At 43.6% G+C, this 576,716-nt stretch overlaps 5 protein-coding genes and 9 long non-coding RNA genes across 32 annotated transcripts in view; 9 read left to right on the forward strand and 5 right to left on the reverse strand.

Annotated features, from left to right (window-relative positions):
* Window positions 1-23,858: 23,858 nt before the first annotated feature.
* Window positions 23,859-56,316, reverse strand: LOC140603817 (uncharacterized). Of its 3 annotated transcripts, none has more exons than XR_012006792.1 (3): window positions 56,302-56,316; window positions 29,761-31,680; window positions 23,859-24,196 (listed from the first exon to the last, which is right to left on the reverse strand). It is a non-coding gene; the product is annotated as an uncharacterized lncRNA (long non-coding RNA). The 3 variants fall into 3 exon arrangements; XR_012006791.1 differs by lacking the exon at window positions 56,302-56,316 and adding an exon at window positions 45,395-47,144 and having other exon boundaries at window positions 29,761-38,344; XR_012006790.1 differs by lacking the exon at window positions 56,302-56,316 and having other exon boundaries at window positions 29,761-47,157.
* LOC140603818 (uncharacterized) lies at window positions 56,080-75,396 on the forward strand. 3 transcript variants are annotated; one of them, XR_012006795.1, is made up of 5 exons: window positions 56,080-57,232; window positions 58,382-63,410; window positions 64,270-64,491; window positions 64,790-64,908; window positions 70,810-71,166. It is a non-coding gene; the product is annotated as an uncharacterized lncRNA (long non-coding RNA). The 3 variants fall into 3 exon arrangements; XR_012006794.1 differs by lacking the exon at window positions 70,810-71,166 and adding an exon at window positions 75,081-75,396 and having other exon boundaries at window positions 57,007-63,410; XR_012006793.1 differs by having other exon boundaries at window positions 57,017-63,410.
* Window positions 75,397-79,848: 4,452 nt separating this feature from the next.
* On the forward strand, window positions 79,849-87,534 carry ZNF572 (zinc finger protein 572). 2 transcript variants are annotated; one of them, XM_072774471.1, is made up of 4 exons: window positions 79,858-79,967; window positions 80,794-80,950; window positions 81,933-82,044; window positions 82,682-87,534. In XM_072774471.1, exons 3-4 carry the CDS (start codon window positions 81,966-81,968, stop codon window positions 84,184-84,186), a joined length of 1,584 nt encoding a protein of 527 aa, XP_072630572.1. In that variant the 5' UTR covers window positions 79,858-79,967; window positions 80,794-80,950; window positions 81,933-81,965; the 3' UTR covers window positions 84,187-87,534. The 2 variants fall into 2 exon arrangements, with proteins under 2 accessions (XP_072630571.1, XP_072630572.1); XM_072774470.1 differs by lacking the exon at window positions 80,794-80,950 and having other exon boundaries at window positions 79,849-79,967.
* Window positions 87,535-94,089: 6,555 nt separating this feature from the next.
* On the forward strand, window positions 94,090-118,371 carry SQLE (squalene epoxidase). 2 transcript variants are annotated; one of them, XM_072774475.1, is made up of 12 exons: window positions 94,090-94,242; window positions 94,470-94,930; window positions 98,821-99,070; window positions 105,103-105,283; window positions 106,238-106,334; window positions 107,627-107,740; window positions 107,830-108,001; window positions 110,812-110,907; window positions 114,868-115,010; window positions 115,434-115,530; window positions 116,951-117,038; window positions 117,857-118,371. In XM_072774475.1, the coding sequence occupies exons 2-12, from the start codon at window positions 94,640-94,642 to the stop codon at window positions 118,047-118,049; spliced, it is 1,722 nt and encodes a 573-aa protein (XP_072630576.1). In that variant the 5' UTR covers window positions 94,090-94,242; window positions 94,470-94,639; the 3' UTR covers window positions 118,050-118,371. The 2 variants fall into 2 exon arrangements, with proteins under 2 accessions (XP_072630576.1, XP_072630575.1); XM_072774474.1 differs by having other exon boundaries at window positions 94,140-94,299.
* Window positions 118,372-119,670: 1,299 nt separating this feature from the next.
* WASHC5 (WASH complex subunit 5) lies at window positions 119,671-178,344 on the reverse strand. 2 transcript variants are annotated; one of them, XM_072774473.1, is made up of 30 exons: window positions 178,190-178,333; window positions 176,291-176,374; window positions 172,792-173,098; window positions 172,185-172,330; window positions 171,108-171,192; window positions 170,411-170,511; window positions 168,177-168,369; window positions 165,728-165,880; window positions 162,063-162,176; window positions 160,418-160,589; window positions 155,907-156,034; window positions 152,906-153,035; window positions 149,300-149,412; window positions 147,808-147,974; window positions 147,653-147,728; window positions 146,444-146,554; window positions 145,307-145,447; window positions 144,186-144,266; window positions 139,587-139,688; window positions 138,339-138,518; window positions 135,956-136,080; window positions 133,364-133,526; window positions 132,871-132,973; window positions 132,705-132,784; window positions 129,795-129,898; window positions 128,850-128,979; window positions 126,993-127,089; window positions 126,134-126,287; window positions 123,399-123,486; window positions 119,671-120,077 (listed from the first exon to the last, which is right to left on the reverse strand). In XM_072774473.1, exons 3-30 carry the CDS (start codon window positions 172,975-172,977, stop codon window positions 120,021-120,023), a joined length of 3,480 nt encoding a protein of 1,159 aa, XP_072630574.1. In that variant the 5' UTR covers window positions 172,978-173,098; window positions 176,291-176,374; window positions 178,190-178,333; the 3' UTR covers window positions 119,671-120,020. The 2 variants fall into 2 exon arrangements, with proteins under 2 accessions (XP_072630574.1, XP_072630573.1); XM_072774472.1 differs by lacking the exon at window positions 176,291-176,374 and having other exon boundaries at window positions 178,190-178,344.
* A 35-nt stretch (window positions 178,345-178,379) lies between these two features.
* On the forward strand, window positions 178,380-392,679 carry NSMCE2 (NSE2 (MMS21) homolog, SMC5-SMC6 complex SUMO ligase). Of its 7 annotated transcripts, XM_072774477.1 has the most exons (11): window positions 178,396-178,535; window positions 180,663-180,769; window positions 182,276-182,446; window positions 215,814-215,920; window positions 243,248-243,401; window positions 283,602-283,685; window positions 295,413-295,538; window positions 296,296-296,388; window positions 384,855-384,955; window positions 385,396-385,502; window positions 392,325-392,679. In XM_072774477.1, exons 3-11 carry the CDS (start codon window positions 182,290-182,292, stop codon window positions 392,440-392,442), a joined length of 1,047 nt encoding a protein of 348 aa, XP_072630578.1. In that variant the 5' UTR covers window positions 178,396-178,535; window positions 180,663-180,769; window positions 182,276-182,289; the 3' UTR covers window positions 392,443-392,679. The 7 variants fall into 7 exon arrangements, with proteins under 7 accessions (XP_072630577.1, XP_072630580.1, XP_072630579.1 ...); XM_072774476.1 differs by lacking the exon at window positions 180,663-180,769 and having other exon boundaries at window positions 178,380-178,535; XM_072774480.1 differs by lacking the exons at window positions 178,396-178,535; window positions 180,663-180,769 and adding an exon at window positions 192,449-192,500 and having other exon boundaries at window positions 182,307-182,446.
* On the reverse strand, window positions 364,833-393,110 carry LOC140603824 (uncharacterized). Of its 2 annotated transcripts, XR_012006796.1 has the most exons (5): window positions 388,334-391,072; window positions 382,265-387,140; window positions 377,050-377,150; window positions 367,398-367,512; window positions 364,833-366,592 (listed from the first exon to the last, which is right to left on the reverse strand). It is a non-coding gene; the product is annotated as an uncharacterized lncRNA (long non-coding RNA). The 2 variants fall into 2 exon arrangements; XR_012006797.1 differs by lacking the exons at window positions 382,265-387,140; window positions 388,334-391,072 and adding an exon at window positions 392,911-393,110.
* Window positions 393,111-429,396: 36,286 nt separating this feature from the next.
* Window positions 429,397-434,806, forward strand: LOC140603825 (uncharacterized). Of its 2 annotated transcripts, none has more exons than XR_012006798.1 (3): window positions 429,397-429,634; window positions 433,758-434,037; window positions 434,603-434,806. It is a non-coding gene; the product is annotated as an uncharacterized lncRNA (long non-coding RNA). The 2 variants fall into 2 exon arrangements; XR_012006799.1 differs by having other exon boundaries at window positions 434,606-434,806.
* Window positions 434,807-442,635: 7,829 nt separating this feature from the next.
* TRIB1 (tribbles pseudokinase 1) lies at window positions 442,636-450,350 on the forward strand. The gene is made up of 3 exons (XM_072774484.1): window positions 442,636-443,010; window positions 444,979-445,271; window positions 447,905-450,350. The coding sequence occupies exons 1-3, from the start codon at window positions 442,651-442,653 to the stop codon at window positions 448,368-448,370; spliced, it is 1,119 nt and encodes a 372-aa protein (XP_072630585.1). The 5' UTR covers window positions 442,636-442,650; the 3' UTR covers window positions 448,371-450,350.
* LOC140603827 (uncharacterized) lies at window positions 448,749-457,959 on the reverse strand. Its single transcript, XR_012006800.1, has 2 exons — window positions 457,620-457,959; window positions 448,749-455,384 (listed from the first exon to the last, which is right to left on the reverse strand). It is a non-coding gene; the product is annotated as an uncharacterized lncRNA (long non-coding RNA).
* Window positions 457,960-485,881: 27,922 nt separating this feature from the next.
* Window positions 485,882-486,948, forward strand: LOC140603396 (uncharacterized). The gene is made up of 2 exons (XR_012006373.1): window positions 485,882-486,324; window positions 486,687-486,948. It is a non-coding gene; the product is annotated as an uncharacterized lncRNA (long non-coding RNA).
* Window positions 486,949-522,413: 35,465 nt separating this feature from the next.
* On the forward strand, window positions 522,414-534,984 carry LOC140603829 (uncharacterized). 2 transcript variants are annotated; one of them, XR_012006804.1, is made up of 4 exons: window positions 522,414-522,504; window positions 531,534-531,743; window positions 532,469-532,648; window positions 534,823-534,984. It is a non-coding gene; the product is annotated as an uncharacterized lncRNA (long non-coding RNA). The 2 variants fall into 2 exon arrangements; XR_012006803.1 differs by having other exon boundaries at window positions 534,841-534,984.
* A 32,757-nt stretch (window positions 534,985-567,741) lies between these two features.
* On the reverse strand, window positions 567,742-574,828 carry LOC140603830 (uncharacterized). Of its 2 annotated transcripts, none has more exons than XR_012006806.1 (3): window positions 574,581-574,828; window positions 573,109-573,166; window positions 567,742-568,243 (listed from the first exon to the last, which is right to left on the reverse strand). It is a non-coding gene; the product is annotated as an uncharacterized lncRNA (long non-coding RNA). The 2 variants fall into 2 exon arrangements; XR_012006805.1 differs by lacking the exon at window positions 574,581-574,828 and adding an exon at window positions 574,287-574,408 and having other exon boundaries at window positions 567,744-568,243.
* The window catches only part of LOC140603828 (uncharacterized), a 12,766-nt gene continuing 10,436 nt past the window's right edge, over window positions 574,387-576,716 (forward strand). Inside the window, exon 1 of one of the 2 annotated variants that reach the window (XR_012006802.1) lies at window positions 574,387-574,547. This is a non-coding gene — a long non-coding RNA (uncharacterized lncRNA). Of the gene's footprint in view, window positions 574,548-574,929; window positions 575,133-576,716 lie in introns of those variants that run through there. The other variant, XR_012006801.1, reaches the window with a different exon arrangement.

The following is a 576,716-nucleotide window of genomic DNA, read 5'->3' on the forward strand; positions in this document are numbered from 1 at the left end:
AGAGAGAGAGAGAAAGGGATCAAAGGGATCTGTGCACCCCTTATGTTTATAGCAGCATTATTTACAAGAGCCGAACTATGGAGCAGCCCGGGTGGCTCAGCGGTTTAGCGCCGCCTTCGGCCCAGGGTGTGATCCTGGAGACCTGGGATCGAGTCCCACATCGGGCTCCCTGCATGGAGCCTGCTTCTCCCTCTGCCTGTGTCTCTGCCTATCTCTTTGTGTCTCTCATGGATAAATAAATAAAATCTTTAAAAAAAATAGTAGCCACCCCTTCTGGAGGTCCCCTAGACCAGCCCATAAAACTAAGCTGAAACCCACCTCCGAGTCCTGCGTCCCTGCTCCGCTGTGTCGGGTATACTTGGACCCCAAGTTCAAGCTTGTAAATAAACCCTCGTGTGCTTGAAAAAAAAAAAAAAAGTAGCCAAACTATGGAAGCAACCCAAGTGTCCATTGATAGATGAATGGATAAAGAAGTGGTATATATATATATATTTATATGAATAAATAAATAAAATCTTTAAAAAGAAAAAGATCCAGGTCTAGTTACAAGTAGGTCCCATGAACAGGATGTTCATGATGTTACTGCTTGGGTTTCCCACTCTGCTGATTGTCTCATGGAATTCAGTATGGTGCGTCATCCGTGTAATCACAATATAGATTTCTACCATCACATGAAGCTGTTGCTGAAAATGTTCTAATACTCATTTGGTGCTCTCACATGGCTTTTGTATAATCTTCTCTGGAGAGGAGTCATTAACTAGGTAACAAGTCAAGGACACTAATTCCTCCAAGGTTGGAATCTGAATCTACTCTATAATTCTCTACACAAGTCAAACCGCACCTGTAGGCTGTACTCAGTCCCAGGCCACCAGCATTAAGATGCATTTTGTGGTGGACATTGTGGTTACTTCTTGATATGAATTGAATTCTGTGCCCTGCAAAATGATATTTTGGAATCATAACCTCCTAGTGCCTCAGAATTTCACCTTATTTGAAAATAAGTTTGGGTAGCCCAGGTGGCTCAGCGGTTTAGCACTGCCTTCAGCCCAGGGTGTGATCCTGGAGACCCGGGATTGAGTCCCATGTCAGGCTCCTTGCATGGAGCCTGCTTCTCTCTCTGCCTATGCCTCTATCTCTCTGTGTGTGTGTCTCTCATGAATAAATAAATAAATAAATAAATAAATCTTTAAAAAAAATTAGAAAATAGGGTTGTTGCAGATGCAACTAGTTTAGAGAAGGTTATATTGGAGTAGGGGTGGCCCTTAACCTAATACAACCAGTGTTCGTATAAAGAGAGCACATGAAAAGGAAGAGACAAGCACAGAGGGAAGACAATGTGATGAGACACAGGGAGAAGATGGCTGTCTACCAGCCAACAAGAGACGCCCGAAATAGATTCTTTCCTCACAGCCCTCAAAAGGAACCAACTCTGCTCACACCTGCCTCTCAGACTCCCAGCTTCCAGAACTGTGAGACAATAAATTTCTGTTTCATAAGTCATTCAGCCTGCATTACTTTGTCACAGCAGCCCTAACAAACTGATATACCTCCCAACATCCATTCCATGACCCTTCCCATTAGTGGTCATCATGCATAGAGGAGGACGAATAGTTGAACACCCATCAGGGAGAAGCCCAGGATTTTTTGGTACCTTGGCTGTAGAAGAAATATCCTTTCCCCCTGAGAAGAGAATGAGAAGCAAGGAGACCTATGAGCATTGGCAGCCATCTTGCTACACAAAAGAAGGTCATTCTGAGAATGAAGTCCAGAAAAAGGCTGAGAAAATTGAACATATCTCTAATGGCACTGTGAACCTCTGGATCAAAGCCTTGCCTAAAGTCATTGGCCCACGCAAATCCCCGTTAGTATTTAAACTATTTTGAGTTGATTTTCTGTTGTGGGAAACTGAAAGTATTTTAAGTGATACAGATGTCAGTTGGAGTATGTTTGTTTGGGAGAGGATAATCAAGATAATCGGGGGTATCAGGAAAAAACAGGTAAAATAAAGATGTAGGGGGCCACACAGACTGCCTCTAATGTGTAAAGAACAGTCATGGGGAAGGGGAAGCAGATGTGTTATGTAGCCCCAAGAGATGGGATTGGGTCTAGTGGGCCATCATATGAGAGGTCCTCCCAGCACAGGCAATGAGGCAGTATATTGTCTGCAGAATTTAAAAACAATAATAAAACTCATGAGAAGTTGATATGCTTTTATTAGCATTGAACGGTAGAAATTCTAAACACCTTCAGTAATAAAATATTCTCTCCTGCTGGGACAGACAGCTCCCATTGCCCCTCTACTGCTTGATATGCAAGTGCCAAGAGGGAGTGATGTTTCAAGTTTGGTAGAGAAAGACCTTTCCAACAGGCTATAATGGAATGTACTATCTTGAGATTGATGAATTATCCATCACTGACAGTGTACAAATAGAGGCTAGAAAACCACTCCTGTGGGATATTGTTCAGTAGACTACTGAATTCAGTGGGGGATCCCCTTAAATGACCTTGAAGACACCAGCTGACTCCATGAGTCTCTACAAGGAATGACAGGGAAACAACTGAGACAACTCTGTTCAAGTCAGAAAAGGAACTTTGAGTGGGAGGTGAATATTTCCTGTCTTCTCTGTCAGGATGTGAGCAGCAATACAATAGAAACATTCCAAGGTCATCTGAGCACTAATGTCCTCATGAGCATTGGAAATAAAGTCATATGAAAGGGCTGGGAAGTGAGAGGTGAAGCCTGGTGGTTACTAATGGTCAGAAACATGCAAAGTCCAGGAGCCAGGGTACGCATTAAGGGAAGCAAAGGGCCAGAATCCAGAAGGTCATGGAGAAGAAAACCCAAGTGCTAGTAACAAGACTCCAAAAGGGAGCATGATTCCGTCACACTAGCTTAGGGCAGATTAGATTAACCCCTCTACATAGTTCCCATCTCATTGAATTGTAAAGACTAAATGGATTAATATGTATAAAGCCCTTAGTGCAGTGCCTGGAGCAATGTAAGCTATGTTAGTTATGATTATCTTTTCCTAAAGAACCTGCCCTGGTGAGCTGCATGCCTCTTTTTGCTCTACACATTGTCATGAACCCTCTCCCCAAAGGACAAAGTTATTTATCCCATTCTGATCCCATTCCAGATCCTTAATAGCCACTAATTGGCTTTTTGGAGGCTAAAATTTTTTATTTTTTTTCCAATATAGTACTTTAGTGTCATCGGAAATGTTTAATAGTACATGTTTGTTATTTGTCCATTCATTTGTTTCTTCATTCATTCAAATACTGGGTGCCTCCTTGATTCTTAGAAACTGAAATCCAAGAGTTAGAACAGTTAGTAAAAAGAATCCAGATCCTTGGGCTCACAAAGCTACAATATTATTGGGATGGGGCTGTGGGAGAGGGTGGGGGGTAGACATTAAGTTAATAATAATCACATGGATGCAGGTGGAATCACAGCTGTGGCCGTGCCATCAAGAAAGGTGGACAGCGCTGAGACTGTGAAGTCAGGCAACATCCTGGTCTGGGGTGGAGCCTCCCTGAGCAAGTGATGCTTATTTAATAGCGTGTGTTTTAACTTAGCAAGTTAGGAAAGCTCTGAGCAAAAATACCAGTGTGTTCAAATGTCCTGACATCCATTAACTGTCATTTACAAAGTGCTGATCTTGCACCAGACACTCTGATAATAATGTTATGCTCATCATATCATGCAGACATCACATCAGCCCTTTGAAACAGAAATTACTATTGGGCCCACTTTACAGATGAGAAAAGTAGGGCACAGAGGAGTACAGCAACTGATACAAGGTGATACATCTTATAGGATGTAGGATTTCATCTTATAGGATGCAGGATTTCAGTTCAGCTCTAACTCTGGTCCCTGGGCTCTTAACCCTACCAGCAGGACTGTCTTATTAGTCTTTGTATCGAAAGGCTAGAACAGTACCTGGCACATAGTAGATGTCAATAAATGCTATTGAATAAACACTAAACTAAATAAAATTGTATTGCAGGGGAAGAAAGACTCCCATGTGTAGAGGGAAAGGATGACTACTAGTCTGTGTATTGTCAGAGGGTAGAGAGGGAAGGGTTTCAGGAAGAAGGCACTTCAATGGCAAAGCTTGCAGGTGGACGAATGAAGGGTGGTAGAAAGGGAGGTGGGCGGGGGATGGGGGTGACTGTGTGACGGGCACTGAGGGGGGCACTTGATGGGATGAGCACTGGGTGTTATTCCATATGTTGGCAAATTGAACACCAATAAAAAATAAATTTATTAAAAAAAAAGCTTGCAGGTGGGAATATACATGGCCTTGAATGAATATTCTTCTTTGATAGATAATTGAGCTGTTTGGTCATTAGAAGTATCTAAGTGCAGACAGGATGAATAATTTGCTCCTGAAAATGTGGTAGGTCTGAATTATCTTTCACATTATCTTCCATTCTGGAATTGATCTCATACAAAGTGTTCTTGTAAACAAGTACCAAAATTTACTAGTTCTTGAAGCCTCTTACCTAAATGGGGACCTAAGTGAAATGAGGGTGGGTGGAGTGAGTGGACAGCCATTGACGGAAGCCAAACAGTGTGACCCACATTGGGGAAGATGGAGCTACCACCTGGATATCAGGTGATGTTCAAACCAAAGCCTTAGACAAAACAGATGTGTGTGAGCCCCTAGGACAGTATCTGGAAACAACATTCAAAAGGCGGTAGTGAGGGATCCCTGGGTGGCGCAGCGGTTTGGCGCCTGCCTTTGGCCCAGGGCATGATCCTGGAGACCCGGGATCGAATCCCACATCAGGGTCCTGGTGCATGGAGCCTGCTTCTCCCTCTGCCTGTGTCTCTGCCTCTCTCTCTCTCTCTCTCTCTCTCTGTGTGTGTGACTATCATAAATAAATAAAAACAAAAACAAACAAAAGGTGGTAGTGTTTCTTGTTATTAGGTATGCAATTTAAAAAAATGGTTGGTTTTTTTTTCCAGATCACTGCTTTTGTTTCATAAAATGGGGTTTTTGCTCAAATTGGTATTCAATCCAAGGGTTGAGGAATAAAAGACCACTTTCCTTTTCTGCCAAAATATTGCTTTTTTGGTGCTGCAGGGGTAGATCTTGGCAAACGCTGTGATTTCATTCTATCTTCCTGAAGCATGTTAAGGGACCATTGCCAGCAGTCCAGTCCCAGGCCCTCAGTGAAGTTTCCAGGAATGGATGCTTGAAGCTCCATTTCCCTTTATGGGGATTTAAAAGGTAAAAATGAATATTCATATCATTTTCACGAATCCCAGGTCTTCAAAGCACAGAACCACAAATCCTTGCACACTGTCCACAATGTATAATCGTATCCTTACAGCATTGCAGGAGGGTGTACTATTATCATCCCCATTTTGCAGATGAGTAAACTGTGGGTAACCATGCCCTAGATACACAGCTGGAAAGTGGTAGAGCCTGTAGTTCCCTTTTCCTCAGAAGAAAGCATAATACAGTAATTAAGAGCACAGATCTCCCTCCATGTCATTAAGAAGTGGACTCAAATTCTAGTTCTACCACTTTTTGGTTGTGTGCCTGTGGGCAAGCATTTCATCTATGTCTCTCCCTTTGAAAAGTCTTCATCTTGGTTTTTAGAGCATGATGGTTCCTATAGTTTCCTTCCTGGGTATTTCATCTATTCTTTCTCTTTTCTGTGTTGACTTTTCTTCTTGTCTTATATACATTAGATGTTGCCAGACAGTCCAGTCTCCTTTTTCTTTTCTTTCCTTCTGCCACCCCCACCCCGCATACCCCCTTCTTCTTGGTGGTGTGGGTCCCTGCGGCATGGGAGAGAGTGCACAGAGAATGCATACTGGCTCCTTAATCTTCCATTTGGAAATATGACACATCACTTGTGCTCACATTTCCATTTCTTGGACAGAGCAAACACAGGGCCATAGTGAACTTCGAGATGGATGTGCTCTTGAATGACAGACAGGAGCACCAAGTGAGGACAGCATCAAGTGTCTCTTCTGGAGCTGTCTATACCCATCAGAGTCCTCAACCCTCCCTCTGTCCAGGAGATTTGCAAATATGTGTTTCACATCCATTAGAAATCTTAGAACCAATCATGCTTCCCTCTTTGCTTTGGCTGCTAGGAAGTGCAGAGTCAAAATTAGGGTTCATTTCTAGCAGAACCTATGACATGAAGATGATATTTAACCTTATGGCTTAAATTTAATTTTATTTCACACCCTTGTGTTTTCCGTTTTTTAGCTTGTCAATTTAAGTTGGTACAAATTTGTGTATGCCAAATAATTTTTTGAACAGGTCGAGGTATAAATAAATGCATGCATATGCACAAATCTGTACCATCTTTCAGTCCTCATCTCTCATTAGAAATACAAATGCCCACTGGGTATCTCCACTAGAATATCCTACAGTTGCCTCAAATGCAGTGTGTTCCAAATGAAACTTAGTATCTTTCCTCTAAATGGTCTCTTTTATTTAAAGTCTTCTTTCCACTGCAAAAAAATAAAAGCGCTACTATCTTTCCTCCCTTCCTGTATCCTCATCCTGTTGGTTTATCTTTCACAACTTCTTAAAACATCCAGTCGAAGGAGTTACCCCACGCTCTCCAAATTTATGCCATGTGCTTTTCCATTACCCCGTGTTTGCTCATGCTGTTTCCTCTGCTGGAAATGGCCCCACAAAGTCTCCACCTGTAGGAATCCTTCTCATTCTTTAAAACTCCTGTCACTTGTCTTTCTTTTATAATGTCTGTCCTCATCAGCCAACCAGATGAGAGTATCCTCTCCTTCCAATCTCACTTGTTACATTAGACTTAATTGATCTTACACTATATATTTCTCTTATATTTATTTTAGCTTTCTAAAGTTTTGGGAACCCCCCAGGGGAAAGACATAGGGCTCCTACTTTTTATTTGCAGCATCCAACTCTCTTTGGTCTGGTTTTGAATTGCCTTGAGCCTGAAGTTGGTCATAAATGAACTTGATGACCTATCAAATGGGAATGTGTGTATGTATACCTGCGCCACCCTGTCTGCTGGGCACATCTCTAAGCTGCTCAAGCTACTCCCCCCCAAATAAATTAAATTTCTTCTCTCTTCACAACCTTGATTCAGATCCCATCACCTCTCACATGGAGAAGTACAAAGCCCTCTAACACCTCTTTCTACCTTCAAGGCTGGTAACTCTAAAACCCTACCCCTGCCTAAAGCTTCTCAGTGGCTTCTCAAGGGCAGTAAGATAAAGCCCAAGTTTTTCATGGTATAAAAGTTCTCCATAATCTAGCCCTGCCCGTTTCTCCTGTCTTGATGTCTTTCAGAATCTATGCTATTTCTGGTCATGCATTCCTTTTCTACTCTAACCTAGAAAAATGGGACCGACCATGCAGTGAGCTTTGATGTTTTTGTCTGCTCCTTCCTTCTCTCCTTTTCTGGGTAACATATCCTACCCTCTTCCTCCTCCTTATCCTTCTTCTTCTTTTTAAAGATTTTATTTATTTATTCATGAGAGACACAGAGAAAGAAGCAGAGACATGGGCAGAGGGAGAAGCAGGCTCCCTGTGGGGAGCCCAATGTGGGTCTCGATCTGAGGACCTCAGGATCACGACTTGAGCCAAAGGCAGATGCTCAACCACTAAGTCTCACCCAGGTGCTCCATATCCTCCTACCCTTCTGACAACATAGGTAGCATATGATCCATACTGACAAGTTAGAAGATTTCACTCCATTGTCCAGTGAGAGCCTTTCTTGAGACTTTCAAAGTAGAGCTGAATGAGAGGTTGAGGGTTCAAATCTGCTCATGTAACACCCTGTAAAAATAAAGGAAATAAATCCAGAGAGACAACTCAGAAAAGATATTAGGAGCAAGTCCTTCACACCACCCTGGACACCCAGGCTCTGGTTTCTAGATACTAGGCCTATTTGCTCAATTCTTCTCTGTATTCTGTGAGCCATCCTAAAAGTCTTAATGGCATGTAAGCATTTGGTTAATTTTTCTCTTCTCAACTAGACTGTGTTTATTTTGTTTTGCACTCCATCTCCAGCACTTAAATTAATATTTATTTACTCATTGAAGAGAAGGTCTGTGCGGGAAGAGCAGAGGGTTGTAATAACCTGCCAGATGGGCTCCCAGAAGCCCATCCAAGTGGACTTTGCATGAGCAGATACGCGATTTTAGTAGTAAAAGAAAGGACTGCTTTATCCTCCTCTGGACTCCGTGTATACAAGTAATCAGCTCGAGGTAATATATTTTTTTCTGGTCATGGGCTGGAGCTTTGTATTTCCATACATAATGGGCAGACATTATTTTGAAAAAACAATTTTAGAGGAGAAGGATCTCACATTATTTATGAGACCTGAATTTGGTTCTTTAGATTCCTTTCTCTCTAGATAGACACAAAGTTCTTAAGGGTAGGTATATACTCAAGAGAATGGAAAACATGGTTATGCAAAAACTTGTACACAAATGTTCCTAGCATCTATGTACATAATATCCAAAAAGTGGAAACAACCCAAATATATTTCAGCTGATGAGTGGAGAAACAAAATATGGCATATCCATACAATAGAATATCATTTGGCCATAAAAGGAATGAAACCTGACTATATCCTTTTTTTTTGTATGTGTTTATTTATTTATTTATTTGAGTTCAATTTGCCAACATATAGCATAACACCCAGTGCCATCCCGTCAAGTGCCCCCCTCAGTGCCCGTCACCCAGTCACCCCAACCCCCTGCCCACTTCCCTTTCCACTGCCCCTTGTTCATTTCCCAGAGTTAGGTGTCCCTCATGTTCTGTACCCTCACTGATGTTTTCACTCATTTTCTCTCCTTTGCCCTTTATTCCCTTTCACTATTTTTTATATTCCCCAAATGAATGAGACCATATAGTTTGTCCTTCTCTGATTGACTTATTTCACTCAGCATAATACTCTCCAATTCCATCCATGTCGAAGCAAATGGTGGGTATTTGTTTTTATTAAGACTTCTCTAATGTAGCCTTGCCAAAGCAGAGATGTGTTAGGCCTAGAGAAATTTGGAGGAGAGAACTGGAATGGGGAGCTATTTACAAATAGCCATGATAAGAAAAATCAAACACCTTCATTAGAAAGAGTGAAGAGAGGACCTAGAACTCTCATCCTTTCCTCACCAGCAACACTCACTGCCTCAGTCTCACTATTGCGGGATTGTCAGGATTCACCCATAATGCTCTCTATCCCTATCTCTGATTGGATGCACACGAAAGTCCACATTCCCAGGTCATCACCCAGATTCTGTATATACTTTGATTTTGCCCCATCCCCCACCTCCCTACTCCCCTGTGTAACTTTGGGAATCTGTTGTCCATCATCAGCAATGTCTTCTGTATTGTCAAAAACTTTTCTTTCTGTTCCCTTCACCCTCTTGTTCTAATTGTGACCTGGTGCCCCCTGAGAACAACTCTGAAGGTCATGTGAAGAGATGATTACACCCACAATTTCTCCTGGATGCAATCTTCATCAGATCCAGCTGACTTCGCATCATCTCCTGAGGATTCTAGTGCCTGGCCTCCTGTCATTCTCTCCATCACTATGCCTCACCTAACTTTGGTGATTTCAATGTCCACGTAGTTAATCCTTCCAGTGTCCTGGCCTCTCTCACTTATTTGATCGCTTCTCCAAAGATCTTCTATCTCAGCCACCCACTGCCATAGTGATACCCTAGACCTTGCCTTACTCAGTATCTGCACCCCTCCAGATAATCTTAATTTTCTCCATTCTTTCCCTGATCATCACCTTCTATTTTTCCAACTCATTCTCTCTGGTACCCAATGTCAATGATTCTTCAGCTCCATCAAAATGGAGACTGGTACAATAAACAAAGGTCTGCCTAGATAAGTATGGCACGTGTAAAGATTGACTCCAGAGTCAGACAACCTGGACTCGTGCCCTACTCCTGCCCCCTACTAGCTCTGTGACCTTGAGGAAACCATTTAACCTTGCTAAGCTTCAGATTCAGTGATGATAACAATGACTCCAGTCTCACAGATTACTCGAGGGTTATGTGAGATCTGTGTCCTTGTGTACAGCTATGTTTAAGGTCTGTCTCTGGATTTTCAGTTACACAGGGCAATAAATTCCCTCCATGATCCTTAAACCAGTTTAAGTTGGACTTTTATTTTTTATTATTATTTTTGTTTATTTTATTTATTTATAGGAGGCAGAGAGAGAAGCAGGCTCCATGCAGGGAGCCTGATGTGGGACTCGATCCCAGGACTCCAGGATCACACCCTGGGCCAAAGGCAGATGCTCAACTGCTGAGCCACCTAGGCATCCCTAAGTTGGGCTTCTATCTACCTCGGAGTTCTGATTGATATTTTACAGTGAAGTACTAGTTTGCTGCTAAAGATGATGATATAAAGCAACATTGGGGCACAGAGAGATACTATTGTATATTTTTAACTGAAAAAAAAAGTCTTAGAGAACAATAAGATATCAACAAGAATGAGAATGAGTAAGATTCCATTTTGTAAAAAATATATAGAAAGAAGTCCGGAAGGCTATATGACAACATAGCCTTAGCAGGTTAGCAAAAGATTAGATATGCTACCCAGTTGACTCTGGATTTCTATGGGTGGTAGGACTATGGGTGACTGTAGATAATTTGTTTTTTCCTTTTTTGGGGGGAGCTACATTATCTAGTGTTTTCATACTGTACATAGATTATTAGTTCAATTTTTTTAAAGGTTTCCCAAATGAGAAAAAGCAGCCCCTCTTGCTACCATGTGATCGAAGCATTACATTTAGTCTGTTCTAGGGGCCCCTCTCTGGGTCTATCACGGTGTCTGGAACTGGGGGAACCTGTTTTGTGGGTTTGTGGCTCCTGGGTGTGACAGGCCTTATAACCTTGAACCAGTTAGAATCACCAAATCACCATTTACAAGTTTAAACTGTCTTAGGGCAGTTGAGAAATTCAGAATTAATCAACTGTGCCCTCTTGGAAGAGAGGTAAGCGGAGTGAAATGTGTACAGAGCTTTCAAAAGGGATTAATCATGGCTTTGGGGATTGTGTGTGGTGATGGGAGGGGCTCTGGGAATATTTACATGTGGTATTATCATCCAGCATGCACACAGCACCCTCATTATTGCAAAGTGTTTTACAGCGTAAGTTTCCTAGGAGAGAAAGGAAGTTTTGCTCACATTTTGAGGGTGGGGGAGCTGGAAATCCAGAAATCTTAAGTGACTCATTGAGTGGTACACGGCAAGAACTGAGTTACGATTTAGGGTTCTTGACTCTGTGCCCTGTCTGGGTGCCAGTGTTTTTCTATTAGGATTGCTTCAGACATGTGCAGCCTGCCTCAAACAGGACAGGCCTCCCTCCTTCCCCTTCTTTGAGCTTATTTTTAAAATTCATGCCAAAATAATTTTCTCTAGATTTTTCCTTTTAGACACACTCAAAGTTCTCTCCTACAGTTTATTCCTTTCTATGCCCTAACTTGGAGAGCCAAATTCATGGTGTGCTGCAGCCATCATTGGCTCCAAATTGGGGTTACTGCTTGGGAAAGTAACTCTATTGCATCTAAAGGGGTGGTTCACATTTTGGGGAGTGGTGTTGAGCCCTCCTCAGGTGGTTTAGCTCATCTCCATCCTAAGCATCCTCCTCAATCCCCTCCTCTGTGCTGATGTTCCAGCCTTCTGGATCATGCACTGTCCCTATATTCCAGGCACACTTTCTAACTCTGAGCAGTGATTCCTCAAAAGGAGAAATTATGGGAAGGAACTTAGGGGCTCACAGAATTGTCGGGGGACTGAAAAGACCAGATTTGGAAAATGGTGGAACATGAGGAGCCATGAAAGATGAAGAATATGAATCCCAGCAGGGGTCACGCAGAAGGAAGAGGCTGGTTCAGCCTTGTTACTGCTGAGAATATCCTTTTATTATCCTCTGAAAATCAAAGTCCCAGGGCAGAGTGTATGACAAGCTGAGCAAAGTCACACAATCAGTAGCTGGCTAAGCTTGAGGTGGGAGGAGAAGAATCTAGGACAATTGGCTTCTTCAATGGGAGCTGGCCCCTCCTTTCCATCAAAATCATAGACGTAGAGAATTTCTTTTGTGGATCAGTACTCTAATCAGAAGGACACGGTCGGGGCGCCTGGGCGGCTCAGTGGTTTAGCGTCTGCCTTTGGCTCAGGTCGTGATCCCAGGGTCCTGGGATCGAGTCCCACAATGGGTTTCCCAAGGGGAGTTTGCTTCTCCTTCTGCCTATGTCTCTGCCTCTCTCTGTGTGTCTCTCATGAATAAATAAATTAAAAAAAAAAGAGAGAGAGAAGGATATGGCTATAACAATTGTAAACTGCCATGCACCCGATGTTGGAGCATCCATAGACATAAAGCAAATATTATCAGACATAAAAGGAGGGATGGACAGTAATACAATAATAGTAGGGGACGTTAACTCCCCACTTTCATCAATGGATAGATCATAGATGCAGAAAATCAATAAGGAAACAGCGTGTCTGAACAGTGCACTGGACCTAATAGGAAGGGAGTGATGTTGAGTAATGGACAGCAGAGAAAGGCACAGGTCCTTTACAGTAGGTAGGCTTACAACAGGAGGCAGCAGTAAAGGAAAGGCACACCAGGGATGGAACAGAATCTGCAAAGGTAAGGGAGAAAAGATCAAGGTTGTGGGGGAATGGAAAGCAGCTGAGTGTAATGATAAAGAGTTATATTCAAAGGCAAAAGTAAACAGGTTGAGCCCAAATCACAGGTCTTATAAATGCTGCAATAAAGTCTGGCCAAGCTCAGCCACAGTAGCCTTTTGAGAAGGGAAGTACTGGAGTCACGCCTGGGAAAGAAGATTACGTTGAGACTGCATTTGTGAGCCGTTTTCTCCGCAAGCTCGCAAGGTTGCGGGCTGCACTGCAACATTAGCAGTGGACGCTGCAGGAGCACTCGGAGGGAAGAGAGTGAAGCAGCACAGCCAGGGGAAGGCAGTGCTCCACCTCTGAGGCATCCGCTTCAGCAGGGTAGCTGGAGCCTGGGGCCCACCGGCAGGAGCCCAAAAGCAGAGGCCAGAACCCAGAGAGGAGCTGAGCTAATGAGATCAGATTGGCTTCACAGGGAAGAAAAGCTTTTAAGCTGCTTCATTTGCCACTAGATTTGCTTTTCCTTATTAGGCAAATGCAAGGAAACCGGGTAACTGTCTAGATCTCCCTGAAAACCTGAGATGGTATTTTACTGGCCCAACATCCCTCTCCATTTCCTGTGGTAAGAGCCCCTCTAGTTTTTACTCTGAAGCCTGTCTCACGCATCAGACTCCAAGCCCATGATTTTTTGTAGAAGGGGTTGACCCTGTATTCCGGCTTCTGAGGGGAGAGGAAGTGACCGGTCAACCAGGTGTAGCCAATCAGAGGATTCGACATTCCCCACCCCCACCACGGTGGTTGGTTTAAGTAGGGATACATGGTCCAAGTCCAGAATGGCCATTGGTAATTTTGCTGGCACCATTGAGTAAGGGGGCCCTCTTTGTGAAGCGTTGCCAAGTGGGTACAAATTATACCGGAGCTGCTGCTTGTCACCTTGTTCACTTTATTGGGAGACGCTGCCAAATAATGAAGCCACCACAGAGGAACATGATGCTGGGACATGGGGAAAGATATCACTGGGCATGTCTGACCTAGATTCTTCAGAGATTAGTTTCCAGTGAGAAGCAATACATTTTCTCCAGCACCTTATCCTCTTCTCTCTCTCTCTCTCTCTCTGTCCCATTAAAGGCACTTTGAATTGTTTTTTCACTTGCAGTTAAAAAAATCTTCATTCATGAAACCATCTCTCAAGAAAGGGGTGGAGTCAGGTGCAGTGAAGGAAGGAGGCCTGAGGACGAGGTGGGCCCAGGAGATGTCTTTGCCGAGGAAAGTCTGAAGCACCATAGCCAAAAGCACAATCTGGTTCCATTGGGCCCCTCTGTCCAACCTATTTAGATAGTTTTAGAAAATGGATAATTTCTCCTTCTAGCAAGAGGGCTTGCAGTATCTGATCACTTTTTTCATAGTATGGTAATGAGTTTTAGCAGATTCCTTCTCTTTGCCACATTTTTTTTAAAGGAGTGTAGAGAACTCAATTTTAATTTGAAGGATAAATTAATAATGAAATTCAGGACACACTGGGGGAGATATTTAGAGGAATGAGGCCACTTCCCCAATGCTCTTCAATTCATAGCACCTGGGAGGCCACCCTCTTAATTTTCATTCAGATCAGAAGTTACAAAATGGCAGCCCATGAGCTGTAGGTGTGCTACAGATGGGTTCTGTTTAGTTTGTAAAATATTGCCATTAAAAATTTTCACTCGTGTTTAGCAATTAGGAGATTTTATCTATATTCATAGATTCTTTTGAAAGAAATGGGAAGGTCCGTCCATACTGGACCCATTTACCTATTGGCAACTCCGGGCTGGAGGTGAGAAGCAGCTGCCCTGTTTAGATAAGTGTGAGTGCCCCAGTTTGCCACCATCTCCAACCAACTGTTCCATTCGCTTAGGTCCCCTGCCTTGACACCTGAAAGTATCTGATTTACTGGAAATATCTTAAATTCCCCCAGACACTTAGATCAGACTAAACCCCTGCCATGTTTATTCCACTATGGTTGATAAAATGATTCCTTGAACAGATAAGTTCAGAATCCTGGGGGTTTGTTCCTCTAAATATCTCCCCCAGTGTGGCCTGAATTTTCATTATTATTGCTCTCCAAGTTAAAATTGAGTTCTCTACATTCATTTAAAAAATATGAAAGAACCTGCTGAAACCCATTCACATCATATGAAGAACATAAGGAAGACTAGGGGAATGATGCCCTTAACCTTCTTTGGTTGATTTACTCTACACCCAAAGAATAGACACTTCTGGAGCTAGAGTGCCTGGGTTTGAACTCTCAGCTCTGCCCATCATGGTCTACATGCTCTTGATCAAGTTCATTAACTTTCTGTGCCTCAGTTTCCTCATTTGTACAAGGCACTATATTCTCTTCCTTTGTAAAGTATAATAGATTTTCATTGAATAGGGATGTTGGGAGGATTAACTGAGTTAAGGCACTTAGAACACTGCCTTGCACACAGTAAACCCTCAATAAATGGTGAACAAACTATATGCATATATTATATATGTTTATATATTTATATGTAAATTAAATTTTATATAAAGCCATATTTATAGAAATATCATTAGTCATGAAAAATTTATATGTTCTACATTTGTTTGTACCAAGTACATCTCTATAAGCAAATCCTGTTTTGTTTTGTTTTTTTAATCAGCTTCCATTATAAAAAGTAAAGTGTTGTTTTAGGGTTGTTTTAGGGGGTAAAAAATCCAGTAAGAAACTTTGGCTTAGGAAGCAATCAGACAATGATAAATCTCATGAGGCCCTGGGCATTCTTATTCTGCACTGTATATTTTTCCTTCACTAATTACGATTCCCCTAAACACATGCTTCTGATGAGAGTGTAAATTGCTACAAGCTTTTTAAAAAATGCAATAAAGCAATTTTTAAAAAATATCAATTATAAGCCAATAGCTCTTGAGCACAAGATCTTCACCATATAGAGAATTATTAAATGGGGTAATATTAAAGCTCAACATGGTTTTCTCTTCTTTACAGAGTCAGAGTTTGAGCAATTGAGCCAGATTCATAGAAATATCCTTTATTATACGGAATTGATATGTTCCAGTAAACATGAATCAATCCCTATAAAAGGAATCCTCTTTTCTCATTAATAGCGTCTAATAAAAATAAGTTATGTGTTCCCAAGGTATAAGTAATTCTGGTGGGAGGGTTTTGCTTGGAAAGGAATTAGGGTCTAGATGTCCAGGCATTTTCCTGTAAGGAGGCAGGAGAGCCTCTGGAAGCCCTCAGGCTCAGAAATCAGATGTCTTGGGTTCAAATCCAGAACCACCACTGATAGGTTGTGTGATTATGGACAAGATTAACCTCTCAAAGTCTCAATTTCCTGCAAAGTGACAGTGATCATCTTATTACCCATCTCAAGGATGATTGCAAAGTGGGATAATATGGGAAAGGACCTTGTTGAAGACCTAGCAATTAATAACTGGCTATTATTCACGTAAAGCTGATACTGCTATAAATTGCCTTCAAAGCACCTTATGATTCTAGGATCATATCAGTCATACATTCCCTTCCCTATTTTCATGGATACCAGAAATTACTTCCATGCCAGGCAATGTCCTGGCATTATATAGCCCCTATAATACCCCCTCTCCTTTTTTCTTGTTCTCTATGTGCCAATAATGGTATGTCATATTACCACATGATGGTCTTAAAGGCTTCTCTCTCAAAAATAAATGGTGTTTGGGCTTTTGAAAAAGCTGAAATTTCAGATATCTTAAAAATATTTTCTTAAAAACAATGACCTGTGCAAGGCTATTATGTGTTGAAGGTCGGGTTCCACAGGAAGCAGACTCTGTAACAGAGATTAGCATGTTGGGTGCTTTGAAGATCAATAGCTGTGGGAGGGTGAAGGGACCAGAATTGGGCTGTGAGACAGTCACAGCAAAGGTCTCAGCCCATTCAGGGCAACTCTGGAGCTGGGAGGGCACTGAGGAGTGATTCTCACCTAGAGCAAAGGAGCCAGGCATGTATAATCCTGGGTTAACTAGTCTTTGCATGCAGGCTGCTCAAGTAAGGAGACAGGACCCTGGATGAGGGACTCTCTTCTGCAAAGGACGGTTGTGGCGGTGGAGGTGCAGAGTGTGGAACCCGACTGAGATGTCAGTCAACACTTCCAGCAGCTGCCAGAAGGATGCTTCAGTCCCAAAGGAGAGGATCTGGGTGGTACACCTCAGGTTCCCCTAAAATCTGTCCCTGTGCCACTTTGTATAAAGGAAAAGCAAATGGGGCAAGCCCCAGCCACTTCAGCCTGTCCCAAGGTAGCAGCTCACAGTCATGGTCTCCCTCCTTCTATCCATCCTAGATTGCTCTGACCCTCAGCGAGCACCTCTGTCGATCTGGATGATTTACCTAGTGGTGTGACCAGCCCCTCCAAGTGCCAGAGCTCCTAGGCACCCTGCCCTTCTCAGGCTGTATCTGTGCATTTGCCCACTTGCCTTCAAAAGTAGGCAAAATTCATCGATATGGTGGGCCCCTCCATCTTCACAGGACTTATTTCCCACTCTCTTGAGCACATGTGACTTACCAAGGCCTCCCACTTCTTGTTCATCTGATCTGATCAACAGGATGCTGTCAATATGGTGAACCATCGTGATGTACTTTGAAATGTGTAGATTAGTCCAGGTCACGTTGGCATACATGGGCTGGGTCCTGATGCTCATTTGGCATATCGCTTTATTATTCTCTATGGGGCAAGACTGCAAGAGTATGCTGGTGTTCAAGTGAATTCAAACTACTTCTCATTCTCCTTTCCAAGAGGGATAAAAAAGAAAACCTCATATTCACAAGACCAGTGGCAGCATGCCATGTGCCTGAGACCATGGGAGTTTAATCTAAGATGCTACTTCTGACACAGCAGCTAGAATAGGGCTATTGCACTGCAGGAGTCCACTTCATCCTCCAGGATGCCTTTACCTTTGAAGGAACCCTGGTAGGGATTATTGCCTCTAGGATGTTAGGTTTTTAAGGGAGGCATGATTTCTGCTGTCTCTGCGAGGGAACAATGTTATTTTGGATTGGCCATGTTGGCTGCAGGGAGGAGGCAATTTCAAATGTTTCCACTTCATCTTCCCCCCCTACAATAGCTCTTACCCAAAAGGCCAAGGAACCAACGTGGCTGTTCGGTGAACTGCCAAGTATATCCATCAAAATTACACATTTGGAGACTGAAGAAATAAGTACAAGGTTTGTCCGTGGACCTGGTAGACTCATACTGAGCCAGGTTCAATTTATTAACTGATTCTTATAAGTCCCTAATCTACTGAGGGACCACAGTGACACTTCAGGTCCCAGATACTAATGACAGCTTGAACTCTGCATCCGTCAGTCCTTGGAATATTTGAAGCATTTGGATGTTTGCCTTTCTCCAGGGTAGGATTACCCAGGGTAGTGACTGACCATGGGAAAGGACGCAGGAACTCATTGCTGTATGTTTGCCACAATGTTGCAGGATCTACCTCCTGGGTACTCACCTCTCCCTCCAGCAATATGTTCTGAGTTTGAAAATGGGCTCAAGAGTAAAAACTGAGCAAGAGGTTACAAATGCCTATTGGAGAAGCAGCCCTTAAGCCTCCCTGATCACCCATGCTGGCTTTCTTTTGCTTATAGATTAAGCAGTATCCTCCTTGGCTGTCCTTGCAAACAGAGGAAAAGAATTGAAACCAGAATGTGGAGGATTCCTCACTGCAGTTGAGGAAAACCCAATTGTTGGCTTAAATTTTCTATTTGGGTTCTCACCACTGATCTAATTTGGATTTCCTAATAGATTCATTTGAAGTTGTTTTCTATCATTTTACTCACAGCTGGAAAACTCTACTGGATTGGTGCATGAAAGGGGTTCAGTCTGTTATTTTCAAAATTTGTTCTATTCTGACTAATCAGGTGGGAGAATATAATTCTTGCCAGGAGAGGAGCTGAAATCCCTCCTCTGATTAGAATGATGGGCCAGAAGCTTCTCTGCTTCCTCCTTTGTTATGTGCATGTCACCAGAGCGGGGATTTTCCCAGTAATCTTGGCTGCCATCTTGGGGAGGTGAGATCATTGAGCAGTGGGGGTGTGAGAGAGTTAGGTGCTGTGGGCAACAACAGCTTCAGAGAATATTCTGGATTGAGGTAGTGGGTCAGAAAAACACCTGTAGGCAAAAGCTCTTTTGTACATGTGCAGGCAGCACCTGGGAAGAGTCCGGGGTTGGGGGAGCCTTGGAAAGCCTCAGCCAGCAAAGCAGGAGGCCAATGCAATAACATGACGTTGGTCTCATCAAGCTGCTGCTGAGGTTTGCTTTGGGGTGAATTATCTCAATGGCTAGAACAAGCAGCTTAAGCCAAGTTCACCAGCTAATTGCTTGGTCCTTATCTTCATTTCACCAGTGTGGACAGAACCTTGGCTTCTTGCCCAGGAGATCCACGTTTCTACCATAATCAATCAACAGGGCTGAAATCCCACAAGCGACTGTCCCTTTCTTCGAGATGGCGATTTCTTCAGCCCTGTCCTTCCTTCACCCCCAAATTCCTTTCTTCCTTCGAAGGTGTCATCAACATTTTAATAGACTGGTAAGATCCAAAGTTTCCCCAGGTTAGCCTTCATTTTCTACTTGTATTTTTCCTATGGTCCAAAATTTATATACATAATATGCATTATATATTTACTATATACTTGTAGAATGAATTATATGTTTAAGTATCTTTCTTTATTATATCATCTTAGATCATAACTATAAATACATAAACTATATTTTAGGTTACTAACTATAGTATAGATATATATTATACATAAATAGTATGTTATAAATAAATACAAATATGTATTTTATTTACATAATACACATTCCATATTTATTTGAGACCTAGTGCCAGTACTCAGCTGAACTCACCCATTAAGTCCCACCCCACATTATCACTTCCTCCTCTATAAAGATGCTCCCAACTTCCCTGGACTGAGGTTCTCCCTTCCCTGTGTGCTCCTTGCCCCCTGGACTGTACCCTCCTTGAACACTTACCACAATTATTTGAATTTAAAAATCTGTATCTTTTTTCGTGGGCTTGAGCTCTTTCTGATTATAATTGGATCACATTAAACCAAGCATCCTTAGTACCAATCCTCAGCACTCTAGTGACACTCGATGTTTGTGGAAAGAATGAAATTATTTCAATGCCTGGCTAGCAGAAAACATGAAGCAGACGTGTGGTGAGTGAATAAAGAAGGAACAAATTAATAGAGGAGCATGGTCAGGGGCCCAAAGTGGATCAATCCATGGTGAATACGTGTAGGACCCAGGTAAGAGAACACTCCAAGCCTCATTTGCTATGTATCTATCTCAATAATAAAAGTCACAAAAGAAGCAGACTGACAAACTTGTTGAATAAAATATTCTCTCTTCCTGTCTTGATGAATACATCTTTATAACCAAAAGGGGGAAAGACACAAGAAAAGTTACATTTTAAGTGTGCCTAGAAGTAGGCAAAATATCAAAGATGTTCAAGTCTAATAAATATTGTAAATATTGAGGTATTCTATTGAGGGGTTGATAATTTGGGGATAAGTAACAAAATAAAGACAAATATAATCCATAAATCATATACATCTAACCTATCCCATTTCTTTTTCCTGCTTTCATTTCAGCAAAAGCAAAGGGTTTTTTGTCATGCTTGAGTTTTTCCACATAATTTATGTTTTATTGACAGTAATGCCAGGTTGCAGAATCTCTCTTGGATGACTAAATTTTTTTGGGTTTTTTTAAAGATTTTATTTGAGAGAGAGCACACAAGCTGGAGTTAGGGCAGAGGGAGAAGGAAAAGCAGACTCTCTGCTGAGCGAGGAGCCTGACTAGGGGCTTTATCCTAGGACCCTGGGATTATGACCTGAGCTGAAGGCAGCCACTCAACCAACTGAGCCACCCAGCTGCCCCAAGGTTTGGATCTTTTTTTTTTTTTAAGATTTTATTTATTCATAGAGACAGAGAGAGAGAGAGGCAGAGACACAGGCAGAGGAGAAGCAGGCATCATACAGAGAGAGCCCGATGTGGGACTCCATCCAGGGTCCCCAGGATCACGCCCTGGGCCGCAGGCGGCGCTAAACCACTGCGTTTGGATCTTTTTATGTAGAAACTACTTTCAACCCGGAGCAGCACAAATATATAAAAGCTTACATGTACAAGAATATTGAGTGCAGCAGTTGATTGCTGTTAGTGGTTCATGATGACAAAAATAGAAATAAATGGGCCCATCACTATGGGAATGGTTGAATAAATTTTGGCACAGCTGCACCATATTATATAGCCGCTTAAGGGAATAGATAGGAGCTGTATCAGTTGACTTGGAGGGATTTCCAGGAGATATTATTCCTAACAAAAGCTGGATGTACAGAAATGTGTATAATTCATCTCATTTCCATAAGATAGACAATGACAAAAACCTACATGTGTATGTGTATTTTACAAATTTCTGTAGGATGTTTGAGCATGGAGATAAGAGTAGAAGGAATCACACTGATGGTTAACGTGGATTTTCTGTGTGTATGTATGGAGGGGGTGGCGATGCAGGTTGTAAAAGTGATGTAGATATGAAAAGAAAAAAGTAAAATCTTGCTAAAAAGAACACCCTGTATCTAATTTGATCTCACTTGTTCAATATTCTGTATGCATTTGTGTGGAAGATGGGAAATCAGAGGGAAAGTAGACAATCACAGTTATTGAGATATAGGTGTGATCACAGATATATAATTGTCTGGAAAAATACTGTGATATCATCCCATTTCATTCACAGCAAATAAACAACCTAAAAATCCTGTTTATAAATGTCTCTGTGTTTAAAGGGATGAACAAGGAGAGAAATATGGGAAGACAGGCACCCAGCCGTTAACACCAATTCCCTCAGGGAACAGAGTAAGAGATAGAGCCAGACAAAGGTAGTTTCTTCTTGATACATCTTAGTGTTGTTCTACTGGTTACAACCTAAACTTTAATGTGCTGCTTTTGGGGGCACCTGGGTGGCTCAGCTGGTTAAGCGTCTGCCTTCCACTCAGGTCATGATCTCAGTTAGGGTCCTGAGATCCAGCCCCATATTGGGCTCCCTGCTCAGTGGGGAGTCTGCTTCTCCCTCTTCCTCTGTGCTCTCTCTCCCTGCCTCTGTGCTCTTGCTCTCCCTCAAGTAAGTCAATAAAATCTTTTTTTAAAAAAACTAATATGCTGCTTTTGTAATTGGAGAAATAACAAATAAGGTCTTTTCTAAAAAATGGAAATCCGGGGCACCTGGATGGCTGAGTGGTTGAGCACCTGCCTTTGGCTCAGGGCTTGACCCCGGTCCGGATATCGAGTCCCACATCGGGCTCTCCACAGGGAGCCTGCTTCTCCCTCTGCCTATGTCTCTGCCTCTTTCTATGTCCCTCATGAGTAAATAAATAAAATCTTAAAAAAAAAAAAAAAGGAAATCCTTGAAGAGCTGGACTTCATCCTGATACTGTCACTTAACATGTCTATTTCCTTAGGTAGGTTCCTTAAGAAGTAGGATGCCTAGGTGGCTCAGTTGGTTAAGCATCGGTCTCTTGATCTTGGCTCAGCTCATAATCTCAGGGTCATGAGTTCGAGCCCCACATCAGGCTCTGTTCTGAGTGTGAAGCCCACTTAAGATTCTCTCTCTCCCTCTGTCCCTCCACGCCCCCCCCCCCCCGCCGTGAGCACTTGTACACTCTCTCCCTCCAGGGGCACATGGATGGCTCAATCAGTTGGGTATTTGACGTGATCTCAGTTCAGCTGTCGTCTCAGGGTCATAAGTTCAAGCCCTATGTTGGGCTCCATGCTGGACGTGGACCTTATTTAAAAAAAAAAGTTTCAAGGTGGTTAAATAAAACTAAGTCTGAAGGAAGTAAAAAATAGGTCTGGCACATTTGACTTTGGGACCATGTAGATATTTTATCTTATTAAATTATCAAACTAAAATTTTAAACTTTTTAAAACTAAACTAGAAAAACAATTTATATGCATGAAAAGTGAAAGGAAATAAATGAACCTAACTGTGCATCTAGTTAGCATAATCATGGCACAATCACACAGGGAGGAGCTGTTTCTTTAAAACTCTGGTGATTTGACTGGACATCACTCATGAGATATACTCTAAGGACAAAAGGAACTATAAAAAAATGTTTTAACTGCTTTCTGTGACCATATTGGTGGTAATAGCATTTGAATTGATATTCTGAGATTGCTCTCTGTCTAGTAGAGAACAAACAGAATGAGGAATGTGGTATTGAGAACTTAGACTTTTTGGCATGGTTGGAAGAATACAATTTTTAAAATCAATGAAGTTAAGTAAAAACCCTGTAATCCTAAAGTACAGCATGGGGAACACAGTCAATAATATTGTAATAATGTTGTGTGGGGACAGATGGTAACCGCACTTAACGTGGTGAGCATTTCGTAATGTAGGTAATTGGCATATCACTATGCTGTATACCTAAAACTACTATAATACTCTATGTCAACTATATGTCAATAAAAGAAAAAGGGGAGGGGGAACCCTGTAATCCTAACCTGAATTGAAAGAAGAGTCAGAGTACATCTATATTTAAAAAAATTAAATCAGGGCAGCCCCGGTGGCTCAGCGGTTTAGTGCCGCCTGCAGCCTAGGGTGTGATCCCGGAGACCCTGGATTGAGTCCCACGTCAGGCTCTCTGCATGGTGCCTGCTTCTCCATCTGCCTGTGTCTCTGCCTCTCTCTGTGTATCTATGAATAAATAAATAAATAATCTTTTTTAAAAAAAATTTAAATCAGCAATGCATTTGAACCTCACAAAAGAAAGATATCCAATCAGATGCCACCTAATAGATTTATACAATACAACCTGCAAAGTGGTCTTGAAAATCAAATCTGAATCTGATCAAGCCTCCTGATCTCACTTCCAATCTACATGAAATACAGGGACCGGGGACACACTGAGGTCGCAATCAGAAGAAATTCGGAAAAAGAAAAAAAAAAAAAAAAGAAATTCGGGTTATGGGAAGCTCCATGTGACAAAGATCCCAGTCTCTACCACAAAGATGTGCAAGGAACAAAAAGAGGCAGAGGGGAAACCACAGATTAAAAGAGACATAAGAAAAAAAAAAGAGAGAGACATAAGAGATTTATCAATTAATTGCAACTTGTGGAGCTTCTTTAGATCCATTTTTTTTTACGCAAAAGAACAAGATATTTGACAATCAGGAAATGTAAATGCAGACTAGATATTTGATAATACTAAGAAATTACATTTATTTTTTTAGATGGGGTAAGATATTGGGTTTTTTTTAAAGAGTATACATCTTTAAGCTATATACATACAAGTATTTAGAAATAAAATTATATGATGCTAGTATACATCTTGAAATAATTGAAGTGAGGGAACACTGGTGGGAGAGTAAAGATACAATAATATTGATTACATACTGGGGATCCCTGGGTGGCTCAGCAGTTTGGCGCCTGCCTTTGGCCCAGGGTGTGATCCTGGAGTCCCGGGATCGAGTCCTGTGTCGGGCTCCTTGCATGGAGCCTGCTTCTCCCTCTGCTTGTGTCTCTGCCTCTCTCTCTATCATGAATAAATAAATAAAATCTTTAAAAAAATATTGATCACATACTGATAATTTTTGAAACTGGTGTGTATACTACATTCATTATATTATTCCATTTTTATATATAATTATAAATGTTCACAATAAAAAGTATATCTGTACATACTTAAATGTATTTGTATATGTGTGTATATATATATATATAATTATTTTTAATAATCCCAAAGTGGCAATAGCCCAATATCAACAACAGAATAAATGAATTAAGGCATATCATACAATGAAATACAACATAGCAATGAAAATAAACTATAGCTGCATGAAGATGTACTTATGAATCTTATTTGAATAAAAAAAACTAGATGCAACAGAACACACATTGTGTTTCCATTCACATATAAATCAAAAACATTCAAATACTAACCTATAATAGGGCGCCCTGGGTGGCTCAGTCAGTTAAGTGTCTGATTCTTGATTTTGGCTCTGAGATTGAGCTCCAGGTGGGGCTCTGCACTGGGCATCTGCTTGAGATTCTCTCTCTCCCTCTCCCTCTGCCCCTCACTACATATGCATGCTCTCTCTCTCTCTCGAAAGAAAGAAAGAAAGAAAGAAAGAAAGAAAGAAAGAAAGAAAGAAAAAAGAAGAAAAAATTAATCTAAGGTGTTATAAATTAGTATAGAGGCTACCTTTGGGAAACAGCACAAAGATATGATTGGGAAGGAGCACGAGAGGTCTTATATCACTAATACACTTTTTTTCTATTTGGCATACAGTGTTTAGTTTCAGATGTTTGACATAGTGATTCAACAACTGTATACAAGGACACCTGGGTGGCTCAGGGGTTTAATGTCTGCCTTTGGCTCAGGGCATGATCCCGGATTCCCAGAATCGAGTCCTGCATCAGGCTCCTTGCATGGAGCCTGCTTCTCCTCCCTCTGCCTGTGTCTCTGCCTCTCTGTCTCTCATGAATAAATAAAATCTTTTAAAGAAACCACAACTGTATACCAATATTCAGTGGTCAACATGGCAAGTGTAGTCACTTTCTATCACTGTACAACATTATGACAATATTATTGACTATGTTCCCTATACCATTGTTTTAACCTCATGACTTATTTTGTGACCGGATGTTTGTGGCTCTTAATCCCCTTCACTGATTATGCCCATCCCCCACCCACCTCCCTTCTGGCAGCCATCAGTTTGCTCTCTGTATTTATGGGTCTGCTTCAGCTTTGGTTTGTTCCTTTGTTTTGTTTTTTAGGTTCCACATATATGTGAAGTCATATGGTGTTCGTCTTTGACTTATTTCACTTAGCGTAATTCCCTTTAGGTCCACTCATGTTGTTGCAAATGACAAGAGTTCATTCTATTTTATGGCTGAATAATATTACATTATATATAATATATATATATACATGTGTGTGTATATATATATACACACACACACACACACACCATATTTTCTTTTTCCATCCATCTATGGAAGAGCACAGTTGCTTCTATATCTTGGCTATTATAAATAATGCTACAACAAACATAGGGGTACATATATCTTTTCAAGCTGTTGTTTCCATTTTCTTTGGGTAAATACCCAGAAGCGGAATTTCTGAATCTTATGGTAATTCTATTTTCAATTTTTTTGATGAATCTCCCTACTGTTTTCAACAGTGGCTGCATCAATTTACATTCCCACCAACAGTGTGCAGGGGTTCCCTTTTTTCCACATCCTTGCCAACACTTATTATCCCTTATCTTTTTTTTTTAAGGGGGAGAGAAAGTGTGTACAGTGGCTGGAGGGGACAGAGGGAGAAGGGGAGAGAGAGAAGCAGACCACCCACTGAGCACAGAGCCCAACATGGAGCTCAATCTTACAACCCTGAGAACATGACCTGAGCCGAAATTAAGAGTAAGACACTTAACCAACCAAGCCACCCTAGTGCCCCATTCCTTGTCTTTTTGATACTAGCCACTAACACTTTATTTCTTAACCAGAGAGGAATACACAGAGGTCTATTAACTTTCAGATAACTCATTGAGCACTTATGATTTATGAACTTTCTGTATGTACGTTATACTTCAATAAAAAAATCAAAAGTATTAACATAAAGGAAAAAACACACTCCAAATGAGTCTGTTTGAGGAACTTACCTTTTGTAGCGCCTCATTTTTACTTTTGAAATTGAGAACTTGGATGAGTCAAGGTCAGGTACCCAACAGGAGGGTGTAGTGGCTACAATAAGAACTATGCATGCTGGAATGGGTCAGAGTGGGCTGGAAGCAGGAACCCAGTCACCAGTAGGAAATGGCTGTTCAAACCAGAGTTGTAAGGACAGTGAAAGGTTAAAGGTTGGTGGGAAGGAAAGGCTAGGCCACCAAAAGGTTGTGTGGCATGTTCTGGCTGCGCTCTCTATTGAGGAGGTACAGTGGGATGGAAAGGCTTCAAGGCAGTGAGCAACCCTGGGGCTTATAGCACAGAGATCAGAGCTGGACCATAGCGTGTCTTCCCAAGGCAGTCAGTAGGGTGTGTTCAGATCTAAATGAGTGTTACCCAGGATGAGCTGGGGAAATGGAGATCTGTTAACATAGATGTATCCTGCTGAAAATGGGTTAAAAATCAGAGTAGGATATCCGGGCTGAATTGGGGTTGGTGCGGGGAGGGCGGTTGGTAAAGACTTGGAGGCATTGTAGTTGATGGAGATTGCTTGTGTTGGTCATTGGATAAGGGGAGATGGGAGGTGGGTATCCAGCTTTTTTTCAGATACAGGGTCAATGTGGCCAAGCTATAGGACTTTAACAAAGCTAAAATTTACTGTAGTAGGGCCTTTGCCTGCTGGTCAGATCTTGAAGGCAGAGAACCCTGAGCTCAACCACCAACACTTCAAAGAGGCTCAGGTTGAGAATTAGAGAGACCTGTGTTCAAATCCTTGCTCTGTGACTTAACAGCCAAGTGAGTTTGGGCAAGTCATTAAATTTTCCAATGGCTTAGTTTCATCATCTATAAGATGAGCACAATAATAGCTACTTCACAGTGTGGATGGAGGAAGAAATAAAAGGAAATGCAGGCCAGGAGCCTGACATTGACCAACTATCATTCCATAAGTGGTAGCTACATCTAGAATACCAATTCCTGTGAGCATCAGAGGGTAGATATTATGAAGTCTACTTTGGCAACTCTGCCAGGATTTGGAATGTTTCCTGATTTCTTAGCTATGCTCAGGATAGATGAGATGCTGGGCTAAGCAGCTTCAGCCTAGTGAGCTGAGACTATTTTGTTAGTTGGGGCTCTGTGAAGGGTTTTGCAGATTCTCAGGCACAGTCCCCAAGATGCCCTCCCTTGAGGAACAGCCTCTTTTTTAAGGAGCAGTCCCTGCCATCCATTCTGGGAGGGAGTTTCTGGCATGGCATGACCTCAGTGCTAGGCCTGTCATCTTCTGCAGCTTCCTTTGGCCCTAGTCCTTTTGGGGATTCCCTGAAGCTGGGTAAAGTGAAAGTGCCCTTTGAGGCTCCCTTCCCCACTCTGAACTGTCCTGAAGCAGCCCACGGCCAGCACTGCAGGGCCGGCTGGAGAGGGGAGCCTCTCCAGTAGCCAGAGGATGCTCCAGTCAGCCAGCCACCTCTTGCTTCCCGAAGGCTCACCTCTCACCTCCTCACCGTTCTCTGAACTCCCTCTGCACTGTCTACAGGCTGCTTCCGGCTGAGCCTCCCAAGACAAAGCAGGAACTCACACTCAGCCACATCTCCTCCCACCCACCCCAATCCTGCTGCGTCTTCACTAGCAGTTTTCTTTCAGATAATGATCATTTAGTCCAACCAGTTCATTTTACCACATCATTGGATGGGTGTGGCCTCCAGAAAATTCAGAATAAGTGTGGGTGCAAGACATAAACACAGCTCCTAATATTCATGGCATATGCATACAGTGACCAGGATTTCAAAATTAGATTCTGTTTTAGTGATGGGCTTTTTTCTTGGCCGTGTGATGTCAGGGTAAGTAATGATTGAAATGTGAGTGTTGTCAAATGTTTTCCCACCCTCTGCTCATTAAGGAGGATTCTGACTCGTACTACTTAGGTTCTTATCCTCCTCCACCTTCTGAGGGGAATCTTGTCTTGCTAGACCAGTTCTTGGGCTTTTGTGACAGGTAATTATAAGACCATAAGAAGAGAGGAGAAAATAAGATCACAGGAGAGGAAGGGCTAGAACATCTTCCTGGGGAGATTATTAAGGACAAGCACAGCTGTAGTCGGTGAGGACAGTGGGTGTTAGGGGAGAAATATGTTCAGCGTTTGGTAAATACAAGGTTTTCGAACATTAATGCATGAACTACATTTCTTTAACCATAACTCTGTTTCAGAACTGGACCATATAGATCATGACTTTGTAAATGATACCACTGCAATGAAGAGACTCACCCAAGTTTCTCAGAAAAGTTGGGGAGGGGATTTTAAGGGTACAGAAGAGTTTTTATTGGAATTGAAGCATGTCTGCAAGAGAAATACCTTCTCATGGGCTCCAGTGGTTCTATCAGATGGCACATCTGCTTTCCCCCTTGCTCTGTTCCCTCACACCATTGGATGGCCTCCTCTTATTACACATGGTGTCTACTCCCACGTAGCTTCTGATTACCCATGGCTCTCATGACCTTCCTGCTCTACTACTGAATTAGTGCTTCATAATTCCTGAAAGAGGAAACCTACTCAGCCCAACTCATCTTTTGGAGTTGACCCACATCATAAGTAGCTTCTCAGACTATGGATTGGCTGCCTTGGGTCTGGGACACACTTCTAATCCCCTCAGATTAGCTCAGAAGTGACAGGCTCAGTTGAAAGAAAATATGGCCTCCGTGGCTCTCCCTTGAACAAGGTTGTTGGTGGCATGGTCTCACTTTGTAGGGGTGTTAGGTATGGGCAAAAATGAAATGCAATGGTCTGGTCCTGGTATGGTGGAAAGTGCAAGACTAGATTCTGGTCCTGGCTCTATCTGGTGTTGTGACATTGGTTAAGTCATTTAACTTCTCTGCACCTCAGCTTTTTCATCATGACCCCTCCTCTTTCAATTATGACAGAGTGGCAAAGGAAGATTTAAAAAAATCTTATATGAAAAGCTAATTCAGAAAGATATATGCACCCCTAGGTCTATTGCAGTGTTACTGACAATAGCCAGGTTATGGAAGAAGCCCAAGTGTCCACCAATTGATGGATAAAAATGTGATATATATATATATATATATATATTGACTTAAAAAGAAATCTTGTGTGAAAGGCTTGGGAAATTTCTAGGGCTTCACAAATGTAATAATACTGACATCTTTTTTTTTCTGACATCTTCTTTTAATACTAAGATACACATTTCTCATTTTATTGTTTTTTATAATCGGATGTCTTACAATGTATGCCTTATAACTGCTGTGAACATTTAATGTTGGAGCTTTTTTTGTCTCCCCAAATGTCAGTGGTATGTCTTACAACCAGTGGCAGGTCTTACAGTAAATAAGATCTGCATTAGTGTTCTATCACTGGGTACCACAGTTTAGCAATAAAAGCAATGCCCATTTATTATCTCATAGTTCTCATGGGCTCACCTGGCTTTCTCGGCTCAGAGTCTGCCAATGCTGAAATCCAAGTGCTGGTGGCCAGGGCTGCTATCACATCTTAGGGTCGGGGTCTTCTTCCAAGCCCATCAGTTGTTGGCAGGATTCAGTTCCTTGCAGCTGGAGGGCTAAGGCCCTCTGTGCCTGGAGGCCACCCAGTGTTCCTGGCCATGTGACCCTCTCCACACATGACAATTTGTTTCTTTAAGGTCAATAGAGGAGGGTGTCTATGGCTTTGAACCTCTCTGACTCTTCTGTTTCTGACATCTAAACCCTCATTTAAAGTGTTTACCTGATTGGGTCAGGATACTCTTCCCATTTGATGAACTCAGAGTCATACTCTTCCCATTTGATGAACTCAGAGTCAACTAGTGAGGGACATCTGAGAAGTCTCTTCGCCTTTGTCACACAATGTAACCTAACCAGAGGACTGAAGTGCCGCCATACTCTCAGGTCCCACCCACTCCCCTCACTCTCTCAGGGAGGGGATTCTATGGTGTGTGTACACCTGGGGCAGGAATCCATCTGGAATTCCATCTGCCACAGTATCTACAAATACAGCAAACATGGCGGTGTCATGAGGAAAGTTTGTTACGATGCCCAGTTTCCTTTTGTGTCTTCCAGTGCACTTCAGGGCTATACCCAAAGGAGCTCTCAGAAGCCCCTAGTGGAAGAGTTTATGGATACTCTTTCTGTAGCCTTTCCTTTAGTTCCCTCAGGTTGCCAAATGGTCCAGGGTGGCAAATAAACTTCCACTCACTCATTCACCAACCTGCTGGGATAGATGGTTGCTTGCCTTGGGTTACCTGTGGAGAAGGATGGTCAGATTGCACGTAGGGTTCCTCAGAGAAGGAAGCCCCAGTGCCCCAGAGGCACTGATGATAAGGAATTAATTTCTCCCCTGTGCATCTACAGTGGGATGAGTCATGTAAATTCTTAGGACAATTGAGAAAGTCAATATTGCTTCTCTGATTCTGATGAGGAACACTGGTTGAGATCAGGCGACCTGATATCAGTTGCTGATATTTGCCATGGGTGCCAAGCAGGGGAGCGACGGCGTGGGTGACCTTGCAACCCTGATTCCCCGCATCCTCATGGAAGGCCAGCCCCTCTCCTGGAATGGCTCCCACGGAGGCAATTCCAAGGCCTGTGCTGCAGTACATGCAGAACATGAGACAGAGACAGAGAGAACCTTCTGACAGGCTGAGGAGTTGACAAGCTTCTCACGGTGCTCTCACTTTCTAGCTCTCCTGTGCTTTGTACTCCTCTCTGTGCATCCCTCCCGGGATTAGGAAAATAAGTCAAAGATCATGTCCCTTAAGCTAAAGCCAGGGGCACTGGTGATCTTGGACAGATGGCAATTGTCCACAGAAAGCCTTGCTCTGTCGTTTGGGAGGACCTAATACATTATTATTAGTAATGAGAATGGCTCGACAACTTCAATCAGATCAGATCAACAGAAACCATCCTTCTTCCTCCTTGGGCCTACAACCTGAAAATGGGCTTTTCAACAATAGCAAGTCAAGCTCATTCACAGAGCCCCAGTCTCTTGCAAATGTCTGAGGTGTGTTTTGTCTACATGCTCCAGCAGCCTCTGAGTTTCTTGAGCAAATGGGACCATATCAGGTTTTCCATTTTGTCCATACTGCCTGGCATAGGGCTGGTACATGGTAAATTCTCGAGGGAATAAATAAATAAACTCACGAATTTACTACATTCCTTTGCGTACTCAGCACCAAATAACCTTGGCTTTGTTGTTGCTGTTTGTTTTTTAAATAAAGTCCCAAAGCACAACCTCTTTTCTCCCTTCATCTTTATAAGACAGTTTGGTTTATTCCAAGGGGGTGGGGGTGGGGGTGGGGGGGTAAGAAAACGACCCGTGGGAAGAAGGTAAGCGAATTACAGCAGGATCTGAAAGGAAACAGATAATGCTAGTGATTGTTCTTGTCGGCTTGTAACAGGCAGGATATAAATATATGTTAGAGAAGAGGAAATTCAAAACAGGCGCAGGGAAGCAGGTTGGAGATTTTGAAGAATAGCATGTTCAGAACCTGCTTACTCAGAGGCAATTAGACTGTGACCCTAGGCAAGGCGCATTTCACTTTGCTGTTTGAATGAGATGCAGTTTCATAAGCCCCGGGAGCCCCACCCCTTCCTGCCTATTTCATGGGAGCATGACTTAATTTTCATGGGGTGAGGCTTGGGATAAGGATGAGCGCCTTCCTCTTCATTGTAAACCCAAGTTAACAGAGAGGGGTGCTCTTTTCTCTTTGAGATCTTGCCTGCACTCAGTCCCATCTTTTATGTGAAACTTTCATTTTCAGGGCATTCGTGAAACATAAACCCCTCGATTATAGCTTTGCACTAGACATACTATGGACAGCTTCAATTTATCTTGGTTTTTTAAAAAAAATGTTGTCGCTTTCATCTAAAAAAAAAAAAAGTAGTTAACACACAGATGGCTATTTTGAGTGCAGGAAAACAACTTCCCTTGCCCAAGGCAACTTGCAACCAAAGGAACTCAAAGTCCTTTATCTACCCCTTGAACTAAAAGGTGGCTACTCTAAATGGCAAGAGGTCTGCAAATTTCGAACACTCCAGGGGGTCAGGGACTAGTGCTTTGGAAAGAAAACTCCGGGCCTGATGGTGGTGTCCTGGTTCAACTCCAGACCTGACAGATAGGGTATACAGTGGGAAACCCGGGGGTCTTTTAAGACTCAGCTGCAGAGAGCTAGCAAGCTTGGCAAAATGCAGGAAAAGGACACAGAAATTCTCAGACACCGTGCTCCCTCGAGCTTTCTACCTCGGTATGTCCCAGCTGCCCACCTGCCACGTTCCAGCTCTAGAGAACACAACTGCCTCTTGTTCCTAAAGAACTCCAGGCAAGGACTCGGCCGGTTCAGTCTTTTCTTAACTTGCTTGCAGCGTGCACATAATGGCTAGTTCATAAAGCAAGATCCTTGCCTACCCATGTTACCCTCCTTGATAGGAGAAAGCATTGTGTTGTAGATATTAGATATTCGATATGTAATGTATTAGGTAACTACTTAGGCTCCAAGTCTCTAATGTATTTCCAGAGTGACTGGAAGAGGGGCTCAGGAAAGCTTCCTCAACTGGCTTCTGGTGCTAAAGAAAGGTTTTTCTAGAATGAAGGCTACACGAACACCGAGATGTCTTTGGGGCCAAGGCAGGGAGTAAGTGAGAATAAGTGGGGGAGATTATGATAATCTACAGAGTCCCTTCTCTGCCTACAGGCATTCACATTCAGTTGTTTGTTTAAATCATGGACCAGCCAAACTGAACACAGCTGTGGACCATCTTTGGTTCCCAGGCCAAGAGTCTTCAATACTCTGCCCAAGGTCTCCTGGACAGGTGAGTCTCCAACACCCTGTCCAAGTGGTCAGGTCACCTCCTGGATAGGGTGAATGTGTTGTGTTTCCCCACGGGAACTCCGGTGCTAGGTCAGACAAGCCCTGGCTCTACCCCCACCCCAGGTCAACACTACCCACTTGGTGACCTTGAACCAGGTGGCTGACCTCCCCCTCTCTGAGCCTCAGCGTCTTCATTTGTAAAATGGAGATAATGCCTCACTCATAAAGTCAGCGTGTGAGGATGCAGAGAGATTCTGTGTTGAGAGTCATTTGCTGCTGGGCGTGGCACAGTTTAGAAGTGGCAGTGAACCCACAACCACACATGCGCACACAACATCAAGGCCTCAATACGGAGCAGCTCTGGGCATGCGGCTAGGTCCTGCCTAACACCTCGGAGCCTCAGCTTACACACCTGTCCGGTTTCTCACCTTTTGATCCTCTCTGACCCTCGGCTTCCCCTTCCTCCCAGGCCCACACCCCTCTGGGGCCCCAACTGCAGATTCAGCTTCTCTGGGCTTGACTCTGGGAGTTCTTTCCTGAGAGAAGGTTTGCATCTGTCCTCCAGATCTTTCTTTCTAGAGGCACCAGGCCATCCCCTCAAGAGGTATTTGGACCAAAGTCATTGTGCAGCCCCACGTCTAGGTGCTGAGGAGCCTAGGCTGTTTCACCTGGGAGGGGGAGGATAGCGAGCCCAAGAACTAAGAACTTGGCAGAGGGGCTCTGCTCCCACGGCCCTTCTTGGGGTCCCAGCAGTGGCTACATTGTCTCTGGCCTCAGAGCCTTCACAGATTCTCTTTCCTGGTCCCTCTAAATCCCTGACCAAATCCTACCCATGGGGTCGGTCTCAGCATAAGCATCCGGTTCTCAGAGCAGCCGATACGCGAGTGAAGTTTCGTGAGCCTTCCAATTCATGTCTTAAAGTGCTAACTCCTAAAGCGATGCTCTTTGCAGGTGGGGCCTTGGGGAGGTAATTCGGTTTAGATGAGGTCATGAGAGCGGGCCCCTCAGGATGGGATTAGCACCCTTATAAAAACAGGAGGAAAAAAAAAAACAGGAGGAGACCAGAACTCTCTCTCCCTTGGCCGTGTAAAGACGCAACGAGAAGGCAGCCGTCTACAAGCCAGAAGAAGACTCTCACCAGACATGGAATCTGCTAACACCTTCATTTGGACGTCCCAGCCTCCAGAACTGTGAGAAATAAATGCCTGTTGTTTAAACCACCCAGGTCGTGGTATTCGTTATAGTAGCCCGAACTAAGCCAGAAACCTTCCTTAACTGACAATTATAAGCTAGCTGCCCCCTACCCTGACTCCCAAGTTCTAGTCTCTCAGGAAAAATGCTATGTAGTTTTCATTGCATTTATTATAATTTGTACTTCTACAAAGTACATACTTGAGTGATGGTTTTTTCGATCTTTTCTCCCCCTGTATTTACTGGGTGTTTATATGATCTCCACACAACTTGAAAGAAGTTTAATTTCTCTCTCATGTAAAACGTGGAATTGGAAGGGCAGCTCTGCTTCACAGAGCCACTTGTTTTGCCATTGCTGTCACCTCACCTACATAGTCCAAAAGAGCTCAACACCATGTCCTCATCCCTGCCAGGGGAAAGGATGGAAGGGGAAGGGGAGTCACACCTTTTTCCTCTAAGGGCTGGAGCCAAAAGTTATCTGGTCAAATCACATTGGTCAGAGCTTGGTCACATGACCACATGTAGCTACAAAATGGGCAAGGAGCCCCAGTCTTGGTTCTGAGCATCTGTTTCCCCAGCTAAAAACCCAAGGGATTCTGTTGCTTTAATAGAAGGACAAGTGGATGTTGGGGGACACTTAGCAGACTCTCCCTGCCACTCTTTCTGACTATGGGAAACCCAAAAGCAGGGACCGACTTTGTTTCTGTCAAGACCTTCTACTCTGTGTCCAGTCTAGAGCTTGGTCCAGGTGAGAGATGGAATAATAGCCGGACAGAGTGGAGATTTAGAGACACGGACAGGTACAAGTTAGAGGGAGCATCAGCAGGGCTTTCTGAGCGGGGTAAGCACAAGGTTCTGTGCAAGGGCACTTGACCCAAACATGAGTTTACCTCTTGTGTTATCATTTACCCTTTTCAGCACTTATTCCTTAGCTATCCAACTAAAGTCTAAGCTGTCCAAGCTGGAGTCCAGGTAGAAAGAAAGTGAGTACACGTTTAAGTTTAAATCTTGTTTCTGCCATTTAACCAGCTGCTGGAACTTTAGCCTATTTTCTTATCTACAAATTCAGGATTAAAACACTCCCCTGTGGGATGAAAGGTATAATGAATGCAGATGCAAAGCACTGTGCCTGGTGTGCATTGAGTACTCAGTAAGTCAACCGTGGCTCTTCTACTGTGGTGTAGCCCCTTACCCGTCCTAAAGGTAGCACAGGGAGTATCGATCACTATTTGTCAGTGGATAGGACCGAATATAAGGTAATAATATCTGTGCTCTGAAGAAAACCATGCGACAATTTCTAGAGACGAGCCTGTGCCTGCTAGATCTCTACCTGACTTCTGGCTCATAGTGAGGGCTTCTCAGTGTGTTCCTCTTTCCCAGGAAACCGGACTCTTTGTCCTCAGCTGGGCAGGCTGAGTTCTGGGGAGATGACCGGTGGCCAGACACCCACACCCAGTTCAAATGTCACCTCCTCTGTGAAGCCCTCCCTGACCCTTTTTCCTCCCATCCGCTTCCTGCCCCGAAAAGCCTGGGAGAATGAGTCACTTCCTCTGTACTCTTGCTGCTCCCTGCCCATTTCTGTTGAAACTTTTCTCTCTCTGGTAATGGCGGGGGGCGGGGGGGGGGCCCTCCGGTTGGCTCCCTGTGGTATCACCCCCAGCACCAGCCTCTGAGGTTTCCCCTTCTACCCCTTAACAACTCAGAGCCTCAGGCCGTCAAAAAAGGAAAGGTTTATCTCTATGAGGGTAGTCGGAATGCAGTTGAACAAAGTCTTGAGTGCACACCTGGGCGCCTCTTTTACTGGTTACCAGACAACACGCTGGTTGCAGAGAAGTTCAGATGCAAAGAGCACCCGACGAAGAGCGTGGCTCCCCGGTACTGGTGACCTGGGCTGCTCAGAGGTATACAAAGGGCACAGGCTAGAGTTGCTGATAGGTTGCCAGGAACCCCCCCACCCTTGCTCCCCAGTTCTGATGGTGGATGGTGTTTGTTGGAATGATCTCTGCGCTGCGCCATTCTGCTCCACTTGGTTCACCTTGGCTGGGACCTTTCATCCTGAGCCCCAGGGGCCCCACTGACATCTCCCCTCCACGGTGCCCACAGAGGCCAGTTTCTGGTCATGGAAGGGAAAGGGAAGCTCTATGCTGCCTCCTCATTGGTAATCTCTAAACCTCGAGGTTCCTCGAGGCCAGGCTTTTGACCAAACAGCCAAAAGTTCTTTCTGGAATTCTTTCCCTTTGCCAAAGCACAGATGTAGCACCATCTGGTTGTCTGCAGGAGGAAGGGGTCATAAGGCGTGGAGAAGCAGGAGCAGGTGCTTGGGGGGGAAATTGGTTGAGAATTCAAATTTACCATATCACACTGTCTTGTCTGCTAAACCAGGAGCTCCTTGGAGGCTGGAACTGTGTGTTCTTGTTTTTGCATTCGAGGCCTGCCTTGGGCCACATTTTGGGTAAGTATTTGTGAAATGAATGGTCATAGATGTGTATGGGAATTCTTTGTTGGACAACGTTCATCACTCACATTGGTAAGGCCTCTACAGATTTGTCCCCATTCCTTTGTTTATGCCTCAAAACAGTCTCAGTAAGGAAAGACAAGCATTGTTATTGCTCTATGGAAACCAGAGAATTGAGAGACTTGTCTAGGGTCCCCTCGCGGGCTAAAAGCAGGGCTGAGACTGAGACCAAAGTTAGCCTGACTCAAGGTCCATGTTCTTTCCATCAAGAGGGAGAGCAGGAAAGGGACAAAGGGTGTGTGCTCTTATCAGAGCCATGGGTCTCCTGTAGCATGCTTATCTGTCCCCTGAAGTCAAGGGCCTTATTTTAGGGTCATATTGAAGCCTGGAGTTGGGGAATAATCTGGAAAAGGATGACAATGTCTGTTGTATATGGAGGGCCCCCACCCACACCCAGGGTAGGTTAGATTTTGTCTACTTAGGCCACAGGCTCCTGGGGACAGTGGAGAGCACAGGGGAGCTGGGACCCCCGGGTAATGCATCACTTGCTCACAGCCACCCATAAGAACCTTCACTATTTTAGCATAAAGCAGTTCTTCAACTTTTTGGCCCCCTATATACATATTCCTACAAATTACTGAGGACCTAAAAGAGCTTTTGTTTATATGGGTTGTGCCTAGCGATATTTGCAATTAACTGAAATTAAAACTGAAGGTTTTAAAAAATGTAGATGTATTAATTTAAAAATAAAGATTTAGGGTAAAGATCATTTTACAGTTTTCGATCTTTAACATGAAAGATGCTTGGTGGTGGTGGTTGTCCAATTTGTCTCCAATGAACAACATCATCTGCCTATCTGTTTGGGAAGTGGGTCCAAACTAAAGAGGCTCAGCACCCTCTTTGGGAGTTAGAGACAGGGACTTGGGAGATCTTGGGCTTAGACACCCCCACCCCCTGCACTGGGGGGATCAGTTATATTTGGAGGGCCCACACCCCTACCTAGGGTGAGTTAGACAGTGTCTACTTGGCCATAGGCTCCCAGGGGCAGTGGAGAGCATGGGGGCACTGGGACCCCTGTCCTGGGATGGTTAGAAGTTTGGAAACACCACCCCTGGTCCCCTGGGCACAGCTGGAGATTAGGAGAAGTTGATTTTCACCCCTAGGAGGTGTCGGAAACTTCCCAGGGTCAGGAGGACAGAGACCATAGTTTGAGGAGGCAGTGGTTAGTTAAGCAGTAGACAAAATGTTCTGACTCTACAGGGAAGAGCTAGAAGTTACAGGGGGCTGGGACTGGTTGGGTCTCAGCTGTGCATCAAGCTGTCTGGCTTCATAGAAGACAGCAGGAGTCTCCACTCGGCTTCTGCATCCCATCTCCTCCAATGCGTTTTTTTCAGTTGAAATATGTGTAGAAAGTCCAGCCTCTTGCAGCTGGGTAGTGGGGAAAGCAAGGAGTGTTCTGATAACCTCTTCAGATAGTTGTGGATATTCTTCCCTGATGCTCCACAAAACTCAACAAGTGGAAGTTTCCCAAAGATTAGTTGCAATGTGGAATCTGAAACTGTATCAATGAAACATTCATACGTTGTTGTATAAAAACCCACTGATGGATCTTACACTTCAAATGGATCTTTGACCCGTGCCAATCTGATTTGCACCACCACCACCACGTACTGGTCAGTTGGATACTTTGAGTTTAGAGTTATGCAGCTCCTCTAAGTATAAGCACATTTCTTTATGCAATTTCAATAAATCGCATTTATTAATATTACCACTGATATTATTGGAAAGTATAGGTATTGGAAAGCTGTCAAGCTCAAAGGAGTAAATTAGCTTTTTTCCTTTTTTTTTCATTCAAAAGCTCTATTTTATCATTAACAGAAAATACTATCGATTGCTTTCCTTTATGTGAGAGCCTCACTTTGCTCATTTGTTAAGAAGCCTATGTCCAAGGCTGAATACCTAGTTTGTCACTCATTCTTTCTATCAAGTACAGATTATATTCTGTTGGAAAAAAAAGAGGATAGTTCAGCTTGCAACCCAAATCACTGTAGAAGCACCATTCCTCTTGCTTTGGTGTACAGCAGAAATGCTTTTTGTATAGTTCCCATTTAATCACAATTTTGGTGTGAAACTGGCTATATTTTCCCTCATGAGTGGATGGGAATGAAGACTACAGTGACAACCAGGACAGGTTGGTGCCACTGCCTTGATTCACACTAAGGTATTGACAGTTTTTCCCACCATTAGTTAAAATGTCAACACAGTGAAAAGGCAAGTAAGGTCTTAGTATTATTTGACCTTGAAGACCCTCTGAAAAGGTCTGAGGCACCTCAGGGGGTTTTTAGGCCATCCTTTGCAGACCATTGACCTCAAGCAACAATTAGTGGTGGAAACTCAGTGTCCACTGGTAGAGAAGAATAATTGTCACTCTTGAAATCAAGAGACTCATGTTTAGTCCCAGCCCTTCTCTGGGCCTCAATTGTATCTTCTGTAAAAGGGGATAATAATATCTTCCTTACAAATTGTTGTGAGAAGTCACGATGACGCCGTAAGAGCACATTGCTGTGGATAAAGCACTGGGGGAATAAAGACTATTTTTTTTTTCAGCGTCTTTGAGTATTCTTGAGGAAGGGAGAAGGTTAGGCCTGTGGTCATAATGCCAAGATAACCGTCTTCTGCGTCCATGTAACCTGAGCTAGAAAGGGAAGGAGCTTGTACTGTCGAGCCCCCTCCAGCAAGTAGAAAGTACCTTGAAGCCTCTTCATTCACCCATCCCTTTGCCACCCACTCCTAGTTCAGGTGGGCCATCAGTTCTGCTCTACATTTCTGTAGTCAGTTTATGCTTCCACTTCCCAACATGACCAAAGCAGACAAACTATGGGTACTAGGGCTAAGCACGGGGTTCTTAGGCTTACACCCAGAGCACAGTCCATAAAAGGAAAAAGTAATGAATTGGACCTCATCAAAATTAAAAACTCTTGCTCTGCATACCAGAAGAAAATATTTGAAGTCACTTATCTGACAAAGGACTTTTGTCTAGAATATGTAAAGAGCTCTCAAAAGTGAACAACAAACTATTAAAAATTTTTTCAAAAAAATAATGAGCAAAAGACAAAAATTTCACTGAAGAGGATATATGGATGGTAAATAAGAACATGAAAACTGTTCAGCAACCTTACCATTAGGAAAATGCAAATTAAAACCACAGTGAGCACTCATGGGTGTGATAGTGCACTTAGTTTAGCACAACGCTGCAGTCGGAGGGAAATGGGACAAAGGTAAGCAGGATTCCTCTGTATTATTTCCTATAACTGCCTGTGAATCTACAAGTACCTTGAAAGAAAAAGGAAAATTTAAAAATAGATGATGTCACAGCCCTGCTCCAAACCTTCCTATCACACCTACAACAAATCTCAACTACTGATCATGTCTCACAATCCTACAGGCTCTGGCCCCCTGCCTCCAATTCCATCTGCTACGATTCTCATCCGTACTCACTCTTTTCTTGGAACACTGGCTTCCTTGTGATTCCTTGAATATTCAGTTCAAGCTTGTTCCTACCTCAGGGCTTTGCATTGAAAGTCCCCTCTACCGCGACCCCCCCTTTCCTTAGATCTTTGACTTTCCCTCATCACTTTGCACTTGATCTTAGCCAAAAGGCCGAGAAGCGATCCCCTCATCACTTTGGTCTTGATCAAATATCAGGTCCTAGGCCTTTCTGGATCCCCACTGTCATTCCTGCCACTTTCCCTGCACTCTGATGGTGTATTTTGTCAATATTTGCTGATTTGTGTATTGTCTAGCTCCTTAGAAGAGGGGAAATGAGGTCCAATGCAGGTGGGGTCCTTGCCTGTCATATTCAGCACTGCATCCCACATACATGGCACATGGTAGGTGCTCAATAAGTTTTGTCGAATGAATGAATGAATGAATGAATATAAAAATGGCAAGTCGACGTATGCAAATGTTTGCTCACCACACATTAATTACTCTGTGTTAAGGCCTCCTTACATTTCTTGCAAAGTAAATCTGCTTAGACAGTAATTCCAGAAAAAAAAAAAAGACCTAGATTTGAGTCCCACCTCTGACACCATTCTGGCTAGGTAAATTTGAGTAAATCACATCAGCTTTTTGAGTCTCAATTTCTTCATCTAAAATTAGGATTGCTTTAGGGGGTCTAGGCGTAAGATCTTGGAAACTCTGCCCCAAACCTGTTCCTCCTCCTGATCACCATCTCAGCACGTGGCACCACCACCCAGCCATGTGCCTGAGCCAGGAAGCCTGGTGAATCAGTTCCTGTACCTTCCTTCTTCCCTGCCCCCCCTACAAACCAGCAGTTGCCAAGTCTTAACTTGTCTACTCATAAATCTCTCCCCCATGTCTCTTCCACCTTTCCCCCTCTTAGCTACTCATCATCTCTTGGCCAAACCATTACAACATCCTACCTAATCGGTCTTTCCCCTTCATCGTCCATACCACTGATGGATTAATTTTTCTACCCTGCAAATCTGATTATGTCAGTACCTTACTCAAAACCCTTGAAATTACTCCCCAGTCCTTTCCAGATAAAGAGCAAATTCCTTACCTTGGCACTGATCTGGCCCCTGCTTATCTCTTAATCCCATTGCTCATCCCTCCCCAGCACTTCCTGTAAACTCTAGCCAAATGCAGAAGCAAGTCTCTCTCAGTCACCTCTGCCTGACTTTAATGCATTGTTCCATCTGTCTGGATGCCCTTCTGTGCTGCCTGACCCCTACAAGATTGTCATGGTTCACTTAGCAGCACCTGGGGGTATCCCTGACCTGCCGATCTGTTCAGTTTCCCGGCCCCATACTTCCATGATAATGCATACACATGCCTAACCCCATCACAGCACCCAGCTTAACACACAGGAGACACCTAATAAATGTTTAGCAAATGAATGACTTATGTTAGACCTTAATAAGAATGTTAAACGTGCAAATCTTTGTATAAGCTGTAATGAGCTGTTCAGGATTTTCTTTTTTCCTCTAGCACTAATTTAAGATAGTTATTTGTAACCTTCTGGAGATAATCTGGATTTGGCCCTTCCTGGGGCAAAGGAATGGACAAGATGACCTCTGAAATCCCCCCACTTCAGATTTCTTCCAGTTCTGAGTGTGATCTTGATTAAACAAGGAAGTCTGGATTCGAAGAGATGTGGGTTTGAATCCCACCCTAGTAGCTGAATGACCTTGAACCTTAACCTCCATGAGGAAAATAATGGGATGTCTACAAAGGGTTGTCATCTGAATTCAACAAAAACCCTGCAGGAAGAGCCCACAGAATAGTGCTTAGCACTTAAGGGTTCAGTAAGTTTTAGTATATCTCCATCTAGTGGTCTTGGCACAAGAACAGAAAGAAAAAAAAATGACAAGGGGCAAGAGGCACTGGGGAGTTACGATGGATGAGGAGGAGCAGACGGTATGTGAGGGGTATGAGGTTGGCAGGAAGAACCGCAGCTCCTTCAGTGCAAATGAAGTGGCCTTTCAAGAGCAGAAATGGAAATGGGTAGGAAGGAACTTTGTGGGAGAGGACATCACCATTTATAGGCGAGAACAGCTAAAGTTTAGGGGATTGGGAGGATCTCTGCAGCCAGTGGGTGGATCTGCAGCCACTGAGATATTTTCCGGAGTTAGAGGAAGGGGTAGTCTAGGCCCCCTGATCACCTGTGGCAGTCCTGTCTACAGATCGTTTCCCAGCCCTCCTCCTACCAATGTGTTCCAAGTCAATGCTGAGTCCTGGTTGTGCTGAAGGCAGAGCCCCAGCATGAGGACTAAAAGGGAAATCCAGAATGGTCAGCCAGAGAGCCCTGGCTTTGGAGTCCACACAGCCCGGATTCCATTCTGGGTGAGCCAAAGACCAGACCTGTGTGACACTGGCTGTATCATTGCACTTTTCTGGCCTTCAATTTTCTCATCTGTAATATGGGGATAAAGTACCTACTTTGAAGTCTTTTGAGGTATGAAACAACATAAAGATGAAAAATGCTTAGTACGAAATAGACAACCTAAATTGCAGTTCCCTTTTATCCATCTTGCTGTTCTTTTATTCTTAGCACTTATGACCGAATTTTTTATAAAATGTACTCGTTTATTTTCTGTCTCCCACACTAGAGCATAGACCTCACAAGGAACTTTGTCTAGCATCTTGCTTGCCACTGTAATCTCAACAGCTGGCAGGATCTAGTGATACTGAATAAATGAAGGAATAGATCATATTCCTTTAATTCTTCCCCTAGAATTTAAGCTCCATTATAATGGGAGTGTATCAGTTATCTAGCGCTGCATAACAAATCATCTCCAAACTTAGTGCTTTAAAATAACAAGAATCCTGGTATCTGTGGCTCAGGACCTTCCACATGCCATTGGGGCTGCCATTATCTGAAGGCTTGAGAGAGCCTGGGGAATCCATTTCCAAGGTGGCTCACTCACATGGCTCACAGTTGCTGCCTAGTTGGTTCTTCTTTTGGTTGGGACATTGGTTGGGGCTACATTGACTGTCTTCCTGATATGGCAGCTGGCAATCCAAGGGACCATGGAGGGAGCTGAAAACACTTTTATGATCAAATCTTTTTTTAAAGATTTTATTTATTTTTGAGAGAGAGAGAGAGAGAGAGGCAGAGACACAGGCAGAGGGAGAAGCAGTCTCCAGGCAGGGAGCCTGACGTGGGACTCTATCCTGGGTCTCCAGGATCACACCCCGGGTCAAAGGTGGCACTAAACCTCTGGGCCATCAGTGCTGCCCATGATTGAATCTTCTACTACAGAGCTTTAAAGTCACATAGCCTCACTCCTGCCATATCCTGTGAGTCATATAGTCCAATCTCCATTCAGGTAGGAGGAAACCATATAAGGGCATGAATACTGGAGATGAGGATCGTTGGGGGCCATCTTGGAGGTTGGCTACCACAAGGATAGTTTATTTGTTGGTGTGACACCAGTGCCTGGCACATGGTCGGCATTCAAAGAGCATTGGTTGAATGTGTGAGTGGATGCATGTGTTCCACATGTTCCTGGTTCTAGGCACAGAAAGGGACTCAGGCTCTGCCTTCAAGGAGCTGGCATTCTAGTGGAAGAGACAGACACATAAAGAGACGTAATAATTCTGTGTCTCATAACAGAAGATGGTCTAAAAACTCCAGGGAGACGTGTTCAGTCTCCCGGAGATCAGGTGAGTGGGTGATATGTGGGCTGGGTTCTAAAGGGTGAGTTGGAGGAGGAAGAATGAAAGGAAGGGGGAACAGCATGTGCAAAGGTCCAATAAAGCAAGGGAGAAGGAGCAAAGAGGGTGAAAAGAGAGATGTGTCATCAGAGTCATGTTGATCTCCTTTTCATATGACCCTATTAATGCTTTTGCCCAGAGTTACAGTATATTAGTAATATATTACAACAATATATTGTAATAATAGATACTATTCCAGAGAGTAAGTAATATATAGTAGTAGTAATAGAATAATAATGGTGTGACAAGTAATGAGGGAAGCACCGAGAACACATTGGGAGGTTGTGTGGCCGAGGTCCATTATCTCCCAGCGATGTCGATTCAACATGTAGGCAGTCCCCACCGGAGCCAGGCTCCATGCTAGATGCTGAGAATATGAAGGTGAGTAACACAGGCAGCTAAGGATTAGAGGGTGCAGGGCCAAGGCACATACACAAATTATGGTGATAAGAACCAGAGTAATACAAATTCCTTGAGGCACGTTTGCAACGGCTCAGAGGGCCAAGGGAGGGCACCGTTGTGGCCCTGTGGAAGAAGAATGGAAGGCTGAGATTATCTAAGAGACCAACAAGATGCATTGTCAACAAAGATAGGGCTCCTTGTAGAGACCGGCCCAGGGCTTTTGAGACACCCCTTCTGCGTGCCTCCACGAACCCACAAGAGGCGCAGTCCCGCCCTGCTCACCTGCAGCTGCAGCTGGGGGACAGATGGCCCGGGGGTGGGGGGTTGTGGCAAGGGGAGTCCAGGTGGGCGGCGGGTTCTGGACACCCCTCCCGCCTGCTGGGCTCCCTCAGCTGTGTCAGGCCTCAGGCCCGACAAGTGCAGAAGGAAAACGGGGACAGCATGCAGCCACGGTCCCCAGACCAGCCCCCGACAGCTTGGGCTTAAATTATGACTCAATATTCGTTCTCCGTGGAGTTTCCTCTACATCCTCGGTCCCGAGGAAATGAAAGCACTTCTTCCAGGTTCTCCCCTGGTGCCCACTGCTAAGTGTGCTGCATGGAGGAGCAAGGACGATTGCTCCCTTCTAAAATGAAGGACTTTAAAGCCAGGGACAGTAGCAGATTCGCCCAAGCAGTGAGTTCAGGAGTGAGGCACAGCTTCTGAGGACCAAACGTGGGGCGGGGGAAGGTCCTCGGAAGTGGCCTGGGAAGAGTCCCACAGGAGCTGGCCGGCTGGGAGAAGCCTGGGATGGGCCCCGACCCCACAGGAAAGGGACTGGCCAAAGCCACGGGACACTAGAGCCTGGGCCAGGAGTCCCCACCTGGCTCTCTCCACTGCATCGTGGAGCCGCTCTAGCTTCACAAGACCTTTGGGGGAATTTGAGGAATTTAGAACTCAAAGGACACTGGCCAGCTCTTCCCACCTTTCTTGGTCTTTCTGTTGGCCCGGGGGAGCCATTCCCCAGGCTCCAAAGGCCATCCAGCTCCCTCGGTTCAGTCTCCTGGAGATCAGGCAAGTGGGTGACATTCACACCCAATCAGTATTGCCCACACCACTGAGACAGTGAGAAACACCCTCTCCAGGCAGCCTCAATTAACGAGGCCACCAGCACCCACGGTAAATATCCATATAGCACTAGTGCATGGAGACCCGGCCCCTGCCCTGCCCGCTGGTGGTGAAGTCATAGTGCGTAGCCTGGTTACAGCCAAGCCCAAAGGAGTAAGAGGTCAGTTCTCCAAGGGATTGGGGGCAGGGTGCGAACACACTCTGGAAAGGTTCCATGGGGGGAGGCATGAACCTCCTTTAAGTTGAACTTTGGGAGATGTGTCTGCCACACAGACTGGATGGGGAAAGCATCTTGGAGGAACAAACAACTTGAACGAAGACAAGAACAGTAGGCATGGGTGCTCTGAGCAGTTGTAGGCAGCTCCTCAAAGCTGGAGCCCCAGAGGTCAGGGTGAAGTGTGGTGAGTGATAAATCCAGACAGAGAGGCAGAGCCTAGGTCACAAAGAACCCTGTGACCAAGCTGAAAGTGTGCATTTTGCCCAGAAGGTCAGTATTTGGGGGGAGTCACTGAAAGATTCTAAACCAGAGAGTAACATTGGAGCAGACTTTCCCTTTTAATGGCTGTGTGACCCCAGACAAGATACTTAACCTCTCTGTGTCCCAGTTTCCATATCTCTGAAATGGGGATAATGAAGGTCTTTTTCACATAGTTTTTAGGGAGGTTTCTTAAAAAGATTATGCATGTAAAGAGCTCAGCACAGTAACTCACATACAGTAAATATTCCACAAGTCATAAACTCATCAATGGCACATCTTAGATGACTCTAGTTTCAGGATAGAGAATAAGGTAGAGGGAGCAGACGTGGACCAAAAGGGCCACATGGGAGACTCTTGCCACAGTCTAGGTGTGAAACGGTCATGTCCTGAGCTAGCATGGAGGCACTGGGGGAAGGACAGCACAAGATTGAAGCAGGAGATGTTGAGGACAGAGAACCTTCTGGAATGAGTGGCTCTGGGCGAGTGGGGGTGGTGAGGGAGAAGGAGGAAGTGTGGATTTGCCTGCTAGTCACTGGGATAGAAAATCCAGCTTGGGAGACCAGAGAGGGGAATGATTCAGTGGTTGTTGACATGTGGAGTTTGAGAATGTTCTCTACCCAGGAGGAAGCAGGATAGCTCAGCTGGAGAAAGGTCATCTGAGGAATGGAACTGGGGGTCAGCAGTGTAGAGCTGGCACGGAAGCCATCAGAGGAGACAAGGTGGCTCAGGGGCTGGCTGTAGCCTCCGAGAGAACCCTGCCAGAATATCGAGGGGGTGGGCTGAGGACTCCCCTCACTCCCAACTAGAGCAGGAAATAAAGAGATGACCCTTGAAGTTCTTGGCTCGTCTGCCATTAAGAATGCTGGTTTTCTGTAAATCAAATTTTATTCCCCATGTCCTAGAAGAGGCTAAAAATAAAAGTGAATAGTAAGCCCTGGACTTGGTCTATTTTCTAAATACAGATCTTCACATCTTGGGTAACAGGACCCCTTTAATGTCTGAAATCTGAAACAGGGCACTTCCCCATCCCATGGTTTTCACCGCATGCCCTCTGCGGTCAAGGTCATCAGAGAAGCACTTCCCCACTCTGCTGAGCCAGAGCATCTGGTCTTTCCAGACCAGACACAAATGCTACCACCTCTACCCACTCTTCCTCTCCCACCCACTCTTCCTCTCCCCCCCACTCTTCTTCTCCACCCCCCCCCACTCTTCCTTTTCCACCCAAAACAGCCACCATGGAAATAGTTCTGGATTATATTCCACAGCAAAAGCAAGGAGACATGATTTTTTTGTAATAAAACAAATCTCTTAATCTACCTGACATTAAAATTACCAACAGAGTTAAAAAAAAAAAAAAAAAAAAAAAAAAGCCCCACCTGGGCCCTTCTCTGCAGCTCTCAGAGTCCCTGGGCAAACTTGCCGTGAGGCCAGGATCAAGAACCTCAGGAACAGTTTCCTCATCTGAGCCGCCTGGTCACTGGTCACTCAGCGTCAGAGACCTGAGTTGGAGAAGGCAGCCCCCAGCTGCACCCCTGCTGTCCCCAAGGCCCTATGAGGGCGCTTCTCTGACCCCGGACCTCATGCCAGTAACCTGCTCTAGCTCCGTTTGCCAGGCCTGAGGGAGCTGGCTAGGGTTAGCTCTCCACATCTTTTCTAGACTACTAATGTCTCAAGTTGTGTGGAAAAGACTATGAGCTAAAGTTTCAGCTCCTTCTTATTCCCAGGTCATTCCTCTGTGATTAAAAACAAAAAAACAAAAAAACCCTCCCAGGAATATTCCTTCTGATTAGAGAGGTTCCCCTCAGTGATCTCTGTTGGACGAGCCTCCGGGACAATTGTCTTGTTTTCTTCTGCCTTGTGAGACAGTTGTCCTGTCCCATCCTCGTCACTATTGACATTTGGGGCCGCATCAATCTTTGCTCTCCTGTCCATTGTAGGGTGTTAGCAGCACCTCCGGCCTCTACCCACTAGGTGCCTGAGACACTACCCCGTTCAGTGTGACAACCGAAAATGTCTCGAGACATGGCCAAATGTCCCCTGGGGGCCCACATTACCCCTGCTTGAGAACAAGTCCTCCAAAGGAATAGTTCATTGAGGGCAGCGTTCAGAGGTAGATCAGAACTTGCCCTCACCTGTGCCCTGTGCCTATGAGGGGCTCATGCAGTGGCTCATGTGGACAGATGTGGGGGAGAGGGCTCTGTGATATGGTGATGTAGGATGCCCTCCTCCCATTGTCACCCTTCCTTGCTCCCACTCAGGCATGTGGCAGGCCCTGCGTTTGTGTTTCTGAGATATTTGTACCCAGATTTTTATTTCTAAGACTCATTGAAGTGAACATGGTTTGAGTACAAAAGACTTTCCTATGGATTAAGAAGAGATTTCCAGAGACTTCGGCAAGAGGTAAGAGAGATCTCGAGTCTCGGTAGCCTGCCAAGCCTGTGGCTGGAAACAATGAACCAGGAGCCTTGGCCCTGGGCAGGGGCCCACAGGCTCGGCTAAGACCTTGGGTCCCAAGTGTGGCACAGAAGTGGCAGAGACCTTCTGGTCAGAGGCCACAGACATCTTGGTGGGGGACTGATGACCAGTAGGACCCTCCAGAAACTGGGATGTCATGTAAGATGCCGGATCCCTGGCACAAACTCTAGAGGACTCGGGGATGAGAAACCAAGAAGGACTGAGGCAGTATGACGTCAAAGACAGAATCAAGTTGATTTGTTGAAAATAAAGAGATGCCGTCATTTCTGGCACTCCTGACTTTCTGGCCTGGGATCTGTACCACAGTGAGTCTAAAGCGCCAAATTAATCATAGCTAATATTTATTGAGTCCTTATTATGTGCCAGACACTCTTTTTCAGCTTGTGAATTGTCTCCTTGACTTTCCTCATATTCCTCTTGGTAGGTCCCATTATAACAAGAGATAAGGAATCAGAGACATATTCCAGCTGGATGACTCGCTCAGGACCCAAGTGGTGGATGCAGAATAAGAATAGTAGCAAACACGTATAATGCAGTGTAAGGCGCCATACCCTGAACCTTACAAGAATTGATTTAATCCTCACAGCAGCCTAATGAGGTTGGTTTTGTCACCATGCTCATTTGTAGAGAAACAAATGGAGAAAAAGATTAAATAAATTGTCCAAGTCAGCTCAGAGTTGGCAGGCTTGGAATTTAAACTTGGAAACCCTGGCTGCAGAGTTTCTGCATCTAACCACTAAGCCTTGCTTCTGAGACTCCAGGACCCAAGCACGTAACCATACTCTGCTGGATGGGCACCTAGATGTTCACTAGTGACCAAGTAGTGAAATGGGATTTTAGTAGGAACCAAACAAAGGTTAGAACCAAAATGGCTTGTTCATGCTCCAAACAGAAGAATCAGCCAAAGCCGTGAGTTTTTTGTGTTGGCCTAGCTCTGGAATTTATAACTAATGTTGAGCTGAAGACCCAAGACACCCACCCAAGAAGTTATTGGCTTTCCTTATCTCTAAGGTAGGGACACCAGTGCTGCTCGGAGGATTGATGGCTTGAGGAGACCATCGCCTTGTAGTGGGTCTGCTAAGGACATTAATCACCTGGAGAGTGTGGGCAGAAGACGATAGGGAAGGAGGAAAGAAATGATGGAAGAAACTGACAATATTCAACTTGGAGAGGTCTGAGGGGGAACACGGGTGTTTTAAAAAACCCCAAGGATCTGGGGTCAAACCCATCAGGAGCCGTATCTTGTGAGGCTTCAAGGTTTGTTTCCAGCCACCCAGTGTGCTTTGGGCTCATGTTCTCTCAGGGCATGTCCCAGAGCGGGCTCCCCCAAAGCCAGCGAGCAAACTTTGTTTAGACCCTGATTTGAACTAACAGTTAAAGACAGTTGTTGGGGTTTTGTTTTTGTTTTAGATGACAAAGGAATTATACATTTGGACTCAATAGTGCGTGATAGTAACAAATTCACGTTATCTTGAATAGATAGGTGTGAGAGTGACGTCATTCTGTGAGAAAATGCTCTACCCAGGTCCTTGCCCTTGACTCTTTTATTTTTATTTTTTTCCCTTGACTCTTTTAAAAGGATGGCTGTAAGAGTGAAATGGCGTACTATGTGGGGTTTGTGTTACAACTTCAGCAAAAATAGGTTGCGCTAGGTAAAACAGGTGTGGTGAAACCAGGTGATGAGAACATTGTTTACTGTATTCTCTAGTTTTGTTCCTGTTTGGAAGCTTTCATCATAAAAAGTAACAAACTTACCCATATAAACTGTCGCCCATGGTTATTTTGACAAGGAACAGAGGTGAGGTGGCTAACTTTCACCCTTGATGAACCTCCTCTAACAGAATCCAGTAGCTGGCACCTGTGGAAAGGTGGAGGTTTGGGCCAGCTCCCTCCTACACTCTTTCTACACTGTGTCAACCTCTCCTGAGGCATCTTTATGAACACATCCCAGGCAAGTCTCGCAACATTCTCAAAAGGGATAGAAATACTTGCTTGTGGATATATACAACAGTGCTCTGTGTGGTAACTTTTGTACAAGAAAGGGGGTAATAAATATAAGTCAACATGCATATGAACACATATAAATCCATACTTATTTATATTTCCCCAACGTAATGAGAATGGTTGTTGTAAAAGAAAGACAGGAGGGCAGCCCGGGTGGCTCAGCGGTTTAGCGCCGCCTTCAGCCCAGGGCGTGATCCTGGAGACCTGGGATCGAGTCCCACATTGGGCTCCCTGCATGGAGCCTGCTCCTCCCTCTGCCTGTGTCTCTGGCTGCTCTCCTTCTCTCTCTTTCTCTATATCTCTCATTAATAAATAAAATCTTTAAAAAAAAAAGATAGGAACAGGCTGGAGACACAACTGAAACTTCTGTGACAGTATTGGTATTAAATATTACATTTTACATGATTTAAAAAAATTAAACTAGGGAAAAAAAACCTACCTGGCTATAAAATTTGACTTTGGGACAATATAAATATTTGATAAATATTAAACAAGTAAAGAGCTCTCTCTAAAACCTGAAAACAAACAAACCTATAGTTAAGTTGCCAGCATAGTCATACAAAAAAAAAATAACTTCAAAAGATGGTAAACTCAATATTGTGACTATATATCCCTAGAGCAGGAGTCTTTAACCTGGGACAGCTCCCACCCCCCCTCCCCCATGAACATTTGGCAATGTCTGGGGACATTTTTGGCCATCACAACTGGAGGGTTGCTACTGGCCTCTAAATGGGGGTAGAGGCTATAATGCACAGTGTGTTCCCATAAAGAGACTTATCCAGCCCCAAATGTAGTGATGGGGTTGGGAAATCTTGCCCTAAATGAGTATATTGTAAAGGCAAAAAGAATGAAAAGTTATTTTTTCAAGATCACAATCTCAAATATTCTACTAACAACATTGGGATCACTCTATTTGAAGTGTTCATAGGTATATTGTAAGATAAAGTGGATAAGTGATTATGTTAATGCCATTAGGATTCAAGCTTTGGGGGGCATAGGAGAAAGAGATATAAGAATAAAATCATAGAAATTAAGTTATAATTCTGCATACTTAAATGTTCCCATGTCTAGTGCCTCAGGGCCCCATGGGACATTTCACTGTCAGGGCCTCTCCAGGTGGGCTTCGTGGGCTGCTCACAGCATAGGGGTCTCAAGGGATAGACCATCTCCTTACAGAGTGGCTGGCTGCCTTCCAAGAGGAAGAACCCAGAACCCTTCCAAGAAAGCAAAACCCAGGCCAGTGAAGGGCTGTGCCCGAGGTAGCACAGCATCCCTTGCACTAAATCCCTTTAGCCAAAGCAATCCTTAGGCCTGCCTGGCTTCAGGGAGGTGGCAAAACAACTCTACCACTTGTTGGAGGAGTGGCAAAGTCACAGAGCAGAAGAGTTTTCAGGATGAGAGGTATTGCATGGCCAACTTCTCAAAGCGCAATCAGCCACAGCAAGGCGGTGGAAGAGGATGGAGCAGGACCCAGCTTCCCCACCAGTGGCTACAAATGGGCCTTCTGACTTTAGGAACCTTGAAGAATAGCAAATTCCCAACCTACTTTCCGCCTGATATTAGCTTGCTAAAAACCCTTTAGGGTACAGTGAGTGTCTTTCAGAACTCTGTTACTCCTGATTTCCAGACACAACTGCATTTGCCCCGAGGGTGGTGGGTTGAACCCAGGTTGGGGGACTTAAGATAGGAAGCCCACAGCTGCCTCAGCATTGAAGGGGCCTGGATTTAGGAACCCCTACTCCAGAGGACTGCCTGCTTCTCATGATCTGGATCCTAACGGTGAGGCTGCTTTGGAGGGAGAAGTAAGACATGGCAAGAATCGGGAAAAACATCTCTCCAAGCCTCTCAGCACTTGCACTGCTCCACTGCACCTTCTCGCCCACATCTGCCTCTCACCATCCTACTGGCTGTGGGAGATGTGCCAAAGCACAGGGACGCTAGAGCCAGGCACTCGGGGCAGATAGGCGCAGGAAGCACGAGAGGATGGAGGGGCCCAATTTCAAAAGAACAAACATTGTCCAAGGGCTAAATCATTATGACGGCTTCTCCAACATGTGGAGTTGGGCAGCTTTGTGGGCATGGTGCTCATTCGTGCTTGGAAATCTCTAGGGATGAACAGGTGGGTGAAGGGAAAAATCAGTTGGGAGAGAGTGGGATCAGGTGGGAGAGTGGGGGTGGGGTGGGGACTGTGGACAGCAAGTGGGGTCCAGGCCAGAACACTCTCTAGCTGGGCTGGTGCGGAAGACGGTGGCCTCCGCCCTCTCCCACCTCCCTCTGGGGATAAATGATTTTATTGTAACCCTGCTTGCTTTCTGCCAAGCCCAGTTCCTCTCCTCCAGCTGCAGGCCTAACCCCACACCCAGAGGCTCTCAGCTGCCCCATCAGTGCAAGGACACCAGGATGAGAGACACCGTCTTGGAGAGGGAGGCAAAGAGAAGAGGAGGAGAGGCGAGAGGAACTTTGTTCCCGCTGCGGGCAGGACCAGGGACAGGGCCGTGGGGGGAGCACCACACCCAGGGGGACCACCAACGTGTGGAAGAGGAAATAACGCTTTCTTGTCTCTACGGGATTTCCATCCTGGTCCACCCTGTCCAAAGCAACAGGAGCTCCTGGTAAGGGACAGTGCAAGAGATAACGGCCTGGGTTTTTAACAAATCTCATGAAATGAAACTAAAAGTTAAGCGTGACTTGGTAGTTCTACCAGCTTTGCTAAGCCTTCCAGACCCCTGCTGGGTCTCTGTTATTTTTTTTCTTGCCAAACACAATTTCTTTCCTCTTCTAATAGTACCTCCCTCATTTTGGGTGGAGGGAAGCCATGGCAGGGAAGCCTACTGTTCTGCCCTTTATGTGGTCCTAGCCAGGTCCCCCAGTCATGATGCCCCACACTATGGTGCCAAATGACTCAGGCTAACCAAAGACCTCCATCTCCTGGGCATTAGCGACTGATCCAGGGTAGGCAGGAGACATAAATTGGGGCAATCAGCAACCTCCCTAAGATTTTATGCATGGACACCGGAAGCAATCGTGTGTGTGTTCCTCCTCTAAAATTGGTACTCTGTAGGCTTAGGAATGCTGGTGGAGTTGGCCTGGGTGGGAATAAACCCAGAGCACCACACAGTGGACAGACGGAGAGAGATCTGATGACGCCACGGGAGTCCCCTGCAGGGTAGGGTGAGCGGTCTAAGGAGCTTTAGCAAAAAATAAGACTTTGTCCCCAAGCTTTTCTCAAGCACCACTCTCCAGAGTTCCCTGCCACACGGCAGCAGCAAAGGATGTTGCCTTCCTACCCAAGCCTGTTTGTTCAGGTAGACTCGGGACAACGTAGATTGAGACATCGGAGCTGGGCAGAGCATGGAGGTTAGGAAATAAAGTTTTTAGATGAACCTAGGCCAAATCGGATCTTGGCTGTTCTTATTTGAACAAATAGACCTACAGCCTACTTGGGCTTCTTGGGGAAATGTGTTGCCCTGGAAACTACAAGGCTGACTTGCCAAAAAGCCCTTGGCCCAGAGGCAGCTCCACCCCGACACCTGCAGGAAGTGACTGTGACAGTACTGTAGCACCCCCTGCACCAACACACACACACACAAAGGGCGTGAGCCTGGAATGCCATCTCAGGTGGACAAAATATATCCTCCCAAGGGGAAAGTCAATAGCCACAGAGAATGTCAGCCAAGAGAGGTTTCCCTGGGGGACAGAACCAGGATTGCCAGAGTGACTCCTCAAGTGATTCACTGATTGGCAAAAGAAGAAAAGTCTTTTCTGTTCCCACTCGGTGGGATTTGACCATTGCTATGATCACAGAAACGCACATGTCTTTTCTTTGTATTCCTCTTCCAAATGGTTCTTTTATTTTTGCAGGTTTCTTATTCCTACCTAGCATCGTCTATTGGTGTAGAAAAGTTGCAGGAGATCCCCTGTTTCTTTGAGTTGGGTTACCAACAGGAACTACACCTGACTCTAATGGCTTAGCACTCAGGAGTTCCTGGTTTTGAGCTAATCAAAGCATTTGGGATTTGTGGCTTATCTCCCTTGGAGAAGGGGTAAAAGTGTCTAGATGTGAGAAGATGAGGGCCCACAATAAACATTTGGTGGCTGGAAGAATGGATAGTGTCAGACATGGTTGGGCATCACCCAAGTGCTAGTTTTCCCCTTCTTTTAGAATAATAAGATACTCGATGTTTGTCTGGGCACCTGGCTAGGCTATTTCCAGCCTCCCTTGCTGCCAGTGTGGCCAAGTGCCTGAAAGAAAATAAGCAGAGTGATATAAAGGACTATAGATCAAGCCCTTAAAAGTAGGAAGGGATCAATCTCCCTTCTCTCCTTCCCCTTCTCCCCACCCTGTGGCTGGAATTCAGATGTGCTGGTAAACCCTTTTGGACTATGCAGTCAAGGGGGACTCCAAGGAATGGCTGATTCTGTGCCAGAACTCCCAAACCTACAAACTTTTCAACTCTTGAGGCTTTTATAAATTCATTGACTCTGCCTAAGTCTAGAAATCATATCCTCTAAAAATTATTGTAATACTTGGGAAACTATAAATTGGGAGTAAAGATTAGAACAAAGAGAATAAAGAAACAAATGGAAATTCACAGTATTAGTGCTTGTTTTATACCAGTTTTAGCGGCGCAACTGTAGGCAACTTTTCAGATGGGGCTACACATTAGTAGGGGGAGATCTTTCTCATTCTTACTCTTGCTCTCCCTCTCTCTGTAAAGTTTCTAACAGAATTAGCTAAGGATGCAGAATGTCACCAGAAGTCTGGGGCTAGTAATGGGTAGGAGTAGCTAAACACATCTGTAGTGCAGCCCGTGGGCCCCAGAACTCCTGATAGAAGACAGTCCTTTTGAAAGTAATCTTTAGGGTGGAGGATGGACAGACCCAAGCTCATTCCAGCCCACCACAGCCCCTGTGTGTGTTTTGCTATAGGATTAAGTATTGTCATCCAGGAAGAATTTATGCCAACATACACGCGCAGAATTGAAAATATGCTCATAGACCACCTCCTAGATTCAAGCTACACAGCATGAGTAAGACGCCTTACACGAGAGAAGAAAACAGTGTCTTCCCTCTGGCTTTTCAGTGTCTCAGAAGACCATTTCCCCATAGTGTGATCACCTCTGTAATCAACATGACATTTTGTGCATGTGTTGTCTGTTTCTTAATGTGTTTAGTGCATGTAAGAGAATCTTGTTTATTAGATTCATAGTTTTAATTATTTGTTTGCATTAGATCTTGATTACAAATTTGTAATCGATGTTTAAATGTCCAGGGAAATTTAATGTTAAGTTTTTATGCTTCAGTTGATTATGTGTATATAGCGAATAAATATTTAGATATGGGAATGCTAAATATTAAAGGAAATGTTTTAGAGATTAATGAGGTAGCACATTCATTACATAAAAGACAGGTAAGTTCTTTTCTCTATATTAACAGCCACTTTGATATTAGAGTTGTACCTAGCCAAGAACAGGTGTGATAAAGCCTAGCTAATTAACTTCTGTGGGTCTCAGTTTCCTCATCTCTATAGACTGGGGGTTGGGTTTGATAATGGCTAAAGCTTTCATCCCGAGGATATTGGATTCTTATTGAAATTCAAGAACTGTTTTGTTCATGTTTATACTATATTTTTATCATCCTGGAACAATCAACTGCACAGAGAAATGGAAGTCATATCCTTCATAATGACTTAGACCTCTAGCATGCCTTTCCTTCTTTTATAATATCACAGCTGCCTCTGTGTAAATAGACTGTCAGCATTTTGTCAAGGCACATGTCTCATTGATAGGTTTGCCAGGCACACTTACAATCAAAAACTCAGCCCATCTTGCAGATAATTACCAGCTTCCACACATCTCAGCTGCTGTAGTAAACTTTGATTCTGTGCACCAGCTTCCCACAGCAATGGAAAAAAAAAAAAAGGAAAACAAAAAACAGAACTGCCCACTTATGACATTTCCATCACATTTTTACAAAGGCTGAATATTTGAATAGTGTTTCACTGTTTACAGTCCTTTTCTTACAATTACCCTTGTTTTATAGATGAACTCAAACTCAAGAGAGCCCAAATTGGGCTCCCCAAAATCACACAGCTAGTAAGAGCCCAAAGGCTTTTCCATAAACATGCCCCCAGTTTATAGGAACATCTCTGTATCATGTAGGGTTGTCATGAAAGCGAATTTCCACTGGGCTTGAATGTTTTATGCAGGTCTCTGGTTTTATAGAAACAGTGACACTAATCCTAATGCCTTCTCTTCACTGTTAACTCTGGCAAAGGTTGTTTCTAAAGGCTGAACAGAAAAAGAAAAACAAAACTGTGGGCCTAATCAAAGTGTATCAATCAATAAAGAGAACTAAGAGAGGAGCTTCTAAATGTTGGTGCCCTTCTGCCTGCTGTCAGTGCCTGGTGACTAACTCCGCGAGGACGCTATGGAGGAGTGTATTTTTCTTTCCCTTCCAACTGTTAACTGCCGACTGCTAACTGTTAACTGCCCAAGTTTGCTTTGCTGATGTCACGCCTGGCCATGTGACCCACCCTGGCCAATGAAATGTGAGCACAAATGACATGTGCCACATACCAGCAGAAGCTTTGGTACATTTCCGCTCTCTCTCTTTTCCTTCTGTCATGAGACTGGCACATTCTAGATAGAGGCTGTTCCCACTAGCATGGTCCCATAATGAAAAGGATGGGAAAAAAAAGGACGGGGAACAGAATTTCAGCCAACCTATAAAGATTAGGTAATTTGAGGGAGAAATAAACTTTGACTATTGTAAGCCACTGAAATTTGGGGGATCGTTTGTTACTGCAGCACGATTTCCCCTAAGCCGACAGATTCCAGCAATGATGCCATTGCATAGGAAATATCTGTCAACTCCAAGGGGACATGAAGCTCGTCAAGCTGGTACTATTGTTTAAGTATCTTTCCATCCCAGAACCTAGCAGAGGGTCCAGCGTACAGGAGATTGAAAGTGAGTCTTTGATGACTTACTGGCTGGATTAAAGGAAGGATGGATGACTGGGAAAATAGGACAATGATGCTAAGAGCTCGAAATAGAGCACAGATTCCTCAGCATAAAACCCCTGCTCTAGTAAAGCTCATGTGAATACCACTCTTTGCTCTGATCTCATCAATCCCACTGCTCTCCAAATAATCACGTAGGATGTTGCTAGTTCCTCAGACCTTAGTATTCCACCTTCTGTCATCCAACTCTGCATTCCCTAAAACATTGTCTCTGGATCTTGCTATTTGTGTCTCCATGCATCAGCAACTTCTCTTGACTTACCAGTAAAACCTAATAGGAAACAGGATGTCATAGCTGTCTACCTTGTCTCCAACCCCTTGAATATGGCTGCCCCTCTAACCTGCCATGCCCCTCTGTGCTTCTAGAGAAAACCAATCTCAGGCAACAGTTATTGCCTGAAGCGTTCACTAAGAAGACACCGTGATGTTTCTGCTTTCTTTCATTCCCTGCTGTTTTCTGCATGTTTCTGTGGCTGCAGAATAGCATAGTGATTTGAGTACAGTCTCTACAGAATCAGAAAGCGCTTGATCAAATCTTGATTACGCTTTCCGCAGGGCATTAATGCTGTGTGAAACTCTGGAGCTAGAATAGCCCTCCAGGAAAGTCCCAAGTTCAGTGGAGAAAAACTAGCCTTTATATTCCCACAACAAGCTGTCATTGGATGCAGGCTACAGCAGAGAGATCCATGTCTTAGACCTGCTTTTTTCCCCCTCCAAGCCTCTGGTTACATCTGCAGCCTTTCTGCAGAGCAGCTCGTTTGCTGTGACTCTGAGCTCAGAAAACCAGCTGGACCATGGTTTGGGAGCGGGAATATACAAGTGGGAAGGACCAATTTTAAAACTTGTCTTCTTGCTCTTTCTCTAGTTCTGACAGTAGACTGATGCATTTCACCATAATTTGCCATGAAAAACCTGACCCAACGCTTTCAGGACAGATCACTTGTCACCTGGCTATATCATAAAGTCCTTGCAGTATTAGGAACTTTTCATGCCTGGCACCCGCTTCCTAAACTACAACCCAAACAATTCTGCTGTTCCCAGGGGCAGTAGAGGTAGCCATATATCCCACTCTTTCCTGCTGCTCATAACCAATTGCCAGCACCTCTTTCTCCTCTGGATCTGTTCCAAGTCGGAGCTGTCATCTGTAGACTCAACCATTCCCTTTCTCGGAGGAGTGCTGTTGACAGACTATATACAAAACAATGTACCCAAACAGCACAATGCCACGTCTTCTCAATGGTTGGACACTGTGATCTAAAGTTTGTATTTAGGGCAGCCCAGGTGGCTCAGCGGTTTGGCGCCACCTTCAGCCCAGGGCATGATCCTGGAAACCTGGGATGGAGTCCCACGTTGGGCTCTCTGCATGGAGCCTGCTTTTCCCTCTGCCTGTGTCTCTGCCTCTCTCTTTCTGTGTCTCTCATGAACAAATAAATAAGGTCTTTAAAAAAAATAAAGTTTGTATTAAGGTCCTCAGACAGTGCTTTTTTTCTAAGGCAGTTCCACCAAGTTCCCCATGCATGAGGAAGCTCTTCCTGCAAGGGCCCTCAGAGGGGGGCCCCCTTCCTCCCATGCCCCCTCCTGGCACCAGCCTCTTCCCTCGCTCTGTCCTGACTCCCTTTCACAGGCTGCAGCCACTGTGGATATTCTCCTCTGACTGGCAATGGGGTAAGGAGCTCAGGCCATGCTAGTGAACATTGCCTCTGCACAGAAGCTGTGAGGAGTCGTGCCACAGGTTGGGGAGTGGCAAGGGGGCATGGGACAATGAAATGTGAGAGGACATCAAGGGTATGACCAATGGCCTAATACAAGTCTATTTTTTTAAAGATTTTATTTATTCATGAGAGACACAGAGAGAGAGAGACAGACAGACAGACACAGGCAGAGGGAGAAGCAGGCTCCATGCAGGGAGCCTGATATGGACTCCAGGACCATGCCCTAGGCCGAAGGCAGGCACTAAACCGCTGAGCCACCCAGGGATCCCCACAAGTCTATTCTTATAAAGCTTGTTCAACTTAAATTTCCAGAGACTTCATTGGAAATGTTGATCCATGGCAGTGTTTTTCTGAGGAAACAGAAACAAATGCAAAGGGCAATGCTAGGAAGGGAATTCTATTGACCTTTTAAAAAGATTTCGTTCTGAGAAACATGGAGAAGTCCCAACATGCATGTTGTGTTGTGTGTCTGGCGCTCTGGGGACAGGAAGAAGAAAACTAGGTACATTTCCTGTGGACCAGACCTTGTTCTCAGCACCTTCCACATATTAATCCTCCTCACAACCCTATGAAGTAGGCTCTATTATGATTGTCCCCAATTGCTGATGAGGAAACTGAAGCACACAGGTGTCAAATAGCTTGCCCAAGCATCAGGTTTGTCAGGTGGTTGCAAAGTGGCAAAGCTGGTTTTCACATGATACCACCATTCTGCTACATGGAAAGAAACTTTGAGCACCTGGGTGCTCAATCTCTTAAGTCTCTAATTGAACTCTCAGAAACTCTAGGTAAGTATCATCATCTTCCATTTTACAGACAAAACTGTGACTCAAAAAAACAAAACCACCAAACAAACAACTAAGTGACTTACCAATGTCACAGAGCTAGCAAGCCAGGAATTCTGAGCTGGAATTCCACCTGGTAAGGTGGCTAAGCAATAGAAAGAGATGAGAGATGAGAGGCAGTGGCTGCTTTCGGTACAATTCCTAGTACAGGCTCATGGCAGGAAGTGGAAATGAACCTGTCGGTGCAGACTGCCTTCTGGCTCCAGAGCCTTGGCCAACAGCACTTCTATCTTCGTGCCATGACCTAGTTTTGCTCACCCAGGTCTCTCTATGGCCTACTTCTTTCCTAAGAATTATTTCATAACTTTTGCCAAGTACCTATGACATGCTGAGCACAGCATCCGTGAACTTGGAGATGAAAAAAACCAAACGTTCCTTCAGATGTGTGGAGCAATATTTGCTATCCTGGTAGAAAGGCCAATAGGGAAATTAAGGAGTCTTGAACTTGCCCTTTCCCTTATCTTCAGGTCGGTTGCCTTTTTACAACAGCTGCCCTCAATCATAGATTATTGGGCCCTGGATCACTGGACCAGCTTTTCAACTGGGCCCTCTGCAGACAGAAAGTTCTACAACCTGTTAGCATTAAGTCTTTTTTTTTTTTTTTTTAATGATAGTCAGAGAGAGAGAGGGAGAGAGAGAGGCAAAGGAAGAGGGAGAAGCAGGCTCCGTGCACGGGGAGCCCGACGTGGGATTTGATCCCGGGTCTCCTGCACCACCCAGGGATCCCCAGGATTAAGTCTTTTCTTGATCTTGCTGTTAGCATTACATCTTAAGTAGCTCAGGCTGGTTCCCTGTTGCCGATGAAATCCACTGTCCCTGTAGGGTCCAGGGGCTGAAATCAAGGAAAGAGCAAGTTCAGTGTTGGTAAGAGATGTAGAAGCGTTATTTAGGCAATGCAATTTAGTGATTTTGAAAGGGCTGAGCCATAAAATGCTGTGATAAAGGGGCTGCCTATGCGACTAAGTGGATATAATTACATGTTAAAGCTTTCTTTCTCTCTCCCTTCATGCTCCTCAAGCCCAAACCTGCTGGTTCTGGTGTTTCCTCCCCACTCCACCCCCTCCCCTCTTTTTTTTTTTTTTTTTTTTGCAACAGGCCTTGGGCACTTGACTGGTTTTTCTTCCCCTTGGCCAGTCCTCCTACTCTACTCCTTGAGGTTCCTTATCATCATCTCCACCTGATTGCCCCATTCTTCAGAAATAAATCCATGAGGCTTAAGAGTTTTACAGAACATGGGGTTACAAAAACAGCAAATATAGGGAAGATAGACAGTGAACAAATGTCCTACAGACATGGCCCTTTGTTTCTAGCTCCTGGCTCCTTCTCAAATGTTGACTGGAAGTCCCACCAGGCACTATAAAATGCAACCCTGAAGGGGCAGCTCACCCACTGTTCACTCTCCTGACCTGACACCCACCCTGGACAATCTTTTCAACATACAAATCAGAACATATCACCCCTCCCCCTGCCTCCTACCACCACCTCCCTGCAAAACCCTCCCTTGTTGTCCCATTGTGATTAGAGTATCTCCAGGCTCTTTCTCTGGGCCTCCGAGTCTTCCATGACCTCTGCTCCTCCAGCCTCACCTCTACTGCTTTCCTATTCATCCTGTGCTCCAGCTTACTCTGGTCCTCCTGCTGTGCTTTTTGGAGCTTTGCCCTGGCTAGTCTTTCTCCTTAGAACATCCCCATCTACAAAGCTAGCTCCTTCTCATCTTGTGGGTCTCAGCTGAAATGTCACCTCCTCAGAGAGGCCTTCCTGGATCACTTTATCTAATATGGGGACTCCCTCATCCCAGCCATTCTATTCTGTATCATATTTCCCTCTTTTTATTTTCTTCAAAGCACTTAAATATTATCAGACACTGTCTTGCTTAATTCATGTGTTTGTCTCTTGATGGTTTACTTCTACCACTAAGCTAGAAGCTGCATATGAGGGCAAAGACTGTCAGTACCACTCACGGTTGTCCCCCCAGAAACAGTGCATGTATAGGCCCTCAAATATTTGTAAAACAAAGGAACGTATTGTGTTATTTTTGCTGCCACCAGCTGGTTAACTGGACTCACCCTTCATGTCAACTGTCTCCTGTTCCAAGAAGTCATTGTTGACCTTGACCTTTATATCATACACTGGGTTACCTGGACTGCAGTCATTCATTTACTAAGCATCCACATTAGAAGGACATGTGCCAGAAGCTGTGTTAGACAATAATCTCACCAAGTCAAAGGAGCCATGGTACCTGCCTTCTAAAAGTCTCTAATCTACTGGGTAGACAGGCAAGTTAATGAGGGTGATCCGTGCAGGATGGTCTGGTAGAAGAAAAAACATAGACAAGAGGGGTATCTCAACCAGACCAGAGGGTTCTGGTCAAGCTTCTAAGAAATGACTCTTCAGCTAAGTTTAAGAGCTAGAAAGAGAAAGCAGTATATTTTGGTGTGAGGAGTCCCATGGGCTGAAAACTCTGGTGTGGACACGATGTGTGCTGTGTTGACCTAAGCAGACAGTGGGGTCCGGGGAGGGTATGCTGGGCAGGGAGTTTGGGGAACTGGTTCTTGCCTATTCTGCTTCTAATGAGCTGTGGGATCTTGAATAGGTTACTTCCCCTCTGAGTCTCGAATTCTCTCTGGCTGGCATTTAGTGAAACCTGAACTTGTCTTAACATTTCAGACCTTCTATTTAGTCCATAAGTATTCAGTCTCTATGCTCACTGCCCCCTAACACCAATTTACTGGGGGCTCAATTTATGCCCAGCAGAGCATTAAGTATTCTAAAACACAAAATTAATGGAAAATGCAGTCTTTGCTCCGGATGCAGTTGTAATTTGGAGAGGCGAAGAAATAAGCCATAATAGAATTAGGAAAACAAACAAACACACACACACAAACAAACAAACAAACAAACAAAAAAGAATTAGGAAAACAAAACAGTTTAACACATCTCACATCTTTTGCTAATTGTTTCACACATACCTGCCTCATTGTCCCATTTACATGCCAACACCATGAGGGTCAGAGACCCTGTGTTCTAATTCTATTTAATGCAGTCTCCCACTTTCTAGCTGTAAAACAGTGGCCTACTTCTTGTACTTTTCTAAGCTTCCATTTCATTATCTGTAAAATGGGGGAAGTACCAAATGTATAGGGTTGTTTCAAGGAGTAAATGAGCTAGAACATGGGAGGCACATAGCACAGGGCCTGACACCTGGCATGCCCTCAATAATAATTGCATCCTCCATGCTGCTGGACATCGGAATGTGTAACAGTAGAGGTGAAGCATCAAGAACAAGGTTGAAGAATGATTAACGAAGACTGAGACTGCACACCTTCTAGAAGACCCTTGAGTGAGTTTTTTTTTTTTTAAATAGATTTATTTATTCATGAGAATACACAGGAGAGAGAGAGAGGCAGAGACACAGGCAGAGGGAGAAGCAGGCTCCATGCAGGGAGCCTGATGTGGGACTCGATCCCAGGTCTCCAGGATCAGACCCTGGAGCCACTGAGCCACCCGGGCTGCCCTTGAGTGAGTTTTTAAGGAAGTGAATTAACTGAATTGTTGCTGAGAAATCAGCGGGAACGAAGGTAGGAGGCTCTTGTTATGGTCAGGGTGTCCAGTCCAAGTGCCCAGAAGGTGGGGTCAGTACCGGAATGGAGGTAAGAAGGAGACACTGGTGAGTCAATAGGATCTTGGTGATGATGCTCCTAGTCAAGCACTTTGCTATTTTTCTCTGAAGGATCAGGCTACCAGCATATTTTGACCCTCCCATATTTTGACCTGTTGTACAGGCTAAATTCCAAGTGAGCACAACAGAGGCCGGGGGGCTGCCTGCTTCCACCCAGCCCCACTCATAGGAGAGGCTTAGGCACATCCTACATACTAACTTTCCTGTAATCTTCAAGGGTGTCAAGGTCATGAAAGTCAAGGGAAGAACTATCCCAAGCTAAAGGAGACTGAAGAGGCTTGATAGCTCAATACAGTGTATGATTCTGAACTGGAATCTTCTATTAGGATCACCTACAAAACTTGGGTGAATTCTGAGGACTGGATAGTCTTAACTAACAATGTCAATTTCCTGACTTTAATGTTCAGATTTTGGTTATGTAGAATTACTGACAAGCTGTACTGATGGAGATGAACAATGGTGGTAGCTTGTCTCCAACATGGCTGACTACCATGAATTCCTTCTCCTCTATGTACACCAGCCAGAGGGCATCCTGTTCCTATGCTCCCTTGAACGTGGCTTATGACTGCTTTGAGCAACAGAATGCTACTGAGGTCATGCTACATGGGTTCTGAAGCTGAGTCCTAGGAGGTCTTTTTGCGTCTGCCTGGGTCTCTTAGAACGCTTGCTCTGAGAGAAGCCAACCACTACCTAAGAAGTCTGAGTGCCCAGAAACCACCGTGCCCAAGGAAGCCCAAACTAGGTGCGTATGGGGAGGTTGGGTAGAAAGATACTCTCTGAATGTCATCATCTGAGGCACTTCTAGTGGAAATTGCCCTGCTGAACGCATCAGGGCCTAGAACCCTGAAAGACAGGAATGAATTACGTGAACCATGATGTTTGGGGGTTGTTTGTTACCCATTTATACACAACAAGACAGTAGCTATATTTGAATGGTAATGGAACTATGAATATGTATAAACTTCTTGGTAGTTTTCTCCTTTTTTTACACTAAGCATATGTCAAATTCATAATTAAAGAAATCACTTCTTTCCCCGCAGCACTTGAGTTAAGAGTAGCTTTGCCGAAAGTGTACCCTTCTGAGATATGGCCGTTTTCACTAGATGGAATAAATTATTCACCATGATGTCTATAGCATCCAACACAATGGCTGTCTGTGGTAGGTGCTTAGTAAATATTTATTGAATAATTGATGTATGTAAAAGTACTGAATAAATTCTCCAAGGATGGAAGGCTATTTATTTATGCATTCATTTATTTACTTAGAAGAGATTTATGTTAGTCTGGCATCATATTATTTTCCAAATAGTTCTGTGCTTTCTTTAAAGATACCAAAAAGGGAGGCCACGTGTTGAAGCTATGATTTATTAGGGGTTTTTTATCTACATTTATCTTTTCATGTGAGTTTCCCTCTGCTTCCCTCTGTGACTTTCCCTACTCTCTATGTGGGCATTTTGCCATCATCGTCCTCCTTTAGAACATGCCTAGGCAAAGGCGGCATGAAAAATAGCATTATAAATCTCTTTGGGGGATAAAACTTAAATCAAATACTAACAGCTCAAATTAATCAATATTTAAAAATATTACTCATGACCAAGTAGGATTAATTCCAAGAATACAAGGATAATAAAACATTAGAGAATTTGTTACTCTTGGGGCACCTGGGTGGCTTAGTGGTTGGGTGTCTGCCTTTGGCCGGGGTCGTGATCCTGGGGTCCTGGGTTCGAGTCCCCCATCCAGCTCTCCACGGGGAGCCTGCTATTCCCTCTACCTATGTCTCTGCCTCTCTCTGTCTCTCAGGAATGGATAAATAACATTTTTTTTAAAAAGAAAATTTGTTAATCTTAATAAAGTATGTTTCACAGATCAAAGGAGAAAAAAATACGATCATCCTAGTTTTCACAAAAATTCTTAGTAAACTGGATCTTGAGGAATACTCCCTTAACATAATAAAAATTCATCTTAAATGGACACTTACTGAGATAAGCATAGGCAAGGCACTGGATCAAGTTTTAAGGATTAAATCATTAAAAGAGGCAAGTCCCTGCTCTGGAGAACCTAAAGCATGTACTATTAATCATGAAACGTTATGAGTCTCCTTTTCTGCAGTGGGCCTTCTATCTCACAAGTGGAAATTAATCCAAAGGAAATATTTCAAATCCAGATATTTTCACAATGTTCATTGCTGTACCATATTTAGTAGCAAAGCCTCTCACCCTTAATGATCAACAACAGGGGGATAGTTTTGGAAACTTCTTCATATTAACTCAGTGGAATATTATGCATTCATTCATAAGTTTCATTCAGTAGCTACAGCTCCGTGCCAACAACCTAACACATAGGCTAAATTAATTCAAAGATGTGTCATAATATTGAGCACCATATATGAAGTAAAATTAGTTGTTGCTCTCTCATCCGTGGGGTTCTCTAACTTGTCAATTAGCAGTTGGTTTCTCAACCTTGGTGTTACCCTTTGGATCAGGTGATTCTCTGTTGGTGGCAGCGTTTGCCCTGTGCATAGCACGATGCTTGGCAGCACCCCCTGGCTTCCACCAGCAGGCCAGTAGTACACCGCCTCCTGCTCAGTTTTGACAAACAAAGGCGTCTCCCCACATTGCCAAGTGTCCCCTGGGGGACAAATTTACCTCTGGTCAAGTGTAACCCATAGTCAACATATAAGACAACTTTATAAGAACCTGTATCTAGCGATGCCTGGGTGGCTCAGCTGTTGAGCACCAACCTTTGGCTCAGGGCATGATCCTGGAGGCTGGGATTGAGTCCCACATCGGGGTCCCTGCATGGAGCCTGCTTCATTCTCTGCTTGTGTCTCTGCCTCTCTTTGTGTCTCTCATGAATGAATAAATAAAATCTTTAAAAAAAATTGAAAAAACAACAACAAAATCTATACGTAAATGAATAAAAATTGGGAGAAACAATGAAGGAGCACTTGTAATACTGAGGGAATTCGGGTAATCTCTTTTCTTAAACTTTCGAAATGTTTGAACAGTAAACACAGCCAGTGTCTAAGATGTGCCTTGCAAACAGCCAGATGTAGGACGAGCTCTCAGTATGAGAATACCAGGAATACTTTCTGGCTGTGGCAATTCCCCTGGTGCGCTGATGCGTGGCCCTAATTTCCTTTATGTTTCCCCTGAGTTTCAGCACTCCACCAGAGGCCTCTGCTTGCTGAATGTTTCCTTATATGTGTGCTAGGACCATGGACGTCTGCTGACAGCAGTTCCCAGATGACTCTGTCATTTCTAGTGCACTTGTGATGCCAGCCATGATGGTTAATATTGTGGTCACAGTGGTGGGGCCACATGGTGCCTAGGTGTTTGGTCAAACATTATTCTGAGTGTTTCTGTGAAGATGTTTCTGGATGAGAGTAACATTTAAATCAGTAGACTGAATAAGCAGATTGCCTTCTAATGGGGGTGAAGCCTCATCTACTCGGTCGGAGGCCTGACTGGAACAAAAAAGCTGACCCGCCCCTAAGAGGGAATTTTCCTGCCTGGTAAACTAGAACTAGGATGCTGGTGTTTTCCCTTTCTGGCACTCAAACTGAAACATTGGCTCTTAGGTTTCAGGTTTTTGTACTCAAGACTAGAAGTATGCGTTGTCTCTGCCGGGTGTCCAGCTTGTCTCATCACTCTGTAGACCTTGGGACTTGTCAGCCTTTATAATTGCATGACCAAATTCCTTATAATAATCTCTTTACCTCCCTCCCCTCCCCTTGCTATCGGTTCTTTTCTCTGGAAAACCCTGACTACTACACCAGCAAAGGTTCACCTCCAGTCCCAAGGGCTGGGCCTTTCCAGAGTAGTCCACGACAGGTTGTCACCAAGCTTGGAAGTTCATCGGCATCAAATACAAGGACCCACTATTCTGGTTTCCACATCTAATTCTCAAATGACTTTGACCTTGTTTTGGCACCATGTTGCTTATCCCTACTCAGATCTGACCTTTCTTAATGGGCGAACCCACAGTGACCTCTCCCTTTGATTCTTCTTTTATTCTAAAGACATGATTTTGGCAAACTGTCCACATGTACCCTGGAAACAACTTCAATTTGCTTTTGTACTGATTTCACTTCTCCACTCTTGCTGCTGGAAGCTGATAGAAATCAACAATGCCCTGCCATGTGACTTTAAGAGGCCAGTTCTTTCCTCATTCATCCAACGTTTCTTGGAAATGCAGCAAAAATATACTCTGACAGATGCCTTTGGCTCCCTTGGTGTTTTTGCAAACACAGCTATATAGAGTGGGCTCAGAAAGGGTGGCTCCTGTGATGGGACATTGCTTTACTGTGCTGGTGACAGAGAATGAATGAGACAGGACACAGCACATACTGACACAACCAATCACCTGGCCACATTGCAGCCTTAGGATGCTGATGAGCTTTTGGGGACAGGCCTACTTGCTTCAAGGTTCCAGATATCCGAGTGTTACCAAATATCCAAGTGGCATGGACCAGGAGGGAGTCTAGACTTACAGGCTGAAATTAAGATCCTAGGTTTGGAGATGATGTTCTTAGCAGAACTCAAAGAATTCCGACCAGAGTCATGCTGTTGAAATACACAGGCTGGTTAACAAAGGGACATATACTGAGCCAAAGGTGCTCAGTTTTCTGTGATACCCATTTAATGTAGCTTGTAGGGTATTTGTGAGAATCAAATGAAATAAAAATAATAATAGAAAACACATAGCATTTATTACATGACAGGTACTCATTTAAGAACTTTCCATGTGTGAACTGCCAACAGTGGTAAAAACATTAAAAATGATAAATGCATTCTGCAAAGGAAATGTGCTATTACTAGAAATATAATTCCTATTCATGGTTGTCATGTACTTTTGCATGAGCTTGCACTTACCCAGAAGCAAGCTCTTGCCATAACAGATATCACAGGGACCACTGAGATATTAAAGGGGACCAGGAAACAAAAAATCTAGCCAGCCAGATGGGGCAGATTTCCCCTTCTAGGAAGCCTCATGGCCTCATGCCCATGAAAGAGTCTGTCTTTCCAACAGAAACACATGGACACTGATAATAACACCCAAGCTTCTTGCTGCCCAGCTGTCAGACCATGAATTGCTTGGGTTGTCCTTCCTGACTATTCTCATCAGCCTCCTGCTCTCTGTCCTACAGAAACCATTTCATCTTTCCTCTCTTTCTTCTTTTTTAAAATATTTTATTTTTTTAGTAATATCTATACCAAATGTGGGGTTCGAACTCACAACCCCGAGATCAAGAGTTACATGCTTCTCCAACCGAGTCAGCTAGGCGTCCCTCCTTCCTTTATTCTTGATTACATCTTCCAAGTACTGGCCATATTTCCTGAGCTTTTCGGTCCAAACTAATCAAACATGGTGACACAAAGAGAACTTGGGTCATTACACGACCCAACCAGGTCTGTTTACTGAACGGTGTTGCTCAGGACTGAAGTCACTCACTTTCAAAAAAAGATAAAGATTGATGTCTTCTGCCAAAGAAGCGCAGGTCAGTGTACAGGGAAGTGGGCCTGTCATCTTTACTTCTGCCCTATGATTAAGGTGACTGTTCATCCTGGTTTCCAGTTATTGTCTCAGAATAATTATTCATAGAGCCTCTTTCACTCTCCAAAGTGTCCTGGTTTGGGTGATAAATCACACGGTAACTTTATTGGTGACCCACCAGGGAGTGCTGCATCCAAATGTAGCGCAAGACATATTGAAAGTGGGGGCAGGAAGACCAGAGTTTTAAAAACCCTGACTCCAGAGGCACCTGGATGGCTCAGTTGGTTGGGCATCTGACTCTTGATTTGGGCTCAGGTGATGGTCTTGGGGTCCTGGGATCTAGTACTCAGCAGGTGGTATGCTTGTCTCTCTCTCCCTCTGCTCATCCTCCACTCACTCTTGCTTGTTCTCTCTCTCTCTCAAATAAATAAATCTTAAAAAATAAATAAAAAACCTGACTCCACCACTGGCTCTATGGGCTTAGATAACTCACTTCCCTTTCAGATCCTCAGTTTTCCTATCTGCAAAATAGGCATGGTTCCTGCTTTGTTCTTTTCACAGACAGGTGGTGAGGAATAAGTCTGATATTGGTAGGGAAGTACTTGGTCAGCTTTGCACCAAGAGCAGATGAAAGCTCTTTCTATGATGACAAAATAGACTAGGAGCCCATTATTTCATAGCTTACTAGGAGGGTTTTCCTTTATGCAGATGAAGAGACTCCATTTTATTCTTTTTTTTCCAATATTAAAATTTATTTATGGAAAAGTCATACTAAATATAAAATTTAAATTACATGTAGTCACACGTTTAACAAATAGCATTCATGAAAAGGAATAAAAACACGTAAACCTAAAAATATTCTAGAAAATTTCATGGCAGGTGGACAGCACAGTGAAGATACTCCCTGGTATATATTTGTTAGGTTCCTCAGCTTACAGTGAGAACAGAGGCATTCTTTAATTTTAGTGTCTGGATTTACCCACTACATGTATTTATCAGCAAAATGCTTTCATAGCAAAGAATTTTTTTTTAACTTTATTTGACAGAGAGCACAAGCAAGGGGAATAGCAGAGGGAGAGAGAGTAGACTCCCCACTGAGCAGGGAACACAATGTGGGGCTCAATCCCAGGACCCCTGGATCATGACTTGAGCTGAAGGCAGATACTTAATTGACTGAGCCACCCAGGAGGTCCCATAACAAAGAAATTTCAACGATGGTTAAATTTCTATCTAAAGCCAGTAACATAAGTGTTGAACAAGGTCTGTCACATTGGTTCTACAGAGACCTTATTATCTTTCCACCTTAACTGAAATATTATCTAACTACATTAATTAGTCCCCTGAAAGCTGACCATGAAATTTTTCTTTCATAAAATACATATTTGTTTTCTACTAAAATGAAGTAAAGACATAGATCATACTTGGGCTGCAAGTTGTCCTTGTCTGAGTTACTTAATGTTTCTGCTTCTCAGTTTTTCATCCACAAAAGAAGGTTGGATGATACCTCTATTTCCCAACTGACTTTAGAGTTCTGTTTTTTTTTGTTGTTGTTTTGTTTTTAAAGATTGTATTTATTTATTCATGAGAGACACGCAGAGAGAGACAGAGACCTAGGCAGAGGGAGAAGCAGACTCTGCAGGGAGCTGGATGAGGACTGGATATCCGAACCCGGGACCACGCCCTGAGCCAAAGGCAGACCCTCAACTGCTGAGCCACCCAGGCGTCCCTAGAGTTCTGTTAATTCTATAATAAGGAAACAGCAAAATGCTATATGAGACTCCACTTTAGAAAAGAGACTGTCCTAGGTAACAAATGACTTGTTCTGCACTTGCACTTGACACTATACAGATGCCATAATGTAAAGTGCCAGGTTCTTTGTGGATTCTTTCTCCCTCCTTCCCTTTCCCACCCTAATAAAGAATCACTGTGAAATTTATCCCGAAGGAATGTGGTTGATCTTTCTGGACACTGATAAACAAAGAACTTAATGGTCCCTATCTTTTGTGAAGATGCGCATTCTTGGTCACTCAGCTTGGCGTTTCCTTGGACATTTATTCTTTTGTAGCTAAGAAAAGCCCCAGAGCTGATCGCTAAATCTCAGTGACTGAATGCATTGGATATCCCACTAGAATTGTTTTCTAATGCAGAATCCTGTCTTCACCTTTTCACCCATATCCACTTCCCACAGAGATGATGGGCAAGGAAGTATGACTTCCTTCCGTGACATGGCATGCTTCCTTGGGCAGCTCAGCTGAGCCCTAGTGCCTGTTAAACCCATGACTGAGAAGGGGTCACCACTATCCATGCAGCACATTCCCAGGTTTGCTTGCCAGAAACGGGCAGGCACCCAGGGCATCAGCTCTATTTTCTCTATGCACTTCCTGAACAATTAGTGGCCCAATGCCATTAGAGATATCATTTGTTACACCCTAAACTCTGCGAAGGATTTCAAAGGAAGCAACTCGGGAGTGCAGAACAATGAGCAATGAGTCAGAAATGTGCCTGTCCTTAGATCTTCCAGGATATGATTTTATGAAGTCTGTTCTTAGGGTTTCCTCTTCAAGTAGAGGAAATCCAGTGAATGAGTTCAAACGCTTTGAAGATATCCTCTCAAATTAAATTATTTCTTCTTCTCCTTCTTTAGATGTGGAAGGGAGATGAAGAAAAAAGAAAACTCATTCATTCATTCAGGAAATATTTATTGAACTGCCAGGTTCAATGTTTTAGATGCATGGAAGAGAGCAGTGAGCACTGCCTCATAGAGTTGACAGGCTAGTCAGGGAGAAAGACACTAAATGAAGAAACAAGCAACTATAAAACAGAATGTCAGGCAATCATAAGTGACTAGGGTACAATTTCTAGGCAGGGTGGCCAGGGAAGGGAGGAGGGGCACTGGCTTCCTGATCCCAGTCACTACTTTTCTCAATCTAAAGCACTCCAGCTTCAGCCAAGGGCTTTGTCTGCTCTCAGGAAGCCCCTTCATACAGGAAAAACTCTTTGAGCCCCAAAGCACACCCTTCAGATGTGAGAGGACTTTCAACAATCCTCTCTCAAGACAAGAGCTTGGCAAAGAACGCCAGATTGTCTTGCAGCAAAATCTCATTTTTGAATGTCAACAGCTAAATATTACCCTAGTCTATCTCTTGGCAGTCTCTCAGTGACAAATGATGTTCCCCCAAGCAGATACATGGCTCAGGCAAACTGAGACAAAAGGTAAACTGAACATTTTAAAAGATATCACACCCTCACAATTGCTAAGCTCCTACTGAGTGCCGGGCGCTACGCTAGCCCCTTGCAGAACAAGGGTAAATAAGGTCTGGTGCCCTCTCTCAAAGACAGATCTAATAGGGTCATCTATAATATGAAGAGTTGGGACCACACTGGTGTTTCTCTAGAGGATGCTATGTGCATTTAGGACAGGACACGTTTTTAGTGTGCAGAATCTGCCATCCTACACTTTGTAGGGCACTCAGCATTCCTGTTCTGTGCTGCCCTAGTTTGCCGGGGGTTTCTGTAATGAAATACCACAGACGACGTGGCTTAACCATCACAAATTTGTTTCTCACAGGTCTGGAGACTGCAAGTCCAAGACCAAGGTGTCAACAGGTGTGGTTTCTCCTGTAGGCCCCCCTCCTGGGCTTGTAGATGGCTCTCTTTTTGTTGTGTCATCACATGCCTTTTCTCTGTGCTTGTGCATCCCTGGCATCTTTTCCTCTTCCTATAAGGAGATCAGGCCTGTTGGTTTGATTTCCATTCATATGACCTCACATAACCTGAATTACTTCTTTAAAGGAAGGTCCTTAATGTCCCTTAAAGGAAATATGCTTCCAAATACAGTCACATTGTGGGGTTAGGACTTCATACAGGAAATTTAGGGGGATACGTTCCATCCATAGTACTTGCCCATTACCCTCTGGTCACATTAACCAAAGGAACCAAGGATAGTCAAAAAGTCCAGCTTATTCTCAAATGTGTCCTACAACTCAAAGAGGACTTCCTGTTCTGATGTTCTACAATATCGAGAATTTCCACATTTACCTTAAATAGTTACAAAGGCCTGTTTGCCTGTCAATTTGGGCTATCATTTTTTTGATAGCATTTTTTGGCAGCTAAGACAGTCCTCTGAGGGAAGTGCTTTCTTCCCTGACTCCAATGGAAATCCAATGCATTAGTTTTATCAGGGATGATAATCCTATCTCTTTTAGAGCTAGCCCAAAGCACTATGCTATCGGGGATGGGCAGATACACTCAGAGCTCTTATTTATAGAATGCCTGCCTAGATGGGCTCCATTGTTCACAAGTGACTATCATAAAAATCAGTAACATTCTGTTCTGAGGTCTAATGAGAAAAGGATTTAATGAGAAATTTAGAGGGGAGATGGGTCTCAGGGGAACTGAAAGCTGAGTTCTAGATAAAAGAAGAAAATAGAGGGGCACCTGAGTGGCTCAGCCGGTGAAGCGTCTGACTCTGGATTTCGGCTCAGGTCTTGATCTCAGGGTTGTGAGATCTAGCCCTGCATCAGGCTTCATGCTCAGTCCAGAGTCTGCTTGTGATTCTCTTTCTCTGTTTCCTTCCGCCCTTTCCTACCCCTAAAATAAATAAAATCTTTAAAAGAAAAAGAAGAAGAAAATAGAGCATGATCCCCCTGCCAAATTGCAATTATATTAAATTATTACATTATTAAATTTAAATAAAATAAAATTATATTAAATTATTATTACATTAACCAGGAGTCTTTTTGCATGTGATTTCCATATTAACACAAGCCCCACGTACTCAGTATTACAGTGCCAAGCATAGTCATATGAACCTTCCATATATGCTCTCATTTGGTTTAATATTGTTGAAAGGGCATTACAACAGATAGATATTTCTTCGGCTCTTCACTCTTCCTCAATACCCCTACCAAACCTCAAATTTCCAAATGGTGTCTTTCTCATCCAGGTTCCTGTATAATTTGAGGCCAGTTTTGTAGGTTTTGATGGCTCTGTGATTCTGAGAACTGGATCTGGCCCCAAGAACTAGAATTCTTCTCTATAGCCAGGAATGAGGTCTACCCAGTCTTGTGTTTTAGTCTTCTGGAGGAAGGTTTACAGCAGGGTGGGTGCCAAGATGAGGACATTTAAAGACAACTAACCTTAGAGAAAAATCTGTGTCCAAGGAGGAGAAGTGACCCCTAGTCTCTCTTCCTCTGTGGAGTAAGAGACAATAGTCTCTCTTCCTCTGGTAATTAATTCCAAATGATTCACATTAGAGAGAATCCATAATCCTCATAATCCTCTGTTATATCCAGCTTTATTCTTGTTAAACCTAATTGGTACAATAGCACTTAATGTTTGCATCAAGACTCTGAGATTACACAGGATTTGGTCACTGCAGTCACTTATATTTTGCGACACTCTCCAAACAGCTGTCTCTAGGGCCACCTGCTGACACAGTTTAGAATCCTGAGCGTTTAATATGACTAAGGAAAGATCCATCCAGAGCTATTAGGAGAGAGGCACAATCTAGGCTCTGCTCTGTTGGTCCCCTTGATTTGACTAGAATCCAATCATCCTGGACATTTCTTCCTCCTCCCAACCTCTACACCCAGTCTCCCACCTACCTTTGAAAAAGATGTTAGACTCTCCGTGGTATCAGTTCCAACACAGGCAAACCTATGCATCATGGATGGATGGCTCTTGGACCTCTGATTCTTTTGGTGCTCTGTGTCAGTCCATACTTTCTCTCTAAGCCAAGTCTCTGCTCTGTTTGACTCCATCCTGGAGGCACTAAGTGCGAAGATCCGAGGATTTGTGATTGTTGCAGTAACATTTCTCTGTATACACCCCCAGGCCAAGTAATAGAGGGAGAATTGGAAAGGAAGATGATGAAGAGAAGACAAGGAGCCAGAGATCTGCTGAAAGCACCAGAAAGCCTACCACTGAAAGTCATGAAAATAATTCTCAGAACTCTGGGGAAGATGGGTATCGCCCACACCTCGGCAAGTTACTGAGGCTTAGGGAAATCCAATTTCTTTGTAAAGGGTCATAGATCTTGTAGGTGAGGCAAATAATTTGCTGATTAGGACATCACACTGCCCCTCACAACTTGGCCTTGCAGCACCTGCCAATTAGTGATTTCATCATTCTAACCATCTTCCCTTTTAAAATGCAAGAATAAAACCCGACAACTGACAATTTCGTGCAAGCTGTTACGATCACATCATCAGCTCAGTACTATACTGGTCAGCTCAAATAGAAGAACACCATAACAAAATGCCACAGACTGGGATGGATTAAACAACAGACATTTATTTTCCCGTAGTTCTGGAGCCTGGAAGTCAGATCAGGGCACCAGCATGGTGGGCTTCTGGTGAGAGCTCTCTCCCTGGCTTGTTGGGACAGCTGCCTTCCAACTGTGTCCTCACATGGTGGGGAGAGAGAATAAGATCTTTGTGCTCTACTCTTACAAGGGTACTAATAACCCCATTATAAGGACCCCACTCTCATGACCACCTCTAAACGTCATTGCCTCCCAAAGGCCCTATGGCCAAATACCAATACATTAAGGGTTAGGGCTTCGACATATGAATTTTGAGGGGATGTAACTCCATTTACAGCAAGTACCAAGCCCCTTTCTTAGACACAGGAGAATTTTTGGGCTGCTTAACCTATCCCAGTACCGCCTGCTTTAGACATTTCTTAAGTGAATAATAAAGTCCTTATGGTTTAAACAACTATAAGTAAGGTAGTCTGTAATGTGAAGCTGAAAACACTCCCAGAGAACCCAAGTAGGGACAGTTGCAACTGAGTGACATGGATGCCTGGAAACAACCGTGGTGGGGAAGGGCAGAGGCTCCCTCTGCTAGTGCCCTGTATTAGCCAGCCAGGGGTGAGGGCAAACTATCCCAACCCCTGCTCATGAGGGCCCTCTCAGGAAGTCAATAGTGAAACATTTGTTGAATAAATGCATGAAAGAACAACAACAACAACAACAAAACCAAGGGAAATGGAAGGAGAAATAAAAGGACTTGATGAATTTTTCCCAGCTCTGCAATAGGAAATACCCCAATTGCCTTCCAAACTTTGTATCCTAGGAGTTTATTAAAGCATTCAATATCCATTGGCTCCTACTCTGTGCCATGTGCTTGGAAAGTCAGAATGAGATGGGATTCTGTGCTCAGCTCACCTGCTACCCTGGGGGTCAGATATCTACACAGCCTACTACAATATAAGGATGCAATACAATTGAGCAATACATTTTGCTCATCTGATGAGCAAATTCACTCATTTATTCATTCTTAAATCCAGTCTCAGATGTGAAATGGAAGGCAAGAACCCAAGGGGAGGTTTGCTTGTGGCTGGAGGCTGACTACATCTTCTTCTATCCACCCTACTGAGGACTTGTTCATAAGAGTTGTCTGCTTTGGGTGCAAAGGTCCAGGATTTTAGACTTCTGCCTCAGTCATTGTAGTGGGCTGCCTTGGAAGAGTGTGACTTTGGGAGAGGCTGTTCTCTGCAAGTGAGGCAATCTCTGAGGGGGGCTGACAGCTGAGAGCTCTCTGCTCATAGCACTCCCAGAAGTTGGACAACAAGGCTTTTCTATTTATTTTTTCTTAAGGGGGAGGAGAGAGAAAGGGCAGAAGGAGATGGAGAGAGAGAATCTTCAGCAGGCTCCATGCCCAGCTCGGAGCCTGACATAGGGGTGAATCTCACAACCCTGAGATCATGACCTGAGCCAAAATCAAGAGTTGGACACTTCACTGACTGAGCCCTAACAAGTCTTTTCCTAAAAGGGAATCTGAGTGACGCATTTCTGTGTTCATCAGTCATGAACAAGGGGTCTGGCTTCTCTGACCTATTTCCTATCATTGTTCATCTCACCTGTTTTGCTCCTTACTGTTTCTTGAGCATGTCAGGCACATTCCCATCTCAAGGTCTTTTCCCTTCCTGTTCCTCTGTCTTAATTGCTCCTCCCTTAGATAACGGTATGGAGTTTGCTTTCTCTTCCTTCAGATTTCTGCTGAAGTATCTCCTTATCTGAGAGAACATTCATGACCACCCTAAATAATACACCTTCCTCCGCATGGGGGGGGCGGGGAGAAATATAGATAAATAGACATGGTTGTGTTGCTTATTGATGGACACTCCCACACTATTTTGTGTACTGTTAAATCCTCAGTGCCTAAGACTATACAGTAATAGGCATATAGTAGGCTCTCAACAAATATTTGTTAGAGTCAGATACTGTGCTAGGATCTAAGATAGAAAGGTGAGCAAAAACAGCGATGAACTCTGCCCTCATGGATCTTGACAAAATAACAATCATGCAAGTAAATATAAAGTTGCAGTCATAGATGGGCTAAAATGGAGAGAAATGCGGTGCTAAAAGGGCATATAAAGGGGATTTGACCCTGTCAGGAAGGACGTGGAGAGCTTTGTGAGGAAGTGATATATGAGCTGAAGTCTAAAGGATGGATAGGCTTTGACTAGATGAAGAAAGGTGACAGATTCAAATCTATCTTTGCAAAAGATCACTCTGAACTCATTGGAGAGATTGGATGAGAAAGGGCAATGATGGCCATCTGTAGGATTGTTAGTGTGCTACAGAAATCTTACAGGTGAGGGTGATGGTTGTCTGAATTGAGGGTGGCCCAAGTGGTTGGAAGAAGTATCTGGATTTGAGAATTCTGTGTGAAGTATATAACAGAGGAGGCTTATGGATTTTTTAACAATATTTATTTATTCATGAGAGACAGAGAGAGGCAGAGACACAGGCAGAGGAAGAAGCCGGCTCCCTTGTGGGGTGCCTGATGTGGGACTCAATCTCAGAACCCTGGGATTATGACCTGAACCAAAGGCAGACACTCAATCACCGAGCCACCCAGGTGCCCTGAGGCTTATGGATTATATATGGGAGGTCAAGGAAAAGGGAGGTGACAAAATGGGCTTCTGGTCTTCTGTACAACTGGTTAGAGGATTGGGAGAGAATATTGGAAGAGGAACAGGTTTATTTTGTGTTTGTATCTATATATGGGAGAAGAAAGTGAGAGAGAAGATCTTGACTTTTGACATTTTGATTTTGACGTGTTACTGAGACCTCTAAGATAAGGTGTCAAGTAGAGCATTGGTGATAAGAGTGAAGAGCTCAGAAATGTAGCCTGGGCTGGAGATACAACTTTGTGAGTTGTCTGAATAGGTGGTGTTTTAAGATGTAGAAGTGAATAAGGTTGCCCAGACAGAGGATATTTCAGGTTAAGAGAGAGGTCCTGGGATGGCGTTGAGGAACATCAACATTTTGAGAAGCCTGGGCTTGCAAAAGTGACTGTTGGGACTACTAAAGTGCTGGAGGACAAGGATGATGTAGTGTCACTTCAAAATAGTGTCTCTATTATCACCATATATAAGATACACCAATGTCTTGGGGGTGGTTCAGTTGGTTGAGAGGTTGAGCATCTGACTCTTGATTTTGGCTGAGGTCCTGATCTCAGGCTCCTGAGAATGAACCCCAAGGTGGGCTCCAGGCACCGTGGGGAGTCTGCTTGTCTCCCTCTCCCTCTGCCCCTCTCTCTCTAAAATAAATAAAACAAATCTTAAAAAAAATGATACACTGATGTTGTACGTCCATGTTGTTTTCTAAAAGTCTTCGTTTATTTTAACAGTAAGAATATAATATAGGGTAAAAGATAACTAAAGATTAACAAGACTCTGTTAAAATGAAAGTGTTTCCCGAAGAAAATAATCCTCAGCACTAAAGATTAACAAGACTCTGTTAAAATGAAAGTGTTTCCCGAAGAAAATAATCCTCAGCATTCCTGAAGGAGGATCTAGGAACTGAAAAATACCAACACAAAGGTCAGTGGTGATCTTAGTGATTTATTGCTTTTCGTGCAGGAGACATGAGTTAAAACTTCAGTAGGAAGCCATGAAATGGAAACATTGTGTGTGGGGGGAGGGGGGGGGCGGGGAGCCCAAGAACTATTTTGGGATGGAAATGGTAGAACTGAAAGGTTAGTTGTCCGTGTAAGGATTCCAAGAAATTGGGAAGGAGAGTGAGTCCCAGTAAAGGGCTCGTTTTGAATGTGGACCAGCCCTCCGTGGTGACAGGAGGGGACAGTGGCCGGGGCGCAGACCTAAGTACACTTGTAGGCTCGATATGGGGGAGATGAAGGGATTGCCTTGCATTTTCTCTGTAATGAAAGACCAGAGGTTTAAATCCTTCTCCTTGTAAACTAATCGTTTTGTGCGTGGGTGGATGCGTTAGCTGTCCAACTGTTGCACAGAGAGCTAAATACATACTCCCGTTCACAGCGGTGGCAGTGGCAACCACAGGAGCTTAATTCATTTTTCTTGTCCTGGTGACGTTAAAGCGAACGATGCCCTGATGGCAAGGGAAAGTATTCGCTCCAATCGGGCCCCTAGTATAAGGCGCCTGACAGGCGTGAGGCGTGAGAATCAAGTGGACAGACGTCAGACAGCGGAGGGAACGACATCCACCTGCCCGCTCCTTCTGGTCCAGGACCCGAAGAGTTAAGGCCAACGAGACCTGGCCATCCCTGCTTCCTAGAGGGGCCCCGGCGGAGCCTTGCGGGGGGCGGCTAGAGGGGCTTCCGGTTTCTGTCTTCCGGGCCCGAGAGTTTAGGACCCCGGGTTGGTGGGGTCAGAAGGAGCTGGGGGCTCCTTGCTCCGGGACGGCTGGGCCTGCTGGGGTGCTGGGCGCCTCGTGTGGCCCCCGGAACAGTGAGTCCCTTCTCGGGGGGAAGGGAGCCAAGGGCTGCGGGCTGGAGGAGTGGCCGCTGCACCACGCAGACCGCCGTTTCGGCCCGCAGAGGGGTCGCGCGGTGCGAGGGGCCGAGGGCCAGCGGCTCTCCCCTCCCCCCACCCCCGTCGCCCCCCCGCGCCCCCCCTCGACCCTTAAAGGAGCTTGTCGGCTGAAGAGCATCTGGCCTCCTGGACCTGCACCCCCGCGGGGCGCCCCAGCCTCTGCCACCTGCCCACGGTTCCTAAAGCTGAGCTTCAGGCCGTGCATTTTCTCGGGAAGACTTTCTTATCCTAAGCACCTCTCTGCAGGGCGACATCTCAGGGACGGCCCTGCAATACCATTTGTGGCCTGAGTTTGCTACCGTTTTGCTGAGCCAGTGGTCCTGAGCTCCCCCCTCCCCCCCCCCCCCCCCCCCCCAACTACCAAAGTTAAGCCTTTCTGAGCAGGAAAATTGCTGCACGGGGCTCTGTTACTCTGACTTGTACTTCGTTTGTAAAGACTCGGTTGGAGCTAGATAACTCAGATAGCAAAACATAGTGCTCCCTGTGAACAATTTTCCTTTTTTTTTTTTTGCCCCTTTTAGGTATGTGGGGCGCCCCCCCTCCCCAAACGCTAGGGCTGTTTGTAATTTAGACTAGTTCTATCTTTTCCTGTAACATCCGTAGTTGCTGCGGGTGCTTAGGGAATGCCAGTTCCGTTTGGTATCACGTCTATAGATGCAAATCTTTTTTTTTTTTTTTTTAAATCCAGTTAATGTTTTCCAAAATAAAGGTCCTCTTTGAGATTTATTTGCGGTTTATTTAGGCTTATGTCCAGCTCCGCTTCCTGCTCTGGTTTACTGCAGTGGATTAGAGTGTGAAAGTCCGCATCCGAACAGGCTTGGGACTGAAGTCGGCTCTGCTACTTTCTGGTTGTGTGACGTTGGGAAAGTTTCTTAATGTCTTTTTTCATCTACGTGCGGGTAATTGGTCATAGACCTCCAAGGGCTATTGTAAAAATCAAATGAGAAATATGTGTATTTAGCTCACTTCCTGGCACATAATAGGCAGTGGTAAAGTGAAAGTTACACCTTTTAAAATATTCTTCCAAAACCAGATTTTTTTTGTTTGTTTTCCATGTGTGCCTGTGTACATCCTTATTTGAGGCTCTTGTTTTTCCCAAATAATGCTGTTCTCTATATCCTGAAATGGATTGCAATTACACATATACCTACTTTCCAGTGATAGATCAGCCCCTAATAGTAGGTCAAAAATTGTAATTGGCTCCAGAAGATGAAGTGTAGCCTAAAAGGGGTATTGTGATTATAATAGACAAAGAGTCAAGGAAGAGCTCCCTCATTAGCTTCCCTTTTACATTTAGGGGCTATCGGCTATAATCATTCTAGCTCTGCTTTATCCTATCCTTTTTCTTTTTCCTTTCTTTTCTTTTTTTTTTTACTGGTTATATAAATTCTAACTTTCTTTTGAAATTGAAGTTCAAATGTTTCATCCTCTGTCAAGGGTCAGTTTATTCTTTCTAAACAGGGTGCTTTCTCTTTAGCTTCTTCTTATACTCTCATATCCCTTTTCTTTTTCTTTTTAATGGTGTTATTGTTACCTTTCCCAAAAAATAACCTTGGTGTTTTCAATTAAAAGTGTTTCTAAGTAAACAATGAGTATTAGTGTTTATTCTGTTTTTGAAGTTTGTGCCTCAGACTTGAATGTTAAGATTTAATTTTTTTATTGTTATTTCCTTAGAAGAAGTAAATTGGGTTAACCCTTAATGCAGAACACTTGCATCTGAGATAAGATTTCTTTCCAAAAAGACTTATAAAGACCATGTTTCTTTTTTTCAGTCTGGTGCACAAAACATTTTGTGCCTCTGGTTGTTAGGTTGCAATGGTTGGGGAGGAGAAAGAATACATTTTAGCCAAGGTCCCAAGCATAACCTGTTTCCTTCCACAGGGTTTCTGATCCCCACCTTGGCTGTGACCACTGATGGAGCAAGAGCAAAAACTGTTGGTCTCAGATTCTAGTGGCTTCCAGGAGAGGGAGAGTTTGAAAAGCCCTTTTACAGGTGAGGGATCAAGAAGATTATCTGAATCCACTGGAAATTCAATGTAAGATGTGCCATGGAGTGCTATAGGTTGTGTAGAAAGAACAGGAAATTTGAATGGGACAAACTAATTTGATTCCTGCTCTGTTGCTTACAAGCTTTGTTAACTTTTATAACCTCAATTTTCTTATCTTTAAGAAAAATAAATATCTCATATTTTTTAGGATTAATGAGATACTATATGCCAAGCTATTGTTCTTAATAAATAGTAGGTATCATTGTTATTTCCGTATTTTCTCAGATTTTAAGTAAAGTATTGCCAAGTTTTCACTTTAGAATGTGTCTTACTCAGTTTCTCCCCTACTCAGATCCCCTTTTTTAAGTCTTCTAGAATAAAGCTTAATGTTTTTAGATCAGTAATCCCCTTTGGCAATTGCTGACAGCTGTTTAAATACTTCCTTACTGTTATTAAGCACAGAAAAATTCACCTGCTTCTAATCAACAGTAGAAAAAGTAAAACTAGCTTTAAACACTTTTTTTAATATAAAAGAATTTTTAAGTTTTTACTTTGTTATTCCCTCCCTTCCACTGCAATTCAGAATTTCTTTCCCTGGTAGAGACTAGGGAATATGTTTAGAATATTTGTTTATTCTTACAGGAGGTGAAAGTAAGAATAATTTGGAAACTGTTCAACACCATAACTCCAAGGCAGAGAAAGAGAAAGCCTCAAAATGGTCTAAAGGAGATGGTCTGCAAAATTGTAAGCATGAGGATACAAAAGAAATTCCATTGACATGGTCCCAAGGAAATGAGATCTGGTGTAATGATTCCTATGAGAATGATGGCAAGTCAGAGAATCAGGGAAATTCTAAAGGAAAAGAAGAAAAACCCAGTCACGGGGGATGGGACCCAGGGGAACACTGCAGTGCCTCTGTCCAGCAGAATTCGACCTTCAAAGACAAACCCTATAAATGTTCTGAATGTTGGAAAAGCTTCAACAACAGTTCCCATTTGCGTATTCACCAGAGGACCCACTCAGGAGAAAAACCTTATAAATGCTCTGAGTGTGGGAAATGCTTCAGTAACAGCTCTCACCTGATTCAACATCTGCGAACACACACAGGAGAGAAGCCCTACCAGTGTGCTGAATGTGGGAAAAGCTTCAGCAATACCTCCCATCTAATTATCCATGAGAGGACTCACACGGGAGAGAAACCCTATAAATGTCCTGAGTGTGGAAAGAGCTTTAGTAGCAGCTCCCACCTTATTCAGCACCACAGATCACATACTGGTGAAAAACCATATGAATGTCCTGTTTGTGGGAAATGCTTCAGCCACAGTTATGTCCTGATAGAACATCAGAGGATTCACAGTGGAGAAAAACCTTATAAGTGCCCTGACTGTGGAAAGAGTTTTAGTCAGAGTTCTAGCCTGATTCGCCACCAGCGGACACACACAGGCGAGAAACCCTACAAGTGTTTTGAGTGTGGAAAAAGCTTTGGTTGTAATTCGACTCTCATAAAGCATCAGCGAATTCATACTGGAGAAAAACCATATCAGTGTACAGAATGCGGGAAGAGTTTCAGTCGAAGTTCCAACCTAATCACACACCGGAAAACCCATGCAGGAGGAAAGCCCTATGAAAGTTCTGAATACGAAGAAAGTTTGAGTCAGAACTGTAGTGTGATAGAAGACTGCAGAATCCAGCCTGGGGAGAAGCCATACAAATGTTGCGAATGTGGAAAGCGTTTTGGCCTCAGCTCCCATCTTATTAGACATCAGAGAACACACACGGGAGAAAAACCTTACAGGTGTTCAGAGTGTTGGAAGACTTTTAGTCAGAGCTCCACCCTGGTGATTCACCAAAGGACACACACAGGAGAGAGACCTTACAAGTGTCCTGAGTGTGGTGAGTGCTTCAGTCAGAGCTTTAATCTTATCAGGCACCGGAGAACTCACATGGGAGAAAAACCTTACAAATGCAGTGACTGTGATAAATGCTTCAGCAGAAGTGCCTATCTCAATCAGCATAGGAAAACTCACATAGAAAAGTCTTTCGAGTCTCCTGAAGTTGAAGCTTTTCCTCATGGGTGGACTTGGAAAAACTGTCCAGCGGAAATAGCCCTCATCTCTTTTTCGGTCCCAAACCCATCTTCCTCTTGAGTCCCAAAGCCTGTTTATTTATTTATTTTTTCCTTTTCTTAGTGGACCATTACAATTAAGGTGTTGCTGCGAAGTTTATTTGGTGTGTTTGCCATAATGTCTGAAAAAAGTTAACCTCCCAGGTTAGAGAATGTGAAGGCCCTGGTCCCCTGTTCATTACATCTGCCCAGTGAGAGATGCTGCCAATGAATGAGAAGAAATGTTTTTTGATTAAGGTAAAATTGGAATAGCTTGAAAGGAAAATATAAAGAGAATTCCTGGAAATAAGGACATCTGAGAGCTTGAACCTGAGCTAGTCGTTGAATTTCCCTATTTCCTCTTGCCTGATTGGGTGGCAATAATTTGTTACTGGCCTCAGGGATTTATCCAGAGAAAGATTCTTTTTGAACAATTAATGTGAGTTCTTGGCTGTTTTGGTAGCTCTTAAGACTCAGTTTTTTATTTTTTAAAAGATTTTATTTATTCTTGAGAGACACAGAAAGGCAGAGACACAGGCAGAGGGAGAAGCAGGCTTCATGCAGGGAGCCTACGTGGGGCTCGATCCGGGTGTCCAGGATCACGCCCTGGGCTGAAGGTGGCGCTAAACTGCTGAGCCATCCAGGCTGCCCAAGACTCAGTCTTTTTTTTTTTTTTTTTTTTAAGATTTTGTTTATTTATTCATGAGACACAGAGAGGCAGAGGGAGAAGCAGGCTTCATGGAGGGAGCCTGACATGGGACTCGATTCCGGGTCTCCAGGATCATGCCCTGGGCTGAAGATGGTGCTAAACTGCTGGGCCACCCGGGCTGCCCAAGACTCAGTTTTTAAATGCATTTTTATTTGCTGAAAATAAACCATTGGATTTAGAACTGTATTGTCTAATACAATAGTCACTAGCCACATGTGGATATTTAAGTAAATTTATATGAAGATCATATGAAATTTAAAATCTGGTTCCTGGGGATCCCTGGGTGGCGCAGCGGTTTGGCGCCTGCCTTTGGCCCAGGGCGCGATCCTGGAGACCCGGGATCGAGTCCCACATCGGGCTCCCGGTGCATGGAGCCTGCTTCTCCCTCTGCCTGTGTCTCTGCGCCTCTCTCTCTGTGTGACTATCATAAATAAATAAAAATTAAAAAAAAAATAAATTTAAAATCTGGTTCCTTAGTTGCCCTAACCACTCAAGCACTCAAGAGCCACACATACCTGGTGGCTGCTGCTGTATGGGATAGCATATAAAGTTCCTTCTTTTAAGATTATTACTCTTTTTAAAAAGATTTTGTTTATTTATTAATGAGACGCAGAGAGAGAGGCAGAGATATAGGCAGAGGTAGAAGCAGGCTCCCTGCAGGGAGCCCGATGTGGGATCTGATCCCAGGGTTATCACACTCTGAGCCGAAGGCAGTTTTCAACCACCAAGCCACCCAGGCATTCCTCAAGATGATTATTCTTGGCATACTCATAAAGATTTCTTATAAGACTGTAGGAAATGTGCTATGAGGTTTCTGCTCTCCAAGAGGAATTGCAACATAGAGTGGAAATGGGATAGAGGTACTTGGTCGAGAGATTGGCCCATCCTAATGCTTGTATGTCTTATGTTCAGCTGTCTTGGTAATCTAGTGATATGATCCCATGGTCTTGGCCAAAACCAGATTAAGAGGTAGAATTCTTGAATTCTGTTTTAAGAATTTTTGACCAATAGTCTTTTCCCCTTAGTTTTCTCATTACATAATTCTTGGTTAGATCAGATCCTGGGTTCTTTTTCTAATAATTAACCCTCTGCATCTGAGCCATGTGCAGGGACAGTTTGCTATTGAGATTCCTTAGTTCCAGTCTTGATGGTTTTCTTTTGCCTCCTGACTTACCGGGTGTGTGGATCTTCCCTGTTTGTCCAGTGGGAATGAGGATTTGTCAAGCATTAAGTTATTTCCTATGCTCTTAGCCCCTATTTTTTCCTGCCAGTGCAAGGAGTAGATGTGTAGCGAGGTTGAGACTCCTGAATTGCTCAGGATTTCTAGTCTCATTTTTGAATTCAAACTATATTTTATGAAGACTATGTGGAAATACAGATTAGGAATGTAGAGCCAGAAAGGGTTCATTAGAGTTGCTGCAAAGGGCTGTAGCTGGCAGATAACTGAATTGCATGGGGAATATTTCTTTTTTCATGATCGTAGTATGCCTGATACTGGTGAGGCAGTTACGTCATTTTGTATTGTTACAGGATTGAAAAGTAAAGCAAAAGTTAACAAAAGACTTAAGAAGCATTTGGGGTGATTTTCTGCTTTTGAAAAGAAGGAAAACATAATTGGGTGGCATTGGCTTTTATGTGACCCTCACCTAGGCTGCTTTTTACCTTTGTATGTTAGGAAGGATTGTCCAAATTATCTCCAATTGTACTATCTGAGGACAATTGTTTTCAGTAACTTTTTACCACAGACAACTAAGAGTCTGATTACTGTTTGATAATTAAATTTGGGCATTTGCTATTGGGGCCAAAATTCAGTGGCAAGGCAGGAGCTATTGGGGTGGTGTACCATCATCAACCACAGTATGTGTGGCAAGTGGCCACTCTACCTGCTTCTTCATCTGTAAAGCAGGGATAATGGCTGTCTCATGGGGTTCTGTAAAGATTAAATAAATGTTTGCAAAGCAGCTAGCACAGTACTTATGTCTAAATACACGGTAATTGGTTTTTATTGATTGAAATAAGTTGAAAAATGTCCTCCCCATATTTGCAGAAGTAGCAGTACTACCCCAACTTAGTCCTACTTGTGAATTCTTTATGACCAACTTCAGGAACTCTGCAGAATAAGGCTCAAAAATCACATAACTATATAGGGTTTCAAGTTTGCAGGCTTTTGAAAACCCATTTATTTTATTTGGCTAATTGGATTTTTTGTCATTCTTAAAGGATTCAGTTTAAGTCAGGAAAGAACAAAATAGCAAATTCAACTTAAGTTAATTCCTGTCTGAAGAGACTAACAACAGGTATAATTTATATCCTATCAGCATCACCTACTCTATGTATTATAATTGGCCATGATTACAAAAAACCTGTTTCACAAACCTCAATGTCTATAAACATCTATGTCTATAGAATCATATATGTTCACATTTTAGATGGGTTAAGGTAGGCTCCATGAGTAAAATGATTTAGTAAGCATTATTGTCTCTTTAGATTGAAAACTAAGAAAACAGAAGAGAGATTTTTCACTTATGAGGAGAACATAATAGTTAATAATATTTGATGCTTTTGCCTCAATTTCATTGATCAGCAGGTAGATTTTCTTATGTAGCTCCCCAAGAAGTAAATATTCTGTATTCTTTATTTTTCTTGCCAGCACAAAGAATAAAGCATTCTTTTTTAAAAAAAGATTTTGTTTATTTATTTGAGAGAGAGAGAGGGAGCACGAGCAGGGGGAGGGGCAGAGGGAGAAGCAGACTCCCCATGAACAGGGAGCCTGATGTGGGGCTCAATCCCAAGCCCCTGGGATCATGACCTAAGCTGTAGGCGAATGCTTAACCCACTGAGCCACCCAGGCCCCCAGTAAAGCATTCTTATTTAAGTGATTTGTTTCATAGTTTCTTTTTAACTAAAGGGAAGACTCATATCTTTTTTTCCTACTCAGAGAAGAGGCTTATATTTTTTTCCCTTCAGTAGAATGAGGAAATCCATGTCAATGCATATACTCACAAACGTAGTGGTAAATTCACTCCCTACCTGCTGTAGAGTCTACCAGAAGGCATGCAAACAGTGAGTTTCTTATCCTAGTACCTGAGGTGAAGATTTGCTCCCATCATTCCAAGTCATCCAAATTAGATCTACCAAATGCGTCTTTTCCTTAGTGCTGTATGAATTTCCTCATTGATGGTGAGAGGTAGTGGAATATGGTTTGTGACTATTGCCCCTCATATATTAGTCCAGCATGTTCATCTTTGACAGTCTCACTTTCTGAAATCATGGTAGTGACAAAACTGTTATTGTTTCTTGATTCTGTATTTGGGTTTATATAATTCCTTTCAAGCAGTATAGTCGGTCATTCATTCAAAAAAATTTACCCGATGCCTAATATGTGTTTAGCAGAAGTTCAAATGACCTTGGGAGGGACAAATGTAAGTAAAGACAGGAAAATTGTGCAGCTTTTCAGATGACTGACATCTTGCCAACTTCTGAACTATAATTTATGCTGAACCCTCTGTCTTCAAATCTAATAATTTGATAATCCAGGAAGCTAGAAATCACAGTATATTAAAATGGGTTAGGTTTGCTCTGTGAAAACACAAGCTTAGTGAAGTTAGACACAGTGCTTTGCACATAGTGGTTCTCAGTAGTTATGGAGTGGATGTCCAATGCTCACATGTTTTAAGCTAATGCCCAAGAGTATGCTCTTCCAGCATATGCCTTCCCATTAGACTGTCAGTTCCTTGAGTGTAGAGAACACTACATCTGAAACTAATGATGTACTATATGTTGGCTAATTGAATTTAAATAAAATTTTTTTTTTAAAAAAGAACTACTTGGACTTTTCCTCCTGGGTCGCAGGCACAATTACAGTAGATGGCGCTAGAAGCTGCTCTAAGATCTAGGGTAGTGATAATGATGCCCAAAATTGTGAAGTACTAGGAGGAAAAATGGTTGGGAAAAGGGCTGGCTACTTAGTGCAGTACCTCCCGTCACCTGATTCAGAGAATGCACCCCAAATCTAGGAGATGAAGGTAAATTCAGGTTTGGCAAGTGGTTGAATACCTTTTTGTTTGTAAAATTGATGTCGTAAAAAAAGCACACTGGAAGCTTACAAAAATACCAGGTGACACCACTCAGAAGACTAGAATCCTCATCCTGCCCATCCTACTGCCAGCCACAATTCAGTGAAAAACTTGTATTGTCAGCTGCAGGGATCGATGTTTTACTGCCACACTGTTGGGGGGTGGGGTAGTGGAGAAATGTAAGGTGTGGTCATTACCATCACCAGAGGCTACACCTGGTCACTCCTACTAATTCTTCAAACCTCAGCTTAAGCATAACTTCTGGTAGGCCTTCCTTGACCTCCAGGTTACTTTATATCTTCTTACCCTCCGATACATTTACTTGCTCTTTTTTTTTTTTTTTTGGATGCATAGCACATCCTTAATTACTTGTATGCTACTATCTTCTCCATTAAACTCTGAACCCCCAAATGACAGGTACTGTGTCTTCTTGGTGCAGTGCTCTACTCCTAACACCAAGCACAGTGCCTGACACAAAGTAGACACTTGATATGTGTTTATTCCATTGAACTACCTTGATGTATATACTGTGGCTTTATGAGCAGTATTCAAGAAGAAAAAGAAAATGACAACAAAGGTTCAAATTCCAACTAGAATTTACAAAAGATTAAGCACCAAGGGGATGCAGAACAATTAAATGACTGGCATTAAAAATCTTTATGGACTGGGTGAAAGGTGAGCAAGTAACTCTTGAACATTTTGATATAATATGTGACAAAAACATTAATGGAAAAGGAATTGCTCAGTTTGTACCAAAAAAAATATAAAATGAAGAAAATTGACAATTTTAAATCGGTGACTGCTATGGCACAGAGGTGGAGTTACAAAGAGAGATGATTGGTCTGGGTCTTTTTTTTTTTATTAAGATTTTATTTATTTATGAAAGAGAGACACAGGCAGAGGGAGAAGCAGGCCCCATGCAGGGACCCTGATGTGGGACTCAATCCCGGGTCCCCAGGATCAGGGGCTAAACCACTGAGCCACCCAGGGATCCCTGGTCTGGGTCTTTAACAATGGATAATTGAAGAAGGGAGGCCAAGGCTTTTCCTTGAATTGAGAATGGCACTTGAAAAGGCCTAAGTCCAGTCCTGACGTGCCAAATTAGGGTAATAGGGAGAGCAGAGGCATCAGTGCAAGATCAGATACGTTCTTTGTTTTAAGGTAACTAGATCTTTGTATGGGGTGAAAAAAATGCATTCTAGCCAGACAATCCCAGATTCCTGAACCAGATTTTCTTTCTTTCTTTTTCTCTTCTCTTCTCTTCTCTTCTCTTCTCTTCTCTTCTCTTCTCTTCTCTTCTCTTCTCTTCTTCTCTTCTCTTCTCTCTTTCAGAGAGAGAGCACACCAGCAGGAGGGGCAGAAGGAGAGAGAATCCTTAGCCAACTCCACATTGAGCACAGAGCCCAACATAGGCCTCTGTCTCACAACCATGGGATCATGACCTGAGCTGACACCAAGAGGCTTTAAGGCAGCACCACCCAAGTGCCTCTGACCCAGATTCTCTGAGCTTGGATTCCAGCTCTGCTACTTACTAGCTGTGTGACCACTTTTCTGTGTATCAGTTTCCTTATCTGTAGAATGGGGTTAAAAACAGTACCTTCCTCATAGTGTGATTGTGAGGACAAAAAGAGCTAATCTATGAAAAAAGGCATTGAGAATGCTGACTATACTCTTAACTCTTGTAATGATTACAAAGTATTTTTTCAAAACAAATCTAAAGGCTCAGTTGGTTAAGCATCTGCCTTCGGCTCAGGTCATGATCCCAGGGTCCTGGGATTGGAGCCCCACTTTGAGCTCAGCTTGCTTCTCCCTCTCTCTCTATCCCTCTCCCCCACTGCCCACGTGTGTTTTCTCTTGCTAGCTCTGCTCTTTCTCTCTCTCAAATAAATCATCTTTAAAAAAAAATCTAACATGGTGCTTTATTAAAAATTATACATCCTGATAAAGTTTTTCCAAATGATAGTAGGCTGATTAACCTTTATCAAATCTGTTAGTGTAAGAATTCACTACACTAAATTCACTACACGAACAGAAAAAATATACATATATATCAGTATATGCTTAAAAAGATTTGATTTTTTAAAATGGAGAAATTATAACCATCCTCTTTAAGATTGAAACATTAGAAATAATCCTACTAAAATCAAGAATCATAACGGAAAACCTGATATCCCCAGCACTCTTCAGTATTGTGCTTCAGATCCTCATCAGTATAACAATATGAGAAAAATAATCAAGAGGCATAAATATTAGAAAGTAAGCCAATTCTAGGTCTACCTGTACTCAAATCTCCTAAAATAGCTCATGCTATGCTCTGATTCACAGGTGGCCTGATCCCTGCAGGCTGTGTTTCTCAAACTTGCTTTTCTTTTTTTTTTTTTATTTTTTTAATTTTTTTTTATTTTTATTTTTTTTCAAACTTGCTTTTCAAATGGTGTCTAGCCAATAAGTGAGAAGCCCCTAGTGGGAGGTTGGGCCCTGGGGGGAAGAGAAGACTCGATATTTCTCCTACTTCCTCTTGGCCTCCTACAGCTTCATGGCTGCAGCTGTCTCCAGCATGACTCCTACTCCCACCAGACAGGTCCACCAGGCTTCCGGTTTCTTTGGAGTCACCTGGTCTCCAAAGTCTCCTTACACTGCTTCTTCCCAATTACAAAGTATTTTTCATGGACTTTCTCTATAGTTTATTACTTTCTGCCAGTTAGTGGCTGATTTGTGTCATATTTCATTGCATTTGCTTCAGGACTGAGTGGCAGATATTTGTTTTGTTTTTTAAGATTTTATTTATTCATAGAGACAGAGAGAGAGGGGCGGAGACACAGGCAGAGGGAGAAGCAGGATCCATACAGGAAGCCTGACGTGGGACTCGATCCCGGGTCTTCAGGATCACACCCCAGGCTGCAGGCAGCACTAAACCGGTGCACCACCTGCGCTGCCCAGATATTTGTTTTTGAATGAGTGGAGCCATGCCAAGATTTAAACATCCTTGTGATCGTTACCTACTTAATAAGAAAAGAAAAATCCTCCTATGCTAATTCCAAGTACGGGGTAGTCCAGTAACATCCTGGTGATACTGTATTCTCATCTGTTAAGAGTCAGCTGCTCAAGCCTTCCATTAGCAATATAGGAACCAACAAGCAGTTTATTGGATAATTTAGCTTTAAGAAAACTATTTCCCACACGTCAAATTGTGTGGGAAAATTTGATGTAAATTTTAAATTTGATGTATATTTCAAACAGGCAAATTTGTGGATTCCAGTGAGGATTGTTGTCAGGGAAAGAATTAAAGTCTTGATTTTATAATGGAGGAATGTTAAAGCAGTGATAATTTTAACAAAGAATATTGAGGAACACAAGATTTGGAGACCAGGAGCTTAACTTGATTTCATCAGGTATCAGCTGTGATCTGGCCAAGCCACTTCACCTAAGTTTCATTTTTGTTATTTGGGGGTTAGATGATGCCTGTGAAAGTATTTAGACACAATTATTTTTATCAGCAAGTAAGACATTTATTTGGGGTGAAAAATGAGGACAGATGCCATACTCCTTTTTTCCCAAGGTTTTAGTTTTTTGAGAGCGAGCAGGGGCCGGGGGAGGGGCAGAGGAGCCCCCCCTGAGGCTGGACCCCAGAGTCCTGACATCATGACCTGAGCCCGAGACAGACCCTTAACCCACTAAGCACCCGGGTGCACCGCCGATACCACACTTTTTTTTTTAAGATTTATTTATTTATTCATGAGAGACACACACACACACACACACACACACACACACACAGAGTGAGAGAGAGGCAGAGGCCCAGGCAGAGGGAGAAGCAGGCTCCACGCAGGGGGCCCGACGTGGGGCTCGATCCCGGGTCTCCCGGGCCAGGCCCCGGGCTGCAGGCGGCGCTCAGCCGCTGCGCACGCAGGGATCCCCGACACCCCACTTTCTTAAACGCAGTGAGGTGTTAGAGGATGTAAGGATTCGACCTCAGGAAGCGGTTGCCCGCTCCCCCTAAAGGCTGACTGGCCTTCGTCTCGTCCGAGGTCACAAAGCAGGTGAGTGGCCGCCAGAGCCGGCAGGTTTCCAGTTTCTCGTCACTTGGCCTTCCCTCCCACTAGCCACCACCATCACCCTTCATCCTCCGGCCCGTCCCGGGTCCCGGACGCAGGTGTGCGGGGAGCGTGCCGGGTGCTGCGCGCGCCGGAGCCCAGCCGCGGCCCTGGCGGGAGAGGCCCCGGGCCCCGGGCCGGATCCGAACCAGCCTGTGCTCGGCGCAGCCCTGGGAATCCGAGGGGCCCCCGGTTTCCTAGCCAGGGCCGCCTCTCGTCCTCCCGTTTTCGTTCCCCTCGAACGCGCGTCCTGGACACGGTCCGGGGAGGGAAGCGCTGCCCGCGGCGCCTCCGATCCGAGCCGCGGCTCCGGGCGCAGCACAGAGCACCGCTGACTCCGGCCGAGGGGGCCAGGGGCCGCGGCGCGATGCGCGTCGTGGGGCGCGGGGGACCCGCCCGCCCTCTCCTCCCCGCCTTCCTCCCCACACGCGTCTGCCCGACTCGTTCTTGCCCACGTCCGGCCCGACGCGCCACGTCCCGCTGCCCTGTGCGGTCCCGCTCCCGGACCCCGCTCCGCCAACGCCCGCGGGACGGACGGCACCGCCTCCGCTCAGGCGGCGGCTCCGGGGGGCGAGGCGGCCGGGGCCGGGGCCGGGGCCGGGGCAACCCACCGACGGGCCCAGGGCAGGGCGCCACCGCCCCCCGCGCCCCGCGCCCCGCGCCCCACGCCCCCACCCCACACCACGCAACATCGCCCTAGCGCCTCACCCGGCGACGCCGCGCGGGCCGCGCCGCCCGCCATTGGCCAAACGCGACATAGCGCCATCTCGGCCTACCGCGCGGCGCGCGCCCGGATTGGTCGGCGGCGGCGGTGGGCGGGGCGGGTGGCCGGCGCCCCGCCCCCTGGTCCTCGCCTGGGCGGAGCCCCGCGGCCGTCCCGTGGCGCGGCGGGCCGAGGGTGGGCGGCGGTTACTCTGGTTACCGCCCAAGCGCCGCGCGGGATGCTGGCGAGGAGGCCGTCCGGAGCCGCCGCCGCCGCCGCCGCCGCCGCCGCCCGCTGAGCCAGCTCCCTGGACGCCGCCGTTGCCCCGCGGGGAGACTGAGGCGCGGAGCGGGAGGCGCGGGGGCCGTGACCCGGGGCGTCTGCGGGGCGGGGGCGGGCGCGGGCGCGGGCGCTCCCAGCCTCGGCGCGGGGCGGTGTCTCTCCGCGCTCCCCCCCGGCCAGGCCGCGCCCAGACGTCTCCCCTCCGCGTCCGCCTGCCGAGGGGCACCTGCTGCAGGTGAGCGAGGACAGTCTCCGGCCCGGCGAGCGCACGTCGCCCGCGGAGACGCCGGCGGTAGGTGACCCGGGGACGCCCGTCCGCCAGGAGGAGACCCATGGATTGGCGGCAGGACGGGGGTCTGGTCGGGGGCTGCGGGAGCAGGCGGTTTTTCAGCACTGCCTGGTAAGTCCGGACGACTCTGCCCCCTTGACATGCTCTCACACCAGCCCGCTGCGATTTCGTAGATTCCGCGGATTTGGGTCGTTACCCTGCGACGGTGCTTGCTGGACCCCGGCCGCTTCCTCCTCCTGCTTTTGGTGGCACGTTCTGGGGAGCACCTCGGATCGCCAGAACCCTACAAAGAAAAAGGAGGATCTCCGCTTTGACCCCGGGGCACCGGCGGAGGCTCCGAGCCATGTGGACCTTCTTGGGCATTGCCACTTTCACGTACTTTTACAAGAAATGCGGAGACTTCGTGTCTTTCGCCAACAAGGAGCTGCTGCTGTGCGTGCTGGTGTTCCTGTCCCTGGGCCTGGTGCTCTCCTACCGCTGCCGCTACCGGAGCGGGGCCCTCCTGGGGCGCCAGCGGAGCGGCTCCCAGTTCGCGCTCTTCTCAGATATTCTGTCGGCCTTGCCTTTCATTGGCTTCTTCTGGGCCAAGTCACCCCCGGGATCAGAGGATAAAGAGCAGCCTGCGTCTAGGAGGGTAGGTGGAATTTTAAGTGGGCAAACGAGCAGAGCGTGTTCTTTTAAAATTAGGATTGGGGATCGATCGCTCAGATGTGAATTTTCCTCTTCTCTCCAGGCCAATAGGCGACAATTTAGATACTCTGCTAGGAATCCCCATTTAATTGTCATGTTTTTTTTTTTTTGTTTGTTTTGTTTGTTTGTTTGTTTCTGTTTTTGTAAGCTCTTGACTCTTCTGGGCTTCGTCCTTGCCACCGGTAGGAGTGAAGGAGAAGCTTCATTTCAGTTAGTGTTGGTTGAGCCAGTGCTAAGTGGAATTGATTTGGTTATGAACATAGATTTGGTTATGAAAGGGGAAATGTTAGAATTTCATTTTGAAGGCAGACGGAATCACTTTCTGCCATTGGGGAAAAAAAATGTTTTACTTAAATCCTTGGGTAAGGATCTTATGTGTACCTGGGGAGAAAGAAAGCGGCTGCAGGTTAAGCCCACTGCTTATAGATGACAGCTAGCTATGGCGAGTAACAGAGCAATTCAAAAGGCTAGTGGAGTAAAAAGCAGTTCATTTTATTAAAGTCGTGGGCAAAAATCCCCTCCTCTCCCGATGCCTGTGGGGCATTGAGGAAATCTATGTAGCAATGCCCTGAATCGTGTCGATAATTGAGTAAGGTCCACAGTTTGGTCATGTTCCTAATTCTGAGGCTAATCTTTAATCACATGTGAAATTATGCCTCCTGCAAAGACAGCAGAGGAGGACAATAGTAGGTGAGAGGGAGAAGAGGTCTGGCTTCAAAGCCAGAATATTTAGGGCCTGTTCGCTTTTCCCAAGAGCACCAGAAGATTTTAAGCAGGGGAGTAACAATACCTGATTTTAACTTTTTATTTATTTATTTACTTAATTTTAATTTTTCTTTTTAAGATTTTTATTTTTATTTATTTTATTCATAGAGAGAGAAGCAGAGATACAGGCAGAGGGAGAAGCAGGCTACACACAGGGAGCCCGACGTGGGACTCGATCCTGGGTCTCCAGGATCACACCCCGGGCTGAAGGTGTGATCTTCATACCGGGCTGCGCCACTGGGGCTGCCCTAATTTTCACTTTTTTAAATAATTTATTTATTTGAGAGAGAGAGAGAGAGAGAGAGAAAACACAAGCGGGGGGAGGGGTAGAGGCAAAGGGAGAGGGAGAAGCAGGCCCCTGCCCCCTTGAGCAGGAAGCCTGATGTGGGGCTTGATCCCAGGACCCTGGGATCATGACCTGAACTGAAGGCAGACGTTTAATCAACCCAGGCCCCCTGATTTTAACTATTTTATATTATTTTTTAAAGAATTAATTAATTAATTAATTAATTTATGAGAGACCAAGAGAGAGAGGTAGAGACATAGGCAGAAGGAGCGGCTGGCTTCCCACAGGGAGCATGATCAGAACTCTGTCCCAAGACCCCAGGATCATGACCTGAGCCAAAGGCAGGCGCTCAACTGTTGAGCCACCCAGTCTCCCCTGATTTTAACTTTTTAAAAAGAGCATTTCCAGTTGGTATGTGGAGAGTGGATTGCAGGGCCACGAGAATGGGAGCAGGGCTCTCAGGTGAGAGACTACAATAGGAGGCCAAGTGAGGGGTGGTAGTGATTTGGAGTTTGGGTGAGTGGCCTAAGAAAGTAGTTTACTCCTGGAAGGTTCTAGACCTGCATTATTTTACTGTATCCACAGTACAGATTAGTAAGGCCTATAGAAGGGAGGACTTGATTGATAAGTTTTGCTCCACCAACTTCTGGCTGTAAGACCTTTGGCAAGACCTTTGTTTCTATAAGAATCAGTTACCTCTTCTATTAGATGAGGATGGCACCAGTCTTGCTGTTAGTTGAGGAATTAATTTAATGTGGTCTGTAACTGACAGATAAAAAGTAGCTATTATTTGTCTAAAGGTAATGTAGACCTTTAAAGCAATCTTTTGACTAGTGATTTGAGCAGCAATAATGCTGAGTATGGCTTGGAGCAGTGGCAAAGTAGGGAGAGGGAATCTTTAATCTCAGTTTGGAATCTTTAGTGTTGTCTCAAGTACCTAGGACACCAAACACTAGTATAGGTGGCTGGAATGTGATTACATCATGTGATGTTGAGACATTTTTGGGAAGGGAAAATTCGATTGCCAGCAATCAATGGTTGGTTCCATTTTGTAAATGCCTCAGGCTTTCTGCTTACTCCTAAATACCAGGGAGGTGATAGACTGCATTGAGCACTGAGTTCCTATTAGTGCCTCTCCTGACCATTCTCTGGATGACTGAACTAACTCAGGTGCCCCTTTCAGGATTGTGTGTGTGTAACAGGGAAAACTTAGGAAGAAGAACTAATAATAAGTGGCTAAGATGACAAAAAGGGCTTATCTTGCTCCCAGAACAGTATTTTAAGTATAGTCAGTTATTCTGGCCATCAAGAAATACTTACGGGAAGTCTTCTCTTGGTAAAGGACAAAAAGATAATTTCTCTAAGAGAAATTATAAAAAATGGAATGGACAAGCCCCCAGTCCCCGTAGAGTAAAGGAAGACCAAAGTCCCTATAGAGTTAAAGAAAGAGTAAAATCACAGAGAATCAAAGTTCTAAAAGATTTTAGGTTTTATTTCCTTCCTTTTTGTCTGAGGTCTTTTATTAAAGTCCCTTCAACATGGCATTTGGGCCTATCTTAATCATTATAGCGGTGTGTGTGTGTGGGGAGACCCCAAGGAAGATTGTTCCTTGAAATTCTGTATCTGAAATGTCTTTATATTTGTCAATCCACATACCAAGAACAAATACTTATTTCAAACCTGAATTACTCATGTTAAAAAACCCAACAAGCAGTGTTATTCTCAGTGGACATAGATCTCTCAAAACAGGACTTTTTCATCTTCTTATGAATAAAGTTTTCATTGTCAGCCCAACTCGTAATAGGTTTGATGTTTATTCCTAAATGAACCAACTGTCTGAGTAGGCTTTCTTAGAGTGTCAAAATGGCGCAAATTAAATATGTTCTCATATGGGTTTTTTTTTTTTTTTAAAGATTTTATTTATTCATTAGAATACACAGAGAGGAGACAGAGAGAGAGAGAGAGAGAGAGAGAGAGAGAGGCAGAGACACAGGCAGAGAAAGAAGCAGGCTCTATGCAGGGAGCCCGACGTGGGACTCCAGGATCGCGCCCTGGGCTGAAGGCAGCGCTAAAGCGCTGAGCCACCCGGGCTGCCCATGTTCTTATATGTTAAAGACTTAAATGTGAACAGGTCCAATCCTAAGGGACAGAATGAGTTATTTTGTCCTTTCAGAATTTTCTTGAGTTAAATAATTCTCAATTAATAGATTAATAGCCAGTATTTGACAGTCTTTTTGTTACATAAAAGTGATTTTAGGGTAAGATAGGTTTTTCAGATGAAAATCCAGAAGGAGAAAATAAAAATAAATATGGAAACATGTAAAAAGCGCTGAATAGTTTGCAACATGAAGTTGAAATAGAAGCTGTGTGTGATCTGCATCTGGTAGGTGTCTGGTATGTATTTGAAGACTTGAGTAATTAATGATAGAATTTTCCCTATAATAAGTCTTTGGAGCACCTTGTAAACATTATTTATATTTAGCTTGGTATGGTCTGTCTAACTGCATTTTCTAAATATATGTGGAAAATATATTTAATTTTATTGGGATATTATACATTGTAAATTTATTTTTAATTATACATTTTAAATGTTATTTAACTGAATATTTTGATATGCTTGGTTTTATATATGATCTGGATTTAAAAACAGCAGTGCATTTGGTTTGATAGTGTTTGGGATGTAGCTTTTGCCTAAGATGGGTAAGTCCAGAGTGTCTATATAGTAGTACCATGATTTAAGGATAGCAAATGTGGATATATAATTAACATTTTTTTTTAAATAGCACAAAAAAGGAACCAGTATTTCAGAAACAACCTTAATAGGAGCAGCTGCCTCTTCAATACCTTCTCAAAATGACCCAGAAGTTATCATTGTGGGATCTGGTGTACTTGGCTCTGCTTTGGCAGCCGTGCTTTCCAGAGATGGAAGAAAAGTGACAGTGATTGAGAGAGATTTAAAGGAGCCCGACCGGATAGTTGGAGAATTTCTGCAGCCAGGTGGTTACCGTGTCCTTGAAGACCTGGGTCTTAAAGGTAGGTTCATACTAATTTTGGAGGAGTTATGTAGTATAAGCAAGCACTTTTCACTTTAGACTATCCTATAACTGGTAAAAAGAGAATTCCAATTTATTTACATTTCTAAAAGTTACTGTTTACCAACAAATCTGCATGGAAATGAGAGCAAAGGAGAAAATAAGCATTTAGTGTATGAGGAGATACAATGAAGTGGCTACAAAATAGAAATGGTCAAAATTAAGATTGGAAAACCAGAATGAGGTCATGAAATTTAGTGAAAGGTGAAGTACAAAAAAAAAAAAAAAGAAAGGTGAAGTACATATTATTGGTGAAGTACATATTATGTCCCTTGTATAGAATCTTTTATTTAAGCATCATCTGTTAAACCAATGATTTTTAAGCACTGACTATTCATTTAGGGAATACTTACTCACTGTCTACTTTGTGTGAGGTGCTGGACTTGGTACCGAGGATATACTGGTGAACAAGACTGATTCATTGGTCGCTCTTAAGGAGCTTGCTTGGCTCATGTGGTAGGGAAGGTAATATAGGAAGTATGAGCCTTGATTCTGGAACTAGATTACCTGGGTTTGAATACCCACCCAGGCACTAAAAAAGCTGTATAGCCTTGGCTAGGTTATTCATCCTACTGTCTACCAGTTTCTTCATCTGTAAAATGGGCATTTCATGTGAGTCCTGGCCTCATAGATTATTATGAGGATGAAACAAATTCATATACAGAAAGCATTCAGAACAGCATCTGGTATATAGTGGGCACTATGTAAATGTCTGCTGTTTTATACAAGGAGCTGAAAAGGTGAGCAGTCTAGCTAGGAAGTGTTAGGTGATGAGGAAAGGAGAATGGCTTGAAGTTAAAGTTGGAGAGATAGGCGGTAGCACATCATGGAGGGCTTTGCAGTCAGTGGAGCAGGAGTGTGACATGACCTGGCTTATGCCTGTATAAAATGGCTTCAGACCTTTGACATCTACTCAAAATAACAGACACATTTTACATCCTGACCCAGCACACACAGACATATATAAATTTGACGGAAATTCATTTCATTTTACTTTTTAAATACTTGTCACCCAAGTACATGATTCACAAGTTGGAATTCATTTCATGATTTACCATTGACTCACACCCTGTAGTTTTAAAAGTCATGTGGACCTAGGGTGGTGGATAGACTCTGAGATTGTGGCAGTGGGGTAGCAGGAATCAATGCAGAGTCCATTACAAACTCATTGCTAAGTCCAAGTGATAGATGATGGTGGTTTGGGCTGGTGTGGTGGCAGAGGATATAAAGAGAAGTGGACAGATTGATGTTCAAATTAAGAGACAGAAATGGCGTGACTTACTAAGGGATTGGTGTGAGATAACGAGGGAGGAAGGCAGTATTTTTTTTTTTTTTTCTTTTTCGGGATGGGAGAAGGCAGTATTAAAAATCATTCTGAGGTTTTGTTTGAACAGCTGGTAGATGGTGGTATCATTTGGTGATAAGAAGATCCAGAGAGGAATGGGCATTGTGGATAGTTTGTGGGACATGTTGAGATATCCAAGTGGAGAAGTTAAGTTGCATATATGAATCTTGATTGCAGAGGAGTGGTTTGGACTGGCTGGAATTAGACATTTCAGAGGTGTCAGCATATTTGTTGAAGTTAAAAGCCACAACAATGATGGAGAGAACACATAGGGAGAAAAGAGAAGACAGAGTAAACCAAGTCCTGGGAAACTGATATTTAAAGATCAAGCAGGTGCCATTTAATCCAAGAGAGAATGTTTCTAGTAGGAGGGAATGAGTATATGTCAAGAAAGGGAAGGACAGCTATGCTGTGGTTTGCTAATGAAGCTCAGGTTAGATGAACATAGAAGAATGATTTGGCAATTTGGAGGTTGCTTGTGACAGTGACAAGATGTTTTAGCAGAGTTACGGGGATAAAACCCAGAGGGAAATGACTGGGGTTAAAAACATTTGAGATCAGAAAAACACTCTTGAGTGTTTAGGAAATAGGGCAATAATGAGACGTAGGTGTGAGGATAAAGAAGGTGTATTTTGGGAGCGCCTGGGTGGCTCAGTTGGTTAATTGATTGGTGTGACTCTTTATTTCGGCTCAGGTCATGATCTCAGGGTTGTGCAGACACAAATTCTTTGAGGAGTGGGGAGGAGGATAGTGTTGACTGTAGTAGTATGAGTGAAGGGGAGAATAGGTAAAGAATGGTTAGATCACAGGGGTGCTGAATCCATGGGATTTTATAGCCCGCTATATGGTTTTGGCTTATGTTCAAAGGGAAGCCATTGGAGAATATTAAGAAGAGGAGTTATTCCATCTCACATTTTAGAAGTGTGATTAAAAATATTATTTAGAAATAATTATGTTACTCTGTAGAAAAAAGAGTAGATCATAAAGTGGCAAAGACAAGCAGGGGGACATGTCAAGAGGCTATTGCAGAATCAGAGTTGATGGCTTAGAACAGGATCATAGCAGTAGAGAGGGGGGAAGCGGTTATGTTCTGGAAACACCTTCCAAAGGAAGAGTCATTTGGACTTGCTGATGAATCAGGTGTTAGGTATGAGAGAAAGAGGAGTCATGGTATTTACACAAGACTAGACATTACCAGGCCACGTCCAGACCTGATCCCTGTGGTACTCAGATGTGTAGAGATGAGTGTGGTGAGTGGGAGTCAGAAAGCTGGGACCGAGGAAGAGCAGTCAGTGAGGAGGAAAAGCAAGAGCACACAGGGCTGAGGACCGAAGTGGAGAGAGTATTTTATGAAGAAAGGAAGTTCCATCTCCGTCTTTTTAGGTTTCTTAACCACCACCTTACATGAGAGGTTCACTTGAGACAGATGGGGCAATACCCTGAGACAAGATTTTGTTACTCTTAGAGTTGAACATCAGGCAACCGGAAATGCTCTCCAACTAATGACCATATATAGAATCATTTAGAGATCTGATTTCAAGGGACATCACCAAGGTTGTGGTAATAAGCCTTAGTAGATTTTTATATGTAGTTTATGCAAGAGTAAGGAGAGCCTCTAAAGTATTTTAGCCAGTCCACATACCATGAATACCCTTAATAGCAAAAATAAGAGTCCTTATTAGCATTCATTTTTACTATTAATTTCCCCTGAAGTATGATGAGATGTGGATAATAGAAACACTTGGAATAGTTACTTTTTGGAGTATGGATTTTTTTTTTTTTTGGAGTATGGATTTTTAATATAATATATACTGCTCCTTCCTGAGTATGAGTTTTTATTTTTAAATTTTTAAAAATATTTTATTTATTTAGGGAGTATAGGAGCAGGGGGGAAGGGAGAGAGAGAATCCCAAGTAGACCACGCTAAGCGTGAAACCTGATGCGGGGCTTGATCTCAGGGCCCTGAGATCATACTTGAGCTGAAATCAAGAGTTGGGTGCTTAACTGACTGGGCTACCCAGGTGCCCCCTGAATATAAGTTTTTAATAATTGATTGCCCTATGGCTTAAGCTTAATATCTAGAATTCTTAAAATTAACACATTATAATTTAAATGCTATATTTTAGAATGAGTCATAATATCTAGTAGTTTGACTTTAAAGTTGCTTTCCATCCTTAGCAGAGGCAGTTTTTTAGTTTTTTTTTTGTTGTTGTTAGTTTTGTTTTTTCTTTAACTTGCCTCCTTATAGCGACTAATTCTGCATTTTTTTTAAATGTAGGAAGTGTTTTCCATGTCTTTTTTTTTTTTTTTAAGATTTTATTTATTCACGAGAGACAGAGAGAGGGAGAGAGGCAAAGACACAGGCAGAGGGAGAAGCAGGCTCTATGCAGGGAGCCTGACATGGGACTCGATCCCAGGAATCCAGGATCAGGCCCTGGGCCAAAGGCAGGTGCTAAACCACTGAGCCACCCAGGGATCCCCTTTCCATGTCATTTTATCTGATATATTGACCAGTAGTCTGATGTCATAAGTGTGGAGCTTTATGATTAATAGATAGTGAAAGCTGTAAGTTATGTCACTGGCTTCAAAGTTATTAACATCTAGTATTCATGAAGCATGAATTTCATTGAAATGTAGGATACTGTCTTCTTGTCTGCTTAAGAAAGTAAAAGTATTCTAAGTCTGCCGTATTTGATTTTATCAATGAGGTTGAGATAGGAAGAGATGTAAAGAAATCTTAAATTAGACCTTTTTTTTAAAAAAAAAAGATTTTATTTATTCATGAGAATACACACACATGCACAGAGAGAGAGAGAGAGAGAGAGAGAGAGAGGCAGAGACACAGGCAGAGGGAGAAGCAGGCTCCATCCAGGGAAACTGATGTGGAACTCGATCCAGGGTCTCCAGGATCACGCCCTGGGCTGAAGGTGGTACTAAACCACTGAGCCACCCAGGCTGCCCGTAGACCTTCTTTATATACTTATCTTAAGATAGTTAATTAACCCAAGGGAAAATTTTGCTGTGCCACTACTATATGTTTTATATTTTCTGATGTGTTCTAAAATTGGCCAGTTTAAACATTTCAAGTACTTCTGTATTATAGTTATGGGTTAAGAAAAACTCAGCAGCTGAACAAAGAATTATAGAAATACCAGATGGGCTTCAAATATCTAGGTTGGAAAAGATTGGCAATTTCCTGAGATCCAAATTAAATATACTGCCAATTGGCAGCTTTTAGGATATCTGTGTACTTTTCCCCGACTGAATTTTAACTGTAATAATTTAAGAACCATAATAAAAAACTAGTTTTGTTTCTGGGTCAGATGTATGACAGTATTCATCCAGGTTGTCCCTGCCTGGATTTTAAGTGCAATTAAAAAACATATCAGAAAACTAATTTATTTTGATCTTAGCCTAGATGTGTGACAGAACTGTTTATGAAGATTTTCTTTCATCTATTTCTTTCATTCTTCTAATGTACTTCATCTTAATATATTAACCACTATGATTTTAGGCCTATGTATAGTATCTTCTCAGTTGATACTTCATAATGTACTCTTTCTAACTTAGATTAATATTTAAGTTGTTTTCAGTTTTTTTTTTTTTTTAAGATTCTATTCATTTATTCATGAGAGACACACAGATAGAGAGAGAGAGAGGCAGAGACATAGGCAGAGGGAGAAGCAGGGAGCCCGACGTGGGACTCAATCCCAGGTCTCCAGGATCCTGGGTAGCGCCAAACTGCTGAGCCACCTGGGCTGCTCTTTTCAGTTATTCTTAATTAGAGATAACACTATACTCAACATACTCTTTCATATAACTTTAAAAATTATTAAAAATTACAAATTAGATCTTTAGGATGAGCAGTAGATGAATTTACAAGACTAAGATTATTACATCAAAGGATGGGAACTTCTTGGTTTTTGATAATTATTGCTACAGTTACTTTCTTAAAATGTTTTTAGTTTATAGTATGACCAGTAAAATCTGCATTTATCAGTTTTATTATAATATCACTGGCAATTTTGATAGATTCAGTATCTTACTATTTTAATTTATTTCATTGATATTTTTAAATTAGGTTTTGAACATTTTTCCTGCTATGTTCAATATTTCCGTGTTGCTTTATATGAATCACCCATAAGCTTTTCACTTGTTATTACTAGGGTCTTAATACTTTTCCTATGGAATTTAATGAATACATTTTATATATAAATATTAACCTTTTTGCAGTATTACAGATTTGCTAAGAAGGTGTCTTCTAGACACATTAAGAATTCTGAAATAGGGGCACCTGGGTGGCTCAGCGGTTTAGCGCTGCCTTCAGCCCAGAGCGTGGTCTCAGAGTCCTGGGATCGATTCCCGAATTGGGGTCCCTGCATGGAGCCTGCTTCTCCCTCTTCCTGTGTCTCTGCCTCTCTCTCTCTCTTTCTGTCTCTCATGAATAAATAAAATCTAAAAAAAAAAAAAGATTTCTGAAATAGCTTTATTAATGTCCAGTTGTCAAAATGGTTTCATCGCATTGTGAAGACAGAGACTCATTTTTGATGGCTGCTTGTCCTCTGGTGCCTCATACAACCCTGGGCATGTCAACAAAATTGACTTTTTTGAACTGAACTGTTTTGCAGATGCAGTGGAAGATATTGATGCCCAGGTGGTAGATGGCTACATAATCCATGATCAGGATAGCAAATCAGAGGTTCAGATTCCTTACCCTGTGTCAGAAAACAGTCAGGTGCGGAGTGGAAGAGCTTTCCATCATGGAAGATTCATCATGGGTCTCCGGAAAGCAGCTATGGCAGAGCCCAAGTAAGACTACTTGGATATATAATGTTAGAAAGACGCATTTAAACGTGGCCCTTGCACAAATATGGTCTTGTCAATTGTCATTGATATTTGGGTATGGGCTGGAACGTAGGTGTACTAAACAGTAAGGTAGAAGAACGTTAGATCTTCAGTGCCTTTGTCAAGAATATCATATAGAGGATTTCTGTTTGAAGGACACAGAACTATTGAGATTTTTCCTTTGGCTAAATGCATTGTGCAGTTTTGTTTTTATGTTGTGGGACTTTGGAGGATGCAGTTATAACTGAAGTCTAAGTCCTTTGCCTGTTTTGGGAGTTGGGGTTTGTGCTTATGGTATTTCCTGTTAAAAGAACAGAGGATTTCTTTCCTCTTAATTATTAACTTCTATTTGCCCCTAGTCTTTAGGCACTATAATTGAGGAAGTTTAACACATGAGAACCCTCATGTCTTTGACAAAGGCTTAAGTGTTGAGAAAGCAAGTGAAGAAGTAAGTGGACTTACCTTGGGACTGAGCTTTCTACGTTCATGGTAGAAACATGGGAAAATACACAAAAATAGAAGATTGTAAAAATTACCCATGATTCTTCTGACTAGAAGTAATTATTCAGTACTCTGAATAATTTGGTGGATAAACTCCCAAAATCAGTATTTTCCCATTTGTGTATACATTTGTGTGGTGCCTAAAGTTTTTCTGCATGTATTTTTTTAATTAATTGAGGTAAAAATCTCATGTTACTTTAAAAAAATCATTACGTTAGTATATATATGTATTCAATTTCAAGAAGTTAGGAAATGAAAACCACACTTACTTCATTCCAGACCTTCTATATGTACATGTCTGTACACGTGTGTGTGGTTTACATGGGTAAACTGGAGATAAGGAATAAGGAATTTATTATTCCCTTTTTAAATTGTTCAAGTGTGCTACTGCATGCTATATTTCTGTTTATCTTTTAGTACAAAGTTCATTGAAGGCATCGTGCTACAATTATTGGAAGAAGATGATGCTGTGATGGGAGTTCAATACAGGGATAAAGAAACCGGGGACGTCAAGGTGAGAGATAGCAAATGTTAGCTCTTCCTAAGAGACGTTTTTCCTTCTTTTTCTCCTACTCCTTTGAAAAGTAGGCCCACCAATTTATTCATCTGATAGCCTGAGTTCTAAGTGAGCCATCTGCAGCAGAGTAGATTTCAGATGGCAACACGTTGCAGACATGCACCACTAGATCAGTAGTATTTTTAAAAAATATTTTACTTATTTATTCATGAGAGACACACAGAGAGGGAGGCAGAGATATAGGCAGAGGGAGAAGCAGGCTCCATATGGGGAGCCTGATGCTGAACTTGATCCCAGGACTCTGGGATCATGACCTGAGCCAAAGGCAGATGCTCAACCACTGAGTCACCAAGGTGCCCCTAGATCAGCAGTGTTAAAGATTGAAAGGAGAAATATACACTTGCAGAGAAGCAGAGGGGACCTGGAAGGTGAAAAAAGGAAGGGTTCAACATGAATGAAATGATTAGGATAAAATAAATAATTGTTTTAATCTGAAAGGAGGAAGTAAGAATCCCCGCAGAAATAGAGTAAAATAGTTGCTAGTACATGCTCACGCTGGTTTAGTAAGAATAGAGAAAGTGAAAGGCTAATCTGTTGGTTCTCCTGGGCTGATCCCTAGGGTCACCACCTAGAAACTCTGATGGGGGTGACTGCAGGGTAATATGGACGCGTATATCCATTCATACAAAATTTCTTTTAAACCCTAGCCACTGAGTGAAAACACCATGTAAAGTTAGAAGATTCTAGGATAAACAGTGGAGTCATCCTTGGACTTTGTGATGAGATTCAGTGTTCTGTGGTCCACACTTGCTTTGTAGTTGTTCATCATTAATCCCAGATGGTTTGGATGATAGTGCTTCCAAAGCAGACAGTCCATCTCTAGAGAGTGGTCATTCATTAACCTGAGGCCAGTAGCAGCTTCTTCTTTAGTGTTATCTTCTGTAATGTCCAATAAAATATGTAAATATTTTCCAAGAACGCACATTTATTTATTTATTTATTTATTTATTTATTTATTTTATTTTTAAAGATTTTATTTATTTATTCATGAGAGAGAGAGAGAGAGAGAGAGAGAGATACACACACACAGGCAGAGGGAGAAGCAGGCTCCATGCAGGAAGCCTGATGCGAGACTTGATCCCAGGACTCCAGGATCACGCCCTGGGCCAAAGGCAGGCGCTAAACCACTGAGCCACCCAGGGATCCCCAAGAATGCACATTTTAAAAGAATGGTCCTTTTACTGTTTATTTCTGGCTGTTTAGCTGAGTGTTGTTTATCTTTGTTGTAGGAACTCCATGCTCCATTGACTGTTGTTGCAGATGGACTTTTTTCCAAGTTCAGGAAAAACCTGATCTCCAATAAAGTTTCGGTTTCGTCTCATTTTGTTGGCTTTCTCATGAAGGTACTAGAGAAATGTAATGGTAGAAAAATGACAGCAACTTGAAATTTGAAAATTATTAAAATATTTTGTTTTATTTCGTTTTCTTCTAGAATGCACCACAGTTTAAGGCAAATCATGCTGAACTTATTTTGACTAATCCGAGTCCAGTTCTCATCTATCAGATTTCATCTAATGAAACTCGAGTACTTGTTGACATCCGAGGAGAAATGCCCAGGAACTTAAGAGAATACATGGCTGAAAAAATTTACCCACAATTACCTGGTAAGAAATAGGATTTCATGCACACTGTAATCTGTAGTCTGAAAGCAAACATCACAAAAGGCTGTCCATCTCCAGTTCTCACAAAAGCTGGGTCTAAACTAGGTCAGAGAGAAGAAAGGCAGGTAAAAAGTGTACCCCATCGGTCAGGTGTTCTGGAGCTGAGCTGTTTAACTACCACATACAGAAATCTCCAAATTAAAAGAAAATAGTTTCTTTCTTTCTTTAGTTTTTAAATTGTGACTCAGAACAAAACTCAATTATATTTACAGGAATATGGAAATATTCGGCACTCAACAAGGTAGAATTCACAATGTTTTGCAATGAATCTAAAAAAGTTACTAGACAAACACTATTTTTGATGAGGAGAAAAATCAATTAATCTATTAAAACCAATCCATATTTCTTAAAAGTTAGGGACGGAGAAGATATTAAAAATACCGTATCACACCACTTTTTTAAAAAGATTCAAATTGAGCTTTTCGAAATGAAAATCACAGTGCTTAAGTTGAGAAATGTACCAGTGGGATCAATGACAGATTAGACATTGAATAAGAAGAGATCCATGGGTTTAAAGGCATACCAATAGAAATGATGCAAAATGAAGCAAAGTAAAGAGTTTTGTTAAGAAAATAGTTTCAATAGAATTTTATATATTAATTTAAATCATTGTTTTCAGAATAATTATTAGTGTTGGGAAAGATGGCACTTTTTAAAGGTAGTCTGGATAGTGGAAGGTCTCTGAATCCTTGAACTGTCTCTCCTACTTCATTACTTTTGCGCTTGCTTTTTGGAGAAACTGTAGCTACCATTGATTGAATATCTACTGTAAGGAACCTTCCAAACATAATTTCATTTATCTACACAGTCACCCTCTGAGGTAGGGTTTATCATTATCCCAGTTTTATTGATGAGCAAACTAGGAGTCAGGAAGACCCTCTAAGGATAAACTCTTAGCCAGTGGTGGAGTCAAGGTCGAGGCCAGGCATGTCGGGCACCGTGAGCGATCTTCAAGATCAGTTTTAGTTTGGAATTGAATACAGAAAGTCTTCGTGAGATTTCAGACATATTTGTAAAAACACTCCTAAAAATTACTTTCTGGCATTTTCTTTTTTGAGAACGGGAAGATGTAAGTTAAAGTAAAAATTTAAGATATTAATTAAAATATTAAGCATATTGATAAAATTGAGGGGGAACCCTGCTTGCCAGTTATGATGTGATTGTAGTAATAGGAAACTGTCTTTGGTAGGAGTATATTTTGTTTAAAAATTGTTTCTTTTTCAAGAAGTTTTTTTTTAATCTAAGTGAACATACTCTGTTTAATAACAGAATATTAAGAAGTATGAAGGTATACATGGACAAACTTAGATTTCTTTTTTTTAAAGATTTTATATATTTATTTAGAGATTGAGAGAGAACGTGCGAGCAAGGTGGGGAGGGGCAAAGGGAGAAGGAGTCTTAAGCAGACTGTGCTGAGCGAAGAGCCTAATGTGGGGCTCCATCTCATGACCCTGAAATCACAACCTGAGCCAAAACCAAGAGTTGGATGCTTAACTGACTGAGCCACCCAGATGCCCCAAACTTAGATTTTTAATAATGATATTTTCAACATTTCAAATCATTTGCACTTCAGCCATTTTTGAAGCTTTCAGAGGAAAAATGACTTATTCACATTTAAGAAAAATAATATATTTTTAGCGTTTTTTTCTTTTGTTGTAGATTGCTTTTCCTAATCTAGAGGTTTAGAACAGACTGCTCTGAGATCATGGTGGGAAACCATTTATAGGTTTATATTAATCTTTTTAGGTTATTGAAATTCTCCTTGTAGGAATGGAATAATTTCAGCTTAGGCATTCTGTTCCTGTATTCCCAGATTACATTGGGAACTGTATAAAAAGACATTTCTTTTTCTTTTCTTTTCTTTTCTTTTCTTTTCTTTTCTTTTCTTTTCTTTTCTTTTCTTTTCTTTTCTTTTCTCTTTTCTTTTCTTTTCTTTTCTTTTCTTTTCTCTTCTCTTCTTTCGTTCTTTCTTCTTTCCTTCCTTCCTTCCTTCCTTCCTTCCTTCCTTCCTTCCTTCCTTCCTTCCTTCCTTCCTTCCTTCCTTTCTTCCTTTCTTCCTTTCTTCCTTTCTTCCTATTTATTCATGAGAGACACAGAGATAGAGGCAGAGAAGGAGGCTCCTCACAGGGAGCCAATATGGGACTCGATCCCAGATCCCGGGATCAGGCCCTGAGCCAAAGGCAGACACTCAACCGCTTAGCCACCCAGGGGTCCCATATTTTGTTTTCTATATGACTTAGAAGCAAAGAACTTTAAAACTAGGGAGTATCTCAGAGATTAACTCTTCCCAGCATTTCATATTATAGATGAAGAAACTGAATCTCAGAAAGGTAGAGCTCTCTACAACTTACATTTTTTCTGCCATACGTATCCACCTGCTGTTTGTGGACTGCTAGTATATTTATTATTCCCAGAATATGGTGGTGAAGGTAAATTAAGTGTTAAATATGATCTCATCTCCTCTGGATTTGCTTCACTCTTCTTAGCTTTTTTGTTCATCCAGCTGTCTGTGTATCTATTTACATTAAATTTTTCTCAGATTCCTTAGCATGAATAACTAGGTTCTTAATGAACAATTGTAGTAATAAAATAATTAGTTCTTGATTTATCACAAGGCATATGTAATATGTATAGGACATATATTATTATATGTAACATACAATAGAAGGTATTTTATACTTGATAAGAACATGTGACAATTAGAAATTGAAAGTTTATAAACCATTTATTTGGTGGGGTGGGATTTATTGCAGATCACCTCAAAGAACCGTTCCTGGAAGCCATTCAGAATTCTCGTTTGAGATCTATGCCAGCAAGTTTTCTTCCTTCTTCACCAGTGAACAAACGAGGTATTATTTTATTGGGGTGATTTTGTAAAGGGTGTCCTACGTATTCAACTTTAATATTCCAAATGTAACGTGATAGAATGTATGCTACTGGGAATCATATGTGGGACAGAGAATTGGTTACTGTGTATGAACACATTACTAACACCAAAATTAGATTTATGATGTCTTTGTTATTTAATATTGACTGTATGTCATTAGACTTGTTATTGGGGCTATAACGGTTAAGTGTAGTCCTAAATATATGGAAGGTAATTTTCCTTTTTTTTTTTTTTTCAAAAGATTTTATTTATTTGAGAGAGAACACAAGCGGGGAGGAGGGGCAAAGAGAGAGGGAGAAGTAGACTCCCCGCTGAGCAGGGAGCCTGATACTGGGCTGCATCCCAGGACCCCGAGATCATGACCTGAGCAAAAGGCAGATGCTTAAGTGGCTGAGCCACCCAGGTGCCCCTAGAGAAGGCAATTTTCTAGTTGAGGGGTATAAACTGGTAATTTCAGAACAGTGTTGATAAATGCTGTAGTAAAAGCCCACTCATGGTACCACGAGATTCACTGTGAAGGACAGTATACACGGCAGGGAGGGGAGCTTGTGAACTATGGGGTGACTGGGGAAGACATGTCTCAGGAAATAAAACTGGAGTTGGGACATGAGGGATTAGTGGGAGTTCATTAGGTGGAGTGAAATGAGGGACTTCTAGGTAGAAAGAATAATATCTGCAAAGGCCAGGATGGCTGAGAGATGGCAGCGTTTTCAGAGAAGTCCAGTGGTTTCCTAAGGCTGGAGCACAGGATAGGTGTCAGAGGGGTAGTAGAAAGGTAACGTATTTATTTAAAGCTTAGTTTTAATCTTGTAAGCAGTAGAAAGTCATTGAAAAGTTTTTTTTTTTTTAATATGATGGCTTTATTGAGATGTAATTCACAAATCATATAGCTCACCCATTAAAGTTTACGGGTCATTAGTTTTTCTTTTTATTTATTTATTTATTAAAAGATTTTATTTATTTATTCATGAGAGACACAGAAAGAGAGGCAGAGGGAGAGGGAGAAGCAGGCTCCATGCGGGGAGCCCGATGTGGGACTTGATCCCGGGTCTCCAAGATCACACCCTGAGCTGAAGGCAGATGATGGCTCAACCTCTGTGCCACCCAGGGATCTCATAGTTTTTAGTATATTCATAGATACATGCAACCATCACCACAGTCAATTTTAGAACCTTTATATCACCCCAAAAAGAAACCCTGTACCCGTCAGCAATCACCGCTCATTTTCTCCCAACTCCTAGCCCCAGGCATCCACTAATTTGCTTTTTGTATGTATAGATTTGCCTATCCTGGACATTTCCTATGAATGCAATCGGGATCCTTTGTAATTGGCTTCTTTGAGGTTCATCCATGTTGTAGAATGTCCTTCATTTGTTTTTGTGACCAAGTAGTATTCCATGTGTGGAAATACTACATTTTAACTATCCTAATTCATCAATTAATAGATATTTGGTTTGTTTCCACTTTTTGTTATTATGAACAATGCTGCTGTGAACATCTGTGTATGAGTTTTTGTGTGGATTTAATACTCACTTTTTTTTGGGTATAACTGTTTAACTCTTTGAAGAACTGTCAAACCAATTTCCAAAGGGGCTGCCCCATTTTACCTTCTCATTAACAATGTATGAGGGTTCCAATTTCTACACATCCTCACTAACTTTATTTATTTATTTATTTATTTATTTATTTATTTATACCAACATTTGTTATTATGTGTCTTTTTGCCCATACCCATTCTAGCAGTTGTAAAGTAACATTTCATTGTGATTTTGATTTGTATTTCTCTGATGGATAATAATGCTGAAAATCTATTCATGTGCATATTGGACATTTGTATTTCTTCTTTGGAGAAATGTCCATTCAGATTGTACATTTTTTAATTGGTCAAATTAAAAAAAACTTTTATTGTTGAGTTCTAAGAGTTCTTTATATATTCTAGACATAAACCCCTTATCAGATAAATGATCTGCAAAAACTTCTCTCATTCCATGGGATTGTCTTTTCACTTCCTTGAAGATGTCCACTGAAGTTTTTAATTTTCATGAAGTCCAGTTTATCTGTTTGGGTTTTTTTTGTCAGTTCTGCTCTTGATGTCAAAAGTCTTTGCCCAATCCAATGTCACAAAAATTTACTCCTGTATTTCCTTCTAAGAGCTTTATAGTTTTAGCCATTGCATTAAGGTATTTGATCCATTTTGAGTCATATTTTGTGTATGATGTGAAGAAGGGGTTTAACTTCATTTGTATATGGATATCCAGTTGTCCCAGTACCATTTGTTGAAATGACAGTTCTTTCCCCATTGAAGTGTATTGGAATTCTTGTCAAATTAATTTTACTGTAAATGTAGTAAGAAAATGTATTTTTTCAACAATATTTTGTAGTTTCAGAGTATTTTACATCCCTTTTGTTAAACTTACTTCCAAGTATCTTATTCCTTTTCATGCTATTGTAAATAGACTTTTCTTAATTTCATTGTAAGAATCTTTATTGCTAATTATAGAAGTACAGTTGATTTTTGTATATTTATCTTGTATCGTGAAACCTTGCTGACCTCATTTATTAGTTTCTAATAGTTCATTGAAAAGTTTTAAATAAGATAGTGGCATGACTAGATTTTTATTTTAGAGATCTTACTCTGATATGTTGTGGAAGATGGTTTGGAGGACGGGTCAGGCTAAAGCTTATATTAAGGCTATGAATTGTTCCATGAAATGGTGATATAAGATTCAAACTCAGGTTGTGGCAATGGAAATGGAAGGAATGGAATCGTGTGCTCTATAGGATGTGGGATGCATGCAACTTGGTAACTCATTGGCTATTGTAGTAAGGGAGAGTGAGTTCTCTTGATGGGTTTCAGGTTTCAGGGTTAGGTAATTTTGCCAGCTATTTGCTAATATTGGAAATATAGGAAAAGGAATGTAAGTTTAGGGAAGTGTGTAGGAAGAGGTGAGGAGTTCACTTTTGGACATGTTGGGTATGAAGTGCCGGTAAGGCATTGCGTAGATATGTATAAATACCACTGGAAATGTGGGTGTGGAACTCCAAAGAGAGGTCTGAATGGGAGCTGTCGGTATACTGTTGTTCCTGCACATAAGCAGATTGAATTTGCTATGGAAAAACATGTGTAATAAACTACTAATCATATAAATAAATGAACACAGAGCAGAATAAAGAAGCCAATGCCAAATTGATATAAACAACATGCCAACAATAATTGGTGGGATTAGAAATGTTCTATGGAGAAGGAGGAAAAAAAGCTATTTGTAGTTTGTGTTTTTTAAATGAAGATATTAGAGTAATACATAAAAAATTTGAATTAATATTTAGAAGCTTCCTTTTTACAATATTTATTATATGTATTGTATAATTAGTTACAAATATAGTATATTGGGACATTGCAGAAAATTATCCATAATTTTGCCACCTTAACGTTATTATTATGGTTCTCTATTTCCCTTTCCGATTAAATTAAATAAATGCTTTGCTGAAATGTCCCTGTAAGTGTTGGGTCATTAACCACGCTGACAGTGGCCTGGGAATCTTAGGCAGCAAATATTGCTGACCTCTTCATTTTTTCTCTTGTGGGAGACTCGCTTTTTATGCCCCCAATTTTTTTTTTTTTCGTGAAAGAGGCCTTATAAATATTTTGGCATTGTTTGATTTAAACTTAGATTCACATGTGACTTTCATGAGGGCAGGGACCGTGTTCTTGTTCTTACCGATCCCCAGTATCTGGGACATAGTCATTAATAAATATTAATTGAATTTTTGTCTCAACAGATTGTCGTCATGATTTGCTCCCTTGTATTTTCACGTTATTTTCTAGTTCACATTCATAATGTGTATAAATTTACAGAATTTTTTTGTCTTAAGGGATGCATCCAAGATGATGTCATAATCTAAATTCTCTCTTTCATTACAGGTGTTCTTCTTTTGGGAGATGCTTATAATATGAGGCATCCTCTTACCGGAGGAGGAATGACTGTTGTTTTTAAAGATCTAAAACTATGGAGAAAATTGCTAAAGAGTATCCCTGACCTTTATGACGATGCAGCTGTTTTCCAGGTAAGATATTAAATTATTCTTTGTCAAAAATGTCTCAGTGGATCTCTTTCTGAATCTAAGAGGAATGGGGACTTCTGGGGGGAGATCTGTACTTAGGAACCTGGTTCTTAGGCAGTCTTGTTCAGGTGTAAAGAACCTGTGGACCTGTGCAACCCATGAATCTTACAGAATTTCTAAATTTCTGTTTGAATATCATGTAACGTTGGGTTGCATGGACTGCTTTGCTTATAATGATAGTATATTTAGCTTCAGAGTCATGGAACTCATTCTTCTGGAGATCTTTTGTGTGTATATGTGAATGATAAACATAAGGCATAATTGTTTATAGATGGTGCTCAGGATAAACATCAGTTTGAGGGGATTATAAACATTAATTTATGCTTTCCCCCCAACCATGTAATAAGTGATCTTATTCCTTTTTAGGCCAAAAAATCATTCTATTGGGAGAGGAAAACATCTCATTCCTTTGTTGTGAATATCCTTGCTCAGGCTCTTTATGAATTATTTTCTGCCAAGGATGGTAAGTATAGATATTTTTTAATGAAAACTACCAAACTGCAGATTTTAAGCCCAGGAAGGGAACTTAATTATAAACAAGTTAGTGATTAGGCCAGAAATAGAAATGTTTCTCGAGTCTGCTAACTCCCAAGTGGTGGCCCTTTGTAACTCCCTCCTTGAGCAAGACTTTCAGCCTCTAATCATCATATATTCACCACTTTGTGCGGAAGCATTAGAAAACCTTCCTAGCACTTCTTCAATGATGTATCTTTATTAATTCCTCTGGTGCAAATCAGCTCATGCATATCCACAAATGCACAAAGTTGTGATGGAGGATCTTTCTGGCCATGAATTAAAATGTAATATAGTTGTTAATCTTTCTCTTCCTGAACACTAGTTTCAATTTCTGTTCAAAGTAGTATTTTATAAAATGAGTATAAGCTGCAGAACAGGTTTAGATTTTATCTCCTATTAAAATACACAAGTAGCAGAATGCATCTACCTTTTACTCACCTGAAATGTTCCCGTGCTTTTGTTTTTGTTTCCATATTGTAAAGTGATGATGGTCAGTCTGTATATTAAGGAAAATATGACTTAGCAAAAGCAGTATTAGAAATGGAGGAAGAGGCGATCGTGCCACCTCCCAACCCCAGCAATGTAGAGATTAGTTAATGAGACTGGACGTTTAGGTTTTCGGGAATAAATGTAACTCCAGTCCTGTTATTTCAGATATTTATAACAAAGCTACTTCTGTGAACTGGCCAGGGTCCTAGTGGTCTATGCTTTGGTGGCTTCAGTACAAAAGATAATATATTACAAATACCTTCTGTATGCATTATTCTTGATAAAAGAAAAAAAAACCCAACTCATTGTGATTTGCCAGTCAAACCTCTCTTGCTAATTGCCATGGGTGGATGGGTAAATAAAAAGACAAGAACCAAGTTTTGAGTTTTTCTAAGTCCTTCTTTTTAAGCTTTTCTTAAACTCTTGATTTTCTTACGTTTCAAATTTCAATCTGCCAACGTACAACTTAAAGAATGTTATGAAAGACTAGAGGAAGTTTATTGGAGTAAGTTTACCTATTACATCCTTTTAAAAATCTGTTCTAAAGAAAAATCTAGGTATACCTGAAAAGAACATTTATTCCAACTAAAAAAATTGTTAGGTGATAATACTATGTTGTGAGGGTTTAATGAGTCACTCTGAAAACCCATACAGATCTAAGGCATTGTTAATATTGACAGCTCTTCTTTTTACTTGATAATTTACTGCTCAGAGATGTAGGTTGAATATCTTAGAGACTGGGAATTTGGTTTCTAGAATTGTGTTCTTATGACAAAAAGAATTCACAAAATATTTGCATCACTTAATGAATTTACAACAGTCAAGGAAATAACTTTTAAACAACTTTTTAAACAACTTTCTTCCAAATTTTATTTTAGATTCCCTACATCAACTAAGAAAAGCCTGTTTTCTTTATTTCAAACTTGGTGGCGAATGTGTTGCTGGTCCTGTTGGGCTGCTTTCTGTGTAAGTTGCTTTAATGACACAGAGGAACCAGATCTGATTTTCTTTGGAACGCTCTGTTTATAATTTACTGCAAGTCTTTCCTCCCTTCTACATTTTGTCACTTTTCTATCCATTAGACTCCCAATCAGAAGGTAGCTCAGAGAAATGAAAAGCGCAACATTTAGCCCTGTGTTTTACTTCTGGGAGAACAGTCCTGATTAAAATAGGAGCTGGTTTTTTGCTGGTGGGTTTAACCACATGATCTGATCCATGGGGGCCATGGATTGTCAAGGAATTTGTATTTAAAATGTACTTCAATTAGGGTGCAGGGACTTGTGAAACTCACTTGTGGTTTTGACAGTGCAGACATTTGTAGAATTATTCTTGAAAAGTCTGCGCAGTAAATTTCTCTAAGTCAGGTCTGTTCATAATTACCTATAATCTGAATGTCAATTCTGTTACATTTTGAAAAACCTAATACTCCCACAGATTAGGCCATCCAGGTCCTTCTGACCAAGATGTCAAGATTAGTGAAAGAATACAGCTCCATACGTGCAGTTTATGTCGACCAGGCTAAGAAGAGTTCTAAGGGCTTTTTGTTGTCTAAGAACATTTACTTGTCCCTGCTATCAGAATCAGAGCGCAGAGGAGTCCTCAATTCTAGAGGAGACCTTCCTCTAGAATGTAGAATATGTGTTTAGCTTTATAGATGGGACATAATTAGAACCTTTCTATGAGTACATTTTATTTTTATTTTTATTTTTTTTTTCTATGAGTACATTTTAATTGCTGGGTCTTACTAATACATGTTTTTTTTTTTTTTTTTTTTTCTATTACAGCCTGTCTCCTAACCCTCTCATTTTAATCGGACACTTCTTTGCTGTGGCCCTCTATGCCACATATTTCTGCTTTAAATCGGAACCTTGGATTACAAAACCCCGAGCCATTTTCAGTAGTGGTGCTGTATTGTACAAAGCATGTTCTGTAATCTTTCCTCTGATTTACTCGGAAATTAAGTACCTGGTCAATTAAGCTTACAGGGGAACCATTTGCAAATGAATATTTTGAACTCGCCAAGTCCTAAGAGACTTTTGGAAGAGGATGTACATAGCATAGAACTATCCCACTTCTAAAGTGGAAACTCTCGGACCAAGATTGGGGTTAATTTGTTTTTGAAGTTTTTTGTATATAAACATGTAAATACATACTTTGCAATTTAAAATGAAGGGTAAAATAGACACTTAAATGATTGTTATCCTAGATTAGTGCTAACACTGAGGAATTGCAGTTTTTCTTTTGAATTTAGTAGCTGGGAGGAGTCATTGTGGGACTTACAAATAAAGTGAAGAATGAACTCTCATGTCTTTTTGTCTTTCGCGGACTTGATGAAAGTTTCACGATCCTGGGAAGGAAAACCAAAGCAGAGGGTGGAAAATGCGGAGGGAAGCCTGTTCTGTGAAATAATGTGTTGGGGAAGTTCCCTTAAAATCTCTGGACTTTATTTTCCTCATGTATCCACCGAGGCAACTTGATAAAATTCTCTTCTGAGTTCTTTGAATATACCCCTTTCCTACAGGAACGCAATCAGGGCTTTGTAAGTTCTACTCTAGAATATGAATTAGCCAGGCTAGGCTTATTTCAAGAAACAGTGGATGAACAAATTTGCACTCGTAATATCTGGCCTAATGCTTAGAAATCAGAATTCACTGGGTTTTAGTACATTTGAAGAGATTATGGACATCAGAAAGGTATCAAGGAATTTCAGTAAATCCCCAGGTACCACTAAAGGTGCTCCCCCTGAAAGAGCAATAAAACATACCCTGGAATGTTAAGTAACTTCTTCAGGTTATAATGATAAGGGCCAAAGGACTCAAAAATTTCTCTTTTTCACCTTGTAAGGTCTCTCCATTGACGACTGGTCAGTAGCCAAATCACTCGTGGCATCAGTCACCTACATCATTTGCCTCCTTTTAGCAGCACATGGTAGACGCATTTGTTTGGTTCTGTGAAAGTCCCCTCTAGGGTATCCCACACTTTTCTGGTTAAAATCTCACTTTCTTAGATTTGGCCTTTTTAGCAGCTGGCTTTCTTTGGGGGCCACTTCCACAGCCAAAGATCTCACTTCATGCAGTTACTGATTACAAGTGGAGAATAGCAAGATAATTTTGAGATGTGGCTGGAGGATGGCCAGGGACCGACTGGCTAAGTTTTCATGCCGTGCTGGCCTTCTCGTGGGCAATGCTTCTGAACTCATGTGTTGGGCAGCGATTTGCTTTTAAAATTCTGTGCTCGGCCTTGACTAGGCCAGGCTGCTGGGGTGGGGCTCAGGTTGCTGAGGGAGGGAGGAAAGGATGGAAGGAGCAGCTGAAGTCGGAATGAAGAAGGATGCTGGGAATGCCCCGGGGTCTCTGTGACCGGACGAGCACAGTGAGCCTCAGTCACCAAGAAACTTCCACGCGTGGTCCATGGACTGCGTGGTCTCTGTGTTTGCTACTGGTCCAGCTATTGCCACGTGCCTGCCAGCCTCTGGGGGGTGCACCCACGGGACCTATCCGATTCACCTCTTACCTTCCAGAGAACTTTTCTTTTTTACAGGATGAATATACGGATGAATATACAACTTTGTAATCAAACGCAGAAGGACAACTTTGGGTACTGGCAGTACTATTTTACTGAAAATCCAGAGTCGCACAAATAGTTCTTTAGAACACAAAACTAAATGATTTATACGTAACAATTACATTCAGCATTTATAAGAGGCAGTACAAAAGTGTGTTCTGCTTCTACATGATACAAATCGCATATAATACCATGATTGAAACCATTACATTAACTAGGGCCGTGAGATGCATCTTACTGAGAATATCCCATGTTTCTCACCACTGAGGGGGGAACAATGCAGTTCTGTGAGCAGCTGAGTCTCTTCGCTTCTAAATTCATTTTAGTAATGGGAAGATTTAAGGGCCATCCTTTGACTGAAGGAGCAGATGTCAAAAAAAAAAATTACAGGACTGTTCTGAATTCATCAAAAATGAAATTAGGCACATGTGCTTCGGCAACCTAAAGAAATGAAACAGGAGCGTTAAGTGATTGCTAGCAGGAGAATTCGGAACGAATTCAGAATTCTACAAACGAAAGTTAAATGAAAATATCCTTTGGAGCAAGGCGAGTGACAGGCAAGGGCTGGATGCAGAGGTGAGTGGGCCACTCCATGAACTGCTGGCCTGTATTTCTGCTGTTCCTCACCCCGGGGTCAGATTTCCTGGCACTGCTGAGCAGAGGGGCTGCAGGGGCTGCGATGCAGCGCTCTCCACCTCCACACCTGCCGAACGCCCGGGGCTCACAGGCACTTGGGTCTGCGGGGAACGTGTGTGCCCCGGGAAGTGCCAACAGATCAGCTCAGCTCACTTCACAGTTGTGAAGTGTGATGACCAAAGAACAGCAAATGACAGGCTAGAGAGCAAAGAGGAGGGTGGGCCTCCAAAGCATGCCACCCTCCTTGCCTGCTCTTGGGGAAGCCCTGAGGGGGTGTGGAGGAGGGCGAATGGGAGAATGCAGGGCCACGGCACCTCCAACTGCTAGAAATGGGCAGTTTTTCAAAGCGACGTTTAATTTTTTTTTTCCGATTATGAAATACCACCTGCTATTTAGAGGAAATTTAGCAAATGCAGAGGAATGTAAAAAAAGAAATAATCTGTCAATCCCTTATAGAAAACAAACTGATACTTGAATAAATGAAATTACTTTATAATGAGTCCCTCTAGTTTGCACATGTGCGCACACTCAAAATCAGGATCACATTAAAAAAAACAAACTAGGATCACATAACCTTGTATCTTTTACCTCTGCTAAGTCTTACAAACATCCTTGCACATATATCTTGTGACCTTGCGCTCATATATCCAGCAGATATTCTAGGCGGTTGAACTGCTGGGAACAGGTGAGTTTATCCGAAGGTTTTTGTTGTTGTTTTTTAAAGATTTTATTTATTTATTCATGAGAGACAGAGAGAGAGGCAGAGACACAGGCAGAGGGAGAAGCAGGCTCCATGCAGGAGCTCGTTGTGGGACTCAACCCCAGGACTCCAGGATCATGCCCTGGGCCGAAGGTGGCACTAAACTGCTGAGCAACCGGGCTGCCCTTTTTTTTTTTTTTTTTAAATAAAGCCAAATTGCCCTCCCATAGGATAAACAATCCACACTACCATTGACAGTACTCAGAAGTCCTGTTTCTCCAAACCCTTCCAGGCAGTGCGAACTCAACATTTAACTTTTTTACCAACTGGAATGAAAAACTGGATTAGTGGAAACAGGAATTTTTCTGTTATTTTGATTTGTGACACTTGAGGCTTGACACTTAAGGCTGAATATTTTTACAAATGTTTATTTGCTATTTGTATTTCTTTTCCTGAAAGCTACCTGTTACTATCCCTTGCCCAGTTTTGTTTTTTCTATTGGGTTGGTTCTTTTTCTTACTGATCTAAAAGAACATGCTATAAATCAAGAAAACCAGTCCTTTGTTAATAGTTTCCCCAATTTTGTTTTTAAATTAAGAGACATTTGACAGAACTGTTTAGTTACATTCAGCATTCTTAAGAGATCAAACCTCTAAATTTTCTTTATGATTTCCTCCTTTGGATGTTTACATAGAAATTTCTGAGAGCTGATACATATTTGTGTAAAATTTCTGAATTTATTGGTTCCATTTTCCATATGATCTGTAATTTATTTTGATACATGGAAGATGTGAAGAGACTAGCTGGCTGATTTTTAACCACATAGTGAACTAACTATGCCAGCACTACTGACTAAAATATTTCCTTTCTTCCCTCATTTGATAGGCTACTTTTCCTCATATGCAACTGTATGTGCCAGGATTTGTTCTTAGACTACATATTCTGGTCTACTGATCCATCCATTGGGTTTCATACTAGTATTACACTATTTTCATTTTTGTAGTTTTCAATATTTTAAAATATTTGATATGTTTTTAATATCTTATTTTTATTTCTTAAAGATTTATTTATTAATGAGAGAGACAGAGAGGCAGAGGCAGAGGCAGAGGGAGAAGCAGGCTCCATGCAGGGAGTCTGATGTGGGGCTTGATCCCGGGACCTGGGGATCACAACCTGAGCCGAAGGCAGATGCTTAACCACTGAGCTACCCAGGTGTCCCTAATATCTTCTTTTAAAAAAAATCCTACATTTGGCCTGAGTTCTTTAAAATTTTCAAAAATTTTCTCGTCCCTCAAGGTAAAAAAATTATCTAGGATTTTGATCACAGCTGTAATAATTCTTGAAATAATAAGAACTCCTATTTGAGGTACTATTTGAGTTTCCGCATTCAGAGAGATGGACTTCGAATTTTTATAGTTTTTTCTAAATTATTTTTTCTAAACTGCGTTTCTTATAGAGATTATTATTCCTGGCTATATTATTTATATGTTAATTCTGTGAATGGGATATTTTTCACATATTTTTGAATGGTTATTAGTGTTGTTTACCTTGTACATTGTCTAATCTGCTTTTCTATATGCTTATTATTTTAATAGTTTTCCACATGATTCTAGTGGAACTTCAAGGAAGACAATTACATCCTCAATAAATAATACAAATTTGTCTTCCTTTCTTTATGCATTTTTAAATGGTCACTTCTTGTTTTATTGCCTTGAACCTGTACGACAAAACTAGCAGTGACAGTCAGTATGGCTGTGTTACTGTAATAGTGCTGATTTTAATGGGAATGCTGCTAGTTAATTTTTAATACATCGGCTTTCATTATAAAAAAGTATCTTTGATCCCTAACATACTAATTAAAAAAAATCAGAATGGCTTTTCAGAAGCTATCAAAACTCTTTTATATTTTAGTATCAAGCTCTGTACTTTGAGCTAAAAACTTACCAAAGTGGAATTACTAGTGAAACAGGAAAAGGAAAGAATACCTTAGAAGGTAAAACAAAGCCATTATCGGAAACCCTGGTCAAATATAATTTTAGGTGTGGTGTGAACACAATCAAACTTGCTGTGGGAACCAGGTTTTTGTGGACAGGAAAAAAACCAAACACAAAATTATTTCCCTGCCCTGGCCACTTCTGTCCTGGACTGCCCATCTGAACTGCTCTGGAACCAGGACCAGGACCAGGACTGGGTGAGTGGCTCACAGGAGGAGGCCGTGGTAGACTGAGAAGAGTGGGGAAATGGTGTGAGTTGGGCTTGTGAAGCACAGGGTGAAGGGAGGCGCCCTCGCCGTGGGGCGGAGCAGGGGCTTGGGGCTGGGAGCATCCACTGGGACTAGCTAGCGACTCCACTCCTAATGAGGCCAGGGCCACGCATAATGCCATCTTTTTACAACAAGGGCTTTAGTAATGTTCTTTATCGCTTACCCTCCTAGGTAGCTTTGTGTACCGAACATAATCCTCCAGAAACAGAAGGGCGCCCACAACATCTGCAGGCATTTCAGGTATCTTCTGGCTGGAACGGAGAACAATCTGGATCAGTTAACGGCTTTGCACATGCTAGACCTCAGTCAAAATACTGAAAGACTAAGTAAATGACAGATTACTAAGTGAAGTCAAGGGAGAAACAAATCTCTAGAACATCCTCTTGATTCCTATCATCATCCTGCCGGCAGGTCTTTAGAACATGATCTAAAAGATAAAGCCTGCGCCGAATGATTTGCATGGGCCTCCACGACGTAGCACCCACCGGGTGTCCAGCCTCCTGTCTCTCACCCCCTCGGCACTTCATGACTCAATAGCTCACAGGTCCCCGAAGAGGCCACACCTCCCCATGCCACTGGTCTCTGCAGCTACATCTTGCTCTGCCTGTGCGGTTGAAAGTAAACTTCTAGGCATCTTTCCAGTTCCAGGTTCTGCCTCCCTTGGAAGTCCTCCCTGACTCCTCTGGGCAGGTGGCCTTTTCCTGTGTTATTACTATACTTAGGATCTTCCCCCTAGGCTCTCAAATTTTCAGTTGTCCATATGCTGGTTTCCTTGAAAGCCTGAGTCATGTCTTTATTTTCTGTTTGCAGCATGTGATTGCACCTGCACATTACTATATATTTGAAGGTCGAATAAATACAGCATCTAGTGACTTTCCATATGGGATCCTACTCACTTGTCCATTCACACAGCTGTGTTACCACGCACTGACCTAGAGCTGGGAACGCAGCAAAGTACACAACAGTCTTCTTACGGAGTGCACATTCCTACTGCACACCGGAAGGAGTTTTTAACACAACTATTTCCAATTTAGGTAAAGATTGGCATTTTCTGATTAACAAAGGATTTCATGGAACTGGATTACTGATCTATTTCCCTAATGATTCCTTAGGTCACTTCCCTTGGCCGAATCAGGAACACGGAGCTGCAGCCTGGCACCTGTCTCCTGATGACCTCTGTCAGGGTCCCCAGAAGCATGCGGCTCGAGAGCCACACTTCGTAGCCAGTAGTGAAGAAGAGCCAGGAAGAGGACTTGCCAACTCTTGAAGGATGGGGAGCTACGGCTGGGGGGGCCATGAGTGGAGGTTTCTTCCCAGTCATGCTGTACTCCCCCGAACTGCAGCCCATGGCTGCCTCTTTGTGGTCCAGAGCCAGAGGCACTAGGTTTTTAGGTGCCTGCTGCCTTTCTCTGCAACCGATCTCATTTTGTAATTGCTGTGATTTTGCTTCAGAGACTTCCCTATCCTTCTGAGCTACCTTCTATTTTTCAAGTGTTAAAAAAGTCTGCTGTTTGAACCAAGCCTCACCACATGTTCTAGAAAACATCCAGTGTCTGTTGTTCGGTCCATTAACTAAGATGGGGAAGAATGAGCCTGACTGAGGCTCTTGGGAAAAAGATGCGAGGATTTAAGAATTTGAGATCCCTAGGAGCCACGTGTGTACGCCAGAGGTTAGGAACCTAGTCCTGCGATTTCAGCTGCATGGCTCTCCACCCAGGACCCAGCGGTCCGCTCCAGGGGTCAGCTGCTTTTAGAGTCTCAGTACAAGCTTGGGAAATATTAAGATGGTCAATGGCAAACTGGAGCCCCAGGGAGAAGTCACAGACATGGTGAGCAGCCACAGCAGAGTGACCAGGAGCACGTGGACGCAGCCCATCTAAAGAGAAAGAAGCCCTAAGGCAACAACCTGACGTTCACAATGTGGGGTGAAGCAAAGGAAGGAGGCTGCATTTATTCTAATTGCAGGGCACCGAGGAAGGCACATGAGTGACATCTCAGAGACGGGAAGAGATTCTCTGTTTGTCACAATCAGCAACCCTCCCGTGACGAGCATGCTTCCAGCAGCATTCGGTGCTGTCCGGAGAGGTGACGGTGCCTCATGGGTGGGTGGATCCCTGCAGAGGCTGAAGGACTCCTGCCGGGGGTCCCTGAAATCCCATCTGGGGAGAGCTGCTTTGTGAGGCCCTGGAAGGTCATTCTCATTAGTCTTTAAGTTATGGTGACAAAAGTGACCAAGTGGTAATCTTCCAGACTTTGGATGTGCAACATGCCAGAGGAATTTATTTAGGGGCCTGATCCTTTAGGGTGACAGAGAAGGAGGCTCAGGACTCAGCACCTCATGCACATAACTTCTTTTTCTATCCTAGAAAAGCCACACTTTGGGGGCAGGGCAGAAAAAACAGTTTATGAGCATTTGTATCTAGTAGGAACTTCTGTGTGATTTCTGTTTCCTCATAGGCCGCGACCTCAGGCCTTGCCCGGGCTCTGACACGGGCGTGCCCCCTGACTCTAGCTGACAGGTATGGGGCCAGCCCACGCCAGTGGCCCCCCGGAGGGCTTGGGCTCCCTGAGCTCTGAGCACAGCACCCAGGACAGCAGAGGAACAGGCCTGCACTCTCTTCTCCGCGGGGGCAGCTAACCCTGGTCACGACTTCCTCATTCTTGCCAAATCACTGTGGAGTGCATTGAGGGGGCTCCCCCAGCAGGGGAGCTAAGTGAGGGGAAGGGTACCTTTAGTTGCTGCAATCAAGGTGGGCCCTGAATTGCTTCACACAGCAGGGGAAGCAGCCAGGTTCCGTCTCTAGTAAGGAGATGATAAGAGGACTTTGGGATGCAAGGTGCACAGCCCACCCTATAACATTTAACTAATTCCTTTTATTCTGGGCTGGCCTTCGGTACCTTGTACACTGCTCCACTGTGGAGCGGATGAACTGGCCAATGAGCGCCAGGAACTGCTCTGTGTACCGGGAATGGAACTGCTTCAGCAGGGTGAGCAACCCCAGGACGAGCGGCGGCCAGTCCACAGGGTCAGCAGGTTTCCGGCAGACCATTCCTGTGGGGAGCGACAAATTAGGAACCAGGCCACCAAGTGAAGCGCTGGCCTTTGGCAATGTTTGTGACTGTCACAATGTTTGGGGACCGGACCATCCCTGGCAGACGACTATCTAGGAGGGAATAACAACTCTGGACTACAGTGTGAATCAGGCCCAGGACGGGTGGAGGCTTCCAGTGGTCTGATGCAACATTAATAAAATGGTGATTGATTTTTATAATCACCATGTGCTGAGCAGGGAGCTTAACTGTGGGGCTCGATTCTGGGACCCTGGGATCATGACCTGAGCCAAAAGCAGACACTTAACCGACTCAACCACCCAGGCGCCCCTCTTATTACTTTTCATACCACACACCACTTGTGAGAATGGGATGGTAACCACAAGAAGTTTCTCTCACACCACAATCAGCTACTTGGACATTAAAGAACCAAGAGAAACAATGACCCTGCACATTTTACAAGTTGGTTAATCTTTGGAACTTAAGGGTGGCGTAGCCTTGGCTAATGGTAAATGAATGCACTGTCTACACTGCATGAAGGGATGCTGTACTTCACAGGGCCAAACAAGTGCCTTTTATTGACATGAATTTGACTAAGGAGAGACCTCACAGGTGACACAGCATTCTTCAAACAAAGAGCTGTTTGATTGGCTGTTAATCCGTCCCTGTGTTACTGTGACTTATTGCAAGGAATGTCACACGGTACCTAGGTTTTTGTTGTACTGAAGTTTTGGCAGCTGCGCGATCAAAAATAGGAAGTTGACAACAGGAAAGTAGGGTAAGCGCTTTGTTGTTATGTATATCTGCAAAGAGAAAGGAAAGAAAAATTGATAGTTTCTTCCCAATGCCCAATACCTCAGAACTGCATGTTCAAATGGAAGCTTCCATTTTTATTTCAATGTGCTCTTCGGACTACCGAAAACAAGGATGGCTCCATTAATTTGCCCCCTGCAGAGTTGGATTTAACACCACTGCCTCCTGCAATCCTAGGTACCTATATAAAAAATGAGCCCTTCTGGGAAGGGAGCAATTTTGCTTAGACATTAGCAGTTACTGTCCTCTGGAATCTTCTTGATGTGGTCCACAAAGGGAGAGGGAAACTGGTGATGAGCAAGAATGGGACGGAAAGCAAGATGCAGTCACTTCCAGCAAGAGCTGCAGGGAGAGGCTTGGGCGGTGGGGGGTGGGGGTGGAGGGAAAGAGCAGGGCAGGACCAAAGAAGGAAAGATCCACACAGCAGTGAGTGGGATTGCCCAGGTAGCAAGCAAGCAGCTGTGTGTCTCGTTTGTCATCTGCCTCCTCTTGTGCAATGTCAAGGAGCAGGCTAGTGACTCACTAGCTCCAGTGCAGACAGTATGGTCAGGACATACCTGGCCACGTCCTGCCCTCCCTGCTTCCCTCCCTCAGTTTCTGGGAGGCAGGGCAGCACTCTGGCTGGGAGACCCAGCTCTGCTCAGACTGCCTGGCTCCGGCACTTCTAGCCTGGAGCCCTGGGGAAGTCATCAGCTCTGAGCCTCACTCATAAAATGTTCATCCCGGGACGAACGTGACACAATGGCACGTTTCATGGGGAGGCGGAGACCAGATGACCTCACCCATAGTCCTGGTAACTGTGCTTGGCCTGGGGTGGGCACTCAAAATGTTCGCTGCTATTCAGCTTCATCATCCTTTGTCCCAAACCCAGGAGATCATACCGATTTCCTATTTTACAGATTTTATTTATTTTTATTTTTTTAATTTTTATTTATTATTATTATTTTTTTGTTTTTATTTTATTTTACAGATTTTAGAAAGGTAATGAGGGTCCAGGGTAACAGCCTATCATCAAAGTCCTCGGTATTTCTGCATCAAAACCTGAATATTCACAGAAGTACAGCCAGGCTTATGTCAGTGCGGGACGAGGCCTGCCACCAAATGAGACCCGGCATCCGCTTGTGAAAATACTTTCAGCTCTCAGAGGTTTCTGGCGGGGGGAATCGCAGAAGAGAGTCTGCGGCCCCAGATGATGGGTGTGATTACCGTCAGCCAAGAGGGAAGCATCTTTGGGCACCAAGGATCAATGCCATAACTTAGCAGCAGTTCAAATACGAAACCCCAGACAAACCTAAAACCGATCTCCTACAGATGAGAGTACTTCTCACTTCCTAAGGAGCTGTGGCAAACACTGAATCACCCGACTGCCCCGGCCCGAATCAGGCAGGGGAGGGGTGATCATCCCATTACTTGCGGGAAGCTAGAACGCAGGTGGGGGGAATGCAGGTTCTAGGGTTAGAACCCAGGCTCTCCCAATGTTTTAGCAAGTGATCTGCCACTTGCACCAAATCTCCACGGGTACCACTCATCATCTCCCATCACTCGGCCTGTCCCACAACCTCGCCCCTCCCACCTCGTGGCTCCGCCCCGCACCCCGTGGCCCCTCCCCTCCCATGCCCCACCCCGCCCCTCCCCTCCCACCATGTGACCCCCTCCACCACATAGCTCCGCCCTCCACCCCGTGGCCCCTCCCCTCCCACCCCGTGGCCCCACCCCTCCCACCACCCTGCTCCATAGTTTGGTCGCTGACCTTGTTCAGTGGGTTGTGGATGCCAGCCGCCTCCAGATAGGCTGTGATTTCATACAAGAGCGTGTTGTCTTCTTTGGGGTAAGGAAGCGAAGGGTCCTGATAGTGGGCTTCAATATCTGCCAGGAGAGCCCTAAGTGAAGAAAGACAAGACACCACAGAACAGGGATCACCGTCAGGGATGAACGCAATTCATACAACAGTTAACACAGGCTACGATATCATCCTTCTGGGCCTCGGTTTCATCTGTAAAATGAGAGCTTGATCCTTCGAACTCTCCATTTCCGTGCCTGTGATTGGCTATTTAAAAGTGGAAAAACTGACCTAGAATTATTTTATCTTTTGGAGTTCACCCAAATCAAATGCTTGCATCATTCCAATTTTTATGAATTGACTGAACCATATTCAATAACTGCTCTGTCAATAGCGTGGACTTACTGACCAGCAAGAACAAGATTATTTATGTGGAAGCAGAGGCTGGGAATCAGAGCAGGTTGCTGGTGAGATGGAGGATGTGACTTTGCTCCAGGATGTGTGCCCACAGCCACTCCTGGTAATTAGTACAGTTCGAACTGCCCTCTGGATGATCAGTGACTCAGTCCTGCAGAAATTCAGGCATGGATTTTGGTAATAAATGCTTTCTCAATCTGTACAAGGACTTAACATAATGTCTGATGTGTACTAAGTGACCAATATATGTTGACTGAATAAATGAATCCATCAATAATGAGTGAGTGAGAGAGAGACAGACAGACAAAGACCAAGGGACAAGGCTGAAGAAAGAGGCTTATAAAGACAGACTTGATTATCCCTGGGAAGGCAGCTATCAATTCAGAGAGTCTCCTTACCCAAAAAGAACATAAAAGACTAAATACTGAAGAAATTAGGGTTCTGATCGATAAGGAACAATCCAGGCCCCTGGGTGGTATTTCAGATGCTGGCACTCACTTATTGAGATTCTCCAGAGCGGCTGCCAGATGTTTGGAGTCAAACCGACATGAATAATTGAGTTCATTGGCAATCTGTTGTCTCAGAATCTGCATCTGTCCGACCTGTGAACAAGCAAGAGGAAGACCAGCTCGAACATACAGCACTTCCAAGTGATGGTGAGGAGGCAGATACAAAGATGACAGTGTTTTACTGGAAGGGTCACAACATTTTAAGGATTTCCTGGACTAGTTCCATGGCTAAGACCAGCGTCATCCCTGATGGAGCACAAGGGACCCCGTAAGGAACGTCTGGATTAGGTCCAGTATGCCAACCTCAAATATCCCCAAAGTCTGATATTTTACAAAGTTAGAAGAAAAGAGAGGCCTTTTCTAAGAGAGAAAGAAAAAAAATCTTATTTAGATAAAAAGAGCTTGTAACAGTTAAAAGTCTTAAATAACCTCAAATATGTTACTTCTGATCACTATTCTTACTAGGTTTTATTCCATTTATGTGTTATTCCATTTATGTGAAAAAAATAAAATCCAAAAAAATGTTCTCATAAGAAACTTTTCATTAGTACAAAAATATTATTATTTAAAAATGAAAAAAAAAAATAAAAAAATAAATAAAAATGAAACCAGGGCAAGGCCAGAAAATAGTGGGTTCCCTAAGACAACTCAATAATGTGCTTCCAACCTTTTATCTGGCCCATGTACTCCTTGTTTAATTCTAGATACTCTATGTCCAGGATTCCCTCGAAATACCAGTCTAGGAGTAGAAGCAGAGATATAGGCGGTTTAACCTAACCTGCTGTTCTTTAGAACATATTCAATCTCAGTGACCAACGTTTTCTCTTTGGTTCTCATTTCCTACGAGCCATTAATAAGATTCTGGAGGCTGACCAGCCTGGGAGGTGGTGCACTCATTCTACTATTTTCCTGTCTAGAGTGACCTCTGGATTGTCTTTCTCCATTTCTGTTGAGTTGCACTGACCAGTACACCAGCCACAGCCGCAGGTGGCTCTTTACATTTAAACTGATTAAAATGAATAAAATTTAAAATTCGGTTTCTCATTCCCACAGGCCACATCCTAAATGCTCAGGAACTACATGTGGCTAGTGGCTACCATCAAATAGCACAGAATAACAGAAATCACTGGTCCAGATTAGCAAAAGACAAAAGGACAAATATGTCCTTGAGGCTTCATGTAGAGATCACCGACTTAGACAAATACTTGGTTATTACTGAATTACCAGCAATTACAACTCACAGAGGTCTGTCATAGTCCCTGGGGAACCCCTTCGAAGCCTCCCTATAAGTTCCCACAGAGCTGAGGCTCAGGTCTGTCCAACCTCAGGTAATCCTCTACTCCTCCTAAAGGGTTTTCCAACACTTGGAAACTTAGTCTGAGAAGCTCTCAATATTTGGAAATCATGTGGCTAAGGGACTGTCAGACATATCTAACAAGAGGACATCCAGCCGAGTCAAAAGGTCTGTGTTACCTAGTCTAAGTTAACTAAAAAAATCACTACAATTATGGGAAATATATTGTGAATCTGGCAGGGGCACCATTAGTACTCTCTCAATGAACAATATAATTGGAAACAAGAGAATGGAATGTCCCCATATTCCCACAGCTGCTTAGGCTTTTCCTGTGGTAGGTGATATTTTTATTTTTATTTATTTATTTATTTTAAAGATTTTGTTTATTCATTCATAGAGACACAGAGAGAGAGAAGGAGAGGCAGAGACACAGAAAGAGAACCAGGCTCCATGGTTGATCCCGGGTCTCTGGGATCACACCCCAGGCTGCAGGCGGCGCTAAACCGCTGTGCCACCGGGGCTGCCCTAGGTGATATTTTTAAGTGTGAACTGGATTTCTGCCAGGAAACCTACTCTTTCCTACTAGACTGTAAGTGGGCTTTCTGAGGAAGCAGCTAGAGCTCCCTTTGTCCCTGTGTCTCACAGTAAGTGACGATGCTTTGCACAGAACGAGCATTCAACAAAGCATTGTTGTCTTGGATCATCACATGATGAGAGAAAGACACACAGAAGACACAGAGGGTCCCTGGAAGTGACTCCACAATGTGAAGGCAGGAAAGCAGACAAGTGAATTCTAAAGTCACTGAGATTTCCATCCAACAAGTTAAATCGTCTCATTGTACTTTCTTACTCATTTCTCTTTTTTAAAAATAATTATTTATTTATTTATTCATGAGAGAGAGAGAGAGAGAGAGAGAGAGAGAGAGAAAGGCAGGCAGAGACACAGGCAGAGGGAGAAGCAGGCTCCATGCCGGGAGCCTGATGCGAGACTCAATCCCAGGACTCCAGGATCACGCCCCGGGCCAAAGGCAGGCACTAAACTGCTGAGCCACCCAGGGATCCCTTCTTACTTATTTCTAAAGACGACAGTGTTCTATCCATGGTGTAAGGATAACTTACGTCCCAGAGAACTTGGCTTTCTAAAATCTGTGCAGACCCAAGGCGAGACAGAGACAAATGTCCTGTTCTAACACCTACTTGCACCAGTTCAGAGTTGTACACTGATAGAGCAGTTCATTAAATGAACTTATGTCAAGATGGAGACCACTGAGGGAGGAAGATTTCCATTTCTTTGTGTGAAAGCACTTCTTGCCCGAAGTCAGTTTAAAAAGAAATGTTCTCAAAAAAAAAGAAAGAAAAAAAAAAAAAAAAAAAAGAAACCTTCTCTTTGGTGACAGGAGGCCAATCAATGAAAACCAGACAAGAAGAGCTCCAGAAAGGACAATAAAGGACAAGTGAATTTAGAAATAACAATAAACTGAAGTGCTGTATTTTTGCTCTGATGACAAAGGAAAGAAGTGTGGCTTTCCTTGGATAGCAAGGTTGTAAGAAAATAATAATTTAAAAAACATTGTATTGATTATCATCCTCTCTCCCACAACATACCTTCATGATAGCCTCGAGATAAGCTGTCCAAATCTTCTGTGTTTTGGCAATGGCGGAAAAATAAATTTTATTCGAGTTTGCTGAAAGGGTAAAATATAATTTTCTGTTTAGTAAAAATGGAAAAGCTAGTGTTACCTTCATCTCAGGGTACTTTCAGAACACTTACCTACTATGCTTTTTAGGGGGCTGACAGCATTCATGAGGGTTTTCAAAGTATCCTGTACAGTTCTGTCTCTCAGGATAATTTTCTGAAACATACTGAGGAAATTCTAAAACAAGAAGACACAATCAAGGAACCAAACATAGTGAATAAAATGAATAATGCTCCAGTTAACTGAAGTGCTATATAGAACACAGCCTAAGTCATAAAACGCTATCAAGGATGACAGTGAGGCAGTAACTTCTGGTTCCTGTTAGAAACATCCTCCCGCTTGGAGAGAGTCTCAACTTCCTCACATGAAACTCCCCAGACCAGTCTACACAAAAAAATACTATGCTAGCCAAAGAAATTCTAGTTTATCCTCAGTTCTCATCTACCTAAAAAGAAGCATATATGTATGGCTGGTGTAGGCATAGGAAAGCATGAATGGAAAGCTAACTGATCTCCTCTCATTTCTCCCAGGGAAGCAGGAACCACACATCAAAACCCAAATGCTCACCTGTAGCTCTTTGACGATCATAAAGCACAGAAGCCTGTCTAACCCATTCAGACCAAAAGTCCCCAAGGTGGTTTGGATTTCTGAGAAGAGGCGGCTGCTTGTCACTTCTTGGTGAGTTTTCATATCGTACCAAGTGTTCAGCTGGTCAATGTGACAGGTCATTCTAAAAGAAAAACAAAAACTCAAAAGTCAAAAGCAGGTCAGAATTAATTCATCCTGAGGAGACGTGGGACGCAACAGGATTTGGGCATCAGACATGAGGAACAATGGCTACACGATCTGTTTAATAACCTCTGCATCTAGGCACCTAGTATATCTCACAGTGAATGCCCAAAGGGCTAGGAGGGCCAAATTCAGTGCAATCACTTTTTCCTGCCCTATGCCAGGTGACCAGTTTGACTAATTCATTTCCACTGGGTCGGGCTGTTCTTTGGAGTCGAGCAGAGAGGAGACAGAACTGAGTTTTCTCTCCACAGGGTCTTTAGATTCCCAGAGACCAGGCAGTAAGAGTCTTGTTTCATTTCCATTTTGTTTTTCTTTTTTAAAAATTTTATTTATTTAATCATGAGAGACAGAGAGAGAGAGAGAGAGAGAGAGAGAGAGAGAGAGGCAGAGACACAGGCAGAGGGCGAAGCAGGCTCCATGCAGGGAGCCTGACGTGGGACTTGATCCCGGGAATCCAGGATCAGGCCCTGGGCTGAAGGTGGTGCTAAACCACTGAGCCACCCAGGCTGCCCTTCACTTCCATTTTGATAAGAAAGGAACTTAGAGTCCTGCTGACCTAGTGAAATTTGTGACTATGGCAACAAAGCCATTTCCTCTTTCCTCCTGGGTCTGGTCACCAATTAATGATTTTCAGACTCAAAAGTGTGCTGACAGCAATGATAACCACAACATTTACTGAGCACCTCTTAGGTGTCAGGTCCTGTGCTAAGAACTTTTTCTTTTCATCCTCATCATGGCTTAATATCCAAGCTGTGTGACCCTCATTTTACAGATGAAATAACTTAGTGAGGCCTGATTCTAACACCATATCCTTAACCACCATTTTACTGGTTTTCAAATGCTGGCAGAGGGTCCTTAAATCACTGGTAAAGTGTGTTAAAAATATATGCCCAGGGCCCATTCCTGGGGTTTGACTGGGCAGGTATAGGGTGGAAACCCAGGCTCTGAAATTCCAGTACACTCCACAGATGAATAGGCCCCCAATTCTAGGAACTAGGACATCTTTTTACTGAAAGAAAGCTTGGGAGGAAAGGCTTACATTTGGAAAGACCAAGATTTCCAGAAAGTGCATTCTACTTTTAAGCTTCAAAGTGTCCTGCCCCTATCACCCAGTGCTGGCACTCTGAATGTGTCGCCAGTGTCTCCCAATGTAGATGAATAAATCATTATTATGACGTGGAGATCCCAAACCCAATGCTTAATCCTTTCTGCAAGTCTTAATGTGGCACTAGGTGGAGAGTCTTCTAGAAGGGCTTCAGTGACCCACCCATGGGTACCAAGAAAGCAGGAGTTATAAAAAATTTTGGATCATTTACTCTTTTTGGTCCGTGAGTCATAGATAGAACTCATTTGTGCTTGAATTTTTGGAAGACGTTCATATATAGTGTGTCAAGTTGTGTAATTTCTGAGACCAAATAAGCTAGAATCTGAAGGCAGTACAGAAGAGCTGTGTCATAAGGACATTCAACTTACATAAATTCAACCATGCACACACTGCTGGACAGAGAAAGAAGAAAAGGAATCTTTTCCTGGGAAACCTCACCAGCCATTCCCCTCAGTGAGCATGTGCACGGGTATAAATATGAGTCGGCTCTTCCCTCAGTTGGACTTAGTACCCCTAACCTTAGTTGCCTCATCAGAAGCTCAAGTCAGAAAAAGGAAGAAAACCAGACACAATGAGAGAAGCAGCATGCAAGTCTCTCCCATGGGGCTCATGTAAAATATTCCTAAGGGTGGTTTTCATTATATGAGATTTTCAACCATCTGACCAGATAGGAACTGTAATCCACTGTGTGCAAAGCTACACAGCCTGCCCTTGAATGGCTCAGTGTTTAAGAGTCCGGCTCTGGGGTCAGAGGGCTGGTGCCTGTCGTAGAGCTACCATTAAGACCCAGAGCTTGGACAAGCGACTGAGAAGTCGTGTGCAAGAGAAGTGCTAGAAAAGCAGATGGGTGTGGAGATAATCTTCAAAGGTCAGGATCTGACAAGTGGAAGGTTTGGTGCCTGCAATGGGGCAGTGTGCCACAGTTATACAGGTAAAGATGAGCAATTTATAATAAAAAAAAGTTTTAATATACCAAGGAGTCCACAGGCCCAAGTAAATAGAACATTAGCTAGGAAGCAAGAGGAGCATAAAACTAAAAGGTGGCTGAACAGACCTTAGATTTATTTTAATCTCTATTTTCTTGGACTGAGGTCCTCTCAGTCACACTGGGGAAAATACCCAGTCTCAAAAAAAGTGACTCTAAGAAACCCATTAGAGTGGATCCAAGTGTGGTAGGAACAAGGGTGTGATCTAAGGAAAATGTTCAGAGACTCCTATTGACCACAGTTGGTCAAGGCCCAATGGAATTCAGATACACCTACTTTGGATCTGTGATCCTCAAGATTTCTCTGCAGAGTCGACCAATAAATGTTACAGACTCATCCACAGGAGGAAACTTTGGTATTGGAATATGGGTAGACTGGTACATACTCTGCCAATCCTGAATCTAGAAACGAAACAAAACCAAACCAGAAGTATTTAGTACAGTTAGCCCTTGAACAACATGGGGGCCAGGGCACTGACCCCCACACAGTTAAAAATCCACATATAACTTTTGACTTCCTTAAAACTTTACTAATTAGTAGCTTGTTGTTTACTAGAACAGCCTTAACAATAACAATCAATTAGCACATATTTTGTATATATTTTTAAAAATTTTATTTACTTATTTGAGGAGGGGGGGCAGGAGAGAGCAGGAGAGCACAAGCATTGCAGAGGGAGAAGCGGGCTGCCCATCTGGCAGGGAGCCCGATGCGGGACTCGATCTCAGGATCCTGGGATCATGGCCTGCATCAACAGCAGCTGCTTAACCAACTGAGCCACCTGGGTGCCCTGTATATGTAGTATATACTGATTTGTACAATACCATAAGCTAGAGAAAAATGTTAAGAAAATCATACGGAAGAGAAAATATATTTTACAGTATCACACTTTGTCTACTGGAAAGAAATGTATAAATGGACCCGTGAGTTCAAACCTGTTGCTGCTCAAGGGTCCACTGTACATTTTTGATAAGATAACATAGTTAATCTTTTTCCATGTAGTTTTATAAATATAATGCTGCATGAACAGTGACAATAAAGGATCCTTGGGTTTGAAGAGGAAACACTTAAAAGTGCATTAATAACTCCCAGAAATGCCACATGTAACATTTATAAAAAAAAGATATATTTGTGATGATGAAGTGACTGAGAAATGAGAAGAGACACAGGGATTTTCTGGCTTTTTTTGTCTTCCAAGTTCACATGTATCAATGTAATGATAAAATTCCAAAATATATAAGGCTGGAGGATACTTATTCTATTAAGAATGCCACCTGAGGAATGCCTGGGTGGCTCAGCAGTTTAGCAACTGCCTTCGGTCCAGGGTGTGATCCTGGAGTCCCAGGATTGAGTCCCACATCAGGCTCCCTGCATGGAGCCTGTTTCTCCCTCTGCCTGTGTCTCTGCTTCTCTGTCTCTCTGTCTCTCTCATGAATAAATAGATAGAATCTTTAAAAGAAAAAAAAAAAAAGAATGCCACCTGAACCTTGTGAGTTCCCTAATTAAAAACTTACTCCTTGTTAAGTATTGACTAAAATCAAGCTTGTCAGTCATGGCACTTAAGAATCTGGTGTTCAAACAACCCCATTAACAACAGGACAAAGGACTTGAGTAGGCCTTTCTCCAAAGACATCCAAATGGTAATGAGCACGTGAAAAGATGCTCAACATGATTAGTCATTAGGGAACTGCAAATCAAAACCACAATGAGGGGATCCCTGGGTAGCTCAATGGTTTAGTGCCTGTCTTCCGCCCAGGGCGTGATCCTGGAGTCCTGGGATTGAGTCCCATATCAGGCTCCCTGCATGGAGCCTGCTTCTCCCTCTGCCTCTGCCTCTGTCTCTCTCATGAATAAATAAAATCTAAAAACAAAAACAAAAACAAAAAAAACAAGCCCATAATGAGATACCACTTCAATCTACTAGGATGGTTATAACTGGTTTTTGAAAAGCAAAATAATAAGTGGTGGCAAGGACATGAAGAAATTAGAACCCTCAGACATTACTGGAGGAAATGAAAAATGGTGCAGGCACTATGGCAAAGAGTCTGGTGGTTCATCTGTAATTGAAACCTAGAAATACCACATGATCCAGCAATTCCGCCCTTTAGCACATACTCCAGTCAGGCCAACCGAACTCTCAAGCCTTCTGAACTCCAGATCACTTGAGTTATACCATTTACAACAAGCAGCTTCTTTCTCTAGTCATTCAGTTATTTCTCCCTCTCCCTTAGGATGGTAAACTCCCAGAGGTCAGGTGTCATACACATTTTTCTGCAACCCTCATGGCTCCTGAGGGTACTCTGAAGGTATTCATGTCTATCTAATGCATACTGACTTCTACTATTTAAAGAAACTTTCTTGTTGGCATTTCTGAGGTTCAGAGCATGTATTTTATTTTTAAAGATTTATTTATTTATTTTATAGAGAGAGTGAGTGAGAAAGATCGTAGGGACAGAGGGAGAGGGAGAGAGAATCTGAAGCAGAATCCACACTGAACATGGAGCCTGATGCAGGGCTTGATCTTACCACCCTGAGATCACAACCTGAGCCAAAATCAAGAGTTTGGATGTTTAACTGTGCCACCCAGGTCCCCCTTGGGGCATGTATTTTAAATGTCAGAACAATAAATGTAGTCAAGAATTTTAAAGATTTAATTAGATACCTTTGTTCTTAAGAAGTTATTACACTCTTGTTCCACGTTATAATTTATAATACGAGAAACTTCTTCCTGCCAAATCTTCAGACCATAAATGTTGACATAGTCCTGTATGTACTCAAAAGAGCGATGGAATCCATCCATGGTGGCCCCCAACTCTTTCAGCTTGGGCATCAATTCACTTGGCTGTGCAAAAGGAGAAATACAAATCTATTACATTGGAGTAGGTGGTCAACTCCAATATCTCTGTTAGACTTTATTTTTTTATAAATTTATTTTTTATTGGTGTTCAATTTGCCAATATATAGAATAACACACAGTGCTCATTCCATCAAGTGCCCCCCTCAGTGCCCATCACCCAGTCACCCCCACCCCCCGCCCACCTCCCCTTCCACCACCCCTAGTTCATTTCCCAGAGTTAGGAGTCTCTCGTGTTCTGTCTCCCTTTCTGATATTTCCCACTCATTTTTTTCTCCTTTCCCCTTTATTCCCTTTCACTATTTTTTACATTCCCCAAATGAATGAAACCATATAATGTTTGTCCTTCTCTGATTGACTTATTTCACTCTCTGCTAGACTTTAAATGAGACCCATACTGTGTGTGAGACCACAGTGATAGCTGAAGACAGCTTTGGAAATGCTCATTTCTACCTCAACGAGTATGACTGGCAACTTTTGTCAGACATTCAGCAAAGAAGAGGTTTCATTCATTTGGGAAGGAAGTCTCATATGAAAGACTATAAAAAAATGAAAGTTGAAGATTTCTCTCACGTCATTTGATGAATATATCTAACCTGAAAATACTTAAAATATTTTAAATTGAATTTACTGGGGTCAAAGTACCCTAGATATAAATTTTAGGCCCATTTTTTTTTCCTCCTGAGAAAAATGAACATATTCTCTAACAGATCAAGGAAAATAAGAAATGACAGGCTTTATAGTTCCTATGTGCCTTGGGGTTTACGAATTCTAACTTTAAGAAGAAGAAGTAACTCTGGATCACAGTCATCAGTTCAGTTCTTAAACTTGGGGATCAACAGGTAAAGGAAAGGATGGGTTCTGGAAAGGATTTTCTGATCATACAAACAGATTACAATATTGGATCAAAGAACACATTGGTCAATTGTACTGAACATCATGCATTAGATATCTGTTAGGAGGAAAGGTCTTGCTCATGATAGTTAAAAATAGTGTGCTTGTCCATTATGCAAGCTGGACAGAGAGACAGGACAGACCCCTTCGGTCATCTGATACCTTGGCTCGGGGGTTGAAGATCAATCCCCTATGAAGAGCGAAAGCAACACGTTTAACTAGCTCCTTCCTTATTCCATCTTCCAGTAACTGTTTGGGATCCACCTGAGTGCAAATCAAAAAGCAATAAATGACAATGAGGAAAAGCGGAGGCATGAAGAAATCCAAAGGAAAAGTTGGTTTCCAGATGGTGGACCCCTTTCCTACCCCATTTCTCAATAACTGAGACTTTCTCCTTTCCTGTCCCTTTGATCATGTGCAGCCTGGAAAGAATGATTAAACCTGTAACTCTTTAGGACTTGGTTGACCTCAGTAAAATTCATGCTAATTTTACATGACATTCCAAAGACTGTGGGTATGAAAAGTTTTAAATTGCTGCTTATTTTTAATCATTTCATTAAAAGTAAAAAGTGCCTTTTCTCCGCATCAAGAGGAGGGTTGGAATGATGGGCCTGCCCTTGAATTGAGCGCACACCTTTCTTCCCAATGTTATCTCAGGGCATCTACACCCCCATGAGCAAACTCAAGCTTGTGGTCGGACAGATTTAACAATTCTCTTTTCTTTCAGCATTCTTGGAATGCTGCTTGTAATTAGGGAGATAAAATGGGAAAGCAAATCTGCTATCTGATGCTGTAAGCTTATTTGGCTGGTTCTTTTTTTCTGTAATGAGAAAGCACTTGTTATTCTAAAAGTCAATCTCCTACCAAATCCATAAAACATCAGATAGTTTGACATAATTCTTTGAATGCCCTGAGACTTGTCTCTTGTACTTTTAATATGTGCAACAAACCATTATTTTGAAAAGTCATAAAGACAAATGGATGGGGTCCACCTAGGTTTGATTACATCTAAACTTCAAGAATGACAACTGCAATGAAAGTTGCATGAAATACAAAAGCTAGAGAAACGTGTCGAGCTACATCATGATTGTGCCATCAGCAAAATCCAGACTGGAAAAACAACAGGTCAACAGCTGTGGGTTCCTCACCAGATAAACTGTAAGGAGAGAAACCTGAAGAATAAAAAAGGCTAGGGGCGCCTGGGTGGCTCAGTGGTTGAGCATCTGCCTTTGGCTCAGGTTGTGATCCTGGGGTCCTGGGATTGAGTCCCGCATGGGGATCCCCATGGGGAGACTGCCTCTCCCTCTGCCTATGTCTGCCTCTCTTTCTGTGTCTTTCATGAATAAATAAATAAAATCTTCTTAAAAAAAGACTTAAAAGGGATTCCTGGGTGGCGCAGCGGTTTAGTGCCTGCCTTTGGCCCAGGGCGCGATCCTGGAGACCTGGGATCGAATCCCACGTCGGGCTCCTGATGCATGGAGCCTGCTTCTCCCTCTGCCTGTGTCTCTGCCTCTCTCTCTCTCTCTCTCTGTGTGACTATCATAAATAAATAAAAATGTAAAAAAAAGGCTTAAAAGATATATTTTAAACATTTCTTTCTTTTTAAAGATCTATTTATTTATTTTAGAGAGTACGAGTAGGGAGTAGGAGCAGAGGGAAAGAGTCCTCAAGCAGACTCCCCACTGAGCATGGAGCCTGAAACGGGCTCAATTCCACCACCCAGGAGATCATGACCTGAGCTAAAACCAAGAGTTGGATGCTTAACTGAATGAGCCATCCAGGTGCACCTAACATATTTTTTTTTTAATGTAGTGTCCAGAGATTTACTTTTGGATAATAAAACTCTACACAGGGAAACTGAGATTAGGTCAGGGCACAGGAGGAGGGTCCTGGGGTAGGACCTGGGAAACTGTATTTCTTGACTTGGATGGTGGTTGTAATAACCCATTAAACTGCACAAGTGTTTCTACAGCTCTCAGTATCTGTGCCCTTTTTTACAATAACAAATTATAACTAGATGAATAATCGATGAGGGGGAAAAAATCAAAAAGTAACATGAAGCTTCCAAGAACATCTTAGAGAAAGCCTCCTTCCCACAGCCTCTTCCCTCACACTTCTGTCCTCTTCTGAAGTTAACAGTTAACAGTTTTCATATGGATCCTCCAGACCTTTCCCCATGAATTGGTATACATAAATATTATCCTTAATACATATCTAATTTAAAGAATCTAAATAGGACTATAATATGTACATACACACAAACACACACACATTGTTTTGTAATTTAACAAAGTTTTAAGGTTTTAGAAATCTTCCAGTGGTGGCTGCATGGGTGGCTCAGTTGGTTAAGTGTCTGCCTTCAACTCAGGTCATGATCCCAGAGTATTAGGATCAAGTCCTATATTGGGCTCCCTGCTCTGTGGTGAGTCTGCTTCTCCCTCTCTCTCTGCCTACCACTCCCCCTGTTTGTGCTCTCTCTGTCAAATAAATAAATAAAATCATAAAAAAAAAATCTTTCAGTGGCAAATGCTTTCTAAATGGCAGCAGAGGAATCTACAGTAGGAACGCACCATGATGTGTTTAAACATTCTCTTAGTGATAAATGTTTGGATTATTTTATTCTTTTAAATTTTTTATCTATTATTTTATTTCCTTATTATTCTATCTTAAGTAGGCTCCATGCTGAGCTTGAACTTACCACCCTGAGATCAAGACTTAGGCTGAGATTAAGAGTTGGATGCTTAATGGACTGAGCCCAGGCACCCCTCTATTATTTTTAAAATATTTTTTTTGGCTACCTCTAACAATGAACATTTACACATACATGTCTGTGTAAATCTTATTTGTTTTCAGTCATATGGATTAAAGTCAACTTATACTTTCTTTTTAAGTAGGCTCCACACCCAAGGGCCTCAACTTATACTTTTTATAAGTGTCTGAAACAGATGCTTAACATTTGAGGGTTAAAGACTAGTGAGGGCCACAGGATCCCTTACAGAAAGCTATGAGTGGTTAGACTAGCAGAGATAGTCTACTGGGTTGAGTGTGGTCAAGGTGGTATTTCCTCTGCTCTCATCTGAAAGGCTATGGCAAAAGATTTGCATTTTTTTTCTATTTTTTTTTAAAGATTTTATTTATTACTTATGAGAGACACACAAAGCAAGGCAGAGACATAGGCAGAGGGAGAGGCAGACTCCCTGCAGGGAGCCCAATGTGGCACTCGATCCCAGGACCCTGGGATCATGACCTGACCCAGAGGCAGATGTTCAACCACTGAGCCACCCAGGTGCCCTAAATCTGCATTTTTCTTAAGCAGGCTTTCCTTTGATAATTATTGTTAATTATTAGGTTTTACTACATCCTTCTTGTACTGGTCATTTTGCATGTAAGATGCTTAATCTGGTCCTAGGATTTATCACCACTTTATAGATTAGTAAGAAATGATAACCTGCATGTGTACTCTCTGCATATCAACTGAATTAAACTGGCATCAGGCCTAAAGCATACTGCATAGATTTTGTTAGTATTCTAGGGGCACAATGGTATTTCAGCATACTCACAGAAAAAACACACTAAATTTCCATTCCTATTTAGGTTCATTTCCTATATTTTCTTGGATTTTATTAACACAAATGTTAATCTGGCAATTCAATAGATAAGCATTTTTTTTAAATAAGAAATACGTAGTATCTGCTGATGTCAGATAAATGAAAAATAAAAGCACCAGGAACCTTGTGAATGGGCACATCACTAGTCACCATAGGATTACAAATTAAAACAACATTGAAATAACACTTTCTACTCTTTGGGAGAGCAAAAATTGGAATGTGGATAATAACAAGTATTGGTAAAAATGTGGGTAAGACATTTTGTGAAACACTTATTTCAGAAGGCAATCTGGTGGCATTGAGAGAAATTAAGAATAGGCACACCTTAAGACCCAGTGATCCACTCCTGGGGAGGCAGATTTCAGAGAAATTCTTGCACAAGTGTACAGTAGGGACATATTCAGAGATGCTTATGATAATGGGGAATGTTAGGATGAAAACAGACAATATGGGTGTTTGTGCCTTGGTGAATGGTTAAGTAAAATGTAAAATTCTATGCAGTAGTAAGAAGTAACCAATTACCCAACTCAGAGACATAAATAAATTCTCAAAGTGATAACTAGTGAGAAGGATTGGAAAAAGAATGGGCTTTAGAGCACAATAGGATGCAGAGAAATCAAACATGCACACATCAAGTAACACCTCATGCTTAAAATACAGATACCTCTTTGGGGACAGAAATTGAACATAGAGAGCAGGTGCCACTGGGGATGGGAATGGCTGTGGGCATCCAGAGGAGAAAGAAAAGCATGCATCCTTGATGACAATGGCTAGACAATAGTAATGCCATAGGATTATCTCGGCTCTCTGCACCTGAGATGTAATATAAAAATACTAGAAGGAAAGAAGGTGGGAGAGACTGAGCCAGCTGTTTGGCCAAAGGAGTTGAATCATTTTGTTTTGTTATTACAAAAAATTCAATAATACGGATTTTTCTTAGATTTAAGTAACTCTTGGATATGGGTGAAAGATCAGGATTATAATGCTCTCTCTCTCTTCCTCCATCAAGAAGTGAGTAAAGTGAAGACCAAGAGCTAATTGTGAAACAGCAAGGGACACAAGATGACAATGTCATTCCCTGTTCCCTATGGGAGAACCACCACAGTAATCCAAACTAGCAGTCTAATCAGGTGGACCAGGACGAAAGCCATACCTTGATGATGCCGACCAAAGTTGTCTTCATCATTAAGATGCCTTCAGTAAAAATGGAAATAGCATGAGTAAGCTTGGCAACCTTTAACAAAGAGAAAGAAGTTAATGAAGTACTTCAGATAAAAGATCCATCGTTTCCACAGAAAGTGAAAATTGGCTGATAGTCCTGGAATGAACCAGGACAGCACGAGTGATGTGTCCTGGTCAGAAATGAGGCACTGTGATGGAACCGAGAGACCACGGTTCGACACACTGGGAACGGGGTCAGCAGACATTAAATTGTTCTTTAGATGCTGACCAATCATTTCCCCCTCTTCAGGCCTCAGTTTCTCATGCATAAAAAGCAGGGTTCCATGAGATCGATGGTCCTTTCCCCGTAGAAAAGGCTCATCAAGACTCTAACAGAGTAATCTCCCCTTTACTGCCTTCTACTTCTTTTTCCCCAGCAACATAAGGAGACACTGATAAGGTAGACCAATGCTATATTTTTGAGTGAGAATAAATACATAAATTTGAAGCTGAATGTCAAAATTCCTGATGTCATTTCTAGAGTTGTGTCAGAGGATGTAAAATTGACACTGGCATGATGTGAAGACAGTGGAGTTCATATTGTCAATTTCCACTTGATTTCACTTCTTCACATCTTTTAAGTTCAAGGGGAAAGAAAAGCAGAGGTATTTGGGAAGAACCACCCCCAAGGCTGCTTAACTATTGAGTGGGCTTAAAAGTCTGGCTGGAGGAAATGGTTAGGTTAATGGAACCCAGATTACTTTGAGCCACTGATTTGATGTACAAACCAGGAACCTGAATGAGAAAAGTCTGGGCAATCTTTAGCCCAAAAAGAAGATAGGCTGATTCTCCAGGACTGTTCGGGAGAAAAGTGACCAGGTGAGTTCCACTTCCTCTGAGAACACTTGGTGAGGCCTGGAATAACACCGGGACAAGGTAATGAATAAAGGCATGGCTACGCTAACATGGCACAAGCAGTTATCCCTGAGAGTAGGAAGAAACAAATCAGAATTGGTCTGCTGGTCCTAGGGATACAGCCGGCAACGCAGACTTGTGGCGCGTCATGGGTTGGGTGTTAAATATCAAAAGGCAGAAGTCAAAAGGACACGTCACCTCGTATCGTGGGCCAAGCTGAGCGTAGTCCCTTAGCTTGTCTTTGTCCAGGCGGGTCGGTACCTCAATGATATCATGGGTTTGAAGCTTTATGATCTTGAGAAGAGAAGTAAACATGCTTTCTGGAATGATCTGCAAAACCTTCAGTAAAAGAGAAAAGAGGAAAAACAGTTGAATATCTCTTTTTATTTTTCTTAGCAGATAAATGCTCAGATGGCAGTAAGACAGCCCCCAGAGTGTGCAAGCAGCCATTTGTCTACAGGAAGAGACAATAAGGGATTTCACGAGAGCTCTTTTAGTAATCTGCTCTCAGGCACACGGCTAAGTTCCTAAGTTATTTATTAAGCATTAACTGCTCACAGGATAGAAGGTTAATAATCGTCACACAGAGAGGTAGCAAAAAGGTGTATCTTTCCTACATTACAAACTTTTAAAAGATCGAGGATCAGAGGTGTTAAGTAACATGGCTGTAGAGCACTCAATTAGTGTGTGACACAAGTAAATTGTGAACACTGGTCTGTTTGGCTCCACGCTGTACCATATGTTCTTGAAACAGGACCAAAATTCCTCTAAAAATTTTAAGTTCTAACGAGGAGATGCTGGATCTAGATATAGCTCTTTTACCAACTAGCTCTGTGACTTTGTAGAAGCCAATATCTCTCGTTTTGTTTCTATACTTATACTTCATATAAGTGGGGGGTTAATACCACCAATATTTAGGAAAAAAACAGTGTAAAAGTTCCTTGGGAGTGAAAACACCTGCATATCCACAGGACCAGTAAGAGTAAGTTTAGGTTCAGTTACTGCAAATTTCTGGAATCAAGTTAAGAAGAAAGGAAGGGAGGGACACCTGGGTGGCTCAGTGTTGAGCATCTGCCTTCAGCTCAGGGCGTGATCTCGGGATCCTGGGATCAAGTCCCACATCTGGCTCCCCACAGGGAGCTGGCTTTGCCCTCTGCCTATGTTTTTGCCTCTCTCTGTCTCTCATGAATTAATAAATAAAACCTTAAAAAAAAAAAAAAAGGATGAGGGAAGGGAACATGTGTATACTTTTTATAGGGTCCCAAGCACCTTTTTGGTCTTTGAAGAGCAGTTAGTCTGCCAACAAAATCAGTATCACCTTGATGCATTTCTTACCTTTCTCACATAGGACACCAGTTCACCAGAGTAATATTGAGACACACTGAGAAGATCAGGACTATTTGCTTGATTAATTCGAAGAAGGGGAAGATCTAGGGCAGAGGCAAGCTGAAAGAAGAGTAGCTATGTTTGTTTCTCCATTTCAAAAAGTCCTACAAATCTCACTTCCCCAAAAGAGTAACATGTAACAGAGCTCCTGGGTTCTAACCAAGAGAAAACAGCAACCACTGAACTTCATCAAAGTCATTGACAGTTTCTGACAACGATACAGTTTTAAAAAATAACAGTCATCAGATATAGCAGTGGTTCTCAAACTGTGGTCCTCAGACCAGCAGCATCAGCATCACCTGGGAACTTGTTACAGATGCCAGTTCTTGAGCCCCACGGGAAAGGTCCTTAATAAGAAACTCTGGGGGCTGACGCCCAGCAATCTGTGTTGTAATAGGCCTCCCAGGTGATTCTGGTGCCCTTCAAGTTTGAGAGCCACTATGCTATGGAAGACAGCTACTCTTTATGGGTGTCAGACACTAGGATGGATGGATTACTGTACTGACTCCAATCTAAGACGTCCTGGCATGTACAAAGAGCCAATATTTTATGTACGACTCAGAAAAAAAAAAGAGAAAAAAAATGCTGATGACTGAGCTTTGATACGCTGTCAATTATAAAATCCATCCCCAATTACAGAGATTTTTAAATAGGAAAGAAAGTGCACCTAAGAACTGATATATAAGGTAACTCTGTCTTTAGACACTGAGTCAATTATTTGCTCATTTATCTCGATCTGAAATTACCTTGAGAGCAAGGGCCATACTTGTGTTGTTCACCACTATTCCCTAATCTTTAGAGGAAATCCTAGTTTACAGCAGAGGCTCAACAAGAATTTTTTCAATGAGAAAGTAAAAGGACTTAATTCACATCTAGAGAAAAAAGGACCCATATATTTCATATATTTGTAAAACTATAAAAACTTATTTTAAAAATTAAAACTATTTTCTGGAAGACATCCAACTTACATTAATTGAAACTTCAAATATGCATGGCATCTTTTGAAACTGTGCTCTCATGGAAAAACTCCTAACAATTTTCAGTCTATAAAAATGACCTTTCTCAAAGAATGAAATTGTGGGCTGAATTAATGCATGAGGGAATAATGAAGACCAATTCTTCCCTAGAGCCTGAGAATGTGATCTGTTCTTTGCTTACCTTCAGGAATGTAGCTCTGAGTTTAGTGACCATGGATGGGTTTACCCTTATGCTCTCTTGCATGATATCTGTGAAACTGTAAAGAGAGATCAATGCTAAGGAAACATCCATCCAGTGGCCTTCATCGAGGCGAAATGTTAGGCTGGCCATCTTACCTGTCAATTAATTGCCAAGCAAAAGAAAGGTCCCCAACGATCTGCATAGTGATCAGGACCTCCTCTTTAATGTTAATAGTTCGGATCATTTGATGAAGAAACTTGCGAGTATCAGCAAGAAACTGACATACTTGCAGATTTGACTCCAACTGGTGAAATTCCTGAACCTATGTCACATAAATACATTTAATTAAAAACTTCTGAATGGCTTGTATGGTGTTCCTTTTCCCTGAAAACACTTCAAAAAAGGCACAGCACTTGCTAAGAATTTCTTGGCAAAATTGCTATTTCAAATGATAATTTTAGAAACGTATGAGCCAAGTCATAATGTAATGCACAGGTTTCTAGGATTAGAAAATGTTCTACTCTTTTTACTGTGTACATATATGACAGAATGAGTGCATACTTCCATCTTCCATTTTAGCGTCAATAAACACGTATTAGAAAATCCTCAATTCTGAAGATTTGTAGGTTTGCTAAAAAAACAGAGTAAGTCATATCACAACCAGGGTGTTGGCATTTGTACATTATTCAGTTCTTTTGTTGGATTCCTTAAAACAAAATAATGGTTCTCCAGTGTCCTGAAGTTTTAATGTATCTAATTCAAGGTGCCTGGGCCATTGTCAAAATAAATATCACAAATGATAACAAGCACCTGACATTTACAAAGTTGTTTATGAGCACAATAGGAATAGTATAAGTCGGATTGTTGTCCGGGAAAACTGACACACCAACAATGGAGTACTGTTTTGTGTTGTCACTAATAGTGACCATAAAACCTTTCAGAAAAAAAAAAAAAGCCTATAAGAAAGTATGCCAAAAATGTATTATTTATATCTTTAAAGACATATATTATACCAGTTAGACAGTTCCAAGTAAGTATGGATGATCTTTTAAATAGTTGATGGCTATTGCTTTTTTTTTTATCATGCTTTTATTTTTCATTTTAAACCTAGTTAAGCATACAATTAAAATGTCAAGAGTGGGAAAATATACTAAGTCTTCTTTGAATCTGAGTAGATAATATTTGAGTAGATAAAAAACAAACGTTTTTGATGGAAAAGAAAACCCCACTTACAAGCATTTGATCATTATACAACATGGTTATTGCTGTGTATTCCGTTATAGTTTTAACCCCGAAACTCCTCCCCGATCTAGAATAGGTGCCTACAATGCAGTGCTGTTTTAGCTTTTGCTGCCTTATCACAATTTCCCCGATGTTTCTATATTGTCTTCATAATTATTTTTCTAAGACTACATGTTTCTGTAAGTGGAAATGTCATCGTTTTTGTTGGCATTCTCTTCATGCTGATCACTTCATTATTTGCCCAATTTTAGGGATACTGGATATAAGATTACAGTGATCAGAGTTTGCTTTTTGTTGCTTCTGATGAAATATTCTTTCAGATATATTTCCAGGACCAGATTGCTCGGTGGGTCGGAAAGTCTGATTCATGATCCAAGCATTGGCGTTTACAAAGGGTTTTCTTACCTCCTCCAAAGCTTGTATGAGCTGTACTGTTTTCCTGCCAGCAGCAGTTGAATCATCGTGATTTAAAGACAGGATTTGTTTTGAGATCTCTCTGAACCAAGCTTGTAGGTTTTCTATGAACACAGAAACAAGGAGAGACTGCTGAGATCCCAGAATTCCCATAGCTGTGGCTTTGGATTTATTCAGTAACCCTTTACAAATCTAGGTCTTATTCACAGAGCTCTCTCTGTGTCCCTGACATCGCCCTCGGGGATTCTCCACAAGATAACCACCAAAATGCTTTGGGCATGTGACCTGATAGAAGAGATGGAACTTTCTAGTCAGTGGCTAAGTCTAATACCTGGCAGGAAAAGCCTAAGGGCCCAAGTACATGGCTGTGAATGCAAGTGTGCAATGGTGGGCATGGGGGCCGTGAGGACACAGATGGGACACAGAGTGACTGGAAAGGGTTTTCTGGAGAAATGAGGATGGGTCAAGGTCTGCATAGGCAGAGAGAGGCACAGGGATAGCTTGTCCCTAGGGACATGGGCGGAAGCTTCAGGAAAAAATTACAATGGCATATCTCGGAGGGCAATGAGGGGCAGCACAAGTGTGAAGTAGGGGTTTGAACAGCTGAGGGTGTGTGTTTGCATTCACAAACCACTGGAGAAAAAGCACCAGCATGCCTTGAGGCCCCCTCACTGGGGCAGGCAAAGCTCTTAGCTCGTCTCACTGAATCTTCACAACAATTTATGGAGGCAGGAATGAGAAGGCGTTTCTCAGATCAGCTGATGCCCAGAGCGGGGAAGGATCCAGGCAGGGTCACACAGTTAAATGGCAGAGCCAGGCTTTTCTCAACTGTCTGGCCAGGTTCAGAGGCTTTGCTCTTTTACTTCACCAAATGGATTCCTTAAAGTTTGTTTTTTGTTTGTTTGATCCATCCGTGGGATGATTTCACTTGATAAGTACTTCAGGGCTTATAATCGAAGTTATTTCAAGAACTGGGATGAGGAACATTAGTAGTAATTTTAAAGTTGTTGTTTTTGTTTTCGATTTTGTTTCTGTAGAGTGACAGCTATGGAGTAGCGAAAGTACACAGGGTTCAGAGTCTGAGGTGCCAAGTTTGATCTAGGCTCTGAACCTTTGTTACCTTCATCAAGTGACTCCCTTTTACAGCTTCGAGTTCTTTATATGTAAAATAAGAATACAGATCCTTATCTCACAGCATTGTAAGGCTCAAACGAGAAATATTTGTGGAAGTATATCCTAAGCTGAAATATGCTATAGAGCCAGATAAAGTATAAAATACTGTTTTGAATGACCTTGGAAAGGATGCAGGGATTTATAAGAACCTAAAAGTGATTAGCACAAAGATGAATGTGCCTGATTCTCAAAAACTAATCTGGCTGCATTGTTATAGGTGGTTCCTTGTTTTCTAGACATAATGTAGTGAACTGCAAAACATGTTGCCAATTTTTATCACATGACTAAAAACACAAGTTTTCCCACTAGGAATATAAAGTAATCTGGAAATATATTTTAGGCCAACCATTCAGCATCAAATAAGTCAAGAAAAGCCAAATATAGTAATCACAATATCATATTGATTAAAAATACTAGTTTTTTAAAACAAAAAGCTATACTATTAACCTTTTTATAAACAAAAAGCTGTACTATTCTACTGTATAATTAGCCTTTCCAGAAATGAATTTCGCAGTTAAACATCAGGCATTAAAAAGATAACCTGTAGGCAGCGCGGGTGGCTCAGGGTTTAGCGCCGCTTTCAGCCCAAGGTGTAATCCTGGAGACCCAGGATCGAGTCCCACATCAGGTTCCCTGCATGGAGCCTGCTTCTCCCTCTACCTGTGTCTCTGCCTCTCTCTTTCTCTCTGTCTCTCATGAATAAATAAATAAAATCTTAAAAAAATAAAAAAAAATAAAAAGATAACTTGTGATCTTAAAATTCAGAATGATCATTCAGGGACATTTTGAAAGGTTTCTTGCTATTTAAATTTTAAGTGACACCATAATTTTCCTACAGATAAAATATCCTCAAAGAAGCAAAAATGCTCAACATTGCTTAGCATCAGGGAAATACAAACCAAAACTATAATGAGATTACCACCTCACACCAGTCAGAATGACTAAAATTAATAAGTTAGGAACAGTTGTTGGGAGAATGCAGAGAAAAAGGAATTCTCGTACACTCTTGGTGGGACTGCAAGCTGGTGAGGCCACTCTGGAAAACAGTATGGAGGTTCCTCAAAAAAGTTGAAAATAGAGCTACCCTATGACCTAGCAATTATACTACTATGTATTTACCCCAAAGATACAAATGTAGTGATCTGAAAGGGCACATGCATCCCAATGTTTATAGCTGCAATGCCCACAATAGCCAAATTAGGGAAAGAGCCCAGATGTCCATGAACATATGAATGAATAAAGAAGATACAGTATATATACGGTAGAATACTACTCAGCCATCAAAAAATGAAATCTTCCCATTTGCAACGATGTGGATGGAACTACAGGATATTATGCTAAGCAAAATAAGTCCATTAGAGAAAGACAATTATCATATGATCTCACTCATATGTGGAATTTAAGAAACAAAACAGGAGAGCATGGGGAAGAGGAGAAAAATAAAACAAGACAAAATCAGAGAGGGAGACAAACTCTGAGAGACTCTTAATCATAGGAAACAAACTGAGAGTCATGGGAGGGTGGGGTGGGGAGATGGGGTAACTGGGTGATGGGCATGAAGGAGGGTATACATGATGCAATGAGGATTGATGAATCACTGACCTCCACCTCTGAAACCAATACATATATGGTAATTGAATTTAAATTAAAAAAATACTTGCTAATTTATATTATAATTATGAAAAGAAAAGACAGAATCCCTATATAACATTTCACAGTAACATTTCATCATAAGTGTGTTTACTATTTTTTCCTGGTAATTATATTATTACATAATTATTAACAGAATGTCTCTTAATGATAATTATGCTTTTGTGTTAACTATTTACCAAAATGTGTAAAAACTGTGCATTACACAAAATCTGGTTAAATGCTAAAAAAACAGAATTAATATTAAAGACTTGAGCAATGTTGTTTCAAAAAATCTGCAGGTCCCCTCTTCTGCCACTAGATGGCAGGCGCACCAGGGAAAAAGCAGCACACAATTCGAAGATCAGAATCTTGCAGATCCTTTCTGTTAATAATAGTAATGTTCTTGAATGAAGTATCCTCAGAAGATCAGGACAGCTAGGTCCTTTTCTCCCTACCTTTAAATGCACACAAGCTAACACACCAGTGGTGCACCCTCCCATCACAGGCACCATAGTGATACTCTGGTAAGGGTAGAGGATGAATTATGACCCTATGGACTGTGAACCAGAGTATAACAACCCCTGTAGCCTAATCTCATACTTCGAAAGTCCAGAGAGGCTATGAAGATTGCCCAAGGGAGCATAGCTACAGGCAGCTAGAACTAAGCTTCAGATTTTCATCAGCAACCTCCCAGTGTCTAATGATGACAACATAAGGGCTTTTTACTCTGCTGCTTCCCAGTAATTTGTGTGTACATTTCCAATACACCAATATTTCGTCTTCGGCAATTACCATTTTTTTCCACCCGAGTGAGGGGTTTCACTCCCGAAAAGACATCAGCAAGCTCCGTCATCCGCTCTGAACTCTCCTTCTTGTAATGCTCCCATTTGGCTTGCTTTTCTGAAAGCATTTGCTTGAACATCTGTTGAAAGAGACAGAAGAGATTTACTTACTTAAGAGGAATTTCAGATCAGGCAGTTTACCAAGAAAGCCTGAGTGAAACCCAATTTATTATAAAAATACATGCCTAAAAGCAATAGGACCCTGATGTCATCTCTTGAGCCATACTACTTTGTACAAACTGGGGGGCAAAGCTAGACCATTGCTAAGACAGTGGTTCTCAAACCAAATGCACATAAGCATCACCTGGATGGCTTTAAACTTCTCAGATTCCCAAGGCCCACCCTCGAAGATTCTGGTTCAGGTCTTGCGTAGACCCAGGAATCAGCATTTTTAATGTGACATGAAATTTGGCGGCCACCACTCTAAGGTCCTTTTCTAAGTACCAATTTCTGGAGTTGTATCTATTTTAAGGTCAGAGAAGGTTGAGCATTATCCTGTCTGATGAGTGAAGAATGAACTAAATTACAGAGTTCTTTCTTTTTGATCACACAGTTGATCTGTTTATTAATGCACTTCTTCATAAAATTAAAACCCTACAAAGGGTTGGGCAGAGGAGGAAATGTGTATCTCAAGGTTTTGTTTTGCTTTCCCTCGAAACAAAATTTAGAAACATACTTAAGGTATGTCACAAAAGTACGGACTTTATTTCATCGGGCTCTCTTAAGAGGCAAATAGGAGAGTATACTGATTTTTCTTTTAAGAAATTCTTCATTCCTCAGCATTAAAATGAATTTTAAAAGATGAAGACTTCATTGCAGATGAAAGGATCAAGACTGGTGGAATTCTGTGGGGCCAGAAGAAATGGAATCTTAGTGATCAAGCAGGGATGATTAAGCAATGAAGAGTAACAGGATGAGGAATAGTCAGAATTATTTATAGAGTCTGTCCTATCTTTTTGAATGCCTGGGATCAATCAATGCCATGTGACAAAGCAGCAGTGACAAAAATAACCCTGTGAGGCCTTCATCAAGACCAAAAGGCTTGAAGCCCTTGAAACACTCATTCCCAGGTTGAACTCACAGGCTTCTTAACCTTGTAAGACAGAATTTGCAATAGAGGATGGTCCTTAAAGGAGATGCACCTTTATATAAAGATTAGAAGCAATATGGGTCCAATTAGTGTGTTTAGAGCAGAATCAGAAGGTGATTCTAGAAAATCTGATTCTGATTTTTTTAGAATCACCTTCTGACTGGGGTGGGGGGTAGGTTAACAAGCTGAGCTGTGTAAGACATTAATTTTCATCTTTGTTCTGCTCAATGTATTGGGTAGCTGATTTTTTTCTTTCTACTGGATCTTCATCTTTTGAAGATCTTTAACAAGTTAATCTTCTTTTCCTTCTCTTGGGACAGACAGAAGGAAGCTGCCTGTTCTATTCCAACAGATCCCCAAAGATTAATGATTAGAGATGCCGGTGTGGTCAGGCATATGACCCACGCCTGTCCTGCTTTCCATGCAGCAACACTGAGCTACAAAACTCTTGGATAACTGGTGCTCTGGTCCACGATCCTCACTGGACTGAGTGCATTGATTCCTCGGGGGCGACTCTCACTTGCCTCTGAAGTTTGCTTTGACCAATAAATAAGATGCCTGGTTCCTGCTCTCGGATCTTTCTTCATTTCTCACCTTGGCTTAATCTGTCTCTCTTCCTCACTGTACTGAGAGCTCCTTGGTGGTAGGGAAGGGACATGCCTTGTTCATTTTTGAATTCCTAGCACCTAAGCTTGGAACAGAGCAGGTATTCAATAATGATTTGCTATTCAGAGGGAAAACACTAACAGTATTAGAGAGATCAAAAAGGGGTAGTGTCTCTCTGATCTTAGAAAATGATACCCACACAAGTCACTGAGAACACTCGGCACATGCATTAGCATGACGTTGATAATCAGCATGTACTTTTCCTGAGCTACTTAATGGGGGAACACAGTGTCCTCGCATACCTAGAAGATAAAGAAACATCTAGCATACCACACTGACCAGACTGAGGTGAGGCGAAGATCAGTTTGGAATGGGCCACTCTATATAAACAGCCAGTTCCTGGGCCTACCTCATCCAAATCTCCAAAGATACTGGTTACAGAACTCAGGCATTCCTGGGTATCTACCATTTTTGTTATGGCCATAGGGCCCCCCCCCCCTTTTTTTTTTAGCCCTAAGACTAGCCAACCTCAGAATTTCTTGAGGGAATCTGAAATCCTTAAAATCCTTAAGTCTACCTTATGTAACTGCAAATCCTCCACCCTACTTAAAAGCCCTTTCAAACAGGTATCATGGCTTTTCAGATGAGAAGACTGAAATCCTAAAGGCCAGGCCTGCCCTAGTTCCTGCCTACCTTTTGACTTCATTTCATACCACTTTATCTCGTTCTCTCCTCTCTAACCAACTGGTCCTTCTGGTCCTTGCTGTTCTCTCCACAAGAGGACCTGGACATGATCTGCCCTCTCTGGCATGTCTCCATAACGCTCTTGACCTTTGCCTTAGCTAACTCTGACAGGCCCCTTCTTCAGATCCCTTCAGAAGCTCTTGTGTCTCTTCTCAGGGAAGTCAGGGACAGCATCTTTGATTTTAGGTACTCAGAGAACTGTGTTCCTTCCGTTAGAGCATGTACTGCAGTTCATATTTACATTTTCCTTAGTGCAATTCTCTGATTCATGCTCACATTCCTCACTAGATCGCCACCTCCACAGCCACTTTCCTCAGCACTGTATCCCCACTGGCAGTCTGACACTAAATGCCTGTTAAATGTTAAATCCTGTCCTTTTTGTGTAAGAACTATTTCAGCGAGAATCTATAGCCTGAATCAGTGACACAGTTACTGAATCCTAATCCTTTAAAAAAATTTTCCAGCATAAAAACACTTAAGATATTGGTGATTATTTCTTCAAGAGTTTTACCTCTTTGAGTATAAACTCAAATTGTGCAGTATCCAACAGCAACTGAAAGAGGATCTTGGGATTGTACCTAGAGTCTGTTAGAATCTGGTCCTTGATTTGACGAAGGCGTTTGTTGTTTGGGTCACAGGCTAGAAGGGGAAGAAAAGAAAAGAGATCCCAGCTTATTAAATGTGTAGAAAACATGAAATATAAGATGAATTCTGAAAAACTTTCCTTCATCTTAAGCATTCACAAATAAGCAAAAATATATATCAATATGATAAAATTATATCTATGTCATGAAATAAGTACATTGAACTTTTAAATATGACAATTGGATCTGACACAGAATGTGATTCATGACATACTATTGAAGGAAAAATAGGAAGCTGCAGAACGTTCCAATTTTGTAGGCATTCCGGGGTTGTTAATTCTCAACTGTGCAATATGGATGGTCAGAGCCTTCTGACACCATTCCATCAATGGGCAGCCTCCTTATCTCCTGTCTGGAGTTGCTATTGGTTTAGGCATTGTTCTCTGCCATTCAGGGCGGGCCATTCTCAGCTTTCGAGACTGCTCTCAGAAAGGCCTGTTTGCAAGCTGGCACATCTGGGAACTTGCATTTTGGGAGCTGCTATCATTTCAAAAACTAGTAAGAATGGGCCACTCTGCCTTAACTGTATGCACAACATGGTTTATGACGAACACCTGCTTTCCTTCCAGGAGGCTGGAATTCTGGTACATGCCAGGCAGAGGCTGCTTATGATCAGCCCGCAATAAAAACCCTGGACGTGGAGTTTCTAAGGAGCTTCCTGATTGGCAACACTTCACACATGCTGTTGCAATTCACTGCTGGGAGAATTAAACATCCAGTGGGACTCATCAGGAGAGGACCCCTGGAAGTTTGTGCCTGGTTTCCTCCAGACTTCATCCCATGTGACTTTTCCCTTTGCTGATTTTGCTCCCTATCCTTTGGCTGTAATAAATCACAGCCTCAAGTACTAGTACATGCTGTGTCTTCCTAGGAAGCAGTCATAACTACGGTGCTCTTGGGGGCCTTGACACAACAGGGTGACAGTATTACCCACACACGGACACGGCACCTCCAAGCAGGAAGAACCAGACCTGGGAGCATTCTGTTCCTTGTAAAGGCCTGAGGGCATGGCAGACACTCAGAGCTTCCTCAATTATTTACTACTACCAAGGCCCAGAGAAATTCTGGCAACCAGGCCAAGGTGATAAAATTAGGCAGGAATGGACCTAGGGGCAAAACATCTAATGTCCTGAGTCCCCTGCTTTTTGGTATTTCAGTTCTAGTGAAGCTTGCAGATGGCCATTTTCTATATTGATTTCTAAGAAATTCCATCATGAGGAGACTCATGACATCCTGGAGAAGGGCTCAGTTTTCATGGGAAACTTCAGGGCGGATTTATTACACATTCTTTACAACTATCCAGGAAGAGATCTATGAACTGGTGACCTTGACCCAGTGACAGTTTTTTCAGCTTCGTATCTGCCTATCAAACAAAAAAACTCAAACAGGCCGAAGAGTTCCACTTGTTTTGTATTCATTCTGATTTAACAAAAAACCTTCCAATTTAATGTGCTTTCTTTTTTTTTTTTTAAGATTTTATTTATTTATTCATGAGAGACACAGAGAGAGCGAGAGGCAGAGACATAGGCAGAGGGAGAAGCAGGCTCCATGCACCGGGAGCCCGATGTGGGACTCAATCCCGGGACTCCAGAATCATGTCCTGGGCCAAAGGCAGGAGCTAAACTGCTGAGCCACCCAGGGATCCCCCGTGCTTTCATTTTTGGATAGGGAATAGCACCGTGCATTAATAATTAATTCCTTGGGATAAACCAGCTGTGGTTCCAGCGCTCTCAGGGCCTGAGTCCGTCTCCAACACCTGACCTGGGAGAATGCAGACTCAGAGAACTAAGGGGACAGATCTTAAAAACCTGGTAGCCTCAGGGTCAAACTTCAGGACCCAGGCAGGCCTGAATGCCCAGGGAATGTTGGCTATGAGCGTGTTTCTGCAGAAGCTGCAAGACACTGTGGAAGCATCCAAAGCCTGGGCGAAATGCCTCCAGCAGATCTATAGGAGGGGATAGAAAGAACAGGGATTCCTTCCTGCACATCATGACTGAAAAACCGTAAGAGCTAAAATAAGCAGTTACTTTTCCCACAAGGGACTCATAATCAGATAGGTAAATCATTTGTTTCTGGTAAATTATGACCTTGTGTAATCACGTCAGACAATTGCCAGGCACAAAAATGGAAAACAGATGTGGCTGACGAGAAATGCACAGAACACAGTCGGTTGTCCCCGCAAGGGTGCAGATCTGGGAGACTCCTGCCTTCCAGAATGCAGGCGTAGAGGTCAGGCGCGGTCACAGGGAAGATGATGATGAGGTTGAGTCACTAGGGACCGGCAGTCGGTTTTATGACAGGATAAAGTGAGGGCCTGAGTTGTTTACATGCTTGAGAATGTAAGACTTCAGTGAAAAGATTAAGCACTGAGTCAGTGCAGCAAAATCCTCAAATTAGAAGTGGAGTTTATGCAAAAAAAAATGTGGCTAACTAAAACCAGATCTGTTAGATAATCCAATGGCAGGCATGGTATTTCTGCTGTAAATCCTAAGTTGGAGAGGGACGCAGGCAAAAAAGCAGAATGAAAAAAACAAACAAACTAGAAAGCAGTATTTTTGAGAAAGATTTAGTAGCTGGAGATTTCTAGTATGAAGAGAGAAGGCTGAGAAGAAAGTCCATGTATTTTCAAAGATACAGAGAATGAAGAAGTCCACCTGCTGTCTTCACCACTGACTCCCAGGACATGGAACCAGATGGAAGCTAGAGGGAAGAACATCTTCTCTGGAAGAGGTGGGATATGGGCTACTGTGTTACCATGGAAGACTGCCGAATAATCTGGAGTGGGCAGTTGTTTTTAGAGACAAAGCCTTATCCGAAAGCACGAGTGTTAAAAGCAGTACCTGTCTCAGGGTCGCTCTCAAGCAAAGTTTGCTGACAAAAAACAAAAAGCAACGGGGCTGCTAATGACACACCCCTTAGCGGGAAGTGCATGTGCTCTGGATAAGTGACATCATTAGTGAATCAACATTGATTTGCCCTTTATAAGTACAAGGAATTATGTCAGCTCTGAGCAAGCTGAGGTTCATCCAACATACTTATTTCTATTAAACCAGGAGTTTTTATTTTATTTTAAAAAAGATTTTATTTATTTATTCATGAGGGACACAGAAGAGACATAGGCAGAGGAAGAAACAGGCCCTCTGTGGCCCTGTGGGGAGCCTGACATAGGACTTGATCCCAGAACCCTGGGATCATGACCTGAGCCAAAGGCAGATGCTCAACCACTGAGCCACCCAGGTGCCCCAAACCAGGGGTTTTTAGGACCCTGTGGAGGCATTTCCTACAACTTGTGTTGTAGGAAACAACTGAACTTGCCGGCCCATAGCATCTCCAAGAGGACTGCGGGCCACAAGAGGTTAGACCCAATCTACCATTAGGCACTCTGGTTTAGCCTGTTCATCAACTCTTTTATGTACTTCCAAATTTATACTTTCTTCTCTATCACTTCCCCAGTCTAGAATATTTTACTTCAAAATCTGGGGCCAGTTCACCCCTGCATCCTGTGTGGAGCTTTTTCCAACCACCTTCACATCTCTACCCCAAGCAACATTTCTCTCCTGCTCTGGACTCAAATCCCACCAAGTGTCTGTTTGGTACATCTGGCTCTTATTTCCTGGATTGGCTCTCATATTTGTTTCTTGGTGTAACCAATCACCACAAACTTAATGGCTTAAAAAGACACAAATGTATTATCTTATAGTCCCAGAGATGAGAAATCTGAAGTGGGTCACACTAGGCTAAAATCAAGGAGTCAGCGACATGTGCTCCTTCTGGAGGCTCTGGAGGAAATCCTGTTTTCTTAACTTTTCCAGCATTTGTATTCCTTGGCTTGTGGCCCCATTCCATCTTTAAAGCCAACAATGGCCTGCTGAGCCTTTTTCATGGTGCTACCTCTCTAGTTCTGACTCTTTTGCTTCCCTCTTCCTGATTTAAGGACCCTTGTAATTATGCTCGACCCATTAGGTTAATCCCAGGCAATCTAATCTGACAAAGTGGTTATTCAGGTGGGCTGTTGACTTGTCCAAATGGACACAAAAATGGCCAACTTAAAAAGCAACTTGATTCTCAGGGTGCCTGGGTGGCTCAGTTGGTTGGGTGTCCGACTCTTGCTTTTGGCTCAGGTCATGATCTCATGGTCGTGAGATCCATGTCAGGCTCTGAGCTCAGCGAGGAGTCAGCTGTAGATTTTCTCCCTCTTCTTCCTTTCCCCATCCTTCTCCTCCTCTCTCTCTCAAATAAATAAATAAATCTAAAAAAAAAAAAAATAGCAACTTGATTTTCTTTCAAAGCCTAAACCATTTTTGCATCATGGAGCATATCTTAATTCTGAAAGTGTTTATATGGAGCCATGCAGATGGGCACACCTTCTGCACATTACCTGAGTCTGCTGTGTGAAGCATCAGCCATCGGATAGCAACGTTGCAGTCTCTCAGGCAGTTCAGAAGCCTTGGGATATTGTCCAGAACCATCTCCTCCCTTAAATAACCTTCTTTCAGAAATTGTTGTACTTGAGCGTGTACTCTTTCACTGACAGTAGCATATCTGCTTGACTTTTAAAATTGAAAAAACAGAACTTGATCCACATTTTCCAAAAGAAAAAATGATATTCTTTGAAAACAAATCACATACAGATGAACCCCTTGACAAATAATATTTCCATAAGATACGAATAACGTATGGAACATAGTTGGTAAGGCTCAAAGACAAGTGGTTTATTGGACATTTTTGAAAAGAACATTGGACTTAGAACCAAAAGAATCCTAAGTCCTACCTCTCTCTAGCTATGTTTGGATACTGATGTGAATTTGCACTTAATCTATCCCTACTGCTTCCTTCAAATGTCAACTGGAGAATTGGATCAAGTGGTTCTTGGGGCCCCTTCTATTCTTAACTTGGATGGAAAAGAAAGATAAAGACAAAAGCTCAACTGCCTATTCTTCCCATAATTTTGACAAAGGAGGCACAGCAGAAATACCCAGAAGAGACTTCTATAGGCAGATGAAAGCACAACAAAAATATGCCTCAGTAGATCAAAAGTGAATTTTCAAATCAGTCTTTTGGGAATTTGGTCATTCTGCTTTCCCTGAAGCAAGAATTAAATGTTAAACATCATTAGCCTAGTCAGGTTAATTTAAAACTATCACAGGTGCTTTGCTTCATCAGAGGACCCTGAAGACCTTCTTAAAATGGCCAAGGAGAAGACGCAAATTTGGAAAGTAATTTTAGTAATGAAAAATTAATGCTCTGATGCCAGGAAGTATTGGAAGCACTGCTTTCTCTAATATATTTCTAGGAGCCATGCCAAAGTTGAAATTATTTTGTGCATTATTTATGGAATTCAATTTACTTGAATAAAACATGCTGAAGTTCTTTGAGTCAATATTGTTGTATCTGGATTGGAACCTCAGAAACTCAGTCAGCCAGGCTGAGGAAGATAACTGTTTAGAAATGTCAAGGATACTGCCCAAAAAAAGAGATTTTTTTTTTAATTGCTCTATTTACTTAGGAATTTCCTTCTGCCTTGTGTTCTTACCCGAGAGACAGAATATAGTCATTTAAACTTTAAGGAGATGAATGTCCCCAGTCTTGTTGCTTCTTTCACACATCAGAGATGACAAATTTAAATTACAATGACAGGACATACTGTGTACATTCAGTTACCATCCTCAATATTCATTCTACTAATGAAAACATTAATATTCCAGCTACTGGTGGAAGCCATTCTGTCCACAAGGACATGGTCCTTAGCAAGAATAAATGAAGTCAATTGGGGTCATGTGACATACTGATTTGTCTTAGGATGTTGAATCTTAGGACCCAAGTCTCCCACTTATATATACCATTTAAGTTACAAATTTATAATTACCTATCTTATTAGGATACACAAAATTTGCCTTTCGTGAATCACCATACTTAAAATGTCAGTGTGGACAGTTTCCAAATGCCTTGGGGACTCTCATTTCCTACCCTATAAAACAGGCTTGCAGCTGTTAGAGAATCCTTCTGCATTGGCCAGCACCTACCTGTTCTCTGACGTTTGAAAGGTCCAGGGTATTGTTTAAAGCAGTTTTTGCAGCTTTATATGGTTCCCAAGCATCTGCTAGATTAACCGTGATCCCCATGTAAATACTAATTACCTGAAAGAGGACACATTCATCCGGTATGTTAAATACCTACTCACTTGGACACAAACTTACAGAAGACACTGCCCACTCCTTCCAGTTCAAACTCCATTGTAATGAAAAACCTGGATTGGCCAGAGATGTAAGCATTCTTTCTTAGGGGCTCAGGCAAGGTTGACAGAAAAGCAGACTAGAGCAGTGGTTTTCTCAAGTGTTTTCATGAACTCAGGCTTTCTGCAACTAAAAGTTACTGAAAACCCCAAAGGACTTTTTCTTCCCCCTAATGGGGTTATGCCTGTTGACGTTGATCATATTACACACTACAACTGAGACATTTCAAAAACTATTTAATTCACTTCAAATGACAATAATAAACCCACTATGCGCCTACAGAAAACATTTTTCACAAAAGAGATCAGACTAGAGGCTTCCCAAAAAGTTTTCTGAGAAGAGTGGCATCTCTTTTCTGTTTCTTTGAGTCCCTGTGATGGACTTCTACTCATGTCTGCAGTCGGTTTGCTCCAGTACTGTTTGTCTCGGGGCCCCTGGAAATGCAAACTTGGGAAAGGATGAGAGGAGAAGGCACAGAGCACCCTGGTGTTACTAAAAATCCAATTTTATTTCACTGACCCTGGGCACGAGCCTTGGGGACTCTTAGGGTTCCCCAGTTCACATGAGAATCCACCAACTAACACAAACAAAGCATTTTTTGGTGGTTCTTCACCCACCTGCTTCAGTCTGTAGAAAATTGGGATTATCTGTCCCTTGAAATTTTGCTACAAGTTGCCTGAGAGATCCTGCGGTCCTGGGGATCCTCTCCCTTCTTGGTAGGAGAGGGTAAGCAGGAAGGTTGGATCCCCAGCTCCATTTCTGTAACAGTCACTGGGCTCGTCATGCTTCCTTTTTCTTCTTGAATCAAATTTGGTATTTATATTTTTGAGAAAAATCTCCAGTTCTTCAGAGTTTTGGCAGATATTGGCACAAAGTTGTTTAGAAGTTTTCTTACAACTTTAAAAGTTCTTTGTTGTATCTTACATCTGCTTTTTCAATCTTAATATATTTAAACTTGCCTTCAGTCTCTCTCTCTCTCTCTCTCTGGTGGGTCTTGCTAAATTATCTATTTTTTTACTCTTCAAAAAACCAGCCTTTGTTGTATTGATCTTCTTGCTCATTCCCTTTTTGTCCGGTTCAGTACATTACTGCTCCTATAGTTATTGACTTCCTTTCACTTGCTTTCCTAGCTTCTTAAGTTCAATATTTAACTTTTTTTTTTTTTTAAGATTTTTTGTTTGTTTTAAAGATTTTATTTATTTAACACAGAGAGTGAACACAAGCAGGGAGCCCAATGTAGGGCTCACAGGACTCGATCCCAGGACCCTGGGATCATGACCGAAGCCGAAGGCAGATGCTTCACCAACTGAGCCACCCAGGTGCCCCCTTCTTTAAGATTTTAAGTCATCTCTACACCCAACGTGGGGCTTCAACCCACAACCGGAAGATCAAGAGTCGCACACTCCACTGACTAAATCAACCAGGCACCCTCTAACTCATTTATTTTGAATTATTCTTGTTTTTTAAATAAACAACTTTAAGATTGTACCTTTACCTGGAAGAACAGTTTTAGTCATTCCCACGAGCTTTGTAGTATTTCAATGTTGTGTGATTCTATGTATTTCTTCATTTACTTTGTGATTTCCTCTTGAACACAAAAGTTATTGGGGAGTATATGTTTTTTACCAAACATTTAAAAATATCTTTTAAGTGTTGGCTTCTAATTTAATCATGCTACACTAAGAGAATATAGTCTATAGACTAACATTGTTTTCTTTATAAACTTTACTGACTTTATGATCTGATGTTAACCGAGTTTCATATATATCCTTTCAAATACACATGGAACATCTATTATGGATTTCTGAAAGAGCAGGGCTACCCATAGAAAAAGGTATATTAAAATTTCCCATCATGGTTACGGTTTCATCAATTTTTACATGTTATTTTGTTTTTGCTTTATATATTTTGAGTATTTCACTGGGTTTTAATTTATGAATTGACCTTGGATGATTCTGTTTAAAATATATATGATCCCTCTTTATCCCTATTAGTGTTTTTCTTTAAAATTCTCTGTGGTGTGATATTAATATTTTCTTACTGGCTTTTTTTTTTTAAGATTTTATTTATTCATTCATGATAGTCACACAGAGAGAGACAGAGAGGCAGAGACACAGGCAGAGGGAGAAGCAGGCTCCATGCAGGGAGCCCGACGCGGGATTCAATCCCGGGTTTCCAGGATTGTGCCCCGGGCCAAAGGCAGGCGCCAAACCGCTGCGCCACCCAGAGATCCCCTTACTAGCTTTTCATTGGCTGGCATCTGCCTGGAAATCTGTCTCTCTTTTTAATAAAAAGATATTTACTTACTTACTTACTTACTTACTTACTTATTTATTTATTTATTTATTTATTTATTTATTTATTTGAGAGAGAGAGCAAGCCTGCACAAGCAGAGGGAAGGGTAAAGGAGGAGGGAGACAGAGGACTCTGTGTTGAGCATGGAGCCCCACACAGGGCCAGATCTCATGACCCTGAGATCAGACCTGAGCTGAAACCAAAGGTCAGATACCTAAACAACTGAGCCACCCAGACGCCCCTAATTCTTTTATTTTTAGTGTGCCAGGGGTGGTTTTTAGGAGTGTATCTTGTAGCATATAACTGGATTGTGACTTTCCTGAATACTGAAAGTGTTTCTCTTCCTTACCATAGCACCTAATAAGCACTATGGTCAAAACTCTTTATTAAGCTTAGGCAAATGAAACCCAGACTGTCAGAGTTTTCCTCCTGTTTGCTCAGGTCCTAGCTCATAAGCATGATGTGTTTGTGGATAGGAAGCATCATCTCCTCACTGTGGGTTGTTCTTCCTACAGCTCCCTGATCACAGTCTGTGATTCAAGGGCCAGTAAGAAGTGAAACAGAATCTACTACCTGAGAATAGGATCCAATTCATTGTACTTTATTAAAACCTGTGTACAAAGAGAACATCTCATCTACATTGAGTATGTTAAGTCAGCTTTATTCTTTTTAAGAATCGATATTTTTGGGTGAACAATGTTTAAAAAGGCACAAGCATATCCCTGCAGTAATATAAACCTTCATAGCTCCATCAATATTAGCATACAGGTAGATGAAACTCTATCGAAGTAAAATTCCTGTTACTAAAATAAAGATTAATTCTGCAAGCTTAGAGTCATGAAAGAGGAATGAATAAAGAAATACTTATGAAACAGGTACAATCTCAGCAACTAAAACAAGACACATTAAAACACAGCTTTCCCTTGACAGTACTCATTTTGGAAAAATAAACTATGGGTTCTTCAGGAAGTTTTACTGACTTATTCCTTCATGTTATGATTTATAAGATTCTCAACATACTTATAGCAGCTTTACTGAAGTGACTTTACATCTCATTATTTACAATATTAAGACCCCTAGGCTAAAGGCCAAAAGAACAGAAAAACTGGTTCCCTAATAAGGTTATTACAGAGGAAAAAAAGACTAATAGTAATACTTGCCCAATTATCTGGAAAGTACTTATCCACAATCTCTCTCATTTTTGCTTGGTGGGTATGAAGAATGGAAGGCTCGAAGTAGAGGATCACGTACAACATGGCAGCTTGAGTCGCCAGGGCTGTGCTGCGGTGTTCTGGCAAAGGATATGCAGAAACCTGCAAAGTACATACAACACCTCAAAGAGGCAGCTGTTGGTGACACGTGAATTTTCACATGTGCCGGTAAACTGATCTAGTTCTAGGACATATCGGTCTCCCAACTGGGGGTCCTGGACACTGGGAGCAATTCTCAGAAGGCCACATCGCAAGGAATACAACTATCAAGGGCCTGCCAGCCTACTGCTAACCACACAGTATTCTCTTCCTTCCTGCCCTTGACTCTGCTGAAATATGAAGTCTTTTCCTAAAAAAAAATAAATAAATAAATAAACTGCTTTAACCCCATGTGTCCTGCTAGTTGTCTACCTCTGTGTCTTTCTATCACAGACGACCTCTCAGAGCTGATGGACCCCACACCCAACTGCCATTTTCTCACTTCCCGTTTATTCTACAACTTACTGAAACTTAGCCTGCCCCATCACCTGGAGTCTCAAGTCTCTCATCACCTCACAGTCACACCATTCAGTAGCCTCTTTTTCACACCCTCCTTTTGTTTCCCTCTCCTTTAGTTTCCCAGACTCCACTCTCTCCTGTCTTTAGGTGCTGGTATGTCCCAGGGCTCCACTGCTTCATGGGTTAGGAACCTGGCTGCACATAGTGCGTATCACCTCGAGGACCACAAACAGAAAGGGAAGACATTGCTACGAGAACAGACAAGTGATGTGGCAGGGAATCTGCAGGCAGGAATGTGGCCAGGCCACAGGAAGGGTGTGCATCTGCGAACCAGAGAGCCTTCATCATTTCCTCCTGCTGATGTGCCCCTGCCCTCTCTCCCCAGACTGTTCTCCTTACACTGGACAGAATGAAGCTGCCCCAGACTCCAAATTTTGCATGTTGTGAGTAAAGCCACGTCCAGATATTGTTTCTTGGGCCCAATTTCAAATTATCGGGTGAGAGGGAATCTGATCCATCTTGGGTCAAGATGTCCAATCAGCCATGACCAGGGATGGGGGAGGTATAGCATAGAGTGGGGTGGACACACAGCACAACCATGGCTTAAGCCCAGTGTTAATAAAGGTCAGGGGGCAAGGAGAAAACGAAAACACCTTGCCTTAAGACACAGACAAAATAGACCACATAGGAAGCAGAAGGGGCAAACAGAGGCAGTGAGGAAATAGCATGACCTTTGAAGTCATACAGACCTAAGTTCAAATTATGGTTCTGTTACCTAGTTACGTGGCCTTGTAAAAATAAACTCCCTAAGCCTTATTTTTCTCAACAGCCATGAGGATAATGTTGCCTACTTTGTAGGACTGTTCTGAGGAAAGAGAAAATGGTTTATGGAAAAACCTACTATGATTCTGGTAGATACTGAATTCTCAATAAATGGTAACAAATATTATGAAGACCCAGTATCTGCAGGTAGTTTCTGATTTTGAGCTGTTTTAAAAAAAAACACAAAAACATCTTTTATTTATACTTAATGTATTAATAAAGAAAACTAACAGGCTATCTAAAGAACTGTACAGAGCAGCTGTGCTCTGTGATTAAATGATACCTGGTTATTACAGGTCCAGTTCCTTATTCTAGTAAGAAAAATATATAGTACACAAAATTATATTTGTTTTCTTAAGATATTTATTTTTAAGTAATCTCTATACCAACATGAAGCTTGAACTCACAACCCTAAGGTCAAGAGTCATATGCTCTGAGCCTGTAAGGTGCCCCTAAAATTATGCTTTCTTCAGGAAAATGAGTTAAATGATAATTTCCTTTTTTATTGTCTTAAGTCAGTGAATGATACACATACTGGAGAGAAAAGTGATGCATCTGGAAGTTACAGGGACCTCAGAGCTCTATGTAGGCTGTCTTTTTGCCTACACTGCCTTCACACCCCCTTCACCACCACAGCAATCTTGCTGCCTGTTGGATGCTCTATGGCACCCTCTGTTTCCCCTAAGCTAAGTCACCTTGCTTTACTTATGTCTCCTTTCTTCAGCTACAAGCTCATCACTGGCAGGGGCCACAGCCTGCCTTCATCAGCAACGGACCCCAGCACCCAGCTCGTGGACAGGTTTCTAACACACACTCAGTAACTCTTCCTTGAGTGAATGACTGACAGAATGGATCTTTTTTCCAAATATAGATCAAATACCATCTTCTCCCTGAAATCTCTATTTCTGTCCAAATTATTGACTCTTTCCTCTACCATTCCATAGTACAGCCCCCCAAAATTTGAAAATTTTTAGTTGCTTTTATTCTTTTGAGGAAGAGAGAATGGAAGGAGTAATTGAGGAGGGGGGTAAAATCAATCTTTGAAACTACTAAAGATCTTGATAGATTTAACCCCCACCTGGTTGTAAATATCATCGGATCTCAGTCGACCAATGACCATACTGATGAAGGCTTCGTTGATGGGCACTCTCTGGAAATAACTCTCAGGGTAGTTGGGTGGTCTTTTGGCTCCTGGTTGGCTAGAATAACCTGTACTTCGGAGCAGCTTACAAATATCATCCATATTTGAATCAGCAGAAGATCGAGCGGCACTGAGCCATGTTCAGAATGGGAAATAAAGGGCCAGACAAACTGCACGTTAGAAACTCAAAAATAAAAAAAATAATAAAAAAAAGAATTTCATTATAACTTGACTTGATGTAGTTTCAGATAAGACTTTTGGTCAATTTATATCCCTAAGATTCACAATTACATTTTCAAAAGCCTGTCATAGCAAACTTATAAGATGTGTTCATATATATATATATAGTTAGTTAGTTAGTTCTATCTTAAAGTCCAGAATCCCTTTTCTAAACTCCCTAGGGCTAGATTTGTTTCAGATTACAGCATTCTTCAGATATAGTAAATTACTAGGGTATGTACAATATAACCCTCTGGTAGGGTCTCATTTGGCATTGCATTGCATGATCAATACACATTAACATTTCTGCAGTGAAACTTATGATGATCAGGCAAGGGAGATAAATAAGGACCATCTAGAGCCTTGCATCTGCTCTAATTAGGTTTTGACTCCAGATGATTTCAGATTAGATCAGGCTTTGCTGCCCAGGGAATTACTATGTGGATGTACGTGTGAGTACTTATGCATGTATTTTTTTTTTTTTTTTAGAGCTCTTTGGATTTCAGAGTTGCAGATAAAAAAATATGAACCAGCACCAACATTTCAGGAGTTAAAAAATAATTTTAAAAGATGACATCAACTTCAAGTGGGATATGTAATAACTGGTTCTACAGAGATTTAATAAAAAAATATGCGGTTTTTGGGGTGGTGTGGAGAAGTAATCCCTCAGAGAGACTCAAAGAAGCTAGACTTGAGGATGACCTTCTATTTGATGTAAGAATCTTCTTTCCTACAACTCTGTCTTGCCATTGTTCAGTGTCACTTTAGTAATGGATGCTCACATTCTAATGAATTAGCTGTTGTACCCAGCAGAACAAAGCCGGATTGTCAAAGCTGGGCTTGATAAACAAACTTTTTTTCTCTCCTTCTTTACTGTTTTTGTTTTTTCAGGTACTTTTGGAAATACGGATAAGGCCAAATTTAAAGTTCATTTTTAAAAACATGGATGTTCAAACAGCTCATGGTCAAACCGATGTGAATGAGTTACATGTGCTGGTGAACACTCTCCTCACATAATTAAGGAAACAGGCTAGTTGAGTAGCCTGAGATGAAATTTACTGCTGAGGAGGCAGCAGTACCAGCTGTTCCTGAAAACATGATGTCTCCAACAATCCCTCTCTGTTGAGATCTGCTCCTTTGCCTTATTTTATCCTACTTTGTAAGTTTAAGAATGTTAATTCTGGTCTGTGCATCTTTAGCTCACGTTCCTAACTGATTCCTGCTTATCAACTGTTTCTTCCCTGAACCTGGACTATTTCTAACATTGATCTTGTATCCAGATTTTTGACTCATTAATTCAACAAACTGAAACTTGTGTGGTAGATACTGGAATTACAGAGCTTTAAGGTGGCTTCTGATTTAAAGACTCTACTTCTTGAAGTCACAGCTCTGTGCAGACATTTAGAACACAATTGTGATACGCACTGTTGTCTTGTTTTTGTTTCCACATATATATGGGTGAGGATTCACTTCCAATCTAACCCAGAGTGATACCTTTTCAAAGTCATCAACCTAAAAATGACAACTGAAAATGTATTCATTTCCCTACATCTGCCATGGAGTAATATTTAAAAACTTAGAAAAAGAACAACGTTCATTAGACTTCCAAAATTCCCAAATTTATCTTTAAGGTAAAGGAAATTCAGATTCCTTTTTTTAGAAAAATGAGGTACCATTGTGGACATGATAATCTATATATCTCTAATAATCTATGATTATTAGAGGCTCCTTTACATATAACATATAGAGTATATGACACAATGAATTACGGTGATGATATATAATATAGGGTAATCACTACATTTCTACACTATGTTCAGAAGAGATAAGAATCACATACTATTCATTCTAGATCATATTGCTGCTATTCACAGTACAAGTAGTATGGAAACCTACACTGCATTTTACCAATAGCAGTGTTTTTGGAGGGTGCAGTCATAGCCCCGGGATACCTGTATCGATAGTAAGAGACCAGCATTCTTTCTCTGACTTCTCCTTCAATCTTTTGGTCGATAACCAGCAGCATAACTCCATATAAGTACAGCGCTTCACACTATGAAGAGAGGAAGAAGGTGGCCAAACTCACAGGAGTATACGTTCTTATGGAATAAAGTTGATGAGGGTTAAAAAGAGTCACTTTGTTCCCCTTCCTTCTAAAAGCTTTATATTATAAGGAGAATGCAGGTTTCCCCAAAGGGTTCTCACCTTCTGTACAGAATGGGCTTTGAAAAGTATATGTGAAATAAATTTTAATTTGCAGTGATTACCTTTTAGTTGGTCTATTTCTGACGTTTGGCTTGGGACCCCAAATGGAGTCCCTCTAAATCTTTTACTTATTTAAAAATATTTCTTGGGCGATTATTATATACTAGTTTCTAAGGCTACATTATCTGGGATGCAAAAGATAAAGAAGATAGGACTGTTATACTGAGGAAGCACATAACCTCCACATGATCTCTACTTGTAATTCTGTTCAAAGTCTACCACGTTCTAAATTCAGATACTGTCCATTGGAAGAAGATAACTGTCAGTTTATTTTGCTTCTCTTTAAAGTAGGGTACTTTGCATGTCTTTGGGACTTACAAGAAAACAAGTGATGCTGAGCTTGACATTCTTGACTTTCTATTTTAAATAGTTACTATTACTTACTAGAAGTTGTTTTCCATCTTCATTGAGAAGCACAGTTTCTAAAGTTTGCTGAATATAAACACCTTCATTGAGATCATCTAGATATCTAGAAATGAAACCCCAGAGCAAGTTATTCATTCTAAAGAAAACCCGAACACCTTTGAAGAAGGAATGTAAAGATTTTTAAAAGATAAGGCAAGATACCAGGCATTCTGGCCTTCAAATCATTTGTGGCCCTTTGTGCTCTTAAAAATGGGCTTGTGAGCTGGAACTCATAGCGATTAGGAACACAGTAGCCAAATACTGGCTACTCCAAGTAAAAGGAATAGTCCCTACTCTTGATCTATGAATTACAAATAACTTAGGAGTATATAGGCTATAAAAACATGGAACAGTTAGTTTAAAAAGCCGTTAAGTAGTGAATTCTTAAGGGCTGAAAGGAAGAGAATACTGGGTAGTTAGGGATAAGAAGGAAGGCTACGGTACCAATGCTATAAAAATAAGCTGCTTTCTCTCCACTTCTCATATATAAGATACTAAAATATGATAAGCTTACAGGATTGGAAGCTATATGGCTTAATATGTAAAACAATTTGATGGCTGCCAGAAGGTAGAAGGATGGGGGGATGGCCAAGTGAGTGAAGGGGAGTGGGAGGTACAGGCTTCCAGTTATGGGATGAGTAAGTCCTGAGAGTGAAAGGTACAGCACAGGGAATTTAGCAGTGATAGCGTGATAGTGCGGCATGGGGCAGATGGTAGCTACACTTGTGGTGAGCACAGCATACAGAGTCATCAAATCACTATGTTATATACCTGAAAATAATGAAACATTGTGTATCAATTATATGAAGGTGAAAACAAAGAAGAAAGCAAGCCATGTGACTTCGTACAAACCAAGATTATACTACTTCACAAGAGCAGGAAAGCATAATAAAACTCTAAAATACTTAGGATGACTAGTGCCATGGGAAGGAAAAGACAGTTCTGCGGGGTAGAAGTGGATAGATTATGCAGTAACTCAGAAAGATGCACATGTTCTAGCATGTGTCTTTTCCATTATTTACTATCAGAGTAAGCTATTGCTGAGTTAATCAATACCTGTTTAAGTCTACAATATATTTATGCACACTTTGAAATGCTAAATAAAATCTGGTCACAATTTCTATGTTGTTTTCACGAAATTCTTCATCTAAATCCTGTAGCTCCGGCTTAGCTTCCAGCTTGCTTTCCCATAATTCTGGACCCTGAGAAGAAAAACACATTTATATGAACTGTCAATAAAAGCCTACTTGTGGGCAACAATTTCTAAATAGTCTTTTAAAAATTTGCTCTTATGCCTTCAGAGGATATCAAAAATTGAGAGCAGAGCAATAGAAAGTAATGAAGATAAGAAAAGCCTAGATGTAAAATCCTTTTGAAAGAAATGAACTTGAACTGTAACCACAATTAACATGCTTTTAAGTGTGGGGTACTTTGTTATGAAATACATTATTCCAAAGTCATCTTTTTAAAGTTTGATTATATTACATTAGGGCTTCCACACAATACCTTTATATTATTTTCAAGTTAGTTAGCAGGTATTAAATTTGGTTTCCTCTTTAACTCTTTCTCCATGATTACTTCACCTTGCAGCGTCTCATGGTTTCTAGAGAAAGCATGCTTTTGTAGACAAGACAGTGGTAAAAGTGCTATAGAGGAAGATTACCTTAAAATAGCTGAAATCAAATATGATATCTCCATATTTCTGTTGATCGGCTCGGTCTTTTAACCTGAACACAGCAGGAATAAACTCAGAAAGCCTCAAAAGTTCAGCAATGATGGCATTGCCACAGGAAACAATCCTTAGGATTGCTTGGCCACAGAGGTTATTCTCAGCTAGAAAGTCCAACATGGTGAGGATGATGTACTACTCTCAGTGCCAGTAGGAATGTTTCACTGGCTTCAAAGCTGGGGTCTGTAAATCATTAGATGAAACCACGTCTGCTGACAGATTGGCTGCTCCATGAAAGAACCTGTATCCCAAAAGAAAAGTATAAAAATCTCCATTCTTAAAGGGAGCACATGTAACAGTACATATTTTTCTCCCAAACTCACTTTTTAAAAAAATAAAAACAAACAATGAGGGGTGCCTGGCTGGCTTAGTTATTTAAGTGTCTGCCTTTGGCTCTGGTCATGAGCCCAGGGGTCTGGGATTGAGCCCCACATTGGGTTCCCCACTCAGCAGGGAATCTGCTTGTCCCTCTGCTTCTACCCCTCACCCTTCACCTGTGCTTCCTCTCTCTTGCTCTGTACTCTCTCTCCAATAAATAAACTTAACAAAAAAAAAGTGTTTCTCATGTCAAGTATAGGAGGCCCTTGTTATCAGGGCTAATACATGCCTGAGAAATCCTATTGGGAGACTCTAAAGTAAGGACAAGTATTTCATGCTAAGCCATGGAAAAGTTTTGATTAGAAAGGTATCTTGAAATGGTATCATTAAAATTTATGAAAGTAAATTTCATACCTAACAACATCTAGTGTAAAAGTGCAATAACTATGTCCTCATTCAAAGGACAAACCAAGAATGAGTCAAACATGGATTTCACCGAATTGTGAGTTTGATAATACAGTATCTTGTACTTCATAGCTGACTTTTATAGCATGATATTAGAAAAAGGTAATTTTTGCAAAAAACGTTCACAGCAGCATTTATTTTCCCAAAAGCTTCTTCCAACTCTTTTTCAAATCGTTATCTTCGGAAGTGTTAATTTTCTCATCATCTTTCTTATATTTCTCTCCTCTAATTGTTCATTTAGCTAGGTCATCGTGGTCAACTTCATGGAAGCCTGGATTATTTTTCAGCGTCATGAAGGCCTGTATACCTCCCAACATTTGCATTTCGCACTGGCACTGTGTTCTATCAACATGACATTAAGAAGACTGAACAACAAAAATAAGAATTCAACCCACTAGACCCTTTAGGACACAAATATCTGAATGAGAAGAACTAATCGTATAAGCGGTCAGCTCATTAAAATTTTTACATCAATGCCAACTTTTTCGTAAATATGTAATCTAGCTGTAGGGACTCAGATAGTGAACGATGAAACAATGAGGATGTCGCTGCACACAAAAACAGAATGTGGGAAGACTTTTGACAGAAGGCTTCCTTTGTAGCCCTAACAAAACATTCCCCAACCCTTGCCACATATATTCAGAGTTTGCTCATGTCAAGCTACCTAGTGTAGCTATCTAATACCTGGAAACTTTGTATAGCCCTTCAAGGTTTTCTTTTTTCCTTCTGTACGTCTCTTAGAATTGATTAAATACTTAGAAACGTATTAATTTACTGGCATGCTGTCGACTCCTCAGCAAGAATTTCCTCCTTCCTCTTCCTTTCTTCCTACAGAGGTGGAAACAAGTGGATCCTTATTTTTCCATGGCCCCTGAAGTGAGGTTAGACATGTGACTCAGTGTCAACCAATCAGATATAAAGAGGAAGTCTATGGTAGACCTCACAGGAAATATATTGTTTTTCCTCTTGCTATAAGGAGAGAAGCATATGAAGAGAAATTTCTCTATCTTTCCTCTGGCTATCCCTCTCCTTCTTGCCTTTGAATGTGGTCCCATGAACATATCTTGCCTGAAATACAAGATGACAAGCTAAAAGAAAAAAAGCCAAAAACCTGCAGATTGTGGTTTGGAAGGAATTTAGAAAAAATCTAAATTCTTTTTTTAAAAAGATTTTGTTTATTCATGAGAGACACACAGAGAGAGGCAAAGACACAGGCAGAGAGAGAACAAGCTCCATGCAGGGAGCCCAATGTGGGACTCCATCCCGGGAATCCAGGATCATGCGCTGGGCCGAAGGCAGACGCTTAATTGCTGAGCCACCCAGGCGTCCCAAGAATCTAAATTCTTGTTGATGTTATTGACTCATTGATTCAACTGTGGCACTTCCTGCCTCTGTAATCCTTGTAAAATGAGCTATTTTTATGATTTATTTACTGCTAGTTGGCTTTTGGATTCTTTACAGAATCCTACTGGTATAGATTCATTAATTCAACAAATATGTACCCAGTGCCTATTATGCGTCAAGCACTGTTTTAGGACCTGAGGATATTGCAGCAAACAAAACTAAGTTCTGGCTCTCATAAAGCCTGCATACTACTAGGAGTGGGGAAGAGATAATAAATAAATGCATTATGTATCAGGCTGTGATCATTGCTGTGAAGAAAAAGCATGATAAAGAGATGGAGTGTGTGTTGTTTTACAGCCTCTGTGATAAGATGTTTGAGCAGGGACCAGAAGGAAGTAAGGAAGCAAGCAGTAAGGGTATTTGAGTGTGGTCAGCAGCCCCTAGGACAGTTCCCAGTGACCTCCATCTCCTTGTTCATGCCCTGTGTATGAACCCTTTCCTTGAGGGTGACTTACCGACTCCTAAAGAACACAATAAGGCAGATGGAAAAGATATTACTTCTGAGGTTGGATCACAAAAAATGGTGACTTCTGGCTGGGGCATCCTTCCTAGCTAGTTTGTTCTGGGGGAAGCAAGCTGTCATGTTGTGAGTGTACCCTGTGATGAGGGAGTGAGAGGCTTGCCAACAACCACTTGAATGAGCTTGAAAATAGAACTACACACAACCCCAGTTGAGCCTTCAGATAAGACAACTTCTATTCACAGCCAGGCTGCAACCTCCTAAGAGCCCCTGAGCCAAAGGCACCTAGCTAAGCTACATCATAGGTTCCTGACCACAGAAACTATTAGCCAAAAAAAATTTTTTTTGTCTTAAATTACTAGGTTTTGGGGCAGTCTGTTATTTTACAATCAGTAATGATCTGGGAGGAGGGCATTCCAGGAAGTGTTTAAATTAAATGCAAAGGCCACAGGGCAGCAGCAATGTGCTAGATGTGAAGGAATAGCCAAGTGGCTGATGTGGCTGGAACAGAGTGAGCAAGTGAGAGAAGCACAGATCAAAGGAAGTAGATGGGGTTGGTCCAAGAGCAGGGATTGCTGAGAAACCACTACAGTTGTTTAGAACTTTGTTTTATAAGGAGATCTTTAATACACATTAAGGATTAAATTATTAACAAGTCCTTTCGTTTTCTCATAATGTTTACTCATTAAGCCACATTGATCTCTAATAGGCTGAATTTCAGATCATCTCATTCCATTTTTTTTTTTTTTAAGGAAACTCTACCCCCAGTGTGGGGCTCAAACTCACCCTGAGATTATCAGCCACATGCTCTACTGTCTGAGCCAGCCAGGCACCCCAATTTCATTCCATTTTTTTTTGCACTGAAATGGTCTAGTTGGGAAAATGAGACAAGGAGAGGAGGAAAATAAGTGCAAATGGACAAAACAACAACAACAAGTCACTGAATTCCTCTGAAGATCCAGGTCTAAGTAGGATGAAACTCAAGACACAACTGCAAGGTGAGCAAGCTACGTTTAACTGGTGTAACTGCTCCCAGATTTTGGATCCCAATATAGGATTGACAATGGGACCATGGAGAAAGTATCTTAAGCAAAACATTACCTGCCTTCTTCTCCTTACCTCACCCACCAAAACCCGCCCCCCCCCCCAAAACAAAACAAAACAAAAAACAAAAAAGAGATACACTCAGCTCCGGCACGCAGAGAGTTAAGTTAGCTTAGGCTTGGAATAATGACATAAGTGAAGACTTTTGTGTGTTTACCCCTTATTTTAATCCTTAAATCCTTACGTTGTAGGCAACATTTAAAATATTATTTGGTTAGAGTATTTGGTAGATAACCCATTGTTGGTTGAGAAACTTGCCCTAAAGAACAGAATCTAAAACCAACATTAAAGATGCCTAATCATGTTGCAGCGCTCTCAGAATTAGGTGGTTTCATAAGGTGCTAATACTTAGTTGAGATTTAAAACGAATGAGACCCAGATAAACACTGTAGATGAACCTATATCAAATCTTCCATTTAGTGGTTCTCTTGGTGCTAGAGACGAAGGAAACTCATAAAGACCAGTTTTCTCAATATAGGCTGTATTACTATCTGGCATGAAATGAAACCAGAGATCCCACTCGATTTCCTACTCTTCCTTTACAAGGCACCCCAAAAAGCAGCTGTTAACTTATTTTTAAGAATTTTGGCATGGAACTGTGGTTTTCAGTTTGGAAGGTAGCCCCAGACAAAAGACAACAACGTGTTTCAAGAACGCAGCATGGCATCACCATCATACCAATTACCCAACAGGTACAGAACTGAATTCTGAAGGAAATTAAATTGTCCTGGGACAAACCACACAAACCTGTGTGCCCTACTCAGAGGACAAAAGAAGTCTTTTTTTTTTTTTTTTAATCCTTTCATAAAACCTCGGTTCCATAAAGAAGGAAGCACTGGGCTCCACCTATCCATGACCGGGAACAAAACAGAATGGTTGTTGATCAAAATAAAAGTGACAAATCTCTTCCAGGCAAGTTCGGAAATGGGCCTGATCTCTCTAGCCCCATTCATAAATCCTGGAAGACGGGAGAACGAAAAACGGGAGGCGTTCCTGGTTATGCGCAGAAGCAGGAAGACCTCTCCCTCCCTTGTCACGACCCCAAGTATCTCTGTTGGAGGAAACTCCGTGCACTTGGAATCCGGCTCCATTACCGGCACCGTGACTTGATTTATGTTTTCAACCGTGCGCCACAAACCTGTCGGGACCCTCGGAACTATTTTCCAAAACGCAAAGAACTTCGGCACCGGCGTGCCGCAGGTGAGGGAACTTGGGTGCAGAGAGGAGCAATGACTGGCTCAAGTTCGGAACCCACGGCGGAGCTAGAATTCAAACCCGGGTCTAGCAGACTCTCAAAGCCCTCGCCGAGCACCCCGTGTTCTCGAGAGCAGGGGGAGGATTAACGCCGCCCGCCCGGCGCGGCTCCTGGAAACTTGGAGGGGTCAGAGGCGGGCCAACAGCTGAGTGTCCGCGGCGGGGAGAACCACGGCCCCGAGAGGAGGTGGGAGAGCTGCGGCCGCAGCGCCGCCCCAGGCAGGCCCTCAGCCCTCCAAGCCCGACTCCCCGTCCACGCCGCACCTTCCGCCCGCGCGGCCCTGCGCGGGGCCGGGGCCCCGGAGAGCGCATCCCGCCCTCACTCACCTGTCACCCCGGCCGCGCCAGGGCGCACGTGCGGGGCCGGCGAGCGCGGGCGGGGTCGGCACGCGGGTGCCCGGCCTCCCCTCCCCGCACGACGACCCCTCCGGCCGCAGCCCCCGATCGCCAGCCGGCGGGACCCCGGCTTCCGCCTGTGGCGCCCGTGGCAGTCACATGACCAGAGGGGGCGGGAGCAGGGCGGGGCGTCATGTGACCGCTGGCCGGCGACGGCTGATGACGCTCGAGCCCGCGCTCGCGGTTTCAGCGACCGGGGAAGGGAGTTGAGGAAGGAGTTGGGGTCCGGGCGTGGGCGGTCCGGGTGCTGCCAGGCCGAGCCGGGGCGCGCCTCCAGGTAAGGCGGAAGCGGGGGGTGGCGAGGGCGAGGGTGGCGACAGGTGTCGCCTCCCCGTGGGGCGCCCCGCGGGTGCCCTGAGCTGGGGTCTGTCCGCCCGGGCTGTGGTCCTGGCTCTGCACGCCGAGCACGGAGGCTTGGGCAGGCTGCCCCCTCCCCGAGGCGCCGTCTCTCCATCCTCCCACCCGAGAGGGGGAAAAGTTCACGGTTCCTGCTGCAGATTCGTGTGCTTTGAGCTGTCTTTAAAAGCAGGGCCTCGGACGGGAGGTCTAAATGAGCTCCCTGGGCCTCAGTTTCCTTTTCTATAATTGGTTGTGAGCATCAGCGGTCCTGAGAAAGTAGCGCCAAGGCATCAGTTTGTGGCGCACTGTGGGGGGCCTCGAAAGGGTGGTTGCTGGGGATCCCCGGGGGGCCCAGCGGTTTAGCGCCGCCTGCAGCCCAGGGTGTGATCCTGGAGACCCGGGGTCGAGTCCCAGGTCGGGCCCCCTGCGTGGGACCCGCTTCTCCCTCTGCCTGGGTCTCTGCCTCTCTCGCTGTGTCTCTCATGAATAAAGAAGTAGAATCTTAAAAAAAAAAAAAAAAGAAAAAAAACCAAGAAAGGGTGGTTGCTGTTCCTGTCGTCACTCTCCTCCGTTCTTTGATCGCCTCTTTCGTACGAGGAGCTGTCTTATGTGCTAGCAGAACGTGTCAGGGTTGTGGTTTAAGCTGCTCCCGGGGTGAAGGAGTGGCTGCCGGGTGAACAAATAGCTGTGATGAGTTTTACGAAGAAGTGTGTGTGCGTGTGTGTGAGGGAGAGGGGGCATAGTAGTAGCATGAGGGAGGGAACGAGCAATTGCTCGTATAGGTAAGAGACGGTTTCATAAGGAAAGACGTACCCTTGCATCTTGAAAAAGGAGCTGTAGCTCTGGCTGGACTTGCATAGGCCCCGTGGTTTGAAGGACGTTTGGCAGAGTGTCTATAAATTGTTAGCTCTGGGTCTACCACCCTGCTGTAAGGAGAGAGGAGACGGGGGAAACAATATTTTCAAGTCAGCTGATAAGTGACCCTGCCTGAAGTGAATCAGACTTGCTGTGGTCTGAATATTTATGTTTTTCTGCGCCCCCCCCCCCCCGCCCCTTCATATGTTGAAATCCTAATGCCGTTGTGATATAGTATTAGGAAGTGGGGCCTTTGAGAGGTGCTTAGGTGATGAGGGTGGAGCCCTCATGAATGGAATTAGTGCCTTTGTAAAAGGCTCCTGAGAGCTCCCTCCCTTGCACCTTCTACCTTGTGATGACAAAGGGTGAGAGGGCTTGGGGGCTCTGAACGAGGTAGAGGGCCTTCACCGGAATGGGACCCTGCTGGCACCTTGACCTTGGACTTCCCAGCCTCCAGAACTCCAGGCATCAATTTCTGTTGTTTGTAAGCTACCCAATCTGGTATTTTGTTGCAGCAGCCTGAATGGCCTAAGACAAGGCTCGGTATGGGAAGGGAAAATAACATGCGTGGGAAAAACTCAGGAAATATATATATATATATATATATATATATATGATTTTTATTTAGTTATGAGAGACACAGAGAGAGGCAGAGACATAGGCAGAGGGAGAAGCAGGCTCCATGCAAGGAGCCTGATGTGAGACTCGATCCCGGGTCTCTAGGATCGTGCCCTGGGCTGAAGGCAGGTGCTAAACCGCTGGGCCACCTGGGTTGCCAGGAAACCTTGCTTTAATCTTTCTTGGAAACTGTAGGTACAGGGAACAAAGAGATTATTGTTACTAGGGAAGGCTTCAAGAGGAGGTTGATTTAAACCAAGGTTTCATGATGGACATTTTGGGCCAGATGATTCTTTAGGGGGGTGGGGTTGTCCTGTGAATTATGTACTTAGCTGTTCTTAGCGGGAGAGAGAGAGAGAAGAGTGTGTCTACTCCATCCATTCTCTTTGCTTCTCAATCCAAATCTTTTTCCTGAAAATACTCCAGAATTACAGAAGGAAGTTTCCCTCGGCTCTCTGCAAGCGTAGAGTTTCATTAGAGTAATGTGAATTTTGCATGCACATAATAAGGATAGCTACTATGTGGGAGACACTCATCACTTATCCTGTATTGTATTATTCCTTATATACGTTGTGTGTTTTGTCCATTCCAGGTGCTATTAAAAAATAGCATAGACGGGTGGCTTAAAGAACAGAAATTTATTTTCAGTTTTGGAGACCAGAAGTCAAGAGATTAGGGTGCCGGCATGGCTGGGTACTGGTAAGAGGCCTCTTTTTCGCTCTCATCAGCCCCCTTCTTACTATGTCCTTATTGGGTGGAGAGAGCGAGCTCAGGTGTCTCTTCCTCTTCTAATAAGGACATTAATTCCTTCCTGAAATTAGGCTCTACCTTCAGGACATCTAAACCTAATTATCTCCCAAAGATCTCGGGTCCAAGTACCACACAATGGGGGTTAGGCTCTCAACAATGATTTTGGGAGGAGATGCAGTTATCTCAGTGTTCTCCATACTTGTTTGATTCTGAGAATCCTCTGCAGCGATTCATAAAAATACAGGTTTCCCCGGAGTGTCCACTAGGGACTCGGGTTAGTAGGTCTGAGATAGCACTTACATATACATCTATATTTTCAATAAGCATTTCAACTGACTCCTAAGATCAGGCAAGTTATAGAAAATTATGAAACTTAATTTATACAATAATGCTGTGAGATAGATACGATTATTTCCATTTTATACAAGAACAAATTGAAGCTAGAGAAAGTAAGCAACTTGACCTATATTGTGCAGTTCTAAGTGGCGTGCATGGAACAGAATTTCCAGGCATCTCTGTCCTGTGTCCAATCTCTTAAGCACCACTCCGTATTGTGTACAGTGTTAAAATGATGAAGTTGATGTTAATATTTGCTTCCACTTTTAAAGATTTATATGTTGGACATTATCCTGCGTGTTTCATTATACACCTTATTTCATTCAGTTCTCACAGTAATCCTTGGGGTAGGCACTGGATGATTCCTGTTTTAGGAAGGGAAAAATGAAACACCAAGAGGTTAAATAATTTGCCTCAAGTCATTCAGTTACCTAAGTGGCAAAATTAGGTTTTGAACTCAGTCTGGTTCTAGAAGCTGCATACATGACCTCTACTCCATATTGCCCCTCTATTTTACTCTATAATGTAGAGAAATTCTGCTTTTATTGACACAGAATATAAAATCTAACCAAGTCTATAAATCTGTTAGAACCCAGAGGACTGTCAGGAATATGTGTAATATATATATATAATATAGATTTTTAAATTTATATTTGTATATATACAGTTTTCAGAATTCAGTATGCCTATGTTAGATAAGTTAAAAATTACAAGTTTCGAAGTTCTCCCTGTTAAACTGTTTTATTACTACTATTTCCAGTTTTTGGGAAAAGGCATCATATGAGTAGTCTGCTTTTTCTAACTCCTTTATGTTTTAGCTTTTTAAGAACTGTGCTGTTGTTGAATTCTTTAGGGAACCGAGGAATATTTTACCCAAGGGAGGGTATTCTCTCCCCTTTGAAAAATGAAAACACTTAGCTTCCCCATGTACTAAGTGCATCTGTGCACAGATGACAGCACAGTGCTTTGGTGGCCTCTCCAGGAGTATGGAATGTATATAATAGTGTGGCACTTGTGGGCCATTAGATACTTTCATATGGATGTTTATAGTAGTGTTATTTTCCTATGCAGTACTAATCCTGACTCCTAAATCTTATTTCACTGTGTTTGAAAACTTAGGTAATAATTTCAAGATGCCCGGACGTTCCAGTTCAAGTTCAGGTTCAACTGGTTTTATATCCTTCAGTGGTATAGAATCTGCTCTCTCCTCTTTGAAAAACTTCCAATCCTGTATCAGCTCTGGAATGGACACAGCTTCTAGTGTTGCCTTGGATCTTGTGGAAACTCAGAGTAAGTAACAAAATTTACTTCTTTTGTGTCTGCTTTTCGGATAACCCTGTGCAGAGGCATTATTCTAGGGATGTGAGATAATGCTCACCTTTCAAATGTTCTTGGGACAGTCATTTAATCCCTCTGGGCATCTGTTTTCTCATCTTGTTCTATATACTGTATAACGATGTACTGAGGATGAAATGAGATTGACTCATTCATGTGTCTTCAAATAGTTATGTATCAGTAGAAACGGCACTAGAAGCGTACAGGCTAAAACATGAAGGTTCCTGATGTGAAGGAGAGTGTGCAGTCCAAAGTGTGTGACATTAGTGAAGGTATGCAATAAGGTATGCAAATGCATTAATAACAGAGTTACAATGAAGTTGTTTTGCAGTAGTTTAACTCTGTTCATGCTTGATTGCCCAGTAAACAGACAGACTAGCTTATGCTAGGGGTGCCAGCAAAGGAAGGCTTCTACCAAAATAGAAAAATTCCATTTTGATGAACTATTAACATTTTTCAATCAGAAGATTTAGAAAGATGCTAATTTGCTTTCTTTGGATTGGGGTTATTTTTATTTTATATGTGTATGGAGGCAGGGGAGCAACAGTATATTTTTGTGTTGTTTTTAATATCACTGGTTTTCAGTGATTTGATTGTGACGTGCCTTTGTGCGATTTTGTCTATGCCACCCAGTGTTCTTTAAGCTTTATGAATTTGTGGGCTTACAGGTTTGATCAAATTTAGAAAAATTTCTGCCACTTTTTCTTTTTTTTTCTTTTTTTGTAATTTATTTTGAGAGAACGCATGCAAGCGGGGAAGGGACAGAGGGCGAGGCAATCTCAAGCAGACTCCACACTGAGTGTGGAGCCTAATTTGGGGCTTGATCCCACAACCCTAAGGTCATGACTTGAGCTGAAATTGAGAGTTGGATCCTCAACTGACTGAGCCACGCAGGCGCCCCTGCCACTATTTCTTCAGATAGTTTTTAAGTCCCTCCCCTCCTCTCTTCTTCTGGGACTCCAATTATATGTATATTGGACAGCTTGATCATGTCTCGTAAATCACTGAGGCTTGGTTGATTTTTTTTCATGTCTTATTTTCTGCCTGGCTTCAATTTTAATACTGTTTGTTGCCGTGTCTTCAGGTTCATTGATCTTGTCTTGTTAATTCTGTGAAATGAATTTTAAATTCAGATACTGGATTTTTCAGCTCTAGACATAAAAAGTTTAAATGGAATCTTCTATTTCTCTCCATTATGTTCATGTTTTTCTCTATATTCTTGAGTATATGGAACGTATTCATAATAGCTGTTTTAACATCCTGATCTGCTAATTCTGTCATTTCTGTCTGTTGCTGCTTCTTCACGTGGACATTGTGTGTATTATGTTGTTGAGTGCCTTTTTTTTTTTTTTAATTTATTCATGAGAGAGACGGAGACATAGGCAGAGGGAGAAGCAGGCTTCTTTTGGGGAGTCTGATGTGGGACTCGATCCCCGGACCCTGCGATCACAACCTGTGCTGAAGGCAGACGCTCAACCACTGAGCCACCCAGGTGCCCTGAGTGTTTAGATTTGGTGTCTTCCAATAAAGAATGATGGCATTTGTTTTGGCAGGCATCAAAATAATTTGTGGATTAGGCTAATCCTTTCCAGGCTCGCTGTTAAACTGTGTTAGTGAGGGTCAAGTTCAGTGTCGATTTATTTTAGGGCCAATTTAGCCTTTTTACAAAGTTTGGCCTTTCTGCATCTCTGTTGATTGCCCAGAGAGTTTGCTGAGATAGCTCCACTCTGCTGGATGGAATCGGAAGGTCTTCCAGTGCTGTGTGAATTCTGGGAATGATCACTTTACAGCTTCCACCAGTTGTTCCTCAGCAGTTTAGGACTGGGGGGAGCTCTGCAGATTTTTAGAGGACTCTCTGCGTATCTCCTTCCTGGTGCTCTGTCTTGAAAACTCCTGTAATCTTAGCTTCCCTGAACTCCAGTCTCTGCCTCGTGGGTCCTTCAAGACTTTCATTCTCTGCTTGGATTCCTCCTCCATTGTGCACGGAGGCAGGCAATTGCAGGACTTACCTAACTTGTTTTTCCCTTTCTGCAGGACTCATGGTTCTGCTCTTGCCTATTGTCTCACTGTCTGAAAGCAGCTGTCTCATTTATTTTGTCTGGCTTTCTAGTCGTCACTGCAGGAGGGCAAGTTCCATACCAGTTGTTCATTCATGGCCAGCAGCAGAAGTCACCCATAATTTTTAGTGGGTCACCTCTCAAGGTCTTAACCCTTCCTGGCCTGATCTGCAGTCTTATTTTTTTTATCTTTGGCTTTGGTAGGTGACCTGGAGAAAAATCATAATAGGATCTTAAGCCATAAGAGAGAAGAGCTGGAACATAAACTAGTTGATTATGTTGTTGGACAGCAGTGAATGGATTGGGAGAAATTAAAGTGCCGAAGAGCACGTGGGAAAGGCCTGAATCATCTTCATAGCAGAAATATTCCCTTTTCCTTTTGGCCTTATAGGATTACCACCCTTTCTGTTTACCTTTTGGGTTATCCAGTTTCATCACAAATTAAAATGAGCTTTGTTTAAAAGAGATGGTAGTGATCACTTAGGTATTACTTTCTCACTTTGTACTGCATTTCTCTTGTTGCTACATTATTAAATTGGTGGTAAAGGGGATGCTTGTTCCCTAGAACTTGGAAGGATGTGCATTGTTTTGTTTACTGGTGGTTGCATATTCCTGTACCAGGTTGCTGTCTCTATTCAACTTCCAGCTCATTTGAAGTGATCACCTTTCCCTGCTTTCCCTGGGGCTGCTCTTACTGAGTTATGTTACGGTATGTAGTGTCTAGGCAATTAGACTTTTACTGCTACCATGTCTATTTTTTTTTTCTCTAAATGTGTTGGTATTCTGGGAATACTTTCTTGTTTACCTAATTGGAGAATGAAATTTATTACCTTAGATTTTTCAGGGGCTTATTTTTCAGATTTTTATTTAAAAAATTTTTTTTAAAGATTTTATTTATTCATGAGAGATACAGAGAGACTGAGGCAGAGACATAGGCAGAGGGAGAAACAGGCTCCCTGTGGGGAGCCTGATGTGGGACTCGATCCCGGGACCATAACCTGAACCAAAGGCAGATACTCAACCACTGAGCCACCCATGCGTCCCATTTTTCAGATTTTTAAATTTATTATATACTTTTGTGCTTTCTGAGGTGGAAGTACTGACTTATTTTACCATAACTGTTGTTGTGATTATCATCTTTAGGCAATTAAATTTTCATAAGCCCTTTAAGTTTAAATAAAATTGAGGAATGGCCCTGTTCTAAAACATTAATGAACCTCAGGTTGTGGCCTCTCCTTATGCCTCTGTGCCAGTAAAGGAAAGGTTTGAAAATAAGAGTTTTGTTAGAAACTCATCCTATTAAGGGCAGTTGTTCTTAAAATGTTAAAATTAAATAGTTGGTCTCTGTATATTAAAGTAATATTTTAAAAGTACAAAATCAAAATTAATCAATAGAGCTAGTGTTTGAACTTCCTTTATATATTTAGGCCACCTGCATTCATGCCTGTAATGTTACTTATCGTAGTAGAGGCTTGGGTTTGCAAGGCTAGCTTTTCAGAGTTGATTTTCTCCTTCCTACACGATAGGTTTACAGTTTGAGCCACAGAGTAAGGGATGACACTTAATTGTGATGGTGTGGACCAGTGGCCCTACTAGTCTTTTGATCCAGTTTTTGTTTTAACTTCAAATATGTAACCCTTTAATTTTGAGTAAATAGATACCTACTAAAATTCAGAGGTCTTTTTTTTTTTCTTTCAAAGAAGGGCATACTATAAGACTGAATTTAAAGAAATGCAGACTTGTAGATAAATTATGGGGCTGCTCTTACTGAACCCTAGGAGTTTTAAGTTGCTATTAGATAAACAAGTTCTCCTCTAAGACCTAAATAGAAAATAAACAATTTAGCAAGGCCTCATCAGATCTGCTTTTCTCCTGATTATAAGTGCACAAGGCACATATATACAGTGGACTTTTCTGTGGCGTCTTTCATCATTAGGGTAGACGACTCTTAACTTACAAAATCATCAATATTCAGTGACTCAGTCAGTTAAGTGTCTGACTCTTGATCTCATCTCAGGTCATGATCTTTGGGGTCCTGGGATAGAGTCCCATGTCAGCTCTGTGCTGAGTGGGAAGTCTGCTTGAGGATTATCTCTCTGTCTCCCTCTGCCCCTGCCCCAGCTCATGCACACACTTGCACACTCCTTTTCTATCAAATAAATAATTTTTTTAAAAAAGCCATATCTTTAAAAATCACCAATATTTTACCTCCTTGGCTTTTCATGTGTTCCCAGATGAACCCTACCCCCACTTAAGATACAGTAACATGCCATATCCTGATGTCCTGAAACAGTTGGTGTCTTTTCTTTGTTTTGTGGGGTGTTTTTTGCATTTATATCATATTTTGCTTTGTTAATATGTCTGATCTTCCCTTTGAACCTGGTCTCCTAGGGACAGAGACTTCAGGATGCTCATCTGACGTTTTCAGAGGTTTGATGTCTTGTCAGGTGTTGAATGTATATAAATTAGTTAATAAGTGTCTTTGAAGACTCTTCTCCAATACAGATATTTGGATCCACTCTGTAGAAAATTAAATTGTTTTCCAAAATTCGAAATTGATCACTTCTGTTAATTTGTAGGCCTAATTTTTTTTTAGGACTTTGCATTTAATTTCTGTGTAAGAGCTAATTAATCCAATGGTTCTCAAACCTGAGAGTGCATCGGAACCACTTGGAGGTCTTGTTGAAACAAGATTGTGGGACCCCCTCCCCCCCACCACCAGCGTTTCAGTTGGTCTGTTGAGCCCAAGAATTTGCATTTCTAACAAGTTACCAGGTGATGCTGATGTTGCTGCAGGTCCACTAGAACCAGACTTTGAGAACCTTGGTCTAATCCTCATTTTCCTATTCAGCAGGAAACATACACCGCTAGGTGGCACCAGAATACTCCTTATGAGGCAACCATCAACCTTAGCCCTCTCTGTTGAATGCAGAGTTCAGAATTGTGCAAAAGGAACAATCACTAAATTGTTGGAATTTTGTAGCCCAGAGCCCGAGTTATTCTGTATATCTAAAAAAACAAACATATGTTGACTGTATCAGGACAGAGAAACTATAGGACTATTAAGGTTACATTTTAAGGTGAACTCTTCCGGTAATGAGAAATAATCAACCGCGTGTTTCCATTACCTTCGTTTTCAATTATGTGAGTTACTCATTTCCTTCCTTCCTTCCTTCCTTCCTTCCTTCCTTCCTTCCTTCCTTCCTTCCTTCTTTCTTTCTTTCTTTCTTTCTTTCTTTTTTTAAGATTTTACTTATTTATTTATGAGAGACAGAGAGACGGAGGCAGAGGGAGAGGCAGGCTCTGCAGGGAGCCTGTTGTGGGGCTCCATCCCAGGACCCCAGGATCGGGGCCTGAGCCAAAGGCAGACGCTTAACCACTGAGCCACCCAGGTGTCAGGTTACTCATTTTCATTTACTAGTGGTAGATGTTGATCCTGTCACAAGATAGAAATATATACTGCAGCTTTATTATTTATTATTCTAAGATAGTGGATCTTGATTTTGTTGTTGATTACATTTGAAAACCACTCTAAGAAGGTTTACACATTTTCTTCACATAAATAGGTCAGTTTGTCCTACTAGAGAGCTAATTGTGTTTGGGACAGTTATAGGGGGTTAAAAGGTAGGAAATGTGCTTTTCTTTCCTATCGGCTTCCTCAGGCAGAAAGTTGAGAGGTTTCCTTTTTAAGAGCTGAGGAGAGGAAACTTTGGGCAATTGTTTGCCTTGCCTTACCTCTTGTGGCCCTGCGTTCTCACCCCATAAATTTCCAACCATCCCAACACCTCCAGATTTTCTTTACTCCATTGACTGTAACAACCTGAAAGTTGGCATGGTTTCTCCACATGATGGAATGTGTTGGAAATGATTGCTTGCTCTGCTCTCTTGTTTGCTAAGCTCTCCTATTCACAATGGGATGTCACTTTCTGAAATAGTAAATGAGTCATATTTTAGTTTTTAAACAATATAGTATCTGAATACTGACTTCTAGACTCTTGAGAATAATCTTTCTGTTGATTATCATTTTTGTTTTTTTTTTAATCTCGAGCAAAGATGAGTTAGGTTTTAGTGACCAGTGTATGAAAATAACTAATACAGAAGAAAACTGAGTTGGAATCACTTGATCAGAATTAAAAATTAGACTAGCATTTTATGATGTATCTTTGATCATTGGAAAGAATTAAGGCTAGTTTAATATTAGGCAGAGATGACAACTCAAGGCAAAAGTACAGCAGATTTTAGGATCGATTTTTAAAACATCAGTTTCCTTTTTAGAAAATAAACTTGTCGGTAGCAAGCAGAAAGGAGCTTTTATTAGGTTGGTTATTAACAGTTGAAATCAATTTGATTATTTTAGAGAGGATTATTTATCATTCAGACCTATATCTCCTCTCTGTACTTTACAGCTAAAGTTATATATTTGTGTTTTACATAAATGTGAAGTTTGCCACACTGTCCCATAAAAATACAATGTGAATTGCATGTGAAATTTAAATTTTTCTATTATCCTCATTATAAAAGATAGAATTTACTGTTAGTAATATTTTATTTAATTCTGTATGTCTAAAATATTATTTCAACATGTAATCAGTATAAAAATTGAGTTCGTTTTTACATTTTTATTTTTGTACACAAGTTCAGAATCCTTCAGTTCATCTCATTCTGGCAACCAGCCGTGTTTCATAGCCACATGTGGCAGATGGCTGCTGTAATAGGCAGCAGCAGGTATCGGAGGAGAGCAAGAATCTGTAAGGGTAGTTACATCAACTAGTTTTGCAGCTTTTTAGTAGTTTTGGGAACTATTCAAATCAAACCAGTTGGTAAAACGAGGTAATACCATTTACTGATTTTGTGTGTGCCTGCTTGTCGCTCCTCTACCACTGGTATGATTGGTATTTTAAGTTCTTCCCCAGATTGTTTAACCAGCTTAAAATTGCTTACTTCTGGAGATCCTATTAATATTTGATGCTGTTTGAAATGTCATATGCTGATTTGACTCCATTCCTACAGTACTTTGATATTTTGTAGCTAATGTGGTAAATTAGTTTCTTATGGTATTGGGCAAGCCAGAAAGGTCAAGCCTCTTAACTGCAGCAGCCAGAATCCTTTAGTTGCTGTAAACAATTAGGCCTGTCAGCAATTGACCTTGGAAATGCTAATTTGCTTGTCCCTGGGTGCTGCTTCCAGAGACAGGCTTTCTCTTAGTTCTCTTAGGAGATGGGAGTTAAAAACTCAAGTTTGGAGAAGTACTAAAGCACTGGGCTAGCTCCACCCACGCCTGCTTTTTTTTTTTTTTTTTTAAGATTTTATTTATTTATTCACAAAAGACACAGAGAGAGAGAAAGGCAGTGACACAGGCCGAAGAGGGAGAGGCAGGCTCCATGCAGGGAGCCCTATGTGGGACTCGATCCCGGGACTCCACACCTACTTTTTGCTTGGTATTGACCAAGTTCCTTGCAAGAATTTCTTTGAAGACCTTGTAGAATTACGTCTAGACTGACATTGAGAGGGAGCTTCATTGACTTGACTGCCCTTTCCCTTCATTCTATGGCACCATTTGCCATAATAATGGTTGATTAAGAATGATTCCGTCACTGTTTCATTATATTTCTGAAGTTTATTGAAAAAGGACCTGGGAGGCATCTTTTATCAACCCCTTTGGTTTTGTATTTATTACTGCTCTTGTAGTGTCAGATCCAGAAGAAGGTAGCTGAAAAGTAAAGAGAAACAAATGTTAGTTGGAAAAGTTATACCCAGTGAGAAGTTATAGGCAGTAGTCAGTAGATAGAGGAGGTGGAGAGAAAATATTTGTAAAATCTAGAGTTACTGTCTTTAAACTGGTGGTGGCAGCAGTGGTGGGTTTTACTTTAAGACAAAGATTTAGGTTTCCTTTTCTTGGGGCAGTGCTCAGGCGAAGTGATTTTTCTCCCTCTCCTGTACAATGCTGATTCAAAACAGTTACTTGAGTTTGGTTGGTTTTCACTTTTTTTAGCTTAATTGTTAGCACTTTATGTTGATCAATCACCAATTATTTATTGGCTCATGCCCTTAAGAAGCTAATAATTGAATTAGCAGATAAGACAAATACATGTAAGGATAAGGAGAGCTTCATAGTAGTAAATGATTTGTTCGCAATGAGATTATGAGCGTATCTGTCCCAGTCATGACTTTTTACATTATGACCTAGCAGTCTGATTTTATATCCAGTAGGCATATGTCTTTCGTAGACTGTACTTATTAGGCAACTTAATAATAGTGGACACAGTGCTTTTTGTGGACCAGCTGTGTTCTACATGCCTTATGGGTGTTCATTCATCTAATCTTTACAACAATGCTATAGGGTAGGTAGGTAACATAATTCATGACTGTTTAACATATGTGTACACTGAGCCTTGAGGTTGACCAAGGACTATGTACCGTTCTCTGAAAGGGTTAATTTATCACAACAACCTATTTCAGATTGGGAATAACACATTTTAATTATTTCTTTCATATTCTCAATCCGTTGTTGCTTTTTTTTCTTTTAAAGATTTTATTATTTATTCATGAGAGAGGGAGAGAGGCAGAGACGTAGGCAGAGACACAGGCAGAGGGAGAAGCAAGCTCCATGCAGGGAGCCCAATGTGGGACTTGATCCCGGGTGTCCAGGATCACGCCCGAAGGTGGCGCTAAACCACTGAGCCACCCCAGCTGCCCTCAATCCATTCCTATGTGACTTACCCCTTCACAATTGCAGGAAGCTTTGAGATAAGTCCTCTTATCTACTCAAGTATTGCAGATGCCTGTGCTCGTTGTAGAGACAGCCCCTATTTTACTGGGCTGTGTCACCATTGTACCTGAAGATGAGAGTTTTCATTAAAACAATTTGGAGAGTCCATTCTGTGCTAATTCTCATTATTGACTTACAAGGTTCTCTTACTGAGCTTACTAAAAAAAGTTTTTCCTAGGACTGTATTTATAAATCTTGATGACAATGGATTGTCTCTAGATCATCCTTGTTTGATCATGTCTCGAGCCATGACCAAACCATCTGGCATTTACTCTCTGCAAATAGTAGCTATTAATTTCTATGCCCATTTTAAACCATAGAGCATAGTTTACAAGAATGTTCATGATGTCACTGGCTACACCCCTCTTCGTATTCGGTCTGTGCCAGAGACTGACTGGATTTAGTTCCACGAGTATGCTCTGTCAAGCCTCCTTGCTAGCCAAGCCTCCTTGTGTTCACATGACTTCCTCTCCCTGTTGACTGCTTAGAGGGCATCTATTCGTCTTTCAAGGGCAAGCTTAAGTATTCTCATTTTTCTGCAGATATTCTCCTACCCAGGCCAAACTGATCTCTTTGGTTTCTCTGTGTTGGCCAAGCATTCATCCATCAAAACAATAGAGCTCTTCTTTGCATTTAATTATTTATAAAGTCTATACTCCTACCACTAGATATGGGAATTTGAAAAAGTCAGTTAAGAACATCCTGTTTCCTAATCAAGTTATGGCTTTCTGTCTGTGTTGCAGCTACCCAGTTCTGCCATAAACAATAATAAATGAACAGATGTTGACCAGTAGCAGGCTATACTTTACTGACTGACCCCTGGTCTAGACAACAGTCAATTTGTGATAGTCTCTTTTCATATATATGAGGTGAAAAATGAGTTAAATTTTACACAATCAGGGGATCCCTGGGTAGCTCGGCGGTTTGGCACCCTGTGGCCCAGGGTGTGGTCCTGGAGTCCCGGGATCGAGTCCCAAGTCGGGCTCCTGGCATGGAGGCTGCTTCTCCCTCTGCCTGTGTCTCTGCCTCTCTCTCTCTCTCTCTCTCTCTCTCTCTGTCTATTATGAATAAATAAATAAATAAATAAATCTTAATTTTTTTTTTTTTTTTTTTTACACAATCAAAACGAAGAAGTGAGACCTGAAAAGGGATTGTGGAGAAAACAGCAGAAATGTTCTTGCAAGTAACTTTTTTTTTTTTTCTTGGCTAATTCATTAAATCACTGGTAGGAAGTAATTTCTAATTTCACATAAAAGCATAATGTGAGCCTTGATAGCTTCAATATCAAGGTACTATATATATGTGTATGTATATATACATGTATATCCTGTATATATACATATATATCATGTGAAAAATCTACTTGTAAAGGTTTTCAAATCTTGTATGTCCATATCAAAGTGCATGTACTTAATTATATTTTAATTTTCTCCTTTCCAAGGGCCATTTGTTTTGTTTTAAAGTTCCATAGATATTTACTAAGTACCTGTTATCTGACAAACACTATGCTAGAAATACAAAGATAGGAAGATACCCCTCAACAGATTTCTAGATCTTGTTACAGATATTTTCTTTCTTAGTAATCCCATGAAAATGAAGTCAACATGTGACAGATGAGAGAGCTGAAGCTCAGGGCGGGTTAAGAGATGTGCCTGAAGTCACAAAGTTTAGTTTGGCTAGATGATACTCAAATCCAAGACAGCTTCTGTTATGTGTGCGTTCGCCTGCACACACACACCTACACACTGTCATTCTTGTGTATGCCCTCATGTCCTCAGCCAGTCCTAATTGCCTTTATATCTATAGTTATTAGGTTTGGTGCCATAAATAAAGAATCCCTCATTATAAGATACAGTTAAACTGTAGTGAAATTTATTTCAGTAACTTAGGGTTTATCACCTTAAATTCACCTTAATGGAATTTTACTCATTCTAGCTTAGTTTTCTTTTTCATCCTTCCTAGTTAATCACCCCTCTGATCTCCATTAGCTTTTTTGTCCTTTTGTTTGGTGACTTTTTAAAAATAACAGCTTTATTGAGATACAATTCAGGTACAACATAGTTCAAGCATTTAAAGTGTGTAACTTAGTGGTTTTTAATATATTCACAGATACTTTAATTTTAGAACATTTTCATCAACTCTAAAAAAAGGAACTCTAGTACCTTTTACTGTCACCTATCTCTGTCTCCCCATTCTCCTCAGCCCTAAAAAGCCACTAATCTTTCTTCCTCAGACCTGCCTATTCTGGATACTTAAAGTAAATGTAATCATATATTACATGGCCTTAGGGATTGGCTTCCATCACTTAACATGATGTTTTCAAGGTTCATCCATGTTCTAGTATGTATCAATACTTCATCCCTTTTTGCATTCATCCACTGATGAACATTGGATGATTATTATTAATAATTATCTGGATATTGTTAAGAAATCCTGCAAAGATTTGTCTATAAGTTGGTATCTCATTGTGGGTTTGATTTGCATTTCCCTGGTGACTAATGATGTGAAGCATCTTTTGAACTTACTGGCCACTTGTATGTTTCTTTGGAGAAATGTCTATTCAGATTCAGTGCCCACCTTTTTTTTTTTTTTTTTCAGGGCCCATTTTCAAATTGAGTTATTTCTGTTTATATTTTTGAGTTATAAGTGTTCTTAATATGTTCTAGATACAAATTCATTATCAAAAACATGATTTGCAAATTTTTTCTTCATTATTTGGGTCATCTTTTTATTTTCTTGGTAGTGTTCTTTGAAGCATAGATGTTTTTAATTTTTATGAAGTCCCAATTGTCTACTTTTTCTTCTGTTGCTTGTGCTTTTGGTGTCAAACCTAAGGACCCATTTCTGAATCAAAGGTCATGCAAATTTATCCCTATTTTCTTTTCTAAGAATTTTATAAGTTAGCTGTCACATTTGGATCCATTCTGAGTTAATCTGTAGTTTGAATTAAGGGTCCAGTTTCATTCTTTTGCATATGGCTATCCAGTTGTCCCAGCACCATTCTTTCCCCAGAGATCTTGATACTTTGATCTTTTACCCAATGATCTTGGTACTGGCTGGCAAATCAGTAGACCATAGACACAGTTTATTTTGGGTTCTCAGTTCTGTTCCATTGATGAAATTCTATCTACCTAGCTTTATGCCAGTACCACCCTGTTTTCTTGCTTTGGAGTTAGTTTTGAAATTAGAAAGTGTAGTCCTCAAATTTTGTTCTTCTTTTTAAAGATTGTTTTGGGTATTTGGGATCTCTTGTAATTCTGTGTGAATTTTAAGATCAGCAGGACAGTTTCTACAAAGAAGCCAGCTGGGATTCTCATAGGGTTGCATGAATTATAGATTAATTTAGAGAGTGTTACTATCTTAACGATATTAACAGATCTTTTGATCCATGACCATAGAAATTTTTTAACATTTATTTAGATCTTAATTTCTTTCAAGATCTGATCAAAACAGTGTTTTCAGAGTATTAATTTTATACTTCTTTATTAATTTCAAAACATTTCGGTTTTTTGATGCTATTATAAATAATTGTTTTCTTAGTTTTTTTAGATTGTTTATTGCAATTAAATACACTTGATTTTTATCTGTTGATCTTGCATCTTCCAGCCTTGCTGAACTCTCTTAATAATGCTTAAAATTTCTTTAGTAGATTCCTTAGGATTTCCTATATACAAGATCATGCCATCTGTGGGTAGACATAGGTTTATTTCTTTCTTTCCAATCTATTTGCCTTTTGTTTATTTTTCTTGCATAATTACCCTGGCTAGAACCTGCAGTATGATGTTAAGTAGAAGTGGCAAGAACGGACATCTTTATCTTGTTCCTGATCTTAGGGCAAAAGCATCCTGTCTTTTCATCAAGCATAGCATTTGCCAGAGAAAGCTCTTCCTCCTGCAGTTTCCATCTAGCACCCTCTATGGGGAAAGCTTAACATTATGCTGACTGTAAGAAGAAATGCTTAAAGCAATTTCATCCATTATCACAGAGTATGTATCAAAAAATGAATCTTGACCTGAAAGGCAATAAATTGATTAACTGGCACAGCACAGAAATAAGCAAGTGAAATAAAGTTTTAAAGGTGCTGTGAAAGAAACCTGTTTCAGGAAACAATGGGGTGAGGGCACCATGGAGGTAATAGTCCATACTAGCTGAGGACTTTTAGGAGAAATTTCATACAGGAGATGTTGACAAAAAGATGAGTAAGTATTTCCTGTGGAGTGGGAGAGGGTATTTCTGAGGGAAGCAAACATGAGAAGAGGTGTGAAGAGCATGGTGTGAAGATCTGTAAAGCCTCTGAGGTTTTACCTCCCTTTCAAGCTAACAAGATAGTCTACCACAGTTTTATGGATGCTGGCAGAAGACAGGAGACTCCCAGATCATAGACAAAGGTCTTTCTTACTTGTTGGTACACATCAAGTGGTGGAAATATTGTGTTTCCATAGGTTTGCCTTGCTAACTCCCAAGTCCTTACAGGGTTGATATGGAAGGGTCCAGGGTGATCCTGTAGTCTGTGTCATGACTGAGGACCCTTGAGCTCCAGGAACCCAGAGTTTTATAATGGGCAATAAACATCCCCAACTTTTGGCCCTAGAGGAAGACATTATCTTTAATACACATCCCTCTGCTCTGGAGGAATACACTGACTCAGTCTTCTAAAGCTTTGTGCATGATACAGATATCTTGAAAAGATAGTCTAGAACAAAAGGGGAGTTAGTGTCTCTGCTTGCAAGACACACAGATGTGATGAGACCCCTAAAGAGTTGATTCCCAACACCTGACAGATTCAGGGAGCTGCCAGGGCTTTAGGTGGAAGATCAGCTTTGATTTGGGCCTTTCTAGTATTTTCAGCACCACTTATGGCTCAGCACTTAGTCCAGCACTGTGTAGTACATCTCTCAATGTAGCAAAGCTGTGGTTGCTGCTGGGTTCCCTTCTTCTTTCCCTTTTTGGGCCAAATTAGGGCAGCACAGTGCTTTGGTTGGCCAGCCAGAGTAACTTAGGACTTTAAGAACCAGTTCTGGAATCAAGTAACCTGGGTTCAAACCCAGCTCTGGCAGTTATTAGCCTTGTGACTTTAAGTAAGTTTTGGTTTCTTCACTTGTAAAACGGGGATAGTATTGTAAAATAGCAACTGGTATCTGATGAATATTTAACTATGTGCCTGCATACACGTGTTTCTCACTTTCACCTTATTTAAGGTTGACATAAGAGTTAATACATATAAAACGCTCTCCGCTATGCTTACTTAGCACATAGTAGTCACATTTTATTGCTCAGTTATTTTGCTTTTGTTAATAATTGGGCCTCTTGCAGGTGAGAGACAGATCCTTAAGAGCTCTTGGTGTAGATTTAGTACTATACAAAATTAGAATCGTACAGATAGCCATGAGTTAAAAATGCAAGTTCTGCTTTCTACTAGCTGTGTTGGTTTGAACCAATTACTTTAGATCTTCAGCTTCCTTTTCACTGCATGTAAAATATGGACAGTGTCTTCTTTTCGTGGTTGTTCCTATTTTGAAACACTTTATGTGCTTTGTTTACCTTGGCTGGTCAGCCTGTAAACTCTTGCTTTGGTAATAAAGAGAATTAGTGGAAAACCACCTTAAAGTGTATGCCTCAAGGTTAGGATGGGGAATGGCACTGACAGTGTGTGGAGTGAGTGCTGTGTGTGTGTGTATGTGTGTGTGTGTGTGTGTGTGTAGGGAAGGGTGGGCATTACCTCCCTAATAGGAAAATGACATTTCTGATAGGTTTAAGAAGCAGAAATAAGTTCTAGTTTTAGAAAATTAGTATAGGATTTAATTTCAAGCGAAAAGGATCAGAGTTCCTATGGGGCAGTCTAAAATAGACATTTTAACTAGTTAACAAAGAGAGATTATGTAATGTGTTACATAGAAGATGCAGTTTTTGTCAGTGTTCTCTATTCTCTTGAAATAGAGTCTTCCAGAGTTTCTTGGTAGTTCTGGAATTTCTCAAATTTGAAAGAATTACCCTGTATCTGCCTTTTCTTTGTTCTCTCAATGCTGATAAGCTTATGAGAGTGTCTGGATCTTGACCGGAACTTAATAATAATGAAATTGGTAGTGTTGTTATCTGCAACTTGTTTTAAATTTTATAATTTCTGGAGTACACTGTGCACCTGTGTTTAGATACTTAATAATTGCGAAGCAGAAAACAAATAGTTGTTCCTGTAAGAAACCCTGCTGGCTTCACACATCACATCCTTGTAATACCTAGAAACCTCTTGGACCCAAATCATATGAGACATGACCATGCAGGGTCTAAGAGGTATCTCAAATGCTCAACTATGCAGTAGTTTCTTTCCTTTTCCTCTTTTAGTTTTTGGTTAACTAATCATATGTTCCAGTAATTTACTTTTCACTCAGATGTTTAACAAGTATTTGCATATTCACTCCAAGAATATTGATTTTGCTTCTCATCCTTACCACTCTTGGCCATATTATCAGTGGGGAAACCTGTCAGAATATGAGCATAATTCTTTACATAATCTGCCCCTCACATTTTAATATAGTTACAACACAAGGAGACCAAGTGACTGCTATGTGAACAGAGATTTTAACCTACTTTTGTTCTGTATTTATTTAATGGTTTTGGTTGATCCTAATTGTGTCCTTGGGAATAGATTTCTCAAAAGAACCTTGAGGAGATATATTTGCTAAAATTTGATACCATCTTTTAGAGTTTAACAGGTGACTTCTTTTTTTCATCAAGAACACATTTTAAATCTAGATTTGAAAAAGAAAAATGAAGTTTAAAATATAGGATGGGTGTGCATTACAGGTATTGCATATTTCTCATGTGCAGTAGTAACTGTTCTCCAGTGATGCCACCTTGTAAGTCCTCCCATCACAGTATTTGCATGGTGTTCCTCACATCAAGATATGGAGCTTATTGGGGTAATTTGTTAAGTACCAATAGATGAAATTGGTACCAGGAATGAGATTTCAACCCATAATGACATGTGCTCATATTGCTGTGAAACAGACTGTCTTAACCTAACACTTAATGTGTTTGAAAGCCACAAACTTTTTTTTTAAGGTTCCATGATTCTCAGTGGGTTGACTGAACTGGGCTGAGAGGCTCTTCCATTCCCAAGTCATATAGTTAAGATGGTGGCCACTTATTTAGAGGTATTGCCTGGGTTGAAACTTGCAGGGTAGCTCACTTACATCGTTGGCAATTGGTGCTGACTATTGACTGGATACTCAACTGGAGTTGTCGATCAGAGCCTGAGAAGTCTCTCCATGTGGTTTGGGTTTCTCCCAGCATAGTAGCTGTTTTAAAAGGAAGGAAGTGGAAGCTGCCAGATCTGTTAAAACCTGGGCTCTCAAGTTCCCAGAAGATCACTTCCAGTGTTCAGTTTTTTAAATCCATCACAGGGCTATTCTTTATCATGGATAAAGAAAATAGAGTCTATCTCTCACGGAGGAAGTAGCATTCACATAGGGATCAAAGAATTAATACCACCTGAACTTGTTATTGGAAATACAGCAGTGACTAAAATAGACATGGCCACTGGGTACTGAACAGCGCCTGGAGAGAATTAAGAAAGTATCAGAATGGGGTGAGCTCTCATAAGTCAAATTAATGAATTTGGACTTTAGGGCAGTAAGAAGCTATTAAAAAGTTTTAAAAATAGGAATAAGATCATTTATATTTTGCATTAATTCTATGGATATAATATGGAGAATGGCTTCATAGGAACAAGTGTGGAAGTAGGCCACCCAATTGGGAGGCCGTTGCACTCCATCCTCTGGCATTAGATAATAGTGACTTGGGCTTGGACTAGGAAGGTGAACTGGGTGATTAGTAGTAGACTTTTTTTTTTTTTTAAGATTTTATTATCAGAGAGAGTGTGTTAGTGCATGTGTACACATGCAAGTAGGAGGAAGGTACAGAGGGAGAGGAAGAGAGAGAATCTCAAGCAGACTCAGTGCTAAGTACAGAGCTCAACAGGGACTTGATCTCAGGACTCTGAGATCATGACCTAAGCTGAAATCAAGAATCAAATGCTTAACTGACTGAGCCACCCAGGCACCTCAAGAAATAGATTCTTAAGAGACAATAGAGAAATAATTAATGCAGCTTGATGATTTATTGAGTATGAAAATTGAGAGAAAGGAAGAAATCAGTGATGTTATTCAAGTTTCTGTCTTATGCATCCATATTAATAGAGACCTTGCACTGTCCACCAATCCATTCACTTACTCTTTGGACGCCAGTTACATATAAGACAGTTTCAGAATTATTAACGTGTACCCGCATGACAAAAAGCTTCATCAGCTAGTATGCAGTGCCTAGGTACAGGTCTTTAGCCTTTAGTCTTACAGTTTTCACTCAAAACATTGTTTAAGATTACTTAGGTCTGTTCCCCCTCTCTCTGCAATGAGGTCAACTCAAACATTTGTAATAAGGCTATATTTCTTTGTTATAGTCTGCATTCTGTCCTCCATCCCTGATCCCTGATTGTTGCTTTGTTCTTACTGCTTTATATACATTAAAATTTTTGCGAGTTAAATTTACATGTTTTTTTTTTCAGACTTTATTGATTTAGAGAGAGAATGTGTGAATGAGAGCACAAATAGTAGGGAGGGTCAGAGGGAGAGGGAGAAGCAGACTCCCTGCTGAGCAGGGAGCCCGATGCAATGCAGGGCTCAATCCTGGGACCCTGAGATCGTTACCTAAGCCAAAGGCAGATGCTTAACCAACTGAGCCACCCAGGTGCCCCTGTATGGGTTTTGACACTGTGTAATCTCTCTTTGAAAATGTGCCCTATAATGAGAATAGGCTGTGATGTCTGCTGGTGGCAGTGTTGGAAGTGTAACACTGTGCTGAGACCAGGACTATGAATGAAGCCATGATCAGGTTTATAGCTCAGCAATCAGGGTTCATGAATCTTCTGTTTTTAAAGGTCAAGAATAGCCCTTGTATCAGGAACTTTCATTAGTCATGGGTTTGTTGGGGTTTAGAGGAGTAGTAGATCTTATAGGTGCAATAGGTAGCCACAGTGAGTTCTGAAATGGAAAAAAATGCTTAGAGATTGTAGGAACTTGAAGGAAGAGATTCCTTCTCTTTGAAACTCCTGCAGAAATGTTTCTTAAACTGCAGCCCTCCCTCAACAACCTGCCTTAGAAACATCTGGGAGGTTTATTTAAAAATTGCAGACTTGGAGCTTCTGGAAGCAGAGCCCAAGAATCAGCATTTTAAACAAATCTCCTAAGCAGTTCTTGGTACATTCAGAAGTCCGAGAACCCTTGCCTCTATAATGAATGGTGAGATGACTTGCACCAACCAGGTGGATCCTTGTGTATTTATTAAATTGAATTGCACTTTTGTTCTGATAACTTCTGATTAGAGGGCTGACTTAGCAAGTAATACTAATAAAAATCCTAATGCCTACTGAGTGTGTATTCTGTGCTAAGTGCTCTTTGTCGATTAGCTCAATTAATTTGTGTGAAAGAGATACTATTATCATTTTCTCTTAACAAAAGATTGATGTAAAAAAAAGTAAAATTGAGAAAGTTTAGATAACTCGCCCAAGATCACAAAGGTTCTTCAATGGTAGGTGCAGGATTCAAAGCCAGGCATTCTGCCTCCAAAGTCCATGTTATTTATGACATTGTGAAATCTTTGCCGTTGGGGGTTCATACTGTGTATCCCCATAGTCTCAGATAAATAAACCAATCTTAGGGATAAGAGACTTGAAATCACACTAACTTTGCAGTGCTTTCACAACTTAAAGTTTGTGTGTGTTCATATTTTACTGTATTCAGCTCTCTAAGGAGTAGTAATAGTATAGTGATGATGTTCTTGAGTCCTACAGAGAGGCATGTTTCTTAAGACAATTTTAAATGATTAAAAACAAGTACAACATTTAAAGAAGGTTTGCCTATGTCACATTAATGAAAAACTACAGTACCCTAGAGCATAAGGGTAAGAGCACAGATTTTTAAAAAAAATTTTTATTTATTTATTCATGAGAGCCAGAGAGAGAGAGGCAGAGACATAGGCAGAGGGAGAAGCAGGCTCCATGCAGGGAGCTTGATGTGGGGCTCGATCCCAGGACTCCAGGATCACGTCCTGGGCTGAAGGCAGATGCTCAACTGCTGAGCCACCCAGGGATCCCTAAGAGCACAGATTTATAGACCTTTAAACTTGAAATGGCCTATTCAGGTCATCTACTCCAGCTCCCTCCTACAAATAAGGGAACTGAGCCCCAGAAAACTCTAAATCTCTGAGCAATATCGTCAGCCCCAGATGTCCTGATTTGGTCCAAACCATTTCCGCTTTCATTCTGCTTCTATCTTAGGTCTCTTTATGAAACAATTAAAATTTATAACTGGAGTGATTTTAAAAATCCATTCCATTTCGATGAACCTAATTAAAAGTTGTACAGATATTCACTGGAGGATGACAATTTGTAGCTGAAATTAGAAGCAAATCTATTCTGGTAAATTTGGAAGGAATGTTGGGTGCAGTTGCAAAAATAGATGTGAGTAAATGACTTAGGATATTTAAGTGGAAAAGTTTGTTTTAAAACAAAGGCTTTTGTAGAATGCATTATTTATGGGATCTTAGATTTAGTTTTGGTTTTCTAGCTTTTTAAAAGGCCTAAAATAATTCAAGAGTATAAAAATAGGAAAACAGCTGGTTGAGTTCTAGATTCCTTGAAAATGTGGATGTGAAGTAAACGGTTCCTCTTGGTCTTAAAATACTGTGGATTCAGAAAGAATCTCAGAGAAAAGGCAATCTATGATTTAAACTTTAAAACATACATTAAAATAGTGGATCTCCAATTTTACCATGCTTCAGAATCACTTAGAGGACTTGTTAAGATACAGATTGCTGTTAACCACCCCAGAGTTTCGGATCCCATTGTTTGGTGGAGGGCCTGAGAGCTTGCATTTCTAGCAAGTTCCCAGGTGGTGCTAATGTACCTGGTCTGGTGACCACACTTTGAGAACTACTGGATTGGAGAAAACAAATTATAATAAAAAGCAATCATAATTTTGTGAGGTAATTATAGACTAAGAACTGGTTTCTTTGATATCTGCTACATAAAAAATTTCTGTTGACTCATGTTTTCATACTTTATAGTAACAATAAAACCATGATGACACTGAGAGACTTTATGATATTTGAAGTCCCTTCTGAGTCATTATGATAAGATGAAATTATATTAAACGTGGCCTATATACTATGTGGTAGAATGTGCTTTTTTGGTAGTAATAGTTGTCTGGAAATTAGGAATCTGCATCTGGAATACGTTAGGGTAGCCCCCTCCACATCCTCATCACTTGATATGGCAGTCGTCTTTAATAAGTACGCAGTGGTATTATATGGTGTTTTAATTTGCATTTCCCTACTGATCAGTAATGTTAAATACCTTTTTGTCAGCTTATTTGGCATTTACCTCTTTGGTGAAGTATTATTCAAATCTTGTTCCCACTTGTTACAGCATTTTATGATTTTATGATTATTGGATTTTGAGAATACATATATGTATATATTCTGAATACAGTTTTTTGTGAGATTTGGGATTTGTGAGTATTTTCTCCCACTCTGTGCTCTTAACAGATTTGGAGGAACAGAAGTTTTAAATTTTGTTGATATCCAATTTATCAATTTATTGGCTTGTGCTTTTAGTGCTGTATTTAAGAACTCTTTTCTTAACCCAAGATCTCAAAGGTTTTCTACATAATTTTTCCCCTGAAGTTTTATAGTTTTAGGTGTTACATTTAGATTTGTGACCCATTTTGACTAAATGTTTGTGTTTGGCTCAAGATATGGATCAAAGGTGTTCTATTTTGTTCTGCTTATGATAGCCAATTGTACCAGCAACTTGTTGAAAAGACTATTCTTTCTTCACTGAATTGCCTTAGCTCCTTTGTCAAATCAGTTGTCTGTATACATCTATTTGTATTTCTGGACTCTGTTTTGGTCTTTTGATCTGTTTGTCTGTACCCCAACACCACCCTATTTGGATTACTGAAGCTTTATGGTAACTCTTGAAACTGAGTAGTGTTGGGCCTCCAACTTGGTCATTTTCAAGGTTGTTTTGCCTATTCTAAGTCCTTTGCATTTTCCGTATGAATTTTAGAATCTGTGTCAATTCTACAAAAAAAAAAAAAAGTCAGGTGAGATTTTGATTGGTATTGTGTGCCCTGCAGCCTGCAAACACTCTCAAGACAGTAAGAGGGGGACAGTCACAGGTTTCACCTCATGTTTCCTATCACTCTAGTTCCTCTTCTTGCATGACGTCTAGTGTCTTGCAAACCGTTATTTATTTATTTTCAGTTTGAATATTTTTGTTTCAAGCAGGAGAGTAAATTTGGTCCCTGTTATGCAGTTTTGGCCAGAAGTCGTTTTTGTAGGTTTTTGACAAATAAGAGAGTAGCCTCAGATTTGTTCTTGGGCATTGGTAACAGCATGGAAGAAGCATTGGAGGGAAAAAAGGATGAAAAAGGAAATCACTAAGGAAACAAATCAGTAATTGGAGGAAGAAATAATAAGGATTGAAATTAAGGAGGCTGTGGAAAGGGAGGCAAGGAGAGAATAGTTGACTTGAGTGGGCTGAATTGATAGAACTGGTGAGTTGTTAGATCAGGAAGTTGCTAGGAGGGAGGAGGGGTCTAAGGTGACTTCAGGGTTTGGGTTTTGCATGTGGTTTAGTTCGCTTTGGGTGCTGAGACTGTGTACCTATATGTGGGATGTGATTGATTGGTACCTCCCGTTTTATAAATAGTGCCATAGTGTTACAGAACCAGTTAGTTACTCATTGAATATTAATAGTTCTTTATTTCTTACTTTGCACTTCATTATAAGTGTCATCCAGAAACAAATATTAGTGGGGGATAATTCCCATTACCAAAGTAGTTTACTTTCCCCAACAGAGTTCTATGAGCCATTTCTAGTAGATTTAACTGTTTATGGATCATTATTTCTTTGTTAAAGAAGATACAGGTTTTTTAAAGAAGGCAAGAGAAACAATATGGGGAATCACTAATGATTTAAGTCAGAGTTATGAAAATAAAACATCTTAGAAGTGGTAAGATATGTAATGAGAAAAAGAATTCTAAGATCTCAAGAACTTGCATTATGTGTAGGTACAAATATAAGGAAGCACACAGTATCAGGATGGTTATAATGTTTGTGGTAAATTATGATAAATTTATTTTCTGGAGCTGTCAGTGATTTCAGTTTTAACAGATTGATCTGCCATTGTTTTTGTGAAATCAAATTTCTTTATTTTTATTTGAGTCTAGTTGACACAATGTTAGTCTCAGGTGTACAATAAAGTGACCTGACAAGTTTTACGTTATGCCATGTTCACTACAAATCAACTTTATTTTATTTTTCTGAAAATAACAAGCATAGGAATTATCCTCTGACAGGAATGTGACATACAGTTTTTGTGATTGTGCCTCTCTTTCCTTAAAGAAATGTTTCTCAGAACAGATTACTTTAGACCAACATTTGAGAGGTAAATAACAGATTATCATTCTTGTCATCGTAGATCTTAAAATCTAATTTCATATCAGATCTCCTCAAGCTTATTTTTTAATACTTTTTTTTTTAAAGTGGCTCCACACCTAGTGTGGAGCCTGATGGAGGCTTGAACTCAAATCCTGAGATCAAGACCTGAGCTGAACTCGAGTTGGATGCTTCACGACTGAGCCACCCAGGCACCCCTCAAACTTACTTTTATATTTTTGAGGACTTAATTTCTATTTAGTTAAGGTGTTTAATTAAATTTATATTTTAAAGTAGGCTGACCCCATTTGAGATTTTTTTTCCTGATATAAATTTATTTAAAATGAGTACAGAGGTAGGCTGGTCTATGGCATTTGCTATTCACATGTAAGCAAAAGATCATTAACCTTCTTTTTTTTTTTTGATCTCATTTTTGAACTTGATTACCCTAGTTCCTCTTCACTCATGACACCCCCGCCTTTTTTTAATTGTGGTGACTTCCCAGGTACAGTAGGGATGCTTTTTAGTCTAATATGAATAGATCTTAGAAAGGCATTTGGCAAAGTCTTATGACATGGAGAAATGGGTTATGCCCACAGGGTGATGATTATTGAGATAGTTAGAAGAATGGATTCTGTTATTTAATAGACCCAAATTTGAATGTTCCCTCTATAGCTCATTGACTATATAACCTTGGTTCAGGGAACTTAAACCCTCTGAGCCCATTCTTTTGTTCTATCACATGGGGGTAATGATGGTGTCTCCTTCACAGAGTTATTAGAAGGATTGAGTGAAATGATGTGTATAAATGGCTTAGCATAGTGTCGGGTACACAGTGAGTGCTCAATAAATGTTATTATTTAATTTCTTGAAAGAAAACTAATAACCCATTATCGCAGCAGTACACATGCACTAATAGTGTTATCATAGCCTTCATTGGTTAACCTGTGGCTGTAATTGTTTTTAATTTCTGGAGTCCATCTGTAAAAGGGACACTAGCAAATGAAGCATGGTTAAATGAAGGCAGGTCGGCTGGGTTGAATGAATCTGGTGATCATTATTTATCCTGGAGAAGCAAAGACTCACGGATAGGGAATATTAAAAGCCACCTTCAGATCTTTGAAAAAGTATTATCTGGAAGAGTTGACTGTTTCTGTGTGACTCCCTAAGTAGCTTTTCTGCAGCCCTGCTGTTGAGAACTAGGATTCAAGCCCTAATTCTGATATTGGGGTATGACTTCAGTGGAAGCACTTAACCTCTGAGCCTCAATTTCCTCAGCCATATAAAACAGAGTAAGATCACTCTATATGGAGGTTATGAAGTGTAAATAAGTTAATGTGTGTAAAAGAGCAATTCAAATTTATTGTTCTCACTGCCTAGAATTGTTCTAGGGTGGTGATGAATCAGCTCTCTTTTTGGAAGGGCTCTAATAATTAGAACTGTTTGGCAGAGAACAAGCTTTCCCACCATACCAAGAGCCAAACAAAGGCATGATAGTCATATCAGGGCTTTTTAGAAATTTTTGCATGGAGTGGAAATTTGTATAAGCTGTTTGAGAAAAGGTACAGGGTTTACCTTGTTTGCTGCTCTGTCCAGGCCACCCAGCAGTGTGTCAGACATCTACATGCTCAGTGCTTGGTAAATATTTATTCAAGGAGTGAATGGAAGTTCCCCTCTAACAGCCATATTGTATTCCTTGTTTAGCATCTCTCCTTTCTTGTTTTTAATATATTCATGTTGTTTTCCCTGGTATATTGGTTTGCCTTAATTTCTGTTGTTCTTTTTAAAAGTGAGTGCCTTATATATAGACTATTTCCATGGAATGAGAACCTCGTTATACAAGGTTCTTGTATATGTATACAAGGTTGCTTCTGGGGAGGGAGTTTGGGGATTGGAGACACCGCATTATTATAGTGTTTGAATTTTTCAGCTGTGTGTTTAATTAACTTCTCAACTATATGCTTTATTAATTTTTAAAAATAGATGAGATGATCCCATGATTTACTAAGTAGTAGTTTTAAGTAAAATACAAGATTTGTATTGAAGCATACTGGAAAGCACACTCAGTTAACAGCAAAATAAGCTCTATTTATTAAGAGTCTACAGTGTTTAAGACATCATATTGGGTGCTTTACCTAGGTTCTCATTTAATTTGCTCAATAATCACATGAGGTTTAAGTCTCACTTCAAACCAGGTTAAAGCCAGGCTCTGTCCCTTAAGCCTCCTGGGCCTTCCAGCCTCACATTTTAGCTAGAATTTGGACACCATGAAGGGCTTGAAGACCAAGGAGAAATAGCAGTCACTGAAATTACATTGACTAGAAATGCTCATATATATATTACTTGCTGCCTTGAGTTGACTATTTCTTCGAGTCTGCCAGGGATTAAATAAGAAGAAATGGGCAAGAAGGGTATAGAAAAAGAGTTTAAGTCATATAGAAGACAGACTTGACCTTGAAGATTCAAGGCCTTATAATAGGCAACCAAAAAAGGTCTGTGAGTATGTTTTAAAATGATAGCTACCCATAGCTGGGATTCATAGTGCTTTTGATGACTTGTGGAGACTAGATTGTATCTACAGACTATTTCTATGATTTTGTGGACTTAATCCTTCATAGAATTTATTTCAGGCAATATTTTAAGTTACCTTTACCATGGTGGTTTATGGAATATTAACTATGTATTCTAAGGAAATACCTGTCTATATAATGAAAGATGGTCTCTATTACTCTGGTGTAGAACTCTTTAAGTCAATTTTATTTTCCCTCTTTCTTACAAGAAGGTAATGTTTAGGAGAATTCTTTTATCTAGAGAACTGGTCATTTATTACTCCATGACTTTTGCATGAGTGGATTATTTGCTTCTGTGTAGTAAGTCAGACCCACATACCATGCTACTTTAAAGTTAGACCTGAGGTCAGTTCCTGTGTGACCTGGGGCATATGATTTAACCTCTATGAGTATCAGTTTCCTTATCGAATTATGTTTAATAGCTCCTAATTCACATTGTTGTACCGAAGGATAGAATGAGTAGTATGTTCAAAGTGCCTGGCACATTGTCAATTTTCGGTGAAGATTTGTTCTTTTTTTAAAATCTATACCTTTCTCCTCTTTTCTTCTCCTCAGTATTTTTGAGAATTTAAACTCAAAGTCAGCCTCCGTAGAAAGGGGTGAAAGCATTCGTTTAGCCTCTCCTTCGGTCTGGTGAACATCTGGTACACACATACTCATCTTTCAAGATCAAGTACACGTGTATCTCCTCACCTGTTAAACCTTTCCTACCTTCTGTGGGCAGGAGTAGCTGCTCCTAGCTTAAAAGCATTTTCCCCCTTGCCTGGCACATAATAAGGCCTCAAGCATATACTAATAAGTAAATGGGTTTCTGGACATTAATTGGTCAGGGGAGGCTTACAGAGCTTCTCATTGAGCACTGCAGTTTTGTGAGTTTGAGTGCTTTGTTCTCAAGTTAGAAAAACCACTGCATTAAGGAGGGGACCTTCACTTGATACCTTTTGGTTTAAGGGTAGAATGCTTTCAGCATTTAGACTAATTCCATTTGCAGAGTAGTTTTCCATGCTGCAGTAATTATAATGACAGAATCTTGTTTGTGCTTACTGTGGGCCGCCCTGTGCTGACCATTTTGTCTGTGTTTTCTCATTTTGTCCTGTATTGGCTTTATGAGTTACTGTGCCCATTACACAGAGGAGGAAACTAATACAGTGACTACTCAAAGACCACATAGCTAGCAAGTAATAGAGCCTAGATTTGAATGTAATCTGACTCTAGAGCTGGCTTTTTGAATTACTGTATTATACAACTTCCTTTTGTATTATTGACAAGAAAATTGTATAGACGAGTAAAGAGGATTATAAAGGTCAATATTTCTTGAAGATTTCCCCCATATTCACTGCATTTATAGTCGTGTACCAGTTTGTGCCCTACACTGTTCTGCTCTTCACTGTTATTTCAGTGGATTATAGTTATAGTATGTGGATTCAGTTTTAACTTTTCCTCCACACTAATATCTGTGGGGAGGAATAATTATGGCTAAAGTACAGTGTAGGGAGAAGTAACAAGTTTCTATTAAATATTGCTCAAGCAGTGAGTAAGTCATTAAATTTGACTCCTGATGAATATTAAATGATTGCTTAATACTAGGCTACCAGGAAAAACATACACACACACCCACTCAAAGAGGTGGGTGTGTATGTAGGTATATGTTACTAGAGATAGTTGGAGCTGTATTTTAAGAGAGGAATGGGTTTGGTTTAGTTTTGTATTTTGGTCCTTTTTTGTGGAGGGAGGGAAAGGTATGATTTATACTGTCATTTGTTTCAATTCATCCAGAAAGAAGAAATTTCTTGTTTGTAAAATACAGACAAATCACTGAGGAGATTAGGAAGAGATTTCTGTTTTAGAAAGTAAAAATCTCTCTATTCCAGGTCCCATCTGTTCTAGGAAATTTAAAATCCAATCAGGCGATTCCCTGCCTCATTTTCTTCTCCTGCTCCTTGCCAAAACAGACATATGTACTTTATGGCATGGATATTTATCAGATCCTTCTGGGTGTGTGATTCATGTTGAATTGGAGTCAGCAACCCCATAAGAACACTAAATGGCTGCTTTGTCTTAGACCAGCATTTTATTGATAAAATATATCAACTATATGTAATTGGTATTGTTCCTGTTCAGACATGCCTGTATATGACTTTGTAGAATAAAAAAACACCCGGTTCTGCAATTTTTATTTGTTTAGGACAAAATTTCAGGAAACAACTTGGCCTATACAGTTGAATCAGGAACAAAAAGTTGGAAGGGAAAAGTAGATGAAATTTGTCTTAAGGGCGTGCCCCCCAACACACACATTCACATGTGTCCTAGTTGTAAAGGTAGAGAAGTTTTATGGACCTATAAGGCATGAAGCATTTGGTCCCATTCTGGAGATTAGGGAGGATTCTGGAAAGGGAATCTGTGGCTGAGATCATAGAGAACAGCAGAGCAAAGCAAAAAGACATCTGGTAGTGTAGAGAGGTAGTACAGAGATGTGTATGGACATGCTAGGGGAAAGAGGAGGGAGAGTGCCTTCTTTTTCATGTCTGTTTCACTGAAGACAGTTCTACTGAGGACCTGGGGCGGGTGGGCTGCTGAGAGTACTTGCTTGGCTCTAGGTACTACATGTGCTTGGCCCTGTTTCAGCTATGTTTCCCAAACCTCAGGGCTGGGCCTTGGGGGAAGAGACTTTATTTTTCTCAAGCACATAAGCCTTAGGCTGCAGCTCTAGGCAGCTGTGGCTAGGGAGGGGCCTTATTTAGAATAGTTGGTCTAAAGGCTACATCCCTTAGCTGTATCACTTACCTTCCTCTTTTTTGCCAAACTGGTTGCTGGTTTTAACAAGAGCTTGATTGGTTTCCTGACCATGTCCACCTGAACTTGGAGAAGCCAAGATAAAGAATCTTCTCCCCCATTTTTAATCTTGACCTAAAATGCCATTATATTGAGCAAATAATATGTGAAGAGACCCTAGACAATCTTGGAAATCACCCTGGGTGATAAACTCTCATGAGTCCATGCTGTGCTCTGTAAAAATTACCATATTGCTACAGGCGTATTACCTAGATCTTCTGGTCATAAATAGAGGACTTGCCATTTGTCTTACGTGAGTCTACATCTATAAAAATAGCTAGTTTGTCATCCTCCATTTCTTTCTCAGACCTATCTTTTCACCTCATTTTGCCCTGGTCTTTCATATTCAAGACAACTGGCATTGATTGTTACTATTTTGCTTTTATAACTTGTTCCTACCATCACCTTTCTCTCATTGAAGCCTCATGAATTTTAAGTTGCAGTGATTGCAACACGAAATCACCCATTTCTTCTCAGTGTTGTACAGATCATGTAACTTTAATGCCTTATTCAACACTTCAAACAGGGAATAGTAATAGTTATAATATTGCTGTTAGTGCATTTTGACATTGAGTAACAGATGACGTGTCTAATGAATAGCATGGCTGCTTAGATTGCATAATTATAGGTTTGCTTGACTTTAGGAAAATTATATGCAGTCCAACTGCATCCATTCAGACACTATTTTATAAAAATGTCAGAACACTTCAGTCTAAAAAGAAGTCGTCCTTCAGTGTGACTATCATTATTTTTGTAAGGTTTGCCACTGAACAGGAAAAAGAAAGATGAAAGAGAGACTGTCTTTTAAACATGGGTTTAATTCTATGGCCCTTTCTGGTCTAAATAACATTTTTAAAGTTCTTTGGGTACCATTAGCAGTCCCCAGTGTTCGAGATGGGGCTGACCAAGATCCCTGGGTATAGACCTGGAGATATGAAGGAAGAGAGCCCTGGTATTGGCATACTTACAGAAACTTATAATTTTGTAATGTAAATCAGAGATTATCTGTGCCTTCTAGACTTGATTTGCAGGGGCAAGGGTAGGGGGATTTATTTAAGCTAGTTACTGTGCTTTTAGGAAGTTTCCTAATTAGTGTGCTATATGTGTTACACAGGCCTTGCAGACTCCCCAAGCTCTCCATGAGACTTCTTTATGTATTTATTGGCTTATAAGTGAATGTTCAAGTATGTCACTTAGGTTCATTTGATTAATACAAGCAAAGGTTGATTGTAATAAATGCTTATTGAGTGGCACATTGAAGAAATGTGAATATTCATAGATCCTCCAGACCCCACTGGGGGAAGGCAGTCAGAGGCATTGACGCTAGAAATGGTTTTGATACTGGCTCCACTGAGAAGTATCTCTGCAATTCGAAGACTTCCCCTTGAACATGTCTCTGCTACTGCGTTTGCGTGGCTGTACTTCCATTTCTGTGGCCTAGCAGCCAGAATCAATTTCCTTAATCAGTTTCCTCTATGTAAGGAATCTGGAAAAGCTTTTGTGGGACCCAGTCTGATAGCATTTGAGTGGCATTACCTAGTGTCTTAGGTAGAATGGATCACATGGGGCTGAGATGTTGGAGCTGGGGGCCAAGACTTTTCACCACTGAGGGTTTGTTCCCTGGATATTCATGGAGGAGTTGGAGCTGGTTGTCCTTCTTGTCACGTTTGTGCACCTGTTAGCACAGGCGGGCAAGTTTGCAAACTTTGTCACTAAAAAGCCTGACTTGGCAACCTCACTGTGCCACTCACTGCTCTGTAGCACAAAGAGCAGCTTCCTTCAGCTGCTCAGTTTTTCCCTTCTCATAGGTGAAGTGCAGATAAAAAAGTTGCTGTGAGGTTTGCTGTAAATGATGTGCTCAGTATAATCTTGGCACAGTATAAAGTGCTTACTAATTATTAGCTACAGCTGTTATTGTTATGTATTTCTTTTTCATTGTCGTTACTGCTTTCCATGCTTTGTCAGCTGCATCAGTCTCCTGTAATGCCAGGCTTTTGTGGTACAGTAATAATTTTCTCTCTGGGATTGTCATTCTGTGAATTTTAACATTATTTGTGTGCTTCCCTCCCCTCACCTCCCTTGCCCCCACGTGCTGGTGCCAACCTTTTTTTGATGGAAAAATCACCATGAAAATATAGTAGACAAATGAGTTTATCTCACATGACTTCATTACACTTTAATTCAGTAGGATATCTGAGGCAGGACAAACTTACAGTTCAGTGAAAGTTTAATTTTCAAATTTATCAAATAATGCCATGTGAGAACATTGAGGGAAGAGATGCTGTAATTCTTCATTGGATTCCAAGAACACTAAAGCAGCATTTTTGCCCTCAACTGGGTTAAAATCTGTTTGGAGAAATGAGACAAATGCATACAAGAAGACAAGACTGTTTATGGTTGCAGGTGCCAAAGTATCAAGTACAGCTGTTAAAGATAAATTAAGTGAAGGAGATCTTTCTCAGTGGGTATGGTTTAAAAGTAGGTAGGGCTTGAGCTCAGCCCTTGAAGGATGTATATAGGATTTAGTTTGGTGTAGATTGTTAGGAAGTTTTCCTGCATTAGTGGGGGAATTTTGGTGGTGGGATTCTGTACTATGCAGTAAAGGAGCAAGGAACCTTGGGCTGGTCAGTCCCTCTTCAACACCCCCCTCCTACCCCTGCTTTCTCTGTGCTCATTCCTAGTTCCTCTTGAATCTTTCGGGGACTTATTTGGCCTGTTTGCCTTTTTCGTGCCACACCGTGCTCCTTCCTCACCTCGATTGTTTTGTAGGGCCAGACACCAATTCACTATGCCTTCCATGGCCAGGTGCTTCTGAAACATAAATACAAATCACTGTTTTAAAAGACATTAGATCACAGTAGGGAAGTAAGAGTTAACAAGAACAGAAAGAGTCACCAAAAGAATCTTAAAATAGCTGTAGCAGGTTGCTCCTTGACAGGGATGTTCTCATGGCCTTTCTTCCAGATTCCTTTTGCTATGGGGCTCCTTCTCATGCTTAGGTCTCTGGCCTCAAGCCCTTTTCTGCTGTGGACTGAGACACTGACGTTAGCCAGAAATTATCTGACTGGGCTCACCTCCAGGTGGGGTGTGAGTCTCCGTTCCTCTCCCGGACTAGCTTCCTGATCTTTTCTAGTGTTTTCCCTCTCGCCTCGGGCTGCACTGTTCATGTTTAGGTCCTTCAGCTAAGCATTCTGGGGCCCTGGAGCCTTAGCTGAGGCTGCAGGAAGCCACAGATGGTTTCCAAAGATTCTTGCCTTAGGCTTCATGCCATCAAACCTGACCCAGCCAGTCACTCATTTTCTCCTTCGCAGGCAAGGTCTCCTTGGCCTTGTAATTCGAAGTTGCCATCTGGTTCAAGTCTTGCTAACATCCTTGGGACCTTGATAATGAATACCATGATCCCATTTATTTTATTTTGCAAACTCTCTCATAGCATTTTTAATGTCAAAAGCACGTTTTTATGTGCCTTCAAAAATAAACTTGTTTAATTCCATAGGAAGATTGCCAACACTGTATTGATTTCCACTGATTAATTAAATACAGAAAAATGCCTGCCTTTATATAAGTCATAAACCATCATATTCGGATATAAATTGCTTAAAATTCCCTTTCTGATCATCAAGTAATTAATATGATTTTTAACAAACTATTGATATCTACATAGCAGATACATGTTGCTATATCAGCAACACCTAAACAGCTTGTCTCCCTTGTTAACATTTGGACATTTTCACGACATGGACCTGTGATTGACACTCTTGACAGTTTTATTTGGAATATGGCTTGGGTCCTTTCTCACACACTATTTTGTTAAAAATGTTATATTTAATTTGGGGAATGTAAATACAAATTTTTCTTATGTAAATACTGCCCCCTTCCCCTTCCTCAAAAGCAAAAAACTTTATATTGGGATACACACACACACACACACACACACACACACACACTCTGTGAAGTGTGAAGTCTGGGTGTTATAAGCCAAGAGACATTCTACTAGAAGCAGGTTAATCCAGGAGATATTTTCTGAAATGTGTTTATAATGAAGTCCAGGAAAATCCCTTTCAAAACCTAAATGTAAATGTATTTTATATTATTTCTTGACTTTGGGATGATCTGTTGTATCCTGCGGAGTAGACAAGAAATCCTGACATTTGTCTGAGCTAAGGTATTTGAATGGAGAATATTTGAGTGTGTGCATTCCCAGGTGACTTACTCAGCTTTATTTTTCATTCAGCTTTTTAAATAAAATTTGTATTATTTTGTGTTCCTGATCTCCTGATCTATTAAATTGTACGTTTAGAGCTTGAAAATAGTTTAAAAACACTTAAAAACACTACCTCGCCTTTCCAATCCGCTAATACTCTTTATCGTCTCCTGTTAAGCCAGAGTATTTTAATTTTTAATTCAATTTAATTTTTTTAGTATTTTATTTTTTAGACATAGTAAGCATAATTGTTTCATTCTCTAATTGATTGATAACTCCAGTATTGGAAACATTTGTGGATCTGTGTCTGCTGATTCTTACTCTTGATGTTTGTTTTCTTGTATTTTTTTTAGGGTTTGTAAGGTTTTTCTGTTGATTTTGTTTTACCTTTCCTCCTCTAATCTCATTCTCCTTCACGATTATTTGTGCAGATGAGCAGAGGCCTAGGATGGTCTTCTTCAGAGGGGAGTACCTAGGGGTACTTCTAGGGGGAAACCACCTCACACCAACATCAGAACTGAGGTTCCCCGGACCACTCAGGTGACGGGAACCCAGGCTGAACATCCTTCTGAAAGCCTTGTGGCCACAGGTTTTCAGAACCAGCTTTATTTTCTTTCTCTCTTACCTCTTCTCTGCCCAGTTGCCAAGGCCAACCCCACTGCAGCCTGGAGGAGCAGAGTGGCATTACTTTGGTTCCTCTGTATTCTGACGAGTAAAGACCCAGCTGGGGTGGGGGCTGGGGGATGGGGGGTGGGGGTGAGTTGTATGAGACTATGGTGTTCTGGCCCTGTTTTTCTTTTTCTGTTTTTGCTAGGTTTGTCCCTGATTGCTTCTGTCCCGTAACTCTCTTGTTTTTAAGGAGTTTTCTTTCTTCCTTTCTTCTTTTCCTCCTTCCTTCCCTCTTTTCCTTCCTCCCTCCCTCCCTCCCTCCCTTCCTTGTACCTTCTACTTTAGCTGTTTTTGTGGTTTTCAGTAGAATTGGTACACGTAACCTAACCTACTAGAAATGGAAATCTTTCTTATTTGATCTTTAATAATCCCGTGAGGTGCACGTGCAGATACATAGCTGGGCTGCTTTAACTGAAAAGGAAACGGAGGCCGAGTGAAGTGTAGTGGCTGATTTACAATCACACAACTAAGTGGCATAGCTTAGAACTCCTAAGTCTGAGTCTTCTTCTTTTTTTTTTTCCACTCCAGCCTTTGAGCTTTCTTCGACTGGGTGTATTCTCAGAATTTTGAATGAAGCAGGCCTATGTTAAGGAAGTCTTTAAAAAAATCTGTAATACCTTTTATAAAATTGTTTAGATCATAGACTGGTAAGGATGATATTGGAGCAATTTTTTTCCAGAGATGGCATTTTAAATGGAAAACAGTAATTACTTTCTTTTTCTTTCAGCTGAAGTGAGTAGTGAATACAGTATGGACAAGGCAATGGTTGAATTGGCCATGATGGATCGGGAACTAAACCATTATGTAAAGGCTGTTCAATCTGCAATAAGTCATGTAAGTTTATACCACTCACCTGGTAATATTTGGTTATAACTACTGACCTGAACACAGAAGCACATCATCAAAATTCTTCTCTAACTGTTAATAGTTCCTTATCATTACTGTGGCCACTGTTAATTTCATCTTAATTAAGACGTTTATAGAAAAGGAATCTTAAGTATTTTCCCAGCTGGGCCACCTAGGTTTATTTAGAGTATTATGCCTATTTTAGATTTTCTTGCTTTCCCCCCCACCCCCACTTTGGTCTTGAAATCTTTTTTTTTTTTTTTTAAGATTTTATTTATTTATTCATGAGAGACAGAGAGAGAGAGAGAGAGAGAGAAACGCAGAGACACAGGCAGAGGGAGAAGCAGCCTCCATGCAGGGAGCCTGACGTGGGACTCGATCCCGGGTCTCCAGGATCACGCCCTGGACTGAAGGCGGCGCTAAACCACTGAACGCTAAACCAAGACCTGGGCTGCCGGGTCTTGAAATCTTTAGTGTAAGCAAGCTCCCTTCGAATGTGAGATTTTTATAAAATGCTAAAAAATTGCATAGAACATGTTTTTATCATGTTTACTGCAGCATACAGTTTAGACCGGCTTAGTTACTCATTCTCCAGCTTTAACTAATATGCAGCTATTGCAAAATTCATAGAATCAGATAATAGGGGAGAGTTTTAGAGCAAGTTGAAAAATAAAGAAGGCTGACATTTTGGTTTTTCCAGAAGCCGAACTTATCTTTGTTGACTCCAGCTGTCACAGAAACAACACATAAGGCAGCAAAGGTGGGAACATAGCGACATCCTTTTCAGCAGTACCAGGTTGAGTAAGAAATGAGCAATATGATTGCAGTAATATTTCTGAGAAGTCCTTTGTCCTCTGAGCAATGGAAACTCCCCTTTGAACTGATTTCAGATACCTGTGTAATAGGGTGTCTTATACTTCTGGTTTCTTTATTTGCCTTTTCTTACTTCTATCTCTGGGAAAGTTCCAAAAATCAAGTTTTTATAAGATTGGCTACTATTCAGTGGAAGATAAATTTTTAAAAATGGCTTATTAATTAAGCCATACTTAAATGAGCATTACATAATTATATGTTCACAGATGAAGTTCTTCTGTGTTTTTTAAAAACAATTTAATTTTTTTCCTTTTTTAATGGTTAGTATTTATTAAGTGTAGTATTTGTGACTTAAGAATGTCTGCTTATATCCAAGAAGTAGTAGACTTGTTCAGCTTGTAAAAGTCTGATTTTCTTACCACTGTGGCTGTTAGTCCTGGGACTGTGAATATTCCTTCCATAGGAAAAATGTGAAAGTGATCTCATCACGTTGGGTCATTTGAAAGTGGATAACAGAAAGCACTTAGACCAGAGGTTTTCAACTCCTGCTGACCTTCAGAACCAGCCTGTCCTTATTCTAATGAGATTCTGATTTCATTTCTGGAGCAGGATTAGGGCACCAGTCTTTTTTAAAAACTCATTCTAATATGTGTCCAGGGTTGGAGACGACTGACTTAAAAAAACACTTAAAGTGTGTTTGCTACCAAGATCAGAGTTAGGCCTCTTACATAGATTAATCCTGCTTTGACCCTTACATTCTATGGAGGTTATTTGATAGGCCTTTCTATCTTTAACTTTGATGTTGTGCAGATGTAATTGCACAGTGTACATTAGAGATAAGAAAACAGATTTGGGAAGTTAAAAAACTTTATGTGAATTTTTTCTCTATTAAACTCTAGGATTCACAGATGTTTAAGGTACTTTTACCTAAAGAATGGACCTCTTCCCCCTTCAAAAAACCAAGTCACTTATGAAAAAAAAGATAAACACTCCCCCATATTCAGTAGTTAATAGCATTTTTTTCTTTCTTAAGACCTCATCCATTATCCCAACCCTACTAAATAGGAAAGACTGTACTTTGAGTTTTACCCTACTTTTTAGCCCTAACTTTACACTACAGACTATGGAGCAAGTTGGATTTAGTGATTCTGATCTTTCATAAGAGGAGAAAACATGTTTATTGTCTTTCTGATGCAAAGTTATGCCCTCTATATAAGCTTGATACAAGACCAAGAATAGCAAATCATAATTGTATGAGGTTTCTAAGACCTGAAACCATGTAGGGGCATAGCAGGGATAGGACATTGTGAATATATAAGATAACTGGGTTTTTGCAAACTCCAACTTCCAAACATATTCCTTAAAAAGGTGGAACAAGATCTTTCTTAAAGGCAAGTAGTACTTCCATTACTATAATGTTTGCCAAAATTCTGATCCACCTTGTGGTCTCTTTATGAATTTTCATATAGTCATAGAAAGTTGAAAGTTTTTAATCATCACAGAGCATTAGTGAGGACTGTGTAATAAATGTCTCTCTCCTACTCTCACCTTCACAGGATTCTGAAGGTCATACACCTCTGAAAAGGTTTTAGAAGTTTACTTTGGAACCTTAGAGGTGTGGATCCATTTACCAGCAATCTCTGGGAAGTTCCTTTGGCATGCAGCAGAAGCTCTCAGATTGCCTCTCTTTGTCCTCTGAGAAAATAGAACTACTATATTCTACAGTGCCTGAAGATCTTATTTAGAATTGGTATTTCTTTCAGGGCTCTGCAACTTAAAAAAAAAAATTAAGACTTTGTCCCAGCTAGTTTGTAAAGGGGATATTATGCTGTGATCCCTAAAAAAAAATTCGCAGTCTGTAAGTGATACGTTAAAACCTTCAGCATAGTATACCTGTCACAACTCTTTAGAATATTTCGTGTCATACCACAGAGGGTTGTGTATGAACCCTTTGGAGACTTACAGTTATGAACTACACACATGATGGAAGTGCTTTGAAATCTATAAAATGGCACACAGACACACAACAATACAGTTACCTCTTTTATCACTGTGACTACCAGGGCAAAACTTCTTAGTTTCATACTGAGAACAGTGATGTTCTGAACATTATGCTTGATGACCTAATGTTTTTTCCCCTGATTTCTAAGCTTTTATTATTTGAGTATATTGAAGGGGCACCATTGTTCTCATTGTTCTCAAAAAGGGGCTTCTTTGTTTTCATACAGTCATTGAGTAAATATTTACTAAATAACCTGGGTGCCAGTACTTCTAGGTGCAAGACATAGGTAGTCACCAAAGCCTACATGACCACCACTTTCAGGATGTCTGGAGTCTAGAGAAAGAGACGAGCATTTAACAAAGAGCAATACAGGTCTTATTCAATGACTTGTGGTGTGTACAACAAAGGGAAAATCAAGCATTCAAGGAGAGTTAATAATTTGGGGGGCATAATACTGCTTGGGGCGGGGGGGGCTGCTGGTTGGGGCACTCCTTCCTGAAGAAGTGGTGTTCAAACTAGGATGAAAGTCAAATGAGCCTCAGCATGAGGATCATGATATGTAACTTCTCTGTCTCTGTCTCTGTGACTTCTACATGAAATGAAAGCATCTTTTTATTGGTTGTGTTACTGTTAGAGTTTCAGACAATTTGAAAAACTAGGCCGGAGAAAGCCTGCTTTTATATATAGAAAGCTTAAAATATGCAGAGTAGTTGAGTAACCTATGTAAGGCTGGTCAGTGATTCATTCATTCACAGTAAGTACCTACTATGTGCCAGAAACTGTGAGTAGTAATGCAAGTCATGGCAGGAATTGATTTAACAATCATTTTATTACTGATGTTCTGCTTCTCAAGCCATTTGATGAGTCAAGCAGGAGATGGCTCTCAAAATGAAACTTTGAATTGGTATTGAATGAACAGTGGTAATACTGTGTTTCTGTACTTGTGTGTTTTAGTGTGTATGTGATTGGTTAAAATTAAACCTGTAGTCCCATCTTAGGACTTCAGATTCCAGAGGATAGGTATCAGTTTAGTTCAAGAAATCTTCAAATCCATTTTCAGGTATGTGTTTGTCCAAATAAGAGATGATAAAAAGTCTAACCACTGTCATGGGGGTGGTCCTTGCAACTTTGTTATCACCTTAATTTTGGTGAAAAAGGATCAGCACTATGAAGCTGAATGATAAATGTTCCTAATAGGCTCAGATTAGTTCCTCACATTATTAGCAGTCGGGGATAAAATATGCATCCTGTGTGCTTTCTGATGAGCAGTCCAGTCCTAAAGCTTAGCAGAAGTACTACGGTATAAGATTCACATTATACAAAAAAAAAAAAAAGATTCACATTATACTTTGGTGCTAATTTTTTTGTCATGATGCTTAATTAAATAATTTCACTTTAACAAATTTTAAATCTTTGTCAGATTTTACCTGTATAATGTTCTTTTAGTAGATGCTGCTTCCATGTGTTAATTTATTGGAAAATCAGATTATTTGTATTTTCCTCACTTTACTACTACTTTCTTTTGTGCTACGTGCATCTTATAGATTGTGTAGGATTTTTAAAGTATTTATTTATTAAAGATTTTATTTATTTATTCATGAGAGACAGAGAGAGAGAGAGAGAGAGGCAGAGACATAGGCAGAGAGAAAAGCAGGCTCCACACGGGGAGCCCGATGCGGGACTCAATCCTGGGACTCCAGGATCACGCCTTGGGCCAAAGGCAGGCACTCAATCTCTGAGCCACCCAGGTGTCCCAATTTTTAAAGTATTTAAATTTGATTGCTACCAGGTATTTGTCTTTGTTTTCCTAAGTCATTTATTTTATAGCAATTCGTACCTGGGGAGGGAAATTATTTTTGTTAACTGAACAGGAGCAACTAAGTGCCAGATTGGTCTATTTGTGTTGTTCCTTATAAATCTCTTCATGGATATGCCCTGTGTACTGTGGTTTTTACATGATAAGCTAACCTGAACATTTAATCTGCCCTTTCAAACTAACTTGGTAAGAGTTAGAAGAGTAGAAATGTACCCCACGTAAGCTGTTGAAACCAACACAATCTTAGGTATAATAAAAGAACAAGGTGGGTCAAAGGTATAGCTTACCTCAGCCTTCTCATTATGCAACTACATGGTTTGGAATGGTTTTTGACATATCACTTCCCTATGGTTTCTCACCCTTCACCCTTCATCAATTGGCAAGCTTTGCCTTTTGTAAATTATGAAGTTATCTTAACATCCACTACTTTAACAGGAAATCATATGAGGTATCTTGCAAGTTGGGAGTTACTATTTTAGTGTAACCAGATTTGGGGAGCATTTCTCCTTTAGAAAGTGAATGTTTTATAGTATTTGAAGGAAGTTTCAGGCCAGAGGATGTAATTTATTAGATATGATCCTCTACAGACTGAATGTAAACAGGTATTCCACATGGTGAGTCATTGACAAGGGGGAAAAAGGGAAGTTAGTTTGGGGGTTAAAAACTTTGGTGACAGAAGATTCCTGAGCTTGAGAGAAATTAGTGTTGTCAGCAGAATAGCAAGAGGTGAGAGATGATTGTGGAAATAGTGAAAATCTCTTGGAGCCATTTAGGAAAGTACTGGAAAAGACCCACTTCTCTACTCCCTGTCCTCCACACTTGACATAACAAGATGGCACATGGTCTTTTAGCACCTTTCTTGTCAAAGGTTTCTTAATGCTTCATATGAACCTTTTTGTCTATAGGAATGTTGTCCAGGGGTGGGAATTAAGCAGTTAAAAAAAAAAAAGTTGACTAGGTATTCACTCTTCAGCCACTTGACCTAGAATGTGTCTGTTTCTGGGGTTACTGGCAATTAATTTCTATGTAGTGCTTTTAGAACTCCCTGTGCAGTTATTCCCAAATTAAGGTTGTGTTTGGTAAGCATTTTGTCTAATACACAGAGTAGTCAGGTGTGGATATAGTATTTCACTAACTGAGTTGCTTCTGTAGGGAAGAACCCAGATGTAAATCTTCTAGGTCACCGAGTAATATAGCTGCTCATAGGTGAACATTCTGCTCTGTGTTATGAGACCAGTTTTCATGGGTGGTTTATAGAAATCCATCTTAGTGTTTTGTAGGTATTAAATGTTGGATTTTAATCAGAATTATAAAATGTTTACACTCTCCTGAGACTTAATGTGTCTCTAGTGCAGCATTTTCAAAAGTTTCCTCCTTAATACTGATTAATCAGGATGTGAATAAGTATAATAGGAAAAAAGGATTTTGTGGTCAAATAAGTTTGGGGAATGCTTGATTAAAAGAATTTCCTTAAAGACTCCAAAGCCTTTAATATGCTTTTATGCACTGTGATTTTCCAAAGAAAGTACATTTAGTAATTTCTTAAACTTCTTTAACTAGAAAATCTCTTTGAGGGAAGGACTGACATTGCACCAAACCCGCTTTGGGAACTACTTCTAAATTCTCCACATTCGATGTTACAGAAGAGGCTGAGATAGGCCCAGCTGTTTGTGGTAGTTTCTGTGGCATCCACAGAACTTGGGAGTACATCAGACTCCCTGTCTGAAGTTCAGAAATAGGCCTAGGAGGTGTTTTTCTGTAGATCAGGAGAGGCCCAGGCCTCTGAAAAAACTATGAATTATTCCAATGGTGGAAAAGAGGAAGGAAAAGTTTTTGAAAATATGCAGTGATTGCTTGTCTGTCAGAGTCTGAAGTAAACAAGACCCCTGTGTGGAGTGTTGATTCAGGATTGAGGAGGGAAGGAAATGTTCTCAAGGAAAGGAAGAGAGGAGGGTACAGAATAGGCATGAGGGACCCAGTGGCAATGTGGGCAGCAAAAGCATACAGACACTGAAAGGCCTGGCTCACCACAACACTCCAGACATTGAACGCTTGGGCCTCAGTGGCCCCTGGCAGTCGTGGCAGCTCATTACTTGTGTTATTTAAATGATGTGGGTGTTCTTTAAAATAGCCAGCTCCTGTTAATTTCAGACATTAAGCGTGGTCCATATATATAGTGTCAAACCCTTATTTTAGATAGTCACTTTAGCTCCTTTCTTATCAAACTTTTCTCCATAATTGTTAAGTATGAAAAATAGAGCTGGGATTTAGGCCTTCCCCAATTACCCGGCAATGGTGCTAGTGGGCAGCTGAAGAGAGGCCGGGAACTAGATTGAATGGGGGACTGGATCACCAAATGTTAGTAAAGCTTACTGTAAAATGAATGCATTTTCAAAGTGTGGCATTGAAAGCAGTTGTTTATTAATCTTGCAGTTAAGTTTTTCAGTTCCCGCCAGCAGTGTGCTTGGTCTAATGAAGATACAAAAGCCTCTTGACATGGATATACAAAATAGCTACAAAATAATATTTACAGTGAAATTGGCCAACATATACTTAAGAAATTTAGAGTAAGAGCATAAAGACCTTTGCTTAAATTCTGGCTTTTCTCCACTCTAGCCCTGAGCCTTGGTTTCTTCTTAAAGTGGGGGTGGTAGTAGAGGTTGTAGAGTTCTGGCAATGATGGAAAATGATAGCAGGAGAGTGCCTGGAATAGGGGTACTAATTTCTAACATTTCCCAGAGCATTCTGTAAAGGAGAAGTCATTTTCTTTGATCAAATTTAAATGGCATCTAACAGGGAATTTTGAGTTAAAATTAAGAGAGGAGATGAGACAGTAGAAAACCACTGGGAAAGGCCAGAGATAATGTTTCCTCAGAGGCTGAAGGCAAGGCCTCTCTCCTTAGAAGGGGTCTTGTGGTGATGGGGACAGAGTGGATATTGAGGGGAGCTTAGTCCTCATGATGGTGTGACCAGGAAGTGTTGGGTAGACTTGGGGGGATGGGGTCCATGTGGATGCTGGCAAGCAGCATGGCATTGGCCAGCTGGATTTGAAGTTCCCTGGCCATTAAGTATAGTCAATATCTGTAGCAACGAGAAAGAGATTGAACCCTTTGACAAAAGTTAGTTAGTGGTGACCTGAGGGGGGGTTCCTACTAGAACTTAAGAATGAGACAACTGAGTAAAAAGCTTGGTAATTCAGTAACCAAAAATTACTTAAAGATATCAGCAAGATAGTGCAATAAATAGCATAATTATATATCCATGCACACAGAGAAATAGTCCTTGAGCTACATTTCCATCTTTAAGTAATTTGTGTTTACTTTGTTAGTAGCACCCACTTGAAAAAATAGCAGGAGAGGAAAATGCTTTGGATTTATTGCTCTGATGTGTCAAATGCAAGTTGTCGGCTATATTTCAAACGTGTGATCCCCGTAAGTTGTTGACAAGTGAGAGAATAGAAAGAGGATGAGTGGAGAGAATATAAATAAATGGGTTTATTTTTTCAAGCCCTATGTAAATTTGCGATTGTATTGGTACGGAAAAGCTCTTTTGTCCTTAAGTGGAGCCAATGCCCAGTGAACTGTCACTGAGAGAAAACTTTTTATTCTGTTTCTCTTTTAAAGCATTAAGCTTCTGGCAGTAATGGCACTGTATTCTTCATTCTTTTGTGTTCTGGCCAACCTGATATTTTAACCACTGGAGCTTTTTGAATTTCATTTCTTTCTGGGCTGCTTTTCTTTTCTTTTTTTTTTTTAAGGAAAATTTATGTCACATAATACAGCATTCTTTAAAACAGTGAAAATCCTTGTGTTCGTTTCTTAAGGGCTAGAGTAATGCAGTCAATTGTCATGAACAGTTTCTAATTATTCTGCATTTCATCTTTAAAAAAAAAAAAAGATGATTCATTTTAGGGAGTGAGAGAGAGTATGGGTGGGCGGAGAGACAGGGGGAGAGAGAATCCTGAGATATCCTTCCCAGAGCACAGAACCCACTCACAGGGCTCAGTCCCAGGACTTTGAGATCACAACCTGAGGCTAAACCTAGAGTCTGCTCCCTAACTGACTGAGCCACCCAGGCACCCCCTATGCTTTATTTCATCTTAAAGAAGTCATTTAATTATCTTCTAATAGAAAGTGATATTTAGAAAGACTGAATCACCGTTACTTAAAATTGGACACAATAACCAGAACTAGTGTAATATGATGACATCACACAATTACTCTCTGTATGTCCTTGACTAGTTTGCTTTCTGCCTTCTTCCCTTCTGCTGCCAGCCAGGGTCTCATGTGCTTCAGTGGCTGTCTTCTCGTTGCCTCAGCTGTCTGTGGTTCTTGGAATGATAGTGGCACCAAGGAACAAACCCTCTCTACCCGTCACAGTACTCTCTGCCACCCCGAGGTTTACTTTAGCCCCCAACAGGTAACAGAAGCCAAAAACATCACATAAGTTAGGAACTTTAAATTGACTACATCCTGGGTATGCTTAGAGCATCCTTCTTGTAAAATCAGGAATTAAAGTTGATGTGTAAAGTGGCTAACACCATGTTTTAAAAAGCCCCAGCAGAAACATCGAATGCTCAAGGTTTTCTTAGAAGAAATTCTTAAGATATGACTTAAAGCGCCTATAAATAATATAGATGACTATAGGCTACCACATTTTCTAGAATGCTAATGGAATTGCTCTGCGGAAGTAGGGAATTCAGGTGTTTTGCCTTTGTAGTGTAAAATGTGTGCAATCCCATTACAATGGTAAATTGTTTGATGTTAATTGAATTATTGAAGTTTCTTCAGCACTTACCTACTCAATAGCTGTGTGACCTTCAACAGGCTTGCCACAATAGCTCAGTAGTATGTGTCCCTTCCTATCTCAGTATTTTCTCGATTATACACTGAGATACCGTCTGTGAAAGCACTGGAGAGGGAAGAGGGCCGTATAAAGGCATGGTCTTGGCATTCTGTCCTTGTTAACTTTTAATTTCTTTTTCTTACCATAGAAACACCCACTACATGGTAGTTTAAGTTAGTGAGCTCTTCTAAGCCACCAAATGGTGGCTGATATTAATGGTGAGGGGTCACTTATGTCTTGTTCTCTCACGCTTATTTTCCCATACCACAGCTTAAACTGGAAAGAAAAATGTGTAAGTTTTACATTCACTTTTTGTCCTTAATTTAGTCATCTTTTTGGTAAATGTTTATTTCTGTCTCCCCTCCCCGCCCACTTCCCAAGAGTTTTGCATAAATCTCTTGTAACAGTTCAACAAGTGACTCATGTAGATGGGCCTCACTCAGTCCCTGAGTCACTTCATTATGAAACACTTAAAGTTGAATATCTATATATAACAATGAGGAAATAATTTAAAACAATTTATAATTTCTGATCTGATCGTTTTAGTGACTAACTCATCAGGCAACAATGAAGAAGGAAATTAATGAAAATTCACAAAGCCAGACAAAATTAGTCTAAAGATCAAGTCTAAATAAATCATAATCACCTTTACTTCCTTCTCCCCCTTTCCTGAGCAGTTGGTGTTTGATTGATAAGAGCGTTGGGCTGGGAAATAAAGATCTGGCTTTTAGTCCTCATTCTGCCATGAAGTGACCTTGGAAAATCAGGCTAATTCTGTACTCCAGCTTCTTTATTTCTAAAGTCAGAGTGATAATAGTATTTGTCCTGCATACCTCACTGAACAGTGGTGAATAAAATAAATTATAAACAGGAATGTGTTATGGACTCCCTCCCTCCACAAAAACAGTGAAAGGTAGTCCTGTAAGTTATTACATCCTGACAGCTCCCATTTGACATTTTCATGTCCAAATGGCCACAGGGGATGAAAGAGCAAAGGATACTTCCTGATTCTGCCAAAAAGGTTGGGAAGGGAAGGGAGTCCCTGTTAGCTCTTAGAGCTGGGAAGAGGAAGATAGAGTCCAAGTGTTTGGATTTCGGAATTGAATCATGTAATACCGTCTCCTATATAAATAATGTTCAGTGGCTAGGGTTCCAGTCTAGGCACATTTTCAAAAATGTTTTAATCATAAATAGTTAATTGTGATCCAAATTCATAAAATTATAACAAAGCCCATCTGTAGTATGGTATCATTTTGTGTTTAAAATGTTCTAAAAGATTTAGCCTAGGTCTGGACAATAATGAATTTATTTCTCTTTTGGCTTTCCTGAATATTTGATATTTGCCCAGGACTATTGATGGTTTGCTTAAACCAGATTTGGAAATGTCCCCTGGTCAGTCCCCTGGCCCTTTGACTAACAGTCTGAGACAAATTTCCTTTGCCCCAAGTGAGGGGTGAGAAGCCCTCTGGGCTCCTTGACCTCTTTAATAATCACAACAACCTTCCAACTAAGAAAGGTAGATGTGATAGACTCTGAGCCGCAGGGAGGTTAAGGGACATGTTCAAGTCATGTGGTTATTCTCAAGAAGTTATTCTGAACCTCGGTGTTTTTCTTTTTGTTTAAATTTTATTTATTTACGTAATCTCTACACCCCATGGGGCTTGAACTCAGGAACCTCAAGATTAAGAGCTGCATGTTTCTTTGATGAAGCCAGCCAGATGCCTCTGAAACTTGGTGTTCTGATCTGTAATTCAAGGCTCTTGTCCGGCCTCAAGACAGATGGAGTTCCCTGAGTTTCTTTGAGCTGTAGATTTCTTTTGGGAGTAAGAATGCTTTTGTCTAGCATCCTTTATAAAATACGCTTCTGGTCTTACACCTGTCTTATTACCAAGTTCCTAAAGGTAAAAGTTTGGGACATTTCGTCAAAATAAGAAGTGACTCTTCACATTGATTCAATGTGCATAAGGGAGAGGAGTTCTGTTAGTAATGAAGAACTGCTTGAGGAAAAGAATATTGTTATATGGAACTGTTGTATCAGAAAAAAAGAGCTTTTAGAAGGGACCATAATACTGAACCAGTATTATGGACCCTTCTAAAACTTTTTGTCTGTGTTGTAATTTGAAAGTGGCAGTGGTGTGACTATGAAGGAATTTTAGGGATCTGAAATAAAAATGAAGTAAATCTTTTTTTCCAATTTTTATAGATACTTTGTCCTTTCAGTCCTTTCCATAACAAAAGTATACCTAGCCGACATTTCTCTAGTGCTTGTTCTTGTGCCACTTAGTGTTCTGTTGTGTTAACACAGGCTAGGTAACTTTTTTTTTTTCTTCTTGCCAGGTTAGCCTATAGATTTGTTCATGATTAATTTTTTTTTTATAGGTTTTTTTTATTTATTTATTTATTTTTTTAATTTTTTTTATTTATGATAGTCACAGAGAGAGAGAGAGAGGCAGAGACACAGGCAGAGGGAGAAGCAGGCTCCATGCACCGGGAGCCCGATGTGGGATTCGATCCCGGGTCTCCAGGATCGCGCCCTGGGCCAAAGGCAGGCGCTAAACCGCTGCGCCACCCAGGGATCCCTTTTTTTTTTTTTTTTTTTTTTTTAAGAAGCACTGAGGGAGATATGTCTCCACAGTCAGTGTGAGGCATTTTATGGACCATGCAAAGAATGGTCACTGGGTAGTGGTAAGACATTGCAGTTAGAATTGGAACACCCAGCCTCATCCTTGCTTCCTCACTGCCTGACGGTATGACACCAGACTAGTGACTTGTCTTGAAACCCTCAGTTTCCGTATCTGTAAAAAGAGGGTAACACCTCATAGGGCTATAACAAGGATTAAATGAGATAATGTAGGAAAAATGCTTCATGCCTTCGCAGGAAGTGAGGTTTCACATAGTAGGCATTCAGAAAATATTACTTGGCTCTTTCAACCTCCATGCACAAAGTGGTTGTGTGAAATCAAATTGGGAAACAGTATGAAAGCTGTTTTAGAAATGTTTAAATACCATCTCAATGTAAGGAGGTATTTTTTTCCATTGACTACTCCCTTCTTTAGCACTTTGAGGGCAAAACATGAGAATCAATGAAAATAAGTTATGGCTAGAAGATCTGGATTTTACAAACTGGCCACCAAGTCTGGGAATTTAGGTGAACACACAATACATAGCTTAATTATATAATATTACCTGCATTAGGAAATAGTATTATCTGTGTTTTCAGACTTGGTGGCTACCCCTTAGCCTCAGTTCTGTCCCCTATTAGGTGTTTGTTTCAAGGAAGTTAGTTAATCTCTGAACATTGAGAATCAGATTATTGTAAACTATTCTAAAAAAGTATTATATAGACTATGAAGCATCTGACTTTTTTTGTCTTGGTTATTTTAATTTTCCTGAGTATAGTGTCTTTTTTTTTATTAGGTTTGTGATGGATAGAATTCATTTTCATTTAGTCAGGAGACTTCCCTCATAGGAGATGAATTGGAAGGCAAAAGCAATTTGATAGCTTTAGTACTGGGAGGTAATTTCAAATATTAAGAGGCCATATTAATTATAGAGAAGACAGCCTCAGAGAATTTGATAGGCTGCTAGACCGGAGTGAATGGAACAGGTAAGGATAAGGAGCATTAATGCACTACTGGAGTATTAGTAATTCCATAGTCTTTATTGTGTTGGGTGAGATGTGATAACCCAGAGAAAGATCCAGCTTCATATCCATGGATAGCCCTCATTCCATGCTGTAGATACGTGATATGGTACAAAGACAAGGGATTTGAAGTCAGACATCCTATTTACCAGAATATTTGTGGTAATTAAGGATGTTAGAGGTTATGGCTTTAGAGGAGAAAGGCAGTATTTCTGGAATAGATATTTTGCCTACTTTTTAGTTCCTACAGCCATATTAAATAGGTTTTCTGATGTATACTTAGCAAGAACAGAAGGAAAAAAACAACTGGCATTTGCCTTTCTTTTAGGTGATAACAGAAATGGTGAATTTGTTCTCTCAGTTATTAAGATCCTCTCTAGCTCATGGAGGATGTGACCGGAAGAACCCAGAGAAGACGTGGAGCATGACTCACTCTCCAGTGGTTCCAGCTGTTAAAAGCTGGTCTCCCTGGTTCTGAATGCTCAGAAAGAAAGCACTTCCATCAAACTTAGCATTCTCTGTTCTCCTGTCAAGTGTGCCTTCTTCAGGAGGGCTAACACCAAGTACGTGTAGGTATCTCCTCCACCTACTGCCTCCCCTCCACACACTCACACAAACGCTAGAGCGAGGAATGCTTCTTTCATTGTTTAGATTCTAAAGCAGGGTGCCTCTTTACCACCAGAGCGCCCCGGTATCACCACCTACTGCTCAGGTTTATAGAAAAGGGGAGTTTATCCAAATGTGTGTGAGAAAAATTGAGATCCTTGATAATTAGGGCTTTTCCAGGAACTTTGAATTTGATGGATGTAACACAGAATAAGCAGTTAGGGAAGGGCATATAATATAGGCTTCGTGTGTTGAGGGTTGCATTGAAAGAATTACAAAGTCAATCTCAAAGCAAAGAGGCTATGAAAGAAAATAGTATGGAAATGGTTATCATATGGAAGAAAAATCAGTGAATTCTTCACAATGTTTCTTACAAGAGAAATGCAAGTGTTGGAGATGTTTTTTTCAGTTGTAGCTGTCCCCACATCTCTGAGGAGGTGAGAGCAAGGAAGGGTTTACCTTAATCCTTGATAGGAAAGCTTTTGCCACCTAGGAAACTTCTCTGTGACTCTGTGTCGAAACTAACTTGAAAGTCCATTTGGTGGTCAGAGGTCTCCTTAATCATGTAGTTAGAATGTTTCATTTGATAAACATTACCTGGCTTATCATTTCAAAAACTGTTAGAAGAATTTTTGAACTCACTAATTGATAGATTTAATCTCCCTGGGACATTTATTTATCTCTGTGCATCCTGCTCATGAATTTATGCTGCCCTTCTTAAGAACATAGCCTCCAGATTACAAATTCCTGATAATTTTAATAGAAGGCTGCAAAAACATGGATCTTTGTGTAAACTCTAAAATAAAGTGGCCAGGTCCCTTTGGCAGGCTCATGGGAATGACTGCATTCTCAGCTGCCTTGAGAAGGGAGAGAAGAGGCAAACCTCAGGAGGGGGTGGAAGAAAAGGGAAAAGACTTATTCTCTTCTGCCGCTTGCTCTTTTTTCAAACTGCACATGGGACTTCATGGTCACTGGTTCCACTGCTTCATGTTTCCCAGCTCCGCTCTCTCTGTTACCACGACCTGACCTGCATGGCAATAAAAATAGTGCCTAGCACTTGGTAGGCATCACCTCATATCCTCACGGCAACCTGTACGGCAGCTAATGTAATGTCCCTGGGGAGGTGAGGGAGCTAAGGCTGACAGTTAGGTGACCTGCTCCAGGTTACACACCCTGCGAAAAGCCCAGTAGCTGTTGGTGGGTTGTTTTCTTACTTGGTTTCTCTGCCGTTGATAACACCCTTCTGCCCAACCTCCCCTTATGAAAACACATAACACTTCTGTTTTTTCTTCTAGCTGCTGGCCACTCCTCCATGGTCCCTTTGGTGAACCCTACTTATGTCTCTCCACCCAGTAAATCTTTGTATTCCTACCCGTTCTTCGACCCTGTTCTCTTCCTGGGAGATGGCTTCTAGCTTCTAGTTTCTAGCTTGCATCGCTGTCTTCATTCGGCTGAGGCCCAAATCCTTATTTCCAAGCCTGGGCTCTCATCCCAGAGCCATACTGACACCCCCACTCAGTGCATACATACCCTTTAAATTCAGCAGGCATCAGGGAGGACATTTCCTGGTGATTTCCTTCTGGGGTGCTAGAATTTGGTAGCTGGCGATACCATCCACTTAGCTTCCCACACCGGAAAGCTGGTGGTCATCCTTCCTCCACTGAGCTCCTCGCAGCATGTGCTCCATCACCAGGCTTGACCAGCTAGCTCTCAAGTAATTTGATGGCCTTATCCCCATCTCATGCCCTAAGTCTCCCATGGCGCGTTTGCTGTAGTGTTTTGCTCCCTTCCATTGTTTTCTGTCGTGTAGCCCAAGTGATGTTTCTAAATTATAAATTTTCATTATTTTGCCTGCTCTTTATGCAACTTTATTTGCTTCACTTATTATTCCTTATTACTCTCAGAATTAAATTCAAACATCTTTACCTGGCATGTACCCCCCGCTTACACCAGAGTACATATTTACTCTGTAGGCTGTCTCCCCTCACTCACACAAATGCTAGAGCAAGGAATACTTCTTACATTGTTTAGATTCTAAATCTAAAGATTACATTGTTTAGATTCTACTGCACCCTTTGCCACCAGAGCACCCCGGTATCACCATCCACCACTGAGTTTTATAGAAAAGGGGAGTTTATAAACAGCAGGCGGAAGAGATAGGTACTTGGTGTTACCAACTCTTTTGTCTCACCTTTTACCATTTTATGTAGTTTTTGGAATGTTCCCGTGTCTCTGGCCTCAGTACACACTACTCTTTCTACTGGAGGTGCTCTTCTCTCACTTTGACATAGCTAGCCCCTTCCTACCCTTGACGAACTTTAATCATTTTGTTCATCTGCTGCTGTCAGCCTAATCCACACCACCATGAGCCTTGTGTAAATTATTGCAGTGGCCTGCTTCTATTTGGTCTCCTGCTTCCCGTTCTTCCTCCCTAAAATCTGTTCTCATCATAATAGCCCGAGTGATCCTTTAAACAGAAAATCAGATCTTCTCACTCCTGCCCAAACTTCCCCACCTCTCTTAGAATAAAGGTTATTTAGGCCACACCCTGGCCTCTTTGACCTCTGCTCTCCCTCCATCATTACTTCTCACCTCATCTGCTTTTACTTTGCTTCAGTCTCTTTTTTCAAATGTCATTTTCTCAGTGAAGCCGCCTCTGACTGTCCATCACAGATGAGCTCACCTACTCCACCTTGTTTAGTTGTTTTCCATAGGTAGCACTCATTATCATCTAGTTATTTTGTTACTGATTTTCCCAACTAGAATGTAAACTCCATGAGGTCAGGGACTTGATCTCTTTACTACTGTATCCCAGCATCTAGAGCAGTGCACAGCCCTTAGTGAGCACTCGGTAAGTATTTTGTGAAGTCTACAGTAGTAGTTAAGTCATGGACTTAGACGTTTAACAGACCTGCCAGTACAGTGAGTCCCACCCCTGACACTGGCGAGCTCTTTGACTACTCCAAGTTAGATTACTCCTTAGCCTCAGTTTCCTAATCTGTAATGTAGGGATGTGTTAGTTCTTACCTTTCTGGTTGTTTGTTTGGAGGGGGATTAACTAAAATAAGTCATGTGAGGTGCTTAGCTCAGTACCTTGCCCAAAGTAAACTGTAAAGGAAGAGCAGTTGCTGCTCTTGACACTGCTACTGATTCTTACCTAGTGACATTTAGTTGCTTTTCACTTGTCCATCTCTTCCCCCAGATTTTAAATTGAGCTGAAGATTAAACTTGCCTTTATAATAATAATGATAGCATGGTGGAGGGTAGAGGGGATTAATTGAAGGTGGTCAGAAGTACCAACTTTAAGATAATAGATAAATAAGTTCTGGGGATGTAATGTAAAGTAGTAAGAACAATGACAGCATGGGGGTAACAATACTGGTAATAGTGACAGTAGCAGTATAATTTGAGTGCTTCCTGAGTGCTAGGAAGTATTCTGTAAATTATCACTTTCTGTTAGAACTTTGAACAGAATGTAGAAATGTTCTACTGCACTGTCCAGAAAAGTAGCCACTCGCTACTGGCATTTAAAATGTTACAGTGTAACTGAGGAACTAAATTTTAAATTTTATTTAATTTTAATTTAGATTTAAATAACCACATGTGGGGGTGCCTGGGTGGCTCGGTCGGTTAAGGGTCTGACTCTTGATTGTGGGTCAGGTCATGATCCTCAGGGTCTATGATAGAGCCCTCAAGCCTCCATGCTTAGCGGGACGTCTGTTGGAGGATTCTCGCTCTCTCTTTCCTCCCCTCCCTCATCTTCAATAAGTAAATCTTTAAACAAACGAACACCTGTGGCTAGTGGCTGCTGTATTTGAATTTCAAAGCTCCAAATTCTTTAAATATAATAATTAATTTAATATTCATGACATCCTCTGGCTTGGGTAGAGTGTAGATGAGGAAATTGAGTTTCTGAGTAACTTGCCCAAGATCACACAGCTATTGGGAGACAGAGCTGAGATTTGAAGGTCAGATCTCTAGGTAATTTGGTTCCCGAGGCTCTGCTGGCACTGCACCTCCTTCATGTCATTCTCAAGAATTGAAGTTCCACAGGGCAAGGGCCAACATGACATCTGTGTTCTTCCTGCAAAGGAGGCTGAGAAAACAAATTTCTGGTTCCTCCCCCTGTGAGGAATCTTTCATAAGGTGGGAGATTCCCCAAACATAGGAAAAGTGTTCAAAAGGTTCTAGACCAGTGAGTTTGGCTGCTCAATCTCTGAGTACACTTTTCTACCAGACTTAAATTTGCAAACAGTGGGAACAGTAACAAAATGTGCCCTACTAACATATTGCAGATCTTTCTTTCCCCAAAAGGTGGAACTATCAAACATCTTATTAGTTACCGTTTCCAAGACAAGGATATTTAGGTCATGCTTATTTTTTTTATTGTTCCTGTTCTGTTATAGTACTTCAACTTTTTATAAAATATAAGAAGAGGAAAGGGAGAAATTAGTTAAAACCATAAGCATGTATATGTCAAATTAAGGAAGAGACGTGTGGATACTTCGGTCTTAGCTTTTGCCGTTGGTCCTGAACCCGTAGGTGGAATTTTTAACTCTTTTTCTCCACAACCTGTTCCATGTTCTCTTTGTCCTCAGCCAACTCTCAGATGATTGTAGATTTTTATCTGACTGGAACACCTTGACTTTCATTCCTGGAGTATCTGTGTTCTTGATGGTCCTGCCTGTAGGGAGTTATTTCTGACTTCCATTATCCTTTACCATTAGAAGTGGCAAAATCAGGAGGTCTTTCAGGTTCTTGATGCACACCTCCCTTTTCTCACTCTGGAGCAGCTGTCCTTGTTACCCTTGACAATCAGGATTCATTGCTCTAGTCAGTTCTGTAACCTCATTTTTTGTCTGTCTTTTTGGTGTCACGAGGAGCTCAAAATTGCTAGGTTGCAGTTTAAGCTTCCAGATCAGTGGAGGCTTTGTTGAGTCCCTTGGTGAAATCATTCTTCTCTTGGGTACTGAAGACTGTTAAACCAGCAGAACTAGAGCTGCAGCCGTGGGGAGAAAAATGCAAGTTGGTCATTAGGTCTGATGACAGGGAGGAGAAATGTGTACTTGTCCCTTTGCTTCCTGGCCCATGTGTTCTGGCTACCGGAGAAAGAATGTCCTATATTATTCACTGGTTACAGGCATCCTATGGGACATTCCTCTAACTTCATGAGGTGTTGTCTCCCATATAGCACTGACACTGAATTTCCAGTAAAGGATTTAGCATTCTGGAAGATCATCTTTCTGGATAATGGAGTACTTTGGTAAGATCAGAAATCCCATTAGCATCAACCCATTGCTGTACTTTTTTCACTGCAAAATCTTGAGTTAAGTACCATAAAGATAAATAGGTATTTAGTAATTCTGTGGATGACAGAGGCATGGCAGACAGGAACAGCAATTTCAAATTCAGAATAAGTGTCTTTTCATATAAGAACTAACAAAAGACTGCTAAAGATTGAGGGTACATGTGTGCAATCAAGTATGTCTTCATAAAATGGAATATAAGTTCATTCCGAGCTGTTACTTGGAGGCACAAGCAAAGCAAAATTAAGTTGAAAGGGGATTTGAGTGAATTCAAACCATTGGTCATTGACTCAGTGTGATTAGCATCAGATACATTTCCTTCACAGGGCTTATCACAGTTGGTGATAGTGTATTTGACAGTTTGGATAATGCTGGTTTCCTCCACTAGACCTCAAACCCCATGAGAACAGCAAGAGTGCAGGTTAGTCTGTTCACTGTCACATCTCCAATGCCAGCTCAGTGCCTGTGTGTGATAGGCATTCAGTAAATATTTATTGAATGGATGAATAAGAAGTAATACATGTTTCCATGAATTCTGCCAAAACAAAGCAAAAAAAAAAAAAACTCGAGGCAAAATCAGTAGGTTGGTTCCCCAGCATCCCCCATACAGGAATCTAATGCTGTATTCTGTATAAATAAATAAGTGATTCCTGTTGGTCATAGTTTTTTAGTGGGAATGGTGCCATGAGAAATTTATTGGAGTAATTTTCAACAGCATAAATGTTTAGTAACAGATGCACATACATGGCAAGTTGCCTCATTCAGCTGCCATCTGTTAAACAACTACTCTAGCAGGACTGGTCCATTAGAACTAGACCAATAGTACTCTCACACATGTTTATTTTCAAAATTTTTCTGAAAGCCTTGAAGAAGGAGAGGTGTTTCCATGTCTGGTAGGCAGCTGCTCAATAATGGCATATTGCAACACCTTGGCAAACTGTGAAGTCCATTTGATGTGTCATAATGCTCAACAAGGAAGTATTCTCTCTTAAGTGTTTTGTCAGAAGTCAAACTAAATAATGGCACTAGGAAACTCACTCAACTACAAATAATTGGGTCCAACAGAGTTCACTGTGGATTGTGCAATTGACAACAGAAACTGGCATGAGCTGAAGGCTATAATCCATGCCGGTCATCATTAGTGTGTGTGATACAGGCCAAAGACAGTATAGTAAACTCAGTAGAAAATATAGTTTGTCTCCATATGTACATGCAATTAGATTTTGCCCAGTGAAAGCGTAATGATTCTTGGCCTGGACATGCCTTTCAATAAAAATGTTACCAAGCTTTTTTGTATATAAAGGTGGAGACAGTGTTGGCCTATATAAACTTACCTTGTGCATGACCAGTTAGGTTGGTGGTGTGTCATAAATGTGGGCCAGCTTCCATAAATGTCTCAGTGCTTAGTATAATGCCTGGTACCCAGTTGGGACTTAGTAAATATTTGTTAAATGAATGTTCTAGGATCAATCGAGGCAATTGATTCTGGATCAGTTGGATTGGATTGGATTGGATTCCCAGCATGAAAGCAGGTCCTGTAGCTTAGATCAAGCTGAACATGAAGTAAGAGCTTGGAGTACTTAGTGTACTGAGCAGAACACGTAAAATTGCTTATCACTGCTGTGTGCCCATAATAAACTTCTAGGGTTGTGTGATTTCCAAAATGTAAATCATTAGGTATGTATTATTTTCGGAGCCAAACATATAACAGTGGTTGTTTTAGAGAATAAATCCATCTGAGTCTTGGTTTAGTTACAAGAATGACTAATTTTATACTAGATTCTCACATGATTCAAAGTGTGTGAATGACTCAGCCCATTAATATCCTTAGCTCCTGTGATCTCCCCTCCTAGTGAAATGATAGCTATACGGCAATAATGATTATTGGAGGAGGAGAAGACCTTGACTTTGCCCTAGGGCAATAAAATGACATACCTTGAGTAATTGCATATGTATACAACACTACTTGAAAGAAATGAGGTATAATATGTTGAAAATGACACGGGTAAGGACCAAATTCTGCCTTTTGTTTCAACCAAAGTCCCTTTCCCTAAAACAAATCCATTTCTTTGTAGATAAAGAGCCACCCGAGGCCCAAGTTAGTTGTTGACAGCTCACTGATTGCCTTCTCCTTGCTGACACAAAGAAATATTGCAGGCACAAGAGCTCTGGGCCCCAATTCAGTGGAATTCCACATTCACGAATGATTTTGAGCTAAAATGGAGCACTTGGAGAGCCTATGGAATGTTGTATTTGTGTGTGTTTTCCCTATTATTGTTCCATCTTTTTGAAACAATGAATTGAACAAAGGTCTGGATATTTTAGAGTCTCTCTGCTTTTGCTAAAGTCCCCAGTGACCCAGTCCTCAAGTCCAGAGCACACTTCTCAATCCTTATGTAGCTTGACTTCTTTGTAGCATCTGACAGATCTTGAAATTCCTTCCTGGACTTTTGGGGTATTTTCTTTTGTTTGTCTTCTTAACGCTTGTCCTTTTTCTTTTTAGACTCCTCTAGCTGCCCCATAAATATGATATACTCCATTGGTCCTTCTTGGTTTCTATTTAGTCTTCTTGGTAATCCCATTCATTTCCATGGTTTCTACTAAAATCTACACAGTGATTCCTCAATGTGGATGTTTTCCAGCCAGGCTGCTGAGCTGCAGACCTATATATCCAGGCACCCTAAAGATAAGTGTGTGATGACAGCAACAACCTCAGCTACTCATTGTTGAATATTCTCTGCGGCCTATAGCTCATGCCTTGTTGCTTCATTCCATCTCTTTCTCAGCAAAACTCTGGCAGATACCATTAGCATTTTCTGTTAAGAAGTGAGGAAACTAAGGTTAGATGCATTTAGGAACTTTTCTGAGCTCATTCAGTGAGGAGTAGAGCCTCATTTTTAATCTCAAGGGTAGAGCCTACATTTTTCATCATAAATACTTTGGGTTAGCACATCAAAATGGAATCCTTTACTTTCCCCTCTCGTTTTTGTTATTTTTTTCCATTATTCTCTGTCCTGCTTGAAAGGACCATATTTTTATCCCTCAAGTAGAAATCTGGGAGTTTCACTGGACCCCCAAATATTGTGGATCACAGAAGTACTTTTATTTTTATGTCTTAAACTACCTCCTTTGCATTGAATAGAAGTTTCAAACTCATGGACTTTTAGTCTGATATATTGTTTGGACTATGCATTGTTTTAAAAACTAGAAAATGTGTCACAAAAAAATCTAGATTTCTAATTTTTCTTTAAAACTTGGACTTGCTCTTTACATGGCCACAGTCATCTGGAGCTGTGTAGCAGCTTCCTCTCACCTGGGGCTTGTACTGTCTACTTTACCATGGTCTTCACCACTTCCTGTTGTCCTCTTATTGGGGTTTCCTCAGATCTTTGTCCAGCCCTGTAGGCATTCATGACACCTGGTAAAAACTGTTGTTGTGCTTTCCCAGCTGGTCTTCCTTCCTCTCTAGCTTTTGCCCTAGTACTTAAATGATTTTCTTTAATGAAATCTGTCACTCCCTTTCTCTTAGCATTTTTTTTAAAGGTTTTTTTTTTTTAATTTTTTAATTTTTTATTTATTTATGATAGTCACAGAGAGAGAGAGAGAGGCAGAGACACAGGCAGAGGGAGAAGCAGGCTCCATGCACCGGGAGCCCGACGTGGGATTCGATCCCGTCTCTTAGCATTTTTGATTTATGTTTCCCCACTGGCTCCTTCTTCTTAGTCCACAACCATGGTCAAGGTTGTATGCTAAAGGTAAAAGGAAAAAAATAAAGAATTTTAACATCCACTATATGCCAGAGTGAAATACAAACATGATTTAATTAAGTCTTCACAGCCCTGAAGTGGGTGTTTCTAATTCCTAATTAAGAGGTAAGAGAGGGCTGCCTGGGTGGCTCAGTCAATTAAGTGTCTGCCTTCGGCTCAGATCATGATCCCACAGTATCAGGGTCGAGCCTTGCATCAGGCTCCGTGCTCAGCAGGGAGTCTCCTTCCTCTGACCTCCCCTTCTTGTGCTCTCTCTTTTTCTCTATCTTCAAATAAATAAAATCTTTAAAAAATAAATAAATAAAAAGAGATAAGAGAAATCCAGGACCTGGAAGGATTGTCCCAAGGTCCATACATAGGGTGGTTCCAGATCTATCTGATTGCAGGGTCCTTTTTCTTCCATAATGTCACCTTGATTTCAAGCTCTTCTTATACTCTGTGCAAACAAATGAGTCTCTCTTTCCCATGATCTGCTCCCATCTCTCTCTTCCTTTGCTGCCAAACTTTAATCATCTGTTAACACAAAACTGCTGTAGTCTCTTCTCTCATCCCAGTACGGTATAATCTGGCAGCCCCATAAGTTCACTTGTTCCTCAACATCTTTTGAGCACCTGCTGTACAACAGGAAGTACACTAGATGCTAGGCAAATAGTCTGTCCCTGAGAGAAGCTTCAGAAGCAAGTGGGTTGAGACAGGTAACTAGTTCCACTGCCGTCTACACAGTACCTAGTCATGAAATCAGTCTCCTTTTAGAGTTCTCATGGATCATTTTCCCAAAGGACAAGCACCTCTATTAAGGAAATTTTCTCTTTATCTTTCTTCTGTGGCATTCCTCACCCTTGGTTTTCTTCTTTGATTCTTTTAGAGTTCATTTTGCATCTCTTTTCTTTCTTTTCCCATCTTCTCATTTTGAATGTCTTTCCTGCTGTGTACTAGATCTCTTTAAAGTCCTATTTCATAAATTTATTAATGTGTATGTGCTGAATTGTGTTCTCCCAAAATGCATATGTTGAAGTCTTGATCCCCAGTACCTTAGAATATGATGGTTTTGGAGATAGGGTTTTTAAAGAGGTAATTAAGTTAAAATTAAGTCCTTGAGATGGGTCTCGATCTGTTAGGACTGCTGTTCTTATAAGAAAAGGGAATTTGGACACAGACACATAGAAGGAAGACCATGTGATGACATAAGGAGAAGATGGCCAAAGACTTCCAACCTCCAGATCTGTACAAAAAATATTTTCTATTGCTTAAACTACCTCTGGTTCATTGTTGTGATAGCCTTTTAGCAAACTGATACACCCTGTGTCTTTTAATTTGGTTAGGTTTTAAGTCCTGTATATAGGGACTTTATCCTTGAGAAAGGGATGGACTGAGGATCCAATAAAATCTCTTCTCTGATCTCAGATTTCTTGGGAGTATTTTAAATTTGTCCTGGGGAAAGAGGGCCTTCCTTACCCTTTTCAGACTAGATAGCATTCACGATCAGCTACCCAAAGAATGTTTTTTTCTTCTCATTTTGGGATTATAGATCTTATTTCTCTTGAAGATACAAACAGAGCAAGATTCCATTAAAAATATCATTAAGCCCCATTTATTGCATTGATTTAAACAGATAAGGAGTTTAATATTTTCCAGGCTCTTATTTTAATAGCTAGAGTACAGTAAGTTCTCTGTGTCATGCATAGTTGTACCACCCGCAGCATCACATTTCTAGAGAAGATACGTGCCGCAATGAATTCATGTGCTTTGCACAGTTCTTTTGAGGATCTGTCCTTGGGGGAAAAGATTATCTCTGAATCACTAAATTTGGTTTATTCAGGTTTTCCTAGTCCTATTTCAGGTTGCCATGTTGTCAGCCTCAAAATACCTGTCCTTTCTGCATTTCTTCCACCCCACGTTCCAGACAGCTCCTCAGCAGTGGTGGTAATGAAGCTAGGGAAATGAAGTATATCTGAGTGGGTTAGAGACTTTATTGGAAAAGAACTTTTATGTTTACTGATCATCTACTCAGGTCTGCTCTGATTGCCTCAGATTAAATAATAATTTCAGCCCCATTAAAAACCTTGAAAAGGTTCACCTTTATACCTGCCTGTAAAATCACCATTAACATCTCAGGTGGATCTGAGTCAATTTTATTTTATAAATCCAGAATGAGAGGCTATAATTCTTTTGTGAGATCTTGTCATTTATTTATTTATTTATTTATTTATTTTGAGATCTTGTCATTTATTTGCTGTATCTAATCTGAACTTCATGCTACAATCTTGAACTTGTTTCATCTTGTTCTATCCATGGTAGAGGTGAGGATAGCTAGTCACCATGTGTAACAGCTCTTATTCTTGAGACATGAGGCATTATTACTAAATTACCTCTCTACCTTCTCTTTTCGAAACTGAGCTTTATTGGTTCCTTAGCCTTACAGGACTTATTTATAATTTTTAATTACATATAAGATGTGTCATTAAAGCCTCTCCATATTTTTCACAACTCTCTTTGATGATGGATCCACCACTGGTTGAATATCAACCATACAGTGAGAAGATAGTTTCTACACTCAGTACTATAAATACACATGTAGGCATTTTGGTTTTGTGCTTAGTTTTCGTTTTTGATTTAGCTAATTAAAATCTATAGCTGTTAAACAAAAGAAGATGATATAATTCTTCTTTCCATGACAAAATATTATTGAAACATAAATTGCAGGTCATCTTTTGACTTCACATGCATTGATACTCAGATTCAAAGAAATAAGAAATACATTCCATTGACTGGAACCAAATGCAAGAATTTTCTGTATCTATATTGCAGTCTTAACATTGCCTTCAACCAACTGGATTATAGTAAACAAGTCATTTAATTCTTTCTATATAATTTTATTTATGAAACTGAGGAAGGTAGACATCAAGATTGGAAGACCTCTAAGTTGTCCTCCAGCTCAGAAATTATATACTTGACTAATGACAGGAAGTCGATCAATTGTGGATTTGAATGGGAAAGTATATTTGGAGCATGTAAGAGAATTCACTTGAAATATATAAAGCACATACACTGAATATTACCTACTACATGCCAGGTGCTGGCAAACACAGTGATAAATCATTTTTCAAAGAGTGTATTTTATGAGGGAAAAGAAACATGTACAAATAAATGCAGTTGACTATTACAGGGGCTGTGATAGATTCTGTGTTAAGGCGTGTTGGGACACGAGGGAGAGTTTGGTGAATTTTGCTTGGGTGGCAGCAGCATCAGGAAAAGGCCAGTGATCAAGGGGCCAAATATGAAGGCCCGAGGAAGAGCAATTACAGTGATGTGGGGGTAAGGTGCACAGGGGCTGGGGAGCAGCCTGATGGCTGTGGCTACAGTTTGAGGTTGAGGAAGTGGGAACAGTGGGTAGAGATGATTTTTTCCAAGCAGCTAGACAACAAAGAGAAAAGAACTGGGGAGGGTGGGCAGGGATTAGAGGAGGTTGTTTATTGTTCAATTTGGGAGTAAAGAGCCAATGTAGAGGTTTTAGGGGAAAAAGCTTCTCGAGGGGAAAGTTTGTTTTGACAGAGGTTAAGAAGATGAAATTAAGAATGAATTTGAGGGGATCCCTGGGTGGCTCAGTGGTTTACTGCCTGCCTTTGGCCGAGGGAGTGATCCTGGGGTCCCAGGATCAAGTCCCACATCAGGCTCCCTGCATGGAGTCTGCTTCTCCCTCTGCCTGTGTCTCTGTCTCTGTCTCTCTCTCTCTTTGTATATCTCATGAATAAGTAAATACAATCTTTAAAAAATTAAAAAAAAGAATGAACTTGAAAGCAAGGTTGAGTGTGGAAAGAAAAACACAGATGGGACAGATACGGTGATAGAGCAAACCCAGTAAAGTGTTAATTGGGGGCACCTAGGAGGCAGGTGAATGGCAAAATACAATTCTTACAAGAGCTTTATTTTTTATGATAAAATATTGGGAGGAACAAAAGGAATATAGATTGAGAATTTAGCTTTGAACAGAACAGGGAACTCATTCCTAATTGTGGCAGCAGAGGGTGAAGTTCAAGATTAAAGCCTCAACTTTTTGATGAAGTAGCAGCCACTCTCCCCTGCTGGGGCAGAGAGCGGAGCAGAGGAGCGAGCCCTGGGGAGAATGAAGGCTGGAATCTCCACTTGGGTAGTAGGAGAGGGGACTGAGCAGACTTGGCAAAAAGGAGGAAGCCACGAGGCTCAAGTTCCGTTGAAGGTGGAGGGCACAGGGTTGTGCTGGTGTGAGATGTTTCCCTAGTAGCTGTCAGGAGACAGCAAGTTAATAGGGCACTGGGGCGTGGGTTTAAGAAAAGTGATGAGTAGACGGGTCGAATGGCTCCCCCCACTGTTTACCAGCAGCCTGTTCTGGAACAAGTCTCAACCTCTCTGGTTCTGTCGGGATTCTGTTTTCTACCTCACTGTGTTTTTTTTATTTGAATGAAATGAGGTAAAAATAATGTTAAAAAAACGGTGTCATTGTTAACATTGAACTGAGACCAATGTTTTGTCTTCCTCAGGTAAAAGAAGAACGTCCAGAAAAAATACCAGACCTAAAATTGTTAGTGGAGAAGAAATTTTTGGCTTTACAGAATAAGAATTGTGATGCAGACTTTCAAAATAATGCAAAATTTGTACAGTTTAAACAACAGCTGAAAGAACTAAAGAAGCAATGTAAGTCTGCATGCTTTGCTTTGGTTGGCCTTTTTGAAATTAGGGAACTGACCTGATAAACAGCCCCAGAAAACTGATTTTTAGAAAGTTTGCCTCTCTGCTTGGCTTGATCCTCTTTCTAAATTGCTTTTAATTGTTGTTGCAATTCTGTATTTTGTCTAACTTTTGGTTCAAATCAGCCTGTCCATTTCTGAAAGCCAACAGTTTCCACAAAGTGCTAAGAAAATTTCCCAGCGGTTCGATAAAGTGACACTGTATTGTTCCACTGCTGGAGAGGGGGAGTTGGGAAATTAAAATGGAACTATTTTATTAAAATAGCAATGGTATTTTACATTTTAAACTGCTGTGCCACACTTTTAAAATGATCAGTCTGAATTCTGGTTTTGCTGCCTTTTGAGTAGTAGCAGCAGTGTTTTCTCAAACTAGTTTTCTCTTCTCAAATATGGACCAGGATCTTCTGGATCCCTTTGGTCTTTTGTGGTAGCATAAATTCCAGGTGATTGTGATTGTGATTCGAACATAATTTTGATTTAAAAATGAGACTGGGAAAGATGATTCATTACACGGAAAAATTTTTGTAGACAGTATTTGACAGTAGATCTTTTCTCCACGGTGAAGTACATCCATCCTTACCTTTCCTCTTTTTTTCTGCATAATCCACAGAACAATTTAATATAATTTTGATAGTTTTTACATTAGCACAAGTTGTCATTCTTCTAGGCTCCCGACTCTTATTCCTTAAAGAATTGGGTAGTGAAGGAAAGAACTTTTTTGTAGACTTCAATTTCTCATCATCTTCATTTGCATACTCGTGGAGCACTGTCTTATTAGATGTAAATTTCCTTCATGTCCTTATTTGTCCTTAGTGTAAGGATTCATATTTTGAAATAAGCTTTCTTTTAAATATAAGCATTTTCTTTAAATTGATGCTGAGGTCTCAAAAAACGACTGAGGAAGCAGCTCTACTTTTGTCTATTTTACAAGTAACTTAAGTTTCACAATTTGGAATGTTTTGCAATCACGATGAGACTTTTGCTTTTACGTGGATTTAAACAGTAAGCATTTTCTCCACGTTTTCGTCTATTTTTTGTTCTTCTTTGAACATCACAGCTACCAAAATCCTTCTAATATAAATTACATCGTCCCCCTACATGGGTGATAATTCTCCAAACAGGTAATATAATAATTTGCTAGTGTCTTTCTGATTTAAAGGCGCTAGTGAATTTCAGTTTTGATGTGGGCCAGACCAGCTAAATGTATTTTGGTTTTCTACTCACAGCCAGTAATGACAAATTATGGCAGATTTAGCATCTAATCATAATTCTTGATTTTTCAAAAGATACTCGATAGTATAGGTTGAAGGATAAATATCCAAAAATATGTATTTCTTCTACTTTTGTTATTGTTTACAAAGTTATTATTCTGTAAGAGAAAGCTTATAAAGGCTTTTAGAATTATATACTTAAAAAAAGAATTATATACTTAAGAGGAAACACTTTTGTATTAAGGATATATAATTCAACAAAATGACAAATGTAGGAATCATAGTTGTTAATTTCTTTAATGTTCTAGAAAATGATCAGGAGTGAGGGGTTTGAGACAGTTTCCCCAGGCCAGCAATACTACACATCATTTGGATAGACAGTTAAACTTTATACAAAGTAATTTTATATTGAAAGAAATGCTTCCTTATATAGGGTTTCCCTATATATGGTAACACTGGAATTAAGACAACTTTCCCTTTTTGTTTCTCCTAAAATATGCTTTTAAAAAGTTTTTAAATCTCTAATGTCAGAACAAGCAAAATATTATATGCCCTCTTAAAATGCTCTTTAAGGCACATGTACTTTACTTGCAAGATACAGTGTTTATTACATTATTAGTACTGTCAAACTAGTACCATGTATGATGGATTTTACTGCTTTAGATGTAGCATTGCTGAGGATGCTGATTAGCATCGGGAGCCCACAATTGAAGTGAGCCAAGTTGAAGGGACTAGGATTTATACAGCAGCCAGTGATTGTTTGTTTTGAAATATGTTCTAAAGGCAAGGAATTACTTTTTTTTTTTTTTTTTTTAAGATTGGAAACCAGAAGCCAGAGAGAGATTCTTGCTTCTTGGTACCTATTTTGGCAAAATAGAAGCTGAAACAGTTTTAAGGCCTGTGTGTATCAGAAAGGTTCTTTCATAAAAATCACCACCACGCTCTCACCAACTTTATTTACACACACATAAACTGCATGGGATTAAATTTTGCCGAATCAGAATCTAATCACAGAAGTGCTGGGAAGCTCTTTGGTGGGGAGAAGCCAAGTGGGGGATTGAAATCAGGTGGTCTGAGGAAGTGGCCTGCATGCTGCCTCCACGCACCCTGCCACAGGAGTAAGTTAACTCAGCTGTGGCTCAGCAGCTGGCTCTCCCAACTATTTGGTCTTCAAGATCCCTTTACATTTTTAAAATTTACTGAGGGCCTCCAGAGAGGTTTTTTTTACATGGGCTGTGGCTATTGACATTTATCACATTAGAAATCAAAACTGTGAGAAATTTTAAAAATACGAATCCATTTTAAAAATCAATAATAAACCCCATACATGTTACCATAAAGAGGATTATGAGATACAACTACGTGTTTTCCAAACATAAAGAAAAACTAGGGAGAAGTGTGACATTGTTTTCCATTTTTGTAAATCTCTTTAATTTCTGGCTTAATAGAAGGCAGCTGGATCCTCATATTTTCTTCTGTGCTCAGTCTGTTGTGGTACATTGTTTTGCTGGATGTCTACAAAGAAATTCTGGCCGCACACATAGGTAGTTGGACTTGCTGAAAGGATCTTGCAGACCACCCGAGTTTCGCATTTTGAGAACCAGAGATTTAGGCCAGAGATCAGTAAACTAGAGCCTGTGGGCCAAGTGCAGCCTGCCTCTTTTGTTTCTCTATGGCCTAAAAGCCAAGAATGGGGTTTTTTTTTTTCCCATTTTTTAAGTTGTCTGGGGAAAAGTTAGGAGAAGGGGATAGTATTTTGTGATGTGTAAAAATTCTATAAAATTCAGAATTCACTGTCCAAAATAAAGTTTTATTGGAATGTAGATACACTCATCTGTTTCCTCATTTCTGTGTGTGCTTTACACTAATGGCAGAGTTGAGTAGTTCTATCAGAGACCATCTGGCAAAAAAAGCTTTTAATATTTGCTATCTGGCTCTTTACAGAAAAGTTTGCTGACCTTTGGGCTAAACCATAATCAGAAGCAAGGACAGTTTTTTGTTTTTTTGTTTTTTTGACTTTAGATTTCTTTTCCATAAATACTATACATTTGTTTTAGGTACATTCAGAACACTCTGAGTGACTGCTGTATATATGAATCATTGTGTTTGGTGCTCCAAGATAAATAAAAGGCAGAGTCCCTGTACTTGAGAAAGACAATAAATACATACATGAAATAATGGAGAACCATCAATAAATCAAAAGCAAAGAAAAATGCAAGAAACAACCATTATACAATATAGGAGAGGGTCAGAATGGGAAAATGCAGCTTTTATTTGTAGCTGATACTGCCAATCAATGGATAGGGGCTGCGTAGAGCTATATGTTCAGAAAGATTCAGAGGCTGGGTTCAGGCCCAGCAAGGTAGAGTGTGCTGAAGGATTATGAAGTGTGCTGAAGGGATAATACGAATACCTGGTATTTGCTGTCCTTAGAATATAAATATAACAGGTATGTTGTACTCATTTGAAGCTATGATTACTCAAAAGGCAACATACTTAAGTTGCATACAGTAATTTTTTTAATAGTTGTTTATGTCTTATGGATATTACCAGCCATTAGATACAACTTCTTTGAACAGTTTACTGATTCCTGGTCTAAACCACAATCAGAAACAAAGGCAGGTTTTTGGTTTGGGTTTTGTTTTGTTTTAAGGTTTTTCCATAAATACCATACCTGGGGACCTGTTTGCTGTATACAAGAGATATTATGTCTGTTGCAGCTTCCCAAGATTATTACCAAGATCAAATGAGACAGTGCAAACTTTGAAAGCCTGCTTGAGATTTTGGTTATTACTGAGAAAGGGCCTGTAGTGGCAAGAACATGAGCTTAGCAGCCGGAAGACCCGGGTTTGAGTCACCTACTGTCTGTATAGCCTGGTTTCCCTGCCGGTGCCCATTTTTCTTAGTTGTAATTCTCAGAGGAGTACAAATCAAGATTGAAGATTATTTTTACACATGGTGGCAGTGATGATAACTGAGTTAAGGAACAATTCCAGAGAAAAGGATTCCATTCCCCTAAATGGGAATCGTGTTCTTAACTTAACCCAAGTTGTGAAACCAACAATATGATTTGGTTTAAGGCAGATGTAATAACCATACTTCCTTAGATAAAGTGATTGTAATTTAGCCCAACAATATGTTCAGGTAATGTCTCTCTTCTTTGACTGTTTTACTTTAACTGTCTTCACTGTGCCAACTCATGGCTTCCTGCACTTTAGCATCAGGAGAACTTAATGAGAATGTGTAGATAGCCCTGAATGGACACTTTCTCAAGTCATCAAGCAGTCGTTCTCCTATACTTTATTTGTTCACCGATTACATAATTAGCAGGTTGGAGAAGTTTCAGGGCAGGTCAGCAAGGCAGAAATTGACATTAGACAGTAACTTGATATTCAGAAACCTTTGAAATATAAGGGCTTCACTTTGTGATCAAAAATAGAATTGACTGAATCTGTGATCTTTAGTATTAAAATAATCTAATATGAAATGTAATTTTGTTGGCACATTTAAATGCTTAGAGTAAGGATAAGCGCTTTTTTTTAATGCTAATCTGAAGACTTAGCAGAAATTTAGACCATGTATTTAGGTCACATAGGGAATACATAGGATATAAGATATGGACATAATTGAATCCACAAATGAACTTAGAAATCCACTTTCAGTCCTGGTGATATTTTATACTGTAATTTCATAATTATCTGGACTCCCAAATCATCAACTCTGTACCTTCATTTTAAGCACACTTCATTTAAATATCAAAACTGATAGGCTAGGGATTGACCATTTACTTAGCAAAAGGTGTCCCTCCAGCCATTAAATAGAGAGCTCCTCAGGGAACATTAGAATACCTTCACTTACAAATATTCTTAGTGGGTTGCTTTCCCTTTCCTTCAACACCCATTTAAAACCACAGTGCAGTTCCACAAAGGTAGATATTTTGATGTTTTGTTTACTGCTCTAGTCCCAGTCCTTAAACTCCAGTCTGATGTCTAAGCACAGAGCATCTACAGCATAGCTTCTTGATGATCACAGGAATCTTCAGGAGAACTGTCATATACTTGAGAGCTTATCCTCTATCTCAAGGAGACATCTGCCACCCATGCCTGTCCCTTGTTGCTGTGAAGAGGCATGGAACCCACTGTGGCCAGATCTTCAGGTTCTTTTGGGAAATGCAGAAATCTAGCTGATTATTTTTCCATTACTATATTTTTAAAACACTATGCAAGTAAAACTGTCAGCTTGTGACGTTTGGTTTTACTTTCTCATAATACCATTTTTCTCAGTGCCTTGTTTAGGCACTTGATGAGGAATATCAGCATTAATTTGGCCAATTAACAGACTATGATTTCTTCAGAGAAATGGGTAGTCTTGCTTTCAGGATACTCCAGACTAAGGCCAGGTTGTGCATTTCATATCATTTGGGAGTGGGTTCTGTTGCAAAGCAGATGGAGATTTTGTGGTGAGGGGCTGGGTGTGGAAACCCCTCACCCAGATGTATATAAGCAGTAGGGTTATAGAGAAGACTAGCACCTTCGAAGGTTGATAGAGGGCATATGTGAGTGTTGAAACCTGAAAGGAAAGAGATGAGGAAGAAGCAAAGGTGGTGCCAAGAGGAAAAATGTTTGGCTGTGCCTAGAAATATGTTGAGTGCATTTCATCTGGGCATAGTGTTGACCAGCCTGACTTAATCCTGATACTCTTCAGCACATGAATCTCTTTGTCATATGATATAATGTCTATCCAAACAATGTGCATTGCTGGCCTGCAATTAACTCAAAGCCCAAGACCCTTCAAGGCAGGAATGATTTTGTAATCATCCCTATATTCCTTTTGTTACTCACATAATCAGAGTTCGGTTAATATTTATAGAACAGAATTATTCAACTAGATAAAGAGGGTCAGAACCTAGTTAAGGCTTTCTGATGATTAAACTCATGCATCATGAGTAAAGGAGAGAAGAGGAAAATTAGCATTCATAGCATTGGGATTTAAAAATCAGCATAGGTTAACCATTTCTATTGTCTTTGAAAATCCTTTCACTTGCTCAGAAATCCAGCAAATAATTTAGTGTGTATAACCCTTTACATGTTGGTACAAATGCATGGTATATATAATACTACACAGTTTTTAGTGGCACAGTAGCATCATGCTTAGGAATTAAGTAAGTATGGCTCACTTTAAATGTGACTGCTTAGAACATTTATTAAAACTTAAGTTTGTTGGCTCTTCTGCAGGTAGTTTTATCATCTCTGTGACCCTCAGTTGATTTTCATGTTTTCCTTGATGATGATCAAGCCATCACCATTTACTTGCAGATGACCATTAATTGTTGGGAAATGCTAAAAATCATAAGTTTCACAACAGAGATTGACTTTTTTTCAATTGGATCACATCCCCAGCATGAAGGGTTACACTTACTGAATGAGATTTGGGTCCTATGCAAATTTTTTATTCCTGTATGTCTGCCTCCTTCTCTCTTCCTCTTCTCTGAGTCAGTGTCTCTGACTCTTTTCTATTTGTCTCTCCTCTCTTCTGCTTTCTTTGTGTTTCCCACCCATGTATCTTCTCTTTCCCGGACATCCTTAACTCACATCAGCAAAGCTAAATGGTACCATTCCCATCTTCATGATGAAGCAGCTTCAGAGAGGGTAAGTGACATGCCCAAGGTTGCAAAGCCAGAAAACAGTGGAACCAGAAGAGAGGAGGTGCCAGGGATAAAAAGAGAGCATTACAGACAGGTGTAGCTGTCCCACCTCTTCTAACTCATAAATTTGTTACTTCCTAGGAATTTTCACGTGTCAGGGCAGATTTGCAGTACCAAATAAATTGAATAAGTGAAGAAGAAAAAAGGTTAAGAAAATTAGATCCATTCTGTTGTGTTTTAATCAGAGCATTAAGCTATCAGGGAGCTGTTGGGCCGTGAGAACTGCCCTTTATGTGGAGCAATAAAGACACTACCATCTGTTCTTCTTTCACCTTAGATTTGCCCTAGTCCTCTTAGGAAATAGTAAAAGTGATGACCAGGCTTCATATAGTGCCTAGTGTATATGATACTTAATGAATGCTTGTTGAATTAATGCATGACTACAAGCATTGTTTGAGTGCCCACCTATGCATAGGATATGCTACCTGCCATACTTTCTCTACATTACTATTTATTTCTTACCCTTCAAGATAACAACCCATTTTATAGATTAGAAAGTATGCAAATAAAGGTGGTATAGCTTCCCTAAGCTCATAAATGCTGAAATTTAGATCCTGGTTTGGGTGACATCAGAGCTTATGTTCTTTTCCCTGCATACCACACCAGCTCTTTGAAACACACCTATTTGGTCTTCTTTTCTCTCAAATCAACCATTTCATTCTTGACTTGATTTCTCATAAGACTGTTAAGTAGTGAACTGTTTGTTAAACCTCCCAGGTCATAGATCTACACTGATATACTCTGATGACACTGGGGGAATCTGTTTCATCCAGCCAAGAGTGAATCTCTTGGTTGGTCACTTCTATGTAAAAATCAGAGAGTAGAAATTGTACCAGACATTATATAGTAGTTTATTTATGTGTGCCTCGTTTTGCCTTCAAACTATCCCCTAGAGAAACACATACTTGAAGTGAGACTCACAGAAGGTAAGTGGCTTACTTGAGCTCACAAAGTTACAGATTGAGACTCCAAACTGGGTGCCACTCTTCCAGATCCCATGGTTTTGGCAATACATTGAGGAAACAGTGACTAAGAATGCCATTTCCAGTGTGAATACTTGCTGTTATGGCAGAGAGGAGGAGGGTATTTACTGTAATTACAAGTTTAGAACAAATTCCATGAAATTTATTTCAAGCATAACAACAGTAATCCCATGCCTGTACATCACCTCTCCTAATCTTCACAACATCCATATGCGAGAGCGGAATGCACAAAAAACGTAGGCTCTGTTTTTAGCACACTGAATCCCGGAGGTGGCATATTTACCCAGTGTCTCACAGTCAGGAGGTCACAAGGCTAACAGTTATGTTCCCGGGGAAAGGGGCAGCTTTAGGATGAGAGATGGCTATAATTAAAGTTATTAGGAGAGAAAGGTTCAGTTATCAAGGGCAAAATGAGTCAGCTGCAAGTTTAAACACAAACTGTGAGCCATGGGTGTTTCTCTCCTGGTGGCTTATTTTGAGAGAGTGTGATGCCATTGGTGCTCAGAAAGCAATCTGAACCTAGAGTAGGAAAATCAAATCATGTGTCCTGGGGACGATGTAGATCATACTTAAGAAAATAATTATCTTGTCAAGTTCCTAATTCCTGAGGTTGCAATGATTTCAGTTTTATAATAATAAGATGCATGTAATGAGTGGCCCTTCGTAATCAACACCGCCCCCCAAGTTTTAGCCTCCGGCAGTGACTATTCTGTGCTTTTAATTTTTTTTCTCTATAGTTTTAATTTTTGTTGTATAAATGGATGTTATACATATATGTATGTATATAACATATATAATGTTATATACATGGATGGAATCATACAGTATACAGCTATCTAAGTGGCTTCTTTCATGGAGCAGAATGCATTTGAGATTCATCCATAGTGTTGTTAATATGGGTAGTTCATTGCATTGTGTGTTATGAGTACTATTCTACTGTATGGATGTATCATAGTTTATCCACTCACCAGCTGAAGGGCATTTCAGTTGTTTCCAGCTTGGGGCCATTATAAATCAGGCTGCTGTAAACATCCCTGTGCAGATTTTAATGTGATTATAAATTTTCATTTCTCTTGGATTGCCAGCTAGTCTGGTAAGTACATGTTTAACTTATGAGAAACGGACAGACTCTTCTAACCTGGCGTACAGTACTGTTTTCCCAGCAGCAGTGTGTGAGAGTGGGAGTTGATGTGCATCCTCATCAGCACTTGTGTTATTGTGGTTTTGTTTTTAATTTTAGCCATTATAGTAAGTATGTAGTGGTATCTCCTTATGGATTTAATTTATGTTTTTCTAATGACCAGTGATGTTGAGCATGAAGTTCCTTTTATATGTAAATTTTAAATATTTTTTTCATGTTTTCCTATCCATGTATCTCTTACATTTATTCTTTAATTCAAGAAACGTTGTAGATGATATACAGCAGTTATTCTTCCATTGGGCTCCCCGCCCTCCCCATCAGGGTCACCTGGATGTTAAAAGTGTGTGTTTTCAGGCACCACTCCAGACCTAGGGCATCTGACTCTCTGGGGGTGGGACCTTCTGGGTCTCCTGTATACCAGAGTTTGAGAACTATTGGTTTACAGAAGTGGCACTCACCTATTGCTGGGTTTCAAATGTGAACTTTAAAAAAAAAAATCCAAGTTCTGTCCCCACCCTCAGAGATTTAGATTTAGTTGGTGTCTGGTGGGGCTCTCTAGGCATTTCTTTCTAAGCTCTCCAGGTAATGCTAATGTACGGTCAGGGTTGAAAATAACTCTTCTATTAAAGGTTGCTTAACCAGGCACTCTAGAGGGTACAAACCTGACATATTTCCAGATCTCGTGCAGCTTATTACCTACAAGGGAAGAGCATATGTGCACAGCATAAATTATAAGCACCTACCTACAGGTTACTTAGTAATTACCTAACGAATTAGATTGCACTTGGTCTCTTGAGTTTGAATATAAACTAACTTTATTCTTCTATATCTGAGAGCCTCATTTTTATAGTCCATGTTATACTTCATTTTCATTTGTTCAAGTGTTTATTGAGTGTACTGAGAATGCCTCAGTGAATAAAATATACAAGTCCTTGTGCGCATGGAGTTTACAGTCTGACCTTTGGTACCTACCCATCATCTGCTTATATTCTTAATAGCTCTAAAAGGTATCTATTCATATGTGTAGTTGATAGCCTTAAATAATGATTATATTTGTGTATTTGTCATAGTTAAGTACTGTCCTTGTATTTGTTAAAATTCATATTAGTCCTATTTTCTTGATAACTTCTAAACTCATTTATCTCATCACCTATGTATGTTGATAACAGTGTTTTTTGTTTTTTGTTTTTAAGATTTTATTTATTTATTCATGAGAGAGAGAGGCGGGGGGTGGGGGCAGAGACACAGGCAGAGGGAGAAGCAGGCTCCATGCAGGGAGCCTGACGTGGGACTCGATCCTGGGTCTCCAGGATCAGGCCCTGGGTGGAAGGTGGTGCTAAACCGCTGAGCCACCCGGTCTTCCCAAAAACAGTGTTAAGGATGGAAACTGTCTAACCCATGGAAAGATCCTAGAATTTGGAATCAAAATACAGATTCAGATTCTTGCACAACCAAGTAATTAGTTTGTGCTTTTGATCAAATCAATGGAATTTTACTTTTTCTGTAAAATGTGGGTAATAATCTTCTTAGCCCACAGAGTCGGTTAAGGATGAAATCATATTTTAAAATGAAAAGTGAAAGTGATTTATCAGCTGTACAGTAGTCTGCATACATTAGTTACCTGATCTTCTTTAGCCTGTTTAAAGGCATTTACTTCAATAATTTTTTAAAGGATATACATTTTTTTTAGGATATACATTTTATGTTATTAGCAATTGGCATAAATTTTTGAGTGCAAGGGAATAAGCTTAGGGTGTTTTAGTCATTTTGTTAAAGTGTTGAGTTTAAGTGAATGATCAAATTGCTAGAATATCATGTAATTAAGTAATACTGACAAGGATATGAACAAAAAACATGTTGATAAGGTAACTATTCATTTTTCAGTACAATATTGGTTTTGGCAGCCTTTCTTGATAGGGAAGCAGAGAGGGAAATGTCAGAAAGAGCACTGTTCACATAATGAACCATCCTGTGTCCAGTAAAATCTATTCATCATGAGCAAATATAATGGAGCATGTGTTATAGACCTACAGCTGTCCCTGTGTGCTGCATGGGCTTTTCATATGTTAGGGATTCTCCTGTATATACATTAGATTTAACTGTAGAAAATTGGCTCTGCTGTTTGAGCCAACCTACATAGTTAGCTTTTTCTTTTTTAATAAATCACCCAGTGACTTACTTCAAATTATGTTTTTTTGTTTTTTGTTTTTTTAGTAAACAGTTATCTCCTATTTGCAGAGCCCTGTGGTAGGTTCAAGGAACACAGGAAAATAATTAATGTTTAGGAGTGCGAGGAAAAGGAAACTGGCCACCTGCGATTGCAAGGTCCTAGAGCTTGACATGCAGACTTTGGAGAAGAAACAACAGAGTGAGATGGAAGGTTGATGGAAATTGTTTAGAGTAGAGTTTTCCCAAAATAAATGCAGTCAGTTTATTTAAAAAAAATAAAATAAAATAATAAAGATCCCAGGGTCAGATGAGTCAGTCAATTTTCTTTACTATGGGATTCCTTAGTCTTGCAGTTTGGTTAGAATGTCAATCTTATGCAATTTGGTTAGAATGTGGATTGAGTGAGAGAAGGCACTTGTCTGCCTCAATTGATCCTGTCTACAGGGCCTAGAACAGCCCCTGGCATGGGACCAGTGCTTCCTATGAATTGGGGAAATGAATGATGGACTAAGAAGGGAGTTAAAAGTTAGTTCCTGGAACCTTTTTTTTTCTCCAGGGGACAAATATTCCATAACAGATGCTGTGACACACGCTAGTCCTAGAATGAGACGATGGGATAAGGTGTGGTGTCCCTTTTCACCAAGATTGTTCTAGCACACCCTGGTGACAACCATGCTCTGCGTCCAAAGTGTGGCTGCCAATTGGCTGGAGGTGTTCTAGACTTTCTGGCAACTTTCCTCGCCCCCTTTAACCATTAGGTGCTTACTGGTGGAAAGTACTTTCTTTCTCTCTCTTTGGGCATTGGGGGTACTATTATTTGACTTCGTTTCAGTTGTGTAAAGCAGGAAACTTCCCAAGTTAGACTCCAATGATTTTAATTCCTTCCCCAACCATCAACCCTAACAACCTTCCTCTCCTGTTATGTGGTAGCATTTACTTCCCTCCTCACACGTTATTAGGCTGACAGTGCTTCTTACCATGGGTAATGTAGAGCAAAGAAAATAACAATAGTAGTTTCTTTAGGTAAATTTTCTTTCTGCTTCAGAGCAGGGTGGTTTTGTGTTACAATTACCAGAAATGAAAAATTGACTTCTACAGAAAGAGAACCAGGAATTACCGGTCAGGTAACAAGATGTGCTGGCTAGTTCCATTCCCAAAAACCTCTGCCAATCTCTCCATTTCTTTTTGCTCCCACTGCTCCTGCTCCTCTATTTCCAATTTCACTGTCAGCCTCCCACATTCTCCCTGCTTCGACGCCTCCCTCCAGTTTCCGCCAGACTGATGGATCATTCTAAGATATGGGTCATGGTTGTTTGCCACATGCCCTTCCTTTCAGACTCCCCTAGCCTTCCAGAATAAAAAGACCCTTCTGGCACCAGGTTTCTGTTCACTTTCTCATCACTCTGCTCTCTAGCCCTTTGATCTGGACACTTGTAATTTCCAGAGGGTATTGTGTTCTCTTTCACCTGTGGACTTTCACACTTGTTGATCTCTTTGTGGCATATTCTGCTTTCTCCCCGTCTGTCTCTCTCTCTCATCACTTGTAGGACAAACCATCTTTCTGCCTAAATGCAGATACCCCTGACCTTGGGGTGGGATGAGGGGGGCCTTCCCCAAGGTAAGATGGAGTGCACATCTATAACATGGGACCTTTAAAGAAGTTTTAATCTGAAGGATATCTAATGTTAAACATTAGGAAGATTAGGATGTGCAGTTGTTTGCAAGAAGAGGAATTTGAAGGAAAGTTTATGGTGGCTTTGAAGTATGCTCATGATTTGTTTAAGTAGTGTGCAGAGTGGAAGCCAATACTAAAAGACCCAATTTATAACTTGGTATTTGAAGAGGCATTAATAATGCTATCCTTTAAAATGAAATACTCCCATATGCACTGCTCTTGGTGGTGGTACATGCCAGCACAGACATACTTGACTGAAATACATTAACTTTCTCATCTTGATTGACTCATTTGACCTGAATAGCAAGTTCCCCCATAACCCCACCTCTAAAAGTAGAAAGTGTATTATTATGTTTTCAAAATTCCAAGCTTTGAGAAGCGGTGAGCCATTCTTCATGTTTACTCTGATAGTCATTGGCCTACAGCTGAATTCTGATAATTGCATGGGCTGGAGGCTGCAGGTCAACATTGGAGAAGAGGAGGTCCTGAAGGAGTAGAGGGTTGGGAGAAGGATTTTAGAATTATAGGTTATACATATCAACATTGTAGTTAGTAAAGCATACCAAATATAGCCGAGGATCAGGCAAAGCTTTGATAATGCAATGATAATTTAAGAAAACTAGTCAGCTGAATATTGAAAGTACAGAATGTGTGTCAAGATTCCTTAAAATGTTTTACTAGTGATCGTTCTTTTGGGAATCAAGTTTACTAAAATAATCCAAAATGCAAATGCTTTATGTACAAAGATACTGAAGCTCTTGAGATTTGTAGAAATTAAAAAAGTAAAATGTTTAGAAAATGCCTTATCGTAAAATGTTAAATTAAAAAAAATATTTATCCTGGAGATAGGGGTGGAGGGGCAGGGGGGAAAAGGAGAGAGTCTCAAGCAGACTTTGTGCTGCGTGCAGAGCCTGACACGGGGTTCAGTCCCATGACCCCGAGATTACAACCTGATTATTTAATCATAATTAGAATGTTAAGAGTATTTAAAAATAAAATATTACACATATAGGAATGATTTGCATTGGCTATACAGTTCAAACTGCTATGGAATAGATATTAATATTGTGATACCATGTGAGTGTTCAGTATTAAATTAAATGGTGGTGAGCTAGCTTTTGTTGTGGAACACACTACCCCAAAACTTAGTGACTTAAAATGACCACTTATTTGGTTTGTGATTCTGTAGATTGGCCATTTGGACTGGATTTAGCTGGGTGAATCTGCTGCTGCTCCAGCTAGGCTCACTCCCACATCTGCAGTCAGCTGCCTGATTGGCTTGGAGCTTCTTGGCCTAGGGCATCCTCAGCTGTGAAACTTGCCTCCTCCATGTGGTCTCATCCTCCAGCATGCCAGTTCAGGTTTGTTCACATAGTGGCAGAAGCGAAATAAGAGCCTCAGGACAGAAGCAGAAGGTCTGTTGAGGTCTCAGCTCGGAAATTGCACAGTGTGACTATTGGCTAAACCAGTCAGTCACAAGGCAGCTCAGATTGAGGGGTGGGAGAAGAGACTCGCCTCTTGATGGGAAGAGGCGGAAGTACCATGGCCAGATTTACAGTCTACAGCACCAGTTCATATTTGTTCATTTTGAATACTCAGATATCAGATTTTAACTACTGAAACAGCATTGGCGCTGTGTGTGTGTGTGTGCGCGTGCGTGTGTGTGTGTGTGTGTTACTAACCGCCTCTTCTTAATATGCAACCCTCAAAATCAAGGGGTATTTGAAGTAACCTCACTTTTGTGAGTCATCTGTTTGATCAGGGACATGTTTATTCAGATACCAAGCAACTGAAGAGATAATTTAATGTAAGTAAAACTAGACTGTAACTGGTTTACTTATATAGTACTTGTTGAATATCTTTGCATGGCTTGTTAGTGCCTAGCACTGGGGTAGGTATTTATGAACAGAGAAAAAAGAAACATGGCATAAACTTTCAAGTTTATATTCTTATAGGATGAGCAAAATTTATATCCATTCAGTCCATTCAATCCAACAAGTATTTATTATTAATGTGTCAAGGACTGGGCTTTAATCAAAGATAGTACACAGATGGATATGACTTAGCCTCTTCAGTGGAGCAGAGAAACAGATACTTAAAACCACTGTAATTCAAAGCGAAATAATAAGTTCCAGGAGAGAAATATAAACTGAGCGCTATTGAATTAGAAAAAGAATAAGAGGCACATGATCAACTGCCAGGATGTGTGATTCATATAATTAACACCTGAGAAGGAGAGATCTTTGAAACCACAGGTGATGGCTTCATAGAGAAAATGAGTTTTGAACGAGACTTTGAAGAAGAGGTAGAATTTGAATAAGTGGAGAGGTGAAAATCCTACTCAATTTAGGACTGAGTTGTATTTTCCCAAGAAGGTAATTATTTAATTAAAGACCGAGCCTTTTAAAGTGGCAAATATTAAAGAGCATGAGATAATACTGTAGAAGACTGTAGAAAACATCATGCTGGGAAGATGGCTGGCAAATTTTTTCCCTCTGATGGTGCCAAGGTTTCATCTTTTTTTTTTTTTTTTTATCAGATATTTGTGTCAGTTGGTTGGAAAATTGAGTAGGTAATATTTATTTTCTTTCACAAGGGCACTGAGCATTTTCGTTTTAATTAAATAGCACTCTCTGTTGTGCTATATTGGTTTAAAAAATAGAAACAAATATTCTGTGCTCCTGTTCACAAGGAAATCCAAAATTAACAAAAGTAAGGAAACCCCCATTGAGTAATGTCAGCTGGTACTTTCTGCAAGTGTGTCCAGATCTGTGTAAGAGCTAAGCTGGTAGAAAGAAATTGGGGAGATTCCTTTCTTAACTTTGACAGGTAAATTTGCTTTTCAATCTTTCTGTTCTCATTTGTCCTATTTAAACAATGGAAACTATTTCGAGAAGGATTGAATAAAATGCATTTTTTAAAGAATTTTATTTATTCATGAGAGACACAGAGAGAGGCAGAGACATAGGCAGAGAAGCTGGCTCCATGCAGGAAGCCTGATACGGGACTTGATCCCTGGACTCTGGGATCATGCCTAAGCCAAAGGCAGATGCTTAACTGCTGAGCCACCCAGGTGTCCCAGTATTTCACTGTTTAAATGTCATTTACAGTATATGAATCCCACTAGCTAGTCTGTCACTGCTTTTCTCCTCAGGTCTTTATCTCTGGAACTCCTACTCTCCTCTCTTTGTTTTGCATTTTCCTCAGAGAGCTCATTGAGGACAAAGGCTGAGCCTCACTGAGTTTTATGACCTCAATATCTTGCAGAATTCCTGGCTTATAATAGACATTCAATGTGTGGCTAGATGACGTCGTACACTCATACTTCATGCCTGGTTAATAGGGAGGTACTCTAATAGAACTGTGGAAAGGGGAGTAGCTTTCAGTGTTTGCATAACGTTCGTCTCTCTTGAGCCACTTTACTTTGCAGACAAAAACTGGCTGCTTCTTGTTACTCTCTTCCTCTCCAGTGTGGCCCATAGGGCACCTCCCAGCCTTCCTGGCCACCTCCCTCTCTGTCTACTCAAGGCTGATCCCATTCAGAGCGCCTTCCATGGGAAATCTTTGTAACCCACTTCTGCTCAAGATAGCCTTTCTGTAGCATTTTTTACACACACACACACACACACACACACACACACATTCCTTGCCCCTCTTTAAAGTTGTTCTCTTTTTGATTGGGTAATATATCCAGGTAGTATAAAATTCACAAAGTACATAAGACTATGTAGTGAAAAGTAGGGTCTTTGCGTCCCTGAAGGCAGTTAGAGTTACCTGTTTCTTTTGTATCCCTGTAGAAATAGCTGTGTGTGTCTGTGTGTCTCAACAGTAGCAGGTTAGCCATACTGTTCTACTTTGCTTTTTTCACTTAAATATTTTGGATATCTTTTCACATCACTACAAATAGTACTTCATTATTCTTTTTAATGGCTACATGGTAACTCATAATTTTTAACCAGTTCCCTGATGATGAGGATAATTGACTATTACCCACAATCCTGCAATAAATAGTCTTACACTATACAGACAGAATTCCACACAAGTAGGCCTATATCTGTAAGAAAAATGCTGGCGAAATTGCTGAGTCAAAGCCCATGTGAATTTTTTAATTGTACTATGGAGGACAAATTGCCCTACATAAAGATTATATTAATTGTTGAAGTCCCATCAACAGGTGTGGGAGAGCCTGTTTACTACATACTGGCCAACTCAAGTTTAACTAAAACCTTTTGGGTCTTTGCCACTTACATGTTCCTGATAAACTGTTCTTACTCTCTTTCCTGTCGTGTGTTGTCCTTTAGAACACTTCCGCTGATCTCCCTTATGTTATCAGTTCTTTGCAATTTCAGATAATATGATATTCTCATGGACTCTATATTCCTTAACTTTCAGGAGAGTTCTTGTTTCTGATGTTTGTCCCATGGGCATGTGCCTGCCACTCTCAAATTTTGGTGTAAATAATATGGTCACTCTAAAGCATTTTGCATTGTTTCCCCGCTGTTACTTCCACGTCACAGTGCCCTGTGAATGTTTATGGATTGTCTTAAGTGGGCAGACTCTATCTGTGTATGTCATTTTGAAGAAAATGGAGTTATGGCTTTCTAAATATTTTACACTGGTTCCTGCCTTTGTGTTAAATATTTTAGATAACGTTAGCCTTTGTTACTGTATATATGACTCTCAGTGCTCAAACCCAGCCTATTTGATATTGACTTTTTTTTAATTTAAAAATTTTTTTAAATAATTTAAAAATTATTTTGAGAGCAAGCACATGCAGAGAGGCAGAGGGAGAAGTAGACTCCTTGCCAAGCAGGGAGCCTAATGCAGGGCTCAATCCCAGGCCCCTGGGATCATGACCTGAACCAAAGGCAGATGCTTAACCGACTGACCCACACAGGTACCCTCGCTATTGACTTTTACCTTGTTAGAGATGCTAACACTTTCACTTAAAGATACTGATATGGTTTTATGGCTTGTGTCCTTCCTAGTAGGCCTAGATAAAACCTTTCTGGGTCTATTTTGCAGAGCTTGGTGAGAAGGTGGGAAGAATCTTTTTGGATAGTGAGGAAACTCAGGGTCTTGGCCATGCTAACAGGGTGCCCTGCAGAGCTGAGATGGTGAGAGTCAGGCAGCTATGCAGGGAGCCCTCATTCATAACCAGGCTACTGTCACCTCTCTCGACAGCAAGATGAGAAGAACAGAATGGGCAGCAAAGTTTTTAGGCTGAAATATTTGAGGGGAGGGAGGATTCAACTTAGTGGTTCCATATTAAACCATTGAAGATCACTGCAAAAGTATGAATTATTTTGACATGCTGTAGGTTTGGGAAGATGGACCAGGTGAAGAGACACAGTAGGCTAGCAAGTACTGATTCACAGAATCTAAATACTTCTTTTATTAAAATAACATTTCTAACCATGGGGTTTCAGTTGCATACTTGAGTATGCACCACACAAAGCAACTGGTTGAAGAAGGGAGGCTTGGTTAAATGCTAGCCTGTGTTGTTATCCAAGGCCTGTACCCAGTGTGCTTTTTTCTGACTCATCTAAGTTAAATGCAAGGGTAGTCAAACAGAGGCTTTGTTCCAGTCACCGCATGTCATAGACTTAATGTCTAACATTCTCTGATCTATTAAAAAAATCTTAAGATCAGTGTGTAATAGTATTTCTGATAATAATATTTCTGATCCAAAAATTACATTTAGCAGTATATAATAACAACTGGGTCATAGCTCTCTTGTAGAAAATGACAAGAGGAAAGAAAAGAACTTAGTCGGCTTTGTAAGAGTATGCCCCTTTCTGAGAAAGGAATTTTGGATGTTTGTGCTCCCCCCGCCCTTTTTTTCTTTTTAAAAAACTTATTCTCTCCCACTTGATTTTCCCTTTGAGGAGACTGGAAGTAAAATGAATCAGCCCCTAGAAGAATGTCCTCTGCATTCGTACAGTTGGTTGTCTGCATTTCCATATTCTACATGTCTACATTGTCTATATGAAACCAGTCATGTTACTAATTACATTCTCACTTGGCCAAAGGGTTAGCTGTTCTGAAATGGGATTTGAATGCCCATATCTTTCATAGGCCTAAGCTTGTCTCTGGTATTTTAATAAATAAACATTTTTACAGAGTGATTCAGCTCAAATTAATGTCATATATAGGAGAATCTACATAAGGCACTCATACTTACCCTTTCTTGTTTCTCTCTCTCAGTCTCTCTCTATCTCTGTCTCTGTCTCTCTGTCTCTCTCTCTCAGTGTTCCAAATCACACAAAGGTCTGGAAGTCCACAGGCCATATTAGCCTGAAATGTGAGTTTTCTTTGGCTCACACAATGTTGAGATTTGTTGTTTTTTCAATGCAGTTGAAAAACTGCATAGGTAGGAGTTGTGCTTCTCATTTAATGCCTTTCTGACCATTAGCTTTTGTTCTCTGTCTAGTTATACTTTCACTGTCTTTCCCTGGTAGGCATCCACTTTTATAGTTGTTGCTTTACATTTAAGACACCCTGTGAACATAGAATAAGCACAGGAGATTAGGAGGTAGAATAAAATTCTGCCCCTAAGAGCTTTATAGAGAAGCATTTCACATTGAATAAAGAACTCTTAAAAAAAAAAAAAAAAGAACTCTTTTATTTCTGTTTTAATAAATGTTTTTTAGTATTATCATGTCATACCAGTATCATCCCCTCCCACACTCCTCAGATTTAATTACTATTAGGCTGGGCTGGGCCTTAGAGCGAGATAAATACAAGGTTGGTAGAGAGAATTAGGGAACCGTATCAAGGTTTAGAGTACCAAGGGTCAGTAGTAGGCCAGTCTACTTCCAGCCAGAATATACACAAATAATGAGGTCAAGACAAGTCACAGGTCATAGCAAAGTAGAAAGACTGGGGAATAGTAATAGCATCCTGGGCCTGTAGGGCAACAGAATGCAGAACTGGGGCCTCCATGAACTAGTATGAGATTAGAAAGGCAGGCAAGGAGCCTGAGTGGTCGGGGCTCAGGGTCCCAGATAAGGAAGAAAGTCTCTGGGGAAACAGTACAGGGCACCACAGAACAACCTCCTTTGTTTAGATCTTTCTTTTTTAGTTTACAGACTTTGGTTTTTAGAGAAGTTTCAGGTTTGCAGAATAATTGAGTGGATAATAGATTTCTAACATGCTTTCCTCCCACCATTTTCCTATTTCAAACATCTTGCATATGAGTGTGGTGTATTTGTTATAATTGATGAAACAATATTGATAGAGCACTGGTAACTGAAGTCCATCATTTATATGGGTGTTCACTCTTTTGCTAATAGTATGGTGGGGTTTTTTGTGGTAAAATGTAACATTCACCATCTCAACTGTTTTTCAATGTTCAGTTCAGTGACATGTAGTACACTCGCATTGTTACACCCACACTACCACCATCCATCTCTAGCACTTTTTTATGATCCTGCACTGAAACTCTGTGCCCACAGAACAGTCACTCTGCAGCCCCACCCCCAGCCCCTGATAACCACTGTTTTATTCTATGTCTCTGTATATGACTCTTGGAAGTACCTCATTCATACAAGTGGAGTTAAATAATATTTGTCCTTTTGTATCTGGCTTATTTCACTTAGCACAGTGTCTTCAAGGTTCATCCGTGTAGTAGCATGTGTCAGAATTCTCTTCCTTTTAAGGCTGAATAAATACTCCATTGTATTTTGTTTATCCATTCATCTGTCAGTAGACACTCGGGTGCTTCTCCCTCATGGCTATAATGCTGCTAATGAAGATTGGTATACACAAACCTGTTTGAGTCCCTACTTTGAATTTTTTACACCCAGAAGTGGAATTACTGGGTCAAATGGTTTGTGGGTTTTTGACTAATGCAGAATGTCATGTATGCACTATTATAATATGTAGAATAATTTCACTGCCCTGAAAATCTCATGCTTGAACTATTCATTCCTCCCCATCTTTGCCTTTGCTTAGATTTTATTATGTTCCTTCTGTGGAGATTTAAATACTGTTTATACTCCACTAAGGTAAGTTTTCAGGTAAAGATGAGGAGGATCTTAGAGCTATTAGTAGATGTAATGAAACAGTGATCAAGGGACTCAGCAGAAAATTCTGATAAATTATAGTCCTTTGGGCTTTCAGATTTTGAAGTTTATCTATGCAATAAACATAAGGTAACAAATACAGAGCTTTAGAATGTGTTGGTCTTATATATTTATTTTAAAAGCTTTTATTTATTTATTCATGAGAGACACACACAGAGAGGCAGAGACACATGCAGAGGGAGAAGCAGGCTCCCTGCAAGGAGCCCAATGCAGGACTTGATCCTAGACTCCGGGGTCATGCCCTTAGCCAAAGGCCAGCCGCTCAACTGCTGAGCCACCCAGGTGTCCCAGAATGCCTGGGTTTTAAATTCAGTATTTGTGGGTATACAGTTTTGTATTTCATCTGTTTGTTCCACAAAGCTTTATTAAGCACTTACTATATGCCACACCCTGGGCTAGATGTCATTCAAGAAAGTTAGAGACTATTTTTAAGAGCTTCTACCTTATGCACCAAGGAACCCTTTTGCACTTGTTCTCCCAGAAACATGTATTGTGTTTTGGAAGATGTCATTATGTAACTATACTTGTGCTAGGCTTTCCCAGTTCATTGAAAATAGCTTTTGAACCTCCGCAATAATTTTTAGGGAGTCCTATTAGTTCTAGATGTCTTCAGAAGAACACTGGTCGGCTTTTATGCAGAGCGTGATTAGGTAGTGTGACCGTCTGTGTGCCCTGTTCTGCCATTACAGCTGTATCAAGGTACTTTATGTGGCTGTTTTCCAGACTTAGCATGCTCACATTACCATTTCTCTATCTTCTCCAGTTGCTTGCTGACCTAGCCTTTTCCCCTATACTTCCTTTGTGCCAGTGACCATTTACATGTAAAAAACATAATGGGATAGAACATGAAGAGAAGAGAAAGCTCCCTCCTTTGGGAAGCTGTGTTCCTGAAATCAGGGGGCTCCATGCCTTTTTCACTGTACTTCCTTATCAGAGGTAGCATATGCTTTCTGATATTTTGTATATTCATACATGTTCTGCATGCAGTCTGTACTTATGTGAAGCCTAATTTTTGTTTCATTTTTTGGATAAAAGTTATCTTTAAATAGAAATTCTAAGATGTTACATGCCACAGTGCATGCATTCTACTTTGAAAACCTATGCTGAGATAACTAGTTTAATATTTTCTGCTGAGAAAAATACCTCACCACTGCGTATGACTGTAGCATAGAGTCTATAGATAGTGCCAAGGAATCTAAAAGCTATAAATAGACAGGTCCATTTCATTAGGGGAAAGTCCTAGCATCTATTTCTAATTCACTGTGCTACTGAAGTTTTACTCTATGTGCATTTATAATAGAAATAGCATATTCTGAAAAATTGATATGGTTTTAGATCAGATGGCAGCCATTCATCTCCCACAACCAGTATTTTTTGGAGACCTTCAGAGTGGTCACATTACCATATTACTGGACTCTGACCATTCACCGTACACGATACTATATGATGATTCCATTTGACATCTGTAGTCCACGTTTTTTCTGTTTTTGCTAGATACTTTTTAAGCATTTTAGTCTCCTGTGGCTATACTATCAGAGAAATGACTCCTAATACAGAGCCAAATGAAATCCATGAACAGCAATCCACTGAAGTTACTTCAATGGCACAGGCTTTTAAATGAATCATTAATGGTATATACTCTATGTATTTGCTATTTGGTCTCGGGAGGGTCGATAGACAGAAGGAGATAGAAGAATAGCCTAAGTTGCATTTAGTGTTTCCAGTGTTCCAAAGCCTGGATATAAATGAAAGATGATCATTTCTATTTAACTTATCTGGCTGGATTCCTGTGCCTAATGGCTGCATATATACCATAAACACTGTGGAGAAGCAGCCATGGAAACACTTGTTTTCTTGTTGGGCTAAATTTACTCTGGGTTGAATATTAACACAGTGCCTGGCAGTACTTTAAAAGCAAAAATAGCTTAAGCGTGACTCACTCTGAGTCATTTACTGCTAGTGCTGCTATACTGCCTAGAGCTTGACATTGAACAAGTTGGCAGCCTGTATTGCTACATTTTTTCTAGGAACTCTGAACAGATTTCATTCTTGTGAATTCGCTTGTGCAACGATATTAAATAGAGTAATATGTTTATTTTGTTTCAAAGTCAAATGAATTTGAGAATGGTGAAACTGAAGTATTTTTCTTGGGCTTTCTGGAAAAGCAAGATTCTCAGAATTCTCCTGCGGTTAAAAGACTTACTTTATCTTATAAAGAATTAATAAAATGTCATGAAGGTTTTGTTTCAGATGCTTGGGCTTTTCTGATCAAAAACCTCATATTTCCTGAAAATTATTATAAAAAAAGAGCTTAGTAGTACTATCAAGTAGGATTCATTAGTTTTCTGACATTACCTGACAAGATGGAAACATGCCATCCTAAAAACTTTCTTTCTTCTTCTTCTTCTTCTTTTTTTTTTTTAATACGATGAGGCATGTAACATAGCCTGCCTTGTAGTTAAGTTGGGTGTATGACTTGTAAAGTCCTCTCTTGTTATTAAAGGTTATATAATGGGAAGTTCATTGGTTTTGAAAGGCAGACCAAACCCACCCACGGGATTTCTATTGGCCCTTTAAATAAATGTAATTGCATGCCTTTCCCTGAGTAACCCGTGTGGCTGAAGAGGGAGTGAGCAGCTTGTTGGCTGACTGTAGAAAAACCTATGAAGGATCAGTTGGTCTCCTCTGGGCTGGGGTCAGGAATGGCTGAGAATCTAAAAGTATATACATGAGGATAGTTTTCCCATGGTGTTGCAATCTTTTATTTTAACATGTTTTTGTGTTTAGTTTTTGGAGTTGCCTAACAGTATAATTTCAATTGAGGCTTAGTTTCAACTCTTTTATTATAAACTGTGGGAACATGATTTTTTTTTCTATTTAAAGGCACTATCATTTTGCCTTAGGATTTCAGTGATTTATAAAGAAAGTTTTCCTATGACAGCCTAAAACCAAAATGAGCCTAACCTAATGCTAGATATTATTTTGAAATTGTTTTACCATAAAATTCTTACATTGGAAGATGTAACTCTGGCAGAGAATTTCAACATAGTTGCATAAATTGTGTTTCATATTACAACTTGTTCTCTACTTGACTTCATTGAAATTAATAAAAGGACTCTTTCAGAAGGATCTGGTGAGTTAGCATCATTATTTAAAAAAAAAAAGCGAAGAACTTACTCATAATGTATCCTGTGTTGCTAAGTTTTCAAAGTTAGTGATCTCAGCCACACCCTGAGCCCTTTCAGAAGACTGAAATCCACTTATTCATTTGTACTGGCTTATTAAAATTTTCTTCCCAATAAAGTAAAAAGTAAAAAGAGTGGAGATTGATATGAATCTTCCCTGAGATATTTGGTGATTTCATGAAAACCTAACGTTTGAAAATTGAGTTGCTGCCAAGTCTTGAATGTAAAACGTAGTTCCTTATTCTGTGGTTAGAGAGGCCCTTTAAAGCAGGGCTTTCTGACTTGGGCACTGTGGGTGCTAAAAATATCCCCAAGGTGCTTTTTGCATCCCAAAGGGGTACCATCATCCTGCCTTAGATCCAGAGGAGAGAATGCCAGGTCCTGCCATAACATTCCCCTGAGTTGTGGTCATACTGACTGTCTGCTGCTGCATTTTGGAGATCTATAAATGAGTTATTTGTATGGCTTGAAAATTAACTCAAGATTTAGTTAACCAACACTTTTCAGGTTGTAAACAGAGAAGTCTAGTCTAAATGAATCTCAATATAGCTTAGTAGCCAGTCTGTTATTACAGCAGTTAAGTCAGTGTGTCTTGTCCATAGGAATGTGTGAAGATAACCTAAAGACTTCATGCAGGGCTCAGCATATAGTATGTATTCAATAAAAGCCCATTAAATCTAAATTTGCTTCTATGGCCAGTATTTCAACTGCTCTCCTTAATTTGGTCGGTCAAGCTTGGTTCCTTTCCTCTCATTCATTTCTCTACTGAAACATTTATTGAGCTCTTATTATATGCCAGAAACTTGTAAGATAGTTGAAATAAAAAATTAAAAAGCCTTCAAGAAATACAGTCTTCACTTGGAGAGGCAGATAGGCAAATTATTAAATACATTCCTCATATGCTTTTTTTTTTTTTAAGTCTAGGTTCAAGGATGTCATGACCTTCAGTAGTAACATTTCAAAAAACAAACAAACCAACAGCAACTTTTGACTTTTGACATTCTTTGACATAGTATACTAGGTCTGTTCAGGGTACTGTGAAGTGTAGGTGGTAGCATCAGTCCCATTTTACAAAGGAAGATATTGAGGCTCATAGAGCGTGAGCAGTTTGCCCAACTTCATATTCATGATTCAGACCCAGGAAGTCTGGTTGCAGAGTCCATGCCATTACCCATTACATAAACTGCCTCTTGTTGATTGACGTTACTGAAGAAAAAGAAAGAACTCTTAGAATAAGTAAGAGAAAATGGGAGATCAGGACACAAGTGATAATGGGATCTCTTTTGTGGAGCATTCAATTTTTTTTTTTTTTTTAATGAGTGATTATTTTGGAGTACTTTTGCTAAAATCCGTGTTGCTAAAACAAAGTGCCTTCGTAAGTAGGCTAATTCCGAGAGTGATTTACCACATACCCAGCATATCTTTCTTAGGCTATATGTGCTAATCCCTAAAATGAGCTGAGTCTGAGGACTTAATGTTCTTTCACATGACCTCAGAGACTAAAATGAGCTATTAACCCAGTGCTGCCATTCAGAGAGCAGGGCTCAGAAACAGCTCAGCTAAAAGGAGAGCTTTCCTTCAGTGGAAGGCAGTGCGCCTTGTCTCATCTTGTGGCTCTTTTAAGTTCTCTGACAACCTCTTTCTGCCCTTTCAACTTTGTTCACCTCTAACCCAACATTTTTTTTTTTTTTTTAATGGTCACCACTACTAAACAGTTATTCAGACCCTGCTGCTCTTGTTTCTTCCTTGGCTCTGTCCAGGCTTCCAATAGCTGCTGCAGCAGCAGCAGCAGCAGCAGCAGAAGTGAAAGCCCTGTGCCCATATCCTGCAGGTGGGGCAACCCCCTGAAGCAGGGCCCAAAGGGACAGTGAGCAAAGACGCTTCTCCAGGGAGATCCCCTGTCATTTTTTTCTGTTTCATTGTGTGCTTTGGAGGACCTTTGTTTTTATTTGGTAGGGTATTTTTAAATTTCTTGGCCTTTTTTTAAGGAAGTGTTTCATGGGAGCAAATTGTACTTGCTGAATGAAGCTATCTACAAGGACATTGCAGTTTTCACCTCCTTCCTGCAGCCCAGCATGGGGCCATTGAAAATTAACTCAAGATTAGGCAAATTATCATTCTGCTTGGTGAGTAGGAAGCAGCAGAGAGAATGCATTTCCAGATACACTATTAGTGAGGTTTTTTTTTTTTAATTTTCAAATAATCATTTCCTGAAGATGAATTTTAATAGACTTGTTACAGCTTAATCAAAGAGTATCATTGCATCTGAAGTTGCCTTCACTTAGCACCCACATATGTAACACTTAGTAATTATTTACACTTTTGATTCATTACAAACTTGAGATTTGTTTAAAAAAAAAGTGCATATGATTTTCTTCAAGAAAATGAGAATCAAATATTTTGTCTTGAGCCTCTTTGCACATTAAACTAGCATCTTGATAATTGAGATGATGCACTGTGGAAAGAAATGCAGTTCTACCTTGAGGGCATTGTGACTTTTGACTAAATATTCTTGTGCCGCAGCCCTTGCTGTGAACTTCTTTTAAACATGTCTAATCCTGACATTCTAAAATAACATTTTATAAACCACCGGAAAGATAAGGTGACCATACAATTATCAGATGGTGAATTCTAATCATGGGACATTCGCATGGGTCATCTGTAATTGAAGACTGCATCCTTTGTAATTGACTATAGTGCAAGTAAGGACGTGGAGACGGCCGGCAACAGAAAGGAGAGGAGTGAACGGCTGCTTCCTTGGCCCTGAGCCCACTCGTATCTGTAGCTGGGATCAGTTTTAGATCTCATCCTTTTTTTTTTTTTATTTTATTAATATCTTTCACAGAAAGAGAACACACAAGCCCAAACAGAGGCAGAGGGAGAAACAGACTCCCCACTGAGTAGGGAGTCCATTGTGGGGCTGGATCCCAGGACCCTGAGATATCATGATCTGAGCCAAAGGCAGACGCTCAACCAACTGAACCCCCAGGTGCCCCTAGATCTCATACTTGATGCTTGGAGGCCTTGGGGGTTTGGAAAACCAGTTTGATCATTTCAGGCAGCTCTAGATTATTGTTTTCTGAGGTTTTCACTTCCTGACTCTGGAGGATGGAGTGCCGTGTGTCATAGAGGGAATGGGGGTTACTCTTGAGAATAAAAATGTAGCTTTGGATATGAGGTTGGGGTGGGAGGAGAAAATTTGTGGGGAAGATAAAGGAGAGGAAGAGACAACTTTCCCTCTCCCCCTTTTTCCTCCCTGTTTGAGAGTCTGGTTATTTCTGCTTTCTCCCTTGGCTTCCTCTTCTCAGCCCCTTCGATGGCACTGTGCTTCAAAACTTGTTCTCTCCCCCTTCTCTCTTCTTTGTGTCCCCACCCCTATCACCTTCTTTCAATGGCCCATCCCACTTCACAGGGGGGTCCACCAGTCGGTGCCACATTCACAGCATGGCTGGTGCAGTCTGAAATACCTTTGGGCACTCAGGGTCTTTTTCAGCCTTTGCCACCCAGCAAGCTTAGCCAGACTTTTAGGTTCCCTTTGAGTCAGGGCAAGCCCCTGTACTCATCCTCATCTGTCTTCCAGTCTGGCAGACAGTCTCCAGATCCACGGGACATGAGATAGGAGAGGACCTGCCAGATCCTGGACATTGGTAGTAGAGATTGCATAAATAATGTCAGTGTCTGTTCTGCAGGTAACAGTAAGAAAATAAGGGGTTTTTCCCTGATTTGTGGATGGGTTAACTACAGCTCAGAGAGAACAAATGACCCGGCTGCCAAGTGGCAGAGCTGGAAACACCAGCTAAGCCCCTGTCCAGACCTAGTGCTTTGCTCTACCAAATAACTAGTCAAATGCTTATTTGTTCTACTTTCTGTTTACAATTAAGGAAGACTTTTCTTAGCATCTTCTTCTAAACTATGGCATTAATTTTTTATTTTTAATGTCTACCTGAATATATTCAGATTAATATTAATAATCAGGAAATCTTTTACTAGACTAGTAAGCCTCTTAAGTATTTGCAAATCTGATTAAGCTTTAATTAGAATTTCTTTATAGTCAATCTTTTTTTTTTTTTTTAAGATTTTATTTATGTATTCATGAAAGAGGCAGAGACATAGCAGAGGGAGAAGCAGCCTCCCTGCAGGGAGCCCGGTGCAGGACTCAATCCCAGGACCCTGGGATCACTCCCTGAGCCAAAGGCAGATGCTCAACCACTGAGCCAGCTACCCAGGTGCCCCTATATTCAATCTTTTTTTTTTTAATAAAGATTTTATTTATTCATGAGAAATATAGAAAGGCAGAGACACAGGCAGAGGGAGAAGCAGGCTCCCTGTGGGGAGCCCGATGTGGGATTTGATCCCAGGACCCCCGGATGACGATCTGAGCCATAGGCAGACGCTCAACCACCGAGCCACCAGGCATCCCTATATTCAATCTTTCTAAAATTACTTTGCTAACTATATAATTGTGTATATTGTAGAAAATTCAGATAATATGGGGGACAAAAAACTAAACACCTAGTCTCTCACGACTCAGAGATAGCCATGTAGTAACATCTTCTGTATTTCCTTAGTCTTTTTTCCTATAAAATATAAATACAGTTGCAATATTGAGATCAGCCCTGTGTCTTGATTATTTCACTCTGTATAGTGTAAGCTGATTAAATATTTGAAAACATGATTTTAAGATGATGCCTAATATTCCATTTTATTAAGGTATTGTGATTGTCCCTCTTTAAATCATACCTCTATTAATATTCACTGATAGACAATCAGTTGATAATAATGGATATTATCATTTTTTAAAGTCAGTTTGGTAGTTTAAAAATAGTATTTTATGCATTGAGTCTACACTATCAAAAGGCACCGTTTTTAGGTCATTTCTTTGTTTTAAATTTATATATTGTAAAGATTAAATAACAGTATATTTTTCAGGGAGAAGTTGTTTTCTAAAACTTACTTCAAAAGTTGGAACAAGTGATTGGTGTTTTGTTCTGGTAAAAATTTACTCCTTTTGAAAGTGTTTTGATACATCTATTTGTTCAATCAGCAGACATTTATTAAATTCTTTCCTATACAAAGTGTTAATTGCTGAGAATAAAAAGAAGAAAAGCATGCTTTCTGCCTTTAAGAAGCTTGTAATTTATGCAGGTAACATATACGTAAACATAATTTTGTGTTTAACATAAATAATGGTAATAGTATGACTCTGAGAAATGAATACTAAAGTGAAGCTGCAAGCAGCTTGCAGGGAGAATACAAAGGAAAAGTGGTTAATTCTGATCAGGGGAATAAAGGGAAGACTTCCTGGAAGAGTTGACATTTGAGCCGGGCCTTGAGGCATGAGTAGAATTTCTCTCCCACAGAGAAAGCAGCAAAGGGCATGTGAGGCTGGGAGTATAGTATAATCAGACCCACAGGTGGCTGGGAGTGCATGTCATACTGAAGAAAGCAAATGTTCCACAGGGGTTGGTGTGGAATGCGCCAGGATGGGGGTGGGGGGTGGGGGGTGGGGCGTATGAGAATGAGGCAGGGGGCAATAATAGCAAATAAACCTAGAGCTAGTAGAGGGTCAAACAGTTGATGCACAATTTGTGTGTACCTGGCTCTGTGCTACATTCCTTCCCATCTGTAATCTCATTTGATTTACATAACAGTTTTGTGAGCTATTAATAACCCCATTCAAACATGGAAATAAAAGCTCAGAAAGCCTCAGTAATTCTCCTTCGCCCCCCGGTCACAAAGCTTGTAAGAGGCAGGACCAAAACTCAAATGTAGGCCTGAAGTTCATGCTTTTTTGCTGTTTTTCTTTTTTTTTTTCATGGCTCTACTTAAGAGATAAGTATAGAAAGCTCTAAAAACTATGTGAGGTGTTTGTGGGCATTGCTGTTTTTTTGATGAGTGATAATTATCTGACTAGTGAAGATAATATCTTGACTAGTGAAGACAGAGTGAAAGGTGAGTTGGAAAGAGATACTGCAAGAAATGAGACGAGACTGACAACTATGACAGAAATCCAAGCAAGATGTGGCGAGTCTGACTACCGCAGTGGCAGTGGGAATGAAAATGCAAACACGGGGAAAAGAGATTTGGAGGGAGAATTTAAGCTCTGGGGAGGCTGGTGATCTAAAGGCATTGAGGAGGCCGAGATTAGGTCATGGGCTCAACTTGGTGGGTTTTTGTTTTTGTTTTTGTTTTTTTTTTTTTTAATTTATTCATGAGAGACACACAGAGAGAGAGGCAGAGACACAGGCAGAGGGAGAAGCAGGCTCCATACAAGGAGCCCAATGTGGGACTCAATCCCGGGTCCCCAGGATCACACCCTGGGCTGCAGACGGCACTAAACCGCTGCGCCACCGGGGCTGCCCTGTTTTTGTTTTAATCACACACCTCTTTAGTAGTTAAATACTTTTCAGTCTGTATCCAGTACAGAAATTTTACTATTTTATTTTATTCTCCTTTTCAGTGGATTTTCTTGTGCCTATCCATTTTAGAGCTCACTGGAATTAATTAAGAAGAATGTGTATTCGGGAAGGTTGGTAGGGAGAAAAGTTAGCAAATGAGAGTTTCATTTTGGATACACTGAGTTTGAGGTGCCTAAAGGAATGCAGTCATTTGGAGATGTTTCATCAAAGTCAGAAGTGAGTAGTGAAGATTTTAGGAAGTAAAATCATACCAAGCTTATGTTCTAAATGAAATTCAGATTTATCCTCAAAACAGAGCCCAGTAAATTTTTTTCCTAGTTCTATTTTCTGTATAAGAATGATTATATATTAAAGTTAGGAGTCTGTTTTATATTATTTTTAGCTACATATCTTTGGTTGATTGTTTTAGTGTTTTATCATTTGATTCTCCACTAAATATTTACAGATTTTTGAAAATTGTATCCTTGGTGGTCTAAAGAGTCAGTATTCTTAAAATAACTCTTTTGTGTAGTCTAAAACAGGAAAATCTTTTTTTAAGACCTTGTAGATTGTAACTCATTCGCCTATTCAGACTTCCTTAAAATATTCAAAGGTATCAAGCCTAAACATGTCTTCCAAACAAGGAGATTCATCCAAAGATTAGAATGTCTTTATAAATGGCTTATGCTTTTCAGTAACTTTCTCAAAAGTATAATTTTTATTTCCTTCTGGCTAGTCCTCTGTTACTGAGTGAATACCTATAAAGCCTAGCTCAAAATACTTTCCATTTATTAAGACCCTACAATTACATGATTAAAGGCACAGATGCTGGTTGGTGTTTTGGGGGTGGCTTAGTTTGGTTTGATTTTAATTAAGAATGCTAGTTTTTTCAATCTTCAGCCAACAAAATCTTTTATCCTTAATATTCAAAGCATATTTCCCCTTGGGGAAGTGGGGATGAAAAACAGCCGTAGTTCCTCCAAATCTCCTGAAGTTCAGTTAACTTTCTTCCTTTTGTCTATTTCCTATTCAGCATCAATATCAGTGTTCTTGATGAATATTTATTGACTACCCAGTGAATAGTGGTGCCATTGTAAGTTGATCACATGCTGATGTGGGAAAGCACCTTTTCTTTTTTAATATTTAATGAATAAAAGGCACAAAGAATTTAACAGACTAGGTCAAATTCACAAAAAGAGTCTTTGGTGCACTTGGGGAAGTAGATTCTCAAAACACCTACGTTAAAAATGGTAGCATTCCTATTGGAAGAAATGGCATGGCTAACTGAAGTTGATGGGTCTCCTTGATCTTGCCCCTGTCTGTCTTAGACAGCAGAGGGCAGCAGCATGAGATACTAGTTCTCCTGGAGCCATCAGCTTTTACTAGCTAGCTCTTTCCTTCACTGAGCTCTGCACACACCAGGTACAGCTGCCCTGCAAGGACAGCAGATATTTGAGACTCTGAGGTAGAGGATTAAAACACTGAACAAAATCACAGTGTAGATGGATAGTTCATAAAAATGACAGTATCAGATTTTACATTCTAACACACATAATCCTGGTCTCTTGCTTTTTCTAGAGCACTTTTGAGAGAACAGATATTTAGGACTGTTAGTCATAGAATAAACCTTACAGTCTCAGGATGTTTATAGTGTTTAACAGGTAGAGGCAGGATGAGCCAATCTACAGGAAGTGCTGCCACAGTGAGGATTTAGTAAATATGAAATGAATGATTGCTGACATCCCTTCAAGAAAACAGCTTGTTTCCATAGCTGATCTGGACTCACAATGTATTGCTGTTTTGTATTTGGACAGCCTAAAACAGCAGTTATTGTAAAAAAAAAAAAAAAAAAACCAACAAAGTGACTAAGGCATCTCAAGACCTTTGTTCTAGTTCTGCCACCTTAATATTGTTAAGTGCTGGGGATCCATGGGTGGCTCATCGGTTTGGCCCCTGCCTTTGGTCCAGGGCGTGATCCTGGGGTCCCGGGATGGAGTCCCACATCAGGCTCCCTGCGTGGAGCCTGCTTCTCCCTCTGCCTGTATCTCTGCCTTTCTGTCTGTGTCTCTCATGAATAAATAAATAAAATTTTATATATATATATATATATATATATATATATATATATACACATACACACACACACACACATATTGTTAAGTGCTCACAGAACAACCTCTTGAAAGCTTTTTCTCATTCCTTGGAGTAAAGTTTGTATTTCCTTTTGTGTTATCTCCAAACTCTGATCATAACATTCTGCACACTGTATGTCACAACCCACTAGTGAATAATGACATCATCGTAAAAGGTTATGACCAGCATTTTATTGTAAAAGAAAAGATAGTGAACAGGGTAGATTAGAAAATACCACATGCATCATGCATAGGAAGAGTGTCATTTCATAAAACTTGCATTCATTTAAACATAAGTTCTATACACTAGGTTGTAAGGTAAAATGTATTTCTTACTGCAGATCATGGTTAAAAATTTTTTTAAAAACACTTCATTGTAGTATGTATCACATCTTCATGTCATTCTGTGTGTAAATCTGTCCCCTCTACTAGACTATGTACCTCTTGAAAGAAGGAATCACATTTTCACAATTTGTCTCTTAATTCCTAATACCTACAATAGATCTGCCTGACATATACAAGGTGTTCAGTAAATGTTTGTGGAATGAATGAATGAGTGCATAAATGAAAATCACTTAATTCCTCTGAGCCTCATACTTCTTTTTCACGAATTAGAATGTTAACCACCAGATCTCACAATGTTATTGTGAAGATCAGTTAGGAGATAATGTATGTGAAAATACTTTATACAAGTGTTATGAGCATAATCAGCTTATTGTCTAGCATAATTTTTGTTGTTGGGCAGATAAGCCTCAGGAACTCTGGAAATCTTAACACAGTGTTCTCAAGATGGCATTTTTTTTTGTTGTTCTGTTATAATACTATGATGGGCCTTTTTAGATACAGAGTTAGACAGTCTTGAAAAATTGGTTGTATGCCTTTTTTAAACTTTTTATCATGAAATGTTCAACATACAAAGTAGGTACGGTGGGGGGGATTTTTTTCCTCTACCCTTCTAGTTTCTTTGGGCTGGTATATTTATTAAATTGAGTAAGATTAACAGGAGAATGAAAGGTTTAAACAGGAGAAGAACAAATTTAATTGCATAGGTAGAGGAGCCCCAGAAAGTCATGAGAGGCTCAGACACAGGCAGTTAAGGCTTATATATCATCCTGAGCCAAAGAGAAGGTACCAGGAGTCTGAGGCTTCAAGGGAGAGGAAGACAAATTCATAGGGAGATGGAAGAGCCGATGTTTGGTAAACAAATGTTTGTCATACTTTGCAGAGACTGTGGGACACAGAGAGGACTTTGAACAAGTAGGCTGTATCAGCTCCCCTCAGCTTACCCCACCTAGCTCACACTCTTTGTAGTTCTCTCTGGTGATAGTTCTCTTCCGGGACCAGGCCCTCTATTTAAATTGTTAGAGTCAGTTAAGTGGGAGGTAAAAAGCTGACTCTTCTAGGCCTTGATTGTCTTCAGCTCAAAATAATCCCCATGCCATAGTGGCACATTTCAGAGAGGCTCAGTCTGAAGGCACAGTAGAAGATAGACTACTGTGTACTCATCCTACCTTTCACAAACAGTTGACTATTTATAGCCAATTTTGTTTATCTTCATCCTCTCCTACCTTTCCTTCCCATCTTACTGTGAAAGAATAATGGATTTCTTTTCTCCTCCTCCTTCCCCCCCCCCTACTTTTTTTTTTTAACCTTTTCAAGTATGTAGAACTTTTTCTTTTCTTTCTTTTTTTAAAGATTTCCTTATTTGGGGGAGAGAAAGAGAGAAAATATGAGTGCATCGGGGAAAGACAGAGGGAAAGAAGTGCCCAAGCAAACTCTCCACTGAGTGTGGAACCTGATGCGGGGCTCAATCTCACAACCCTGAGATGACCTGAGCCAAAACTAAGAGCCAGACACTTAACTGACTGAGCCACCCAGGCACCCCTAAAGTATGTAGAACTTTTCTTAACAGTCTTTTAAATGAGTTGTTCTCTGACAGGAACTAGCAGGTAAACAAGATATATTATTTCCCAAGATTTTCATATGATGGTGACCAAGTATATTGCAAAACATGATCACATTCCAGAGTTGTAACTAGTTCTGGAGGCTCAGTTACACAATTGCCAACTTTGTCATCTTTTGCAAAGATGTGACCTTACAGAAAAGCAGAGTCTGAAGTGCGATAGATTACTTTTTAGCTTTTTAAATTTTTCTTTTATGTCATGTAATAGTCCTCAAGCCTTTGACTTTTAGCGAGGCAACAAAGTATAACCAACTGAGACTTCTGGAATATTGTAAAGCTCTAATAAACTCTGTTTTAAGCCTACAGCCAGGGTTGTAACATGGACCTCAGAAGTCATAGTCCACTTAGAAGAAAAGATTTTTTTTTTAAAGATTTTATTTATTCATTAGAGACAGAGAGAGAGACAGAGAGACAGAGAGAGAGACAGAGAGAGGCAGAGACATAGGCAGAGGGAAAAGCAGGCTTCCTGTGTGGAGCCTGATGTGGGACTTGATCCCAGGATCCCAGGATCATGACCTGAGCCAAAGGCAGATGCTCAACCACTAAGCCATGCAGGCATCCCAAAGAAAAGAATTTTTAAAATACTATAAATAAAACTAAAATTTAAGAATTTTAAAATAGCACTTATGTTGTTATTTTTTTATTGATCTTTTTTGGTTTCATAATTTTGTGATTCAGGCCTTAATATGATATAAATACAAATAATTTTAAACTGTAAAGATGTTTAATTCTACCAAATATTTTACGTATGAATTATGTGGAATTTTTCTTCCTGAAAAGTCAGAAGCTCATTTTCATTTTTAATAAGATACTGCTAAGTTTTGCCCATTGCAATAGATAAGTAGCCAGTGACTTTGCATGTCTCCATTGTCTTGAGGTTTTTAATGTATCCTTGAAATTTTTTTCCAAAATAAAATAAATATAAGTATACTTTATTTTAAAATATTTCAAGACATATTTGTACTAATGTAAGGAGGTTACCCCAAACCCAAGTGGGATGGGTTGTGGGTCAGGAGTGCCAGATTGAGGAGGTGAAAGTCATGTGGTATGAGTGTCCTGATTCCATAGATGTTATAGATCACCAATCTGGGTAGATTTCTGTTTGGGATATTACCATTCCACCAGATTCCCCTGCTGGAAACCTAGAAATCATCTTTTCCTCTTTCATTCCCTTCATCTAAGAAATAGATCCCTATAGGTTATTTATTTAGAAAAAAATCTCTGTCTCTTTATCTTTTATATTTTTCATTCTTTAAAGACTATTTATTCCAGAGGAGGGGAGGGGGACAGAAGGAGAGGGAGAGAGAATCCTCAAGCAGACTCCCTGTTGAGCACGGAGCCTAACACTGGGCTTGATCCCACAAGCCTGGGATTGTAACCTGAGCCAAAATCTAGAGTCAGCCACCCAGGCACCTCTGGTTTTATCCTTTTCATTCCTGTGACTAGGGCATCCGTTCTGACCTTTTCAACGTACATCTGAACTATAATAATAGTTGAGAAGAAATGAACTAATATTTTGTGACCATGCCATTTTATGTGCATTTAATCCCTAACAAACCTGAAAGGCAGAATAATTATCCACATATTTCAGGTTGTGAAAACTGGCCAAACTCTTATGTTTTATGTTGCTAAGGAATCTCCTTGCCCTGAGTCTATCTGCCCCTGTTGTTCATTCTGTACCAAAATATCATGCTAATCTCCCTAAAAATTTAACTCTTGCCTAATAAATCTTAAATTGCTGATCAATCACCTTACAGATTACTAGGGATTTTTCACATTTGATTTCATTCTGCACAAACTGTTCCATGAAGTTAGTATTATCTTATATTACTACCTTGTTGAAGTAACCTGTTATAACTTCTGTTTCAGATCAAACCAGCGATAAACTCTTAGTATTGATGACATTTCACTCTTTGTGCTATCGCTCTACCACGTCCATTTTATTGTATCTCTCAGTGTAAACTGGAGTTAGTTTTAGCCAGACGAGCTTCCTTATGGTCCTCCTTAGTTACCATTCTCATCTCTTCCCTAACATCTGTTCAGACACAGCTCTTGTCCATGTCACCCGCTTCCCCTCAACCCTGTCCTCTCTGAATTCTCCAAGCCCTATGGGGCCCATTTCAAGTCCTACCTTTTTTTTTTTTTTTTTAATTTTATTTACTTATTTGAGAGAGAGAGCACAAGCAAGGAGGAAAGGCAGAGGGAGAGAGAGAAGCAACCTCCCCGCTGAGGAGGGAGCCCGATGCTGAAGGCAGACACTTAACTGACTGAGCCACCCAGGTGCCCCAAATCCTACCTTTATGAAGAAACTTTCTTCAGTAATTTATGTCTTCCCGTCTGTTTTTTCTTCTTGATTTCCTTTGTCAGTTATGTTTACCCTTGAATGTAATTTAAAATTTTCTCCCTTGGGATTCCTGGGTGGCGCAGCGGTTTAGCGCCTGCCTTTGGCCCAGGGCGCGATCCTGGAGACCCGGGATCGAATCCCACGTCGGGCTCCCGGTGCATGGAGCCCGTTTCTCCCTCTGCCTATGTCTCTGCCTCTCTCTCTCTCTGTGTGACTATCATAAATAAATAAAAAAAAAAAATTTAAAAAAAAAAAAAAATAAAATAAAATTTTCTCCCTTAACTATAAAAGTAATACATTGCTTCATGTAAAAATAATTACATAGGGTATTTAAAAGTGAAAAGATAACTCCTGGTTTCCCAAACCCAGTTCATATAAGGAACCACTGTTACATGTCTTTATAGTCATATTTCTGTGCATAAACAAGAATGTGTGTGGCATGTAGACACACACACACACACACACACCTATTTACACATGTGAGAGATACATACAGATAGATCCATTTTCTACACAGACACCATCCTACAACTTTCTTTTTTCACTTGACAATAGATCTTGGAAATCTTTAAATGTTGGTGAGTGGAAGTGATTTCATTTAAACATATTGCTTTATTTCTTCGTTGTTTTAGGTCAGATCATTTTATGCATCTACATTCTTATCTATCTTTAAAAAAGGAAACCAACAACCCCTCAAGAGCAGGAGTAATCATATTCATTTTCATGTCCATCCTTTGCTCTTTGCTCCTCGTTGCATTTATTGCATATTTCACTGTGCTGTGGAAAATTGAGACTGTTTGCTTCTCATAACCCCTAAGGATTAGGATCTAGTAGGTCAGAATCTACATTTATAAGTACAACTGTAACACAGGAAGAAATTGAAAAGTGGCTTAGATTTCTGTTACTGGAAATACGGCCCATCGGGTTATTTGAATGATCCTTTTGCTGAAAACCATCCAAACTGTTGAATATGTATAAGAAAACATCCTCAGAGCAGCAGAGAGCTGAAAATCAAAGGAAATGTAAGGAACAGTGAGAGTCTATGGGGGCTTTAAGAACCAAGGTGCTGTAGCCCTGAGGGCATTTGCCAGTACATGCAAATTTGAGCTTTGCCTGCCTTATAGGTAGTAGAACTGTACAGAAAGCTAGAAAATGATTAACATAAAATTCAGCATGATGATTTGGTGGGGGGATGGATGCAGGGAGTTTCTAGGGTACTTGGGATTTTCTATTTATTGACCTGGTGGGAGATCTCCAGGGAAATTTAGTTTCTAAATAGCATATTTTTTTGTATAATTTTCTATATACATGTTATTATAATTGACAACAAAGAATTAAATGTAGAAGAACAAGTTATAAAACAATATATATAGTATGATCTGTGTGTATATAACATAAATGGATGTGTGCATGTGTATTACATAAATGGGATGTGTAATATATGTTTTGCATGTTGATATAATAAATATATAAATTTATGTTTACTGTACATGTATAAGTACATATGTTTGGGACTGCAAGTGCGTGCGCATGAGCGTATGTGTGTGTGTTTTACATATATATAGAAAGGATCTAGAAGAGTATTGACCAAACTACTGAGGGCAACCTTGAAAGGTAGAATGGGGTGGGGAAGTAGAAAGGAAGGAACCTATACTCTGTGCTTCACTGTTGTTAAATTTTAAGTAATCATTGTTATTTAGGATTTTTTTTTCTTTTTTTAAAATCAGACTTACTGAAAGATGTGGCTTCTGTCTCTGCCCATAAATATAAAAAGTACTGCCACTGCCATGCTTCATACCTTTGGCACAGCACCCTTTTTTTTTTCCAACACTTACCTTGTTCTTTTGCTAGACTGGAGCTCTTAAAGGGAACAAGACAGTGTTGTGCTTATCTTTATATTTCTTGTACCTTAAAAAAGAGCAAAAGTCTGTAAGCATCCAGTAGATACAACATTTCTTTAGAGGCTCTTTTGAATATTACTTTGTACCTGGGACAGCAGTGAGCATAAAGTTGGCACAGTGAATACAGGTTGATTTGAATTTAACTGACACTTTGTGGAACCTGTAGGCAAATGTGGAGTCCCCCATGTGGTGCCCCTTTTGATCTCAGAAAGCAGGAAAATGAAAATATTCTCTGAAATTAAACTAAGAAATGAACATCTAATAGATTAAATCCAAGAGAGCCAGTGTGATCCTAAGAAACATAAAGACTGCTTGGACAGTAAGATTTGACTATCTTTCAGGGTACTGGCATCTTAAAAATACCCAAACATATAAAATTTCCATCAGAAGAGCATTTTCTCTGTCTCTAAAACAGAGAAAAAGAAAAGCAATCAGTTTGATTGTTGTGATACCCAACAAAGCAGTGTCTGACCAGTAGTACCTGCCAGGTTGAGGCAAGCATCCAGCCTGCCTGGCAGGCAGATAATCCTGTTGTAGAAAGCTGCAGAGCTTCATGCTATTTTGTGCTGGAATCCTGTGTAATTAACTCCACTTGCTCTGCTTCCATGCCCACCAAGCTTCCTTCTGGTAATTTGCCTTCCCAAGGAGATAATTCACTATCAGGCTGATGGACATTCAGTAGCCTGATTGTTCTGTTGTTCACTGTAAATAATAAAGTCGCCTTTTTTTGTTGTTTTTTTATACATCAGTGTCTTGTGAGTTTTGTTAGCATGAGTCTGCATTCCTGGGTCCAAAGAGACGGGTATCAGAGTCTATGAGGCTCATCAAGGTAAATGCTACCTTGAGGGCATCTGTTGGAGCGGACTGCTGGATTTCCCAGGTGATGCCCATCCATGTCATCATGCTTCATGTTGCCTTTCCATTCCACACGTCACCAGAATAATTCTTCCCAGAAGTAACCTATTAAGAACATCTTCATAATGTGCACATTTCAATTAGAGAGTACCAAATATTATCTCATTGAGGGTAGACTCCTTTCTTTTGGGTGAGTATTACTTGTTTGGTGGCAAAGTTCACACCTGTATAGAGGGATGGAGTATATATTGTAGATGCCATATCATGAGGATCTCTGACGACTCATTTCCAATTCTGGCTTCTCAGCCTCTTCTGGCTTCACTCTGGCTCTCATCTCATTGTCCACATTGATCCTGGCATCATTCTCAAGTCACCTCCTAATCTGGGTCTCTCTTGCAGCAGCGAAACCTAAAGAAGATGGAGGACACAATGAGGTCGACAAGATTAAGGATAAGGATGCACGTAGAGCAGGCAATGAACGAGGTTATAGAATTTTTTTCTTCCGTTCTCATCTTTCTCTCTTTCTTCAAAACAGCCCCAGTAGCATTTGAAAGCATTTCCAATCACACACGCTGCTATGGGAAAAATACAGCACAGGTTCCCAGTGACATGTTCAGCTCATCTATGAATATAACGGAACTCAGACCGGATTTCAATAAATTGTTAACAGCAATTTCTTGCTAAGACGGATATCAAAGTAGATAACAGGGCAAAACCTATTACAAGTCTTAAGTGAATTCCGGAATTTTTCTCTACGTGAATACTACCTCAAATATGACACTGTCAGATGGGAGGGGACTTTACTAAGTTACAGTTTTCCCCTTTCTTCTGTTCTTCCCCTTTCACCCCAGCTTCCAGCCAGAATAACTGACCACTGAATCTCACTATAAATTTATCAGGAATTTACCCAGAGCAATCCTCAGTTGTCACTACTATTTAAAATAATATATTTTTATGAGAGAATTAAAACCTCACAGAAATTCCAGATAGATTAAAATAGAATCTTAAAAAGATGTTTTTGTAGACTTGGTTTTTAAACCCCCCCTTTTTTTTTAACATTCACAATTTTGTTCATTTCTACAATTGGAGCTCTGCAGAATTAGACACTATTGGATTATTAGTATGTATAATAAATTCATGAGACCCTTATCTGTACATCATGACAGAGCTGTTCTTGTGTGTTGACATTAAATGATATGGGGCTGTGTTGCTAGACAGGTAGCTGTGGACCATTCCTGATTACCTAGATGCTAATTAATTAATGAATTCATGAGTTCTTTTGGCCCAGTTCACCAAATGGGCTTTCATTTTCTTTGGATGAAAGATGATGTTCATGAGGACAGGGTCCAGTTTCCATCCCCCTGTAAGCAAGGTTTGTTTCACAGCCAGAGACATCTTAGATGTAAGAGCAGTAGCCACTCTATGGACTCCACAGTAATGAAAGTTAGCCAGGTGGCATTAGAACACAAAACAACCAAGCCTATCACCATTCTGAGATACCTGTCCTACCTTTGTGGATTAGTACAACCTCTTAGACGAAAGTTAGCATTTTCAAAAGCAAACCTGGGAGTATTATATGCTGATGTGAGAAGTTACCAAAAAAAGAAAGATCATATCCCCTTCCTTTATTAAATGTTTAATTAAATGGGGAGAGGATGCATATGGTCCACATTTATTTAAAGAACAAAAAACAACTTTCAAAACTACTTTTATTTTTCAGAATTTACATACATCTTATTTCACCAAAGTGACTGGTATGTTATCAAGATTCCTACAAATAGGGAAGTACATAAACTGTACTGTGAATAAAGGAGTAGAGTGAGCCAGGGAAAGAGGGCCCCCTGAGAAATAATGAGTGTGTGACCCTCTCTTCCTGCCCCTCCTTTGTCATAAGCCCTGCCTCTTCCTTTTTCTCTTTCCTTCTGCTGACGGTCAGAGTCTAGATAGAGATTCACTAGCCAGAACTGAAAAGACAACCTGGTTGTGGAACAGAACGTCCCTGAATTTGGGTAGCATTATGGCAAGCTGAAGTTTGCAGTTTTCAAAATTAATACACATCTCTTCAGATACTGGCATGCCTTTTCTTGGAAGCCCCCCTTTCACACACTGACGGCATGAGGACCCTGTGTAAAATGGCCAAGGAGTTAGAAGTTTCTTTTCTCTCTGAGTTCTTTTCTGGCATGTGCTTTCATTCAGCTCTCCTGCAGCCTTCTGACTCTCTGACTCTTGTCCCTTTGCAGTAAAAGTTTACCCTACAGCTCGATGTTTTGAGGTCAATCCCTGTGTTTGTCTGTATGTTGTGTGCACGTTATCTACGTTGTTTTTGTTAGTTTGTAATACACTCTAGAATCATTCTAATAAGCGTTTCTTGAATTTCTAGGATTGACTGTTCAGACAGTCTAAAAATTACCCTCAACAAATGCATATACACATAAAATATTGGGCACAATTCTCTGGTATCCATGCACTTCTAAGGTCTGTTTATGGATCTCAACTGGATTCAGAATCCCTCTCCCATGATGGAATTCCAAAGATCTCTACTTTCGTGGTCATTTGTGGGATTTGAAAATACATTCATTCACCAGATATGCATTAAATGCCTACTCTGTGCCAGAATTATGCAGGGCACGGAGATACTGTGAAAAGGATAGTGACCCACCCATCAAAATTTCCAGTGTAGTTGAGGAGACAGACAAACAGACAATTACAATACAGAATAGATGCAGTAGTAGGGGAAATATGGGATACTTGGGGAACACATCAGATGAATATTTAATTCAGCTTTGGGGCATCAAGAAATTCTCCTTACAATGATACCTGGATTATTCTCCCAAGTAGAAGGAATGCTGTGTACAAAGCCAAGGACATTATTGACTTGTATGTCATGTTGAGAAATTCAGATTTGATTTTAAAAGGCCTTAAGTTGAGAGGATAAAAACTGGTATGCGAGGAAGATAAGTGACTATAGCCTGGAAAGAATGAGTTGGGAGAAGCAGGATTGGAGGCTGGCAGACTTTAGCAGTAAGCCAGGCAGACAATAATAGTGATTTTAACTAAAGTACTGACTATGGATGAAAGGAAGAGGATGAGCAGAAAGAAAATGAATTGGAAACCACAGAATTTAGTGATTGACTGCATTCATTCCTTCAACAAATATTTGTGGTGCTGCTGGGTATTAGGGACCTCTTCTTTTTTTTTGCTGGCCACCCATGAGCCCTTTGATTCATGATTCCATTTAGCGAGGGTGTGAAGATTAATATGTAAGCTCAGGTTACCATCTTGAACCAGGAGCCTCTCCAGTACATCCTGATGAATGATAGTGAAGTAGACGAGACACTATCTTTGTCCTCAAGTCTAGTGGTGATGACTTCTAGGCTTCTGGAGCAGACAGCTCGGTGGATGATGGTGCTATTCACCAGAGATGGAACAGATGAGTCTCAGACCAAAGTCCCTGGGCAGGAGAAGTACTTCCTCAAGCTGTAAATGCCCCTCCGGAGATTTCAGGATATCCCTGTAGTTGAGAGTCACCGTGCTTAATGACAGATGTTGCTGATGGGAGGAAATTTCTATATAAACAGTATTCAGAGAGGGGCCAGAGAATCACTGATAGAGATGATAGGAAGAGTATGTAGAATGAGAGGAGGGGCCTGAGGTTTGGACCTGCCAAAACTATGGAGAAAGAAGAGGAATTTGATGAGAAAGCCAAAGAGTATAAAGAATGTAAAGGATGTTCCAAGATGGAGCCCAAGAGACAGAAGGGAGGAATAGCATCGTGGCAGCAACAGTCAGCTTCAGGATGTACTGGATAGACTTCTGGTTCAAGATGGTAACCTGAGCTTACACATTAAACCTCACATGTTCACCACCGCTTTAGCTAAAAGGAATCATGAATCTTCACATCAAAAGGCTCAGAGGTGGCTAATGAAATTTTATGCTCTGTGAATTATATTTCAATAAAGCAGGTATTAAAAAGAATGATGAAAAATTCTCTTTCAAATTTATACTTTAAAAATGTATTTAAGTATCCAGATGTGTGGAGGTGGGATAGGATGGAGTGAGGGAGATGTCCACAAAAGAAGGAGAATAAATTTGTACCCAGTTACCTACTAACATCATATGTGAAAAGCAGTGGAGACGCACGTTAGACATTAGAGGGACTGTGCTGTTACTCAGATTTTACAGCCAGCTGAGGCATCATTTCTTGAAAGAGCAACAAAAAGATCATCTTTGACATTGAACAGCTTGCAAAGCATCCCATTCATGTACTTGTCCCGGAAAACAAAAATGCACAGAGATCTAGAGCCAACCAAATAATTAGAATAAAGAGCCCAATAGGGGAAGAAATCATAATAGAGTATTTTTTTAGTGGTATGAAATTACTTATGAATAATAGTTGTTAATACAGGCATAAGCCATAATGCTAACAATAAATAATTCCTCAAAAAAATTAATATAAAAGACCAATAATAACGAGAACCCACAATTATAAAATGCATCAACAGTTTGGCAGGCAGAAGGAAGGTGGACTTCAAGGAGCCTCAGTGGTGTCTTACTGTTGGCTTCTGTAAAGAAATAGAGGTTGAAGAAAATTCTAAGTTAAGCAGTACTAGTGTGGAAACGGGTTGAAAATTTTCTTAATTGGCTAAGGGACAGGAGAAGGTGATAAGGAGAAAACAATTTGGAAGCATAAAAAGCAAAATATAGCTTAAATTCAAACAACATATTCATTACCACACAATAACTCCCTGATTCTGTCAGAAGACAAGTATTCAAATTAATTTTTTTTTAAAATCCAACCATAATATGATCCAGAGTCACACTTCTAAAAAAAAAAAAAAAAAAAGAGTATATAACCGTAGATGCAGAGATTTTGTAAAAAATGTATTTGAAAAAATATATTTGATAGGGTAATATTTTTAACCCTAAGACAATAAATTTAACCTACAAAATTAATGACCAGAAATAATTTTTTTTAACAAATTGACTCTAAACGGCTAAAATTGACAAGAATAAGATTAAAAGAAAGACTCCCCCCCCCCAAAAAAAAGTACAAATTCTACACATATTTCTCAGTAAATTCTGTCAAATCTTAAAGGAGCAGGTATTTCCTGTGCTTTCTAATCTACTTCAAAGCATGGAAAAATATGGAAAATGTTCCTGTTTATTTTATGAAGCTAGAATGGCTATGACCAAATTTTGTGTTTTTTCTTTCTCTTCAAAGTTAAGAACATGTCACTTACGACTAAAGGTTTGAAATCAGCAGTCAAATATTAGCAAATGAGATCTAGGAGCATATTGAAAGAAGTGGAAAATATGATCAGTTCGGATTTGTTTCAGTAACATAGCATTTGCTTGTCATTAGAAAATCAGTTGTATAGTAATCACATTGAGGGACCCAAAGAGGAAAGCCTTTTTCCTTCCTGTGAGCCAAGCAGTACTCTGGTGATCCATCAGTGAACCAAAGTAACCAACTCCCTTTCTTTGTGAAACTTATTTTCAGTGGGAGAACAACAATAAGTAGATAAAACCTTGTATGTGCTTAGTGTAACAGTTGACATATGATCAATTTCAAATCAGTAGGGAAAAGTTGGCCTATTCCAGAAAAATTTTTGGAACCATTGGCTAATGTTTTATGACTCTATTTTAAATCCCAAGTTTATAATTTACATTAAAATATATTCCAGATGAATTGAATTCAGTGTTAAAAATTGAAATGAAACTGTGGGAAGAGATAAACAGTGACTACTTATACTACATTACATTCTGTTAGACCTTTTCAATCATGTCAGAAGTAAAAGTGCTTGGAAAGATTTATGACCTGAAGGATAATGTTGCATCGCTTCAGTACAGTAAGGACAAAAACAGCTCCTTCAAACTTGCAAACATTTAGCAAAGCATGACATGTTTGTAAGATTTATTTGAAGGTTTCATCTGGGAAGAACTGAAATATCCAGGGGTCTACCCAACATCATTACTTGATACATAAGTCCAGCTGTACCAGTAAGACCAACGTTTCTGGAGTGCTTCCTGTGTGCTAGATAGCATCCTGATGCTTTGCCTATAGTCCTCAAAACAGTCATCTGAATTAGTTACAGGTAGAATTTTACGAATTTTACAGGTAAGGCTCACAGGCACAGAAAGGTCTCTAGCTTGCTCTAGGCACCCAGCTCATAATTGGCAGAGCTGGGATTCAAACCCACTCTGGTGCCAGAGTCCATTATCCTAACCCTTATGTGGTACCAAACATATCTCTTAATTTTCTGACTTACTAAAGTTCTCAAAAAACAGGTTTCTGAAGATGAATTCAAGGAGGGGAGAAATTTAACTTAATCTATCCTAGTAAATTTGGGTGATGGCTTCCCAAATCAGCTTAAAGATCCCATGGGAGCCTGTGAAGGATGCTTTTTTCACCTACATCCAGTCTGTGAGAAGATCTTTGTGAGGAGTGTTTGGAATTCAGATTTCATTCAGTTGCCAAAATAACTCCCAGAAAAATCACCCTGAAGAATTTTTGAGTAAAATATTTCCCTGTTTACCCCAAAGCAAATGAATGGACTTTAAATGTCACTCCTTTCATCAAGATGTATTTGCAAGGCTGATTTTTCTCCCATTTGTGATCCTGAAAGTAAGGCAGTGTGCTCCATGTGGCCTGTATGCCCTTCTCTTTCCCACACCACTAAGGCTAGGAGGCAGAAGATTGCATCAAGCAAGAAAACTCAGTGCTTATGAAGCAACACTTTTAAGCAAATCTCACCCCCCCCCAATATCTGCCATTGTTTATTTTAAGTATGGGATTTTTAAGTTTTTTTAAAGGTGGCATATACTTTAAAAACACCAAGGAAACTCTGTCTACACGTGTACTTATATTGGTGTGGGAATGTTACGATGTTCAGAAGGTATTTTTCAAAAACAGCACACCTTTCTGTATCCTCCTAGATCTTCCTAGCCCTCTTATTTTAATTAACTTTAAACGGACAGAAATGCTGTTACAGTCTCATGATGCCGTTGAATTTCTAATTATCCTTCTGTTTTTAAAAATAAGTTTAATGTTTCTCTGTTAGTAGGAAATGTGGAAATGTTCATAGCGTAAAATATCTATTACTTCCTTTTTAAGTGGGTACTTATTAATGAAAAATACCCCAATTTTTTTCACTTTTATTCTCACGAATTCAGGTTTGTCTGAAATTATTATAGCTCTTATTTCTTTTGATTTTCATTTATTTTGTCATGTCTCTTTCAGCCATTTATTTTTATATTTTAAATCAATCTGAATCCTGATATGAGACTTATGTTGACAGCTGATAACAATGTTGATTATAACATTAATATTAGCCTACATATACTAAGTGTATATGTATGTTACAATAAAACAGCATGTACAATATCTCATTCTTATAAAATATAATACATCTATGATAATGCCATATGGAAAAGAATCTAAAGGGATATATATACACAGCTATTAAGAGTGGTTACCTTTGATGGTGAGACTACCAGTGATTTACATTTTTCTTTATATGTATATTCAAATTTTAATAGTAAAAATGTTTTATTTCCATAAGTTAAAAGTTAAAATAATTAGCAGTGGAATAAAATAGTCAGCTAGAGGACAAAATAGACAAATGTCAGTAGCTAACCTCTATACCAGCCATACCGTTTAGAAAGTATAATGGTGGGAGGGACAAAATAAACAAGCAAATAATCTTATTCTCAATAGTGACATAATACATAAAATGCCCAGAAATGAATTTAAGAAACATTTAAGCAAACAAATTTTCCCGAGAGATTTGACATGGTGGAAAATTATATTACGGGCTTCAATAGGAAGATGTGATTTTTTTTTTTTTTTTTTTTTTTTTTTTTTTTGCCAGTGCAAAGAGAAGAAACTTCAGTCTTTCACACAATGCAAGGGCTGATAGTTCTTTGAGTAGAATCAGTAGCATTTGGTGCCCAAGTAGATAAGGAGCTCAAGGAAGTACTAGGCAACAATGCTATTTCCAAATTTCCAGCTGAAGCTGTACAGAAGACAACCAGTTATTGAGAGCCTGTTATGTGTTGACATTGTGATAGTTATTTTAATTAATTAGCTGATTTCATCTTTACCACTACTTGAAAGTTATTAACCCCACTTTTCAGATAAAGAAACTGGCTTTTTAAGCAATGACAAATCAGTTGCCTCAGAGCTGACAGGGACAAAGTGTCAGAGCTAAGATTTGAACTTAGGCCTATGGTCTAAAGTCTTTTTTTCCCTACAGAATACTACACTATACCTTCACTACAAGACAAAGACCCCAGAAGGAGAAGCAGACTTGGGTTAGGACACTGAATTTAAGAAGGATTTTTGTTTGTTTGTTTTACTATTTACTTAATCTCTGATCTGTTATAAGGGATTTTTCAATGTCTCAGATGTTATATTGGATAAAAAGTAGTAGCTGCATAAACATTGGGTAGGCAGTACAAATCATGTTCTAAATATCCCTCATGGTTTGTCTTGTAAAAGCAGCATCCCATCTGACTTCTCTTATAGAATTGCTAAATTAATATGCCCTTCCTCCAGATTACCTAAAATGAAGTCATCTAGGCAGTCTGATTTACAAGGTAATTATTGCATGTAGGAAATTACATTTCCTAAATGTTCCACCATACAAGAAGAATCCTGAGGAAAAAGTTCACTTTTGGGGAGAAAACTGTTTGTACTTTCTTGGTAAAATGCTACGATGTATTCAGTTAATTGACAAATCCCACCATTTTTTTTTAAAGATTATCTATTGTTTTAGAAGCTTCTCAGAAAACCTAGAAGAGATTAAATATTTTCAGGTCCATTTAAGTGTGTGCTTCTAAAGCTATAATTAGGTATCTCTCTGAATTCAGCAAATTAATTTATTATTAGTTTTTTATTTAGTCCAGATTTACCTTTTGGAATTTGGTTTACAATCTGATCCTTACTAATGTCAAATTATTTCACTTCCTTTAGTTTTAATAATTACATTTAATAATTCAAACTCAGATACCTCTGTTCACATTCATGATTCAGTTGTGTGTAAAGATGTGTGATTACTAAGGTCTTATGCATTCTTTCATACTCTAATGGCTAGATGCGTGTCAGTGCATAGTATTTGAGTCATCAGTGTGCCACAAAACATTTTACCAAGACATGTAGTGCATCATCAAATAATTAAATTACAACTATAGCTGTAAAAGGGGCCCAATTTGTAAAAGTAAGTAACGTCTGCTTTAAAAAGGAAAGGAAAGGCTAAGGAAGTAAATAGTATGTACTTCCTATACATAACAAATTCTGAATCATTGTTATTTTTTATATAACTGAAACATAGATTCTTTGCTGTTTTTTATCTGTGTGCCTCAGATTTTGTTTGTTTGTGTTTTATTTGGCAAAATGAAGGGTGTAATTAGCTCATAAAATCCTCTTTTTTAAGATTTTCTTTCTTTCTTTCTTTCTTTCTTTCTTTCTTTCTTTCTTTCTTTCTTTCTTTCTTTCTTTTCTTTCCTTCCTTCCTTCCTTCTTTCTTTTCTTTTCTTTTCTTTTTTCTTTTCTTTTCTTTTCTTTTCTTTTCTTTTCTTTTCTTTTCTTTTCTTTTCTTTTCTTTTCTTTTCTTTTCTTCTTTTCTTTTCTTCAATTGAGGGGAGGGAGAGGGACAAGCAGACTGCAGGCTGAGCATGAAGCACGACCCGGGGCTCCATCTCATGATTCTGGGATCATGACCTAAGCCGAAATCTATCAAGAGTCCAATGTTTAACTGACTGAACCTCCCCAAACCCTCCCATTTCTAAAATGCTGTGCGACTTTAACCCTTAATTTCCTTTGGAGCTTAATCCATTTACTAATCAATGTGGCTGACTTGTCTGGAATAGAATCTCTGTGATACAAATGACTGATGGAGACCAAAGTTCTGTGTAGACAGTAGTCCAGGAATGAACCCATTCACTCAGCACATCCGTGCCATATCTGTGCATCCTAGAAGAGCTCACACACCCCAGTAGAGAAAGGTGAAGGTTTTAAAATAAGGCTCCCAAAATTCTTTGACACTCCTCTCATCACTTGATGGAACATCACCCTCTCCCCTTGAATCTGGACTCTGTGCTCCTCCAAAAGGAGACTATGGCAGAGGTCTAATCAGTTTCTACTTAGAAACTACCAGTTTCTGGGCATAGGCCTTAAGAAACAAGCAGCTTCTACTTCCTATTCTTGGGAATACTTGCACTTGGAACTTAGCTACCACACTATGGAAGAAGCCTAAACTGCCATGTGGAAAGACGCAGGCAGAGAGGTTAACAGCCAGCACCTGCTTGTCAGCACAGGGAGTGAGTCATCTTGGAAGTAGATTTTCCAGCTCTGGGAGAGCTGTACCAGCTGACACTGTGTGGAGCAGAGACAAGCCATGCGCACTGAGCCCTGCCCAAATTGCAGATTCCTGAGCAAAATAAGTGGCTATTGTGTTAGCCCACAAAGTTGTGTCACCAGAGCAAGGAGATAGTCACATAAACAAGCAATCTTAAAGCATTGTAGAATTATGATGGCAATGGTATGTACTGGGTATCACAAGAACACTGAGGAGAGGCAGCTAATCTTCAGATTCAGACAAGTGAACTGAGTCTTGAGTAAGAGACAAGTGGAGGGAGCAAGGGTGAGATGTTCTGGACAGAAGGAACAAGTATAATCAAAAGCAGAGGCAGGAAGCAGCATGATGTGCATGAGAAATTAGGAGCACTTAGGAGTTGCTGGAGCATAAAGCCGGAGATATGAAGTAATGATTGATCTAACCAGAGACAGCAGGGTTTGAGTCCTGGAGGTCCTTGAATGCCAAGTGGAGGTATATTGTAGTCAGACAGTTGGATGTTTTTGTTATGGTCACAGGTATTATTGGATGGAGCAATCTGATCCCATTTGTGTTTTAGATCCTTCATCTGACTGTGGGGAAAGTGGATTTTGAGGGTGTTAAAACTGGAAGCAGGAAGATCAGTTAGTTAGATGACCATTGTGGTAGTTCAGGCCAGGACAATGAGGGCCTGAATTAATTGCAGTGATGGAGAGCAGAAAACGAAAATACATTCGAGAAATATTAGGGGGGTTAAGAGGAAAGCATTTAGGTGGTAATAGGAGAAAATATTTAGTAACTAACTGGGGAGAAAGGGCAAAGTGAAAGAAGACTTAGATTTCTAGTTGGTGACTGGCTCGATGCTAGTACCACCAGAAGGGAGCAAAAAAAGAGTAGAAGTAAAAAATGAGAGGAAATTTAAGATATAAATAAACAAAAAAAGATATAAATAAACATTTGGGACAAGTATTGTCACAAAAGTGACAACTAGAATTATTACTGGATCAGTTCTCCAAGGAGAAGAATGAGAAGAGGTTGGAAGATAAAATTCTGGGAATAGGACCCTGACATTTAAAAGATGGCCAAAGGAGAAGAAACCCATAAAAGAGATGGAAAAGAAAGATGCAAGAAGTTCCAGGAGAACCAAGAAGGAGTTGTCTTGGGAACCAAAAAAGTAGTTTCAAGTAGGCAGTAAATCCTTTATGTCAAATGGAAACAACCAGGCCAGTAAAATAGGCATAGATGAGAAGTCATTTCTGACTTTAGACAAAGCCAGGTCCCAATGGACAAGTGAGTGGGAGGGTAGGAAGTATATACAGATGAAACAACCACTGGAATGGAGACTAGCTGGAGAAGAGCACAGAGCATGAGAAGGTGGGGTAGGTGGGAAATATGTAAATACTTTTATAATCCAAGCTATTCATGGCAGTAGAAGGAAGAGGTTGAAGAGAAGAATAAGAAGATAGGATTCATGCAATAACATTCACTTGGAGACAGAAGGGTATGGAGCCAAGGGCAGTCCTTTGAGATTGGAGGAATGTAGTAAGGATGGTTATAGTTGTACATAATTTTATAGGAGTGGGTCAGGAAATTGAAGATCATAGTTGATGGACTTAATTTTTTTCTGTGAAATAGATTTGTCCACTGAGAAAAGGGAGCAGAGCAGGATTAATAGTTGTACTGAAGAGAGTGATTTGTTTAGAATAATGTTTTAGAGAATTGGAAACAAAGACTGTCTTACAATAGGCAAGAGGGATTGATAGGAGACCCTGAAGGCCCAGTTGATGTTGAAAACCATAGTTTTGTACTAGTAACTGTCTGCATAGTCATTTGATTTTATCCAGGAGAATGCCCTCCCCCTCTCCCCCTTTAACAGGCTCCATTGGCAGAAGTGAGGAAAAATATGTGGTCTCAACTATGATCTTCAGTTTCCACAGAGAAGGAAGCAGGGCCTCCAGGAAGAACGACGTTTTATTTACAGCAATGAGATTGAGCACTCTGGGTAAAGCTGGGGAATGATTTGCTTTGGGGTTTTTGTTTTGTTTTTCTTCTTTTTATAATGACATCAGGGTTCCCAGTGGCAATATAGAAAAGATCTGAAAAGGAATCAAGAATGAGAAAAGCCACAGATGAGAAAATGCCAAGGAGTGAGAGGTTGGGGTAAAGGAGAGAGGTTGGGGATGTGCAGTGGTGATGTGATTTCCTTTGATTTGGTGGCCAGAGGGTTATTTGTGACTTGGTTGGAACAGAATACCTGACATATCTTTTATATGAGGCATTATAGTGACACAACTGACCAGTGGTCCCAACCAACTTCTGGCCTTCTTACAGAGCTTTGTAAAGAGAAAGTGAGAGTCCTGTACCCCCCAGGGACAGACTTCCGATATTCATAGTAACATTGTGGAACCTGATTGAGATGAGGGCTCCGCTCCCTCTGGGCAAGGGCTGCCACAGGCGTTGCAGTAGGGTGCCAAGGGCCTTGGTTAGGTTTCCACAAATTAGGGAACAGCAGCATTTCACTCCTTGCTGCTCTTGCTCCTCTCACAAATTTAACAGTAATGATCCATGAAAATACAGGTTATATTAATACAGGCTTTGTCATTTGTAAATGGATGCCTTCAACAACTGATAGAAAGGGTAGATAATATTATTCCAATTTAACAGACTAGAAAGTGAATCTCTGGGGTTAAGTTCATACTGGTTGTAAGTGGCTGAAATAAAAATAGAAATCAGATCTTGTAACTTTTCACTTTTTTCAGTAATGCCACACTGCAGTTATGGAGCTAAACCTACACTGGGCTTAACTAAACCAACCTCATCTGTTAGAGATGAAGCGACGGAGTCAGCACCTGGTAAAGTGGAAAACACACACACACACACACAGATGTCACAGGTTGGGTATTCTGGGAAGCCAGTTCTGAGCTAGAGATTGGGATGTAGAAGTCTGCTAGGGAGTGCTCTTGGGATCAACACTTGTGGAAGGGAAGGGAAAGGAAGGAAAGCAGGTTTGGGCAGGGGGAAGTCAAACTGATGATCCAGTCCCAACCAGAAGCATCAGCAGACTCTGCAGGGAGTTCTGAAGATGGATGGCCCTTCAGAGCTGTTCCTAAGTTGAGAACATAAGACCAGACCTTTATATCTCTTTGACCAGCCATCAGATGCCAGTCATTCCCAGAAGGAGCATGGTTTCGGGCAAGGTGACTCCTTAACTAAAGTGGTCTCCAAAGGGGGCTGAGCAGAGAATTTGCTGCCAGAAGCATCCTGGCTATTTGATTCCTGAGGAGCATCTGGAAGGCACCTCACAGTGTCTGCCATGGTGGACTCAAGGTTAACTTATCTGGACACGGTTTTATATCATGGCACTGCCACCTCCTAGCCACTCGGTAAGCTAGTTTTGTTACACAGGTTCTGGGTAAGGATTCTTTAAGCCTCTGGATCCTCTACTGTAAAATAGGAAGAATTACGTGAGAACTAAGCCTTCGTTTCCTTATTTATAAAACAGAAATAATAATTGTACTATCCTTTGGGGAAAGTTGAGAGGATTCAGCAAGATCATAAAGTTCCCAGAGTAACCATCACTTTCAGAAAATTAGTTGTTATTGTTATACCATATGTAAAGAGTCTAGTTGAGTGCCAGATACATAATATTTGCCATGAAAGTTGCTCAATAAATAATTGATTAAAAATGTTCCAGAAAGTGTCAGCAGCTTCCTGGAGGCCAAAGTCAGTGTCAAAACCAAAGCTCGAATGCATCCTACTACACTAGTCTCTGGTTTGGATTTCAAATCAAGGAATGTGGGAAGAGATTTCTCTGTGGAAGTCAGAGTAGGTAGTGGAAAGGAGCGGGCCTCCGCATGTGACTTCACCTGGGAGAGTCTGACTCTTTGGGCTAAGTCACTGGTGTTAGCACAATCTGAAAAAGCGTTTTTCAGAATAGAACCAAGAGGATAAAATTAAAGATGAAGTCATCTGACTAGCAGGACTCCATCAAAACAGCACTGTAGCAAAAACAGTGATTACAGTTTGGGACAGGTTGCTTTGATTCATTGGAGCTAAGTATGATATATATGTCTGCGTATATATATAACATATGACTGACTTTTGTGCATCTCCACCATTTCTAGTGGTTTTCCTCAGCATATCTGGATTCTAGTCCTGCTGGCTCCTTCACTTCTTAGATGTTGAACCAGGGATAATTCACTCTTTCTGGGCTTGAATTTCTTTTCTAAAATGAAGATTTGGATCTTGGTGAGCCACTTCCTCTTCTAGCATGGTTTAATTCTTTAATTTCCACTATACCCTACAGCACAGCTATTTTAAGACAAAACATGAGCACACCATCCCACAGATAAAGGATTGTATTCTGTGTGTGCAGAGGAGCACAGTGTGTTGAACAGAGCCCATAGAGAAAATTATTCAGTAGCTCTGGAAAAGAAAATCCTGATGTTTATATTTCATTGAAGAAGGAGAGAAAATCATGGTTTTGTGAATCAACCAAAGTACTCCATAGTGATCACAGAATCATGTTCTTACCTGTGTTTTTCTGTGGAATTATCCAGATTCATCCTGCGACATTTATTGGCAGTCACTTTTGTGCTGGATCATGTGCAGAGCCAGTTTATGCAGGCTGAACCCCAACTTTATTCACCCAGGGAACTTCACTTAAATATTCAAATGCAGTCTAGATCCAATGTCCTAAGGCTTTTGTTGTTTATGGAAGCATCTGGTTTTTACTTTTTTAGTTTGGTTTCTGTGTCTATTAGTCTTCTTATGCAACTGGGTTTATGACTTGAGTGGCTTTTGAAATACCAGCAACTAAACTTTCACTGGAGATTTATCACACATAAGGCATTTTAATATAACTCTTATTAGTATCTTTAATTCTGGGAATTTAATCAATACTTAACTCTTTTAAATTTTTACTTGCCTGAACCACTATATTTTTTTTTTCAGAACAGATACTTAGTTCTTATTTTATGAAACCAAGGAATTTAAAGCTGAGCTTTGAAGATAGATCAGGGAAAAACATCTACTTTGGTTTAAAGCTGGCCAGGTAAGGCAGTTATAAAAGCCATTTAGGAACTTGCGAAAAGCATTTGTGAAGTCAGTTTTTTGCAATTTTATGAAAGCTGTCATCTGTATACCTAAAGTGTGAATCAAACCTTCCTTTAGCCTTGTCAGTCACTTATTCATCCATTCATTATTATTCATCTATTCATTGTTCACTTATTAACTCACCAGATGTTGCTCTAGATATTGGGATAACAGAGATAAATAAGAAAGCCAGAGCTGGCTGTGTGCCCGTTCTGTGCCAGGCACTTTGAAACTTGGGAGCCCAATGCTAATAGCTACATAGGCTGGCATAATAGGATGAGTATGACAACTGGAGTCCAGTTGTTTCCTTAAACTCACTGGTAACCTGTCTGACTTTAAGCGAGACCAATTCTGTGACTGGTTCCTCATCTCTGAAATAATTTTGCTCACCCTACTTACATCATAGCTTTGATAGAATCAAATGAATTAGTAATTTTGAAAGAAATTTGAAAATTGTCTGGCATTACTTAAAGACAAATGATTGTGGCAGTGGTTTTGACCATTATGTTGCCTCTTTGGACAGGATTAAGGATGAATCTATTTTTATTGTTCTCTTGCACTAGATCTGTGCGTTTCTGATGGACAGACTTAACCATTTTTTCATATGTACAACCATGTTACCTCCCATCCATGGGGCAGAGACTTGCTAGTGATGTAGCTGGGGGATTGATATCTATAGCTGGTAAAACTTATTTCAAAAATATTATTCCAGCCACATATTGCATTAAGTCATTAAGTATGGGTTCGGTGTCCAAACTAAGTGGGCAGAGAGAAGCCTAAGGGATTGAGTTGGCATCTGTCTTCAAAGTGGCCAAATAGAAATCTTGCCTTAATTGCAGTGTCTTAAGGATCTGTACAGAGATGTCCAGTTGGCCCTATAATGTTTCCAGCATCCCTTTCTTTTAGATATTGGAATGCCCATGTATCCCTTTTGGATCATTTTGCAGAGCATCTTAGGAGGAAAGTAAAAAAAAAAAAAAAAAAAATTACTTCCAGTTTCATGTTTGATGTGCTGCTAGGTTTTAGGTCTATCATGCTGATGGGATGGAGTATGAACCTTGTCTGAGATGAGACAAGAGGTCCAGTCTTTTCTAAATCAAACCCAGTAATGGACTAACTCAAGAATTACTCTCATATACCAGCTCTAGATTACAGAGAGATTATTGTGTTCTATTCATTGCTATCTCCGAGTGCCTAGAAAAGTGCCAAATGACTGGCTCACTAAAAATGTTTTAAATAGGGCAGCCCGGGTGGCTCAGCGGTTTAGTGCTGCCTTCGGCCCAGGGCATGATCCTGGAGACCTGGGATTGAGTCCCACGTCGAGCTCCCAGGATGGAACCTGCTTCTCCCTCTGCCTGTGTCTCTGCTTCTCTCTCTCTCTGTGACTATCATAAATAAATAAAAATTAAAAGAAAAAAATTTAAAAAAATGTTTTGAATAAATAAAAGCCTTAGTCTACCATATAGAGTTCTTCTGATACTGTGATAATCCCAGATGGCTTCTTGAAAACAGAGGCTATTCATCTTGATTCATCTCAAGATGTCCAGTGTCTGGCACATAATTGATGTTCTGGGTTTTTGTCAAATGAACACATAGATAAGCATAACTAGGACTATGATGGATACCCCATGATGAGGATCTCCAGATCTCTCCTTAGAGTAGACCCTAAAAGAGAAAGTGACTTATTCCCAGGAAGTCTGAAGCACCAACCCAAAGTGCCCTGCTACATTTGTGAAGTTTCATTGAAGTTTCCTTGTTCTGTTTTCTTTCATAAGTTTTTGTTTTGTTGAGCTATGGTATGATTGACACACAATGTTACATTAGTCTCAAGGGTACAACATAGTGATTCAACAGCTCTACATAATGCTTTGCTCACCTCAAGTATAGCCACCATCTGTCACCATGCCATGCTATTACAAACCATTGACTGTATTCCTTGTGCTGCACCTTTTATTCTCGTGACTTACTCATTCCATTACTGGAAGCCTGTATCTCCCTCTTCCATTCACCAATTTTGCCCGTCCTCCCACTCCCCTCCCCTCTGGCAACCATCAGTCTGTATTTATGGATCTGTTTCTGTTTTTTTGTTTGTTCCATTTCGTTTTTTAGATTTCATATGTAAATATAATCATATAGTACTTGTCTTTCTCTGACTTATTTCACTTAGTATAATATCCTCTAGGTCCATTTATGTTGTCACAAACATCAAGAGCTCATTCTTTTTTATTGCTGAGTAACATTCCATTGTTTATATATGTATATACCACATCATCTTTATCTGTCCACCTATCAATGGACATTTGGGTTGCTTCCATGTCTTGGTTATTGTAAATAATGCTACAGTAAACAAAGAGGTGCATATATCTTTTCAAATTAGTGTTTTGTTTTCTTTGGGTAAATACCCAATACTGGAATTACTGGATCCTGTGGTATTTCTATTTTTAATTTTTTGAGGAGCCTCCATATTGTTTTTCACTATAATTCCACCAGTTTGCATTCCTGCCAGTGGTGCACAGGGTTCCTTTTGCGCCACATCCTCACCAACGCTTGTGATTCCTTGTCTTTCCGAATGTACCCATTCCAACAGGTATAATAAAATGGTATCTTGTGGTTTTGATTTACATTTCCCTCAAGATTAGTGATGTTGAGCATCTTCTTAGGTCTTTTGGCCTGGAGTTTCTTTTCTGATCTTTGCTGTTTTATTTTAGATTTTGTGCTCTGTTCTTATTCCTTTCAAAAAATAATCCTCAAGAGAATAGATAACATTGATATTCCAAGAAGATACCTTGGGTGTCTCCTCTGCCAAGTCCCATCCGTGTCTGTTGCACCCAGTGACACTTGTCCGTGGGGCATGGCACAGAACAGGGCAAGTGCAGGCTGTTCTTGCTGTTCTGTTCTTGCCACTTCAGAACTTCGTAAGAGACTAAAAGGCCCAGAGAGAATTGGCACAGGAAAGAAAAGAGAAGTGAGACAACCAGCCATGTTACTTTCTGAGAGTTTTATTACACCATCTCTCTGCCTCATTGATTCTTCCAAGTCTTCCTAAAGCAATAATAATACTAAAAAATGTCCTTACTTCTTCCTCCAGTACCTTGACATTTGTAAGCATCTCATTTGATCTTCCCAACAACTCTGTGAAAGTGATTTTGTTTGTTTTCAGTGTTACTTTTACACAAATGACAAATCTCAGACCAGGAGGAGGGCTGGAACGAGGGTGAAGGGACTGCCAAAAACTCAGTAATCAGGATAAATAACATTTTGTGCAATATTTACACAAAATTTACAGGATCTGACAGGGCCAGGATTAAGGTAAGGCATATGGTGTGAAGTATGAAGTAAGTGCAGGATTGGTGTCACAATTGAAAATTCTACTTTGTTCATCATGGATTTGGGGGGGGCATTAATTTTGATGTTTGGAATATCGCATTAAAATATGGTTTGTTCTGATTGGTGAATTTCTCTGTAGCCTCTTCAGTTTGCCCCTGAGGCCACTGCCTCAGTCACCTCCCCCTGGATCCATCCAGCCTGCCTCCCAGATAGATGCCCTGGGTCATACACCTGTAGGTAGCAGAGCCTGCCCTGGAAACAAGGCTTTCTGCCTCTTTCTGACCCACCATGCCCCCACTCAAAACGCCTAATTATCTTTGTGAACATCTATTGGTCTATTATTGTTTTTTAAATCTTTAAATTTTCTTATGCTTTTTTACCCTGTTATTTGAGAGTCTCTGTATTACCCTCACGGTGAGCTTTCCACATATTTTTTTCAGTAAATGGCTCTTAGGTACCCTCTCTTGTTTTTAAGTTATTTGACTTCTAAACATTTCTGGATGAATCTTATCTCAAGGGCATACTTTGAAATTGCTACCTTGCTTAGAGCTAAATTCTGCGATACAAATTAAGAACCTCTGAGTATAGCTAATTCTTTTTTTTGTTTTTTTTTTTTTAAGAAAGAGATAAAGCAGGGGGCAGAGAGAAAGAGAATCTTAAGCAGGCTCAACCCCAGTGCAGAACCCAATACGGGGCTCGATCTCACAATCCTGTGACCATGACCTGAGCCAAAACCAAGAGTCGGACGCTTACCCAGCTGATCAACCCAAAGCACCCCAAGGATAGCTAATTCTGCATGAGCTGGAGGAGAGAGACTTTATTTTTTAAACACCCTCAAATTGTACAATTAAACACCCTCAAATTGTAGTGATTAGAATAGCAACTAGGAATTTAGCATCATGTCCCATAAACTCAAAATTCCTACAGACTTTGCTCTTTAGTGAAGATTCTTAGATAATGAGAACAGTCCATGAGTAAGAATTAAAAGCACTGCCCATGTTCACTTTCTATGGCAGGAGGGTGCATAGGACTATATGGAAGTATAGATGATCTTTTTCTGTGAAGATTTTGTTTTTCTAAAGCGTCCTGCTTAGAAAATTAGTTGGTCTTGCTATCTAGTTGGGAAAAACAAACCAATTTCTTTGTACTTGGCCTTACTTCTCAATAATTTACAAGCATCCCTGAGAATGCCAGGTCCAGTATACTTGTTGTTGGTGGGGTCAGCAGGTGAGTGGCAAACAGACAAAGTACTGGCAGTTTGAGATTAAAAATGGAAGGTTAAAGAAAAGACAGCAGTAATAGACTTAGGAGTGTTTTGTGGTGATTTTGTTTTTTGGGTTTTTTTTTTTTTTTTTTTTTTTTTGCACGTAAAGGTAAGTCTTACCAGAGGTAAAGAGAGTTGAGGGCAAGGAAACATACCTTTGAATTACTTATGCACTGGTGTCTATTGAGAAGGAGGAGTGATGTTAGGAGTTACCGTGGCCCTGGGAATTTCATCAGGTAAGAACTCCGATTTATAAATAAAGGCAGTGAACATTTGATTTGAGGACCAGATGAGCATGTTTTCTTTGTTGCCTTACTCTAGTGAGCACAAACGTGTATAGGGGCTTCCATCCATGGGGTATTTTTATGAGAGATTGTGAGAAGTAAGACTATAATGTCAGGGCCAAACTGCTGAGGGAGTGGAATGCTGAGCTGGGAAATTGATGTCTTAAAAGTGATAACCAGGGAATCCCTGGGTGGCCCAGCAGTTTAGCACCTGCCTTCGGCCCGGGGCGTGATCCTGGAGTCCCGGGATCGAATCCCACATCAGGCTCCCTGCATGGAGCCTGCTTCTGCCTCCCTCTCTCTCTCTCTCTCTCTCTGTCTCTCATGAATAAATAAATAAAAATCTTAAAAAAAAAAGTGATAACCAAAACTATAGGAAGCTTTTGATATAAACCAAAGTGGATACCAAGAAAAGTTTATATATACAAACAGTTTAATCTGGTAGCATTATGAAGGCAAGAGAAGAAACTGGAGACAGGGACGGTACTGATTTGTATGTTAAAAACAAGAAGTATTTTGAGCACTATTTTTGGTTGATTCAATTAGAAGGGTAAGGAAATGTGAGATAAGTGGCAGAGGAAATTGGCATTTGTCACCAGGCCTTATATTGGTTATTAGAAGGAAAGAGAAGGGACCTCAAGGTTTTATCATGGATGTCCAAGAAAACAGTCAATCTTTACCAACAAATACAAAAGGAACTGATTGGCAGTGAAGGAGAAGATGGTGTATTAAGTTCCACATACGGAATGAGCCATTAAACTATGCCTTCCGAGGGGATCCCTGGGTGGCTCAGCAGTTTAGCGCCTGCCTTTGGCCCAGGGCGTGATCTGGGAGTCCCGGGATCGAGTCCCACATTGCTCCCTGCATGGAGCCTGCTTCTCCCTCTGCCTGTGTCTCTGCCTCTCTCTGTGTGTGTGTCTCTCATGAATAAGTAAATAAAATCTTAAAAAAAAAAAAAAAAAAAAACCTATGCCTTCGGTTGTTGGAGATGCAGACCTGGGACTGAGAGAAAGACGAAGGCTAAAAATAATTATTTGGAAGTTGCCCACTGATATAATGTTGAAGTTTTAGCAGGAACAACAGAGGGCTGAGATGCACACACACCCATTGGCTAGAAAGAGGAGGAAACCGTGTAGGAGGTGGTCTGTGATGGAAGAGGTACAAGATCCCAAAGTAGGGTAGGAGCCAAGGGAGGAAATGATTTCGGGAGTGGTGTGGCCAGCAGTGCCAGAGCCTGCAGATGAAAACCAATGAGTAATCACAAGAGTAGTCTTGAGCTTAGAAAATAAAAATTGAAATCCAAGAAGAGGAAGGGTGCCAAGAAGTTAGAAGCTAAAATAAGAGGTGATCCTATCAGAAGACCATTGGGTGAGCTTTTTTTTTTTTTTTAATTTTTTTTTATTTATGATAGTCACACACAGAGAGAGGGGCAGAGACACACACAGGCAGAGAGAGAAGCAGGCTTCATGCACCGGGAGCCCAACGTGGGATTCAATCCCGGGTCTCTAGGATCGCGCCCTGGGCCAAAGGCAGGCGCCAAACCGCTGCACCACCCAGGGATCCCTGGGTGAGCTTTAAATGAAGTTAACTTGATTGGGACGCCTGGGTGGCTCAGCGGTTGAGCATCTGCCTTCGGCTCAGGGCCTGATCCCGGCATCTGGAATCCAGTCCTGCATCGGGCTCCCTGCAGAGAGCCTGCTTCTCCCTCTGCCTATGTTTCTGCCTCTCTCTCTCTCTCTCTCTCTCTCTCTGTCTGTCTCTCATGAATAAATAAATAAATAAATCTTTTTTTAAAAATGAAGTTAACTCAATAGATGACATTTAAATCGCTGGTGTTTTATCAATTTCAAAGATTTTTTTTTATATAACTGGTAGATTCTTGGGAAGAGATCTTTTGTATTTCCACAAAATACGAGCTTCTTTTACAAAGACTATCTTTGGTCATTCCCCAAAATAGATTAATATTAATTTGGCTCTTTTACTTTGAGTAAGAGAAGCTGGTTTACCTGTGGCTGACTTGCTTTTATGTGGACATATAGCATTCCAGAGCAAGGAAGTAAGATGCTGTTTTCTTTCATTTTTTTTTTCTATCTGTGGAGCAAACAAAACCATACCATCCTAATATGGCATTCTTCCATATTTCGCTCACTGTTTGATTAATTTATTTCCTGTCCCTGACATAACTTTGGAAGAGGAGGTTTTTTACAGCAAGAGTTCTGATAGATGTGAATATTCCATGATCACAGCTTTCTACAAAATCATTAACACTCTTGTTTTATGCTTTGAGTGTTTACTACTTGGCAGTAGTTCATGGAATCTGACTGTATCTAAGAGCTGAAAGGCAAACTTGAATCACTTGGGTCCGCATTACAAAGTATAAGTTAATTCACTTGGGTCTTAATAACAAGACATCCTGAATTAGTTACTGTCGTCATCATCTATAGTTAAAAACAATCACGTTAATTGATCAAGAGTCTTTTACCAAGCTGAGAGCGCAACAAAATAAGTTAGCATAACTGGTTAACCTGTGCACGGGAAGCCTTTGTTAATGCATTCTGTCATTCGCTTAACATTTATTGAGTAAATAGACACTTTATGCCAAGCTGAAGGAAATGCCAGTCACTACCCTTAGGGCCCCTCAGGACTGGTATCTTTACAAAGAACAAATATTTCAATATGATGCAGTAGTAGATGTTAAGTAACAGTAAGCAGAGGGAGAAGAGAAAGTGTGAGGAGAGCATGATAAAGAGAGAAGTAAAAAATGAAGTTGGAAACAGTATATGGGAGACAGTTTATGCAAATCTTTGTCACTTGCTAAAGAATATGAATTTTATCCTGAAAGCACTGGTGTACATTGAATTGTTTTAAACAGAAGCAAATCATGATCTGCATCATGTTACATTTTGGGCAGAATGGCAGATTTAAGGAGAAGGGAACACTGAAGGCAGGAAGACTTTTTAAGGTACTAGTAAGGTGGTCATGGAGAGAAGGAATTCGAGAGATATTTGGGAGGTAGCAGCAACCGGCTGAATGGAAAAAAAATAGGAGGGAGAAAAAGAGACAGGACAGAGTCAAGGACAAGTTTGCAGCCAAAATACCCAGGGAATGGGGAGTGAGGGGTGGAAGAAGGGTCAGCCTTTGGCTATCTCTCCTGTGAGAGATTACAGAAGCTGAGTCATCCAAGGCTGATTCAGTCCCGGACATGAATCCTTACCTGTTCATCTTTGAAACCAAGCATGAAATAAATGGCTTTTGGCCTCTCTGAAACTGAGACCTTTGGAACAGTGCTGAATAGGTATGAATCCGGTTTCAGAGGCAGGAGCCTCTGAGTTTCTACATCAGGGTTCTGGAGGATGCATCCTTGCTTCTATTGCAGTAGGATACCCGTCCCATAGTGGTTTTCACTCGTCCTTTTTAGCAACTCTGTAATCCTCTGTTTTAACAGTTCACCCTGATAATGGTTATTATACTTACTACTTCATAACTTCAAAAAACCCAACAACATTGAGTAATTAGTCTGCATAATATACCTGTGTGTTAGTAGGTGATTATTGCCCCATTTTCCAGATGGGCAAACCCAGTGAGAGACTCAGTGAGCCACCTGCCTGAGGCTGCACGGCCTCATATTGACAGAGCTGGATTCTATATCTGCATTACCTTTATCTTATCACACCCATACTCTGTGCTCATTGTCAGTCTTAACTTATTAGATCACGTTTACCATTTCACTTACTCAGAAATCTCAGCATTCAGATACAGAAAAGGGCAGGCAAGATACAGGAAGGAGTGAAAGTGGCCAAATGACTCAGCCCTGCCTATGTGGAGGCGGGGAGGGGCCAGGAATAGGAATATAAGCAAGTCTTAACTCCAGTGTCTCCAGGGAAGGAATGCCCACTTTCCAATGGAGCAGTGACATCATTTCAGCCAACAGACCAGCCAGTCATTATGTCAGGGAGTCTCCTATGGCACTTTGGTGCAAACTGAACACTATACCCAGCAGTAAGAAAACGATTATTATAGAAATTGCCTCTGTGTGTATATATATATGTCTATGTATATGTTTTATATGTATATATAAAAATATATGGCTGTGTGGTATGATGCATAGAGAATTGACTTTGGACCTACACAGACCTGGGTTGAAATGCCTTCCAAGAGGGAGCTGGGTGACATTGGCTGGCTCCTTCTCCCACGGCTGTGTGGGAAAAGATCAGATGGTGACGTATGTCACCATTCCAGAGTGCAGACTGACAATTACTGCTCCATACACAGTTGCTGTTAATTTTATTCCCAAAGACAAGATGTAGTGCTGGAAGAGCCCTCTGACTTTTCTGCTAAATGACAAGAGCAGGTAAATTCAACTTTTGAGGAATTTACAGACTCTGATGAAAGGAGCCATTGAAACATTTCAATATTGAGTCAACGAGATGGGGTATCACCCCTGGTCTGCTGACAAATATGGGAAGGTAACTTCAGTAGGCCAGTCATCAGCGTGTGCCTTCCAAAACATTATAGTCATGTTACAGTAAACTTTTTATATTTGTTGCGTCACAAAGATTTATTGAAGCGATAAAAGTTATTATGGAAAACAGTGTGCAGTAACTATGGTAACAGTTATTTGATCTCTCAGTAATTAGCTAAGCATTTCGTTGCACAATACTTTCACAATGCCTTCCTGGTTAGTTCATTAAACAAAATTAGCTTTTGTTTCAACTGCCTTCCTACAGCGTCTCAAATTTGATTTTAGTTCAAAAGAATTGGAAAAGTGTATTTTAAAACTACCTTTCTGACTTCCAGCTTAGGGACCTATTTTGAGGTTGCAACTGGTTTTTATTTCATTCCTTCTTTAGACCACAGTATGATCGTGATTCCTCAGATGATCCTCCAAAGTGTGTCTCAGCTTAGTTGAGTGGGCTTAGAAATGAACAGGGTAGAGTTGGAGACGGGTTTCTTATTTCTGGCTCCCTTCCTGGCTCAGATTGCAGATTGAGGTCAGCTGATAGCTTTCCTGTGGCTTAGTTCCTATACCTGTGAAATTGGGTTGCTGAATTATAAATCTGAGAATCCTAAGATCTCATTAGTGGGGTCATTTCTGAAGGATATTTTGCAGTCTCCTGATGGTCCCTGCAGGGGACCTCCTGCAGCTGATCCGTGCCCAGGTTTTCCAAAGCACCCCGTTCCAGGTGCCTCCTCTGCCTCATTCAGTATAACTCATGCTACGTTCAGGTACCTCTCCTTTTTCAAGGTGGAATGCGTTATAGATGATTCACCTCAGTGATGATGTCATTCTCCAAGGACTTCCAGAGCTCTTGAGACAAGGGTGTCTCAAACTGTGTTTAAGAAAGGCGTATCAGCTGTACACCCCCTCCCCACCCACCTCCACTATAAAGGTGAAGCTGAACCCATACATACTGTTTGGTAGATGGGAGGTCCTAACTATAAGGGAAGGCTTCAAGCATTCAAGATTGCAAAACAGAAAAATACTGAAAATGAAACAAAAAAATGTTTCAACTTACTTACTAAAAATGAGGCGGTTCTAAAGTAAGTTAGCAAAAGAGGATTTTTTAAAATTCAGTGCAAGTTCTTGTATTTATTTCATTTTAATTCCTGTTAATTTAGTGATTTTAAGTTCACTTAAGTTTTTAAAGACAGTACTAGCTTTTAAAAACTAGTTGGCTTTCTGATCTGTGAGTCAAGCACTTCTCTCGATTCACTGGATGTCACCTACCAGTTTTCAGTTGGGCAGGTGTTTACATATGGGCCATAACATTTCCAGTTTCCTGCATATTTATTTGCCTGATTAGATTGTTTTCTATGTAGGATAAAGGCTTGTTTAGTTTCACTGACTAGGGTTAAAAGAGAGGAAGGCAATCATAAGCGTCTCCTAACAATAGAGAACAAACTCAGGGTTGAGGGAGGGAGGTGGGTGGTGGATGGGTTAAATGGGTGATGGGTGTTGAGGGCACTTATGATGAGCACTGGGTTTTGCATGGAAGTGATGAATCACTGAATTCTCCTGAAACCAATATTACATGGTATGTTCACTAACTAGAATTTAAATAAAAGCTGGAAACAAAAAGAATCTAACGATAAGAATCTATTTTGTTCTTGATTGGCTAAAAAAACGTTAAGACCAATCTGAAGAAAATAAAAATAACAACAAGCAGAATAAGTTATCATAGGTGACCTCATCACCTGACTCATTCCCCCACCCCCCCTCCCCCCACCCCCACCCCCACCATCTTCCTCATTCCTGCCGCAATCCTATATGATTTTGGCATCTTCACTGAAAAGGCCCCTAAAACTCTTCACACTTAACTTCTCTTCCACATACTCTTCCCTTCTTCATAGAAGAATGTTTTTCTTTTACTGCATTTGGAAAAAAAAAAAAATCGATGTTTTTTGCTGCAACTCTCATTGAGGCTTCTGTGAAACTTTCCCCAATTTCTCCCTCACGTCATCCTCTGTTCCCTAAGTCTCTCATGTCATTTGTGCCTAATTCTTGGGTACACTTAGTATAATTTGTGGTTAAAAATGATCTTCCCAATGAGCTGTGAACTCCACCAGCAGAGTTCCACTCTGTATTTCTCCCTGTATCTTTCTGCATAACATACAAGACCATGCCCATGGACAGCCAGCCAGCCAGCCAAACCAGTGGTTTCTCATCTCACCACTCCCTGACTTCTTAATTCTAGGCATTTGTCATTTTTATTTGCTGCCCAGCCCAGCCACACTGGATATTTACCTTCTAACTCCTTCCTTTTCTGTAGACCTACACAATTTCCTATGTATGGACCACCACCACCCCAACCCACTGTTACTTTCAGGAAAAGAGGAAGATAAGTACTGTTAATTGAGTACCCAATGTGTTTTAGGTACTTTACAGTGTATTTTAGTCATTCCCACAACCCTATGAGGTAAGTATTAATAACATGAGAAACTAAGGTTCAGAAAGATTAAATGGCACAAGAAGCTAATAATTGCAAGAGCTGTAATTTGAACACGGGACTCTGCCTCCAAAATGCAACCTTTTTCATTTTCCCAGTTCGTTGGCTCCATTTTCATGACTCAGCCTAACATGAATTCCACACTAAGCCAATTCATTAAAGCAGTCACCACCACCCTATGTTCCTCTGATCTCTTGGCCTTCTGCTGGGTCATTAGTCATAGGTCTGTGTCCCCCACTGGGTCTTCTGTCCTGCTCTTGTGCTCTAGGTGTGTGCTGAGGAAATGACACAGATTCTTCCAGATGTGACTCTTTACAAAGACAGTGCTTAATTTTGTGTAGACAGAGATTGCCCAATCTGCTGCTCACGTATCACCCCTAACTAACCCCTACAGTGTCTGTGATGGACATTGACATTTATGAGTTCATTTTCAATCTGGCCTTCCAGGAAGCCATTACCAATGATGAGAATTGCTAAAATAGATACAACCTGTTTGCCACTCTGCTCTACCCCCTACCTTGCTGTTGCTCTGTGGTTTTCCTACTCTTTGTTAGACTTAACCACTGAAGAGTAACAACTCCCTAAAACCTTCTTCCTCATTCCTGAAAAACTGAATGACTGGTTGCTCTCTTGACACACCTTTGCTTTTGCTCACATTGATTCTTCTATGTGGCCCACCTTCCTCCTATCACTGTAGAGTACTTAGTTATAGAATAGTCTCTATTATATATGTTTCATGAAGGCAAACTGGTGTGCATTGTCCTTCATTGTAGAGACAGTGCCTGGTAGAGTGTCTGACACATGGTAGAAGCTCATTTAAATAAAGGAAGGAAGGAAAAATGGAGGATGCATTCGACACAGGTAGTGTACTACAAAGGTAGTGTACCTTTGTTTATTTGATTCCTTACCCAGTGAAGTGAGTAATAGTATGCCAATTACAGATGAGCAAATGAAGCTTATGGTTACTCTACAAGTAAATGGACCTGCTCAAATGCTGTCTCTTCTGGAAAGCCTTTTATTATCCCTTCTGCCATGACCATAGCACTGCACAACTGTGGGAGACACCATTCACGTAGACGACAGTGTGAACGATGACCCCTGCCCCTGGTGTTGGTGCAGTTTGGTGGCTCTGGTGACAGCTTCCTCCTCCATGTTTTCATGGTACCTGAGGTCTTACAACAGTTTTCACACCTTGCCTTATGTGCTGTATGAAGATCCTATTTCCCCTCCCTTCCCGTTATGAATTCCTGGAGAGGAGAGAAAGTGCTTTCTTCGTCTATGTCTCGTGTTAGACCTATGCAAATTGATTGTGGAATGGCCATAAATTGTGTCTGCTGTTTTACTAAGTTGGAGCCTCTGAGACATGGATTGTCTCAGTATGTTTGATGTGATGTTGGGGCTTGGGCTCCGAAAATTAAATGTACTTGATATCTTTAAGATTGTCTGGGTTCTCAGTACTGTAGCCCAAGAAATGTTTGCTGGATATTAATTGATTGTAGTTAGATAATGATGCTCTTTATTGTTCTTATGGAGGGAAGGAAGCATGGATGTTTTGTTATTCTTTTGTTTATTTTATTACTTTTTTATAAATTTATTTTTTATTGGTGTTCAATTTGCCAACATATAGAATAACACCCAGTGCTCATCCCATCAAGTGCCACCCTCAGTGCCCATCACCCAGTCACCCCCACCCCCCGCCCACCTCCCCTTCCACCACCCCTAGTTCGTTTCCCAGAGTTAGGAGTCTCTCATGTTCTGTCTCCCTTTCTGATATTTCCCACTCATTTTTTCTCCTTTCCTCTTTATTCCCTTTCACTATTTTTTATATTCCCCAAATGAATGAGACCATATAATGTTTGTCCTTCTCCAATTGACTTACTTCACTCAGCATAATACCCTCCAGTTCCATCCATGTTGAAGCAAATGGTGGATATTTGTTGTTTCTAATGGCTGAGGAATATTCCATTGTATACATAGACCACAGCTTCTTTATCCATTCATCTTTCGATGGACACCGAGGCTCCTTCCACAGTTTGGCTATTGTGGACATTCCTGCTATAAACATCGGGGTGCAGGTGTCCCGGCGTTTCACTGCATCTGTATCTTTGGGGTAAATCCCCAGCAGTGCAATTGCTGGGTCGTAGGGCAGGTCTATTTTTAACTCTTTGAGGAACCTCCACACAGTTTTCCAGAGTGGCTGCACCAGTTCACATTCCCACCAACAGTGTAAGAGGGTTCCCTTTTCTCCGCATCCTCTCCAACATTTGTTGTTTCCTGCCTTGTTAATTTTCTCCATTCTCACTGGTGTGAGGTGTGAGGTGGTATCTCATTGTGGATTTGATTTGTATTTCCCTGATGGCAAGTGATGCAGAGCATTTTCTCATGTGCTTGTTGGCCATGTCTATGTCTTCCTCTGTGAGATTTCTCTTCATGTCTTTTGCCCATTTCATGATTGGATTGTTTGTTTCTTTGGTGTTGAGTTTAATAAGTTCTTTATAGATCTTGGAAACTAGCCCTTTACCTGATATGTCATTTGCAAATATCTTCTCCCATTCTGTAGGTTGTCTTTTAGTTTTGTTGATTGTTTCTTTTGCTGTGCAAAAGCTTCAGAAAAAAAGAGTGAAGGGAATTCCCCCCACTTAGGCAGAATAAGTGCCACATTCCTATGGAGACGTTGAGCAATTTTCGGGGCCCTCGGGTGGTACCAGGAAGAGTGTCTTGAATGCTCTGTCTTGGCTCTACTCTCAGGTTTACTTGCTACCCTGTCTCGTTCCTTTCGAGGATAGGCAGTTGGGGGCGGCACAGAAGGGAGAGCAAAGTGCTAGAGCAGATGAAGCAAAGAGATGCCATGGCTAGGCCCTGGGAACTGTGCAGGAGCAAAGGAAGGCAGCCTTTCCATTGTTTGCTTTCCCGAGGCATGCCAGAACTGACCTTTCCACTTGCCCTTTACCTTGGGGGTGACTCAAAGTGCTGAACCATTGTTTTAAGTACTGATTATGCAGTGATCATGTGAACAATATGGAAGAGGTATTTCCTCAGCAATAAGCTTTGAACATTTAAAAGTTAGGTAGATTTTTGGTATGTTTTTGCTTCATTGAGGAATTCCCCTACCATCTTTTTCTTTTCTTTTTTTTTTTTTTGATGTTCTTCTGTTTTTTGTTATGCCATGTAAAATTGGAGTCCCAGAAGCCGATTTGCTTTAACCTGTTCAAAAACTGCCAGAGACCTTATAGCTTTCACGAGTTGTGTATCATGTTGGTAGGCCAGTGCCACTGAAGGCTCTTACCTAATATTGTCTCCCTACTACCCACCTAGCAAGGATCTGGCTCACAGTGAGAACTTGGATGGGATTAAAAATGAGGCACACTCAGCTGGAGATCAGAGCCATAGTCAAAGGTGAAAATGTAAAGCATATTAACTATATTATGTGTTTGTATAGTTGTTATAATACATTAACTCTAATCACCATGGGGGAGTTTTGTTTTGTTTTGTTTTTTAAATAAGTAGATTCAGGTGATCTATCATCTCTAAGAGTTTAGAATTGCTGGTTAAGTACATATGGATTTTTCAAAGGAAATCATCAAAAAGGACATTCCACTCTTATTACAAAGCTATTTTAGGGGTAAATATTTTGATAGATGTGGTTCAGCGCACCTGGGAGCTGAGACATGGTTGAGCCCCAGGCAGTTAGCACAGATGGAGCCCTGAGATATATCAAGGGTTGTTTTTTGTTGTCACCCCCTCCCCACCCCTATATAGTGCGAATGGTTGATTGTGGCAGCATGAACATTAACATTTTCTACGCCACTGCCAGAAGAATAACTTCCTTGTGAAAACTAGTCTTACTATTTAAGAATGATAATGACCATGCTGACTTCTCACAAATAAATTTGTAATGGTGTATGTTAGGATACAAGCATTTTGTTAAATAAGAGTACTAATTAGAATCAAGTCACTAAATTAGTGTTAAGTAAAGGTCTGCTTAGACTTGTAGCAGATACAAGGTGAGTGTTTGGGGTTGGGGCATTTGCTGGTCATAAGGCAAAAAGAATGCATTAAGATGGGAAGATCGCTACTTTGATTTTTCTCCTTTTTTTGAAGAGTTGAGGCCCTACACAGACTTAAGACATAACTTATAATTTATTAAAATAATCAAGGACATCATCCAACTTTGTTGTTAGGAAATAAGCATGCACTTTTAAAACATTGGCTGCTTACCATCCTTGCCTATCTTCTTAGATAGGTTATATTAAGTGACATTTAAAAATTATTACACTTTTTCCTCTTTTGAGCTGAAGTCCTGTCTTCCATCAGCCTTAAAAAGTCTGTCCTTATGCAGGTGGCATTATTAGCAGAGGAATGACAAAGTAAAACCCAGCAGCCTTTGGTACTCTTCATCAATTAGCAAGAAATGGCTGGGATTGTATAACAATGAGCTTGTATTTTATTTGTCATTGTCTGTTTTCCTGGTGGAGCATAAGTTCCTTGAGGGCAGGAACCATCCTTCTGTCCTTCCTCATCTAGAGAGTATTTAATAAATGTTGAAGGATTCATTGCTAAGAAAGCGACAATTTTCTTTAATACCCCAAAGCTGTCAGCAAATGGTAAAGTTTTTGTTTTTGTTTTTGTTTTTTATAAGAAACCAGCAAGATGTCTTTATTAGCAACACAAGCAGGAGCTGTGGGGATGTGAGCTAGTTAAAGGAGTTCCACTGCCTCCGGCCTGCTTTTTGCTGGAAGCTGGTTCATTATAAACTCAGTCTTGTGTTTCTGCTAGAGGAAAATAGGTCCAAATATTCCCTCAGAGAGAGCCTGCATAAATTCAACAACTGAATTTGATTTTCCAAAGTGTGTTTCTAAACTGAGGAAATGTCCTTTTAAAACCATTTACCTAAAATGTTCTGTGATTGCAACATCTGCTAAGCCTATTATGTTCTTTTATTAAACAGTTTTATTGTTCTGTGTGCAAACTGCTTATTTGAAGCAATAAAGCCGAGTTGATTGCAGACTTTCTAACAAGTAAGAATTATTTTTTTAACAGTGAAAGAAACTGCGTATTTCCCATCACACATAGCATTAAAAAAAAATCCTATTCAGAAATGATCCCATTAACTTTATTTTTAAGTCTCTATTTGAATTATAGCTGATTATAATATAAAAAGTTACTGGATATGTTATTCTGGCAATACTTTTGACCCCTTACAGGTTTTTAGTTTTTTGCTTGGGACCCACCCAGATAGGAAAAAGCCCTTAAATGTCTGTAGATTATTTAAGGCATAGGATTCAACAGCAATCCACTGACTAATTGAGGAAATATTTTTCTTCATTACAAAATCCAAAATTTCAGTCATGACAAATCCCATTTTATACCAGTGTAGTTCATCTTTGACTATATTTGGATTATATAAACCTGTTTAATTTAATAATTGAAGACTTCTCTCAAATGCATATTGGCCTCTCTGCTTGCTGTGCTGCAGACCTGTATAGCACAGCTGCAGAGACCACAGAATTTTTCAGAAAGAAAACACTGCTCACCTGCCCAGTCAGCAAATGCAAAAATCAACTTTTTGCTTACATCCTTGTGATAATTATGACCAGATTAAGATGGCTTTTTAAGAAAGATTCAGTGTTTTGCCCCATCTGTGCAGTACACAGCAAAACAACAGTATGGATCATTTGACCTGCATCCAGTGAAGGGATGCTGGCCTGGTTTGTAATTTTTGTGGTGGTGCTTAAAGCTGGGGACATTCTAGATTTGGAGACAACTAAACCAGGTTGAGTGAGCAATCAGTTTATTTTGTCATCTGAGGCAAAACAAAATCTCATCACTGAATGAATAAAATGTACTATACGGCCAGCCTGGCAGAGTCAACTGTTGGGTTAAAGCAATGATTCAAGAATCTTAGGATGTTGAGATGTACTTCCAAATATTCTTCTTCCCTTCCCTTCCCTTCCCTTCCCTTCCCTTCCCTTCCCTTCCCTTCCCTTCCCTTCCCTTCCCTTCCCTTCCCTTCCCTTCCCTTCCCTTCCCTTCCCTTCCCTTCCCTTCCCTTCCCTTCCCTTCCCTTCCCTTCCCTTCCCTTCCCTTCCCTTCCCTTCCCTTCCCTTCCCTTCCCTTCCCTTCCCTTCCCTTCCCTTCCCTTCCCTTCCCTTCCCTTCCCTTCCCTTCCCTTCCCTTCCCTTCCCTTCCCTTCCCTTCCCTTCCCTTCCCTTCCCTTCCCTTCCCTTCCCTTCCCTTCCCTTCCCTTCCCTTCCCTTCCCTTCCCTTCCCTTCCCTTCCCTTCCCTTCCCTTCCCTTCCCTTCCCTTCCCTTCCCTTCCCTTCCCTTCCCTTCCCTTCCCTTCCCTTCCCTTCCCTTCCCTTCCCTTCCCTTCCCTTCCCTTCCCTTCCCTTCCCTTCCCTTCCCTTCCCTTCCCTTCCCTTCCCTTCCCTTCCCTTCCCTTCCCTTCCCTTCCCTTCCCTTCCCTTCCCTTCCCTTCCCTTCCCTTCCCTTCCCTTCCCTTCCCTTCCCTTCCCTTCCCTTCCCTTCCCTTCCCTTCCCTTCCCTTCCCTTCCCTTCCCTTCCCTTCCCTTCCCTTCCCTTCCCTTCCCTTCCCTTCCCTTCCCTTCCCTTCCCTTCCCTTCCCTTCCCTTCCCTTCCCTTCCCTTCCCTTCCCTTCCCTTCCCTTCCCTTCCCTTCCCTTCCCTTCCCTTCCCTTCCCTTCCCTTCCCTTCCCTTCCCTTCCCTTCCCTTCCCTTCCCTTCCCTTCCCTTCCCTTCCCTTCCCTTCCCTTCCCTTCCCTTCCCTTCCCTTCCCTTCCCTTCCCTTCCCTTCCCTTCCCTTCCCTTCCCTTCCCTTCCCTTCCCTTCCCTTCCCTTCCCTTCCCTTCCCTTCCCTTCCCTTCCCTTCCCTTCCCTTCCCTTCCCTTCCCTTCCCTTCCCTTCCCTTCCCTTCCCTTCCCTTCCCTTCCCTTCCCTTCCCTTCCCTTCCCTTCCCTTCCCTTCCCTTCCCTTCCCTTCCCTTCCCTTCCCTTCCCTTCCCTTCCCTTCCCTTCCCTTCCCTTCCCTTCCCTTCCCTTCCCTTCCCTTCCCTTCCCTTCCCTTCCCTTCCCTCTATGTAGCTTTATAGTTTGCAAGCTCAGAATCTAATAGGGGCCAAGAAAGAAAGTAAATAGATATGACTGGTCCCATTGTAATTGGTTAGCTAGCAAGCAGATGCCCCATCTAGGGTCACGTGTTCCAATTTTTCTTGAGAAACTGGAAATTTGGATTTTTTAATGACATCTCTTAATGTGTAAATGTATTGGCTATTGATTAGAAACTTAAAGGCCATGCGTAGCTGAGTAAAACCAATCTACAGAATACATGTAGTTGGTCTCACTCCTTGAATCAAGAGTCATGACTTACCTTTTGATTTCAGGCTTTTGTCTCTTAATTTTAAACTGCAGCTATAACCTTGAGAAAATCTATATTTCAGTCTGTGTTGATGAAGACTCGGTAATTTCCATTGAGTTCCACTGACACACAGCTGCTGTGAATCATCTATATGTAATACAAGTGTACTTGGGCACTGGCAATAAAGCTATGCAGTCTATGCCCTCAAAGTATCTGTGGGCCATACAAGAGCAAAATGCCCTGACACCAGTGATTTGTGTCATATGTGACTGGCAGCTCCAGTGAAGAGCCATACTAGGCAACCCTAGACTCTTCTTGCAAATATCTCCTCCCCCTGAATTATGGCTGGAAACTGTAATGGTAGCAGCTGTCTATCCGGCATAATTGTTGAAAGAGCAAGTGAGAAAGCAAACTGCCTGAATTAGAATCTTGATTGTCTTCCTGACTGTTGTGTGACCTTTGGCAGATTATGTAACCTCACTGTGGTCTCACTTTCCACATCTGTGAGTGGAGATCATCATAATATCTACATTACAGAGTTATTATGATGATGGAATAAGATAACCTTATAGGTGGGGCTCTTTGCTCGATGCCCAACACACAGTAAATGTGCAGTACTGATTCACCACTGCTGCTACTGTTGTATTTGATTCAGAAAGCACTGAACTAAGAATCAAGAGAAATGGGTTTAGGCACCCATTCTGCCTCTTAGTAGCTATGACCTACTGGAAATCACTTAGCCTCTGTGAACATCAGTGAGATTCAGTTAATATGAAGATGAAGTGTAATTAAGTATTATAACACATAAAGAGATGCACAGATGAAAATTGCAGTTTGATGGTGGGGGCGGGCTATCAACATAACCACCTGGAGGAGGCACGCAGCCCTCGGGACACGGCACAGTTAACCTGTCAGCCACTGGGGAGGAACCTGAGGCCAGTATGCTCCTCTCTTGGTTTCTTCCACTCAGGCACACTGGGCCACAGCACAGTGTTAGAATAGTATTGGCTTTAAAATGACAAAAATACAAATTCACAGTGAAAATTTGACTTTTGGGTGCTCTCACTTTATTTAAAAAAAAAATACACCCTAAAGAGAGAAGACTTTCTTAATTTTATTTGCCTTGCTTTCGAAAAGGTCCCTGCTGTGGCTAAGACTCAGAGTGGCATGCCAATGCAGAGCCACGACTGTGGCCCACTGTGGGCACAAGAGGTTCTAGCAAGCGGCCTCAGATCTTGAGACCATCCAGTACATGAGTCCTTGTTTTAGAAATGAGGAAACAACTAGAGACATTCCAGCCTTGCCTGGTACCATTGAACCAGTGGCTGCCCGCAAGATACTTAGATTTGGGTGTTTTCAGGATTTCCAGCTGTTTCTTCTAACTTCCCACATGTTTGAAGACAGGTCATTCAAATCTGTTTTGGTATCTTTAAATCACTTAGGGAAAAATAATATAGTGGATATGGAAGTACTTAACAGAGTTCCTGTGCAGTGCTTGATCAATAGTCCTTGAATCTGAATCCAAAGAAAGGACTTTATTCTGTGATAATATTAGAATAAGTACTAACAACAACAAGATAATGTGTAGTGCCACAGTCCAGGGAGAACTTTATTTTTGTTTTGCGGGAAAAAATAACTTAATGCAACCAAATGAAAACAGATTGATCAAAACAATGAAAACTCTGATCCTGTCTTTGAGCTTGGGGAAAGAGGGCCTAATTTGTACATATTCTTTTTATATCTAATGTAGCTAAATTGACTCAGAGATGACACCTGTGTAACTTATTTTTTAAAAAACCTTACTAAAATCCACGTCTCAGTAAGATTCTAGGAAAGAATTAGCAGCAGCTGTCCTCACATCTGCTTGAATGATGCAGTGTGAAAGGGATTCTAAATATAGTTGGGATTTGAGGCAAATGTACTTCTATGCTGTACTACAAAGTATCAATGGAACTAGATCTGAAGGAGCTTATCATTAAAATCACCTAAAACTAAAATGGTATGGTTTGCTCTGGCAAGCAACAAATATTTACCTTAAGCCATCTTTGTTAGCAAACTTGAAATATAGCTGGTCCGTTCCCACTTGCCAGATGGAGAGAAAGCTTATACAGAGCTTAGAGGAGTAAAATAAGTCACATCAGCACAAAAAAGTGGCTTTTTTTTTTTTTTAATAAGAAGCCTCCGTCCACTCGGTAGCTCAGAAATGGCTTTTTTCTATTTTCATCAGTTCCTGAATTTCATAGCACCTGAGTCAGTTCTCAACATCCACTCCTCCTTCCCTCTTTCCCCTCCACCTTTCCTGCCCTTTCCACCCCCCCTTCCTTCTTTCTTTCAACAAAATTATTATTAAATTATTTCTTAAATACACACTCTGTGCTAGATACTTGATTATACCCAGGGATCCCAACAAAAATAGGATCGACATAGTTTTTATTCTCAGAGTTTTAAAGTTCAAGTAGCATAATAGATTTTTAAAATTTATATATTTTTTGCTTTCAACTAACATCTCTTTTTAAATTCAATTTCATTAAAGTTTTTTTAAGATTTATTTATTTTAGAGAGTGTGTACACATATACACGGGGACAGGGAGGGACAGAGGGAGAGGCAGAGAGAAACACAAGCAGGCTCTGCACTGAACATCGAGCCCAATGCGAGGCTTGATCTCAGAACCCCTAAGATAACAACGTGATCGGAAACCAAGACTCGATCACTCAACCGACTGCACCACCCAGGCACCCCATCAAGTGGCGTAATAGATTTTATACTTTAAACATGTATGTTTAGTTAACACTGCACCTGTAAAGCTCTCAGTGAGTTTCAACAAATAACAGCTGGATGTGAAAACAAGCTTCTGTGAATCCTACAACAACAGACCCAATATAACAGCTACCATTTCTTGAGCACTTACAATATGCCAGGATTTATCCACACACACATTCACGTGTGTGAATGCATACTTACACAGATGCAAACATGTTGTATGTAATCATTGTAACATTCTAAAGGTAGATGTTGTCATTCTCAATTTACAGATGAGGAAACTGAAGCTCAGTGAAATTGGGTTGTCTAAGGTTACATGGCTAATAAGTGGCTGAGGCATGATTCGAACTCGGATTTTCTTAACTCAGACTTGAGCCCTTAACCATGAGGATGTACCTGGGAGTCCTATATGTATAGTCTCCATCGTGCATTGCCTCACACTACTTCGAGGGATGGTGCCATGAGCAGCCCCAGTTTCCCCAGGCTCCAGTGCCTGGGATAACTCATTTGTATTCCCCTCTCAACACGTGACCCTCTGGCTCCTCAGGATTGCACGACTACCAGAAAATTCAAAGGAGTTAGTTATCAGTGAAAGCTGAAGATCTTTGCTTTAACACTTTCCTTTGTATTTACAATGGTAACCACAACAAAAACTATGTACAAGCAGTCTCTTCTAGCTTTTCCCAACTTTCTGAGACTTAAAATAACACCTTAATGTTTGCATCATGCACCATATATTTGCATCGAGCATTATATCTTACAAAGCACTTTCACGTCTGTGAACTTGCTCCAGCCTCACAATCTAGTCTGTAGCATGAATCACTTTGCTCCATTTTGTAAGTGAAGAAACTAAGGCCTACAGCAACAAAGTTGCCCAAAGCCAGTAGCACATCTCTAACAAACCTGTGACTCAAACTCAAATCTGACTCCCTTTCAGCCTCAGAAAGTCATATTTGTGCAGTGATTGTAATCCCATGGACTGAGGGGTCTGTTCTGTTGTTGGTTACAGATTCGGGAGATGCAGATGAGGGGATGAACCTTCTCTAATCTCATGGGGTTTTACTAAGCAAGTCAGAAACCTTCAGGGTTAATAAGATACGGAATTTGTCTCCTGTTCCCTGGTGTTGCTCCAAGCCCAACACCACTGCTTCCTGCCTGCTACTACTACTTTCCAGAGATACTTGGCCTTGGGATGCATATTGCTTGACAACTCTCCTGGCTAGAGATGATTAGAAGTGAAAACTTGTTAAAGTAGGTTACCTCAGGGGCACCTGGGTGGCTCAGTTGGTTGAGCCTCCAACCCTTGATTTCAGCTCAGGACATGATCTCAGGGTCCAGGGATCAAGCCCCTGTGTTGAGCTCCATACTCAACAGGGAGTCTGCTTGAGATTCTCTCCCTCTGCTGCTCCACCTACACATGCACTCTCTTTCTCTCTCATAAATAAATAAATAAAATCTTTTTTTATAGGATAAAGCAAATTACCTCATTAGGACAGCTTTCTCCAGGACCATTTCCTTGAGTTATGTCCTCTCACCAATATCATTAGTCTTTCCATATCTGCTGGCTTTCCTTTCAGCCTGGAAACCCACTCAAGTGTTTCCATCTTTTCCTTTAAAAGTATTGATAATGAAGAGAGAGAGAGAGAGAGAGAGACCTGCATCAACTGATGCCTCTTCTCTCACTTCCCCTTTTTTCTGCAGCCTTCTTAAAAGAGTGGTCTGAATACCCAGGGACCGTGTCCTTTCTTCCATTCACTCCTTCATCATGGCAGCCTGATTTTTCCACTGCTCCAATGAACCCTCTCTGGACGGTCTCCAGTGATCTGCAAATCGCAAAATTTTTCAGTCTGTATCTTAGCCAAGTATCTCTGCTTCATTTAAAATGGACTACTGGGGACACCTGGTTGGCTTAGCGGATGAGTGTCTGCCTTTGGCTCAGGGCATGATCCCAGGGTCCGGGAATCAGGCTCCCTGTGAGGAGTCTGCTTCTCCCTCTGCCTGTGTCTCTGCCTCTCTCTGTGTGTCTCTCATGAATGAATTTTTAAGAATCTTTAAAAATAAATAAAATAAAATAGACTACTGAATGCTCCTAGAAACTCACTGCTCCCCACTTCAGCTCCTTTGTGAGCTTCTACTATTTTTCAAGGATTCTGCTTCTAGCCAATTGGCCTCTTTTTACACTGGTTTTCTCCTTTTTTCATTTTAGTCATCAGAACTTCAACTTCCACCCCCTGTTTGTGCTGCTGAGCGAGATCCCTAGCCATAATCCTATTTTTTTGTGTGTGGAGTTTTTTTGTTTTTACTTTTTTACACAGCTCTTCAATTCTGTTTTGTTTTGTCGCAAGTTTTTATTTAAATTCTAGTTACTGGGCAGCCCAGGTGGCTCAGCGGTTTAGCACTGCCTTCAGCCCAGGGCGTGATCCTGGAGACCTGGGATCAAGTCCCACATCGGGCTCCCTGCATGGAGCCTGCTTCTCCCTCTGCCTGTGTTTCTGCCTCTTTCTCTCTCATCTCTGTGTTTCTCATGAATAAATAAATAAAATCTTTAAAAATAAATAAATAAATAAATTATAGTTACTTAACATATAGTGTGTAATACTGATTTTAGGGTACAATTTAGTTTTGCTTTTTTTTTTTTTTTTTTAAGATTTTGTTTATTCATGAGAGACACAGAGAGAAAGAGGCAGAGACACAGGCCGAGGGAGAAGCAGGCTCCCTACAAGAAGCCTGATGTGGGACTCGATCCCGGATCCCAGGATCACACCCTGGGCCAGAGGCAGATGCCCAACCACTGAGCCACCCAGGAGTCCCTAGAGTACAATTTAGTAGTTCATCACTTACATGTAACACCCAGTGCTCATCACAAGTGCCTTCCTTATATGCATCACCCATCTAGCACATCCCCTACCCATCTCCCTTCAGAAACCCTGTTTGTTCACTATCATTAAGAGGCTATTTCTTGGTTTGCCTCTCTTTTCCCCCCATGTTCATTTATTTTGTTTCTTAAATTCCACTTAAGAGTTAAGTCATATGGTAATTATCTTTCTCTGATTTGTTTCACTTAGTGTAATGTACTCTAGCTCCATCCATGTCGTTACAAATGGCAAGATTTCATTCTTTTCACTGGCTGAGTAATATTCCATTGTACATATACCACATCTTCTTTATCCATTCCTCAGTCAATAGGCACTTGGGCTCTTTCCATAACTTGGCTATTATTGATAATGCAGCTATAAATACCAGGATGTGTGTACCCCTTCGAATCAATATTTCTGCATCTTTTGGGCAAATACCTCATAATGTGATTGCTGGGTCATAGGGTAGTTCTGTTTTTAACTTTCTGAGGAACCTTCGTCTGTTTTCCAGAGTGGCTGCACCAGGCCATAATCCTGTTCTTATTACTTCTCTTTCCACTTGGATGTGGCTGCGCTATAGTTTCAACATGACCTTTTTTCCTTCCAAAATTAGTTCTTCCTTTTGCAATCCCTGTCTAAGTTATTGGATCATCCACTCAAATGAAAAACCTGGAGTCATAATGGACTAACCCCCTCCTTTGCCCTTCGTCATCCCATTTCAATTATATTGCTTCTTAGCTATTTCTCAAATCTGTCCTCTCCCTGTACCCTGCTCATTTTCCTGCCTATTGTTAACTTATGTTTTCCCCTGTTCTAAAATGCCTCTCTCACTGTTGTTATTGTGCACATGGCTAGTGTGTTCTTATTCATTCTTAAAGACTCATTTCGGGTTTAATTGTCCCTTGATTTATATACAAGTGTCCTCTTTAACCCTCTCCAGATGCCACATATTTGCCTTCCCCACTAGGCTGAGCTTCTTTAGGAAAGTACTGTTCCCTAGTCTTACTCAATCTGTGTACTCCCAGGGACTAAAAAAAAGTACCTAAAACTTACTAAGTTCTCAATAAATATTTGTTGAGTTGAATCAGAATTTCTAGAGTTATCAGAACACATGAAAAGCTTTGGAAACAGGAGCTTTAGAGGAAAATATAGGCAATTCTCCAAAGCATCTTGTTCGCACAGCTGTTTTACTGGATATTAACATGTAGACCCTCTTCTGCCTCACACAGTGGCCATGCACCTGAGCATTATATGCTCCTTTCTCATCAGATCTGTGTCTGCCTCTGCTCTTACTCTGCCTACCTCCTGCTGATTCTCTAGGACTCAGCCCAAAGGCTTACCTCAGGATAGATTAGATGCCTCTCATCCGTACTGGTATCTCTGGCATGGCACTTATCAGAGCATGGCATGACCGTTTCCTGTTTCCTGTCTGTCTTTTCCAGTAAACGGGGCTCTTTTAGGACAGAGACCAGGTCTTACTCCCCTTACATCCACAGTGCCTGACATATCTGTGAGGAATAAAGAAGAAATACGCTTTAAAAAGTAGCAGATGTTTATGGGTGTACTGTTACAGAAATCTCTAGAGTATATCAACTATAAAGCTTAAGTAGAAATGTAACATAAATATTAATGTGAAGCTTAAGTTCCTTTTCTTGAGTAGGACCTTAAAGCCACGTATTTTAGGTGTGTTCAGATTCTGATGGCTCCAGTTAACAGTTGTTAATCAGACTAGCCGATCAATTTACTGAGCTGAAATCAAAGCTTCCATTATCAAAGCCTTTTTGTTTATGAATACAAACACAGCATTGATGTTTATAAGAAGAATTAGTTTCTTCCCTGAATGTTAACTAGCCACAAAAGATGGTGTACACATGTGATAGTGTTTTTCACAGAGTTTAAAGAATGTTGGCCTTTGATGTTCTGCCCTTGAATAGAAATGAGTCTGCATTATAAAATCACCAGTGAGGAAACATGGAAACTTCTAGGCAAGCACCTGAGAAGCATTGCTAGTTTCCCAAGTATTAAAATCCAACAGATGCAATGTTTATAACCTAGGGGGGGAAAGCTACATTTTTTGGTGATAGTACCTATGTCTTACACTATGAAAATGAGTGAGATTAAGTAGAATTGTTAATAATTCATATCAAATAGAAATGTCTTATTTAAGACATGATGGAAAACATAAGACACTAACAAAAAAGGTTTAGGGGAAAAAAAGAGAGAGAAAAGCTATAAAATACAGGTGTCTCATGAGAAAAGAGATTTGAACCAGCATATGAAATGGGCTTTCAGGTCTTTCTCAGACTATAAAATCTCTCATCTTTACTTCTTTCCATGACTTGCTTCTTTTGTCTCTGTCTTTACACTTGTGTTCTCAGTTTCCCCGGCCATCTGGCAGGAGATGACCACTGCGTAGCACTCTAGGTTATAGATCCTCTTTCAGTTCAACTAAAGAGCTCAGACTAAATTAGAATCTCTTAGTTCCAATTCCATTGTCAGAAGAGAGAAGTTGGTTGATGCAACATAGGTCAGATAGGTCAGTAGTCCACTGTGGTCCAAGCAATTGTGGTGAGGGGACAGAGCCAGGTGATATAAATATGGTTACATTCACACACGTATAAATGCAAAAGAGACAGTTCTCAGGTAGGTTGAACCACCATGAGCTGGACAGACAGCCCACTACCACCTAAAACCAGGGACACATGAAGTGAAAAGTACAACGTATGATTTATCCCGGTATATATTATTTATAGGCTTATTGTCTGTTTCCTCCACCTAACTATAGGCACCTTGAAGCTAGATACCATACCTTATTTATCTTTAATTCCTTAGTATCTGGAGCAGTGCCTCACAATAGGCATTCAGTAAATATTTATTGGATGAACAGAAACAGATATAAGCTCTGCCTTCCTGGGAATTACAGTCTGGTAATGAAAGCAGTCAGTTAACAAGTATATGTTTTATAGCTATAATTGTAGTGAATACTAAAAGCATTTTTAAAAGATGAGAGAAAGGAGGAGTTACTGAGTAAGAATAGAAACTTTCAGAAGGTAGTTGATGGCATTAAAATGCAAGGTAGCTGTATTGACTTTGATTATTCATCCCAAGAGCCTGGAGATAGTAATCATAAAAGATTCCTCCATTCCATTTATAAATTGAATACCAAAAAATTGATTTATATTAAATACATGAGCTACTAAAAGATTACTATAAAGAGCTACCTGAAAATTATAAATTAATGTAATTCATGTGTACTGGTATCTTTTAATTTTTATCTGACAGTTTTAAATTGGCTGACTTCTAGCCCAGAGCTTGATGTAATTTATAAAATAATTCTCTGAGATAGTGAATGATGAATTAAGTGCACAGTAGCAGATATACTTTGCCCAGCTCTGCAAAGAGATCTGGATTGAGATTACAAATAACACAATGCAAAACACATGTTCTCTGAAAAGGAATGTGGCAAGATCAGATGGTTCACCAGGATGTGTTTCGTCAGTACAATGGAAAGGATGTATCCAGTGATCTTGGTGATAGTAAAAAAAAGACTAAAGGCAAAAGGATTTAAGAAATGTGTTTCATTTGGGGCGCCTGGGTGGCTCAGCCGGTTAAGCATTCTACTCTTGGTTTCGGCTCAGGTCATGATCTCAGGGTTGTGAGATTGGGCTCCATGTCAGGCCCCACATCAGGCTACGCTGCGCTCAATGGGGAGTCTACCTGGGGATTCTACTCACACACCTATGCTCTCGCTCTCAAATAAATAAATCTTAAAAAAAAAAATGTGTTTCATGAGTGTACTTGTTGCCAATATGTAGCAGAGATAGAAGTATTCTAGGAGCAACCCAGATCACCTAACCAATAATCAACAAAGCTTTGACCTAGCTATATTCATTAGAGTAAGTAACAGGAGCTTCTGTATAAACAACCCCCAAACCCCAAAACACCAGAGGCTTATTACTGTGTATTTTTCCCTACACAAAGTCCAATGCAGATAGGAAAGGAGGGGGTGAGGTCTGCTCTATAAAGTTATTCAAGGACCCAGGCTCCTTCAGTCTTGTGGCTTTCTCCTCCTGTGTTACAGGGAAGGCTGGGAAAAAGGTATAGTTAGAGGGAAGAAGAGAATGTGCATATGTAAGTATACTATCTCTACCACGCTAGCAGTACATAGATTCGAGAAGCTGTGGGAAGGGAAATATTGTATAAAAGGCCTTTGTTTTCAAAAGAATTTTGTTGATAAAATTTGAAATTATTTCACACAAGTTGTCTTTCAAAAAAAAGTTTCCATTCCAAAAATGGAATTTAGGAAATGTCTCTCAGAAGCCTCTTACTACTGGTAATATTGCTGACCTCTACAAACCTCCTGTGATTCCCTGTCAGTGATGGAAAGTCCACAAGAAAACTAAGAGCATACAGATTCTGAAAATTACTGGTCTCTGATCCCAGAGGTGATAGTTCTTTTCCTCTCATACGTATCAAAGAGTACCCTCCTCTCCTCCGAGAGGGTTCTGCAACATGAAAAACAAAATTTAAATGTTGGTAGGCTGTATTTGTCGAACACTTCCTTTAGTCTAGAGTCGCATTTCCCAACCAGGAATTGAGGAAAGAGTATATTTTTTATAGGTTTTACTTCAATTTGTCCCAGTGGGCCTGGTTTATATCTGATAACATGTGATCCTCTCTAATAACAATGGCTGTCTATGCCTGAGATCTGTGTTAGGGATTCGTGTAAGTTCTACTACACTGATGGCTTTTACCACTGAGTATATATATATATTCATATTCCAGGCACATCCTTCCAAGTGTTCTGCACCCTCACAGAAATCTCAGTAGTGTGTGTTAGTATTATCCTCATTTTACAGGTGGTGAAACAGAGATGGTACAGAAGCATCTGTGCTCTGAGGTACAGAGATGCCATAAAACTTGCACCAAGGTTGAGCAGCTAATAATGCATAGCAGAGGTTGAATTTAAACCTAGGCAGACTAGCTCTAGAAGTCATCCTCCTCAACACCAAGCTATATGTAGTCTAACAAACCAAGGGACCACCTGGGGATTCCCTGGCGTTAAATATCAGAGAAACAGAATGCTGCCTTCCTTGTACTCTCCAGGATCTTGTCAATTAATCCACATGAGAAGTAACTCCTGCCCAGGAATTTTCAGATTTTATCAAGGGAGATACACACAGGGCAGTTGAAGAGCATGAATCTTATTGTTGTAACCAGAACTAAGATTTGAGGAACATAATTGCATTTCAGATGGCCCAGATTGAGTTTGGCAAGTAGCTGTTAGTTTCTGATCAGCTGTCCCCAAACAGGGCAAAGTATTTTTGGTTTGATTTTAATTACTGACTCTAGTTGGTTATTTTTGGACATGTATTAAATTGAATGGAATAAATAAGTGAGCATCTACTATGTGGAAAACTCCATGCTACTTACTATAGGGAATACAGAATACAAACAAGAGGAAAATTTAATCATCAGTGTACTGATTAGTGGAAATAGGATTATATCAAACACTAGTGAGGTCGCTGAAACTCTGGAAGACCCTTCTTTAGTTCTTGAGCCTTTAGCTGATAGGTCACACACTGAATGTTGTGAAGGAGGATGGCATTAGGATCCCCAAAGAAGCAGTCCTTGCTTTAGTTAAGTGATCCCATTTCCTTCTATCTCATGTGTTAATATCCCTTTTCATAACTACTTTATTGAGATATAATTCACATACCATAGAGTTCACCCATTAATAGGGCACAATGAATGGTTTTTAATATATTTACAAAGTTCTATAACCTTAACTGCAGTCAATTTTAGGATACTTTCAAAGAGAACCCTATATCCATTTGCATTCCTTTCCTATCTACCTCCCCCCCCCCCCTCCCGTAACCACTAATCTACTTTCTGTCTCTGGATTTGTTTATACTGGACATTTCGTGTAAATATGCATATGTGCTCTTTTGTAACTGGCTTCTTTCACTTAGCATGTTTTCAAGTTCATCCATGTTGCCGCATGTACCAGAACTTCATTCTTTTTCATCCTGAATAACATGCCATTGTATGGATATACCACATTTTATTTGAGTTGTGTCTGTGTTTTGGCTGTTATTAATAATTCTGCTATAAACATTTGTATACAGGTGGGCATATGTTTTCATTTTCATTTCTTGTGGTATTTGTCTGAGAGTGCAGTTGCTGGGTCATTTGGTAACTCTATGTTTATCCTTTTTAGGAACTGCCAGACTGTTTTCCAAAGCGACTGCGCCATTTTACATTCCCACCAGCAGTGTGTGAGGGTTCCAATTGCTCCACGTCCTCGCCGACACTTGTTATTATCTGTCTCTTTGATTGTAGCCATCCTAGTGGGTGTGAAGTGGTATCTCATTGTTTTGATATGCATTTCCCTGATGGATTAATATTGTAATATTTATTTTGCCAACCTAAATCAACAGCTTCGCTCTTATACTTCCTTAAGCACAAAATGGAAAGAAACTGTCTTACTTTACTGGGTTGACTTTCTCAAACAAACCATAGTTCTGTACAACAAGACAAATGTCGCTACGAGGTTAGAGTTATACCTGAAAGAACACCAAGTAGACTGACATGGAGTTAAGATTATGGACTCATCTGGGAAATTTGTTTTGCAGCATGAATTCATTCACAGTGTTCTGAGGCCTTTATCTAAGCTACTCGAGTACTATTATGCGACATTTACTGGATAATCCAGACCGCACTTGGGTTAAATCGACAGAGTGATGTCACCCAGTAAACACTTGAAAGTGGAGATGTGTGTCTCTTCTAGTTCTATCAGTTGAGATTAGCCATGGTTCACAGCACAGCGAGCTTTTTCTCCTCTGTGATCCATCAATCTGTGTCTTGTCCTGGGCCAATAATCTGTCACCTGAAACTACTTAAAATAGGTTGGACTTTCTTAAATGCCGCGTTGCTGTGATGACTTCGGGTTTTGGCTGCAGAAGAGAAAGCACTTTTAATGACTTTTGTTTGCCTCCAATATATCCCTTGTTTCCAGGACAAGCTGTGTGATTTTTAGCTCCCTCGCTTATATACCTAGAATTTATTCTGTACCAGCTGTACCTTCCATCTTTTTCCCTTGCGGAGGCTTCCAGTGTGCTTCTCTTTGTGTTTCTGTCAAGGGAAGAGAAAGATCTGGGGCTTAGAAGAGGTGTCAGAGTTCCACCATCTTGATTACACCAGCTAGCAAGTGTGTACAAAGGGCCTGCACAAAAAGCCGTTTGGTGAGAAAAGGAGAAAATAAAAAGTTGATCAGAATTCAGAGGATGTTTTCTTCAGAGAAAGTCTCAAGATCTAGAGAACATCCCTCAAAGGAGACCCTAATGGTAGACTGGTCATCCTCCCTGACCCACAGAGAGAATGCCCACCCAGATCCATGGCCTCTACACCTCTGTCTCCAGTAAGCCCAGCTTTGAGAAGGTCTGGGAGGGGTGAAGTAAAGAAGGAGAAAGAAGAGTGGATAATTAATCCCTTCATGATATATCATCATATGTTCTGCCTTCTTTACTCCTTTCAATATGTATTTATATAGCTAAGTTTGGCAGGGATGGGGGGAGGTGGTATTGTTGGAAGAATCAGTTAGGTTTATGGGAAGAGCTTGAATTTTGTCTCTCCAAAAGAGAGGGTAGGTAATAACTTTATACATTTACAGAACTGGTTTTGATTGGGTTTTTTGTTTTTTGTTTTGTTTTTTGCTTCAGTAAATTATTTTGAACATTCTGTTAACTAAAATATTATTTTGGTTATCACTTCATGACTCAGTGATCATTGTTGCCTCTAACAAAGATCCTAAACTACTGTACAACCCTGACACATGTGCCTTTAAATTCATCAAAGAAGAACTCAATGGTATTTACTAAAATATTAGTAAGAATTATAGTTCATATTCTTATTTTTGTAAAATGATTAGCCCTTCAGTAATAATTAGAAAAAAATCATAATTAGCCCTTACTGAGCAATGACTGTGTAGGACATTGACTAATAGCTTTGCATTGGTTATCTCGCTTCATAATTCTTTCTCTAGACCTTTGGAATAGGTACTGTTATTATCCCCATCCTATAACCTGAGATTTAATGACATTTAGCACTTGCCTTATCCGGAGCTTACACCCTTAGCCCCACAGCAAACAACCTTCCTTGTGTATGTGGCATACCTAATGCATAGCCCCGCCTCTCCTCTATCCTCTCACAAATGAGAAATAGAGGAGTGGTAGGACACAGAATATGGATGACAAAATGAATGCATGAGAGTTAGCACACTTCAACGAGCAGAGCAAATTAAGTTTTGCTGTGGTAGAGTTTTTACTTTTATTTTTGTCATGGTAGTTTTTGTTAAAGCTTTTAAGGTTTCCTTTTCCTCCTTCTTACTCTTGCACAGAAACATGAGGCAGAAACTGCTGAGGAAAGGCCCCAGGCTGATTATTCCTGTAGGAAAATGGCCAAGATGTATATTCCATGGACCAACAATGAATCAGAGATGTTGCTTGTTCTTTTCTGTTAAGAAATCAGAATAAAGAAAATTGCTTATACCAGTTTTCCTTCAGAAAACCAAACACCTCTGATGACTTATTTATCATAGAAGATGGAATATATTTAGAAATCCAGGAAGTATTTGCTTTCTCATCGCAAGGATAAAGTTATTCATAGTCACTTGTTCAACTAAATTGCTCTTAATCACTTCCCCGGCCATTTTACTGTGAGATATCCCCAAACCAGTGAATGAATTCATATCACACACACACAGTGCCTACATGCCCATCTTTCACAGCCTCTGTATCATACTTCTCATGCCTTTTGTCAAGGTAAGTGTCTGAGTGTAATGTAACGAAAGGCAGGTAGTTCTAAATGATGGAGGTGATATCAGTCATTAACATTTTTTTTGTGTCCTTTAATGCCTGCGCTAACACGAACACTTCCTCCTGGCCTGAAACACAGTGAAAACTGGGGTGAGATCTTGATTCACAGACATGTGTCATTTGCTGACAATATGCAAAGCAATTACGCTTGGAGATACTACTGTGTGCGCTTCATAATATTAACCCTTGATGTGGAAGAAAAAGCCTAGGCTTTGAAGTTGGATAAGAACAAAATAATGCTGACTGGATGCCAGGCACTTTATATAAGTGAACTCATTAATTCTGACCACAGCCCTCTGAAGTGCATACTGCTAATATCTCCATTTGACGGAGGAAAAGATTGAGTCACAGAGTTAAGAAACTTGCTCAGTATTACCCGGCCAGTAAGGGTCGGAGCCAACAACTGAAACCAGGCAATCTGGCTGCAGAGAACCTGCTGTCTCTCCCTTGGCTACACTGACTCAGCCAGAGCTTCAAATCCTGCAACTGCACTTGATTAGCCAGGCAATGCAGGGCATTTCCTTGAACTGCCTTTCCTTTCGTTTCCTCGTCTGTAAAATGGGCAAGGTTATTATGAGAATTAAAATGGAATACCACTGAATATGACCAGTAGTTCTCAACATCTGTGCTTCTTTCCTTTTTTTGTTTAAATTTAGGCCCCATCCGAACCTCTGATTCATTTAAATACTTTGTGGTATGTGGTTTGTTGTCACCGATTTGAGACTTATGTCGACGTTGCTTCAGAATAGGCAGGTTTTTTTTTTAATTAATCTTCTTGATAACTACAAAATTCAGTACAGCATTAAGTCAGCATTGATAGGATTAAGTTTGGGGTGATATTAAAGAGTCTGACTTCATAAATCCCATAGGGGTTGTTTCTCAGATACTTCAAATGCACTCTGTTACCTCTTTTATTGCTGAAATATTTATCTGCGTGCATGCTCAAGGCAGCACATTTCATGAATAGCTGATGCTAGTAAAAAGGAATGTGTTGTTATTCTCTCTGTATGTGCTGTTTCTTTACTGAGACCCAGTGGACTATTCTAAAAGTAGACTCTCAAAAATATTAATAGCATCACCTACAAACATTGTACATTTTTAAATCTGTACACAGTGGGACTCAAGAGGTTATAAATATTCTGGTTGATACCGGCTTTCTTATCATTACATGTGTTGGCTGAATCAAAAGGAGGTAATTTGTCATCGTGCAGTGCTTCCTTTCTCTTTCAAAGAGAAAGGAAGAGGCTTATGGAAAATGTAACGACTCCTTTAATACATATATTTCGCAAGAAATAGAGGTGACTAATTTCACTGAGAATAGTTGGTGAGCTTTTGAGTGTATGGCAAGAGAATACCATGCAGTTTGAGGACTGTGACTCTGATTACATAATTTTGGCTTTCTTAAACTGGAACCTGGTCACTTTAAGGGCTATGCCATTTACTTCTCAGTCTGAGTCAGACCACAGATGACAGGGCAGATTCGGAGATCTAAGAGGTTGTATTACCTCAGTAGGGTGGTTATGTTCCATTCAACAGTCATCTGTTGAGCACCTCTCATTCACTAGGCTTTGGGGATACAAACACACAATGGACACTGTTCCTGCCTTCCAGTCTGTGGTCTGTAGGGCACTAGGAAGACACAGGGTGCTTTGAGAGAGGAGATCACCTAATCTAGCCTGAGAGTGCGAGGCAGGAGATTGATGGAGGGGCTGTCTAGGAAGGCTTCCTGGTGGGAAGAGTGCTGAGATGAGTCTTACAGGATGGATTGATGTGAGCAAGGTAAAGTAGGGATGGGAGGGCATTCCAGCTCGTGTCTGTATCCTCTTGAGCAGTTTTTTAATCATCCTACCTAACCAGCAGCAGCAGCAGCAGTAGCAGTTCCAAGTAATGTCCTGTCTGACCCACTGACTTCAAATCTATTATTATTTGTTCAAGAAAAGATTCATTTCTGTGTCTTAATGATTAGCTGGTTCTGTGAGATACAAGTTCTAAGGGAAACAACAATAACAAAACAAAACTGGGGTGTTTCTGCACTTGCCATGCCTTACCCATTTGGCCTGACCTCCTCCATCATCACTTGAACAGGATTGACTAGGGAGTGTGCTGGAACCCCAGGAGCATGGGCTGGTGAGAGAGCAGGTCCCTGGGGAAAATCCCCAGCCTGTAAAGCTGGCATTCAAAGGGGAGTGGGGGACATAAAATCAGTGACAGTTGGATAGTAAGCAGCATCCAGAGTAGTCATCAACGCTGCAGGTTATTTCCTGGCCAAAAGTTATAGTCTGGCTCGTGATACCCAGCCTGCATCACGTACTAGCTTTTTTTTCTCTAAAATGAGGACTAATAATAGTACCTCACTATACCACCCAGCAGCAGGGTGGAGGGTGGAGTTAGGATTCAAGTTACTAATTTAGGAAAAACCCTTGAAAGTATCTGTTAGCTGTTAGGGGGCAGAGTCCCAGGTCACTTAGGAGACCCAAACACATCAAGACCTCTGCCACGAGTGAAGTACTTAGCACAGAACTCCCAATCCTCCGAGAGGTATCTGTTTACCACACAAGCCAACTTACCCATTGAGCACTCATTCAACGTGTATTTAGTGCATGTCTCCTATTTGCCAGGCACTGGGGAAGAATTAGGTAGAACAATGGGTCTATATGAAGGTCCTAGTATAGGAGTGTGCTTGGCGGGTTCCAGGGACAGCAAAGAGGTCCATATGGAATGAATAAGAGGTAGAAGAGGAAGAGATGAGATCAGAGAAGTAACAGGGGGCAGATCTTGCAGCGCCTTCTAGATCATAGGCCATTGTGAGGACTTTGGCTTTTACTTTGATGTCACTATGGGGTGAGAATTGAGAGAGGAATCCTAACAACTATTGCTGATGTTTGAGCTTATAGAATATAGCAGGCACTGTGCTAAGTGCTTGACCTGTGTTATCTGACTTAATCAGATACAAAAAGTAGATTAGAGCAATGGTAGAAAGCAAATGACACTGTCCCCAGGCCTTGGGAGCTTGCCTGTGTATTCAAACCCAGATGGTATTACATTGTAATATAGTGAATATAGGCAATGTGTTTGCCACCAGATTGATTGTAGCAAGACTAATTTTAGACTCGTCCACACCACAAGAGCACTCTGAGGAACTGGGTACAATCTCGGTGCGTGTGCTTCTGAAGGACTCTGGAAATCAGGGACAAAGAATCTAGGTGGATGGGGCCCACCACACAAATGTTTTTTCCTAAGCTGGTAGACACAGGATCAAAGCTCAGGCTTCTTGCATCTTCTGTTTTTGCCAATGGACACATTAAATGTGCAAACTCCTTCCGCATTTAAAGACCCTCCCATGTTGCTGGGTGCTTTTTAAGGGCAGAGAATCAAAGCCCAAAATACCGAAGGTTCAATTTCCTGTCCCTGACCACACTGAGCCAGAAATGAGGCAGCTTTCAGAGCAGCTGTCCCCACCCATGAACCTGCAGTTCAGTTTTGACTCAGGAGCCTGTGGGAACTGTTGTACTCCTTACTCTGCAAGATGTTCTCAAACCCCAACATCAGCTTGATAATTTGTTTTGCAGGATCAAATAAGGACCTAACTGATCATCTTAGTTCATATTCAACTAATTTGAAATGTGTACTGACTGGTAGCAAAACTGAACTGTAAGATAAAGACGAGAGGGTCTTAATTTTTTTCCCACATGCTTGTAAATGAGCTGCCTGTTGGCTGCAGTGTACAATGCTGCATGCTAAGAATGTGAGGTCAAGTAGTCTCTGACCCCCCTTGTTTGGGGGTCCCGGTCATTTGCAGATACTTTGGGTATACCCTAAGCACTCTGTTAGCCAGATACTCTGCTTACTAGACACGGACCCAAGTGCACATACTCTGCAAAAGTGGCGTGAGGAAAAGACCACTGTTAAATAGTGTGGGTGTTGCATGCCGGCTAGTTCTTCATCCTGCATCAGTTAAAGAAACAGCATTCTTTCCAACACCGAAAGAAATACTGGCTGCGTTCAGCCTCCACTGGGAGGTTGTCTTTGATTTATACGGGATTTTCATTTTATGCTTTGACTTTACTGTATATTCTTTAAGTAAGATGTGAGCTCATTGTACTGCCAGATGTACAGGCTAGAGTTAAACCAGCTTGTGAACTCCAGGCTCTGACTGATTGAGGCTCAGGTGAATTTTTTTTGACTAATCACTAGCCTCATTTTTTTTAATCTATAAGACAAGGATGATTATATTTATTTCTTTGACATTGCTGCAGTGAAGTCGGGTGGCGGGGAGAGGGAAGATCCTGATGAGTTATTTATCATAATAAGTGGTAGTTCCCACTCCATGCCTAACAAGCAGTAGATTTTACCTGTGGGAGCTATGGCAGGTATTTTATTTAGGCCAAGAGGTACCATGATTGATGGAGGTTTAAACAGAGAGGACTTTGGTGTCACTGTGACGTACAGGCTGAAGTATAGGGAGACCAGAAACCCAGAAAGGAACTAGCCAGCGGTGACAGTGGTTTAGATCAAGACAAAGGCGAGAATGAAAGATGCCATGGGTTCAGAGAGGAGGAGCCAGCCCACTGGAGGAGTTTGACCAGTAGAATGGGCAGAGTTTTGAGGGACTGTTTGAATTGAGGCTGTGGAATTATCATCAGAAGTAGAGGAAGGTTTTGAGTTTTTCTGCTGAGATTGGGTAGATGGAGATAATGAATTCTGATAGAATCAATCAGAAAAGGCCCTTTTTACTGCAGGCTGACACTGCATACCTGGTACAGAGCTCAAGAATTTAATATAGTTTTGTTTTTTTTTAATGGACAGGACAGCTCTATGGGGTAATATCTGGGCCATTCTACTATTATAAAATCTTGAACAAAGAGAAGCCCCATGTCATATGCAGGGCCAGCCCAGTGTCTCCCTAGGATCTGAACATGGATTTATCTGACTCCTCTGAGGCCTCACTTCAAACTACAGCAGGAAATAAGACCTCACTCTGGAAAAGGGGAAGTGGAGTAGGGTCGGGAGGGTGAAGATAAAGCTTAGTTCTGGAAATGTTGTTCACCATGAGTTCACCTCACTTATGTAAGGCAGTTGGAGATATCTTGAGGACGGTTGGAAAATCGGACCTGTAGCTCAGGGGAGTGGCTGGGGGGAGATACGCAAATGTGGGTGGTGGTGTCCTATAGTTGATGTAGGGGAGCAAATGCGATCACCCAGCAAGGCACATAGAGCTAAAGAGAAACACACTGGGTAAAGGAAGGTTCAAAAGTTCATGCTCTAAACTCCTGGTTTAGGAGTTTGGAAACACTCAGATAGCTATATGCAACAGCCTTTTTCCTGACCGAAGCATTGCATTGTGGTTTGGTATATAAATTTGCATGGCATTTCATCAGTGACATATTGAGTGCTCAGATTGTGTCACTACAAGCACTACACAGAGCTTGTAGTCTTATGGTGAGCCCTGAGTTTAGAAAGTGATCAGACCATATAACAAGCCATTATCAATTACAGCATGGGCTTCAGTGTCGTTACAGGGTGCTCTTTTAGGGTCCTCTGTAAGACTGGCTCCAAAGCCAGACTACAGAGTCAATAGCAAGGGAATTAGGATCACAGGTCATAATACGGAATAAGTTTACATTTTAAAATAACAATTCCTGGGCTCCCAAATCACCGTAGATTATATCTGTAGAGGAATGCCAGAGAATGATTGTAAGACAAAGGGAGATCATCCATACTTAAATTAATTTGGTTATGGTTCATGCAGGTGGCTGGGATTTCTAAGAGTAGAAGGCAAAAATTAAGTACACTGCAGATAACTTCTGCATGCCCCTGAGGAGGCTGAGGTACCATCTCAAAGTCAATCCCACACAGACATTTTGTTCTCAAGTGTTGCAACTTTTTTTTTCAGTTAAGCACCAAAGAAGTGGTTGGCTTGCCTTGAGGAACCAGATTATAAGAAAAGAAAAACTCTTATCTTTTAAGAGTTGCGCTCCACCCAGTTAAGAGTGTGCACTATACAGCAAGGGAGATTTGTGGAGAGCTGAGAAACAGCTCTTCCCTGTCTCCCACCCCTTCCCCTTCTGGGACCCCACTGTGCATTTCAATTCCATCTCCTTGTCTCTCTTGCTCTCTGTTCCCCACAATGAGTATGCTTGAGTCTATAGGGATAATGGGGTGATACAGCTCCACTCACTATACCAAATACTTGAGCCAGACGTACATACTGAAATTTCTTAAATTTCTTTTCGCCCTGAATGCATAACTGCTCCAAGACCTGCATAAAATGTGAAAGCAGCACATTTCTCTTTTACTAACCATCAGAACAGGAAATTTCCAAGCCTTCATGTTGTACAGCTAGTAGCCCAGTCTCAAATTATGGCTTTTACCTTGATAGTCAATGTTCTGAGAGGTGGTCTAGCTTTGTGGTTAAGAGCAGAGGCCCTGGAGCGAGACTGTCTACGATTCAGTTCATATTCCCCCAGTCATTAACTGTGTGACTTGCGCAAAATATTTAACCTCTCTGTGTTTCCGTTTCCACATAGGTAACACACAGAACACGGAGGTAATAATAGTACCTGCATCCTTAGGATTTGTGAGGAATAAACAAGTTAATACATGTAAACACTTAGAATGGTATCTTGTATGTGTGTGTGACTTAATATATATATACATATATATTAAGCAGTCTGTAAAGATTAGGTATTAGTGCTAACACTTGATTATGCCAGGGAATGAAAAAACATGTCAAGATGGTAGCCAGGCCAGTGAGGACAGAGTTCCCCAGCCTACTCTAAATCAGTCATAGGTCGGCTCTCCTTTCACTTAGCTTGGAGGGAAGAGCCTGGCATTTGTCGCCTCTTCCTCTTTGAACACTGAGGATCACTGATCTGTGGTAGAACCGAGTGAGTTCTCAGTACTCAAGCCCCATAACCAGAGACAAGGAAATTTCTATACTTTAAGACAGAAACCCCCTTCTTTCCCAACACATGTGCAATGGCTATGTTTAGAAATCCAGTATGGGAAAGAGAGCTGAAAGTGTGCTGAGTGGCGTGATGCCTTGTGTGTGATAAGGAAGGTAGACAGGCAGCCAAATTGTTGTCTCCATTCGGTGATCTGTTGTCAGATCAGAGGGGGATCTGATTGTTTTCTCTGTAGCTAAACTTCTCCACCAGGTAATCGGAAGACCTTGGTTGACACATCTCTTGGGCTCACTTGTCTCTAGCAAGCAGTGAAGAACAAACCCTGGATTTTTAACTAGGTGGCATGAGTTCCAGTCTAGAATCAGCTGCTCAGACCTCAGGTTGTGATGCCATTGAACATCTCTCCCACCAGCCACCTTCCCCAACTTGCCCTGGTGACTTCCTGACTCCCAACCTCCTTCCAGCAGGAAGCTGCAAAGTTGTAGACTGAATATTATTACTAGAATAAAGTCGTCAAGTGCTTCGACTTACTCCTAGAACCCCACACAGTAGCATTATAACGGGCTTTTGGACCAAGCAACAGTATCATTTACTCCCTTGGAGGATGTGTCAGATCCTGTTGCTTTTTAACAGCTTAAGGGTTGAAAACCATTACTGTGATCACGGAGGTCAGACACCAGAGTCTGTGAACTGGATCCAGCCCACAGATGTGGTTGTATATACATATGTCAGTTAGTTGCAACATAAAAAAAATTGGGAGATTTCACATAACGATCTGCATTTCCAACTTCTCGTCATAAAAACACAAGATCTGACAACCCTGGGGCTTCCCTCCTCCTCATGTGGAATAGTCTGCCGGGGGGAGGGGGCAGTGCCTCTTGGCCCCTCCACTTTGCTGGGGCCTCCCCACCCCCTGGCCCACTTCCTCTCCGTGTGCTCATTTCCTAGCCCCAGAGGCATTGGAGTTTATAAATCTCTTCAAGCCTGGTGCTATTTTCTTTATAGTAGAATCCCAAAGGAAAAGTGAAAATTCTTCTCATTAGACTCCATGACCTCAATTGAACAAGATGCTAAATACTGAGTCCCAGGCCTTTGCTCTCTGAGGTAAGAGGAAAAAATCCCAAATAAAGCATTCTTTGTGTAATTTATTTCAAAAGTTACACAGTTGAAAATTATCCTCACCTGATGTTTTCCTGAATCAGAGAACAGCCTTTTTCCTTTGACCTTTTTCATGGTAGCATTTTATGCTATTCTGGTTGCTGCCAGTAATACAGGCAAAACAAGTCAAAGATGAACCCTCTGGCCTTGTCCTTCATCAACTACTTTTGGCTGCTGAGAGATTTGGGGTTGTAGGCTATATCTGGAAGGGAGCACGAAGATCTACAGGGGAAATAGATGGCATAGAGCTGAGAACTGAGTCATGGAGCCAGATGCTACAAAGGTACGTTGTGCAGAAGTAGTTGTAAATTGCTTGTACTGGGGAGCTACTGGACTCTCTCCTTCTGAGCTGCATAGCCAGCCTGTCCCCAGCCTCTGTAATCCCCTGACTCAGACTACTATAGTTGGTGGTATCTGCCCAGCTCTAATTCTCCCTTCTTTGTACCATTTCTTTATTCTGAAGATGGAAGGAGGAGGTCATTCCTTTTACCAGCGCAGCGGCCAGCCACCTGAGGGCGAGCTGAGTGTGATAACTTGAGGTCAGCCTGTGGCAGTCCAGAAAAGAATTGGGTAGTGAATGTACAGAGTGTAGTTAGTACTATGTAAAAGTTTCATCAGTTTACAGAGATTCAGTAAACACTTTGGGGGCTTTGGATAGAAAGCCATCTATGTATATTATTCATTCCATTGTCATGGTTGTATCAGTTTACCATGGAAGTGTTTCAGTCATTTGTTCAAATTCCCACGACTCCAGTTTCACAGAAGGTCATGGAATCCTCAATTGAAAAGTTTTTCATAGCTTTGGTGGGTCTGAAATTTCAGAGTATTGAGCAAGGCCTATGCTGAGCGAGAGCATGATCTAATAAGACCGGACTGTCAAAACAAGAAGCACCCTGCTGTGGTCACCAGGTTTTGAAGAAGGAAGTGTTAAAGCTCTATGGAGAGGACCTCAGAAAGATAATAAAACACATGAGGTTGGAAGCTGGTTTCTTTTCCCTTCTTCCTGTGACAGGTGGGACATTAGCCTATTTAAGCAAGGCGCTAAGGCAGAATGAGGTGTGGTTGAACTGAGACAATAGATGCTATCTTTCTTTTGGGAAACTCTAATCAGAAAACACTTGAAACTTCTGGCTAGGATCCCAAAGGGTCCTCGGAGGGGAAACTAGCTCCAAAATGGCAAAGTAGAGACGATACATCATCAGTTAATAACTCAGATGAGTTAGCCAGGAGTGACAGTTTGATTCCTAGCCTGCCAGCTGTGAGGTTTGAGGCAAGTTATTTAACCTTCCTCCCCCTCAGTATTTTTATCCCTAAAAATGGGAATTGGAACATTATGGAATTGTCATAGGGATGAAAGGAGATAACATGTGGAGTATTCTTGGAGCAGTACCTAGTATCTACTAGCAAGTGCTATCAGGTTAAATGGAAATGCACAGTCACTTGTTTGGATATTCAGTATAGTTTTCAAACTAACCACTAATATCAGAGATAGTGTTATTTCTAAGCTTTCCATGATTCCATTTAAATCCTCAAGCCTGTAAAGTCTCTCTACTCAATCTTCTGTATATCTGCCAGTATCTCATTCCCTCTCTGCAGATTTTTACTATCTCAGGCAGTGCTATTCTGATGAATAAATGCTTACGTGAAGTGAAGGAAGGTTTAGGCTGATTCTGGGATGAGTCACTGAGATCTCTTTCAGCCTTCTGGAGCTTTTGTTGTTGTTTTCTACTCATTTACTGAAGATGATGGTTTTTGCATCATACCTACTGCTGAATTACAATGTAACGATTAACGAGATATGTTTATGAAATGCCTTGTGTTTGTAATCACTTGTAATAAAGCATTAACAAAGACTGTAGTTTATTGATGAATTTTATATAGACTACAAGGGGGAAAACCCAGGTCTCGTGGATGGTGATCTCATTTTTAATATGTTACATAATTACTACAATTGAAACCTAATTGACTTTACCAGATAAATTGGGGGTCAGAGTTACATCCTGGTAGTTACTACCTTCAAGCTGTTTCTTGAAGTAGCTGGGGCTGGGAGGAGGATTTCTTCTGGGGATCCTATTGCAGTGTTTGTCTTTGCCCACCTGCGGAGAACTTTGATCCTTGTACCCACAGCTAGAGGCAGAAGCAAATCATTTCTTTCCTCTACCAAATAATAGAAATCACAAAGAAAAGTGCTCTCGTCAGTTCTGGATAGAATTAGACACCAAATAAGAATTCCCTTTAGCTAAGTTCTTTGCTTCATTTAAAGCCTAGAATCTTTGTAGAAGTCTCGTTGGGGGGGAAGGAGGTGGGATGTGGAGAGGAGTTCACAGATTGTTTGATGTTTCATTTTTCCCATAAAATCTCCAAAGAAGGGAATCTGACTGCACCTTGGACTGTCAGGAACACAGACAATAGAACTAGTTCATTTGCTCTAACATAGTTTATGATGTCACTAGAAATTCTTGATAAAATTGTCAGCATGAGTATGCCATTCAATTAATAAACCATGCTTTATTCATGGTATGTTGTGCAATATGTCAGCATTTCCCCTTTCTTTCCTGTAAATTGTAACTTTTCTGATGATTAGCATTTAAAGTCTTTTCCTGATTAAGGAATTGTCAGCTGAAATCATCAGGGATTTCCCCATAGCTATTTTGAAAGAAATCTGAAGAATTTAATGTGTTGCTTGGAAATTAAGAAATTTGGAATTGTTCATGTGAATCTAAATGGTGCAATAGAATCAGGACATGATTGTTTTCCTTAAAAAAAATATATATAATGATAGAGTCACAGAGGGAATAGTAACAACGTTAGAAATAAAGTCTAAAACATTTAATAAACTGCAGTGTCTCTGTCCTGTGCTTTTCAATCAAAAGATATATCTGTTACCTTTTAGGAGCTAAACTGAAATAGAAATAGTGTAAAATTTCAGATGCTTGGAAAGTTTTTTTTTTTTTTAATTTGATGTCTTGATTACTCAGTTAACAGAAAACCTTTTTTGTTTTGTTTTAAAGAATTGTTAGAAAAGCTTCTGCAGTACGAATCCATGTTGCAGTCATAGTGCCACCAGAACAAGAATGGTGCACCACGGTAGTAGAGAATATACTAACAGGGTAAACGGCAAGAGAGATCCATTTTAGGTGTAAGGGTTATGTAATGAACTTTCTGCCCAGTGGCAGGATGGAGTAAGGGAAGTAGGAGATGGCTGGTTGGTATGATAGATACTGTTTGAGAAGAGCTGTTTGATACTGTTTAAGATACTGTTTGAGAAGAGGGTCTCAAGGGAGACCCCTCAGAAGAAGTGACCTTTCAACTGAACCGGAAGGAACCAGCAGGGAAGAGCTCAAATACACAGGAAAGGAGACCACACATATGCAAAGGCCCTGGGGCTGGAGTGAATTGCTGTGCAGGAAACAAGCAGGCAGTTGTAGCTAGAGCATAAGGCAGGAGTGGTGGGATAGGACCTGAAAGGTAGGAAGGGACAGCTCAGATAAAAGTCTGTTACAGAGAGATGAAAATTAGCAGGTGGGTGCATTTTATGAAAGCTTCCTAGTGTGTTTCAAAATTCTCCCCACTCAAAAAATGGCAGGGGAAAACCACTTTGAAGAAATAGTTAGGGCCTGTATGCCAAGGCTGACCCAGCTGCAAGCTCCAGATTTGTATTCAATGACAGGCTGTGTACTCAACGATAAGTAACAGGACCTTACCATTTGCCAGCTAACACCCTTCTTGTTGTCACCTTACACATAAACTAAGGACACTGAGACATCCTCAAAAGTGATTATCTTGTGGTTAGTCCCCTGCCTGCACCCTCAGCCCCAGCATAGCAGTCTCCTAATGCCCCATATTCCTTCGTGGACAGTGTGACACTGGTAGCAAGTCTGGTGACAAAGGAGAAGGAGGGGAAAAAATGCACAACTTTCCTTTCCTTCTCTCAACAGGTAAGAGAAATTGGTTTTGCAGGACAAAATGAAAAATCTAAGGAAGCCCAAATGATAGAGCTGAGATCCCGTCTGCCAGCTATTACACTGAAATAGTGGTAGAAAAGTGGTCATGCTTTCTTTCTTACTGTTACCCCCAACCACTAAGTCGTCCTGGGCAGCCCCGTGTGACCAACTCCAGGCTCCACAGCATTTCCAAGATAGTCATTTAGAATCATGGGAAGTAAAAACGACAGGTATCAGGTATTCAAAAGCATGAGGGGTTCAAGGACTGGGAATCAAATAGGGTAGCAAACATGCAGAGATCTGAATTGCATGTACATAGATGATTTATTCATCATAATTTAGCAATGAGAAGAAAAGTCTTTAATGCCTAAGTGGATATTGAAACAGCGGGCTAATTCCTCCCTGCCACTAAAAAGCTTATAGCGATCCCATAAGTCAGTAATGTGCTTTGCCAGGTTTGTAGTTTCCTTTCAAGAAGCCTTGCATTTTTCAACACTCATCCCCTCACTGACAATAACCAGACCTAGGTGGTGGTTGTCTGCCAGTTATCTTTTTCACATCTGAAGAAGTGGTACTGTGGTCTGGCAATAGCTTTCTTCTGTAATAGTAAGCAGTGTGTAGAGACCTACGGCTTTCATTCAGGCTATCAAGTTCATTCATTGTGCTCCAGGCCTGAACAGTGTGCCCACTGTTAGTGATACTGCAATTAAATCAGATGCTATGGGATACCTGGGTGGCTCAGTGGTTGCGTCTGCCTTTGGCTCAGGGCGTGGTCTTGGGGTCCTGGGATCAAGCCCCTCCTCAGGCTACCTGCAGGGAGCCTGCTTCTCCCTCTGCCTATGTCTCTGCCTCTCTGTGTGTGTGTCTCTCATGAATAAATAAAAATTTTTTAAATAAATTAATTAAATCAGATGCTAGGTGGAGTCTAGTGGGAAAAGGGGCAGAGCAGGAGAGGTACAGTAATAGTAAACTGTAAACAAAGTATGTGAAGGCAGAGGGAGAGCAACTGATTCAAGAGAGGGATCCAGGAGGGACTCAAAGGAGTAACTAGACTCCCATTGAATGGTTTAAAGGAAGGAGATAGAATTAGGCACAGAGAATCACATGAGCCACAACAGACACAGAAGAATGACCATGCATGACTTTTTTCATGTGATTAGACTTTTCTTCTTTTTCCTTTTTGAGTAGTATGTGTGTATGTTTGTGTGCACATGTGCACACATGTGTGCTGGGAACAGGTGGAAGGAGAGTTACAGGGATGGGTAAGGATATGTGGAATAGAATAGGGAATGTGAAGCTCCATGTATTGAATCAGTAACATATGAGCTTTAGAGTCAGAAATACCTGGACAATGGCGATTCCGTTCCCTCTGTGCTCACAGACACCATAGGAAAACTTCTGTCTGGTCACTCTGAGGATGAAATGAGGTGCACCATAGCACCATCAGGGGCTGTCCTTGGAGTCTGCTAGGCCTGTGTTCAAACTGCTCTGCCTTCTTGTGATACCTAAGTAATTCTGCATATTCCCAAATCTCCTGTTTTCTCCCTTATAAATTAGGAATGATACTACCTTGCTCACCGGCTTGTGAGGATTCAATGAGCTCAGTCATGAGAAGTGTGTATTAGGACCGTCTAGGTACATGAGAAGCAATAAATGTTAGGTCTCCTCCTCCTTCTTCATCATCACATATCATAGACCCTCAGTGAAGGCTAGTTCCTTCCCCCTAAAGGAAAATGATACTTTTGAGATTTTTTTTTAAGTCCCTCAATAATTTCTTCATTAACTATGCCAAAAGAACCTGAGAGAAAACTTGACCTTTTTCAACAGTCATATTTTCCAAGGAGGGATCTTCCATTCAGGCCTCACTGCATCCATTTTTTCCTTTTCTGGGCAGTAGCCTCATCTTGTCAAATGCCAGAGGATGACAAATGCCATCCCCAGGCAAGTACATGAACAGCATACCCTCCTCCTGAATTCTGTCTTCTAATTTGAGGTAGCTTATACACAGTTTTCCTACCTTCAACAGCACATGCTTAAGCTCAGTACTGTGGAGGGCATATGGCCCAAAGCTCAAGTGACTAACTCCCTTGTTAGGGAAAATAAAACTTAGGCAACAATATGAAGAAAGTATGTAACAAGGTACAAAGTCTATTCTAAGTATATTTATGGCACTAGCAGTAAATACATTGGTCATCCAGTGGAGGGAGAATTTGCTGGAGTTTTCAGGGGAGGCTCCAGGCTTTAGGAACCAGCTTATAACCAACCAACATGTCTTAGAATAACTCTTGCTTTTGGTTTCATATCATCCCTCCACCTTTCCAGCAAACTCTAAAGATCAGTCCATTCTAGGAAAAATAAGGCCTTGATTTAAAGCCAGTAGTTCCCCCAAAGATTCCTTTTTTATATCTCTGCTTTCCTTCATACTTTGAAATTCTCCCTTATTAAATAAACTGGATTCATAAGTACAAATTTTGTGAAGTAAGTCAATCGGAGAAAGACAAACTTTATATGTTCTCATTCATTTGGGGAATATAAATAATAGTGAAAGGGAATATAAGGGAAGGGAGAAGAAATGTGTGGGAAATATCAGAAAGGGAGACAGAACATAAAGACTCCTAACTCTGGGAAATGAACTAGGGGTGGTGGAAGGGGAGGAGGGCGGGCGGTGGGGGTGAATGGGTGACGGGCACTGAGGGGGGCACTTGACGGGATGAGCACTGGGTGTTATTCTGTATGTTGGTAAATTGAACACCAAAAAAAAATAAATTATTATAAAAAAACAAGTACAAATTTTTATCTTCCATGTTTTATTAATCAAAAAAGTTGCCCATCAGAGATCTTGATCAGCATAAGTTACATGAACTCATTGTAGCAACACTATTACCTAACTTCAGTTTATAGGAAAAAAAGAAACTACATTATCTCACTTAGTAATTAATGAATTTAGTATATAAATTCCTATTACTATCATGTACATATATACTCCAGAAAATATGCAAAACCCAAAGGTCACAGAGGAAAAGGTTGATAACTTAGACTACATACAAAATTTAAAAACTATTCATGGCAAAAAACAAACACCCTGAGGAAAGTCAAAAACCAAAACCATTAGCCGAACAGGGTGGGAGGAGTTGTAATTCAAATGTTAGAGAGTTAATGTCCTACACCAATTCTTACAAATCAATAGGAAAATGAAAAACCAATTTTCTAAAAATGCAAAGGACGAACATAGTTAGTTCCAGAAAAAACAGTGCCCATCACCACTAAGCATGTAACAAGATGTTTAATCGAAACATCTTACAAAAGAAATGAAAATAAAATAACCTTTTTTACCTATCAAAGTGGTAAAGATGTACACATTTGATGATACTTAGTGTTATAGAATATATGGAGAAGTAGGCATTCTCAAAAACTGTTAGTAAGAGTATTGATCTGTAAAATTTTTTTGGAGGGCAATTTGGCAAAATCACTTGTGTTTAAAATGCACCTATCCTTCAGTCTAACAGTGACACCTTAAATAATTTATTCAATAGATATATCCACATATTGACCAGAGGTATATATGCAGTGATGTTTACTGCAGCATCTATTATATCAGTCAGAACTAGAAGCAAAACTTCAGCTTCTGATCAAGATGAAGTAACAGGGACCACATTTAACTTCCACCTAAAACCTTAAAAAAAAAAAAAAAAACGGAGTGGGTGGGGAGAGAAGAAACAAAACAGGATCATAGGGGAAGAGAGGAAAATATAAAACAAGACAAATCAAGGAGGGAGAAAAACTATAAGAGACTCTTAACTGTAGGAAACAAACTGAGGGTTACTAGAGAGGTAGGGGGTGGGGGTACTGGGTAACTGGATGATGAACATTAAGGAGAACACATGATATAATGAGCACTGGGTATTGTATAAGACTGATGAGTCACTGACTTCTACCTCTGTAACCAGTAATACATTATGTATTAATTAACTGAATTTAAATAAAAATTTTTAAAAAGGACAAAATGTAGGAAACAATAGTACTCAAGACATTGGATATCATGCATCAGAAGGCAATCATCTTTGAAGACAGGAAACAAAATGAGCCCCATGATTGCTCTAGCTAACTGCCTAGGGTAATCCCCAGGCCACAGTATAGGGAGGTGGAACATAGGCAGATTCTTATGGTCTCCTGATTGGAAGAGATGTACCTAGGAGTTCAGGAAGCCAAGATGGCTAGATTAAAATGGAGAGCTGCACAAAGACAGAAATCTGGAGAGCTAAGGAGGTCTCCCTGGGGTATTGAGTTGAGTACAGATGAGGGCATTCATGTAAGGAAATGATGCAAGGCCAGAGCAAGAACATTCTCAAGGATTAGAGAGAACAGTGCCTGAAACTCACAGAGGGATGGAAATGGTGTCCTCAACAGCCAGAAAGGAAAAAATTACATAATTAAGGGGTGTTAGTTACTAAGTCTTGCCTCAGTAGTGGAGAAAAATTAATCATAGATTAAACGCAGCTCTGGTCACCCTGAACAAATCTTAAAAGCAAGACCCAAAAGGATCAAACTGTTTCCAATTAATTTAACTGCATCCCAGAGCAAAACATAAGAATGTTTACAAGAAGACAAAAATAAACATCACCCCACAATGCCTGGCATCCAATCAAAAATTACCAGTCAAGCATAGTAGTAGGAAAATACAACCCATGAAGGGGGAAAAAATCGATCCATTGAAACTGAACCCATAATGAGGGGAAAATCCATTGAAATTGAACTGAACAGATAGAAAAATAAGTAAGCAAGGTCATTAAAACAGTTGTTATGACTACATTCCATATGTTCAGAAAGCTAGAGGAGAGACTGCCCCTGTTAAGTAGAGACATGGAAGATATATATGTAGTTATATATTTATAATTTTTATGTATTAATATATAAATATATAATATTTACTATATGTTAATATGTATTAAATATAATAATATGTTTTATATGAAAATTATAAATATATATTTAAAAAGAGGAAGCCTACAATGGCTCAGATTTAAAAGAATGGGATTAGCAACTGCATAGACATCACAGAAGAAAAGACTAATGAACTGGATGACATTACAATTAAAAAACTATACACAATGAGATACAAAAAAAAAAAAAAAAAAAAAACAGGGCACTAGTGATGAGGGACAACTTCAAGCGGTAAAATATTTGTGTCACTAAAATTCCCAAAGAAGAGGAGAGAGAGGGGAAGACTGAAAAAAATATTTAAAGAGGTAATGGCAGAAAATATCCCAAATTTGATGAAATCTGTGAACCCACTGATCCAAATTCAACAAACCTCAAGTACAAAAATCAGGAAAAAAACAACACCAAAGCACATTATAATCAAATTGCTTAAAACAAATGATAAAGAGAAAAATCTTAAAAGCAACCAGAAGAGCAAAAGACATGTTACATACAAAGTAAAAAAAAAAAAAAAAAAAGTTAAGATGACAGATATTCATAAAAAATAATGCAAACTAAACAAAAATAATAATAATGCAAAATAGGAAATAGAGTAAAATCTTTAAAGTACTGAAAGGGGAAAACTATTAATCTACAATTCTATATCCAGGAGATATATTATGTGGGGTTGTTTTTTTTTTAAGATGAGATCAAGGATTTTTCAGACCTCCAAAGTGTGAAAACTCATCACTTACAAACCTGCATTGCAAGAAATGTTAAAGGAAATTCTTCAAGGAGGAAGAAAATGTATAGCTGAATCTACACAAAGAAATAAAGAGCGCTATACATGATAACTAATATAGGTGTATATGAGGATCTTGTCCAATTATTTTAACCTCCTTAGATCATTGACTTTTTTAAGGCAGAAATAACAAATTTTATATCAGATACAGAAGTAAAATATATGACATAACACAGAGGCCAAGAGGGGAGAAATGGAAGTATACTATTTTAAATCTTTTATATACAAAGTAGTATATTACCACTTGAATGTAAACTGTGAGAAGTGAGATATGTACTGTGTCATCTAAAACAATCACTAAATACCACAACAAAGGATTATAGCTAATAAGCCTACAAAGAAGATACATAACAAATATTTAGTTAATCCAGTGGTTACTAGGCCAAAAAGAAAGAAAACAAGAAGTAAAGAACAGATGGGACAAATAAAAAACAAATAACAGGATGGTAGATTTGAACCCAGCCATATTGTACTCATTAAATGTAAGTGGTCTAAACATAGTAGGTGAGGGGCAGCCCGGGTGGCCCAGAGGGTTAGCGCCACCTTCAACCCAGGGCGTGATCCTGGGGACCCAGGATCAAGTCCCACGTCCGCCTCCCTGCGTGGAGCCTGCTTCTCCCTCTGCCTGTGTCTCTGCCTCTGTGTGTGTGTATGTGTGTCTGTCGTGAATAAATAAATAAAATCTTTAAAAATAATAATAATAGATAATAATAAATATAGTAGGTGAAAGGGATTATCAGACTGGATATAAAAACAAGGTCTAAAAAAAAAAACAAGGTTTATTATATGCTTCCTATAAGAAACCAACTTTATTTTTTTTTTAAAGATTTTATTTATTTATTCTTTTTTTTAAATTTTTATTTATTTATGATAGTCACAGAGAGAGAAAGAGAGAGAGGCAGAGACATAGGCAGAGGGAGAAGCAGGCTCCATGCACCGGAAGCCCGATGTGGGATTCGATCCCGGGTCTCCAGGATCGCGCCCTGGGCCAAAGGCAGGCGCCAAACCGCTGCGCCACCCAGGGATCCCAAGAAACCAACTTTAAATATAAAGACACAGACTAAAAGTAAAAGAATGGAAGCACATGCTGACACTAATTAAAAAAAAAAAAAAGCTGAAGTGACTAAATCAATTTCAGAGCAAAGAATATTACGAGGAATAAAGAGGGTAATTTTACAATAATAAAAGAATCAACTTATCCACAGGATGTATATTGATGTATCGAATAACAAAGCTTCAAAAATCATGAAACAAAAACTAATATAACTACAAAGAAAAAACATCTATGATTATAGACAGATTTCAACAGCTAATAGGCAAGTATTCAGAAAATCAGGATATAGAAAACTTGAATAAAACCATCTCTAATCTTCACCTAATTGAAATTTATAGAACTTTTGACCTACTGACAGCAGAATGTGTATTCTTTTAAGATGCATTTGCAGCATTTACTAAAAGACCACTTTCTGGGCAATGAAACATTTCTCAGTCAATTTAAAGGATTCAAATAATATCTGGTGACAGAGTTCTGATTTCAATTAGAATTTAATTAAAAAAAAGTTAACAGAAAGATACCTGAAAATTTTCCAAATATTTGGAAATTAATTTCTTCTCTCTCTTTTTTTTTTTTTTAAAGATTTTATTCATTCTTGAGAGTCACAGAAAGAGAGGCAAAGACATAGAGGGAGAAGCAGGCTCCTGCAGGGAGCCTAATGCAGGACTCAATCCCAGAACCCCAGGATCACCACCTGAGTCAAAGGCAGATGCTCAACCATTGAGCCACCCCTGCACCCCAAAACTAAATACTTTTAAGTAGCCTGTTGGCAAAGAGAAAGCAAAGGGGAAATTTAAAATTATTTTGAAAACTAAATGAAAATAAAAATACAGCATATCAAAATGTATGAAGTGCAGCTAAAGGGATACTTAAAGAGAAATTCATAGCATTAAATACGTGCACATATTAGAAAAGAAGGAAGTCTTGAATCAGTCACCTCAGCTTCCAGCCTAAGAACTGGAAAAAGAGTAAATGAAATCCAGAGTAAGCAGATGAAAAGAGAATTAAAGATTAGACTGGAAATTAGTCAAATAGGAATCAGAAAATCAGTAGAAAAAGCCAAAAAGCAGGCTGTTTGAGATGATCAATACAATTGATAAGCCTCTAGCCAAGACTCAGAAGAAAAATGAAAAAAAAAAAAAGAAAGAAAGAAAGATTACTCTAATTACCAGTATCTGTTAGTGAAAGAAGTTACATCAGTATAGGTCCTACACAGATTCATGACAGGTATCATGAATTAATATTATGAACAACTGTTTGCCAGTAAACTTGGCATAGATGAGGTGGACAAATTCCTTTAAAGGCTCAAACTACCTAAGATTGCTTAAGAAGAAATCAATAACCTAAATTGTGCTTTATCTATTAAAGAAAATAAACTGTAGTTAAAAACACTTCCTACAAAGAAAACTCCAGGTCCAGATGGCTTCAAGGTGAATTCAACTAAATATTAAGGAAGAAATAATACCAATTAAACAGAAACTTTTACAGAAAATAGAAGAGAAAATTAACCAATGCATTCTATAAAGCCAGCATTACCCTGATAGTGAAACTAAAGTTAATATAAGATCACAAACCCATATCCCTCACAAGTATAGGCGCAAAAAACAAATTTTTAGCAAATGGAATCCAAATATATATAAAAATATAATAATACATCATGACCAAGTGGGGTTTAGTTCAGGCATATAAGATTAATTTAGCATTTGAAAATTGATCAGTGTAATTCATCATATTGACAAACCAAGAAGTCATATGATCATCTCATAGATGCATTAAAAGTATTTGACAAAATCCAATATTGATTCTTCTATTAAGTTTTTAAAATTATAATTCCAGTATAGTTAACACAGTGTTATGTTAGTTTCAGGTATATAATATATGATTCAACAATTCCATATATCACCCAGTGCTCATCATGACAAATACACTCCTTAATCCCCATCACCTATTTCCCCCATTCCCCCACCCACCTCCCCTCTGGTAACAATCAGTTTGTTCTCTATCATTAAGAGTCTGTTTCTTGGTTTGTCTCTCTCTTTTCTTCTCTGCTTCTCATTTGGTTTGTTTCTTAAATTCCACCTATGAGTGAAATCATACAGTAATTGTCTTTCTCTGTCCAACTTATTTCATTTAGCATACCCTCTAGATCCATCCATGTTGCAAATGGCAAGATTTTGTTCTTTTTATGGTTGTGTAATATTCCGTGGTATATATACACCACATCTTCTTTGTCCTCGCATCTGTCAATGCACACTTGGGCTGCTTCCATAATTTGGATATTATAAATAATGCTGCAATAAGCATAGGGATCCATATATCCTTTGAATTAGTGTTTTTGTATTTTTTGAGTAAATACCCAATTGTGTGATTACTAGATCATGCAGTAGTTCTAACTTTTTACTCCATATTGTTTTCCACAGTGGCTGTGCCGGCAACAGTGCCAGAGGGTTCCTTTTTCTCCACATTCTCACTAACGTTTATCGTTCCTTTGTTTTTTTATTTTAGCCATTCTGACAGGTATGAGGTGATACTCATTGTAGTTTTGATTTGCATTTTCCTGATGATGAATGATGTTAAGTGTCTTTTCATGTGTCTCATGGCCATCTGTATGTCTTTTTTGGAGAAATGTGTGTTCATGTCTTCTGCCCATATTTTAATTGCATTATTTCTTTTTTGAGTGTTGAGTTGTATAAGTTTTTTTAGATTTTTGGATACTAACCTTTTATTGGATATGTCATTTGCAAATATCTTCTCCCATTCTGTAGGTTGCCTTTTAGTTCTGTTGATTGTTTCCTTCACTGTGCAGAAGCTTTTTATTTTGATGTAGTCCCAATAGTTTATTTCTGCTTTTATTTCCCTTGCCTTAGGAAACATATCTAGAAAAATACTGCTATGGTCAATGTCAGAGACCTTACTGCCTGTGCCCTCTTGTACGATTTTTATGGTTTCAGGTCTCCTGTTTAGGTCTCCAATATTGATTCCTGATAAAAACTCTCAGCAAACTGAGAAGAGAATTTCTTAAAACTAATAATGGATGTTTATGAAAACCTATAACTAACATCATACTTAAGGGTGAAAAACTGAAAGCTTGTCCTGAGAAAACAAGCAAGAGCATCATCTATTCTCACCACGATATTTAGCATTGCACTGAGGATTCTAACAAGTGCAATAAGACAAGAAAAATCTTTAAAAGCATCTAGATTAGAAAGATGCAGATTACATGATCATCTGTACAAAAAAAAAAATCCCAACTTACAAAAAAAGCTACCAGAACTAATAAATGAGTTTAGCAAATTTGCAGATACAAAATCAATAAAAATCAATTGTTTTCATACCAGCAACAAACCATGAAAGACTGAAATTTTTCAGTGCCATTCATAATATCAGAATGAGATACCTATGAAAAATATGACAGAAAAAAAGAAAAAAGAAAAATATGACAGAAGATGTGCAAGGAATGGACATTAAGCACTACAAAATATTGCTGAGAGAAATCAAAGAGGACTTAAATAAATGGAGAGATATATCATGGACTACTTGTTATACTTAAGATATTATTTCTCACCAAATTGATCTGCTGATTCCAGCGACCCCAATCAAAATCCCAATGAGTTTTTTTTTTTAATATGGCTACTAACAAGTTTATTCTGTAACCATATGGGAATGCAAAGGACCTAGAGCAGCCAAATAACTTTGAAGAAGGACAAAATTTGAGAATGTCTCTACCTGACTTCCAGACTTGTAAAGACTGTAAAGTAAGCAAGTCAGTATGGTAAGATAGACACAGTTAGACAGATTAATGGAACATGAAAGAATCCAGAAATAGATCCTTAAATAAGCAGCCAATTAATTTTCGAAAAAGGTGCAAAGACGGTTCTGTGCTTCTCCACAAACATGTAAAAACAATTCAGTGGAGAATTGTTTCTCAACAGATGGTCGTATCGCAATTGGATATCCATATATTTAAAAAATAAACCTGATCCGAATTTCACTCCATCTATAAAAATTCAAAATGGGTCGGAGATCTGAATGTAAAACCTAAAGCAGTAGAGAAATCCTCCTGGAAGAAAACAGGAGAAACTGACATTGGTTTAGGCAAAGATTTCTTAGATACAGCACAAAGAAATAAACCCCGAAAAAAAATTGTAAGACTTTATCAAACTTTCTGCTCTTTAAAAGATACTCTTGGGATGCCTGGGTGGTTCAACGATTGAGCATTTGTCTTTGGCTCCGGGCATGATCCGGGAGTCCCAGGGATCAAGTCCCACATCGGGATCCTTGCATGGAGCCTGCTGCTCTCTCTGCCTATGTCTCTGCCTCTCTCTCTGTCTCTCATAACTAAATAAATAAAATCTTTAAAAAAAAAAAAAAAGACACTCTTAGCAAAATGAGAGGACTAGTGACAGACTGATATATGTTATTTGCAAATCATGAATCTAATAAAGAACTTATATCCAGAATGCAAAAAGAACTCTTAAAGCTCAATAGTAAGAGAATAATGCAGTAAAAAAAAAAAAAAAAAAAAAATAGAAAAAGAAGAGAAGATATGGAAATGGACCAAAAATATTGAAGTGAATAGATATTTAAAATAACAGAAACAGGTGACAAATAAGCACAAGTAAAGATTCTCAACCTCTTTAGTCATTAAGGAAATGCAGATTAAAACCATAATGAAATACCACTATACACACTTATTAGAGTGGCTGAAATTTAAAACAAAACAAAACTGACTGACCGTACCAAGTGTGGTAGCAGGGATATGGAGTAGCTCATCCACAGCTGTTGGGAATGTCAAAAGATACAACCTCAGAAAGCTAGTTCAACAGTTTCTTTAAAAATTAAACATATACTTACCACATGACCCATCCATCCGATTCCTAGGTATTACACAAAAGCATTGGAAGCATCTGTCCATACAAAAACTTCTACTGCACAGATATTCCTAGCAGCTTCCTTTATAATTGTTCAAAGCTGGAATCAATCCACATGTCCATCAACTGATGAATAGATAAACACTGTATCTGTAGAGTATCATACCAGGTAGAAAAAAAAAAAAAAAAAGCAGGAACAAAATTGTTGATACCTGTAGCAAGGAGATAGACTCCAAAAAAAGGCCATGTAAGATACGGATTTCTATGTAAAATTCTTTGCATGCATTGACCTAAAGTGTCAGAAAACAGATCAGTCATTGCCTGGGGGAGGGTCAGGGGAGCAGTAAGGTATGCAAAGAAAGGATTATCCAGGGCACATGGAAGCTTTGAAGATGATTGATATGCCCACTCTCTTAATTGTGCTGATGGTCTCATGGCTGCATACACACATCCAATTAATCAGATTATACACTTGAAATGTTAGTTCATTGTAGGTCAGTTATACCTCCATAAAATAGGGGTCAGAAAGCTACTTAAATGTTCATTATTAGGGGATTAATTAAATGAATTCTGGATGCCTATAAAAGAGATTAAGCAGCTATTTTTAAAAATGAAGTATCCTCTATGTGCCAACATGAAATGATTCCCCAGATATATTATTAGATGTAAAAAGCAAGGTGTAGAACAGTATATATTAACATGTCCCTTTCTGAGTAAAAAATAGACATTGTATATGTGTGTGTGTACATACATGATATTCAATATATAGAGAGTATGTATATACAAGTACATGCACTTACATGTATGTATAGTGCGTGCCTCTGTGTGTGTGTGTGTGTGTGTGTGTGTGTGTGTGTGTGTGTGTGTGTACGTAGAGGATTTCTTGAAGAATACACAAGAACCTAACAGTAATTTCTGAGGATTGGGATTGTGGGTTTGTGGACAAGGGAGCAAGGCTTTTACTTCTCATTTTACTCACTTCTTGTGAATTTTTTTAACCATATGCATGCACAGTTCTTTTTTTAAGTATGAAAAGAAAATCCTGGTTTAAAAAGATGGAAAGAGAAGGAAAGACAAAAACAAGTGTTGTCCATTAAAATAATAATCTGGTTTGTTTTTCATTCTTTTCAATCATTATAGAATATCATTTTGTGGGGAGATTTTAAAGATTATTCTAGGTTAAGCAATTGAAATTGAAATCTATGGGTTTGCCCCAAATAACTAAAATATTTTATGCCTCTCTTCTTGATCAGATTGAAGTAAGAGAGTACTATTTTTCAAAAGGCCTTATAAATTGAGCTAAAAAAGTTTTGATAGTATATGAGAGCTACTGTCGTATTACAAGAGAGTAAGCATGGAACTAAGGAGGTGAGAAGTATTTTACATACAAGTATTGGGCACAGAATGTAAAGAAATAAAAGGTGTTGAAAGGAAGATTTCTTTGGGAATATTAATAGACTTGAGTTTGTGACCTGTAGGACCCCATTTCTCCATTATGGTATGAGTGACCACAAAATATATGTGTGTAATTGTTCAAGGATTTAAAGGCAAAATCATTTTTAGGTAACTAATTATCATAGGGATTATCATGACTGGGTTTGCAAAGATTTTCAATCTCTCTAAGTAGGTCTGAGTGGATTAATGACTAGATAATCTGGCAATCTGGAGTCTTTTGGGATTAGTATGTATCGAAGAGCTCCTCCTTATTAAAAGATTGCCATATTCAAGAATTAGAGCATTGTGGGTAAGGTTTTCCAGCACAAGGGAAAACATTTCGTTAAACCGTTTGCTTTAGGGGGATTAATTTTTAAGGAAACAGCACCTGGCATTTTTTCCAAGTTGGACAGTGACTTTTAAGAATCAGACATCACACCTATTTTTAGTTATCACATTGAAACTGACTGTCAGAATCATGTCTACAAGTAGTATATGCTAAACCTGGTTGTAGGAACCTTCAGGGTGTCTTTAGAAGAGATGCCTAAATTATTTACAAGATCATGCATTAGTGCAAGGTGGAGCTAAGTATAATCAGTATATTCCCCCGTTAAGGATCAATTTCCATGCCCATCACATCTGCTTCTAGTAAAAAGAAGTGTATAAAAGCATGTGCAGAGCTATGGACGTGTAAATGACTGAGCATCTTGAGGCCCGGGCAGGACTGGGTTTGGAGCCAGGCACCAAGAGTATTTCAGTACACATTTTCAATGGAGAAAATGTGTACACTGGGCCCTGCTGGTTTGGGAACTTGATTCCCTGCCAAGCCAGAGGTGGGTGATGAGTAGTTCTCTTGTGAGAGCCCAACTCAGGGATTTTCAAAACGTGGTCTTGAGGATCCTTATGATTCAGAGACTGGTGCACAAAATCCCGACCTCACTGTTTGGTTTCTAGCATGAATCAGTGATAGGATATCCATCCTCGGTGTTTCATCAGGAATAGTGTCAGCCTGTCCATCAATTCTAGTCAACTGGCTTTCCATTTTCTGGTGGTTTTTTTTTTTTTTTTTTTAATGGCAGGGTGTTATCATCTTAAAATGCTAAAGCTGGAAATAATATCTCAGGTCACCCAGCCCCAACCTCTCATAGATGATGAGGAAACATCTGGTTGCTGTCTCAGTGGGACCTAGCATCAGATCTCCTGGCTCAAGCTCAGTGCCTTCTCAAACGCCCACATGCTCTTGCCCCTCAGTCTGCAGACCAAAGATGTGTGAGGTGCACTGTCCAAACCCATCCAAGACTGAGCTGTGAGTCTAGATCCAAAGAAAAACACCCGAATCCTGCTGCAGTGACATCAGGGCAGGCGTCCTACCTCAGTGACACCCCCACCTAGGACACTTGAACTGAAGTAGCACAAGGCCGGCCTGACCTCAGTCCACAACAGGGTGCCCTTTCATAATAGGACAGTAATTAAGGTGTTGTTCTTGGACATATTTAAAAACCTGATGCAGCCCTGCTGTCGCATGCCCTGGCTCATTCAATCTGGGGATGGCAGCCGCTTTGCTGCAGGAGCCTGTGTCCCCTATAGGAGTAGGGCTGGCCATGTCAGCTTGGCTCTTCCTTCAAAGTTGCCACAAAACCTTTGATTTGCCATTGTGTGTGGTTTTTTTTTTTTTTTTTTTTTTATATCCTGTTTCCTTTCTTTTTGGTTAATAAGAACATTTCCTTTTGAACAAATACTTTGTTTACATTTGGGGTTAGGTGTTCATGTGGATTTTTACTTGGATCCACATCTACCTTTGATTGCAGACAGCTCACTGCTAGATGATCTAATTGTCCAGCAACACACCTCTGGCTTGTCCTGATAGCCCTGGACAAACTCTGGAAGTCTGGTGGCCCTTCTTTATCTTCTGGTCACTTCATAGTAGAAGCTGGGAGCGAGGGTGGCCTCTGGGACCATATGTGTGAGCTGTGTGTCGTTGGGTAAACGTACCTCTCTGCGCCTCAGTTTCTTTGTCTGGAAAATGGGTATAATATTTGTAACCTGCCTCATAGCGTTAAAGCAAGACACGCTGTGAATTGGGCTAATTTCCACAGAGTGTTCACTTACCACAGGGTCTGGAAACATAGTGAGCACTCACTAAAATGATGGGTTGCAGTGGTCCTGATGGTAGTGATGTTAGTAGTAAGAATGTTTGTTACTGCTTTTGTTACTGCTACTTCAATCTGGGCCTGTCCAGATACTTCAATCTGGGCCTGTCCAGAACTGTCACTATCAGGAACTTTTGACCTCTGACCTGGCCTGCGAGGTTGGGGCTTAGAGCTGAAAGTAGGGGAGGGACTTAGGAATGGGGTGCTGAAAAAAAAAGGAATGGGGTGCTGAAAGGCAGCTCTAAGTGTTCAGAGCATGTGGCTTTCAGACCAGTGGAAATAAAGCTTCTCATGATGAGAGGAGAAAACAGAACTAGCTTTTGATCCACTATAAAGAAGTGTGGAAATCTATACCACCACCCATCCTCAAACCTCTGAGGCAAGCCTCAGAAAAATACAGATCAAAAAAAAAAAAAAAAAAAGAAAAGAAAAGAAAAATACAGATCAACTCTAAAGGTCTGAGGAGTTTATGGGTGGAATGGTAAGCTGTCATCCAAAAAGCTCTAAATTCAGTGCCACATCTAGTGGTTCATTTCTGAAGCCTCATGTGCGTAGCAAGTGCTACAGAAAACCGAATGTAGCTCTAACCCTTCAGAATTGCCCATCCCAACAAGAAGGTACAGTTGACTTGGGAATCTGTGAGTCACAGATTTGGATGAGCAGGGGGCACCCTGACACTGGATCCAGTGAGCCCGGCCTCACCTCTTCCCAGGGCCCGTGTGCCAAGTGCACAGTTTGCACCAGATGACCCCAGGCTCTTTTCAGGTGTAATGTGATACTGAGTCCACTCAAAGAGAAGGCCAAACCTTGTTCCCTTCATGCATCGAGTTTTTGTGTTTGTACATAATCTCTGGAAGAGGTGGTAAATGTCATATATGAAGGAGAAAGGTGCTGGGGCTCCTGGCTGGCTCAGCCATTGGAGCCTATGACTCTTGATCTCAGGATCATGAGTTCCAGCCCCATGTTGGGTGTAGAGAGTACTTTAAAAAAAAAAAAAAAAAAAAAAAAAAGAGAGAAAGGTTCTCACAGTTCTGAACAAGTTATTAGATTTCTCTATTTCCTCACCTACAAAGCAGTTATCAGGCCCCGGGGCCCTCCCTCAAAGGGGGTGCCCATGAATATCAGGTAGTAAACAGATCGTAAAACACTGTGTAAATGTCAAGTGCTGTGTAATAGGAAAGAGTAACCTCAAGTGAGGTAGGAAAATTCAGCAACCGATGAAAACTATAAATTCTCTACTTCTAACATTTAAAAAAATACGTATTTTCTTTACTTTTTAACAAAAAACAATTGAGCTCCTATTATACACTTTTTTTAAAAGGGTTTATTTATTTGAGTGAGAGAGAGAGAGAGCACAAGCAGGGGGAGCAGCAGAGGGCAAGGGAGAAACAGACTTCCCGCTCAGTGGGGAGCCCGATGTGGGGCCTGATCCTAGGACCCTGAGATCACTACCAAGCCAAAGGCAGACCCTCCAGCAACTGAGCCACCCAAGTGCCCCTATACACTTTAATTAATGCTTTATAATAGCACAGACTGAGGACTACCTTCAAAATAAGACCACATTGTAAGAACGCACTTCACTGTTTGAGAATCAAATTTTCCTGCAAGGAATTTAAGACAAGCTTGCAGTATTTCAGATTCCAATCAACAGCAGAGTTGCAGTTGCAGTGGATACGATGGCCCACTATTTGCAATCACAAATTCATTTGCAGGGATAAAATTTAGAAAGTTCATGGGCGCCTGGGTGGCTCAGTTGGTTAAGTGTCCAATTCTTGGTTTTGGCTCAGTTCTGGATCTCAGGGTCCTGGGATCCAGCCTGCATTGGGCTCCCCACTGAGGGGGAAATCTGCTTCTCCTTCCCTCCCTGCACCTCCCCCTGCTTGCACTCTCTCTTTCTCAAATAAATAAATAAATAAATAAATAAATAAATAAATCTTTTTTAAAAATTCAGAAAGTTCAGAGAACAGTAGAGGAAATCTAGTCTCCAAGGTGCCTCTTACAAGCTTCAGTCAATACAGCCTTTGCAAGGGTGAGCAAGAGTTCTGTACCCATTTGTTTGGTACCTTTCTCTAAGGAGATCAGAGTTGCTTTGTGGACATAAACTGTTTAATCTCACAGCATCCTCGCCTTGTGAGTAGCTCCTATCATCCTCACTCTGCTGATATGGAACCCACAACCAGATAGGAAAACTGACTTTTCAAGGGCCCAAACACAGCAAATCAACATCAAGAATGGGAGTTGGAGTCCAGTTTTCTCAGTTATATTTATTAGCCTCTTCCCGTTTGCCAAAATTCCCCTAAACAGAGCACATTTGAGAATTCCGTAAAGGACATCCTTTTGTTTCCAATTCACAGAGTCTTCCAAAATTGGCAAACTTGCTGAGCTTTGTTATTGCCTGTTTGGTTTTCTAGAAATTTTGGCATTAGGTGCATTAGATATTAAGGTCGTGTTTGTAATATTGCATGATTTCTGGAGACAAACATACCTGCGTTTGTTTAGCTCTGTGCACTTAGGTTTTAGTAAGATGTCAGTAATAGTACTTGCAACAGGGATGCCTGGGTGGCTCAGAGGTTGAGTGTCTGCCTTTGGCTTAGGGTGGGATTCTGGGATCCTGGATCAAGTCCCACATCAGGCTCCCTGTGAGGAACTTGCTTCTCCCTCTGCCTATGTCTCTGCCTCTCTCTGTGTGTCTCATGAACAACAAAAAAGCATTATAAAAAAAAAAAAAAAGTACTTGCAGCAGAGTCGTGTCAATGAAAGGAAGCAATATGTGTGAATGCCTAGTGTAGGGCCTAGCACACACAGTGAGCTTTCAATAGACGAGAACTCTTGTGTTACACAAGCAAACAGGTTCTTAGGTGGCTGCTTCTCTTGTTCCTAAGACTTTTTTTTTTTAAGATTTTATTTATTTATTCATGAGAGACACATAGAAAGAGGCAGAGACATAGAGGGAGAAGCAGCTCCCTGCGGGAAGCCCAATGTGAAACTCGATCCCAGGACTCCAGGATCACAACCTGAGCCAAAGGCAGCCGCTCAACCACTGAGCCACCCAGGCCTCCCAACTTGTTCATAAGACTTTAACTGAATCTTTAAGCTCGGGTCAAGCAAAGCCAAGTATATTATAGATTTTCTTTTTAAAGGAAGCTTTGCAAATGGCTGTATAGCAAGGCTACTGCCTTGACCCCTTCTCATCATTGCCCGATGTTCGGTTACAAGAAGCTTGTTCAGGGGGGAGTTCCCACACTTTCACTTGGATTTCTATCAAAATAAGATTACCTCTTTCTTGCCCTGGAAGTCGTATGAACCAACCTTTGATTTCAAAATTCTTTGGGTTCTCATGAATGTGCTAAGCTACCATGCAATATGCTTGGAAATAGTCCAGTTTGGGTTCTCCTCAAGAGGGAGCAAAGACGACAATCTAATGGGATCTGGAACTGAGAAGGGACAATGTTGTCTGAGTGAGACATGGAACTGCAACTCTGGTGTCAGGCACTTATTGCTGCCCTCATTCTCATATTGGGGGCTGGGAGCTGGGGAGGTACATATACAGAAAATAGAGTCCTGGCCCCACTCCAGACCTATAGAATAAGAATCTCAAAGAAATAAATGAATGAAGGAAGGAATTTTCAAGAGTGGACCTGAGAATGCAGATTTGTTTCTAATATAGTTTTCCTGGTGGTGTTGATGCCTTGCCAGGCTTGGGAACTGCTGCCCAAGGCCATTTTCCAGATGAGGAAAATGAGGCCTGAAAAGAGCTTCCTCCAAGATCATACACATGGTTAATGGCAGAGGCTGGCCTGGGACTCACATCTCCTCACTGTCACTCCTTGGTTTTTTCCACTACGCCCTCAGGCCCCTGAGTCCACTGTTGACTCAGGAGAAACGGATGAGGCTGTCTGTTGTCTGTACTTTCTCATCTGTATTCTAGAGATAAAAACTCCTGACCTTAAAGGGCCATTGTGAGGTTACATTAGTTAAAGGGTGTTCAGTTCACTTCGTTCTTAGAGTCTGTTCTTTAGACAACTGAAAGGGTGCTAAATTAAGCCATTTTGCAGAGAGGTCTGAGTCATCTGGTGGCAGCTGTCTGTGCCTCACTGGAGGTGCTTTGATCATTGTCATCTAAATGCATGCGTTAAGTACTGTCTGTAGCACAGCGAGTGCTCCAGGCTGTGCTAAGTGAGTTACCCAGATAATGGTCTCTGCCCTTGAGAAGAGCCTCCGAGGGTAAGGGACCTAAAAGGTATCGCAGCAGCAAAACAACAGTGATGGGCAGAGGAGAGAGGGGACCAGTGTATACCACATTCAGAGAATCACTGCATTCAGAGAATCTCACCTTCCAGGCTAGAAGGAGCTCGGAGAGACCCAGTCTACCTCCCTGGCTTAGAGAAGTTGAAATGCTTTGGCTCTGGTCACATAGTGAGTTGGGAGCAGGTTTCCTGATCGGGCCAGAGTTCTTCCTCCCTCCCCATGCTGGAGTAGAATTATTTTTCTCAAAGGTCGGAATCTAACCGTGTCCATTATATTTAGTCAGAAAAGGTTTTACTTGGGAGTTCGCATTTCAAATATATATTTTTTTGTTGGTTCGTTGCTTTATTTGAGCATGGGGTGGGGGGCAAAGGGAGAGGGAGAAGCAGGTTCTCTGTTGAGCAAGGGGCCCAATGCAAGGCGCCATCCCAGTACCCTAAGATCATGACCTGAGCCAAAGGCAGATGCTTAACCTACTGAGCCACCCAGGTACCCCTTCAAAGACATCTAGAAATAAGGCCGTTAGAGGTAAGGATGTGGCCTAGAGAGTGGTGAGCAGGGTGTCCTTGAGAGGATTTGGCCAAAAAAGACTATGAAATATCTTGAAGCAACCTAGAAGAAAGTCTTGAAGCAGTGGATGAAGTTCTTGAACATGTTTTGTCCTGCAGAGGAGGTCATGATATGGGATCTCGAAAGGGAGGCCAACCCTTCAAAACGATCACTGGTGTAAGGACTGGGAAGGGGCATGACGGAGCTACTGGCTGGCAGGAGGTAGCTCCCAAGGGTTAAGAAAACACTTCGTCCTCATTTCTTGACTGCTGCCATGTGCCAAGCCCCGTGGTTAGCATTCTACGTAAAACATTCCTATCCTCCAAGCAGCCCTTCCAGACAGGTGGTGTTTTCCCATTTGCAGATGAAATAATAGAGAGGCACTGAGGGAGGCAGGATTTGAATCCATGCTGTCTCTCCATGAGGCAACTAAAATCTTCCCTTTTTCTCTGTAAGTAAGCAAAGAGAGGAGCAAAATGAGGACTATTCCACAGGCCAGGGGGGCTGGAGAGCCGGTGGGGAGGGGGCCACACAAGCTCTGGCAGTCATCCAAATTATCATCAAGAAAGGACAAGTGGAAAATGACCAGAGATCGCTTATTTGGTAGATCATTGACATGGTGACGTGACCCAGTGAAAACGAAAAGAGGAAGGCTCAGAAAAGAAAGATAAGCATATGCCATGTATAAAAAGAGTTACTAATGATTTAGGGTGTTTAAGTATTGAGAACCAGGTATTGCTTCACCAAAGGGGAAAGTTCAAAGTAGGTAGGTAGGTTGATGTGCCATCTACACAGATAATGTGGTGGCACTGGGGGAGATAGATCCTCAGAAAACATCATTTATGGCTCCGTGTGTGCTGACGGTCTAGCAAGAAAATAAACAGCCAAGACTAGGAAAATAACCAGCTGGGCGAGGCCATATATTATCACACAGCACCTGGTAGCCCAGGGAGGAGGACAGAGAAAGTTAAGGATGGCGGGACCCCAAAGCCAGCAGGAATGGGTCACTGAAATGGTTTTGAAGAAGATACAAAAGACAGAATTGAAGCAGAAAGCAAAAGCAGACACATCCAATATCTTAGAATATAGGGAACAGGAGCTGTTCAGTGCTTTATTGTGGGCTGAGTACATGAAATAATCAATGACTTGATTAAATTAAAGTCGGCACTCAGTTCAATACTCAGTCCTTAGAACAGTCCCATTTTACAGATGAGGAAACTAAGGCTCATGGATCTTAGTGGTGACTTGCCAGAGGTCAGACAGCAGCGGTAAGCAGGACTTTCCCCAGGTATGGCTCTGAGCTCCAGCCCCTTCTGCACTGCACATGGCCTCAGTCAGAAGCAGGGTGGGGGGCAGAGGGGACGTCTGGTCACATGCACATGCAGTGGAAGGCTGGTAAGGATCAGCATGGACTCAGAGCAGTGAGAAGGATACTGGTGGTCCTTGTTGAGTGAAACCACTGTGGAGCAAAAATGGGAGAAGCAGCCCACCAGGGAATTCACATGGTCAGTAATACAGTTTCATTGGCCACAGATGACGTTTTACCATCTGGAACATGGAGGATTAAATATTAGCTGCATGCAGGTTGCTCTTCTGGGGGATGAGAGTTCCTCGTTTGAAAATTCTTTGTAAGCCACATGTTAGTCTACTTGGGACTATGTTGGGCTTCCAGGTTGGTGCATCTTTAAATAGTAGTTCCAAGAAAAACACTGGCTCCAGTGTGTGGTTTCTTTCATATTTTTCAACTGTCGGTCCTGCTGACAACATAGACATTTACACCAGCAAGTCACCTGGAAGCTAAGGGAACCGTCTGCCCCGATTACTACCATGATTTGGCCATCTACATACAGTGCTATCCCCACCTCTGATCTTCTTGCCCTTTTCAGTGACCGATGGACCAGTTAATATTTGTAAGATGATGAGTTTGCATGGATTGCAACTAGTTCCTACAAGCCTTTGAAAACATAATCATAATTTAGATAAATGGGGTTAGTCTATATGAGGGTTTTGCGATAATGAGGAATGAAAAGAACAGGCAACTGTTTTGCTGTAAGGTAAGAGTCCATGGCTCAGTAAGATGTTTGCTTCATCTCACTGGGAAAGCATATTCCAGCCACCGATTTAATTTCTGTTACTGTTGCTGACTTGCAACCATCCTCTTCCTTTAAGTGAATGACGGGTCTGAACATAATTCTTCTTTGTAGTCCATTGACTCTTGTAAAATAACGCCGTGATTATAAGGTTTCCTGAACACAGTTTTCAAAATGTTAGTAATAACCACATTGCACCTACCTGCTATACTTGGGTGACCATCTCTGTTGCTCAATTTATACTTAAGATTGGTCATAGTGAAACATGTTTTCATCACTTGAAATCCAAATTTTATTTGCTAGGTTATTATTGGCCATATATTTCTGTAGCGTAAATCAGATGTTGTGCAAGTTTGGTTTGCAAATAGATCGACTCTTAAAAGCACAAGTTAGCCTTCAGATCAGTGTGAGAAGTCATTTGAGTTGATGACCTCAATATTCAATAAAACCTTTTTTTGTTTATTTGTTTAAACATAGTCTGATTCCTCTGTGGGTAAAACTCTGATAGATTGTAAGAATGAAGGGTTTAAAACTGGAATAGGTTTTTGAGACTACAGAGTCTACCCTCCCTCCTATTCTTATCCCCTTATTTATCAGGTAGTAGAGAGAACAAGGTCAAAAACAATATATAAGTGGCACAACCTCCCAGGTCACTTAGTTGATTGGTGGCAGAGGTGGGAACTTCCAGTCATTCCCATGCACTTTCCACCAAAGGGCTCTTTTCTTATAATTGGCAAACAGTTGACTTGGAGCCATTGTGTCTTTCTACCCTAGATGTTGGTTGAAAAAAAATTTACCTATTATATAAAAGCTCTTGAAAATACTTCTTATACAATCAGATCAACAGAACCCAAAAGTTTCTTCCTGCCAAATTTCCCAAAGTCCCCTTTGCTTGACTTTTCTTCTCTCTTTTCCTCTGAAAAGCCACGTCCCCTTTGCACTTAGGAATAAGGAATCTTACTTGTTCTGACAGCAATGTGCAAACATCTATTGCATCAAAATTCCCAAGCGGAGTTAAAAACCAATGGTCCTTCTCTGAATTTCATTAGCAATGGCAGCAAACATTCCATCAGAGTCTCAGAAGCAATACAGAAAAGAAAGAAAAATCAAGTTAGCAATTATATAGTTAATATTGTACAAGATGAAAGCCTGCATTATAAAATCCTGAGTGTCGTAAACTCCTTTTAAATCTGCCTGTGGGCTGTCTGTCCTTTCAAAATACAATGTCTGTAGTCAGTAGTAGAATTGTAATAAATGTATTACAGGAGTAATAGAGTATGTAGGGTGAAATTGCATGTTTATAGAAAAGGTTTGTTGATTAGGATCGGATCAGACCATCACAGTGCTTAAGACATCTTCGGATCTGAAATCAGACCAAAGGTTTTTAAAGGATTCTCTTTATAGCTCTAGCCCTGCATTTATAGTTGATATGAAGGACAAGGACGAGCCAACAAACTGGGGAGGGCACAGAGCACCTCATCACCAGACATGACTTACCCTGAGATCTTGTTAAAAATATTACATGTTCATAATTCACATACAGAGAGGATAAATTTCCAAAAGTGCCCTGACACCTTGCTGCTGCAGAAGGGTCTCAGCTTAGCAGCATCTGTGTCATTCAGATCTGCCTGTGTCCCATCCGCTCCCAGTTTCCTCTCCCCCCGGTGTTCCTGAGCCCACACTGAGTTGTCCAAATTGCACCTTAATCTCTTGCCTGTGGACCTGGCAGGAGCTCCCCACCCTGCTGAGCATTGCTTTTTCTCCTCTGGAGCCCATGCCTGAAGCTCACAGAACGTAGCCCACCGGATTTGAATGGCACTTTCTATCTCAGCAATAGACGGTGAGCCCCTTAGATCATGGGTTCTGTCCTACTGACCTTGGTGTGCACAGGGCCCACCACGCACGGTGGACATCACTCAGTGGTGGCAGGTGGGTGGCTGGCGGAGGAAGCAAGCAGACAAGCCCCCTGCATAGCACACCTTTGAAGAGGCATTTACATAGTAAGAATACTGGGAAAATACCAAGTAATATTAGAACACCTGACTCTAAAATGCTTTTCTTGGGATGCCTTCAGCTCAGGGTGTGATCCCGGGTCCAGGGATCAAGTCCCGCATCAGACTCCCTGCCTGGTTCTCCCTCTGCCTATGTCTCTGCCTGCCTCTCTCTCTCTCTCTCTCTCTCTCTCTCTCTCTCGCCCTCCCCCCCCCCATTAATAAATAAGTAAAATAACTTTTCTTGGGGCACCTGGGTGGCTCAGTGGTTGAACATCTGCCTTTGGCTTGGGGCATGATCCCCAGGTCCTGGGATGGAGTCCCTCGTCTGGCTCCCCACAGGGAAGCCCGCTTCTCCCTCTGCCTATGTCTCTTCCTCTGTGTGTCTCTCATGAATAAATAAATTTTTTTAATCTAAAAAAAATTAAGAAATAAAATGCTTTTCTGGCTTAATTTTTCACCTTGTTCAGAGCTCCAGGTTTCAGCTACCCAACTGCTCTGAGGATGGTACTAGATGTCATTATGAAACTGGGGTTCAACTTTGAAAGCTAATGCTCCTTCCCGCTGACTGATGGTGATGAGGCTAAATTGGCGTCTTTGTATGAGTTCCGAAAAATCCAGTAACTGAACTCGTTCTGGAAAGTAAGAAAAACAAGCCCTATCTTTAGTATTCCCTTTTAGTTAGATCCCCTCTGTAAATCCCTTGTAAACTGAAGCATGTCTGACTCTATTCCATTCTTCTTACTTGTTCTTGTGTTGCCAGTTTTGATCTCCTTAGATGTTGAATCATATTTCTGGAATGAAATAGTCATAGGCCTTTTTATCATTTGCTATTTTACTATTTAATTTAGAAGAGAGAACAGAGTGATAAAATTAGATACAAGAGGCCTCTGTGTGTCATCAAGTAACCTAGTCTCTTGGTAACAAAAATAAAATTCCCTCTCAATAATTTCTAGCTCATTTTGAACCAACTTCGTTCAGATGAATGGCCTCCGGTCTGTGTGAAGACTACAGGAAACACCTCTCCCCCAGTGGGCCCAACAGCGTCTTTCCTGACAATGAACATTTTCCTTTCCTTAATTTCATTCCATTGCGCCTTGTGATGACCCCTATAATTAGTGTGCTCATTACCTCCCCTACATAATTTCTCTGCCTCCTTGATGTGTTCTGAGGCTGCCTCCTTTATTCGCTCTTGAATCCCCTGCTACCTTTTCCCTGGGGAGGCTCATGGTCAAGGATGTCAGAGTGAGAGTCTTCTCCAGTCACCCAACAAGTAGCCCCACCGTGGTTTTCTTTTGTTTTCTGTTTTTTAGGATTTTATTTATTTGAGAGAGAGAAAGAGAGAGAGAGAGAGATCGCAAGTTGGGGGTGGGGGGAAGAGCAGAGGGGGAGGGAGAAACAGACTCCCCACCAAGAAGGAAGCCTGATGTGGGGCTCAATCCCAGGACCCCGAGATCATGACCTGAGCCAAAGACAGATGCTTAACCAACTGAGCCACCCAGGTGCCCCTTCTTTTGTCTTAAGAGACCTTTTTAGCTGAAGAAGAAAATTGTAGTCAGAGAAATGGAACAGCCATCACATAGGTTTGTCCTGCAATGTTGGGGAGGATACAAGCCACTCTTCGGTGGTCTCTCACCACTCACCCCCGATCTAGATTAGACCCCCCACTCCAGGCAGGAGGGTGTGGCTGTAAGCCAGCAGCAGCATCCTCAGCTCAGAAAGGGAGTTGTTTGAGATCTTTGTATTTTCCTGTCGAGTTTGTAAAGCAAGTCCCGAGAGCTTTCATTTCTCTTCTTACTCTTCTTCCTTCCTTCCTTTGTCTTGTCACTGCTGGCCACTCTCTTCGTTCACTCACTTTAATGCAATCTTCTGGAGCTTATGAATGGATGTGGGTTGTACACAGGAGTGCAAAGACTTGCTCCCCACCCCTCCACGGGCTTTGAAAGTGAAAACCAAGATCATCCAGTCACCCTGCTTTGTGCTTTCAGAAACGATCTCCTTACGTAAGGTGTTTTTGTTACTGTCTTGATGCATTATTAGGGTTTTTTTTTTCCTCTAATGAGGGCAAAACATTTTATCTCATCTTCACTCTGTCCTAATAAATAGACATCAAGAGCGATAGTCTGCAGGAAATTTAACACCTATCCTTCAATTGATGACAGAGCCAAGTGATACCTACCTCTGGACTTGACCCACCGTCCTGAAGTCCAAGCCTTACAGAACTCCTCTCTAGGTTGTGCATAGAAACCCTTCTCTGCAGAAGAGCTAGGCAGTGAGCAGAATGATTTTTAAGCCACCAAGGGCCCCTTAAGATTGGATTTCGTGTCCTGACACAGCCCCTCCCATGCACCACGAACTAGGGATGCAGAGATGAACAGAAGTGGTCCTCGTTTCTGAGTTGTTTATGGATCAGTGGGAGAGACAGTGGCGTAAACAGATAATTACCGATGATGTGTAAATGTCTGGGGTGGGGGGCTTGGGGGCCTCTGAGTGAGAAGACTCCCCAGAGGAAGGCAATGTCCCTAGTAGAACACTCTCCTGGGCTGCTCCTCAGTTCTCTGCGCTCCTCTGTGGCTCGGCCTACATTCATAGACACCACAGCTACTGTGCATCCTGCTTCTGCCTCCCTGTCATGCTCCCCCTTATTTTTTAATTAAGATTTTACTTATTTATTCATGAGAGACACACAGAGAAAGGGGCAGAGACATAGGCAGAGGAAGAAGCAGGAACCTGATGCTGGACTCGATCCCAGGACCCCGAGATCATTCCCTGAGCTAAAGGCAGACACTCAACCACTGAGCCACCCAGGTGTCCCCCTGTCATGCTCCCTCTTGTCACCTGCCCTGGAGGATGTGAGCTCTGGGTGAGAAAGCAAGTCTGTCCCTCTTGACACTTTGGGTGTGGATAAGGAAAAGAGTCAATGTTCCATGCTAAGCATTCTGTCAAGTGCTATGAATGTCATGAAGGAGGAAGTTTTAAAAGTGTGATTTCTTCATGTTTACAAAATGAACAAATGACTCAGATGTATTGTACACACTCACAAGAGCTATGTCCTAAGCTGATCCTGATTTTGAAGTCATGTCTTCCTTTGCATGTGGGAAAGGTTGGAAAGTGGGTGGAAAGTGAAGGGGGGTGGGTGGAGTGGGAGGAAGGAAGCCTTACAGACCAGCCTTGGTGCTAGGGTATGGTAGCGGAGGTGCCTGTCCTTGGGCCCTGTGGTATTGAGGATTTCCCACATCCCTTAGCTTCTTCCTTCTTGTCTTGTCTTCTTCTCTCCCTTTCCCTCCCTCCCCACCTTCTTCCTCCTCTTCTTTCTCCCTTTCTCTCCCTCTCTCTCCATCTCATTTTACTTCTTTCCACTTGGCAGCCTTTTTTTTTTTTTGGTATGTTTTCTGTTAGACTAACTTCAGACAAGACCCTGAAAACTAAAAACAGATGTCCAGGCCGACCAGAGCGTCTATGGATTCATTACTGTTGGAAGCTTGGGTAGCCCTGCCCTGATTGGCTCTGAGCACTCTGCAAGCTGCGGAGCTGAGCTACATTTGGGTGGCTTCGCTGACTTTTGTTGCTGACAGCATTGTTAAGCCTCACTAGATTTGGACCCTCAGGCTCTGACCTTTTTAAATTTCTTCCATACTGAGTGCACTTTGGGGATCATTCTCCTTTCTTTCTTTCTTTCTTTCTTTCTTTCTTTCTTTCTTTCTTTCTTTCTTTTTTTTTTTAACATGACTACATTGTGCCATCACAATGAAGAATCTTTAAATGTATCAAAAATAAATATTGATATCCTCATCAAAGGCAAGTAAAAAGGGGGCATCTGGGTGGCTCAGTCAGTGAAGCATCTGCCTTTGGCTCAGGTCATCATCTCAGGATCCTGGGATCAAGCCCCACATTGGGCTCCCTGCTCAGTAGGGAGTCTGCTTCTCCCTCTGCCCCTCCCCCTACTCATGCTCACTCTCGCTTGCTCTCTCTCTCTCACTCTCTCCACCAAATAAATAAAATCTTTATTTAAAAAAAAAAATGTTGGGATGCCTGAATGGCTCAGAGGTTGAGTGCCTGCCTTTGGCTCAGGGCGTGATCATGGCGTCCCGGGATCGAGTGTCACATCAGGTTCCCTGAGAGGAGCCTGCTTCTCCCTCTGCCTATGTCTCTGCTTCTCTATGTGTCTCTCATGAATAAATAAATCAAATCTTTAAAAATAAATAAATAAATAAATAAATAATAGTAAAATAAATCTTTTAAAAATGCAAGTGGTAAGAAAAAGTAAGCATATTTAATTATCACCAAGATTCTGTGGCATTTTGTAATGACCACGCTGAGTAATCCTGTGGAGTCAGGTATGTGACCCAACTCTAGGCCCGGTCTCACTTAGTGACACAAGAGCTTCCCTTTCTGAGCTTTATCGCTAAATGGATGGCTTCAGTGGCTCTTTACCTTCTATCCTTGGGGGGATAAAAATGTGTCATTTAATTTTAAGAAACTTTATAAAACAAAGTACGGTATTAGCACTAGCTTTATTCTACATTAAAGCCTTCTGTTCTATTCAGGTATTTTGTTATTGTTTTGTCTGGAGCTCTGAAATGAGAGGCCATGGGGAAAAGATATGATAGAAATTAAATTGCGATGTATTGCCTTGTAGGGGAGCAGACAAGTTTGAGATAGTATAAATGTTAGGATAATACATCTAGAAAATACTAGGGCTAGAAATGGTGTCATAGTCCCTGTGTTACCCAAAACTGAAACTCTGCAGTTTTAAAGTTGAGCAAGGATAAATTCTAAAGTTCCTTTTTTTAATGTTATGATCTCTGGACTTGATTTCATAATTTGTTTCAGTTTGACAAATCAAATAAACATCCGTCCCATCCCCATTGCTGTCAGCCCTACTTATACGTATTACTTGGTCTCATGAAGAGTGCTGGATATGGAAAGGAAGAGCTAGATAATTATTCTTCAGAAATCTTAGCTATCCCCATTGATCCCTGTACCGTCAGCTCACAGGTACAGTAGTTAATATCAACTGGACACAATGGGCTACAGTATTTTGTCATTTTCTTTCAGTCTTTTGTCTATATCCCCTTTTAAAAAAGTAATCAATCAATCAGGGCTCCTGGGTGGCTCAGTCGGTTAAGAGGCTGCCTTTGGCTTAGGTCATGATCCCAGGATCCTGGGATCGAGCCCCACATTGGGCTCCCTGCTTGATGCACAGCCTGCTTCTCCCTCTCTACCACTTGTGCTCTCTCTCTCTCTCAAGTAAATAAATAAAATATTTTCTTAAAAAAGTAATTAAGCATACTACATATACAGTTTGGATCTCATTTTTTCCACCTCATGTTATAACATAAGTGTTTTCCGATGGTGAAGATTGTTTGCAATTATTATCAGATCTTGTGAGTAGTGATGCCATAGTTCACTTAAATTTAGTCTGCCAGATAAGGAGATTTCCCCAGTGTTTCTGTTATAAGAACTGCTCTACTGGAACATCACTGCACATACACTCTGCCCGACCTGGGTAAGCTCAACAAATGCAAGATAATTTTCACATTTTTGATGACTGATTATCATACTTTCCTATCAGTGTAGATGGCTTAGAGCAAATAGAACCAGAACCGATCTAAAGGCATAACGTGGAATAATTCATTTCTTGGAATATGACCTCTATCAGCTTGCATTTTGGTAATTTGCTTTTGCACAGAATCGGAGCAGAAAATGTAGAGTGGCATGATTCTAGGCAGTGTCACTTGGCTCCCTTCTAGAAAATTAGTAATTCAATCAAGAACCACGTTGTCTTATTCCACAATATTAGCCTTCAAAACAGTCTTCTTCACTGCTTTCATCTTATCAATTTCTATGTAACGATAGTCAAAGCATTCTCTTGTTTTAGCAACCATTCACTGAACATATTTATTAAGTTTTTGCACCTTGCTTGGCTCATTGAGACAGAGTTCCATCCCTTAAAGGGATTCAGTGTGAAAGGAAGATAGAGAAGGAAACAAATGATCACAGTATGTACAAAGACACTAGGGAAGCTGAAGGAGGGATCACCTTTGTGTTGGGACTTCACCAAGGAAATACTTGCATTGAGTATTGAAGAGTGGTCAGAAGTAGATCAGTGAAGGGCTAGCAGATGCGCAGAACAGCATGACAAGTGTGGGCAGTCACTGGTTTGGGGTGGACATGCGGATGCGACAGAGGTGGGTTGCAGAAGGAGACCAAGATGCTTTGGACCAGCTGATGAAGTCTTGCCACATTTAAGAGTCCATGGTTTTAGAAAGATAACTACCTGGAGTAGGGGGACTAGACTGGGGAGAGGCTGAGGCAGAAAGACGAATAAAGAATAGAGAACTTTTTGCCATATTCTAAATAAGAAATGGCTAGGGGCTTGAATTAGGACAGCTGCACTGGGAATCCCTGGGTGGCTCAGCGGTTTAGTGCCTGCCTTCGGCCCAGGACGTGATCCTGGAGACCTGGGATCTAGTCCCACGTCAGGCTCCCTGCATGGAGCCTGCTTATCCCTCTGCCTGTGTCTCTGCCTCTCTCTCTCTCTCTCTGTGTCTCTCATGAATAAATAAAATCTTTTGGAGAAAAAAAAAAAAGGACAGCTGCACTGAGAATGGAGGGGAGGAGACGGAGTGAAGTTAGTGTAAAGACAGAGATAGGAAAGGATACACACAAACAAATCGCACATACCGTCTTAGGTGCCTGGATGAGTGATATTTCCAGCCCTCTAAAATAAGAATACATAGGATGAGCCCGAATGAGATTTCTCGCCTTCTGATTTGCGCTTGCTTTGTACTCTACCATGGATCTAAATAACTAAGAGTTGTAGACCCTCTCAGTGCCGACAAGTCAGGGTTTCCCTATCCTTTGGTTTTCTAGTTAATCGCCCGAACAAAGAAATAGAATATGTGTGTTAGATTCCCTGCTCTTTCTTGGTAACCTAGAGAAGATCATTAAACCTTATCCTATACAAAGCCATAAATCCAAGTACAAAGTTTGAGGAAATTTTCAGTATTTATTGGCTTGAGATGGATACTGTATGACCAGATCTTGACTGATTGATTTTTGCCCCACCAATGCAATGCAATAGGTTCTGTTATTTTAAAACCTTCATTTTTTTGTGTGTGTGGGATGCCTGGGTGGCTGGCTAGGTTGGTTAAGCTTCTGACTTCAGCTCAAGTCATGATCTCAAGGTCCTGGGACAAGTCTACTTGTCACTCTGCTCCCCACCACCCCCCTTTCAAATAAATAAAATCTTTTAAAAAAATAATAAAACCTTCCTATTTGACATGACATATTTTGACGAAATAAATGGAGGCAAATTAATACATGATGTCAGCTGAAGACAAAGGATATGTCTGAAATAAGAGTAGGTAAATTAACAAGTACATGATAATGTGGAAGGGTCCATCTTAATAGTGTCAGCTCATTTGGAAGAAATAATCTGAAACTGTTCATTCAGTTTACTTTCAAGATCTTGAGAGAGTGTGTTGAAAGAGTCATGGAAGTGAAAACGGACAGCAAATTGAAGATGTTGATAGTGCTGTGTCAGCTAATTACGAGTGAGCTCATTTAGGCCTCACTCTGTCCTGGGCCATGGAAAGATTTATCCCATTTAGAACCCTGGATTGAACAGTCATGTCGTTTCTCTCTGGGTGATTCCATAGCACATGATTTTTACTTAATTGAGCATATATGTTGCACACATGCACTTCATGCTAGCTCTATGAAATTCTGAATAATATTAATAATCATAACAGTATTTACTGTCACCTATTTGCCAGATACTATTCTAAGAACTTCCCTTTTTTATTTTTTTAAAGATTTTCTTTATTTGAGAGAGGTGGGAAGAGAGAGCATAAGCAGGGAGGAGAGGGAGAAACAGGCTCCCCACTAAGCAGGGAGCCCAGTGCAGGACTCAGTTTCAGGACCCTGGGATCATGACCCAAGCCAAAGGCAGACACTTAACCAACTGAGCCACCCAGGCAACCCTCATTCTAAGAACTCTTCATAGATTAACTCATTTAATCCTCATACAGCTCCATGAAGCAGGTATGATTATTGGTTCCATTCGACAGCCGAGAAGACCGAAGCAAAGAAAAGATAAAGTAACTTGCCTAAGAACACCCAGCTAATAAAGTGATACAGCTAGGATTTGAACCCAGGCAGGCCATCTCCAGCGCCCATGTTCCTAATTACAGTAGTTCCCACTTCTTACCACACCTCCCAGCAGAAGAACCTAGCTTGGTCATCACTTTGTCTGGAGGTTCTTCTTCATTCTTCAACCCCCTTTGGAGAGCCACCGGATTACTTGTGTACTTTGTTCAAAACACACTTATAATTTCACATTTATTATTATTACATTCATTGTACAAAATGTTTAGTATTTGCAGTGGTCTCTCCTATCACACCTGATCTTAATCCTCTTTGCATCTACACCTGGCATTTGTATGGTGTTTGGCACAGAGCAGGTGTTCAATAATGCACCATGAGTTGAGTCAGCTTGACTTGAACACACAGCAGTTCTCCTCAAGGAGCTTTCTGGAAAACAATTCCTATCTACTTGAAACAACTGAATAATGAAGAAGTTTTAGCTAAGAATACAGTACAGACAGCAGGTGTTACCGGATTTCAAAGGAGACTGGCTGCAGGGACTGTGTTGGATTGGGTTGGATTGGATAGCTTCTCCGAGTACATGGAATCTGAGATGAGTATAGATGACAGCTCTGAAAAGGAAGAACATTGATTAGAATGTTGACCTGGGGTGGCTGTGAATGAAAGGCTCACATTTAAGGAGGCAGCAGAATTGCATCAGAGATAGAGGTTGAAAGAGCCTTCTCAGTGACGCAGATCAGTATTGAGCTCCTTAGAGAGCCCAGACCTGTTCTCTCCTAGAAGCTGCTCCCCCACAGTATCTTGTATATGCATAATCCTCATCAGACTGTTTTGCACTCTATACACATAGTCCTATGTGACTGAGCTCCCTGAGGGCAAGGACTGTTTTTTGCCCATACCAAGGACAGTACCTCACACACACTAGTGACTAAAATAATAATAATGGCAGTAACAATTTCCAATTATTGAAGTATGTAACATTAATTATAATAAATAAATATATATGTATACACATAATGAATAACATTTATTGGATCCTTATTGTGTTCTAGCCAGTGTTCTGATTGAATTGTATTCATTCAGTCTTTGTTGAATCTTGCCATCCTGTGAAAGTTATGACATCTTGGAAATCTTTAATTATGTAAGCCCTTTCTGGTCATGATCTGCATCTTTTGTTTTAAGATTTTATTTACTTATTCATGAGAGACACAGAGAGGCAGAGACATAGGCAGAGGGAGAAGCGGGGTTCCTGCAGGGAGCCCGATACAGGACTCGATCCCAGGACCTCAGGATCATGCCCTGAGCCAAAGGCAGACACTCAACTGCTGAGCCACCCAGGTGCCCTCATGATCTGTATCTTATTTCTGCAAAACTGGCACACACAGCAGAGCCAGAGACTATTGAAAACTAGGAATCCGTGTGTTCAGTGGCAAGTTGGCCCAGCCAAACAGCTAGCATTCAGGGCAGCCCAGCAGTCTCAGAAAGAAACTGAGATACAATGCTGGACAAACAACTCTATAGGGGAGGGGACCACAAAACAACACACACAAACACACACACACGCTGCTCCTAAATTCCAAGCCAAAGTGACTGAGCCTGCTGACATCTTTTTCTGCTTAGAGTCTCAGCCCCAGTTCCCAGGTGGGGCCACTCCTGACCCAGCTATAGGTTACTGTGTGGGAGAAATAGTCAGAAATTGCAGAATTGCAATCAGGAAATGCAAAAGCAGTTTGAAGCTCTGTAGTGACTGAGCTATACTGCTTCAAACTTGGAATCTGTGTTCTTTTGCACATTAGGGGAGGCCCCCAAATCTTCCCTGTACCAGCTCAGCCTCTCCAAATAGGCTGTACTAGAATAGTGCAAGTAAAAGAAACTGGACAGTGCAATAGGCATCTCAAGCAGGCAGTAAATATTTGTAAAGTATTTTCTTCATATGTTACCAACGTTCAAGAGAAAAGAACTTTTAGTAAAATGTTCAGGCTTAATTGAAAAAGCACACAGTAATCAACTTTTATTCCCAGCTGGCATAAAACTGTCTTACTGGTAGCCAAATTTGGGATGCCTGAAGACAGACAAATGACTAATACTAGGGCTGTGTGTGGCCAGGACCAAATGTATTTTCTGACCACAAGACCATGTCTGGACTCTCCTTTATAATTACCACACGGCCTACTATAATTGTAAAACTTATATTTACTTCCTGCCTTTGACATGTAATTCAGGGTCCGGGGCTGCACCCCAAGCTAGAGTGAAGTCCTCTCTGTTATTTGCTGAAAAGCTATCAAATCATCATTGTGCAAGGATGCGTGTGTGTGTGTGTATCTATGTGTTGCCACGTCTGTTAAATCCGTTCAGTACATCCTTGTGAAAAATATGCCCACTCTTGCCTTGTCAGATGAAGCGCTTTACTAATCAGATGTTTATTGAACACCTCCTCCTACATACCAAGGACATTTAGACTCTAGGAAACACCCGTGAGCAAGACAACCAAGTCCCTGCTTTCCGGGAAGAGAATGGGGAGGGCAAGGGAGTGAAGGAGGGAGATGGAGAAAGCTGTGCGTAAAGATTGGTGCCCTGTGGAGTCACAGCCTCACAAGTGAGTAATGTGACAGCAAGCCTGGGTGGCCCCTTGCAGCCTGGGACATCTGAGAAGGCCTCTCCAGAGAGATAACGCTTAAATTAACATTTCAAAATGACAAGGAGTAGGAAAAGCAAAGATCAGGAGAAAGAACATTCCAGTCGTGTTAGTGTAAAGGCCCAAAGACAGCCTGGATAGTGGCACGTTCCAGAAACAGAAAAGACCAGTCAGAGTGGAGCACGGTGGGGGTGGGGGTGGGGGGAAGACTGGTCAGGGAGGTTGGCTGTGAGCACTGCTGTGAGAAGCACATGGGAGCATCACGACCCTTGTCAAAGCAGAGATTCTAGGTAGGAGGCTACCGCAGAGGTCTGGGCAGGAGGCCATAGTGGTTTGGATATGGTAAAACTCGAGAGAAGGGGCTAGATTTACTAGATTTAGATTTAGGGACTATCGTTTAGAACCAGTCAACAGAACATGCCAATGGTTTCAGATGTGAAGAACGAAGGAAAATGAGTGATTAAGAATAAATCCAAAAGTCTTGGCTTGAGCAAGCATCTAGAAGGATGACGGCCGATTGGAGACAATAAAGGCAGAGGCCTTTAGCTCTTCATTACCAGTCGTAACTAGCTGACCGTGAACCCACATCTCGGGGTTCAACAGATGCCCTCACCACCCCCTAACTTTACATCACAGGAAAATATTCATAGACTTCTAGAATTCTGTAATTGTATACTTGGTTATCACTTCAAGCATTTCCATGGTTTCTCTTTCCTCTTCCCGTTCATTTCATGACATCTGAAGAAATCACGACCAAGTTACTAACTCATACCCTGACACATCCCTTATGGGGACTATGGAAACATTAGTTCCTGTCTGCACTTCCTCCCTCAGCCCATTGCTTGGGTGCCCTGGGCCCAGGCCGGGACGGGAGGGCATATTTGAGATTTGCCCACCAGGTCACAAGTTGACAGCCAACCAGGTACTTCCTTTTTTTTTTTTTTTTTTTTAAGATTTCATTTATTTATTCATGAGAGGCACAGAGAGAGAGGCAGAGACACAGGCAGAGGGAGAAGCAGGCTCCCTATGGGGAGCCTGATGTGGGATTCAATGCCAGGACCCCAGGATCATGACCTGAGCCAAAGGCAGACACTCAACTACTGCCACCACCCCCGGGGACCATGTACTTCTAACAACATACCCTGAGTGTGTATATGGAACCCAGTATGACTCATTTTCTTGTGTTTCACTTTATGACAAGGAAAACTTTTGTGATCTCTTTAATAATGACTAAGTTGCTTTAATCCACTTACTTCTTTATTATAAGATCGCTATTTCCTACTTTTGCCTTAAAACTATTGTGGGGCTTAAGTTTTCCAGTCTATACAAGAGGAATAATAATAGCAGAGTTGTTCTTCAGGGATATTTTTGTGAGGATGAAATGCAATAATGTATATAAAATGCTCAGTACAGTGGCTGCTGTGTAGCAGTCAGTAAACCTGAGGTGTTATTATTAATAACATAATAATCTGGAGGAAAGGGTGGCTCCCAGAACCGACACACTGGTTTTTGTGTTCAGACTAATCAGACCAAGAAATTAGACCTAAATTTACTAAACCCCTGCCTAACTTCGAACAAAATCTGTAATGTCTTTAGATTTCAGATTTCTCAGATGTACAAGACAATTAAGGATAGATAACCTCAGGGTTTTTTTTTAGATTTTTATTTATTCATAAGAGACACAGAGAAAGAGGCAGAGACATAGACAGAAGGAAAGCCAGCTCCCTGCAGGGAGCCTGATCCGGGACTCCATCCCAGGACCCCAGGGATCACGCCCTGGGCCGAAGGCAGATGCTCAACCACTGAGTCACCCAGGCGTCCCAGATAACCTCAGTTTTAAAACTTATGTGGTTCTACTTAGGTGATCTATATTCTTCTCTCCAATCTTCCTTTTATGAAGCTTATCAAGAGGTTTTATCTTTGGATCAACTAAACAAGTGTGACTGATATTTACTGCCAGATGTGACCTTTTGTTAGCACATCGTAGATCCCAACATTAATATCACTTTCTATAAATATAGGTTTCGGGTGAGGAAATGTTCTATCTCAAGAGGTTTAGCTGTTGAGGATCTTTCTCTTTTTAGACTCTCGGTCCGTGGACTATTACTCACTGTTGGCATTCTTCCTCCGTCTTACTTCTGTTACCTTCTTTCATGATCACGGATGTTGAAAGCCACCTACAGGTTCTGAGTTCCCCACTCCTCCCTCCCTAGTGGTCGGCATTGCGTTTCCCTTGTGCTTTGCTGCTTCCTCTACCTTTTCAAATTTAAAAATAGAAAATAAGAAACAAACCCACAGCCTTTCACATTGGCTGAACTCTGTTATTCATCTACCAGATTTTCTGGTGAATTCCACAGTATCACATATACAGTCAGATTTCTGCCATCAGGGAAAAAAAAATCTGCCATGAGTTCAGGATAAACCCTGTAAGAATGGACAAAGAGAGACCCTAATTTTGACTGTCAAACACACAGTAAGAAATTACCAGGAGCCACCCACAGAAGGAGGCTTTAGAAGAATTAAAGAGACAGAATGCTCTTAGCCTGGCTGACTTGGCTCCTTGTCCAACCTTCCTGAGCCATGGTGAGCAACCACTGGGCTGATGAAGGATCCTCGAGGAGTCTATCTAACTCTTGCTCTGTGAATACCAAAGACAGGTCCTGGGAAGTCCCTAAACTCTTCACAGGCCCCATCCCACATCACAGTAAGCATACTAAAATATGGCAACCTCCACATTAAATATACTTTTATTGCTGACATAAAATTTTGAAAAATATCTTTAGAGTTTGGCTTTGGAAATAGGTTGGCTACAAGTAACTTATAGTTGGCTATTCATTTATCAGCATGTCTCTTTGCTTCCCTGGGAATTATTAAGTTCAATCCTAACTCCAGCCTACATATGGCTTTCAAATGAAATATTTTTGATTACCAAGTCAGCAATCAATGAAGTTAGCATAATATTTTGTTGACCTTTGGCATTTATTAATTCTGTTTCGTAGTTATCCTATTCTGAAGCCAACAAATGACTTTCGAAGTCTCAGACAGATTTCTACAGGTCCTTGAAAAGCCAGAAAGCCCCAGGTACTGTACCTGAGTGGCCAGTGCTCTGCCTGAGAGGTCTCCACTCCTGCCTTCTTCAAGGAATGAGAGCTTTGAGGGATGTTTCTCTAGGAAAACACAACAAGCTGACATACAAATAACAGTAGTCTGCTAAAACAAGGTGAAACCCCTACCAAAAAAAAAAAAAAAAAAAAACAGAGTAATTAGGAGCAGAATGCCTGGGGGCCAGCTATTAGTTGACTGGGTGACCCTGAACTAGCACTCTGTGGCCCTTTCCCTGCCCCCAGTAGGACAGACACTCCATCTGGCCAAGGTGGGAGGCCAGGGCTGTCAGTTCTAGGAACTGAAACATGTGCAGAACCATCTGAACCTGAGACAGGGGTTTTCCTCCCACGTTAAAAACAAAGCAGTTTTTAATGTCAATGTTATTTTGCCAGAATGAAAGGAGGAAGGGAAGAGAGAAGAGTGGAAGGACAGGAAAGGGGGGGCAGGAAAGAGAGGAAGGAAGACACTGTCAACATTTGCTTTTAAAAAGCTATTGATCTTTGATGTTTGCACAAAAGGACATCTCCCTTCCCTGGAAATAAAGGCTTTCACGGAGCTACTCAGTCTCATTATCCCATTCAGAAACCATCCATCATCTGTTTGCCCTCAGTGAGGAGCAAGTTGTGATGAAATAAAAAAGAACGGAGATTTCAGAATCAAATGGGCTATCCAAAACCTTTACCATGCACGGGCTCAGCAGTTCTCAAAGTGTGGGACCCCTAGGGTTCTCTGAGAGCCTTTTTGGGTACCTATGAGGCCCAAACTATCTTCCTAACAATAGTAAGGTGTCACTAGTCTTTTTCACTCTCTTTCCATAAGTGTACTTTTTCCAGAGGCTACGTGACGTATTATCACAACAGACTGGATGGATATACAGATATCAAAATCCAACTATCTTCTTATTTAAAGATTTATGTATTTATGTATGTATTTATTTATTTGTTTATAGAGAAAGAGAGAGTACGGGGAGGGGTAAAGGCAGAGGGAGAGAGAGAGAATCTCAAGCAGACTTCCTGCTGAGCATGGAGCCCAACACAGAGCTCAATCTCAGGACCCAGAGATCACGACCTGAGCCGAAATCAAGTGTTGGATGCTAAACCGACTGAGCCACCCAGGTGCCCCTCAAAATCCAAATATCTTCTATTAAGCCAAACAGTAAATAAGAGTTTCAAAGATATAAAAACAAGGCCATTTTTATCTCTTTTTTGTTGTTCTGGAAAATATGATTACTCTTAGTTTTTTAGATATCATTTATGTTAACATTTAATAATGGAGGTGGTTTTTTTTTTTTTTAAGTTTTATTAATCTAAGTAATCTCTCTACCCATCATGGGGTTTGAACTCATAACCGTGAAAATTAAGAGTCATATGTCCTCCAACTGAGCTGGCCCAGGTGCCCCTGGAGTTATTTGTGTTCTGTTTTGTTTTGAAAATTTTATTTTTAAGTAATCACTCACCCAACATGGGGCTCAAACTCAACAATCCTGAGATCAAGAATCAGATACTCTACCGAATGAACCAGCCAGGTACCCCAGGAGTAGTAGTATTTTTTTAAAGATTTTATATATTTATTCATGAGACACAGGCAGAGGGAGAAGCAGGCTCCATGCAGGGAGCCCAATGTAGGACTCAATCCCAGGATACCAGGATCATGCCCTGAGCCAAAGGCAGGCACCCAACCACTGAGCCACCCAGGTGCCCCAGCATTTTTTTTTTTTTAATGAATTGGTTAATGCATATTTTTTAAATCCTCAGTCTTAATGTCTGCGATGGCAAATATCGATAAACCATAACCCAAACAAGTTTTTTGGGGTCCTTAATATCTACAAGTAGTAAAGTGTTCCAAGACCAAAAAGTTTGAGAACCCCAGAGCTAGCTAACGTAATTACCATTTATTTAATGTTTCCTCGTGCCAGGGACTGTGCAAACATGCTGCATTTTTCATCTCTTTTAATCTCTCTTTTAAAATTTGCAACAAAGCTGTAAAGTAGAGGCTTTACCAAAAAAGCATCTTGCTAGTCCAAGGTCTCACAGCTGGAAATGAAAGAGATAACTGGGCGCTTCTGACTCCACAGCCACAGTCTTGATTACTGGATAGTATTCCCTCACAAAGTAATTCTTTGAAAAAGTTATCTCACTGCTCTGAGTCGGTTCCCTTATCAAAAATGGGGAGAATCGGGAATCCCCGGGTGGCTCAGTGGTTTAGTGTCTGCCTTCGGCCCAGGGTGTGATCCCAGAGTCCCGGGATCGAGTCCCACATCGGGCTCCCTGCATGGAGCTGCTTCTCCCTCTGCCTGTGTCTCTGCCTCTCTCTGTGTGTGTGTGTGTGTGTCTCTCATGAATAAATAAATAAAATCTTTAAAATTAAAAAAAAATGGGCAGAATCCATCCTACCCTGCAGGATTCTCTTAAGAGAAGAGTTAACATGCATCTAACTGCCTAGCAAGGTTGCCTACCACCCAACAGACCCCGAGAAAGCAGTAACCTCCTTCCTTCCATTCCTTCCTTCAATTCCCTGCTGTCCTTGGCACAGTGTTAGACCAACGAGGCTCAGCGATTTCCCTTCTTCCCTCTAGATGGTCTTCAAGCCGACAGAGAGGCTGATGGGACAGAAGGAGTTGATGAAGACATGATTGTGACCCAAAGTCAGACCAATTTCATCTGCCCTATTACTCAGGTACTGTCGCCTTCCTCCTTTCCGGAAAGACCAAGCAATCCGCTTTATAGAGGCAAAAGACTCCTGTTTGCTTTCTAACTCGATTCCCCATCTAGGGTAAGGAGGCAGGAAAGGAAAGTGATGAGGTCCAGGAGGATATGGGGGAGGTTCCCGGGCTGGCAAGACTGAAGTCCACCATGCCCCATGGGAGGGGTGGGGTGCGGTGGGATGGGGGGTGTCAAGCAATTCCTGGCTCACAGGCCAGCTGACATGGGTGCCCACCTGCATTTGCCTCCGTGGCCGTCTGCCCCCACAATGATCTAAAGCCACGAGACTGCGAGGTTGAACACAGGAAGCCCCCAGATGAGGAAAAAAACAGTTCCAAATAATTGGTGACTTGGAGAAGTTACTGGAAGTGGATCATTATCATTCCTGAAAGCTGAATGTCTCCTTGATTGCAGGTGGAAATGAAGAAGCCGGTGAAAAATAAAGTGTGTGGCCACACCTATGAGGAGGAAGCCATTGTACGCATGATTGAGTCCAAGCACAGGCGGAAGAAAAAGGCCTGGTGAGTTGGCGCCGGAAGGGAAGTGAGCCTTTCCAGTGGTGGTCATGCCAGAGGAAAAGACACCTCCATGGCCCCCCTAAAGCCCATTCACCTCCCTCAGTGTAAACACGGACGCTGGCTTTCTGGAAAAACAATCCACCACGGGAAGATGAGTAGTCTGCTCAGGAAGAAGCTGAAGCCACTTGAGCCACACCTTCGATGAAACAGGAGAAAAAGGAATTGGGTGGAAGTTGCATCATTGAATAATAGGAATATTCATGAAATTGCGTGATAGCCTGAAAAAAGAATTAGGGAAAACTGTGATACTAAAAGGTTTCTTTTTTCCCTTCTGTATCTACTTTTACACAAGAAGGAATGGCTTTTTTTTTGTTTGTTTGTTTTGTTTTGTTTTGTTTGCCATCCTGTATTACAGGTAATTTGTTTAAAACATTCTGAGATAAGATTTGTATCCAGAGGTCTTGGTCAAGATTGAATGGTCAGGGGAAACCTTGCATCTCTTTAATTATTTAAACAACTTTCCCAAAGGGTCAAGTAAATGTGTGCATCACTTCAATGAGAAATTTTTTTTTCCATTGGAACGTTTGGAGAATCTTCCTTTTACGTATATTTTCTATTTATTTCCACCTCCTTCACACACACACACCCCAACTTGCACATTCCCACCCCCGTGGCACACAACTTTGGAGGACCGTGGCTCTGTTCCTGTGATAATGTGGAATCCTTGGGTTGGCTAGACTCAGTATAATTCAGTTTGGCATTTCTTGTGCTCTTATCGCACATTTGTCGTAGGAATGGAATTGCAGGTGTGACCAGTTCTCAATGGACTTCTGATAACAGCCACTTTGATGTGTGGCTCACTTCTCCATCCCCCAGAAATTTGCTGGTCCAGACCCAGAATTGGAATTCCCCACCACTCCTCCTGTGGGCGTGGACTTAGAGATAGGGCTTTGGAGGCAGTAGATATCTTGATGGTCATTCAGTCAAGTCATTTACCCTATTTATTCCAAAAGAATGCCCTTGTGGTCGCAGAATTAAGAGTGTTCAAGTACATTTTTTTCTGTTTTGAGTCCCAGCTCACAGTTGAGATGTTGTATTTCCCTAGTGAAACTTCCATTTTCCTTGTGGATATAATTTCCTTTGTTTCTGGACTTCTAAGCCTTTCCTTTTCTCCTTTTTTTCCTGTGCTCTTTCTCTGAAAAACCACCTTTTCATTTGTGAAAAGGGATAATAGCTAAGAATAGATATTCCCCAATAGTTCTGTTTCACAGCTCTTACTTTTCTTAAAGTTTGCCATAGTCTCCCAGAGTCAGATTTGGAAAAAGCAGGCACTGATAACAAAGCACATTTCTCACCAGTTCCAGGATGGCGATAGTGACTCCAAGAACAGGGTCGCATGTAAATGGATCTTCTTAGTTACATATTTGACTTTCTAAGTGTCCTGTGGCTTTTTTGAATTGTACGTGCTATTTGGAAGCACACACGTAACATATGTCATTTAGAAAATTTTCTTTTTTCTGTCTCATTTCTATTACATGAGCGCAGATTCTGCAAACTGCAAATTTTCATAGGTTGATAACAATTAAGTCCAAGTGGATGAAGTATGGGAGGTTCGCAGAGAAGGTAGTGTTTTTCCTGCACCTTGAAAAAAATGAGAAGAATTTCAGAGAATGATGAAGAGTCCTTTTAGCCTACAGGCTCGCTCCATTCAGAGCCTGTTCTGCTTGGTGGTCAGAGGTCAGTAACAGTTGGGGTTACTGTGTGTTAGCAGGAGAATAGAAGGATGCTGTAGACAATAACAGTAAGGAGAGTGGCGTAAAGATTCATTATAGAGATGTTAAATGTCATGATTTTATTAATTTCCTCATCTATAAGTTGATGATAATGATTGTCATTGCCTCCCTGGTATGTTTGAAATTTGATTAAGATGTATGTGAAGTACTTTCAAGTCCCTGGCACGAGGTAAAACTCGGTAAACAGTACCCCCACCACCACCACCCTCATTTTTGCCACCATTATTCTATAGGCATGAGACAACATTGCAGGGTTTTGAGGGAATAAGGTGAGTCCAACTGGAGGTTAGGAAGTTACTCCAATACAATTCAAGAGATGGATTAATAAGGCATGAGGTGACGACGTCAGTGAGGAAGGGTTTGCAGGAGATTAAGTTACAGATGATGGGAGCCTGACTGAGGCAAGAGTCATAGGCAGAAGGGAAGAATGACGGCCCTTGTGGAGGCACAGCTGGCAGGGTTTGGCAACTGAGGGCTGAAGGGAGGAAGAAGGAGTGGAGGATGACTAGCACTTGTAAACCGAATGTCCAAAAGGGTAGCAGGATTGTTAGCCAACAGAGAGGGCAGGAGCAACAAACACGTGTAGGGAGGATGCTGAGAGAGGCACAGCTGGGCTCGTGCTAAGCGTGGGGTCCTAGCAACACAGCCATTTGGAAGTATCCAGGAGACGCAGGAAATGTGGGGTGTCAAACCCGGCAGAGAGCTATGAGCTCAAGATGTCATGGAGAGGTTATTGGTAGAGGAGTCAGATCTACTCGCCTGCCCCACAGGGGCAGCTCTGGACAGCAGGTGGCAGCCAGTCTGAGAGCCACCAAGGACAGGACTGCGGCCTGGCCCCCGCCTCAGGGCCCCACGTGGACCCCCAGAAAGACATTCCACTCATTAAAGAGAAGGCACTCAGAGGAAGAAGACCCCAATGAAGCCATCTGAGGTGTAGCCCAGCAAGACAGGAAGAAAGAAAGGGGAGTTGCGGATCACGGGAGCATCGGGGTGGTGGGCACAGCCCTGAAGCCAGGCCGCATTTGGCAGCGGGTTACATACCTCAGGCCTCTTCATCAGCTACGCCGGAGCTTCCTGACTGAGCAGCAAGTAGTGTCATTCCCCATGATGCATGTGCACTCGATGAGCAGTTCTGGGTCCCCTTTGTTTAAACACGCCTGTGACACATCCAGTTTGAGAACTCTCGGTTCTGCTTCCTAGATGGTTCTAGTTACGTTCTGTCAGACGGGAGCTCCAGGTACGTTGCATTACTCGGTGCTGACTGGATCTTCCTGTCTGTGCTGCGGTCGCCGCGAAGATCTGTCTCCCGTGGATTGAGTCAGGATAAAACTGTGGAGACTTCAGCCCTCACCAGACACAGCAGTTAAAACAACGTCCCGGATAGTTGGGCTGTGCGCTTTCTCCCTAACAGAGCCGCCTTATGGCCGCCATATTAACAAGGCATCTCCAGTGTCCCACGGCCATGCCGTTCCTTTTTTGCTGAGGAATGGGAACCGTGTTTAACAAACAGTCCTATTGAACGGCCTGGGAAGGAAAATGAAGTCAAGTAGGAGTGTGTCATTGAAGAGCGGAGCGCCAGGACTGTGCCCACAGCCCCCATTTCACTCTTGGCCAACCGGCCATCTAGTCTCTCAGAGCCTCCATGGCTTCATCCGCGGAGTAGAAATAACAGCAGCATCTCACGGGACCTTAGGACTAAAGAAACGGGGAAATTCCAACTGAGGCCCAGACCAGCACATTTCTTGGCAGTGGAGAAGCAAACCACTTAAGAGGAAAGCTCCTTTGGAACTCCAGAACGCTAAACAAATCCCAGCAGGGTCAGAAAGGTCAGGGCTGTCCGTGTTGTTATTACTTACCTCACCGCTTCGTGACACGTTATTTTAGACTCAGAGGAGGGAGGACAGAGTTACTCAGCGTGTTTAGGTACGATGGCGATCCAGCCCACTCAGACTTCCAGAGGTATCTACAGACCTCCTCCTAAAGCAGGATTGGACCTTGGAATTCTTGGGACCCAGATCCAGGAGCTCACAAGACTCAGAATCTTGTACTTTTGAGCTGAGGCTGAGGCCAAGGTTCCCTGCAGCCTTATGGGCCCCCTGAGACCCAGGCTGCCCTTGTTCAGCAGACACTGTCAACACTTGCTTGCTGCTCCGGTGGAAGGCTCTTCCCTACCAGTGACCTGAGTTGAGGACCCAGCCTCTCCTCAAGGCCGGTGGGTCTGACTCCTGCACAGCAGTGACTCGAGAGCTTAGGATTGGGTATTGCCACACCTAACTTGCTCACCAGGATGTCCTGGGGATTAATGCACTAATGCTTATACAGAGCGCTATTTCTCCGGAGGAGGAGTGCCCTGATTCAGTATCATGTCATCAGTGCCCTGTCTTATCCTTTGTAGCTTAAAAACCTGGGTTGGTTGGTTTGAGATCAGGTGAGAAGCAAGGTTCTCCCTCTGCTCCCGGAGCAACCTCTCTTCCAGGAAGTCTTCTGTAGCACCGTGTGCACCGTAGCATGCCCATGGCCCGCCAGCGTCATCGGTGGGGCTGCCTCCCCTCCACGGGGGCTTCTTGGGAGCAGAAACTGCACATTGTAGCACCTGAGCCAGCTCCTCGACCCGTCACACATTGTCCTCCTTACTTCTCACAACGACCCTACGTTCTATGTCATCTTTACGGCAGAAGAGACTGGGGCACACGAATTAAAGCCACTTGCCCAGAGGGTCACAGCCAAGGGGACTGAGCCCACATCTCTTTCACTCTTGAGGCTGTATTTGTGTCAAGAGGCCATCAGCTCCCCTAAGGAGGAGTTTGTGGTTAAAGCCTCTGTCCCCAGAGTTGATCCCTTAAGCAAGGCAGACTTCTTTGTTCGACACAGGCCACCCTGGGCTCCATCCTGCTGCCCCATTGTGAGGCATGAGCCTGCAGGCTCAGCACCGAGTGTGGTTGACCCCATCAGACATCCTCAGAGCCCTCGCACGCCGACAGGGCCGCTGACATCACCAGGAAGTCCTCCCCACCTCGGTCCCCACTTCCCCTTCCACGCTTATTCACTGTCTGGCTGTCGGTGCTGAAGACTGGGTCCTAGGGAGGGGGGAGCACTCCAGACTTGCCATCACAGTGCATGCTCACCGAGTGACAAATACAAAGTGAAGGTGACCCCAGCGCATGTCATCCCAGGAACCTACACTGCGTTGCATTTCCGTGTCACAGAAGTTGAAGAGATGAAAGATGCCCTTTCTAAAGTCACAAAAGTCTCCATTTCCTCCTCATAAGCTCATTTATTTATTTTCACAATTAAAGAAATGAATCCCTTGAGAAACCAGTGTGAGACATTTCTCGGGCACCTCCGGTCCTTACCCCAACACAAAGCAAAACCGTCAGAAGGGTGCGTGGTTGGACAGACCACCTGATCCTCCTTCCTGCGAGGGCCTTTTTAGAACCAGATTTTAATCCACATACCTGCACATTTCAGCATTTTAAACGTGAATATTGTCAGCAAGCCTATTATCCATTACAGTGACGAATGCCCTCCTTTATAAAGATGCCTTGGTCCAGAAAGCACAGCCAAGAGGACAGTTCTCCCTCATGAAGAACGGTTGGGCTTCCTACCACTGGACAAATCAGAGTTCCCATGATCAACCTTCTTCCCCTTCTGGTTTCTATCTGTTGTCTTCTATTTGTTATTTTTTATCTTGTCTTATAGCTGTTATTATTATTATTATATATATTTTTTTGGTCTTAATATACCTGTGCTGTTTGGAGAGTTTTCTCAGATCACTGGGCCGGAGCTCTGTTTGGGCAGGAATCTAAATTTGTATTTCACAGTTGGACGCTCAGAACCCAGCACAGGGCCAATCACACAGAAGGTCAAGTGCGTGCACAAGTGTGTGGATGGGTACATGGGGTAAATGCAAGATACAGACAGATGAGCAGCTTTAAAATGTATCAGAAGAGTGATGACCAGGGACGCTAGTCACAGGAGATAGGGAAGGGGACGCGATGCCTGTAGCCCTGGGAAATAAGGGTCCTGCCTCTACTTCAAACCCGAGGGGAGTAGGGGCTCGGGAAAGTAACATTTGTCACCTCTGTTCTCACGAGTAGCCAAGAGGTGTTGGCCATATTCAGAACCAGGTCACCCTAACTGCAGACGCTGGGCACTGTACCCTACCCAAGTCTGTTTCACGCTGAGAAGAAATCAGGTGACTTCACCCAGCCCACTGCCTTCAGAGGAGACCACATCTAAACAGAGCCGTGGCTTTGAGTACCTCCCCCCCAACCCGTGGGTGACTCACGCTGATTTCTTCAGCCACAGCTTTCCCCTGAGTCTCCACCAGCCCACGCAGTCTCTCCACTGGGAGGACTGGTGGGCATTTCAGAGGGAACACAGACCAACCGGAGCTCTGACTCCATCCCTGGCATGACTTGGCTGGCTGCTCCCTGTGGAGATGAAGGGCAAACTCTGATGATGCTCCACTGTGCCCCTGGCCCAGCAGCGCATCCTAGAGGTCCTGTTTCCGCCTCCCCCCTGAAGCCGACCACTGCCACCAGCCTCCCCCCTGCGGCCCTGTGCCCCGGACCTTGGGCCCTCCTGCCTTCCCTGCTTCCACTCTGCCTGCCTTCTGCATTCAGCAGCCAGAGCCAGATTTTCTAAACAACAGAATCGCACCCCTCCCCTATCTCCAGCCCTCCAGGGTGTTCTCTTCATACTTAAAATCTGAGGTGGGGGTGGGGGGATGGGGGGGAAGAATGGGGGGACTGGATGGCCCAGCAGTTGAGCATCTGCCTCCGGCTCAGGGCGGGATCCGGGGTCCTGGGATCGAGTCCCGCATTGGGCTCCCTGCATGGAGCCTGCTTCTCCCTCTGCCTGAGTCTCTGCCTCTCTCTCTCTATGTCTCTGATGAATAAATAAATAAATCTTTAGAAATAATAAATAAATAAATAAATAAATAAATAAATAAATAAATAATAAATACTTGCCTGTGAGGGAAGTTTATGCTGAAGGCATCAAAGCTAAGTGATCTTCTTATTGTTTACAGTTGCCCCAAAATTGGCTGTAGCCACACCGATGTGAGAATGTCTGATCTCATCCAGGATGAAGCACTTAGAAGGGCCATTGAGAACCACAACAAGAAGAAAAATCGCCACTCCGAGTAGGAAAAACGCACCTACCTACAGGGATGTCCGCAGCCTACCTCCTACCCCAGCCATCTGGAGAGAGCAGTGCTCATCCAAGCACTTCGACTGGCTGCATAGCATACTTTGTTGGGGTAACACTTGAAGGTTTTAAGTGTAATTGGAAGCATTTTTCTATGTCACAACAAAAATCCAAGCATATTATATTGTTTATTTTTGAGTGTTCTATAATTTTAAATAAAATTTTGATTATCTGCAGTGGCTCCTATCTGTGCACCTCCCAGGGTGTAAATTGTTCCAGCGGTGCGAGCATAGTGGTGGTGCCAGGACTTTCTATTTCTAATATTTTGGGCTGTTTTTTATTATAGTTTTAACTAAACAATGTCTTTCAAAGGAAATTGAACGGGGAAACTGTAGAAACCCCCCAGCTGCAAGCATTTTCTTCATAAATGATAGCACGGGGTAATAAAGCAGAGCCAGTTTACTTACCTATATTTGCTTTGTGTATTGACAGTTCCAAATATGTAAATGGTTTTATTTGTCATTCTGACTGACCGGCACAGAATGCTCCAGTTAACAGGCTTATCAGTGCAATGATAGTTGGTGCCCATAATGGAAACTTCACGACAGCCCTCTGAGAGCCTAAAGTGTCATCAGAAGCAACCACATCCTGGCGGTCTCTGTCTTACTCCGTGGCTCTCTGCAAGTGGCTTCATGCTCCTGGGCCTTGGAGTCTTCAACCGTGAAATAAAGATGTTGAGCAAGATATTCTCTAATGTCTTTTCAGCCCCAAAAGTCTGTGGACTTAGGACCAGCCAGGTCTTTAAATTGAATATCTTTGAATATATTCTAATTGTGTGAAGAGTGCTAATCTATTAAATAATCTCCCATAGCAACCTTTTACCAACTTTTTTTTTAAGATTTTATTCATGATAGACACAGAGAGAGAGAGAGAGAGAGAGAGTCAGAGAGAGAGAGAGAGAGAGAGAGAGAGAGAGGCAGAGACACAGGCAGAGGGAGAAGCAGGCTCCATGCAGGAAGCCTGACGTGGGACTCAATCCCGGGTCTCCAGGATCACGCCCTGGGCCAAAGGCAGGCGCTAAACCACTGAGCCACCCAGGGATCCCCCCAACTATTTAATTAAACCTGACGAAGCATACCCTGACTACACTAGGAAGCCAAGGAGAACTAACAATAGCTAACATTTATTGAGCACTTATTGTGTACCAGGTGCTATTCCACACACTTTACATATATATGTTGACTCCCATAATCCTAACTTCCTGATGAGAAAGGTGCAATTGTTATTCCCTCTTTACAGATGAGTAAAATGAGGCACAGAGGGGCAAAATAACCCATGGAAAGCCACAGAGCTCGTAAATGGCTGAGCTGGGACAGGACCTCAGGTAGCTTAGTCTCAGTCTGAATTCTTAATCCTGTACTCTCCTCCTCCCTATTGTTTAGATCTAAAAATATACTCAAAGTGCACATTTTAAAGATGAAACTTCTCTAAATAAACAAAAGAAGTTCATTAAAATGCTGGAAACAAATGAAGTTGACATCTACTAGGGAGAGAAGGCCATGAAATAATATATATTTGAGTTTTTAAAAGCAGAGTCAAGGGCAGCCTGGGTGGCTCAGCAGTTTAGTGCCGCCTTCAGCCCAGGGCATGATCCTGGAGTCCTGGGATCGAGTCCCATGTCAGGCTTCCTGCATGGAGCCTGCTTCTCCCTCTGCTGGTGTCTCTACCTCTCTCTCTGTGTCTCTCAGGAGTGAATGAATAAATAAATATAAATAAATAAATAAAAGCAGAGTCTAAGAGGTGCCTGGGTGACTCAGCTCAGGTCATGATCTCAGGCTCCTGGGATCGAGCCCTGTGTCAGGCTCTGCTTCTCCCTGTCTCTACCCTTCCTTTCCTACTGTGTGTGTGCTCTCTCTCTCTCTCTCAACTAAATAAATCTTAAAAAAAAAAAAAAAAAAAAAGAAAAGCATAGTCTAAAATGGCAGAGTTCATTTTGAAAACATTTTCTTGGAACTCAGAAAGTAGGGTGACATTCATTTGTCTACAAACTAAGTCAATTTGAATTTCTTAAGATGCTTCATCTGAATCAGACTTCCTGAGGAAATGATTATGTTTAAGCCAGAACAAACATAACTTTTCATGGAATGTGGTCCTTTTGTGAAATACTTTGTTTCCTAAACAGATAGCGAGGAACATGAAATACTTACCCAAGATTGGATTTGTGTTTCCCCCCACTCTTTCTAAAGAGAATTCCGGAATATTGGTGTAGACACCAGTATCAGCTAGAAAAAGGCAAAATAACACCATTCCGCTGTGGAAATGGTACAGCCTTTGTATCCTATAGGGTTTTCTTCCTTCTTTAGTTTTCAGAAGCTGTGGTTCATGACTTTGTCTAGCCAATTAAAGATTTGGAAGTTTTATATAGAATTTATTTTCATTGAAAACTTACCTTTTGGTTGTCATTATCAGTCTGGCATATTTGTTAGATTTCTGTTACAGGAGCTTCCCCAAAAAGTGAAGCCTTTTCTTCAAATGAAGTTTGTTTGTTGAAAGGGGGGCAGCTGGAGTCAGAGAGGAGTTTCCACCCTCTTCTGCCCAGGGCAGTCCCAGAGTCCTGAGATTACACAAGACCCCACAAGTGACAGTTGAAAAACCCTACTAGACTCTGTAACTAAATCAATTTTTTTTTCCCAGATAGGATTGATTTAAGACTTGGAAATCATACCCACAAGACACTTTTTTAAAAATGCTATTTCCTTTAAAAGAGCCTTCCATTAAGTTTAAGATACTCCTACAAACTCCAAAAGATAAGATAATTTATCTGTCGCCTTATATAGAACTTCAAACCTGGAGGGTCCAGCTTAAAGCAGCTCCTGTAGCCAGTTCCGCTCCCCGCTGAACACTCCCCTCCTGAGCTGGAGGGTTTTGGGTTTTTGTTTTTATTTTAAAGGTTTTCTTTCTTTATTCATGAGAGACACAGAGAGAGAGGCAGAGACACAGGCAGAGGGAGCCCAATGTGGAACTCGATTCCAGGACCCCGGGGATCATGCCCTGAGCTGAGCTGAAGGCAGATGCTCATCCACTGAGCCATCCAGGCACCCCCCCCCAACTCCCCCTCACCTCCCCACCCCCCACCCTCCCCGGGGCTGAAGCTTTATATGAGCACAGAAAACAATCGCAGGACGGGCAGGCTCCAAGCCCTCTATGAACTGGTCTCTGGCTACACAGTAGGCTCGCATCTAAGTGACTCAAATGTACCCGCTAAGTTAATCCTCCCTACAACCCTAGGAGGCAGTTATCACTGCCCCTATTTTACAGATGGGGAAACCAAGGCCCAGAGTCATGAAGTCGTTTGCCCGGGGTCACTGGCTTGTGGGTGGTAGAGCCCATGTTGGAACAGAACAGTGAGGGGCACCTGGGGGGCTCTGTGGATGAGCACCTGCCTCCAGCTCAGGGCGTGACCCCGGGGTCCCGGGATCCAGTCCTGCATTGGGCTCCCCGCAGGGAGCCTGCTTCTCCCTCTGCCTGCGTCTCTGCCTCTCTCTGCATCTTTCATGAATAAATAAATAAAATGTAAAAAAAAAAAAAAAAAAAAAGGGGGAGCAGAATAGTGAGTGCAGAGGCAGCCCTCGGACACGAGGCTCGGGCCCCGGGCGGCAGAGGGCACAGAAACCATCAGACCTGCACTTCTCTCCCGTCTTCCTATTCCCATTACTGAGACCAGTGTTTCCGGCTCGCAGACTCCCATCCTGCCTTCCCCAGGCCCCCCTGCAAACACCTGCCAAGTCTGGGCCCTCGCTCCCTGTTCCCTGACCTCCCATCTCCCCCCCTTGCCATATTCACCTACTGGAAAACCAATGGGGTCTTCTCACATCCTCCCCAAAAACGTTCCTGTTCTCAGGAATGAGGCTCAGGCCTGGCACTCCAGATCCTGCCACAGACCAGCTCCACTCCCCTTGCCGCCAGATGCCCGGGTGTCCCCAGCGCTCAGGTCCTCCTCCCTGGCAGGGTTTCCTCCAGTACGGGCTCACCCTAGTACTCCTGGCTGGCACACACAGGCCACCTTGGGTGAGTCGCTCTGTCCTGCTGGGCCTCAGAGTTTGGGGTGCACTGAAAGATTGGGACTTCTCCCCAAGGGTTCTGCAAACTCTAAGACTCTGCATCATATGTTCAATGACTAGGTCCTAAGGGAAGGAAAACAGGCTGACGTGGAAAGTAGTATATATTTGAACCAAATGTGTCCATTGCCTCTTCAACTATCCAACACTTTAAGGCCCCCTTGATGCCATGTCCTGTGTTACTCTCTGTATATACAAAAATCTCCCCTCCGGGGGGCTTACGGTCTCCTTGGGGCAGACAGATATTCGAAAAACAAATTCCATAAAAGGTTATGCAAGTGCCATATCTAGGGGACAGTGGCACAAAGCTAGGAAATACAGGAAAATTCTTGAGTAACCCAAAACTGTGTTTTAGGAAATCGGGTAACGAGATTCAAAACAAGTCTGTGAAACATGATTGGGAGAATAGGGAGTGAGTCATGAGGGTTTTATTGGAAATCCATGACGTTGGGGGATCTGCCGACCAGCTCATGTCAGACTCGGGGGAACGGACCAGCCTCTGACAAGGGGGCCGTTAACACAGAGCCCAGGAGCCCTCACCACGCTTAGGGAAATGCAAACCGGTGCAGCCACTCTGCAAAGTGACTTTTTAAAAAAGTGTTGAACATAAACTCACTGCACAACCCAGCAAATCTACTCCTAGGTATCTACCCAAGAGAAGTCAAAACATGTTTACGCAAAGACTTGTGTATGAGCGTTCATAAGCAGCATGACTTTTAATAGCAAAAATGTGGAAGCAATCCAAAGGTCCAGCTGGTGAAGGGAGAAACAAGACTGGGACTTGGTACAGTGGGATACCACCTGGTGATCAGAAGGGATGAGATACTTAGGAACTCGTGCTGTGACGCGGCTGGACATGATGCCAGGTGAAAAAAAGCCAAAGAGCATATTGTGTCTGAATTAATTTCATTCTATGAGATGTCCCAGAAGAGACCAATCCATAGGGGCAGAAAGTGGTGGCCTGGGCCTGGGGGTGGAAACGGGGAGTAATTTGCACAAGGGATCACTTTGGGGTGAAGGATGTGTTCTAAGACTGGATCACAGGGGTGCCTGGGCGGCTCAGTCTGTTAAGCATCTGCCTTGAGCTCAAGTCCTGATCCCAGGGATCCAGCCCTGCATTGGGCTTCCTGCTTGGTGGGGAGTCTGCTTCTGCTTGTGCACTTTCTCTCTCGATCTCTCTCTCTCTCTCAAATGAATAAATAAAATCTTTTTTTTAAAAAGCCAGATTGTACAATTCTGGATTTACTAAATGTCCCTGAATTCAAACAGGTGAATTTTATGGCATATAAATGATACAAACAAGCCAAGTGGGGATTGCTTTACAGGACAAAGAGGAGAGAGCTTTCTTCGTGGTCATTCAGAGAGAGCAAGCAGCTGCACGAGAGAGTGAGCGCTTGATGCCCTAAATTCAACCCGTATCCATATTCTCGGAAGTGTTTTTGAAGCTTAATCTTAAAGATTAGAGTGAAATAAGAGTTCTATTCAAGCCTCAATCCCTAATCACAGGATTAAAAGTAGCAATTACTAAAGAACTGTTAAGGGACGCCTGGCAGGCTTGTCGGTAGAACACACAACCCTTGATATCAGCCAAGGTCGTGAGTTCAAGCCCCACATTGGCTGTGGAGCCTCCTTGAAAAAATAAAGAACTGTTAAGGGTTAATGAGAAGATAAGATTAAATCGTGTCTGGTAGCTCTAACACACTTAATTTTACCTATTTTTAAAAATATTTTATTTACTTATTCATGAGACACACAGAGAGAGGCAGAGACATAAGCAGAAGGAAAAGCAAGCTCCCTGCAAGGAGGCCGATGTGGGACTCGATCCCAGGACCCCAGGATCACGCCCTGGGCTGAAGGCAGACGCTAAAGCGCCAAACCACCCAGGCATCCCTACCTATTTCTATTTTTTACATCCCAACTGTACATGCATTTTATATGCAATGATCACTAATAGTCACCAAAAGCTCTAATTAACTTCCTTTTTTTTTTTTTTTTTTTTTTTTTTTTAAGTATAATGGAGTGAAACATTCTGGCCATTTCTTTTCTCTGTTCACCCTGCTATTGAGAAGGAAGAAATTCAGTGATGACCTCATAATCATTCAGCAGTGGGCAGAACAACCCCATATAACCATATCATAAACATTTATGACCACAGAAAGGAACATTTAGTGGGGATTTTTCTAATGAACAAATGCAGAATTGGTCTTAAAACAAAAACAAAAAGAAAAAGCAAGATACAATTAAGAAAGGAGTCGACCCAAGGACCACCCTTCGTCATAAACAGAATACAAACCAGAAGCGCAGTGCCGTTAAGAAAGGAGTCAGCATGCTGCTGGAATGTACTGGAAACGCTGTCATTCACGGTCAGGGCAGTCAGGCCAGGAGGCTCTGGGTGGGGGCCCCAGCTGAGTTTCGAGGCTGCTGATGGTCACCACAGTTCACAAAGAATGTAGAGACTCTGATGAGCCCAGAGAAGAGCAAAAACAAGGCTGAGGATGATGAAACATGGACACTATCCTGAAAGGAATTGAGGATGTTTTTGCCACAGAGAAAAGACTGAGCCTTCTGTTTTGTACAAAACATGGGACTCTGAGGAAGACACCACATGGCAATCGGCAGGGCCAATTAGAGGATCTCCGATGCTCAGAATACTTATTGTTAGCGCTTAGCACAGGGCTCTCATCTGGGAAACCATGGGCCCCCAGGGGATGATGGATAAAATTCAGGTTTATGAATCCATATGGGGGAAAAATTACATCTTTACTTTTACTAATTGCATTTCCTACAATTATAAATGTAGGCAACACTCTACAGTCGAATTCACGGGACCTGTGGTTTTATCACCAGTAAAAATGATCAGTATTTTCATGTTGCGTTCCTGTTGCGGTAGAGATAAATTTACAGTCACCTCTTTTAAGATATAGTGCATAGTTCCCTGCTGGCAATGTTGGACTAACCGAAATGGGATTTGCCCTCTCACCTTTTTTTTTTTTTTTTTTAAGATTTTATTTATTTATTTGAGAGAGACGGAGAGCACGAGCAGAGGGGAGGGCAGAGGGAGAAGGAAAGTCCTCGCTGAGCAGGGAGCCCGACATGGGGATTTGATCCCAGGACCCTGAGACCATGACCTGAGCCGAAGGCAGATCCTTAACGGACTGAGCCACCCAGGTGCCCCCCTCTGATCTTTAACAACTAAAAATCTGGACCACATACACGAAAAGGTGGTTTTCAGACATTGGACAATAGGACATCGGACACTGCCCTTGCTTAGTGCCTGGAGGGTTCCCAGGAGGGTCCCAGGGACCTAGCGGGTACCTGGTGGGCAGTCTGAATCGAGGTAGAGTTGAGGGTTCAGGGAGGTAGGATTTGCAGAGCAGAGGACCAGAAAGGAGACAGCTGCCCAGAGGGGGAGCTCTGGAGATGTGCAGAGGGTCCCCCTGGAGTCCTCAGCTGGGTTGTCACCAGCTCGAGCCAGCGAGGAAACTTTCCGAGGCCAGGAAAGAACATTCCATATCAGAGGGAACACACAAATATGAACTTACACAGGCCCTATAATGTTCCTTCTCCCACCAGCCGGAGTGGGGCAATGTTAGCCCTGGGCTAAAGAATGTTCTCGATCTGTGTAACAATACCTGGCAGCATGGAAGCAGCACAGACGATATGTGAATGAATGATAGTGGCTGTGTTCCAATAAAACTGTATTTACGGAAACTGAAATTTTAATTTAATATAATCTTCACATGCCACAAAATACTATTCTTTTTTCCCCCAATACCCTTCACCGAAATGAAAGATAAGATCCTACACCAGTGAGGGGCTCAGTCAGTTAAGCATCCTACTCTCAGTTTCAGCGCAGGTCATGACCCCAGGGTCCCAGGGTGGAGCCCTGCATTAGGCTCCAGGCTCAGTGCACAGTCAGAGTCTGCTTGACCATCTCCCTCCCCCTCTGCCTCCCCATCCACATCTGGATCGTGCATATTTCCTATGCATCAAGGTTTGGCAGAATGAGCTCCACCTTTATCAGACACTCTGAAGAGCTTGTTAAAATGCAGATGCCCAGGCCCCACTCCAGACCCACTGAGTCAGAATCCTGGGAGGTGGATCCACAGCGATCTGCATTTTAACCATTTTTCCAGCTGATTGATTCACACTCCGTGTGAAGACTCTATGCACATGGCATGCAAACAAAAGCCCAAATAAGGGGCAGCTGGGTGGCTCGGTGGGTTGGGTGTCTGCCTTTGGTCATGGACCCAGGGTCCTGAGCTCGAGCTCCGAGTCAGGCTCCCTGCTCAGCGGAGACTCTGCTTCTCCCTCTGCCTCTGACTCTCCACCCCCACCCATACTCTTTCTCTGTTCTCTCTCAAATGAATAAATAAATAAATAAATAAATAAATAAATAAATAAATAAATAAATAATCTTTAAAAAAAAAAAAAAGAAAATCCCAAATAAATGAATGTTGAGTTCATAAAGCAAAGCAGAACACACACACACACACACACACACACACAACACACTAGAATTACAGCTGTCTAAATACCATATTCTTTTTTTCAAAAATTTTTAAAGATTTTATTTATTCATGAAAGACAGAGAGAGAGAAAGAGAGAGAGAAACAGACACAGGCAGAGGGAGAAGCAGGCTCCATGCAGGGAGCCCCATGTGGGACTTGATCCCGAGTCTCCAGGATCACACCCTGGGCTGCAGGCGGCGCTAAACCGCTGAGCCACCTGGGCTGCCCTAAATACCATATTCTTAGGTCAAAGTTCCAAAAGATCTTAGGTAAATCAAAGAATTACACATATTTTCTTTTCTTTTCTTTTTCTTTTAACAATATTCTGATGAGTCAAAAACCTGGTGACCCACTTCATCCCAATTCCACTCATCATTCCCTCCCCACCTTTTCAGATTTCACTTCATGGATTACTTTTAATTACCCCGTTTGGCAGCATCTCTTCATCTCCAATCCCCCCAGGGCCTCGGATAGGCTAAAGTCTCAATTAAAACAAACCATGAGAATACAAAACCTCTCATGCACCTTTCCCTTTCCAAAAGTTCGTACACATCGAAAGCATGGAGATGGACTAGTGTGATTCCCGAGAGAGATCTCTCACAATTCTCCCCCTCAGCTGGATCTAGGTTCAGTTGATCTTTTTGGCATAAATACTGGATTCCCTAAGAAAGTAGTGTTTCTGAAACTCCAGTGGTTCAAACTCCCTCATAAGAGTTTTTGCCATATTGACTTGTGGCCTGTGTTATTATTTGCCTAGTTTTTTACTTTCATCAAGTCACCTTAAAAAAAAAAAAAAAATGTTAAGCCTTCTCCTAAATAATAACATACATGAAATTACATAATTACATGAAATTACAGGTTAGATGTGCTAAGTATATTTTAAGCATATTAAAGTAAATATGTAATTACTAAAATAAAAGAAATAGATGTTCTTGAGGCACCTACAATCCTCTTGGGTGGCCTTTTGGGAAACTCCTTCATGGTGTCCTACTAGGGGTCCAGGCCAGCACCCAGAGCCTTCCCACACTCACCAGGTTCTCTTAAGTCCCTCCCTCCACACGCTGCCAGCACTAAAATAAAGAAGTCCCTTGAGAGTGCATGGACACTAGTATAAAGCTTTGGCTATTAATCATCAAGGCACACCCACCCACCCACCCACTGTGGTTGGGATTTCAGCATGGACTGGCAGAAAGGACAGGCCCCCCCCCCCAAAAAAAAAAAAGAAAGAAAGGACAGGCCTAGCAGGGGGGTTTGTGCTGACCAACGATCCCAGTTTCACTTGGGAAGTGTGAGCCGGGGAATATTTCTGAGCCTGTGGGGCTGCCCGTCCTGGTCCACGCCCACAGAGCTCAACCAGGCATTCCTCTTCTCCCCTGGGTCAGTAACTGTGAGCTCAGCAGCATGTCCCATCTGTTTCCTTGAGGCAGGTGACACCCTTGTCAGCCATGGGAGCTTCCTAAGGGAGAAGCCAGCTCTTGGCACTGGGAACACTTGCATTCTACAAATCGATTTTTCCTGCAGGTCTGTGTTTGCCTTTGAGGCAGTGTCATGCATCTAACCGCGTGTCCAAGGTGACTATTTTATGCCAGCAAAAGAAAACAAGCTTCACACCTCACCAAGCTAAAGGTGAGGTGACAGCTGGCTGCCGGTTCATGATTCACCCAAGTGGATACTGAACCACAGGCGTGAAAGGGGCTGTCGCCCAGGGCACATATCAAGTCACAGATGAGAACCCAGGTTTGGCTACTTGGACAGGGACGAGGGATTGCAACATGTTTTTAGCTAACCTCAGCTCTGCAGAGCCGGGCACTCAGGGAGTAAGGTTTAGGGAAGTCAAGCGTCCTCCAGTGCTTTTCCCAGAACAGCTGGGCATGTCAGAAGACACGAGTTCCAATTTCACTCTCTTTCTTACTAGCTCTGTGACCTGAGGTGACTCCATTAACTTCCCTGCACCTCTGCAACCTCTCACCTGTGAAGAGGAGGGATTACCCCCTCCTCTGCATGCCTCCTGGAGCTGTCCAGACCCAGGGGGACATCACCTGCGGAAGGCATTGAGCCCTAATAGCAGAAAAGGCCTGCTGGACGTCTCAGCTCCTGTCCCTGCTTTCGAGGCGATTGCATTTCATTTGAAGAAGCGTGAAGAATGCCTGGGAGTTAAATAACACGAAGAATCGACCGAAGTCAGAGTGGGCTACCTTGGGGATGCGCGGCGGCGGGAGGAACCGGGTTTGAGGGTGGGGCAGTTCATTCTCCTGAAATATATATTCACATCTTTACAATTAATTTAGTCTTTTCCAGAGACGATCGCACAAAGGTGAACTACGCTACTAGGTCAACGAGGCAGGCACGGTCTCTCAGGAGGGGGGAGGAATGAGAGGGGTGACAGTGGTCAGAAAAGATTTTGTTGCATGGAGAAACTTGCCTTGGGCCAGGCAGAGACCGATTTGGGTAAATGGGAGGGAGCAGAGCCATTGTCCCAGGGGACCAGCATGAGCAAAGGTCCTGAGGCCAGTCCGCAGAGGGGCAGTCAGGAAGACGGGAACCCAGATTCATACTGGGGATTCACATGCACAGGGACACACTGGTTGCCAGGTCAGTGTGTACTTACTGTCTGAGTATGCAAGGTCTGTAGAAAATACTAGAAATGTTAGCACTTGTTTCATTTAAGAGACAATGGAGGAAGAAAACTCTCAGATTTATAGAGCTGTGGGGTGCGGGGAGGGGGGGGCAAAACCATAAGCAGAAAGACCCAGGGAGAGTTAAACCACAGAAAATGTAGAAAGAAGCTGTGCTCAGGGATTTAATAAAATTTCCACATCTTCAAAGTGCACTGGGTGGGGTCTGGGAAGTGAAAGATGGAGTCATTTGTATCATCCTTTTCTTCCCCAGGAAGCCAACCCAGAGCCACTGTAAATGTGGGCTTTGGCTGAAGGAGGAAGCAACGGGCCAGCCGCACGTGTGCAGGGGCGACCGACCTCTCCCGGCCCGGCCCAAGCTGCTTTGCAGGAGAGGCACTTGGGGCTCCAGACCGACAGCTTCCCACCTTCCCTCCCAGACTGCCAGGGGACGCAGGGTGGAGGGCTGGCCTTCTGGGCGCCCCCAACTCCAGAGCCCCGAGAGACACACCTGGGGCCAGTCCCTGGCCCCTCGCAGCCTTGGGCCTCCATCCCTGGGATGAAGGGACAGGGTCTCTTGCACCTGGGGTCGTGGTGGGCAGGGTGACAAAATGAGCCCAGGCCTCGGTCAGGGCACCACTGTCTGGGCCCTTATTCACAGCACGAAGCAGCAGCCTGGATGCGGCCGGGGCCATGAGAGCAGGTTCCTGGGGGGAGAGAGTGCTCCCTCTGTCAGGTGCCCCTGCAAGCGGCCTCTCATCTGGGCCTCCTGGACTCCTGGCCTCACCAGGTGACTGTGAGACTCAGAGAGGGATGCCGGGCCTAGCTGGCCTGGGAGCCGCCCCCACGCGGGCTGCGGGAAAGGGCGCCCGTTCCCAGGAGTCCCACCCACAGATTTACCAGCACATTCGTGCCCCACGTGTGTGAGGTTTATGCCAGTAGCTCAACCAACGCCATCACTTTGGTTGTGCAAATCCGTCCTCTGAATTCGAACAGGCAGTGGTGGGAATTCGTGTTTTCGCACACGTGCGTGCGCACATGGCTGTGAAAACACCTGCCCTGCCTAGAGCCCGTCTACTCTTGCAAAGGCTAAAGCAGGTGTGCCCGAGAGAACTGGCAGCAACGATCCCAAATCCAAGGGTTTAAACCCCAGCTTTGCCCCTGGCTAGAGACGTCCTTGGGCCTCTCTGCATCCTTCAGCCTCAGTTTGCTCATCTGTAAAATGGGGGCCCACTGGGAGGATGAGGGAGAGAGGGGATGCGGAGTCTGAAGGCAGGACCCCGTGAGTAGGAGCCACTAGCAGTTTCATCCCATAAACACACTGGTGTGCCCAGCATCTAGGCTCGAGGGGACGCAGACAAGAAGCGAGGGGAAATCCACGATGAACAGACGAGCAAATGCAAGGGTGTGGGTGGTGAGAAGGGCCGAGGAGAAAAATCCAGCAGGCGGGAGAAAGAGTAGACGGTGCAAATACAGTGCAAATATGGTGCAAATACGGTGCAAATACGGTAATGGGTGTGGGAGGAGGTGATGCTGGCAGAGGGCTGTTCAGGCCAAGACCTGAAGGGGAGAGGAGCCCTGGCCACACGCATAGGAGGGAGAACCCCCACCCCCCCAATGCTGCTGCTGTCCACTCTGGGCCCCCATTCCCACAGGGGTTGGGGGAGGCCGGGCTCTGCTCTGGGCTCTTCCCAGAGGGGCTTTGTCTTAGGCTGTATTTTATTCCACACACTCCCAGGACCCAGATTCTTCCGAAGACGCCCCTGGTCTCGGCCCAGCCCCAGCGGCCCCCTCCGTCCCCAGCTGCCGTTCTGTCCACGCGCCGGCCCGTCAGCCTCTAGGTTGCCCGTCCCCCTGCCTCCCCCAGAGCATGGATACAAGTGGGTGCAGAGGAGCCTTCTCCCATCTAGAAGGAGAGCTTCTAGGTGGTGATCCCGTGCCTGCGGAAGCCAACAACGAATGCACTTGTGCGTCACAAGGGACTTCTGGAGGTGGGTTCCTGGTGTCCTAAGTTGGAACATTCCACAGAACAGTGAAGGACACAGGGAGGGTGCAGAGCAACCTTCGACCTTGCCGTGGCTGGATGGTGCTCCTGACACACCCTGCCCAGGACCCAAGAGCTCATTTCCCCAGCTGCCAAGGGCGTTGGCTGCTGAGAGGTCCAGCTGGGCCTCTCTGCCTTCCCCAGGGGCGCCTCCAAACAATGACCGCTGGCTGGGGGGTCACCACCGCGCCAACTCTTTAGGGCCACGCCAGCCCCAGAGCTGAGATAGGCTGAGGCGTCTGTTGTGGCTGCATCGCAGATCAATGTCTTAATCTGCTTCCTTTCCCCCCACCCCTCCCCAGGTGCTGTCCCCAGGAGCACTCCCCACACACCTCCATGCAAATTTCCATCTCGAAAACTGTTTTCAGGGAACCGGACACAAAGGAAAACCTATATTTCAGAACTGCCACCTACACTGCACATCAACTCCATCAAGTGCGGCCTCACCTGGGAGCCCCTGTGACTGTCATCACGCACCTGGGAGAGGGCATCCAGAGGGAAGAGAGAGAGTCAAGGCCATCACTCCTCCTGGTGGAGATGTGGACCTCAGGATTTCCAGGCTGGAAATGTTCTCATTCTTTCTGGCAGTTTTACCCAAGGCTTGGCAGCCTTCGCCATCTGGAAGTTCTTTCTTACTTCAAACTGGAATCCTTCCTTCTGTGATGTAGCTCCACTTCCTCTCCCCTTTCCTCCATGGAGCTGTATTCTTGCCAAGAAGGAAAGTTAAAAGGGAACAGAGACATATGGTTTTCCTATTAAGACTGACGCCCACATTTAGGAGGAGAGAGGAAAGCGTTCAAATTAGGGCAACGGAAATACATTTGCATGGCACCAACACTTGGAATCGTTGTTTTAAAAAGGTTAACCAAAACAATGAGTGCCTCTTTTTGTCCAGCTTATTAACTTTTTAGAGAATTAAGCAGATACTGGAGACCCTTCCTCAGAGGCAGGGTAGCCTGGAGAGCCCTGGGTTTGCAGTCCTGACACCTTGCAGTCAAAAGCTGGTTACTACCACCTGCCAGCAGGGCCACACCAGCAGTGTGACCACGGGGAGTGCTCTTCGCCTTTGAGGCCCCCTTGTCCTCCTGCCTCTGTCACAGGGTTATTGAGAGTTAATGTGAGGATGTGAGAAAGCCCAGTAAGCCGTGAAGCCTGGTTGTAGCGTGAATATCCAAGACTGACATCCCTCAGATTTCCTGAGCAACTACCAGGTGCGGATCCCACCATAGTTCTTCTTGACAAATCGACAAACGGACACAAAATTCATATGGGAATGCAAAGGACCTAAAACCACCAAATGACTTTGAAAAAGAACAAAGTTGGAGAGCTAGCAGCTACCTGGTTTCAAATCCTGTGATGGAGCCCAAGTGGTCAGGTGGGTGTGGTTTTAGCATAATGATAGACAAATCATCGAGAAATGGGCCTACACATATAGGGTTAACTGATTTTTTTTTCCCCACAAAGGTGCAAAGGCAGCTCTGTGGAGAAAAGATGGGCTATTAATAAATGATGCTAGGACATTTGGATATCCCGTATGCTAAAAAAATTGAGCTTGGACCATACCATGTGCCGGATACAAAATTTAACACAAAACAGATTGTATGCATAAATGCAAAACCTAAAGCTCTGAAATTTCTAGAATATAAAATATAGGAGGGAAACCCTGTGACCTTGGATTAGACAAAGATTCTCAGATGTGACTTCAAAAGCGTAACCCATCAAATAAGTGCATTAATTGAACTTCGTCAAAATTTTAAAACTTCTGCCTTTTAAAAGTTGCTATTAAGAGACACGGATAAGCTGGGCAGCCAGGGTGGCTCAGCGGTTTAGCGCCGCCTTCGGCCCAGGGTGGGATCCTGGGGGCCCGGGATTGAGTCCCATGTCGGGCTCCCTGCATGGAGCCTGCTTCTCCCTCTGCCTGTGTCTCTGCGCGCCCACCTCTCTGTGTGTCTCTCATGAATAAATAAATAAAATCTTTTTAAAAAAAAGAGACAGAAAAAAAAAAAGAGAGAGACAGATAAGCTAAGTTACAGGTTGGAGAAAATATCTGCAAATCTGAAAAAGGACTTGCATCCATTAGATATAAAGAGCTCTCAAAACTCAAAAATAAGAAAATACGCAACACACATGTTAAAAAATGGGCGAAAGATTTGAACGGACACTATCTTTGCCAGCAAAAGATGCCAAGCGAGCACCTTGAAAGATGCTCAATGTCATCAATCATTAGAGAAATGCAAATTAAAACCACAGTGAGAGATCATGACACATATTTCAAAATGGCTGTGGTAAACCAATGTTTGTGTTCCCATAAATTCATATGTTGAAGACCTAATTCCTGGCGTGATGGTTTTTGGAGGTGGGGTCTTTGGGAAATGATTTAAGTTAGAGGAGGTCACATGAGAATGGAGCCCCATTGTGGGATTGGTGCCCCATTCAGGGGATGAAGAGACCTTTGCTTGCCCCCGCCCTTCATCTCCCCTCCCCCACCTCCCAACCAGGTGAGGACACAGAAGGTGTCAGTCTGCAAACCAGAGAGTCCTTACCAGAACTGGACCGTGCTGGCACCCTAATCTCAGACTTCCAGCCTCGGGAAATATAAGAAAATAAATTTTTCTTTCTTTCTTTCTTTCTTTCTTTCTTTCTTTCTTTCTTTCTTTCTTTCTTTTTTTTTTCTTTTTCTTTTTTTTTTTTTTTAGTATATGTGCAGCCGAAGTGAGCACTTTTTTTTTTTTTTTTTTTTTAAGAAAATAAATTTCTGGGGCAGCCCGGGTGGCTCAGCGGTTTAGCACCGCCTTTAGCCCAGGGCCTGATCCTGGAGACCTGGGATCGAGTCCCGCGTCAGGCTCCCTGCATGGAGCCTGCTTCTCCCTCTGCCTGTGTCTCTGCCTCTCTCTCTCTCTGTGTCTCTCATGAATGAATAAATTAAAAATCTTTAAAAAAAATTCATTAATTAAAAAAAAAAGAAAAGAAATTTCTTATGCTCTCTTCTTTGTTTATACCGCCCAGTCTGTGCCATTTTTTATGGCAGCCTGAGCAGATTATGACAATGGCTAAAAGTAAAGACTGCTGATACCAAGTGGTGTCAGGGAAGTCGTGACTGGAACATTCATACACTGCGAGAATATAAATGATACAACCTATTTGGAAAACACGTTAGCAGTTTCTTACAAAGTTCAGTTATACCTGCCATGATCCACCCATTCACCTCCTAGGAATCTACCCAAGAGAAATGAAAACATATGCCCACACAAAGACTTGTAAACAAATAGTCACAGCAACTTTATCTGTAATAACCACAAACTGGAAACAACCCTACTCTCCATCAACATGTGAATGGATAAACAATCTACGGTACTTCTGTCACACGGAGTACCAGGCCCAGACCAAGGCTGGGGTCCTCTGGGCAGTGGGTTGAGTGCCCAGCACCCAGGGTGGAGGCTTACAGGTTCCAAATGGGCCAAATGATCTAGAACTGGCCCAATCCTGCACAACTGGACCCTCGGTGACTGCCCAGGCCCTAGAGCAGAGGTGGCAGCCAGTGAGGGGTCTCAAGCATGGCTCTGAGGGCTAACCTGGCCACTACTTTTCCTATGACCTCAAGCTGATCCCTGAATCCTTCTGGACCAACAGAAATACGTTTCCAACTTCAACTTAACTTCCTCTGGAATTCCCCCTTGACCCCTGACCCTCCCATCAAAATTTTCTCACTCTGGGCTGTGTCTGCCTTGTTATCCAGTTGCTCCATAAGGGTAGCTACCTGTTTCTTCACCAGTGTCCCTAGCAGTTGGGACACAGTAAGTGTTCAGGACATGTTTGCCAAGTGATCAAAAACATCTGTTATTGCTAGGCACTTGGCATACGACAGCTCATTTAATTTTCTAAACAATTCTGCAGCCTGGGCTTAATCATCCCCATTTTGGAGATGAGAACACTGAGGTGGGGGGAAATGACTTAAGGGATCCAGACCCACAGGGTTATAAAGAGGTGGTGCTGGAATTAGAACCCGGCTCATTAGACTCTGAAGCTCCTGAGTTTGCTGTCACACTAGGCTTCCCAGCCTCTAGTGAGGGGACGACTTTGCCTGACCTTTCCCCCTCACCACCGGACCTCATGAGACCGAGCCTACAGAGAGCTTGGCAAGGCTCCCTTTGCTCCTAGCAATGTTGCTTCTGAGAGGGCTTTGTGGACGATGAGACGATGAGCTCACTATGCTGAGTGGAATGTGTCAGGCTGGTGGCTGGCCTGTGGCCTCTAGTTCACCTGACTGGCTCATGGTTGGGGTGTGTCACCTCTGAGCCTCGTTGGGTTTCTTGTAGGTTCCCACGGAGATCGGCCTCCTCTGGGAGGCATCTGATGCTGCCTTTCCTCCCTGACCAGGCGACGACTCCACTCACTCTTCCCAAGGCCTCAGCCTTCAGCCCAACCGGATCACTCAGGGGAAGTCAGAGCTCGTAATTATTTGACTAATCCTCATGTGGCAACACACTGGAGGTTGTTTTTTTAGTACAAGGCAGGGCCCAAGTGAGAGCTTTTCTCCCTGCAGCCTTGCCTTGTCTGGGTCTGCAGGTAGGGAGCGAGTCGCCTCCTTCCCTGGAGCCCAGAGCTGTGGAAATGTGGTGCTGGGTCTCCCAACCCCGGGACCCCATAGCAATCTGTGCATCATCAGTCTCCTGGGGCTGCTGTAACAAATTACCATAGAACTAGGGGCTTCAAACAATAGAAATGTATTTTCTCACCAAAAGTCCAAAATCAAGGGCCTATCGGGATGATCCAGGATAAGCTCATCTCAAGATGCTTAGTAACATCTGCAAAGACCCTTTTTCTAAATAAGGTCACATTCACAGATTCTCAGTGAGCAAATTTTTTGGGGGGGTGGGGAGTCACCATTCAGCCCCTACACCCCAGAAGTTGCCTCTGCCAGCACCAAATACTAAGACACTTCTCTCCTTGCTAGATGCCTCTGCCATGTGTCCTTTCCTCTCCATCCCAGGAGCCACTGTCCTATTCAGGCCCTCTCTTCTATTGCTGGGACTAGTGCAGTAGACTTCTAACCTGCTCCACTTTCAGCTTTCATTCTTTTTACTGCTCCAGAGTGAGTTTGCTAACCACCAAAACACCCTGTATCGTTCCTGCCTCAGATGCTTCAAAAGAGTAAGTCCAGTCTCCTGGGTGTGGTGTTTGAGGCCCTGACCAGCTGCTCAGCATCTTGTCCCAGTCTCAGCCCATACCTTCCACCAGATCCACCAACACTGTAAGACCTTTAAACAGACTGTCAAAATAAATAAATAAATAAACAGACGGTCCTCTCATTTTGAAATGCCTTTTGCTCATGCTCATTGTTCATTTCCCAGCCCACCGGCCAGAACTTCTGGGAGGTCACCCTGCCATGTGTCCTGAGCCCCTTCCCCAGCCCCAACACTTGTCACTCACCAGTGTTGTTCACTGACATGCCCAGGGCCTCCTTCAATAGAGTTGGAGCTCCTTGAGGGTCAGGGTGGCACAGCCTTTCCCTTTGTGGTCACCATCATGCCCAGCACAGAGCTCAGCACATAGCATGTGCTGGATAAGGTTCACCGTGTGAATGGCCAAGTACATTGGCTTCATTCTGACAGCCTGTCCCTGCTCCTCCCCAAGCCCACTTTTCTTAAAGTCATAGAAATTGAGCTCCTACAATGCACAGTGGAGTATGTTGAAAAGCTTGGCTTTTGAAATTGGATGTAATGTTAAGGAAAGCCTTTCTTGGCTTTCCACTCACGCTCTGTACAACTTGGGCAGGTCACTGGGTTTTTTGGAGTCTCTATTTCCTCATCTGAAAACTGATTTTTATCTCCCTCAAAACAGTAGCTGTGTAAACATAGTGACGATTGGGCCCAGAAATTCTTCTCCTATGTATCTCCCAAGAGAAATGTGGCCACCAAAAAACTTGCACATGAATCCTCCTAGCAGCCGTGTTCCTAACAGGCAAGTGGTGGAAAGAACCCGAAGGCCCATCCAAGGATGAATGGATGCACAAAATGTGGTGAATCCACACAATAGACGATTACGGAGCAATGGAACCGAATGAAGGACTGGTTCACACCATGACCTGATGAACTTTGAAGACGTTATGTTAAGGAAAAGAAAGCAGCCACAAAAGATTGCGTATTATATGATTCCGTTTATGCGGAATTCCCGGAATAGGCAAATCTATGAAGGCCCAAAGTAGAGTAGTGGTTCTGTGGGGCCCGGAGGGCATGGAGGGAGTGGTGGAGGGGTAGGGGTGGTATCTAACGGGTATGGGGTTTCTTTGGGGGATGATGTAATTGCTCCAAAATGGACTGGCGTGATGGTTGTGTGACCCTCTGAACCATTGCATTATGCACTTCGAAGGGTGAACTCCATGGTATGTGAATTCTATCTCAACAAGACTCTTCCAGAAATAACAAACAGTGGCAATGAACAGAAGGGTCAGGGGTGAGGCTCTGGAATCTGTCAAATGGATCTGAGTTTAAATCCCAGCTCCAGGGCAGCTGTGGTGGCCTAGTGGTTTAGCACTGCCTTCAGCCCAGGGTGTGATCCTGGAGACCCGAGATCGAGTCCCGCGTGGGGCTCCCTGCATGGAGCCTGCTTCTCTCTCTGCCTCTCTCTCTCTCTCTGTGTCTCTCATGAATAAATAAATAATTTTTAAAAATAATAAATAAATAAACCCCTGCTCCAGCACTAAGCAGACATGTGAGCTCGAGGAATATGAATTAACTTTTCAGAACTTCAGTGTTGTCACCTATAAAATGGAGACAATCCACATACCACCTTCCAGGGCTGTTTAGGGGATCAGTTAGATGAGGCTCAGAACACAGAAAGGGAACCCCGGAGAGGGGCTTATTACTAGCCCACTCTGGGTCATCAGGGACCCGGCAGCGCCTGGTCGAAGGGAGGGCTTGGCGGGTGCTCAGAGGTGTGGGCTCCTCCTCAGTTCTGGGCAGTGGGCCTCACCTCCTCAGGTAGCAGGTGGGTTCGCCCCGAGTGCCCAGCCCCACCTCTGCGGCCCCTCGTCCATCGTCCCAGGGTGGTGCCCACCATCCAGAGGCAAGGCGGCCCTGGCTGCGGCCCACTTCTTCCCTTGATGCCTTAGCTCAGGCGGGCGTCCTCAAGGATGCTGTGTGGGCATCGGGACACCTCGGATGCAGGGAGTTCATCGCTCACCGTGGTGTCCACACCCCTGTTGCAGCCCCTGCCCGAGGGGCTGAGCCCGCTCCCCCCGCGGACCCCCGCCAGTTCTGTCCACTGGGCCGTGAGCAGAGAGCGGGGAGCCCCTGCCACTGCGAACACACAGCACCCCCCAAACCGAGACACCCCCCCCCACTTGTCTGTGCTCCTGGTGTCCCTCGTTCATTCCCCAGCTCCTCGCTGAGCGCTGACTGCCCGTGGAGATCAGCAGGTGCTGCCCCAGATCCCCAGCAGCACTCGGAGCTGCTCATCCCCCTTTCACCGGACTTCAGGATTTCCAAGAGATCTTTTTTAAAAGGCATGATGTGGGCACCTGGGGGCTCAGTGCTTGGGCGTCTGCCTTCAGCTCAGGGCGTGATCCCAGGGTCCTGGGATCGAGCCTTGCATCGGGCTCCCTGCATGGAGCCTGCTTCTCCCTCTGCCTGGGTCTCTGCGTGTCTCTCTCTCTCTCTGTCTTTCTGTCTTTCATGAATAAATAAATTAAAATCTTTAAACAATAATAAAAAGCACGATGTTCTCTCTGCATTATTAAAAGTATTTTTATTTGGGACGCCTGGATGGCTCAGTGGTTGAGTTTCTGCCTTTGGCCCAGAGTGTGATCCTAGAGTCCCAGGATCTAGTCCCACATCTGGCTCCCTGCATGGAGCCTGCTTCTTTTTTTTAAAAAAAGATTTTATTTTTACTTATTCATGAGAGACACAGAGAGAAACAGAGGCAGAGACACAGGCAGAGGGAGAGGGAGAAGCAGGCTCCATGCAGGGAGGCTGACATGGGACTCGATCCAGGGTCTCCAGGGTCAGGGCTGGGCCGAAAGCAGCACTAAACCATTGAGCCACCGGGGCTGCCCCTGGAGTCTGCTTCTCCCTCTGCCTGTGTCTCTGCCTCTCTCTCTGTGTCTCTCATGAATAAATAAATAAAATCTTAAAAATAAATAAATAAATAAATAAATAAATAAATAAATAAATAAATCTTTTTAAAATTTATTTGAGCAATCCCTACACCCAGTGTAGGGTTCGAACTCGCACCCCCGAGATCAAGGGTCATGTGCTGTTCCACCTGAGCCAGCCAGACGCCTCTCTAACGCTCAGGGAAACAAACACACACACATGTGAAAATGAAGATGAGCCCTTCAGGCACCACCTCCAATCAGGTGGAGGAGCCCTGGTGGACACAAGTGCCCCCTCTGGGGAGCTGCCCCTCCCCTGGGCTGTCCCTCCTCTGGGTCCTCAGGGACTCCCTGAGCACCCACCCACCCGCCCGCAGGCTGCAGTGAGTGTGCCCGTGGGCCAGGAAGCTGGGGGCTCCGCACAGCCCCCCACCCTGCCTTCACCCGGGCTTCCCAGCACCAGGAAGGGGTTTGCATCTCGAGTCCCGCCTTTGGACACAGTCTTTACAATGTGCTGCCCTTGGGACACCTGGGGGGCTCCGTGGTTAAGCGTCTGCCTTCGGCCCAGGGCATGATCCCGGGGTCCTGGGATTGAGTCCCGCATCGGGCTCCCCGCAGGGAGCCTGCTTCTCCCTCTGCCTGGGTCTCTGCCTCTCTTTCTCTGTGTGTCTCTCATGAATAAATAAATAAAATCTTAAAAAAAAAAAAAAATAAAATGTGCTGCCCTCCCATTAGAGTCCGGGTCTCCTCCGTTGGGCCCCTGCTCCTGCATCTCACCTGCCCCCCTCGGTTCTCTGGAGCTCTGTGAACTTCTCAGGGGGCCCCCTCCTCTGCACCCCCCGCCAAGCCAGTGTCACGGCCTTGATGGGCCCCGGGCTTCCGGCTGGCGGGCCTCTTACAGCGGCTCCCTGGGGACCTCCGGGTCTCCCACAGCCCTCTGCCTTCCTGGCCTCCCAGAAGGTGACCGGAGTTAGTCCTGGACTCACAGGGCCGGCATCCACCCCTCCCCACCGCCTGGCCCCCAGGGCCCCTCGGATCCCCAGCCCCCGCCCCATTGCCTCCACTTCTCCTCGCCCTCAGCAAACTGCCCAGCACCCGGAGCCCCAGTGCCTCCGAGCCTCTGCTCGGGCTGAGCCCTCTGCCTAGAATACCCTTAACTGGGCTGCATCCAGAACGCAGCTCAGCTGCCCCCTCCACCAGGAAGCCTTCCCTGACCTCACCCCCACCTACACCTATCTCAGCTGGGTTTTATTAGGTGGCCCTGCTCTGTGCTTCCACGGCCCCCTGCTCCTCTCCACACTCTGCTGAGCTTGTCTCAAATGACTCCGGGGTCCTGACTGTGCCCAGTCAGCGTCTACACCCCAGAGTCTGGTACGTATGTTGGCGGCACCCAGTAACTCTTTGAAATGAGCAGACTTTTTGCAAGGCCCCAAGACTGTGGCAGGAAGCAGGTTGTCACCACGGGCCAGCAGAGGTACGCTGGGGCCAGCTGGGAAGAGAGTGTTTCCAGGGCCGGGGAGGGCGGTGGGGGGGTGCCGGTGAGGGGAGCTTCTCACATCCTTAGCAGGGGGTGGAAATGGCTTTGGGTGCATGTAGGAAATGTGACTAATATGCGGGTTCCACGCTGCTCCCCCCTCCAGCCCCAGCACCCTTGCACCTCCGCTTACGCAGGTCCAGCTGCAGGGGCCGGGCCGGAGCGCACCTTCCCACATGGGTGCTTGGAGGGACCAGATTCCCAGTTTTGCATGTTCCCACAAACGTCCATGGTGCTTAGAATATCCGTTCTGCCTCGGTCTGAGGCAATGGAGCCCATGCTTCACCACGGAGGCCTCGTGAGGGTGGCGGGGAACAGGGCAGGGGAAGGGATTTCGAGAGGCTCCGCCGTGTGGTCAGCTCGGTTCCCATGACGCTCTATGTGGGTCTTGGGGCAGATAAACATCTGCAAGAGGAGTCCCGACCGTGAGCACGTCTTCGAGCAATGAGCTGAAAACTTGTCACCTCTTTCCTCAGTTCATCCTCACAAAGGGGCCCCAGGAGGTGGGTGACCTTGGCTCACTTTGGATTCACAAAACTGAATCATTGAGGCTGAATCAGCTTCCCTGGGAGAAGGTGGGAGACGAGACAGGGCTGTTTGGCTTCGACTGTGTTCGTTCTCATACGCTCTCCAAATAAATAATGGTAATAGCATAAGCTTGTTTTTTTTTTCTTTGGGATTTTGTTTATTTATTTTGAGAGAGAGAACTTGAGCAGGGACAGAGGTAGAGGCAGGAGAGAGAGAATCCCAAGCAGACGCCCCACTGAGCGTGGAGCCCGACGCAGGGCTCGATCCGGTGACCCTGAGATCATGACCTGAGCTGAAATCAAGAGTCAGACGCTCAGCTGACTGAGCCCCCCAGGCACCCCCAATAATAACATAATCTTGTCAAAACGCACAGACCGGCATAGACATAGGGGAAGAAGCAAAGAGCGGGCTCTGATGTTGAAGAGCTGTGTATCCCCCCAGAAATCTGAAAGAACCACCCAGCCCTCCTCCACCCCAAACGTATGTGGCCTACATGGCTGTCCGGAACCTTCTCGCACCAACCAGGCCGGACCTCCCCTTTGAGGCTGGACCTCCTTTAGGTGTGCAGGAAGCTTCTGTGGCTCGGGCTGTGGGTCATGGGGGTCATCTCCAGGGTGGGATCCCGTGGGATTCACATGGCATGGGGGAGCTAGCCCAGGGTGCTCTTTTCCTGGGCCCCTGGTGCACCTACCGCTAAATGGGCAAGCCCTTTTAGATTGCTGAACCTCCATTTCTGTATCTGTGAAAAGGTGGGTAGAACCATCTGCTGCACCCACCTCGGGGTGTGGAGGTGATGAGGCTCCCTGGCCAGGAGGTGTGGGAAAGCCCTCGGCGGACCACCAAGGGGGAGGCTCCAAGCCCTGAATGCCCTTCCTGGTCTCAGGAAGGTTTCCCTAGAAATGGAGTAATGGGCCATCACTTAAGGAAGGGCAAAGTCCCAATGCCCTTATAGGGGATTCAGAACACAGTTAATTAGGGAAATATGTAACTCATTCGGAGGACGCCTGCCCCACCCTCTGTCACCCTGAACAATTCCCAGGTTGCTGAGCAATTGCTGGGACTCTGAACCACTTGGGGCTGGGGAGCCCTGTGCTCGATCAGCCACAAAAAGCCAGACCGGCTTCTCCATGTGGCCCAGGAGACAAAGCCTGTAGCCTAGGATACTTATGGGGGCCCGCAGAAAGGGTTCAATTTTCATTTCTTCTGAAATTAGAACAAAGGGGAATATAATAATAATGCATATGTAATAATGAACCCAGCCTCACTGTGTCCATCGTTATACCAATGTAACCGTAAAAGATAATATCCATCTGTCTATCTATCGTCTATCTCTCAATCTCAAGGAGGCAGGGGCTCATGGAGGTAAATGCACTGAGGATCCAGGAAAGTCCCAACGTGCCCCTTGGGGTGACTTTTTTTTTTTCAGCAGAAGTCTGACTCCCCCCCTCCAAAAAAAAAGTCTGACTCCACTATCTGTTCTGAGGAAGGACATGTGCATGAGGAGGGACCACCCGTCACCGATGTGAGCACGTGTGATTTTAAATGATCTAAAGCTTGTGTCTCTAAAAAGTGCAGAGAAACAGGGAGGGATGGGTGCCTGGGTGGCTCAATCCGTTTATCATCTGTGTTGGGCTCAAGTCATGATTCCAGGGTCCTGAGTTCAAGTCCCACTTCGAGCTCTCTGCTCAGAAGGGAATCTGCTTCTTTGCTTCTTCCCCTCCCTCTGCCTGGTGCTCTCTTTCTCAAATAAATAAATAAAATATTCTTTAAAAATATTTTTTAAAAAAAGAAACAGGGGAGATGAATGTTAATATTATATTTTATTTAACCCAGTGGATCCCAGATATTAACAAGTCAACACCTGATCAATGTAAAAATTATTAATGAGCTATTTTACATTCTCTTATTCATAAGAAATCTTTGACATAGGTGGGTATTTTACACCGATAGCACCTCTATATTTGGACCAGCCCCGTTTCGCATGTTCGACAGCCTCTTACGGCTACTTGCTACTGTATTGGACAGCACAGACCTAGGCTAGCATTTCTGAATGTTTGGATTTCCCTAGCCAGGAAATATTTCCCTCACAATTGTGGAGGCAATATTGCCAAATTTCTATTTGGTTAAAAAAGATGTTTAAAAAAATAAAAAAGCTGCCGCCATCTGTTGTCATCACATCATCCCAAGAGAAAGGTCTTAAGCTGCTCCAAAGTATAGAAAGGATATAATCTCAGATAAAGGGTATCTTTAAATTGAACACACTTATCTCTAAGGGAAACTTAATGTGCTCTGGACATTTTTCTCATTTTGCCACACATAATAGAACATTTCACTCTGCTCCTGAAACCACAGGTCTCGTCCCTTGGCCCTTAGAATCAGCTGGAAGAAGCTCTAATGGTATTTTTTTAAAAAGATTTTATTTATTTATTTGACAGAGAGAGAGCAAGAGCACACAAGCAGGGGAAGCGACAGGCAGAGGGAGAGGGAGAAGCAGGCTCTCCCCTGAGCAGGGAGCCCAATGTGGGGCTCAATGTAGGGCCCTCATGACCTGAGCTGAAGGCAGATAGATGCTTAACCCATCTCACCCATTGAACCACCAGGTGCCCCAGCTCTAATGGTAGTGATGCCTTGTTCTAGATGGGGGCAGGCATAGGTATTTAAACAACTTCTCCTCTGAGTTCAGGCTTCACATTGGGTGTAGAGATTACTTAAAAATAAAATCTTGGGGGCACCTGGGTGGCTCAGTGGTTGATCGTCTGCCTTCAGCTCAAGTCATGATCCTGGGGTCCTGGGATTGAGCCCCACGTGGAGCTCCTCGCTCAGCAGGGAGCCTGCTTCTCTCTCTCTGCCTCTGCCTGCTGCCTCTCCTGCTCATGATCTCTCTCAAATATATAAATAAAATCTTTAAAAAATAAATAATAAGTAAATAAATAAATAAATAATCTTAAAATAAATTGGGAGGTGCCTATCTGGCTCAGTCAGAGGAGCTTGGGCTCTTGATCTCGGGGTTGTGAGCTGGAGCCCTATGTTGAGTGTAGGTGTAAGATTGCTTAAAAATAAAATCTTAAAAAAAAAAATCTCCCCCCCACCTTCCCCCACTCCCACCAAGTAATTGTAATACGTACTTTGAGCGGAAGACTGTCCTATAGTTTGAAATGAAACCCATTTCTTTCAGAGATAGGGAAAGTAGTTTAAGAGAGGGGAAGAGAGTCAGGGCCAGCGCAAGGGAGGAGGCCCAGGACTGCCAGACACCCCAGCCAAAGCCTCCTCCCCAAACATTTACCCACCCAACAAGGGAAGAAGGAATCGGGGCAAGGCTGGAGGGGTGGGGGGGTGGAGGGGTGGGGGACGAGGAGGGGCTGCCTGGGTCCTCAGAGCAGTAGCTTTAAGGGAGCCAGCTGCTGAGCTCAAGGTCAGCGGGCTGAGCAAAGAGGCAAGAAGACAGCGCTCTTCTGCAGAAGTAGAAAATCCTGACACAGCACAGCCCACTAACCCCCACCTTGAACACCTAAGTGCCTTTGTTCCCAGGATCTCTTCTGGCTCAGTGGTGACTGTGCGACAGAGGGATGGAGCAGCCCTCTGCCAGGGCACCTTGGCTGTGGCTTGAAATAAAAAAGAAGTTGGGGAACCCCTTGCCACTGGCCTGCAGTGACCTTGAGCAGGTCACTTAACCCCTGTGGGTGGGTTCCCGAGTCCGGGAGTTCTTGGGAGACAGAAGCCACGAAGGAAAGTGCTAACCAGAGCCAGGCAGGAGGTAACTTCAGGGGGTGACAGCTATGATGATATGCGTTATTTTACAAACATGGCTCATTAGGTGCCAGGTACTGTTTTAAGACTTTTATAAACATCAAACTCATTCAATCCTCATTGCAACCCCCTGAGATGAGCACTTCTGTTGTCCTCATCTTATAGATGGGGAAACTGAGACACAGAGTGGTTCAACCGGTCGCTGTGGACACACAGCACAGGACGGCTAAGTCATGTTCCAACATAGGCAGGACTCTAACACCCGCCCTCCTCAGTGCTCCCTGCAGCTCCCCACACTCTTTCCTCCCCTGCTTGACTCCCCCTTGGGCTCTCCCTGAGTGCAGTGACACCCCCGGGGAACGAGGCCAGAAGAGGGTGAAGGGGCAGGGCCTGGGAGAATAGGTAAGATGCCAGGTAAGATGCCAGGTGCCCCAGGGCCACCATCCCAGGCCATGTCCTAGCACTCAGCGTCAGTGGAAGGTCGGTGCTTTATGTCACTTTGCAGAAGAGCCAAGAGAAGTGAACGCTCTTGTCCCGCAGGCTGAGCTGCTGTGGGGCAGAGCTCACTAGACCTGCTTGGAAAGCGCTGCCCAGGCCTGGGGCTCACCTGGGGCTCTGGGGAAGGTGGGCCTGCCTTTCTCTGCTCACCCCTCCCACCCGAGGTACTGCCACCAATGCACCTGGCAGGGCTGCACGCTGTGGGGACGGAGGACAGCAGACAGGGTCTGTGCTTCGTGGGGCACCAGTGCCGCTCCCATGCAAGAGCTGGCCCCATTCTGCTGCTGCTGGCCAGGAGCCCTCCCTCCTTCCTCCCTCCCTCCTTCTTTCCAAGCACCCCCCATTCCATGGAAGCCTGCCTGCTTTCATCCCTCCTTCCCTTCCTTCCTCTTTCTCCCTCCTTTTTAACTTGTTTCCTTCTCTCTACCCATCATTTCATTTAACCTTCCTTCCTTCCTTCCTTCCTTCCTTCCTTCCTTCCTTCCTTCCTTCCTTCCTTCCTTCCTTCCTTCCCCTTTTCTTAGCAACAAAGGATGGCTGGGGTACACGGTAATGAAATACATATGGTTGCTGGCCTGCAGGCACCCGTGGTCTAGTGGGGTGGGGGTGGGGGAAGGGGCGGGCACTAAGGAGATAACTGCACAAATAATTTTCCTGTGACCATCAGTGATATAAAGGAAACACGACTGAATGCTGGGAGCAGGAGTAACAGAGTGACCCAGCTAATTCAGTTCTGGGGTTCAGGGAAGGTGTGTCTGGGGAGGGTACATTTGGGCTAAAATCTGAACAATGGGTGGGAGTTGGTGGAGAGAAGAAACGAGATGGGTGGTGAGCAAGAGGCTTTTGGAAGAGGATTTAGCATGTGTGCAAAGGCCCCGGGGACAGAAAGCCTCTGCCACTTTTATATAGAGAAAAAGGCGTGGTTGGAACAGGATGAGGAGATGAGGTTTCAGTAGGCAGGGGCAGGGCCAAGCTGCCTTGGAAGGGTTTGGATTTTATTACCTAAGGATTTTATATATATATATTTTTAAGATTTTATTTATTTATTCATGAGAGACGCAGAGAGAGAGGCAAAGACACAGGCAGAGGCAGAAGCAGGCTCCCTGCGAGGAGCCCGATGCGGGACTCGATCCCTGGACCCGGGATCACTCAGCCGCTGAGCCCCCGGGGTCCCAGGATTGTGCGTGTTTTGGTGATGCTCTCGGGAGTAGCGCTGGGCCCCCCCGGGGAGCCCCCTGAGCCATGGGCCGCTGAGGCCGGCCAGGCACGCGGCCTTCACACTTGGTCCCTGTCCCCCGGAGGGTGCACCGACTGGCTCAAGGCTGCCCCTGCCCTGGGAGCCTGGGCCACGCGGGCCTGCCTGTGGGATCAGGCTGCGGGGCAGCTGCAAACCTGGACTTGGTCATCTGGGCCCCAAGCGCAGCCCCACGGCCCGTCCCCTTGTCCCCCTTGTCCCCCTTGTCCCCCTTGTCCCCCGGATCTCCGGTCGCAAGGCACCCTCTGGTAACCCTGCCTGCCGCCTCCTGTTTCCCGGGTCCCCGCCTCTGCCCACGGAAGCCTCGCCTCGACCCGAGCACCCCCCTCCCGCTCGGCTGCCCTGGGTCTGCACCGGGTGTGCTCAGAATCTGGGTGCAGGGCACCCCGAGGCCGCTCTCTTGTGTCTGCCCCAGGTTGGCACTCGCCTGTGTCCCACGCGGGGACAGCGTGGAGGGCCCACAGTCGGCCCAGTGTGGCCTGAGTCACCCTCAGCCTCCCCGCCGCCCCTTCGGGGAAGCGCGTGCACACCCCACATCCTGCCCAGCCGCCTGGGAAGGGACAAGAGAGGCAGCAGGGCCCGGATGAAAGGCTTTGTGCTCAGATGGACATGACACAGTGGGGCCAGCCCTGACCCGTCACTTCCCCGCTGTGTGGCCTTGGCCATCACTCCGAGCAGGCTCAGGGGGCAGGGAGCAGTGAGCCCCCCTTGCAGGGCTCTGGGAGGCCTGAGGGCCCCCATGCCTGCCCATGGCCTGCCCCAGCCGGGGGACCCCTGCCAGGAAGGCCCCACAGACAGTGGCCAACAGGACGGCAGTGGGAGGGCATTCGGAGCCCCTGCTCTGCAGATGGAGGAGGTCATCCGATGGCCCAGGGGCCTCTGGGAATGTTCTCAATGCCCCCCTCCCCCCGCCCAAATTCAAGGGACCCAGAGGAAGCAATGGCTGCTCTGGGGTAAGTGACTGAGGCCCCCAGGCACTGCCCTTGCCAGGGATGGAACCTGCCCGAAGCGCATGAAACCACCAGGCAAGGGGACTCCATGGGCTGGTCCGAAGGCAAAGGGGAAAGAGGCCTCCTCGCGGGAAATCCCTGCCCTAGCCCCCAAAGACATGTGCAGAAGTGTCCCCCTGCCATCTCCCCAGGCTGTCCGCAGTCACCCCAGTTCCCTGCAGCAGCCACCCACCCTGGCCCCGCCAGCGTCACCTCTTGTTGGGGGGACACTCTCCCTGGGGCAAAGACAGCTAAACCTCACCTCAGAGGGTCTATTTTGTGGGGGAAGACTTAGTTTGCTCCTTCCGGTAGGCTCAGGGTGCTGGAAGGAAGGAGAAGCTGGCAAGAAGGTGGGCAAAGTCCATTTTTGAGCAGTTCAATTAAAAGTATTCACGCAGGGGCGCCTGGGTGGCTCAGTCAGTTAAGCATCTGACTCTTGATCTCAGCTCAGGTTTTGATCTCAGGGTTGTGAGTTCAAGCCCTGCATTGGCCTCCATGCTGGCGTTAAAAAAAAAAAAGCATTTATCGAAAACCTATGTCTATTTCTCTTTTCTTGTTTGGACAACTCTGCAACAAGCCCATTTTGCAGAAGAGAAAACTGAGGCTTAGGATGAAGAACTCGCAGTGGAGAACTTGGGCTGGCCTCTGGCGTGCCCTACTCTAATGCTGACGGCAAAACGCAGCTCTAGCTTCAATCTCAATGAAACGACGAGACAAAACAAAGACAAAACCGAAAGCTCATATTTGGCTGAGTTGTCCCTTGGGAACCCTGGTAAATTATAAGCCATCCTGCTTCTGGGCTCTAGCGAAGCTGTCCCCTCACCTCGAATTCCTTCCCAAACCGGGAAAATCCTACCTAGAGCCTCCCAGTTTGTCCTTAGGTATCTTTTTCTCTCCAAAGAAGCCTCTGGAAGAAGCGGCAAGTTGCATCATCTGAATTTGGAAACTCTCTCTTCCCCAACATATCGTTGAGAAGCTGGTGGAAGGTCTCAGAACTCTTTGGGCTCGCAGCTGCCCCCCTCACCCCCCGACGCTGAGTGCTCCTTAAAGGCTGACAGTGTTGGGACACGGTTGGCATCACATCCAAGCCCGGTGGCCCAAGGGTGGCAGGACGAGCAGTGTCCACCTGCCCTCCAGCCCCCCAGTGCCTTCTCCTTCCTGAGCAGGCGACTTGCTCTGTGTCCCAGCAGCCGAGGATGCTGGCAGGTACAGAAGCTGGCAATCACCAGGCCTGGGCCGGGGCCCGAGTCCTGCCAGTCCTAAGCTGAGCGACCGTACCAGTCTTGCATGACCTCCCTAGGGCCTCAGTGTTCTCCTCGGGAAAATGGGTATCAGAGCCCTTGGCCTGCCCAAGCCCACATCCAGGTGGAGTGAATCCATGGGGTGAATGAGAACCGTCTCCCCAGCTCTGCCCCTGGGGCTCCACCCCGCTGCTGACACCTCTCTAAGCACCCATGGCAGCACCAGTATGATGTAAAGACAGCAGGCTCCTGCCGCTTTGTGAAAACTGGATTATCAAAGTCCCCCATCAAAGCTGAGAGGAGCCCCCCCAGCAGACAAATCAGTGGAAACCCTCAGTTTGCACAGAGGGGGGAGCACACGCCCCTGCCCAGCCTGTGGGCCTTCTATGCCCTCCATCATTCCCGCTTCCCTCAGCAACCCAGTGAGGGAGGCAGGCCAAGGGCTCTGATACCCATTTTCCCGAGGAGAACACTGAGGCCCTAGGGAGGTCATGCAAGACTGGTACGGTCGCTCAGCTTAGGACTGGCAGGACTCGGGCCCCGGCCCGGGCCTGGTGATTGCCAGCTTCTTTACCTGCCAGCATCCTCGGCTGCTGGGACACAGAGCAAGTCACCTGCTCAGGAAGGAGAAGGCGCTGGGGGGCTGGAGGGCAGGTGGACACTGCTCGTCCTGCCAGCCTCGGGCCATGGCCCCTTCTCCAGTCTGGGCCCCTGATGACCCCCTTTTACTGAGCTCCTGGGACAACTGAGTTTTTGCCCTTCACTTGAGTTTCCATGCTCTAGGGCCTTCCTGCAAGCTGGACACAAGGACGTCCACCGGAGTACTAATGACATGGAATAATGAATGACGTATGGGGCCCCCAGGGTGGCTCAGTGGTTGAGCACCTGCCTTCGGCTCAGGCCGTGATCCTGGAGTCCCGGGATCGAGTCCCTCGTCGGGCTCCCTGCAGGTAGCCTGCTTCTCCCTTTGCCTCTGCCTCTCTCTCTCTCTCTGTGTCTCTCATGAATAAATAAATAAAATCTTAAAAAAAATAAAAATAAAAGTTAAAAATTAAATAAATAAAATCTTTAAAAAAAAAAAAGAATGACTTGGAGCAGGCTCGCCTGGCAGACTGCCCTTGAGTGATGTCCTGATTCCTTCGTGTTAGCTCCTCAACGAGTTGGTAGGTTTACAAGAAAGTTTTTATTATAAAATATTTCATATAGATTCGCACCCAGGGAATGATATAACCCGTTTAGAACTATTGCCGTGTAGCCTTCTAATCTCTCTACTTTTTTCTTTTTAAGGGATAAAAATTAGCGCTCCAGCTACATTCCCATCTCCTCCCCTTCTCCTCCCATGTTTACGTCCTTTTACTACTACCTGTTATGTTTCCATAAGCAATTTATGCCATCGTTTTATGATTTGCAATTCACATCAGTGATGTCCTACACCGCACATTATTTTGCACCTTGCTCTTTTCACTGAAGATGTGTTCATGAATTATTCACGTTGATGTGTAAGGACCTGGTTCATTATTCTAATTACTATAAATGGGCCCACCATATAAGGAGTTTCTTTACCCTCTTCTGTTGGACTGTTGCTTCTGCTTTACGCACTTCTAAAAATAGGATTGCAGTGAAAATCCTTGTCCAGGCCTTCCTTGTCCACGGAGGAGAGTTTCTCCAGGGGCTGGTGGCCTCCGTGAGCACAGGGTTTATACCACCTTCCCCTATACCAGCCCTGCCCAGAAATGGGCACAGGGCAGATCCTTGATATTTGGGTGTATATTTGTGAGTGAACCCTATGCCTTCAGGACCCCCCGACCTTTGCTAACGGCCTACTCAGCTCCTACTCCCGTTTCCTGGCTAAGGGAGCGTGCCCGCCAAGTGGCAGATCGCTGTTGGCCTAAACCAGGCAGGATAATCCTGTTGCTGCCTCCCCGACTCCCCACGCAGCCCAGTTCTGGTCACTGAGCTTGAAGGGATGTCTTTTGGAAAGTCTCTGGGGAAGCTCTGATCCACTTTAATCGATTAAATGGGGCTCTGAGAGTGTCTGCAAAGACAGGCACAATGAGATCTCCTGTGCACACCTTTGCGATGTGACCCTCTGCTCCTCCATGAAGAGGGGATCTATTACTGACCTCTGTGACTGGCCTTGGGGCTTGCTTTGTTTGACCAAAACGGAGAGCAGGTGACTTTGTGGGACTTCCAAGCCTTTGAACTTCCAAGAACGTTGAAGTCAACTCCCGTCCTCTTGCTAGTCTGAAAGCACCATGCAAGGACGCCCGGGCTGGCCTCCTCAAGCAGGGGCTGGCGAACGTTCTTTGTAAAGGGCCAGAGAGTAAATAAATATTCTAGGCTTTGTGGGTCATCCGGTGTCCATCACAGCTACCCTGCCGCTGCGGCACGGAAGCAGACATAGATAATATGGGAAGAAATGGGCAGCCAGGTTCCAGTACATCTTTATAAAATCATTCAGTGGGACCGTAGAGAATGAAAGAGCATCAGAAGGAGATAGTTTGCTCTTGCTGCTGCAACAGGACACCACAAATGTAGTTTAGCACAGATTTATTATCATCCAGTTCTGGAGTGATCCAAAATGGGTCTCAATGGGGTAGAATCAACGTGTTGGCAGGATTCGATCTTTCTGGAAATTTTAAGGAAGAGTCCATTCCTTGGCTCTTCCAACTTGTAGGGGCCACCCACACTCCTTGGCTAGTGGTCCTCTTCCAGCAATGCCATCACTCTGGCCTCTGCCTGTGTCATCGCATCTCCAGCAGCAGCAGCAAGTAGCCGACATGTGAGTGAGGCTGTCTTCAACAACAGAGTCGCTGCTGAGCCATCACCTGACTGCTGTCCCATGAGGGAGCCCAGTAGACCAGTAGAAGAACTGCCACCTGCCAGCCCAGACTCTGACCCTGACTCATGAACTAATAAATAATTGTTTTGAGTCACTAAATTATTTTTTTAGGATTTTATTTATTTATCTGAAAGAGAGAGAGAGAGAGAGCATGCATGATCAGAGGGAGGAGGAAGGGGCAGTGGGCGAGGGTAAAAAGCAGACTCCTTGCTGAGCAGGGAGCCTGATGCGAGGTTTCAATCCCAGGCCCCCGAGATCATGACCTGAGCTGAAGACAGACGCTTAACCGACAGAACCACCCAGGAGCCCCCAAGTCACTAAATTCACGGTGGTATTTTATGCAACAGTGAATGATCGAATGATACAGGAATAGATGCGAATAGCGCCACTATTCTGGGCCCTTCTCTTACTTTTCTGCCTTGAGAGTAGTTGCGATTATCTGGAGCTGTAGCAGCCGTTTGGCAACCTTGAGGGAAAGCAAACAGAATCATGATATGATTGGCTTTGATATCACTGTGCTGCCAAAATAACAAGTTTTTGTTCAGGTTTGAATTTCTTCTTATGTGAGACAATAAACCCCCATTTATTATAATGCTTTAATTCTAGTTATTTTCAAACTGAAGATTTTCTAATGAGGGTGATACGTGGAATTGTTAAATCGTCATATGGTACACCTGAAACGAATATTACACTGTATGTTAGTTAACTCACCGGAATTTAAATAAAAACTTAAAAAAAAAAAAAAGAAGAAGAAGAAGAACTTCCAATGAATACACAGCATGTTGCCAGGCCTCGGAGGCTGCTGGGAAAGGCCTGGGGACAGCCGAGCATTGAGAAGACAGAAATGCTGTTTGACCTGGTCATGTTCTGTTTCCTGTCCCGGGCCTCATGTGGCATCAGCAGAACGACCAGGGGACATGCTTGCGGGGGGGGAGAGCGCGTGGACAGGGCCCAGAGGAGGAATGCTCGCTCGAAAGGCACTTGGGCCCAGCCTCACTGATAAGACTTGGAGCTCCTGTCCCTTTGCCATGTCTTCTGTGAAGAGGGGTGACTCATGGCAGTTATGAAACCCTGAGGCCCGTGTGTATTTACATTTTGCCCTTTCACTACTCTGCCCAGGAAGGTTTCCAGCTTGAGGTAGTTCTCCCAAGGGAATCGTTGCTGGAACCAGGAGTGGCTGGGAGGACACAGCGCTTGACTCATAGGGAAGAGTTGAAAGAGCACACAGGTGAAGGCCAGGTGGTTGCTTCAGTGAAAAACATCCCAAAGCAGGCCCAGGGCCAGCCTGGGTCCCCTTCTCCTGCGCCTTCCTTCTTTCTAGAAGGTTCCAATTCAATCTGTGTAGAAAATCCCCCATACTTCCTTATACAGACGCACACACACTCACAGACACACACATAGACTCATACACACAGACTCACCACACACATACAGACACACACATAGACATACACAGACTCGTACACAGGCACGCAGAGACACACAGAGACACACACAGACTCATACACACAGACTCACACACACACACAGACACAGAGATACACAGACTCATACACAGGTACACAGAGACACAGACACACACTCACAGACACAGAGACACGCATAGACACACACAGACACACACACAGAGACACACATACAGAATCATAGACACACACAGGCACCCAGAGACACACACAGACTCATACACACAGACACAGAGACACACACAGACACACACAGACACACACATAGACACATACACAGACTCATACACATACACAGAACCCCCCCCCCCCCAGGAATGTGCTCTCTTTTAATTGTCAAAAGCTCTTTTCTTCTGCATTTTGAAGGTGGTACTAATGGCTAATGTTTATTGACTGCTTACCATAACCCAGGCCTGTGCCAAGAGCCTTACTTGCATTAGCAAAGAAAATTCTCACAGGAAGCCGTAGGTAGGTTTTTTAAATGCTCATTTGACAGACAAGGAAACTGAATACAGAGAGATGTGAATGCAGAGACTTGTCCAAGGTCATATGGGCTGTAAGCCATGCAGCCGGATGAAAAATCAGGCGTTCTGGCTCTGGAGCTCAAACTCTCCTCTCTTTTTTAAAGATTTATTTATTTACTCATGAGAGACACAGACAGAGGGAGAAGCAGGCTCCCTGCAGGGAGCCCGGTGTGGGACTCGATCCCAGGACCCCGGGATCATGCCCTGAGCCAAAGGCAGACGCTCAACCACTGAGCCACCCAGGGGCCCCAGATCGCAAACTCTTAACCACAACCCCACCTCGCCTGCAGAGGAAGAAAGTCAGGCTCAGAGAAGTTAAGTGACCTGCCAGATGTTGCAGGGTCCTGATGTGCCCTTGGGTCAGTCTGGCCACGAGGTTCCTTGTTCTTGCTCCCTCGCTGAGGCGTCTGTTGCCTCTGAACCCACTTGACAGCACCCCTTGTCCCCAGCATAGGCCCCCATCTGTGGTGAAGTGAGCCCCAGACCAGGAGTGTGAAGGTCAGATCTGTGCCTCATTTCTGTCCTTTACTCATTCCGTGACCTTGGGCAAAACAGTTTTGTCATCTGTAAATGGAGACTTGGGTTGGCCCCTCCCAGCCGAGAGGATTTTGTTGATCAAATGCAGTTAGGGGTGTGGACGAGCTGGATCAACTGTGGGGTTGTTGGTGGTGTTCTTGTTGCTTTTCTAAAACCCAGCCTCAGGATAACTGTTCTCTGGACTAGCATTTGACCTGCAGGGCCTTGTTCTGGCAGCTAGGTGACTTTGGGGTTTCCTGCTGCTGCTCAAAATCACCACCCTCCATAAAATGCTCAGGGATGCAAGGGTTTAGCGATGGTTATTGCGTCAGGAAAACTCACTGAATAGCCCCATTCTATCCTCTTCCCCGCCCAGGTGCTGGCTGGGAGGCCAACAGGAGGTAGAGCACCCAGGGGGAAGGATAGGTATTTCCTTTCCCACCACCCAGAAGGGCCTGTGGCAGGGACGGTGGGACCTCGGGTCTATCCCAAATGCCCCCTGCGAAGTGCTTAGTCCTCTGGGAGATATGAGGAGAATCAGGAAGCCAAAGCCAGACTGTGGAGTGGGGGAGTCGGGGTTGGCAGGAATGGGTTGGGCCGCAGCCCTCCACCCCCATCCCACCCCAAGGAGCTCGAAGTCCTCCCTTGCCGCTAATCAGCTGTAACCCAGGGTGAGTTGCACACCCTCCCTGAGCCAGATGGGAGCCATAATTCAGCCCAATCCCATAGGGAGGTCACTGTGCACACGGACCTGCACTTTTTAAATTTAGTCTTGGGTAAAGGGTTAGCCACGACTGTGGTTGTTACTACTCCATGACTCTGTCTGGCCTGGTGGACCCCAGATCACTGTGGAAAATCCATGGCTTCAGTCACTTGGGTCCTGCCACCATGACCTTGAAACAGTTCCTCTGACCTCCGTGAACCTCCTTTTTGGGGACGGAACTACACCCACCAAGCCTGTGGGGGCAGCGGTGTGAATTCAATGAGAAAATGGGTCTGCAGGACCCAGCCCAGTGCCTGGTGCAGAGGAAGTGCCCATCAATGGTGGCCTTTATTACGACTCGGGCTTGGACAGGACCCTGAGGGAAGCCGAGTTCTGGGAACAGAGGAAGGATTGTGCCGAGGTGAATGGGGGAGGGGGCCCGGGGCGGTGAGCGTCCTCGCCCTCCTAGGCCGGCCAGCCCTGCTTGCACTCTCCTCTTTAGGGTGGCATTTATTCTCACAGCCTGGGAACAGCGAAGGAGAGGGACCCTTCCAGGATGTGGCACCCTTGGACTTTTCCCATGCCCTCTGTTCCTATCCAGGGGCTGGCAACACATCTGTAACCCTATCCTACCCCACGAATCATTTTCCCACAATCATTTGGGATGTGGACTCTCAGATGATTGTCACCCCTGAAGGCAAGGGGTGGGTGCCCCCAAGCAGAAGTGTGCCGGGGCTGCCAGGGTGGGCCTCTCTTCCCCGTTCCATGCTCAGCGATCTCCTGCGGGTTCTTGAGAATGGTACTTACATCATGGAGATCAACAAATATAACAACCCAGCACCGATGGTCACAGGTTTACCAGCACCCCACTGTCCCCCAAGAACTTGGAAATGAGGTTGTTAGAATTAAAGCAGGATAGTCATCATTGGTGGAGACCAGAGGACAGACCCATGCAACCCCCCAACTCCTAGCAAGGTCAACTGGGGGGTGATGGTATTTCGGTGGGCAGGAATCTAGTCCAACAGTTGGCCTGATGTCTATTTGGAGAAAGACAGGAATGGGCTGGTGTGAGCAGAAAGGGAGCCGGTCAGAGAAGAAGCATCGGGCAGCGTCCATGGGGTGAGGGGCAGCCGTACCGACTCTCACAGGTGTTGCCAGCTGACTGCCCAGCGTCCATCCCATGGACTTCCTTCTCCAGAACCCCACTTCCCTCTCCCATGCAGCTGCGCGCTGCACTGACTGCACGCCAGGGGTGGCCTGGTCTGATCTAGTCCAATTATCGGCCGTATCAGCCAGCTAGGGCTGCCATAGCAAGACACCACAGACTGGGTACCTCAAACAATGGAAATTTATTTTCTTATGGTTCTGGAAGCCAGCAGTCCAAGATCAAAGTGCTGGCAGGGTTGGTTTCTTTTGAAACTTCTCTTTGGCCTCCAGATGGTCACCATGTCCTCACAGGGTTGTCCCTTGGAATGTTTGTTATCTATGTCCTAATCTCCTCTTCCTAAAGGACACCAGCCATACTGAATTAGGATCCACCCATGTGACTTCATTTTAACTTAATTACCTCTTTAAAGGCCCTGTCTCCCCAGAGAGTCACGGTCGGTCGTAGGTACTGGGAGTTATGGTTTCAACATGTGAATTTGGAGGTAACACAATCCAGCCCATAGCATCGGTCATTGGTTAGGGCATGGGCATGTGACCCACATCTGGCCAATGGTAAGAGAAGATGACCACTGGGGGTGGCGAAGGGGCCTCTGAGGAAGCTGGCTTTCCCCCTCAAGGCTAGCACAGGGAGAGATGCTTTCTTCTGCCTTTGACCATTGTCCTACTGGGGTGTGGCATCTGCGTCTGCTGCAGTGTGCTGAGGCCAGCCTGGGGGTGGAGCCAACACGGGGGCTAGGGACATGGAACTAACTCTCCATGGTTGAGTTGGTGAATCAGCCAACCTTGGAATCTGCCCCAAATCGTCCGTTGGGTTTAAGATGATGCAAGTCGAGGTTTTGGTTACACCTGCAAACCTCCTGATTGCTGTCTAAAGCAGAGATGGCCAGGGATCCACCTACGTCCCCTCTTTCCATCAACCTGTGCACGGCTGGACACATTCCCCAGCTTCTCCGGATGTTGGGGGTGGCCTTGGGACCAAACACTCACCAGTGTGAGAGAATGTGAAGGGGAGTGGAGGGCACATGTGCCATTTCCGGGCTGAAGTGGGTGTGCCTCCTTCGCGCCCTCCCTGCTTCCAGCCAGCCGGAACCTGATGGGGCTGAGCCCAGGAACCCCATGTGGTTGAGGCGTAGGAACCCCAACAGGGAGAGAGCCCGTATCTCTAAATTTTGCCAGCCGAGAAACTCCTCAGCTCAGGAGGGGACAGGGGAGAGAAACAAGACCCTGCAGTCCTTTGTGGTCTCGTGTCCACTGTCATTGTCATAGCGGCAGAGCTGTGCCCTGACTACCATCCTTGCTCTGTGAGCGGGGAGGGAGTTTTGCCAGAACAAACTTGATGACCAATGTTTCCTCAAGAAGACTTTCCCTCTAGGGTCAGAGATGGCTTCCAGCTACCGGCCTGAAATAGACTTCTTCCTATCTGCCAAGTCCCCTTTGTGGATCCCGTTAGTGTCCGCAGCTTTCCGATAATGTGGCTTCCTGTGGGTGGCTCATCTGGGCGAAGCGAATGTTTTCATTGATCTGCTGATGCATCCATCCTGGTCTCTGGATGCCTGCTGCTACCCACGTCACTCTCACACAGCAAGTTCTGGGAACCCTGCCCCAGTGGATCTGTCCCTGCTGGGGACCCACATGCTGCAAGGACAGCGTCGGCTTCCAGGGTCTGGTCTACACGGGGCCTTCTGGCACAACTGACCCCTCCCCCTCCTGTGTGTCCCTCTTCTAGTATTTACTTCACTCTGCTCATGTTCAGTGCTCTGCAACACGGCCTTCCTCACCGTTCTGCTGGGAGTTCGCTGGGGACAGGGCTGCTCCCTACTTCCGACCTCTAAGATGACACTGGGCACACAGGAGGAGCTCAGTAAACCTGGGCCCCCTGATGAGCAACTCTGGCCAAGGACAAAGACCCCCTTCTAGAGCCCTAGGCCAGGTTCGTCCCAATGTACAGAGCAGGAGCACTCTTCCAAGGGTTAGAGCAAGTTTTGATAAATGGAATTGTGTTTTACATGAGCTAGGTAAGGCCTCCCCTCCGAAACCTACAGGTGAGGCCTTTTGTGATCTCATCCCACCATTTAAGCAGAGGCACTTACTCTGTAGTTTGTTTGTTTTGAAGATTTTATTTATTCATGAGAGACACAGAGAGAGGGGCAGAGACATAGGCAGAGGGAGAAGCAGGCTCCTCGCTGGGAGCCCGATGTGGGACTCGATCCTGGACCTCGGGATCATGCCCTGAGCTGAAGGCAGACACTCACCTGCTGAGCGTCCTTACTCTATAGTTTCTTAAAGAGAAGGAATGAGGACAGAGAGAAAGAGAGAGAGAGAGAGAGAGAGAGCGAGCACGAAAGCGCCCGAGGAAGGATGTGGAGAGAAGGAACAAGAGGAGCACAAGTGCCCTGACGTGGGCACCCTTGGGTGTGAGTCCTGGCTGCCATCTTTCTAGCTGTGTGATCTTGGGTAAGTTCCTTAGCTTCTCTGATCCTCTCTTCCCTCAGCTGACAAATGGAGGTGATAATACGGATTTGTAGGGCTGTTGTGAGGATCAATGAGATAATGTTTGCAGAGCACGGTGGTGACAGAGAGTGGGCATCATGAGCGCAGGTGGCTTCCCTTCCCCAAAGAAGCAAATCGTCTCTGACCAGGCATCCTCCCCAGGAAGGAGGTTGCCTGAACCCGCAGACAACTACCCCTCAGCAATCTTTCACAGGGCGCCAGACTGTTGTCTACCAGATTTATGTAAAGTGAGTTATGGTATCTGTGCCAACTGCTTGTCAGCTGTCCCTGCAGCCCCAGTTCCTCAGATCAGAGAAGAGATGTCCATGCTGAGAGCAGGGGGGCCAGAGCCAGCGGGGCCAGGAGTGGGGTGCGGCCCACCATGGCCTCCCTGATGACTGGCCTTCCAACCTCTCCGCGATTCCCATTCCCAGGAACTGGCCATGAAGATGCGCCGCAGCAGCTGGTGACCTGATGGGATGCGCCCCCAGACCACTCTACCCTTCGGATCACAGTCTGCAACCATCCATCCTCGGGAGCCTTGCAGAAGAGCCACAGATCTAGAGGATGTTTTTGCTCTTGTTTTTATTTTTTAAGCGGAAAGCCCGGAATCTGAACAGTCCTGTGCACAGGGCCAGCTTCCTTTGAGAATGAAGGGAGACGGGCTTGGCTGGCTTCCACCACGGGCTAGTTCACGCTGAGTGAGGGGAAATGGTATGTTCGAAGAGGCAAGGTGAATTACTGCAGACCTCAGATTAGATCACGGCCCGTTAGGAACTTTTTTTTTCATAAAAAAGAAAAAGCAGGCTGTAGGATACGTATGTATGTACGCGTGTGTGTATATAGATCTTTGTATGCATATTTTTAATACACAGATTTGTATATATAGTTTATATATATGTATATATATTTTTATTTTATTATTTTATTTTTTTTAAAGAATTTATTTATTCATTCATGAGAGACACAGAGAGAGAGGCAGAGACTCAGGCAGAGGGAGGAGAAGCAGGCTCCATGCAGGGAGCACCATGTAGGACTCGATCCGGGGACTCTGGGACCATGCCCTGAGCTGAAGGCAAATTCCCAACTGCTGAGCCACCCAGGTGTCTATATTTATATATAGATATATATATAGATATATGTTTATGTTTTGGGATGATTCACTGGTGAGGCAAAGTAGTAAGGTCTGAGCACAGGGGCCTCCCCAAGTTCTGAGAGATGCTCCAGGGACTGTGGGCCAATGATGTGAGTGTTGAGAAAATGCTTCTGTTCCCATCAGCAGAGCTTACCCTGATCCTGGCAGAAGATAAGAAAGAGTCTCTGAGGGATCCCTGGGTGGCGCAGCAGTTTGGCGCCTGCCTTTGGCCCAGGGCGCGATCCTGGAGACCCGGGATCGAATCCCACGTCGGGCTCCCGGTGCATGGAGCCTGCTTCTCCCTCTGCCTGTGTCTCTGCCTCTTCTCTCTCTCTCTCTCTCTCTCTCTCTCTCTGTGACTATCATAAATAAATAAAAATTAAAAAAAAAAAAAAAAAAGAAAGAGTCTCTGATCACATGGTCGTGAAACCTGGCCTGCACTCTGCTGGCTGAGCCCTCTGCCCAGGTGTGGGGTGGCGCCCATCCGGAGGTCAGGGCATCCTTTTCTAGTTAGCATCTACAGGTGTCCTGCGGGCAGGCGGGGCCCTGCCTTATAGATGTCCTGATTTATATGGGACGGTTCCAGAATGTTGTTCTAGTCATCTACTGCTGTGTAACAACCCGCCCTAAAACTAAGGGGGTTAACAATTCTGTAGATCAAGAATTCAGAAAGGGACACAGTGGGCATGGCTCTTGATGTTCTGGGGGCCTCGGCTGGGAAGGCATGGATGACCGAGGCTGGAGGATCACCCTCAAGGTGGCTTCCTCGCTTACCTGTCTGGCAGCTCCGCTGGGTCTGTCAACTGGAAGGCGTACTGTCCTCAGGGAGACAGAATTACTATTATTATTTTTTAAAGATTTTATTTGTTTATTTGAGAGAGAGAGACAGAGCACAAAGGGAGAGGGAGAGAGAGAAGCAGACTCCTTGCTGAGCAGGGAGCCCAACGCAAGGCTCGATCCCAGGACCCTGAGATCATGACCTGAGCTGAAGGCAGACGCTTAACAGACCGAGCCACCCAAGTGCCCCAATTCATAGCTGGCCACACAGGGCTCCTGTTGCCAGGGTCCCAGTGAGCAAAGCAGGTGCTGTGTGACTTTATATTAGAGGCCTCAGAGAGGCATTTTCACCATACCTGATTGGTCAAAGCAGTCATCAACCTGCTCAGATTTGAGACTCTCTGCCTCTTAAGGGGAAAAGTAGCGGAGAAGTTGCAGTGACACTTTTCAAACTGCCACAGTAGTCTTCGGGGCTGGGCGGATGGGAAGAAAGTGGGGCAGCCATCATATCTAGACTACCCCGCTCCCTCTAGATTGGGGACATCTGCTTCTAGGCTCCAAACCCCTCTCTTTTCTGCCTTCTGGGGTGTAGGAGGGTGTCTCATGGGAATAGAGGACCTCAGGGGAGCATTTCTGAAGAAGCAAACTCAAAGGCCTCCGGGGGCCAGGCTGCTAATGTAAATGTGAGTTGGCAAATATTCTACAAAAAAGGAGTAGTGGGGACTGTGGTGAACTAGCCAGGGCACGCCACACTCCCCGGAGAGGCATCACCACTGCAGTGGCCTCTCACAAAACATGGCTGCGGATGGGATCTGGCCTGTGAGCTCCTGGCTTGTGACTCCTAGCCATAAATAAAAGAATCAGAGAGGGGTAAGGCCTCAGAGATCATCAGAGCAGTGATTTTCAAACTTGTTCTCTCTAAAGCAGTGGAAAACTTTCCTCAAATAAGATCTTACAGAAGAAGCATGATGTAGAACACCTGATAAAAACTGGAACGGGTAGCCTGGAATCCCACATCGGCTCCTGTTCGCTTCCTAAGGTGCCAACCTGGAGCCCAAGGGTTCCAAGGAACCCAGTTTGAAAACCACCAGTTTACATCTTCAGGCAAGATAGGAGAAAAGCGAGGCCCAAGGAAGGGAAGAGACCTGCCCAGATTCATACTGGGAGTTAGTGGTAGAGATTATTTTGAATGTCAAACAAGAAATTAGTTCAAGGTCTAGTATATGGAAGGAGATTCGTAAATGCTTATTTTTTGCCTGGCTCCATGCCCAGCATGGAGCTCAGTGTGGGGCTTAAACTCACAACCCTGAGATCAAGACCTGAGCTGAGATCAAGAGTCAGATGCTTAACCAGCTAAGCCACCCAGGCACCCTGGGCTCTTGTCTTAAGCACTAATACTATCTTCCTTAGATGTGTCCTGATTTTTTGTTGCTGTTCATTTGTTGAGAAATTAGGCTCAGGGAGCATAATGCATCCTGTGTGTCGCTGTGAAGCCTCATGTACCATGAAGCAGGGTGTCTCAGCTCCAAGACTTTCCCAGCATTTTGGAATGGCAGCATGCTGAGCACGTTCCCAATATCGCTGCCAGACACTTACCTGGGCATGAATGAAAATGAATCAAGCCTGAGCTCATGATTAGTCCAATCTTGTCCAGAAAAATCAATACAGGTTTCCCCATATTACGTAATATGTGAGTTCCTGAAAAGTTGGACATAAATCAATTTTTTTCCCCAGTTCAACATGTCCTGAGCATCTGGTGTCAGCTGGGTGTTGTGCTGAGAGGCTAGGTGTGTGCACACGCACAGCCATGATTCTTGCTTCAAGGTTCCTACGTTTTTACCAGCCACATAAAAATACACCAAAGGAGCTTGCTAATGGCATCATGTGGTAAACCCTTCTACAAAATGGGAGGAAGTCCTTCCTAATTAACATTATTTATTTACAAATATTTGTATTTGTAAACTTGGCTTTTTAAAAAAGATTTTATTTATTTATTTGACAGAAAGAGAGAGTGAGAACAGAAGCAGGGGAGTAGCAGGCAGAGGGAGAGGGAGAAGCAGACTCCCTGCTGAGCAGAGAGCCCCACACGGGACTCGATCCCAGGACCCTGAGATCAAGACCTGAGCCGAAGGAAGACGCTCAGCCAACTGAGCCACCCAGGCGCCCCAATTTGGATTTTCAGGGTAAAGGCCTTTTACAGTTCTGGCATATGGTGAACCTTTCATGAGTATTTGTTGACGAAAGGAACACAGTTCAAAGTCAAGGAATACCCATACTTGATAATCACATTCGTGGGTGGGAAGATACCTCAAAGGTACTTTTCACATACTGGTACCTATTTGTTTCCATAAGAACCTCACTGAGGAGGAAAAGGAAGCTTTTATAATGCCATTTCAAAGGTAAGATAACTGAGGCCCCATAATGAGTGTCCTCAAATCAGTGTCTGAGAAAAGTCTGATGGAAGTTCTGTCCAGACTCTGCCAGCAGAGAAAGCCCCAGCAATGAAATCAAGACAACTTTAGCTCACTTCTCCCCTCGGCTGACCTGATCTCAGCCCCACCAAGGGCACAGGTCTATCCTTCCAGCCGTATGGGCTGGAGGCCCCGAAAGCTTAAGCCCCCCTTTTTCCCCGCCAACCACCACATCCTGTTGCTTTCCAGGGCTGGGCATTCAACTCTGAAACCTGAGCCCTACTCCGCAGCCCCCATCTCTGCCCAAAAGCCTGTTCTCCACCACGCCACCCTCCCTGTGGGTGACCCTCTGCCCTTGAGTACGGTTATCTGGTTGACGCTTACTCAACGCCTCCTTTACAACGGACACTGGGCTGAGGACTGGAGATCTACTGCCCGATAGAAGACGGTCTCTGCCACCTGGGAACACAGGTGCGTGGAAGGTGCCACGAAAGCAGGCTGGATGGGGGACTCAACAGCACCCAGGAGGACCTTCAAATCTGACTGTGGTCCTGAGGGAAATTGGAGTGGGGTTTTGAAGGATGAATAGAAACTTCTCAGATTGGCAGGGGCCGTGGAGGGATTTAGTGAGAGGAACCGGCACAGGCACAAATGCAGAGGTAGGAATCTGCAGGGCCTGTTTGGGACCCTGGCAGGAGCAGACAAGGGGAGAGTGGAGGTAAGGTAAGGAAACAAAAAAGGTGTGGCTGGAAGGGGAAATGGGGCCCATTTGAACACTACGGTCTTTGACTTTTATCTGGGGGGGTCCCTGCAAAGTTTTAGGCCAGAGCCTGATATGATCAAATTCAAATATTAGGGAAAGTACTCTGGTAGGTGTGCAGGGAATCGATGAGGTAAAGGACACATTTTGTTTTGTAGATACTGTATCAGGACCTGACAGGCACGCTGGCAGAGTGGGTGCTCACTGTTTGTCCAAGAACTGAATGAAGGACCCAGTAAGTAGGCAGCTTACTGCAGAAATCCCGGGGAAGGTCCTGCCTGAAGATCCTGAGAGTGGAGAGGAGGGGATGGACGTGGGGAAAATATGGGGTTTATCTCCATGGGGGTGCAACAGGCCAGGAGGCTCCACGAAACAGACGAACAGTGGAGAATTAGTTACAAAGGGATGGGGAGAACAGAAACAGAACAACATGGTTTGTCTGTGTTGGGGGGGGTGGGGAGGCAACCCAGAGATTAGCAACCTCAGGAACCCCCCCCCCTCACCCCCCTCCCCAGCGCCAAGGGCTGGAGGGACGAAAATGGTGTCCTTTGATCCCAGGAGCCAGAGTCCCTATAGTAAACCGGGATTGTGAAGAGGGAGGGGCGCCAAGGTTCCTGAAGAAGCAGAGTCAGAGATGGAGACTAGCCTGCAGGGGGGCTTATCAGGGAATGCTCTGGAAGGGAGGGGAATGAAGAGGATTGGGCAGGGGGAAGAGCTGGGCTGAGTGCAGTGCAGTCTCAAGGACGACATCAGGTGGGACGCCTTTGGCCCAAGGCGTGATCCTGGAGTCCTGGGCTCAAGTCCCACGTTGGGCTCCCTGCATGGAGCCTGCTTCTCCTTCTGCCTGTGTTTCCGCCTCTCTATCTGTGTCTCTCATGAATTAAAAAAAAAAAAAAATGGCCTTAGGTGTGCCTAGATGGGAGGTCTGAAGCTGAGATGTCCTTCAAATTCCAAGGAGGGGTGAGGGCTCTGGGACAGGGAAGCTGGACCCGTTATCATCCAGCCACCGGATGATCACCTGCCGCTGGATACAGACCTCCTGGGAAGGGAGTGTGACCTCAGACTGGGCAGCTCTTCTCGGTCAAGGCAATTTTCAAAAAGGGCTCCCAAAATGCAATCCTGGCAACTGGAGGAATAAATCCTTGGGTCCAGAAGGGGGAATCTGGCCTCACAGTGTCCCAATAGTTGGGGCTGGAGCCGCAGAAGAGCCCCAGCCCCAGTGCCCCAAGCAAGGAGAAAGGGAAGCAGTCTCAACTCCCCACCTTCCCATCTCCCTCTAGGGCCTTCCACTGGGAAACTAGGCTGGAAGCCAGTGGGCAAGAGAGCATGGGAAACAGTTTACCAGGGGCAGCCCCAGAGAGCCGGGCAGAGAGGATGGGGGAATGGCTCTGAGAGGTCTAGGATGGCCCCAGAGACTGGCTGTGGGGAATGGGAAAAGGGCAGATTCAAGGGGAAAGGAGTGCCCGGGAGGGCGGGTGGGGTGGGTGGTGGTGGTGCCTTTGTCTCGGAAGACAGTGAGGGGAGTGTACCCCGGGGATGGAGGTGCTGATGGCTCATGTTGGGTTTGCCATCTGAGTGCAGATGTCCAGCTGGCAGCTCAGTGGATCTTAAATACTGGCACAGAATACCCTGAAAGCAGGCAAACCTCAGGTAGGCTCTGGCCTGGCCATAGGACCGAGTGCAACCTTCCCACATGCCAATGGAGTCCTTCACGACTTCTGCAGGCTCAGCTCCCACCAACCTTGCAAGCCCTTTGGCCTGAGCCAACCTTGCTTCCCCTGCTACCCACCATTCATCCCCCCTCCCCCAACTCCCCCCAGCAAAGATCTCACAATCCCACACATCCCCCAGGTCAAATGCTGCCTTCTAGCTGGCACTCCTCCCTAGCCCTCTTTTCTCCCAGACTCTAATCTCTCCCTTGAGTCCCCAAGAGTGCTTAAGAGCCTGAAAGCTCCACTACTCACTAGCTATTGGACTCCAGCAAGGAACGTACATCTCTGAAGTCTTCTTCCATGAAATGGGGCAAAAACAAAAAACAAAACAAAACAAAAAAACCCCACAGGCTGGTTGTAAAACCAAAGCAAAGTATTATGTGTAAAGAGCTGAGAACAGTGCCTGACACGTCATAGTCCTCAATTAATGTTAGCAATTATTATTCACATTTTCATCTTCTAATCCCCAGCATCTGGCCTTCAATAGATGCATAATTAGTGTTTGTGGAATACATGGAGACTGAAGACGTAAGAGGACTTATCCTTGGGGCTCACCCTCGTTTTAGAAAATTCAGTGTTTAGCAGGAGGGGAAGAGGCTCTCTGCAATAGTTACCTACGTTGGGTGTCCCGAGACTTCAAACTGACCCAGCTTTCTCAAGAAAAAGGACAGATTTTTAAGTTCCTTTCCCAGGGGAGGTTTTCCGCTGCAGGGTCTGGCACACATTTCGTGCTCACCCAAATCACGTTGCACGAATGTAGGCACACAAGCTGGCAGGGGCGCCCGGGTGTAGGCAGCATCACAGGCGCTGGCCGGGGTGACTCTACTCCCCTGCCCGCCCCCCACGGAGCCGGGGCTGGCCCCGGGGCCCCAGACCCTGCCGCGCGTGCGGAGGCCGGGGAGGGGGCAGCAATCCGGCGGCAGCCACGTGGGCCCCTTCCGCCAGCTCCCCACATCCTTTGTTTCCCACCGGCCCCGGGCTCAGGAAGCTCTTTCTGCGAGTCACCGCGAAGGGGCGGCCGGGGAGCCTGGAGAAGCTATTTCCGTGCAATCCGGGAGGGCGGCAGGCGCGGGAGGGGCGTGGAGGTGGAGGCAGCGCCGAAGGCCCCGTGTTTGCTTTTATTTCATCCAACAGAAGGTGCTATTTGTGGAAGCGAACAGACGCTGGGGATTAGAGCCGGGAGGGGGAAGGAAAAGGGGGAAAAAAAAAAAAGCCACATCCACTACCACGCACAGGTCTTCCCCGGAACTACCGCGTGGGGGTGAATGACTGATTCTGGAATCCATCACCGTCCCTACCCTCCCTTCCTCCGGCTGCAGCCGGGCCCGGGAGGCGCCCACGGCCGCAGCCGGAGGTCTCCAGGCGCGGGGCGGTGGAGGGATCCCCGGGGCGGCCGGCGCGACCGTCCCGCCGCAGCCCGCGCCCCGCCGAGCCCCGTGGCGCGCGCCCGCAGCCCATTGTGCTCGGGGTGAATGGGGAGCGCGCACCAATCGGCGGCCGCCTCTCCCCGCGCGGCCCCGCCCCCGCCCCCGCCCCCGCCCGCTTCCCCGGACCCTGACGTCACGGGAACTCTTCCTCCGCCCCCTCCCGGCTGGGGGAGCCGCGCCGCCGGCCTGCGGGAGGGCGCGCGCCGCCTCCGGCCCGTCCCAGCCCGTCCCAGCGCGTCCCAGCCCGGGGGGCGTGTGCGCGCGTCCCGGCCGGCTCGGGGCGCACCACCTGCGCCGGAGCGCGCGCAGCCCCGAGCATCCCCGGCCTCCCGGCCGCCCCCGGTGCCCCCGCCGCCGCGGCCCCGCCTCCTCTCCCCGCCCCCCGGCCCCCGCCTCCTCCCTCCGCGTCGGTGACTGCTCGCCGGGCGGCGGGGCCCGAGTCGTCGCAGCCACCTCATTGCTCAACCCGGCTTCCAACTGTTTACACGGCCCGGCCTGTGAGTGTGTGTGTGTATACAGCGTGAGTCACCGAGAGGCGGAGGAGGTGGAGGAAAAGGAGAAGGAGGAGTGCACTGGCCGGGATCGCTGCGGCGCACACACTCGCTCGCTCACTCACGCTCAGCCGCTCGCTCACTCGCACGCCGGGAGCCCCGGGGCGCGCAGGACCCCGAGCGCCGCGGGAAAGTTGCTCGGGCTTCCTCTCCGGGACCCCGCGCTCGGGAAGGGCATCGGCCCCGCGGCTCCGCCGAGCCTGCGGAATCCTGCCCTCGCGGCTCGGGACGTCGGCAACACCCGGCGCCGCCGCCGCCGCCGCCGCCGCCGCCGCCTCCGCCTCCGGGACTGTCGGCGGCCTCGGCAACAATAGCGGCGGCCGCCCCCGGCCAGGCGCCCCGAGCCGCCGCCCGCCGAGGTCCCGGGACCGCAGCCGGCCTCTGCCTCCCGCCCCCGGACGCGCGGCCGGCGTGCTTCCCGCGTGCAGCGCCAGCTCCCGGGAGCCGCTGCTGCCTGCCCCGGGGGGCCGAGCCGAGCTCCGTCCGCAAAGCCCACCCCGCCGGCTGGAGGAGGTCGCGGCGCCCGCGCCGAGCCCGGCCCGGCCCGGGACGGGATGCGGGTCGGTCCCGTGCGCTCGGCCATGAGCGGCGCCTCGCAGCCCCGCGGCCCGGCCCTGCTGCTCCCGGCCGCCCGGGGCGCCCCGGCCAAACGCCTGCTGGACGCGGACGACGCGGCGGCCGTGGCGGCCAAGTGCCCGCGCCTCTCCGAGTGCTCGAGCCCCCCGGACTACCTCAGCCCCCCCGGCTCGCCCTGCAGCCCGCAGCCGCCGCCCGCCGTTCCGGGAGCCGGCGGCGGCTGCGGGAGCGCGCCGGGGCCCAGCCGCATCGCCGACTACCTGCTGCTGCCGCTGGCGGAGCGCGAGCATGTGTCCCGGGCGCTGTGCATCCACACCGGCCGCGAGCTGCGCTGCAAGGTAGGCGCCCGGGGGGGCGGGGGCGCGGGGGCCCGCCCAGGTGCTCGGGGTCTCGCCCGCCGGCGCCGGGGGCCTCCGGGGCCACCTGCGGCGACTTGAGCGTGGCAGCGGGCTCTGGGCCAGCTTCGTCCGCCCCTTGGGGGATTTCGGCTGGAGAGGCGCGGCGGGGGCTCGGCGGGCAAGACGAGGCGCGGTGGGTGCTCAGAGGCCGTGCCTCCGTGACCTGCCCTTAGCGCCCGGCGTAGCGCCCGGCGTCCCAAAGAAGTTGTGGGATTGACATGGATCCCAGGGCCCAGCCATTCCCCTGCTCTCGTTCCCCCGGCTTCCCCCGCCCCCCGTCCTGGAAGGACGCCCTGCAGTGGGTGCCTCCGCGGAGCTCGGAGCAGCCGGCAGCTGTTGCCGGGGCTGCGAGGCACCTGGGCCGGGCTGTGGGTGGTGAGGGGGGCGGGGGGCAGGTGGGAAGACCGTGCCGGGCTCGGGTCTTGGGGATCCCGGCCCCAGCCCGCGCCGGGAGGAGAACCCCGTCCTCCGCAGGGAGCGGTCTGAGGTGGGCTCCCCGGCGGCCCGCGGCCTTCGCCCGGCGCAGAAATGTTGGGAAGCCCACACCGGCTAGGAACCCTCGCTGCCGCCCAGCTCTCTCTTTTCCGGCCCGCGGTTTTTCTTTTGAACATGAGAGATTCCGTTCCGGGGCAGATAGGGCTCCTAGGAGCAGGATCCTCCGCGTGCACCCCCGGCCCCGACGTCCCCCACCAGCCTCGGGGCTGCTCCTTTTCAAGCGAGAGACGGGGTCACCCCTGCGTTAAAGTGGCTCTCGGGTTTTCCGCAACTCACCTGAACTCCACCCGCCTCCCCCTCCCTAGGCTCGCTGCTGCCACCTACTGTCCGACGGGAATGAAATTTCCAAGGCGGGCTCCAGCCCGGTGCACGGGGAGGGGGAATCCTTTCTTCCCGGGCGCTGGGGCGCCGGGGCTCGGAGCGGTTTGGGGAAGATGGGGGGGGGGGGGCGGGGGGGGCGGAGCGGCTCAGAGATTCATCTAGCCGGGGCCGGGGCAGCCAGGCCTCAGAGGTGGGGTGGGTCTGGCCATTGTGCAACCCCTTCCAGTTCCTCTGAGCAGATAATAGCTGAATCCAGATGGTGACAGCCCATGTGTCACCGTTTCCAGTTGAGTCTAGGATATGAGTAACCGGACTAAACAAAAGGCCCTTAAAGAGACCAGCTAGCTTCTGAGAGGAGAGACTACCCATTTCCCTGGTGAAGGTGGAGGGTGGGAGCTCTGTGCCCCCCACCCCCCCACCTCGGGGTGGGGTGGTGCTGGAGATAAACAAACAAATGTAAAAACCATACAGAACATCCCATATCCTGTGCTAATTTTAACTCAAGGCCGTTTCTACCTGAGTCAGACTGTATAGGCAGGTTGTTTAAGGCTCTGTTGTCACAGTCTTTCTGCGAGTCATCTGTTCCTTCTGACTAATGACAGATCTGCATGTTCCCCAGCCCCTGCTTCCACTCGGAGGCTGCAGAGTCACCACATTCTGTGCTCTCTGTGGTGAGAGCTTTGGGTCTGCAGGGGGTCATGCATTTTCAGCTCCTGGAGATCCCGGGAGGGGTGGGGGGGTGGGGCTTCCTGCAGCTACTTGCAGCAAACAAGGAAGGGCCACATAGGGTGCGAGCTTTAGGGCTCAGCCCCCGTGAAAGGAGGCGACATATATAGAAGACAGCTCTTTTAAACCATCCGTAGAGTAACCCAGTGGGCATCTGCTAGCCAGAGCCCTCTATGTTGCTGGTTTGGGGTGTTAGAGGCAGCTGAGGCTTCTTGCATAAGGTGTGGGGTGGTGGTGGTGGTGCAGAGATAAATGAAGGGAGCCGTACTGTCAACCCAAGGCCGAAGGCCGAGAGCTGCAGTCCGGCATTCAGGAGGCAGCCTCTGCTTTTCTAGCTTCCTAAATGGGGTCACCGTCTCTCTGCAGGTGTTTCCTATTAAACACTACCAGGACAAAATCAGGCCTTACATCCAGCTGCCGTCACACAGGAACATCACTGGCATTGTGGAAGTGATCCTTGGGGAAACCAAGGCCTATGTCTTCTTTGAGAAGGACTTTGGGGACATGCACTCCTATGTGCGAAGCCGGAAGAGGCTGCGGGAAGAGGAGGCTGCCCGGCTCTTCAAGCAGATTGTTTCCGCCGTTGCCCACTGCCATCAGTCGGCCATCGTGCTCGGGGACCTGAAACTTAGGAAATTCGTCTTCTCCACGGAGGAGAGGTGAGCAGCCTTCGCAGCTCCTCCTGTGGCCTTGCGGGGCAGGTTAAGCGGTTAGGTACAGAGTGTTGGTTCGCATCAGAGCCAAGGGCTCGGTTGTCCCAGAATGAGTATTTAGAAAGGCCGCTCCCCAGGAGCCACGGCCAAGGATGGCTTATTCTGCACTGTCGTGGATGTGGCCCCGGGACACCTTGGTGCTTCTTTCTGTGGGATGTCACATGATGACAGGATGCCCTCCCCACTTCCACTCCAGGATCAAGTTTATCCCCATTGTTATCAGAAAGGTCAGTTCTTCTCGGGTAACAGATGGTCAGTCCGGCCTCACCGCATTGACTCCTAAAGGAAGTTTTCAAATCCTGGCTTCTACCAAGCAGGGAGCTTTTTAATTTTTTTTTTTTTTTGTACCTAAAAAGTATGACAGAGCTAAACTGTTGGATTTGCCCTATTCTGCTCTCCTCCTTTGTACCCTACTCCTGTTCCACTTTGGGCTGGCCCCCAGTACTGCTCTTCACATTCTCTGATGACTTTTCAGACCTCTTGTTTGGATACATCTTGAGAAAGTAGCCACATTGAATAATAAATGGATGTTGGCTGGAATTGGTTCCTAAATATAGATGGTGACTTTCCCTCATAAAGGACAAGATGAGCTTGATAAGAGAATAACGAGACGCTAGGATTCAGAGTTGAGGTTTCAGGCAAGGGAATTCAGGAAGCCGCGGGGAATAGACCTTACTTGACTTTAAGAGGTGGGCCGGATCTCTTCTGGAAAGATAAGGAGGGAAAAACCCCCTGTAGAATTGTGGAGGGGTGTGTATTATTTTGTTGCAGTTATTTGTGTGTGTGTGGGGGGCTGCCCCCAGCTGTGCATTTTTACCCTTGCCTCCAGATCCGTAGGAAAGAGTACAGGGTTGAGTTGCCATAAAGCATAGCTTTATATCTGACCTTGCAAAACTTATTGGAACATAACCGATTAGCAAAGAAAAGCAAAGTATTTGCAATGGAGAAGTTTCCAATTCCTGGAACATGCTCCTTTGATATGTTGATGTATTTTCTGAAACATGCCTTACACACCTCCTTTACTAGCTTTTGAAATCCGCATTGCACAGGCGAATGTCATGTGCACGGGGTTTGGCAACCCGAGGGTTAAGCAATGGCAGGCTGACGCTAGCCGGGGAACCAGCACAGGTGCAGGGTTTTAGTACTACAGCAGCCAATCAGGGGCAGACAGTGTGGGTTGAGTCATATTTTCCGTTTACAGAACCAATGGGTATTTTACATAACGACGGGGAGGTCAGGCTGAGGACATACGAAGTTAGCACATGTATACTACACTCCAGGGAACAGGAAGGCAGGAAGAAAAAAAAAAAAAAACACAACCAGACCTTTGAGAGGAAAAGAAATTGACCCATTAGCCAGCACCAAATGTTTGCCTTTGACTTCACAACAAGTGACTTACTGAAACAGGGCTATTTCAGAGAAGCAGGGAGGGGCACGGTCTGCCACCAGATGATAGAGGTTCCCCACAAGGCTCTGGGCTTTGGGGGACCCATGACCTATGGGTAGGTGCGTCTGAATAAGGAGGCACCTGCAGCTTCAGAAGAGAGCCTCTGCCTAAAGATTTTTTTCAGAGCCCCATATAGAAGATAAGCCCCCCCATGAAGGAGATAAACCCCCCCATGAAGGAGATAACCCCCCCCCATGTAGAAGATAACCCCCCATGTAGGAGATAACCCCCCCATGTAGGGGATAAAACCCCCCATGTAGAAGATAAACCCTCTATGTAGAAGATAAACCCCCCCATGTAGGAGATAGCCCCCCATGTGGAAGATAAACCTCCACAAAGAAGAAATAGGTTCAGGTGTCGATGTGCCATCCGTGGGTACGGATGTTCGGAGGCCCCGCATCCTTCAAATCCACCAGCCACTTCTGATTGCCCGTATAACCTCCAGGTCCCGGCTAAGTGTTCTTTGCAATGAAACACCCCAATAAATGTAATTAACATTCCTGGCACCTTTCCCGTCACGGTTATCGCGCCCTGGGCTCAGGTAGACAGAGTTCCCTGTGTGTGTCTATCACGCAGGCGTGAGCAGGAGTGCTGACAACGTGAGCATGATAGCCTTGACTCTGGGCCTCGTGTTCTGTAATGCGGAAGGGGGGCCCATGTAGCCCCAGCAGTCAGTGGCACGAGAAGAAGATGGGCCTGTAGGATGCTCAGCTCCCCCTCCCCCCCCCACCGCCCCAGAAGGAGGGATATACTGTTCTTCCCTGACAGCTTCTGTAGAAAAATGTCAGCATTCCCCTGAGACAAGCTCCCACTTCTGCAATGTGAACTTTGTAAGTTGTGTAACCCTATTAGGATATCTCTTCTAAGCTCTAGCCTAATGAATAGTATTTGGGGCTTTGCATCATACCCTCCGCCCCAGGCGCTCTTGATACTTTGCGAATGTTTATTGCAGTTTGTATTGGTTTGTGAAATCCTGAGTCCTGGGTGGTTGCAGGGCCCTGCTTAGTGGATGAAGGGGTAAATGGCATTCCTTGGGCCTTTGCTTTTAGTGCCTGTGGGTGCTGTTATAGAGGAGGCTTTGTTTTTTCATAGCAGCCGATCTGGAAGTAATAGCTTGTTTCCTCTCCTGCAGAAGCCAGCTCAGACTGGAAAGTCTAGAAGACACACACATAATCAAGGGGGAAGACGATGCTCTGTCAGACAAGCACGGCTGCCCGGCCTACGTGAGCCCTGAGATTCTGAACACCACTGGGACCTACTCCGGAAAGGCGGCAGACGTTTGGAGCCTAGGGGTGATGCTCTACACCCTTTTGGTGGGACGATACCCCTTCCATGACTCAGATCCCAGTGCCCTCTTCTCCAAAATCCGACGTGGACAGTTCTGCATTCCTGACCACATTTCCCCCAAAGCCAGGTGCCTCATTCGCAGCCTCCTGAGACGGGAGCCCTCCGAGAGACTCACTGCCCCAGAGATCTTACTCCATCCCTGGTTTGAGTCTGTCTTGGAACCTGGATACGTTGACTCAGAAATGGGAACTTCAGACCAGATTGTTCCAGACTACCAAGAGGACAGTGACATTAGTTCCTTCTTCTGCTAATCCCCAAACCTCAGAAACCTCATAATTCTCACACATGGCATTTCCATTTCTAAAGATGGACAGGCCTTTCGGCGTGGTGCCAACCAGATACGTGATGGCGTAAAGCTGGTAGCTGCTGAACTCGACGTGGCACCCCCTCTTACCTGTTGTGACGAGTGACTGTATTGATCTGAGCAGCACACATTCGGATCGATCGGCCGCCCTGCAAAGTCGTTTCCCTTCTCAACGAACCCTGGCCGGCTGTCTCGAACCCTGGCCCGCTGTCTCGCTGTCAGATGGGGCGGGGCGGGGGTGGGGGTTCCTGCATCTTCAGGGGTGGCAAAGAGTATGGATATCCTACAGCGTGTGGCCAAGTGAAATGGACGTGAACATTTTAAAGGGAGAGGAAGTGAGTCGCACAGTGGCGTTTTGGGCAATAACCATATTTTAACAGGGTGACAAATCACGTTGGCCAATAAACCTGCCATCTTTGACCTTGTCTCTGGGAGCTAGACTGTCGCTCCCCCGGCTTCTCTCTTGGAAAGTTCTTGGTTTGGTTTGGTTTAACACGCACCCTTCCTTCACACTCACCTCTCCCAGTGACCCTGCGCCCCCGTCGTCGTCGGAGCGGACTTTTTGAGGAGCAGAGGAGCCTGCACCATGAACCCAGACGCTCTCCTCCATTTCCTGCCAAGACCTCATTTGCACTAATGCCTTCCTTCTGACCTTGAAACGGCTCCTTCTCTGCTCTCCAAGCACTTACCAGCTAACCGTGGAGAAGTATCACAAAGATTTGAACTCCTGGCTGTTTCAGAAACTCTGAGCTCAGACTGAGGGACTTGGAGATTGTTTAAAGTCAATTTGAGCACTTGGAAACCGTTAGCTCTGTTGGGTCAGCAGTTTACCCTTTGTTCCCAAGACCATCTCAGGGTGGAACATTCTGTCTAGGAGGAGAAAGATAAGGAGAGGCCCTCCACGCCTCTCCCGAGAGTGAATGTCAAACATCTCTGTGCTTTAAGAGAAAGTGAATTTTGGATAGGCTTAGATGATTCTCAGACCCACTTCCAGGATTGTACTTTAACCCCTCATGGGTATGGTCTGCCTCTGGCATTTGTGTGTGCGGCTGCATTTTGCATGATGGGTTGTTCGTATTTCAAATTTGGCGTGGTTTACGAATACATCTCTATGATCGACATCTAGAGTGAAAGGGCCCCAAATCTTTAAAGTCGGGAGAGACTTTAATGTAGTCCAACCTTTGTCCTCTTTCTGCCACCTCCCAAAGCAGAAATCCTCCCCGGCCCCTCCTCCCTTCAGCCTCCTTCAGGTGGGAATGCAGCACCTGCTTGAATGCTTCCAGAGATGGGGAGCTCACTACCTACAAAAACTAGAGCTTAACAGAGAAAACCAACTCGCATTAAAATCCAAGAACCCATGAAATACCAGTAAGTGTCTCAGTACTGAAATCAGGTGGTTAAACGGGTAAACCAAACATACTGTATTTTGAACAATGGCACAAAAAAGCAGGCAGTCATCTTTTAAGGGCTACGCCTAGGCAAACAACTAACATGCATTGTGAGAATGCTGTGTATACCTCACGTACTGTGTACTTTGTATATATATTTTACCTTTTATACCTATTGTCCGATACTACGTTTTTGTCGTTTTGGCTCTGAGGCTTGTTTTGTTGTCTGTGTCTGTCTGAATAACCTGCGTGTCTAAAGCCACGTGAAATGTGAATGATTATCGGCAATATGACCTTGACAGAATCATGGGACTCGGAGAAGAGGGAGGACAGAGGCCCTCTGTCATATTCAACGCGCTCGTGGTTGCTCGACTGTTGTATCTGTGATACATTACCCGGCGGAGGACTCCTGGGCTGGCTGGGGCTTCTGCCGGGAAAGCTCGAAACACTAGATCCTTCCTGTACATGTGTATATACGTGAACAGTGAGACGACCGTTTCTGACTTGTAGAGAAATTTTAATAAATCTGGTTTCGTAAATAGGCGCAGTGAATTTCTTCAGAGTCCAGTCTGCCTCTGCCTTGTGCGGTCTCATGGGGGGGATGCAAAGGTCCCCGGCCTCCGGGTTTGGAATATCACAGGGAAACCCAGAAGCAAACATGATGTTGATGATGATGATGATGATGATGATGATGATGATTATGTATGACCTTTGGAAGGGTTGAGCCCATTCACTTTTTTCCACTGAAGTGGGCAAATTCATTCTGATGGGTGAAGCCAGCTTGGTGAAATGAGGTTAGTGAGGGCTGCAGGTTGGTGCAAAGCTGAGAAACATGTGGAGAGAAGCAATGGAACAAACCCTCCGGCTCTGGGTCTTTTTTAGGTCAGGGACCCTTGAGAATTTGATGAAAGCTATGGCCACTTAGAATAGGGGACTCAGGCAAATCCCACAGAATTTTGTTACAGTTAGAAGTCTGCATGTGTCCCTGAGGGCATCCGGGGCTTCCTGCTGAGAATGAGGTTCCCCCACCCTCCCCACCCTGTGTTAGATTTAATTAAAAAGGCTAATTGAGGCATTTCCTTCTGTCCCTGTAAGTGGAAATAAAGGAAGGAAAAACTAAAGCGACATTATTTTGAATCACAAAGGTAAAGAGAAAGCAAGGATTTTGATATAATTAGGTTTATAGCTTCACGGTTACATCAGAATCTATTCTAAGCCAAGTAAATTAGCATCGAGAGTGATTTTAAAAAAACCCTTTACATTGTCAAGTGTAACGAATATACAGAAAAATGCACAGAAGAGTGTTCAGCTCTGAATTTTCACAAAGCCAACCCTGGAAGGCACTGGCATGACCAGCAGCAGGATCCAGAATGCAAAACACTGCCAGGATCCCGGGACCGGCCTCGGGTCCCTTCCCGGCCCTGTCTGACACCCCCTCCGAGGGTCACTCCCGTGGGGGAGAATTTTAACTCCTTTTCACGGTAAAAATTAGAATGGAATAAATCAACTCTGGGTTTAAATGAAGAGGCAGACAGGAGTCCCAGATGACACAACTGCCTTTTTCTAGGACTCAGGCTGAGGTCACCCAGGAAAGCAGACCTGTGACACCAAAGTAAATTGCAACTCAGGCCTTGTGACCCAGGACTTTAAAAGAAATGGAAAAAAGCACATCAGAAGCAGCTGGGTGGGTGGGGGTAGGTGGGGGTGGGGTGGGGATGGTCAAAATGCCGGAGCAGCTTAGAAACCGGGGAAGCTGGGGGTTGGTCTAGGGTCATCCCACGAATAGAACTCTTAAGGCCCGAAGTTCCTGGGACCTCAGAATATGCAATGTCGTGTCCCCTTGTTCCAACGCATCTGGGCGAGGCTCCACGTAACTCCTTGGGCATACTGAAGGCTAATACTTTGGACTTCACTGAGCTTTTTAATCTAAGGATTTCAAAACACTTTGCAAGCAATTAAGGTTACAACACCTCTTAGTACTGTTGTTACATGCACCAAATGGAGAGAGATATGGGTCAGGATTGGCTGGGATGGCATGTGATGCCACAGATACATAAATGTAATCTCTTCCAAGGTAGGAGCAAATCTGGGGCAATTTCACCCAGTTACATTCTAGAAGTTTGGAACGAGGGTGTGTGAGCCTTTGGCTGGAAAGTTGATCGCTTCTATTTCCCGTTGTGTCCTCAACCTATTTGTCATTGGAGTAAATCATGCAAGTAATACCTCGATAACCTTGTATTCATAGCATACTTTCTAGAAGTTTTACTCTTTCCCTCCCCGCTCCCCCTCTTCTCTTCAGAGCAGCTGAGTGAATCTGGCAAGCCAGATATTATTTGCTCCATTTTGTAGATGAGAAAACGGAGTCGCAGGTGTCTTTCAGTAGCTACTCAGGGGTAAGCTGCTTGGAGCTGGGACTTGAACTCGGGTCTTTAGACTCCTTGCTCGGTGTTGTCTTTTGTGTCTGCACACTGCAGCACAAAGGCTTCCGGCAGATGGTGATTGGAGAAGGTGGTTTGAGATAAATACAAACACTGAGCCTTTGTCCCAGTTAACCTCTTAGAAAAGACCCAGTACCTCAGTCATAAAGGTGGGAGCATTACGCAAGATGAGAGAGAGAGAGACGACTGAATAAACACCGTGCCCCCACCATGTGCCAGGCACCACAGACCCTTGGGAAACGGTTGACCCAGCTAGCAGTCCTAGCTGCATGGGGTCAGGGACTGTGATAGTAGTACTCACCCCCTGGCTCCCCAGCACCCTGCACAGTGCTTACCACAAGGAGGGCGTCCAGTGCCAACATGGATGGATGGATGGATGGATGGATGGATGGATGGATGGATGGGTGGGTGGATGGGTGGGTGGATGGGTGGATGGATGGATGGATGGGTGGATGCGTGGATGGGTGGGTGGATGGGTGGATGGATGGATGGGTGGGTGGGTGGATGGGTGGATGGGTGGATGGATGGATGGGTGGGTGGGTGGATGGGTGGATGGATGGATGGGTGGGTGGGTAGATGTCTTCCAGCAGCTCAGAGAGCCACAAGCAAGAAAACAGAAAGCTTGTGACGGAGGTCTCTGCCACCGTGGTTCTTATTCATCTTTCAACGGGAGTCATATTCCTTGATGGATTTCTTCTTCGGTCCCTTCCGCTGCCGTTCTGGGAAAACAGCATGATGCTGCGATTCTGTGCAAATAAGTCCCATAGCCATCTTCCTCGGACTGACCGTGCGTGGGGCTAGTCTTGTGCTTCCTTTTAAAACAGTGCAGCATGCTGCATGGGTTCCTTGTCTAATTCCACCCTGGGCAAAGAGGGGCATTGCGGGAATGAAGATTATGGAATCGGCTGGTCAACAGGCCTTTGGCTGGGAAAAAGAAAGCAAGGGTTTAGTGAATCACCACACCCCCAAAAAAGAGAAGAACAGGATGTCATTATCAACTGCGCCGAGCCGCCCCTAGCAGGTTTTCTGTAATGACCCCAACTGCAGTCAAGGACTTAGCAGTTCCTAGAAGAGGTACAAGGGCAGGATGTAGCCAACACCCCACCTCGGTCTTCCTGGAGGTGTTATGGCACGGACCTCATTCTATCTTCTCAGCATCCCTGCGAGGTGGGTGATTTGTTCCCATTGAACAGATGTGGCTGCTGAGGCCCAGACACTGGACTGTCCGCCCAAGGGCCCGCAGTGAGTGGGGAGAGGGGCGGACTCCAACACCGGCCTGGTAACTGCAGGTCTTGGTCCGGTCCTGTCCTGTGCTTGGCAGATTGGGTCTGGTGCGCTAGACCAGCGACACAGTGTCTTCTTTTTGGAGCTGGCATTTTGCTGGGACAGTTTTTTGCCGGAAAGTATCAAGTGTGCCGGATTAGTCCCAGTTCCAGGCTATGGTTTCTACCAGCTGAGATGTATCAACAGAGGGCTCGGGGTACACTGCGAGCCAGGTGGAGTGCGTCCCATGAATTAGCGAAGGATTACCTCCCGCACCCCTATAAAGGAGTATGGCCATTCTCCCCTTTTGACAGACGGGGAGCCGAGCTGGAGGTTCAGAGAAGGTAAGGGATTGGCCCAAAGTCACACAGCACAGCTTTCATTTGCTAATTAACACACCCAGAGCCCTTAAGGCCTATTGTCCTTTTGTTTTTAGAACTGGGAGGGCACTTTTTAAACTTTCTAAACTCTTTATTTAGTCTTAAATGCTGTGTGGTATCCTGGAACAGGAAAAAAAAAGATGTTAATGGGAAAATGAGTGAAAGCTAAACACGGTCTGGCGTTTAATTGATAATAATGTGCCAGTGTGGGTTTCTTCCGTTGTGACAAATGTACCACGGAAATGCAGGGTGGCAACATTGGAGCAAACTTGACTGAGGAACTCTGTACTATCTTGGCAACTTTTTCTGTGAATCTAACATTATTCCAAAATTATAAGCCTATTTTTTTAAAGATTTTATTTATAATAAAATAAAATCTTTATTAAAGATTAAATCTCTAATAAAATCTTTACTTATTTATTCATGAGAGACAGAGGCAGAGGCAGAAGCAGGCTTCCTGCGGGGAGCCCCATGTGGGACTCGATCCCAGGACCCCAGGATCACGACCTGAGCCCAAGGCAGATGCTCAACCGCTGAGCCATCCAGATGCCCCCAAATTACAAGCTTATTAATAAAACATTAAGCCCATGCTGCCCCCACTTTCAGCCAGGGGAAATCAAGGCTGAGACCTGGAAGCCACAGGCAGAGAGCAGCAAGGACACTGGGGACCCAGCCTCCCCAGGCCCTGCTGCTTGGGGTGCCGGCTGGCTGTGCTGTGTGTGACCTTCCAGAACGTGTCTAGAGCAGAATGAGGTGAATGTGAGCTGTTTCCATGGAACAGGTCAGAGACTTTTCTTGCCATGGGACTTGACATTTTGAAAAAAAAAAATCAATGTCTAGGTCTGACCTTTAGACCAAGTGACTACACAAGTGTCTCTGTCCGTTTCCTCATCTGGTCGTGGCTCTGGGTCAGCCAGCCACGGAGCCAGTCTGGGGGCTGGGCCCGTCCACCTTGAACTTGAATTGCACACCTCATTAGCTCGAGGACGGCGGGAGCCAGTCGGGGGATTATCCGTGCAAGGGAGGCTTGCCCTCTGTTGGAAGAGGAAGGCCCGTGGGGCTCGGGGCTCCGGGACGCTCCAGACACATTTCTCATCCAGGCCCTGAGTCCAGAGGGTGTCTGGTGGCTGGGAGGTGAGGACCCCGTGGACCGGCTCCCTGCCTCCCCCTGAGACGGTTCCTCACTCTGTGCCCTGCACCCCTGGGCAGGTGCCGCAGGCCGGCAAGCAGCTTAGCCCAGTGTCACCCCTCATGTGACAGATGGGGAAGCCACCCTGGGGAAGGAGAAAGGACAGCCCCTTCACAGTCGAGGCTGGTCTTGTATCTGGAAACTTCTTTCTCCATAGCCCGTTTAGGGTTGGTTTCCTGAGTTCCTGCCAATGAGCATCTTTCTTACTTCTTCGCTGGGGAAGTGAATCTGTAGATGACATTTCCCCGGCAGCCCCCCAACACTCAGGATTTCTCAGACACATTGCTCCATGGCCGGTGCCTGCTGCGAACACAGAAAAGGAAAAAAAAAAAAAAAAAAAGGAAAGGAAAAATGTACAGAGGATGTAGTGTTTGCCCAACCCTGCTGTTGCGCTTTATAAGCACCTGCCCAATTTCATTCTTAGGACAACTCTGTGGGGCAGACATTCTAATTTGTCCCATCTTAGAGGTGAGTACGTGAAAGCCCAGAGAGGTTAAGTAACTTGCTCAAGGGCACACAGTTAGTGAATGGGATTTGAACATGAGGAGCCTCACTCTAAAGAATATGCCTTTAACATGTGGGTGACCCGCTGCCCCTGTTTTGGCAGGGGTCAATATTTTATTTATATTTTGTTCCTTTTATATTTTATTCTCACCATGAAAGTCCAGGCATGCCGGTGTGCCCTGCCCTCCCTTGAGGGAAAATGCTTTGCTTTTGACACTTAAAAGTTTGAACTTCAGGGTTAGAGGGACCTGGGAGCAAATCCTAGCTCTGTAGCTAATCAGCTTTAGGAAGGAGACAAGTCACCTGACCTCTCCCTGCCTCGGTTGTAGCAACAACGGAAATAGCACTGGGAACACGTCCTCCAAAAGCTGTGGCAGTGAAGGTTCTGGGAAGTAACGCGTGTCCAGGGCCAGCCCCAAGGTGCCACACAGCTGGCTTGAAAGTCAGGCAAAATCACTTCGAAGTGGAAAGAACCCAGGCGGGGACGTCAGACAGACCTGGATTTGGATCCCAGCCTAGCTACTTATTTGCTCTGTGACCTTCAGCAAATTGCAAAACCTCTCTGACCCAGAATTTCCTCATCCATAAAATGGTACATAACAATAAGTGTTTTGCAGAGCTGCAGATCTGCAGGCAGGCTTGGTGATAAATCACACCAAGGAGCTGGTCTGGGATTGCAGTCAGAGATTACAGTGTTCCTCTTGTCATTCTTAAGCACTTCCCCCTCCCTCCTTTGTCTTCCCTGCTCTTTCCCTTCTGGTTTGCATGCTGGCCAAAGTCAGAGTGTTGACTGTTCTGAGGGAACAGCTTGAAGGGGAGGGTCAATGGCTGGGAACAGGGCCCAGGGGGTCAGCCTTCCCACCACCTCCTACCTGGGAACCTGCTGATGTTGACCCTAGTACCCTAGTCAATTCAGGAGCAAGCAGTCTGACTTCTCTGACCTTGTCCAGAAACTCACCCTGGGTGGGGTGCTGGGGGTGGGGTTAGGGGGCAGGGTGGTAGGGGGTGGGGGGTACATGACTTGCAATGGCCACTTTGCAGATACTGCCTTGATTCCCAAAACAGAAGTCTCACTGGGATCCCACAAGGAGAGATAGGATTAAAAAAATTAACACATGGCCAGTTTCTGCTGAAACAAGGGGGAGCCTATCGGGTGGCAAGGAGAGGAGCCTGGAGTCACAGAGGCCCAGGGTTTAACGTGTGGCCCGAGGACTTAACCCCGGTCCCAGCCTCAGTTACCTTGTTTGAGAAATGGGTTTAGTAAGAATTCTCAATTCCTGAGACTGTGTCGTTGAAATGAGATCTTTCCCGTCAAGCATTTCCCTGACATATACAAAATACTCAACAAATGTTGGCTGCCGATAATCGGTGTCCAAGATGGTCAAAAGTGGTAAGTCAGTCCGTCAGAAGAATGTACTAAACAGTGCTTCCCATGACTGGGCGTGGAGGACCCCGTGAAGATACAGATTCTGTTCCTTGGGGCTGGAGCGGGGCCTGAGAATCTGCATTTCCGACCAGTCTCAGGTGGAGTCTATGCTGCTAGCTCACCAACCACAATCAGGGGAGCATGGGGTTGAAACCCATTTGCAAATGGAGACCTGTTAGGGCTCAGGTAAGATGAGCCAATTTCTGAAAGCGGGTCCAATTTGGGGTAAATCTGGGCAAAGGGGGGTGGAAAGAAAGTACTAGTTAACAGCTGCTCGGCATTGAGTGTGTTGAATGAATTATCCTTGGGATCATCACAGCATCGCTGAGGGATGGTCTTGTGTCCACCGTACAGGAGGGGGAACTGGCACTCGTCCAGTGTGCGAAGTCCCCAAAAGATGGGACTGAGATCTGGCCTTGCGTCTGATTGCCTCCAATCCATCACCGAACCTGTCTCTCTGTACCTCAGAGGTAAAGACAGGAGCCTGAGAACACAGCCGAGACAATCCTACACAAGCCACGTCCTCCCTCTCGACCTCAGTTTCCCTGTTGGCAGAGAGTGGCCTGGGCGTAAATGACCCCTAGCCCTACCCCTCCCCTCCGCCCTACCTCCTGTTGGAAGAGTTTATCTGTCCGTGGGTGCTCCAGTCTTGCTCAGCATTCCCTTGGCTGCGTCCCCATTTCTCTTCCTAACTTGGTGCTAATGTTCTAATTGCAGACATATCGATGTCACCCGTCCACTTAGGAACACTGGCAGGGCTGCTGGACACGGGCATCTTCCTCAAAGCAGGCCAAGCAATGTAGCGGTAACCAGAATAAACTTAGCACCTGGTCCAGAAAGAACATTCTTCTACACCCCAGAGATGAGCCTCTAGGCGTCCGCAGGTAGAGAAGGCCACTTGCGTCAACTTGAAGTCATGTGGGATCTAGTTTCACCTGGAGCACAGGCTCGGAGTCTTAACCCTATAGGGCCTGAGTGCCAGAGAGACTGGTTTGAACCTACACACGGAGAGACAGGCAGACAGGCCTAGGTTCCCCAGGCAGAAGGAGGGGTGCTCCCACATACCCCCCGGGCTCATAGAGAACTGGGCAGGATTTCAGAAGAGCATGTTGGCCAGAGCTCAAGTCTCTGCATTCCAACCTTGGGGTAGGTCATTGGGCAAGTTATTTATTCTCTTTGATCCTCAGTTTCCCCGTCTGTAAAATAAGGCAGATGTTGGTAGCTGTCTGCTGGGGTTCTGGTGGGAATTAAATGAACTAATACAGGGGTGCCTGGGTGGCTCAGCCAGTTAAGCCTCTGACTCTTGGTTTCAGCTCAGGTCATGATCTCAGGGTCATGAGATTGAGCCTCGTGTTGGGCTCTGTGCTCAGCATGGAATCCACTTGAGATTTTCTCTCCTTCTCCCCCTGCCCTTTCCCTACTTGCACATGCACACTCATTCTCTGACTCTAAATAAATAATCTTAAAAAACAAATAGGTGAATGAGCTAATAATACATGCAAACCATCCCATGCAGGCCATCCCCATAAATGTGAAATCTGTTAAGAGTAGTGACTTCTCTCTTCTACTTATTATTGGATACCCAGTATCTGGAACAGTGCCTCGCACATGATAAATGTTTACAGGTATTTATGCAACGACTGAATTAGGGAGCCTCTAGAGTATTGGTTTTCAAACTGTGTTCTGAGGAACCCCAGTGTATCTAGGGCCACTAAATGGTGAGATGGAGGGAGTGTGAGAGAAAAACTAGAAGAGGAACCAGCATCATCCTGCTCCCTTCCCTTGCTCAGATTCCTCTCTGATTTATATGTTATATATGTGGTTTTCTGGGTAAAATTTTACTTGGAGTAGGATTTTTGCAGCTGAAAAATAGTTAAGAACATTATTAATACCAAAAATTTATTTCCTAGACCACCTACCTTAGATTGTCCTGGGTGAGTGTTAGAATACTGTTTCCCTGACCCCACACATAATCTACTGAGTCATATTTTCTGGGGAAGGAGCATGCATTTTTAATCAGTTTCTTAAAGCATTCCTATTCATGCTAACATTTGAAAAACACACATCTGAATCATTTTACAAGTGGGGGAAATGAGGCCTTGTTAGGTAAGGTGCCTGGCTCAGGATCTCGAGGGCAATGTTGGAAGGGCTGGTGTAAAGGTGTCTTAACCCCTAGACCAGTAGTCTTTCTAGGCCACAGCTTCTATGATCCTAAGACAGGCAAGCTCCTTGTGGGCCCAGGTGATGAGAGGGGTTGCGGGAGGGAGACAGGAACCTGGTCAACACTTTCTTGGCCTCGGGGTGACCATCCGCCTCTGGGAGCTTGGGCTTTGCCCACACATGCCCCAGGGTGGACACTCAGTAGATGTTGGCCTAATGGAAGAAGCGAGTGAAAGAATGACATTTTTTTAGGGAGACATGTAAACAAATGGTATATGATATGATAGCAAGAAGTACTAAGCTATGGAAAGAAAATAAAACTAGGTAAGGGATAGAGAGTGATACGTTGAAGAACTATTTTAGATCATTTAGATGCTGTTTTGGAGAAAAGGCCTCTTCTAAGGAGGTGACATTTGCATAGAGACCAGAGGAATGTGGGAGATGGAGTTGTCTGATGGAAGGTAAAGGGGACAGCAAGTGCAAAGGCCCGGAGACAGGAAAGTGCTTGGTGTGCTTGAGGACCCACAAGGATCGTTTGAGGCTGACATGAGACCATGTGGGAGAATTTCTTGGGACAGTGCCTGCTGCACTTTGGCTGTTGCTATTATTAATGTCATTTTATCCTCATGATGTGAAGGACAAGTACCATCAGGTGTACCTTTATTTTGCGTTATTCTATTTTCCATTATTTAAAAAATCATATTCATGAAGATATAATATCCCTATAGTAAAATTCACCTTTGTCTAGTGAAGAGGTGGGTGAGATGTGCCAAATGCTTCCATTTGTCAAGCAAGTGGATATCCAACATCAGATGTCAAACGTTTCCTTCACAAAAAGTTCCCTTGTGTCCTTGGTAGCAAGTCTCCTTATTTACCCACAGCCTCTAGCCATCACTGATCTAATTTCTATATCTAGAGTTTGGGAATTATATGGATATCATCTTTGTGTCTGTGTCCTTTCACTTAGTAGAATGCTTTTGAGATTCCTCTGTGCAGTTGTACGTATACCAGTGTGTTCTTTTTTTATTGCTGAGTAATATTCCATTATATGGATATACCACACAGTGTTTATCCTTTCACTGGTTGAAGGACAACTGGGTTGTTTCCATTTTGGCTTTATGAGTAAAGCTGCCAGATCTTTGTGTGGATACATGTTTCCATTTCTCTTGGGTAAATACCTGGAAGTGGTTTTGAGGGATCATATGTTGAACTTGATATGATATCACTTAATTCACATTTTAGCCATTCTGGTCCTGATATCTCCTTAAGGTTCTAGATTCCATTTTCCTAATGACTAATGAGGCCCAGCATCTTTTCCTGTGCTTGTCGGCTACCTCCATCTCTTCTTTGGTGATGTCTCTGCTCAAATATTTGGCCTACTGCTCAATTGGGATGTTTGTTTTCTTACTGAGTTGTGGGAAATTTTTTTATATTCCAGATGCAAGTTCTTTATCTAAGAAACATTTTGCAAATAGTTTTTCCTTGTCTATGACTTGTCTTTTCATGTTCTTGAAGAGTACCTTTTGAGGAGGTGAAGTTTTACATTAAGAAATTAAAAATTCCAGTATAATCAATATACAGTGTTATATTACTTTCAAGTGTACAATATTGTGACTCAACAATTCTACGCAGGACTTGATGTTCATCATGATAAAGTGTACTCTTCATCCCATCACCTATTTCCCTCATCCTCCCACCCACCTCCCCTCTGATAACCATCAGTTTGTTCTCCTTAGCTGAGAGTCTGATTTTTTGTTTGTCTGGATAAAGAAGATGTGAGATACACACACGTATACATATATACATGTACATATACATATATACATACACGCACATATACACACATACATATATATACTCATACACACATGTGTGCTTGTATGTGTGTATAGATATATATAATGGAGTATTATTTGACTGCAAAAATAAATGAAATCTTGCCATTTGTAACAACATGGACGCATCCAGAGGGTATGATGCTGAGTGAAATAAGTCATTCAGAGAAAGACAAATGCCATATGCTTTCACTCATATGTGGAATTTAAGAAACAAGACAAATGAACAAAGAAAAAAGTTTCACATTTTTGTTAAGCCCAATTTCCTTCTTTTTCCCTTACGGTTTACCTATTTTCTGTTGTAAGAAAAGTTTTGCCTAATCCAATGCTGCAAAGACTGTATCTATCCTACATTTACTTTTTTTTTTATAAAAGCTTTAGAGTTTTAGGTTTTATATTCAGGTCAATGATCTATTTTGAGGCCTTGAGTTAACTTTTATATGTGATATGAGCTGGGATTTGAGATATATGTATATATATATATACATATATCTCAAACCTACTGTATATATATATTAATGTCCAATTGTTCCAGGAATATTTGTTGAAAGATCTATTTTATCGTTAACAAGATAGGAAGAAGGGATAGGGCTTGGCCAACTGTTCCGTATAGAATAGAATTTCCAATCCATTATGAGAGATGGCAGAGAAGGGGTGGAGGCACAGATTGGGAGAAGCCTCACGACAGAAATGGAGCTCTAAGTGGCCCACCAAGTGGCCCGGATGGCAATGAACAGTCAACGTCTCCATGATGAAACCACCAGTGCCAAAGTGGGGTACAGGCTGGCCCGGGAGGTGCCTGGTGGGGTGTTTCTCTTGGTGTTCTCAGAGATTTGTACTCGTCTTGCGTAAACTGCAGATTAGGAAAGCATTAGGTAACGAGAGGGTGGCCAGAGCATATTACACACCAGGCTGGCATGGGGCCACGGAATGCAGCCTGCAGGGATGGCCTTGCCTAGCAAATCAAATACAGCCGGAGCCAGGACGGGGATGGCTTCCTCTCTCCCTGCTGTAGCCAGAAGGGAGGTACTGCTGGGTCTGGCTGGTGTCTGGAGCTTCCGTAGAGCCTCCCAGCCTCTGCAAGTGGCAGTGGTGAAGGACACTGGGAGCCCCTGGGAGTGCCACCACGAATGCCACTTTCAGAAGGAGAGTGTTGCAGAGATTTTCCCCAGAGGCAAGTTAGTGACATAAAATTCATTCTAGTCCTCCTGCCCCCCCACCTCCCAAGCCCCCACCTTGCCTGCTTTTCCCCAGGGTCGCTTAGATGTTGACCCTAGCTGCCCTGACCCAGGGACTGGGGAGGGACTTCACAGGAAACTGCTTTTTTCCAGCTTAGTCCAGCTGTGGCTCACATGTTCCTTGACATTTACTATGAGTGCACGTAACCTCTCATTTGTCGGACCCAGACATACTCCCTGGGTGCTTCCATTCAAACTGCAGAAGTCATGAATTCAACACGTATTAAAGGCAGAAAGGAAGTGATCTTTGTTGGGGTCTCTTCTGTGCCGGTTGCTATGCCAGGGTCTCCAGCCATTATTGGATTTGTTCCCATTGCAACTCGGTGAGAGTGAGATGAGCGTCCTTGTTCCTAAGGTAGGAATTGGGGCTCAGAGAGGTAAAGTAACTTATCCGAGGTTGCACAGCTAGCAAGTGTCGGAGGCAAGGTGTGAACTTGAGACTGTCAACTCCACTTTCACTGATCATGATCAGTGATCATATGATCATTTCACTGATCAACTGTCTGATTGATCCAACCGACACCCATGGCTTCAACTACTCATGCAGCCACACACACGCCAGAGCTCTGCTGCGGGGTGTGGGGGGTCCCGGAAGGGAATGAGCTGCAGCGTCTAACCGCAGAAGCTTACGGTCTGCAAATGGGTGAACAGCAGCCACTATGGTCCTGCGATAATGCAGACAGTGCCCCGGGTCTCCAGAGGGGCCGGGTGGCACCTGTGAAGGAAGTGGCATGTTGCGAGGGGTCTTCAAGGTCAGAGGACTGTGCTCTGCGGACGTCAGTGCTGGGGAGGGAGGTGCTGCAGCCAGGGAACAGTGGTGCCCAGCATTATTCTGTGCCCAGCCGTGTTATACTTTGCAAGCATTGACTCATTTCATCCTTGCCACAGTCCAAGAGCTGGATACTATTACCATCCTTATTCCTCTGAGGCCCAGGAAGCTTCAGGAACTTGCCAGCGGTGACATGGCTGATAGATGACAGAGTCAAGCTCTGGAGGGGAAGTGAAATCAGCCAGAGTGTTCTGTTTGCGGGGGCAGCAGAGCAGAGAGTCAGATTGAAAGGATAGGTTGGGGCTAGCTCAAAGGAAGTTCATATGCCAGGCCGAGGAGGCTGGCTTTTGTCCTGTGGCCTTGCTGAACTCCGGGAAGTTTTTGGGCAGGGAGGCATGTTGGCAGACCTGCGTTTAGGCAGATGGCTTTGGCAGAAGGGCTGGAGATGCACCAGATTGATCGGGAGAGGAGGCCAAGATTGTGGGTGCGAGATGGGTTAGGGGGCTGCCGTCCTTGCCCCTGAGGGCGCTGAGGGCGAGGCCTGCGCAGGGTCAGGCAGTGGGGCAGTAGACAGGCCACAGACTGGGGGCTCGCATGCAGTAAGGTATTCAGTGGGAAATGGATGAGCTGCGATGCATGCCCAAACCCAAAGGAAAGGTGAAAGGGCGCAGTGTGGATGTCCATGCAAATGTCACAAGAATCTGGGACCTGGAGGTCAGAACTCTGTGGGCTGGGCAGGTTGGAGGCAGCTCCAGGACAGAGGAGGGAAGTGGGATCTTCCTGGAAACTGAGCAGATGGAAGGAGGGAGCCAAGTACGGCGCCTGCTTTGAGGAGGGAAGAGTGTGGCCAGAGGCTGAGAGGCCGAGTCCACAAGGGCCGGTGTGTCCTTACTTCTCTGGGATTTTCTCAGGGGGAGGAGGATAGCAGGGGCCCTACTGCCTCCATACCTGGAAAAGGAAATTTGGCTCAAATGGTAAAGCCTACTGTTCCCAGAGGAAAGGCCTCTCCAGCTCAGAGCTCAGCTTCCAGCTCCGGGTCTGTACATCTAGCTCCGTCTGTGTGTCCATGCTCTCCACCTGGATGATCAACCATCTCACGCCAGCCTTGGAGGGCCCAAAGCTACAAGCATCATCATCCAACCTAATGCTTCTCCCACTTCCAAGTTCCCTATCTTGGTGAGATGCCCATTTCAGCCTCGTTGGTTGCTCAACACAAAACCCTGGGAGTCATTTTGGAGTCTGCTTTTCCATAATTCCCCATTTGTTCAGTGTCCACCCACTCATTCAAAGTCCTGTTTCTTCTGCTTCCCAGTTGTCTCCGGTGTTAACCATTCAACACACACTTTGTTGGTCACTCAGCACATATTTATGAGAACCCACTGTGTGCCAGGTAATGGGCACAGAGCAGTGAACCACAGAAAAATCTCCGTCCTGTGGAGCGAACATCCCAGTTGGCTCCATTTTCTCAGAGCCATCGCCAACTCCGCGGTTCAGGCCTTTCTTGTGTCTTGCCTGGGCTTTGACCACATTTTTGTTGTTGTACTTCCTGTCTCTGGCCTTGACTCCCTACAAGTTGTGCTATATAGTTTTTCTATGTCGAAAATTGTGATCATATCATTCTCCTGCTTAATCCTGCAATGATTCCCCAGTGCCCGTAAGAAGAAAGCGAGACTCTCTCCCCTGACATAGCGGGTCCCTCATGATGTGATGTGGCCCCTGCAAACCTCTCAACTGCCCAAGTACCTGGCCTGTCCTCGGCCATCTGTTCTATCTTGTCGCTGTGACTTTGTACCTGTTGCTCCCTCTCTACGGAACATATTTCTCCTCCTCCTGGAAAACTCCTGCTTATGTTCCAAAGCTCAGAACAAATGTCTTCTCTACTTGAAAGCTTTCCCTGATATCTCCAGGCAGAGTCAAGAGCCTCCTCCTCTGCATTCTTGTATCTTCCTGTTCATCTCTATTTTCTTTGTGCACTGGAAGTGTCTGGCCTGGAGACAGGCTAGGACTGGGCTCTGTCCACCGCTGACAGCTAGAGCATGGGGAAAGGAAAGCCTGGCGCATGGTGGGTGTTCTGATACTGTTTGCTGAATAAATGAATGAATGAATGAGTGAATCAGTGACTAGGACACTCTGTTCCAGCTACCAGGATTAGGTCTGGGTAAGGGAGATGACCCATAGTCAGGTGCTGAGGGAACTGTGGGTGAGGGAGGCAGGACACGCAGGTTGGGACAGAGACAGAGCCGGTGACAGTGGGAAGCCGTGTGGTGTTGGAGGATGAGCACTGGCCTCCAATTCCTAAGCCCCAAGTCTTCCTCTTTCTGCCTGCGTGCCTTTGGCCAAGTTACTCGACTGTCCTTATATTATTATGATCATCGCGGTGAAATATATGTGACCTAAAATTTACCGTCATAACCAGTTTTACTTGTACACTTCAGTGGCAGTCACTACCTTGACCATCACCACCACCCATCTCCAGGATGTTTTTACAATCTTCCCAAACTGAAACTGTACCCATGGAAGCACTAAGTCCCCATTGTCCTCCTCCCCCAGTCTCTGGGAACCACCATTCTACCTTCCGTCTCCGTGCATTGGTTGCTCCAAGTACCTCACAGAAGTGGGATCGCTCAGTATTTGTCTCTTCATGCCTGGTTTATTTTACTCAGCACGATTTCTTCCAGATTCTTCCATGTATCAACCCTATTTTGTTTATCCATTCATCTGTCAACGAACACTTGGGTTGCTTCTACGCTTTGGCTGTTGTGAACCATGCGGCTATGAACATTGGCGTGTAGCTATTGGTTTGAGTCCCTGCTTTCGTATCTTCTGGATATATACCCTGACGTGGACTTGCTGGATCAGAGAGCAAGTCTGTGTTCAACCACCATACTGTTCTCCACAGTGGCTACACCGTGTTGTATTTTTACCAGCAACGCATGAGGGTTTCCGCTGTCTCGATGGCCTCAGCTGCCCGCTGGGGATACTGCTACCTGCCTGCGTCACACGGTCCACAGGCATGTTTTGAAGATGAAATGAAACTATGCTTGGAGAGCATTTGCTGGATTTTTGTTCTTGTGCCCACATATGGAAGGTGCGTGGTCCCCAGGGAAGCAGCTGGCACCTGTGGGCATTTCCTTACCTGCCAGGAGACACATTGCCTGCTGGTGACTTGGAAGGGGGACTTGTCTTCTGAAGACAGCAGGCTCCTTCCCTTTTCTACAGGAGCAGTGACCACAGGAGGACTTTCTACCTTGGGGCCACATAAACCTATGTGCTCCAGGCCAAATTTTTTTTTTAAGATTTTATTTATTTATTCATGAGAGACAGAGAGAGAGAGGCAGAGACACAGGCAGAGGGAGACACAGGTTCCCTGCAGGGAGCCTGATGCAGGGACTCGATCCCCAGATCATGCCCTGAGCCAAAGGCAGACGCCCAACCGCTGAGCCACCCAGGCATCCTGCTCCAGGCCAAATTAAAGAACTCTCAGTCTTGCTTCATTCATCAAGCCTCAAGGGCGTGATGCCAACCGAGGGAGTGTGGCTGTGGCTAGTGTTTAGTGCTCCCTTGCAGAGGCTATCATTTTAGTGGCAGATGCAGTCCATTTGCAATTATTACTGCCCCTCTTTCAGCAAGATTGCAGGTCCTAATGCTCAGCAATATTCCCCAAAGTGGCTGCCACTATCCAGGTGGGTTCCAGAGTGAAGCAGAACAGAAGAGCAGCCAATCTGTGCTGGACGCGCAGGGTGGAATGAGAAATAAACCTGTGTTATTGAGAATTGGGTCTGTTTGTTATTGCAGCATAACCCAGCCCATCCTGACTAATACATCAGCAAACAGTTTATCCTAGTGGTGAGCAAAGTGCTGGGAAGGACATGAATAGTGTTTTATGGGAACCTAGAGGAGGGGAGGTGGGGAGAAAGATTAACCCTGTAGGGAGAGGTCTCTGATGGCTTCTACTTTTAATCTTGTACTCATTTACTCCTTCTAATAACTTTGTGAGGCAAAATTATTATCCTCATTTTTCCGGTAAGGAGCTTTCAGCTCAGAGATGTTAAATTTCTCAGAGACTTTCAGCTTGTCTCGAATGGAGATAGCACTCAGATTTAGGTCTCTTTGATACCTACTTTCTGGATTTTTTGTGTTAATGGTAGCTGAAACTTAGGTGGCACTTTTTCTGAGCAAGTGTCTGATGATGCTCTAAGAGCTGGGAATGAATAAACTCAGTTAATTAACCCTTATATCAGCCCTATGGTAGGTATATTATAATCCATTTTATGGATAAGGAAACAGACGAACTGCCCTTGCCCCATGTCACACAGTTGGCATTTAAAGCCCAGAAGTCTGGGTCCAGAGTTCATGCTCAGCTTGGTTCTTCTTCCATGTTTACGGGAGAGACAGACGAGCACCCAGTAACTCTTCACTCTGTGCTCTGTCTGGTTGATCCAACCAACACCCATGGCTTCAACCACACTACATTCTAACTGTTAATTTAGCACAAAATCTTAAAATTATTATGCTTAGCCTGCAGTGGGCTCCTCGCAGGGAGCCCGCTTCTCCGTCTGCCTCTGTCTCTTCCTTTCTCTCTCTCTCTCTGTGTCTCATAAATGAATAAATGAAATCTTGAAAAAAAAGGAAGTGTACACTTAAAAACAAATGCATTTGATTGATGTAACTGATTTCTCAATAAAGGTGACTTTTATTTTATTTTATTTATTTATTTTTAAAGATTTTATTTATTTATTCATGAGAGACAGAGAGAGAAAGAGAGAGAGAGAGAAGCAGAGACATAGGCAGAGGGAGAAGCAGGCTCCATGCAGGGAGCCCGACGTGGGACTTGATCCCGGGTCTCCAGGATCAGGCCCTGGGCTGACAGCAATGCTAGACCGCTGAGCCACCCGAGCTGCCCTAAAGGTGACTTTCAAAGAAGCCTCTGCTCAGGGGATCTGGCTGGGGGAAGCCTTGAGCGCCTCTGCTCTCTACCTTAGCACTCCCCACCCTGTATTTTCATGGTCTGTTTTCTGGTTTATGTCTGGTGCTTGACTTTGAGCTTCCTGGGTCTTTTCTCACAATCTAAACATCTTCTAGCACAGCAGAAGATACTCCCTGGACACTCAAGACATATTTTTCTGATGAGTTATTAATGACTTGTCAAAGTAATGGGGCCACCATTAAGAAATCTTTCCTTGCCTTTAAGATAAGATTCAGGACCCAAATCACTAGGACTGGAAAAACCTCTAACCTGAATGCCACAGGCTGTATCAGACTTCAGTTAACCATCTTTCTGGTCCAAAAAGAGGTGGAGCCAAAGGGTGCAGATGGCTCCTGACCACCTACCATTGCACCTGGAACAAACCCTGAGCAGAAATTCTCTGTTACTATCACACCCTCATCCCTTTATTGGCTCACCTGTCTACCATGCATCCTAGGATATAACTATAAGCCCCGGGAGGGAAGGGATCATGTTTGTCTCTCTCATGGGTATTTCTCAACGCTTGGCACGCAATGACATCGCCATAGTTTTTTTACATGACTAACTTGTCAAGTTTGGATACCTAGCATAGGCAAATTGTTAGTTTGTGACTAAAAATATCAGAATCATTTTGATTTTTGAAATAATGAAATAGGGGACAGGATGGGCATGGATCATTTCCTCGAACTGCCCCCCACTGTCTTTAGCTGTAAATGGAGGTCTGGCATTTCAGGGGAAGAAACACAACGCAGGTGAAATCTCTGTTGTGTTAGGCTTGATGAGCTGGTACATTGTGGAGGGGTGGTGAGTGGGACAAGGTTGTTGACATTTTGAAGAATGCAGTGATTTTTATATATAAAAAAAAAAACCACAACTTTATTTTTAAAAATAGTTTTTGGGTTGCAGAAAATTGCAAAGATAGTACAGAGTTCCCATATACTGTGCAGCCAGTTTTCCCTAGTATTAGAATGGCACTTCTTTTCTTTCTTTGTTTCTTTATAATTAATGAATTAATATACCAATATAATGGTATATTATTAATAACTAAGACTCATAGTTTATTTAGATTTCCTTAGTTCTTGTCTAATGCCCTTTTATTATTCTAGGATTCCTTCGAGAATAGTCCATTATATTTCATGATGTGGCTCCTTGAGCTCCTCTTGGCTGTGATAGTTTCTTGGATAGCTACCCGGGTGGCTCTGTCGATAAACGTCCAACTCTTGACAGTCTTAAGGAGTATTGGGCTGCTATTTTGTAGAATGTTCCTCAGGTGGGATTTGTCTGATGGTTCTTACATGATTAGTCTGGAGTTATGCTCTAGGGAGGGAAACCTTGGAGGTAAAGAGTTACATTTATTTTTAAGATCTAAATTCAGTTAGTACAGATGAAAATGTGTTGTGATTGGCATTATATGATTGCAAAATGGCCATGCTTAAGGGGTAAGACCTGAACCCATGATGGAAACAAAAACCATCATAGAACCATGTTTTCTGCACCGAATTTCATCCTCCCCTCTGACTCCAAGCCAATAATTACTGCAATTTCTGGATCTTGATAATCCTTACTAAATGGAATCAAACTGACTCAGAAAGAGCCAGGAAGCTGGTGTACTTCCCCCCTCTGAGACTGGCCTCTTTCTGCTTCAGTGTTTCCTTCCTGAACAAATCATCTTAGCATCAGAGGTAGGGAAATGATTCTGTTTTCAAGGGTCTGCCCCACCAGGGAGCCCCTCACTCTCTCCCTCCAATCCTCACGTATCTGTTAATTCTCTGTGATGTTCTGGGAGCTAAGCTAAGCTGGAAAGGTGGTAGACACAGGGCTCATAAGTCCCAGGGAAGTGAATATGTCCCTGGGACACTGTGATCCAACAGAGAGGAGTCCATTCTTTTTGGTTTATGTGAAGCTTGCCAATCAAATGTAGTTGGGCAATGTAGGTTGCCCTATAAAGGAGATATTAGGGACACCTGGGTGGCTTAGTTGGTTGGATGTCTGACTTCGGCTCAGGTCATGATCTCAGGGTCCTGAGATCAAGTCCCGTATCAGGCTCTTCATTCAGTAGGGAGTCAGCTTCTCCTTCTCCCTCTGCCCCTCCCTCTGCTCGCTCTCTCTCAAATAAATAAAATCTTAAGGAAAAAAAAAAGGAGCATAATAATTGTTGGGATGGTTTCCACCTGTCAGCAGGTTTTAGCAAGGACAGTCTTTCCCCAGAGGTGACTTTTCCCTTTCAAGTTCTGCCTATGTGAGGGTAAATGGTTTGCTCTGTACCCAGACTGGCCTGTGGGAGGTAACCCAGCTAATCCGGAGGCTGTGCTGTGTTTTACCAACCTCTAATCCTTAAATCCTTGGCTCTTTTCCCCGACACTTATGTGAAACCAACCTCTTGAGTGGGCAGGGTGGTGCTTTGCAAAGTGCTTTGAATCTTGAGCTCGAAGGCTTGGGTCTAGTTTAATATTCATGAAAATTGCCTCTATTTGGGGGATATTTATGAAAAGGCAGCTCTTATACTAAATGTCTATGTGCATCGTCTCATTCAATCTCTAAACAGTATGAGATAATAATCATACTAATGATTATTACTAATTATTGAGTATTTATTTTTGAGATAATTATAATATTCTTATTTTATGTCACTTGTTTTAATTTTTTCCTAGTTTTATTGAGAAATACTTTACTTACATCAATGCATAAGTTTAAGGCATATAGCATGATAGTTTAACTTCTATATACTGTGAAATGATCACCACGGTAGGCTCAGCTAACATCTATCTCCTCATAAAGATAGAATAGGAAGCACTGGGGCACCTGGGTGGCTCAGTTGGCAAGCATCCAACTCTTGATTTCGGCTCAGGTCATGATCTCAGTCTCCTAGGATTAAGCTCTACCTTGGGTTCCACGCTCAGAGGGGAGTCTGCTTGTGGATTCTCTCTCTCTCCCTCTGCTCCTCCCCTGCTTGTGCACATACACTTTCTCTCTTTCTCAAAATAAATGAATCTTAAAAAAAAAAAAAAAAGAATATTGAGCACTTATGTGCCAGGGCTGATTTAAAGAGCTTGCCATTGGGATGCTTGGGTGGCTCAATGGTTGGACGTCTGCCTTCAGCTCAGGTCATGATCCCAAGGTCCCGGGATTGGGTCCCACATCCGGCTCCCTGCATGGAGCCTGCTTCTCCCTCTGCCTATGTCTCTGCTTCTCTCTCTGTGTCTGTCATGAAAAAATAAATAAATAAAATCTTTAAAAAAATAAGAGCTTGCGATGGATTACCTCATTTCGTTATTACAACAACCCTCCAAGTGTGTAAGTCTCAAGCATGGAACTGGATTAGTTTTTACTCACTTGACCACCCACCACCTAGATTAAGATACAGAGCATCTCGCAGAAGGCTCCCTTGTGTCCCATCCCAGTTATTACCATCTTCTCCCCAACCTCAAGTAACCACTCTTTTAACTTCTAGCCTGCACGTGAGTCTGGCCCATTGAATAAGTAAGTAAGTAAATAAATAAAATTTTATTAAGGTGAGAGTCGCATAACAAAATTAACCATTTTATTTGTTTGTTTATTTTTAAAGATTTTTATTGCTAAGTAATCTCTACACCCAAGATGAGGCTTGAACTCACAACCCCGAGATCAAGAGTCGCATGCTCTACTGACTGAGCCAGTCAGGCGCCACCCCCACCTCCTTAACTGTTTTAAAATAAACAGTGTAGTGGTATTTAGTACATTCTCAGTGTTATGCAACCATCACCTCTGTCTAGTTCCAAAGCGTTTTCAGCACCCTACAAGAAAACCCCAGACTCGTTAAGCAGTTGGACTGTTTTTGAACATCAAATAAATGAATCATCCAGTGTGGGCCTTTGCGTCTGGCTTCTTTCTCTCCACGTTTGTTTGTGAGCGTTACCCACGTTGTGTGCGCGGTGGGTACCACTGTCCTTCCCATTTTACGGATGGGGAAAGTTAAGGCACAGAGATATTAAATAACCTGCCCAGAGTCCTTCAACAGGCAAGCTGGTTGAGCTGTGACGCCTGGCAGGGTGGCCCTGGGACCTTGTTCCCGGAAGGCGCTCCATCCTGCAGAAGAGGAAGGGAGCTCCAAGGAGCCAGCGAGTGAGCAAGCTGAAGGCAGCCGGCTAAGATTTCAGAGAGATTCCTGACTGCAAAGCCCAAGCAGTTGGCCATCAGGCATTTCCCCCTCGACTAACTGTGTGACTTGGGGCCTTTTTCTGGGTGGAGAGCCCTAGTAGACCATGAGGTGCCATACAAACGCAGTGGTCGGGGTATGGTTGACTCTGATAGCTCCTGTTCTTTGGGAAACTGGCAGGGGCCGGATGGGCCCTTGGGGAGACCTGGCACTGCTTGGGCGTGGGGGTGGGGCAGGGGCCGGTGGGAGCCCAGCCCTCCTGTTCTCTCTGTTTGTACAGCTTTAGTATTTCCTGTGCTTTGCTCCATCCAGAATGATCACATCAGACGTCCTACAATCCAGGGTTTCTGCGTTTAAGGAAGGTCCCCCAATGGAGTAGCCCTTCCCAGCCTCGTGGCCGAGCACATGCCTCCTCTGGACAGCCCCAGCTGGAGGTCTACAGGTGGGCCTTAGCACTAAGGAAATCAGTCCTCTGTTACTCCAGGAGTCAGATTAGGGGAAAAAAGAAAATCACGTGGCCAGACGTGGAACAGATATGCTGTCTGAGGGGCTGGCGCTTTGTTGAATGGTCCCCATCGACCGCCCAGTGTCAGAAAGCAGGTTGTTGTCTTCGGTAGCAATGACTTTATAGTTTCAAACCTATGAATGAATGAGAAGTAAGGTCACCTCGTGGAATGTCCTAGTGCTGAGGAGCAGCTCTTGTCCCTGCCGGGTGCTGGGATTTGCATGGAAGTCTGAGCTTCCCTCTCCGAGTGGGAGCTGTTCTGCGTGTACCCCAGCAGAAAGGGACGTGGGGCGGGTGTCCTGATGGTACAGCCCTCCTATCCCTTTAGGCGTCACGTCTTCTCCTCTAGCCTCGTTTAAATCCCAAGGTTTCCCTTTCCAGATGGCTTCTAAGGGGGCAAATAAAAAGAATGTTCCAGAATGCTCTGCTGGCCCAGGGATGATTTGTCAGAGCAGTTTCCTGGATTACGGCCTCTTCCCCATCAGCAAATCATGTGAAACGAAATCCTGTCAGCTGTAAACCCTGAATGTGGGAAAAAGAGCTGACACACAGGACTCGTTTTCGTAAAGTTGACATTTCTCATGAATAGCAAATTCCTGAGTGTGGGCAGTTGACCAAGGCCAGGAATTCTCATTAGCTGGTGATAATCAGGCATGACTCGGACTGCGGAACACAGCTGGGAGGAGAGGTCATCCGTGTGGGCAGGGACGACCCACAGCTGATAATTGAGCACGATCCAGCCAGAGTGGTGGCTAAAATCCTGAAGTGCTCTGTGTGGCCTAGTAATGCTCCCCTCCTCCCCAGCAGAGCTATGCTCTCTTGGGGACCCCTGCCACCCCTCCAGGGGTAGTGTTGACCGGGGGTAAAAAGGCCTTCCAGACCAAGTCCAGAAGGGGTCTGACCCTGGTGTGGATGAATCGTGGCAAACTGGTGGGAAAAGAAATGACATTCCTCCCCTGGCTCTGGGGCAACTGTTCTTCCCCTTGGCCCTGCAGAGACACAGGCCCCCGCCCCAGCCTTCTTCCTGCTTCCTGAGACCACGACCTCTTTGGAGTTGAAGGGCATCTAGGAAATGAGTTAAGCTGATTGTTTCCCATTCAGGAGCCCGGTGCCACTCCTCGTACATCCACACTCCTCAAACAGCCAGCATTAGCTATTTCTTTTCCCTACCCTCACCTCTGGAGCATTTCCTGGTTTTCCCAAACAACATTAGTCACTTCCTTCTCTTCTGTTCCCAAGACACTTCCAAGCCATCATCTCTCTGTGATGCAACTTTATTTTATGAGCACTGTGATGTTCTCTTATGGACACAGGAAAGCCCGTGAACCTTTCTTTTTCTTTTTCTTTTTCTTTTTCTTTTTCTTTTTCTTTTTCTTTTTCTTTTTCTTTTTCTTTTTCTTTTTCTTTTTCTTTTTCTTTTCCTTTTCCTTTTTCTTTTTCTTTTTCTTTTTCTTTTCCTTTTTCTTTTTCTTTTTCTTTTTCTTTCTCTTTTTCTTTTTCTGCTTTGCCTACCGGGAAGCTCAGCCCGGATTCGCAGCTTCTCACAGTCGAGTGATTCACGTGAGCTTGGTGAGTTGACTTCCTCCTGGCTTCATCTTATGGTCAGTATTTCTTTCCTCCATTTCTTTCTTTATATATATTTGGAGTATAGCCACCTCTGTGACTCACTTCAAAATAAAAAATATATGGGTTTTTTTTTTTGCATTTTCAATTTTAATGAGGTGAAATTTACCTAAATAAAATGCATCCGTTTTAAGTATACAGTTTGATGAGTTTCACAAATGTATACACCCATGTAACTACCACCATAACGATGCCATGAAACACACTTCTATCACCCCAACATTCTCTTGTCCGGTCCCAGCTACCACTGATATGCTCTCAGCCACTAGACATCAGATCCACCTTTTTCTAGAGTTCCGTATAAATGGAATCATATAGTGAGTGGTCTTTTGCATCTGGCTTTGTCCACTGGGTATAATGCTTTTAAGATTTATCCATGTTCTTGTGTGTACCAGCAGTGGCTCCTTTTTATTGCCTTAGTAGAATTTCATCGTATGGATAGAACATAATTTGTTTCTCTATCCCCTGTTGATGGACATATGAGTTATTTTCCATTTCTGGGCTAATATGAATATAGCTGCTCTTACCACTTATATACAGTTTGGTGTAGGAAATAAAGGAGCTGAGATTAACCATGGTTTTCCAGAGAAACAGAACCAATAGAATTTATCTATTATCTATCTATCTATCATCTATCTATCTATCTATCTATCTATCTATCTATCTATCTATCTTTTATTTATTGGATTTGGCTCACATGATTATGGAGGATGACAAGTTCCTAGATCTGCAGTTGGCAAGCTGGAGAACCAGGAAAGCTGATGACGCTGTTCTAGCCTGAGTCCAGAGTCTTGAGAACCAGCAGAGTAGATGGGGTGGTGCCTGTCCAAAGACTAGCAGGCTCGAGACCCAAAAAGAGCTGATGTTTCAGTTTGAGTTTGAAAGCAGGAAAAAAGTTGATGTCTGATGAAGGCAGTCAAGCAGGAGGAATTTCCTTGTATTAGGAGATGATCAATGCTTTGTACTATTCAGGCCTTCAACTGATTGGGTGAGGCCCACCACATTAGGAAGGGCAATCTGCTTTAGTTTGTTACACATTAATTTCTTCTGAAAACATCCTCACGGAAACAGCCAGAATAATATTTGACCAAATATCTGTGGCCCAATCAAGCAGACACATAGAATTAACCATTGTACCTAGGAATCAGTAAATACACAAATATATAATTGAATTGGATTATTGATTTTAGCTTCAAGGCTTGCCTCCTTCCTGGAGTGGGCCTATTTGTGAATTAGGAATGTATTTATCTGCAGGCAATAAAATGTCTGGTGACGGTGGCTGAGGCAAATAGATGGGCTTTCTTTTCTTACAAGGCTCGAAGTCTGGAGGTGGGGGGGTGCTGGCATTAGTTCAGTGCTCCATGGTGCTGCCAGAGAGGTGAGCTTTTCGCCTTTTTCATTTTCCATATCTTGGTGGGCTCATGATTACAGAATGCACGGTCACCATCCCCAGGCCTTGGGTCATAAGTGAATCCCCAGGGCTCAGGTCACAAGCAAGGCAGGGGAAGGAGCATAGTGAAGCAGAAGAACTGGGAGAGATAGCTGAGTCTGTCCATTTTTATCAAGAAAGCAGATCTTCCCAGAAACCCCACCTGGCAGATTGCTCCTTAGAGCTCATTGGCCGGAACTGGGTCATGTTACGACCCCTGAGTTGTGAGGACACTGGGAAGCAGGATTGTCACGTCTGGTTTATTCCAAAGGTATATTGTTCCCCCAAGTGAAATAGGAGTTCTGTAGTGACAAAGAAATGTGGGGTGGGAGCTGGGCCAAGAGCCAACGCCTCTACCACTCAGGAAATCTGTCGTTTGTGCCTTTGCGCGGCACCTAGCATGCAAGGTGCTTAAGAAGTGTGGGTTTGCTGGGGTTGATTTCAGAAGTTCCCTGCGTGGGGGGATGGACCATGAATCACAGAAATGGGGGGCTTGGTCCCAGTCCTGCCATCCCCAGCTGCATGACTTTGAACAGGCCACTGAACTTTTCAGAAATGGTTTCTCAATTCGGTAAAAATGGGACCGATTCTTCCCAAATTCAGATAATGTCAGTGAAAGCACTTCACAAAGGACAAGACAGGTACCATAAAAGCCACTGTGGCCGTGGAACCCTGGGGGTGGGGGTCCAGCTTTTGGCTCTGGTCTTAGGATCTCTGCTCCTCTCCTGATGCTGCTGCCCCTCCCCGGCCCCTGTGGTGTTTCACGGGTCCCAGGAGAGAATTGAGAGAGTACCCACCCTCCTGACTGGCCTTCATCCTCACTCTTCTTTGAGAATCACGTGGCCCCTGTAGTGATTCTCCAACTCTCTGATCCCCTGCTCTGAGCGCACTGCTAGAGGCTGGGACATCAGGAGGAGTCCTGTGCATTGCCTGATCCCCTCCGGGGCCAGCGCTGTGTCACACGCTCACTAGAGCTGTTTACCTCCCTGACCTCGCTCGCTATCACTCACGGGTCAAAGTTGTGCAAGCTCATCCAACAGCCCCTGCAAAAGACTGTACCAAACACCACCGTGGCCGGGACGTTGGCTTCCATGCAAGGATCCAGCAAAACTCCTGGTTCCTAATGGTTCTCTGTCACTGTCCTGACTCCTTTTCTTCCAGCAATGTATTAACGTGCCAAGATCTTCCCTGTCTTGACATTATCACTTGACCCCACTGGCTTTAGCTTTTGAACTGTTGTCCTTTTTCTGTCCCTGTACGCTGAACTCATGCACCTGACTACCTCAGAGTTTCCACCACCTTCATCCCCCATCACTTATCCTGAGATACTAGACTTCCCCAAAGCCAAGCGCCCTGACCGTGTGCTGGATCGTCTCTTCCTTGGTCCTCTGTGGTGTCCCCATTCTCCTGGTCACCAAAGCCACCCTTTGTGGTCCTCAGCTGTCATCTCCTCTCTCCAGCTGACCCTTGTAAGCTGGTGTGTCCACCATGTCCACTCTTTTTTTCTCGCTCCACCTGAATGATTGCTTCTAATTCCGTTTGGTGATGTCGTCCAGATCGATAGTTCCAGCTCCAGGTCTCTCTGGTTCAGAGCATTCTCTGCCAACATGGAAGTTGAGATGCACAGATGTTGAGAAACCTGTGCATGCCCACATTAACCCCAGCTGTTTACTTCATGGACTTGCTCTCAAACTATTTGTAGGTAGAAGAAGAGGAAAGGTGCCTGCGTGAGAGCCTCACTATATGCCAGGGACTACCTGTGTAGAGCACTTTTTGTGTCATCCCATGTACCCCTTTGTTATTTTATTAATCCCTGGTTTATAGATGGGGAAACGGAGGACCAGAGAGGTAGAATGACTGTTGGTCACACAGCTAAGAAGTGGTGTGGCCAGGCTTTAATCAAGCTCAAGCTTCCTGACACCAAAGTGAAAGCACTCTTCTCATGATACCAGGTAGCTCTCTCTGGAAAAATCCAGATTTGGATGGATGGCCTTTTAAATCCAATTAGTCCAGACCAGGTGACCTTTTATGTCATCTTGGAGCTGCAGAATGGGCCCATAAACCAGCAGCAGGCACGGACACGGTCTCGAATTAGACTGGGTCAGCAGTTGGAGGCTTGGGTGCTAGCAGCCATGTAATATCATGCGATGTCAACCCTGAAATACCTCGGGCTGGCACCAGTGAGCCCCAAGGCCAGCGGGACACTGAGAAAGCCATGGAAAATATGTGATCTACTCTTGTCCTTTCCTGGGAAGCTGGGAGTCAGATTGTTCCAGAATTACCTGGCTGGTTGTAACCACGGGGTAAGGAAGGGCCATTTGCAAGGAGCTTTGTGCTTTGGTTATGAAAGTCTGCCCACCATGGGAGGCAATAAATGGCCCTTGTGGGAGTCCAGTTAAGCAGTAGAATAGTTTTCTCTTGGACAAGCCCAGGTTGGGGGTTGGCCTGTCCACAGGTTTAAGATGACTAGTGCCAGTCCCATGGATCTTGTCTGTCACATTCTCCTACTCATTTGGCAAGACTCCTTCCTCTGTTATTTTTTGCAGCAGGCTTCTGCCAAGAGAGTCTCGGGCTCACAAAACTTCTGAGCTGCCTTTTCAAATTGCCTTACTTTTCTCTTTCTCATTTGGTGACCCTTGACATCAACAGAAATTTCAAAAAGTCACAATGCCCCAAATGAAAACCCAGTAAACCCCCCCGCCAAAGTAATGTTGATGTGTAAATGAAACCTAAAATCATCCAGTGTCATCCCGCAAAGAAAGCTCTCTCTAGGCGAGGCATAAACACAATTCTAAATCATTAAAAGATAAAACTCAGCACAACAAACTCAAACCACAAAAGAAAAAAATGATTAATTTTACTTCACCAAAATGAAAACTTAATGCTTTTGGGAAGACATTGTTAAGGAAGTACGACGTCAAGCCGTAAGCGGGGAGGAAATATTTGCAAGATAAACAATTCAAGTAAGAAATGGTCAAAAGATTTTTTCTTTTTATAAACACTACCAGAGAATATATATGAATGGCCAATAAGTCTGTGAAAAGATGCTTGGTGTTATCAGTCATCAGAAAAATGTAAATTAAAATCATAGTGGGATATTAGTACATAGACACTGGAATGACTAAAATTAAAAAGGCTGATAATGCCAACTACTGGGGAGGATTCAGAGCAACTAGAACTCATGCACATTGCTGAGGGGAAGACAGAATGGGATAACTACTTTTTTTTAAGATGGTAAAAAAAAAAGGGGCGTCGGGATGGCTCAGTCAATTGAGTATCTACCTTCAGCTCAGGTCATGATCCCAGCATCTTGGGATCAAGCTCCACATCAGGCTTCCTGTCAGTGGGGAGCCTGCATCTCCCCGCTGCCCCATCCGCCTTGTGCTCCCACTATCTCCCTCTCTCAAATAAATAAATAAATAGAATCTTAAAAAAAAAGAGAAAAAAGTTAATATATTTAGAATTAGCCAACTGGGCTCAGTTTAAATGATCTCAATTTTTTGGCAACACCCAAAGTATTGTAGTCATGGATCAAATATGTGCCTTCTCACCATGAGGACTGGTTAGAGTACTGGCTTTGGCCAGTCAAGGTTGCAGAGCTTCTTCACCCCTGTTTGACCTGGTGTTTGTTGACCTTGGTGTCCATGATGAACACCAGTGTGACTTGATCATCATGGCCAACTTCGCGGTTGGTAGAATTTGATGGTGGTATAATACTAAAGCTTATTCTTTCTAGGGATGCGCTTGTATTGCTTTTGGAGCCACAGCACCTTGTAGACACCTTTTAACACTGTCTTCCTAGTCTTCAAAGTCTTTGGTTTGGGTTTTTGGTCATGACAAAAGTTTCATTTTTCACTTTTGACGCTGCCAAAATCTCGGAGACTACTTTGGAAAACAGTTGCAGTTTTTTTTTGTCAGGTTAAACATATACTTTCTGTATGACCCATCAATCCCTAGAGAAATGAAAATAGAAGTCCATACATATACCTGCATGTGAATGTTTATAGCAACTTTACTTGTAATAGCTCCAGCCTGGAGCCAACCCAGATGTTCATCAGCTAGTGAACGGACAAATAAATAATGGTACCTTCATGCACTGGAATACTACTCGGAAAAAAAGTAAGTACTGATATATGCAATAACATGAGTGAATCTTAAAATTATTATGCTTAGTGGGACACCTGGGTGGCTCAGTCAGTTGAGTGTCCAACTCTTGATTTTGGCTCAGATCATGTCGGGGTCCTGGGATCGAGCCCCATGTCAGGCTCTGTACTTAATGGGGAGTTTGCTTAAGGATTCTCTTTCCCTCTCTCTGCCCTTCTCCCCCTTCCACCCTGTTCACATTCTCTTTCTCTCTCTCTCAAAAACAAAAACAAAAACAAAAACAAAAACAAAAAAACTTAAAAAAATCATTTTTTATTTTTTTAACTTATTTTTTTAATTTTTAAAATTTATTTATGATAGGCACACAGTGAGAGAGAGAGAGAGGCAGAGACATAGGCAGAGGGAGAAGCAGGCACCATGCACCGGGAGCCCGACATGGGACTTGATCCCGGGTCTCTAGGATCGTGCCTTGGGCCAAAGGCAGGCGCTAAACCGCTGTGCCACCCAGGGATCCCCCCCAAAAATCATTATGTTTAGTGAAAGAAGCCAGACCTGAAAGGCCATATACACATACTATGTGATTCTAAAAGTATAGAGACAAAGGTCAGGTCAGTGGTTGCCAGGGGCTGCCTAAAAGCACAGGAGACCTTTCTGGAGATGACAGAAATGTTCTATATCTTGATCATGCAGAGGGGTATATGACTGCATTCATCAAAAGTTAGGAAACGTTGCTCTTAAAAGGATCAATTTTATTGCTGTAACTAATACCTTAATAAACCTGCCTAAAAAATAAATCACAAGAATTATTTTGAGTCTAGGCTTTGGAATCAGTGGGTTTGAATCCGAGTCCCACATATTATCCTTGTGACAAGGAACAGTTGTCTTGACCTCTCAATGCGTCTGTTGCTGTATTTATAAAATGGAGTGTGTTGGTTAGGGTAGACTAGCTGCTGTAACAAATAGACCTCAAATGTATAATGGATCAAGAAAGATGATTGTGGGATGCCTGGGTGGCTCAGCAGTTGAGTGTCTGCCTTCAGCTCAGGGTGTGATCCCAGAGTGTCGGGATTGAGTCCCACATTGGGCTCCCTGCATGGAGCCTGGTTTTCCCTCTGCCTCGTCTCTGCCTCTCTCTCTCTCTCTTTCTCTCTCTTTCTGTGTGTGTCTCTCATGAATAAATAAATAAAATCTTAAAAAAAGAAAAAAAGGAAAGGTGTTTTCTGTTACATAACAGTCTAAGATGGTTCCAGGTTGGTGGGGACTGTGCTCCATGCAGTCATTCGGGGACACTAGCATTCAGTGGCTTTGCCATCTTAAATACATAGCTTTTAAGGTCACCCTGGGGCTCATTTCAGCCACTCATTCCACCAGTTGTTAAAGACTTTATGGAGGTTTTATGGGACAGGCTTCAGCATCACCTCTATTCACTGCACTGGAGACAACTCAGTCACATGGTCACATCTCACTGCAGGGGAGGCTGGAAAATATAGTCTAGTTTAGCCGTGTGCTAAGGATGAAGAGAAGAGCATGAGTTTGGTGAACAGGAGATGGAAATAAAAAGCAAATAGGAATAAAAAGATACGGCATGTAATAGAATGTGGTAAGTGGTAAGATGGTTGGGATGCATCTCAGGCATAACTTTTCAATAATATTTCCCAGCCTCAGTAATTATTATTATAAGTGATATTATAGAACAAGGCCTCCAGGTTCAAATGCCTACAGTGGCCAAGAATATGAGACAACTATGCCAATTTGGCCGGCGTTATAGAAATTGGGAGCGGTGAGCTCTGTGGCTGAACTGGAAAGAACATACTCTGCCTAATGGCCCATCGAGTCCCCCAGATTGTGAACCCCTGTGTTGGGTCAATCAAATGTATCTGAGAACCATCTATGGTGACTTACAACAAAGTCTCGTATCCGGGATCCCTGGATGGCTCAGTGGTTTAGCGCCTGCCTTCGCCCCAGGGTGTGATCCTGGAGTCCCAGGATCGAGTCCCACATCAGGCTCCCTGCATGGAGCCTGCTTCTCCTTCTGCCTGTGTGTCTGCCTCTCTCTCTCTCTCTGTGTGTGTCTTTCATGAATAAATAAATAAAATCTTAAAAAAAAAAAGTCTTGTATCCTGTGGATGGTTGATGGCAGCCACTGAGGCAGTTGTTACCTGCGAGTTGGTTACCAAAAATCCAGTCTTCTGCTTTTCTTATTTTCAGAGTTGTAGCTGGGCTTGTGGATGGACACTTAGACTGCATTCTCAACATCTCAGCAGTTAGGCATGCCCCATGCCTGAGTTCTTGCCAGTGGGAGTTATGTGTGCCACCTGCAGGGCTGAGACTTCTGTCATTGGGCAAACCTTCTCCCTTGTTCTGACAACTGGAAGCCAGCCATGATAGTAGCACAACTTCTGGCATGCAGACAGCAATGATATTCCAGCCCAGGGAATGGTGAAGAAACCAGATGTGGGAACCTGGTCCCTGAATGACCATGTGGAGCAGAGCCTCAACGAAGACCTGGATGGCTCATCTCGGGTCTGTCTCATGAAAGAGAACCTCAGTATCGGGTAAACCATTGCATTTTGGGGCCTCTTTGTGATGGGAGCTCAGTGTCCACCTGAATCATATGATGAGACTCTCTCACTAGCTAGAAGACTTGCTCATCTACCAGCTTTATTGCTTCTGCCATCCGAAGCCAGGCCTCCAGCTAAATTCCAAACCACTGCATGTCAGAGGTCTTCAGGGTTGCTCCTGAGTAGTCAAAACTACTCCATGTGGAAAATAATAAAGGTCCAACCGATCCATCGATCATGGATTGATGCCTGTGAATTGCTTACTTTCAGCTGAGGAATAAGCAGGATGCATCTCAGGGAAAGAAGGGAAGGAACCTCCTTGATGGAGCTTGTCCAGTGGGCTGGGCGCCAGAGTAAGGCATTTACAGACGCAATCCCAGGCTGCTGCTCGTAAGAGCAACCACAGGGCTGCTGTTACCTTACGATGCAGATGAAGAAATTGTGGTTCTGAGAGATAAAGCTGCTTGGCCAGTGTGTGGCGTGGAGTCAAAGGAATGGGCTGGCCACGGTGGCATAAGGGAACGGGGCCCTTCACTGAGAGGTGCCCCTAGCCTACTGCGGACTCTCTCTTGGGGATGGGAGTCCAAGGAAGCCTGGATGTTGGGGGGGCCGGTGAGCAGAGCTTCCACAATTATAAATCCAATCCTGTCTTTCTCTAGTTTACAATCCTCCCATGGGCCCTCATGGCCTTCTGCATAAACCCCCCAGTTCTTAGCTCGGCAGCAGAGCCTTTAGCCCCCTGATCTCTATCTTCGTGCTCTACGTTTGCATATCCCTTTTGTATTGTTTGTAGCCTCTTTGTTCCCCTGGTTCTGGCCCCTGCTGTTCCTTCTTTGTGTACATCTGCCCCTTTGCTGACTCCTTACATTTTAAGATGCAGACATCACCTCCTCCAGGAAGCCTTCTCTTCTGAACAAACCCTCTCTGCTCCTGCTAGGGTGCTCCTTTGTGCTCCCCTCTCTTGGAGCAGTTGATTAGCTCTGTGACTCTGAGCCTCAGTGTCTGCAGCTGTAAAATGGCCATGATGGCCATCGTACTCAACATGGAGAGAGGTAGCCAGGAAGAAAGAGAGGCATGTCCCATGCCTGAGTTCCTGCCAGTGGGAGTTATGTCTGAGTGGCTCCTCGCTTAGTGCCCTTCTGCAGCAAGTACTCCATGTGTGTTGGCCTTTCAGCATCTTCAGTGGAGCTTTTTTTTTTTTTTTAAAGGTTTTATTTATTTATTCACGAGAGACACAAAGAAGAGGCAGAGACACAGGCAGAGGGAGAAGCAGGCTCCCTGCAGGGATCCCAGTGTGGGACTGGATCCCAGGACTCTAGGATCATGACCCGAGCCAAAGGCAGATGCTCAACCACTGAGCCACCCAGGTGTCCAAGATTGGGAACTTCTAGAAGGCCCCCTGCGCAGCCCTGCATGTCCAGCATCCAGCCCAGGGCGGGACACAGTAGTGATCAATACATGCTTGTAGAATGACCAAGGCTTCAGGAACTTCTCTGGCTATTTCCTTTGGGGCAGGCCCAGGTAGTCTAATTATGTGAATGACTTAATTGGTGGAGCCTTTTACCAGCGACTGTGGTTTGGGAATATGCGGTGACCTGCCCAAGGCCACACACAGAGTCCTTGGCAGCGCAAGGACTTTTGTCCTCCGTACACTAAGGCTACCCCTCCCACAGCTACCCGGCTGACTGAGGGAAGGAGATTTTTGTCTGGGTGTTGGGGGAATGAAGAAGTCATCCCCACTGGCCTCTTTCTTCATTTTCTTCTCCGTAGCACCAGCCCGGGGTGCTGAGCCCTCAGAGCGCAAGTGCGTGTGCAAACGGAGCAAGAGCAGCCCTTCCTGGGCCCCGGGACCCGCCTTCCCATGAAGTCTTCGGGGGCCTAACCTTGCTTACCTGCACAGGAATCCTTTTGGGTGGGAGCTATTTTAATCTCTATGTTACAGGTAAGGGAACCGAGGCTAGGTTACTTGCCAAAGCCACCCTTCGTCAGCTGCAGAGCTGGAAATCACGCGCAGGCTGTGGGGCTCCGAGACCCACGCACAAAACTCTATGCAACGCTGCCTCTGGCTTTCCCATTCAAGTCACATCCGTGGCTTAACCCATCTTTTCTGGCACCTTCTGGAAAGGGCGTTATGCTAATGCAGAAATGCAGTGATTCCCAGAAGAGGGAATAAAAGAAAAGCACACGCAATAATTAGCCATTGCTCATGCTGTTGCGGTACTTATGAGGTGTGAGTGTGAGGTGTTATTCTCGAGATGATATGCCTATTAGACTTACTGAATTGTCACCACGAACCTTTGTGATACTCCCCGTTTTACAGACTAGGAAACTGAGGTGCATAGCTCCCAAATGGTAGCGCCTGGATCTGAACAGCAGAGCCGCTAGCCCATGCTTCTATGCGGGGTGGAGGATTGCCAGGGGTAGCATTTGGAACGGGCTTTGAAAGACAGAAGGTCGAGGGGAGATGGGTACAGCTGGGAGAGACATCCCATGACAGGGTATCCAGCAAATCTTTCCTGGCTCGAACTCAGTCCATGCGGTCATCCACGACCCATGTCTGATATCTTGGGAACTGGCCCGGGGTCCCCGTGAGAAATGGAGCAGATAGCTGAGCAATGAAGCTTCATCTCCTAGCAAGCGGACAATTCTGAAAAGGAAGATTCTCGGAGTTTGGAGAGGCAGAGCCACAGGTCTGAGGTTCCCTTTAATTTTCTTTTCCTTAAACGTACCCTGGCTGTTTCTCCATGTCAGAGCCTTTTCTGTTGCCTAGACCTATAAAAGACCCATAAAACCTCCCCCTTTTCTGCCTTTCAAGGTCCCTCATCACCTGTGACCTCCCCCGACACTCTGTCCCCAATGCCGAGCCATCCCTTCCCTATGTCCAGTGGCCGTGGGCACCATTTTCAGCATCATTCTCAAAGAGCCAGGAGAGCCTGGGTGCCATGTGGTCTCTGGAGGCAGACCTATCTGCTCTGAGGTTGGCAGAGAAATTAAGGTGGTGACTTAGCTAGTCCTGGATTTATCAGGATTGAAGGTTCAGAGAGGTCAAGCAAATCACTTCAGGCCACACAGAGTACTCTTAGAGCATTCCTGTCCTGGTCCTGCTTAACAAATCTGAGCCTTTAAAATGGGGATAGTGATACCTTTGAGGGGCAGCTTTTCCCTCCTTGCTCAATCAGCGTAGACATCAGCCCTGCTCCCTACCCACTCCATTTGTCTGTTCCGATACATGTGTCTTATGTCATGAAAGAGTAGGAAATTGGACACCAGGGGACCTTCCTTAGAGCAGTTTAGTATCCCCTATAAAAGGGCTTTGCCCATAAAAAAAAAGTCTCAAAAGATGCTGGTTAACAAAAAATGTCCAGAGCCAAAGCAAGGTCCAGAAGCCCTGGGGTTGTTTTGGCCTTTTGGCTGCCATGTCAAAATATTGCTTTTTTGGCTCATAGGGGGCAGCTTTCTAGAAAAGCCTGCCCTGGCTGGTAAGGTGCTCAGGAGCCATCCCAGAGCAAGACCCCGTTTTTCTACACTCAGCTGGTTGGAAAGGAGCTGAATAATCATTAAAGCTCTCGTTGCAGGAGGCGCCCAGGCCCCGGGTTGAGACAGGCGGCCTCAGACAGGCCAGGTATTAATGTGGCTAATTATGTGGATTGCTTCACTGGGAGATGGCAGATAGGATCAGGCTCTGGGAGTCCTTGTGGGAAGGTGCTGTGGGACCCAGCCCTCAGTGTGCTCATCCATGTGCTGTCTGGGAAAACCGAGGTGACCTGGCCAGTTCCTGAGGTGGCTGGTCCCTCACAGTTGCTGCTTGTGACGGTCTGTGTCTCCAGGAGGATCCTCACAGCTGCTGCCTGTGACAGTCCGCGTCTCCAGGAGGATCTTGGCGTGGCTGGAGAGGGCGAGATGGGCCTCTGGGGAGGGGAAGCTCTGGGGCCAGGTAGAGTGGCTGCTGACAGATGGCTTGATAATGATCAAAAGGTGCACCTCCCAGGTAAGGAGAGAAATGCAGCCCCCTGGAAGTAGAGAAAAGAAAGGAAAACTGCCAATGCCACATCCTTGAGGAGCTTTTGATCCCAGAGAAGGGCCAGGCAAGTCCCATTTCACCCTTGATCTTGGTTTCACCATATTTCTGGCTCTGAAGGGGGGAAAGTTTAGGCTCTATTTCCTGTTCCCTATGGCTGGAATCGGCCACACCTATTAAAAGAAAGGAAGAGAGAAAGGAAGGAAGGAAGAGAGAACCAAAGATTAGCATGTCATTGACAAAGCTACCCACCATACTTTATAGTGAGCAAGCGAGTACAAATTATCAAAACAAACCCAGTTCATTTCCCTGAATCTCTGCATTCTTTGCAGGTGCTCAAAGCCCAGGGAACCTTCTAGTCAAAGATAGCAGAATTGAGATGTGAGCAAACCCAGCCCAGCAGCAAGTCCAGCGTGGCGTGGTCAGCCAAGCAGAAATGAGGCAAAACTTTGGAAAGAATCGTCTCAGAAAACCAAGTGCTGTGTCTCCTACCTATTTAAAGATCTGTCTCCCAGTTCTTGTAAACACTCATAACTGGCAAGCATTTGCTGTGTTTACGTATGTTAAAAGCTTTTTACAAATTCTGAGAGGACATTGAATTTGGTCAGACTGTCATTTCTTTTTTTTTTTTTTTTCCAGACTGTCATTTCTGCGGTGATGTTCGGGGGTGGGGGGGTGGCGGAAGCGGGGAGGAGGGCGGGTGGGAGCTGAGGGATGTGCAAAGTAAACAGAAGGAAACTTTGCTTTTCCTCTTTTCCAGCTGGAGAGCCTGTTGCTTATCAGGAATCAGGCTCTGGTCCTTTATCATGCTACACTGGAAAAATGGATCTCCTTCCCTTATAAATCTGTCCCCCACCAGCTCCTGATGTTTGATGAGATAAAGTGTGAAGCTTCAAGCGCAGAGCTTGGTCCGCAGTAGATGCCTGAGGACCACCACCTCTCTTCCCGAGCCTTTCTCTCCTGTTGTCACCCCAAAACCCGCCCCGCCAATTGAGTATAAGATGCTGTGTTGATTTAGTAAGGGCCTCTATTTATTTATCTTTTATCTTTTTTTTTTTTTTTACATTTTAAAATTTAAATTCAATTTGCCAACATACAGTATAACACCCAGTGTTCATCCCATCAGGTGCCCTCCCCAGTGCCTGACGCCCAGTTACCCCAACCCCCCACCCCCTACCACTCTCCTTCTGCAACCCTTTGTTTCCCAGAGTTAGGAGTCTCTCATGGTTTGTCTCCCTCTCTGATTTTCCCCACTCTGTTCCCCCCTTTTCCTTATTATCCTGTTCACTATTTCTTATATTCGCCGTATAAGTGAGACCATATGATGATTGTCCTTCTTTATTTACCTGTTGGCAAGGTTGGTGTGCGTGGTGGGGACAAATATTGATAGCAAGGGGTGCCCTGATTCCCGCAATGTCAGAACTTGAAGGAGAAAAGCGAATCTTAGAATTGAGGGCATTTAATAGCTTGTCTGAATAGAGAGGCCAGATGACTCAGGAGAAGAGCCGCGTGGAGCATTTGGTGAAGCTGACCACATCTGTCACCTGGAGAGGTTGGCTTCTCTTGGTTTCCAGCCCTTCTCTCCCAGCTTTAATGAGATAGGATTGACATCCAACGTTGTGTAAGCTCAAGGCACGCAACATGACGGTTTGATGGGTGTCGTGCAAAAATGGTCACCACGGTAAGGTCAGTTACGTACATCTGTCACTTCACAAAGTTACTTTTTTCTTTTTTTTTTTGGTAAGAACTTTTAAGAGTTACTCTCTTAGCACCTTTCAAGGGTACCACGTGGCGCCGGTCGCCGTAGTCACCACGCTGACCGTTAGTGCCCCAGAACACTTTCTTCTCATAACTGGAAGTTTGCACCTTTTGGTCACCTGCACCCATTCCCCCGCCTCCAGACCCTGGCAACCACCAATCTGTGCTGTTTCCGGGAGTTCATTTGTTTTAGATTTCCACACCGAAGTGAGATCAAACAGGATTTGTCTTTCTCTCTCTGGCTGATTTCACCTGGCATTTTTAGACACTTTGTGCATTTTTTATAGTTCAAGCGATATTATTTAGGATTAATCATTCTTGATAAATACCCGATTACTTGACCCAAAGCCACCCTGATGCCTGGAACAACAAGGGGTGTGATAAATACTGAATGAATGGATGTGCAGTCCTGACCCAGAGACCCAGATCTAATCTTCTATGTGACCTTGGGGTATCCTTTTTGTTCTCTGGGCCTTGGTTTTCCCCTTGGGCCAAAGCTATAGCTGAGTTCCAATGAGGCAGTCATGAGGTTTTCTATTATCTTCTCTTTTATATAGACAACTGCTAATCCTAAACCGCTGACATGGTCTCCTGACTTGCTAAGGAGTTGAGACTCCCTGTTGGAAAAACAGCTTCCAGCAATGTCAGAACCGCAAGGCTCTGCTGGCTGCTGGGAGAGGGCCACTTGCTCTGCACAGGGAGGCAGCCGTGCTATGGCACCAGTTAGGGACCGTCAGGGTCTGCCCCAGGTGGAGGTGAGCAGGAGATGGTGCTGGGGAGAGGAGGGCCCAAAGGAGCACACACACACACACACACACACACATACACCTGCTGCTTTCATCATCAGGCGAAGGTGGTGGTGACGGTGTGGGCCCGGCCCTTTCTTTCTGTAAGTTGCTATTTTATTCATTTCCTGATTAGGACTTTTAAAATAACCAGCATGTATTACTTTCATATTAGTAACTATAATCATTTTAAAAAAAGTCCTACCAACCTCAGTGAAGTTTTCGGCAGAAAGGTAATGTGATATGTGTGTAAATTCCCTGGTGTCAGGCTCAGAGAAACTTCTAGATCCATATTCAGGAATTCTAGGTATCGCTCTCCTCCTCACAGCCCAAGAAGACTGGCACAGGGCAAGGGAGGCAGCAGTCAACCGAACCCTGTAATTCCTTCACTCTGCCTAGGCCCTGAATGACCTTATCTCTCTGCTTTGCCTTAGCCATGGCCCTGACTTTTTAGGGCAGTAGCATCCTCTGGGGGAAGGGGCCCGAGACCCTTAGGGAGAAGTGGAGAAGCTGTGCGGAGGCCACACAGGCGGGCTCTGGCTTTCCATCTCCATACCTTTGTTGACTGACTTTGTTCCGCCTGGAATGCCCTTCCTGCGTATCCCCTTGTTGCAATCCGTTCCTGCACGCGTGCAAACAAGGATTTGTTAAGCCTCTATGGAGGGGCAGGTGTCAATGCCTTTGAGCAGGCCAAGCCTGGGATAGACATGGGGAAGGGGTATGGTGCCCACATGACGGACAGATTGATTCCAGCCTGGCTTAGGCAGCTTTCTCTTCAGAGCTCACAGTTGCTGGAAGGCAGGGGCCTTCAAAGCCAGGTCTGGTCCCAGTGGCTCCCTACCTGGCACTCTGGGCACATCATTTGCTCATTTCTGAGCTCACCCAAAGTCTCCCATCTCCTGAGCACAGACCCGGTAGGTGCTTATAGAGCATTCGTTGGAGGTAATGAACCTGTCTGTGCCTCAGTTTCCTCAGCTGCACTGTGAGGAAGATCCAAGCAGGAGGAGGGCCGGGATTATTTACTACCTTCCTGAAGGGAACATGGTTCAGAGATGTTTAGAGACTCACCTAAGGTTGCACAGCAAGCAGGAGGCAGCGAGAAATACTTCTCTGAACTTTGACATACAACCACCCTCCCTCCTGCTCCTCCAAATAAAACCATGGCAACAAGAGTGGCATGTCCCTCTTGTTGTCCACTTTCGTCTTCGGTGATGCCCTTTCTTCCCTGAGTTTGGGGCCAGTCTGGAAGTTTGGGCAAGGTGGCTGGGGCTTTGTGTCGCCCGACCAATACCCGCGGCCTCCTCCTGGCTTCCTGTCTGATGGCTGGGGTAACTCCTCCCCCCAGACTCCCAGCTCTTTTCTCAAACACATGGAAAAGGGTCAGGAAGATGGGTTCTGCTCCGGCTGCGGATGTTTACTGGGTCAGGCTAACTGATTGCAAAACGGAGATTGAGAAAGTGTGCGTGGGGGGCAGGGCCTGGGTTGGTTAGGACTGTGGTTGGACCCCACAGACCCTCTGACCACAGCCAAGCGATTCTCTGGCCCCCCCGTCTCTGAGGCAGCAAGCATCTACGTGCTCTGGTGACCCCACGGCCCGGATGGATGCCAGGCTTTGAGTGCATAGGGCCATGTGGGGCACATAGCGCTCAGCCCTTGTTAGCTGTTGATACTCCTGAGATGTCCGAGCCTGGCCTTGCTGGGTGCTGGCTCCCTTAGGACGTGGTGCCAACCACATCCCCTGTCCTCCCTTGATGACTAGTCCCATCATCCACCCGGGAGGGTAGTAGAACTGGCTCTTGGGACATCATGAGAGGGGCAGGCAGGGGAGCTGGCTCTCTGGACACCTCAAGCCCTAAAATAGTGGGCAGCCAGCACTTGACTTCTTCCCTCTGGCACCAAGCATCCTCTGGGCCACCTGGAGCTACCAGACTTGACACGGAGCAGGTTTCAGCAGGATAACGGCTGCTTCTCCATTCCAGAAATGAGAGACTGGATGGACCCAGTCAGAGGTCAAGAGGCTGGACTGTCATACCCATTGCATGACCCTGCATGACCCTGGCCACAGTTGCTGGCGAGTCCTTTTGAGGGTCCTGGAAAGAATCAGACGAAGCCAGGGGCAGAAGCTGAGGGTGTCACTCTGAGCTCTGCTGTTTCCTAGCTTTGTGGCTTGGGGCAGGTCGCATGTGCCCTCTCTGAGCCTCGGCGTCCCCCCCTGGGCAATGGGGTAATACCAGGCCGGCAGCGGGGGCCGGCTCGGGCTGTGGGCAGACTCCCAGCACAGCAGTGCATAGAAGAAGGAAGGTGGAAAGCATTAGCCACGTCCTGCCACGAGTAACCAGAAACCAGAACTGGTCAAACTGGAGCACCTGCCCTCCCGCCTCCCAACCCCCGCCCCTGACCACTGGTTATGTGCGCTCCTGTCCCTCTGTCCAGGCAAAAGGGCAAAACTTCCACGAAGCACAAAGCGGGTGGTCCCAGGCCCAGGCCCCAGGGTGTGGCCTCAGGTGGACTGGGCACTGGACTCGGAGTCCATAGATCCAGTTCTGGGTCTGGGTCTGGCTTTGGTTCTGGGGCAAAGTTCTGAAAGGTCTCTGAGCTTCAGGCTGCCCTTTGGTAAAACTGGGCTTGTCATCAATATACCTTGGAAGCAATAGATGTAAACACTAATTATAAGCAAGAAAGTTCAGTGTGTTTAGAGCAGTGGGTAAGGGATGATCACTGAGCAGAGCTTCCAGGGTGTCTGGCAACTGTCCACCAGATTTCTGCACAGCCTGTCCCCGGGGGATGTACAAACCTTCAGCTCATGGGGTGGAGGCTCCGGAGAACCTCACTCGCTGGTGCACCTTCACAGGTAGAAGGCTGGTCTTGGGCATCTAGAGGGGTGACCGTCCGTATCCCCGCTCTGTAGTCAGGAGACCTGAGTTCTTATGTGGTCTCCTACTGTGTGGCTCTGGGCAGGTGACTTTCCTTCTTTGGGCCCCACGTTCATGTTCTGTGAAATGAGAGGATGGTGACAGGAAGCAACAGAGTGTGGCAAGGTATAGACCAAGTAGGTAACCTATGTGAAATGCTTTTGCAAACTCTGAGGGGCTACGGCATGAAGATAGCACTGGCCAGAGCTTGGGGCTATAGTTCTGCCTCTGGAGCAAGCACGCTGTGTGACCATGGGCGAGTCACTTCTCTCCGAGCCTTGTTTTCTTCATCTGACAAGGGAGTGTCTAGGGCTCGATCAGTAGTTCCCAACTGGGTACACATTATAGTCAACGTGGGGGGATGAGTATGAGAGACACAGGTGCCCCACCCTGGCCCAGACCAACTCAATCATAATATCTGGGGTGCCCCCTCTGCCCCGCATCATTTCCAAGCTACCCATTTATCTCCAAGGTGTAACATCTTGTGGGAACATCTGTCCACTTGATCCGGAGGCCCCTTTTTGCTTGAGCTTGTTTGGGTTTTAGGAAGCTCGAGACAGATGGTGATCCCAGGTGTTGCCGACACTGAGGCCACCATCCTCCCTACCGGGAATGGGCCATTCTCTGACCCTTTGTTCTCAACTCTGGGCACTAGAGTTCCCTTGCAGAGATTAAAATAAACAAAAAACAAAAAACCAACCCATGAGTGGGCCCCACCCAGAGCAGATGGATAGATCTTTGGGGTTAGGGCACCTGGGTGGCTCAGTGGTTGAGCATCTGCCTTAGGCTCAGATCGTGATCACGAGGTCCTGGGATCGAGTCCCACGTCAGGCTCCCTGCAGGGAGCCTGCTTCTCCCTCTGCCTGTGTCTCTGCCTCTCTCTCTGTCTCTCATGAATGAATAAATAAAATCTTTAAAAAAAAAAAGGTCTTTGGAGGTAGGGCATCCCTAGTTAAAAGAGCTCCCCAGGTGATTCTAATGTGCAGAGCTGAGAGCCACTGGTTTAAGAACAGTGAATGACATATGTGGAATTTAAGAAACAAAACAGAGGAGCATAGAGGAAGGGAGGGAAAAATAAAACAAGATGTCATCAGAGAGGGAGACAAACCATAAGAGATTCCTTTTTTAAAAAAACATTTCAAAAAAAAATTTCATTTATTTATTTGAGACACACACACACACACACACACACACACACACACAGAGCATGAGGGGGTGGGGAGGAAGCAGAGAGAGAGGGAGAAGCAGACACTCTGCCGAATGGGAAGCCTGACATGGGGCTCGATCCCAGGACCCTGAGATTATGACCTGAGCCGGAGGCAGACATTTCACCGACTAAACCACCCAGGTGCCCCTCTGTAACAGACTCTTAACCATAGGAAACAAACTGGAGGTCGCTGGAGGGAAGGAGGGAGGGGGATGGGGTAACTGGGTGATGGGCATGAAGGGGGGCACATGATGTGACGAGCACTGGGTGTTATAAAAGACTGAGGAATCACTGACCTCTACCTCTGAAACTAATAATACACTATATGTTAATTAATTGCATTTTAAAAACCCAGTGAGGATACCACAGAAAGCAGAGACCCCAAACTCATGGCACTTTATTTGTTTGTTTGTTTATGTATTTACTTACTTCCTGCCTGGGGTGCTCATGGCCTGATGTAGGTGTCGTGGATTTTCAGCCTCTTTGTCCTGGTTGATGCGCTCTGAGAGAGGCAGGTGTTCCAGAGGTTGAGCGTATGGGCTCTGAAGCCAGGTGACCTGGGTTCAAATTCCGCTTCTCCATCTTTACAGGTTGTGTGTCTTGGGACAAACCCCATAACCTCTCTGAACCTCAGTTTCCCTATTTGTAAAATGGGGTTCATGAGAGTACCCGTCTCAAGGAGCTGTGGAGATCAAATAGGGTGATGCATGAAAAGTCTATAGGACGGGCCTTGGCAGGCAGTGAGTGTCAGCTATGATTTGACAGCAAAGACTGCATCTTCTTCACTCCAGACCCACGTTAGACTCTCCTGGCACCCACAACGACCTCCTAGGCAGCATTTTATCCTGCTTTGATCTCATTCCCCAGAAAGCTTGTTTGCCAACCCAGCTTATCCCGGTTGTGGATCAGAATCACTGGGAGAGCTCTTGGAAATGCAGATCACCAGGCCCAGCACCCCCTTACTGCCTTCATATCCCTAATGACAGTTCTGATCCCGGAGGTCTTGGGTGGGGTCCAGGGAGTTGGGATTTGGAAATGCCTCTCAAGTGACTTTAATGCTCAGCCAGGGCTGAATAACTCAATGTGATAAGTTATAACTTGAGTATAACCTCGTGTATTACTCGACGTGAGCCCATCGGCTTTTATTTGCACACACATTCACCTAGCAGACAAAAGTCTGGGAGTCTTGTTTTTTTTTTTTTTAAGATGTTATTTATTTATTCATGAGAGACACACGGAGAGGGGCAGAGACACAGGCAGAGGGAGAAGCAGGCTCCACGCAGGGAGCCCGACGTGGGACTCAATCCCGGGACTCCAGGATCACGCCCTGAGCCGAAGGCAGATGCTCAACCACTGAGCCACCGAGGCGCCCTGGAGTCTTGGTTTTTGATTCAGACAAGATAACTTTGCCGAATTATGTTCTAGTGGTAGGGGAGGTTTTCCATGAAGACATTTATATTTTCTCTCAGTCTACCCTGTGGTAGCTGAGAAACATAATTTGCAGCAACTCCAGGCAGGAGGCAGAGTCTATTCTCCTACCCCTCCCTCCCCACCTTGAACCTGAGTTGGCCTGTGAGTGTCGTTGACCAGGTTGTGTGAATTCTGGAGCCCAGGTCTCCATGTGACCTGTGGCTGTCACCTTCGCCCCTTGGGATGCTCTTCTGAGACCACCACGTAAGGAAGCCATTTAGCCGACTAGAAGGCCCCATGGAAGGTAACTGGGATGCCCCAGCCAGTGGCCAGATGCACGAGTAAGGCTGTGTTGGACCTTTCATTCCAACTGACCACACTCTGAACACAGTGGCCTGAGGGAGTGAGCAGACACAGTCAGCAGAGAAACTGTCTCGCCAACTAGCAGAACTGTGAGGAATCATTAGTCATTATTGTTTCATGCCACTATGTTTTGGGCTGTGTTTTTTTTTTTTGTTTTTGTTTTTGATTTTTTTTAAGACACACACACAGAGGCAGAGGGAGACGTAGGCTCCATGAGGGAGCCTGATGCAGGACTCGATCCCAGGACCCTGGGATCACGCCCTGAGCCAAAGGCTCAACCATTGAGCCACCCAGGTGCCCCTGTTTTTTTTTTTCTTTTTTTAAAGAAAGATTTATTTATTTGAAAGAAAGAGAGAGAGAGAGAGAGACAGACAGACCATGGGAGCACAAGCAAGGGAAGAGGAAGAGGCAGAGGGAGAGAGAGAATCTCAAGCAGACTCCCCCCTGAGCACAGACCCTGACACAGGGCTCAATCTCACGACCCTGAGATCATGACCTGAGCTGAAACCAAGAGTCGGAGGCTTAACTGGCTGAGCCACCCTGGCACCCCTTTGGGCTTGTTATTTATGTAGTAATAGATGCCTGAAATAAGTCTTATCCCCTCCTTTCAACTCAGAATCTCCATCAGTAGGAAAAGTCTCTAGAATAAGGGGCCAAACCGATGGAGTGGAATGAACAACACTTGTTCCCCCAACCCCATAGGGGTTGACCCTGGGTCTCAGACTTAGCCCAACGAGCTAAACAGCCCCAGAGGCACACACGGGAGCTACTGGGGCCAAGGTGATATAGACCCCAACTGGCCCATTCATCCCGTAGGTGGCCTGAGTCTCCAACTGTCTCCACCATCCTCTGCACCGTAGCAGTACCCATTCTGTAGCCCCAGGGCCTTGGAAAACCTGGCGCAATCATGAATGAGTTAAATGCTATCTGATCATAAGCCAGAGGGCCTGTTTTCATTTTCAAAACTCTGTGTGTCAGTGACTCTAATGCAATGTCCAGCAATGTCTTGAGCAAGTGACCGGCAGGGGACATAGGATGCTGTTTACTCAAGATAGCCCCATCACGCAAAAGCAGCTTGCCTAACCAGGTTTGTAAGTGCTTGTTACGAGACCACCATTGCAACAGGGATGGCCCTGGGTGATGGTCCCAGGAAGGGACTGGTCCCCCCAAGGCCTCTTTTCAGAACCCTTGGGACTCTGGGTCTCTGCGAAAGAGCAGAGAAAAAGCAGAGTTGGGAAATCCCACTCATGAGAAATGGTCCTGTTAAGGATGAGTGTCCTGGGGAGAAAAGCTTCATGCTGCCCTGGAAAGAGCTAGCGCGCAGGTCACAGGAGGCTGGAGGGGTAGCTGGGACTTGTGGAAGGTGAGAACAATGTGGTCTGGCCCATAGACCAGTTAGTTGCTGAAAGGGTTCTGGGAACGGTTGGTCTGGGTAATGGGTCTATGGGGTTGGGATGGTCTAGAAGGTCATTCTCTAGCACCAAAACCGTGGTGAGTCGATAGCCACGTGCCCAGCCTACTCTCAGGGCAGGTCTTGTGGGTGTTTGCCTGACAGTCCAACTTTCCAACCCTTTATCCTTTCTAACCGTTTCTCTGGGCCAGAATCTGAATTACCACCACCACCCACCCCCTCATTTGAAGAGTTCTTTATGATTTAAAAGTGCTTTCCTATGTTCTCTCAGTTAAGACATAGGCATTATCATACCCATTGTGCTGTGGGGAAAATTGAGGCTCGGAGAAGTTAAATGTCTGGTACGAGATTCTAAGTCTGTGTGTCCTGGAAATAGAAAGTGCGTTAGAAACGGGTACTCACATTTTGAAAGCATAAAAATAGGGGCACCTGGGTGGCTCAGTTGGTTAAGTGTCTGCCTTCGTCTCAGGTCATGATCTCAGGGTCCTGGCATCGAGCCGCACGTTGAACTCCGCATCGGGCTCCCTGCTTAGTGGGGAGTCTGCTTCTCTCTCTGCCCCTCCCTCTGCTCGTGCTCTCTCCTCTCTCTGTCTCAAATAAATAAATGAAATAAAATAAATAAAAGTAAAACTAAACAGGTAACGTTAATTTTAATATATTTTAACCCAATATATCCCAAATGTAATTATTTTAATATGCAATCAATATAAAAATTGTTGAGCCATGTTATATTCTTCATGCATATGAAGTCTCAGAAATCTGGGGTGTATTTTATGCTATAGCACTTCTCAGTTTGGACTTGTCGTGTTTCTAGTGCTAAGGGGTCTCTACGACTATTGGACGCTAAGTTCTAGAACTTCTGACTCTGTGGTCTTTCTCCTTCCCTATAGCTTTTCTGCTCTCCTGTAATATTCATCCTGTCCCCCCATTTCTAAAAGGAGGTTCTTGGGCCAACGTATTTCCACAGTCTTTTCCAACTCTGAGGTTCTCTGAGTCCAGAGCGAAGCCAGGGTTCTCTCCAGGCATCTCTTAGTCTTCTGTGACACAGAAGATCCTGGAAACACAGAGCACGGACCCTGAAACCCGCCACAGGCAGCTGTGCTTCTTCCTCCGTGGCCTGCAGGGGTGGACAGGGAGAGCCACGCAGATGCAGGGCCACGGACATGAGTCCCCCCAGATTGCCAGATACAGATGCCCGGCACACGGTTAGAAACCCAGAGACACAGCCCCGGTTGAGGGAGAGTGGGGACAGTGGGGACAGCTAGCCCGAGCGTCTCTTTCTGTTCTTGTACGCGGAACCCACTTGCCACCAGGGGCCATCCTGTCCCTCGAGATCCAGATGAAACTACCACAGACATTCCAAACCCAAACCCTAGTCCGTCTCTTCTAGTTTTTTTCTGTGCACATATGTGTGCCTGTGTGTGCGTGCACGTGTGTGTCAGTGTGCACACGCAGGTCACTCCGTACACGTGGCTATTGGGTTACTGGGCTAGAAGTATTTCTGACCATGGGCTGTGGTGCAGCAGAGTTTGACAGCCACCATCCAGAGGTTCCCATGGCCCCTCCCAGCCTCGCCCTGCCTCCCACGTACCTGTCAAGGTATTTCTAACTCTCCTCTCCCCACACCCTAAACAAAGGCAGTTGTTTCTTGCAGAGGAATCCTGGTGTCAGCTTTTAATTCCTATACTTTTTCTGTCTTTAATCAGTGGCTTGAGATTATAAGTGGGCAAGACTTTTTTTTTTAAGATTTTATTTATTCATGAGAAACAGAGGGAGAGAGAGAGGCAGAGACATAGACGGAGGGAGAAGCAGGCTTCTTTCAGGGAGCCCAGTGCGGGACTCGATCCCAGGACCCCGGGATCACACCCTGAGCCAAAGAAGACGCTCAACCACTGAGCCACCCAGGTGTCCCTGGGCAAGACATTTTAACCTGGTGTCTCCAGCTCCCCAGCCATCTGCCCAGCTCTGCTCCCTGGACGCTGAAGACAGGTGTCTCCTGGGGGAGGGGAGACCTTTCTACCTGCTGCCGGGTGCCTGTCCCCTGTCCCCTGTCCCAGCATCTGTATACCCACATGCACGAAGTGCTCTTTCCAAGGTATCACCTGATCTCATTGCATTTTCAAAATAGTCTCATGAAGTACATACTATTATTATCCAGATGCTAGGAGAGATACAGCTGAGACGGGGAAGTGAGTAAGCCGCCCGGGATCATGCACCTTGGAAGCGATGTCCCTGGGATTCTGTTCCGGTTCTGTCCTGGTCTCCATCCCCGGCCTTTTCAGGGCTTCCTGGCCTGGGCCTGTGAGTGAGTGACCCTGGCTGGGCCACCTCCAAGCCCTTTGTAACTCCGATCGCTCACCCCTCCATGGAAGGATGTTCCCTGAGTGTCTCTCTCGGCTCCTGGAAGTATTGCCCAATGCCCTGTTTGTCAAATGGTCGACATGGTCCAGTGTTTTGAAATAAAGTTCTTTAAGAGAAGGCAAAAGGTTTTTGTTTGTTTGTTTGTTTCTTAAGTTTTATTTATCTATCTATTTAGTTTTGTTTTTCACGCAGAGCAGAATCCTTCTGCACTGTGGGAGGGGTGCGTGATCTCAGGTCGCCAAAGAAATCTGTCCCGACTCAGAAGACAGAAACCTGACTAGACTTTCAGGGGCTTTCAGGAGAAATCGGTTCTCTCCCCAGAGTGACTGCAGGAGGGTGGAGGCAGTTCATGAGGCCCAGCGAGGAGGGAGGATGAGATAGCTCTGGGGCGGAAAGGTTGGGGGGTGGGTATCAGGTGGGGTATAGGATAGAATGAGCCCTCAGCTCCCCGTGGAGAACATTCGGTGTGGGGTCCTGTGTGCAGGTAATGGATGCCGGGATTGGGGTGGGCTCTTTGGGGTGGTGCCAGAAGCGGGAAGGTGATTACACAGGTTAGTGGTATTCTGGGGCAGTGCTGGGGTGGGACATGGGGTTTGTCCCCATGTTTTGGTTGGAGTGTAGGATTACAGTTTGACTAGTGTATCAAGAGTGTGTTCAGCACAAGTAATAAGAGAACTCAGCTTACTGCAGTTTAAATAATGAGGGGGTTATTTTTTTTCTCACAGAGGAAGACGTCCAGAGGTGAGCAAGCAAGAGCTGGTGCAGAAACTCAACAGTGTTGTCCGGATCCAGGCTCTTAAATTTTTTTTTGACTTTTCTAAATCTTTGTGCTCTGCCATCTTGGTGTGTTGACTTGTGGCCTTGGGGTTGGGAGATGACTGATGTGCCTTGTTGAGGCATCATGCCCACGGGCCCCGCAGGGGGAAGGAGGGAAAGATCACACCAGCTGGGGCTGTTGCCTTTTTATTGGGAAGTCATAAACTTTCCCAGATACACTCCCCCCCACTTCCCGGCAGACTTCTGCTTATATTTCACTGGTCAAAACCATGCCATATGGTAACCCCTGAACTGCAAAGGAGATGGGGAAGTTGATGATTTGGCTTTCCCGCCTTTCTACTAAAGGAGGACACGGGAGAAGGAGGTTGGGGTCAGTGTGGGTTGGCCAAACCCTAGAGCTGCCCCGAATGGGAGATGGAAGTGCATGGGGGCATGGGGTCTGCCGGGTAGGTACCATGGTGGTTGGGAAGGTGGTCTCGAAGGAAGAACACCACCTTTTCATTAAAGGCCCCGTGCAGTTCAGCTCTGCTAGCCATGGAGCTCTTGGCGGGCTACCTACCTTGTCCAGGCTCTGGTTCCCATGTGCGTCTGCACCTTCCTTGAGGGACACGTGCACTGCTACGTGTAAATACCCAGCACGGGGCTCAGCACTTAGGAGGTGCCTAGCAACGGGGATTTTGTCATTATACGTGTGAATGTGTATGAGGAGGTGTGGTAGGTTCAACAAGGTGCAGGGGGGATGGTATATTCAAAGTCTGCTTACTCCATCGCTGCCTAGGCCAGAAACTTGATCTCAAGAGTAAGCTTTTAAGTCTTAGGTCACTTCTTTTTGCGTTTCAGGCAGGCTCTCTCAAAAGGCTTATAGGGTAGGGGTTGGCATTTGGCCCCTTGCAGGGCAGGAACCCCACCCCCCTACCCGGGAGCACAGGGGAGGCCGCAGGAAGGGGTGGGGGTGTGGGAGGCAGGTGGGTTGCTCCCTTTCTTGAGGACAAGTTTGTTCAGGTAGGGTGCTTAGCACTTCCTCACTGTTCCTTCCAATAGTCCTAGAAGGGGAATGTCATCACCCCCATTCTAAATGCCAGGAAGCTGAGGCTCAGAGAGGGGAGTTTGGGTGTCCAGGATGGCACAGCTTGCACTGTGTGCGGGCCCTGGAGGGTGAGGACAGCCCCAGAGCATGCAGCGTTGGAGTTTGAGAATCCCCAGAGCTGGAGTCTCTTGGAGTGGCTGGACATGGGGTGCTGTGTGAGGAGGAGGACACCCAACTTCTCAGCCGCAGGCCATGAAGAGACTGGGGCCATAGCCTTGAAGAAGCTTCGTGGACTCATTTCCACCTGGCGTACTGGCTCCCCTCGCCTCCCCCCGAGAGCTCCAGGCTCCAGGCTCCAGGCAGCCCCAGGAGGATCCTACTCAGAGTGTTCTTGCAAAGCCTCCCCAGGGCTAGTCTCCTCGGCGCTGTTATCCCTGGGCCTTTGCACATGACATTCCATCCCTCAGGTGGTCTCTTCCCCTCTGACGCCAACTTTCACAAACGTGGCACCCATGTTGCCTCCTCCAGGAAGTCTTCTCTGACTGTCCCCACCCACCACACACACCTGCTACCCATCATCAGCACTTAGAGGGCATGTGGCTTCTGCAGGACCGTCCAGCTTTACACAAAATGAAAATGCAGATGATCAGGGCAGATGAATAAAGGAAACCCTTCTTCACTTTACAAAAGATCCAACACCTGCCTCTGTTACATGTCAACCATGCGTAGAAAACAATTTGATGTACGGACATTAGGTCTATGCCCCGACCACCGTGAAGGCCGAAGATGAAGGACACTTGTGCTTATATTCAATCATCCACATGTTGTAATTTAAAAAAAAACAAAACACAAGTTGAATTCTTTCCCCGTCCCCTCGTCCTCTTTTTGATGGGAAAACAACATAAAAATAACATAAAAGATTTCTTTTTTTGGAAAAAAGAGAAAAAAACCTTTCCGCCCATAAACACTCTTATTTTTGAACATTCCAGTCCCTGTTCACATGCATGCCGATTTAAATAGCTGCAATCGTGGAACTTTACTTGGCTGCTGGGCCCTGAGCTTCCTGAGAGGAAGCGGAGACTCATGTCATTCACCGGGCAGCCAGCAGAGTGCCAGCCAGTGTGAGACGCCGGGCACGGGGCTGTTACTGTCGCCGGTACTACTAGCCTGGTTGAGTTGAGCCACCGCTGCCTTCATCTGGCGATGGCAGGCACCCCCCGACCAACGCCCCCACCAACGTGACCCTCATGACAATCTTGCAGGGTAGATATTTTTCCTCCATTGCACAGAAGGAGACAGCCCCTTAAGGGACCTGCCCCTGCTTACTCATGGAATTAGACAGTGGCCGGGCTGGGATTTGAAACCAGGACCAGCTTAGAGCCTCATATTTTCATTGCAGTAAGTTTTTTTTTTTTTTAAGATTTTATTTATTTACTCATGAGACACACACACACACAAAGAAAGAGAGAGAGAGAGAGAGAGAGAGAGATTGAGAGAGAGAGAGAGGCAGAGACACAGGCAGAGGGAGAAGCAGGCCTCACGCAAAGGAGCCTGACGTGGGACTCGATCTCCGGTCTCCAGGATCACGCCCTGGGCTGAAGGCGGCGCTAAACCGCTGAGCCCCCCGGGCCGCCCTAATTGCAGTAAGTTTTCTCAACCTCAGTTCTAGTCACATTTCGGGTGGATAATCTTGACTGTGTGGGGCTGTCCTGGGCATTGCGGGATGTTGAGCAGCATCCTCCGCTAGATGCCAGTGCCCCCCCCACCCCATGTGACAGCAAAACGTGTCTCCAGACACTGGGAACTCATACCCCAGGGTTGAGAACCACTGCGGTACAAGAGAGGCTAGCAGCCTGCTGTTTCCCTGATGTCCTTTCCCCGTGTTCAGGGCTGCATAGACAGCGGGTGCCGATCTGTGCGGTTGCTGGCCGGAGCCCCTGGCTGTGTGGGTTTGTGGTGGGTCCAGAGGGAGGCCCAGGCTATGTAAGAGGTGCTAAAATAAGGGCTCCTGTCCAGTCTCGGCCATCCTACCTGCCCGGCTGCAGAACCTCCTGGCACCCTCGCCAAGAATTGGGGACATGCCTGCCCCTTGCTACGTAAAGCTGCGTTTGGGGGGATTTGCACCTCCGGGGTGAGGCCCTGGCAGCTGTCGGTCCACTCAGTGGCATTTTGCAAAATTAGAAAAATGCAACCCCTCCTCAGCCCTGTTCCAGGGCAGAAGGATTGGTGAGCAGAACATGGGCTGGACTCCTGCTTCTACTTACCATCTCCATGGTCCTTGCAGAGTCCACAACCTGCACAGCCGTTCACGGCCACTCTGACTTAGAGAATGTTTTGCTAGTTCTCTTTCGCCTTCATCATCCCTTGGCAAACGGAGCCTGGGTAATGGAAGCCCACGGATAAAGCCTAAACCTGCCTTTTGACCTAAAACTCCCCTTTGCCTTGCTCAGCTTTGACTTACTCATTTATTCATTCAACAAACATAATAAACATCTACTGTGCGGCAAACCTCACTGTAGGAACTTGGGGTTGGAGCATCAGAAATGAGGCAGTATACATAGAGCTATGATTGTCAAAGTCTTCTTTAGAGACACTTTTAGGGGATTTTGTGAGATCCTAGGATTTTTTTTTTAATATTTTACTTATTTATCCATGAGAGATACAGAGAGAGAGGCAGTGACACAGGCAGAGGGAGAAGCAGGTTCCTCATAGGGAGCCCGACGTAGGACTCGATCCCATGACCCTGGGATCACAACCTGAGCCAAATGCAGACACTCAACCACTGAGCCGACCCAGGCGCCCTAGGATTTTCTTCCTATACTTTAACTCATATAGCACGTTGTAGCCACACTGAATGCAGAAGCAGATGTGGAAATCCACCTGCCTTCTCTTAAGTTCAACGTTAAGGAAGTTTGCCAAATGTAAAACAGTGCCACCCTTCTTACTAATTTTTGTTTTGTTTTAGAAAATAGGGTTATTTTTCACGAAAATATACTGTTTATGCTAATATAAAATGGGTTTGTTATTGTTAATAAAGACAAACTTTTCCTTATTTTTATTTTTATTTTATTTTATTATTTTTGTTTACATTTCCTTATTTTTAATTGCTAATGGAGCAAATATGAATGGATACAACCCACAAAAAGGAAAGCTTGCAGGGGACCTCAGTTGGTTTTCAGAGGACAAGTGTGCCTGAGGCCGAAGGTTCAGAACTGCTCGAGTGGTGGGCCGAGCTCCGGGCCCGGAGACCGGCTGGCCTGGACTAGCGAGATGGGAACCTTGGGCAAGTTCTTTAACTTTCCAGAGCCTTGATTTTCCTTCCTTCCTTCCTTCCTTCCTTCCTTCCTTCCTTCCTTCCTTCCTTCCTTCCTTCCTTCCTTCCTTCCCTCCCTCCTTCCCTTCTTTCTCTTTTTCTTTCTTTCTTTCTTTCTTTCTTTCTTTCTTTCTTTCTTTCTTTCTTTCTTTCTTTCTTTCTTTCTTTCTTTCTTTCTCTTTCTTTCCTTTCTTTCTTTCTTTCTTTCTTCTTTCTTTCTTTCTCTCTCTCTTTCTTCTTTCTTTCTTTCTTTCTTTCTTTCTTTCTTTCTCTCTTTCTTCTTTCTTTTTTAGATTTTCCTTATTTATTCATGAGAGACACTGAGAGAGAGGCAGAGACAGGCAGAGGGAGAAGCAGGCTCCCTGCAGGGAGCCCGATGCAGGACTGGATCCCAGGACCCCGGGATCACACCCTGAACCGAAGGCAGACACTCAACCACTGAGCCACCCAGGTGCCCTCAGCCTCAGTTTTCTCATCTGTAAAATGGGAGCCCCATGCACCCCAACCCCGCCTGAGGGCGATGGTGAGAATTTCTGCTTGCTCCTCGGAGCAGAGGGGCTGGGGGTTCTCGAGGAGAGCTGGGGGCTGGCTTTCACGGGGACGTGTGGAGTGAGCACTGCCACGGGGCTGGGGGGTTTAGCAGCCTCCCCCGCAAGGTAAATACGTGCGGATTGGGAAAGTTGGTCAAAGGGGAGGAATTCAGTTTGTGAAATCATTTCAAAGGGGAATGGGAGACGACCTGCTTTGCCCTTGATTATTTTGATGGTAACCACTTTTAAGTTCTGGAAAACTCAGCTCACCGTCTCTGTCTCCCTCTCCTTCTCCTGGACAGAGAGGCCTTCTCAGGGTGCAGAGGAGCCGGGCCTTGCTGGGGTCACCCGGGGGAGCTGGGCGCCGTGGCCTCTAGGTGCCCAGCCCTGGGAGCAGCCTCGGAGGAGTCCAAAGGCCCAGGCAAGGCTCCGGCGCACCCTGGGGGAGGGAAGGGGGGACCATGGATGAGCCCTGACCCGGCCCACCGAGGTGGGACCTCGTCACCCTGTGGGCCACCCTGGGGCAGCCAGATGGTTCCTCCATCAGCCGGTTATGGGACTCAGTTTCCACCACGTGAGAATTCTTCCTCGGGCTGAGGTTCTTGTTTACCTGAAAACACCTACCGAAGTATAAATAACAGAACAACTTGTCACCAGCCGCTACACCTTCTGGTGGCCTTAGTTATTTGATAGACAGCAGGGCTTTGGGCCCCTGGGATGGAGGACAGCTCTGATTTGAATGCCACTTGGCTCTACTGAGCTTCCAGCCTCTGTCTCTGCTGCTCCTTCTCCTGGTGCCCCTCAGGCCCATCCCGGTGCTACGACCACTCCTGACCTGGAGGAGGTGGGTCTCAGCTTTTCAGTTTCCTGCATCCGTTCTCCCCATCTCTCTGCGCCCTTTTGCCTTATTGATTCCAATTCTGGGTTCAAGCCTTTTATGGCCTGAGCCAACTTGGTTAGATCCCGGGAAAGGCCAAATCGGAAGTTTGCATCATAATATTTAGGAACCTGGTCTCTAGTCTAATCCTGATGCTGCTGCTTAGCTGCTGTCCTCCTAACGAATTTCTGGCCGCTTACCCTCAAGCTCTGGTTGATGCGGTAGGCGAATAAAGTTCTCCCAATATCCACGTCCTAATCCCCGGGCCCTGTGCATTTGTGACCTCACATGGTAAAAGGGACTCCGCCGCTGTGATTAAGTTAAGGCTCTTGAGATGGGGAGATTATCCTGGATTGTCGTGTGGGCTTGATGTAATCACAAAGGTCCTTCTAAGAGGGAGGCAGGAGGGTCTGAGTCAGAGGAGGAGGTGTGATGCTGAAAGCAGAGGTTGGATTGATGTCATTGATGGTAGGAAGATGGAGGAAGGAGTCCCGGGCCAAGGAATGCACGTGGTCTTGAGCTGGAAAAGGCAAGGAAACACGTTCTGTCCTGGAATCTCCAGGAAGGAATCCAGTCCTGCCCAGAGAAACCCATTTCGGACTTCTGACTTCCAGAACTGTGATATAATAAATTTGTGTTTTTTGAGCTGCTAAGTCTGTGATCATTTTGTGATAGTAGGAAAAGGAAGCGAGCACAGTTAGGAATGGGGGTTAGCAGCGGCCGCTGCCGTGGCAGGTAGATACCTCTCAGGTGCCGTGAGGTCTCCTGGTGTAAGTGGTGCTGGGCTCTATCCTGTCGGGGCTCACAGTCCGGCTGTGACAATCGGGCTCAGGGCAAGTGACTCCAATGACAGGTGCGGAGCCGTAAGCACCAGGGCGAAGCTGCAGATCATGTGCAGACGACGGAGATGCTGCTTCGGGTCAGTGGGTTTAAAGGGGGATCAGAAGTGGCGCTCGAGTTGGTCCTGAAGGGAAGGGCAAGGTCCCCCCAAAGGGCGGAGGGAACAGTCTGCACGATAGCGCGGAAGTGGGAAAGCATAGTAGGAGTCTGGAAGCGGGAGGAGAGTTGGGTTCGGAGCCAGGGATTTGTATCAGGCTCCGGCTACGAGCAATAGGAAACCCCAGCTCCCGGCACCCAGAGAGCAGTCCTGAGGCAGGGCGCTTCCAGGTTGGCCAATGTGACGGCTCAACTCTCTCGCCAGGCACCTGCGTTCTTTCCCTCCCCTGTTTTGCCACCCTCACCTCACAAATTTTGCCATGTCCTGTCCCCCCACGATGGCCACAGGAGGGTGGCTGCTGATTCAGGTGCCACATGTAGATCTGACCGTCTAGCAGAGGACAAGGGAGTCCCTCTTCACAGGAATGTCTATTTATCAGCAAAGAAGCCTTCTCTGGAAGTTCTCACTCTTCTCTGCGTGTTTTCAAGGCCAGAATTGGACCGGCCTAGGGAAGCATATGTGCGGACCTGGATAGATTATCAAACACTGGGGTTCTGTTAGCTAAGAAGATGAGGAGACGTGGTTTTTTTTTTTTTTTCTTTTTAAAATTATTTATTTCTTTTTCTCTTGTTTATTTTCTTTTTTACTTTTTTTTTTTTCCCCCTTAGGAGATGTGTTTTGGATAAGCAACCAAAAATGTATGCCACAAGAGATACGGAATTGTGGATGGGCGAGGGAGGACGGGTGGGGACTTGCATGTCAAGAGGGTCTTGTCAGTTAATTTTCTCTGGCTTGGGGAGCCATGGAAGGTTCTAGAGGAAGAGTGTGACCTGACGAGAGGTGAGCTTTTGAGCGGTCACTCTGGCATCGTTACGGAGTGGAGAGGAGTCCTTGGAGGCGGAGAGGCCAGCTGAGAGACTACTGTCTCACCTGTCCAGGTGAGAGGGCAGTGGGAATGAAAAGGACAGGATGGAAGTGAGATGCATCATGGAGGTAGAGCAGTTGGGACTGGGCATCAGTTCCTTCTTTCCCCATGTTGAACCCATCACCAAGTCCTGTTGGCATGGATCTGTCTGGTGTCTCTGTCATCACAGACGATACCCTGGTTTCTGTCTGCTGCTCCTCCTGCCTGGCTCTTGGCATTGGTGTCTACGCCACCCTTCCTGCCGCCATTTTTGCTTTCCTGTGATCTAGGGTGTCTCCAGTGGACACTATTGACATCTTGGGTCACATAATTCCTTGTCATGGGAGGCCGTCCTGTGCACTGCAGGTTGTGTAGCAGCAGCCTGGCCTCTACTGGGACGGGTGATCGATGCCTGTAGTACCCCCACCCCCAGTTTCAACAACCAAAAATGTCCGTGGACATGACCACATGTTCCCTGGGGGCAGAGTCACCCCGGTTGAGAACTGCTGCTGCAATCCTTTCCTCCATAGCTGTCTGATTGTTCTTTAAGATGGCAAATCTGAGGGAGTCACCCCTTTGTCTCCCATCTTACAAGTCTTCAGAGGCTTCCTCTACACTCCTCACCCTGTGGCTTCTGCAAGCCCTTTGACTTTTAGGCCCAGCTCTTCCTCCCTCTCTCCAAGCCTGCTGCCATCACACCGGTCTCTCTGCTCCCCTAGGCTTCCCCCATGGAGTTGTTTCTTCTGCCTGAAACATCTCCCATCTCTTTGCCTGGCTGCCCCCAAGCATCCCTCAGACCTTGGTTCCAATGTGACTTCTTCTAGGAAGCCTTGTGCGGTTCCTCCCAGTCTCTCACTTCAGGAGGTGTGTCCTCCAGTAGTGCTCAGGTCGGTGGTGGTGGTGTGTGTGGGGGGTTGGTGGAGAAGCATCTGGGGAGGGGGCCACCGCGACCCTAGCTCCTCGGCCTTTGAGAGTCAGGGCCATGCTGACAGCTCGGTGGCCCTGCTTGCCCACATCTTGGCACCTCACCTCGGGTGGCTGGAGGCAGCCAGTTGGGAGTCGTTGGGTTTTTCACAATGAGTTTCCTGAAAGTCACCCCGACTCAGGGCTGGGGATAGCTGGGTGCAGGCCAAGGGGGGAAACATAGAAAGAGAAAGATACTTCCTGTTAGACCGCGGAGGCCTGGGAGGGGGGGCCGAGGGGACAGGGCACCCAGGCCCAGAGCCAAAGGGAGTGTGGAGGGCCCTCCGCAGACCCCCGGGACCCTCACCCACAGTCCTGTGGCTGGGGGTGGGCACGACCTCCCGCAGCCAGGTCTGCCCAGGTCTGCCCAGGCTGGCTGGCACGCCTCTCCCCTGTCCCTTGTCCAACCCTATCCAGGTTGGGGTCCTGTTCTCTGTCCACTTGACTGAACTGGCTGCTGCTCTCGGCTCCCCCCTTACCCCTGTTAAGACCCCGGAGTGGTTGCTTTCAAATCTGCTTATGAGAAAAAGGAAGGAAGGGAGGACTTCCCTCTCACAGAGGCCACCACCCCAGGGAGGCCAAGCCACAGGAGGTGGCTGCTTCTAGCTCCCCTGGAGCTCCAGGAATGAGGGGCCTTCCTGCCTATGCAAGAGCCCTCCCCGACCCCACAGAGTGCTCTACTCTCCTGGCCACCCATGGGCTCCTTTCTCGAGGGGGGGGGGTGAGGCAGATATTAGACATATTTAATAACCAGCCTGCCATGGCTACTGCTCATTCGTAATGGACTCCCATCAGCCGTAACGCCTCCGCCAGGTGGCCAGACCAGTTGACTATGCCCTGCCTTTTGTTTCTTCCTTCAGGCCCCAAATTTTATCCGCTCATCCCTCATTTTGCAGCTGCCTGCCAGCAGCTCCAGGATCTTGAGCAGGCTCTATTAAACCCCCTGAGCCTTAGTTAATGAACCCGTCCAATGGAGATGTAAAACTAACATCCATTTTTCAGGGTTGATCTGGCAATTCGGTGACGCCGAAAAGCTACTCTCACCACGGCTGGCACGTCACAGGCTTATGGTTCCTGTGACCACACGGCCTCGTTTGCCAGGGACAATCTGGTCTATGCCTGCTGTCCTGGTGTAATTATTCACAGCATCCCCTTTCACTCTCGAAATGGTCCTGGTTTGGACCATAGATCACATACTTGCTCTCTGTTCTCTTCCCCCGTCTTGATGGCTGGAGTCTCTCTGCCTCCGGCCAGTGACAGCCTGTGTGGAGGAAAAACACGGGATCCGCTCTGAGTTCTCGTCCCAGCATTGCCACCAAGCGCGATGTGGAAAAGCGGCCTCCCCTGAGCTTCTGTTGCCCCAGCTGTGGGCACAATGCCACCCACCCCCTGCAGGCGCGGCTCTGCGTTGGTCTGGGCTGCGCCCCCGAGGCCTGGCAAGCAGCAGGTGCTTAGCTGGGTAGATGCCCCAGTGACGGGGCCTTAGCTGGGACTCCTGCCCCTGCTTCCCACGCACAGGGATCCCCAGTCCCTGAATCAGGGCCAGCATGTGCCTGTGGTCCGTGCTCCTGAGGCGCCCCAAGCCAGGCGAGGCAGGAGAGAAGGCCCCAGGCACAGGGCCCGGCTTGGGTCCAGTTGCTCCCGACGGTTACCCCGACCTCTCTGAGTGCTCACTCCTCCAGCCTCAGGCTGAGAGATTGGCCAAGTTGGTCTCTCAAGCTGCTGCCCATCCGAGCTGCGTCTCTAGCTTCAGGTGCCACATATTATAATGCGCTTAGGGACACCAAGACCCTGGTTTGGATGCCGACTCTGCCTCCCAGTGACGGTGGAACCTCGGGCAAGTCACTTAACCTCTCAGACCACCATTTTCTCAAGGGCACTTAACATCTGTCCCTCCTGCCAGGCTCTGCTGGTGACAGGAATGCCGCTGCCAACCCCTCTCCGCCTGACATCTCTCCGCCTGGGGAGGGAGGGCAGGACCAGGTGTCCTCAAGAGGTGGGTGAGAACCTGGTCACCCATCCCCTCACCGTGTCTGAGTCCAGAGAGGTGTGGTTTGTGGCCTAAGGAAGATGTAAAATGCAACCTACCAAGAGGGGAAGGTTCAACAAAAAAAATGCCCCTGAAAGTGCCAAATGTGGACACAAAGTAGGGCCAGCCCCACTGGTGATGTTCCTAATTTCAGGACACACGTTTCCTGAGCACCTACTAGGTGCCAGCAGTGGCACATACGTGGCTCCATTTCATCTTTAGCACGACTCTGAGAAGTGAGCCTTATCACTCCCACTTCAGGAGGAAGCTTAGAGGGCTTGCCTTGCTCAGGGAGCTCACACTTGTTCTCAGCTGAGGGGAGACTGTCACCTTCCCCATCTGGGGTGTGCGGGACCTCGTGCCCCTGTTCCTCCCTGCCACTGGGGACGGCTCCTCCTTCCGTCCTCCCCATGTCCTGAGCCTTGCCTCCCACCTGCTTCTCAGGGATGCTTTGAAGATGGTTGAGAGTGTGCTTTCCCAGAGCTCCCAAGGCCTCCTGGGGCCTCACCTGGGCAGTGTGTTATTAGCTAAGGCACAATGACAGCCGCACAGCAGCCTTAATGAATGCTCTCCGAACATCCTGTCACCGAGGCCGGAGGCAGGCATCATTAGCTCCATTTTAGAGATGGGAAAGCTGAGGCAGGGATCATCATTTGTGACCTGCCCACAGTGTCACGATGAGTCAGTGGAGGCCTGATGCAGCCCTTCTCGCCGTTCGTTCTCCTTCCTTCCCGAGGAAAGGAGGGTGAGAAAGAAGAATTGCCAACCATGGGAACTTCTGGCCTTTCCTTAGAGAGGCTGGGGGGGGGGGGGGCCAGCTTGGCAGGGCCGGGCCCTAGGCTGGAGCAGAGACAAACGAGGAGGAGTCCGGAGCCCCCTCACTCCCTGGACACCAGCCCCCCACCTTCTCCAGCTGTTATGTTGAGACTCAGACCATGGCCAAGGTGGTGCTTGTGTGTGTGTGTGTGTGTGTCCCGGTTCTAGCCTGCAAGGGACGAAACTGATAGGGAGGAGGGAGGTGGCGAGGAGGGCAAAGGACTCACATTTGTTCAGTGCCTTTCATGTTCTCTGTACTTTACGTGCAGTTTGCCATCTCATTCCCATTCTACCGATGAGGCAACTGAGGCCCAAGGGCGTAAGCAATTCATTTCAATTGCACAACAGGTGAGAGGCAAAGTTGAGATTCCAACCAAGGCTCATCTGGCTGGAAAGCTGTTGTTTTGGAAGTAGCCCACCCTGCCCTTTTGGAATTCCTCCGGGAGAGGTGTGGCCTACGCATCTCGGTGTGCACACACACACAGTGTGCGTGAGTGTGCACTGGTGCCGATCATACGGGGCCTGCGTCCAGATGGGCTGTCTTTGCTTTAGTCGGCTCTGCTTTTACTACCTTGAAATTCTTATTCATTTTTGAAAAAGGGGCCCTGCACTTTCGTTTTGCCCCGGGCCCTGCAAATTCAAATTCTGTGGCTAGTCCTGGGTCTATGCCCCAAAGGCTGTAAGATATGATGCTTCTTCTTCTTTTTTAAAGATTTTATTTATTTATTCATGAGAGACACAGAGAGACGCAGAGACACAAGCAGAGGGAGAAGCAGGCTCCCTGCGGGGAGCCCGATGTAGGACCTGATCCCGGGACCCCAGGACCACGACCTGAGCTGAAGGGAGGTGCTCAATCTCTGAGCCATTCAGGTGCCCCAAGACGAGATGCTTCTAAGTTGCCAAGGGTCTTAGGCCAGTCACCTCAGCCCAGAGTCCCCATCTGCACCACAAGGAGTCTGGGGGGGAAAGGGCCAGGTCAGGCTCGCATCAGTCACAGGCCCTGAGCCCCAAGGGCCTAGTGAGGACCCTGACGGAGGGAGGTCCTGGGGTTCTACCTGGAGAGACCTGGTATAGGTAGAATTTTTGAGTGATTGAGAGATGCTGGAGAGCAAAGAAAGCGGACCAGGAGGCCTCTGTGCTGCTGCAGGGTGGTGGAGGGCCCGGGTCTAGCTCTTAGTTGAGGAAGTTGCTGAGAAATCGTTGACCTGTAAAATTCTGATTCTTTGATGTCCAGGACGGCAAGGGAGGGGTGGCCACATTTTCGTTCAAAAAAACACACTTGGACTACTTCCAGAAGAGACTGTGGCCAAAGTTGAAACTGTAGGGGAGGCTCTGATGCCCTGAGCACATCCCTGCAGTCTGTCTCTGTTTTTCCCTGCAGTTGTGGGGACTGGAGGGTTCTGGGTGAGTTCTGACACTTGTTCACAGCTTCCCACCTCAGGCACCAGACACACAACTCTGATTTTCTGCCTCAGGCCCAGCTCTCCAGAGCTGGAGAGCCCATTCAGCCTTGTTCAAGGGTAGCCCAGAAGTCATAGGTCCTAGAAGAATCTAGCTCCTGTGAGGGCAACTTCAAGAGCACACAATTTTATAGACTGTTCTTTCCTTCTCAGACGTAAGCCCATCATTCCTGTTTCTTGGGGTCATCTCCTAAGTAATCTGTGCAAACCCTAATGTTTATCTCAGGCTCTGTGTTTGGAGGACACATGCAGTTGAGTTACTTACAGTGACTCCCTCTTCTGGATTGACCTTTTGGATTGACCTTCTTGGTGTTTCCTCCTTTGGATTGACCTTCAGAAGCTGACACCTGATCTGTTGTATCTCCTTGAGCATGGTAAGCCTTTCATCTTCCAGGAGGGGGAGATTTCGGGCAACAGCCAAACGTGATCCAGAGTGAAGCTTGGGCCTGAGGTAGGTGACCAATCATGCCTGGTGTGGAATAGCTGCTGGCGCGGAGGCCAGAGTAGAAGACTGGCTTTTGCCAAGACTTGGCTTCAAATCTGATTTTGGTTGTGTCCTTTGCTGTGTGATTTTAGGCCAGTGACTTTGCTTTTCTGGGCTTCATGGGCTTCATCTGTAAAATGAAGGGCAGTCGCACCCGGCTCCCAGATTTGCTGTGAGGATCGGGCATCTTTGTGAGATCATTTTGTGGTCGCTGAACAGCTATACACGCAAGGGTTCTGACTGGTTGAAAACAAGATGGTGACAGTAGAGAGTTTGGGGCCGGTAAACTGTGAAGACTAGTGGCCCATGGGAGTCTGAACACATTTGATCAGTGGGAGCATCACCAGAAAGGCCTCCCCAGGGATGCCTGGGTGGCTCAGCAGTTGAGCATCTGCCTTCGGCCCAGGGTGTGATCCTGGGGTCCTGGGATCGAGTCCTGCATCAGGCTCCTTGCAGAGAGCCTACTTCTCCCTCTGCCTGCGTCTCTGCTTCTCTCTGTGTGTCTCTCATCAATCAATAAATAAAATCATTAAAAAAAAAAAAAGAGAGAGAGAGAAAGGCCTCCCCAAAGGGCTTCTGGGTGGGGACCACCGTTTTCTGGTTGTGGTCACCCTGGTGTGCGGGTTACGAAGCAGTCCTTGGTCCTCCCTGGGCATACCTTGGAGATACTCTCCTACAGAGGAATGGTCTCTACAGAGGAATGGTCTCTGTTCCGAGCTTGTTCTGTGGGCGTTCATGAGCTGGTCCTTGAGGAGAAACACATGACCCCAGGGCTTGGCAGACAGTTGGTACAGTGGCCTGGTGGGTGTGGGCTGGGGGCACTGGTGTCAGTGTATACCCTGTGCTGGGACCCTCAATCATCCGACAAATATATTTATTGAGCAATTGCTGTGTCCAGTCACTGTGTGGGTGCGGGGTGCACAGCAGAAAGCCCCGGCCGTTTGGGGAGCACATTCTAATGGGAAGAAAAGCTGATTAACAAACACGGACATGAGATCAGGTGGTCTTCTGAGGGAGCACAAAGTGAGGGGAGGAGCTGGAGGGCCACAGAGGGCTGCTGGCTTAGAATCATGAAAGACGGGATGAGCACTGGGTGTTATTCTGTACGTTGGCAAATTGAACACCAATAAAAAATAAATTTATTATATATAAAAAAAAAAGAATCATGAAAGATTTGGGGTAAAGTCAGGGGCGACGGGGCATACAAAGGCCCGGACGTGGGAGAGAGAACAGAGAGGAGGCGACGTCAGAGAGAACGCGGAGAGGTGACAAAGCGGGGGGAGGCCGGCTCATGCAGGACCTCATAGGTCAAGGCAAAGTTCTAGTCCAATCTTTGCACGAGCTGCTGTGTGACCTTGGATAAGTCCCTTTTGCTCTCTGGGCCAATTCTTCTCAAATGCAAAGTGAGGGCTTGGCAAGTAGGTTCCAACTCTACTTTGAAGACCCACCCCAGCTGATCGATGGGGCCCGAGCATCCACGTTCATCCCACCCTCCCTCCCCGCCCCCCAGGTGCCAGAATCCAAAAAGCCACCGGCCTAGGTCTTGGGGGGCCAGCCGCAGGAGCTCCCCATGGGCACAGTCCATCCCTCCGTCTACACTGCTGCCGGTTTTCCTAAGCCCAGACCGGCTCCGGGCCCGGCCAGCAGCCAGCCTCCCCACCAACCTCGAGCGCGCGGCGGAGCAGGGCAGCCCCCCAGACCCTGGTTCCAGCCGGGACCCCAGGCTGTGAGGGCAGCGGGCAGCGGCCCCGGGGGCGCGGGGAGATTCTGTTTACGGTGCACATTTCACTTCTACAGGAGCCGCACAGCTGCGATCTTGCCTCAGAGCATTGCCAACAACGGGGGGCGGCCTTCACCCCGCCTGCCAGTTTCCCAAGTTCCTCTTTTGGGCATGTGCCTGTCCCTCTGCGTTCCCGTGGCTGCGTGGAAGTGGACCGAGGCCCAGAGGGTGAGTAAGAGGGGAAGCCCCTGCGCCGCGAGGCTCCCAGCGGCTCCGGGATTGTGTAAGGCCTATTTCTGAGGCGGTTGCAGACCAGGCGATGAATCATAGCAAACACACATGGCCCTGGCGGGGGACAGTCCTTCCTCCTGCTGCTGTGGAAAGAGGAGCTTCTGAAAATGAATCAGCAGCAGCCGAACCCCCGGGCCCGTGGGAGGAGGATGAGGGTGCGAATTACACATTTCCAAAGTATTGGGGTGCGGCCTGGGCGCGGGGGCTGCGGGGACTCCGGCTGTTGGCTTCCTCAGTGACTCAAAGGGCCTCCCTCACCCACTCGAGCCCACCACCCGGAACCCGGTGACACCCCATCATGGAACAGAGTCCCATGCGCTGGCCGGAGGCTGAGGGAGGTCAGGTCTGGGGAAGTGCGGCCTGGGGGAGTTGCCCGTCGGGGACCTACGGGCCTTGAATCCAGAAGTCTCCAGAGACCTGCCCTTGACGGAGTGGCCCTGGGTGAGAAAGCCCTGACTGTGTGGCGAAGGCCCGGACCACTGCTCTTAGGCAGAGGGGAGGCCTCTGCTGCTGGCCCAGCTCCCAGGCGTGTGAGCGGGAGGGCTGAGTGGTGGTTGGGAGCCCTCCGACTCTGGAATTGGACAAGACTGGGTTTGAGGTGGAAATCCACTGTGGCCATGTGGAACAAGTGCGGGGGGCAGCCGGAACCCGCCTTCTGGGTGGTAAACTCAGGAAATAATATCTGCCTGGTGAGACTGTTATTAGGAATACGTAGGGATGGGGCACCTGGCTGGCTCAGCGGTTGAGCATCTTGCCTCCGGCTCGAGGCATGATCCCGGGGTCCTGGGATCGAGCCCCACATCGGGAGCCTGGTTCTCCCTCTGCCTGTGTCTCTGCTCTCTATCTCTCATGAACAAATAAATAAAATCTCTAACACACACACACACACACACACACACACACACACACACAGGGGTTGCATGAGGCAGCAGGATATACATGCTAAGAACCCTGGGTGGCGCCTCGGTTTGGCGCCTGCCTTTGGCCCAGGGCGCGATCCTGGAGACCCGGGATCGAGTCCCACATCGGGCTCTCGGTGCATGAAGCCTGCTTCTCCCTCTGCCTATGTCTCTGCCTCTCTCTCTCTGTGACTATCATAAATAAATAAAAATTAAAAAAAAAAATCTCAAAGAACCCAGATTCTAGAGCCAAAGGTTGCAATCCTTGCTCTGTCACTCTCTAGCTGTGTGTCTTTAGGCAGGTTACTTAACTGTTCTGTGCCCCAGTTTTCTCTTCTTTAAATGGGGACGATATAATAGCACCTGCCTCATAGAATGGATAAATAAGCTAATATAAATGAAATTGAAAAAAGGATGCCTGGTACATAATGAGCTGTCGGTGAGTGCTAGCCACTGTTCTATAAACTGAGTATCTTTGCAAGTTATCATGCATAGATTAATGACCGCCAGAGCTCAAGGAGGAATAGTTGTCATCATTGTCGTTGTTATTTTTTTTTTTTCCTGGAGAGCTGGAGTGGATTTGGATAAAAGCTGGGGCCAGAGTTGGCATTAGAGAGAAGCAAATCTGAAATCAGAAACAAACAATCCTACAATGTGTATGAAACTGTGAAAGACCCTAAACAGCCAAAACAATCTTGAGAAAGAAGAACAAAGCTGGAGGTATCATGCTCCCTGATTTGAAACCGTACTACCAAGTCATAGTAATTAAAAGAGCGTGATATTGGCATAAAAACAAACACATAGATCAATGACACCAAATAGAGAGCCCAGAATAAACCCACACGTATATGGTCAATTAATTTACAGCAAAGGAGCCAAGAATATACGGTGGGGAAAGGGTAATCTCTTCAATAAATGATGTTAGGAAAACTGGGCAGTCACAGGCAAAAGAATGAGACTGGACCACTATCTTACACCATACAGAAAAAATTAACTCAAAATGGATCAGGGGCGCCTGGGTGGCTCAGTCAGTTAAGCATCTGCCTTCAGCTCCAGTTATGATCTTGGGGTCCTGGGTCCAGCCTTGCATCTGGCTCCCTGCTCAGAGAGGGAGTCTGCTTTTCTCTCTTCCTCTGCCCTTTCCCCCACCCCCAGCTCATACTCTCTTCCTCCCTCCCTCTCTCCCAAATAAATAAAATCTTAGAAAAAATAGATCAAAAACTTGAATATGAGATCTGAAACCATAAGCCTCCTGGAAGAAAACATAGGTGGTCAGCTGCTTGACATGGGTCTTGGTGAAGATTTTTTTATGAATCTAACACCAAAAGTAAAAGCAATTAAAGCAAAAATAAACAAGTGGAACTACATCAAACTCAAAAGCTCCTGCACACCAAAGGAGACCATCAACAAAACATAAAGGTAACAGATGCGATGGGAAAAAATGTTTGCAAATCGTGTATTTGGTAAGGGGTTAATATCCAAAATATGTAAAGAATTCATACAATTCAAAAGGAAAATAATACTCAGCCATTAAAAATGACAAATATTCACCATTTGCTTTGACATGGATGGAACTGGAGGGTATCATGCTGAGTGAAATAAGTCAATCAGAGAAGGACAAACATTATATGGTCTCATTCATTTGGGGAATATAAAAAATAGTGAAAGGGAATAAAGGGGAAAGGAGAAAAAATGAGTGGGAAATATCAGAAAGGGAGACAGAACATGAGAGACTCCTAACTCTGGGAAACGAACAAGGGGTGATGGAAAGGGAGGTGGGCAGGGGGTGGGGGTGACTGGGTGATGGGCACTTGATGGGATGAGCACTGGGTGTTATGCTATATGTTGGCAAATTGAACTCCAATAAAAAAAAAGGAAAATAATAAAAAAAACACAAAAACCCCCAAACACATAAAAAAAAAACCCAAACCCCAAACCCCACCCTAAACAATATTAAAAAATGGGCAGAGGATCCAAATAGACATTTTTCCAAAGACACACAGATGGCCACCAGACACATGAAAAGATGCTCAGTATCACTTAGCATCAGGGAAATGCAAATAAAAACCGCAATGAGCTATCATCTCACACCTGTTGGAACGGCTAGCATCAAAAAGACAAGAAATAACAAGTGTTGGCAAGGGTGTGGAAAAGGGTACCCTTTGCTGTGTTGGTGGGAATGTAAATTGGTGCAGCCACTGTGGAAAACACTATGGAGATTCCCCAAAGAATTAAAAATAGAACTACTCTAAGATCCAGCAATTCTTCTTCTGGGTATTTATCTGAAGAGAACAAACACTCATTTGAAAAGACATATGCATCCCCATGTGCACTGCAGAATTATTTACACCAGGCAGGAAAAGGAACCAACCTAAGTGTCCATCAATGGATGAATAGATACAGAAATTGTATAACACAATATTATCTAGCCAAAGAAAGAAGAAAGTCTTGCCATTTACTACAACATAGGTGGAGCTTGAGGGCATTATGCTAAGTGAAATGAGTCAGAGAGAGGGACAAATACTGTGTGCTCTCTCTTGAATGTGGGATCTTAAAACCCAACCCAACCCAAACCAAACTAAACCCAAGCTTATAGATACAGAAGATTGATTGGCAGTTGCAAGAGGTGGGGGTGGGGTGGGGGGGAGGTGGGAAAAATGGGTAAACCTTTTGTTGTGTTTCTTTTTTTAGTTTAAATAAATTGAATATATATATTTATTTATTTATTATTTTATTATTATTATTATTATTATTATTATTATTTTAATCTGAAGTCAGGATGATAGTGGAAGTTGGACGTTGGGCCTCCTTTATAATTCTGTTTGGTTTGGTCCAAAGCAGAAGGAGACTTTGCTTAGCTGGACAGAGGGAGGAAGATAAGGGGGGAAAGTCTGCCTTGGAGGAGACTGGAGTCCCAGGGTGACCCTGTTTATCTGCTTGCAAAGATGGAATGAATGACTTCCGCAGATTGCCCAATCCATATCGTGCAGAGAAGACCCCTGGAGATACCCTAGCAGACCGCCTGGCCCCACAGAAGAATCAGGCTGCTCTGGTTGAGATGAGACTTTCCACTTAACACATTTGTCAGAACAACACTCTTTATTGGGCAATAGCTGAAAATTCGAGAGATTTGTTCCCTTACAGACGTGCTGTTGGTAGGGTACGAGGTTCTAGCTGGTAGCTCTCCTATGCATAAGCCTTACAGCTGGGCTTGAGGTTAACCTAATTTCTATAACCGGAATGTCCTAATAGAGTGGTTCTCACCCTCGGCTGCAAATTTGGATCACATAGAGAGCTGTAAAGAATAATGGTGCCTGGGCCCCACCCCAGCCTAATTGAATCTGGATGGGTAGATCCAGACATTGCATGATTTAAGAGCTCCCCAGATGGTGCCAGCGTGTATGGGGGATTGAAAAGCCATGGCTCCACTCCATCCTACTGTTCTGAATTTAGTTTCGTTCTCCTTTCTTTCATCCTGAGCTACCTGCCCCTCCCTACACCATTCTACCCTGGCTCACTCCACTCCATCTTCCCCCTTTTATGTTCTACTCTCCTCCACTTGGTTCTACTGTGGTCCATTCTCTTTGCATACATTCCAACAAGATTGGTTCGGTGAACGGTTCAGTCGTTCAAATAGTATTTATTGAACGCCTGCTGTATACCAGATATCGATCTAGGAAGGGCAGGCAACAGCAGGAAGCTGGCAAAGACAAAGTTCCTGCTCTCATGGGATTAGAAGAGGAAGACAGAAATAAGCCAATATATAGAGAATGTTTACAAATGGAGATTAGAAAAATAAATCAAGGAAAGGGGTGTGAGAGTTGATGGGTGGCCAGAGAAGGTGACATGTGAGCAGAGATCTGAATGACGTGAAGGAGCTGCGATAAGGTTATGTGATGATAAAGCATTCCAGAAAAAGAAAAGAAATTATGAAGGCCTGAGCAGGGAGCATGCTGAGCACATTTTCTTCCAGTTCAGTCTACCCCACACATTACATCTTATCCTGTTATTGATTGTCCACCCTATCCCAACCCCTTAAGTGCTCTGCTATTTTATTATGTTCAGTCCTAACTAGTTTCTTTTGACTCAGCTTAACCAACTAGGTTACTAGGCTAATATGAGGTAACAGGTGGAGGTACAATAAATGCTAATCCGGAGGTATGCTGATAAAGGCAGTGCTGTCTCATCGGGCTCAGCTCAAATCTGGACAGTTGTTCGACAGTTTTAGCCATCTGTTAAAACCGTGTGCAGTTTTATTTATTTATTTGTTTGCTTGTTTATTTATTTTAAAGATTTTATTTATTTGACGGAGAGAGAGAGAGAGAGCACATGTCAGAGCACAAGCAGGGGGAGAGGCAGAGGCAGATCAAGAAACAGGCTCTGCAGGGAGCCTGACAGGGGACTTGATCCCAGGATGCTGGGATCATGACCTGAGCCAAATTCAGATGCTTAACCGACTAAGCCACTCAGGCTCCCCCACTTCCCCCATGTCCAGTTTTAGAGAAAAAACAGAAATTGATTGCCTCACATCTATTTCCCCACCTGTAGTCCTACTGATTTCATAGGCTTTTCATTTGATGATATACTCCAAATATAGGGCCTCACTAGGCCTCAGAAACCCATCAGGATATTGAAATTATATTTTCTTATCTCCTTTTCTTACCTGCCACAATGTCTGAAATTGCCTTCTTTGGGTCACTCAGTTAGAGACCTTTTAGAGATGATCATGTCCAAGAGGGATCAGGTGTCCAGTTATTTTTCATTAGGATCCCTTGGAATCATACATAGGCTGAGATCTTGAGTGAATAGGATGTGGGACAGGTGTCTTAGTGTGCCTGGGCTTCTATGACAAAATGCCACAGACTGGGGTGGCTTAAACAACAGACATTCACTTCTCAGAGTTCTGGAGACTCATAGTCTAAGATCAAGGTGCTGGCAGATTTGGTGCCTGGTGAGAGCTCTCTTCCTGGCTTGTAGACAGCTGTCTTCTTGCTGTCTCCTCACATAGTGGAGAGAGAAAGAGCTCTGGTCTCCCTAGCTCTTTTTAAAAGGACCCTAATCCCATCACGGGGGCCTCACCTTTATGAACTCACCTAAATCTAACCACCTTCCAAAGTCCCCGTATACTGATACCATCACACTAGGGATTAGGACTTGAACATATGAATATTGGGAAGGGGGAAACATTTAGTCCATAAGAATAGGCAAGGTTTTATTGAGAAGAGAGGAACTAATAGGAAAAGATCTAGTAAAGTAAGGGGCATCACGATATATGTGTGTATCCCAGGATAGTAAAAAGGGCATTGAGGCCAAAGAGATGGAGTGAACACATGAGTACATCACTGTTCTATCAACTGGCATCTTATGTGGCAATTTTAAGACCTGTCTGCAAGTTCATTGACACATCTGCCATTGAAGGGTGTCCCTTCCTCTTAAATCTGAACTGGCTTAGTGCAGTAAAATGCAGTAGAGGTTTTTTGCATGACTTCCATAGACTAGGTCATAAAATAAAAACTAGGCCCCTATAGAGGGGCACCTGGATGGCTCAGTGGTTGAGCATCTGCCTTTGGCTCAGGTCATGATCCCAGGGTCCTGGAATCAAGTCCCACATTGGGCTCCTCGCAGGGATCCTGCTTCTCCCTCTGCCTATGTCTCTGCCTCTCTCTCTGTCTCTCATGAATAAATAAATAAGATCTTAAAAAAAAAAGCCTATGGAGCTTCTGCTTGGTCCTCTGGGGTCGCTTGCTCTAGAGGAAGCTGGCTGGCATGTCACAAGTCCAAGTACCCTGACACCACCATGCTGGAGAGGCACATCTGAGCACCTAGCCAAAAACCGGCTTCCACTGCCAGCCATCTGGGCCTGGACTGGATGCGACTGAATAATCTTAGGTGTCCAGCCCCACTGAGCCTTCAGATGAGTGCAGCCCAAATCGGGATAGACTCCAATCTCATGCAAGGTCTCAGCAAGGACTGCCCAGCCCAGCCCTTTCTGAATTCTTGACTCACAGAATCCTGAGCAACATAAAATGGTGATTGTTTTACACTTCTAAGTATTGGGTAATTTATTTCATAGCAATAGTAGCCAGAACACCTTGTCCCCAGCCAGTTCTTTGTTGACTGTGTTTCTGGGCCAAATATCCAGAAAGATGACAACAGCAACACACAGTGGGCTGCCCTGGGGTAGTTGGAAGAGAGAAAGGGGAAGAAAAAGGGCTTATAGAGCAAAGAGCTTATGGACTTGGAAGTGATTTTAGAGAGTATCTTGCCCAATACCCTTCATTTGAAAGGCTAAGGGAAGTAAGTGACTTGTCCCAGGATCATATGCCAGCGACCCTGGGCTGGAAAACAAGTTCCCACACCTAGACCACTATTTTCCTTCTTCTGTTATTCTCAGCCAATACAGGGCTGTAGGGATAGGGGTGGTAGGGAGTTTGGTTCTGGTTCCCTGGGTGGGTTTGGATTTCATTCATTCAACACCTTCCTAGACCTCCTGGAAGTGACTTCTCATAGAATTCCTTGCCTAGGATTCCTTGCCTGTGTGCATCTGGATCTTCCCCTGAACATCTTTTTTCTTTTTCTTTCTTTCTTTCTTTTTTTTTTTTGTACATTCACTGATTTCATATGTAAATATTTATAAGGTACTTCTCATAGTCCAAGAGCTGCACTGGGCTCCCTTGTTGAATCAGGTAAACACAGACCCCACCACTCTGATTGCCTCATTTGGAAGAAACAACTCTTGCCTTGAACCCCAGGCCTGTTGCCTTTACTCTGAATAAGATGCCATCTCTCTGTGTAATAATGGGGTTTATGACTCATCTCTGGAATCTAAGCTCCTCCAGGGCAGGATTAGTGTCCAATTTGTGGCTGCCTCTTCTAAAGCATGTGGCTCAGCACCTGACCCAGCTGCCTTTGTGAGGTTGTTAGTTCCCTGACGCTTTCAGATTGGGGGTGGGCGTCTAAAGTGTCAGAGGATTAGACAGGGGATCCTCACTCCTCCAACTGAGAGTGTCAGTTCCTCATGTGAGATCATAATGACACCTGACATTTGCGGGGTGCTTACGATGGCCTGGCATGCTGCTTTGGCTTTATGTATATATAATCCTCACATTCACCTTCTCTAGAAGTGGGTCTGGAAATCTTCAGGTTACAGGCTGGAATCAGAGGCTGAGAAATATGTTCGACTGGCCTCAGCTGGGAAGTAGCAGCTAATGAATTCAAACACAGGTTTATTTCTATGCCTGTAGTTTTCCAACTGGAAATTGCTCATTATTAGTGGGTCATGAAATCAATTTAGTGGATCATAATCAGCATTTGAAAGGGAAATAGAAGAGAAAACATGGGCATATTGTTTGTAGGATGCCCTAAGGATTAATTTTTGAAAATATTTTGTTTCAGATACACACATACACACTGGATACTGTGTGTGTTTGTGTGTGTGTGTGTGTTCTGTGTCATTATGCAAAACGCATTTCACAGTCAAAAATACTTGAAAGTCGCTGTTCTTAGGCTGTATTACCTCGAAGACACCAGTAACAACATTTTATTGAGTACCTACTGTGTGCTAGGAATTACTTCTGAAACTGTGAATAGTCCCTTCTCAGGAGAAGTGAAGTCACTTTGACAGTGCTTCCTGTCTTCTTTCCCTGTCCCACGGAATTCGCATCCCAGGCTGCCCACCCCCACCAGGGGGTGACAAGAGAGCTGCCCCAACAGTCTCCCAGTGAGGCCACCGTAGAAGGTGCTGGGCTGAGTCTGAAGGGCTCTCTCTCCAGGACGTGTCCTGGTACAGACAGCCAACCCTCTGTGTGCGACACGGCAGGCTGAGGTATGAAGGCTATGCATCATTGAGCTGCTTGGGGTCGGGCCCCCCATCCCCACACCTGCCCCAGCTGGGAGGTTACTCAATCTGCCAGGCCTCTCATTATTTCAGGGTGCATTTTTTCATTTCTTTCCCTTCTTGAAGCACACACACATTGACATAGATCCAAGATTGAATGCAGGCAGGTGATTGTAATAGGAGCCACAGATGAAGGGGAGACGAGAGGAAGCTCTTTCCCTGACTTTTCAAGTTGTGCATCAGAGAACATCAAGACAGACAGATTAGGTCTACCGCCCTGATTTTATAATGGGGAGACTGAGGCCCAGAGAGGGGAAGGCGTTTCCCAGACAGCAAAGCCATGATAGACTTAGACCAGTCGTTCTTCTTCAACTGGGTTCTATTGGTGGGTGATGGGATGCTGGCTATTGTCAACGCAGGGTGCCTTTGGATGAGCTCTCCCTCCAAGGCACCAGCATCGCCTGCAACAGAGGCTCTCCCTCAGTCTCATCTCCACCCTGCACGTCAGAGGAGGCAAGGTTCGGGGCAAGACAACTAAACTGTGGTCTGGGATTTACACACAACACACGGCCCCATGCAAAAAATATTAGGTTTTGCAAACCAACGCTAGTTAGCTTCTGCAGTTAAAGCAAAGGCAGAGTCACGGGAAAGATCTCCAGCTCTTATTCTGACTAGAAACACTTTGGCAGTATCCCTGGCTGGCACTCTCAGATAGCCCGTTCTGAGCCAGAACTTCTCAGATGAGAGCAGTGGGGAGCCTTTTCCTGGGCAGCTGTTGGCCAGGCACACAGACAGAATTGGCCCCCAGACAAATAGGACCTATATAGACCTGGGCTTGAGCAAACCCAGGGTGAGAAGGACCTACAGAATCTGAGTTGGAGGGAGTCTTGAGAGTGCATTACTCAGTGGTTCCCAAAATGTGTTCCATGGCACCTAGGGGTTCCCATCCCCCTCCCACCCACGCAGCTCTGCAGCAGGAGTATGGATTATGAGTCTCCCACTAAGGCTTGCCATAAACACCACACAGCACCTTGCTCCCTCAGATTTGCCTCTAATCCCATTGAGGCTGCCAGGGCTTAAGGCTCGAGTGCTTGGGCCATTTGTGCTGCAGGCAAGACCTGCTGCATAGCACCTTGCTCCTCTGGGCTCCATTCAAAGCTGGTAGGCTTTTGTGCTATTTGGGGATGGGCTTGGAGCAATATTCTTATATGTGGGATATACTAAATCTGGAACTGGAAGAGGCTTTCCAGGTGTTGTGCCTTCATCTTCACGGTGTGAGGTGCAAGACGTAATCATTTGCCTTCTATTTTGGAGGGGATATCCTGGCCTTTCCCAGAACCCATTAAAACTGATATGGACCCTAAATCTTCATGGGGTCTGTCTCCATCCTCCAGAGCGCTTGCTCTTATCAAGGTCTTATCGAGACCTCCAATGTACTTGTCACTTCTTACTCATTACTCATTAACAGGAAGTCATAGGAATGAGATATAGTCAACCAATGTAACATTCTGTGGAATGTCCAGTTCTCTTCAAGTTGTATTATGATGGGGAAGAGAAAAGTCAGTGTAGCCCTGGGGAAAGACTTACAAATGTACAGTGTTGTCCATTCCACATGAACGTGAGCTCTTTCTGGTCGTTCCTCCTGAGAGAGATGTAGAGGAACACACTCATCACCTCAGTGGCTATATCCATCCTGGGCTGGGTTAACCTACTCAGTAGACATACATTATATATAAATTATATAGTTAGAGCCACTGCTTGGTTGTGTTGACATCAGTGTCAGCCTCTAGATCCTTCTAGTCATTTTTCATGGCCAGACTGGCATCTAAAATGAAGACATGGTGGGAACTACTATTCCTGTATCTTTTAGATCTTTAAGGGTGGCATTAATCTCTGTCATGATGCAATATTGATTTCGATTCACTATCTCAGCTAGTGGGGGGTGGGTGGAGGCAGCTTCAGAAGTTTCTACTTGCCCTTCCCCACTGTGATAGCTCTTACCTCACAGGCCAGGGAAACAATATGGAAGTTCTGCCAACTGTCAAGTATTTTCCATTCCACTTGTAGCTTAAGTGGAAATGACTGCTGGTGAATGTGTAGACCTACTGTGAGCTGAGATTCCAGTTGCTACCTGGCTCCCAGACATTCTCATTCTAATAGGAGCCACGATAGTATTTTGGGTATCATGTATTAACTCATACCCTGTATCCAACAGTCCTCAAAATTGAAAATGGGCTGAGGTCTAGAAACTTGGCCAGAGATCCTGATCCTTGATTTATTCTGATTGTATAGATTGAGCAATTCTCTTGCTGGCTGGTCATCTAGCACGCCTTTAGGAATGTCGAGTTTTATTAACATCTCCATAGCTGGCTGTGGCTCAGGCCCCTAGCTGCCTCAGTGATTTTGTGGCTTATCACAATATTTGCCCTCATCTCGCTTCTGATAGGTAAGTGCCATCTGGCATCTATTATTTTGAGATCCTATCATTCTTATTCCTATCAGGGAAGCCTGGCAGACCCAGTGTTTTCTGGCTGAATAATAACAATGTGGCCTTAGTTAAGAGTTTGGCAGTTGGGGGGTGATGTGTGTGTGTGTGTGTGTGTGTGTAGGGGGTGTGTGTGTGTATCTCTTAGGGGCATCATCTTTAAGCTAGGTGGGAGAACTGGTGTTTACTAGAAGTCCTAGGCCACTTGTGCAGGCTTAGAGAGTTCTGGATGTTCTGGGGCTCCAAGGATGTTCTTGAGCCATCCACACTAATGTCCTTCTCCCAAGTCACAGGGCTCTCTGCTGCTTTCTAATTAAAGCGCGGAATTTAGCATAACAGAATTGCCAGGGTTGAGAATTTTCTGGTGATCTCTTACCCTTCCGGTGAAGGCTTCAGCCTTTTCTACCTACCACTGTATCAGCTGAGAGCTGTTCAGATCGTGCCAAAGAGCCCCTGTGACTTTGACACTGTGCCTTACGTGGGTGATTTTCATTGTCCTTCTTTAGAGCATTCATGGCATTCAGTGAGAGCCATCAGTTTTATTGTCATTATAATTGGTACCTCATCCAAGCCTCTCAAGAGCCTGGGATAGTGCACCCACCAGTTCATTCCCTTCCACAGATAATCCGTTCCAGTTTGCCACCAGGACAAGGCTTCATGTTTACACTCCGGGAGCTGTGCCCTTATCTCCCTCTCCCCGAATGCTGGAGTACTCACTGTCAGCCAGTCAGCAAATGGGCGATCCAGCTTCCCTAGAGCACCCCACTTCTTGTACCAAGTCCCTAAATTCAGACACTCTGGGAAATAGATTCTGGGACAGAAACTTGAATTCAGGGTGTTTAATGGGAAGTATTTTTGGGAAGAACACCTGCAAGGGAATTGAGAATGTGGGATTTAGCAGGAGAAGTGGAACTGGGACGTAGTCACAGCAGAAACCTTGGAGCTGTCCCACAGGGTGCTCTGAAGCTGAGCTGGCCCTGCAGGATTGTCCCCAGCTGAGCCCTTGGAACGTCTCTAATTGACCCGTAGGCTGCTTGCACGAAGGGGACATAATTCTGTGTAAGGTGGGCCCTTCTGTTAAGAGTAGTTCCTGTGGAGGGACAATCCCTGGATGAATGAGGACCTTGGTCCTCCTAAAAGAGATCTGGGCAGACACCACAGTGTAGTGATACAGCGGTGGTTCTCAAAGCGGGGTTCCCCAAGCCGGCAGCATCAGCATCACCTGGGAACTTGTTAGACGGACGTGCAAACTCGTGGGCCGCATCCCAGACCTGCTGTCTTAGAATTTGGGGTACAAGATCCAGCAGCCAGTGTTTTAACAAACCCTCCCATTTAGTTTGATGCAGTGGGAGTTTGAGTTCTGCAGTATTACGGGGAGCAAGCTCTAGTGGATCATTTATGAAGGAAACGATCATGGAGAGTGTATGCCCAGCGATCACTATTTATAGACAGTTTCCTTGATCTATTCTAAAAACTGCGTGCATGTCAGGGACCAATGCATGAGGTCATCTGGCTCATTTGTTTTACCTGCTTGGGCCCCATGGTGTTTCCCAAAAAGCCTTTGAGAGGGCTGTTTGGGAGGTCCTAAGGTTCCAGCAGCCTTCGGGAAGAACCTAATCCCAAACAGCCCACTGGAAAGGGCATGGACATGGGCAGCAGGAGAACCTGGGTTTGGGGCCTGACTCCCCGGCTCCTCCTACCATGTGACCCGAGGAGACCATCCATATTCCCTTTCTTCTTGGAAAAAGGATGGGTTTGATGTGGAGTGAAAGGAAATCATAATGCTAACTGTGAAAAATGCGGGCTCCACTTTCACTTGCAAGGTCCCAGGTTCTAGGTCTGCCCCGCTACAGCACGGGCCTGTCCCCCGACCTACAGAGCAGAAGGGCATGGATCTCGACAGATCCTGAGATTCCTTGTGTGTCCTACTGTCCGGGTGCCTGTGTTTGGGAGTCACACTGGTCACCCTCGTCCCCCAGGCTTTTGGGGCTCCAGGAAGGGAAGGAGCCTCCAGGGTTCTTTCAAATCTTTCTTTGAATATAATCCAAGCTCCTGCGGTGGCCCAGGAGGCTCTTCTTTTGTGATCTGGTGTCTGGAGACTTTTCAGATCTTACCCTTCTCCTCATCCTTTGTGCTCCTGCCACAATCACTTCCTCATCTCCCATCTTAAGGCCTCTGCATTTCTGATTCGTTCTCCTGGAACAGTCCACCCCAGCTCCTCACATGGCTGGCTCCTTCCCACCTGCTGGGTCTCAGCTCATGGTCACCTCCTCAGAGAAGCCTTCCTGAATCACTCCACTCAGCACGCACTCCCGGGACTCATTGCTGTCACATCAGCCCATCCTCTTTCCCTCCAAGCACTTCTCATGATCCGAAGCTCTCTGGTTTTGCTTTGTTAGGAGTTTGCTTGGCTGTGCTAAGCCACGACAAGGTACAGCTCTGTGGGGCTGGGACCTCTGATCCGGCCTTCCTCGTGACAGTGTCTCCAGCTAATGCCCCTAGCACACAGTCAGTGCTCCAGAGCTCTCTCTGAATGGGTGAGAGAGTGGAGACACATTTCTGGGAACTCCGGCTGGAGCTCTCCCTGTCTCTCATCTCTGAGAAATGGGTTTCATCAGGCAGGCCCATTTCTTCACACCGCCGTGTTACTGCACCCACGGCTCCTGCCATCCAGCCTCAGGAGCTTATGGGACGAGCTGGCTGGGCTGGGCCTGGCTCTGGGGCTGTGCGTGCCCCCACCCAGCTCCTGGCTCCTGGTAGCCTCCTCGGGGCTCTGAGGCCCGGAGAGATATTGAGAGAGAGAGAGAGAGAGAGCAAAGAGAAAAAGAGGCTGGACTTGGCTTTGCCCTCTAACAAACCAGCAAACCAACACGCAGTATCTGGTTTTGAATTTCAGTGAGGATGTGTCAGCAGAGCCCGGGTTACGCCAGCCTGGGGTGGGTGGGGAGGGAGATGGAGGGGGTTATGTCACTGGTGAGGTGTGGTGGTGTAATGTAGGGTGACAACATGCGGCCCGGATGTGGTGTCAACAACAGGGGCAGGAGCCAGGCGGCTGGCTGGGAGGTGGGGAAGTGTTGGGGTGACCCCTCAGGGAAGGGAAGAGAACCGGTCATTTCCGGAGCAGGCCTACCAGGCGCCAGGTGCTTTCACATGAGAGTTCCATGAGGCAGGGCCCGTATTCCAGATGCCACTCGTACCTGTGAGGAAATCGAGTTTAAGAGTTGAAGTAACGTGCCCAGGATCCTGTGGCCCAGGAAGAGAGCGGGATACAGAGGCAGCCCTGTCCCAGCTTCGTTGCCTCTTCCTCTGGACTCCAGGTGGACGTTGTCCCTCAACTACTGCCTAGCCCTGTGAGGTCAGACAGGCTCCTCAACCTCTCGGTCTCAATTTTCTCAGTTGTGATGGGGGTGTCACTCCCTGACCCAGGTGGGGTGAGGGTTGAATGAATGGTGCTTTGAAGGCCTTCGAAGATGGACTGGTGCTCTGTGCTCCAGCCAATCTTCCTTCCTGGAAGTCCCAGGCCAGTGTGTATGTGTGTGTGTGTGTGTGGGGTGGGGGTGGCGGTGAGGAGCCCAGGAAAGAGGGAACGTAGTGGTGGGAGATGAGACATCCTCTGAGTGGAAGCTGCCTTTGGAGCCCCTGCCACTTTTGCTGGCAAAAGTGGGTGTTCTGTTTTCTGACTATCCCCAGGGACCAGGATCTGAGCAGGCTGGATGCCTTAGCAGGTAACACTTACCCCGCTGTGGGGGACACCCAGGTCCTTCCGCCTCCCACCTTCTCACTCTGTTGGCAATAAGAGCAGAGGGAGGTTGCAGGGGGAGCACTGGCCAACAGTCCAGACCAAAGGAATAGGATGGGGAGAGAGCACCCACCATGGACCAGGCCCTGGGCGAGGCACTTGAGATCTTCAGTCTCACTGACCTCACCTGAGATGTGAAGACCAAGGCAGTGTCATCCTTGCTCTCCTTGCTCTCCTTCTACTGACCAGCAAGATGAAGATGGAAAGGGTGAGGTCAGCCAACAGTCACATGTACTCCAGTGATCCAGCCGCGCTTGAACTCATGTCCACTAGGCAAACGCTCGCAGGGCTTCTGGCTCTGCTGCGATTGATCTGCTGTGTGGGCCAGTGCTTCTCCTCTTTGGGGCTTAATTCCTCCATCCATAAAACGAGCGAGTGGGATCAGAGGACCTCTAGGAGGCCTCACAGCTCTGACACTCCCTGGGCCGGCATCTTAGAAATTCTGGCCCAGTGCCTGCTTTGTTTTTTTTTTTTTTTTTTTTTTTTTTAATTTTTATTTATTTATGATAGTCACAGAGAGAGAGAGAGAGAGAGAGGCAGAGACTCAGGCAGAGGGAGAAGCAGGCTCCATGCACCGGGAGCCCGATGTGGGATTCGATCCCGGGTCTCCAGGATCGCGCCCTGGGCCAAAGGCAGGCGCCAAACCGCTGCGCCACCCAGGGATCCCCAGTGCCTGCTTTGTGAAGTTGTTTGTTTGCTTATCTTTCTTTTACTGCAGAGCTTGGAGGTCCTTTAGGGAGGACCCAAATGGCAGTACATGGCCCAGTTATGCTGGGACAAAGACTTGGTGTCATTTGGGGCAGTCTCTGGGTCTAAGAAGGACTCCCAGAATTCCCACTCCACTGAGCACATGGTATCTTTTTTTTTCCTCCATCCTCCCATTTAGCCAAGAGATGAGTGGTTTTTTTGTTTGTTTTTTAGAGATTTTTATTTATTTATTCATGAGAGACCCAGAGAGAGGCAGAGACATAGAGGGAGAAGCAGGGAGCCCGATGCAGGACTTGATCCCAGGATCCCGGCATCACACCCTGAGCCAAAGGCAGATGCTTAACCACGGAGCCACCCAGGTGCCGTGAGAGGAGTGTTTTTCCAGTTATTGTTTACTTTTTTTCAAGGGTGAATTACCCTCTCTTTCTCTCTCTCTTTTGAGTGTGGTAAAATAGACATAGCATAAAATTTACTTCTTTTTTTCTTTTTTCTTTTTTTTTTTTTTTAGAGACAGAGCACACATGAGTGAGGTAAGGAGGGGCAGAAAGAAAGGGAGAGAGAGAATCTTAAGCAGGCTCCACGCCCAGCACGGAGCTCTGTCTCACAACCCTGAGATCATGACCTGGGCCAAAATCAAGTCAGGCACTTAATCTACTGAGCCACCTAGGCACCCCTAAAATTTACTATTTTAACCATCTTAAAGTGCACAGATCAGTGGCTTTAAGTACATTCACATTATTGTATAACCGCTACCACAATCCATCTCCAGACCTTTCTCATCATCCCAACTGAAACTCTGCATTATGCAGTAACTCCGTAATACGCTATCACAGCCGCCCCCCTACCCCCAGCTCCTGGTTGCAGTGCTTTTACATCAAGATTCCATGATACTCAAGAGTCCTCCAGGTTCAGGGGGAAGGAAATGACCCCAAATCTGACTGATTTCTAAAGGGTCAGGCACATCCGTAAGCACAGGGCAAGAGGATGTGTGTTAGGTTCCGTGGCTTGAGTAGCGCAGCACAATCTTGTAGCTCATCAATCTTAAGATATCTCTGCTCAAAAGGCATACCAAGTGTGTCCAGGTGCATCATTAATTTTCATTTATTTCTTTCCCAGGGGGATTTTCTCTTGCAATGTCACTCCTTCTGTTCTTTGGTTCTTGGAAGCATAGCTGGTGTTATGAGAGCGTTGGGCCACTGTGGCTCAGGAGACCCGCTTTCTAGTTCTGGCACTGCTTCTGACTGTATGATCTTGAGTAACCAGCATGGCATCTGGAAGCCTCACAAAGCCAAGTGGGACTAAGGACCCCCTCCTCTGTCAAGTGGGGTAAGAATATCAACCCTTTCAGGGCTGAGAGAATCAAATAAGGGACTTCGTGTAACGGGGTTAGGTGGAGTTCAAGTAAAAGCGAGAATGGATTCCAGCTCTGGGGTTAGCCCACTTCTTTCTTCTCATCTCAGGAAGATGCTCTGAGGCGGGTGGGGTGGCAATTTCTGACCCCTGAGGCTATGGGAGGCCCCAGAGCCCACAGGTTCTGGAGATGTCTCATGGGGAAGTTTTCCAAAAGTCAGAGCTGGTTGTCAGCCTCTCTTGTTACCCACCTTCCTCATGGGCTTGGGAGTTTGCCAATTTTAGGCAACATTTCTCTAATGCCTTTGAGGGATTGGATCCCCCAACCCAGGGACCTGCCAGCGTGGTGAGCTGTTTTTACCTATAACACTTCTGACTCCAACCTTGTGGGGTTTTTTTTTCCTGCCACAAACCAGTTCTCCAACTCTCAGACGGCATCTCAGACGGCAATCTGGTGTCCTACATTGACTCAATTTTGACACTAACTACCTGGAGTTGGTACCAGGCTCCACAGGTTTCAGGGCTCAGTCTCATAAGATTGTCATGAGTATTGAGGCCCTAGGTTATCCACACTGCCATCGACTTGGTTACAAAGTCAGAGGGTCCCCCCCACCTTCTCCTTTTCAGGTTTGATAATTTACTAGAATGGCTCACAAAACCCCAGGAAATGTTTTACTTACCTTTGTTGGTTTATTATAAAGGATACAAATGAACAACTAGATGAAGAGGTAAAATAAAGCAAGGTCTGGAGGGGCCTGGGCACAGGAGCTTCTGCCCTTGTGGAATTGGGATGCGCCACCCTCCGGACACATCAACGTGTTCACAACTCAGATGCTCTCTGAACCCTACTGTTTAGGAGTTTTTTATGGATGTTTCATAAGGTAGGCACAGTTGATTAAATCATAGACCTTTGGTGGGTGATTAACTCAATCTCTAGCCCCTCTCCCTTCCCCCAGGGTTGGAGGGTGGGGCTGAAAGTTCTAGGCTTCTACTCAAGATTGGCTCTTTCTAGTGACTAGTCCCCAGCCTGGAGCTATGTAGGAGCCCACCAAGATTCACTTCATTAGAACAAAAAGGCTCCCATCACCTTATCACCAAGAAATTCCAAATGCTTTGGGAAGCTCTGTGCTAGGGACAGAGATGAAAAATCTTTGTATGATCCTGCAGGGAGTGAGAAGAGCCCTACTCTGTCAAACACAAGGCTTAGCAAAATAGGGCTGGGATGTCATCCTATATCATGTTTCTTATTTAAACCACCATTCACCGAGGGTGTAAGCTACAGGGAGGCTGAGTTTTCACTCCCCTTCCCCATGTGTAAAACAGATGTATAAGTTAACAGTTGCTGCATAATGAATTACCTCAAAACAGTGGTCTAAAACAACAAACATTCATTACCTCACCATTTGTGTGGGTTTGGAATCCTTGGTGCAGCTTAGGTGGGTCCTCTAGCAGCTGCTAGAAAAGCGGGCCCCCTGAGTAGGGAGAGCCTCACAGGGCACTGGAGCTGGTGGGTTTTGGATGGATAGAGGGCAGAAGACGTGCTTAGGAAAGAAAGGAAACATTCATTCATCAAGTGTTTCCTATGTGCAAGATACACATATTCTTCTTTAATATCTACTATAGCTCTATGATATAGGCATGATTGTCTCCACTTTGTAGACGAAGCTCAAGTTCCAAGAGGGTGAGTGCCTTTTGATGAACCACCCAGCTTAGGATATGGAGAGCTGGATTTAAGACCAGGCCCATCCAACTCAAGAGTCAGAGCTCTTTTCACATGAAGAATCTTTGAAATTTGTAGGTCTCCATCAAGTGCTAGTTTTAGTACCATGCACTGCAAAAAAGGAGAATGTCTAATTATCCATCTGCTTATTTATTTGACAAATACTTAGAATTCTGACTATGTGTAGGACAATGTGTAGGGTTGGGGGCAGTGCAAGGATAGAGTCCATCATTTAGCCCCCTAGTCTTCCTCTAAGAAGTTGTGACTATTCATTATCCACCCCATTGGTCTATCCATCCATCCATCCATCCGTCCACCCACCCATTATCCATGTATTCATTTAATTGCTATTCTTTCCCCTCATGGATTCATTCAAGTGCTTAGACATTAATTCTTTTATTCGCTCACTCATGTATTCATTGTGATTCATTCTACTATTCTCTTGTTCCCTTCATTGACCTCTGTAGTGGCATGCTAATTCATTTACTCTCACATTCATTTATTTTTTTTCAATCGTTTACTCATAGAATGTGTATTAGGTCTTTCTAGACTCATCTGTGAGTTCCATAGAAAGACTGTTGTTGTCCTTGTCCTCCCTGATAAGCCAGTGAAGAAAAATCCTCTGTGGTATCCATCTTGCGGGAGCCACCAGGGAGCTGTAGAGGGCATGGGTGAGAGCGGCGGCCCACCCTCACTGTTCCCCAAGCTGGGGATCCTCTCAAGTGAGGCAGCCATATGCCCACAGAGAGTTGCCTGTTGCCACCTCCTGAGAAGTGATCAGTGGGACAAGTTGCCACTTTCAGCTGTCTTTCCTCCTTTCTCCTCAGGGAAGGCTCCCCTGAAGCTACTGGTCTTCCTGAGTCTGGTGGGGGTGGGGGGGGGGTGGGAGGAGGTGGTGCTGAGGAGTGACTGGCAGCGTGAAGGCAATGTCCAGGGAGATATGAAGCCTGTTCTGTGAGGCTTATCTCAGGCCTGTGTGGCAACCAAAGACAGAAGCCACAATTGGAGGAGAAGCTGGCGATCTTATCAGCAACTGTTGTTTTTGTATTTATCTGGGGATAGGGGTGAGGCAGGGGGTGGGAATGGGATTGAGTTGTAGCAAAAGGAATTTAGATTAGACACCTGGAAGTACTTCCCAGCATCACTGCTGTAAGGTCAAAGGGAGATCCAGCAGCTGCCTTTTATCTCAATTCCTTGGTTCAATACTCATTATGCACAGGTGTTCAATAAATGCTTATTGAACACACAGGCCTAGGAGTCTGGAGACTTGGGGCAGCAGCCCTTCTCGTTCATTCCCATGGGGGCCATTGCATCTCTCTATTTCACTCCTTTCAGCCTCTGTGTCTTTATCAGCCTTGTAGGGATGTGGAGAGGATTAAATGCCGCAATATGTCAATGCCTGGCACCGTGGTACATCCTGGAGAAGTATCTGTGGCATCTGAATTCTGGAATCTCTGTGCCTCGTGGTAGTCTAATAAAAATAGATCCAATAAATCACTCACATGATTTAATTTATGGGGGCACAGAATGTTCACTCGTGTTGGTGAACAGCCAGCGGGTTTTGGAGTGAGACAGATCTGAGCAATATTTAAAGTTGGGTGTGGGGTGGAGAGTAGATTAGGGAGTGGGAGGGAGAATGGACTGGAAGAGTCAATGAAGAAGTCGGGAGGACACTTAACACAACTCCCAAGGGACGCCTGGGTGGCTCAGGGACGCCTGGGTGGCTCAGTGGTTAAGCATCTGCCTTCGGCTCAGGTCATGATCCTGGAGTCCTGGGATCAAGTCCCACATCAGGCCCCCTGCATGGACCCTGCTTCTCCCTCTGCCTGTGTCTCTGCTTCTCTCTCTCTCTCTCATGAATAAATAAATGAATCTTTTAAAAAACACACACACACACACACACACACACACACCTCCTGGCCTAGAGATAGGAGAGGTTTGGGAAGGGAAAAAATAGCCATTGAAGAATTTTAAATAGGAGAAACATGTTCAGATTTTGCTCTGGCTGTTAGGAGAGGATGCATTTGAGGGGGGTCAGAAGTGGATGCAAAGGGTTCAGTCTAAAGCAAGACGCTGTGATCAAGGGGGAAGCTCAACGTGAGCTGGGTCTTAGATGCCTGATTTCTTTGTGAATGGTGAGTGGGCGAAGTATTGGCAAGGGGATTAGAAATGGTTCTACCCGCTCTGCTATAATACTTTGACCAGAATGAACTGTGCACTCCTCTTGAAGAGGATTTTGTACTACAGATTCAAGGTCTTACTTGTCACCACTCTCTTTGATCCAGTAATTTCTCTGGAAGAGAGTGTAAAGAGACGATCTGAATTATGGAGAAAAGTTTTTGCCTGTCAGGGTTTCTTCACTGACACCTGAGGGTATGTACCAGGGAATATTTCAGGGGGGGGAAACACACCTGGGAGAGATGATGAAGGGCTACTGAGGTCTTCTGTCTCGACATTCAATAAATGACATTTACTAAGCACCTGTTATGTGTCTATATCCTTCAAGGCTTCGGGTTTACCATAAGGAACAAGACAGGCAAGGTGTCTGCCCTGTTGGAGCTCAGAATGGTGACAAGCAAGGGATAGTGGGCCTGCAAAATTTGAGCGTTTGAAGCAGGCTTCCCTGACCCCACCCCCGTAACCCTCAAATTATATTTGGTTCTTCTCTCCTATGTTTTCCCATCTCCCATACTCACACAGGTAGGGAACTCAACTTTGTTTCCCAAATCCCACTAAAAGTTATCACGCAAGGTCTTTGTATGTGCAGCAAACTTTACTGGAGGTTTAGGGAGATAGAGGGAGATACATGACGAGAAGGCAAATATATTAATTTTGAATAAATTAACCATGATGTCCCAGAAAAGGGTTCGGCTTCCATCCTTCCCTCACTTTTCATGTCTCTGCTTCCTGGAACATCCTCCTAAGTGGCAGAAGAGTTCCAGTTGTCAATGGCGCTTCTCCCCCCCTTGGCCATGCTGACAATCACTTGTACGAAGTCTGTTATACCTGCTACATTGTAAGCTCCGTGGAGCACTTCGCTCAGGGCCTTGGACATTTTGGAAAGACTTCTTCAGTGAACAAACAATTGGATGGAGGAGACCTCCTTCAGATCACTGCAAGGAAATTGTGCTCCCACCTCTCTGAGAGAAAGGACAGCAAGTTTAATTTTATCAAACTGATACCAGTTGGGATTCTCGAGTTACAAGATGAAATTGAAATATCCGGGTTTAACATTTGCCCTTTTGTCTTCCCTATGGGCTTGAGAGTCGGATGGTGTGGTTTGAATCTTGGCCCTTCTGTATCCTTGGGCAAGGTATTGATCTCTTCTGCGCCTCAATTCCCTTACATTAATAGATCCACATGTAGTGGGGTGGCTAAGTGAAGACTCTAGAACTGGACTTCAGACTTCGAATCCCAGTTTTACCACTTGCAAGCCATGCAATCTTGTGTAAATAACTTATTCTCACCACCATCTTCTTCAAAATAGAAATAATAATAGTACTTACCTCATAGGGTGCTGGCATGATTACATGAGTGCATGTACGAAAGGCACTCAAACGGGGCCTGGCAAGTAGGAAATAGCTCACGTTATTACTTATTCAGAGAGAAGATAGAAGGTAACACATAGAATTTACAAGCTTAGTGCAGTTCCTGGGATGTTCGTATTAGCTGTCACTATTCCCTATTTTATGTGTTTAAATGCACACTCTCTTTCTTTCTATCACCTACGAAGATGGGATGCATTGATCAGTCATTTTTGGGATGGAGGCATTCGCGATGCACTTCATGTGTGGCAGAGTGATGTCGGCAGGCTGGAGGACCGCCCAGCAGACAAGAGTGGGGTGTTCTCTGAAGAAGTGCTGCGTCCTTCCTGTGACTGTCCCTATGCTCCCCATGGCACAGCGGACAATGATGTGGGCAAACCATATAGGTGGGCAACTCCGAACCAACAAGTGATTCACAGGGTGTGCATTCTTAATGTGTCAGTTTTAGGATTACCTTAAGCAATTTACCTTGCTAATGCTTTCCTTTTCACGCGTGTGTGAGATGGATGGAGATACAGTAAGAACCCATTCTAAAGAAATCTAAAAAAGCTTTCAGTAAGTATACAATGCACTTTGTAAGTAATGAAGATCCACTGTGTCATGATTTAGTAGGTAACGTTTTTTTCTAGGTGCAAAAAATCCTGGCACACCTGGTGACACCCGCACCCTAGACAGATGCACTGTGGCACAGTGTGGATCCACGTGCTAGTCCGTGTGGTCCGAGCAGTGTGGATATAGCAAGTGTTGTCTGCAGAGAGTCAGAGGTGGGAGGAGGAGAAACAGATGCTGAGGTTCCTGCCCGGAGCTGGCAGTGTAGACTCTTCCTGTGGATTGGGGCACTGCCTGGGGCATCCTGGGCCTTCCATGTTCTCCCCTTAGCATCCTGCTACTACACTGACCCGCTCTGGGTTTTCTTGAGTGGCTTGGTCTTGGCTCACCATCAGCTTTCAGGCAAGTCAGCTTGCTTCTCCTGAGCAGGTTGGAATTGCCTGGGCTGAGCTTCTCCCGTGACTGCACCAGAGGCAGGTCTGGGTCGGGCAGGCAAGTAGGTCTGATAAGGAGGATGGGGCAATTTCTGGCCGGCACCACCTTGTAGGGAATCTGGGCTTTCCCTCCGGGGCTCAGGGCATGGGCAAGGGAAAGAAGGGTGGGGACTCGTACCCAGTGAAAGTGACAGGCCTCTTTGAACCTCATTGAGACAGGGCAGGACCTGTTTCCATATGCCCAGGGCTTATAAGAAACCAGGCAGTGACCTTTGCTTCCCAAGCCCTAAAATGAAATTCTCTAGGCTTAGGCTTTCACCTTTAGCTTCGAGAGAGTTCCTTGTGGAGAGGAGATTTTGTTTGTCAAGAAGAAGAGGTGATCACTTCATTTGGTGACATTGGGTACAGGTGGTGGCATGTGGATGGCAGGGAGGGAAGGGCCCAGGATGGGGTAAGAGGATGAATGAGGTGGCTGATTGTAGCCAATGTTCCCATTACACGTGGAGGAGAATTGCAAGCACCCACTCTTTTCTGAAAATAATTCTCAGGGTGTGAGCACATATGATTGTGTTTTTACTCCTAAGTCCAAGCTCTCTGGCTAATTAATGATAGTTTGAATACACTGGGCACTGTGAACTCACTTCCCAGGAAAAGGATGATTGATTTGGTTAGCCATTTCTAATCTGAGAACAATTCAAAAAAGGAGAGAAAGAGAAAGAAGGAAAAAAAAAAAGAAAAAAAATCCCACAAGAAGGATTCCTTTCTGTATTATAGGTGTAGGATATTGCTACCTTGCTATAATTTATGTATTTCTTGATTGGTTTTTGATTGATTAATCCATTGAGCAAATAACTATTGAATGCCTAACCCAAGTCAGGTGCTGTGCTAAGAATAAGGGGTGTATAGTAATGAAATGGGGGGGGGGCCCTGGCTTTAAGGATCTTTCAAGGTAGTAAATAAGCAAAATGCTCATGATATGAAACATTTGCTTGAGCAACCTGATCTTCACAACCTCCTTTGAAGTAGGCATTGTTATCTCTCTAACAGATAATGAAACTAAGACTCCCAGAGGTGAAGAAACAAGGGTAGATAGAGGACTCTGGGAGTCCAGAGTGGTGAGAAATGATTTCCATTTGGGAGTAGTCTGGAAAGGCTCTGGGGGGGGGGTGGCCTTTGAGCACAAGGATGAAGGCAGAGCTGGCCTAGAGCAGGTGGAGAGCAGGAGCAGCCTGCTCCAGGGCTTGGGGCACAGCCAGGATGATGGTGAGGGGAGGTTGAGCCACTCAGACAGCAGCCAGGGAGGCTGTTGGCTGGGTCTGAGCCCCTGGGACCTTCTAATGGGGGAAGTCTCATTGCAGGAAAACAGGTCAACACCCCAGGCAGACAAGGAGTAGTCATTGCAAAGCTGCGTTGCATAGAATTGCACAACTCCAGTGGGATGAGCAGCTGTGTTGGGAGGGAGAGCTCAGAGTTGGGAAGAGCAAAGGCAAAGTTCCTCTGCCTCACCACTATCTCTCCTGAGCGAATCAGCTCAGCCACATGGGTCCTGAGCCTAGCAAACCAAGGTGAGCCCAGAGAAGCTCAACTGTAGACAGAGGGTTCAACAGAGGCTGTGGCCTCTTCTGCTCATTCATTCATGTTGCAAATATTTACTGAGTCCCTACTATGTGCCAGATGCTGTGGTAAGAGAAAATTAAGAAACCATCTCTGCAATCAAGGACTCAGTCTAGTGAAGGAGTGGACCAGAAAAACAATAGATGACTGTACTGATAAGTAACAAACCCTTGCTATGTGTCAGGCATTGTTTTCAGTGCCTTGTATGTATTAACTCATGGAATTTTCACAACCAACAGATTGGTTATATTCTTATTCTTGTCTCAGGGAGGGAGAGACAGAGGCACCAAGAGATTAAGTGATTTGCCCCAGGTCACAGAGCTAGTAAGAAGCAGAGCCAGGATTTGAACCTAGGCAGACTGGCTCCAGAGCCCAGGCCCTTAACCACTATGCGACACCACCTCCTGTTCCTACAACCAGATCAGTAGTTTATTTGTTGCAGGATGACAAGGGGCAGCAGGGAAGGCCCCAAGAGAACCAAGGAGGGGTCCGCAATCTGGTTGGAGCTCTTCCTAGAAGAAACAAGACTACTTGCATGAGGGATGAGTGGTGGGCACTCAGGCCCAGGGAAGGTAGGGGGAATTTGAAGCAGTAAAGGAGCCAGAAAGAACAGAAGGTGATGGGGAGCGCAAGAACTGGGAGGAGCCCATGGTGGCTGGAGGGGAGGTAGGGGAAGAGTGGGATGAGAGGGGAGATAGGCAGGGTCATGTTTGAGAGAAGCTGGAAGTGGCTTCTTCTGGCCGGGTGTTATCCAGAGTTCCCAAGAACCCAGGGCCATAAACACACTAGGCATACACAGGCCTACTCTGAGGGTTAATTGCCTTGGTGTAAATAAACAATCCCTTGCATAAATCTCTGCTCAAAGTGACAAAGGTACCTACTGAGGCCATCCCTGTAGGCTGACTTGGGAAAGCAGAAATGCAGTGACTTAGCCTTTCCATACTTCAATTTCATCATCCATAAAATGGGATTTTGAAATAATCTCAGCCAAGGTGGAGCCTGATGGGAAGTTTGTGGAGGATCCAGATTCCTTAATTTTTTTTTCTGCACATTTCCAGACAAGAGACCTAAACAAGTTAGGCGCTTTGTGGGAGATTTTTTAGAACAACAGGCTTTCATATTGGGTTTTCAAAGATCTTTGAATATGCAGGAATATGCTAATAAAAACAACATGATTATTTCTATTATGTCACCATCTTCCCCAGGAACAGTGTCCAATTGTTACCAGGGGAGCGTGCCTTAAAACTTAGATTTCGGATTGGGATGTCAGCCATGGCAAGGGACCAGCCCGAGTGGGTAATTCTGATGGGTGAAATTTCATCAGTAAAACACAGCCTATGTCTCATCCTTCGTGGTCATCTTCTCCAAACACCAGTGGTTCCTTCCTTCGAGCACCATCAGTTTGGTTACTAAGTCACTCTTAATACCCATCAAGGGCTAGTGCCCTTCACAATATGTTCTGAGATGCTGTGGGATATGAAGAAGCATTCCTGCCTGCGCCAGTGCTTGGAGGCATCGAAGCAGAATGCGGTGGCTCGAGACATCAGAGCATTCTTGAGAAGACCATGTGGAACAACCGGTATTGGTTACATCGATGAAGTTGCAAGGGAGATTAAGATTTGCATCACTCTGAGGAAAATGAAATTACGGCACCATCTGTACATCATATGCACATCTACGTTCCTGAAAATTTCTGTTTCACTTAATGGTTTATTCCATATATGTTCATATCCATGCATGTACTTATGCAAAATCTCAAAAAACTCATTTTATGCTTCCGTTCGGAAAATGTAGATGTAAATTTAATAATTAGGCGTCCAATCCTTAGTAATAAACATCACTGTTATATTGTTTTCTGAAAGGGAAAGGAGAAAAAAAAGACCATCTAAATTCCCATGATATTTTTTTCTTCCAGGGTTTTTTTGGCTACTCATTTGAAAGGAGGATTTCTTAACTATGAAAACTTCCCTGGTTATTTTTGGCATGATTCTACATGGTCCTAAATAGTTTTGAAATGTTTATTGCTTTACTCAGATGATAAATAATGAAGAAAGAAGAAAAGTGTCTATAATGATAATTTCATTTTGCAGTCCTTTGAAAGGATTCCTGAAATATTTCATATATGATACATTTCAAACAAAAGATAAACTGCAAGTTGGGAATTAATCCCAGGACCCTGATCAATTTATCAGACACTTGATCTTTTAAGAATCATCAAATATAATCCCCTAATTTCTGTAATCTCTGGGAGGATGTTAAACCCAAATGGACACTGCATACCGTAATGGATAGGCTGACATTTTCAAGAAATAACACGGCTTCCTGCCTGCTGCACTTCCACTGTGCATGGGATGCTTTGAAAAATTGTCAGCTTTTTCTCAGATGCACGATTGATATGATAGCTTTGAGAGGTTTTTGGAATTCTTTTCTTCACTCACAAATGAAAACGTACTACAACTGAATCTCAAATCTCGGTGTAAATGCAAGTGTGTGGAATGCTGAGCTACCTTTTCACCCGTGTTGCTGTGAATCCATCCAATTTCCTGCTCCTGTTAGCAACACTATGATAGGCCCGGCCAAGAATTTTATTCAGAGTGACTCCATCCTGCAAATCTGTTTTTGCAACCATGTGCAAATTGGTTCCAGTTTTCCCTTCAACCTTGATGAGCCTAACAGCCTTTCTTTGTTGATGCTGGGCCTTGAAGTCTTCTTGGATCTCTTTTGCACAAGCTGAGAAGTCTTCTTTCATTACACTGTCAGTGGGTTCATCATATATTATTGACTAAGCCAGGGAAACACTGATCTCATTCTTAAGGCCCTGCAAGATTTCATCATTGTTCTTTTAAAGATTTCATGAAAAAAATATGTGCACTTTTATAGTGATTAGCTAGTAAATCCCTCAGTCCAGGTAAGTTCTGTGAGTACAGGGACTTTTCTCTGTTTGTTTTGCTTTTTCCTTTTTTTGCACAGCTGGACATACAGTAGGCACTAATTAAATATTCATGGAATGAACAAATAAAGTTCTTCTTTCTTTTGTGGTTCACTCTGATTTCAAACATACTCCTAAACACTATTTTGCTTTTGAGATAACATAGCTTCATGTTCGTGTTTCAAATTTGGGATTGGCAAAGTTTTTCTGTGAGGTGCCAGAGAGTAAATAGTTTAGGCTTCATGGGCCATAAACTCTCTGTCACAAATACTCACTTGTCATTGTGGCCCAAGGGCAGCCAGAGATAATGCATGAATGAATGAGCGTGGCTGTGTGACAATAAAACTTTATTTACAAAAATAGATGAGGGGCTAGATTTGTTTTTTTATTTTTATTTTATTTAAATCTAATTAATTAACATGGAACGTATTATTGGTGTCAGAGGTAGAGGTCAGTGATTTATCAGTCTTCTATGACACCCAGTGCTCATTTTATCACGTGCCCACCTTCATGCCCATCACCCTGTTAACCCATCCCCTCACCCCCTCCTCTCCAGTGACCCTCAGTTTGTGTCCTATGATTAAGAGTCTTTTAGGGTTTGTCTCCCTCTTTGATTTCGTCTTGTTTTATTTCTTCTTCTCTTCACTTATGATCCTCTGTATTGTTTCTTAATTTCCACATATGAATGAGATCATATGATAATTGTCTTTCTCTGATTGGCTTATTTCACTTAGTATAATACCCTCTAGTTCCATCCATGTCGTAGCAATGGCAAGACTTCATTTTTTGATGGCTGAGTAGTATTCCATTGTATATGTATCACATCTTCTTTATCCATTCATCTGTTGATGGACATCTGGGCCTTTTCCATAGTTTGGCTATTGTGGGCATTGCTGCTATAAACATTGGGGTGCAGGTGCCTCTTGGGATCATTACATTTGCATCTTTGGGGTAAATACCCAGTAGAGCAATTGCTGGTTTGTAGAGTAGCTCTATTTTTAACTTTTTGTGGAACTTCCATACTGTTTTCCAGAGGAGCTGCAACCAGCTTCCATAACCACCAACAATGTAAGAGGGTTTGAAGAGCTAGGTTTGACCTATGGGTCTTAGTTCGTTGATCTGTATTTTAAAATACTAATTAAAAAAAACCAAAAAACTCTCTCCTGTAACTTATTTTGGCTGAGCCGATGACACTCTTCCTGCAATGGTTTCACTACATATAAATCATTACTAACTACAATTGCCATATTATTCCTCTCATGTTTACTGAAAATTGTTAGCTTTTTTCCCCTAATAAAAATAGAAAGTCCCCTTCCCACTGCTCAATTTTCCTGTTTGCACAATGAGTCTGAGGAATAGAATGCTATTGAACTCCTGCCTTCAAAAATCCATTTTCCAGATACTTTACACCTTGCAATTTGCCCTGGACTTTCTGTACTTTGAAGGCCCATTTGGGTTGATAAAGTGCAGCCTTTTCTTAGGTTATGAATTTCGAATCATGTACAGGATCTCAACCTGAGATAGCACAGTATCCTGCTCCCTTATGGATCCCAGATGTCCCCTGATGCAGTGCCTATGGGGATGAAATATGCTGTCACTCAACCATGAATGACAACCACCATGACCTGCCATAGCCTCTAACTTGCCCCAGAAGTTCTTAGCAAGTTTTCTGAAGAGTGATTAATCAGGCCTTCAAATAATTACAAGCATCAGGGACAAACCGCAATTTACCACATGTAAAATAGCAGAAGTCTATAGAAAGTAAATTTTTTAAAAAAAGATTTTATTTATCTCAAATAAATAAAGCTTTATTTGAGAGAGAATGAGCAAGCATGAGTGGTGGGAAGAGGCAGAGAGAGAGGGAGAGGCAGACTCTCTGCTGAGCAGGGAGCTCCATGCAAGACTCCATCCAAGGACCCCGGGATCATGATCTGAGCTGAAGGCAGATGCTTAACTGACTGAGCCACCCAGGTGCCCTTAGAGAGTAAATATTTTAATTTTTAAATTTTTTGCTAAGAGACACAGAGTACTGACAGGAACTAAAAAAAACTCAGTGGGCAACAGGCCCTCCCTTCCTCACTCTCCCTCAGGACAGCACCGAGGCCTGATGAAATATCACCATGAGCTGACTGGTATCAATATGCTCATAGTTTTGCTATGATGATGAAAGGTGAGGTTAGTACTGTTATGATCAAATAAAACTGTGACGTACATTTCACAAATTGGAACTGATTCCATATAATAAGACCACCAACAAAATAGTTACATTTATTGTGTATTTACTATGTGCCAGGCACTGTGCTAGACTCTGGGCATGGATTATCTCACTTAGCCACCACTGTGGCCCTACCAGATAGGCACTCTGACTGTTCCCAGTTAGGTGTGCTTTACAGACACTATGCATCCTGCCGAAGCTCATGGAGTTAGTGTGTGTAGAGCTGGTATGTGGGTATCTGATGGGCACCATTTTCTTTTCCTATGAAAAATTTGATTACAGGAAACAGTAGGGTAAGAATAGGGAACGTCCAACTCTAAATGGACTCCCCACAACATCCTGTAATCCAGCCCCTCCTCGTTACACCCGGAATCTTTCCCCTCTCTGCAAAGATGAGAAAACTGGAAGAGAAAGTTCCAACTTGATTTTAGGGGTGAAGGATTGGTAGGGGCAGGAGTGTTGTCAAAAGGCCCCCAGTTACACCCAGAGCAGCCCAGCCACCCTGATGAGAAGGGAAGGGAAAGGAAGGGAAGGGAGAGGAAGACACTGGAAGAGCTGTGGGCAATGTGGTAGGTTCATCTAGGTCTGGACAGGCTGAGAGATTTACGAGGTTAGCTTATTTAGGACTTATCAGTAGAGAGCCAAGCCATGCTCTAGGAATGCACTACATCTTCAGGGGGCAGATGGCACCTAGAAAATAGGTTCTATGAGTGTTATACCAGTCAGGGTCCTCCAGAAAAACAGAACCATTAATATATATATATATATATATATATATATATATATATATATATATATATATATAATATATATATATATATAGAGAGAGAGAGAGAGAGAGAGAGAAAATTTGTTATGAGGGGATTGGCTCAAATGATATGAAGGCTGAGAAGTCCTACAAGTCCTACAATCAGTCATCTGTGAACTGGGACCCAGGAAATCTGGGGAAGGGGGGTAGTTCTAAGAGATCTGAGAGCCAGGGAAGTTAGTGGTGAAAATCATGGTCTGACTCTGAAGTCTTGAAAGCCACAGGCATTGAGATCCAAGGCAGGAGAAGACAGATGTCCCAGCATAAGCAAAGAGAGCAAAATTGCCCTTCCTCTGCCTCGTGCTCTGTTTGAGTCCTCAGCAGATTGGCTGAGGCCCACCTACATTGGGGAGGACCCCCTTCTTCACTCAGTCTACCAACTCAAAAGCTACCCTGAGAAACGCTGTCACAGACATGCCCACAGTAACATTTTACCAGCTCTTGGGTGTCCCTTCGCCCAGTCAACTTGGCACGTAAAATTGACCATCACAAAAAGCCGGATGCTGACCAGGTGCATGGTGCTTTAGAGGGAATCTCGTGTATATGAGAACTTTTCTAAGAATAAGGCCAACCACCACTTCCTGACTACCGTACCAGGCACCCTACAACCACGCTGCACGCAACTATCGTCATCAACCTCACTTTGCAGAAGAGAAACCCAAAGCTCAGAGAGGTAAAGTGATTTGCCCAAGACCACACAGCTAAGAAGTGACACAGTCAGGATAGCAGGACAGCGCAGAAGAAATCCGATGATTGACGGGGATGCATCCTGTTCAGTTCTTTCCTGACCGGTGATTGGCCGGGGTGTGGCTGGCCTTGGAACAGACTGGAGCGTAGGGGCTGGGAGTTAATGACCTTTGTTTCCTCTGCACCATGTTTAACAAGCCTTAGTTTCACTACTAGTGATTAATAGAAGTAACTGCTTGGGCCTGTAGATTGTTAACAAACACTTTGACCTCTTGCATTGTGTTTAATCCAGCACATCTATGATGTGGGGTCTATTTATTGCTTCCATTTTACAGATGAAGAAGCTGAGGGAAAGTCCTTTCCAGACCCATGTTCCTGTGAGTTGAGACCTCCAAACCAGGTCCAAGCAAGGAGAGCAAATATATCAAATATGTTTAGGAGCAGGAATCTGAGGCGGACTGTCTGGGTTGGAATCTTGGTTCTATTGCTTCCCCAGCTACACAGTTGAAGGGAGGGAGGAGGGGGGAAGACAGGATTTGGAGGGAGGAAGAGAGAAAGACAGCTACCCCAAACAGTGAGGGGGGTAGTAGGGGCCGTTGGTTAAGAACAAGAGACTTGGAATGATTTATTTACGCTTGATCATGCCTCTTGTTAACTCGGATGCTTAAAATGGGGTAAAAGAACCCAAAACCCGTCCCACAAGGTGGTGGTTGTGAGCAGCAAATGAAGACGAGGGAGGGCTTCATCCGGTGCTTAGCTTGTGACCACACGTGCTGGCACTAGCAACCCTGAGGCTGAAATGGGTCAAGGCTGGAGAAGCTGGCCTGTGTGTTCGAAGCTGTTGGAGTCTGGCGACCAAGGGTGTCTCCGGGAGAAGCTCTTAGGGAGGGCTGATGAGGTTCAGGGCCCCTTCAGGAGGCGTGCCAGGGCTGGAATTCCTGAGCCGGTGCCCCACCACCAAGATGCTCACCACCACCAAAGCTTGGCTCCTGGAGGCCAGGGACACACTGCTCCTGAAGACACTTTCCTTACCTCTCCTTTCCTATAGGCATCTTCATGGGCTTTAGTCACCCCTGTGAGGACAGGCTACGTGATTTGTGGGGCCCAGTGTAAACTAAAACCAGGAAGCCCCTTTGTTCAAAAATTCAGAACTTCAAGATGGTGACTGTAGAACATTGAACAAGTGGAGGGAACTTACTGAGCACGGGACCCTGTGCCACTGTACAAGTCACATGGCCGTGAAACTGGCCCCGACTCTTGGCCATGGACATCTGAGTCTCTTCCTGGACATCTGAGTCAACCCTGAAAACCTCAGTCAGCTGCCTGGGTGCTCCGATCACAAACCAAGCATGTGGGCATTTAGAAACATCCATTCTTCAATGCGTTCTCCCTGAAGCCATTTATTAAATACATGGGAAGGCCTTGGCAAGACCCACGCCCAATACTTTGAGACATTCAGTGTCTGATGGGAGACACGCACACACACACATACACACACACACGCACAGTACTTAACAAATCAATTATTCCATTCATTCAGTCAACACACAGTTGTTATTGCATGTCCTGTGCCAGGCTCTGTGCTGGGCATCAGAGACCAGACACGAAAGGAAAACCATTCAGAGCACAGAATTTGAGGCCACGCCATTGGGGTAAGAATCCTGATTCTACAACTTTAGGGCTGGATGACCTCGGGTGAGTTTCTGAACATCTCTGGGCCTTAGGTTCCTCACTTGTAAAATGAGGGTGAACGCAGTACGTTCTTCATATAATTGCTGGAGGCATGAAATGAATTAATATTCATAATTAATAAGCTCCTGGGAGAAGAGTTTGAGCACCATGCCTGGCATATAGGGCAATCTATGCAAATTATTATTTCCTGGAGGAATTAGTGGCCGGGAGTGACACCCACGTACACAGAAGGCGCGTGGTCATTAATTTTCTTTCACCAATAGTTGATCGTGCTGACCCCGTCCCAGGCTTTGTGTGTGGAACGAGGGGGGCATCTGGAAAGGTAAGACGTGGTCTCTTCTCTCCCCATCTCCCCGAGGCCTGCAGCCCTGTGAATCCAGGATAGCAGAGCAGGACCTTGTTACCGCAAAACCACCGTTTCAAAATGTGTTATTACTTCTCTATTTTATGCTTCGTATAGTGATGTGGGGCGAGCAGATGTGCAGGCCAGGAGTTGACCAGGTCCTCGGAGAGGACAGAGCCAAGTGCCAGCCGCTGGGCAGGGAGGGGGAGAGGGGTCGGAGAGCGTGGAAAGCTTCTCCTCCTCATCAGGAACCTTGCTGTCATGCGGAGCAGACCCAGCCTTTGGCCTCTGGCAGCCCGAATGGCAAGACGAAGCAGAGCAGAGCCCCATATTTGGCCAGAGAGAAGTTCACTCCACTACACACCCTCTGACTCACCCTCCCAGCCCAGCAGCCCCAGGGGCTGAGCTCACAGGTCCTCTGACTCAGGCACCATGGGGTGTCCTCATTTGGGCCAGGGGAGGTGGCCGTCCTGGGCTCCAGCTCCTCAGCATGCTCTCCCCTTTCCATCAGCCCCTGTTCTCTCGGGCATGCATGCTGGGTACCTGACCTTCCCCCGGGCCCCCTTCCACCCAGGACTGACACCTGCATGCATCCAGGAGCAGATTTGGCCAGAGCTGACTTCTCCATGGGGAGCTGCGCCCTAGCTTCTCCTTGCAAAGTGAGCTAGCAGGTGCTGTGATTGGATGGCTGGGTGAAGTCACCTGGCGGAGGACGTAGCCCCGTGTGGCAGGAAACAACAGAGATCAGGGCTCTGGGTGGTTCGAGAAGCTCTGGGTCGCCTTGGGCTGCTCACTGCCCCTCTCTGGTCCTTGCTGCCCAAAGCACTGATGAGGCTCCAGGAGACGGGAGCTGGGGAGACCGGCCTGCTCAGGTGGGAAGAACGCAGAGCTAAGGAGGTGCTGTCTTTTGGTCCCTTGCCTCTCAATGTGTGGTCCCCGAAAATGCACCATTCCCATCATTTTTTTTTTCATTCCCATCATTTTGGAGCTTGGTAGAAATGCAGACTCTCGGGCCCTACCCTGACCTCTTGAATCAGAACCTGCATCTTAACAAGGTGTCCTGATGATTCATGTGCACGTTGAATCTTGGGGTGTGTGCCAACCTGGCTGCACAGTGGAATCCTGGGAGTTTTAAAGAATTCTGCTGGGACCCACTCCCAGAAGTTCTGATTCTATTAGGTTGAGGTATTGGGGGCACCTTCACAGGCCCCGCCCCCCAGGTGATTTGAAGGTGCGGAAGCCCTGACCTAGCGCATCAGGGTGATGCCGTGAAGCCGGGTCCCACACTCAAATGTCTAGTCAGGCGCAGAAATGGGCCCAGCTGGCTGAGATCAGTGCATGTGACACTGCACGTGTATAGTGGGGCCTAGAGGGTCGAGGTTGGCTCTTGCCAGGACAACAGGGCCCAGTGGCTACCTAGCAACACCTGATTGTTCCCCTGCCTAAAGGCGCACCCCTAGGGCCAGATCTCTCCCCCAGTACAGCTGTTGATGTGATGCCTTCAGATTTTTAGATGTTGGCTCTATTTTTCTTCAAAATACTGCGTGGTTCAAACAGAATGGGTGCGAGGTGGCTTGGGACCTGCTGATTCATAATCTCTGTTCCAGACAAGGTGTTCCTCTGTCCTGGTTTGCCTGGAACTGTCCTGTTTTAGCACTGAAAGTCCAGCATCCATGCAAACATCTCAGTCCCAGGCAAACCAGGACAGGAGTTGCGGTGCAGCAGCTTACTGGCTTGGGAGTCTTGATTACTGAACTACATTTCCCGGGTTGGAATCCTGGCTCTGTCTCTTATTTGCTATGTGATCTCGGTCACCTCAGTTCATCTCTATATATCTTAGTTCCTTCATTAGTAAAATGCAGGCAATCTGAGTCCCTACCTCTAGGCCTGTGAGGATAAAATGAATTCATGTACATAAAGTGCTTCGAGTAACACCTGGCATTCAGCAAACACTACGTGAATGTTATCAATTGATTATTGGATGCTCGGGGTAAACTCATCTCACTTCCCCAATGACACCAAAGTATCTCAGAGCATGTGTGGTGAAGTAATGAAAATGAGAGATCTGGATGTAGAAGACCTGGCCCTGAGGCTAGCACTATCAGCTATTTGCTGTGTGGACTTGGGCAGGTTGCTTAACTTCTCTGGGCCTCACTCTCTCAGTTGTCACATCGGAATAGTCATACCTATCTTCAGAGGTGCGGGGAGGAACAAATGTGGGGATGCGTGTGTTAATGGGAAACCCAGCCGCGAGAGGTATGTCCTTGCTAGTGGGTTGACTCTGCCTCTTTATGCTTCAGGAATGTCCAAAGGAAAAGGTTCAGGGTAATTTTTAAGAAATGACTTCATCATGAAGATATATAGATATTCCATGAAATTATTTTATTTTATTTTTTAAAAGTTACTTTCTTTTTTTTTTTTAAGATTTTTTATTTATTTATTCATAGAGACACAGAGAGAGAGGCAGAGACACAGGCAGAGGGATAAGCAGGCTCCATGCAGGGAGCCTGACATGGGATTCAATCCTGGATCTCTAGGATCAGGCCCTGGGCTGAAGGCGGCACTAAACCACTGCACCACCAGGGCTGCCCCTATTCCATGAAATTTAATCAGTCACTTTATTACCTATTGTATCATCTCAAAAGGAAGCCAAATATATATTATGCCAGGGTGAGCGTTGGTTCTTCTTATGATCAGAAAGCTAGGGCCCTTAATGCATTATAATCTTATATAATATGTAAAAATACTATATGTGAGAATATAATACAAAAATATTATGGGGATGCCTGGGTGTGGCTCAGGGCGTGATCCTGGCATCCCGGGATCGAGTTCCACAGCAGGCTCCCTGCAAGGAGCCTGCTTTTCCCTCTGCCTATATCTCTGCCTCTCTCTTATGAATAAATAAATAAAATCTTCAAAAAAATATTATGTGTAAGAATATTATATATCTTAAAAAATTAAAAAAAGAATATTATATATCCTTACATAATATATAAACTATTACTATATTACTATATTCTCGTGTCTGTTGTCCTTTTCAAAAGGCAGCCCCCAATATGATACAGTTTCATTTAACCCAAAGGGTCCTTTGCAAATACTTGGTGGTGATTTTGCTGCACGTTTTTTATTTATTTTTTCCCCCATTTGAAAAATCATATACAGTTGATCACTTTGTTTAGAAGCCATGTGACTAAAATAATTTATGTTGGTTACCTGTTGTTCTGTGGCAGACCGCAAGTCACCCCAGAAATCAGTGGCCTCGAAATAACAGCTATCTATTTAGGTCGTCATTGTGCCAGGTGCTTCTCTGGGCTAGGCTGAGCTTGGCTGATCTTGGCTGCCTGTGCTGGTTCACGTGTCTGCGGTCAGAGGGGGCTGTCTGGTGTCAGATGGCTTCACTCACATGTCTGGTGGTTGGGTGGCTGTTGGCTGGTTGTGGGAGTGGACTTCCTGTCTCTCATCACTCGGCGGACTGGCTCGGGCCTCCTCACATGGTGGCAGGGCTCTGACCCCCAATTACAAGTGTTTTGCAAGCCCTTAATTTAGTCATGTTTGCTAATTTTCCAAAACCCTGCGCAGGGACAATGTCTGTCACTACTATTGCTTTTACTTGCTTTTTCCAAGGTATCAGGCTCCTTGTAAAAATATTTGTTACAGGAAAGTAGGATTTAAGGAGGGTGAATCCTTCATAATCCTGCCATTCCGGAGATAACACCTATTAGTAGTTTGGTATGTATCTTTTGAGTTTCTTTTTCTCTGTATATGTTAGCAAAGGCCATACACATTTTTTTTTTTTACAGGAATTAATTCTTTCAACAGCCATTTATTGGATGTTGTCTATATACCGAAGGGCACATTTTAGTGAGCACGGTAGAAAAATACCTGCTGAAATGAGATAATATCATAAAGATAAAAGGCCATTTGCCTCCTCCCCCCTGCACTTCATTTTTATTTATTTATTTATTAAAATATTTTATTTATTTATTCATGAAAGACACACACACACACAGAGAGGCAGAGACACAGGCAGAGGGAGAAGCAGGCTCCTTGCAGGGAGCCCGAAGTGGGACTCAATCCCAGGACCCCAGGATCACGCCCTGAGCTGAAGGCGGACACTCAACTGCTGAGCCACCCAGGCTTCCCCCCTCACCCCCACCCTCCACACTTTAATATAAGCTTGATATCAATCCATGGGAGTATGACTGTTACTTACTGAATACAGTGCTAAGTTTGTGGCAGGCACTGGGGTAGGAATATTATACATATCACTTTATTCGACTACTCTCTAGAATCCTGTGAGGAACATATTGTCATTATTTTCTTTTTATGGGAAGGAAATTAGACAGAGAGAAGTTAAGGAACATGACATAGCTTACAAGCGGTAGAGCCAGGATCTGAACCAGATCTAGTATCTAAACCCAATATCTAATATCTAATATCTAATATCTAATATCTAATATCCAAAGCCTACATTCCTAAACACTGCCCAACTGACTCTTGATTCCAACCTTTTCTTTTTAGTGGTTGTATACTATTCCATTACAAGAGCATCTTTAAATTCTAAGTATTCAATGTATGTGTTTGTTGTGATTAAAACTACGTACCCATCCTGGGGCACCTGGGTGGCTCAGTCAGTTGAGCATCTGACTCTTGATTTCAGCTCAAGTCATGATCTCAAGGTGGTGGGATTGAGCCCTGAGTTGGGCCCTGCGCTCAGTGGGGAGTCTGCTTAAGATTCTCTCTCTCCCTCTGCTCCTCCCTCCCCTTGAAATAAATAAATAAATCTTAAAAAAAAAATCTACCTACCCATCTGACCATATTGTCCAGTGTGCTGGATGGATTTTGTTCTTTATTCCTGAAAAGCTTTTTCCCTTTTCATCTTCCTTTTAAATCTATTCTATTCATCTCTCAAAAGTCCCTGCACATAGCACCTCCTTAAGAAAGCCTTCCTCAACATACCATCTATGTCAGGTATCATATTCTATGGTCCCATAGTTTTCAGGGCTTTTCTCACTTATGACGCTAATTTTTTCTTGCTATAAATTTATTTGACTGGCTCCCCCTCTTGACGATGAGCTACAAGAAGGCAGGATCTCTGTCTTAATTTTCTTTTGTGGATACACATAATCCCAAGAGCTAGCACTTGCTTGGGGGCATAATAAACCCTTATTCAATGTTAATTGAGTGAATTTATAAATGGACTTTGTATACATGGCACATGTTCTATTAAAATTAATTAACAGAGTTAATTTACAAGTGAATAGACCTGCACATTAATTTTCGCTATGGAAATAATACACATGGTAAAAATGTAAAAGCCAAGGATACACAAAGGAAAAAATAATTTTTTTTCACTTTAGACTCTTAATTCTGTTTCCCAGAGGTAATCACCTTCAATAATTTCTACATATCACTACTCCAGTTTTCCACGTGTAAAATCTATAACTGCATAGTCTCAGAAACACCACACAGGGTAGCATACTATAACATTGTTTGACATCTTGATTTTTCACACTTAGTTTATCGTGGGTGTCTTTCCAAATCAACAAAACTGGTCTACTCTTTTAAAGTAGCCCCATAATGTTCAAATGTAGGAATTATACCATATTGAGTTTAACTTATGCTTATAAATGGAACTTTCATTTGTTTTTAACTTTCATTTGTTGATTTTTACTATTACAACATGTACTACAGTGAATGTTCTTGTGTGTCTATTTGTTTTCATGTTTGAGTTTATCTGTAGGGCGAATTCCTAGAAATGGAATAGTTAAAAAAAAAAGGTAAAAAAATAACCTCATAGAAAGGTTATAGGAACAGTGACTGTAGAAAGGAATCACACAGAGCACTGACACTGAGTTCCATTCCTGAATTTTCCACTTTGCCTTTGCAGAGAGCATAGGGCATTTCAACTGCCCAGTGTCTGAACCTCTTCTAAATTTTGGGTGTTATGTGGTATGTGGTGGGAACAAGGCCTGGCTGCAAAAAACTAAAGGGGCCGATATTTTCTTCCTGCCTCTTGGCAATGCTGCTCTTGGACACTGGGGTTTAGGATCTTCAGGTTTTGGAATAAAGACACAGGAATGATTGGGAGCTATTCTCTGGGCAATCAGAACCTCTTTGACTTTCCTGAACCTTCCCCCCATCCTGCCTTTGCTATGGCCTCTGTCCAGAATGGAGGTCCCACCTTCCCATCTGGGGAAACTTCTACACATCCTTCCAGACTTACTTTAAATATCACTCCTTGAGACGCCTGGGTGGCTCAGCGGTTGAGCGTCTGCCTTCAGCTCAGGGCGTGATCCTGGAGTCCCAGGATCGTGTCCCACGTTGGGCTCCCTGCATGGAGCCTGCATGGAGCCTGCTTCTCCCTCTGCCTATGTCTCTGCCTCTGTCTCTGCCTCCCTCTCTCTCCCCGTGTCATTCATGAATAAATAAATAAAATCTTTCAGAAAAAATCACCTCTTCCACAAACCCTCCTATACTTTCACATTGAATCATTCGTTCTTAACTTTATGCATTCAACTTACAGGTATTTTTATTTTAAACACCTGCTATATTCCAAATACTATTTGAGACACCTTGTACCGCTTTGAATTTTTGCTTTCATTCTGTGTTAAGGCACCAGTGTGTAGACCTGTGATTAAGAGCTCGGGTGCCAGAGCCAGACTACTTCGTTCAAATCCTAGCATTATTGCTGACTCCAGGACAAAGATTTCCCAGCTAAAAGCAGAGCTTCTGGGTAGAAAGAAGGCTGGGGCCTGGGTCCCCACCTCCTTGCCCTTCCATCTCTGGGCAGTGGCCCTTGAGAGGTTGTTACAGAACCCGGGGTTCTGGAAAGATCAGTTTGTAAACAACTACATCACCCCCTTTGCTTGTTCACAGGAGGAGTATGTGGCCTATTGAAGATTGGTGACATACCCAAGATCACACAACAAAGGCCCAGCTGGACTGTAAAACTGGGTCTCTTCACATCCAGGGGAATATTTGTTCCAGTGGGTCACAGCTTCCATGGAGCGAAGCAAGAAGGGGGAAAGGATCTAAGCTATCCTTTAGTGAACTGAGCAGAGTTCACTAGCAGTGAACTTGCTCCTTCATTCACTTGTTGCATGTATGTAACAGTTCCTAGGATGTAAGTGTGGTGCTGGGTACTGGGGATGCAGCAGTGGCAACACACATGATCCCTGCTTACAGTCTAGTGTGGAGATGGAAGATAAACAATTATTCACACATGCATATATGTTTACATAGACTGGGATAAGTCTTTTGAAGAACAGGAACAGGGCGAGGGGTGAGGACACCTGCCATGACCCTGCTGCCCTCTTCTTCCCTCTTGTGGGAGGTGCTCTGTACTCAGTGGCTCTGGGGATGGTGCTGGGGCTGGGGTGGGGTTGGGAACCACTCGCTGCTACCAAGAACATGAGCACCAGGCCTGAAGGAGTGCAGAGGAGAAGCCACCAGCTCACACCCCACTCAGGTCTGGGTGGTGGAACAAGGTGGAGTCTAAGAAAGAAAGGTATAGGACACAGCCATCATACACATTCAGGGACATGTTACCAGAAAGCTAATTTTGAGCTCCAATGTAGGAATTTCATGAGCTCTATGGTGACTGTATGATTTCAGGCATGCCCATAATTAATTACTCCATATGCAGGGCAGTCCTGAGAATTTGGGCCAGGCCTGGATATGAGCAAGGCAGTTGGGAGCGTTGACAGTGGCATGGGCAGAAAGCAGGGGATGCAGAAGGAAGCTGGTACCAGAGAGAGGCCCTGTAGTCTCTTTGAAGGGTCTACGATGCAGCAGGTCCCGGAAGGGACTCCGTGTGTACAAAGGGTTGGCAGAGATGATGTTCTCCAGGATCTCCACCCTAGAAGGATACACAGTGAGGACTTTTTGCTGGAGAGTGGTAGACTTCCACCTAATATTTGACCTTTGGCTTTGCCTTCTGATCATGGCAACTGCCAAGTTCAGAGGCTTCAGGTTTTCTTCTGATCTCCCAGTCTTACCTTAAAGCTAAAAATGGAGGTCAATGTCTTCATTCACAGATTTTCTTTTCTTTTTTCTTTTCTTTTCTCTTCTTTTTAAAAAGGTTTTATTTATTTACTCATGAGAGGCACAGAGAGAGAGACAGAGACAGAGACATAGGCAGAGGGAGAAGCAGGCTCCCTGCAGGGAACGTGATGTGGGACTCAATCCTAGGACCCTGGGATCATGCCCTGAGCGGAAGGCAGGCAGTCAACCCCTGAGCCACCCAGGTGCCCCTCTAGATTTTATTTTTTATGGATAACTATTGAGCAACTACTTGGCACCCAGCCAGGCAATGGACATACAAAGATGGGGTCCCTGTCCTTGAGAATGTTCCTACTCAGTGAGGGGACAAAAGGCACCTCGACATTTTCTGTTTGGGGCCACAAAGGGGTTGCAGTGAAGAAGCAAGTGAGTCATCCAAGGCCTAAGAAGTACCATGGGTCTGGGAGCCCTTTTAAATACAGTCTTTTTAAGTTGTTAATTCACCCCATGACAGGGGTAACCAAACTCTTAGTTTCTCTGTTTTGGCTGCAATTAAATCATGAATGAGGGATGTCAGATGCTTAGATTGGCTGTTGATTACATCCTAGGCATTTTGGGAATATGATTAGCAGACCAAACACATGATAGTCATGGGTCCCAAAGTGAGCATATCTGATTGGAGGTCACACACATACACATACACACACACATGCGCATGCACACTCACAACCTTGATGAAGAAGTGGGGAAATGTATTTGTTATTGCTCAACAAGTGCAGTTTGTTTGTTAGACGAAATCTTTCAAAACATGAAGTCCAAAGGGAAAAATTATGAAAGGGTCCCTTGAGAGTAAAAAGTGTGGGAATTGCGGTAGTCGTCTGCTAACAAATGATTCTTCATATCTTCACCAAGTGATTGGTCTCTGCTTGCCTCTCTCCAAGTGACATGGAGCTCACTACTCTCTGAAGCAGGGCAGATGTCTCACCTGAGTTCAGGCCCCCAGTCTCACCACCCCCCCTACCCACCCCCACACCATTTTGCGTTCCTAGTTTCCTTCCCAGCCCTGTTGCTAAATGGCTGTGTGCTTTAGGCTACTTAGTCCCATGTTTTGATTAGAAAAATCATCATCTTCATGATGAAGGGATTAGACCATGTTGGGGTGTGGTGGAGAATGTTAAAGTTCACTGACATCCAGTTCCCTCTCCTCTCTGGCACATGAATAAGCCACACTTCCCACCCTCTTTCACATCTAAGGGTTGCCATATGACTTATTTTGCCTCATGGAGCGTAGGTGGAAGTGATCTATGACATTTCCAGGCTTCGCTGTTTACACTAGAAAACATCCTGCAGCATTGATCTTCCAGGCTTTCCTCATCTCTCAGGGCTGGAAGATTCCGGGTTGACTTGGAAGACACATAATGGTGGCAACACAATATGGAAGCAAACCGGGTCCCCAAGTTCCCCTTGTATGGCAGAGTCACTTGACCAGAAACACCGTCATTGTACTTTGTGAAATGAGAAATATCACTTTGTAGTGGTAAGATGGTGAGATTTGGGGGTCATTCATAACAGCTGTCAGCCTTAATTATCCCGAGGAGCCCCAAATAACTTATTTCTTCACTTCTTGATCTCTGAACACAGAACCAAAAGACAGATGGAGATAAAAATATGGATTTTCTACAGATAAAAGTGAGCTTGAAAGATGTGGCATAGGTATGTGATCATAATGAATGAAATTCATATGCTGCTTCCCAGAGTTACACAGACTTGATCACCCAATCAATGTATACTCTGGACATCTCAGGGTTCCCTCTCATGATCCTACTGGTGGACTTTAAGGCAAATCCTAAAGAGAGAGAACCTGGAAGTGCTTATCTATTTCTTTTCTCAAATTCATTGATCAGATTAGTGGCTCCACCTCTCTTGAGGAGTGAGCCTTGTGGGGAAATGAGGCAGGAAGTGTTACGCTGGATAAGATCCCTCCACATGGAAATATGAGGCCAGGAAACCAAGGTTGTTTGTGAGAACCTGTGAGTGTAAGCTCTTTGAGGACAGGAGCCACATTTTTGTCCTCACTGTGCCTCCCCACACAGTCCACACAGCTCCTGGCACCATGCTGGCACAGACGTGAGGCTGAGATAATGCTTGATGATTGACTGGTGACACCTCACGAGCATCTGTGACATTTCCCCCACTGGATCACTCCAGAAGGAGTAGAAGTTGCTGTGGTTTGACCCCTCACACTGCCAGTCCTTGCCTAACCCAATAATTTGGGAGTGTGAAAGCCAAGCTGATGACCCAATCCTTCCTTGGGGAGATACCAGTGCTCTCCTTCTGCCCACCAAATCCCACACTGGGCAAAACACTTGACTCTGGTCAGCCTCTTGCCCTGGGGGTCACTGAGTGTGTCTGAAATCCATTGTTGGTGGTACATTCCTGGAGTCACAGACTCAATTGTACTTAGAGTATCGGTTAAGTTCAGCGGGTAGTAACTGAAAGAAGTCAGTGAGGTAAGAAGATACGCCTAGAATGACAGGTGCATGATATCACTGATGTCCTAGTTTCCTTTTATCTGTTTATTTTACCATCCTTAGCTCATGGCTCCCATCCTTAAGATTGACTTATGGTTGTAAAATGGCCATGGCAGTCCCAGCCCTTATGTCCACTATCCAGATAGCAAGAAAGAGAAGGAAGAAAGAAATCCCAACTAAAGCTACTCATCCTTCAACTAAAGTCCTCCAACTAAGTCTACTCATCCTCTTTAGATATTTTCCTGGAAGCAAGAGAAAACAAAAAATTCCTATCCTACAAGAGGCCAGAATATAGCCAAATAATCATCTCTCTCTATAAGGATACCTGGGAAATGGAGGTTTTTAGCTGGTTCCACTGCTTCCCCTAAAAAAATCAAGATTGTGTTATTAAGGGAGAAAGGAAGGGTAGATAATAGGAGGCAATCCAAAATCTCTGTCTCATCTATCTCCATCCCCTGCAGCACTGACCTTGCAACAGGCATGTACACGTTTCATTCATTCACTCACTCATTAATTCATTCTTTCAAAAAATATTCAGTATCTATTCAGGTATCTGTCTATATATTGGGAGGAGGAGAAACAATACAAAATAAGCTAATAAAAGTATAATATAATGTTAGGTAATGATACACGCTAAGAAGCAAAATAAAGCAGGGCAGGGGTCAGGATGGAGAACAATGTTAGATTGGGTGGTCACAGGTGGCCTTACAGCTGAATCAATCAGAATGAAGCAAGGAAGTAAGACATGCAGGGTCCTGGGGGAAGGATGCTCCCAGAAGAAGCCCTGGTGTGGAACATGCTTGGTAGATTCTAGAGCAGATGGTGAGGCTGGAGAAGTAGTTGGGATCTAGATCATGCTTGACTTTGTAGGCCATGATAGGAACTTTGTAATTTCCCCACAAATGAGAGACATTATTGAAGATTTTGAGCAAGGGGTTGATGTGCTCAAGTACAACTGCTTCCTTAATCTCTTTCACTGCTTCTTCTGGCCACCAAATTAGACACATGTTAGACCCCTCATTCTATCTACCATGTCTGTTTGTTTCTCTTGGAAATGCAGCCTGGTTAATTTCTTTAGATTTGTTTTCACTAATTTTCCCTTTAGATGTGTCAATATTTTGTTTAAGTAGTCCACTGGCTTCTAATTTTATTATTATCCCTTCTTGCTTCTAGAAGTTCTATTCGGTTCTTTTTCAAAAATGCCTACTTGGTTTCTAATACCTTTATTGTGTGTTCGGTTCTTTCTGTTATTTCCTTACCTGCATTAAGCATGATTGATTTACATGTTGTATCTGTCAATTCCAATATGTGCAGAGTTTATAAGGTTGATGCCATACTTTGTTGATCCTGCTTCCTCTCGCTTAGGAGGATTTGTTTATTTGTGTGCTTATGATTCTCAATTGTGAGCTTATCCCTGGAACAATATTGTGGTAAGTCTTTGAGGCTTAGCTTTAAAATGTACACCTCCAGGGAATACTTGCAGTATTTTTACTAGGTCCTAGGTCTATTTAGATTGTTTTAGGCCACATAGGAGATGTAAATAATGACCCCAAACACTGAATTTGGATTTGTGGTTAGGTGTTTCTAGGAAATAGTCTTTTCTTTTTCTTTGTGTAGACTTCATTCAGAGCTGAAGCCTAGACCAGCAAGTTTTGCTCTGTGGAGTGAGTCTTGGTTCTTTATTCATCCACCAAGGTTGCCATTTTATTATTATTTTTGCAAGAACCTGTCCTATTTTATGTTTATTTTTTAATTTAAATTTAATTTGCCAACATGTGGTATAACACCCAGTGCTCATTTCATCATGTGGCCTCCTTAATGCCTGTCACCCAGTTACCCTACCATTTACATTGACTTAGAGGTTGCCATTTTTGAGGATACTTTTTAATGGGAATCTCCAATTTAACCTCCCACCTTGCTAGGGTCCCAGGCCTTGTCTCTTGTTCCCCACCATACCTTCTCCTACCCCTTTGTATAAGATCCATTATGACTTCCTTTCTGCCTGGGGATCATGCATGCCTCAGGCACACGTCAACCCCACTGTTTGCTCACCGCTATGGATTCAAGCTTCCTTGTTGTTTCTGGTCTTTAAGAGATTACCTTTTCTGTTCTATTAGCTCAGGCATTTATTAATTATAAAATTTTTTAACCCATTTCTCCCATTCATCTTCCCTCTGATAATCATCAATTTGTTCTCTAAGAGTCTGTTTCTTGATTTCTCTCACTCTTTCTTTTTCCCTTTGCTCATTTGTTTAGTTTCTTAAATTCCACATGAGTGAAATCATATGGTATTTGTCTTTCCCTGACTGACTTATTTCACTTAGCATAATACTCTCTGGCTCCATCCATGTTGTTGCAAATAGCAAGATTTCATTCTTTTTATGGCTAAGTAATATTCATATATATAGTATACTATGCCTGTGTATAGTATATATATACTATATGTATATATATACACATGTATATATGTATGTGTATATATATATATATATATATACACATATATATATATATATATATATATATATATACCACATTTTCTTTATCCATTCATTAGTTGATGGACACTTGGGCTGATTCCATGTCTTGGCTATTGTAGATAATATTGCTATAAACATAGGGGTGCATGTATCCCTTTGAATTAGTGTTTTTGTATTCTTTGGCTGAATACCCAGTAGTGCAATTGCTGGATTATAGGGAGTTCTGTTTTTAACTTTTTGAAAAATCTCCATACTGATTTCCAGAGTGGTTGTACCAGCTTGCATTCCCACTAACAGTGTAAGAGGGTTGCCCTTTCTCGGCATCCTTGCTAACACCTTTCTTGGATGCTAACATCCTTTCTTGTGTTGTTGACTTTAGCCATTCTGACAGATGTGAGGTAATATTCATTGTAGTTTTGATTTGCAGTTCCCCGTAGTTAAGTGATGATGAACATCTTTTCATTGGTCTGTTGGCCACCTGGATGTCTTCTTTGGAGAAACATCTGTTCATGTGTTCTGCCCATTTTAAGTCAGATTATTTGTCTTTTTTGGGGGGTATTGAGTTGTGTAAGTTCTTTATATATTTTGGATACTAAACTTTAATCAGATATATGATTTGCAAATATCTTCTCCCCTTCTGTAGGTTTCTTTTTAGTTTTGTGGATTGTTTCCTTAGCCACACAGAAGACTTTTATTTTGATGTAGTCCCAATAGTTTATTTTTGCTTCAGTTTTCCGTGCCTCAGGAAACATATCTAGAAAAAAGTTTTTTTCGGCTGATGTCAAAGAAGTTACTGGCTGTGTTCTCTTCGAGGATTTTCATGGTTTCAGGTCTTATATTTAGGCATTTAAGCCATTTTGAATTTATTGTTGTGTCTGGTGTAAGAAAGTGGTCTAGTTTCTCTTTTGCATGTTGCTGTCTAGTTTTTCCAACCCTATTTGTTGAAGACGCTGTCTTTTTCTCATTGGAAATTTTTTCCTGCTTTGTCAAATTTTAATTGATCATATAGTTGTGGGTTTATTTCTGGAATAGGTTTTAAAAAGAACTCATCCATCACTTTTATTGTGTTAACCCAAGCAAGTTTCTGCCATATTCTAGGAAACTCACACGACTACATTTACATTTTAGAGGGACATTCTGGCTCTGGGGAGAAGAAGGATTGTAAGAAGGAAATCTCATACCAGGAGATAGATCATTTAGGGCACTGTTGCCATAGCCCTGGCACAAGATATAGTGGCTTGGGCTAGGGTGGTAGTAGTGCAGTGAAAGAAGGTTGGGTTGAGTTGTATTCTGAAGTGGCTGATGACAAGATTTGCTGATGCTTGGATATGGGGAGTAAAAGAAAGAGAGGAGTTGGAGTTAACTCCGGAGTTTTTGGTCGGAGTATCTGAGTTCAGGGTATATCTCAGCAAGTGAGGGAATGAACAAAGACGGTGGCCATGGATGTAGGTGGATGGATTGTCTTTTCTAGGGTCTGGTCATTCCCAGGTATGTTGAACAATGGGTTTCTAGAACCCCAGAGAAGAGAATCAAATCTTGAAGTGTAGGGAGGCTTCCCAGGCCTGAAAAATCATTCTTCATCATATTACCATGTTCTTCCTCAGTTAAGTCTGCCCTTTTCTTGTCATCCAGGATTAAATAGAAACCATAGGATAAAGTCCTGGGGAGGATAGGGAGTGAGTACCCCATCACTTAAGCATGTGCACACACAGGATCAGTGGTGCTAGGTTTTTGGATTATGGTGACATGTAAAATTAAACCAAGCACCATCAATAGATGAATGGATAAACAAAATGTGGCATATACATACAGGGTAATATTATTCAGTCTTGAAAAGATGGGGAATTCCAACACATGCTAAAACATGAATGAAACTTGAGGAAATTAGGTCAAATGAAATAAACCAATACAAAAGAACAAATACTATTTGATTATACTTCTAGCAGTATTTACAGTAGACAAATTCTTAGTGACAGAAGGTAGAATGAGGTTACCAAGGGCTGAGGGTGGGGGAGTCATTGTTTAATGTAAACAAAGTTTCAGCTTGAGATGATGGAAAAGTTCTGTACATTCATAGTGGTGAAGGTTGCAGAACAGTGTGAATGTACTTAATACCACTGACCTGGGAGCGCCTGGGTGGCTCAGTGGTTGAGCATCTGCCTTTGGCTCAGGGCATGATCCCTGGGTCCTGGGAGTGAGTTCTGCATCAGGGTCCCTGTAGGGAGCCTGCTTCTCCCTCTGTCTATGTCTCTTTCTCTCTGTGTCTCTCATGAATAAATAAATAAAATCTTAAAAAAAGAAACACTGATCTGTATACTAAAAAATGGTTTAAAAAAACAAAAAAGCCAACCAAACTAACATCGTAAAGTCGTCACCTTTTAATTTTGTCCACTGAAGGCATTAAAAGTCAAACTTCAATTTGTCATAGCCTTCATGTAATCCGAAAAAAGAATATTTTTAAACTTTAAGAAAGCAAGAAAGACATGTTCTCAAGGCACAGGCCCTAATTCTTCAAATGGATAGTATTGGTTTTACAAAAAGCCAAATAATAAAAATGCATTGCTCTAATTTCTTTTACATTCCCTAGTGGACAGTGTGATCATTGTCTGTGAAACCCTGAAGTGGCCCAAGTAGCCCAGTGACCCTTTGTTGGGGAGAGTGAAGAGGACTCAAGGATCCTACAGTAAAGTTGGATTCCAATTCTTTGAACATATTTGCTCTGGGCGCTGGGTGGGTGGTTGGAAGGCGGGCTACAGCTAGGGTGACACATGAGACATTTGTACTTGGTGCTCATTGCAGTTATTAATAATGCACCTGGCCATGCTTAGCATGGCTCCGCTTTGGATGCTGGATGGTATGGTCACGCTGCCTCTTGCCTCCTGTGCAAGACAAGCACCTGGGCAGGGGCCGCTCTGCCGGGAACATCTGCTTTGTGAGAATCTCAGTGTGACACTGTGTTTGTAAAGAGCTTTCCTAGGACTTGGCAAGTAGTGGGTTCTTAATAAATGGCAGTTATTTTTATCCAGGCTGTCTAGAAAAAGCACTGGCTTCTGAGTCTTCAGATTTTGGATTGAATCCCTGTTTACTAGGGCTTTGACCTTCAGCGAGTTACTTAATTTTCTGAGTTTCAGTTTCTTATCTATAAAGTGGAGTCAATGAAACCTTTCTCACAGGGTGGTTTGGAGCAGCAATTAAATATGACAGTAGTTAATAATGTGTGTAAAGGAGGTAGTTTGGTGCCAGGCACATAGTAGGTGCTTGAAAAATATCCACCCTTCCTTCTTAATTTCCTTTCTTCCATCTTCCATTTTTTCTGCAACCCCATCCTTTCCTTCTTTCTATTCTGCCTTTCTGCCATCTACAGATAAATAGCATGTCTGAGCTTCTATGCCTGATCCCAATCTCTTAAGTGTCTCCCCAGACGCAGCGAGGGGGAACCATCTAGACTGGCCAGGAGAGATTCAGCTCTGTCCAGGTGTCTACCCTTCCTGTTTAGAATGGCTTCTGAGTGGGCAAAATGTCATAGATTGAGTAGTTTATAAAAAACATTTATTTCTCATAGTTCTGGAAGCTGGGGAGCCCAAGGTCATGGTGCCAGCAGATTTTGTGAGGTGGTTATTGAGGGATGTCTTCCTGATTCATGGATGGGGTCTCTTGCTGTGTCTTCCCATGGTAGAAGGGACTGGGTATTATTCTGGACCTCTTTTATAAGGCACTGATTCCATTCATGAGCATTCCACCCTCATGACCTAAGCATCTCTCAGAGGCCTACCTCCAATACGATCAACTTGGGGAGTCAGGATTTCAACATTGGGATTTTGAGGAGACACAACATTCAGACTATAGCAAGTATATTCTGTGCTATAGATGGCCCTGCTGAGAAGTTAAGTATGAGCACCGTGGTGGAGACGTGTGGCTACCCAGACTCAGAAAACACCAACCCTCTCTTCTCAAGGGTCTTGGAGCTAGCTTGCCTGGGTTCAAACACTGGCTCACACTTGAAGCAATCCACGATCCTTTTGAACTGGCATTCTCAGGGAGGATAAACTTTCTCTTCATCCCTAATGCTATCTATAGTTTCCTATGAACTTCTAAATATGACCAGTTGGGCACCCAACTGAGGACAGGAACACTGCTTCTCTTCTTGGAGCCTAGTACCAGCTGGGGGAGTCTCTTAGAGCTCTTACCTCCTCTAAGCTACTCTTGGGCCTCTACAAATGACTTTTGGTTGGTTTCATGAAAAGAGCAAACTAAGATCATGGGTCCAGAAGAGATGGTGAGTTAAGGGCTGGTGGAAATTGGAAAATGGTTCCTTCCAGGACAGACTTCTGAGCTGGCATTTGAAAGGCTGGCAGGCAGGCCGGGTGGGGAGGGTGGGAACAGAGCTGGGCTGGAATCCCCCTGCATCTGGCACACTGTCCCTGGCCAGCTTTGGCGTTCTTCCCGGGGCCCAGCAGGCGCTTCACAAACACGAGTGAAGCAGAGCTCACCCTTCAAGGCCTGGCTCACAGTTCACCTCTTCGGAATCCTCCTGGGATTGTCCAGACAGAACAGTCACTCCTCCTCTGGGCTCCCGGAACTCTGGCGTTGTGGCATCTGTTATACTGTATTATAATTCTCTGTGGGCTCTGGGGAGAGCAGTCCTTGAGGGCAGAGGCCGTGTCACTGCACCTCTTGCCCAGGCTCCTGCTAGTCACAGGGGCTCAGCACATGCCGAGTGGCTGAGAAACACGGGTCAGCCTGTCTGGCACTGGGAATGGTCAGGAGGGTCCTGAGGATTTAGGGGCTGGCTGCCTACCAAGGGCCACTGAGTATCAGGCTCCAGAGCTATGATCTGCTTGGCAATAACTCTATTCCACATTTTCCAGAGATTGTTCTCGTAATACACAGGCAGCATGCCCAAGCCAGGCTCTGACTAGTTCCTAAAACAAGTTAAATCTTTCCTTTTGGGACAATTCCATCAGCGGGCAGATGAGCATGCTTCTCTGACAACTGTGGCTTTCACGGTCCCGACTGTTGGGCCATTTCCCACTGGGTTCCTCACGGCCCCTAGCAGCAGCCTATTATGCTTGGCTGGGCTTCTGGCTGGTGAGGAGATGAGCTCTGTCTTCCAGATCTTGGGGTGGAAGAGAATTACATCCACACCCCCACCCACAGCCGCCTGTGCATGGCTGTGATGGAAATTGGCTCCTCATCCAACAGATCTCAGTGGAGATTGGAAATGCTCGTTGGAGGAGGGTGTTGTGTCATTGTTGGTACATGGAGGGAAGCCAGGCTACAAATGAGACCATAGTCTTCCTATCACCCTTACTTTCCACTCCCGTGGAAGGACAATGCCAGCTGCAGAGAGCCTGGGCACTATCAGCCTCGGATGGCCAAGTTTCATCAGATGAGGGTCATGGAAGTAGGGTGGCCAGATAGTGGAAGGTGGGAATATCGGTGGAGAAGTCATACTCCTGGGAAGTTCCCATCTGCAAGATGGTGCATATTAACCCTTTAAGTCCCACTCAACATAGCTGGGGTGTGAGTATGATTTCTGGCATGTGCATCTGTAAATTAGCTTCAACCTGAGTCATATCAACAATCTCCACCCTGCACATGTTCCACAAGAGCCTGAGATTTGAACCTTGAGAGTCCTTTGTGTTGAGTCCTTTAATGAGGTGACATACAAGGGTCTTCCTGTAATATGTGTGTTTGAAGGGAGTGCACAGATAATTTTAATCTCTCCCTGAAAACAGAAACACAGATTTATTTTAAGCAGGATAGAGGGGTGTGGAAGGATCACTGGATCAGGGGTCAGTTCCAACTAACATCTATCCAGTTCTGTGGAACTTGGGCCAGTCATATCTCTGTCTTCTGCTTTGTTTCTAAAATTCATTTAACAATGAATAATATAGTATTTAAATAAGTGTAATGAATTATTTTATGTGCTTTACAAACACTAACTCATTTAATCTTTGTAATAGTCTATGATGTAGGTATAATAATTAAACTCACTTTATAGATGAGGAAAGTGCAGGACAAAAATGTTAGGTAATTTGCCCAAGGTCACAGCTTATAAGTGGTGGAGTAAGTCTGAGCTCTCCTGGATCTCAGAATCATAATCTATAATGGCGATACACTGTTACCTCGACCATCTCAACATTTAGTTCTTTTATGTCTCCATAGAGCTTCACGTGCACCTCTGTGATCATTGGAATAAAATAAAATAGCCTTAAGATGTAAGTAGGATGAGGGCTTGGCTCACTAGCACAAATGGGTGGCACGGTCCCTGATGTGTGTAGTGGGCACTCAACAGGTATCAGATGAATGAACAATTGACCCCATTCCTCATGCTGTGCTGAAAGGGGACCCAGCTCATCCCAAAACATGGTTTTCTGATGGCACGGACTGTGTCTTATTTGTCTCTGGGTCTTTAGACTGTTCCTGGGGGATAGATGCTCACACTGAATGAAGGAAGCCACATACATTACTGCCCTTTGCCTTAGGTAGTTAGTCATCCCTAATCACAAAGGTATGAGCACACTTAAATGCCATAAGCCAATGGACATTGACACCTGTGAGTTATGGAGTAATCTTTCGTGGTGAAGAAAAGATAAGGTGGAGGAAATGGGGTTCTTTCAATTGCCATGTAACAAATTACTCCAACGTGTAGTGGTTTAAAATAACGAGGATTTATTATTCCTCCCCCAGGTTGGGCAGTTTTCTGTTCCATGTGAAGTAGCCAGGGATAGTCAAGTAGCTGCACTTGGCTGGGAGCTTGCCAGGGCCGGGACATCCAAGATGGGTTCTCATTCAGACCTTTCTTCTCCATGTGGTTCACCGTCATTTGTGGTCTAGCAGCTGGCTCCTAAGAAACTGGAGATGGAGCTCTGCACTCTCTTAAGGCCATGCTCAGGTGTCACAGGACATCATTGCTACCACACTGGTTGGGCAAAGTAAATCACAAAGCCAGATCAGATTCAAGGGTAGAGAAAATAGACTCTAGCTCCTGCTGGGAGGGGCAGGATGTACGAACCGAAATGGGAGAAACCATTGGCAGCCCTATTGGACACTCTACCAGGGGGGTGGACAAGGACTCATGACAGGAACCTTGGATTATCTGCGTGCAAATGAAAAGCTGGTGAGAGTTAGGCTGTGGTTTGCCTGCCAGAAAGTTACTGGTCTTCCACTCAGGTGATCCCCTAGGATGTCCAAGCTTCTCACCTGTCCTGGGAGGTCTGAGCTGAGCAGGTTCTTGGAAAATATCAAGTTTTTTCTTCCTCTTTTCCACGTGAAGAAACAGAAGCATCAAGAGAAGTGATATGTGAGCTCATACTGCAAGTCAGGGTAGGGTGAGGGCTGCTATTGCCACGTGGTTAAGAGTGTGGATGTTGGGTTCAAATGTTGGTTTTGCCGTCAAAATGACTGAATGACTCATATAATCTGCCGGACCTCTACCTCTTCATTTATTTGGTGTGGATAATAATGTCTACTTTATAGGGCAGGATAGATGGTGGTAAAGAGCATGGGTTCTTGGGCAGCCCAGGTGGCTCAGTGGTTTAGTGCCGCCTTCAGCCCAGGGTGTGATCCTGGAGTCCTGGGATCGAGTCCCACATCGGGCTCCCTGCATGGAGCCTGCTTCTCCCTCTCCCTGTGTCTCTGCCCCTCTCTCTTTCTCTCTCTCTCTCTCTGTGTCCCTCATGAATAAATAAATAAAATCTTAAAAAAAAAAAAAAAAAGAGCATGAGTTCTTGAGCCAGACTGCCAGAGTTCAAATCCAGGCTCTTCCATTTGTCACCCATATGATCTTTGGCTAAATCCTTAATTGTTCTATGCCTCAGTTTCCTCTTCTGTAAAATGGGGCTAATAATACTACTTATTGTATAGAGTTGCTATAAGCATCCAATGAATTTAAACATATAGAAGCATCTAGAACAATGCCTGGCACGTGATTCACAATCGGTGGATATTATCGGTGATTATGAGAGTATTTCTTTTTTTTAATACTAAATTTATTTTTTATTGGTGTTCAATTTGCCAACATACAGAATAACACCCAGTGCTCATCCCGTCAAGTGCCCCCCTAAGTGCCCATCACCCATTTCTATGAAAATTACAAGGAGATACAGCTTACAGAAGCCTCGGATATGCCGTGCCCATGATGAGAGGGACATGAGCCTTTCAATCCATTCTGCATCTTACCATGCTCACATTTGGGGAAGTTTAGAGCAAAAAATCCCAGTTTCTCTCTAATTGCTGTGCAAGCAGCCAGTGTCTTATTTCATTTGTTACAGTTTGCTGTTCCCCGTGCTGCTGTTTCCTAGTGGACACGGAGACTCTGCCTCTTATCAAATAGGAAAAAGCGAGTCATTCCTCCCTGCCTGTGCTCACTTCCTGCCTGCATGGGGAAGTCCACTCCAAAAGAGTCCTCCCGCTGGAGGAGGCATATCTTTCTTCCTCTCTGTCCCAGCCTCACCTCTGACCCGGTAGATAAGTCCCAGATAAATTTGGGATTCAACCCCTGCTTCGACCATTACTGGTTTGTCATTATTGGAGCTCAGTGTCCTGAGTTCTAGAGGCTGTAATGAACCCATTCTCTTCCTATCTTCTACCAAAGTAACAGCCGCTCCTTGGCCTCACACAACCCTTTGGGATGCCCTTTTTGGGATCCCTTTATCCCTTTCAGCCTGCTCGGGCTGTTTCTCTCCGTTTGACCTCCTCGATAGTCATCCTCGGCAGGCTCCCCAGGCAAGGAGAGAATGCTCGAGCACCCTACAGTTGTCGAGCTTTGGGCCCCCTCACCACTCTGCCTCGTTTTCCTTTGCTGGAAAACGCTGCTCTCACTGCTTTGCTTGGTGTCGTGGGATTAAACAGGATCATATGTGTCAAAGTGCCTGGCAGACAGTAGGCCCTTCCCAAACATAATTACTATCCTCTGGCTATGCCCTGAGATTTACTGCACATGTCACAGGTGTGCTAATAGGAGGTGTCCTGCTGGAGATTTAACTGGGGTTTTTGTTCTCTACTTTCATGAGAAGGTTACCAGTCACATCAGGGTGCAGGCAGGAGAAGAAAGGAACCAAAGGCAGCTTCCCAGAGACGGGCAGGTGCAGAGCAAGTAGCCCTCACGCTCTGCAGAGAAGGATACGAAAAGGTGTTTCCCACTCCGGATATTTAAAAGCGTGTTTCCTGTCAGTGCTCACAGGCCAGGGAAAAGGGATTTGTCTGGGGTGGAAAGTAGAATCGGTCCTGCTTTTGGGTTCCTGCTGTGGTCTTGTGCCCTGGGAAATAACGAAGTATGAGAAAATGAATGAGAAGAGTCATGCTTTCAGAGCTCTGCACGGGGCCCCTGGCTGCCAGGCAGGGGCTTGGTTTCCGCCTTTCTATGGATCCAAGAAATTGTGCAGGCATGAGTTTCAACAGTGACACTGTGTGGTAGCAGGAATTTGTGGCAGAGAGAATCCTTGGCAGTTCTAAACCGAACAGACTGCAGTTCCTCTCTGCCTGGTATGTGCGAGGCTCATTTTTGTTTTTACTTGGCCTGTCCCCAGGGCTTTGGGACAATTTGTTGGAAGGGAGGGGAACCTCCAGAGGGAGATGCTGGACTTTCTGCTTTTAATGTAGATGTGTGCTTAAGAGATTAATTGGAAAAATAAGTGGAATGTGACCATATTTGTGCTCTGACTTTACGAAGCAGTTCATACCAGTTATATTAATTATCCCAGAGGGCATTGTGAAATGCTAAGAGAGATTTGGTCTTAATTAACTTTTGTTTTTGGGATTGCGAGATGAATAGTTCTTTTGAGGGCAGAGGAGAGTCTGTTTCCTGGGGATGGAAATGGTGGAGAAAAGGTATGTTTGGGATCCAGTCAGAGTCTAGTAAGTCTGGGTGTTGGTGTCTGTCAAAGAGAGTAGTTGGAGAAGATGGAAATGCAGGTTACTTCTGGACTGTGGAAGGCCCCAGGTCTGGAGTAGCCCTTGGCACTCTGGAAGGAGTAGTTCCATCTGGCTATAACCCTAAGGGGCTTCAGGACTGAAAACCTGTCCCCTGAGGGCTGATGGCCACCCACCTAGGAGTCCTAGCGCCCTCAGCCCTCAAACTCCTTATCCACAGTCCATGCTCAGAAAACAGCCAACGCGGCAGCTCCGGGTGGCCAGGATTGCGACACCAATGTGTTTGTTCCCCGTGTTTGTGAAATACCTCAGAGGCACTGTTCCAGTCCCACCTGACTAGTTTTCTTATTGCCACATGGCCCTGGCTCTATCTGCCAATACTCAACCAGGGCTGACTAGTCAGAGATTTTGAGATGTTTATGGGTTCAGAACTTAAGACACCTCATTTCTCTCTGCCTGAGTGAAGAGACTTTACTTTCCAGATGCTTCTGAATATCTAGGACTCTGGAGTGAGTAGGGTGACCTTGGGCCAGTCACTTGACCTCTCCAAGCTTTTGTCCCTTTAAATGCATGATGAGGATAATTATTCCTATTTTGCAAGATCATGACCCACAGGTATACCACCAGATGGAAGGTCAGGTACCAGGTCACTTCCTAGGCTTCCTTTCCTTAAAGGTCACTGAAAGCAAAGTTGGCCTCGAATTTCTGAGTCATTAAAATTCAGTCTTGCATTTAATTCTTGCAAATGAATTGCTGTCAATCTTTGACTGAAATCAGGGAGAAGAGGCTTAGCTAATATATAACATAATGGGAACTCAGAAGCCTCTGGAAATTGGCTTAAGAATATGGTCAGTGGTCTGAAACCATAAAAATTAGAAGAGAACACAGGTAGTAATTTCTCTGACATCAGCCATGGCAACATTTTTCTAGATAGGTCTCTTGAGGCAAGAGAAACAAAACCAAAAACAAACTATTGGGACGACATCAAAATAAAAAGCTTTTGCACGGCGAAGAAAATAATCAACAAAACTAAGAGGCAACCTGCAGAATGGGAGAGATATTTGCAAATGGCATATCTGATAAAGGGTTAGTATCCAAAATATATAAAGAACTTACACAACTCAACACCCAAAAAGCAAATAATCTGATTTAAAAATGAGCAGAGGACATGAACAGACATTTCTCCAAAGAAGACATCCAGATGGCCACCAGACACATGAAAGGATGTCCATCATCACTCAACAACAGGGAAATGCAAATCAAAACTACAATGAGGTATCACCTCACACCTGTTAGAATGGCTAAAATCAATAACACAAGAAACAACATGTGTTGGCCAGGAGGTGGAGAAAAAAGAACCCTCTTGCACTGTTGGTGGGAATGAAAACTGGTGCAACCACTCTGGAAATCAGTATAGAGGTTTTTCAAAAAGTTAAAAACAGAACTCCCCTAGAATCCAGCAATTGCACTACTGGATATTTAGCCAAAGAATACAAAAACACGAATTCAAAGGGATACATGCACCCCTATGTTTATAGCAGCATTATTTACGGTAGCCAAATTATGAAATCAGCCTAAGTGTCCATCAATAGATGAAAGGATAAGGAAAATGTTGCCGCCATATATACATATATAATGGAATATTACACAACCATAAAAAGAATGAAATCTTGCCATTTGCAAGAGCATGGATGGAGCTAGAGAGTATAATGTTAAGTAAAATAAGTCAGAGAAAGACCAATACCATATCATTTCACTTATGTGGAATTAAAGAAAACAAATCAAAGAGAGGGAAAAAAAAGAGACAAACCAAAAAACAGACTCTTAATTATAGAGAACAAGCAGATGGTCACCAGAGGGGAGGTGCGTGGGGAGATGGGGAGCATAGATGATGGGGGTTAAGAGTACACTTACCATGATGAGCACTGGGTCATGTACAGTATTGCTGAATCACTACATCGTACACCTGAAACTAGTATAACACTGTATGTTAACTGTACTGGAATTAAACTTTAAAAATAAAAAGGAATATGGTCAGTGGAATTCAGCCCAAAGATGCCAGCTGTAGGAGACGTGATCTTATGCATCATTTCCTTCATCAACCTCTTTCTACTCCAGGGTATAAAAACAGAATTTGGGGAGGTATAGAGCTAAGGCTTATTGGGCTTCTATTACGTGTCAAGCATTGAGAGAGTATGAGAGTAGTTATGCATGTGTTTTCTCATTTTGTCGTTTCCTCAACCCAAAGAAATAGGCAGCTTTATCCTTAAATAACAATTGCTCATTGAATCAATACTTATCGAGTGATTATTACATACCAGGCATGGCTTTGGGAGTTAGAATAAGTGAGAAAATAGGCCCAGTGTGATGAGGCGCCTTGCTCAAGGTCATCCAGCTGGTATGGTAAACAGCTCTTTATTCCAGAGCTGTTCTCAATCTGAGATGCTGCACAAGCAGATAGACAAATATGCACACATGTGCACACTTGCATGCACTCTCACACGCAAACGCACATACCATGCAAATGCACACATTATCACATATGCACTTGTGCACACCCACAAACACACACATGCACAAATACACCCACAGGTGCACACACACGCACCATTCTAGCACACACACCGGGTATGTATCTGCTTGCTTCACACACATCAATCTATTCAATGGGGAAATTTTTTCAAACGGCTGGAAGCTCTGGATATTTCAGATCAGAAACATTACAGATACCATCTCCAAGGTTTCATTCTGTTGGCTTCCCTCCCTTCCCGCCTCCCTCCTCAACTCCGTTTTCCTCTGCTCCCTCCCCACTCTGTGAGCAGAACTCTCTTCCTGATTTTCCTGGCAGTGATGTCTTAGGGAATTATTAGGACTACCAGGCTCAGGCTGGAATACTCAACTAGAAAGGAAAGACTCTCTAATGTCACCAAAGGCTGAATCTATTGGCCAAATTTGGTCTTGGTTGGGCTTTCCCCCAGGCAGCTACGCTAATCTCCCGATGTCCTCTTCCCGCCCCATCCTCTGCCTCTCCACCACTGGGCGGTATGCTCAAGTTCAAGTGCAGCCAGGGTGTCCTCAGCCCCAGCACCCACCTCCCTTGCTCTCTCAGGCATGTGCCAAGTGCCTGTGAAGGCCTCTTCCAAGTGTTTCATCACGCCTCGGGGTGGGGATGCATCTAGTTTTGTTTCAACACTGTGCTTCCACCTGGCATTTCATTTGCTAACTAATAAGTGAAGGACCTCCTCCCCCATGCTGGCTGGTGGCCCTGGAGGAGGGGAGCTGTGCTCTGGTCTGTAAAGCGCCAGTGGGGGCACCACGGGTCCCACCCATCATCCTTTGTGATCACCTGCAAGGTAGGTTGGGGTGCTGGGTTTAGCTCAGCTCACCAGTAAAAGCAATTCAGACTCTTCAGAGTATTTCATCATCCAGGCAGCTCAAGGTGGGGGTGATAGGATCTGAGAAGCTTTGGCAACTCTCGTGTCTCAGTCCCCGAGGAGTGCCAAGAGCCACCTTACCCGACTCATCTATTGCCCTACGGTTTCAGGGATCTCTCTTCGTATATATGCCTAAAGCACCTTTGCCTTCACCCTTAAAGGATCTTGAAAGTGTGCTTACAAACTCCAAATACTCATTGAAACCTTTGGACTCCAGGGGTGAGCATTTACCCTCCCCATTGGCCGTTTGGCCACATTGCCCAACTGGGTGAACTTGCTGGAGGCAAGCTGTTGAGTGCAAGCACTCATAAATAATTCCAAGGCACGGGAGGCAGCAAATTCTGCAGACAGCCCAGGATTGGTTTTGGCAACATGCACTTGGTCTGGGGCAGGCTCACTGTAACTCTCTCTCTCCACCAGAGGAGATAAAAAACGAAAAATGCAAATAGGAGATCCAGCGGGGACGTGAACACCGCTCAGTGAGAAAGGGAACCGAACACCCAGGTGCTCATGGGCGTGGGGCCAGATTTGGGGATTATTCCCTGATAAAGACGTGGAGTTCCGGAGGTGGGGTTCTCTTGGCACTTAGCTGATAGTCTTCTATGGTGATTGCTTGTGATCAGGTCTTATGTTGCAACGTGATCATAAGGTCTTAGCACCCCGGGATCGGAGCGTCAGCTTCTTTCCTGTGTAGGGAGTGTTTGATCAGTGCAGAAAAGGAAAGCAGGCGAGGCTACATTTATAGGATGCGATGTCATGTTCAAAACCCTTTACAGTGAGTCATCCCCTTCTGGTGGCTGAGCTCACTTTCAGGCATGTGCACCCCTCACCTCCCTTCTCTGCTGCCCATTTTTGTGTATAGCAGCGTCGGGACTTGGTGAGCTGGCTTGTATCGGGGTGGGGGCAGGTTTACACAGAGCAGAGCGTGATCACGAGGATTTTCTGCAGCCTCGGGATATTCAGGCAACATGTCCTACGGTGGACATTTAAGAGGAGCCTCCCCTTGTGTTATAGATCCCAAGGACACCTTCTCAAAGCTGGTGGGGCCAAGGCGGGCTGTGGGCAGGAAGGGAGGGGATGGTCCAGGCAAGAGGAATCGTACAAGCTAAAGTACGACGCAGGGTTTGCACACGCTTTCATTTGCTCAGTCGTTCTCTTGTTTACTCACTCATTCACCCCCAAAATGACTTCATGAGCCCCACTCCGTGCCAGGCACTGTTTCAGCCTCGGGGAGCAGAGCGGGGAACAAATCCGGCTTCGGCAGCTGTGAGGAGCCAGATCACGACCAGATTATTAGCAAGAAAAGCATCGGCTGGGGAAGACCAGAGTGTCATGGGAGTGGGGGACAGGCAGGGGGGCGGCAGGAGGGTCAGCGAAGGCTGAACCCTAAAGGATAAGGAGGGGGCGGTCACAAGAAAAGAGAGCCAGGCGCCGGTGAGACACTCAGTCAAGTCCTGTGTGGCCAGAGTATAAGAGGTCAGGGTGCAGAGGTGAGCAGAGCACGAAGCGAGTCAGTGAGACGGGTTGGGAAGTGAGGAGCAGACCCAGAACCTTCTGAGCCAGGAGAGGCATTTTGGACCTCATCTAACGCCATCTCAGCAAGGGATGCTATTGACTTGCTTGAGGGCGCTGGAAGCCTAACGGGGTGGCAGTCTGGCAAATTATGCAGGAGGGGAACCCGAAGATTTCCCATTTCCCATGAGGTTGTTCCCAGCTTGGCCCTTTGCGATGTACTCTGTGCTGGGCTGGGCTGCCTGTGGGGGCTTTGGCTCTCCCTGGGGGGCAGCCTGCTCCCCGCAGTGGGGGGGGGGCACCCACCTATTGCAGCCTTTTCCCCCATTGCCCTCTCCAAGTGGTTGATGCGCCCCACTCACCTCGGGTCCCCCAGTTACCCCATCACTTTACCCCAAGGAGCCTGTGGCTCCTCCTCCCCTCTGACTAAATGACCCTTCTAGCCTCAAAATAAGTCCTTATATGGCATTAAAACCTAGGGTGCCTGTGAGCCTGCTTTTCCCCCTCCTTGCTGGGCAGCCTGTGTGTCCCTGACCCCAGGGGTCTTCAGTAGAGAGAGGGTGGTAACAGGGCCTC

This window comes from Canis lupus, chromosome 14 (assembly GCF_048164855.1).
Source record: "Canis lupus baileyi chromosome 14, mCanLup2.hap1, whole genome shotgun sequence".
Classification (NCBI taxonomy): Eukaryota; Metazoa; Chordata; class Mammalia; order Carnivora; family Canidae; genus Canis; species Canis lupus.

Coding starts and splice junctions, on each gene's coding strand:
- ZNF572 (XM_072774470.1), top strand. CDS start 81,966: ATGGAGCAAGAGCAAAAACTGTTGGTCTCAGATTCTAGTGGCTTCCAG. Junction 82,045..82,681: donor TTTGAAAAGCCCTTTTACAG/GTGAGGGATCAA, acceptor TTATTCTTACAG/GAGGTGAAAGTAAGAATAAT.
- SQLE (XM_072774475.1), top strand. CDS start 94,640: ATGTGGACCTTCTTGGGCATTGCCACTTTCACGTACTTTTACAAGAAA. Junction 94,931..98,820: donor AGCAGCCTGCGTCTAGGAGG/GTAGGTGGAATT, acceptor TTTTTTAAATAG/CACAAAAAAGGAACCAGTAT. Junction 108,002..110,811: donor AATTTACCCACAATTACCTG/GTAAGAAATAGG, acceptor GATTTATTGCAG/ATCACCTCAAAGAACCGTTC.
- WASHC5 (XM_072774472.1), bottom strand. CDS start 172,977: ATGTTGGACTTTCTAGCTGAGAATAACCTCTGTGGCCAAGCAATCCTA. Junction 172,331..172,791: donor TTGATTTCAGCTATTTTAAG/GTAATCTTCCTC, acceptor TTTTCTTCTCAG/GGTCCAGAATTATGGGAAAG. Junction 120,078..123,398: donor ACACAAAGCTACCTAGGAGG/GTAAGCGATAAA, acceptor TCATTTCTTTAG/GTTGCCGAAGCACATGTGCC.
- NSMCE2 (XM_072774476.1), top strand. CDS start 182,290: ATGCCCGGACGTTCCAGTTCAAGTTCAGGTTCAACTGGTTTTATATCC. Junction 295,539..296,295: donor AATGAGATTGAGCACTCTGG/GTAAAGCTGGGG, acceptor CACTTTTTTCAG/TAATGCCACACTGCAGTTAT. Junction 296,389..384,854: donor AGCGACGGAGTCAGCACCTG/GTAAAGTGGAAA, acceptor TCTTCCCTCTAG/ATGGTCTTCAAGCCGACAGA.
- TRIB1 (XM_072774484.1), top strand. CDS start 442,651: ATGCGGGTCGGTCCCGTGCGCTCGGCCATGAGCGGCGCCTCGCAGCCC. Junction 443,011..444,978: donor GCCGCGAGCTGCGCTGCAAG/GTAGGCGCCCGG, acceptor GTCTCTCTGCAG/GTGTTTCCTATTAAACACTA. Junction 445,272..447,904: donor GTCTTCTCCACGGAGGAGAG/GTGAGCAGCCTT, acceptor CCTCTCCTGCAG/AAGCCAGCTCAGACTGGAAA.